This window comes from Saimiri boliviensis, chromosome 5 (assembly GCF_048565385.1).
Source record: "Saimiri boliviensis isolate mSaiBol1 chromosome 5, mSaiBol1.pri, whole genome shotgun sequence".
NCBI lineage: Eukaryota > Metazoa > Chordata > Mammalia > Primates > Cebidae > Saimiri > Saimiri boliviensis.
In genome coordinates this window covers 114,326,017-114,828,952 of record NC_133453.1, presented here as the reverse complement: position 1 = coordinate 114,828,952, position 502,936 = coordinate 114,326,017, and the positions used below count along the sequence as shown (strand labels likewise).

Here is a 502,936-nt window from a genome sequence, read left to right as displayed (position 1 = left end):
TATGGGACAGAGAGCTGACTCAGTTGACTAGCGTCCTTTTGCCCTTGCCTTTTCTGCTTCCCCACTGCTTTGAAGGTAGATGTGAAGGCTGGAGCTCAGGCAGCCATCTTGGGAAAGCTAGATGTCCATTCTAACACTGAGCAGAAATGCAAAAGGAGCCTGAATCCCTGGAGACATCATGAAGCCATCACTTCAGCCTTGGATTACCCAGCAGATCCTAGTGGATACTAATTGATCCTAATTTGGTATTTCAAAGCGAGGGCTGCAAAGTACAGAAGCTGCAGTTTGGGAATTGGCTGAATGGAGAGGGTTGAGTTTGGCGCTGTAAAGGTTAAGTTGTGGCAAGCTGGAAAGGAAAGGGAGGTTGCGGTGAGCCGAGATCGCGCCATTGCACTCCAGCCTGGGTAACAAGAGCGAAAACTCCATCTCAATTAAAAAAAAAGAAAAAAGAAAAGTAAAGGAATGGTTAATACAAGATCAGGATTTAAGTCTCCGTGGCGAGAGAGGATGTGACTGGAGAGGGGACCCCAGCTTCTAAATTATATGTTCTGTTTCTTAACCTAAGTGTGGGAGTGGAGGGCGAACATCGGTGTTTGTTTTCATTTTGAAATGCCCATATATGTGATATGCACTCTTTTATGTATGATGCATTTCACAATCAAAACAAAAAACCTGGGAGAAGCAAACTATGAGGCTGAGGTTACTCGCACATAGATTTGACCAGAGTAATTGTCCCTGCAAGCAAAGTTACTATATTACAAAAAAGTAGAAAATAAAAGGCTGGCTACAAGGCTCTGACCCTGAACTCATGCCAACAGGAAGCCTATTGCTAAAGCCCTAATTACGGTTTCTGGGAGGGGTACCTCCTCAATGCACACACCAGCCATGGCCCGAAGGATAATGGGTCAGGAAGATGCCCATGGACGGCACACTCAGGAGTGTCTCACTGAGGGAATGTGTTCTCTTTCCGGGCCCACAAGGGGGTATAGTTTTAAGGGCAAGAACTTCCCAACACCATGCTCCCCTCCCATGCCTCTCCATTTCTGTTTAAGTTTCACCAGCCCGGGAAAGAATCAAAAGTCAGTCACTCCTACGGAAGTTTACAGGAACGCTTTTCATTGGCCAGGGGTCTTAGAGAAGGTGGGAATTCCTCCCAGGTTAAAAGTCCCCTTCTTCCACACCCCTTTGGATGCCATACTTGGGTCCCCTTCCACACTCCCTTCGTGAAAGCTTGGTCTCTTCTTCTCCTTTTTCCCTTTCTCTACCTAAATAAATCTCTACCTAAATAAAACCTTTTTGGGTCCGCTATTTACCTTAGGAGTGCACTCACTGCATCCAGCATGGTCCCCTCTCCCATTCTTGGGTGAGTAAGAGACCAAGAACCTGAAAAAACATTCTCTCAGGGGAGCTGTGCCTCCCCTACACCCCAAAACCCGGTCACATCATGAGCTGGCCAAAGGACTCACTCCACTGCCCAGGCTGCAAGTCTTCAGGATGTGATCACATTCTGGGGCAGTGATTGTGATGTGTTTCCTAGTGTCTCTTTTTTGAATGAATCTTTGTTGTGGATATCCCATTCTTTCTCTACCACTGTATATTGTGTTTGGGACAGATGATTGACCTTTCAGATTATGAGTTGCAAGTCCCTAACGAGATACATCTTCTCCTGATGGAGAGAACAGCACACCACCCAGGGACCCTGGACTTTGAGCCAGTTATAATCACTGGATGAGAGGTGGGCAGGGCACACGTGTTCTGTGGATGGGAAGGGCACGTGATGGGTGGTAGATGGCCCAGGGAGAGGACAGAGTGGAGACTGCTCCTGGTCACCAGTATAAGCATCCCCCTTCTTCCTTATTAATCAACCCCTGATTTTGTTGGGGAATAATGCGCTTAGCTAAAACAACCACAAAAACTGTATTTAGCAGTCTACCTAGCAGTTGGGCAACCATGTGATGAGGTACTGGCTGATGAAATCAGGTGAGATTTGAGTGACGGTTCAGGGAAAGCTTCTTAAAAATAGATCTATAACTCAGCTAACAAGTGTCCTTCTGCCCCAGCCTTCTGTCTGTTGTCAGGAACATAGACGTGAATGTTGAAACGGCAGCAGAAATCTTGCGATCGTAAGGCATTCTTAATGATGGAAGTGTGGACAGAATGTCTGTGTTCTCCTCAAATTCATATGTTGAAACCCTAAAGCCCAGTGAGACTCTATTTAGAGTAGGGAAGTGATGAAGACTGAATGAGGCCATACGGGTAGAACCTGATCTATGGAATAGGTGTCCTTAGAAGAAGAGAAACCAGAGCTCCCTTGCTCACTCTCACTGGCTCTGGGTCCCCTGTTGCATGCTCAGAGGAAAGGCTATGTGAAGACAAAGGGGCTGTCTTCAAGCCAGGAAGAGGGTCCCTACCAGAAACCAAATCCTGCCAAGAACCTTGATGTTGAACTTTCAGCATCCAGAACTGTGAGAAAATTCATTTCTGCTGTTTAAGCCAACTAGGCTGTGGTATTTTGTTCTGGCAGCCTGAGCTGACTAGGAGAGAAATTGCATATTATCATTAGATGGTAGCATAGAAAGATGGAAGAATTCTGCGATGAATCAAGGAGCCAAGAAATAGATAATTCAGTACTAATGGTTGGAGACTTCAACCTCACTTTCAGTACTGGATAGAACTGAGCAGATAGAAGACTTTAACAACACTATAAACCAACTAGTCATAAAAAAAAAAAAAAAAAAAACACTCCAACCAACAACAGTGGAATGCACATTCTTCTCAAGCACACGTGGAACTGTTTCCAGGATAGACCCCATACTAGGTCATAAAATGAGCCTCAATCAATTTAAAAAGATTGAAATCATACAAAGTATGTTCTCTTACCACAATGGAATTAAATTACAAATCAGGCTGGGTGTGGTGGCTCACGCCTGGAATCCCAGTACTTTGAGAGGCCAAGGTGGGTGGATTGCTTGAGATCAGGAGTTTGAGACCAGCCTGGGCAACATGGCAAAACCCTGTCTCTACCAAAATTACAAAAATTAGCCAGTCTCATAACTTGGTGTCAAAATGAATAAATAAATAATAAAATAAATTACAAATCAATAAAAAATGAAAATTTGGGAAATTCACCAATATGTAGAAATTAAGCAACACATACCTAAGTAGTCAAATGAAGAATGGGTCGAAGAAGTCACAAGGAGAATTATAAAATAGTTAGAGACAAATAAAAATGAAAATATAACTTTCTTTTTTAATTTTTTTTTAAATTTTTTATATAAAGACAGGTTTTCACCATGTTGGTCAGGCTGGTCTTGAACTCCCGATTTCAGGTGATCTGCCCGCCTTGGCCTCCAAAGTGCTTGGATTACAGGCATGAGCCACCGTGCCCGGCCTGAAAACATAACTTATCACAACTCATGGATAGGCTGGGCACAGTGGCTTGTACCTGTAATACAAGCACTTGGAGAGGTTGAAGTGGGAAGACTGCTTGAGTCCAGGAGTTCAAGACCAGCCTGGGCAACATACTGAGAGCCCATCTTTACAAAAAAAATTTTAAGAATTAGCCAGGTATAGTGGTATTCACCAGTGGTCCCAGCTTCTCAGGAGGCTGAGGTGGGAGGACCCCTTGAGCCCAGGAGGTTGACAGCAGCAGTAGACCATATTCATATCACTGAACTCCGGCCCCGGCAACAGAGTGAGAACCCATTTCAAAAACAAACAAACAAAAATGGATGCAGGACAGTCATCAATAAGACGGTAGACCAGGAATATTCCAGGCTATTCTTCCGCATGGAAACATTAAATAAACAGCTGGTTAAAATACCTTTATAGAAGCTCTGGAAATCAGTCAAGATTTATAGCAAACAAGAAAATTTCATGATGCTTTTACTGGTCTATGCCCCGTCCCCTCCCCAGATGGTGCATTTTGGGGGAGGCAGTGTCCTGGTTCCCAGTTTCTTTCCACAAGTCAGAGAGAATGGAACCAATCAAGTATATCACATTCTAGCCTGTCCAGGGGCTGCTTGAAGGATTGAGCTCTGTAATTGTCTAACTTGGAGCTGAGACAGCCAAAAGTGATGATGCTCAGATCTCAAGCTGGAGGGACCTGTGGGAAGCAATGGTCATAGCTTCTGATAACTGAAAAGACTATGGACCTGCAGACCCCTGAGCTAAGAAATTACTGATTAAGGAATACAATAGAATACCTAAGACCTTGAGAGGAAGCAGGGGGAGAATCTAAGGGAAATTAAGACGTTTAGGCTGGGCTTGGTGGCTCACGCCTGTAATCCCAGCACTTTGGGAGGCTGAGGTGGGCAGAGCACCTGAGGTCAGGAGTTCGAGACCAGCCTGAGCAATATGGTGAAACCGCATCTCTACTAAAAATACAAAAATTAGCCAGGCATGGTGATGGGCACCTGTAGTCCCAGCTACTTGGGAGGCTGAGACAGGAGAATTGCCTGAACTCAGGAGGTGGAGGTTGCAGTGAGCCAAGATTGTGCCACTGCACTCCAGCCTGGGCAACAGAGCAAGACTCCAGGTCAAAAAAAAAAAAAAAAAAAAAAAAGACGATTAAAGGTAGGTGGTACATGCCTGTAATCACAGCTACTCAGAAAGCTGAGGCAGGAGTTTGAGACAGTAGTGTGCTATGACGGCACCTGTGAAAAGACCTGGGAACATCTTATGCCTTCATGCCTGGCTGATTAGTGGTCTGCATAAGACCAGTCTGCAAAGACTGGGAGATGTGGCTGTTTTGTCAAATGCCCAATTTTTAACAAATGATTGCAAGGGATACAAAAAAATAGCAAAACATGGATCAAAGGACCAAAATAAATCTTTGAAAACGGACATTGGGCTGGGCGCGGTGGCTCATGCCTGTAATCCCAGCATTTTGGGAGGCTGAGGCGGGTGGCGAGGTCAAGAGATCGAGACTATTCTGGTCAACATGGTGAAACCCCGTCTCTACTAAAAATACAAGAAATTGGCTGGGCATGGTGGCGCATGCCTGTGGTCCCAGCTACTTGGGAGGCTGAGGCAGGAGAATTGCCTGAGAGAGAGGAAGGAGGGAGGGAGCGAGGGAAGGAGGGAGGGAGGGAGGGGGAAGGAGAGGAGAAGAGAGAAAGGAAGGAAGAAGGGAGAGAGGGAAGGAGGAAAGGAAGATCTGTTCTCTGGAAGAGATCACATGTTAGGGCACAAAATAAGTCTTAATACATTTTAAAAGATTAAAATTATGCACAGTGTCATTTCTGATCACAATGGAATGAAGCTAGAAATGAATAGCAGGAGGAAATTTGAAAATCCACAACACACTCTTTTTTTTTCCTTTTTCTTTTCTTTCTTTCCTTTTTTTTTAAAAAAAAAAAAAAGACGGGGTTAGACCGGGCATGGTGGCTAACGCCTGTAATCCCAGCACTTTGGGAGGCCGAGGGGGGTGGATCACGAGGTCAAGAGATCGAGACCATCCTGGTCAACATGGTGAAACCCCGTTTCTACTAAAAATACAAAAAATTAGCTGGGCATGGTGGTGTGTGCCTGTAATCCCAGCTACTCAGGAGGCTGAGGCAGGAGAATTGCCTGAACCCAGGAGGCCAAGGTTGCGGTGAGCCGAGATCGCGCCATTGCACTCCAGCCTGGGTAACAAGAGTGAAACTCCGTCTAAAAAACAAACAAACAAACAAACACCAATGGGTCAAAGAAAAATCACAAGGGAAAATAGAAAATGTTAAAATGAAAATAGAAAATATTTATTAAAATGAAAATGGGTTTCCGCTTTTTTTGGAGGGCAGTGATCTAATCTGCAGACACCGTATCCCTTCTTCCACTTCCTGCTGCAGCCAATAAAGCCTGTTCCTACTGTTAAAAAAACAAAACAAAACAAAACAAAACAACAACAGATTTCCTCTGTTACCAGGGACCCACCAAGATGAGTCACATTCACACCAAAGCTTGAATAAGGTGGCCTGGATCATCATAGGAAAGCATTACATGAGCCTGGGCAACAACTTCCGCATGAACAAGTGTGTGTGTGAGGACTTTGCAAGGATCTCCAGTAGGAAGCCCTGAAACAAGATAGCAGGCTATTATGTCACACCCCCGATGCAGCGGACTCAGGGGGCCCCAGTGAGAGATAGCTCCATCAGGTTTCAGGAGGAGGAGAGACAAGGGAGAGATAATTACGTTCCTGAGGTCTCAGTCCTGGATTAGGAGATGATTGAAGTAAATCCTGACACTAAGGAAACGCTAAAGTTTTTAGACATTGGCAGTCTGTCGAACCTGCAGTTCACTCAGCCTGCAGTTGGGATGAATTTTAAAATGCCACGTGGAGCTGTTTGAATCTTTCTGCAATGTTGTAATATTTTCAATAAGACTGGGACAACAGCAAAAAATAAATAAAAACACCAAATAATACCTGTGGAATGCAGTACAAACAGCGCTAAGATAATTCATAGCTGTAAACATTTACGTTAAAAAAGAAGAAAGATATGAAGTCAACAACGGAATTTTACGTCTTAAGGAACCAGAAAAATATCCTAAACCTTGCAGAAGAAGATAAACAAAATAGAGAATAGAAAAACAATACAGAAAACCAATGAAACCAAGTCTATTTAAAGGTTTGTTTTCAATTTTGTTGGCTCTTTAAAAAGATCAACAAAATTGAAAACAAATCTTTAACTAAACAGACTTAAGAAAAAAAGAGAAATGTAAAATAATATCAGAATGAAAGAAGGGCCATTCAACTTAACAGAAAAAAAATTATAAGAGAATACTAGAGGGCCGTGCATGGCTCATACCTGTAATCCCAGCACTTTGGAAGGCTGAGGTGAGTGGATCATTTGAGGTCAGGAGATCAAGACTAGCCTGGTCAACATAGTGAAACCCTGTCTTTACTAAAAATACAAAAATTAGCCAGGTATAGTGGCACACACTTGTAATCCCAGCTATTCAGGAGGCTGAGACAGGAGAATTGCTTGAGTCTGGGAGGCAGAGATTGCAGTGAGCCAAAATTGCACCATTGCACTCCAGTCTGGTCAACAGAGTGAGACCCTGTCTCAGAGAGAGAGAGAGAGAGAAAGATAGAGAGAGAGAGAGAGAGAGAGAGAGAGAGAGAAACTAGAATAACTGCATGACAAAAATATTAAATAACCTAGACGAAGTGGACAAACTAATGGAAACACACAACATACCAAGACTTGATGATGAAGAAACAGAAAATCTGAAAAGACCCTATCTGTGGGAGGGAGATTCAGAAACAAAAACCCCTCAACAAAGAAAAGCCTAGGATCAGATAGCTTCACTGGTGAGTTCTACCAGACATTTAAAGAAGAACCAACAGCACTTCTTCTGAAACTCTTCCAAAAAATTGAAGAGAAGGGAACATTTTCAAACTCATTCTATAAGGCCAACATTACCATGACACCAAAGACACTAGGAGAAAATAAAACTTGAGACCAACATTGCTTATGAATACTGATCCAAACTTTGTCAACAAAATTCTGGTATACCAAATTCAACAGCATATTCAAGGGACACCATGACCAAATGGGATTTATTTCTGAAATAATGAACCTCAAGGATGGTTCCCTATATGAAAATGGATTAATTAATATACCATATTAATAGAATGAAAAAAAAAAACCATGACCATCTCAATTGATGCAGAAAAATCACCTGACAAAATTAAATAGCCTTTCATGACAAAAACACTCAACAAATTAGGAATAGAATGTACCTCAACGTATTAAAAGCCATGTGTGAAAAATCCAAAGCTAACTTTATCCTGAATGGCAAAAGACTGAAAGCTTTTCCTCTAAGATCAGAAAGACGACAAAGATGCCTGGTTTCACCACTTCTCTTGGACAAAGTACTAGAAGAGTCCTAAATGGAGGAACTGGATGAGAAAACGAAGTAAAAGGCATAAAAATTGGAAAGGAAGAAGTAAAATTATCTCTGTTTGAGAACAACATAATCTTACATGTATAAACCCCTAGAGATTACACACACACACAAACTACTTAAATGCATTCAACAAAGAAGCAGGATACAGAATCAATATGCAAAAATCAGTTAACGTCTATACACTAACAACGAACAATCCAAAAATAAAATTAAGAGAACAATTCCATTTATAACAGCATTACAAAGAATAAAATCCTTACAAATAAACTTAACCAAGGAGGCAAAAAACTTACACTGAAAACTACGACATATTGCTGAAGGAAATTAAAGAAGACACAAGTAAGGGCGACGACATCCCAGGCTGGGGCAGGAGAATCACTTGAACCTGAGTGGCGGAGGTTGCAGTGAGCCGAGATCGCGCCACTGCACTGCAGCCTGAGTGACAGAGCTGTCTCTGAGGAGAAGAGGAGGAGGAGGAAGGGGAGGGGGAGGGGGAGAACCGTGGAGCTCCAGCCCTACTCAGCTCTGAGGACAGTGGAGATGGGAAATCCTCCCCAAAGCGCAGAACCTCAAGGATTTCATCATGCCCGATCCTCTTGTCTAGGAAATGATATGAGGCGCGAGCCTCTGTAATTTGTGTGTGGTGGCTAAGTGTCAGTGGTCAGAAAGTTGGAAAAAGCAAGAGGGAAAGACTGGTAACAAGAAGGTTAGAGAAAGAGGTAGAATGAACCCGGAATGTGAGGATATTTGTGTCTTGTATGAATGTTCTCCAAAGGGTGCGCCTTGCAGAGGCGGTTTTAAATCTCTTTCCCTCACCAGTACTTATTCTTCGACAGTGGCAGGGATGGAGGTTCTATATTGGTTCGACAGCATGGAATTAACCGCCCCAGAGCCAATTTAGCTATGGCCACTACTGAGTGCCCAGGCAGCCTACCGCAAGCCTTCAAAATGGCGTCATACCCTGGGGATCAGTCTGCCATCTGCTGGGGGTTGATTGTACTGGACCCCCTCTGTTATTGAGGTGGCAGTGATTTTTTTGCTTACTGAAGTAGGGATTAATTCTGCAAGTAAGGCTGGGCATGGTGGCTCACGCCTGTAATCCCAGCACTGTGGGAGGCTGAGGCAGGCAGATCACCTGAGGTCAGGAGTTCAGGACCAGCCTGGGTAACATGGAGAAACCCTGTGTATACTAAAAATACAAAAAATAGGTGAGTGCGGTGGTGTCCACCCATAACCCCAGCTACTTGGGAGGCTGAGGAGGAGAATCATTTGAACCTGGGAGGCGGAGTTTGCAGTGAGCCAAGATTGTACCGCTGCACTCCAGCCTGGCCGACAAGTGCGAAACTCCGTCTCAAAAAAAAAATTCTGCAAGTGAGTTTTCCTTCCCTGTTTGCCATGTTTCTCCTGCTAGCACCATCTGTGGGCTTGCTGGAAGCCTTATTCAGCATTGCTACTGATCAAGAAATGTCTTTCCCAGCAGGAAGAAAAGTAAGACAATGGGGCTAAGAATGCCAGTGGGATTCACGGGCTTAACCATGTGCCTGATCCTTCTGAAGCAGCTGGTCCTATAGAACAGTGGACTGGCCTGTTGAAGACTCAGTTGCAGCACCAGCTAAGAGATGACACCTGTCAAAGTTACGTTCTTCTTCTAGACCACATGTCATATGCCCTGAATCCCTTAATATCTGGCCATTTTTTTTTCTCTCAGCCAGAATAGGTCCAGGTATCCCTCACTCTACAACTAATAACCAATTCACAAGACACCTTTTTTTTTTTTTTAATTTTACTTGAAGTTCTGGGATACATGTGCAGAACGTGCAGGTGTGTTCCATAGGTACAAATGTGCCATGGTGCCTTGCCGCACCTATCAACCTGTCATCTAGGTTTTAAGCCCCGAATGCATTAGGTATTTCTTCTAATTATCTCTCTCCCCTTGTCCCCCACACCCCGTAACAGGCCCCGGTGTGTGATGTTCCCCTCCCTGTGTCCATGTGTTCTCATTGTTCAACTCTCACTTGTGAGTGAGAACATGGCGGTGTTTGGTTTTCTGTTCCTGTGTTTGCTGAGAACGATAGCTTCCAGATTCATCTATGTCCCTGCAAAGGACATGAACTCATTCTTTTTTATGGCTGCATAGTATTCCATGGCGTATATGTGCCACTTTTTTAAAAAAATCTAGTCTATCATTGATGGACGTTCGGATTGGTTCCATGTCTTTGCTATTGCAAATAGTGCTGCAGTAAACATACGTGTGCATGTGTCTTTATAGTAGAATGATTTATAATCCTTTGGGTATATACACAGTAATGGGATTGCTGGGTCAAATGGTATTTCTGGTTCTAGATCCTTGAGGAATCACCACACTGTCTTCCACAATGGTTGAACTAATTTACACTCCCACCAAGAGTGTAAAAGTGTTCCTATTTCTCCACAGCCTCACCAGCATCTGCTGTTTCCTGACTTTTTAATAATCACCATTCTAACTGGCGAAGATGGTATCTCATTGTGGTTTTGATTGACACCTGTTTTTATATCCTTACAACATTGCGTTCTGTTATTTAAGTGATCTTGGTCACTCAAGGGATGACTGTAACCACTAGAAGAAATAAATTAAGTTGGAAATGGAGACTCTCACCTTCGGAGCTCCCCATGACGTTGGAAGGTAGCCCGGAGAGAGGAAGGCTGCCAGGACTGTGGTAGCACAGACTGCTAATTGCCCTAATATCTGCTCTTCCCTTCTACCATGAACTCCAACCTTCCGCCGGACACATGGATGGATGTTCAGAAGGGAGACCAGCTTCCTTTGTGCTGGGTGAATCCACATGACTGAGTTCTGGCCAATGGGACATGAAGAGAAGTGACCTGTCTCAGTACCGGGACATGGCTTGAAATCCCGGGGTACTTGCTGCCTGCCTCCATAGTCTTCTTGGAGCCTGGATGGTGAGCTGGCACTCCCTCTGGGCTCAGGAGTCCAGCACCTAGGGGTGTTGCAGAAGAAGGCAGGGAGGAGAGCAGCCTCACTTTGGATTACTGTGCCTCCAGCACTCCAGCCCTGAGCGGGGCGGGACTTGCACCCAAGAAGACATCGGCTCTACCTCGGATAAGCTGTCCCTGCTACTCCTGTCTCGTGCAGCAAACACACACATAAACCTGCTTCTGGGGCTAACACCCTTCCCAGGGTACTCAGCATTCTGGCTGTCCCCCTACTGCTTCATGTTGGCCTGGCCATGCATTTACCATGCGCAAAAAAAAAAAGCCTTCTCAAAATGAGTTGCAGGCTGGGTGCAGTGGCTCACGCCTGTCATCCCAGCACTTTGGGAGGCTGAGGCAGGAGGATCACAAGGTCAGGAGTTCGAGACCCGCCTGGCCAGTTTGGTGAAACCCTGTCTCTACTAAAAATACAAAAGTTAGCTGGGCGTGGTGGTGGCATGTGCCTGTAGTCCCAGCTACTCAGGAGGCCAGGCAGGAGAATCGCTTGATCCCGGGAGGCAGAGGCTTCAGTGAACCTAGATGGCACCACTGCACCTCAGCCCGACCAACAGAGCAAAACTCTGTCTCAAAAAAACAAAAGGAAAAAGTGTGTTGCAGACCCTCAGGCCTGCTTGGCAGAGGCCCAGGATCCGCCCACGTCTCCCGTGATCCACTCCACATGCCCGCCTCTCATCTGGCCTCCCCTGGCTTCTGTTCATGGGCTCCACCCCACTTGGCAGCTCATCTCCCATTTCTCGGGCTTGTGCCCATATTGGTCTTCCTGAGCCATTGTTTCCATTTCTTTTCCCCGCGGCTTATCTCTCTCTTGACTGCCTCGTGAATCTAAACATACTCACTGCCAGACACTCAGTTCCAGCACGAGCAGGGCTGCGACCGACAGGGTGGGAATCAGACGGTGTCCTCATTGGACAGTCGAGGGCCTATCACAAGGCCGGCTACACGGATACATCAGCAAGGTTGAATGAATGAACAACAAATGTTTGAATGAACCAGCAAATGACTACATAAGACACAAACCATGTGCCTACCATGTTTGAAACCATTACCACACACTGGATCTCAGTAAGAAATCACAACACTGCAGTGTTTGTGACCCAAACATTCATTAATGGAGTGCGAGCTACACGATTGACCCTAGACCCAATGTGGGGAGGTTATGCCAGGATGTTACCCAGAGCCCTTGTCATTCAGAATGTCACTGGACAATTGGACCACAGTCATTGGTAGGATAGCTCCCCTCTGTCCTCACTGTATTAAGGAGCAAGTCACAAATTTTTTAAATGACAATTTGATGAAAAGTGATGTTTCTTGTAAAACGTTTAGTACTGCAAGTTAATAAGTGTCAAAAGATCAAAATGCAAACTTTTAAATATAAAAGAAATTCGTATTATTGTTATTATTTGTGAGATGGGGTCTCACTGTCACCCACGTTGGAGTGCAGTGGCATGATCTTGGCTCACTGCCACCTCTGCCTCCTGGGCTCAAGTGATCCTCCCACCTCAGCCTCTTGGATAGCTGGAACCACAGGTGTGTGCCACCTGTAAAATTTTTGTATTTCTGGTAGAGATGAGGTTTTGCCATATCTCCTAGGCTGGTCTAGAACTCATGGACTCAAGCTACCTGCCTTGGCCTCCCAAAGTGCTGGGATTATTATAGTCATGAGCCACTGTGCCTGGCCTAATTTTATTTTTAAATATAAATATAAACTAAGTTAATATTTTATAAACTGCAACTAAGTTTCAAAAATGTAAAATAAGTTAATAAAGATCACTCCCTAGGCTGGGCATGGTGGCTTACGCCTGTAATCCAAGCACTTTGGAGGCCAAGGCGGGCAGGTCACCTGAGGTCGGGAGTTCAAGACCAGCCTGACCAACATGGTGAAACCTGGTCTTTTAAAAAAAAAAAAAAAAGATCACTCCCTAATTCTACTACTCAGGTTAAGTGGGGTAAGCAGAATTCAATGTGGGTCTCATGATTCCTGCCCCATTGGTCAGATGCCCGGTAAAATCTCCTCCCCTTACCTGCGGGCAGGCCTGACCTAATCACATGAGCCCTTTACCTCTGGGTCTAGAGGTCAGAGAGAGTTGAAGCTGCAGCAGATGCTCTTCTGTTGGCCTTAAAGAGTGCTGGGGTCTGAGTGTGTCTCCCCATATTCCTATGTTGAAATCCTTACCCCCGAGGTAATGGTATCTGGAGGTGGGGCTTTGTGGAGGTGATTAAGTCATGAGAGTGGAGCCCCCATGAATGGGACTAGTGTCCTTATAAGAAGAAGCCCAAGAGAGGGCCCTCACACCCCAAGGAGGACACAGAGAGAAAGCACCATCCGGAAGGAACAGGCCCTCATCAGATACTGAATCTGCTGGTGCTGTGATCTTATACTTCCAGAGACTCCAGAATGGTGAGAAGTCAATTTCTGTTGTTGACAAGCCCCCAGGTTATGGGACTCCATGATATTATAGCAGCCTGAATAGATCAAGAGGAGGAGGCAAACCATCACGTGCGGAGAGGGCCACAGGGCAGAAGACAGTGGCAGGAAAGGGCAGCCCCTAGGAGGTAACAGCATCTCCGGGCTGATGGTCGGCAAGAATGCAGAAACATTAGTTCTACAACCACAAGGAACTGAATTCTGCAAACAGCCACATGAGCTTGCCAGAGGAACTAAGCTCCAGAAAGGAACTCACCTCAGCCAACATCTTTTTCTTCCTTTTTTTTTTTTTTGAGATGGAGTTTCACTCTTTCACCCAGACTGGAGTGAAGTGGTGTAATGTCAGCTCACTGCGACCTCTGCCCCTGAGTTCAAGCGATTCTCCTGCCTCAGCCTTCCAAGTAGCTGGGACTGTAGACACCTGCCACCACACTCGGCTAATTTTTGTATTTTTCTTAGAGATGGGATTTCACCATGTTGGCCAGGCTGGTCTCGAACTCCTGACTTCAATCCTCACACCTCAGCTTCCCAAAGTGCTGGGATTACAGGCATGAGCCACTGTACCCAGCCTCAGCCAGCATCTTGATTTCAGTCTTAGATTACCTTGAGCAGAGGAGTCAGTCAGTCAGAGAACCCAAGGCTGGACTCCTGACTATGGAAACTATGAAATCACACATTTTTTTGTGTTTTGAGCTGCCAACTTCATGGTAAATTTTTATGCAGTGATAGAAAACAATTACAGATGCACAGAAATGTGTTTATATATATTTTTCATATACATACATATATAAAATAAAATTGGGGGAGCCGGGCATAGTGGCTCATATCTGTAATCCTAGGATTTTGGGAGGCTGAGGTGAGCAGATTGCTTGAGCCCAGGAGTTCAAGACCAGCCTGGATAACATAGTAAAACCCCATCTCCACTAAAAATACAAAAATTAGTTGGGTGTCGTGGCACATACCTATAGCCTCAGTTACTTGGGAGGCTGAGGTGGGAGGATTACTTGAGTCTGGGAGGCGGAGGCTGCAGTGAGCCAAGATTGCACCACTGCACTCCAGCCTGGGCAACCGAGCAAGACCCTGTTTCAAAAAAATAAAAATAAAAAATAAAATTGGGTTTGTATTTTATATATACTCTTTTGCAAATAACTTTTGTCTGTTAATACTTCATAAGCATTGGTTACCATTTTGATGGGTTAGTTTTAAAAAATGAAACTTTCGTGTGTTTGTGTGCACAATGGGGCATATCTGGGCTCTATAGTGAGGTCAAACCCTTCAAAACAGGAGAATTCCCCTTTAGGAATTGGACTTTCATTTCCTTTTGGTGGGAACACAGCAACTATTTCAGTAAATGCCATCTCTTTCCTCAATAGCACTGTAAACTCTTTGATAACAAGATTTATGCCTTCTATTCCTTTTTATTCTTGGGAATTAATTCAGTGCTGAGCTCTCTTGATAAAGCTGTGGTATGTTGATGGTGAGAAAAATGTCCCGTGGCCACCCCAGGTGCTAACCCTCTTGTTTCTGGCCCAGAATGGCCTGACCCTAACAACCCTGTTGTATTATTCTGTTCTCACACTGCTATAAAGACACTCCTCAGGCTGGGTAATTTCAAAAGGAAAGAGGTTTCATTGACTCACAGTTCTACATCACTGGGGAGGCCTCAGGAAACTTACAATCATGGAGGAAGGGGTAGGGGAAGCAAGGAGCTTCTTCATGTGGTGGTAGGAGAGAAAAGTACAAATAGGGGAAGTGCCAGATCCTTATAAAACCATCAGATCTCGTGAGACTCAATCAGTATTACGAGGACAGCATGGGGAAAACCACCCGCGTGATTCAATCACCTCCCTCCCTTGACGCATGGGGATTACAATTTGAGATGAGATTTGGGTGGGGACACAGAGCCAAACCGTCTCATCTGTTGAGGTGTGTTAGTTTACCAGGATTGACATAACAAACGCCACAGAGTGACATTTGTTTATTTTTAAGTTTATATTTAAACTTAAAAAATATAAATTTACTTTCTCACAGTTCTAGAGGCTAAAAGTATAAGATCAAGGTGCCAGCAAAGTTGGTTTCCTCTGAGGCTCTCTCCTAGTCTTGCGGATGATCCTCTTCTTCTGTGCCCTCACACGACCTTTCCTCTATGCGTGTATGTCTTAGTCCATTTTATGTTACTATGACAAAATTGCATAGACTGGGCAATTTACATTAAACAGAAATTCATTTGGCAAACAGTTTTGGAGCCCAGGCAGTTCGAGAGCATGGTGTCAGCATCTGGTGAGGGCTCCCATGCTGCATCATCCCATAGTCCAAGCCAGAAGGACAAGAGCAAAAATCCACGCCTGGAGGCCTTCTTGTTTTCCAGACAGGGTCTCACTTTGTCGCCCAAGCTGGAGTGCAGTGGCGCAATCATGGCTCACTGTAGTCTCCACCTCCTGGACTCAAGCAGTTCTCTCGCCTCAGCCTCCCGACAGTAGCTGGGATTACAGGCACACGCCAGCTAAGCCCCGCTGATTTTTCATTTTTCGTAGAGATGAGGTCTCTGTATGTTGCCTAGGCTGGTCTTGAACTCCTCAGCTTAAGTGATCCTCCTGCCTCCACCTTCCAAAGTGCTAGGATTTTTTTAGGCATGAATTACCATGCTCACCTTGGAAGCCATTTTTAAAAGGTATTAAGCCCACCCATGAGAGTGGAGCCTAATTACCTCTTAAAGGTCCCATCTGGCCAGGTACAATGGCTCATACCTGTAATCCCAACACTTTGGGAGGCTGAGGTTGTCATTGCTTGAGGTTAGGAGTTCAAGACCAGCCTGACCAATATGGTTAAAACCCTGTCTCTACTAAAACATAGAAAAAATTAGCCAGGCATGGTGGCCTGTGCCTATAGTCCCAGCTACTTGGGAGGCTGAGGTGGGAGAATCACCTGAGCCCAGGAAGTCAAGGCTGCAGTGAGCCAAGACAGTGCCACTGCACTCCAGCTTGGGTAACAGAGACTCCACCTCAAAAAAAAAACAAAAAACAAAAAACAAAAAAGGCTGGCCGTGGTGGCTCACATCTGTAATCCCGGCACCTGGGGAGGTTCAGCTGAGCAGATCAAGAGGTTAGGAGATCAAGACCATCCTGGCCAACATGATGAAACCCCATCTCTACTAAAATACAAAAAATTATGAGGCATGGTGGTGTGTGCCTGTAGTTCTAGCTACTCAGAAGGCTGAGACAGGGAATCATGTGAACCCGGGAGCCAGAGGTTGCAGTGAGCAGAGAGCACGCCACTGCACTCCAGCCTGGTGACAGAGCAAGATTCCATCTCAAAAAAAAAAGGGGGGGGGGTGGCCTATCTTTTAATACATTTTAGTGACAATTAAATTTCAACATGAGTTTTAGAAGGGACAAGCAAGCATTCAAACCATAGCAACGTGCATCCGTGGCATCTGTGTATCCATATTTCTTTTTCTTATCAGGACACCAGTCATATTGGATCAGGGCCCACTTGAAAAATGCCATTCTAACTTTTCTTTTATTTATTTATTTATTTACTATTGGTAGCACTGGCTTATCTTGTTTTGAATGACTGAGGGATTTTTTTTTCTTTTTTTCTTTCTTTTTTTTTTTGAAAGAAAGAAAAAAAGAATCAAAAAAAAAAAAAGGATAAAGAAGAGAAAGAAAGAGAAAGAGAAAGAGGGAGAGAGAATGGGGGTGTTGCTTTATTGCCCGGGCTAGAATGCAGTCTAAATATGGGTATACCTATAATTGTGCTTAATAATGGAGACATGAAAAAAATGAGGGAAGAAAATAACAAACAAGGAGCCAACCAATATTTCATTTAAACCTGTAAGTAGGTATGATGTGGTACTGATAAGAGTGTATACTTTGTGTATTTAAAGTGGAGAGTTCTATAAATGTTAATTAAGTTTACTTGTTCCAGATCTGAGTTCAAATCCTGGATATCATTGTTAATTTTCTGTCTAATATTAATGTTGAAGTTTCCCACTATTATTGTGTGGGAGTCTAAGTCTCTTTATAAGACATATATCTGGGTATTCATGTATTGGGTGTATATATTTAGGATCTTTAGCTCTTCTTGTTGCATTGATCCTTTTATCATTATATAATGTCCTTCTTTGCTTCTTTGGATCTTTGTTGCTTTAAAGACTATTTTATCAGAGGCAAAAATTGCAACTCCTGCTTTTTGTTTATTTAGTTATTTTTGCTCTCCATTTGGTTGGTAAATCTTTCTCCATCCCTTTGTTTTGAGTCTTTGTGTATCTTTGCATGTGAGATGGGTCTGGATGCAGCATACAGATGGGTTTTGGTTTTTTATCCAATTTGCCTGTCTGTGTCTTTGGATTGGAAGATTTAGTCGATTTAAATTTAGAATTAATAATAATATATGTGAGTTTAATGCTGCCATTTAATGTTAGCTGGCTGTTTCGCCCATTAGTTAATGTAAATTCTTCATTATGCTGATGTTCTTTGCTTTTTGTTATTTTTTAGAAAGGCTGATACTGTTTGTTCCTTTATATGTGTAGTGGTTCTTTCAGAGGCTCTTGTAAAGCAGGCCTGGTGGTGATGAAATCTCTGAGTGCTTGCTTGTTCGCAAAATATTTTATTTTTCCTTCACTTTTGAAGCTTAGTTTGGCTGGATGTGAAATTCTGGGTTGAAAGTTCTTTTCTTTAAGGATATTGAATATTGGCCCCCACTCTCTTCTGGCTTATAGGGTTTCTGCTGAGAGATCTGCTGTGAGTCTGATAGGCTTCCCTTTGTGGGTAACCTGACCTTTCTCTCTGGCTGCCTTTAATATTTTCTCCTTCATTTCAACCCTGGTGAATCTGACGATTACGTGCCTTGGGGTTGGTCTTCTTGAGGAATATCTTTGTGGTGTTCTCTGTATTACCTGGAGTTTAATATTGTCCTGCCTTCCTAGGTTGGGAAAATTTTCCTGAATAATATCCTGAAGCGTATTTTCCAGCTTGGATTCATTCTCTTCATCACATTCAGGTACACCTATCAAACATAGATTAGGTCTTATCACATAGTCCCATATTTCTTGGAGACTTTGCTCGTTCCTTTTTATCCTTTTTTCTCTAATCTTGTCTTCTTGTTTTATTTCATTGAGTTGGTCTTCGACCTCTGATATCCTTTCTTCTGCTTGATCAATTCGGCTGTTAAAACTTGTGCATACTTCGCAAAGTTCTCATGTTGTGTTTTTCAGCTCCATCAATTCACTTATATTCCTCTCTAAATTGTGTATTCTTGTTAACATTTCATCAAACCTTTTTTCAAAGTTCTTAGTTTCTTTGCATTGGGTTAGATCAAGTTCTTTTAATTCACAGAAGTTTCTTATCATCCACCTTTTGAAGCCTGCTTCTGTTAATGGAACACACTCGTTCTCCATCAGGCCTTGATCCGTCGCTGATGAGGAACTGTGATCCCCTGCAGAGGGAGAGGCATTCTGATTTTGGGTCTTCTCAGCCTTTTTAGGCTGGTTTCTTCCCTTTGTTTTAGATTTCTCCATCTGTGGTGTTTATAATTACCGTCTTTGTAATTGGATTTCTGAGTGGACGTCCAACTTACTGATTCACAGCATCGGAATCTGAGCAACCCACTGCACCAGCTAAAACAGTGGCGTTAAGATTAATGGTGCTTTTCTGACTCTGCACCAAGAACCGCTGCTCCGAAGTAACGGCAAAACCGCCTCACCGGCCACAAGAGTTGCGCTGGCGACCTGTGGGGCTCCTCCGCTGGGAATCTCCTGGTACGTAAGCAACAAGAATTCATCTGAAAGTGTGGCGTCCTCTCATTCTCTGCGCTTTCACTGGGAGCTACAGTCCTGAGCTGCTACTGATCAGCCTTCTTGGATCTCTTCCCATTCTAACGTAACTCTTCTTTTTTGAGACAGAGTATCGCTCTGTTGCCCCTAGGCTGGAGTGCAGTGGCACGATCTCAGCTCACTGCAACCTCTGCCTCCCAGGCTCAAGCAATTCTTCCACCTCAGCCTCCCGAGTAGCTGGGATTACAGGCGCCTGCCACCATCCCCAGCTAATTTTTGTATTTTTAGTAGAGACGAGTTTTCGCCATGTTGAACAGGCTAGTCTTGAACTCCTGACCTCAGGTGATCTGCCCTCGGCCTCTCAAACTGCTGGGATTACAGGTGTGAGCCACTGTGTCCGGCCAAATGAACTCTTTAAGGGCCTTATCTCCAAATAAAGTCACATTCTGAGGCACTAGGGGTTAGGACTTTAACATATTAATTTGGAAGGGGAGACAGTTCAGCCATAGCACTAGGTCAAGGTGGACTCAGGGTCTTGTCGCTGACATTAGCAAATAATTTGGAAGGGTGAGGTCAGCCCTGCAGTCACCTGGGAAGGGGGCTGAGCTTTGCAGGGAAATGCTGCCTTCTCTAGGAGAACTTGAGCTTCACAAAATCTGACATGAAACTCCAACTGAGAACTAAATATACAAAGAAAAGGGATCTAAACAATCTGCTTCCAAATAACATCTTCTTGTTGGGGACCTCTAGGACCCGCACCTTTCCCTTAGGATTTGAGGAAGATGGAAGGTCCCCTGGGGGATCCGCCCATGTGAGGGACGACAGTGCCTCCCCCGCCCACTGCAGCCATCCTCCCGCACAGGCTTTTACACAGCTTTTAATTTTTAACTTTTTATTATAATACATTTTTAAGATACAGAAATATTTAATCACAAATATAGAATACCCTTACAAACACTTCCTGAGCTTAAATGGTTAGCAGTTTGCCATAGTTGCCTTACTTACCTTTCTGTTTAACTTTTTCTGTTCTTTTTGGCTGAATCTGGGTAGCCTTTTTTTTTTTTTTTTTTTTGAGATGGAGTCTCACTTTGCTGCACAGGCTCGAGTGCATTGGTGCGATCTCAGCTCACTGCAACCTGCACCTCCTGGGTTCAAGCAACTCTCCCGCCTCAGCCTCTCGAGTCAGCTACTTCAGGTGCGTGCCACCATGCCCGGCTAATTTTTCGTATTTTTAGTAGCGACGGGTTTCCACGGTGTTAGCCAGAATGGTCTCAATCTCTGGATCCCGTGATCTGCCAGCCTTGGCCTCCCAAAGTGCTGGGATTACAGGCACGAGCCACCACGCAAGCCTACACCACAATTTATTTATCCGTTCTGCTGCTGGTAGACATGTGAATTGTTTACAGGATTTGGGCTGTTTGTTTGTTGTTGTTTTGGAGGTTTTGTTTGTCTGCAGTGCCGCCTTTGTTTTAAACCCAAACAGGCATGCGTCTATTTCTGGGCTCTTTATTTTTCTCTTCATATATTTGTCTATTACTGCAGAATGCCACACGACCATAATTATTGTGAGCTTTGTAAAGATTTTTGATGTTGATAGAAATCGATAATTATAGATAAAGCTGTTCTTTACATTCTTTTGCCTCCTCCTGCCCCAGCACCTTTCTGTTGGGTGTATACACAGGTGTGAAATTATTACTTTCATAGGACATGCCTTGCTCCATTTCAGAAGTGTTAGCTGGGTTTCCACACTGTTTCTATGAGAATTCACATTGCTTCTTTCTTGGTATTGCTAGTCTTTTTAATTTTAGCCATTCTTTCTAGTGGGTATGTGTTGAAGTCTCTCACTGTGGTTTTGTTTTATTTTAGTTTATTTTATTTTAAGATGGAGTCTCATTCTGTCACCCAGGCTGGAGCACAGTAGAATGATCTCACTCACTTCAACCTCTGCCTTCTGGGTTCAAGAGATTTTCCTGCCTCAGCCTCCCAAGTAGCTGGGATTACAGGCACCCACCACCAAGCCTGGCTAATTTTTGTATTTTTAGTAGAGATGGGGTTTCACCATGTTGGCCAGGCTGGTCTTGAACTCCTGACCTTGGGTAATGTACCCACCTCGGCCTCCCAAAGTTCTGGGATCACTGTGGTTCTAATCTGCATTTCTGTGATTACTAACGAGGCCAGGCACCTTTTCTCATAGTCTCATTTGAATTCTAGTTTTGTGAACACCACTACTCGATAGCCCCCTTTTCTTCTAGATTGTTTTTTTCTCATTGATTTAAAAGAATTTTTCTTTTATGTATTTTGATATTGAGTTGGTTAAATATATTGCAAATGTATTTTTCCATTCTCTAGGTTACTTTTTTACTCTTTTAATAACTCCTTTGATGACTAGAAGCTATATAATTTCTCTATTTTATTTTTGAAACATGGTCTCACCCTATTGCCCAGGCTGGAGGGCAGTGGTGTGATCATGACTCACTGCAGCCTTGGCCTCCTGGGCTCAAGCAGTCCTCCAGCCTGAGCCTCCCCAGTTGCTGGGGCTATAGGTTCATGCCACCATGCCTGGCTAATTTTTGAATTTTTCATAGAGATGAAGTTTTGCCCAGGCTGGTCTTGAACTCCCTCGCTCAAGTGATCCTCCCACCTCAACCTTCCAAAGTGCTGGGATTACAGATGTGAGCCACCATGCCTGGCCTGAAGTTACTCATTTTAATCAGGCATCCCCAAACTACAGCCCGCGGGCCACATGCGGCCCCCTGAGCCCATTTATCCGGCCCCCCGCTGCACCTCAGGAAGGGGTACCTCTTTCATTGGTGGTCAGTGAGAGGAGCACAGTATGTGGCGGCCCTCCAATGGTCTGAGGGACAATGAACTGGCCCCCTGTGTAAAAAGTTTGGGGACACCTGATTTTAATGAATCGATTGATTCCTTCCTTAATGAATATTGCTCTTTGTGTTCTATTTAAGAAATCTTTTCTACCCTGGGAGCATGAGGATATCTGCCTTAATTATCTTCTAAATAATTTGTTTTGCCTTTCATGTTGAGGCCTATAATCCTCCTGGAATTAATTTTGTGCATGGTGTGAGATAGGGGTCACATTTTTCTTCTTTTTCTCCATGTGTTTCTAGTTGGCCCAGATCATTTATTGAAAATACTTTCCTCCTCCCACTTGTTTGCAGTGCTACCTTTGTTTTAAACCATAGCATGCGTGGGTCTATTTTCTCTTTGTCTATTACTGACGAATGCCACACTACCATAATTATTGTGACGTTTATAAAAATTATTGCTTTTGCTTTTGTTTATTTGCTTTTGAGATGGAGTCTTGCTCTGTCGCCCAGGCTGGAGTGCAGCAGCACAATCTCGGCTCATTGCAACCTCCACCTCTTGGGTTCAGGGGATTCTTATACCTCAGCCTCCTGAGTAGCTGGGATTACAGGAGCCTGCCACCGCGACAGCTAACTTTTGTAATTTTAGTAGAGACGGGGTTTCACCATGTTGGACAGGCTGGTCTGGAACTCGTGACCTCAGGTGATCTGCCCACCTTGGCCTCTAAAATTATTGATTTTGATGGAATAAATCCCCCCATCTTTGCTTTCCTCTTCCTTAAGGGTGTCCTGGCTATTGTTATTCCTTTGCACTTCCATATAAAGTTTCAAATCAGCTTACAAGATGTATAATAATTCCTATTGGGATTTTTATTAGAATTGCACATATAATTAAATATACAGATCACCTGGGGAGAACTGGTGACTACGATACTGTGTCTTCTGATCCATGAACATCTATCTCCATTTACTTAAATCTTAATTTTCTTGCAAAAATTTTTGTAATAGTTTTCTTCAAAGTCTTGCCCATTTTAAAAATATTTCTTTCTAGATATCCCAAATTTTTATTGTTGTAAACGTTACTTGCTTAAAAATTTCACTTTCTTCTGGTGTTTATAGATAGAAAGATGGTTTATTTATTTATTTATTTATTTATTGCATTTTAGGTTTTGGAGTACATGTGAAGAACATGCAAGATTGTTGCATAGGTACACACGTGGCAATGTGGTTTGCTGCCTTCCTCCCCCTCACCTATATCTGTCATTTCTCCCCGTGCTATCTCTTCCCACCTCCCCACCCCCCTGTCCCTCCCCCATTTCCCCCCATCGGATCCCAGTATGTAGTGCTCCCCTCCCTGTGTCCATGTGTTCTCATTGTTCAACACCCGCCAATGAGTGAGAACATGCGGTGTTTGATTTTCTGCTCATGTCAGTTTGCTGAGAATGATGGTTTCCAGGTTCATCCATGTCCCTACAAAGGACGTGAACACATCGTTTTTGATGGCTGCGTGATATTCCATGGTGTATATGTACCACATTTTCCCTGTCCAGTCTATCATCGTTGGGCATTTGGGTTGGTTCCAGGTCTTTGCTATTGTAAACAGTGCTGCAATGAACATTCGTGTGCACGTGTCCTTATAGTAGAACGATTTATAATCCTTTTGATATATACCCAGTAAAGAAAGACAGTTTTAACTAAATTTTATTCAGCAACTTTGCTGAACTTATTATGAATTCTCATAATTATCTTTAGATATTTTTGGATTCCCTATTTGCATGGTCATTTCAGTCACAAATTATGACGACGGTTTTACTTCTTCCTTTCTGATCCTTTTTTCCTTTAATCTTTCTTCTTGCCCTTCACACCACACGGCAGCATTCCATGAAAGTAGCAATAACATGCATCTCAGAGGGAAAGCTTTCATCATCTTGTCATTAAGAATGATATTTGCTCTAGGGTTTTTTTTAAATAAGTTCCTTTTATCAGATTAACATAATTTTCTACTATTCTGAGTTTGCTAAAAGTATTTTTAAAAATCATAAATGGCTGTTGAAGTTTATAAAATGCTGCTTCTATATGTCTGACGGTTATGATTTTTCTCTTATACTCTGTTCATGTGATAAATTCCACTTATTGATTTTCTAATTTAAACCAACCTTGGAGTAAACACCGTTTGACCATTATATGTTAAAAGATTCCATTCGCTAATGTTTTGTGCAGGATTTTTGTATCTATGTTAGTGAGTAGATTGGCCTGTAATTTTCCTTTCTCATACTGTCTTATCAGGTTTGGTATCAAGGTTATGCTGACCTGATAAGGTAGTGTTTCCTCTCATTCTATTCTCTGGAGGAGTTTGCATGGGATTGGAATTATTTTCTCCTTGAATGTTTGGTCAATGGGCAGGTGCAGGCATCTGGGGTTGGAGTTTTCTTCATGTGGAAGTTTGAAATTATCTATTAAATTCCTCTAATAGTAATAAGACTGGCTAGGCACAGTGGCTCACACCTGTAATCCCAGCACTTTTGGAGGCCGCAGGTGGATCACTTGAGCCTGGAGTTCGAGACCAGCCTGGCCAACAAGGTGAAATCCTGTCTCTACTAAATATACAAAAATTAGCCTGGTGTGGTTGGTCATGCCTGTAGTCCCAGCTACTTGGGACTTGCTTCACTGTCTGCCACAGTGGTTGAGCTAATTTACACTCCCACCAACAGTATAAAAGTGTTCCTTTTTCTCCACAACCTCACCAGCATCTGTTGTTTTTTAATTTTTTATTAATAATATTCATTGTTCTGACTGGTGTGAGATGGCACCTCACTGGTTTTGATTTGCATTTCTCTAATAAGCAGGGATGTTGAGCTTTTTTTCATGTTTGTTGGCCATACATTTTTTTTTTTTTTTTTTTTTTTTTTTGAGACAGAGTCTCACTCTGTCGCCTAGGCTGGCATGCAGTGGCATGATCTCAGCTCACTGCAACCTCTGCCTCCCAGGTTTCAAGTGATTCTCCGGCCTCAGCCTCCCGAGTAGCTGGGACTACAGGCGCACACCACCATGCCTGGCTAGCTTTTTGTATTTTAGTAGAGACGGGGTTTCACCATGTTGGCCAGGATGGTCTCGATCTCTTAATCTCATGATCCACCTGCCTCAGCCTCCCAAAGTGCTGGGATTATAGGAATAAGCCACTGCGCCTGGCCACCTTTGCCCACTTTTTAATAAGGTGTGTTTTTTTCTTGCAAATTGGTTAAAGTTCTTTGTAGACTCTGGATATTAGGCCTTGGTCAGATGGATAAATTGTAAAAATTTTCCCTAATTCTGGTAGGTTGTTTGTTCACTGTGATGAAACTTTCTTATGCTGTGCAGAAAAGCTCCTTAGTTTAATTAGCTCCCATTTTTCAACGTTTGCTTTTGCTGCAATTGCTTTTGATGTTTTCTTCATGAAATCTTTGCCCATGCCTAGGACATACACTTTTAACTGGCTGGATGCTATTCCACCAAAAGGCTAAGCCATCATTTACTGAGATGTTTTCTCCTCAGTTGGAGACAAGTAGTATTGTCCCTCCATGGCTCAGAGTTCTCTATTACAGATGATGGTGTCCCCTCCCACTAGTATATATGTATTTAGAGACAGGGTCTCACGCCGTCGCCCAGGCTGGAGTGCAGTGGTGCAATCTCAGCTCACTGCAACCTCTGCCTGATGGGCTCAGGTGATACTTACACCTCAGCCTCCCGGAGTATCTGGGACTACAGGCCTACAGGCATGTGCCACTATGCCTGGTTAAAATTTTTTTTGGTAGAGATGAGGTTTCTCCATGTTGCCCTGGCTGCTCTTGAACCCCTGGGCTCAAGTGATCTGCAGGCCTCGGCCTCCCAAAGTGCTGGGATTACAGGTGTGAGCCACCACGTCCAGGCCCCCTCCAGCTAGTTTAAGTAGAAAGGGACTTCTTAGTAGTGGGCATCATCATTGAGAGGGCCAGCATGCCAGACTTGGGTGCCACCCAACCAGGAACAAGAGACAGGGACAATTCCTTTCCAAATCTTGGTGGCTGCCACTTGCAGCTTGGTAGCTATGAGACTGAAAGAAGCTAGAGCCTGCACCTGAGATCCCCACAAGAACCAAATGTCACCACCACTGTGTCCAGCCTCAACAAAGCTGCTTCTCATCTTGTGGGGTGCGTCTTTCTCCTTGGCAGAACCTAGCTATACACGAAGCCCTAGCATTGAGGGAGCTGGGACCCCCCCCATACAGGAACGCATGCTGGGGGGTTACCCCCCGACTCGACCTCTTTGCCCCTGCAACCTGACACTTGGAGAGTAGCCACCGCCCCATGCACCTGCCTCTCTGAGTGTGTCTCTCTTGGGTCCTCTTTCCTATACTTCTGGAAAATGTCACGCAGAGAATAAGGGCCCTCAGACTTGGCTGGGAAAGCAGGACCCTGTGTGATTAGTGCTAATTTGGACAGCATCATTTCAAATCCCTTTGGCTTTTGTTAGGAGGCAAAACCAGGCCGACAGGAGCCAAGGAGGAGTTGGTGGCAAAGGAGACAGAGGGGTAATGCCCAGCCCTTCCCCACCTCCACGTGCAGAAAGTGTCCCATAAAGGCTGGCAGTGTCCTGCACGTGGAGTTGTCCCCTCAGACACAGGCCTGTTAGGACACACCAGGCAGTCTCACAGGGGGTGGCTTTCCTTGGATGGGAGTCCACAGATGTACTCTCAAGGCTCTGTAAATTCTCTACAGGAATTTTACATTTGCGGGTTTTCATGTCTGTAATTGTCTAAAGAATCAATAGGCGAGTCACCTAAATGACCGCCTTCTAACTTGGGATTCTCACACATTTTTTAGTCTTTAAATTAGGAAACATTTGAAAATGAAAAAGAAAGCACAGAACATAAATGATAGTTACGGGCTGTAGCAATAAAACAAACACCTGTGAACCCACCCCCCAAATCATGAAGCAGAACATCATCTGGTCGTTGAAACTGACGACATGCTCCCTGCCCCGATCCCAGTCCCATCCCCCCGAACAGGCGGTGTTACTCTCCCAAATTTGTTTCTTTACCACTCGTTTTGTAGAGTTTTACCACACATATGTGTCTCTAAAAAAATACGTGGTTTTGTTTTGGTTATTTTGACCTTTAAACAAAGGCAAGATGAATCTGGGCGCAGTGGCCCGTGCCTGTAATCCCAACACTTTGGAAGGCCAAGGTTGGAGGATCACCGGAGGTCAGCATTTCAAGACCAGCCTAAGCAACATGGTGAAACTCCGTCTCTACTAAATACAAAAAGTTAGCCAGGTGTGGTGGCGGGCACCTGTAATCCCAGCTACTTGGGAAGGTGAGGCAGGAGAATTGCTTGAACCCGGGAGTCAGAGGTTGCAGTGAGCCAAGATTGTGTCATTGCATTCCAGCCTGGGCAACAAGACCAAAAACTCCAACTCAAAAAAAAAAGAGATGACTACGATGACAAATAATTGCACAAATAGATACAAAATGCCTGGCAAGTGTCAGGAAGTAAAAGGATCTAATTTAGAACATTCTCCAAAGAAGGAAGTGGCCTGGCATTTAAGCTGGACCTGAGGGATCTGTGACGTTAGGCAGAGGGGTGCTTGTGCAGGTGAGTGCGTGTGTGCACATGTGTGGGTGTGTGTGTGTAGCCAGGGTCCAGGCACAGCCTGCAATGCAAAGGCCCAGAACCGGGAGGCAGTGCCTGGGGCAGAGTGGCACGAGCTGAGGTGGCAGAGAAGGCAGGAGCCAGGTGGTGAGCCTTGTAGGTCATGCTCAAGATTTTCGAATTTTATCCCCGACAGTATGTATGGTAGTGAGGGTTGGGTGGGAGGCATTGCACGGTTTGACATGAAAGGATGACACATCAGGGGAGCGTTTTTTTAAAAAACAGCAGGGTGGGCTGGTGGCATGGTCTGTAATCCCAGCACTCTGGGAGACAGAAGCAGGAGCATCGCTTGAGGCCAGGAGTTCAAGAGGCTGAGGCAAGAGCATTGCCTGAGCCCAAGAGGTCGAGGTTTCAGTGAGCCGTGATGGCCCCACTGCACTCCAGCCTGGACAACAGAGTGAGACCCTGACTCTAAAACATAAAAAACAAAATAATACAAACGAAAACCCAGCAGCCACGCAGCTTTGGGGAAGAGGATAGAAGCGGCGGAGGATGTAGGGGGTCGGGAACGGAGGGGCAGGTAGGAGAGGGTTCCAGCAGCATCTGCTCAATGGGAGGCGGGTTGCCGGGGCCGCGAGGATGCTGAAGGGGGAGTGGAAGGTGGGGAGAGCCTGGCATCAGTATCCGCAGACTTGAGGGCAGTAAGCAGTGGGAAACCGGCAGGAAAGCCGGGCCTGGCAGCACTTGGTTTGAGGAGGACCCTGGCAGGCATGGGGGATGGGGGGTGAACGAGAGGGGATGCTGGCCCCATCCTGTTCCCAGCCCTGTCATCTCCCCCAGTGGACAGAGGTGCCTAGAAGCCCACGGTTGTCATATGAATCTTTTCCGTGGACTGGGGGGTGATGGGGCAGAGACATTACATCCGTTGTTTATTTGTCCAGAACTTTGTGGAGCACTGTGTGTCAGAAACCAGGGCAGGGGCCTCCGTGATAGTAACACTGTAGGCATGAAGAGGGCTGACATCTGCTGAGGCTCCCGGAGGGGTGTCAGGGACTTTAACACAGTGTGCTAATCCTCACACCCTCACACACACACCCACACACACACACCCCAGCCCTACATCTCCAATTCTCATCTCCTAGGGTTTCACAGAGGAAGAAACCAAAATCGTCCTAAACTGGAGTCATTTGGCTAGTCACAGGCTTCAAAACAAGGTTGAATTCAAGCCCTAGATTCCGGCACCCAGGTGGGCTTTTCCCCAACGAGGCCCGGTCAGCAGCTCCTGGGAGTGCCGTGGAAATGTTTACCACGGGCTTGGTGTCCAGCAGCTGGGCCTGCCTGTGACCACAGCCCACCTGACCTTGCTAACAAGTCAGGTGGATGGGAAATGGAAGGGAAGGGACGAAGTTACAAAGCGAGACTCTGGTTCAGTCTAGAGCTAGACTTCCTGGGTTTGAATCCCAGCTCTCTTATGAGAGACCTGTGACCCCAGGCAAGTTACTCAGAGTCTCTGGGCCGCTGTTTCACATGCGCAAAATGGGAATTATCATAGGAACTGCCTCACAGGATTGTTGTAAGGATTAAAGCAGAAAGCTCAGCGACGTATCCGAACAGAGTTTGGCGGGTGGTTTCTGTTTTGTTATTTTGAAACAGGGTCTCCGGCTGCCACCCAGGCTGGAGTGTGGTGGTGCATTCAAGGTTCACTGCAGCCTCGATCTCCTGGGCTCCAGCGATCCTCCCGCCTCCACCTCCTGAGCAGCTGGGACTTATTTGCCACTCCACTCAGCTAATTTTAAAAACTTTTTGTTGAGATGGGATCTCCCTCTGTTACCCACACTGGACTTGAATTCCTGAGTTCCATAGATCTTCCTGCCTCAGCCTCCCAAAGTGCTGCGATTATAGGCATGAGCCACTGCACCTGGCCAGCTTGTAGTAGTAAGCACTCTTGACCCCACTGAACAATGAGCAAGTGTCCAGGGGAATGGCAGAATGCAGACAGGAAAGTAGGAGACCAGAGGAGAAGATGGCCCGGGTGCTGGCCCTGGACATACCTCTGGAGACTTCCAGGTCCTCACAGTGGGGGAGCAGAGGCCACGTGGGTGCAGAGCCTGAAGCACCCCTGTAGCAGCCCCGCATTGCCCGGCCCACCCAGACTGCTCCCAGGCACTTGGCAGGGCACACGGGAGGAAGGGCATCCCAGAGCCGCTGGGAAGTGACCCAGGAACACTGTGTCTCCAGGAGCTCCGGGCCGGGCAAGTCCGCCTGGAGGCCAGCCCCTGAAGCTGAGGAGGGCATGGCAAGAAGCATTTTAATGTCTTTTAAACACAGAGCTGGGAGGAGAATACATGACCTTTGTCCGTTCCTGCCTGGAACCGATGAAGTGTGAGTTAATAAGTACGGGAGGAGGTGGGCTGAGCCTGTGGGGAAGAGCTGTGCCCTGAGAAGGGAGGTCCGGCCCAGGCGGCCTAGGCCCCCAGTCTCCTCCGCTAACAGCATCCCATTTCACTTTCAAGTCATCCTCGGCCGGGCGCGGTGGCTCAGCCTGTAATCCCAGCACTTTGGGAGGCCGAGGCGGGTGGATCACAAGGTCGAGAGATCGAGACCATCCTGGTCAACATAGTGAAACCCCGTCTCTACTAAAAAAAAAAAATACAAAAAACTAGCTGGGCGTGGTGGCGCGTGCCTGTAATCCCAGCTACTTAGGAGGCTGAGGCAGGAGAATTGCCTGAGCCCAAGAGGCGGAGGTTGCGGTGAGCCGAGATCGCGCCATTGCACTCCAGCCTGGGTAAGGAGAGCGAAACTCCGTCTCAAAAAAAAAAAAAAAAAAAAAAAAAAAAAAAAAAAAAAAAAGTCATCCTCCCGGTGCTGCTAGCCGGTCACCATAGTTACCTGTAATGACAGGGATGGCCTGACATTCCTGATGCCACGCCCTGTTTTCAGCCACACCCTGTGGGATCATCCCCAACCTTGGGATCAAACCACCTGTTAACATTTTAAGCAAAATGCTCTCCAGTGGCTCCCCAACTGGGGTCCCCAGCCTTGCATCGGGAGCATTGCCTGGGCACTCCATAGAGATGCCACATTATCAGGCTGCCCTGACTCTACTGGGTCAGCAACGTAGGCCAGCTGAGATCTGCTTCACAAGCCCCCAGGGGTTCTGATGTGCACTCTGAGGAGAGTCCTACTAACTCCAGGGGAGATGGAAAGGTGCGAGGCCTGATGCGGGGACGGGAGCGCAGCTGGGCTGAGCAGAGCGGGGCCTGGGCCCAGCTCTGTCGGTCACTGTTTAGCTGGGACTCCTCCTGTGCCTGTTCCATTTGGAAACTGAACACAGGGCATCTGTCAGTCATTATTCTCAGGACTGGTGTGACAATCAGCAAGACGCCTCAGACCAGAATTCTTGCAAAGTGTTAAGTTCATCAGCCAGGAATGCTGAGAGCCTCTACCCTTCACCAGTGGCCTGTGACCTTCTAAAAAACGGCAAGGTCTTGGCAGCTCAAGATAAGGTAGGGTAATGGCACCAGTGGTTGGAGAACCACATATAGAAAGTGGAACAGGCTGCTGCGCCTGAACCTGGTCCCATGCCCCAGGGGTTTTCCGCTTTCGCTAATGAATAATGGGCTCTGACTGAAGGCGCAGGTGTGCATGTGGGGAGGAAAGGGGGATGACGTCACCCTCCTGTGCAGTTCCCGTCCACAGTAGGAGGCAGGGCAGGTGACCATCGGAGCAGGTATTTCAGCCCAGCTGCTTCGCTTACATCATCTCCATTAACTCTCATGGCACCTCTGCCAGGCAGTTATTTTTTATTTTTTTCTACAGTTTTGAATACAGCCCGGCAGTTCTTAATTCATAGACGAAAAGACTGAGGCAGGAAGTGACCTGCCCAAGGGGGCCGGGGGCAGAGCTGGGATTCCAATTCAAGTATCTGAGATCCAGAGCACCCTGTGGCATCTCAGGCAGAGGTCCAAGGGGGTGAGCCACAGAATCACTGGATAGTGGCACTCGGGAGGTATCGTGGAACACGATGGTAAACAACTTTTTAGTAAAAAGTAAAGCTTCAAAATGTGGCCTATCCATACAACAGAATATTATTTAGCCTTAGGAAGGAAATTAAAAATTTTAAAAATGCAGGTGAACATGTGTTTAAAAAAATTTTTTTTCGAAAGAAATTGTGATATATACCATGACATGGATGAACCTCAAGGACATTTAAGCAAAAGAAGCCAGTTACAGAAAGCCACATACTGTTATGATCCACATATTCGAGGTGCCTAAACAGTCAAATTCAGAGAGACAGGAAGTAGAATGGTGGCTGCCAGTGGCCCGGCGGCGGGAGGAAGGGAGTTACGCCTGATGGGGACAGAGTTTGTTTCACTAGTGAAGAGCCCTAGAGAGCACCTCGATGGTGATGGTCACACAATGACCTGAGTATATTTACCACCATGGAACAGCATACTTAGAGATGGTTAAGATGGTAAATCTTGTGTTACGTGTACTTTACCTCAATTTTAAAAACTGAAGGAAAAAAGGGCTTCAAAGCAGTGGCTGTGGAGCCCGCCTGCTCTCAGCAGCTCTCCGGCTCATCTCAGGATTGGAGGCCGAGCTTTCTCCTGCTTCTACCTTTTCTGGGAGCTACCGTCCTCGCTGCTCAGTTGAGGAAATGGAGCCCAGATGAGGGAAGCCCCTCCTCCCACAGCCCCAGAAGTATGGCTGGGATTCCAGCCCAGGCGTCTCATCCCCACCTTGTCACTGCACACATGGCACAGCAACCCACTCCCAGGGGACTCCATCAGGTACATTTCCCCAGGTTGACCTCTTTTTAAAAATTTATATTAATACATATTTCTTGAGATGGGGTATCACTCTGTCACCCAGGCTGGAGTGCAGTGGTGAATTCTCAGCTCATTGTAACCTCTGCCTGCCGGGCTCAAGTGACTCTCCCACCTCAGCCTCCTGGGTAGCTGGAAGTACAGGCCCACCACCACCACACTGGGCTAATTTTTGTATTTTTAGTAGAGACGGGGTTTTGCCATGTTGCCCAGGCTGGTCTTAAACTCCTGAGCTCAAGTGATCCGCCCACCTTGGCCTCCCAGAATGCAGGGATTACAAAGGTTGACCTCTTGATGTCATGGGGGTGGGGTGGGAGAGCTCTCCTGATGTACTCCTCCTGGATCCTTTATCGAAACAGCTGTGTTCTGACGGCAGGGAGAGCAGATCAGCTGTCTGCAGGGCACGGTGGTGATACAGACATCATCAAGCACAACCTGAATTAAGTCTCATTTATTCTAGGGCAAACTCAAAAGGGTTTTTTTTTTTGTTTTCTTTTTTAGCAAATCCTAGCACATTATTAACAAAAAAATCTGTACATTGCCATGATACACTTGAAAGTGAAACAAATAAGATATAAATACAGATATGGATGTAACATGAAAAAGCCCAAAAAAAACCCCAAAAAACAAAAAAACCCTCCCAATCTGGGGGTGTGGGGGACCATGCGTGTGAACACAGTGCCGACAAAATGATTTTGGTGGCTGATATTTTTCAGAGCATTTTTTAAATTTCCAAACATCATTGTTAGCAAAGTCCTGGTGGGATTCTACAAAGTTCTTATTTGCTGATCTTTAAAGTGTAACATTATGCTTGATAAATAAAGGGTGGCAGGGAAAGAAAAAGACTGATGAGACAATGAAGTCAGTCGCATTACCTGCACAGGGTGGGAAGCTAGTGAGGCGCATAGAAAAGGCAGGCCCGTGGCATCCGCCGCAGGTCCGGGAAGCACACACAGTGCACTTGAAGGAAGCTGCGTGCCCCGAGGACCGGCCGCACCCTGCCCAGACCCTGGCTGCAGGGGAGGCAGCAGCTTGAAGGAAGCAAGAAGTCAGACTGCCCGGCCCACAGTGGAGCAGCAGGGGTCCCAGGGCCCTGGCCAGTCAGGTAGACAGGGAGGCGGAGACAGGCTTAGGTGCTCTGCTCTTCTGTGTTCTGTTTTTCATTGGAACAGGGGCCCTGCAGGGAGGCGGCGGCAAGGCAAGGCAGCTGCAGCTGTCAGGGTCTGGGGGGCGAAGGTGGGCTCGGCACCCTCCCAGTGAGGTGGTGGCGGCATGCGAGTCTCCTCGGCGAGGCGGCAGCAGTTTTCAGATTGAGGCCAAGAGACCTGTGATGTGATTGTATCTCTCTCTTAAGTCGGGAGACTGAAGATTGGGCAAGTGACATTCGAGGCTAGCCCTTGGTGAGTACTATGAGGACGCCCAGCAATGTTCGAGACCCTTTCTAAGTACACTGGGGCCTGGGGGGCCTTCTGGGAGTCAAAGAGCTCAAGGAGAAGGGTCCTTCTAACTGCATTAGGCATGAAGGAGCTCATGGATGACCTAGCCTGACACACATTCCTACAACAGAGGGATCAACAAAGGACTCCCTAACTCACTTGTAGAGTGTAAAAAAGAAATACCATTCATGACACACTAACAAACAAACAGTGTTTAGCAACGAAAGACCTGGTCCTGCTATATTTTGAGCCAAAGCCAGTCAGTGATACCCAACCCCTTGAAATGTACCCCTCAAGTTCCCTAAACAGCAGCAGTGAGGTACCACACGTGTAAGGTGCGTGCACACACACACACACACACGGGTCAGCACCCTGGCTTTATTGTTCCTGGGCATTATGGGGCCTTCATTTTCAGTGCATGTTTCCAAATACAACGTCAGTCTTTCCCAGCTTCCTACAGCCAATCCAGAGGCCAGGGCAGAGGGTCTGTGGAAATGATGGTGAGAATCACATGCTCTGGCACTCAGCCTCTACTTTCAGTGCTAGTAGTTGCAGTGGGCTCTGCACCGGAATAGCAAATACCTTATTGGAATTGATCTCAAAAGAAGCATTTTCTTTATGGAAAAATCCGTTCACTTTATAGGATCTAATACAACAGTAAGACACAATAGAAGTCCTCATGATTAAGAATTTCCATTTGGCTTAAGAATTTTAATCACAATTTATTTAACCATACTCCAAACCTCTAGTTACTTTTATTGGAGTGATTAGGTTCTAAAGATGTTTTTAAAGGGGGCCTAGTGGTTCCTTGAGGAAGGAAGAGAGACTCTAAATGTGTCTGTGTTTTTAAAGTGTATTTCTAATCCTGTTTTTCTGCAATCTGCAGAAATTCCTTAAACAGTTACTATTTCATCAGCAGACATTCAAGGAACTACTTCAGTTTATAAAATTTAAAAAATTAATTGTGATATCCAGTCTCTCTAGGCTCTTCTTTGCTCTTAATCGCACATTAAACGGAGAAGAACTAAGATGGTCCAGATGCCATTTCCCAGATTAACTGAGACGATGTTCGAACTGAACAGCTTGCGGACAGCGTCAGGGAGAGGAAAGAAGTTGGTGCTAAATGTGAATCACCAAGTAGCCCAGGGATGAGGGTCCCGGCAGAACCCTCGTGATACCAGTGTTCCCAAGGACCTCAGCAGTAAAGATGAAAGACTACTCTTTGATCTTCTGTGCTTCGTGAACCGCCATCTCAGGCATCCCTAAATGATGCCATACATTTATCTTATTTTAGTGTCCAGATTTAAACTTGAAGAATTCCTTTGCATGGAAGCTCTGGGGTAGGGACCTCGTCTGTGGAGTTGATCAGGGAGGGCTGGAAAGACTGAGGGGATGCGCTTCTGATTCTACGCTAAAAGCCAGGGTGGTTGGCCTCCAGTCTGGATAAGACAAGTGAAATTCCCAGTGTTTGTTAAAAGGCCATCTTCAGACTGTTCTTGCCAAGACTTGATTCCCGTTTTTAGTAGGTCTCGGAACATAATTTAAAGACTTACCACCTTTCATGGTGTAGGCTGTGAAAGGGGCCCCACACAGACCATACTCACAAGAAAACAGGCTAAGGAGGAGGAACACAAAGTAACACCCCACCCCACCCCCAAATCGGTTATTAACTGAAAAAAAAAAAAGCTACTTTCTACCAAGTAGTGGCCAGAGCACTCTGATTTTTAGAAACTGCACCCCACACGCACGGTTTCACCATCTCAGCAGGCTGTACAAGACATGTTTCAGTATGGCTCTTTTCTGTTCTTTTTCCTTTTGTTTTGTATGAAGACTGCAATACAGGCCTTGCTTCCTTTACATTCAATACCAGTAAGATTCTACAGAAAAGCTGGAAGGGACCGAAATACTGATTGTAATAAATATTTGTGGGCCTCATTGTACTGACTGGGCAGCCGATGGAGGGGTAGGGAGAGGTCTCTGAGAGGCACCACCGATTGCTTCTAGGTCTACACAAGAGACAGGCGCTGCTATTAGCTGTGCGTGGAGACATCGGAGGAGGAGCTGCTGTTGCTGTTGGTGGTCTGGGCCCTCTTTATATATAAGTTTAGTAGCTTCATCTGAAAAAAGAAGATGAAAATGAATTAGCAGAAGGAAAAACTATCAGAAAAGAGAAAACAGGAAAAAGAATCACAGGTGACAGTAAGAACACAGCAGGTCCCTTAGTCCCCCTGGTTGCGGAATTCATTATAAAAACATGTTCTGAGTGCCTGCGGCTCATCCAATGCATCTGCCAGGTGCTAGGGCCACAGAGGAAGAAAGGAGGAGAGGGCAAAGCAGTCGGCAATGACAGCACCAGGTGTCACAACCCGGTGGGCCGCCGCAGCTCCTGAGAAAGGGATACGAGGGGCAGGGCCACACATCTCAAGGGCGGCTGCAGCCAAAGGCTCCATCAGAGTCAGGGAAGAGCAGGGTGAGAGCCCCACTCCACAAGGGTAAAGTGGCTGGGCCAAGCTCAGAGGGCAAATCCTCTAACCTTCACGCCTCTTGCGTAGCTGGGACTACAGGTGTGTGCCACATGCCTGGTAGTACTTTAAATGTAAATGGATTAAACTCTTCCATCAAAAGACAGAAATGGGCAGAATGGATAAACATGTGATCCAATTATGCTGTCTATAAGAAGTTCACTTTAGACCCAAAGACACAAATGGACTGAAAATGAAAGGATATAAAAAGAGACTCCATGAAATAGTAACCATAAGAGAGCAAGACTGGGTATACTAACATCAGACAAAACAGACTACATCAAAAAAGCTTCTGGAGATAAGACTTTAATACCAAACCCTCAATAATGGATAGATGAACCAGACAGATGATAAGCAAGGAAACAGAGTGACTTAACGCGATAAACCAACTTGTTCTAACAGATACATATGAAAGTCAACAACAGAACATACATTCTTCTCAAGGGACACATTAAGCTTCAATAGATTTTAAAAGATAGCATACAAAGTATCTTTCCCAACCACAACAAAATGAAATAAGAACTCAATAACAGAAGGAAAACTAAAAAATTCATAAATTTGTAAAAACTGAGTAACATATTCTTAAACAACCAATGGGTAAAGGAGAGATCCTAAGGTAAACTAGAAAACATATCTAAAAAAGAAAAATTTTTTTTTGAGACAGGGTCTCACTCTGGCCCAGGCTGGAGTGCAGTGGTACAATCTTGGCTCACTGCAGCCTGGACCTCCCAGGCTCAGATGATCCTCCCACCTCAGCTTCCTGACTAGTTGGGACCATAGGTGCACACCACCATGCCCAGCTAATTTTTGTATTTTTGTATGATGGGGTTTTGCCATGTTGCCTAGGCTGCTCTTGAACTCCTGGGCTCAAGTGATCCTCCGGCCTCGGCTTCCCAAGGTGCTGGGATTACTACCGTGAGCCAGCACACCTGGCCTTAGAAAACATTTTGAGATAAATGAAAATGAAAAGATAACTTTCGGGAGGCAGCAAAAGCAGTGGTGAAGAGGAAAATGTATAGTTATAAATGCTTAAATTAAACAAGAACCAAATCCAAAGCTAGCAGGAGAAAACAATAAAGATTGGAGCAGAGATAAACAAAAGAGAACAGAAAGACAGAGAAAACTGGCTGGGCCTGGTCATACCTACGATCTCAGCACTGGAGGGGCGGAGGTGGGAGAACCGTCTGAAACCAGTTCAAGACCAGACTGGCAACATAGTGAGACCCTATCTCTACAAAAAAATAAAAAATTAGCTGTGATTATGTGTGCCTGTAATCCCAGCCACTCAGGGAGGATGGCTTGAGTCCAGGAGGCCAAGGGTGCCAGTGAGTCACATTGTGCCACTGCACTCCAGCCTGGGTGACAACACACACACACACACACACACACACACACACACACACACACTCTTTTAATTTATTTTTGTACAGATGTGTACAAAAATGAATATATATACATATTTATTGCTGTTGCCCAAGCTGTTGGTCTTGCTGTCCCGGCTTCAAGTGACCCTCCCAAAGTGCTGGAATTACAGGCATGAGCCACCACTCCTGGCCCAGTCAAATAATTTTCAGCAATCGTGCTAAGACCATTCAATGGGAAAGGATAATCTTTTTAACAGATGAGAAATCGCCATCAGGTATTTATTTTCAACAAATGAGATACCCATTATGATGATTCTTAGAAATAATTAGAAATATCAGTTGTCAGTGTGATAGGAAAAAACTAATTTAAAAAAAGAAATAATTAGAAATTAGAAAAGTGAAAAAAAAATAAAACCATAAAATAACAAGTGTTGGTGAGGATGTGGAGAAATCAGAACCCTTGTGCACTACTGGTCAGAACATAAAATGTGCAATCTCTGTGGAAAACAGTAGCAAAGTTTCTCTAAACATTAAAGGCTTGAACAGGTACACCAGTGTTCACAGAAGCATTATTCACGGGAGTCAGGAGGTGGAAGCCACCCAGGGTCTCTCAACAGATGAGCGGATAAACAAAACATGCTATCTACACACAATGGACTATCATTCAGTCTTGAAAAGTAAGGACATTCTGACAAATGCTGCAACATGGATAAGCCCTGAGGACATCATAAGTGAAGTAAGTCAGCCACAAAGGACGCATATGACGTAATTCCACTTACATGAGATACCTAGGGGAGTCAAATTCATGGAGACGGAAAGTAGAATGGTGGATGCCAGGGGTTGGGAAATATTAAATTATTAAATAGCAAATTATTGTTTAATGGGTGCAAAAGTTCAGTTTTGTAAAATGAAAAAAGTTTTGAAGATAGATGGTGATGATAGTTAATAATAATATGAACCATACGCTTAAAAACAGTTACAATGGGCTGGATGTCGTGGCTCGTGCCTGTAATCCTAGCATTTTGGAAGGCTGAGGTGGGTGGATCACTTGAGGTCAAGAGTTTGAGACCAGCCTGGCCAACGTGGTGAAACCTCGTCTCTACTAAAAATAGAAAAATCAACTGAGCGTGATGGCAGACACCTGTAGTCCCAGCTACTCTGGAGGCTGAAGCAGGACAATCATTTGAACCCGTGAGGTGGAGGTTGCAGTAAGCCAAGATCGCCCCACTGCACTCCAGCCTGGGTGACAGAATGAGACTTTGTCTCAAAAAAAAAAAGTTAGGATGGTAAATTTCTTTATATTATACCACAGTAAAAAGACTGTACTGGAGAGGAGAAAAAGAAAAGAATGCTTGTTCAAGGTCGTAAAACTAGTAAGTGGGGAGCAGAGAGCAGAAGACAAGCTGAGCCCAAAGCTAGTGTTGCTGCCATAGCAATGGGGCATCTCTCCAAATGTACTATCCAGGTTCCTTCCTCTCATCAGACCTCTTTCTACAGATTCTGGTATCATTTATTAACCTCATTTAAGCAAAGGGAGAGGGTGTTCTGACAGGCCTGTAACACTGGAAAACAGGGAGCCACGGCTTGATTCTTTTTGTTTCTAGTCAAAGAAATTGAGACCCAGGCTCTGCCAGCTACCCATCTGGGTGAGAAAGGGAGGGACTTTGTATTAGAAGATGTGTACCTGGGTCTATGAAGTTTATATGAACACACCAGAGCTATTACATTAAAAAAATTTAGGCTGGGTATGGTGGCTCACACCTGCAATCCCAGCTCTCTGGGAGGTTGAAGTGGGAGGATCACCTGAGGTCAGGAGTTCGAGACCAGAGTAGCCAACAGGGCAAAACCCTGTTTCCACTAAAAATACAAAAACTTAACCAGGCGTGGTGGTGCACATCTATAATCCCAGCTACTTGGGAGGCTGAGGCAGAAGAATCGCTTGAATCTGGGAGACAGGGGTCGCAGTAAGCTGAGATTGTGCCGCTGCACTCCAGCCTGGGTGACAAAGTGAGGCTCCATCTCAAAAATAAATAAATAATTAATTTAAAAAATTTAATAGATGGATGAACTAGGCTACCAAAGCGGAAAGATGTGAGGGCCAGTCTCTCCAAACCCCTGAGCCAACGGAGGGTGTAACCGGGGGAGGGAAGGGCTGGCTCCTGGTCAGAAACATGGGCTCTGGACCCAAAGCATCACCAAGACTGGCAGCAGCAGGGATTTTCTGTCCCTTACCCAAAGGGTCAAATGAGATGATGGGACAACTCTCTTACTTAGAAGAGTAAGAAGTGCCAGACAAAACCAAGGTGTGATTCATGTTATTTTTGGATGAATTCTGCATTTTATAAATCTAATTCCCTTTGTGAACTGTATCTCCGAGGTCCTCCCGGTCAGCATGAATCACCTATAAATCCCTGATGGAGGTAGGGGGAGGGAGAAGGGCTGGGGGACTTTTCCTCAGTGTTTTTCCGATAATTAGGGAGGGGATCTGATGAGGAGCCTATGCAGGAGTGGGGAGAGGAAGAGGAACTGGAGAACAGAATCAGGTCGCTCCCAAACCACTCACTGTACACCTGCCTCATACACCTCTTCCAGCCTATCTGCTTATTCCTGTTCACAAAAAGAGGAAAGTGTCTCCTCTGGACTCGTGGTTCTCAACCACAGGTGATTATTTTGCCCCGCAGAGGGTATCTGGCCATGTGTGAGACAGCAGTGATGGTCACATTGGCAGGGGGCGCTATTGGCACATGTCCGTATAGACAGTGGTGGTCAGAGATGCTGCTTAAGCTTCCTACCACACACAGGACAGCCCAGCTCAACAAGGTGGCCCGGAGTGTCAACAGAACCAAGGTGGAGAAACGCTGCTCTCAACACCCCAGCCACAGCTCTGCTTCCCCAGAACTCTGCAGAAGCAAGGCTCCGGCTATGACGCTCACCAGCTGTGTCAAAGCAGCAGCTCAATCTGAAATTAAACGGGCCCCTCCTCTCATAAGAGCAGAAGCTTCTGGTTTCGTGCTTTCCATTGGCTTCATCTGACACAGTGGTTTATACAAAAAGAGGGGTGGGGATTTCAAACTCCACAGGGATGTGCTTTCCCCACAGGCAGCCCTGAGGTTCCAGGCCCAGCTGGCCTCCTCTCCAGGAGTTAAGGCTTCACCTCTTCACTGTGCCTCTCCTGCTGCAGCACGAGGGAGGGTTTTTAATCTGCTCTCACCAGCCTAGCATGTCAGATTTGAGTTTTTTTTTTTTTTTTTTTTTTTTTTTAATTAAAACCAATACATAGTCTAGCCGCTCTCATTTCCAATGACATCCGTTTTGGTCCATCTTTTCCCCCTAATTCCAGACACCCTTAAAGGACCATGAGAGGCAGCAGTGTAAGAAGTCTGCCTCCTGGAGTCAGGTCTGCGTGCCCTGGGGCAGGTTAAGGGGGATGACCATGCTTATCCCACAGGGATGTTGCCGTAAACATGGGTCAACGCATGCAAAGTACGTGGGGCTGCCCTGCTGGCCGTGGCAGGCTTGTAGTGAGAGCCAGCTGTTGCCACTAAGGATGCCCATGAAGGACTCAGCTCTGATTCAGCAACTGCTAAGCAAGCAGGTCAATTTCTTTATTGTTTCCATGAAAAATCACCCAGTTTCTAAATAAGTTGGAAATAAACTAGCAGCTCAAAATCAGCATTTCGTAAAACAGGAGTAAAGGCAGACTACGTTGTATAATGTCAGTGTTACCTTAAACTGATTTCACTGTACGGTTCATTTTTATACTTAGAAAAACGCTTTTGGAGAAATAAGGCCCAGCTAAAACACAATGGGCAAAACCTGTCTGGAATCCAGAGCTGCAGTCAAATGGATTTATGACAAGCTGGCAGAGCCCAGGTGTGCGTATCGGCCCAGGTAACACTATCCATACCTTGCTCCCCGTGAGCTGTGCAAGGTGAGGTTTCAGGTCTTCTCCGATTACGGAATAAATTGCCACTAAGCAAAACACGCTGGCCTTACGCACACTACTTTCGGTGTTGTCATAACCCTAGAGAGCCAGGAGAGAACACAAAAAGGAAAGCAGATCAGAGATTGATTCCACAGTCAACATCTCATCAACGTTTCCACAAACGCCCTTAGAGTTCAACCTTGGACTTGTCAGTGACAGCCAGGATAGACCTCAGCCCTGCAATGGAATCCAGAGAGCTTTCACCCCAAAGAGGTCACAACTTTGCATCAAGAGAAACTTGGTTTCTGGGGTGCAGAAGCAGGAGGCTGGCGAGTCCCGGGCTGGTCTCTGCATCTGCCCAGGTGCCACCTGTAACAAGCTGCCACCCAAGAAACATTATAGGGGAGAGAGAAATGAGAAAAGGGAATGAAGGGGAAAGTTAATGCTTTGTTACCATTTCTCCCAAAGGTAAAGCAAATTTCCTTGTGAAAGTGCCTTTAAAGAAATGAGAACAACATCCCTCACTCTTCTGAGCAAAATCCCTCTACCCTCCACTGATTGCTGGGGAACATCTGGTGCCAGCCCCTGATGTCCATGTCCCATTTTTTTGAAGACAGAGTTTCACTCTTGCTGCCCAGGCTGGAGTGCAATGGTATGATCTCGGCTCACCGCAACTTCTGCCTCCTGGATTCAAGTGATTCTCCTGCCTCAACCTCCTGAGTAGCTGGGATTACAGGCGTGTGCCAACATGCCCGGCTACTTTTTATATTTTTAGTAGAGACGGGGTTTCTCCATATTGGCCAGGCTGGTCTCGAACTCCTGACCTTGATTTGCCCGCCTCAGCCTCCCAAAGTGCTGGGATTACAGATGTGAGCCAACGCACCCAGCTGTCCATGTCCCTTTGCAACTGGACCTCCATCTACCTGTCTGCCTCATCCTGACCCATACCAGGCTGGGGCTACCTGCTGCTGTTCTCCAAACAGCCCGGGCTCTTCAGCCTCTGTGCCTTTCTCTTTGTTTGGAATAATCTAGTCCCCAACGGTTATGTGTTTAATCCCCAACCCAAGCACCCAGCAAATAGCAGCATTTATTAAATATGATGCTGACTCCTCTCTACCTTTCCCCAGTGAAACTCCCTCCCTTGCCAAGGGCCAACTAGAAACCACCTCTTCTACGGACCCTCTCTCTCCCCTACCCCAACCTGGAAACCACTTCGCTACTGTCATGTAGCCCATGGCGACATCTGTAATTGTCTGCGTGGCCGCACAGTAGGCTGAAAATCCTGAGGCAGTCCACACAGTGGAACGCAGCTGCTTTCTGCCAGTCTGTCTTACTCACTGCCTCATGCTTAGAAGAGTTTCAGTAAGTATTTGTGGGCTGCATGAGACCAAGGACCATTGTTTGATTTACACCCCATGGTCCACCTCGCCCAAGGCTGGGATACAGCAGGTGTGCAATAAGGGTTTGTTGAAGGAGTGGACAAAAAATGATCAAAATATGTTTATAGTAAACAGAAAGTTCATTCTGTGAGCTGCCAGGTAAGTCTTCTTAATGCATTCAGGAGAGAGGGTGAGCTGGGAGGCTGTGAAGTGGGCCTGCCACAAGACCTCAGCATTCAGGAGAGGGGTGAGCGGGAAGGCTGTGAAGTGGCCCTGCCACACGGCCTCACAGGTCCCGCCTGCTTTTTCCTACCCGTCCCTGCCAGTGAAGGGGGAGCACAGAGTCCTTACATTCCTTCAAGTGAGGTGGCCCACACAGCCTGGGGACAGGCAAACCAACATGAGGACCTACCTGCAGCAAGCCTGGGATGATGTCGGCGAGGAGCTGCAGCAATGACTCCTTGGCGATCCTCTCGACGACTTTGGTCTGCATCTTGATGGCAGCAAGGTTGATGGGATAGTCGGCCGTCTGGATGATGGGGCAGAGCACCTTGATGCACTGCTCCGGGTGGATGGAACTGGCCAGTGTGGACGCAGCCTCCTCAGCCGCTCTCACCACCTGAAACACCCGGTTTCCCCAAAGAGTGAACTCCACATGCCACATGAGGCAAAAGACCAAACATCACTTCTGATTTCAGAGGCCAAAAAATAATGACCTCACTCAATGTCAGATGGCAGCCATTGCTCACCTGCCTCAATTATTAAACACAGAGGGGTTTGCAGGGTGATTTTAAAGGGGAGTATGGGCCTCGGAAAGGCAGGTCTGAGGGATTCTGGCAAAAACCTTAGAGAAGTGGTACTCCATGTACGGCCCCCACCCAGCCGCTCATTTGGAAACGGAACTTCTGAGGCCCACCCAGACCTGCTCACTCAGAGGTGGGCCCCAACTGGAGGAGGGGGTGCAGTGAGCTGTGTTGGTAAGTACCAGGTGATTCCTATAGACACTAAAATTGAGAACCTCTGCCCTAGAAGGCTAGGACCTGAATACAGAAAGGCTTCCCAATGGCTTGTGGGACACCCATAAATGGAGCATCTGGAAAGAGGCCTGGAGGAAATCAGAGTGACTTCAATGCTGGCACTGCCTGGAAGAGGCCCACCTGCCAGGCAGCTGGGAAGGTGCAGAGGGAAGACCCTGGAAGGGTTTTCCTGGAAGTCTCTTCTGGAAAGTTGCTTTTCTAGGACTCTGTGCTCACGACGCCCCCTTTACCTTCCATTTTTAGGGAAGTACATGAAATGACAGTCTCATGGTCAAAGGAGCAGCCTCTGACCTCTGGAGGGCCACAAGACCCTCTTATACTAAAGATGGAAGCTAAACGCAAAACCCAATGAGGGAGGAGGACAGCAGAAGGCCTGATGAAAAAGCCTGGGCCTCAGGCTCAGGGAGCAAGTCCCAGTCACACTAGTCCCCATGCTAACACTCCATGTCATCATCTGCAAAACAGGGATGTTTGGTGATGTCACAGAGAATGAAAGGTGAGGAGTACTCAAGATACTGTAGACAGTCAGTGAAGGATGCTTACTACTATCAATGGCACAGAGTACATAAATTATACAAATGATATATATAGACAGACACCAGGTTATACGCACACGCATTACAGAACTCGAATACTTTTCTCCTATTGCCAGCCCTGGGTGGGCTGGTCATTCCACCCAGATTCCTCTCTGCATTATGTTCTGCTACTCAAAATAACTCAGCTCTAACTTCATACAACAAAAAGGTGAAGACTACCAGCCCACGGCTTCAGTCATCCCAGCCCTTATGATGAAGCAAGACAGGCCCATGGCAACAGCGTACGGACCATCTGGAAATCTGCTTCTACTTATGGGCATGAAGCGGGTGAGGAGTCTGTAGAAGCTAGGGAGCGTGGGGAAACAGACAGGAAACCTACGGAGAGGCCACCTGAGCTGTGTAGCAGACAGGCCCGCGCCTGGGCTCAGAGACCACACACGCTGCTTTGGGTCACTTTGGGGCCCTCACTGAGGCTCCTCCTGGGGCTCTGGGAAGAGGCTTTGGCTTCAGATGAGGCTCAGCTTCACCTTCAGCCCAGGGCTGCTCTGCCCATGAACAGGACTCACTTCAGGGAGTGTGCGTTGAGTCCGTGTCGGCTCTGCTCTGTGGAATGGTAAAGGGAAATTTTTTCCAACACTAGACAGCCGAGTTCATCTCATTAACAACGGACACGTGTGGGGCCAGCCATGCTGCTGATGGTGGGTTTTTCACTACGAAGCTCCATGAGCTTTGGCTACTCATACCCACTACCTGGCATTTATCACCACAAAACACCTGGAAGAAAGTGCACCAAGGGTTAATGCTCTTTCTCTCAGGGCGGTGAGATTGTGGGTAACTTTATTTTCCTCTTCATACTTTTTAGATAGAAAAATAGCAATGAAATTAGGTTGGTGCAAAAGTAGTTGCGGTTTAAACCATTACAATATAACCTTTGTAGCAAGGAAAATGTATTCCAGAAAATCGACCTGAACTGTTTGAGGCCAGGGAAAACTGGCAGCCCAGCCCTGGCTCAGGGTGGAAGGTGGCTGGGCGGTGCACCTGAGCAGGCCGCACCTTGTTCGTCTTCCTGAAGGGAACCCCACCCCCGCATACGGGAGGTGCCCTGTGGCGAAGCCAGCACAATCATCATGACTATTCCTCCTGAGCTCCCACCATCTCCATAAAACCCTTCTGCTGATCTACAAAACTCACTGTCCTTCAGATGTGGCTGACACACGTGCCCCAGCCCCTCCCCGGGCCTCCCAATCAGACTGGTGACACTTCCCCCAACTTCTGCTCTTCTGTCTGTGACACTCATATGGCACCATATGTAGATGGCTTTGTACTTTTGGTGGTATTTCCATGCATGTTTCTACTTATCAAACAGCCAGGAGCTGAAATGTTTCTGTTATACCTAAGCACCCAGGAAGCTGGGCATTTACCAGGAGTCTAGTACTTACTGATGGACTGAGAATTCATTCTCCTGTCTGAGAGTATGTCCCACTTAAAAAGGCCCTACCTCCCTCAATTCTTTCTTGTTGGAGGCCTTTTGTACGTTCCCTGGGAGGACCTGCTAAGTCCTTGCAGCACTGAGGAAAGACTAGGATTCTCATGAAATAAGATCACCACATCCATCACCATGTAGCCAGCACCTTAGAGTGGCCACAATGCAGCCACCTGGCTGGGATTATGTATGAATCCGTGATGCAGGCCCGGATCAGGATGGCTTAAGGGTAACTACTGTGTACAGGTCAGAGCGCCTAAGATTCACCTGTACTCACTATGTTTGTGAAGGTCAGGCTTAAGGACAAAGCACTTTAGAAAGGAAATTTTATTTTAAAAGTCATGTCCACCTCTCAAGCACCTCGTAAGAATCTTTCCTCTCATTTGTGCTCTGTGTGCATGTTTGTTCACCCCGCACTGACCAGGTACCTCCTGTGGGTCAGGGACTGAGCTCCAGCTCAGGCCACAGAGCTGAGAGGACTGGGCCATGCTCTCGTGGTTCAGGGCAGGGTGAGGGTAGTCTATGCAGAGGGACAGCACGAGGGTGCAGAGGCCCAGGAAGGGGCCAGGTGGCAGAGACCTGCTGCCTGATGCACTTCCTGTGGGTGGCCAGGGTTAGATAGGAGGAGACCCGTGAAGGACAGAAAACCAATGGATGTGTACAGAAGGCTTCTCTGGTGTTCTGCAGGCCTTCCTCCACTCAAGGGCCCTCGGCCATGCACAGCCAGCCTCCCTTGCTTGCCTCATCCAGGCACCTCAGTAGCAGACCTTCCCTTGCCAGCAAAAGTGTTAACTTAGACCCCACATTTACGTCATCTCACTCCATGTCACAAACATACAGGAAGGAGACTATTTGAAGGAAGCCCACTGGGATTTCTTTTTCTTGCCAATTCAAACTCCTGCCAAAGGTAGCTTTTTCCACACAGGTCACCTGAAAGCACCCTAATGTATACACATGACTTTAAAGTTTTTCACCCCGACAAGGGCAGCCTCCAGAGTTAGAGGAACACGTTCTCAGCATCTGGGAGAAGCACAGGATTGATCTTCGTTCAATCCTCTGGCAAAAAACTTCCTTGATCTGAGCTTCCACTTTTAAATAAAAACTCCTAAAATGAGGATTTTAACGCATCTACTTTCACAGTTACCTGAATTAAGAGAGACAAGACGTAAACCAGCTTGGTATATTTTAGCTCTAAAACACACGAATGCTAAGCCAGAGATGGAGGCTCACACCTGTAACCCCAGCTACTTGGAAGGCTGTGCTAGGTGGATCACTTGAGCCCAGGAATTTGAGACCAGCCTGGGCAACATGGAGAAACCCCATCTCAAACAAAAACAAAAGCAACAAACAAAACAAAACACAAACTAGGTGTTGGTGGAGGAATGACACCAGAGTGGGGCTCAGCAGCAGAGGTGCCACCAGAAGGCACAGCGGCTGAGCCGGGAGCTCCCGGGTTGCTGGAGGTGGCGGGGAGGGGGGCAGAGCTCTGTGACCCCGAGACTCCAGAGGACCAGTCATCACACTGAATGTTCTAAAAATGGGTAATACTGGTAAGCCAGCTCCTTCCCTGGGGTCCAGTGCCAACATCACAATGAGTCTTCCCTCTCCAATGACCTCTAAGATGCCCAACGTTCCTCAGGAAGGCCTGGCTCCTTCTTGCCTGCCTGGTCCTTCCTCTCCCTGCCAACACCCTGCCTAGCCATGTCTCTATGCCCCTGGCCAAGTTATCCTGAGGACTCACTCACCTCAACACAACTCCCAGGAAGCCTCATCATGTGTATGCTTTATTTTATCACTGCGGGTAAATATTTTGCTGAAATTGTCCCTCCCACTAGACTAAAAGTTCCTTGAAAGCAAGATCCCATCTCAGCCATCTTTCTATCCCCATGCCCGGCACAGCATCCAATGCTCAATAAATAGCTATTGAATTAATTTCTCCATAGCATGTACATGCATGCAGGCTTGCACACATACACACACACACACACACACACACACACACACACACACAGTCTTGCTCTGTTGCCCAGGCTGGAGTGCAATGATGTGATGGTGTGATCATGGCTCACAGCCTACACACACACACACACACACACACACACACACACACACACACACACGGTCTTGCTCTGTTGCCCAGGCTGGAGTGCAGTGATGTGATGGTGTGATCATGGCTCACTACAGCCTCGACCTCCCAGGCTCAAGAGATCCTCCTACCTTAGCTTCCCAAGTAGGTGGGATGACAGGCACATGTAGTACTGCAAGATTTTTGTAGGGGTCTTGCTATGTGAGGTGGGGTCTTGCTATGTGAGGTGGGGTCTTGCTATATTACCCAAGCTGGTCTCAAATGATCTGCCCACCTCAGCCCCCCAAAATGCTGGGATTACAGACATGAGCCACCACACCCAGCCCAATGTACATATTTTTAACGCTTATGACTCACAAAGTCACATCTGGAGCATGCCACATTGACCTGGATTTACACTTTTCCTAAGAAGCTAGCATAGAAAACCAGGAGCAAGGCATGGTATCTACAAATGATCAACTTGGGCTGTGGAAAAATCAACTATACAAGACCCAGAGAATCCCATTCCAGGCAACACCCTGGAAAAGCAACAGACGTTCTTTGGAAAAGAGACTTCAGCTCAGGTTTTTCCTGTTGCCAGTTGTCTGAGGAGGACTGGCATTGTTTCTTGGAAGAGCTCCGTCAGGTAATGGGTTACTTCAGATGGGGTGCTCTTCTTCCTCCTCCGTTTGCGTGCGTCCCGAGGGCTTCTCTGAGTCCGCGTGTGTTTGGGAAAGCTAAGCACGTGACGCACACCTATGTGGCTGAGTTACACACAGCTGAGTGGATGGCGCTAAGTGGAAGCAGACAGTTCCTCTCTTTTCTAATCCGTCCCAGCAATGAAACCATGCTCAGAAACTGCTGGCTTTCTACTGTAAGAAATCACTGCCCAAGTATCTTTTTTTTAAAACTTTCCTTTTTTTTTTTTTCTCCCTGTGGTATTTCAGGAAAAAAATAAAGCTCATTTAATATTCTGTATTATTGCCTTAGGATAAAGTCTCATAAGTGGAATGACTGGGTCAGAGTTTAAACTTTTTTTTTTTTTTTTTGAGACGGAGTTTTGCTCTTGTTACCCAGGCTGAAGTGCAGTGGCGCGACCTTGGCTCACTGCAACCTCTGCCTCTTGAGTTCAGGCGATTCTCCTGCCTCAGCCTCCCGAGTAGCTGGGACTACAGGCACGCACCACCACGCCCAGCTAATTTTTCTATTTTTAGTAGAGACAGAACTTCACCATGTTGACCAGGATGGTCTTGATCTCTTGACCTTGTGATCTACCCGCCTCGACCTCCCAAAGTGCTGGGATTATAGGCTTGAGCCACCGCACCCAGCCACTGCCCAAGTATCACAACACCTTGCCTGAGAGCTGAGGAACTTTTAAGACTCTGTTCTTAAACCTGGGGGAAGAAATAAAAGGTCAGAAAACACTGGATGATTCTGTAGTGTATCAAAGTTAGAAAACACTGATGCACAGGAGTCGATGTCTGAGATCCCCCAGAAGGTGGGAGGCAGCTCAGTGGGTGGAAAGAACACGGCTTTGGAGACAGAATTCAAGGGTCGATTCAAGGGTCGATAGCGTCACTTTCCAGGTTCAACGGGAGCAAGCTAAGGCCTCCTGGCACTCTTCAGGGTTGCAACAAGGATTAGTGAAACAAGGCAATCAATTGCCGGGTTTGTGGTCAGAATTCTCGGTTTTCCTTCTCTGCTCCCCATCTCCTGCACTCTACTGCCACTCAGGTTAAAGTTAATTATCCTATGGTGATCTTCTGGGAAAAAAGGCTGTTTCAGATCTGCTGAGCTAAAACCCAAATCCAAGGATGCCTTCATCTTATAAAAATCCAGGAATTCTAGATGTGGCCCGCATGAAGCATTTGGTCAAATGTATCTATTATTTATTTTGAGAGAGTCTTGCTCTGTCGCCCAGGCTGGAATGCAGTGGCATGATCTTGGTGGAAGCTTCCTGGGTTCAAGCAATTCTCATGCCTCAGTCTCTTGAGTAGCTGGGACTATAGGTGCTTACCAACACGCCTGGCTAATTTTTTTGTATTTTTAGTAGAGACGGAGTTTCACCATGTTGGCCAGGCTGGTCTCAAACTCCTGACCTCAAGTGATCTGCCTGCCTCAGCCTCCCAAAGTGCTGGGATTACAGGTGTGGGCCATCGCGCCTGGATGATCAAATGTATTTAACATGGATGAAGGCTTTGGTTCTAAAATGTCTGAAAATAAAATGTCAGAAGCTGCACATTAAGACAGGTAGTTTGAGGTCCTCTTTTTCACTGGGGTTAGAGAAAGTTTCCCAAGACAGACACTGGTTTTGGCAAGGCAGGTAGGTGTTCTCAACTTCCTTCTATATGCCAAACGCCTGGCTTTGGCGAGCTGCCTGAATCAGGGTGAACTTTAGGTTTCGCCCCTGTGTTCTATGTAACACAAGAAGCAAAGATTATAAATGTAAGCAAACAGACAGCAAAAGTCAACACAGGCAGCAGAAACAAAGGAAGACAATACTACTTAGTACACAAGGTGGCCAGAAGTGGCAAAGATTTAGAAAGGGGTGAGGGAATATTCAAAGAGGACAGGATCAAGGAGACTTCTGGGTTATAATCTGCCTTGAAGTCATCAAAAACAGTTCCAATCTTGCTACAGTCTCATTAGAATCAGAGGACTCCCTCCCCTTTCAGAGTGAGTGAAATAATAGTGTCTAGCTAAGAAAAGCATAATTTTCACATCTAGGTTTTTAAAAATGGGATCATTACTCTGAAAGGTTTCTTTTAGCATACAAAGTTTTTAAACTTTCGACTGTGTGTTTTAGGTTCACAAGGTTTGATCTGGCTCTGTCACAAAACACCAGAATAACTGGTTGAGTTAAAAATAAATAAATAAAAAAGCAAAGGTCCAGGAACAACGATGGCTGGACACAGTGGAGTGTCCCGAGCCTAGCGCCTCAATCATGTGGAGGCTAAGGAAGATGTCAGCGCCACCTTCTGGGACAGGCCAGAAAGACCTTATAAAAATTGGATTGACCCTAAATACACCAAGCATACTATGGAAAAACAACCAATGCCCCAGGTTGGCACTGACATGGTCCTGGGATTTACGGTGAAGTGCCAGCCTGGTCTTGAACCTGGGACGAGAGTCCTCATTTAGCAAGGCTCAGTACCAGAGGGAGGAGAGAAGGAAAGTTTCAGGCTGGAAGTTTGGAGACTTGAGTTTTTGCTCTGGTTCTGGCATCAACTGGCCAAGTGAGCTTGAGGTAAATTTCTTCACTTTCTATGCCTCAGTTTTCCTCATTAGTAAAATGAAAGAGAGAACCTGAATCGATGATATTAAAAGTATTTCAAATTAAAAAATCTTACCATCCAGCTCTACCTGATGGGTATTTTCCCCTGAAAAATGTGCATGCACAGAATTCCAGGGAGCTCTGAAGATCCTGAGGAGTAGTGTCTCTGTGAAATGACCTCTAACAAGACAGTCATCACATTCCTGCCTGGAAAAGCAGATTCAGGGCAACACGATGTATATCTTCAAATGTGGTCAGACTCTTAGGTGGGAGATTTATTCTGTTCTACTCTAAGGGGTAGAATTAGGGCCAGCAGGGGCAAATACTGATGAGAAGGAGTCGGCAGAGGGGCTGGGAGCCCAGGAGGTGGTGTGTCCTGCTGTCCTGGAGGTGCTGCAGAGGCTGGGCTGGCCTCTCAGGAGGCGCTCAGCATCTGATGGGAAGTTGGACAGCATGTATAAGGCTCCTCTTCCGCATTCTAATGCCGGTATCCATCTCTAAAAACCCATGGCATTTCCTAGCCTAACGCTGACAATGTACCGGCTACCCCAGCACAAATACGAACAAATTCCAAACAAAGCAGTAGCCAAACAATACAAGTCGTGTTTCGGACTGGTGTTTCAGAGTTTACTCTACTGCATATAATAGCCTCTTAGATGTATTTAGAGAAATGCAGTTATATCTGCTTTATGTAGAATTTTTAAAACTTGACAATTCTATTCAAAATCAGTCTACTCTCTTCAATGGAAGAGTATAAAAAGGATACTATCTTCAATTTTCAACAATGTCAACCACCTTACGTCACTTGACTTTAATGCTGGCCTCTCAGGGAAGGGTATAAAGCACCTGCCCTCCACCTCCTACCCCGCATACCAGTGTTTTAAACATCCAGAGAGTGTCTGTGACTTGTCCACAATCACAGCCCGTGAGTTGGCAAAAGAAGCATGTGAACCCAGGCCTTCAACCCCCAAATTTGAAGGTTTTAAGATTAAGCAATGGCTCTTTCTGAAGTTTTAAGAGCTAAAGGGCAGGAATCACATCTGGCTCCTATGAGGGTCAGTTTATCAGCGAGGCGGAACTACTCCCCTACCCGCTGAACAACAGCAGGAGCAGCCACCGCCACGGCTGCCACTCGGAACTAGACACCGTGCCTGGTACTTTACAGGCCCGTGAGGTGGGCTATCATTCTTCACTCAACACAGCAGACCACGAGGGTTCAGAAAATGGTAAGCCTCCTGCCATCTTGGCTCAGCAGGGTTCAACCCAGGAGTGTCTTCCAAGCCCATACTTTCTCCACTGGCCACGTGGCCTTGGCTCCTCTCTCCTAGGGAGAGCAGTTCTCTCCCTATCTGCTTCTTCTCAGCCCCTCTTAGGTTCTAACTCCCTGAGAAACTCTTCCTTAACTATTCTAGCCCACTCCTAAACTCCTGGTGCACTTCACTTTGAACCACACAGGACTCTTTGCTTTAACCTTAACTAAACTATAAGGCTTTTGAAGACTACAGTACACCACGACCCATCAATAATAAAACATCTATTAGAGTTCGTTAATATTTGTGTGACTGCTGGCTCAGTAACTCGAAACCTCTTGACGAAGCTATATAGGTTTTGGTTTTGTCTTTTTATTAAAAAGCAAAAGCCTACAATGGAAATGAGGCTTCTGGTCATATCCTAAGGTTGGGCTCAGGGAAAAGTGAAAATTTAGAATTCGAGGATTCAGGTTACTCAACAGCAACTTGTATTATCTTGAGGCTGGATGAAACACAGATAATCATCTAGTTCACTTGCTAGAATAAGAGATAAGGAAAAACCAAGGTACAGAGGGGTAAAGGCATTTCTCCAGAGTTCATGCAGTATATTATTTCCCAGTGCCCACTGATACAAATGACTGCTGCCCTGAGGGGCATCTAAGGGCCATTCCTGAGCACAGCAGGTCTGGCTAAGATGAAGTCAGCTAGTGATTCTAATTGGTATTTGATAATATTCCTTCTCTGGCACACCGATGCTTCTCTCTGGCTACAGCGTTTATCTAAAGGATTGCATCAGACACCATGCTGGCTGGGTGAATCAGAAACCAGACAAGTTCCAGGAAGTTCTCTTTTCTTTTAAGTAACTTTGGCCTGATTTTACCATTTTAATTCTTTAAAGTCACAAAATAAAAAGTTAACTAGAAATGATTTAGAACTAAAACCCCTGTAGATATAATAACTGGTGGTTTTATATTTACCTAAGAATCAAACTTCCTAAAACAAGCCAAACTACCTGAAGCTGGATTCTGGTGCCTTAAACACCATGACCTTTGGTGATCCAGCATAGTGACATGAATGATGCTAATATTTTCCTCTTTTAAAAGACAAATGTAACTGCACATTCCCTAATATGGCAAAGTTCAGAATACGCTATGTCTAATTTTGGGATCAAACTCACCGTATAGTGAGACTCACGCCTTTTAGGGGTCTCACACAGGAGTGTTCCCCACAATGGATCGGAAAGCCTCAATTACAGAATATCTTCAAAAACAGAGTGGTACTTCTTTCAAGTTTAAATTTAAAAAAAATTTAAAAAATAAAGATAACAAAAATTTAAAAAAATAAAAAGATAAAAAAATAAAGAAAAAAAATAAAGTTTAAATAAAACATTTACTGTGAACTTCAACATTATGAGTACTATAAGCATATCATGATAACTGGCAGCAGCAAATATTCTTGCATTGAATGTGCATAAAATGATTTATAATTACTACATCAACTGTTTCCTGAGAAATGGGCACTTCTGAAATGAATAAGGACATCTAAGAACAGTTTTACGTAGCAATATTTGTATAGCATATGACAATTTAAAAAGCGTATTTCTTTATCATCATATCTTTCATTCTCACAACAGAACTGCTTATCCAGAGTTATACTGAGATAATGAAAGTGAGAACAGCTGGAGAACAGCAGACGCAGGATTAAAAACCAGGTTTTCTGCTTCAAGATTCGTACCTCACACTGACCCCAGAATCTCTTTGTACTATCAATTCCCTTATTTAATCCTCTCTTCCCAATCACCAAAGGAGAGGTTCTCCACCAGCTCTAACAAACAATTACAAATTCTAAAATAAAAAGAGTTCAAATTAATGGAGTTCTCTTGGAAACAGAAAACGGGCTCAACATTTTAAAAGGTCCCTCTCAAGGCTTAGCCCTCTAAAGTATTTGCTAAATGCTAACACGACTGCAAACCACAGAAACTTCATTAACGAGGCACTGAAACTCAATAGCAAAATTTGTTTACTAAAAAGATAAAAATGAAGTCAGATAATGAAAGAGACTTATTCAAATAAGGACTATGAAAACATCATGTCTAAGCTCAGAAACATCAACTTTTAAAATAAAAACTCTAAATTGGTGTCCAAAACCCCCATCCATCTTGCTTACCACAGAGCATGTGTATTAGCTTTGGATGAATGGAGTCTGAGACAGATTTGGCACTTGGTACATTTTCAGGGTGTAAGAAACACATTCTGCACATATAGCTCCTTTTAAAAGAAACTGAGAAGGCAGACACTTGCTTATATGATGAGAAAAGGAGCCATCAGCCCTACCTCATCCAGCTTCCCTAATAGCTTTCGTGACAAATTTCAGTTTACAGAAATTGTATTTCAAGAAGCTGTCCTTCCTTGCTGCAGTCACGTTGTCAGAGCCATAGTGCACATGCTGCTGTGGGAACATCAGGCTGGCAGAGGGAGGGCAGCTGGTGCCAATGTCTATAAAAGCAGCCCCATGTTAACCTGCCAGGTCTCATGTTCTTCATCTCCTGCAGAAGCCCAGGTTTTGCCTGGAACAGAAAACCAACTAGCTTCTTATTGAGAAGGAAGTTCCAAGAAAGCTCACTCTGGGATGAACATACTTTGGAAGTATTAATAAGACAGGAAAATAGATTATGTCTTTGTATGAGTAAAAAGTAAGTCTAGATAGATATGTTTCAGATCCTTTTCAATAAATGTTTGGAGTCGTAAGAACGGAATGAAATAATGAGAAAATGGAGGGACTAGAGAACTGTTATGTGCGATATTAATATGCCAACAAGATGCCTACAACACAAACTTTACGTGCATCTAAGCCCTAAAACATAGCAAGAAGGAATGGAAAAAGATTGGTTAAAATAAGAGGAAGGTAAGAAAAACTTCAAGGGAAAAGGAAAGAAAAGGAAGGAAAAAGAAAAACCCAACCCCAAACCTAAACATGCAGGTGCCTGAGTTATTATAGTCGCTCCTGGCAAAGTGACAGAGTGAAGTTTTATAAGGAAACTCCAAGGGCAATGAGTCAAGGTGAGTCAAAGCATGCAAAGCAGGAAGGCCTGCCAATGCAGGCGCTGTTCCCAAACACATTTCCTCTACCGGCCTGACCTCGAGTCAGCAAACAGCAGCATGGGGACCCTTGGCCCTGAGCGCTGCTAAGTTTATTTTCAGCAGGATATATTTTCTGCTCTTTTCCCTTGGGCAATTTAAAGGGCCTCATACCTGAGAATTGTCTCTCCTAAATTTCCAATTTTGCAGGAAAAAAAAGATCTCCCAAGAAAACAGTAAAGAGCAAATCAATTACTTAATTTTGTTCACTTATACTTCTTAGGACTCACTTTAAAGACAGCTATCTTCCAACTGCAGAGTCTAAGTGCACGCCAAGACACCATGGACAGCTTGGCATTTCATTTAAATGCCAAGTCCAGGTATGTACTGCCTCATGAAAACAACTGATATCATCTCTATGTAAAAGAACATCAGGCCAGGTGCGGTGGCTCAGGCCTGCAGTCCCAGCTACTCAGGAGGATTGCTTGAGCCTGGGAGGTGGAGGTTACAGTGAGCACACGTTGTGCCACTGCACTCCAGCCTGGGTGACAGAACGAGACCCTATCTCAAAAACAGAGCAAAATGAAACAAAATAAAAAGAACATAATTTTAATTTCACTTTTTGATCATGTATTCTCATTAAGGAGAAGGAATTATGGTTTAAAAAAGTTAGCACAAGCCAGGGGCCCCTTAAAGGAGACAGAAAACCTAGCTAGTATCTCAGTTCTGTCATGAGTAACTGCTGTGCATACAGTTACTCCAGGACAAGCTTGTCCAACCCGTGGCCCAGGATGGTTTTGAATGCAGCCCAACACAAATTCATAAACTTTCTTAAAACACTATGAAAAGTTTTTGTAATTTTTTTAGGCTCATCAGCTATCATTAGTGCATTTTATGTGTTGCCTAAGACAATTCTTCCAGTACGGCCCAGGGAAGCCAAAAGATTGGACACCCCTGCTCTAGGACCTTCCTTCGCCACCTGGGAATCACTATGTTGATCGTATTAGCTCAGCTGGTCTTCACGTTTTTTAAATGAGTGATTATAAATGAAAAGTGCTTTGTTCAAATATGAGTGATTATCACCATCATGCAACCAAGCTAGGTTTCGGAAACCCAGTTATCATAGTCTGAAAACACATCCATCCCCTGTGTACTGTGTGCTGTTTTCTTGGAGTAGCAGGTGGAGAGACCCAGTCTGAGGACAAGACCCTTGCCCTTGCTGAGCTACAACTGTGGTGGAGATTTGAAGAGGTCAAATCAGTCCCTGCTCAAGCAGCCACAAAATGCCAAATAGAACTATGATCTAGGGCAGGCGTCCCCAAACTTTTTACACAGGGGGCCAGTTCACTGTCCCTCAGACCGTTGGAGGGCCACCACATACTGCGCTCCTCTCACGGACCACCAACGAAAGAGGTGCCCCTTCCTGAAGTGCGGCGGGGGGCCAGATAAATGGCCTCAGGGGGCCGCATGCGGCCCGCGGGCCGTAGTTTGGGGACGCCTGATCTAGGGTCTGACTCCTAATGTAGATGGAAGAACTGCATTAATTATAACTCCCTTAATCCATGAGTGTGCTCATATGAGAGTCACGCATGAGCCAAGAGATCAAACTGAGCAAGTAGTTATGTCTCACTGGGGTCAAACCCATTACCTGGCACGCTAAGTTTTCCGAAGTTCTAATACATGATTTTGTTTCCCACAGTTCCTTTTACTGAAGGATGTCACTGAAATCATTTGTGTCACGACAGCTCCAGCCGCCTCCCCACTCTCTGCAGGCTTCTAGCTACTTGAAAGCCTGGTGAGGCACAGGGGCTGGACAGTCCAACAAGTAACAGGCTGAGCTTTTGCTGAGTGCGCAGCCTCTGTGGCATGTCTGCAGGACACAGACATGTCCTGCTGCTCTCCACCAGGCAGCTGAGGTGCCAATGCCAGGAACTGCAGGGATGGCCTGCTAGCACTTTAAATATTCCAAAGTGAGGGGAAGAGGCATGGCAGGGCTGCCTGTACTCAGTCTCATCTTGCAGAGAGAAGCACACGGAAAAGCCAGGAGGGGGAAAGGTCAGTACAGCAGCGTGCTACCCACTGTGGGCAGGCGCGGGGCTGGAACCATCCCTGGCCATCTCATTTAATTCTCACGAGAACCTTTGTGGAAACATTCATTCCTATTTTACACGCAAGGACATGGGAGGCTCAGAAGGTGAAATGACTGGGTCACAGACCTGGAGCAAGGAGGTGCTGGTTCTGAGACTTGCATGTCAAAGCTGATCTCCACCTCCCACAGCAGACTACCAGAGGCCAAATGCCAGAAAGCAGCAGCAGATCCTCCCCTTTCACAAAGGCAGCAGGAAGCCCGGACATGGAAGACATCTCAGGACAGGGCAAGCCTGTCAGACACAGTGAGGAGCTGGGAACTGAACAAATGGCACTGGCCCGGGAAAAGCACCGCTGCTCAGCAAGGACAACAGCAATCGGGATTCCACTCTGTATTATGACATGGCCGAGTTCCAAGGAAGGGGCCCTTAAGCTGTGCACTGATTCTGACTCGTCTATCTCCACATCCCAACTGCTCCCCACGACCCATCTGTTTAGCACCCTTGGCCGCATGACTGACTCACCTCCTTATGGGAGTCTTTGTGGGCTTCCAGAGTCTTCATAATCGTCAGCTCAGCGTAGTTTTTAAATCTTGCTGGTTGATTTCTGAGAATTTCCCTCAAAACTCTCAACGCCAGGGCTCGAATTGAATGCTGGAGTACAAGGGGAAAGGAAGACATCACCAAACACCACACAGCACTTTCAGACACAGCAGTCAAGGGCCGGCAAGGCCAAGCACCCAGTTCTGGGTTCCCTGGAACCCTGCAGAACCCTCTACACAGATCACACAGTGATCAGCTCCATGAAGGCAGGCACTGTGCCTTAGGGTGACATTCCCAGGATTTAGCACCTGACAGGCACTGAAAAAAGCTTGAACAAGCCATACACTCGAGATCAAATGAGGATGAGACACCTAAGTTCATTATCAGTTTTCTGGGGATTTCCAGATTTCCTGAGGCTTCAGCCTACAAATTATCCTTCTGTAAAATGTATGAAAGAATGTGTACAAAGCACTTGGATGTTTCATCAACACAGCCTGTAAGACTGTGAACTCCCTAAGGACAGCAGAAGGCCTGTCGTTATTCTGACCTTCCATGTGATGAGATCACTGGCTGTGTGTACATGTCTCGAGTTGGTTAAGGCCAGAGTCATGCATCTGGAGGAAAGCCATTCCAAACAGACTCCTAATCTCAATAAAAAAGAATGGCGTTTACATCAAAGGGAGCCAGAAAGTACATCCTGATTCTTTGTCACTCATCTGTACAATTCACACACTAATACACCATCTACCTGTCCTATATATGACATCACTTTATCTCCCAACAGAGCCGACAAGGCATAACTGCCTTACAAGCCAACACTTTGTCTTTTTTTTTTTTTTTTTTAAAGTAAAACAGAGTACTTACTACCATTTTTCTATCTTTACTTATCCCTAAACCAAACCATTAATCCAAAGCATCAGAAAGCTATCTAAGTCACCATGGCATGGCATGCAGCAGCCTTCCTGTCACTTGGCTGCCATGCAAGTCCCCTCTAGCTTGCCCTGGGCATGGCCTGTCACCTCCTGGCAATCCTCCCCATCTCTCTCTTCCAGCTCCTCACCACAGCACTCTCTTCTCATTTCTGCTGGCCTACACAAAGCCAATTTGGACAGATAAGGTTTTTCTTGCAGAAGTTTAATTCTGGCAATTCCCAGCATCTATTCCTATCTCCATATAAGGCATCAGCTCCAAAGGTGAGAGAACGCAGGACATTGACTAGATTATTCCCCCTTTTAAGAGTTCTAAATGTGCCATATGCAAATCACAGATCAGACCAGGCATGTCACAAATACCTAGTTTGTCACATTCAAATGTTCCAGCATGACGAAGCTTTTTTAAAATTAATAATACAAAAGTCAGAATCATACTTCTGGAAACTGTCACTTGATTGATTAAAATTATTGGAACTGCGAACATAAGTAAGGGGGAACTAAGATGGAATTTCATGGAATGTAGCATTTAATTGGGTCTTTAAAAAAATGAAACTTTTTCTCAATTACACAGGAAACAAAAATGAAACTCACACAAAAAAGTGCATCCTAAAAGACCACATTCTATGCTAATGAAGTTTTAAGAAATTCTGTGTTAAAGCAACTAGATGCAGGAATGACGTTCCCTCAACTACCATAAACCCAGCTGCAGACTACGCACATACGCCAAGAAGTTTGTTGCTGATAAAACACTACCTTACTAAACGTGCTCAGAAAATATGTGAAAAATGAACAAATACATGTTTTGATGTAAACAGTAAGCACAACCCGGAAAGTAAAGCTGGAGCCAACCCCAGTGAGAAAAGGACACCGTGACCCCATTACATGGAAAGGGACAAGCTAAGGCCAAACCAGCATCTCACGTCTTTGTCTCCAAGGGTCTCCAGCAGCAGGAGCAGAATGGTCTTGAAGTGCTCCTCCCAGACGCCAAGGCTGTCTTCCCGTGTGATTTTGAGCAGCTCCAGCAGGGCTCCTTTCCGTTCCTCCACCCGCTCGTTGTGGTTGGACAGCTCTTTCAGAAGGTCAGCCACCAGGTCAGAATGGTCGATGGGCACTGGTGAGACACACCAGACATACATTACCTCGTGAGGAAATACCCGGCACAGGGGCTCCCTCAGTGGTGCCCAGCGATCCTTCTCTTCCCGCCTCATCTCCCAGAGGCAATGCCTCCTTCACCGTTCCCCTCCCGCCCTCCACCCTGCTTTGCTGTCCGGCCTCAGCCTACACACCCTCAGCCAACCTTTTCACCAAGTTCACTGTGAAAGCAGAGGTGCGAGACCAGCTGTCCAGCACCAACAGTCAATGTCTTCACCCTTCCTTACTATCTTTTTCCTTCTACTTCAGACAAGAGCAATGCCTGTATCTGCCAAAGGAGGGCCTCAACCCTCTTATTTTCCAAAACTCTCTCCCACTGCCATGGTCCTGAGTCAGCCCCACCACTGGACAGCCTCTTACCAGGGTCCAATCCACTCCTGTACACGTACACACATTCTCCTCAAGGCCTCCTCACCATCACATCTGATTATCATCCATTCCCTTCTCAAATGTCTACAGCTTAGGAACCAGCATGGTGAACAAATACCAATCAAGGTGTCTGGACTACTGGTGGACTATCTACGTGGAGAGTAAAAACTGGCCCAAGATGACTCAACATAGTTACCTGTAGGGCTGTGAACACGGTTTCTATGGCAGAAAGGCACATCCTTTCTCCTCCATGTTCTTTTAAGAAACCTCAACTCTGAATATTCAACTTTAAATAGAGAGGATGGAAAAACAAACAAATCAGACAAGTTATTAGGAACTACTTAAATGTGTATTTGCATATTTCTTTAATTTATAAGATTGGGTCGCAAACACACAAGAAAGTCTGAAATGATAAAGAACTCGGTCATTTCCTCCTGCCTTTTTCTTTAAGTGTTTTAGCACACAGTTGGTGAATAAACAACACTGTCATTTCTACCTTAATTGAGATCTATAAAGGAGAAGGTAAATAATTCTATAAGCAATGAAAACAAATAGTCCACTTCTCCCAGGAAGTGCCAGTCACTACAAACACTATACCCTATTAGCTTACTGCCCAGTAAACAGATGTGTGGGCAGAGTTTGAGATACTGCCCACCAGCATATAAGCAATTAATAGCCAAGTGATTAGGCTTTTAATCCCTACAGCCATTTCCGCTTTCGGACAGTTAGAGAACTTCTCTCCTGGCTTAGCATTCTCCTACTGTCTGATCCTTGCAAGCGATCAGCTTTCTTTTCTTTGTGCCCCCACTGGATCTGGCATCTGCCTCCAGCACAGGCATTCTCTGGTACTAGTGTGACCACTATCAGTCTGCTCCCCTGACAGACCCTGAGCTCTCTGAGGCCAGGGACCGTGTCTCATTTACCTCGGTCCTTGGCAACCCATACACTTCATGACATACAGTAGGCCCTCAGTGAACGTTAACTATTTAGAATTCTAATATAGGTTCTAATTTAATGATTCATTCAAACTTGAGAAATAAAATAGGCTTCAAAATAATTTTTTAAAAGCGCTATCAAATTGAAATAAACCAAATCATGTAACATGAGAGGTGAAAAAGTAGATAAAAATACCATTGTACCATGTACAAAAATACATATTCATCATTCACTGATTTATTCAATAATAGACACTGGTCTTAACACAGGAGCCAGAAAGCAAGCAGACTAGCTCTGCTTCTGCTCCATAATTCCTGTGTTACATGCTTATGCTACATTTTGGGAAAATCCTTTTGACCCAACACATAGCTTGGCACCACACATGATAATGCATGTGCTCAGTGTATGTCAGACCCCTGCCTCCCAAATGCAGCATGGAGTTCAGCACAGCTCCAGGGAGAGCTGCTTACAAAGCCGGTGTGAGAGGAGAGGGAAGCCTTGGAGCAGTGCTTCAGGATCTCACTCCACAGCTCGGGAGATGGGACGCGCAGGCCCAAGGCCTTCATGAAGGCTGAGCCCATGTTCGCCATCCTGTTTGCTCCTCCAGCCCTTGACTGCCTGGGTCCTGAGTCCTGCAGCGAAGCTTCCCTGAGGGTAGAGGTAGCCTTTCCTCATGCACAGCTGCTCGTATCACGGGTGACTGCTTGTTTCCTCACTGCCCCGCGACCTGAGCTCTTGCTCACTGTCGTGTCCCCCGTGCCCAGCACCAGGTAGAGATGCAGTAAGGAGTGCCTGAACAAATGACTAAGCAGGAAGAACAGACCCAGCGTCTCCATTTACATCTGACCAGTGGGCCTGCTGCTGGCCAGACAGGAGGGAGCACATGGGAAGCATTTCTGGATGGGGACAGTTAAGCAAAGAGGCACCAACCGTCTCGAAGCTGCTCCATGTCATCATCAAACACAGCCTCCTTCAGGGCGGTCTTGTCGTAGGTGTTGATGGCATCTGAGTAGGGGTACGGGTTGTACTCTCGCGCCCGCGGCCCCGGGAAGGCACGCGGAGGCTGGGTGTTGAGTAGCGAGGTCTTGTTATCCAGAGCTGTTCGGCCTCCTTCTACCTCGCTGCCCCCCCGGCCCTCAGTGGCAGGAGAGGCAGCGCCCCCATCGCGGGACACCTGGAGCACAGCACACTGTCAGTTCCCTTCTAGGACTTGTAATGGACATTTCCTTTGAATGCTCAGAAATATTAGGAGGACCAGAGATTTTCACTTGAAATATGTACAGCCAGTGGCAAAAAGACAGCTATTAGTATTCCAATGTAAAAACACCAAATCCATAAACTACCGTAAAAGGAACAACAGGCCTGCATTTCCATCTAGTCTTTTTTATTTATTTATTTATTTATTTGGTATTTTTTTTTTCTTTTTGTTAAATTGCATTTTAGGTTTTGGGGTACATGTGAAGAACTTGCAAGATAGATGCATAGGTACACACATGGCAGTGTGATGTGCTGCCTTCCTCCCCTTCACCTGTACCTGGCATTTCTCCCCATGCTCTCTCTCCCCAACTCCCCACCCCCACTGTCCCTCCCCCACTTCCTCCCAACGGACCCCAGTGTGTAGTGCTCCCCTCCCTGTGTCCATGTGTTCTCATTGTTCAACACTCGCCTATGAGTGAGAACATGCGGTGTTTGATTTTCTGCTCATGTCAGTTTGCTGAGAATGATGGTTTCCAGGTTCATCCATGTCCCTACAAAGGACACGAACTCATCGTTTTTGATGGCTGTGTAATATTCCATGGTGTATATGTGCCACATTTTCCCTGTCCAGTCTATCATCGATGGGCATTTGGGTTGGTTCCAGTTCAAATCTGCTTTACTTTATAAACGGGTGATTCACTTTACCAAGATGTCTTCTGAGGGATACCATGCAACTCAGAAGGACCCTGAGAAGGAAAGCCTGTCCACTCACACCACTGCTCTCAAGGACCACACTAACAATCGGGGCTTCTCACTGCAGCCCTCCCCCAAATTAATTCCTTGTATTATGTGTATTCGCGCCCAGTGCTGGGCCCCAATGCTTCACAATCTCCTGTGACAGGGAACCCTGCACTTCGTAGGCAGATCATTCTTCTCTCAGATATTTCTAATTCAGAGTTGTTATGCTGGATCAAAGAACAGGTCTTAAGTATTTTCCGAATTTTGTTTTTTTTCCCTAGTATATTCTGAATGTTGTCTTCAACAAGTTCAACCGCTGGCCCTCTAACTGGCCCCTTGCATTGGTATTGACCCCTTCACTCTTAGGGTCCTCTCCTACGGGGCAAACCACTGGTCTAACCCCTTTGCAAGTGGCACTGTAGCCCAGCAGGTGTGGGCTGGCTGCTGGCAACAGGCCCAGATTGCTTTCCTCATCCCAGACATCTGACTACCCGACAATGGTGGAAACATTCCAGGCAGCCAGAACATGTTGGTGATTCCTATGGCAACATTTTTACTTGTGCTGATGACAAGATACATTTCTCTCATTTTGTGCTAATGCATTTACACTTTTTTCCAGTTGTGGAAAAGTAGATGTAACATATCATTTTAATAATTTATAATTCAGTGACATTCAATACATTAATGATGTTGTGTAACCATCACCACCATGTATACCCCAAAACTTCCTCATCATCCTCAACAAAAACCCTGCACCCTCATCCCTCTCCCTTTTTCTGCAACCCCTGATAACCTTTCTCATACTTGTCTCTCACAATCTGCCTATGGTAGGCACCTCAGGTAAGTGGAATTGCTGAGCACATTCCACTGTGTGTATATACACCACATTTTGTTGACCTGTTCACCTGCTGATGGGCACTTGGGTTGCTTTCATTTTTTGGGTCTTGTGAATAATGCTGCTATGAAACACTGGTGCACAAATATCTGTTTAAGTCCCTGCTTTCAATTCTTTTGGATTTGTATCTAACGGAGGTGCTGGGATGTGTTTGGTTTTTAACACCCACAAACACAATTTTATATTAATTTAATTAAGATGTAAAAAGTAGTTCTTTAGAGAAGTATGAGAACTGACTAATACAACATCCTCCCTAGGCACCACAACTAGCCACAGGTCTCCTGGATGCTGAACCTGTGCTTATCTGTCTGCCTCTCCCATGACACTGGAGCTCCCAGAAAGCCATGGTGGTGTTTGGTTCGACTCACCATTTTTATCACATCATGAAACAAAACTAGGTCCAGAACGAGCAAAAGCAAACTGAGAAAAAAGGCACTTAACATTCCTTGACAAGATAGCTGAGGGCTACTCTTTTGAAATTTTATAAAATTAATTACCTTGGGCCTTTCAATACTATTTTATGGTAATTAGCAAAAAGACAAAAAACAACAAAGATGAGGGTGTAGAGAAAAGGAAATTCTTATATACCGTTGGTGAGAAAGTACATTAGTATAGCCATTATGGAAAACAGTATAGTGGTTTCTCGAAAACCTAAAAATGGAACTACCAAACAACCAACAATTCCACTACTGGGAATTTATCCAAAGAAAAGGAAATCAGTGTATCAAAGAGATGCCTACACGTGTACCTCATGTTTATTATGGCACGGTTCACAATAGCCAAGATAAGGAATCAATCTAAGTGTACATCAACAAGTGAAGGCAGAAAGAGAATGTGGCATATATACACAATGGAATACTATTCAGCCATAAAAAGAAATGAAAGGCTATCATTCACAGCGACACGGATGAACCAGAGGACATTATGTTAAGTGAAATAAGTCAGGCACATTAAGATCAATATCTTATGTTCTCACTCATTTATGGTAACTAATAAGTGTTGAGCTCATAGAACTAGTGAGTAGAAGTATGGTTACTAGAGGCTGGGAAAGGTGGGCTTGGGGAGGAAAAGAGGCTGGTTAATAGCTACAAAATTACAGCTAGGTAAGAGAAATAAGTCCTAATGCTCTATAGCAGGAGTCCCTAACCCCCAGGCCATAGACTGGTGTTGGTCTGTGGCCTGTTAGGAACTGGGCTGCATAGCAGGAAGTGAGCAGCAGGCAAGTGAGTGAAGCTTCATCTTCCTGAGAGCCACTCCCCATGCTTCACATCACTGCCTGAGCTCCACCTCCTGTCAGATTAGTGGCAGCATTAAGTTCTCACAGGAGCGTCAACTCTATTGTGAACTGTGCATGCCAAGGATCTAGGTTGTGTGTTCCTTATGAGAGTCTAATGCCTGATGATCTGTCACTGTCTCCCATCACCCCCAGACAGGACCGTCTTTGTTGCAGGAAAACAAGCCCAGCACTCTCACTGATTGTACATCACAGTGAGTTGTATAATTATTTCATTATATATTACAATGTAGTAATAATAGAAATAGAGTATACAATAAATGTAATGTGCTTAAATCATCTGCAAACCATATTCTGGCCCCCAGCCCGGTCTGTGGAAAAATTACCTTCCACAAAACTAGTCCCTGGTGCCAAAAAGGTCGGGGACTGCTGCTCTATAGTGCTGTGGGGTAAATACAGTTAACAACAGTTTATTGTATAATTCTAAAACACTAGAAGAGAGAATTTTTCAATGTTCCCAACATAAAGAAATGATAAATGAGCTGATGGATGTGCTAATTACCTTGATTTGATTATTATACATTCTATACATTATCAAAATATCACTTTGTGTCCCATAAATGTGTACAATTATTACATGTCAACTAAAACTAAAAGGAAAACATTATTCTAACTACAGGATAAAAATAATGATGAAGTTGAGTAATCGTGATGGTCAGTGTTCAGAAGTCTCAGTATCTATCATCTAACTAATACAGAGTTATCTCTTAGTCTAGGGATACTTACAATATCACATTCCTTTTTGCCATCTCGTTTAATTGGCTCATTCAGATCTTCTTGGCTTCGAAAACTAAACTTTTCAATGGCTTCTGTAACTCCACGTAGAGAACTATAGATTTCTTCAGAGTTCAGGTTCTCTGTATCATAGTCCAGCATGCTAAAGATCAAAAATATTTATTTCTTAAAATGAGGCATATACATAGAACTGAGATACGGGCGTAAGTTACTTCCAGTAATTTACAGAGTAAAACATATTTATAGTTTTGTTCATTGGGTGATTTGGAATGAAAGGAAGACATCTTTATTAGAGTACCACCACTGGACAATTACACATCCTCCTTGTCAAATCTGCCAAACACATTACATCAGCACTCAATAAAAACCAGTGGAAAACAACAGTAACCACGAGAATGCAGGAACTCAAAGAGTGACACTGGTGACTGAAGGCACGAGGTAATGAAAAGTGGAAAAATAACTTTCTTATTTTGAAGATGAAAAAAAGGAGTTTGGTTGTTACTGGTCTCAAATGTACAAACTTAGGAGGAATGGGCAGTTGGAAATAAAGTTAGTAGTACAAACAAATTTCAAAGGAGCAAAGTAAATGACCTCACAAGACTAGGCTATACTCCCAGGTATTCAATCCAGAAAACAAATAAAACCCTAGTAAAAACAAAAACAAAAACAAAAACAAAACAAGCTTAGACTCAAAGTCAGATCCACCCTACGAACAGGCCCAGAAAGTCTAACTCTCACATCATCTCACTCAGGAGCTTGCTGTGAATATCAGACTCTTCTACATGCTTCTATTTGGAGTTTTGTATTAAAGCAGATTTTATAAAAAGTCACATTCCTGGATGGATATCTAAAAATCCTCATAAAAGCAAGAAATATTTGTTATTCATGGGAAAGTGTTATCAACTGCTGTCTTTATAGACACTGGGCAGAGCAAAACATGAAGTGCAAAAACCAAACAATCCTTTTTGGTGCACTGTAGTTTGCAACAAGTGCCTTTTAGATGTCTAGAAAGTGCACTGACAGGGAGAATCCTGAGAACAAAAACCATTTTAAGAATATAAAAGAAAAGCATGGGATGGACATATCAGCATAAAGCAAGCAAAACATGAAACAACAGTCAACCAAGGGCAAGTTTAAAAAAAGAAATCTTAGTTTTAATGTCACTTATTTCAAGAAAGTTTCAAGAGAAAATAAGATGAGTTCATCTAATTTAACTTTCAAAAAGTGCTGAACTATACTGAGGATTGCTAGAGACACACAAAGAATCTTTGGCTATACATAAGTAAGCATGCAACATTGTTTAAGGACTAAAGAAAAGCAATCTTCCTGTTCTTCAAAAGAGTAACAACCGTAGAAACTAAGTACCCTTCCTACAAGCAACACAACCAATCCCTTACATTCCTAAAGTGAGTTTCCTGTCATGTAAAAATGAGGAACATTTACTAAGTACTCTTCCTTGAGTACTCTGCCTTTAAACAAAAAAAGTGTGGGCAGATGAGCAAGGTAAGATTTGGAGAGCTCTCACTTGGAAGTGGCCAGATCTCTACTGGCTTGATGTTGCAATGATCCAAGTGTTTTCTAGGGCTGGTGCTGGTAGGTTCTAGAGCCCAAGAGCTGACCACACTCTCCAAGATGGGAGCTATTTGTCTAAAATTGTAAATATGGCCCAGATAAAATCCACCTTTCCTGATGAATGAAAGAAAATACACAACCCAACTGTATTTGGAGAGTTCACAAAAAAACATTTCAACTCAAAGATTGACTTGAGCATCAAACAAAAAGAAATAGAACAGGTTTGCTGTTGAAATTCCAGGTCTATAACTGACAGGAGGTATAATAAAAAACCTGAACAGAATTTAAGATCTTAACCTCTTCTACCTTCACAAGGCTGTCTGTCAAAAAGGCAACACTCCTTAGATGAGAGGAAGGCATGACCGAGGGGCCAGAGGCTCCCCTCCTCCTTCTGAGAATATCACAATACAAGGCATTTATACATCTGGCCAGTACACTTATTTTTTATATATAAAGACTGAGTATTATGACTCAAACAAAAAATATATATACAACATGTTAAAAAAAAAAAAAAAGCCTTAAAATACTTTTAATCACAACAACCAAAAATAACAGCATAGCCCATGCAAAAGAAAAAAAATCCAAAAAACTGAATGATGGGATGAACAAGAGGAAGTCTGGCGGAACGTTCAAGTTTTTTAAGGGATGTCACAATATTATTTTCCATTATGTCGCTTCAGATAATGTCAGCTTTCAGATAATTCATCTCATTATTCTTAATCTGAACTTTCTTAAAAATTATTTCATTTCAGTTCACATCACTTCACTCTTACAATAGCCTCTTTTATTTTTAAAATAGGAAAATAAAGGATTCTGCCAGGTAATTTCCTTTTTCTCACTTTCAATTAATTAACCAACTCCCACTCCCAATTCAGGAGCACCATTTGCGGAACCAAGAACAATCGAAGGTGTCTTCTTTTATCTTTTAGACTTACTAGCTTGACGTTTGAAGTATCTCCTTGGTACGAAGCTAAAACTGTGAGCTCCAGGTGAGAGACATTAACTGTTTACCTCTAACAGGAAATGGACCATGCTACTTTCTTTGCTATCTTTATGTTGTAGCTTGATTTGTATTTTTCCAAATCAGTAACTGTTAAGTTCTCACTTACAGGAAAAAGAACTTCCCATGAAAGCCATCATCAGGGAGGGTAGATAATGTGTCCTCACAAGCAGTATATAAGGGAGCAGCACAGCATGACAGCCTTAGAAGCTGACTGAGAAGAGACCTGGGGAAACCTCAATCTGCATCTGCCGCCATAGCCTGTCTTGTTTTAGCCCTGAGACAACTCCAGGACATACTCATAGGGTTAAAGGTCAGGCTCTGGTCACCAGTAAACACTCTGGTTAGACTCCAGAAGGGCTCCTGTAGGGTATTTAAGATTAGGGAGAATTGCTTAATCAGTCAATAGTCACTGCCTTAAGGTTAGGCCATGCCACCCAACATGGAAGCTCAATGTAGCCCTGGGCTTGCCCACTGAAGGATCCATGGTGTGGGTAGGGAGGAGAGCATGGGGTCAGAAGAGAGAAACTGGAGAGAGAAGTCTGCCTTCTTTGTCATTTTGTAGGGAAAGGATACAATGCATAGAATAAGGACAGTCATTCCTTGTTATGGAATCAACAGGATTTCGGCACAGAAGAAAGAGACAGACATATAGATTCCCTCTTAGTTTTATGTAACCAATAGGTTTTCTAAATGTAAAAGTCTCTAGTCAACTATCTCTGCCTCCAATGGGCAAAAGAAGTTGTAAGTATGTGCTAAGCATTCTCTTTTAATGAGTTAGGTTGACATGTATCGTGTATATACGTGAAAGGCGATCTTAGAAATGGGATGTGGTCTGGAGGGCAAACTTGATGGCTGGCTGGTGGAGAAGCTGAGTGTCCATGAGAGGACGCAGATCAACATACTGGGAGATAGTCAACCAATTGATCTTACACTTGGAGGAACAGCTAACCTTAAAGAAAAAGAAAGACAAAGGAGTGGCCTGCTTTGTTAAAATTAAAGACAGTAGCCATCTCCTCATCTGCTTGCCCTTGTGTATCTAGAAACATTCATCGCAGGGTTCTCTGTACATTTTAGAAGTGGCTTTCAGAGGTGTAACAGCTTCACAAGGAAGGTGTTGCTAACATATTTCATTTACTGGTTTTGGCTTCACTAAGTAGATTATTTGTATTCCACAAAAGGCAATGCAAATCTGCACAAAAGCTATATACGAAGCATTTCAAAAGTAACAGGCCATTTTTTTTTTAAACCCTTTTTCTATCACACCCTCTATCATAGAGGGTAGAAACTCATCTCACAAAGCACAATGACAGCTGTACTGCCTGGTGCTCTAACAGGTTTCTAGGGAAGAGATTATCTGATCTCTGGACCTTATAAAAAGCACCTCCAAGAGACCCTGAAACAGACATGTGCAGTACTATGTGGACTGTTCTTTGTACCACAGATTTACCATCTGTCAGCATCTGAGGGAAGCCCACCCCTTCTCCAGACTCATAACACTGTTGCATAACACCAGTGTCCACGATGCCACACTCAGCATCAACTGTGGGGGTGTGTGAGGTGACTGACAGTTCTTCTTAGAGGCAGAACATCCTCAGTGAGCTGTTAACAGTTACCCTGCCTCTTGGGGATTCCTCTCTGGATCTGTATGCTCAGACTACTCCCATATGACAGTATGTTAGGAAAGAAATCAACTATATATAGTCAATAGCATGGCTGAGAGTGACAAGTGTGGTTTGGGAAAGAGTAGGTCTCTTTGGCTTCTCAGGTGAATGCCGTCTGCACTTGAGATGCATGCTAAGTAAACTACTCCCACTGATGCCCACGCTGACCTCACAGCAATTCCTGAACCCCTTCTGGGTCCTGAGCACTGCACTGTGCAGAAAGGCCCACAACAATAGGTGGTGATGAATCTGGTCATGTTATCAAGGGTCATGTGTCTCTGTGACACAGCAGGAACCATACTTGTGAGATTTGGCAAAGACCACGCACCTGCTCACACTTCTCACCAAGGCTCTACTCCTGCTAGGTGACACCAAGGAAGGGACCACACTGGAGGCAGCTTAGAGGCTTTCCCAAAGACCTGAGACGACCTTGGAAATGCAATAATATTGTGACACCTCGGACAAGTTTGACAGGTAGCTTGTTACCTGGGAGAGTAAGAGCGCCTGAGAGCCTTGTGGGAGGGAGCGGTGGGGATGGAGTTAGGCTGAGAAAAGGGAGGTGGGTGCTTCGCTAAGCCGTCGGCACTCCAACCCCATAACCGACTGCAGTGATCAGAAGAGGAAAATCAGAGAGAGAAATACAAAAAGCAAAGGGGAGGGGAGGAGGAAAGCACTACACTGTAAGTGTCTTAGTCTCCTCTTTCCTTGACAAAGTTCTATTAAAATTAATCAGAGCAAAATTAGCACTTCATCATACAGAGAAAAGAACAAATTTTGTTTTACAATTTGGTCCTCTATGAGACCACTTTATTCTTTCCCCTCCCAACCATGGAATGTGTTTACTACTTAAAATCACATGTGTGTCTATGTGTAAGGGTCTATGTCTATTGTGTGTATGTGTGAGTATGAGAGGGTGTGTGTATCTGCATGCACTGGGATGGACGTAACAAGCATGATAGACAAGAAAATATGGATGCTCATCTTCAGATAACTAACTCATCAGTTATTTTAGAAAGAACCAAAGAAGAATCATGGGGCCTCGATTCAAAGGGGACCAGAGGGACTCCAGCAGGAAGACTCAGAAACTGAGCTACTCTGCTCAGAGCACTCCAGCGTGGAGCAGTGCATTCTCTGAGGCTGTGATCCAGTTGGATGGCATTCAGAGACAGCACAGCTGTTTCGTTCTGAAACAACAGCAGCACTACTAGAGGGCCAGCGTGTTAAGTCTCAGCTGGCCAGCTCAGAGTACAGGGTCATAAAAACTAAATCCTTCTGCTCATATCACCTAGTATGAGAACTGAAACTTTTAGGGGAACGCAAGTATTCATCCTCCCTTCACAAATGTCACTGGGTGCCTGGGCTTGCAGAGGCCCTGAAGGAAGGTTCTAACAACTGCTGCAATTCAAACAGATGGAGAAAGAGACTGGGAAAGTGGGGAGCTGGGCTGGCTGGTGATGGGGGTAAGGCCGCGGGTAGAGACCATGGCATCAGCACCAGGCACCTACAGAGCAGCCCTGCCTGCCACTGGCATGCACTGGTGTCCCTACAGCAGAAGCTCTGCATGCTAGTCTCCCCTGAGCACAGGTATGGCCGTGCTTTATAAGGAAAGTAAGGTACTGAGACGTGAAGTCACTGCGGTACAGAGGCCTAAAGACACACTGGCCTCTGTGGAGCACACACTGGGTTGCACATGGGGGCACAGGAGGAATGCAGGTGACACCTCAGGCTGGGCTTCTGCTTGGGGAAGGCGCAGCAGACCCACCCACCTCTCAGTGTGCGGTGGGGTCACCCTGTTACGCGCCACTTTGATTCTATCCATACTCTGGATCCCCTGACAAGAGGATCACTAACAATTACTTCCTATTGCTAGGGACACATATGCTATTTACACAGGATCATCTGCTCTATGACATGTCTGCTGAGAACATATAACAGACTAGATTATTTCTGAAGCCCCTTGCAACTCTGTTTTTCATTTACCATAAAATCACGAGGTAAAATATAAATACGTCTTTCACAGTGAAAGAACCTAGCACATAGATCTCTTCTCCAAATACCAAGTAGTATTTGTGTATTTGTGGGTAATAGGTAGTTTATTCTTTCACACAGAAATGTAATGGAATGTTTTACAAAAGTTTCACCTATTATCTACAGCATTTCTACTACTACTGGGTTGATAAAAAAACGACTGCCTCACTGGTGAGATATATATATATATATATATATATATATATTAAAGACAGGGTCTCATTCTGTTGTCTAGACTGGCGTGCAGTGGCATGATGATGGCCCAATGCAGCCTCCCTGTCCTGGCTTAAGCAATCCTCCCACCTCAGCCTTCCAAGTAGCTGAGACCACAGGTATATGCCACCATGTCTGGCTAATTTTTATTCTTTGTAGAAACAGGGTGTCACTATGTTGCCCAGACTAGTCTCAAACTGCTGGGCTGAAGCAATCCCCCCATCTCGGCCTCCCAAAGTGCTGGGAGTACAGGCATCAGTCACCATGTCCAGCCACTAGTGACATTTTTTTAAAACTATCAGATTTATCATGTTAGAATGGTTTCTGATTCTCATCATGATCCAAGTATAGAATTTTTGGATTAAAAATGTTCATTTTGACAGTTAAAATAGACTGAAAACAGGCCAGGTGCAGTGGTTCACTGTATTAGTAATTCCAGCACTTTTGGAAGGCAGAGGCAGGCAGATCACCTCAGGTCAGGAGTTCGAGACTCCATCTCAACTAAAAATACAAAAAGTAGCCGGCCATGGTGGTGTGTGCCTGTAGTCCTGGCTACCTGGGAGGCTGAGGCATGAGAATTGCTTGAATCCAGGAGGCAGAGGTTGCAGTGAGCCGAGATCATGCCACTGCACTCCAGCCTGAGCAACAGAATAAGAATTGGTCTCAAAAAAAAAAAGAAAAAAAAGAAAAAAAATTGACTGAAAACAAATAACTGGTAATAGCTTTTCCCCTACAGAATAAAAAGCTAGCACTGTCTGATCAAGATAACTCAAAGGAATGGCAGGTCAAAGAAAATCAACACTTCAAGAGCAATGTTCAGAAAAATAGCTGAGATTATATACAACAGATCTGTCTACCTGTCTACAGTCTCCTTAGAATGAGGTAACTTAGTCAGTTCTATTTAGTGCAAGAATCCACATCTTCTATCATTTTCCTGTTAGAAAATACATAGCCTATTTGAATAGTTCTACTGACATGATAACATGAGGCAGTTTTTACCACTGCTAGACAGTTTCAGTTTCGAGAAAAATCATTTCTCCTGTGAGCTTCAATTGGCTAAGGCCATCATGCACTGAATGATGGCAAGTTTCAAAGAATTTTTTTCTACCAAAAAGAAACTACATAAGTAATTCCCTAAAGAAGAATTTGATAACAAGAAAATATTTAGACCACACATGAACTATTTAATATTGAAAAGAAATCTCTTCATTTCTTCTACTGATCTGTAACTATAACTAAAAATTAAATTGAGGCCAATTAAGAAGGAATAATGGCCTTGAAAAGCAAAATTTTTAACGATTTGAGGACCCATGAAGATTGACTTAGCCAGTTCTTAGCTCTGATAAATGATACTAATAGCCCTAGCAAGTTTTTACTTAGCTTAGTAGCACAAATAATAATAAAATGCTTAATTTGAGTTATACCTTTCCACTCATTACCTAAAGAATGTGGTACCCTAAGAATGCAGTAACTAAAAGATAAAATGTATGAACTATATACTATGGGAGAAAAGACTTCCCAATCAATGTTACATAAGTATCTCTTCTAGACAGAGACAACAATTTACAGAGAATTCAAGTTTTCCACAAAACTCTCTCCACTAGGAAAGATAATTTTATGATTTTACTGTCATCACTGGACCACCATATTCTTTAGATACAGATGGCAGCATAAGGAAAAAAAATGGCTGAACCTCAGTCACATCTGGGAAAGCCAAGCATATTTTCATTAGTCTCTGGTCTCAATTGCTTAACTGGGACAGCCTGCTGAAGTCAAGACAACACAGACCAAATCTGGAGACATAATATCATATTGTAGTCTACCTAAATATAGTGCAGAGGGACATTTGGGGGAGTAAACATAAGGGCAATTTAAACAGCAAGGTAAGATAGGTATAGAAAACAAACTGCAAACTTCTTATGTTCCAAAGTATTTTAAGAAAATGAGGAACTAGAAAACTTCAGTGATAAGGAAGAAGTGTGGGAGATTCTTGATCATTTAAAAAACTAAATATAAAAGCAATTATGTTTTTAGGTCTTCCTAGGAACGAAGTAACCATTAAGGGAAAAAAGTATGCTGTGGTATTTTCATTTCATTTTAAGATCTTGGTATCAGCACTCCTCAGGACAAAAGCTTCCTGGTTTGTATTGTTAGTGATCCCGAAGAGTTAGGCGTCTTGTAGTCAAACCGAGCATGTGTGCCCCTTTCTGGTTGAAACACTGGCTCTTTCCTAAAAATTCTGGCAACTGCTTTGAGTAGGGCCATGGGTAACTTCCAGCCCATGTGAGGGGTTCACTAAAGCGACCATGCAGACTTCTAAAAGCTCTGGTCAGATAGTGAAGTATTATCTAAAGATCCCAAGACAAAGCAGCTTCTCTCTCTCTCTTTTTTTTTTGAGACAGAGTCCCGCTCTGTCACTCAAGCTGGAGTGCAATGGCATGCTCTTGGCTCACCGCAACTTCCACCTCCTGGGTTCAAGCAATTCTGCCTCAGCCTCCCAAGTAGCTGGGATTACACGTGTGCACCACTACACCCGGCTAAATTTTGTATTTTTAAGTACAGACTGGGTTTCACCATGTTGGTCAGGCTGTTCTTGAACCCCTGACTTTGTGATCTGCCCGCCTCAGCCTCCCAAAGTGCTGGGATTACAGGTGTGAGCCACTGTGCCTGGCTAGTAGTTTCTCTTTTTAAGTCACTGCCTCAGCATCTGTAAGGTCATGGTGCCAACAAGAGTATGAAATGTTGATTCAATTTTAGTTCCCAGATTCTAAATCACAGTCTTTCAGAGCAGCATTTGGCTTCAAACATGATAGCAACTATGTTTAGAATGACCACTTGCTTGAAAAACTACCTGAGACTTGGTTTAACGGACTGTAACAAGTTTGCTTACATGACTAAATACCTTCAGGTTCTATCATTTGCAGAACAGGTAATGAGCTGGATTTTATGTAACATAGATTCTATGTAAAACAGTACTAAATGCAAACTTTTAGTTGAGGGTACTATTAGGGAATAGTGAGTGTTTAGAAGTACAAGAACCACAGAGAACACTCAACACACACCACTCATCTTACCACCACAGAAGATGGTAAGTTAAGATTTGCATAATCTTTGCATAAGATTATACAGTTACAATTTGAGTGAGGACTAAAACCCATGGTTCTTGATACTCAATATTCTTTTTTGTTACTTAGCTTAGTCTAAAAATTTAGAAATAGGCTGCACTGCAACTAAGTGCTTTAGTTTCTTTACTTCTGTGGAAAGTAAAGGAGTGTCCTTACCTTGGAGACAGACCCCCATGGGAACAGTTGGTGGGTGAGGTCAGGGGGCTGGTCCTGCTGCTGGTGTGTCGGGAGGGTGTCCGGCCAATCGTATTGCTTGGAGAGCCCTGAGGTGAAGCAGAATAGGCATCGTTGTTCAAGGGCTGTATATAGAATATTGCTCTATTCTTCCCTTGGTCTTTTAACCCACATGTAAATAAATGGGTAGAATCTGCCCAGAATGGTATTTTTTTTTTTTTTTTTTCCGGAATTGTAAGGCCAACTTTAAGTGCATATGAACCAAAAATGAATAATCATCATACAGGCACTCCTGGAGTCGAATGATCGATGTTGGTTGTGCTAGAGTGAAACACACAACTGAGAATTTGCATCTTTACAGTGTTGAAAAATAAGACCAACTCAGTGAATGAACGACTAATTGGATAACCTAGTGAAAATGCAGCTGAACAACCTAAGAAAAAAGGTTATACTTAAATATCAGATTCATTCATTCACTGGGCTTATGATGGCCCCATCCTCAGGATGCTTGACATTTACTAAAAGAGAACAAGGAACTGGGCTATTCCATTACAGTAGGTTCTAGGTAAGGGCTACACAGAGGTCACAGACATCATACAGGCACCAACCGTGACCAAAGTACTCACCACACTGGTGTTACTGGAATTCTTGAGGTGGTTATGCAGGAGTTTGGTGGCACCATCCTGGAATGTTTTTGGCAAGGCACCAAGTAACATGGTAAATTCAGGAGTATTCAATTCAAACAGAGAGATTAGCACAATTTGTGCTGCCTAGAAAAAGGAACCATGATTAATTTATATAATGTACAACAGTGGTCCTTCATCACAATGTTGAGTTAAAATTGTTTTTTAAAATATATTTTTATAAGTAAAATCACTAATAAGAGGGCATTCTAGGCATCAAAAACAAAAGGCATCTGAAGAAAGTATTGTCGATTTTAAGTAGTCTGACTTCAACCTGGAAAATAAACCCTGGCTTCATTTTAATGCCCTGGCCTTGGAATTCCACAGCATATTAATAATAAATTCCTAGAACTTTTCTTTTGTTGGATGGTACTAGGAAGGAAGCTGGTAAATGGGTAAATAAAACAAAAAAAAAATTTTTAAAGTTTAAGATTGATCTTACTTCAATAATTCAGAACTGAACAGGGACTTCAGTGTACCCTAAAAGCACAAATTTTCGAACATGCTGCATTAAGTTATCTTGAGAACTGCACTCCTCTTTACTAAGAAACACTAGAAAAAGAGTATAAATACCTCTGAAAAACTTCTACTTTTATACCTATAAGCCAAGGAGAGAGGGTTCTGAGAAGCAAACTGGACTTCAAAGGAGTCGACATTAAAAACGTGCTCTTCTGCCTTTTGGAAAATGTTCTATTTTCGTTTATTAATTGAGTCAACACACTGCAAGCCTGCTTGTAATGACTGTGGTAGTGAGGTAGGCAAAGCAATGAGCTGAAACAACAGTGGTCAATGAGACTCTGGCTTCTGGTAAGTGATGTGCTTTCTATAGATTTAGCAGCGGGCAATCTGAGCCTAAAGCACAATGCCTGAGAAATTAATTACAATAGTTTTGATTTACAAAAGCTAAGCCAAAAAAATTTTTAGCAAATACTAACTGGCATTTCTTATTAATTTCTAAGAGTCAAGAAAAAGACACAAAAAACCATTTCAGTTAATACAATCACCTCTTTATCATTTTTAACCACAAAGACTTTATGAACATAGTCTTTCCAAGGACTGTAATTTTTAAAATTGTGATAATTATTCAGAATTTTTTTCCATGACATAGAATATTACACAAAAATGTGCTTGCAGAGAGTTTTGGAATTAAACAACACAAAATATTTCAATGCTTTTGCAATGTTAAAATTAGTGATAGGTCCAGTTAGGACAAAAGTACTATTCTGTCCATGGAGAAGGAAAAGAAATCCAAAAACCCAAAGGTATTTAACCAAAAATAAGAATTACAAATTTGAAAATATAATCAAAAATTACTTAACATTTTGAAATCATTCATTAAGCACATTGGGCAAAAAAAGCACAATACCTTTTTCCCCTTTAATTTCAAATACAGTCATTAAAACAGCTTTTCCACCCAAATTAAATCGTAAGTGGTCAAAATATTTTTATGACATGGGCAAAAAGCATTATTGACTGTACTAAAATACATTTTTCTATATTTCATTTTCGAAACATTTTAAATAAATAATCTGAAGGAATCTTATTTCACCATCAATTTAATATACTATTAATTTGATATGTATATTTGTATAATAGAACAATTTCCAAAACTCATGCAAAGTAACCTGTGTATTTTTAAAAAAACATTGTATTAGGTGTTAGAAAAAAACAACGCATGCAGAAAAATAATGTACTACAAGGAGAAAGAAAGCAGCAGCCTAGAATTGTAGCAGGAAAAGCACATCAATGCCACCAAGTTAATTTAAAAGTACAGCCACTTAAATTTTGTTGATTGAAAATGGCATTTGAAAGTTATAAAATATATGATTGCATTCTTGAACAGTATTTTTTTTATGTGAAATGTGCCCCTGCCTTTATTTAAGAGACAATATTTCTTCCCAGAATGATGTTATCTAATGTCACAAGCTAACTTGAGGCTTTTCATGAAGCAAATTATAAACTTAGTAGCTTAAAGTGTTTCCAAAGTATAATCTTTTATTTTTAAATTTTTTTTTTCTTTATTTTTACTTTTTTTTTTTTTTTTTTTTTTTTTTTTTAAGACAGCGTTTCACCATGTTGGTCAGGCTGGTCTTGAATTCCCGACCTCAGGTGATCCGCCCGCCTTGGCCTCCAAAGTGCTTGGATTACAGGCGTGAGCCACCATGCCCGGCCAAGTATATCTTTTAAAATTAAGATCCAAGTTCTAGAAACTGGTAGAAAGTTTCATTTAAATATACATTAAAAAAAGAGAGCGAGATGGACGTCTCACTATGTTGCCCATGCTGGAGTGCAGCGGCTATTTACAGGTCCAATCACAGTGCACTGCAGCCTCGAATTCCTGTGCTCCAACTGATCCTACCGCCTCAGACTCTGGAGTAGTTGGGACTACAGGCATGCATCACAGTGCCCAGCCTAAGTATCTAATGTTTAAAAGATTTTATATCACAGTTTTACAAGAATTTAGACTGTTACGGTTTTCAAATATTTTGTTTCCAACGTTCTGAATTAGTGATAGTTTAAAATATGGAATCCAAGCAAGAGGAAAACTGGGTTATCTTTATCACTACCATCAATGATATGATCTCATTAAACAAGCAATTCCAGATATGGAACTAGGTTGGAGAGATGCATTTAGAAAAAGCCTGGGGCATCACTCACGTTCATTAGTGACTCAAAAAGTGGAGTATGCCATTGTTCTTGTCTGCCTATCTGCACTGTTGCCTTTGTAAGAGGCAAGACCATTAGGCAGCCAGATGAAATACTGAGTACTGCTGACATTTTCTAATGGGCAACCCTAGTGCAATTTATTTTAAGGTTCAAAGGCAACTTAAAATGAAATGATTCTCACACACATCCTCATTGAAGAATTTTTTTTTTTTTTTAAAGATAGGGTTTCACCATGATGGCCAGGCTGGTTTGGAACTTCTGACCTCAGGTGATCCACCCACCTCGGCCTCCCAAAGAGCTAGGATTACAGGCGTGAGCTACCACGCCTGGCCTCTCATTGAAGAATTTGAGGGGTGGAGTTTGTAAAAGGTTCTTCACATCTCACTGTTACTGTCTGAAGAGAACTCCCAGGGACATCAACTGTCTTGAATGTTGCACACCTTATAGCAGAAAGGAATTCTTCCTAGGAGATCAGGGCAAAATAACGCTTTGCCAAATACTTCAGTGTTCCTAATAATTTGGGAAAACGAAATTTGAGAGGAAAAGCAGTTTTCCGATTTATTAAACAACTCACTGTTCCCTTCATACTGTCACTAAAAATTGCTTCATAAAGACACCAAAGAGAATCTATTGCAAAACTGTCAGACATTTCTCATTTGGTATCTTTTTTTTTTTTTTTAAGTGATGGGGTCTCACTATGTTGCCTAGGCTCGAGTACAGTGGCTACTCACAGGCATGATCACTGTGCACTGCAGCCTTGAAAATCCTGCAATTCTCCTGCCTCAGACTACCAAGTAGCTGGGACTACAGGCATGTGCCACTGTGCCAGCCTACTATCTCTCCTTTTTATTCTTCTGTTAATACATGGTAGTTGTCGACACAAACATGGCTATTCCACCGAGAAGGTAGTTAATCATGAAGCACACCACCACTCAAACACTGACACACATATACACACATTCACACAGTATTAATTTTAGGTTTCTCAAAAGCTTCCCAGTGCCTTCTCAAGAGCAGCTGGTATTAATAATCTGAAAAGCAAACAGTGAAGTGTGCTGTTTGAAATTAGTACATAGTTTTCAATCTACCTGTTTACAACTTTCTTCCAAGTTTCCTTCTCCAGGCCCAGAGCAGGTTGAAGCTGACCTAGTGGGGAAATCCTCACCTACTCGACTACGCTGAAGCGAGGACTGGCAAACAGGAAAGGTGGGAGGATTGAATCAGAGAGAAGCAGAAAGTGCCTAACCATGGCAATCTGTTAGCTGTAAAAGCATTTGGCTTCTTAGATAAAATCAGTGAGACACACATGACTGAAAGTTAGGAAGAATCAGAATAATAACAGTAGCCACCAGTTTTAACCCTCAGTAATATCATTAGGTCTTTTACTTAATAATCCTGAAAGTAGTATTCTTGCTTCAGGTGATGAAATGGAAGACGTCAAAACAAGACTTGAAAGAGGCCAGGTGCCGCGGCTCATGCCTGTAATCCCAGCACTTTTGGAGGCCAAGGTGGGCAGATCACCCAAGGTAGGAGTTCGAGACCAGCCTGGCCAACATGGCGAAACCCCCATCTCTATTAAAATACAAAAATTAGCTGAGCGTGGTGGCACGTGTCTCTGATCCCAGCTACCCACGAGGCTGAGGGAGGAGAATCACCGGAACCCCAGAGGCGGAGGTTACAGTGAGCTGAGATCGTGTCACTGCACTCCAACCTGGGTGACAGAGCGAGATTCCATCTTAACAATAACAACAAAAAAGACTTGAAAGAGACTCACAGTCACAGTTAAGCTGAGAATCAGTTATTTGATAGTAAAATCCTTAGCTTTCAGAATAGAGGCATGCTGCCTTTATAATCATGTATTTTTTTAAAGTCAATTAGAAATCTTAACTTTTCAAGGCTATTTATATATTAATACTTCTCCCTGCTCTAGCCAACAGCATCTTTATAATTCTAGGTTTCTTTGCCATGCCTTCACTGCCCACACTTCTCAAAACAAGGTTTGGGGGCTCAATCTTTTGCTTCATTTGACAAAGAGAATCACATATAATAAGCAAACATACAGGCATTCTAAATTCCAAAATGTAAACATACAATTAAGCAGCAGAGGCAGAAATCAAATGGAGGTCAAACTCCAGAATCCACCTTCTTTCTCTCAGTAATATATTTTATTACCTTACGTCAACAAGGTACATTAAGAAAGGCTAGTGTACGTCTGCACAGTTACATCATACAACTAAACCACTCAGGTATCCCACAATGAGGAAATGGAAGAGTTGACTTTTAGAATAAAGCAGGGCAGTTACAGACTGGGCTGGGCTTTTTCATCTTGTCCAAACCAGTCTCAGTGAGGTAAGCACATCTCACTGGTGATTGTGTTTTGGTTTTAAAAACATCTTAACAATTTAAGCACCCCTCCCACCACAATGTAAAACACTACAACATACTGAGCTAAGAAGAAAAACAAAATATTTTAAAAAGCTAAAATCAATGAATTTGGGCTATATCAACTTGTATTCATCTAAAATGCTTCAAAAGTGCTTTCACAAATACAGTTGTATGGACTTAGAGAGTGAATTATGTTGTCTGAAAAAGTTCTCAGGTACTGTTTACATAAAATATTCTCTAGAGATGAGTCTGAGAATTTACTGTATACATTTCAGACTGGAGGGCTCTTCTGCATTTAGAATATAACCCTACCCTAAAACAATTAAAGCAGGACATTAACAGAACTTCATTTAAGAACACAACATGCTTTAAAAATGACCAAGATTTCCATAATCCCTGATAGAATGTTAAAAAACTCTGGAAATGAAGGATTAGGCAGAACAAAGTTTATTTATACAGACATGTATTTTACATTTAGTGTGTAAAATTATCTAGATAGGAATGGTCCTAGTTTTATTTTTATACAGCTTTAAAACGATAATGATAATTTTAGATCTTAGAACAGTGATATATACTATATCAAGATTTCTAAGTATTTTAATTTGTTTAGGCACTACATTCATTTTGACAATGCCTCAAGAACATCTCATATTCTTGGGTAAGGCAGCTACATCACTTAGAAAAGCAACTATATTTATAAATGTCCAATGGATGGTACATCAAAACAGGGAATTTAAATAAAAGTGAATATACCTCCAAAAAAGATTAATCTGCAGTGTCCTAATGTAGAGTTTGAGGACATCTATTTTAATACTATGCTATGATATGCCTATTTGAATCAAATAGTAATGCTTTACTAGTTAGTGTTGAATGCCTACTGAAAGCCAAATAGTTTAGAGACACAAACATCTTGGATGATTTAAAAAAAAAAAAAAAATCTAGAGGGTGCCAGAATATAGACATGCATCTGATAAGTAAGTTGAACCATATCACAATTTGCAGAGATAGGTAAAAAAGCTCCCTCCTAAAATAAGAGCGAGGGAATTATCAAGTAACTAGGAAGCCTTCTGCCAACCCACTAAAAGAGACACCAAAGCTCTGGTAGTCAAGACACTATGATGGTCCCCAAGATTCCCCAAAATGTATTATGCCCTATATAATCCCTCCCACCCTCAGAGTGAGTGGGACTCGTGAATATAATGGATATCACTTCCATGATTGTGTTACATGGCAGAAGGGATTTTCAAAAATGTAATTTGGGCCCCTAATCAGTTGACTTTGAGTTAATCCAAAGGGAGATTATCCTGGGTGGGCCTGACCTAATCAGGCAAGTCCTTAAAAGGCATCAGAGGGATTCAAAATGAGAGAGATTCTACGGCTGGCTTTGTTTTAATTTCTCCTTTGTTTTTGAAGAAGAGTCTTGCCAAATCGTGAATTCTTGGCTGACAGCTTTTTGTCTTTCCGCCCTTTCAATGTCATCCACTCCCTTCTGTCCTCTGTGGTTTCTGATGAGAAATGAGCTTTTAATCTTATCGAGGATCTCGTGCACAGGATGAGTTGCTCCCCTCTTGCTGCTTTCAGGACTCTCTCTTCGGCTTTCAATGGTTAGATATGATGTGTCTGTGTAGTGGATCCTTTTATTAAAAAAATCTTAGGCCGGGCGCGGTGGCTCAAGCCTGTAATCCCAGCACTTTGGGAGGCCGAGGCGGGTGGATCACGAGGTCAAGAGATCGAGACCATCCTGGTCAACATGGTGAAACCCCATCTCTACTAAAAATACAAAAAATAAGCTGGGCATGGTGGCGCGTGCCTGTAATCCCAGCTACTCAGGAGGCTGAGGCAGGAGAATTGCCTGAGCCCAGGAGGCGGAGGTTGAGGTGAGCCGAGATCGCGCCATTGCACTCCAGCCTGGGTAACAAGGGCGAAACTCCGTCTCAAAAAAAAAAAAAAAAAAATCTTAATTTGTTGGGCTACTTCGATGGGTAATGTTTTTCATCAAATTTGGGGATTTTCTTAGATATTATTTCTTCATATATTTTCCTGATGGCTTTAAACAAGCAAACTTCCTGGCAGCCTCTACTAGCTGAGAATGGCTCCCCCCATTGATATTCAACCAGAAAGCAGGCAGCTCAGTACACCTGTAAGAGGTTAGAATCTGCCGAGAGCTAATGAGCTGGAGGAAGACCTCAGCTTCATATGAGACTGCAGAGCCAAATGACATCTTGATATCAGCCTTTGAGACACTAACCAGAAGGCCCAGAGAACACACGCCAGGTTCCTGATTTATTACTGTGAGATAACAGATCTGTCTTGTTTCAAGCTAAGGAAGTAGAAGTTTGTTATACAATAGGTAACAAATAAAGAAGTCAAAAGAAGGGAACTTCCAAATCTATAGTTTAAAAAATGATGGCTTCAAGTATCATTTGAAGTGAAATAATTTCCATATGGGTGTTTATCATTCATTAATTCATTCAAAATATCTATTAATGCCTACTATGTTACTCCAGGTATATGCCAGGCACTGAGCATGCAGGGTGAGTAAAACATTCTCCTTACTGCTCAACTTCCCAAACCCTCTGCTTCAGTCTATTTCACTGTTTCAGACAAACCTCATTTCCTACACATGACTACTGTCCCTCCCCTGACCTCATCACTTATGCAAACTGCATCTATATTCCACATCTGAGGATGAATCTTGTCTTCTCTAGGAAGCTTTCTATGATCAATACAGAGTGCACTGAGCTAACAATATACAGAAAACCAGGCAGGTATTCCATCAGTTTGAAAAAGGTGCCCAGGATAACAGGGCCCTAACCACTAGAATGGGTTTAGAGCAGGCGTCCCCAAACTTTTTACACAGGGGGCCAGTTCACTGTCCCTCAGACCGTTGGAGGGCCGCCACATAATACTGTGCTCCTCTCACGGACCACCAATGAAAGAGGTGCCCCTTCCTGAAGTGCGGCGGAGGGTGGGGGGCGGATAAATGGCCTCAGGGGCCCACGGGCCGCAGTTTGGGGACGCCTGGAGAGGAAGTACAAGAACTCTAGGTACAAGGTAGGAGGGAGGTGGGGAAGATGCCAGGGAACAGAGAGGTCAACTAGTCCTGAAGATACTGTGAAGCAACACTGCGTAGCAAGGGAACTTGCGGCAACCAGACCAACACTGTATCAGCAGTGTATATGTCTTGAGGTTCATTCCAGGGCCATGGCATGAAATACTGGGCCTTGTCTGTGCATGAAAAATCAGTCACAAGTGAAAGGAACCCCAACCAAAAAAAACAACAGTGTGTCTAGGCTCTACCCTATACCAACTAAATCAAATTACTTGGGAACAGAGCTCAGAAATCAACATCGATTTTAATTGCAGCCAGGACTGTGAACTTAATCTAAATCTTCTCAAACTCCTCTGAAGATCAGGATCATTGTCCTTGAACCTGAGTGTAAGTTAGGTGTGAAGGTGAGGAGTTAAGGAGACCTCACAATGGGCAAGGAGAAGGGGCAGGCATGGAAAGTAGCATGCCAGCGGAGACAAAGCTTTGTGAAGTAACACTGTATAATCCAAAATAACTGAAAGCAAGTGTTGACGCTCATTCAAACAGTAAATGAACGAAGTGATTTCTGGCAATAAATCTAATTTCCTATTTATATTTGGCTTGAGCTAGGATTAAAATAAATTGAGGTTTTTGGAGCCTCAGGCTGATAATTTGAAATTGAATGTAATGTTCCGATTAGAACAGTAAGGACAGTAAGTCCTAGTTCAAATATTCTAATGTGCAGGTCCACTGAGAGTGGGCACTATGATCAAAGCTAGTTTGTCCCACACGGGCCCTAATTGAGGTAATATGTGAATCTAAAACATGTTTCAACCCATAGCAGGCAATACTTAAGTAACATTCCATTGCAAAAGCACATACTCACATATCACACGCATACTTATGTGCCACATATTGGAAGATGTTTGCTCTTTTTTAAGAATCTATTACACCTTATTAAGCTTTTCAACCACATTTTACGATCAGGGACCCTGCAGCCAGCTAGCCCTAGATCTGCAGTTTCATCTTTAAAGTACATATTACAAACTGATATAAGGAAAACAAACATCTGTGTAAAAGACACTAATTCACTCGCGATTTCTTATTACAAAATACATAAAATAGATGCGTGGGAAAACCATAGGCCAATAGTGCAACATTTCAGACTTTCATTTTTATATTCAAAACTAGGCAGAGCCGGAGAGAGAAGAGAGCAACAGCGGAGGCTGAGTGGCAGAAGTCTGTGGGTGGGTGGTGTGGTTTGCAAGTTTCTAAACGCATGTCTCTAACACAAGCCCAGGAACAGTCTGTAATTATGCATCAGCTCTCTTGGACATACCTTTCTCACGTCTGAACTCTTTGGTTCTGTTGTCCAGGTTATGATTCTAGAAACAGCAAGCCTTGTCTCACTAGAGTTTACAAAATCTGTTGGATCCATCTGTCTGGCCAGAGACTCAATATATTTCAGGATTGCAACTTTGACCTGAAAGAGCCAATAATTATAAACATTAAGTACACTTGATGAATCTTTGAAAAGAATTCTTATCAGGTACCAGAGAAAAGTAAACGCTGTTGAGGGGAACCTCTTTCCGTTCTCCTGGATTTGTTTCCACGTGGAGCAACATCCAACAGGGGGAAAGCATGAAATGACTGATGGGTAAGTTAAGGAACAGGAAGGGGCACATGGCTCAGTCTTCTTCATCGTTAGGTGCCTGTAGAGAGGCATGCTCTGCTCCTCATCTATGCTGCAAGACACTTCCAGGGCAGGAGCCCATGGGATTTCCAGCTCTGCCACTGACCACAGGGCAAGTTCAACTCTAGTTCTGCCACACATTCTAAGCCATGTTCCATAAGGCAGCACTTTCAGTAATCCAGCTCATGTTCTGCCCTAACTTTACCAATCAACTTCTCAACTAGTTCTGACCTCAGGAGAAAAAGGTAATTATTTATTGGGCTCATCCTAAAACCTCCAAAAAGTTAATGATCAAAGAATAGACGATGAACGTGACCTAATTCAAATTAACACACATCCTCCCTCAAATTTGGTCTTGTTACTAGGGGTAGGATTTTCCACAACATCTAACAATTAACTTTCACATCTTAGAATGTTAGTATTAAATATTCCAATAAGATACCTATCTCTACATACTAGAATGTCTTAATTTTCTAGTTTAAATATTACTTGTGAAAAAGACTATAGTACTGCCCAAATGCTGGTAAGGATGTAGGAAAACTAGAGCTCTCATACACTGCTGGTAGGAATACAATATGGTACAACCATCTTAGAAATTTCTTTTTTTTTGGAGACGGAGTTTCGCTCGTTACCCACACTGGAGTGGAATGGCACGATCTCGGCTCACCGCAACCTCCATCCCCTGGGTTCAAGCAATTCTCCTGCCTCAGCCTCCTGAGCAGCTGGGATTACAGGCGTGCGTCACCATGCCCCGCTAGTTTTTGTATTTTTTAGTGGAGACGGGGTTTCACCATGTTGACCAGCATGGTCTCGATCTCTTGACCTCGTGATCCACCTGTCTCGGCCTCCCAAAGTGCTGGGATTATAGGCATGAGAGAAATTTCTTATAAAGATAAACATATACCTACCCAATGCACCAGCAAATACACTGCTAGGTACTTAACCAAGAAAAACAAGAACATATCCACAAAGAATCAAACAGGAATGTCACAGCAGATTTATTCACAATAGCTAAACATGAGTCACTTATAAACAAAAGTAAATTTAAGCAAATTCAAGTTCCAGGGTTGAATTGTAATGACAAGTAATTACTGACCTTGAGGTTTGGAGTTTGAGTTTGATCCACAATAAATCTCATCAAAATGTTAAATTGTTGATCAAATGGAAAGGAGTCCCTAGGTTGGGGCAGGGGGAAAAGTGCTCATTTTAAAAGAAATTTATTACAAAACAATGTCTAACTATTTAACAAAAGCATACCATTATGGATTAATATATGTAAAACCCTGTTCACATTTTTAATAAATAGTGCTTTTCATTTTATGTAAAGTAATACACGTTATACAGGAAAATCTGGAAAAAGGAAAATCTTGTTTCAAATCCCCAAACATAAACTGAACTTATTCTGAGCAGCTATTTAAAAAATTAAGACTAAGCAATAAACTAAGGAAGAAATTTCTACCTGCCTTTCTAGGGATTTGCTCATTTTCCCTCCAGCTACCTTTCTGGATATTGATTAAACATAAAAATCACCTCTGATACCCAAATCTCATTTTTACATACTGACTGGGCTGCTTACGGCTGACTCTGCTTAAACTAACCGTACTGTCACCCTTGGTCCTGGTCACCGCTCAGGGTCCCTGGATACCACAGAAGAATGCCTGTGACACAAAACATTTCTCGTCCAGCTACAAATCACACACAGGAGCCTGGAGTCCCAGGAGCCCCTTCTCTTGATCCATTTCTTGCCTGTTACTGATCTTATTTCTTGTGTTCATCATGCATCTCTGATCCAATCAAGTAACCCTCAGGCGCTCTCAGCCAGAGAGTCAGTGCTCTTTCTGTTAAAATGCTGTAATTACCAGTATTAGTTTAAAATTGCACAACGGAGCCCCTGTGGATAATGGTGATATAATTTCCATATTAAGAAGAGAGAGAAATGCAAGGCAAATATCTACATTGCTTTCTTTGGACTCTCTTAGAGATTTTTCCCAATCTACATAAGTATAGTAAAATAAGTAAAGAAACAGGTTTGACTCTCTAAAATGAAGCAAATAGAATTGATTTGAAAAGTAAATAAAATCATACAACAAAAATAAAAAGCACATGGCACATATTAGGTACCAGTATCATCATCCTTATAATTACTAATAAAAAGTAAACTTGATCCAACAGTACCCCTTCCTCTCACCATCTAGTTGTAACTTCGAATCTTTGAAGATCACTTCAGGAAGGAAACTATACTTGAGCATAGATGATTTAAGTGACTATGTCAACAAAACACATACAAAATGTCTCTACCTTCTTCTGGCAGTATGGGGTAGATAGAGAATACATTTCAATAATGGGTGTGTATCATCAGAAAATATGCCATTGTTAGGTACAACCAAAGGAAAGGAAACTGAGGCAGATTAGCACTCAAGTCTATAAACTGAGAAGCAATTCTCAGCCATCACTAAAACCTCCTATTAATAGTCACTGACTGATTCGAGATCAGCTTAAAGAGCTGTGCATCTCAACTGCTGAGAAAAAGAAGGGAATGCTAAAAATGCTTCAGGCACTCAGACCAAATCTACTGAGACTACGACTCTTAAAGGAAAACTAACAGGAGGTCACCACTGTATTCCTTAATCATCAAAGTTTAGGAATATAAACTTAATACTCCTACCATTCTCAAAAATGTAAGTGGATCTGGTCATTGGTACATTCAGCTTAATTAAGTGATCTACAGGCCAAGCCTGGCTTACATGTGTTTTATTTGGCCTTCATAGTATCTTAGAAAATTCTCGAATATGTTGCCCAAATCCACATTTCTGATCTTTCTTGAAAAGTCTGGTACTACTGAGCCCATGTCCCAACATGGCCACAACTGGCCCCAGCCTATCAACAACCCTCCTATCTACTCCACTTAGTGATACCAGCTTATCAGCCTAGCCCCTCAGTCAATCTGGGCTACACCTTTATAATCCATTGGTATAATGGTGTACTGTAATGCTCCCTAACTAACTCCACTAAAATTAACCATGCAAAGGAATGATGAAGTTTCCAAGCTTTATTGCAAATGTAGTATGTTACTTTAATTTTATTTATTTATTTTATTATTACTCCTTTTTTATGGCCTCACCAACAGATACAAGTACATTACTTTGAGTTCACTGAAAACCAGAAGGGAAATCTCTCTGGGTAATAGAATTCTACAGCAATGCAATTACACAGATTGACAGGGTCAAGGGCCATAAGAAAACAGCTGGCATCACAGTGCAGAGGAATAGATGCATACTTTGAAGTCAGGGTCAAGTAACAGCTGCATGCATAGGGGATGGCCAGCAGGGCAGGATGTGCTATTGTGCTAGTCAAGGGAGCCAGAAAGAGAAGGTTCTACGTTCTAGTGCTATGTGTACCACCCACTATCTCCACAGGAGGTGAGGACACACACCCACAAGACAGCCTGCAACAACAGGAACAGACAACAGAGCAATCATCAAAAATCCTGGATTTTAGTTTCTAAACTGCCACTAACACAAAGTTAAGGCAAAGTGTCTGTTTCTCACTGATAAAATGAACATCACCTTTAAGGTCCTTCCATCTTGAAATTCTATAACTAGAATTATTTCAGTTTGTAGCAAATTATAAAAGTAATTGCCCTGATAATTTTTGAGTGATTTGGAAGTTATTTCTTTGTTCTTTAAAAAAGTTCACCAATCTGACATTCCCCCCTCCATCTTCCATCAAATCACAACCAAGATATTGCAAAGTGTCTTCTGAGATCTTTTAATTCTCATACTTGCATGCTGAGGACCCACAACTGCATAAACAAGAGAGAAGAGTTTTCTGAACAGCAGCAGCATGTAGTTTTCTCTAACTTTCCCGGGCTTCGGCAGCTTTTCTTTTCTCATAAAAGCTAGAAGTGTCACAACTACTGCAAATGTGCAAATCTCTGAGCCAGTGTACTATCAATTTAGACTTTTCCACATGATACACTGATTTAAAAAAAAAAAAAAATCTCTAACATGACTTCTAAGTTGAAGTAATAAAAATACTAAGGTCCAGAAAAATGTAAACAAATATTCTAAATGTTCTCTTTAAATGTTTTTTAATGAGAAGAGAAGTTCTAAAGTTTTACATTTGTTTATTACATAGGTCTTAAATACTCATAAAAGTAATATCAACACTAAGATGATATGGTATTTCATCTCATGGATTGGTGGGATGTCAACAAATACGTCAACAAAAGAACATGAGAACTGAGTAACAGACATTCAAGTGGGTGACAAAGGCCATGGCAAAAAGTTACCTGCAAGTTCTGCAATATCCAAATGGACCTAACCTTTAAACACTTACCTGGTGACATCTAGAGCCTTTTGGACTTTTGCTTGCACAGATCCAAGTAAATCTGCTCCCATTTTCTTAAGTAATTGTGTGAGAAGAACAAAAAGCCAGTCTTGCAAGTCATCCTTATGAATTATTATAAAATCCACAAGAGTCTCCAAAAACATACTGAAAACCTAGACACAGATGAAAACCAAGTACTTCATATGTTGAATTCACAATTTCCTCCAAAGCCTACAAAACATTCAAAATGCCCATGCGTGCTTTGCCCAGCCTCTTGTAACTTAGGTTAACCCTGTTAACGACTGTTTGTAGCACAGAAGGAAAATGTAGTGCAGAAAACAGATAAAGGAAAAAGGAATGGAACTTACTCTCTGTTGTGAATTCCACCGCAAACCAGGCCATGCAACAAAACAAATTCCATGTTAGTTGGCAGTGAATTAATACAATTTTCATGCGTTGTTGTTTTTTTTTTTTTTTAAAGAAAACCTGAAAAGGCTACAAATAGATGAAATATTCTCTCCTCCCTCAATATAAGCCTTTAAAAGGCAGTACAGAGAGAAATTAACTATCTTAATCCTGAATGTTTTCTTTCTTAAACAACAAATCCTCGTCCTAATGCTATTCTTACTCACTATTTAACAGTTAACAAACGCTATTATAAAATGAGCTAATAAAAACACCTACTCACTATTGTGTAGCTACTGCTTTTCAAATCAGACATTTTGATGTATGCCTATTTCAGATATTATAAAGTAATAGATTATTACAGCTTAGAATAAAATATATTAACATAATTCTCATGCTGTTGTGTAATGATTTTTGCTTAGGTGAAACAGAATCCATAGTGGAATATCTCTGAACCAATTTCAGAGAGAAAGGTAGCACTGACTTTCCCTACATGTTTTTTTTTTTTTTTTTTTTTAAATATGGAACGCTTCACGAATTTGCGTGTCATCCTTGCGCAGGGGCCATGCTAATCTTCTCTATATCGTTCCAATTTTAGTATATGTGTTGCCGAAACGAGCACGTTTTCCTACCTCGTTAATGAAACTTGTTCTACTTTGGACAACCCAGGAATCCTATAGCACCTCATTTCTAGCACAGCAACTATTCACCACCAGGGGTCGCCTGTGAGACAGCTCAGGAAAAAGGTCATTCAGCCTTAGCTATGGAATTCCTGGCTTGGCTTACAGGCAGCTAAAAATATTAACTAAACTGAGACCTCCAAACTCACTGTACAAGAGACTTCTGATGGAAACAAATTTCCTTCTTTATCCTCACATTCTGCTTCTGAATCGGCAATCTAGGGGTGACAGGTAACAGAAATTTATCAATGTCCTAAACCATCTAATAGCTCTTACCTTATAAATCTTAAGACTAATTATGCTTATGCATTAAATCGTACTGCTTTTAACACTACCGTAGAGAAAAATCTTGATAAATTTTATCTTTGGATATCTATGTGGTCTTTAGGCTCAGTCTTTCTTGGATTTTTATTGAGACTCACTCTGCTATCCAGGCTGGAGTACACTGGCACATTCTCAGCTCACTGTAACCTCCACCTCCCAGGTTCAAGTGATTCTCCTGCCTCAGCCTCCTGGGTAGCTGGGATTACAGGCACATGCCATCACGCCCAGCTTTTTTTTTTATATTTGTAGTAGAGACAGGGTTTCACCATGTTGGCCAGGCTGGTCTTGAACTCTTGATCTCAAGTGATCTGCCTGCCTTGGCCTCCCAAAGTGCTGGGATTACAGGCATGAGCGCCTGGGGAATTTTTATTAATATTGTTAATGTTGACTTTGCTGTGAGGGTCATAGCAGAAAATTTAAGACATGCTTCAAGACTGATAGTGAGGAGAGCTGTTGTAGGAGAAGGGGAGGAGAACCCTTGCATTCACTCCCCTTTACTCTCATGAGCACCCTCGAAAGGCTGGAGCCGTATCTTGCTTTCTGTATCCCTGCCCCAGAGCAGGTACTCAGTAAATGTTAAATGACTGGGTGAATGAATGGGTGGATCAATGTTTCATATTTCAAGGACAGTAACTGGCTGGGCTTTCTGGCCATCACGGGTTTCTTTCTTCTGGCAAGACTTGAAGGAGACCATCTTTACTAGGAAAACTGTAGTTAATCCTGCATGTCAGCATTAAAGATCTCCTTCTGCTTATTTAAGGTTCTATCGATATCTACACTTCACTCCTGGCCTTTACCCCTTTCCCTATATTTTCACCCTGCTCTCCACTTTTTTCCTTTAAAAGTATCTGATAGTCTCTAAGGGTCTTCTCCCAAATAATGGTATTTATTTAAAATCTAGACTCCAAGTAAACTTTTGTAAAGTGTCCCTCTCTCACCCCTGGAAAGTGTTCTGTCCCATACTCATGGGTGTTTCCCCCTCAGCTGGGACTCCCTTGTCAAAAAAAAAGCATTCCTTGGGCTTAGTGTTCCCTTTGGCCCTCAGGAGGTGTGGGCACCAGTTAAGTGATCACCACTCAGCAAGTTCTTGGGAACAGCAAAATCCTATTTTAAGAAATAACCTGGTTTTCCAATAAATCCATTAAATTACTTTCATTTTTCTATCTTGTCCTATGAGGATATATCGATACAAAAATAATTATATACTTATTTTTCTTCATTACTCTAACATCAAAACATGCATGACATTATAACATAATCTTATATAACCCTAGCACCTACCTCACTGTTTGGCTAACAGGAGACATACAAAAATATAAGAAAGACCATCTGATTCTCTCCACGGTAACTCTTACTTGAAGTACACTTATTTAACTTTAAATTTTATGTACATTTAAGTTTCCAAGAATTCTGTTTTTAAAAGGTGTAACATAAACTAGTGCTGAAATTGGTGTTACTCTGTAAGGTCGGAACTGCACTACAGGGAATTCTCTCTCATTCTTGGGTAGTGTATCACACAGAGCTCACAGACATGCAGGGGGGAAGATAAGGCAGGCATGACTTCCAGACTTACCTTGCTATGAGGATCAGCAAACATCCGGGTGAAAATCTCACACAATCTTTTCAGTTCAACTCGACTAGAAGAAATAAAACGGAAATCAATGAATTTATTACTTTTATTATTTTTGAGACAGGGTCTCACTCTATCACCCCAGCTGGAGTGCAGTGGTGTAATCATAGCTCACTACAGCCCTGATTTCCCAAGCTCAAGTCATCCTCCCACCTAAGCCTCCCGAGTAACTGGGACTACAGGTCCGCACCACCACGCCTGGCTAATTTTTTTGATCAGTCAACTATGTAAGCTTTACATAATTTATATCTACATAACAATGTCTTTTCACAAACTCTTATTTATGGCTAAATCAAACAGGAAGATAAAACAAGAGATTTGCTCTCATCTTAAGATGAGGAAACTGAGACTGAGTGGGTACAAGCTCACATATCTGGAAGTGACAAAGCTATGCACCAAATCCTTTTCATTTTATCCCAGCTGTATTTTCCACATGCCACAACTGAAAAGCAATGAAATAAACTTTTAAAAAGCATGTCTATCCTGCATTGTGACGAGAGGTAAAAACAAAAAAAGGGGAAAAACAGAACAGCATGTGTTTCAGGGTCAGACAGACCTGGATTTTAATCTCAGTTCTGCTGTAAATAAGGCACTTTGGGCCGGGTGCTGTGGCTCATACCTATAATCCCAGTACTTTGGGAGGCCAAGGCAGGTGTATCACCTGAGGTCAGGAGTCTGAGACCAGCCTGGCCACTGTGATGAAACCCTGTCTCTACTGAAAATACAAAAATCAGTGGGGCATGGTGGCAGGTGCCTGGAATCCCAGTGACTCAGGAGGCTGAGGCAGGAGAATCTCTTGAACCTGGGAGGTGAAGGCTGCAAGTGAGCCGAGATCGTGCCATTGCACTTCAGCCTGGGAGACAAGCGAATCTCCATCTCAAAAATACATAAATAAGTAAGAAAGTACTCTGCTATCTTTAAGCCTGTGTTTTTCCTCATTGGTCAAACAGGATAAGAACTATGTCACGTGGTTGCTGAGAGAATTAAAAAAGATGACACATTGTACCTTCTACTGTTCCTAGGACAAAGCAAACACTCATTTCACATTGGTGCCCACTGCCTTTTCTGGTCCTTGACTACCACTGAGTCCCATGTTTAAAGTTTGAGAGAAAGGTCTTCTTTTTAGTCAATCATCCCTGAGTAATCACCCCCTTTTATGTGGATAAACAGTTGGTTCAAGGACCCGTCAATACTGTTAACGATGCAACCTAGATTAGACTAATGCCGATCAACAGATGTCTAGAGATTACTCAGTGGGTACTTGGTGAACACTAAGAATCTACAAAGTGGGACCACCAGGATTAAACGCATTCTTGAGGAACAATAGCCATAAATCATGTTTTGTTTCTGACAGGTCACCAGAGTGTCACAGGATGCCTGCATTTCAGAAGGCACATGACAAAACTTCCTGTATTATCTTCACGAACAGACGAATAATGTGGGGCAGATTAGAGTACAGGAGGGTGGAGTCAGACTGAGGAGCCACAGTGAGGCTGGGCAACTCATTAGCCAGTGCCCACTTTGCTTTCCAGAACCCAAGAGGAATTCCCATCTATGACAGCTAATTTATCTTACAAAAATTATCCAAAGGATAAAGTAGATTGCATTTCATGTATTCTAAGTTGCCCATTCCTTTTTTTTTTTCCTAATTTTTGTTGTGTGTGTGTGTGTGTGTGTGTGTGTTTTAGTAGAGACGGGGTTTCACCATGCTGGCCAGGCTGGTCTCGAACTCCTGACCTTGTGATCCACCTGCCTCGACCCCCACCAAAGTGCTGGGATTACAGGCGTGAGCCATCACGCCTGGCTAGTTGCCCATTTCTTACTTTCCATTCACGTCTCCTTCCTCTTGTTTTAACTTTCTCTGTAATTGAGAGTCATCTTATAATCAAAGACATATTTGTACTGTCATGACTTAATATACAGCATTTATTAGAGGGCTATAAAAATAAGGGTGTCTATGATGCCTTAGATTTGACAAAATATGGTATAACCATATACTTTTTTGGTATGTGCAATACATGCCTATTTTTAGAAAATTTATAAAACAGAAACAAAGAAAAAAGCAAAAACAATCCATCTAAGAGACAATGCTGTTACTATTTTGAAGGGCTCCATTTTGTTACCTCCTTAGTATGTACATTTATAAGCTACATATATGCACACGTATATCAAAATTTTCCAGACTGAGACTGAAACATTTTATCCAGGACCCTGAAGCATAATTGAACCATACTAACCTGCAGAGTTGTTTTTTTGTTTTCTGTTCTACTTGAATTGCATACTGTATACCAAAATTTCTCAAATAGTATCTACTGGACAAATATGAAACATAAGAGAACCAAATATGTGGTCTGGTGTTTTTTGTTTTTTTGAGACAGGGTTTTGCTCTGCCACCCAGGCTGGAGCACAGTGGTATAAACATAATTCACTGCCAATTTCCAACTCCAGGACTCATGTAATCCTCCTGCCTCAGCCTCCGAAGCAGCTGAGATTACAGATGCATGTCACCAGATCCGGCAAATTTTTACATTTTTTTGTAGGGATGGGGTCTCCCTTTGTTGCCCAGGCTGGTCTCAAATTCCTGGGCTCAAGTGCTCCTCCTGCCCTGGCCTCTCAAAGTGCTGGGATTACAGGTATGAACCACTATATCCACCCTAAATGTTTTATCAACCTAATAAGTTGTAGAATATATGCCACATGGGCTGGGCACAGTGGCTCACGCCTATAATCCCAGCATTTTGGGAGGCTGAAGTGGGCAGATCACGAGGTCAGGAGTTTGAGACTAGCCTGGCTAATAATATGGTGAAACCCCATCTCTACTAAAAAATGCAAAAATTAGCCAGGTGTGGTGGCACATGCCAGTAGTCCCAGCTATTTGGGAGGCTGAGGCAGAACAATCGCTTGAACCTGGGAGGCGGAGGCTGCCGTGAGCCACAATCGTACCACTGTACTCCAGCCTGGGCAACAGAGTGAGATTCCATCTGGAGAAAAAGAAAAAAAAAAAAAAATTTGCCAGATATTTCAAAGCCTCTGGATGGCAAGGACTGTATCTTAGTCATCTTGTATCACGATGACTAAATGCCGGTTCCTGCAAGTAGACCTCTTGAAGACTCCGTTAATCATAGGGAATCCCTTTAAGCCCCTGAAGAGTCTAACAGGGGATTCAAACTTAGCTCATATTCTTGCTGTGGTCCTCACCTCAGTGTTCTTTGGCTCTTCAGTAGGTTCTGCAGGCCCAGAAGCCCTTCTTTCCTTTCTGACCAGTTTGAACTAGCACAGTGGTTGAGAACTTCTGCTACATCCTCGGTCTGCCGCAGATAATGGGGAATGCCACCATTCCTGGAGCCATACGAGCGCTCAGAGCAAACACTTGAGGCGTCACTGTTGGCATCATCGTCAGAATACATGCCATACGGCTCATACCTCCTCCTCACAGGCTTCTTCTGACAGGTTCAATGAGGGATGGGAGTGATTGAGGACGAAATAGAAAGGTGAAATGACCGTGAGTCGTACCAAACAAAATCTACAACGAAGAGTTAACTGTAAAAAGACACATGCACAGACACACTTTTCCTGTGCTTGTAGATTAGGGAAATGAAAACAGAAAAGCAGTTTTCCATTAGGTAACATAACTAAGAAGCAAAGCGCTCTGTAGGAGAGGGGAAAGAGTGTGGCCTCTAGTAAAGTGTGTGGACTTTACGGGAAGACAGATCACAATCCTGGTGCCAACACTGACTGGGCTGTGTGACTTCTGAAAGCCTCCAAAGCACTTTGCTGCAGTTTCCCCATCTTTAAGACAACAATAGTTATACCTATCATACAGGCTTGTTGTGAGGATTAAATAAAATTACATGTTAAATATTCCAGCTGGGCACCTGGAACACTGCAAATCTGCGCAGCCTACAGTCCCTCCCCAGTCAAAAGCAATATATCCTGGGCACAGTCTATGGGCAAACTTTTCTGAATATTTATGTTTCCTATAAAAGCCAGAATTTGAAATGTCAGTGGCAGAAGCAGTTCATCTCCCTCTGTTGTGCAGGCTGGTTTCAAACTCCTGGCCACTTGCATTAAAGATTTAGGGTTTTGAAACACGAATAGGCTTCTTTCAAAGTAGACTATAATACCCACTTTATTCATTTCACTGACCCTGAATACAAAACTGTTATACCCATAAACATGACATAACAGCAACTATATAGAATTTTAAAAAGCAAAACAAATAGCTATTGGCTTAAACCATACAAATACACTTCTCTAATAATACGGCACATTATTATTAATTCAACTTTCTCAGGACTGTTCTGCCTTAAGTGTACCGTCATAACATAATTATTAATAGCATCCCCCTTTTACTCCCAAAAGCATTTTTGTTTGGATAACAAATTACATGGTCACACATAAACCAGACTCCTAAAATAAGAAAAATGTTAATAAATCCATTCATGAAATCATGACGACATAAGAATAGGCATAAATTGCGTTAATAAAATGAAACACTACTAGAAGCAGCAGCAGCAGAGCTTGACATTTAAAATAAATACTGAAACAGATATACATGAAAGGTGACTGACTCCACCATGAGGCAACAATGATGGTGAATCACTGTTAGGATTCAACAAAATCATATAAACCAGGATTTCTATACTATACCATATGTTTTTTGTTTTCACTAGCTTCTAAAAGAAGCATACTTGCAACAGAAGCAATAAAGTTGTAAAACAAAAGTTAAAGCACTGGTACCTTGCTCCTGGAGTCTCCTAACAGCTGTAGGCAGGAAAATATTGAAGGATGGGGAAAAAGCATAGAGAATTATGTCAGAAGCATATGTAGGGATTGTTCTTGCAACAAAAGTATACAGCAAAACATATCTTAGCAAACCAAAAATACAGGTTAGCAAGCGTTTCATATCAAGCGAATAATAATAAAGAATGCTGTCAAATGGCATTTTCTAACCCTCCTTCACGTCTCAGAAGACCTTCTGGTAACGTGCTATAATTCTTTGCTAAAACTTTTCCCATACCAGTGAGGCAAATCTCTAAGGTCACCATTAATTCTACTATCTACTTCTCTGAGACATTCTGTCTAGCCCCGTGGCGTCTATTCAGTGAGGCAAGGATTCTGTACCATTTCTGTGTTTTCTCTTCAGAAGCAGGTCACCAGACTAAATAGTTTGGACCAAAAGTAACAAGGGCAGCATGAATCTAATGGGAGTTAGAGCTCAGAGAAAAGCTCAAGTAAGGTTAAGTCAAAGCCCAAACTCTCAAGTCCCATTCTGCCTCCTAGAACTTTACACACAGTCCCTTATACAGTTCTTTAAAGAACTAAGAAATTCCCTTGACTTAAGTGGAAGTCTCAACTGAGGGTTTCACAACCATCATTTCCCACTCCTTTGACCTCTACTTCCCAGGGTCTCTGAACAAATAAGAGACAGATTCTAAATTCTGCAACTTGGAAGGACAAACAGCTTCAGAGAATTCTGTTCCAGCTCTTGACTCTTAAAGCCATGGTTAGAGCAGTTACCCTGAACTCTAGCACCTGCTAGAAAAAAGTCCTTCTATACATAAGGTTGAGGAATACAGCTGGCCATGCAGTTTACCTACAGAAAGAGCATTATGAGAGCAGCAAACTGCTTGCTCACAGACACCTGTCAAAGAACCTGACTGAGGAAGAATAAATGAAGGCAAGAAAAGAAGGAATGAAAACTGGAATCACCATAGCCATAAACTATAGAATGGTGATCTGATAAAACATGGCTGGATTAAAAACTTTAGAGTCTAAAAGCAGAATATTACATACTTTTTTTCCTTACAAGAGAATAAGTCTTAAAATAGCAAAAGCAAGGCCAGTGATCAGAGAGTTCTAAAGAACACCCATTTCAAATGCTGAGCACATAAACCGGAATATGCAAGAGACTGTGTGACTAGCTGAAATGCATCTTTAAAAAGCAATTGGACCACAAGCTGATTCTACCAAGGAACTTTCTGGTATAACCAAAACATTAAAGGATCCATGATCATTTATGTTTTTCAGATATTACACTATAATGATGCAAAACATATTCTACCATTGCTTCCCATCCTCAAAGAGTTAGGAAAACAACATAAAATCATACAGACAAGGTAATGGAATAAATGCGAGATTTTCAAACCTCAAACTCTATTCCCTACTATTATGAAAAATGTCTAGGTTATGCCATCAAAATCTGTAAAGCAATAGAAGCAACAGAATGGAAAAAAAGAAGTGCCAGGAAAAAAACAAAACAAACCATGGTTAAAAGAAAAAAAAGGCCAGTGACAGCCGAGAAGCCCAATGTCATCAAAAGCTTCTTGATACTGAAGAGCACAGATAAGAAATACCTGACTCTAATATTTTCTGTAAAGTCCATTTTCATTTACATGAGCAGAGGTAAAAGTTTAAGAAGCAAATAACAATACACATTTACCCAACAGTTACACAATTTTAAAGAGTGTCAAAGATGATTTAGCAACCTGATTTGGGGGCAATTTCCTGTTAAAACAGAGAGAAATGCAGATGAGTATTTCAAAGCGACTGTTTACATACACACTGTGCCTCTTACCAAAGCATCAGCAACAGCAGCTTCAAGATCTGTGCTTGTGCTCAAAACTCTCATGGCATTCACAGAACCAGGTATTCTTCCTGGCTGGCCAAGCCCAAACCGATCTATTTAAAAAACAAAAGCAAAAGATGTGTCACTTTAATTCAGATTATCTCAATTCCTTGCAAGGACTCCTGCCTCTTCCCACCAAGTAGACAGAAGCACTGAAAAGTGTCCATCCAATTTTAACTACACTTGACTTCTTTACCAGTGGTAGAGGTTACGCTGCTCACATTTAATGCTATGTGCCACAAAGCACTGTCACTCAAAATCGTTCAAACATGACATTTTATTATCGAAAAGTTTCTGAGATATCAGAGAGAAGGGGTAACTTATTATAAAAGGAATCTAGGCTATAAGTGGAGTCTTTTAATCTATTTAGCTTTCCCTTTAGAGGCAAAAGTGGCCTTGATGTTTGAAGAAACTAATTAGAAAGCTTCAGGGTTTCAAAAGAGTTCTAATGCAATGTGTGGTAAAAAATTAAAATTTGAAACAGATGAGTTAAATTGATTTCTGTGCAAATTTTTGTTAGTGTCACTATGTTTTACTATTACTAAACTCACTTAGTTTTAGATGCTTGTTCGTCACGATGCCTTGGTCAACAAAAATTACTTAAAAATCAATTTATTCAAATGATCACCAAAAAAATCGAGCACTTTCACTGCAGAACATTAAAAATTTAGGTAATATAAGTTTTACCTGGGCTCCTCAAATAATTTAGAATGGTAATCTTTATACAGATAAAATAGAAAGAATCCAAAGAATTTAAAACAAATTTTAGTAGTTCAAGCATCTATTTTAAACTTGTTAGTGATCATGGAAATGCAAACTCACTTTTTAAAGTCCCATTAAATCAGCTAACCAACCTTCCTTAGGATGTGCTGGAGATTAAAACTATACTAGAAGAAAGGAAGTGCAAGTCATATCTTCATTAAGTGTGTTATACATTATCTACCAGTAAAAAAAATTTTATTTAAAATTCTAATGTATAAAAACCTTTGGAAGAAAAACGTTAAGATAAAATATTTTCTCTGTGTTAACAAATAAGACATCGTTTGGACAAGGAAAATCTCTATGTTAGCCATATTCTAGAAGCATCTAGAATAAAAGGGAAGCTATTATCTATTTTACATGAATTGATCTTTCCTATAAAACAATTGTTATTTAAAATTTTAGATACGTAACAAGACAGTGCCTACAAAACTGATGAACTTTAAAAGTTAATTGTTATTTAGCTTTTTAAAAATGTTAATTTCAAACATTACACCTTCCACTACCACAGAGAGAAAAATTTAAACACTGCTAATCAGTAGAGTTATACAGTCATGAATTTTTATTAAAAAAAAATTGTATGTTATACTATCCCCTTTTTTAATGCATTTGCTGGCCATTCCAACTGTCATCTTAGCCATTATGTTTAAAAGGTAATGTGCCATATAAATTAAAAAGGACCATTAAAAATTACATTTATCTATATTTATCACTTGAAATACAAAACAAGTATAAATGTGAGATTTACTATGCACATAGTTTTATAGATGATCTTTGTTCGTTTTTTTTTTTTCATTAAAAAAGGGTAGATAGTAGATTTATGAGTAACAGAATGAAAGTAATTCAGTTATAAGCCATTTAAAAAGTACCCAGCATAAACTTAAATAAAACAAAGTCTAATAAAATTAAAAAAAAAAAAAAAAAGATTTCATGCCAGCAATTTTTGCTCCGGGGAGAATACAGATTTTTCAGACACAAAATTAAAACTCTAAGAACAATGCAATTATTCTGTGCTTCCAAGATGCATACAGCTTTGCCACATACAGTGACTACAGATCATTTGATACATATCATAGACAATTTGAATTTCAAATCTTAAGGGGAAATGTTTATCTGGATCTAAGCAAAATTATAAGCTTTATGTTTTCACCAGAGTAAAATCTGTTCCATATTCTCCAGGCTCTGATAGTATTATGAACATCAATTTTCCAAGAGATGAATACATATGACTATGCTCTCAGTCTGGCCCCTAATCTTCAGAGAAGTGTATATATTTAGAATATATAGGAGGCTGGGCACGGTGGCTTTGCCTGTAATCCCAGCACTTTGGGAGGCCAAGGTGGGTAAATTGCTTGAGCCCAGGAGTTTGAGAACAGCCTGGGCAACATGATGAAACCCAGTTTCTACAAAAAAAAAAAAAAAAAAAAAAAAAAACTAGCTAGGTATGGTGGTGAACACCTGCAGTCGCAGCTATCTGGGGGGCTGAGGTGGGAGGATCGCTTGAGCCCAGGTGGCAGAGGTTGCAGTGATCCGAGATCATGCTACTACACTCCAAGCCTGGGCGACAGAGTAAGACCCTGTTTCAAAAAAAAAAAAAAAAAAAAAATCATTGCTGACTTCATTTAGAGGACGAAAAGAGAAAACACCTGATTCAGTGAATCGGTAACAATTGTCACCATGAACGGTCTGCAAATTCATGGATTATGTCTTACTCAATTGAGAAAACTGTAGTCACTAGGGACTGTTAGCATACAAAAATAATGTCATTAAATCTAACAAATTGATGTATTACTATTTGCTTACATTTTGCCACTGTGGGGCTAACCAGTGGACATCGAGTATTGCTAAACAGAGCAGAGAGAGAAGGTTTGGAGTCTGCAGGCTGCAAAGAATACCTTTGGCCTGACTTGATTACCTGAATCCTGATCTTGTTTTTCCATAAAACTTTGAGAATAATACACTTATTTTCATACATATAAAATTATGTATGCTACAATCTGCAACACTGGGAACTAAGTGCTACCTTGAAAAATATGAACTTGACATTAATAACTAGTATTAATACGTGCCAGTTTTGAGACTTTTGAGAGAATCTATTGGATGATATCCATACCCCCTTGCCCCACAGGAACCCTAAATAATACCTGATTTTGGTTATTTTCCAGGGGTCAGGGTGGCAGGAAGGGAAGTACTTCCCTGCTTTTTGTTTTCTTTTAACGTAAATATGAATACTGGAGAAACGATGTTGTCGAACAGGCTATAAAGCATCTACAGCCTATTAACAGAACTATAAACATTCAATAACTTAAAAAAATTAAAGCACATTGGGGGAAAAAATATGAGGTGCATACATGCCAAGTGCTAGCCGACACAGATGAAAACAAATGTTAACATGGGTGTGAAACTAGAACATATGAAGAAGCCGAGTCATGCAGTTAGCACTTGTTCACCTGACTGCCCAACAGATTCAGCAGTGGAGAGAGCACTAGTGGACCTGGAATGACGTCGAGAGGCTGCAGGTAAAAGGAATGGCAACACCCACAGGATTAACACAGAAGTACCAGAGACAGAAAATGCCACAGTCCAAAGGAAATGCAGGGACCACTATCAACAAGGCCATGTTTTCTCATGAGAAGAAATGGTGCTGGATATGAATGGACAGCAAGTGCCAATCCCCAAACTCCACGGTGGCCAGCTGGCTTTCACACAGCTATTAAACACACAGGCACAACAAAGGCACTCTTAAAGGTGCTCCAGACTAAGTATGCATCAACCAACTTGGACTCCAAGGTTATAGTCACACCATGAAGCCTCCATCAGCCAGTATGGAAATATGCAACATGAAGAACAGCAGGAGTCACAGAGCACCGTCTACATCCCAGAGTGGGATGACAGTAAGACGGACTGTTAACTCAGCTCACGAGATGTTTTTTCAGTATGTGATGCATATGCAACCATGCACCAAAAACAAGCATAGAAGTTCATAATGTTACTTCAACAGAAATCAAATGAAATCACAGGAAGGGAGTTCAACAATTGGAATTCTATTTTCCCTAGTCAAAATGTTTGTTGTTCTGTTGCATGAATAGCCTAATTATTATTATTATTACTTTGAGACAGTCTCACTCTGTTGCCCAGGCTGAAGTGCAATGGCGCCATCAAGGCTCACTGCAGCCTTGATCTCCCAGCTCAGGCAGATCTGCCCTCCTCAGCCTCCCAAGTAGCAGGGACTACAGAGATGTGCTACCACACCCGGCTTTTTTTTTTTGCTTTTTTTTTTTTTTTTTTTGTAAAGATGAGGTCTCCCTATGTTGCACCAGCTGGTCTCGAACTCCTGGGCTCAAGCAATGTGCTCAAGCCTCCCAAAGTGCTGGGATTACAGGTGTGAGCCACCACGCCTGGCCATATCCTAATTATTAGTACTTGTGTAATTGTTGGAAATTTAGTTGTATTAAGTTTAATATTTTCCTTGGAGAGGCAGTTACAGTACACTGGTTATGAGCACCAGCTCAGTAATGCAAATGTAAACCCTAGTTGGATCACAACTAGTCATAGGACCGACATTGGGCAAAGTACTAAATCTATCTGTGTCTCAATATCTTATCTATAAAATGGTGCTAATAATGGTTAATGGTACCTACCTCTTGGGAGTTACTGAGAGGTATAAAGCTCTTAAACAATGGTTAGTAGTGGTGGTGGTGCTGGTAACAGTTAAGAGCAGCCTACAATTTACAATTTGACATTAGAGTACCATTTTATTAACAAGTATTTGTAATGAGCATATTAATTCATCAACCTGAGGAAATAAATGCTAAATTTTGTTTTCATGTGGAAAGAAAACAACTTTTAGAAATAATTAAGAAATAAAGACTTGGTTCAAAACATTAACTTATTGACCACAGTTCCATGTAACATACGGCTTTTCAACAAAAGACAATATGCTTCCAGTCATTACTCTGAAAAATTCACAGTATTATACCACAGAAAATTCATAGGTTTAACAAAGTAATGCTGAGCAGTGCTACATTTCATCCATACTACTAGACTATCCTGTACATGTTAACATTCTCACATTCAGTCATAAAATATCAATACCTCAAATTCTTCAATATGATTTGTAAGGTCCAAGTTACTTTATAAAATGTACATCTCTATGGTACATGCGGTATTAAATAGCAAAGATTACCAGGTTAATAAGGACACATTTTTACCAGCTTGCAAAAAAAAGGAAAATATCTCCTTCTCAAGATTCACAAAAATTAAAAATAAATTGGCAATGAATATTACAAAATTATCACTTTCCCTAAATAAGTTGGTGAAATATCTAGTGTTGAGACTGAAGCAAAAAAAAAAAAAAAAAAAGACTGAAGCAAACTATACATTTTTATATAAGCACATCACTGTCTTGATAGTTTAGTCTGAAATAGTTTTTAAGCAGTACCTGATATATAGGTTCCTTATAAAGTGGTCCTTTGGTTCATTTTCAACAGAATATGCTAAAAGAAATCTGCCCTGCAATGAGTCCTTTGTCACATTCCCAAGTTATCACCCAACACTGGAATCCCAGATAGACCCTCTTATGTGAAAGCTTAATTTATAGCAGTCCTAGAGCCCTTGATTTCCCTTAATCAACAATTATCACCATAACCATATAGATTCATATCATCAAAATGGCCCAAAACAAAAATGCAAACTCAAAAATATATATTCATTAGAATATTTAAGTACTTTCATTCTTCTTTTGTTGTTGTTAAAGAAAGCTGGCTATATAAGTGGATTCAAAGAAGCCCTAACATACAATCTCACTAATATCCAAAAGGGGTGGGAAGAGATTATTAAAATGGATGAGCTAAAGAAGGAACCTTCAGAGAATGTGTAGTAAGCTCCCCTGAGGGCAACAATCTTTTGGGTTCTTTTGAGTTCCCAGGTCCTAACCCCAAGCCTGGAAATAAATGACTCAGAAACCTCTTCTAACCACCACCCAGAAGCCTCAGTACAAGCATCTAACACATTTTCAAGGAACAAATGAAAGACACTGAATTATCAGAACTACTTCCAAATGAGGCAGGTTTGAGGTCAAACCTGAATCCAAACCCTGGCTCCACCATTTAGCTGTGTGATCTTGAGAAAGTAGCTCATTCTCCCTAAGTCTCTGATGCTAATACCTGTCCCAGAGGATGAACAGGGACCACAGGCATTATGCCTGCTGACTGTTCCACATGGTGTGGGTACACACGAGCAATGTGGTTGTTCTTGCTGAACCTAAGTTTTAGGGTCAGGTTTAACCCAAGGTAAGCGAAAGGCATGATACAAAAATTTAGCTCAAAGCCCTTAACTATTGCCCTGACCACAACAGAAGACATGAGCTGATGCTAGTTTTTGAGGACCCACACCTTCTGCCTTGGTAGTGGCAATTACGCATTTCAACATTCTGGGTTGTCACCAAGACAGCTGGGCAGATCTGTTTAACCAAACAATGTACAAAACAGACAAGATTCACTCAACCGCTCAAAGTTCAATTAGGATCTCAAGAATTCAGCACACCTTGCCTGGTCTACATGCCAGATTCCAAAGGATGCTTCTACATACAGTATCAAAAATAACAGTAAATATTTGAAAGGAAAACACTGAATTGCTTCTAAGAGACAAAATAAGCAATAAAAAATTGAACTATTTACTCATACAATAGGTTGTTCAGAAGGTCAAATAGTGAGCAAGGATGCAAAGATATACAGCCTTAATTTAAAAGGAAAAATCACCAGTTCATTCAGAAAAAAAAAAAAAAATCATCATTGCCACCTCTGCTTACAGAATTCTGCTGTAATGCTTCAGACTGCTGTGGAATAGGTGACAGGCAATAGGTACGCTGCCCCACTCGAGGGCTCATGCTAACAAGGTGGAACACTCACAACAGGCATTGCCTCACTCAGTTACGGGGATGGCCTAGTACTAACTGGTTTGGCATCTGGTTGCCTGTTCTTTTTTCAGAACCTCATAAAGGACAATGGGTCATAAAGAAATATGTCTAGATTTTGATTACCGATACTGATTAGGGAAAAAAGATCAGAAGAAGTGAATGACATTAGAAGGAGATAGGTAGAGGCAAATACTAAGACCTTATGATTTTGATTTAACATCCCTCTTTTGTAGTGACATGTATCGTTTTCAAAAGACCAGTTATATAATTAGGTAGTTAAAATTAGCAGACTGCTGGAGTCCACAGATCCACATAATTTCAGGTCTAGGTCTAATTACAATAAAATGGTTTCTATGTGTATGCTTATTAAGAGAAAAATGGACAGCTGTACAGCACTTAATGCAGGGGCAAAAAATAATTATTGAAGAATATAAAATATTCCTTTGCACAAAAGTATGTGTTGACAGATGTCTTTGGTGCATTAACAGTTTATACTAACTAAAAAGCGTTTATTATGTGTCCATTTTAGAGAAGGCAGGACTATTAACACTAAAAAGAAAACTCATTTACTTTTCTAAACATTACCACAACTGCCCTTTGATTCCTTCTTTGAATTCAATTACATATAGACTGATCTGTAGTAAAATTAAAGATAAATTGTAACAATTCAATGACTAAGGATAAACTTTGGATTAACTTTCCTTTTAAGCAGCAACTAACTTAGGCTGAGTTTTGCCATAGGTGAGAAATTGCCACACAGATGGGCTTGTCATCAATGACAACAGCACAGAGTGAAGTGGTGTTTTTTTCCTCTAATTTATAAAAATTTGAAGTTGCCAAAATTCAAGCATGCAGAGGGGGACAACAGAGGGTAACTAAGGAAGAGGGAAGAAAGAAGGAAGGATCACAAGGACAGTGGAGGAGGAAAAGCAGTTCATTCCACCTAGCAGTGTCTCGGACAAGCATTTGGAGCAGGGCAAGGAACTCTGCTCCTCAGCCAGCGCCTCCATGTACTCACCAAGCGGAGGGAAGCCCCGAGCAGGGCTTGTATCTCGGCTGCTCTCACGGCTGGTATCGCGGCTGCACCCCTGACTCATGCTGGGTCGAGGGATACGGCTGCTCCGTGCTAGTGTGCAGCATGAAGGGTTTCAGAGAAGGTGAACAAGTTTAATGAAGACAGAAAAACTCACAAAATGTCAGTCACATTGGTTAATGTAATTATGACATTGTTCACGCTGGGGAGTTCTGATGACTGAGCCACCTATCCACGCTGAGGTCTCGCTGACTGACGTGCCAACAGGGGAGGGTTTAGGTAAAACGTGATTATGCTCAATGCCTCAGAAAGCTGTGAATTTTAGTATGAAGGTGAAATTACACCTAAATGTAAGAAGTGAAAAGAAATCTTTCTAAAGAACAAACTGGCATCAGAAATACAAGATCAAAAGCCTTTTAGAAACGATCAGTTTTTATGAGTTTAGCAAACTTCGCAACAAGATGACAAAAAAACAAAGCTGTATTCACTTGTTCTTTAGAAAGGTAATTTAATTTGGATTAACGAACAGAACAACTATACTGGTCACTGAAGTCCATGAACTTACCTAATGAAAAGGAAGAGGGCTCACTGCTCCCAGGCTGGCCTTCTTCACCAAGAGAAGCCATAAAGGTTGGCATAACCAGAGAGTCTACCCACTCCAAGTAAGCGTGTAGATGCTTCAAACATACCCAATTCTCCAAACCAGCAGATATAAAAAGTGGGGACAGTTATCCTTTCCTTTACTGATCCCAACGTTTTATCCCCGCTTTTTCAATGAGAATCCAGGAAGATTTGCCTCTGGTCTCTACCAAGCACCGCCACTGATCCGGTCTACACTGGGGCTACAGCAAATAGATCAATACTCTCAGTATTTGGGTGAAACATCCCTCTACTGACCTGGGAACAGCAAATAACTTTCTGATCATCTGGATAAAGTTAACCATTCTCATGTTAGAAAACACTGAGACTATAAGACAGAATTGCATGAATATCCCAGGGTCTCATAACTTGGCTGTGAAGCTCAGAAAAGACCAGGATATCCTGTTTCTCCATTTAATTTGAGAAAATGGAAATACCTTACTGGCAAAATACTCCAAAACAACCTTGTATATTGAATATATGCAGGTGGAATACCTAATATAATAGCTGATAGGGACAACATACGTTTCCATCTTGAGAGGATCTACAACTTCTGGACTGGAAAAAAACGTCGAGATTTTGGAAACAATCAACTTGATTCACTGATATAAAAACAAGTATGTTTCTATACTGCAACGTGCATAGTCTATTATTTCAGAGCAAAGAGTATATAGCCAAACTATAAGAATGTCTTATAAATCAGAATCATAACACTTCCTGAAGAAAAAAGTATACGAAAGGGAAAACTAAAGCCAACTTTCCACTGGGCTCAACTGCTCTGTGCTGGAGTGGAAGTAGACTCTGAAGGCATTCAAGTGATATGTAAATGCTTAGTACTGCTCGGGCCAGAAAAAAAAAAAAAAAGGTCAGGCACAGGAATGTAATCTCAACAATCTAGATATAAAGGGCTTTCCTGGGGCTTCACCAGAAAGTCTTAAACTCTCCTTAATTTTGCCAGAGTGACATGAAAGCACTGAATTTTCATTCAAAGTAGTAGTGACTTCTGAATAAGCGATTCTTTTTGACCTTCTAAACAGCTCCTACAATGATGACAAGAGGGGGAGATGCCAAATTAAATCCTTAAAAAACCAGGGAGTATATACTGGCCCTACCAATATGACAAAGTTTCCTAGAATGTACACAGCAATACCACGCATCCTACTCATCTTTAGAGAACCAATGCCAAATCTGAGTCAAAAAATAACCTTTCCAGTTCCATGCTCTCACTGGTCCAGCCACTAGGCTTCTCTGGGTCTCAAGCATCCCATTAGGAAAATGAGGAAAAAGAACGTGTCCCCTCATTTTAAATGAGAAGGGTACTATGAGATAATGCACATACATAAGTACTTCCAAGTCTCCTGATGAAGAGTACACGTGAAAATTTTGTCTTATTCCACTGTCAGCTCCAAAACAAACAATAAAAAAGCAATAAAAAGTCTTGACAGTTGTTTAAACAAGTGCATGCTTAGCTGAGCATTTTCTAAATAGTTCTTGCCTGATTACTTCTGAAATTTTCCCAGCCTAACCCCTTCCTTAAATTCATATACATGCTAGAATAATGGGAAAGAAATGCTCTCTTTTTGGTCTGAGTCTGCTTTGTGAAGACAATAAAAAGCATTAACAGCAGTAAACAGATACGATCTGAAATAACAGCATACATATATTTCTTAATAAGGTTTACCCCCCTGGTATTTCACCCAGAGAGAGTTCATTCACCCATTTGAGCTGATTTTCTCCTTTAACATATGGTTAGTAGTAGTATAAAGAATAATAATTCTTTCTGTTTATGATTTTGTGAAAATATGAGCATAATTACCCTAAACCTCAAGAGCCTTGGCATCATTTACTCATTAAAATAAATCTAGTGGTGACATCAACAGTTTAAATAATTTAAAACACAAGAGAAATACAAACTCACTTATAATACTACTTCGAAAGACTAATCTAAAAGAAGGATTTAAAATAAGTATATTTTTATATTTATTTCTTTATTTATTGAGAGGGAGTCTTGTTCTGTCCCCTGGCTAGAGTGCAGTGGCATGATCTTGGCTCACTGCAACCTCTGCCTCCAGGGTTCAAGCAATTCTCCTATCTCAGCCTCCCCAGTAGCTGGGATTACAGGCACACACAGCCACACCTAGCTAACTTTTGTAGTTTAGTAGAGACAAGGTTTCACTGTTTCTAGGTTGCCCAGGTTGGTCTCAAACTTCTGAGCTCAGGCAATCCACCTGCCTTGGCCTCCCAAAGTGCTAGCACTACAGGCATGAGCCACTGCACCTGACCTATTTTTTATTTTTGAGAGGAAGTCTCCTGCTGACCAGGCTGGAATTTGGTGGTGCAATCTCAGCTCACTGCAACCTCCGCCTTCTGGGTTCAAGTGATTCTCCTGCCTCAGCCTCCTGAGTAACTGGGATTACAGGCACGCAACACCACACCCAGCTAATTTTTGTATTTTCAGTAGAGACGGGGTTTCACCGTGTTGGTTGGGCTGGTCTCGAACTCCTGACCTCAACAGATCCACCTGCTGTGGCCTCCCAAAGTGCTGGCATTACAGGCATGAGCCACCATGCCCGGCCTAAAATCAGTATATAAATGATTTTTATAAATGAATTAATTAGGTGATCAAATCTAAAAAAACCTACCAAAATAACTTGTAAGTGCCAAACTAAATGTTGTATGTGAAAATATGTTACAGAGGGAAGGCATAAGAGAGACAGACAAGGAGAACATACTTGTACTATGAACTTCCTAAAAAAGCAGTAGTCCTAGGTAGCTCTGGGGTCTTCTGCTTACATGAAATGCTGGGAAGCCATAAAAAAACCCATTTGATTGGTTTTCATTTCTTGATAGCCACTCTACCCTACTTCCTTGTTTTAATGGTAATCTTGACTTTTACCTTTTAAGGAAGGGTCTAACCAGGACTCATAAAAGCAGAACATAAGAGAATTAATAAAAACAACCGGAACTTAAAGACATGAGATGTCTCTCTGTCTAGACATTCTCATGTCTTGGTCTTAGACAGTAGTCTAATTTCACAGTTGAAATGAACTATTATTAATGTTTAATTATTTCAAAGTATTTTAACCAGAAAACCTTAAGAACATTTTAAATATACATCCATAGAATGAAAGTTACAAAAATGTCAAATGTCTTTTCACAGCCTTTCCAAAGATGAGTGGCAGAAGGAAACAAGGGCAAACTTCCAAAATAGAATCACTATAGATACTGGTGATTTATATGACTTTACTGTATCTATAAAGTATTATCTTTAAGACACACAAAAATAAAACCATTTACAAATATATTTTCCTATTCAGATAGCTTATGGGGGAACAAATCGCCAAGAAAAAAGAGAATAGCAAGGATATATTTTGCTTCTTGAATATTCAACCAGGAATTACAGGCTGTTTTGTGTAAGAAAACTTAAAATGCCAAAGAACCCTGGCATCAGTTTTAAAACAAATGAAAAAAGAAATTAATTCTCAGTGCAAATTCCAAACCTAGTTCAGCCATCACTAAAACTGTTGAATTAGTTGGTTTGGGAATTATAGAAAATATTACTACAAGACATTCCCTTTTTTTTTCAACAATGAGTTGAAAAAATGAATTTTTTTTTCAACAGTGAGTCAAATGTTAAGACATATAGGCATATATCCAGTATATACTAAATGATAATAGTAATACACAATCTATTACTGAATAATGCTATTATGTCTGCCACCCTATTAAATGGAATGTCCAAGGAGTACTATAGGGAAAAAAATGAAAATATATTTTATTCATATATATATATATATATTTTTTTTTTAATTGTACTTTAGGTTCTGGGGTATATGTGCCAATCATGCAGGGTTGTTGCATAGGTACATACATGGCGAAGTGGTTTGCTGCCTCCATCACCCCATCATCTATATCTGGCATTTCTTTTTCTTTTCTTTCCCTTTTTTTTTTTTTTTTTTTTTTTTTGAGATGGAGTCTTGCCCTGTTGCCCAGTCTGGAGTGCAATTGCATGATCTTGGCTCACTGCAACCTCCACCTCCAGAGTTCAAGTGATTCTCCTGCCTCAGCTTCCTGAGTAGCTGGGATTACAGGCGCGCAACACCATGCCTGGCTATATTAATATTTATTTCTTTTTGTGAATATATTCTCACAATGTGTAGAAATTTAAATAAAATATCTTCTTTAATCTGAACCATATGTATGACCTCAAAGCTCTACACATAACTGATCTCTTTAATTAGCATCAGGGAAATAAATTTCTTTAAATAATGTTCAAATAAGGGAATCGGCTTTTCTTTAGTTCCTACTGATGTTCCATAATACCCGTTTTAAAAATGTATAAAGTGTTGTCTTTTCAACTACACACAACACAAACTTCTTAGTTAAAACCATGGAGCACATTAGAATTATGTTAGATAAATGAAGTTGGGTTATTTCCCGATTTCAAGAAGAAGATTAAAATGGCATCTTTAATAACATAAAAAGAAAATCTTAAAACAGAAAATAATCTTTAAATGTATAAAACTAACATGAATTGAAGACAGACATCCTATAAAACAATTAATTATGAAAAAAGACAGCTGAAACCTAATACCTACATTTGAAATCAAATGCATTTTCCAAACACAAATCAGCCATAATATTCAGAGATTCCAGCTGTAATCTTTTCTATAGTTATATCCACATCAACACCCGAATGACTTGTCAGCTCAGAGACCACACTATGCGATGCCAATAAAAAGTTCGCATCATAGAGAATTAATAAAACCACCAAATACTTTCTGCTTGCTTTGGAAATAGGAGTTCAAATCAAATCTTACCCATTCTTAAATATCTGCTCCTGCCTTTTGGTAGCTAAGGTGGCCTTCAGAGACTCTCATGAACTGGACTCTACCAGTCTCTCTGCCCTCAATTCCCACTCAAATGACTCTGACTTCCTGTACAGTAGCTAAATAAATTACTTGTGGCTGCCTTTTGCCTGACTGCTTCTGCAGATGCTTCTCTCCCCTCTCCCCACCAGGACCAATTCCACCTTGTACTTCATGAAAACAGAACCTATTCTGGGCAGCATCCCCTAGCAGGAAATCTGGGGTGGCCAAGGGTCTAAGACACTCCTTTCTTTATGGTGCCAAAGCACCCTGTCATAGTATTTGTCATACTGTCTTACATTTCCACCTCTCCTCAATAGAGTCAAGCTCTTTGAAGTCAGAATCTAAATCTATCTCATGTATCTTCTAATTCTCATGTCTAACAAAGTGCCTCGTATATCACTGTAAACACTGTTGATGAGATAAATGAATAAATGAGAAAGATAAGCCAACACAATTTAAGAATATAGTAATCTGATTTTACATTAATACATTTTACCCTTAGAAAGTACATAAGTCATAAAGAATATGAATTTAGATTTTTTGCATTATATCACAAAGATTTCTAAATTTTATATTAAACAGGCAGTATATGAATTAGATGTTAATGGATTAAAAGACAATTAAGCTGCTGAGAGTTAAGTCACATGATCCTACACACTATAACAAAAAAAACTAAATAATGCAAAAATAAATATATATTGATTTTAATCAATTCCTAGCTTTCATGCTTAAACAAATCTATGTCAAAAGTAACTATACATGTTTTTGAACCATAAGTTTCACCAGTTGGATTAGAGAAGATCAGAATTAAAACAAATTTAGACCCTAAATGTTGTTTTTGAAAATTCATATAGATTAATGTCTACTTAGTGCTAATCAGTAAAAGGAAAATGAAAAGCAACACTGCTTCTAAATGTGAGGGAAACACCCTCTATTTCCCCAATTCCAATGCTTTATACAATGACTGCAAAACACAAAAGCCTACAATGACATAATTCCTTCCCATAAATTTGAATGGTTAAGTTCCACACATTTTTCTAACTGAACACTCAATATGCCATAATCTGTATACCCAGGCAAAGTGACATCCTCAGTTCAAAAAAACAGATCTCTATTTCCTACATTAGACACAGTCATTAGGTTATAATAAAAACTATGACCAAGCTGAGAATGGTATTCCAAGACCTTTGAGAATCCTTACCTAATCCTATTCGGTTTGGACTTGTTTCCCGGCTACATCCCTGGCTCCTGGGAATCTTGCTTCGCTTTTCTGAAGATGGTGTCACAGGTGGGCCTCGGGAGGAGCCCCCAGCAAGTCCACCATAACTACTTCCCAACAATTTTCCCGGAGAACTTGACCGGCTGCCGGCTAAAAGTGAAGCAAAATAACAATGAATAAAAGATGTAAATGTAGGAATGAATTATAAAACCTTTAAAAGCCAGTTTTTACACATAAATTTGGATAAAATACATAATTTTCTATAAAAATAAATCTTTATTTGGTGGTGGTAGCAATTTTTTTTAAATGTAGGAACATAAAGACCATTGATAAAAGAATATACTTGGAAGAAATACTGGTAGAATTCTACAAAAAATAACTACAAGATTTCTGATTCAAAACAGCAGGCTAAGTACCAACAACAGCCTCCTTGTTCCACATTAAATATCTACAAATACCACAAGGTGTTTATTCTTGTTGTGTTTTTTTTTTTTAATTCTATAAGAGCTGATTATGTTAAAAATTTTAAATGTCATTGCTAGAAGAGCAGAAGTAGAACTATAACAATTTTCTTAAGCATTAGAGAAAATGGATCCAAGAAAAATCTATTAATCTGACAAATGATAGAAAAGGGGGTAGGAGGATACAATAACTAGAAATCTGGTAAATAAAATCACAAAATAAGATAGTAGGACGTTCAAGTATATTAATCATAATAAATGTGGCTGGATTAAATTCATTGATTTAAAAGAGATTAAAACAAGCCTGGACTGCTGGCTCATGTCTATAGTCCGAGCACTTTGGGAGGCCAAGGTGGAAGGATCACTTGAGCCCAGGTGGTTGAGACCAGTGTGGGCAACAAGAGGGAGACTCCATTTCTCCAAAAATTTTAAAAATTTGGCAGGCATGTTGGCATATGCCTGTAGTCCCAGCTACTACAGATGTGGGAGGATCACTTGAGCCCAGGAGGTCAAGGCTGAAGCAAGCCGTGATCACACCACTACACTCTAGACTGGGCAATATAGAGCAAGACCCTATCTCTTAAAAAAAAAAAAAAAAGAAAGAAAGAACGAAAGAAAGAAAGAAAAAGAAAATGTAAAGTAAAAGAAAATGAAATTCAGCTGTCTGATATTTGTTAGAGTCAAACAATACACCACAAACAAAAACAAATCAAATAAAACACAGCATTTAAAAAGGACAAAGAAGGATATTTAATATTTATGAAAGAATAATTGTCCATGAAGATATAATAATCACAAACTTTTATGCTCCAAACAACATAGTTTTGAAATATAAAACTTCCTCCATTAAAGCCTTAAAAAATTAAAAAATAAAAAGAAATATAAAACTAAAAAATGATAAAAGTCTAGGGAAAAATGGAAAAAGACATACTTACCAAAAGACCTCATGGAAAGACTAATAATTACTGAAAAAGTATATACCTCATAGAAATTGACAGAGCAATGGAAATTGTGCCTATGTGTGTATATGTATGTATAAAAACACACACTTCCCACATGCACATATATATCCCAACAAATAGAATACACATTCTTTTTACCTTTCCATATGCGAATATTAAAAAAAAAATGTGTATTAAGCCTCAAAGCAAATCTCAAAAAAAAATCTACAAAAGTAGAAATAACATGGACCACATTCTTTGAAAAGTATGCAATAAAACCGGAAATTAAAAACTAATAATATGACTGATAATTTTTATTAATAGTTAAGTAGCCAGATACATATATTACCATTGCTTGTGGGATGCAATTCTCACTCAGAGAAAACAACAAAATTTTAAGCATCATACCAATACATTCAAATGGCAGTCATTTGCATTGATAATCTTCCTAAGTAGAGAAGGCAATAAAATTCTAAAATGTAAAGTATACATTATTATGTAGTAGACTAGAATGACCCAAGGGAAGAAAGTATTTGAAGCAACAGTTATCTATAAATTTATATGTGTGTTTATTTTAAATATATATTATTTAAAAATACATATTATATAAATCAAAACAACCATCATTCAAATGAACCACTTAGGTAAATACAAAAATTAATGGTTTATAATGATTTAACTACAAATTGAAGTGAAAAACCATTATAAAAACCAATAATATATACTACCATGAATAATTTATCTCAGGACCAATTAATGTTACCCATAAAATTTGAGCTACTAGTAAACTATTAAACTATGTATAAAGGGAAAAGAAATCCATTTCAAACTCTAGAATTTGAACACAAAGAAAAATGCAGAAAGATTAACTAAGCTTACAATAAAGACAGAAATTAATATTGTGCAAGGAACATGGGGTGAGGGAGAATGCCAAAAACAAAACAAAACAAAAAGGCAAGAAGAGAAATGGCTTACCACCAGCAGGATTAGCAGATCTGGATCCTTGATTATGAGAGCAGACCAAAGGACAGGCAAAAAGTGGATTAAAAGACAATAACACAATACAGAAGGTCAGCATGCAACACAACACAAAGGTCTTTGTTCACAAATACATTAGCAAAATAGCTACATTTCCTAGGAGTTCTTCCTATTTTTGTACTTATGTTTATTTTATCTTTGTCATTCTACATTAGCATTTATTTCAGGTCTGTTCATAAAACACTTTCAAACCTACAATGTGCCAGACTCACATCTGTTCTCTTGCTTTAAGCAATCTGAGGGAAGTGACTGTGACTTACTCATCAGTGTATCACTACCATCTTCAAAACTGCTTACCACATAGTAAATGCTCAATAAACATCAATTAACTGAAAGAAACTAGTGTTAGCTACTTCCACCTGACTGTCCTGACTTCCTACAAACCTCAAATATTTAAAATATGCCAATTATTAAGGACCTTAACTCTAATATTAATGAAGCCCACTTAGTATGAAATCAGAACTATGAATACTAGTATATCTACATTTGTGATACATATGCTTATATTTACCACTTATTAAAATAATTTTTAAAATATTGAACCTATATGCATAAGCTTAACATGTAGGCTTCTTAACTGCCTAGTGGGTCACTCTTCCTGAGTATGATTTGGTAATTAAAGTAAAACTGGGGAGTTTTAAAAGTGGAGCCCCAAGGCTAGGTAAAGTATAAGACTGAAAAACCAAAGCTCTATAATCACCCTAACCACTATTAGAGAAGGAAATGTAATCTTCACCACCTGCCAAGCCAAGGTAACGTATGCCATTCCTAAAACCTGCAACATAGAGAGACAACTACAGCATTGACCCAGCTAGGGCAGGGAACCCTAAAGAGCCCAATGCTGATAAACAGCACTAGAAAGAAACATGTAAAATACTGTTCAACCCTAAACCTCCACGGAGGGGAAGCAATACTGCACAATTAAAAGCCTAGATATTTTTTATTTGGCTTAATTTCATTATATTGACCTATATTCTGAGATTTGAACACTTTTGTCAAGAATTCCTTTGCAGTGAAATTTGACCCATATGTATCCTTTTGTGTTTCCAGGCATCACTAGGGTTCAACAGAATAACCAGAGCTAGGAAGCTCTTCCCAAGATAGACACTTCTGGGCTACACCTGCACCCTGGATCTGAATGAAAATCCGGGTTAAGCTGTACAGTAAGGAGGGCATTCTTGGTCTTAATGGACTCTCAATGTATCCTCAACTTCATCCCTCATCATGGAAATCCATTCCTAGCCTTCTTGTCTAAACCTACTGAAGTAGACAGGTATCAAGGAGCCTCAACCTCAGCTAGGACAGGAGTCTGCTGACCTAAAGTTATGACTATAAAGCTTGCTTCCATTTACTGTGTATCACATGCTAGGCTCCTAATTCTCACTAAATCCTCATGAAAGCCCCATGAGGGTAGGAATTGTCATCACGCAATTCACAGACAATGAAACGACAGCTCACAAAGGTTAAATGACTCGCCCGACATCACACTGTAGCCACGATGCAAACCCAGTTTTGTCTGATACTGAAGCCCACGCTTGTAGTGTATCATACTACACAACACAACCTAGGCCGCAGGGAGGTTCTGCAGCCTCACCAAAGGCAGCAATGTAACTGACCTTCTGCTTTCCTTACAGAAATGATGTAACATGAGGACTATGGTTATCAAAGGGAAAAAAAATTAAATTCAGAAGTTGTTGAGCAAGGCATTCTCTATACTAAGAGAACTCCTAAGTTTGGTGCAGATGGAGCACTCTCCACCAAAGACAGACAGTTCCTTGGGCCACAAAGGAGGCAGACAAATGTCAGCTAGTGAGTGCTGTGCTGTGGGGTCACATGCAGCTCCTGACAGGAAGACTCTTCCTTCCCATGCTCACCTTGCCCAGGAGCACTCAGCTACCCAGCTCTGCTCAACATGCATAGAGAGGAAGCAGGGCCCCTCAAAGTTTATGTGCGGCTGGAAAGTGAGACACCAAGGGCAGATCTGAAGAGTGACCAGAATAAACTCATTCCAGCTGTGGCTGTTTTCATGGCTGAGGCTAACAAACTAACTTCACATATACAGAGACGCAATCATGGACGCAGGGCAGCTAGGCAAAGCAAGGGCCCACATGGCAGGAAGAGAGGTGCGGGCTGCAATGTTAGAGCACGGAGTTAAAGGGGGAGAGCTTTGAATGGATTTACTTATGTACCACTGGAAAGAACATAGCATTAATAGTTTTCTGCCCAGGTACTATTCTAAAATTACATCAGAAAGATTCCTTATCAATGCAAAAATGAGTCAGAGAACAGGTAAGTTACAATTTGACAGGCTTCAAAGGAGAGAGAAAAACTACATTTTAATATTTAATGCTTAACAGTATAAAACGTAAATCACCTGGAAAGGAGACAAATGTATGCCTGGAATGTTCCATTTTTTAAGCTTACCCAAAAAACAGTAAGATTACTCACAGTATCTTAGAGCCATAAAAAAATGTGTTTTTCCCTCTAAAGTCAATACAAAGATTGTAAAATGTTCAACTGCAAAATGGGCTGTTGAATAAATCTGAGGTAAGCAACAGCATAAATTATGTTTCTTACGCTGAGACTGTGAAACCACTTTAGCGCGACTGCGGCCCCGGTTATCAGAAGGTGTAGAGGCGACGTTGGTGGCACTCCCAGAGCTTTGCCGTCTTGTGCGGATCCGACCTGGGGAACACAGCAAAAACAGTGTTTTCACAACATTTCCAGTAAGTGCCACCTACTCAAGAAAAAAACCCAAGCCCTGAAAGAGGGGCACTGACTGGCCAACGACAAGGGGAGCAAGAGCTTCTGTAAGCAGATCCTCCACACGAGGTCTGCCACGTCTCCCTATGTGTGCACGAACACATGTGCATATGAGCTGCACACAACTGTTCTATGAACACAGGAGGAACTCCTGAGATGGCGCCATGGACTTGCAGCTGTTTAGGTTTCAACTATTTTAGTATGTTATCTCTTTAGGCAAGGAAGTGATATCCATTTGTGGATATTTCCCATAATTTTTTCCAGATTAAATTTTCTTTTTTGTCTATGAAGCTGACAAATTTCCAAAAACAGAAAATATTAGCTGTCACTGTAAAAAACAAAATATAGAAAATAAGAGTAATACAAAAAAAAAAAACCCAAAAAAACCCAAACCAAAAAAGTCTACCTTCTGAACTCAGCCATCAAGAAGCTATAGCTCCCCAGTGAATAAATGTGCTTTTGACATGTAGCATTAAACTTCTATTTTTAAAGCATGTATGTAAGTTTCTAAGATAAAGAAAAGATAAAGTAATATAGCTAAAAAGAATCAATATTAGGAGTAGCTAGAGAAATGATGGCCTAAAGACAATTCGATGCTGTAGGCAGTTACAAAAAAATTTTGCCAATTATTGAACCATGAAGCCATTAAAACAAAAATGAATTCAGAAACATAAAATCACTGGTGATCAGACTAGTATGAATAGTGATTAAACTTTTTTTTTAAAAGGACCGTTTTGGTTTTAAGAGAGCACAAAATGCCCCTCTAGCCACAATTCAATGAGGATAGCACAAACCAATTTGAACTCCCACTGGCTTGTTATATATTGTTCAAAATCACTTGCAGCCCCACAAGCGACAAAGCTTACAGAGAAGTAATGCAGAAAACAAATCCTAAAGCTTGAAAAACGTTCAAGAAAGGAAGGTAAAGAGCAATCAAAGAAAGCCGGCATTAAAAAAAATACTAAAATTAGTTAAGAATCAATGACTTCTAATAACAGTTTAAGAAAAAACTTGTTTACAAACTCTAAGAAAATATACAGAAGTGAAAAGCCCATTTACTAACAACTACGTAGGAGTCAACTCAGAATCCTCACAGCATATAAAGTAATTACTCCCATTTTACAGGTGAGGTTAAACAAGAAACAGGGAAATGAATGAATCTGTCCAATGTGTCACTACTGTGCCTGGCTGGCTGGCAAGCCTATGAGTGATGACCTTTGATCTTCCTAAGGAAGTCACCAAGCTAAATTAAGGCAGTCACAAAGGCAAAGTGAACATGAAAAAACAACTGAATTTAAATTCTTAATTTCATTATAAAATATTTAGGTCACAGAAATATTTTTAAATGAACATTTATATTCATTCAACTTAAAAAACAAAAACTCTCTTTGCTAACCCTCTACTTTTCCCCAACGTTGGGTTACGTGATACTAAACCCAGTGTTCAGCATTCCCTTGTGGGTTTTTTTTTAGTAAATACGTGTTTTCACAACCAATATGTGGTTTTGTTTTACATATTTTAAAAGTTTTAAAATTATAACACAGGGTATATATTTCCTAAAGCTTACTGTTTGACTAACATTTTGTTTGTAAAGTTACTCATGTACGGATAAAGAACGGATACACATTATTTTCTCCATATGACTAACCAATGTTCAAATAAATTTACTTAACACTTTCCTTACTGATTAAAATGCCATCTTCACTCATTGTTTATCGAGAAGCACTTATGTGTGTCTTGGTTTCTCAGCCTTCTAGTCTGTCCCACTAGTCAATGTGCCCATACCTATGCAACATCATAATACTGTGATTAGCTTTTTATTAATTAATTAATTAATTTATGAGGTAGAGTCTCTTTTTGTCATCCAGGCTGGAGGGCAGTGGTGTGTGATTTCAGCTCACTGAAACCTCCGCCTCCCAGGTTCAAGCAATTCTACTGCCTCGGCCTCCCAAGTAGCTGGGATTACAGGCACAGGCCACCACACCTGGCTCATTTTTGTATTTTTAGTAGAGGTGAGATTTGGCCATGTTGGCCAGGCTGGTCTCCAACTCCTGACTTCAAGCGATCTGCCCACCCTGGCCTCCTGAAGTGCTGGGATTATAGGCGGAAACAACTGCACTCGGCCTGTGATTAGCTTTTTTTTAAAAAGACAACTCGCTAATTGGAAGGACAAATAAATTCACCTTTACCTAAGCCCTTTGCTTTCTTCTATATGCATGTACATACACAATAACAACACCTGTTGAAATGTTGACTGGCATTATGTGAAATTCTGGGTTAAGGGGAAAAGCTTTGAAATACTGGTCTTCTCATTCATTATAATCTTATGTTTATTTAACTTTTTAAATGTCTTTTGATAAAGTTTGATCATTTTTTTCAAAGGTCTTACTCTTTATAGACATTCAGAGTTGCTTTACTTTTATTATATATATTTTATTAAATTTTATTTTCTGTTTTTGGCAGGTAAGAATGGGATCATGATACTTTGATCTTAACACACTAGGAATCTGCTAGACTTTTATTAATTCTATTAATTTGTACACAGATTTGGGGTTATCTAAATGGAATAAGATTCACAAATAATTCATTAACTTACTTCCCTCAATTCACTTTTACTTCTTTGCCTTTATTGTGCTGTCTTGGTCATGTAATACAACGCTAAATAGAAGCGGTGAGGGTGAGTACTGTTGACTCAAACAAGATTTTTAAAAAGAATTTCTGAAACTTCATAAAGAGTACAATTTGCCAACAGGGTAAGAAAATTCAGCCAGGCGTGGTGGCTCTTGCCTGCAATCCCAGCACTTTGGGAGGTCAAGGTGAGCAGATCACCTGAGGTCCAGAGGTCAAGACCAGCCTGGACAACATGGCAAAACCCCATCTCTACTAAAAATATAAAAATAAGCAGGGCATGGTGGCGCACACCTGTAATCTCAGCTACTCAGGAGGCTGAGACAGGACAATCTCTTGAACCTGGGAGGTGGAGGTTGCAGTGAGCTGAGATCACAGCACTGTACTCCAGCCTGGGGAAGAGAGTGAAACTCCATCTCAAACAAAAAAAAAGAAAAAAAGAAAGAAAAAAGAAAATTCATTTCTGTGCCTAGTTGTTAAGAAGCTTTATTGTAAAGTTTTTGATGTTTTGTCTACATCTTTTGAGACAAGATGGGTTTTCTGCTGAACATAAACATTAATAAAATTTAAAATATTAGGCCAGGTACAGTGGCGCATGGCTATAATCCCATCACTTTGTGAGGCTGAGGTGGACAGATCCCTTGAGGACAGGAGTTCAAGACCAGCCTGGCTAATATGATGAAACCCTGCCTCTACAAAAAATTCAAAAAATTAGTCAGGCGTGGTGGCATAGACCTGTAATCCCAGCTACTTGTAACGCTGAGGCACAAGAATTACTTGAACCCAGGAGGCAAAGGTTGCAGTGAGCCGAGATTGTGCCATTGTACTCTGGCCTAGGTGACGGCGTGAGGCTCTGTTTCAAAAAAGGAAAAATTAAACCTGGGCTAAACCTACACGGTCACGACATACACACTCACACACACAGTGTTTGTATTGCACTTTGGTCATACCAGCGCATAAAACCAGCGAGGAAGGTATTACCTCTTTTCCTATTCTCTGAGTTTTCGTAAGATTGGAATGATCTCATGTTTTCAGTATTTTTTTGCAACTCTACTGATAAACTGACAATGCAATTATCCAGTGTTTGATGCAACTTGTGTGTGGAACCATCTGAGCACGGCAGGAATTTGGGGGTATATCTTTTCCATTTTAATTAGGTTTATTTTGGCAGGGTGGAAATAGGGCAACAAATTTTTAGCTAGATTCAAATTGTTTAACGAGCAGTGTTAAAACTATTCACATTGCTTGTTTCTTTGAAGAAACGGTTTTGGGTTTTCTTGAAACTTGTACAATCTGTTCTTGAATTGTTAACAAAGCTTTCATAGATTTATTCTATTACCTCAATTTTTAAAAAGTATTATTATTATTTTTGAGTTTTGCAGAGAGTAATTTATTTAGGCAGAGAGAAAGAAAAAGGTGAAAAAAATAGAAAAGAGAAACAGCAGCTTCCACGAGGTCGTGGAAGGGGAAAATCATTATTATTTTCTGAGACAGAGTCTAGCTCTGCAGCTTAGGCTGGAGTGGAATGGTGCGATCATAGCTCACTGGTGCCTTACCTCCCAGGTTCAAGCTGTCCACTTTAGCCTTCCAGTAGCTAGGGGCAGCTGGGACTACAAGTGCACATCACCACACCAAACTAATTTTTAAATTTTCTGTAGAGATGAGGTCTCACCACATTGCCCAGGCTGCACCTGGCCTTACTATGATATGTTTAACTATGGATTTTTTTTTTTTTTTTTTTGGGGTCTTACTTGGAATTAACTGGGTTTCTTCCATCTGTGCTTCAGTGCCTTTTTTTTGAGACTGAGTCTCACTCTGTCGCCCAGGCTGGAGTGCAGTGGTGGTGTGATCTCAGTTCATTGCAACCTCCACCTCCTGGGTTCAAGCAATTATTGTGCCTCAGCCTTCCAAGTAGCTGGGACTACAGGCGTGAGCCACCATGCCCAGATAATTTTGGTATTATAAGTAGAAATGGGGTTTCACCATGTTGGCCAGGCTGGTCTCAAACTCCTGGCCTTAAGTGATCCACCCACCCTGGCCTCCCAAAGTGGTGGGATTACTGGCATGAGCCACCATGCCCGGCTTTAGTGTCTTTCAACAATTATGAAAAATTCTCAACCATCACCTCTTCAAATATTGTCTCTGCCTCATTCTCCCTCTTCTTAAATTCCCATTAGATGTATTAAATTTCTTTATCTTCCATGTAACTTAATAATTCTCTCATATTTTCTAACTCTGTACTATAGTCTGGATAATTTCTTCCTTTCTTAATTCATGAATTCTCTCTTCAGTTACACTGTTTCTACTGCTCAATTTACCCATGCAGTTTTTACTTTTTTCAGACAGGGTCTTGCTCTGTTGTCCAGACTGGAATACAGTGGTCTGATCACGGCTCACTGCAGCCTCAACCTTCTGTGCTCAAGTGATCATCCCGACCCAGTCCCACAAGTATCTGGGGTTACAGGAGTGAACCACCATGCCTGGCTAACTTTAAAATATATATATATATATATATTTTTTTTTTTTGGTAGAGACAGGGGTCTCACTATATTGCCTAGGTTCAACTACTAGGCTCAAGTGATCCTCCTGCCTCGGCCTCCAAAATTCCTAAGATTACAGGTGTGAACCAGCTTTTGATTTTAATCATTTATTTTCATTTTCATTTCTAGAAGTTCCAGTTGTTCTTTTTCAAAACCTGCTTGGTCATTCTTGATAGCCTCTTATACCCTTTCTAAAATTTCACTTTATTTCTTTAACTGTTAAGACAATGAAATGATCACTTTTCTTGAAAATGTATGGGAATTCATTAAGATCTAGATTAAAGCTGAATTACTCCAAAGAGGATCCCTGATTTTGTTTGTGTCCTGTGGACACAAGGAATCCACAACCAATTTAAAATGATTTACTTATTTGGGTTTTTCAGACCACAAAGGTAACATAAATTCTGACCAGAACCCTGGATCAAGATTTTGGTTGCACATTCTCAAGGGAGATTACTTTTCCCCTCTAACCAGTTACCAGAGTTAAGGTGGGCACATTTCTCTGTTGTTTCTTTTCAGTTTAATAAAGTCAACGTTTTTTATCCACCAGTGACAATGCAAGTCTTAGACGGGTCTGGGTTTCTGTCCTTTATGTCCTGCACAATCATCATATCAAATATGCCCAAGGACCCCAGGGTTTAGCCAAAAGCCTCAGGGTGACGGCCAGCATTGGCCTCACATACTAGGGCTCCTGCCATGCTTAGATTTGAAGCTGTGTGGATTCACTGCTTCTACTCTAGAAAAGTAATGTATTCTCAATTGGGAGGCTTATTCTGGCTACTCGATTGTATATATCCCTTAAAAAATGTGAGTTTCTTATTTCTTTTAGACACTTTAGTTATTTTACATTTTGTAACAGACCCTTAAGTCCTTAAGGGTACATTCTGTTTTTACTTTTTTGCTCTGCTGCCTCTCACTCATAATAGATGTAACTCAGAGTATGAACTCTCATTTCACTAATTTCCATCTGCAAGAACCCTAAGGAATTAGAGAGTAGCTTCCTCTGTAGAAGTTTAATGTTTGTTCCTGGCAGGCACCCTTGGGGGCTATAAACACAAAGTACTTTAGTTCATTAGCATATAGCTTTCCAAACACCACAGGTGATATAAATTTAAGACCACAACTTGTGTGAGTGTAGAGTTTAGTTACAAATCACGAGAAAAGATTAGGGTTTTTTTTTCCTCTGTCTAAGGCAGTCCAGACAGACATCGTGCCAACTTGAAGATAAAGAGGTTTTTTTGTGGTGTTTTGTTTTTCTTACATATCTACTTTGTCATGGATTTACAGCCTTTGTCAATGCTGGCTTAATGCCAACTGTCAACCTTCACTTTGAGAGAGCTCAAGGTCTTGTGATCCATGGGTCTAGTTACTCACATCCATCACTAAGCCCTCGGAGACAGCCTTAAAAATCAGTTCAAGCTTGTCACTCCAGTCTGTGATCCTCTCGTTGGTTTCGGACATTTCCTTACTTTTTTGGGAACACAGCTATGTAGCTTAAAGGGACTCTGTTGTATTAAACTCAGGTATGTATCTTATAGGAAGAGATGTCTTTTGTTTCATTTTGTTTTGTTTTCAGTCTATTTATTTGGCAATATTATTATCAGTACCTATGTATGCTTTTAAAAGATGATTTTAAATGCTCTGGGGTAATTTGGGGGAAAAGTCTCAATAAATGCAACAAGCAGGCTGGGTGCGGTGGCTCACGCCTGTAATCCCAGCACTTTGGGAGGCCAAGGCAGGAGGATCACTTGAGTCCAGGAGTTCAAGACCACTCTGGGCAACATGGCAAAACCCCATCTCTACAAAAAAAAAATACAAAAAATTAGCAGGGCATGGTGTTGCACACCTGTAGTCCCAGCTACTCGGAAGGCAGAGGTAGGAATATCATTTGAGCCTAGGAAGTCAAGACTGCAGTGAGCCATGATTGTGCCACTGTACTCTATCTTGGATGATGAGACCTTATCTCAAAATACAAATAAATAAATAAAAATAAAGCAACAAACAGTAAAAATATACTTTAGTTCTGGATTATAATCTATTAAGTGACAGACAAGTAGATCAATGTGAAAGAAGAAAAAATAGCACAAGTAACAGGAAAAAAAAAAAAGAGATAAAGAACAGTACAACAAAAAGAATTTTGGAGGGAGGATGAACAAGAGATGCATCAACAAACCAACCTAACCAGAGCAAAGGCAGACCCAGAGGCAAACAAAGACTTTGCGGAGCGCAGTCTTTGGCTTTCATCTCATGACTTTTTAATCCTGCTCCTAAGGATTCTTTTTCACTCACATTGCCATTCCTTCTAAAAAAGACTCTAAAACGAGAAACTCAGCCTGTGTACCAAGTGTAGTTTGTAGGCATGGTTTCCATATCTCCTTGTTAGGCAGCTGAGAAACCACTACTTCATGTCACTAGGGTTTTTCTGTTTCCTACATGTTTCAAATTTTTCAGCCAATTCCCAAATTAAAGATTGTAAAATTAAAAGGTCTTCAAAGCAAATCTCCATTCTCATCACACTATGACATTTTGGCATACATACCTGTTGTACATTTTATTGCTTGGGGGCATAATTAAACCAGTCTTTACTCATACACTGGCATCTTTCAGGGAACCAAATTGAAGAACTTGATCATTTCTAAATTTCGCTACCTAGAACTATTCTCCCTAAAAGAATAACTTCCTGCTGGGCATGGTGGCTTATACCTGTAATCCCAGCCGTTTGGGAGGCTGAGGCAGGAGGATAACTTGAGCCCAGGAGATCACACTAGGCAACATAGAGAGACTCCATCTCTACAAAAAATGAAAAACTTAGCCAGACAGGTGTGGTGGTGCATGCCTACAGTCCCAGTTATTACTCTGACAGGCAGGGTGTAGAGCTGAGGCAGGTCAAAGGTACAGTAAGCTGTGATAGAGCCACTGCACTCCAGAGCCTGGGTGACAGGTGAGTCCCTGTCTTTAAAAAAAGACTAATTTAAAAGAAGCTTAACACTCTTTTACTTCTATACATAGACAAATAGACTTTTCCCATCGTGTAAAAAGGCCAAGTACCTAAAATTCACAGGTCTTGGATAATTTTTTACGTTTTATTCCCCAGTAAAACTGTACTAAAATCTAAGTTCTTTTTCCTGAAGAGAAGACAAGGCTATATAGTTTTTATTTATTATGTAATCTTAATTAAAATCGCCAAAAGTTGATATGGTCTTTGACTACATCTTAATAAAAATGATTATTCCTCAAAACAAACAATGGTTGTCAGTCCCACAGGCCATTCAAGCACTGCAACTTTTCATTTATTTATTTTGGGAAAAAATATGAATGCTTTTCCTAAGCATACTAGCTTTTTTAAAAAGTATGAGAATGCATTCATTTACCATATGACATCTAATCATAAACTTTCTCATGTGCAACATAAAAGACATTATGTTTCCCTCATGAAAATCTCCAAAATTACTGAGACATACTAAAGATAACCTAGAAATAAACTTTCATCCGGAAGTTTAGTTTTTAGTTCTTTACAAAAAGTATTTTTCTAATTAGTCATAAATGTTAGGATTCCTTGAGTGTACAATAAATAACTCCTAAGGAATATACATTTTTTCATTTACTATAGTAATAAAATTGCCAGTAAACTCAAACGTACTGCCTAAATTTTTTTTTTTTTTTTTTTTTTTTTTTTTGAGATGGAGTCTTGATCTGTTGCCTAGCTGGAGTGCAGTGGCGCGATCTCGACTCACTGCAACCTCTGCCTCCTGGGTTCAAGCAATTTCCTTTCTCGCCCTTTTGAGTAGTCCCAATATCCAGCTAATTTTTATATTCTTAGTAGAAATGGGGTTTCACCATGTTGATCAGGCTGGTCTCGAACTCCTGACCTCAAGTGATCCACCTGCCTCATCTTCCCAAAGCGCTAGGATTACAGGCGTGAGCCACTGAACCACCCTCTAAATTTTTAATTTAGAGCATATATCTGTTTTAAAATCATCTTGTCTCAGAAGCTAGATTGTAAAATATTTAAGAGACTTATTAAAAAAAATTTTAAAGGCTCATAATAGTTCCCAAAATGCAGGTGGAAAACTCATATTGAAAAGGTACCAGGTGACATCTTCTGCAGACTTTACCTAACAAACAACTGCGGCTTTTCTAAACAGCACCGGCTCTCGGAGTCTCACTGCTGAAACCAACACAACAGTGACAGCCTAGATGTGTTCAAACGCACAGGTTTCCCCAGGCTTTGACTAGCCAGTGTTGCCACAGCCTGGGCAGCACCAGTACACAAACACAGACACTCCCTATGCTCCTTCTGCAAGGGTCTCTATTGTCAGAGCCTGAGTTGTCTAATAAAACAACTTCTCCCAGCAGGAGGAAAACCAGAGTTAATCGCCTGAAAAATAACTTAGAGGGCAATTCTGACCTTACTCAGGACTGTGAAACTGATGGGGAACAAAAAAGTTTAAAAGTCGTAGGGCTGGGTGGAATAACAGGCTGATTTCAATTCTGTTATATAGGCATAGAAATCAGGGTATTTTGGAAAAACATATATATAATTTCCCATGTAATGTCTTTGCTTCCCATTGATCTACATCATTCTCTTCTACTCCCCTCCCCCCCTCCCAGCAAGGCTGAGAAAGCACTTAGGATTGTTTCTCTGGGGAGGAGAAATATAAAATTACTCCTGTCAGCTTAAGAAATGAAAAAAATATCAACCAGCTTCTCAGTCACACCAGCCTCTGCCTTCTGCTATCAGCCATGACCTCCTCATCAGGACAGAGATTTCTTGTCCATACTTTCATTATGGAAACTTTTTGTTTTACAAACTTGTCCGACCCTAAGAACTACCAATGAGGCTTATTAGAAATTCAGATTCTCTGGTTCCTTCCAAACTTAATCAGCATCTTCAGGCAAAAGGACCCAAGACTATTTTTTCAGTATCTAGATAATTCTCACAATGTAATAAATCTAAGAAACACTGATCTTGGGACCATGTTCATCTTTAAAAAATAAATCCATTCCCATCTTTCCTTTATGAGACCCTTAGAAAGCAGCATATGGATTAGAAGAACTGAGCTGCACATATCAAGCTAAACCCCCCTAACTTTGCATGCTAGTCCTTTAGGGCAACAAAATAATACATGAAAATGAACTCGTTGTTCTTAATTGTTAAGTAATTATCCTGAGGGTTGGTGGGTCTGAGTCTCTATGTAGGCAGAGAAGTTTCGTCTAAATTTCAATTACTTAAAGCATTATCATGTGTTCTACCTAGCAAAGGAATGATATCGTCTTATACGCACTTATCAAAGACCTGAACAGACTAAAATAACTATGTCTAAAATTCAAAAGGTAATACAAAAACCTAAAGAGCTTCTTTTTAATTTTTATTTATTTTTTTCCTCTTTTCCTCCTCCTCCTCCTCCTCAAAGAGCTTCCTGCGAATGGCATAAAAAAGAAAATAAAGTCGATTTCAATATGCCTATTTCTTTCACCACTGCTACGTCCTCGGTGGTTAGTACAGAACATGGCACATGGAAGGCATTTAATACATGGTTGACAGGGGGATGAATGAGAGTAAATGAATGAATGAGGCATGTGTCAGTGAGACAAACAAAAAACAGCATGGTATAAGTCAGTAGTACCTTCAGAGGGGAGAAAAATATTGTTTTTATTTCTTTAATTTACCTGTTCGAAAACGTTTACCAGCCTTTAGTCTGAATAATTGACATTGAAATTTACTTTCAAAACAGGAAAGGCAAATCCTGAGAGGCCCACAAAAACACAAAAGGAAAGAAACAAAAGCTAAGGCAGTGCTTCAGGACTAATAAAACCCAAGACAGGCAGTCCATGAGGACAGCAGCACACAGTGTGACAGGGATGCTCCTCTCCAGAGTGTGGACTCAGCATTAAAAACCAAGCACAGCATACTTCAGCGCCAAAATACACAAGAACAAAGACTGAACAAGAAGGGGAAGGAGAACTCAGGTAGAGGTAGGGCAAAAACCCAATGGAGACAGAATGAAGAGAGAGGAGGAGAAACAGCGTGCAACATCTCATGCAGGGACCTTGGTGAGGACAGGCGGGTACTGGGCAACACTCGGTGAGAACAGAGGACCAGAGAAAGTGAGACACACCTCAATCACAGAAACAAACCGCTTACCCTCCGCTTTAGTGGTAGTACCATCTTTAAGCAAATTAAAAAACAAGGGAAGGGATAACAGGGAACAGTTAGTAACATTCAAAAAATTAAAAAGCCGAATGTTATTAGCTACTAAAAAAGCAAAAGTACAATTTAAAACAAAATTAAAAGAGAAACAAGTTCAACAGCAAAGCAGAGTCTGAAGCAAGTAAGTGTGCCGTGTATTGAAATTAGCTTAACATAGCATAATGGTTTTTTGCCTTTGGAAAACAAAACACAGAAGGGCAACCCAGGGTAGTGCCACGGTTGAAAGAAAGATTTTTGTTTTAGCCAACTCTCATCTTCTTAAGAGTTCCTTTTGCTTGGAAGAAAAATCCCAGCAGAAGAGTGCAGAGAGGAGGGATTAGAAACTAAAATACGAAAGAGTCACCCAAAGGGCAGAGCCAAGTAAGAAGCTCAGAGAAGCTTGCTCTAGCAATGCCTATCCCAACTACGCGTCCCGCAGCAAAAGCTGTCGAGCATGGTACCTGAGTCCAGGCCTATGTACTGCATGTCTTCCCTCATGTGTCTGGACTCTGGAAGTTTGGAAAAGGATCATCAGCTTTCATGCTACACTTTTGCAAAGATGTCATGTGTCAACCTAAGCAGCAATTTTAACAAATTCTCACTAGGATTGTGTTTTACTTCAATTTTTTTGTGTTTTTGTTTTGGGACACAATAAGGAAAGTTGAGGTAGAATTCTCAGGAAACAGAATTTGAATACTCCAGTCTTGTTCTTTGACGAGGTTAATACTGGATTAAAAACTTATCATCAGTGCTTCTGAAGGGTCAGCTCTGTATTATGACACCAAAAGATATGAGGGCTTTTATTAGCACTGGGGAAAGTCTATACCATCCACTTTTAAACACTCCAAATACAGACAGAAAAACACAAATACTAAGTACTCTAAAGGCTGATTTTTACTCACCTTTTCCAGCAATGAAACAAATACTAATTACAAATACTAAAGGTGGATCTTATATGCTAAAGAAAAGGTAAGTACTGAAAAACTAAATTAAAAGAACTAATTCAGCATAGGGGGGAAGAGCTGTTACTTCTCCTTTGCTCAATGGTTACTACGCTCCTATATAATGTTGCAATAGTTAAAACAATTTGAAAAGAGAGTTCTTAATGAGTTTCTTCTCAATTATTACGTGTGTATGAGGTATTTCCACAGAAAAAACAAGACTGAGCAAATGTTCCAGAACACTTATCTTTCAAATTAATAATGTTCCTGTCACAATCACACCTTCTTCTACTTTACAGGACAATCATTTTTAAAGAAACTTTATATAATTTCATTTAGTTTCATACATGAGTTAGGTGGCTATTATTACAAGTAATTTATAGTTATGGGAAATAGACTTACAGATTCCATGTCCTGCTCCAGGTCACACAGCTAATAAATGGCAGACCCTAAAATCTTCCCTGGGTACTATATGCTCACTATGCTTCAAATGTTCAAAACATTTTCAGAATATTAGTTTTAGAACTGACTGGAATTTGAAAGTTACATGAGTAACTCCATCTCAATATTTCAGAAACTTTAAATTTTTTTCATTTCCTTAAAACCTGAAGTAGAACCAATCCAGCTAAGTCCCTAGATTTTGGCTTTGAATGACTTGGCTCTTACAAAAATAAAACAAAATAAACAATCAGCCTGACACATAGTATGTGTTAAGCATCTGCTGAAAAATAGGAGTAACTGATCTATCACTATGTCATATATCAAAAGTTTTGAAAGTAATTTTTAAAAACTTCTTTTGGGCAATCATCAGAGTAAGGGCATGCTCCTCCCAACATGACAAATGTAAGGACGACACTCTTTTGTACAGACACGGTTATGCTGATTCATTAGCTCATCACATTCCTTCAGATTCCTCCTGGCATTCCCACGACCCAGTCCTACCCCTGCCAACTCTGATTATAGTCTCAAATTGAGAAACACCTAATTACAATGACTACCTTTGGTGAATCCCTCACTGAACCTGCTGGCTCTGCTCCCACCAGTGTCAGAGCGGTAAAAACTTAGCTTTGGCAATATGGGAGGTGGCTTACTTACTCATCACTAGAACGAATGACACTCCAGAGAAAGGGACACTGAACAAAGGTGGCTGGCTAATCAGCAGCAAGGGCACAAAGCTATTCAGATTTAAATAGAAGCCCTGCAACAGTGAGACTTGCCTCGGTCATGGGTTTTTGTACTTTGCTAGGAGGTAAGAGTCATCTCTCACCTAGCAGAGCAGGAGGGAAAGGGTGACGCGTATGGTTACCTAAGGATGCGTATGACCCTGGAGGCAAAGCCGCTGCAGAGCTGAAAGGCGTCGTGCCTGAAGATGAGGAGACTTTGGATTTGGCACTGGCTGCTGCGTTCACATCAATGTCACTTCGAGATCGCTGAAGGGACCCAGTCGTTGACACAGATTTGGTACTAACTGTAGAACCTTTAGTGATAAAGGAGGAAATACGAATAAGGACTACATAGAATTTTAAAAACAAATTGCTGAAATTTGATGTTGTTTTGCATTCCTGAAAACAAATACCAAGTTTTAATAAATGCTGGAGCATAAAAAAAACTGAACAACAATTTCTCCTGATCCCTGAAGAGAGTTCAGGCAATGCCGAAGGAAACCAAATGTGACCTCAGCTGAAACATATCAATTACATTTGTTTTCTTGTAACTGAAGACTATAAACCCCAAAGAAGAAATGGACCATGTTTCTGGTTACTATGAAGAAGTGAAATAAGAAAAACAATGCTCACATCTGGCGAATTTCCTTACAAAACGACATAACTGGGCCACGCCCTCTGGGCCCTCCTCTTTGTGGAACATACCACCCTCCCCCCACTAACCATCATCATGCTGCTGCTGCTGCTCAAAACGCCACAAGATGTCTTCACTGTCTCATCAAGGGATCAGAGACAGGAGGTGCAGAGGAGTTAGTGACAGTGTCAACAAGCAGGGGAGGTGGGGAGAAAAGGTCACAGAGCTTCACTCCTAAGTCACCCTGTCAAATGTGGTCCTCAGCAGCGAGTGGTGCTGACAAAGCAGGGTCTGCCCTGCTGGATAGGGCAGGGTAGAGCAGGCTACTTTCAAGCCCGGGAAGGAACTGAGGCAGGCCGCCAGCCTCCCGCGCCCGGGCAGACTCTTGCAGCTGCACACAGTCCACCAGGGCCAGTAACAGGCCTTCTCCGTGGCTGTCAGTCTCACCTCTAGACGTGGTACTCCCAGTAGGACTTCTTTTGGCAGACAGCGGCCGACTAAAAATAAAGATGTATACTATTTATTACGTGCACTTTATCTGAACTAATACAAACTACAACAGGAAATTATTACAATGAAGAATTCAGAGTTTTTGGAACTTTTTGGGCAATGTGAACCACAATATTATAAACTCCCTGATTCCTAACAAAGCTTTAAGCAATATATTTTGGACTGCCTTTCAGACAGAGTGAAACAGTAACTCCAGACAGAAATTAGAAATACAGAGTGAAGACGGTAACATATTAAATCCCAGAGTCTGAATGCCCTCCGTTTCCAAACTTGTCTCACACTTACATCCTCTGAGAAGACTCTCTGAAGCAATGGTGTGTCTAGTTCACACTATTCTATAATTCACTTATGTTACTCTAAAACTCTATTCTAGGACAGCCATATGAATTTAACTGAAAAACAGTATGGTAGAGAACAAAGCCACCTATTTTTTAACCACTCCACCACTCCCTGGTGCTATCTTACTTTGAACCAGGATCTACCTGAAGTAAGGGGGCATTATAACAGGCACACATGTAAAAACATAGCTAGAATTTGTATTTTCATGCAACCAATTTTTTTTTTTTTTTTTTTTGAGACGGAGTTTCGCTCTTGTTACCCAGGCTGGAGTGCAATGGCGCGATCTCGGCTCACCGCAACCTCCGTCTCCTGGGTTCAGGCAATTCTCCTGCCTCAGCCTCCTGAGTAGCTGGGATTACAGGCACACGCCACCATGCCCAGCTAATTTTTTTGGTATTTTTAGTAGAGACGGGGTTTCACCATGTTGACCAGGATGGTCTCGATCTCTTGACCTCGTGATCCACCCGCCTCAGCCTCCCAAAGTGCTGGGATTACAGGCTTGAGCCACCAAGCCCGGCCGCAACCAATTTTTAAATACAAATCCTCACACGAATGATAAGCAAAGCTGAGTCCCTTACTTTAGACTCTCTTGAGAGCTGGAAGATGAGCGGTCAGACTGAGGCAGAGACACGATGCTGTCTGAGTTCTTCAGGTGGGACTGCAGGGCTTTCTGGTAGGAGGACTCCAAGGTGTGGTATAAGTGCTCTGCTTCTCTGCTGAAGTGACTGTGGAAACCCCAGTAACATCTAGAGGAAACACACAAAATCCTGTCTAATCCAAGGATCCTAACAGGTCTTTCGCTGAACTCTGGAGTCCACCACATAAGATTTTCAAGGACTGGAAGCCTCCGTTTAGCTGCTGATAGTCACACCATGGCATAAGGAAAAGAGGGTGAACAAAGGAGGCCTGGTACGAATCCTGGCCTCACGACTTTACCGGCTTATAGACAGTGGGCAAGTCACTTATCCCCTCTCAACCTCAGCCTCATTTATAACATGGGAATTACAGAGCCTAACTTGCAAAACTGGGGAATCGTAGGGAAGGTGGAGCTAAACATCTGGGACTATACCGAGAACACAGGACAGACTCATTACAATGGCAGCTATTATAAACACAATTTCAAATCTCTTAATATAACGTATTTAAAACTGCCTTAGGTAACATGTACAAAAGAAAAATTCAAAAATGTTCAGAGCTACTTGAAATCGGTATCACATTATGATTAAAGACCAAGAAAAAATGGGCCAGGGGGTGGGGAGGGACCAATACGAAGATAAAAACAGCATAAATAGATCATTAACAAATCCATTCATAATAGTTTTTAGCAACAATTATGTCACTTATTTTGTTAGAAACTAGCCAAGAAAACATTGTCACAAACACTTCAGAGTTACAATAAACTCAGAAACAAGTGAAAAATAATTTAACTGTGAAGGCAGCCAAAGAGCAGCAAGTACTAGATAAGGATGTGTTAATGCAGCTAAGTAAACCATAACATTATAGGCTAGTACAATTAAGTTTTAGCATGTATCAGTTAGGAGAGTTGGTCAACTATGAGAAAATTTAAAACAAATCACAGATGCAAAATTGGCAAGAGTTATCTATGTACTGCACAAGAATGTCTTAATATCAAATGTCTGGTATTTACAGTCACAGTGGCAAAATTATTCCTAAGGAGGTAACAAATACAGAGGCCATGGCCACATGATTGGAGAAAACTCAGTCCTAATGGCACAAATACCTCACTTGTGAGACAGAAATAGCAAGTGATCACTGTGATAATCCCAAGCATTAGGCCAATCCAACTCCCCTTAATATGATTCACACCGAGGCACCATCAGATGCTTGCAAAGTGAGTGCAGAGAGAAAATTCCCTGACCACGGTTTTTCATGGTAATGCATTAAAGCAGCTTTGGATCACAACATGGCTTCATGAGTAAAAGAATACATTGAGCATGCATACAAGTGCCTTCCAAATCTGTGTGATAATTTGTGATGAATGTAAAAATAAACATTCTTTTGTCTCCCTCAGTCCTGTTTACTTACAAGGTTGAGTGATGTTATTAAAAAAAAAAAAAAAAAAAAAAAAAGAGGGAAATATTCCAAAATGGCCTTTTGGGAATCATGTTTAAAAGTCATGGTTAACAAGCATGTTCAAGTAACTTAACAAGATTTGAATAAGACAATCCACTCAATTCATGTGAAATTCAGAAGAAGTTAATTTAAAAAGTGGTGTGCAATAAAAACTTACTTTCTGGCTTCTATTCTTGCTTCGGAATCAGCATCGTGTATTCCTTTCTTTATTGTTTCCGCTAATACTGATATGTGTCTAGATATTTAGAAAAGAAAGCAGTAACAATCATAAACGTATGGTTTACTGCAGATGAAACCAGGTGGGAGAAATAATTTCAAAACGGCAACATGGAACTTGGAGCCTCTGTGCCAAGGCTGTCAATTCACACGTGGCTGGGCAAAGCAGAGCACTCCCACAGCCCTTTAATTTCCAACCCTGACCCAACACCCTCGCTCCACTCCAACCTACCCACACCTAAGGACTTTGATAACCCTATTCTCTTGTGGGATTTCTTTTTTTATAAAAGCTGATTTTTTAAAGTTCACACTTATTAATCCAAACAACAAAATCTTGTGTTTTTCACATCAGAGCTAGTTTCTATGGAAATTGTGAGATAATCATTTTAATATTAAATAGGCTGTCTGCATCAAATACAGAGGGAGAAAAAGAAAACTTTCAAGTAAGTGAAATTCCTTTAAGGACCTAAGAGTTACAACTTGCCTACTAAGAGCAACTTTAAACAGTTACCTCATGGGAGCTGAAAGTAATGATAAACAGCAGGGCCAGAGACAGTAAGAGTTTACACTGGCTTTGTAGCTGTCAGAATGCACATGGACACACTAGTATTTCAATCATGAAATGCACTAAAAGCATCTGCGAATATTACGTGGCTAACATCAGTAAAACAACAGATGCAGTCATGAAAACAAATGTATATATTCCTTCATTCTTATAGAAAGCCAGCTGGACCACTCACCAAAGCATTCACTCTCAAGACTCAATTCAGAGGGAAAAAATGATTTCAAATCAGATGCTCACCGTTCTAGTGAATGTGTCTGCCATTCTTGTAAAAGCAAATCTAAAAATTCAAAACAGCGCCTAAAAAGTATTAAGAAATACATAATTTATTAATATATACGTTAGTAAAATGAAACATTTTTCTTAAGTGACCCAATACGACTTTTAATAATAAGTAAATTTCTTTTGATTTTTATGATTAGAAAAACAGAACATAAAGAATGAATCAGAACTGACTGAAAACCAAAGCAAATGAAAGTCATTAAGCACCACCTACCACTGCCACAGGGGCACAGAGACAAGATCCAAGAGCTTCTCGCCAATCAGAAGCTTGCGCTTCACGGCAACATCACTAAAAGGGCTTATCACTATCATTTGTTTTTAAACTATCCTAAGTAATATGTTAATACAGAATGTACACACACAGAGAAGATCAACAAACATGACAGAATCGGGTCTTAGCATTAATTTCAGAGAATGCTTTGCCCAAAGAAAGTAAAAAGTACCTTGAAAAACTAAGTGCTCTGCATATTTTCATGCTAAAAAGACACTAGGTAGTGCTTAAAATGGATTTTGTCCAACTACTTTGCCTTCCACCAACCAACCTTTCAGCATCCTTCTTTAAGCCTTTTCACTTTTACGATTTTTCTTGGTCTGATTTGTGCACAAAAACAATTTAGATTACATCACCACTTCAGGTTCTACCTCTACAAAATTTTCTTTTTCTGGCTGGGCACAGTGGCTCATGCCTGTAAAATCCCAGCACCTTAGGAGGCCAAGATGAGTGGATCACCTGACGTCAGGAGTTCAAGACCAGCCTGGGCAACATAGCAAAAAGTCATCTCTACCAAAAATACAAAAATTAGCTGGGGATGGTGGCGAGCACCTGTAATTCCAGCTACTCAGGAGGCTAAGGCAGGACAATCACTTGAACTCAGGAGGCAGAGGTTATAGTGAGCCAAGACCATGCCACTGCACTCCAGCCTGGGCGACAGAGACTCTGTCTCAAAAATTAATAAATAAAATCTTATTTTTCCTAAGTCTAGCATTTCTATTTTTGTATGAGTAAATCCCAATAGTCCTAGGAACTCATTCAAGCACACACAAATCAGAAGTAAAATCTTTATCTAAAGGAATGACCAGACTTTCTTTCCTATAATCCTCCCAATTCACAATTTATAATCTATACACAATCCCTCAATAAATCAAGGCTAGGAGCAGTGGCTCACGCCTGTAATCCCAGCACTCTGGGAGGACAAGGCAGGAGGATCGTTTGAAGCCAAGCATTCAACACCAGCCTAGGCAACAAAGCGAGAGATTGTACAAAAAAAAAAAAAAAAAAAAAAAAAAGTTTTTTAATTAGCTGGGTGCAGTGGCAAGCACTAATAAAGTCCTAGCTATTCAGGAAGCTGAGGTGGGTAGACTGCCTGAACCCAGGAGTTAGAGACTGCAGTGAGCTATGACTGCACCACTGCATTCCAGTTTAGGCAATCAAGTCAGACCCTGTCTCAAAAATAAATAAATAAAAATAATTACTTACTAACCATTTACCCTATGCTAGATGCTAGAGATCCAATGATAGCCAAGACACAGCCCAGAGAAGGAGAGAGACAAGAAACAAGCTACACTGCCAGGAATGCAAGAGCTCCAGCAGCTCACAGGAGAGCCACGCAGCTTGGCCCCAGGGCTGGCAGTGGTGGGGCTGGAGTGGTGGGGCAAGTCTTTTCAAAGGAAAAGCCATCGACTACACACACCCCCATTTCTCACTACCACCTTCCCCACTGCTGCCCCAACCTAGACCATGTTGATTCTCCTTTCACCCTTCTGCCTGTGGCATTTCCAAGTCTGGGTTTTTCTTGTCTCTTTACTGCACTTATTCCTGCTCATCTTTCAAAAGGTGGCTCATTTTTCACTCATCTATAAAGCTTCTTTGGAAGACATCAGCAAGCTTTAATGACTGCTGTATCCGAACTCCTAATTCCACAATACATATGGTAACGTCAGAATGTGTGTAATCCATTTGTTACCAATTTTACGAAGCTGTGCTAAGTACAGGCTGAATATGTAACAGAAGGTGCACTGCCTTGGTTACACTGCACTCTTAAGCTCCCGCTCTCCTTTTCTGAGGGCAGAGGGAGTGTGCTATTGTAATAATAGGAACTGGTCCCTATTATTTCTTTCAGCATGAAGACATACAGTTCAGACTGATACCCACTGACCAAATACAGAAACAACAATCTGAATGTATGGTTCAGAAACTGGCGAGGGTGGCAGCATTTCTATTGTCACAGTGACTATAGCTAGTGACTCATATTTAGTGTCAAAGGCCAGAATTGCTGAATGTTATGAAGTGAATTTTGTCTCCCTGCCCCACCAAATTAATATGTTGAAGTCCTTACCCTCAAAGTGATGGTTATTTGGAGACAGGGCCTTTGGGAGGTGATAAGGTTCAGATTAAGCATCACAACGGGGCCTTTATCATGGGATTAGTGCCCTTGTAAGAAGAGGTAAGAGGTAGCTTGTTCTGTCCTCTCTCCCACTCTTCCCTCCCTCTCTCCTATGTTAGGATACAGGAGAAGGTGATGGTCTACAGGCCAGGAAAAGAATCCTCACCAGAATCTCGGCCTGGAAGCATGCTGATTTTGAACTTCCAGCCTCCAGGCTAGGGATGTTCAATCTTTTGTCTTCTCTGGGCCACAGTGAAAGAAGAATAATTGTCTTGGACCGCAAATAAAATACACTAACACTAATGATAGCAGATGAGCTTTAAAAAAAAAAAAATCTCGTAATGTCTTAAGAAAGTTTATGAATTTGTATTGGGCTGCATTCAAAGCTGTCCTGGGCTGTATGCAGCCTACAGGCCACAGGTTGGACAGGCATGTTCTAGACTGTGAGAAATAAATATGTTATTCGTGCCAGCCAGTTGACAGAATTTTATAATGGCAGCCCAAGATGATGAATCCCCTAAACATCCTACAATGTTCCACAACAAAGATCTGTGTCATCTTACTGGAGAAATTCTGCCTTACACAAGGAAAAACAGTCTAAATTTCTCTTGGAAACCTAACAATAGTGAGATAAAAATAACAACTGCCACAGCAGCAACAAATTAAGCTGTCACTAAATGTTTTACCTAATGATTGAAAATCCTCGGAACCCTACAGAGAGGTAGGTTTACATCTAACAAGTCAAACAGTAAGTGGAAGAGGAATGTTTCAACTGATGCTGGTCAGGTTCTGAAGTTCATTATCATCCCTCTAACTTGCTGACTACATTCTCATCTCTCGGGGAAGCTGAAGCTGCTCCACTCTAACCCCAGGAGAAGCTAAACCCTAGGTCAAGGATAGATTGCATTCTCCCGGGTACCCACTTGAGCCATACAGTTAGGAATTACCCTTTTTCAGTAGATAGTATAAATTTCTTTTTTCGTGACTTCAGATAGCTGGATTATTCTTCCTTGCTCTCTTTGCCTTTCATGTAGTTATTAATGAGATGGATATAAAACCCACTACTAGGTATATATCCCAAAAAATGAAGTCAGTATGTTGAAGAGATATCTTCACTCTCATGATTATTGTAAGTCTATTCACAACAGCCAAGAGAGGGAATCAACCTAAGTATCTATCAGCCAGATGAGTAGATAAAGATAATGTAGCATATATGCACAACAGAATTCTATTCAGCCTTAACAACGAAGTATATCTTGTCATTTAAGACAAGATAAACTTCGAAAATATTATGTTAAGCGAAACAAGCCAGGCATACAAAGACAAATACTGCACAATCTCACTTACGTGTGGAAACCAAAAAAGTCAACTCAGGCTTGGTGCAGTGGCTCACGCCTGCAATCCCAACACTTTGGGAAATCGAGGTCAGCCTGGGCAACGTGGTGAGATCTCATCTCTACAAAAAGTTTAAAAATTAGCTGGGTGTGGTGACACACGCCTGTGGTCTCAACTACCTGGGAGACTGAGGTGGGAGGATCACTTCAGCCCAGAAGTTAGAGACTGCAATGAGCCATGATGTGTCACTGCACTCCAGCCTGGGTGACAAGAGTGAGGCACCACCTCTAAAGCAAACAAAATTGGACTTGCAGAAGCAGAAAGTAGAACGGTGGTTCCCAAAGGCTAGGGATTGGGAGACTGGGAGATGTAACGTATGTAAAATGTCAGAGAGGAGGAGTAAGTTCAAGAGATTAGTAACTAATATGTAATTAATACGAGTTAGTAACAACATGTTATATACTCAGAAATTGCTGAGAGTAGATTCCAAGCGTCCTCACCACAAAAAAATAAGTATGTGAGGTGATGCACGTGTTAAAGAGCTTGATTTAACCATTCCAAAATGTATACACATATCAACACAGCATGTCGTACACCGTTAAGTCTTCACAATTTTTACTTGCCAATTAAAAAAATAAAGCTTGGGCATGGTGGCTCACATCTGTAATCCCAGCACTTTGGGAGGTCAAGGTGGGAGGACTGCTTGAGCCCAGGAGTTCGAGATCATCCTTGGGCGACATAATGAGACCCCGTCTCTAAAAAAAAGTTAAAAAAAATTAGCAGGCCACGGTGGTATGTGCTTGTAGTCCCAGCTAACTGGAAGCCCAGCAGCTTGAGGTTACAGTGTGCTGCACTCCAGCCTGGGTGAAACAAAGAAAAGAAGGGGACGGCTGAAAGCGGCTCATTCCTGTAATCCCAGAACTTTGGGAGGCCGAGGTGGATGGATCGCCTGAGGTCAGGCGTTCAGGACCAGAGCCTGGCCAACATGGTGAAACCTCATCTCTACTAAAAACATAAAAATTAGCCGGGTGTGGTGGCAGGCGTCTGTAATCTCAGCTACTCAGGAGGCTGAGGCAGGAGAATCACTCGAACCTGGGAGGCAGAGGTTGCAGTGAGCCGAGATCGCATCATTGCACTCCAGCCTAGGCAACAATATCAAGACTTGCCGCAAAAAAAAAAAAAAAAGGAAAAGAAAAGAAGGAAAAAAGGAAGGAAGGAAGAAAAGGAAAGAGAAAAAGAGAAAGGAAGAAAGGGAAAGAAAAAAGAAAAAGAAAGAACATTCTTAAAAAGATGGTCTGTGGCTAATTTGCTAAAAGTAATAAAAATAAAATATATTTTAAAATGACAAATACAGGACTGCTTCTTGCTTAAGAGGGTCTTGTACTCACAGAAACCTAGCAGGATCAACATGACACCCCAGGAAAAAAGACAAACAGCTGGCAAAGGTCATCTGGCCTCTAAACCTTAGAGTGAAGCACTCTTTCACAGGGCTAGGATCAAGCAGCACAGCTAAGGGAATGGGGCCAAGAGGTTGCCCAAGCCTGCCAGTCATCATCCTTTAAGACTCCCAATACAGGCTACTGGAAAAGCTTTAGTGGTATTCATGAATTCTCTGAAAACCTACACAATACTATTCTGTACATTTACCACTTGCTGGAAGAGGGTCCATAGATTCTAATAGACTCTTAAAACTCTCAAATCACAGGTCTGAGCTAAAAGAACAGAGTCCTCATTCCTCACATGTAGTTTAGGGCAGCTCACCAGGACATGTATGACAGGGACTTGGGAACAAACCCCTAGTTACCCATATTGTATCTGCCTGTGTCTTCTGTGTATATCTCCCACAACCGCGTGGAACCAAGTGACAGTGAAGATTCAGAATCGCAGAAATCACTAACAGAAGATGCAAACAACACATACCTTCCCCTTACCTATGTTAATATGAAACTACTGCCACTGATATTTATGGTAATTATTTCTTGCATGCAGTTACTGCTTTTACTCAGGGAATAGGGCAGACCGATGGCAAGGGTAGAATCTCAGGAAAAAATGCACAGGGAGTCCTCTCCCCGTCTCCTTCTGCCACTAGCCCCCAAACTGACTGTCTCTCACACAGACACAGAAATACAGAAACACAATAGAAGTTGTCCAAATTCATTTCCCAAAACAGTTAGATCTTGATTGTTCAACTCAAAGTCATTTATTGCAATGATTTTAAGTAATACTAAACATTTTAAACATGAAAGTTTATCCATGGAAGATTTGGAATTGGTTTTGTTCTTAAACAATTTAAAAACAATGAGAAAATCCTTTAAAATTTACCTTCTAACTGCGACAGACTTAGAGGTACAGTTGCTTGTTATGACAGGTATTAACCTGGGGATGTGTGTGTGCTGTGAAGAACAACAAAAAACAGGTGAAGACTTGCAAATATAAAAACAAAACTGAGAGAATCACTTCCTTACTAACCCACTTAGAGCACATATACATCAGATTAGAATGTCAATGATTTTAAAAGGAAAAATGAATTTACCGAATATTGTCAAAAGCCATTAGAAAATTTACAGAGCTAAGAACAGGCAACATAATGACATGAAGATAAGCCTAAAACAATCATTAGTATGAGGTCTAAATTATCTCAGCTGTAGAGATCTGAGTGGGTTTAAAAGGAATCATCAGACCAATATATTTTGATACTGTTTCAATGGAAATGTCCAATAATGACCTTGGGGTTAACAGCTTAAGTAGGCAGTGCAAGTAAGAACAGTAAGAACTAAAAATAATACAAAATAAATAAGCAAAATAATCAAGAATATTCTGGATAGATTTAAGACATCATCATCAAGCCTCAAAGTTTCAAGAGCTGTCTCCAGGCAAAAATAGCTTGAAAATGGTAGGGAGGTAATGTGAAAAGCCATTTTAAGCCTTTGTGAAATAGATTTTGTTAAAAACTTATGTATAAATTACTTGGATAATTAAATAAATTTAAATAAGTGCCTAGAAAACCTAACCAAAGAAAACGTTTTGTTTCTTTGCTTACGTACAATTATTTAAACTTTTGGGTGAACAGCAAAACCACAAGCACAAATACCTAAAACGGAAGGACTAGGATTAAAGAGGTAAGACTAAGAGTAATATCTGAGCAACAAGGATACAATATAAACTCAGAAGCAGACACTGGATGTTCAAATACTTTAAACCAATAGTGAGTTAGCAATACCTGATTAACTTTGTAACACATCCATAATTCACATTACAAATTATAAAAAGCTCATATGCTACAATTAAGTAGAGAGAAAAGATATATATACAAAATTCCAATATAATTATGCTAATACATTTAATTACTCAATATAATTATGCTAACTAAAATGCCTCTAATATTTATCAACCATCAGTATTTACCACTGGGCTTATTTCATGTATGGCCTATAACATACTTACCCGAATAATTAACCTAACAGCTACAACACCAGATGTGGCCATAATTTTGGCACTATTTGGAATTAAATTAAATATAGTTGGCATAATGGCTTCAGCTCCATGGTCAAACTTATTCCCCAGAACTGATGACAGATGCCTAAAACACAGAAGGGAGAGTGGACTGTAGTTATTCTTCTTAGAAATGGTGAAGCATATAAACCACTTAACATCTAGAGCCTTCATTTAAAGTCACCTAGGAATAAAGGACAAGGGTCTAAGACTTCCGGTGTGCATGCTGAGAACTTGACAAATAGTTCTTAGCCTCAATGTTTCATTTTTATTTAAAAAAAAAAAAAAAAAATTCCAACTAGTCTTTGTGAAGGTTTTTGTTTTCTAGAGGCAGGATCTCACTATGCTGCCCATGTTGAACTTCTTCCTGGGCTCCAGCAATCCTCCCACTTCAGCTTTCCAAGTAGCTAGGACTCCAGGCACATACCAACTCACCTGCTCCAACTAATCTTAGCATAGCAAACAAACAAACAAACTGATCACATATGAATAAAACACAAATATGAAAAGGTGCCCCTGGCTGCTTTGTTTCTTTTGTCTTTTATCTTAACATAAAATATTCAGGCTTCAAAATCTGAACTGCAGCCAAAACTTTAAACAGCTGCAATGCCTCCCCTTACTGCTGCGGCTTTGATGTTTTGACATACATCCCAACACAAAGTTTTATTAACTTTGATCACTAGTACATGTATAGCTAGGAAAAATTTTATTGCAGTACACGCTTTTAACTTTATAACTACAGTACTCTGCTAGAAACAAACATTCTGATAACCATGCTATTGCCTGTCAGCAAAACTAAATGAAAAATTAGAGAAACAGAATTTTACAGAAATTCATTTTTCCATATTAACAACTGCTTCAAAGTTTGAAATAAAGGCTTCAGAGCTACGTCACTGAATAAAATAAAATTTAAAATCTGTCACATTTCACATAATTGAGCAAAAAATATTGTAAAAGTACTGAAAGAAGTGTTAACTGGAAATGGGTCTTCGAGACTAGTCAGAAGTTAATGAAAGAGACCCAGCTCACATGTTTAAGGAGACATCTCTGAAGCTCTATGGTGATAATACTTTATGGTGAGAATATGGAGCATTGCAGTCCTTACCCCAACGTGATACAAGCCTCCCGCACTACCTGAGACCGCAGATCCTTAGCAGAGAGTTTAAAGGCTCCGTCCAAAAGACGCAAATGTTGAAAGAAGTTATCATACTCAGCAGCACCAGCCAAAAGTAAAGATCTAATCTTTTTTAGCTAATGGGATAGAGAAAATTCAGAGAAACTGAAAACAATTCCAACACAGAATATACAAAACAACAGGAAAAAAATCACAGAATATACAAAACAACAGAACCCATCAAACATAAAAGAGATAAACTTTTATAAACTCTAAACAGTTAAAGTTCAACTGATTAGAAAGTCTTCCCAAGAGAATTCAGCAGTTAAATATTAGTTAATACAACGAACAAATCTACATATCACAAAGAAGATAAAGTAATTTTTAACTGGAGTATCTGTGATACACATACTTAATTTCTGCAAAAAAAATGGATTTTTTACATTTGAAATACCTTAAAAGTATTTATAGATCCTACGACACTCATGATAAATAACTAAAAACTTTTGGCTTGTGAAAAGCCCCTCCCAAGCTTGCCTTCCTCCACACCCCACTTCTAGTGCCATTTATTTAATGATCAAAAAAAGAAGCATTCCTACAGGATAATTTCTTTTTTTTTTTCTTTTTTTTTTTTGAGACAGAGTTTCGCTCTTGTTACCCACGCTGGAGTGCAATGGTGCGACCTCGGCTCACCGCAACCTCCACCTCCTGGGCTCAGGCAATTCTCCTGCCTCAGCCTCCTGAGTAGCTGGGATTACAGGCACGCGCCACCATGCCCAGCTAGTTTTTTGTATTTTTAGTAGAGACGGGGTTTCACCATGTTGATCAGGATGGTCTCGATCTCTATTATCCTGCACTGCACCATTAACTGTCTGGTCTAAATTTTAAATACAATACAATATCAATTGTATCACCTCTCTTCTTGCCAGCCAACCAATAGAAAATAGCCTTCTCAGATAAGACACATCCTCACTTTAATCCCCAGCCCACTTTTTTTTTTTTTTTTGAGACAGAGTTTCGCTGTTGTTACCCAGACTGGAGTGCAATGGCACGATCTCAGCTCACTGCAACCTCCGCCTCCTGGGTTCATGCAATTCTCCTGCCTCAGCCTCCCGAGTAGCTGGGACTACAGGTGTGCACCACCACGCCCAGCTAATTTTTGTATTTTTAGTAGAGATGGGGTTTCACCTTGTTGACCAAGATGGTCTTAATCTCTTGACCTCGTGATCCACCCGCTTCAGCCTCCCAAAGTGCTGAGATTATAAGCGTGAGCCCGCGCTTGGCCATCCTCAGCCCACTTTCTATTAATCTATTTTTTTTTTTTTTTTTTTTTTTTAAAGACAGGGTTTCACCATGTTGGCCAGGCTGGTCTTGAACTCCTGACCTCAGGTGATCCACCTGCCTCAGCCTCCCAAAGTGCTAAGATTACAGGCATGGGCCACCACGCCCGGCCTAATCTACTTTTAAATATAAAGGAGACATAACTTTCTAGCAAGTGATATGAAGAAAGAAAAGAATACTGCGGGACATACACTAAAAATGCCATGAAAACGCCACTTTAAAGGCAAACAATCACAGAATAAAATCTCTACTAAGGTGAGACTGGAGGCTGTCACCATACATTTCACAGTTAGGTCTTTGTTAAAAGACTAGAGGACTCATAAAAGTGTAAGTTGGTGTGTTTTCAAAATAAAAAACAGAAGGAGATATTCTACTAAAAAGCTGAAGTATAAATATGATAATTTGTATTTAAAATGTATACTATTTAAAATTCATTAGAGCTGCCCCTGATTTTATAACAAAGTATTTGCTATATTTAAATAAATCTTATGAAAATTTAATCATATGAAGTCAACGGCTTACAGCATTTACTCTCTGCTCCCAATCATGCTTGTCATCAGATAATATTTCCCTAATTTTGTTTATGGATTCCTCAAGGTCTCGGCTGGAGTAAATCTGTAAGCAAAATTAATTTACAATCAATATAAAAACACGTAAAATAAAAGGACTTTTTTTTTTTTTTTTTTTTTGAGACGAAGTTTCGCTCTTGTTACCCAGGCTGGAGTGCAATGGCACGATCTCGGCTCACCGCAACCTCTGCCTCTTGGGTTCAGGCAATTCTCCTGCCTCAGCCTCCTGAGTAGCTGGGATTACAGGCACGTGCCACCATGCCCAGCTAAATTTTTTGTATTTTTAGTAGAGACGGGGTTTCACCATGTTGACCAGGATGGTCTCGATCTCTTGACCTCGTGATCCACCTGCCTCGGCCTCCCAAAGTGCTGGGATTACAGGCTTGAGCCACCGTGCCCGGTCAAAAGGATTATTTCTTAATTACATGAAGTCAAGAACATTACATATAGTAAAAGATATTTCATTTTTAAGAAATACCTATGAGAAAATATCTGAAAAGTCTTGCCTTGTAACGAGGATCTTTCTCACTATAAATGCGTACCCACAAGATTTGTTTCCATATGTGAATAACCCTGCCTCAAACACAGCTTTACTATAAACTTCACAGATGATTTCATGTACAAAGGAGAAAGAAGCCTATTGACAGTCAGTGATGCGTGAGTCATTGATTACTTAGTATTATTTTTAACATGACACTATACCTGTAACTTTAGGCACTTTCAAATCTTATTCCTCATTTATCCCACATCTTACTTAGAAAACAGGTAGGGTATAGGGTATAATCAATCTTGATGTATGCTAGGAAGGTCAGGTCAAGTACTTAAGGATAAACCTGAACCCAAGATTCTTTTTTTTTTTTTTTTTTTTTTTTAAGAAGGCTGGGTCTCTCACCAAGGATGGAGCGCAGTGGTGCAATCTCAGCTTACAACAAACGCCACCTCCCAAGTTCAGGATTGCCTCCCACCTGACTCTCCCCAGTAGCTAGACCTCTAATAGGTGCATGCCACCATGGATAATTTTTGTACTTTTTGTAGAGATGAGGTTTCGCCATGTTGCCTAGGCCACTGAGATTCTTGTTACCTGCTTTTTTACACACATGGCAGCCAAGGTGGTAAAGAGAGTTGTACATAACAGACAGTAAGTGCCACAGGGATCCAGAGCACCGTCAGTGTCGGCTGAGGAAAAGTACTAGTCTCAAACAGCAACAGACAATACTAAGGCAAAAAGTAGTCAAAAACTTGTGGCTGTATTCCAATTTTTATAAATAATCTTTGTTTCACCTGTTAGGTACTTAAAGTGAAGCATCAAAGAAGGTATAAACTTAGCTCTTATAAAACCATTCTCTACAACCTTTCAGACACTCAAACCTTTCAATTTTATGAATTTTTCTAAGAAAAATCCCTAAATAAATATACATTTTCATTCTCTAATTTAGCATCATCTATTTCTTTCTCTTCTATGTGACCTGATCCATAAACTTAATGGAGTAACCAATGTCTTTCCTGTTCTTACTGAAAGATCATCTTGTGCCTGACTTTTGCTCCAACATTTTCTAGTCTGCACCTCAGATCTCCTGTGGTGTTAATAGATAAAATTACCTGACCTAGTAAAGAACATTACATGGGCATACTTGAAAAATAAAATTTGAAGAATAAATCTACCCTTGTTTGTAATCACACTCAAATATCCTCACTGACCTGTACTACAGGTACATCATCAAATGCTTTAATAAAATCCTCTTCATCAACAGCACCAGCTCCTTCTTTTGCAGCTATAAAGAAAGAATTTAAAAAATGTAAACAATATGAAACAATGTATATAACACATACACTGAAGAAGTCTAAACATACACCATCAGAATTAGATTTTGGAAGATTCAGAACTTTTAAAAAAAGGTTTCATATAACTTTGGAGGGTCATGAAATTGACAAACACTACTTAATTCTACAATGCTATATACATTAGCTTAAGGTCACCTGGACTACCTGTTTAGGCAGATAGAGTATGAGTGTTAAAGGATTTAGATATTGCAGTAATACACAAGTCTTTTGAAAAATTCCTAATAAATGGATCAAGCAGAAGACTACTTGTTTAAGCAGGGAGAGTATAGGTTTTAAAGGATTTAGATATTGTAGTAATAAACAAGTCTTTTGAAAAATTCCTAATAAATGGATCAAGCAGAAAATTTAATTCTTCAGGGGAAAAAAATGTTATTACAGCATAATAACAATATTAGCAATAATCCAGCATAACACATTTGTGAATATTCAAACAAGTCCTAAATAATTTAAGTTTTATTTAACTTTATATTAGTTTAAAAACATTTCTATTTCCTTGAAATCCTAACTGTCATTTTTTTCATTTAAGAATCAGTTATAAGTTTCTCCTACAAAGTTACCCTAAGATACTTTTGTAAACTTAAAAGTATTTAAACAAAGTTTCTTTTTGCTAATATGAGCTCCCCTTTATGCAAGAATATCAAGTGATGTATCAGATTATTTTTTCACATTTTAAAAACTGGTGTCTACAGTCATCTTCATAATCCCCATTAATGATTTAACATGACTGCTTTTCTAAGACCTTCTTATCAGCCATGTACATGGTGTTCCAGGTCCTGAAGGACTATCCAGAGAGAAAGGGGCTTTAAAGGCAATCCCAGGTAGCAGTAAATGTGTGTCATCACTCTTGCTGAAGATCACTCACACTGTAGAGAAAAGCTAACCACTATAAAGGACAATAGTCACTCACCGTTATGTGGTGCTCTGTGTCTGTTTTAGCATAAAAACTGGACCCCACTGAGCAGATAGGCCCTGGACGGCTCCTTTGCATAAGGCCCTACACCATGTACCCACACATACCAGAGTACTCAAAGGCCAACAGCAGTCCCTAAGCCTAGGGTATCTGATGAGGAGGAGCTAACCAGGAAATTCACAACTACAGCATTAAACAACATGGGAAGACAGGGCTGATATGGGCATAATCAACACAGCAGGGACTTCTGGAAGGGATATGGATCCGGGATCAGAGGGAAAGCACCAGTCTGATCATACAGCAATTTTCTAAGCCTTGTTGGTGCAACTGATAACTACCTAGCAATAGATCAAGAAAAAAGATTAGAAAGAGTGTTCAGGCATTAAAAGGAACAAAGTATTGCTATATGCTACAAGGTAGATGAAAACACTGAAAACATTCCTTTTAAAATGGCTAATTTTATGTTATATGAATTTAAACTCAGTAACAAAAAAATATTTTAAAATACACCAAAAAAATTATTAGAAAACTAGAAATAATCACAACTAACATCCCTGCAGCTCCTCTATCACAAACAGATGCTGGGGTCAGGAGGCAGAGTGGTGCCACACTGGTCTGGTCAGGATACCAGTATTCTAGGGCCAGTTCAGAATTCAGGAGAGGCCATCAGGAGACAGGATTTTTATTTTTAACTTTATTTCCCAACTTCTCAAGGAGGTAGGAGACAGCATTTTCAAGCTAATCATGAGTACAGCTTTTACTTGGCCCATTCAGCTTCATCTTTTTTGGCTTGTGGGATTCCCCATCCACCACTCCCCCACCACCAACAGCAGCTCAAAAGCTCACAGCTATCAGTGAAAATGGTTCTAAAAGCAGCAGCTACACAATTTTTCTGAGGTAAATTTCAGAGGAAATTTGCATGTAAATGTAAAATTTGAGAGAAAATGAGAGTTGTATATAACAACTAGTTAAACTGCCTACATTAGGAGTGGGAAGAATTTATGAGAGAAATCTCCTAAAATTTATTTAATGCAACATCCATACTGGTCTCACAAGGAACCATGTTACTTGTAAGAACAAAATCTATTTTATTTTATCTTATTTCTTTTCATTTCCAACTTTTATTTTAAGTTCAGGGTCCATGTGCAGGATGTGCAGGTTGGTTACACAGGTAAACGTGTGTCACGTTGGTTTGCAGATCATCCCATCACTTAGGTATTAAGCCCAGCATCCATTTGCTATTGTTCCTGATGTTCTCCATCCTCCCACCCCACACCCTGCAACAGGTCCCAGTGTGTGTTTTTCCTGCCCATGTAACCATGTGTTCTCACCATTCAGCTCCCACTTACAAGTGAGAACATGCAGTATGTGGTTTTCTGTTCCTGTGCTAGCTGAGGATAATGGCTTCCACCTCCATCCATGTCCCTGGCAAAGGACATGATTTTGTTCCTTTTTATGAATGCATAGTATTCCACGGTATATATGTACCACGATTTTTTTTAATACAGTCTATCATTGATGGGTATTTAGGTTGATTCCATGTCTTTGCTATTGTGAATAGTGTTGTGACGAACATATACATGCATGTATCTTTGTAACAGAGTGATTTATATTCCTTTGGGTTTATACCCAGTAATGGGATTGCTGGGTCAAATGGTATTTCTGCCTCTAGGTCTCTGAGGAATTGCCACACTGTCTTCCACAATGGTTGAACTAATTTGGACCCCCACCAAAAGCATTCCTTTTTCTCCACAAACTCACCAGCATGTTGTTTTTCTGACTTTTTAGTAATAGCCATTCTGACTGGTGTGAGACAGTATCTCATTGTGGTTTTGATTTGCATTTCTCTAATAATCAATGGTGTTGAGCTTTCTTTCATATGTTTGTTGGTCACATGTACGCCTTCTTTTTGTAGGTGTCTGCTCATGTTCTTTGCCCACTTTTTAATGTTTTTTTTTTTCTTGTAATTTAAAGTTTCTTGTAGATTCTGGATGCTAGGCCTTTGTCAGATGGACGGATTGCAAAAATTTTCTCCCATTCTGTAGGTTGTGTGTCCGCTCTGATGACAGTTTCTTTGGCTGTGCAGAGCTCTTTAGTTTAACTGATCCATTTCTCAATTTTTGCTTTTGTTGCAATTGCTTTTGGTATCTTCGTCATGAAATCTTTGCCCATGCCTATGTCCTGAATGGTACTGCCTAGATTTTCTTCTAGGGTTTTATAGTTTTGAGTTTTACATTTAAGTCTTTTAAGCATCTTGTGTTGGTTTTTGTATAGTGTGTAAGGAAGTGGTCCGGTTTCAATTTTCTGCATTTGGCTACTCAGTTCTCCCAGCACCATTTATTAAATAGGGAATTCTTTCCCCATTGTTTGTTTTTACCAGGTTTGTCAAAGATCAGATGGTTGTGGGTGTGGGGTCTTTATTTCTGGCTTCTCTATTCTATTGCATTGGACTATGTGTCTGTTCTTGTACCAGTATCACCCTTATTTGGTTAAGGTAGGCTTGTAATATAAGTTGAATAGCGAGATGCCTCCAGCTTTGTTCCTTGTGCTTAGGATTGTCTTGGCTATACAAGCTTTTATCTGGTTCCATATTAATTTTAAGATAGTTTCTCTTCTAATTCTGTGAAGAATGTCAATGTCAGTTTAATGGAAATAGCATTGAATCTATAAATTTCTTTGGGCAGCACGGTCATTTTCATATTAATTCTTCCTATCCACGGACATGGACTGTTTTTCCATTTGTTTGTATCGTCTCTGATTTCTTTGAGCAGTGGTTTGTAGTGCTCCTTGAGGAAGTCCCTCACTTCCCTTTAGCTTATTCCAAATCATGAATGAACTCCCAATCACAATGGCCATTGTGATTGGGAGTTCATTCATGATTTGGCTCTCTGCTTGCCTGATGTTGATGTATAGGAATGCTAGTAATATCTGCACACTGATTTTGTATCATGAGGCTTCGCCGAAGTTGTTTATTGGCTTAAGAAGCTTTTGTGCTGAGACAGCAGGGTGTTCTACATATAGGATCACGTCATCTGCAAATAAAGATAGTTTGACTTCCTCTCTTCCTATGAGAATACCCTAATCCTAACCCCAACCCTATGTTCCTTTAGCTCAGTGAAGTTCATTATTATCCACATTCTGAGATCTACTTCTGTCATTTCAGCCATCTCAGTCTCAGCCTTGTTCCGAGCCCTTGATGGAGAGGGGTTGTGGTCATCTGAAGGAAAAGGGGCACTCTGGTTTTGAGTTTTCAGCACTTTTGTGCTGATTCTTTCTCATCTTTGCGGGCCTACCTTTGATCTTTGAGGCTGTGGTCCTTTGTATGAGTTTTTTTGTTGTTGCTGTTTTCTATCTGGTTTTCTTTTAAAAGTCTGGTCACTCTTCTGTGGGACTGCTACTAACCAGCTTTCTACAGATTGCCTTTGAGGTTTTGAGCTCTACCCTCCCTGCATGAGGAGCCTGCGGTCCAGGTAGAGAAATATAGGCCTTCCACTCCCACAGAGCTACCTCCCGCTGGCCTAGCTCCACCTCAGGCCGACATCCAACATACACACCAACAGCTGCCACCTCGCCATGGCTCACCAGGAACTGCAACAGAGGTGGCTGGTCTCCACCACCCACAGCCCGACCCTGCACGCAGAGCATGCACACACACCCCAATACCCAGGGGTCAGTCCACAGACATATTTTAAAGACAGGAGATACAGTGTGACTTCCGGATTAGTCTCTGTCTTGTTAAATAGAAATTATAGTTTCAGGCAGTATTGGATCCAGATAACTAAATAATGCCATGAGGGTGCCCGCTCTTGCTCTTATCTCTGAGCTATGCTTTCCTCTGTGCTGGCTTCCTTCTCTGACAGGCTCCACCTTACCAGAATGTGGCAAAAGTCAACAAAGTAGCTCACACTTACAACTCACCAGCTTATCAGCATCAGTATCACAATGCTAATTCGATTAAAGAATAGCAAGCAGAAACCTGCTGCACATGGGGACTGTATTACTTCTGAGGGCCACCACAGGCAAGTACTTGCACCTCTGGTTTTAAAAGCAGGGATAGGTGACCCCAGACAGGGCTTAGACTAACCTGAAGACTTGGATCCAAGGGTGGATGAACCAAGCCGGCGGGTGGTTCCCATTCCGACGTTTCTCCGAGAACTTGGTGGAGCCTTGGATGACGTAGAACTAGCAGAGGAAGGTCTGTTACCATCCACAGAATCTTCATCATCAAAATTTTTATCTAAACAGTAAGCAGAGAAACAAATTTTAAAATAATACTTTTTCACCCAATTATGAAACAACTAGTCTTTGAGACAGAATGATTTTGCATACTCTTTGGGAATCTAAGGTGCCCCTCTAGGGTCTGGAAATCCTTAGGTTAAGCCCAGAATGAAGCTACAAAGATCACACTTGCTTTCACACACCCAGAAAGCTTTCCCACTCAAATTTTGAAAAATAGAACAAATATAAAGAAGACAACAGTCTCTCATAAAACCACCACTAAGAAATAGTTATTTTCACATTCCGAAACATTTCTGACCCTGTATATATATATATATTTTTTTGAGATACAGTCTTGCTGTCACTCAATCCTCCCACCTTGGCCTCCCAAAGTGCTGGGATTACATGCGTGACCCACTAAACTTGGTCACTTGGGTGTATTTTAAAATAACAGTGAGATGAGAGGAGTATGTATTATATTGGAATAGTGCTCACTTCAAACATGTAAATTTTTCCTCTGTAGTGGTATCTTTTTCATAACCACCATTTTAATAATTGTATGTATTTTGTAATTGGAAAATGGTAGAGGTGAAACACTCTTATTGTTAGAATGTTTTTAATTTCTCAGCATTATAAATGTGGGATTGCAAACACCTTCCTACATTGTTTTTTGTTTGAATTTCCAATAGTTTTTAGGAATGAAAACCCTAGAAACAACAATAGTGGGTCAAACAGTATAAAAGTGCTTGATGTATAGAGACAAAATTATCATCAGAGAGGTCATATAAATGTACATTTCTCTTAGAAGTTCAAAGAAGTACTCATCCTTCCACATCCTTGTCAACATTTATTCAATATTACCATTTTTAAACTTTAATCAATCTGACAGGTGAGAAAAAGACTTCATCTTCTATGTTGTATTTCTTTTTCAGTGAAGATGAACATTTTGTCATAAGCTCATTAACTTTAAAATTTTCTTTTTTTATTTTTTTGAGACGGAGTTTCGCTCGTTACTCAGGCTGGAGTGCAATGGCGCTATCTCGGCTCACTGCAACCTCCGCCTCCTGGGTTCAGGCAAGTCTCCTGCCTCAGCCTCCTGAGTAACTGGGATTACAAGCACGCGCCACCATGCCCAGCTAATTTTTTGTATTTTTAGTAGAGACGGGGTTTCACCATGTTGACCAGGATGGTCTCGACCTCTTGACTTAGTGATCCACCCGCCTCGGCCTCCCAAAGTGCTGGAATTACAGGCGTGAGCCACCATGCCCGGCCTAACTTTAAACTTTTCTAAACAGCAGTGGATCTAATCAGTACCCTTCAAGTTGCATTGAAATTTTTAAAAAGGCACATCTCTAATCCTGCCACTTTGGGAGGCCAAAATGGGAGGACTGCTTGAGGCCAGGAGTTCAAGATCAGCCTGGGCAATATAGCAAGGTTCTGTCTCTTAAAATTTAAAAAAAAAAAAAAAATGTCAGACATGGTGGTGTGTGCCTGTAGTCGCAGATACTCAGAAGACTGAGGCAGAGCCTCACTTGAGCCCAGGAGCTTGAAGCTGCAATAAGCCAGGGTCACGTTGCTACATTCCAGCCTCGGTGACAGAGCAAGACCCTGTCTCAGGAAAAAAGAAACATCTTTGGATTCTTAAAAATCAACATATTTATAACAACACTTTAGTGATGCAAAATTAAAGTTTATGTATCAAGTACAAGAGTGAGTCATTCAGGAGGCTAAATAAAAAACTTAAGAGTAATTTAAATAAAGCAAACAAAAAAATCTATAGCTGGCAATTTTCATGATTTCTGAGAGAGAGGGATTAGTTCTTTACCAGTAATTTTGAAATAAATCATTGCTATCCCAAAAACAGATACAAAGAGAACCCTGTTTTCCTTGGTCTAGTTGCTTTTTAAGCTAAATTGTCAACAGCCAAGTGTGTCTACACAGGACCTCAGTGCTCCCTAAAACTCACCAACAATGCACATTCCAAATTACATGGCTCAGTTTATTCAACAGAGGGTAAGGGGAGGAGGAGAGAAAGACATCTTCACAAATCCATATCCTTATGCAAATTAGCTGCTTTCACTATGTCTTTAAATCCCCCAGATTATCTTGTTATGCCATGCTGTTTCAAGACGGTTCTTACATTCCACACATCCATTTTTCAGATTCAGATGCACAGTGTTCTTAATTAGCATAGACTTCCCATGGATTCAGAAGGTGGTTCATAAGGCTTTCCCAAAAGTAAAATTTAAGTCTAATGTAAAGGATAAGAACAACCCAAAGGAGAAGTCACCCACTAAGTACAGCCAGCATTAGTAGTGACAAGGACAGATCTGACTCAGCCTATCTGTCCTCGGGGGAGCTCCAAAAGCATCTGAACTGCCGTCATTATTCTACTACCTTAAGCCATAATCATTACTCTGCTGAGTGGGAACAGTTCCAGTCTGTGAGAAAGGTAAAAAATAAATGGGAAACATGAAGACACCATGCTTCACTCAAAAATTCATGTAAAGTATGTTTAGTTCAGTCTTCTAACATATGAAGGCATGTCATTTAGAACAGTATTCAATTGCCAAGAATTATTTTCAACGAATCAATTTCAATGGAATTCCTGAAATTTTTGCTTGCATCAGTGATAGACTAGGCATGGACCAGACTTAACCTCTTGCAATAACTAGCTAAAAAACCTGACAGAATATATAAAAGAACTATTTGCAGACACCAGAAAATAGGCAATGCAGAACCTGGCTGTTTAGCTAATTTACATAAGAATATGGGTTTGTTTCTCCCTGAAAGGAAAAAAAAGAAACAAGATAAGCTGATGACAATCACCCCAACTTTCTGCCTGGAGGTGTTAATAATTTCCAGGTCACCAAGTACAAGAAAGGGGAACTCATAACTTAGTAGCCCTGCAGATTAAACACTGCAGGCAATAAAGCACAGAGTTCAGAGAGGTTGAGGGTGCTAGAAATTACAGGACGGAGCTTAGCAAAAAGGAAGCTACACAGAAAGAGGGCTACAGAAACGTGCTAAGTTCTAGGACTCACATGTGTGAGTGAACTTCCACGAAGCAAGGCAAAAAACAACCAAGAAGGTGTGAAATGAACAGTTCTTAGAGTTTACACAAGTCGGAAAGCTCCAACCAGCCAAAGTGGAATGTTCTTGGTGACCCACCCAAGGCATTCAATGGAGACCCCAGGGAGGTCAGATCTTAGTGAGATTAAAATATGTCTGGAGTGAAAATAAAACTAAATTTGCCCTATCAGAGCTTAAAAGCAGGCCTCCAGGGCATCAGACAGACCTTCAAGTAACTTAACTGTTTTGCCAGAACAAAGCATGATATTCTTAAAATATAACAAGATACAGACGCTTAACAACGTATCATTCAAAATACATATCTAATAAAAAATTCCTTCACTATGTACAGAGAAGCCTTTTTTTAAAATTTCTAGACATAACAAAAGGGAGGAAAATGTGGCCCATTATCAGAAGGGGCAAAAAAAAAATCAGAAAACAGCAAACTTCTGAGAAATGGCAGAAGAATATTACGACTTCTATTATAATTCTGTTCAATATTAAAATACATAGACAATCATAAGAAAAAAAAAGGAAGATTTTTTTTAAAGAACCCAATGGAACTTACAGATTTTAAGAAAAACATAATACCTTAAATGAAAATTTCATTGAGATTAAATTCAGACTAGACATTGCAGAAGTAAAGATAAAAATCAGGGAACTTAAAAACATAGCAATAGAACTTATCCAAAATAAGCACAGAAACAAAATAGGCTGAATAAATGAATAAAAGGAATAGAGTCTCAGAGACATGAAGGATAATATCAAGCAGTTTAACACACAAAACACTGCAGGCCCACAGGACAAGGGGAAGAAGAGGAAGGACAGAAAAAGATTAAGAAATGACGGCCAAAACATTTCCGAATTTGATAGAGACTATAAACCTACAGATCCAAGAAGCTGCACGCCCCAAACAAAACCCACACATAGAAAAGCACACCATAATCAAACTGCGTAAAGCCGGACAAGGGCAGCCAGAGGAAGAGACACAGTCCACACAGGAACAAACACAAAAGTAGCAGCAGCCTTCATCAGAAACCCTGCAAGTCACAACACAACGGAAATGACAGCTCGAAAATGGTATTAACCTAGAAGTAACCTAGAACTCTATATCCAGTGAAAACATCTTTTAAGAATAAAGGCACAAGAAAAACGTATTCAAACAAAAATTGTCATCAGCAGAGCTGCACTTCAAGACATGTAACAGGAAGATCTTCAGGCAAAAGGCAAATGATAACCGTTGGAAACCTGGATTTACATAAAGAAATAAACAGCAGTAGATATAGTAAATATTGCATAAATATAAGACTTTCTCCTCGTATTTTATTATTTATTCTCCTGTTTTATTTCTTTCACATTATCATTTCTATAAAAGAAGTCTGACTGTTTAAAGCAAAATATATTTAGCTTTCATTCTTTTTACATTCTCATGTAATGGGCCAATAGCCTGGAGGCCAGAGGAACCATAATTAGGATATATGTTGCTGTACTAGATGACACACACAAAACTATATGGGAAATAAGGCACAGGGAGGCCATGAAGACAGTGGAAGTGGTTCCATTTCCGCCCTCAAAGAACATATATTTTTCAAAGTTAATTATAACTTGTCCAAATTGCCTGAAGATGGCACACAATAATGTATCAGGTATCAAACCACACTGAGAAGGCACGCCCTTCATCACCAACACCTGTATGAAATGCCGCCCAAAGAAGGAAAGGAGTAAAGGGTATACTGAGGCAGCCAGTATAAGGCTTTTTAAACTGAACTTTAGGAGTCCTACTTGTCTTCTTACTTACTCTTTGGAAGCAAATCTAACAGGCTTACTTATCTGATTTCCTAGGCAGATTAGAAGCAATTGATTATAGGGATAGTAAGAAGGAGGACACAAGAATTCAGCAAAGTGATGTTAGTAAGTGAGCTGAAGGCCTGATAGCCGAATAGAAACTACAACAAGCAGACACACACACAGAAAAACCCCTAAACCCAAAATGCTTAGAATACGGTGACAGTACAGGGGTCAGATCACATCTATACAATAATAGCACAATGACCCCACACAACTTAAGATTCAATTTTTCAATGATCTGTGCACTGTTAAGAAAGTAATTCACATTTCCCATCTTGACTGGAAATTCAGGAAAACACAGGACAAAAAGTATTTATTTTCTAGATTAACAACTGGACACAATGCTTTGAACTGAAACACCTGCAAAGGTTTTTGGAGGATAAAAACCAACTGAACCAATTATTTGAAAACTTAATAGACTGTTTAAAAATAAGTTTAGTGGCTGGGCGCAGCAGCTCACACCTGTAATCCCAGCACTTTGGGAGGCCGAGGTGGGTGGATCATGAGGTTAGGAATTCAAGACCAGACTGACCAACATGGTGAAACCCTGTCTCTACTAAAAATACAAAAATTGGCTGGGCATAGTGGCATGTGCCTGTAATGCCAGCTACTTAGGAGGCTGAGGCAGGAGAATCACTTGTACCCACAGGCAGGGATTGTGGTGAGCTGAGATCACGTCACTGCACTCCAGCCTGGGAGACAGAGTGAGACTCCATCTCAAAATAAAATAAAGTAAGTTTAGTCTATGTTTCCTAGCTTTTTGGACATCAGAAATTAAGATTAAATTTAAAAGGAAGCTAGGTCATCAGAAAGGTACCTAGTTTCAGTTAACTGTGAAATTCTATTATGTAGAATGAGCCATTCTTTAACTGGGCAAATAAGCTGTACCTGTAACTGGACCATGGTTACAGTCCAGGACGAAGAGTCTCACATCCCAGGTTCTAGCCTTACAGTGTTTCTCAGCGAAATGAATCCATACTGAACTCTACTAGCCATTTAGATTCCCATTTTCTTTAAGCTTTTCTGCTAAGAAGACATCTGGTATTATCTAACCTCTTTTTCTAGAGCTTTGACTAAGGCAGAAACGTGTGAAAATCAGTATTTTTAACTATGCAGGCTTGTGCCATTACATCACTTTTAACATTTTCACACAATACAACAGCATATGCTACACATAAAATCATCTTAAGGGGAAGTTCTCCCTAAGCTCAAAGAAATAATTAATTGCATCTTCAGCCACCACTGCAAAGACTGCCATAGGAGGGCCACTTCTCTCATCTGCCAATCTCAGGTAGAAATCTGAAGTAAGCAGATGGGAGCCTTCAGTTCCCAGCAAGCATCACCTCCTTTGATCCTTTAAAAATCACCTGAGCTCCATTCCACCTTTTACAGCATTGAGATAAACCACTTAAAAATGACTCATGAAATTTCTACAGAGTGATACTATAATTTTCATCCAACCCTGAACCACCCCACCCTTGGCAATCCAAGTAAGTAGACATAGTAAAGGGAAAAACAGCAGCAAAACAGCATGTCACAAAGAGCTATTAAAACAAAAGAGACATTTTTTAACACAGCACAGAGAAAATCCTTGGAAAAATAAAAATTAAAAAGCCAGATTACAAACACATTCATCCATGGCCTTAAAAGCAAACCAGGAAAAAAAAAAAAGAGAGAGAGAGAAAGAAGGGAGGGGAAAAAAAAAGCAAACCAGCAGACTTCTAGAAGCTGAACAGGTCTACCACTGAGGTTCAGATGCTGGAGAGAGGCTGGCGGATAGCCAGGACCAGCACTAGGAGGTCAGAACCAGTCCCTTTAGCAGCCTCCACTGAATACCCTAAGAAAGCCCCAGCAGAGCCCAGCTGCCCCAAAACTGAACTTTAACCAGGCTGCATAGGGGAGACAGATCAGAAGGAATATACCACTGTGGCTACAGGTTTGGCTATGGGGGTGGCAGAGATATCAGTCTAAAGACAAACATGAATTCAAGTCTGGTGTCTAGAACTTGGAATTAGAAGCTTTGGGCCATACTGTTCGCTTGGAAAGTTTCAACACTCACCTATGAGGACCAACAAAACATAACAGAACCCAAGAAATACCTGCTCACTGCCCATTTGCCGGGAAAGCCAGAACCTAAACAACAAAGCTTTTCCTTCTCTTCTCCTGAGGCAGGCTTTGACAGAGAGAACCCCAACGGAGAGAAAATGCCTTATTTTCTAAAGAAAAGACAACTAGCTCTCTGCTTCACTGCAGTAGGGTCACTTTGAAGAAGCTGATATCCTGACAGGCTTTCAGAGTCACCCACTCCCTGCTAATTGAGATTCTCCTTCAAGGGAGTAAGAAATGTGGCAGCCTACTAACTAGACTATAATTAGCACTCTCAAGAGGAAGCTGCACAGAGACAGGATAATGAGCCCAAAAGCTGGCTGCTTTTCATAAATATCCCAAACTGTCTTTCTTCTTTAACTTGCACAGCTCCAAGCCTTTTGCAAAGGGCGTTTCTGCTATCTGCAATTCTTGTCCTGTCTGCCAGACACATCCCTATACATTCTTGAAAATACTAGTCTACTGCTAGCCTGAGATCCTGACTGGCTCTGAACATGCGTGTACCACTTACTCCATCGCCCCCTGAAATTAGCTGGCTGCAGAGCTGTTCCATCTCTCTGTCTCTGAAGTAGGGACCACTTTGTATCTAGAACAGAGTCTGGGCCAACACCCAGTAGGCATTCAAAAAAATTTAATTCTGGTAGTCCTTATAAAGAAAGGCAAAATTTGTGAATGGATAGAAATCTTTTCTCATATATCTTTTTAGAAGCTTTTGTTACTTCTTTTAACATGCATATGGTTTAATTAGATAATAAATTCAAATGAGGCTATGAAAATATGAGGACAAAGCAACAAAGGCAATTAAAACCTCAAATATCTTTAAGCTTCCTAATTTTTCTGCTAGAAATGTACAGCCTTCTTTCCCAATAAAACATATGCCTATTTTAAAATTAAAAGCCATAGTTCCACTATAAGCAATCAGCTCCCCAAATTGAACTAATATTTGATATATGCATTTGATATATGCATTTCTAGACTTTAATGCATTCATAAACATGAATTCTATACAGATATGTATAAAAACTTTTTTGCACACCACCAATACTTACTGTTTTTCTTCATCAATATTAATCTGGTCAAATTTAAAGACTACTTATTGTTACACTGTGGGCATATACTGTATTTAATCAACCATCTATTTATTGATAGTTGAATTGTTTTCAATTTTCCACCTTCATAATACCTCTGCAGTCAATATGTTTAAAAGTAGCAAGAAAAGTAACAACTAATAGATTCACAGCATATAATTGTATACCAGGTCCTGGGTTTGGTTTTGCATAGTCACATTAAATCCTCCTGATAACCCTGAGGGAAGGACTATTATCACTTTGGTTTTAAAAATGAAAAAACTTAAGGCATCCAGATATAATATGCCCAAGGTTACACAGCTAATAAGAAGGTGGAGGAAGCCAGGACTCAAACCCAGGCCTGTTTAACTCAACATCCTATGCTCTAAAGTCATGACAGTAAACGACCATCTGCCAAAAAAAGGCAATTTCCATGAGCTGATGCTCACGATACGAAAGTGAAAATGTACATGCTGCACATTGTGTTGTTTAATTCTTACTGCATATGTTTGCTTACTTAAAATTATTTACTTAATTTCTTAAGCACGGTATCTTCAATATCTCTTATGAATATAGACATTAAAAATCCTCAAAAAAGTACTAGCAAACCAAATTCAGCAACATATAAAAAGACTTAACATCATGGCCATGTGCGACTTATCATCCCAGGAATGTAATGTTTGTTTAATATACATGATAGTTGGTTCTGTATATCATGGAGGGAAAAAAAAAAAGAAAAAAATATATATATGATAGTTATCATATTAATATAAGACAAAAAACAACACATTCTCTAAACAGTAAAATGTTTTCATGCTAAAAACACAACAAGCAGGAATTAGAAGGAAACTCCCTCAACCTGATAAAGACCATCTACAGGCTGGGGGCGCTGGCTCACACCTGTAATCCCAGCACTTTGGGAGGTTGAGGTGGACGGACTGCCTAAGGTCAAGAGTTTGAGACCAGCCTGACCAATGTGGTAAGACCCTGTTTCTACTAAAAAGACAAAAATTAGCCCAGCATAGTGGTGCACATCTGTAATCCTAGCTACTCGGGAGGTTGAGGCAGGAGGATCGCTTGAATCCGGGAGCCAGAGGTTGCCCTGAGCCAGTACTCTGCCACTGCACTCCAGGCTGGGCAATGGAGCCAGACTGTGACTCAGAAAAAAAAAAAAAGGACCTTCTACAAAAACAGACAAACACACACACCAACAACAACATGGTGAAAGACTGAATGCCTTCCCCCTAAGACCAAAACAAGGGAAAATATTCACTCTTGCTACTTCTGTTCAACATTGTGGTAGAAGTTCTAGCCAGGGCAATCTGACCAGAAAAAGAAATTTAAAACATACAGACTGGATTGGAAGAACTAAAACTATCTCAATTTAAAGATAACTTGATTTGGTCTGCAGAAAACACTAAAGAATGCACGTGAAAAAATTAGAACCAATAAACAAGTTCAGTGAGGTTGTAGGATATGAAACCAATATTTAAAAATCCATCATATATTCTATACATCAAATTACAAAAACAATTTCAGTAACAATAGCATCAAGAAAAATACTTACCAACTTTAACAAAAGGAAACTACATAACACTGTTAAGATAAATTAAAGACAAATCTAATAAAAAAGATATTCTATGTTCATATATCAGAAAAATTTTTGCTCATTATCCAAACTATATTCCTTGCCCATCTGTTTCCTCTTAATTTTAACCAAAGTTGGATACATAGAAAGGTATAAAAGTGCAAAACACACTGTCTGAATTGAATGGGTGGGTAAAGACTTTTTCTTCCAAAGTTTCTACCTTCCTTTCTTCATTGAAGTATGGGGACTGGGTACATGTATCACCCCCAATCCAGTCGGACCAGTACTATATAGGACAGGTTCTACCACTCTGTGAAAAACAATCCTTCAATATCCATATTCTGAAACAAAAATTACTCTCTCTGTTTACAAAATTAAGGAAGACTTTTTTTTGTTAGAACACAAGGCATATAAAAATTTCCAACTTGGCTGGAAATGCTGGCATTTTTCACAATACAAAAGTGGAAATGGCATAATAGAAGCTTTGAGAGTGATAGCAGAGTGCTACTTCTGCCCTTTGGCACCAGTAACCCATCCTCTACCACAGAAGTGAGCCTGGAACGCAATCAAGCTGCCAGTTAGGGATCACGTTCCATCCCTTCCACCCAAAAGCTTGCTGCCAAAAAGCTGGGCTGGCATTTTAAGACGATCTCCACAGTGACACCACTGGTACAGATAACAGGAGAAGAGAGAACTGGAGCACAGGCAGGTGACAACTCAAAAATTCATTTCAGCTTCACTAGTCCTTCACAAAGGGAGCTAAAACGGGACAAAACCGGGGGAAGACGGGCAAGGAAAACACCATCAGAAACTGGAGAGGGAAATGAACTGTGAAACTTCCACAGACACCTGCTCCTTAAGGCACTGTAAGAGCTCAAAGTTCACACTGGGTAAGAGCTGCTGAGTGCCTCCTGCAGGCGCAGATCAAGGCACAATTCCTGTTTGGGTCTCAGGTGGAAAATGCCCTGGCTGCTACTGTATGATTTATAACCAGGCTCCAGAGACATGCAAGGATATTCACAACAGAGGAGCCCAGGGATGATTCTGTGCAGTAAGCCTGTCCTAGGGCTGAGCTGTAATGTCACAGGCCTGCACTTTGCAGCAAGACCAACCTCACATGAGGTATAAAAAGAAAATTAAAAAGGTAGGCTTATGTTTCCCTGTCTGAAAAAAGGATGATCCTGTCTACCTACGAAATGTGCTGCTTCTACTGACAGCCCAGAGCCCTTCTTGGGTAACCACCCTCCCCCACTCTCAGAGTGATTACACCTTTGCCTCAGTGGATCCTGGCCACAGCATCAGGGCTCTCCCAACCCATCACAATTATTAAGTCTAGAATCTCTCTTCTTGTGGACTTAGAGCTGTGCAGGTACAAGCCTAGAGCTGTCAGAGTCAACAAATGGCAGTGCCCACCTGAGAGAGAGGGAAAGCAGAAGAAAGCAAAGCAAGAGGCAGTCACAGCCGGGGTCTAATGGCTGGCATGCATACCCACGAGGACAACAAGACCCACACACCCAGACTTCTCAGTTCCACAAGCCAATTCACTCTCCTTCTTCCTTACACAACTTGAAATGCAGCCTGTTGTTGCTGGCAACCCAAAGCATCTCTGTGCTATACGATGCACATTAGAGACAATGCATTAAAGACAGAAAAACTGTAAGTACTGGACAAATGACAGCTATTTTATACCCTAATTATTTGTGCTATGCTTTGTGTGTAAAAAAAAAAAAAAAAACCAGCTCTTCGAAAATATTTCAGTGGAAGTGAGCCATTAGGAACAGAATTTCCTTTAAAAATGCACCTAAAAGACCATTCAACATATTCAAGTTAGGCAGCCAAAAGAAATTTATGGACATTACTGAGAAATGGAAAAAGGCATGGTTAAAACCACTTCTCTAGAACTGATTCCAAAGAGAAAGTATCCATTTCCCCCTTGTTAAGCGTCCTTATGAGGTCTCAATGACAATTTTCTCAGGGTCACAAGAAAGAAAAAAAATAATTTGTCATTGTAGGCAAAGGAGAAAAGCTCGATGAGGAACATGCTTCCATCAAGTGGCATCAATGTTTTAAACTCTCTCCAAACCCTTCATGACCTCCCTGTAAATCGGAAGTTCAAGTCCAGAGCACAGGTTCACCTTACAAGTGATTTGGTCTCAAACGAATCATTTTGTTACTTCTGTAATAAAACTGGACTCCCAGAGCACCCACTTTGCCCTAGCCTCTACTACTGGGAGGCTACTAGAGAGGACACCGCTTCTGAATACCAATAGGTCACCATGTACATCTTCCTTCATCTCTCCAGCATTTCTCTGGTAAGCACACTTCTGTCCCAAGTACTTTGCTAGGAGCTGGGGTGCAGAAAGGGAAGTCATGGTTCTCACTCTGGAGTGTACAGTCCAACATGGGAACACATACAATCAACAGCATGTATGATTCAGTGTGAGGTGTTCTTAACGGCACACACACAATATGATATATGAATCCAAAATAGGGCCAAATTTAGAAAGGATCCACTGTGTCCCTAACTGACCCTCAGATGTAACTCGTACTACTTGGGTTCACTCAACATTAACTGAGGGTGTGAGAGGCTTTAAATGTGTGCACATCCTACTTAACACAGGAACACCCTGGGCTACCACATTCAGTGAATATACAGCAAGGGAGAACAAAGTCCAAAGACTCTTCCTAAACAGATGTAGCAGGGGCAAGAAATTCCTGATGGGATAATGAACAAAGCAGTCAGCTTCCCTCTGCACCTGGACAAGCCCAGAAACCCCACTGCTGTGGGACTGTTCCTATCCTGGACACTAAGGAACAGAGGATCAAAGTCAAAGTCCCCAAGTCAAATCCAGGAGTTAGGGTTCTTGAAGTTAGAATCTCTTGGCCAATCTGGAGGCCCAGTTTAAATTATTCCTGTTAATACTTTGCCTTCCTCCGAGAAAAGAACTTATAGCAACATACCACAAGTCATGTATTTAAGATCAGTCTTGAAGAGTGTCTCCAAACATACCTTAGAAAGACTATAAAATTACCCTTAGAGCCAAAAAGCAAAGGAGCGGAACACAAAGAGACTGGTACTTTAATATCCAAAGAGCTCCCTATGGGGTGAATTAAAGACGAGGGGAATAAACTATCCTTCCTGCTGGAATAGTCAGTCCCTGACACAAAACCCTCTGCGCACCTGAACTGAGCCCACAATATCATCTCCTGGAGTAACAGTCACACTGAAATATCCACAGGAACTCAATTCTCCATTCCTCAACATTCACAAGAACTCTTAGAATGAAAGCCTGGCTTCATGTGTTGTTAAGGACTATCATTCCCAGACATATGTGTGTTAGTGCCTCAAACTCTGCCAAGGACCGAACAGACCCAGGGTAAGATGAAAACAGACAGAGCCTTACCCAAGAGAGTTTCTTCTGCTTCTCCCACCTGCTAGGTTTGCAGAGCTGGGACCATCCTCTAGTCCCCTCCATTAGCCACCTAACTCAGAGTTCATTCAGCCAGAGCAAGAGAGAGAGGCGAGAGGGGCTGAAATAAGTTGTCAGCTGTAGGAATCTTTCTCTTTTAGATACCAAACCTCTCCTGGGCAGAAGGGTGACCTCATCCATCTGGGCATCCTGCTTTAGCTGCCCCTTTTACCCCTTCCCGCTTTGCACAGGGCCTGGTAGAAAGCTAGTTTATGAATCACCTCACTATTTTTTTTTTTTTTTTTTTTGAGATGGAGTTTCGCTCTTGTTACCCAGGCTGGAGTGCAATGGCACGATCTCGGCTCACCGCAACCTCCGCCTCCTGGGTTCAGGCAATTCTCCTGCCTCAGCCTCCTGAGTAGCTGGGATTACAGGCACGTGCCACCATGCCCAGCTAATTTTTTGTGTTTATAGTAGAGACGGGGTTTCACCATGTTGACCAGGATGGTCTCGATCTCTCGACCTCGTGATCCACCCGCCTCGGCCTCCCAAAGTGCTGGGATTACAAGGTTGAGCCACCGCACCTGGCCGATCACCTCACTATTGACTTTTGTACTCTCTGGCCATGAATTTGTAGCTGCTTTCAAGCTTCTCTCTATGGCAAAATGATGAATTTGTAGCTGCTTTCAAGCTTCTCTCTATGGAAAAATGATGACTACAAAAATCTACAATAGCTCAATAAAGCTCAGGATAGCACAAAAGGAATTAACCATTGTAGTGAAGGAAAAAATTAGTTCTTATTTTAGGAATCTGAAGCAAACATTTCAGAAAGAGTGAGTGTGTGCGTATGTATATGTGTGTGTGTGTGTGTGTTTTTATGTGTATATATATGTTTATACATACACAAGAATTTGGGTTTATTTTCTCCAATCAATATTAATATGTCTGTTTCTTTGGTTCATGTTCATTCAACTCTGAAGTTCCAGTCCTACAATTTGAAAAGTTAAAGTCATATTATAGTTGATGGTTTTCAATTATTTTAATAAGACCTTTGGATAACCACAGCACACGTATGCTTAAAACAATAGCTATCTAGAGTTCCCATTGCTGTATTTACACAATCATAAACAGTTAATATCAACCAAAAATAACTTGTTTAAAAATTTCAAAATGGTTAGCTTTCTAAAATTCTTTTAATTACATTTGGGTACTATTACAAACCTAAATGCAAATGGCACTCAGCTTCCCTGCTATTATTTGTCTAGAGAATTACCCAGACATTCTGATGAATGGCCAGGGACACAGGCCACACAACTGCAGGCTAAAAAAAGGAAGAAAACAAAGCTTAGGAGGAATCAGCATCGTGGGAGGTTTCAAGCAAGTGTATTTCAGGAGGAGGAAGTGCCGTTAAGTACAGTTATTCTACATAAGGTACAGGATATCCTTAAAGACATTTTTGTAAATTATAGATATATTACTAAAAGGACTTATTTGACAACTGTCGTCACACTTTGGATATATGCTCATTTTCTGGCCCAAATAGGTCAAGTGAGCGTGCCACATACCACATCTCCACCATCTCGGCCCACTACTGAGGCCTGCTCACCATTACCTTCAGCTTCCCTCTGTATTCCCCAGCTCCCAAGCCAACTGCCCACATAATCATCACATTGCCCAATTTATGCCAAAGACAACCACCGTGTGAGAAATTTCACTCCCAATTTATAAGCACCAACATCCACACTCCCCTTTCTCCTGCATATCAAAAAGTCAGCCTTGCTGGGCACAAACACCACCACGCAGGGAACTTTTGCGCACAAACAGAGGGAGCCAGGGCTTTGGGCCCCATCACAGGCCTTCCATCCAGCTCACAAATATGGTGTGACCACAGAGGCCAGGATTCTCTTCCGGTTGACTATGGACCCCTTCATGGCAGTGGGAGGAAACAAGGGAAAGATACAAGAGAACATGGTGGGGAAGAGGCAGGAGAAAACGGGAAAGGAAAGGAACAAACGGAGAATGAAGAAGAGAACAGATTCTCCTTCTTAAGCTCTAAGTTCATGCGTAAAGTATTAATTTACTTAAAGAAATAACAGCCAAGATAATTTATAGAAGGAGGAGCAGGCTAGTTGCCACCTGAGTTGGATAACTATCTCCTTCTTTTGTTTATTCATTGAGGATGAGGATCTATGGCATTTCAAGCACTTTACTAGTCCCTGGGAATACAGTATGAACAAAGCATTCATGCTAACTGCCCAAAGGGACTTTCCAGCACAAAGGGGTACAACATTTGTAAAGACAAATCTGTGATAAAGACCATGAAGGAAAAGAACAGTGTTCTGTAACAAAGTGAGGGGAAAAGTAGACGGTGGTGAGAGACATTTTAGACATGGTGGCTCAGAGAAGGCCAAACCACACTGTGCCGTAGGGCTTTCGCTAAAGGCATAACCTCATCTACGTGGGAGAGGATTACTCAGGCATCTCTGTCATGAACATGGAATTCAAGAGTAGGAGGCAGGGACAGGCAGAAGGAAGCTTCAATTTGCCTTGAACAATGAAGCAAAAGAATGCTTTTGACTAAGCAGCAGGGCACGGTTCACTCACTGTTTTGGCAGAAAAAGAGGCACTACCCTTCCAAAAGGCTACTCTCTCTCTCTTTGGAAAAGGGTTTACCCTGTGGGTCTAGCCTCATGGCCACCAGCATATGCACACAGGGTATCACAGCCTGACCTAATTGCAGATATCTGAATACAGTAAGCCAAGCTCAAACACCCTTTTCATTTTTGTACAAAGAAACCCAAGACTCCAAAAATTGTTTTAAGACAGAAAGGAGGGCCTTCCAATTGTGTGTGTTTTTCCTTCAAATTTTGAATTTAAAAAATCAAATGGAGCCGGGCGCGGTGGCTCAAGCCTGTAATCCCAGCACTTTGGGAGGCCGAGGCGGGTGGATCACGAGGTCAAGAGGTCGAGATCATCCTGGTCAACAAAGTGAAACCCCGTCTCTACTAAAAATACAAAAAATTAGCTGGGCATGGTGGTGCGTGCCTATAATCCCAGCTACTCAGGAGGTTGAGGCAGGAGAATTGCCTGAACCCAGGAGGCGGAGGTTGCGGTGAGCCGAGATCGAACCATTGCACTCCAGCCTGGGTAACAAGAGCGAAACTCCGTCTCCGAAAAAAAAAAAATCAAATGTAGCCAGCTACAGTGGCTTACGCCTGTAATCTCAGCACTCTGGGAGGCCAAACCAAGGGGATCACTTGAGGTCAGGAGTTTGAGACCAGCCTGGCCAACATGGTAAAACCCCATCTCTGCTAAAAAGAATAAATAAATAAATTTTAAAAATACAAAAATTAGGGCATGGTGGCAGATACCTGTAATCCCAGCTACTCAGGAGGATAAGACAGGAGAATTGCCTGAATCCAGGAGACAGAAGTTGCAATGAGGCAGAGGTTGCAGTAAGCTGAAATCACACCACTATATTCCAGCCTGGGTGACAGAGCAAGATGCCATCACAAAAAAAAAAAAAAAAAAAAATCAAATGTATACACCTATTCAGCCTTGACCTTGGTATAAGAATCCATGAAGTCCATCCTAACTATGTCCTAAGAACATTTGATCTGGCCTGCTCGATCAGTTATCTGAATTCTAAAGGTCAGTGAGTCTGTTTTCACTGACTGGGCATCCGTGGCAAAGGAGACATAAGGTTGTTGTACAGTCACATGGAGTACAGTCAGGTTATAAGGCTAGCTTAGCTCCTGTCTCAGAAGAGCCTCTGTGTGCATGTCCATCATGAGGCGTGGGCCTGTGAAAGCCTCCTTCATGCTGAATAAATGTTTCAGCATATCCAGCATACAAGATAAAATCAATTAGATAATGTGTAATTTCACTGTGATTCATCAAAGAGAAAATGACACAGTAAGTAGAGTTCAATTTTCTCCATATGACCCTAATCTTGTGAGAGCACACATGTAATGGTGAAAAGTACACAGTTTTCAAAAAGCTCTCCAGACTTCAAAAATTCTGGCAATATTTCTCATTTAGACAAGTTACTGAACTTCTGTGAGCCTGCTTCACCTACAGAATAAGGACCATTTCACTTTTTTTTTTTTTTTTTTTGAGACAGGGTCTCACTCTATTGCTCAGGCTGGAGCATGGTAGCACAATTATGGCTCACTGCAGCCTAGACCTCCACAGGCTCAGGTGATCCTCCCACTTCAACCTCCCGAGCGGCAGGGACTGCAGTCATGCACCACCACACCCGACTAATTTTTTGTATTTTTAGCAGCGATGGGGTTTTGCATGTTGCCCATGCTATATTCTTTTTTTCTTTAAAGAGACAAGAGTCTTGCCCTGTTGCAGCCACCGGAATGCAGTGGTTACTCAGGGGAGTCATCATGGTGCACTACAGTCTTCAGTCCTAAGCTCAAGCAATCCCACTGCCTCAGCCCTCTAAAATAGAGAGCAGCTGGGACTATAGGCATGTGCCACCATATCCAGCTCACATACCCTTTGTGTATGCCAAGGACGTTTGTAAATGCCCACCCTGTGCCTGGCACTGGGACAGCTGCTGGCAATTCAGAGGTGAACACAGCAGCTCCCATCCGTTTTCTCACAAAGCTGATCATAAGCCAGCATAAGGAGCCTTAAGAAAGCGAATTCCTAGAGGCCACAAAAGTCCAGGCAAGGCATCTCTGAGGAAGCCTTTGCACCGTGACCTGAAAACTAGGCAGGCGTGAGGCTGAGGAAAGTGAAGTGAAGTGCATTCTCAGTGACAATGATGTGTGCAAACCTGGGGCAAGAAAGGGACAAGGAAGGAATGGCAAAGGCACAAAGGCAGTGAACAAGAATGGGTGACTATAATTACAGTCATGATAACCACAAACTTCTTCCTGGTTAGAGAAGAGGAGGGCACTGAAATCATCATTTATCCCTCAAAAAAGGTACTGAAAAGGTACAGGCCTTTAGGTGAGCATATTCTGACTTATATTTTTACTATTTCATGGGAAAGTGGAAAGTCTGAAGCAACACTGAGGCATGTGAATTAAGTTTGCATACTGATGACCGAAAACTGAGACTTCCAGAAGTCAACAACTAACATTTCATCACCTTAGATAATCTCTGAGTGTCACATTACATAAGGGTCGCCATATATCCTTTCATTGATTAAATGTTCATTTCTCCTTTTGATCACAGTACTTACTTTACCTTTCAACTTGCCCTGAAAGCTATAAATGTCAGAATCCAAATCCCACAGATATCAGATCTACACCCTGCACTCTTTTGGAAATGTCATTTTAATTATCACTGTAGCAATCTTGACCCAATTCTTTTTGACAACCACTACATAGACACAAAAGTAAGACAGGTGGAAAAACTCAGATCCAAATTTGGAAAAGGTTTCCAACCAGAATGTTCTCTCGTGCTTTAAAGCAATTACACTAAGAGCTATTTGCCATTTGTGCAAAAAATCCTGCAAGTCATCCATCTCTGCTTTAACGATCTCATTCTCAAGAACCCTCTTTAGCTAGAGAGGCAAATAACCATACAGCTACACTACAAAAAAAGACAAAGAGAAATAAGATGGCAATTTAAAATAAATATCCATGTTCCAATCATGCTTAATCCTCTAACAGCAAAATCATCTCTACTCCAAGATACAAACCCACTTGAATCTAACTCATGTACAAAGAAAATTCTATGTCCAAGTGTCCAGACCCATAATCACCTATAACCATCCTACCCTCAAAACCTGCTCTCCCTCCAGGTTTCCCACTCCGGTTGGTGCTACCACCATTCGTCCAGGCCAAAATATGGAATTGCTCTTAACTCTGCTCCTCCCCTACCATCTCCCACCAGGTCTTCCCCTACCCACTGACCTAAATAAGATTGTGTGTGGTCAGTGCTGCTTAGAACAACCCGCCACTTCCATTCCCTCTCCAGCCCCACTGAGGCCAACCTAATTCAGGTCTTCCTCATCCCTCAGATAGATCAGTATTACCAAATAGTATCCTTACTGGTTTCCATGTCTTTAATCTTTGCAGGTTTTTTTTTTTTTTTTTAATGACATGTTTTAAATACACAAAACATTGAAAAAGATTTTCTTAAAGCACATAACCCAACACGCAGATCAACTGTTATTTTTAACTACTGTCCCTAGTGTCTTCAACATTCCTTAGTTTTTCCCTCATGTCCTTCATCTATCTGCTCCAGGATTCCATTCAGGATACCACATTACATTTAGTCATCCTGACTCCCTAGGCTCTTCTAGGTTGTGACAGTTTCTCAGACTTTCTTTGTTTTCAATGACCTTGACATGGTTAGGGAGTTTATAGAATATCCTTCATTCTGGATTTGCCTGAGGCTTCTGCCATGTTTCCACAGCGCTTATAGCGCTTTGGAAGGAAGACCACAGAGGTAGAATGCCATTCTCATCACATCCTATCAAGAACAATCACCACACTGACAGACTAGGAAGTCATACTCCCCTCCTTAGCGTGCGATATTTACATAAATGTTTTGGAATAATCCTGCACAAGAGATTCGTCTCTTCATCTCCATTTACATACTTTCCAATCATTTTATTTCTATCAATATGGATCATTAACATTTATTTTATACTTGGGGTTCAAATCCAACACACTTTCCTGTTGCTTAAAGTGTTCTAGCTTTGGCTATTGGGAGGACTTTCAGTTGACTCCTGGGTCTCTCAGAGATACCCCCACTGTTGTTCTGCTTTGTTTTTCGATTTTTTTTTTTTCAAGTACTTCCTTACTTTCCGGCTCCACAAGATACACTGGCTTGCCTTGCTCCAGCCCTCAACTCGGCCATTTCCCCAAGGAGCCCTGGTGGGATTAGAGACCAAGATCTGGGTACTGGATGGCAGTTTCTTTTTACAAAATCTTAGGATGCATTCGATTCTGCATTTTCTTAGACTACCTTTCCATATCTACACAAAAAGATCAACTGTATTATTTTAAACCTCAGTTCAACCTTCACACCTCCCATTAGGATATCGTCTAGAGCTGCCATAGTGGATGTCTCTCTATATCAATAGGATGAGACTGATGTACCAGGCCCAAGGCCCCTCACTGGCTCCTCAGCAGAGACTTCCACCCCCAGTTTGCACATGAGAAAATGGTGGTAGACTGCCATGCTGCCAGTTCCAGGTCACACACTGCTCATGCAGAGGCAGTACTCACATCCAGTCTGAGGGATTCCAGAGTACCTGGCCTGACAAGATGGCTTTCTGGAAAGAAGACTTGTCTAAGACAACAAAAACTAGAGCTCTCCCCTGTCTTGAACCTAACCCGATTAGCGAAAACCCCAAACCTTCAGTATCTGTGTTTAAAAGCTGCCCTGCCTACTCCTCATGGGGCTGCTGTGAGGATCATAAACCAAACAAAAAACATGCAGGAAAGTCCTCTGAAAACACTAAAGTACTCTACATACCTTGGGAGACTCTCTGGTTATATTTTGCAGATTTTTAATGGTCATGAATTAATATATGATTCAAATATGCCACTTGCATAAGAAACAGTATTTTAATCCTTGTTTCCTATCACATTTGCAGTTACTGAGGGTAACAGTTACCAAAGCATCTAAGCCTGAATTCCAGGTGACAGTGACTAAGGAGGTAGGCAATTTAAAAAATATATATCAGGTGAAAGAACAGTCTTTATTTTAAACTCAGACTCAGGAGGCTATCTCCATGGCTTTTAACATTAAAAAAAGCTGACTCCCATATTATTTTAACCTGTTGCTAAAAACAAATGAAAATATGACAACTTAAGACAAACGCTACTTATAAATGACACACTTTCAAATCTTCAAAGGAAAGACTCTAAGAGAGGTCACTTCAGAACATGAATTATTTAACTCTCCTGCCAAGGTATTGATTTCCTGCATCAGTTTAATCTGAAAATAGAACACAATACTTAGGTATGAAATAAAAATATCATCATTGTATACTTACTTTAAATTCCCAATTTAAAAATACAAATATACTTTAAATTCTCTATTTAAAAACATGAGCAGAAATGTGGCATCTACATTATTTTCAGCCAACTTAACCAAATTTAAGAAAATAGCTATAGAAACCTTTAACAATCCACTACAAAATAAACACTGAGCAAAAGTCCTGGATGTGTGCCCAATTTTCCACAGCAGGAGACAATTTTACTCTGTGCAATACCTGTTTCAGTAAAAGAGTCTGGAAAAACCCTTCAGAGACAAAAATTAAGAGCCTGCCAGCAAAACCATCCCCTAGGAAAGCAAGACAGTGATACAGGTTGTTCCCATCACATCATCTTAACCCTGCCTTTAAATGCAAACCTGGTTTACACAGAGTCTTTTAAAATCACTTCAATATTGGCCAAACCCAGGAAAAACCTCCGTGGAAAGACTGAAAGCTAATCAGTAAGATTATTTGTGAACAATACTTCTTTTGCAGTTTTCCTGTCCATTTTTGCATTTTAAAAATGTAAATCTTTTAAAAGAGGAAAAAAATAAACAATGACTTAAGACAGAAGCAGCATCCTTGTACTGCTATCATTTATTTATGCTTTTCCTATAGATGCTGTTGGAAAACTCAGAAGTTTCTAGCCAGTAGACTCTTTTCAAAACCACTTAGCATTATTAACAAATACCTTGCAATTGCAAATAGATTTATGTTCATAATCCTCATACTGTGAACATAAGAAAGCAGAGAAAAAAGCCCATGAAATAAAAGAAGATAAAAACACAGCTAGCCCCAGCTTACTGTGCCTACTTCCTCTCTCCTAGTCTTAGAAGGTTAATACGGATGTTTATTTCCCTGTAGGTTTCACAATTTTCCCCTGCTTAAATGACAACATTCATAACAATCCTTCCCATGTTTCATCCATGATTTTTAGTTATCAAAGGAATTTTAAAATATTTAGGCATTTCCTAGCCAAGCAGCAACAATTACAAACACTTTTCAGAATATATTAGAATAGCCTACCTTTCCCAGTAGTCATGATTGTCAGTAATCCTGGTACCAAATAAAAACACTGCTCTGAAAGCTATACCTACTCACAGCAACTTAAGCATCAGCAAACTCTCCACCCACACTTATTCAGTGTGATCCGGCGGCACCAATGACAACTGCCACCCTATTCCAAAATAAAAGCCTAGACTAACACTGAGTTTTTAAAAAAAATGGTTGGGGGGGTCTGGGGGGGAGGTGTGAGCGATCTCCATCCAACTCTACTCACATGAGAGTCTTCTTTAAAAGTGGCGTTAAAAATGTTTAAACCACCTATCTGATTCTTCCTCCTCAAGAAACAGAATATTCCTAACACAAATCTTAAATTAGAAAAATATCAAAAAGCAATATTATTTCCACATAGAAAATAAAATAAGCTGTCTGCTGCAGCTTACACTACTTATGCTGCCATCAGAAGCAGTCTCTTCCAGGCTATTTTAGGTGGGCTTCTTAGCACAGCTCAACACATATGCCAGCCTTGTAACAAACACATTATCTCTGTATTCGTGACTATGGAAACACTTTCCTAAGACACTGAACCACAGTCCAAAACCTTGTAATATGCACAGTCTATATAAACAAGCACAGGGAGACAGTGTGACCCTAATATCGGCATCTGATCCACTGATTGACAATCATTGCTTTTAAAAAATAAGCATGGATAATAATGGCTTGTCTTCTTAATAAAGAAAAGACAACTGATTTGCCTATAAATGAATGCTTTGTCCTAGCTACACTAGGCAATAATTCAGATCTTATCTAACACAATCTGTCAATGGTCTGTTTTCAGACTTGCACAGGTATTGCTCATTTCCAACAACACAGAACTGATACTGTAATATTTTTCAAATTATAGTTTTTTTGTGTGTAAAAACATAAGGCAGAATGCATTTAGCAACAAAATGATACCCTGAACGTTTATGTATAAGGGCCAATAATTTTATGATTACTTGTTACCTACTTTACACAGTTTTATTAGCAAATAAATATTGTCTTTTATTTTAGCTACAAATTTATTATAGAATTGTCACGGATTTAACCAAGATGATAGTTTGTATCTTTCCAGATAAACATGTTAGCTTTGCCTAAGAAACTCAAAAGCATGTGTATTTTTTAACCAAATTAATGTTCATGAGCCTCACTTCAATCGAATCCAATTAAAGATCATTAAGTGGCTGCAGATAAAGGACACTGAATAGTCCATAATCACTAGCTCTTTCATTGTGAAAATCCAATTCTCCCATGAGCATAAGCACATCTGCATGATTTAAAAACTTACAAATAATTTGCTCTTTGAAACCCATGGAAGGAAAAACTGTAATTTTTGCTTTAAGGAGCTTGCTAATTATATGGCGATGAAAAAAAGAAGAAACAGCTATATAGCAACATATTTTTAACTCTCATATTCCTGCCATTCAAAGCCGAAAGGCCTTCGGGTAACCTAGCAACAAGAAGGAATCATACAAAGATTAAGTCTTCTATTATAGACAGGAAGCCCATTTCAAATTGCTACTTGGCTGCTTTTTCATTGCTGTTTTAGTCATAATTCCATTATGCCTTTAAAAAGTAAGTCCATGGGTTTCCTACAAAAATTAAGCATCAGAGAACAACATAATTTTGAACATGTCAAGACATACAAACTCTGGATAAAACCCTATTATTTCTTAGGAGTACCACCATTAAATATGTTTCTTCCAACTTAGCTAAAATCAAGAACTTTTCTTTCTCAAAAGAGCAATGCTGTTCACAAGTAACAAGAGAAAAAATTAACTGGACTTCATCAAAATTTAAAACTTTTATATACCAAAAGATACTCAAAAGTAAAAAAATAAGTCACAGAATGAAAAAAAAAATTTACAAATCATATCTGCAAATCATATATAGTTCAAAAACAAAAGGACAATTTGATTTTTAAATGGGCAAAGAACTTGAATAGATTTGTTTTTCCAAGGAAGATCTACAAATATCCAGTTAACACAGGAAATAAGTTCAAACATATTAGTTATTAGGGAAATGCCAATGAAAACCACAATGAGATACCTACCACTTCATATTTATTAGGATCGCTACAATAAAAAAAATTTTTTTTTAAAAACACACATTGACAAAAGGTGGAGAATTTGCAAATTGCTAGAGAGAATAGAAAATGCTGCAGCCTGCAGCCACTGTGAAAAAGTTTAGTGTTCCTCAGTAAGTTAAACATAGAATTACTATATAATACAGCAATTCCACTCCTGGATATATATTCAAAAGAACTGAAAATAGGTGTTTAAAACCTTGCATACAAATGTTCAAAGCAGCGCTATTCACAATAGACAAAGGTAAAAACAATCCCAATGTCCATCAATAGATGCACAGTTGCAGCTATCTGTGAATATACTAAAAATAACTGAATTATACACTTGAAATGAATGCTCTCATGGTATGTAAATTATATTTCAATAAAGTAGTTTTAAAAGAGCATTACTGTCCATACTACTCAAAGCAATCTACAGATCCAACATAATCCCTATCAAAATGCCAATGACATTCTTTACAGAAATAGAAAAAGTAATCCCAAAATTTATATGGAACCACGCAAGACTCAGAATAGCTCAAGCCATCCTAAGCAAAAAGAACAAAACTGGAGAACCACATTATCTGACTTCAAATTATACTACTACCATTGCTGTTTTTATGGCAGCATGGTACTGGAATAAAAACAGACACACAGACGAATGGAACAGAATAGAGATCCCAGAAATAAATGCACATATCTACAATGGACTCATTTTTGACAACAGTGCCAAGAACATACACTGGGGAAAGGACAGTCTCTTCAATAAATGGTTCTGGAAAAACTGAATAACCATATGCAGAAGAATGAAACTAGACTCCCATCTTTCACCACACACAAAAATCAAATTGAAATAAATTAAAGACTTAAACGTAAGACCTCAAACTATAAAACTACTAAAAGAAAATAAGGGGGAAACTCTCCAGGATACTGGTCTAGGCAAAGATTTTTTCAGTAACACCCCACAAGTATAGGCAACCAAAGCAAACAATCAACAAAGAGTGAGACAACCCGCAGAATGCAAGAAAATATTCCCAAACTACCCATCTGACAAGGGATTAATAGCCAGAATGTATGAGGAGCTAAAACAACTTAATAGAAAAAAAAAAATCTAATAATTCAATTGAAAAGTAAGCAAAAGATCTGAATAGACATTTTTCAAAAGAAGACACACAAATGGTAAACAGGCATATCAAAAAAGTGCTCAACATCACTGATCATCAGAGAAATGCAAACCAAAACTACAATGAGATATCATCTCACCCCAGTTAAAATGGCTTTAATCCAAAAGACAGGCAGTAACAAATTCTGGCAAGTACGTGGAGAAAAGGGAACTCTTGTACACTGTTGGCAGAAATGTTAAATTAGTACAGCCTCTACAGAAAACAGTATGGAGGCTCCTCAAAAAACTAAAAATGGAAATACCGTATGATCCAGCTATCCCACCACTAGGTATATACCTAAAAGAAAGGAAATCAGTATACTGAAGATATCCGTACTTCCATGTTTATTGCAGCACTGTTCACAATAGCCAAGATTTGAAAGCAACCTACGGGTCCATCAAACAGGTGAAAGAATAAAGAAAATGTGATGCCATTATTATCTATGCTTATCCGATGCCAAGATGGGTATTGTTCAAATAATCACCAAATGTAAACCTGCAAACATGATGCATACCAAGCAGTGGGGTAGGGGGTGCCTGCCCACGCTTAACAGGGGGATCTGACACCATTTAGAAGGCCAACAGATACACGAAATAAGAAAAATGTGCATATATACACAATGGTATATAATTCAGCCATAAAAAAGAATGAAATCCTGTTATTTGTAGCAACAAGGATGGAACTAGAGGCGATTATATTACACAGAAAGACAAACATCACCTGTTCTCATTCACATGTGGGAGCTAAAACAGTAGATCTCACGAAGGTAGAGACTGGACTGGTGGTTACTAAAGGCTGGGAAGGGGAGGAGGAAAATAAAGAGGAAAAAAAATAGAAATGTATTTATGACCACTGGACTGTACACTAAAAATGGTAAAGATTAATTATATATGAGGATTTTACCTCAATAAAAAAAGCAATATTTGAGTTAAACTCCATAGCAATCAGTGATAATATTTATGAAATGTGAGGGAGAGGGAGGTATCAAAAATGACACCCAAGCTCCAATTTACATACCTGGATGAATAATGGAGCAATCACACTTAAAAGAAGAAGAACAGAAAATACGTAGGGTGGAACAATATTTATTGTTTTGTGTTTTGTCTTTCAGCCAAAAGTGGAATATAAATTTGGTTTTAGATACATGTTTCAAATACAAGTGGAAATGTCAGACAGGGAGCTGTTTCACATACAGTTCCAATCCTGCACCAAGATCTGTACAGGAGACAAACATTTACGGAAAAAAATGTGATACAGCTAGTAAATAAAATTATAGCCATGGATATGTGTAACCAGGGAAAAAGCATTGCCTGAGAAAGGAAAAGGCCTCGAATCAAGCTTTAAGAATTTAATGACAAAGTAGTAGACATTAAATAAAGGAAGCCAAGAATGTGCAGCACAAAAAGAATGAAGAAACAGGGAGGAGGTCAGGCCCAGTTTCTTTTCTTTCTTTTTGAGGGGAGATGGAGTCTCACTCCGTCACCCAGGCTGGAGTGCGGTGGCATGATCTGCACTCACTGCAACCTCTGCTCCCCCAGGTTCCAGCAATTCTCCAGCCTCACCCTCCTGAGTAGCTGGGACTACAGGTGCACGCCACCATGCCCAGCTAATTTTTTGTATTCTAGCAGAGATGGAGTTTTACCATGTTGCCCAGGCTGGTCTCAAATTCCTGAGTTCAGGCAATCCGCCTGCCTTGGCCTCCCAAAGTGCTAGGATTATAGGCATGAGCCACTGTGCCTGACCTCTTTTCTTTCTTTTTACTGTGTTACAAATAGACAATAGTTTCTTCTTTTAGTTTTTTCTAAGGCAGAATCTCGCTCTGTCACCAAGGCTGGAGTGCAGTAGCACGATCTCGGCTCACTGAAACCTTCACCTCCCAAGTTCAAGCAATTCTCCCACCTCAGGGCCACTGCCCCTCCCCTCAACCCCACCACCCTCCTACCTCAGGGCCACCCCCCACCCCCATCACCCAGCAGCTGGGACTACAGGCGTGCACCACCATACCCAGCTAATTTTTGTACTTTTGTAGCGATGGAGTTTCACTGTGTTGGCCAGGCTGGTCTCAAACTCCTGATCTCAGATCATCTGCTCACCTCAGCCTCCCAAAGTGCTGAGATTACAGTTGTGAGCCACTGCACCTGGCCAAAAATATGCAATAGTTTCCTAGGTATGACAAAAGAAAACAGATAAACTGGTCTTCATCGAAATTTAACACTTTCTCTCTCAAGTGACACTATCAAGAAAGTGAAAAGAAAACCCACAGAATGGGAGAAAATATTTGCAAATAAATCACATCTGTTAAGAGTCAGGTATGTAGCACATCTAAAAACCTCTTATAACTCAACAATAAATAGGCAATTAACCCCTTTAGAAAATCGGCAAAATATTTATTTGAATAGACACTTCTCCAAAGAAGGTATATAAATGGGTAATAAGCACATGAAAAAGATATTCAATATCATTACTTATCAGGGTAAAGCAAATCAATACCACAATGAGATACCACTTTACACCCACTATGGTGACTACAATGAAAAAGAGAGACAATAACAACCGTTGGCGAGCATGTGGAGAAACTGCAAACTATCACAGACTGCTTGTTAGTGCTGCAAAATTGGAAAACTGTGTGTTTACTGTGTTTGAGCAGTTACTCAAAAAGTTAAACGTACACCCAGCAACTCTACTGCAAGGTGTACAGCCAAGAGAAATGAAAATACATATCCACATGAAATCTTTTACATCAATGTTCATAGAATCATTCTCCGCAATAGCCACAAAGTAGAACAATCCCAAATGTCCATCAACAGACAGATGGATAAAGAAAATGCAATCTACTCCCACAATGGAATCTTGTTCAGCCATAAAAAGAAATGAACTTCTGACACATGGTACAGTATGAAAGAATCTTGAAAACATTATGCTAAATGAAAGCCATCAGACACAAAGGCCAAATATTATATGATTCCAGTCATACAAAATGTCCTGAATAGGCACATCCATACAGACAGAAAACAGGATGCCAGAAACTGGAGGGACAGGGGAATAGGGAGTAAGTGCTAATGGGAATGGGAGGTGAGGGTGATGAAATATTTTAGATTTAAATAGTCGTAATAGTTGCACACTTTGTGAACATTAAAAAAAAATACTAAAGCATACACTTTAAAAAGTGAAATATCAACAGTGAATTATATACATATATAAATTTTTAATTTTTAAATGAAATGCAGCTAGAAGGAGAATGTATCTCAATTTTTTAAATACACTGATAACTTCACAAAAGGCCTAACACCTACTTGTGATAAAACTCAGATAAGGACACTTGACTTTCTTTTTTGAACCTTCAACTGTGCCCTTCCGGGTCTCTCCCAAGCACATCTTCCTTTCTTTCTACAGCCTTTTTAAGTAAACTTCCATTCCTGCTCTGGGGAAAAAAAAAAAAAAAAAAAAAAACCACACACACACAGACAAGATAAATAGAAACAGAAAACTGCCTCATTTTGATAAAGAACATCTGCAAAAATCCTACAGCTAACATCATACTTAGCACCTAAGATGAGAACCAAACAAAGATGTTTTGTCTCACCACTCTTATTTCACACAGTACTAGAAGTTCTAGCCAGTGCAATAAGGCAAGAAATAGAAATTAAAAGCATACCTATCTGAAAGAGATAAAACTGTTCCTATTTGCAGATGACAAAACTGTTTATGTCGAAAACCCCCAGAGGCTACAAAAAACTCCCACAACTATTAAGTTCAGAAAGGCTGTAACCTAAGCTGTGTAAGGTATGAAACGGAGAAAGGAGAGGATGGATGGATTTAGAGAAAGTGGAACAGTCAAAGGTTTGAAGTTCAGAAGAGATCAAAGAATTACACTGAGAGTTGTGTTAAAAAAAAAAAAATGAAGAGAAGAAGAAGAAAGAAAAGACAAGAAAGGAAAAGGAAAGAGAGGAACAGAGAGAGAAAGAGAAAGAAAGAAAAAGAAAAGAAGGGGAAGAGAAGAGAAGAGAGAAGGAAAAAAGGGAGGGTGGGAGGAAGGAGAGAATGGAGGGAGGGAGGGAGGGACAAGACAGAGAAAATTAGATAAAGAGGGAGACAGGTTTTATTCTATCACTACTGCAGTTTCTCTATGCCATCTCAATGTTCAATGACAGAAACGTTCAATGAAGGAAATTAGGTGGTTTGTCTTTTGAAAGCAATTGAACATTTTACTGGTCTCTCAAAAGTTGTGTAAAGAGATGAAAATCACTCAGGTTAGAAATTCTAAAATTTTACACATATGGCTTTATATTAGTTTCCTTAAATATTTTGGATCTAACAATTAAAACAGTAATACTACATATATAAAGCAAAAAGCTGAAATTACAGGCCTCCAAGAAAATTCTGTTAAGGCTTCCTTACCATTTGCTATTTTTAACACAGATGTCTAGAAGAACTGTTTCCAGCCTCAACCCTGCCCCTGTGTGCATGCACACGAACACACACATAAAGGGAATCTGGGGGCAATATTTGCACCTAGCCACTTATAATAAAAGGCTACTTGTGATACACCCAATGCCACACAGTTTCGGCATTCCTGAGGATAAAATCATATGTGTCACATCACTGGAACCCATAGAGTGTATGTACAATCTTTTAGGCAAGATACCCAGCGTGGATGCAGTCTTTCTCCCCAGTGCCAGCACTATAATGAGATTCTGTTTCATAGCTGTAATACTGGCTTACAAAGCACAAACGCACTTTCCTGCCACTGCTTTTACTTACTTGCCCAGCATGTTGTGTCCTAGTGCCAACAATTTTTAAACTGAGAAGCCACATCAACTACACAAATATACCCACACAAAAGTATTATCATATGTCCAGCAATTAACTGCCTGTGAAGAACCTGCCTGTGGACACCCAGCAACCCCACTCATCACAAGTGCACTGCTCGGATACCAGAATTCTGGCCCAGCTCTGCCAATGGTATGTTTTTAGAAGTACATATAAAAGTATGTACTAATGTACTGGGTAGAGAAAATTACACCATGGTTAAAATTATATACAAATGATACAGTTAGAAGATGATGAAATATAAGAAAATGTAGTGAAAATACATTTTGTATTTGATGGTAATAGCTAAATTATGATATTGTCTATTATTTTTTACAATCTATGAAAAAGAAAGAGATTAATGAATGCATTTTTTAGATCACTTTAAGTGTTTTATACAGAAAACATGCTGTTCAAAGAAAAATTTATTTGGAATAATAATAGGTACACAGCAGAGTATGAGTCAAAAGGCTTGCATTCTGTTACCTGCTCTGCCCTTATATTCCAAGTTACTCTGAGGAAAAGCCCTCAGACTTCACAGTCTCAAGATATTCAACATGTGAAGGCTTGTACTAGGGAAGACAGTAGCAGTGATGAGGAGAATTACTGGGACTCGGGATGTAGTTTTAAAAGTAAATCCAACAGGATTAGTTAATGAATTCAGTACCGGTTGTAACTAAGATACTTAAAAATTCTAAAATAGCTTAGCTATAATACAATGAGGTACCCAAGGTTAGAAAAAGTTATTCTCAGCAATTAACTTTTTGGTGTTTTTTTCCTTCATATAGGAGTAATTCACTCATCACAAGAATTACCCACTAGTCCTCAAGTATCATCACAATGTAGTGAAAGGAATACAGGAACTGGACACGATCATTACTTTATTCAACAATACTTACTGCACACCTATCACAAGGGACTCTTCAAGGCACTGAACTTACGCTCATTGAGAAAAAACAAAAAGAACAATAAAGGGAATAAAGTAAACTTCCTGCTCTCATGAGTAAACACATATTTTTCTGGTGATACATGGCTAGGAAGAAAACTCAAGCAGGGTGAGGGCACAGAGCTTTCCCTTAGAACCTTGGATGTGCTATTCCAGTGGCCTCAGTAATTCAGTGATACTGTATGAAGTGAGAGCTTCATGGAATGAGGGAGGAGGCCATAATGATACCCAGAGGGTGAATGCTTCAAGCAGAAGGAATCATAAGCACAGAGGTCCTGAAGCAGAATGTTCAAACTTAGGAAGGAGGTCAATGTGGCTAGAGCAAAGAGAACTTTCACAAAGAATAATTCAAATGACATCACAATGGTGGTGGGTGCCAGATCATGCAAGGCCCAGTAGGCCATGGTGAGTCACTGAATTGTAGCCTGGGTGTGATGGGAAGCCTTTGGAGGATTTGAAAGAAGACTAACATCACCTGACTTATGTTCTAAAAAGATTACTCTAGTTGCTATATGACAAACAGACTTTAGGCATGGGGAAACAGTAGAAGAAAAGATACTGTTCAGGAGGGAACCACAAGAGCCCAGGTAAAATCCCATGACAGCTTGCGTTAGGAAGAGAGTAGCAGTGATGACAATTACTCGGATTCAAGATGCAGTTTTAAAAGTAAAGCCAACAGGATTAGTTAATAAACTCAGTACAGGTTATGGAAGAAAGTCGTTGATTCACTCCATTGTTTCTGGCCTGGAAAAGTAGATGAATGAAAGTTAAATTTTAAGACCTAGAAACTCTTACTCAATTACCTAATTCAACTGTTCACATATAGCATAAATGTTATGGATGTAACATACATGCTATATATGTATGCTATACATATATATATATATATATATATATATATATATATATATATAACATTCACATATATGTTCACATATAGCATAAATGTTATGGATGTAAAACTAAAAGGCAAAAATAGCAATTACTTTTTCTACTCACCATTTGCAGATTGTATCATGTTTCCAGATTTCTGGACTTCATCAAATTTCGTAAAAATTACATTCAACCTGTAAGAAAGCAAAAACATAAACAAACTATTGACCATCACTGCTCCATAGCCATTAATATTAAAATCCTAATGTGAAGTTGATCTCCACCACTCCCCCTAAAAAAAAAAAAAAAATCAATGACACAGACCCATAACAAAACACAGTGACTAAATCAATAACATGAACAATAGCCAACAATAACTGGGCACTTACCAAGGGTAAAGAAAGGGCCTAGAAGTCTATCTGAAAGATCTCGTTTAATCTCCTTGAGGTGACACAGGTGTGGGGTGGAGATTCTAGCCCTTAGAGTAGCAATCCAGAGCCCCTGCTCCCAGACATTATATTAAACTGACTACTCTACACAAATGTATATATTATGAAAAGGTGTGTTTCTCCTATTTCTTTCTTACCACAGACTATCAGTTACTTAGGATAAAGCTTTTCAAAATGCACTAATAGTACACTACAAAGGCTTGTGCTAACTGCTGTGACTCATGCTTAATCCAAAAATGCTATAAATAATTTCTCCAGAAAAAAATGCTGTGACTGAATAATCTTCAGCTTAAAAAAGTCTACATTACATTTACTTTCTATTAATGGATCATTTCACCTGGGCATTTAAATTAATGCAAAATTCCTCATCCAGTCTAAATATTCCATCCTAGTGACATTAAAAATGAAACGAAAAGGTGGGAGAACGCGATCTTACCTAGCAGAGAAAGTTAAGAAAAAAGAGACTTTCTCAAGCAAAACACAGGTATCTTAGAGTAAGTATAAAGATTGAGATTCCCAAGCAATGTATCCGTGCATTCAATTTTAGGGGCATTTTAGTGCTTTTTATCACACCATCCTATCCTGCCGGCTCCAATCATTTCAAATATGTTTGTCTTTTCTTCTCATGCAGAATGGAAGCTCCTTAGGGGCAGAGATGGGAGCTGTATTATTTCTGTATTTGTACCAAGCACTATGTATGCTATGCAGATGCTCACTCAGGAGAGTTACAACACTATGTTAGACACCTGGAACATAACTCCTTACTCTGGAAAACTGCAGTACTCACACAAACTCTGGTGTTCGTTCACTTGTTCACTCAAAAATACTTGAGTGCCCATTATGTACCCAGCACCGAGCTAATGAGTTCTTACTCTCTGGAGCTTATGCTCTAAGTAACAGAGAGGCCAAAATTACATATTAGCAAATGAAGGGGATGAACCAGCCTGATGCACTGCCCCTCCCCATTGCGTAGGAGACACCAACAATCTTTTCAAGCCTTCTTTCCACCAAGTCCAGATGTTCCCTCAGAATCCTTCTCAAAACTATTCCAGGCAGCCACTACCCATTAGTTATAACTGACATTGAATAAATGCCAATTGCCATCTCAGGACCAGATATAAGTAAAATATAACTCACTTTCAAATCCAGCAGTTATTAAAGAACTGGAAAGATGCCTTCCATGATTGTGTGTCTTAGGATGTTTCCATTACCTTCCCTTTTTAAAAGTAACAAAGATCTCCAATGGTTTGAGAAACTCAGAAATAATATCATGACACAGGTTGCCAGGCATGCCCTCACTAAGGCACTACTTTATTGTGTCACAACCGCACCCTCTGATGTGAGCACGCTTGCAAGTTTGCAAGTTGGACCCAAGATATAACTCTAGTCTGGTTGTTCCTGAAATTACTGGAAGAGGGCGAGTATTTCTTCCATTCCTGGGAGAGTATTCACCATTATAAATGGCAACTGTGTACAAGTCTATGGATTCTTTCTCAGTGGTAACACATTTTCACTGTGGCCATATTACCCACAACCTGGCAGGCATGAACAACTAGGTATGAGAACACTATAAACATAACTATTATTGGTATGTGCATCTTCACTCAGAACTCCCTCTGCTTTCACCCTCCTGTCTCACTAGCTCCCTTGTTCTCTGCTCATTAATGCTGCTATAACAGCTCCTATGAAGGTTACCACCTAAAGAGACAGTCTTAACACCAACGAAGCATTCCTTAGGAATGAAAGGACTGGTTTTTGTTTGCTAGCTCTGAGCACAAAAATATAAAACATCTCTCTTGGGAACTATTGATTCACACAAATCTTTATAAAAGGATGAGTTTTATATATTCAAGGACACTGAATATATAACTAATGATTACCCTCTGAAGCCACCAAATTGTTTTATTTTAAATCTCTGGATTTCCATTTAAAATAAATTTCTTTACTGGTTTGACAAATAACTGCCATCTTCCTCTACTTTTTCTGAATTTAAATTTCCATATGAAAGTCTTCAATCCATGCCGGGCGCGGTGGCTCAAGCCTGTAATCCCAGCACTTTGGGAGGCTGAGGCGGGTGGATCACGAGGTCAAGAGATCGAGACCAACCTGGTCATCATGGTGAAACCCCGTCTCTACTAAAAATACAAAAAATTAGCTGGGCATGGTGGCACGTGCCTGTAATCCCAGCTACTCAGGAGGCTGAGGCAGGGGAATTGCCTGAACCCAGGAGGCGGAGGTTGCGGTGAGCCAAGATTGCGCCATTGCACTCCAGCCTGGGTAACAAGAGCGAAACTCCGTCTCAAAAAAAAAAAAAAGAAAGTCTTCAACCCAATTAGAATTTATTTTATAATAAAATTTAGTTCAAATTAGTTCCTTCCTGGAAAATTTTATATAGAAATTTTAAATAATTTCCTAGAAGCAAATACTTAATGACAGCAATCTCAGTCAATAAACTGCATCCATATACTCAGAGCTTCTAGCATGAAAAAGAAATCAACATAAACATATGCTTTAAAATCCCAACTTGGAAGACAAAAGAGATTTTGAAGAGAAAGGAAAAGTTTCAAAAATATGTCATTAGTGTTTTGAAAGACATAAAATATTGTGATCATAAAACAAGAGAGGAGCTCTTTAAAACGGCAGAGTAAGGACCCTTGAACATCTGCTTCACGGAAGCAAAGAGAACACTGGCAAAAACTGTCCAATCAACTTTTTCAAACCTTTGTAAATTCTCATGAGAACTCACTATCATAACCAAAAAAAACCTTGTAAATTGAACAAAGGAGGCTTATAACAATCTGAGTATTTCTTCAAGAAAAATGGCTGAATCTTGGTAAGAACAGCAAGATTTTTCACTGTTCTGTTGTGCCTATATCTCTAATCCGATAGCTGAAAACCAACAGTCTCATCATCATGGTTAAGTGTGAAAACCAGCAGCCTGGCAGCCACTACAAAGAGCTGAACAAGTCTGAAGCTCCCTAAAAGTCCTCATTCCCAAAGAACTTATCATTCCACCTATCTGGCACATCCCTGTAAGCCCATTTGCAGGACTTGTCTTTATTTGACCTGACTTAGAGCTTGTTCAACATTAGAGGCCTTTTCCCTGAGGCAATGATCAAAACTAACCAGTGGCAACTGTTTAATACAGCAGATACCTGAGACAGCAGTAACAACTGGGGCAAAGAAGCTGACCAAAAATGGGGGGGGGGGGGAAGGTAGAAATTAGGATGTCCATAGCAAACTTTGACAACACTGGCATACTCTTGGGAACCTGGGAGGTCATGCATATGTGCAAGGCTTTGCACATGCACAAGCCCAAGAAAGACCCCAGAAGGCTCTATGTCCCTCTGGCTGACTCTGACACTCTGAACAAGCCAGAAGGAAAAAGGAAGACAGAGGTGTCAAATACCTTTTAGAGCACTGGGAAGCATGCCCTAAAAACACAGGGCCACTCAGTAGAGGCTGGGAGACCTACTGGTTCCACACATTTAAGGAAATCTCTGTTCAATAATTAGCTGACCGCTAAGCTAATCACCCAGAGAATTCAGTGGCCACATACAACAGAGAACAAAGACTTTAAAGAATTTGTTCAGGAAAGTCACTAGGCAAAAATAACCAACAAAAACAATAAACAGCAACAACAAAAATTCTGGGGAGGGCAAAGAAGATGATTTCCAGAGTTGCCACAGATTATTTAAAATATCCAGTTTCAACAAGAAATTATGAGACAAAGAAACAAGAAAATATGGCCCATACAAAGGAAATAAAAATGAGTTAACAGAAACTATTTTTAAGGAAACCTATACACTGGCCTAACTCAATGAAGACTTCAAGTCAACTAATATAAATATGTTGAAAGATCTAAAGAAAACTATTTCTGAAGAATTAAAGTGATAAGAACAGTGCCTCATCAAACAAGAGAATAACGATGACAAGAAAGAATTAAAAAGAACCATATAGAAATTCCAGAGATGAAAGTACAATAACTGAAATTAAAAATTCATTAGGAGGAGTTCAATAACAGATCTGAGCTGGGACAAGAAGGAATCAACAAATTTGTAGAGGAATCAATTGATATTATATCCTATCTAAGTAACAAAAACATGAACAGAGCCTAAGAGATCATCATACAAAACCAATGTACCAAGATACTCACATAATAGAAGTACCAGGCAAAGAGAAAAAAGAAAAGGACATATGGTACTTTTTAAAGGACTTTTCAGATCGGATTATTTGTCCTAGTTGTTATTGTTGCCTCAGGCATCTACCACATTGAAAAATTATCAAAAAAGATATATGAAGAAGAATGGCTAAAAACTTCACAAATCTGACATAAAACAATCTATTTAACAAGCAACTCCAACCAGGAAAAACTTAAAGAGATCCAAATCTAACACACATAACCAACTGCCACAAGAGAAGACAAAGGGAAAGTCTTTAAAGCAACAAAGGAGAAGCTACTCATTGTGCACAAGGGATCCTCAAAAAGGTAAATATCTGATTTCTCATGAGAAACCATGAAAGCCGGAGTGAGGCAGGGTGGGAAAAGGAAAACACATTCAAAGTTCTGAAATTAAAAAGACAATCAACCAAGAATTCACATATTACAAAACTATCCATCAAAAAAAGAAAACTTAAGATATCAGATACATGAAAAATAAGTTATTTGGGTTGAAATGAAAGGACACTGTACAACAGCTCAAATCCACATGAAGAAATTTTAAAAATAAGTAAAAGCAACTACATAGATATATATATAAAATTTAGTATAAAGGCGCTTTTTGTTCTTAACTTTTTTCTTGTCCTGTATAACTTAAAAAGAAACTGCATAAAGCAATAATTATAAAACTATATGCACTTACAATGTATAAAGATATAATTTGCATGACAGTAACAGTAAAAAAGAGGAAGAAAACAGAGCTAAGTATGACTAAAGTTTTTAATATTGAAATTAAATAGTATCAATTTAAACTAGACTCACCCAGCAGGGCAACAGAGCAACTCTCGGTCTCAAAAAGAAAAGAAGATTCAGCAATCTAAAATTTCAGACAAACAATGGGGACAAAGAGATGATACTACAACTTTCCTCAATGAATCAAATTTATTTACATAGGATGAAGCATCAGAATGACTTTGAACTTCTCAATAGAAACACGGATAGCTGGAACACAATGAGGTATTAGCTTTAACATTCCAGATGAAAATAATTTCCAACCTAGATTCTAAACTATCAAAGTCAGAGTAAGAAAAAGATATTCTGAGGCCAGTCATGGTGGCTCACGCCTATAATCATAGCACTTTGAGAGGCTGAGGTGGGTGGATCGCTCGAGCTCAGGAGTTCAAGACCAGCCTGGGCAACACAGTAAAATTTCATTTCTACAAAAGAATTTAAAAAAAAAAAAAAATTTTGCCAGGCATGATGGCACACACCTGTAGTTCCAGCTATTAAAAGGAGGCTGAGGTGGGAGGATTGCTTGAGCTCAGAGGTAGAGGTTGCATTGAGCCAAGGTCATGCCACTGTACTTTAGCCTGAGCAACAGAGCCAGACTCTATCTAAAAAAAGGAGGCTGAGGTGGGAGGATTTTAATATAAGCTAGCAGAAACCCTCATTTCTATTCAGAGACCCAAGCTCTTTTATAGCACCTTTTACAATATTTCTTTTTTTTAAAAAAAAAAAGCAAGAGAAGGAGGGAGTCATGTGAAGAACCTGAGAAACATGTAACTGAGAAGCTGAAACAGGTGGCTTTAACTCCAGCTCTGGCGTCAGGGGGTCAGGGCCTCCGGGGCTCCACTGTGTTGGGGTTTTCCAGGACCACCCCCAGGTTTACTGGTTCACTAGGAAGACTCACCGGACTCAGCAAAGTCATATTCGCAGCTGCAATTTTTTTATAGCAGAAAGACACAAAGCACAATCAGCAAAGGAAAAAGGTACATGGGGTGAGATCCAGAGGATACCAGGCAAGTGTCCTAGAGTCTCTCTTGGTGGAGTCACACAGGACACATGTAATCCCTCAACACTAAGCTGTAACAATACAAGTGGGATGCTTTCTATCAGGAACGCTCCTTAGAGACTCAGGGGCCAGGGTTTTTACTGGGGGCTGGTCATGTAAACACCCTCTGCCTGGCACTTAACAAAATGTCAGACTCCCAGAAGGGAAAAGAAAGCAGGTATAAACACATTGTCCTGCGCAGTTTGACACAGTGAGCCACTCTTATCCCACTTCTTGGGAATGGTGGGAACGCTCCCCAAATCCACATTTCTAGGGGCCAGGCCTGTAAGCGGGCCTTTCTAAACAGCAGTCTCAGGCCTGCTGCGTTAACTCTTTCCTGCATTCACATCTCTAGGTCTCAGTTTCACCATGTCATTTCTCCCTGATTTGCTAGTTTGCTGTGGTTACCTTTCAAAAATACAGAAGAAGCCTCCTGTTAAGATGGAAACTATGTCAATGGGTGGATTCATGGTCTGGGGCCACATCAAGTTACACAGCATGGCACGAGGTCATTCCTGGAGCCGGTTAGGGTTTCACTCTCAAGACCCGTTTTCCCAACAATCATGGTGACTGCATCATTAAATAGTCCCTTCCCTTGATATCACGTCTTCCCTGCTCATCTGTGCCCTCCAATTTTCCCTAAGACATTGTTTAGTATTGCTGTTGAGTTCTTCTTCCTCCTGTGTTCTCACCACATATTCAAAGATCAGAAGGTTGAGGTTCACAAAACACTGGAATTTTAAAAAACTATTCTCACAGATTATCCTTCGTAAAGTACAAGAAAAGTAGTTTTATTCCCATCTAATCATATGCACAGATGGTGACAGCAATTCTGGATCAGGCAAGACTCTCAATCTCAAGGAAGCACGGTCCACTTGTCTGCCTGTGGAGCTACCACTCAAGGGCCTGGGGCCCACTCCTGTCATATCTGCCTTCGAGACATCAAGACAGCTGACTCCTGTATATTTCAATATTCCATCCCATTTCCAGATGCCCAGTACTCCATGACTCTTTTGTGAAATAGGGTGGAGAAAATTAAAAAGGCGAGTCAGAAGAACAGGGTTTTGACCTTAGCTCTGACTCTTATTAGCTGCATAATCTCTCAAAAGTTATTTCATGTCTCTAGGCCTCTGGAGTTTTCATGGACAAAATGACAGGCTCAGACAAGCTGCCTTGTGAGTCCATTCCAGTTCTCTCTGGAATTTTTACATTACTTTCCCCCTTAAAGGAATAACCCAGGATAAAGGTTTCAAATTAATTTGGTGTTAAGTTTCTCCATCACAGTTAAAATTATACATATCTGATCCTTATATTATTTTAAATTTTTTGACTATAACAAAGTCACATTTGTGGACTCCAGTTGTCTTGGGTCTGATGAGACACTGATCATCTTGCATGGGCTTATACACACTGAGAATGACGTGCAAACAGAAAAGCTACATTTAAAACATGATTTCCAAAATTATAACTTATGAATTTTTATTCTGGGATGGCTTCATTCATTCAAATATATTCTAAGCACCTTCTATACTAAGTGCTATCTATATAAATATAGACACAGAATCATAGATCTAGAACCATATAAACTGTAACAGTGCTGAAGTTTTCAATACTAATTGCTTTTAAAATCAGTATGTGGCATGGAACCTGGCCAGTTGCCTGGGTGAGAGTCTTACTTCTGAGGAAGTAGAATGGGAGGAGACCCCTGATATATGATCTGGACAAAATCTCCAACTACCAACACTCTACCCATATATTCTTTGAATAAAATTACAACAGAAAAAGTATTGTAAATCAAGATATTAACTGGAAAAGAATGGGGGAGAAGAGCAGAAGAAATGAAAAAATCTGCACTCACCGGGACTGTGGCAATCCTTTTTTACTGAGATCTGCCCTCACACGTTCTCCTACATGTCTGTAAATTTCCACTAAGCTGTTTATTGCTGCATCCCGAACCTAGATGTAAAAGAAGAGATCTTACAGCTGCTCTGTGTCATCCCCCAGCATGCCCTGCTGGGACACAACAGGCCATATACCATCCCAATTTATCACCATTTTACCAGTGCAATTGTAAATACAATCCTTATATACATTTGTCCAGATAAAGCCATGTTTGACAGTTTTCACTTTGCTGATAAAATGTGAAAGGGTAGTAAAACTGTGGGACTCCCACCCCTATATACATGGTCAAGTCCATATCCTTAGTTCTTTCCATTCTTTGAGATAACTGCAGAAAACTAGAATTTTCAGACCATCTTTCCAAATTAAGAAACAACACTACAAATAAATAAATGATACTAAAAATAAAATACCATGTAAAACACTCTGGATTTAAGTTAACTACTTAATGAGCAACAAAAATGGGTAGTACAGGGTATACGACGTCCCATATTCAAGAAGCTCCTAGCCCTAAAAAGGAGATTTTTTAAAAGTCCTAAAATTCTACATTCATTACAGGGCATGATACAAAAACGTTATTCAGGAGCATAAAGAGCTTGCGGTTTAATGAAGGGAGCAGTCACATTCGGTGATGTCAAGGGATGCCATATGAAGAAGGAACCACTGCAATGTGCTTGGAAGAGCAGGATTTCATCAGGTTCAGAAGGAATGAGACGGATTCCGAATAAGACACAGCCCGTGCAAAGGCATGAAAGCAGGCATGCACGGCACATGCTTCAGGAAGAGCAAATACATCAGTCTGGCCAGACACAAACACAAACTAAGAAAGCAGCATCAAATACAAAATAAGGTATGAGAGACAACGTGGATTTTTTTTAACCTGGGGAAATTCAAACATGGATTGTGTATTATACATCATTGTATCAATGTTAAATTTCTTGAGTGAGAAAAACGACATGAGTTTAAATAAGAAAATATCCTTGTTGTTACACGATACACACTGATAGGTCTAAGGTTAAAAATATCATTATAGGCCAGGTAGGGCGGCTCACGCCTATAATCCCAGCACTTTGGGAGGCCGAAGCGGGTAGATCACAAGATCAGGAGACAGAGACCATCCTGGCCAACATGGTGAAACCCCGCTTCTACTAAAAATACAAAAACTAGCCAGTGTGGTAGTGAGCACCTGTAATCCCAGCTACTCAGGAGGCTGAGGCAGGAGAATCGCTTGAACCCAGGAGGCAGAGGCTGCAGTGAGCCAAGATTACGCCTCTGCACTTCAGCCTGGGCAACAGAGCAAGACTCTGTCTCAAAATAAAATATGTATATAGATACAGATATAAATATAGATATAGATATAGATATATGTATGTATGTATAAAATTATATCTGCATGTTACTTTCAAATGGTTCAAGAAACAAGTATGTGTCTTTATACATACATACGTGTGTACACAGAGATACAAAACAAATGTGACAAATGTTAATGTAAATACAATCTTTCAATTCCCCTGTAGGTAAAAAAATTTGCATATAAAAAGGTAGGAAGAAAAATATTTTTTAACTATAAAATGGAACAAGGCCAGGTGGTACTGGGGAGGCTGTGCTTAATTCAGTAAGCAAAGATGGGAGTTTAACAGCAAGGTAGTAGAGAATGAAAGAAGGAGGAATACAAACAAAACTTTACAATTTGAAATACTGAAGGTAACCCTCAGATTTACTGAGGGTAACTTACCATTTTTACCTCTCCCAGCAAATAAAGGTAAATCTTAGGCTATATTATCTTATCACCCAAAACCTCATGCTATGGACTGAACTGTGTTCCCCCCAAAATTCAAATGATGAAGCCCTAACTCTCCAACATATTTCAAGATGGGCCTATATGATGCAATTAAGGGCCAAGCACGGTGGTTCACACCTGTAACCCTGACACTCTGGGAGCCCAAGGTAGGAGGATTGCTTGAGCCCAGGGAAACAAAGTGAGCTCCAGCCTGGGCAACAAAGTGAGCTCCTGTCTCTACAAAAAAAAATTTTTTCAATTAGCTGGGCCAGGTGGTATATGCCTACAGTCCCAGCTACTTGGGAGGCCTGAGGTAGGAGGATCACTCAAGCCCAGGAGTTGGAGGCTGCAGTGAGCTATGATCCTACCACTGTACTCTAGCCTTGGAGACAAAGCAAGACTTTGGCGTTTTGATTTTTTTTTTAAAAGGAGGTGGCCGCATATGGTATGGTGGCTCACGCCTATAATACCAGCAATCTGGGACACCCAGACAGGTGAATCACCTGAGGTCAAGAGTTCGAGACCAGCCTAGCCAACATGGTGAAACCCGCTCTCTGCTAAAAATAAAAAAATTAGCTGGGCATGGTGGCACACACCTGTAATCCCAGCTACTAGCGAGGCTGAGGCAGGAGAATTACTTGAACCTGGGAGGCAAAGGCTGCAGTGAGCTGCATTCCACTGCATTCCAGCCTGGGCGATAGAGCAAGACTGTCTCAAGGAAAAAAAGGGGGAGGCAATCAATGAGGCAAATGAGGTCCTGATGGTGGGATCCTAGAAGGAGAGGATTAGTGTCCTCCTAAGAGAAACCACAGAGCTATGTACACACACAGAAGAGGTCATATGAGCACACAGTGAGATGGCAGCCATCTACAAGCCAGCAAGAGAGCCCTGACCAGAACCCGGCCTCCAGAACTGTGAGAAAATTAATTTCTGTTGTTTAACTCACTCAGTCTACAGCATTTTGTTATGGCAGCCACAGCTGACAAACATAGATTATCAGTTTATTTCGGTAAAAAAAAAAAAATAATTTCTAACGTGAGAAAACATTTTTACATTGAAAAATGCACATATGATGGAAGTAGTCAATGCACTATGCCTTGCCTATTATTATTAAAGTATATCACTTTTGCTTACTTTCTAGTGATAACATCTGCTCAGAGCAAATCTCAACGGGGGACCTCTTTAAAGAAAAATCCATACCCAGTCAGCTACTACGAAAGTCTGGGCCATAAATGTTTAAGAGATTTAGTGGAAAAACTACTAGCTTTAGAGTCAAATATTAGTAAGTAGACTTAAGGACCTATGTGGACATTTAGGGAGCTGTGTAACCTTAGACAAAACCCTAGAACTCCTTTGGTCTCAATTTCCTCCTCTGTAAATTAAGGGTTGCTCTGAGGACTGAAAGAAATAACAGTTTCATTCAACAAATATTAGAATGCCTACTAGCTAAAAATGAAGTTGAAATGCCTACACCAGGCGTCCCCAAACTTTTTACACAGGGGGCCAGTTCACTGTCCCTCAGACCGTTGGAGGGCCGCCACATACTGTGCTCCTCTCACTGACCACCAATGAAACAGGTGCCCCTTCCTGAAGTGCGGCTCCGGGGGCCGGATAAATGGCCTCAGGGGGCCGCATGCAGCCGCGGGCAGTAGTTTGGGGACGCCTGGCCTACGCAGTGACATAAGAAGTGAGTGAGTGCAGCAGGCTGAGTGCAGGGTGACAAATGGCACTGGCAAGGAACCCTGGAGGCAGGGACAGAAAAGGGCTACAGAGGCTCAGGCAGGTGGGCCAGCACCTCCCTGCCACAAAGGAATGGAAGCACAGCTTTACCAGACTTGTCAAAAAAAGTCAAAAAAATAGATCTCCCAAATATACAATCATTTAAACTCAAAATGTAAAATTTAAACATTCTGCCCACACAAGCATACATACACCCACAAATCCATAGGCTGAAACCAGCCTTACACCAGCAGTTTGTGACCTATAGTTTGTATCTATAAAGCAATCAACACAATGGCTAGTGTTATCCGTATCTTTTAAACCAACATCCTTATTCTTTAAAATAATTGTTCCTTAGACCTAGAAAGTTACAGGATCAGATAGCATTTAGGGGGCTAAACTATTCTTCACTGAAGAGAAGAAATACAGATGAACAGGTATTCTTTGGTACTGCAAAGTAGGACACTCTAACACAGAAGAGGTTTAAATAAAAGCCACTCAGCCGAGACTGAAGGACAATGTAGCTGTTGGCTTCTACACAGGCTCTCACTGCTCTCACACTGCCTCTCCGTGCTGACCCTTCAGGCTCACCACAGAAAGGCACCCCAACGTGTCAGGCCATGAAGACTGCAAAAAGACAAGAGCCCCGTACATGCAGCACGCTCTGCCAGGTCGTACATGCATGCTTTACAGAATCTGAGGTCTCCAATGTCTGCCCATGTTGGTCCTTCCTTCCTCATAGGGTCACTGCACAGAGGAGGGTGTAGAAGCTGCAAGGTTAGTCACCTGCCCAAGGCCCACAGATCTGGAATGGCAGGCTGGGGCTCCAAAATACCACCTCTCTGGGGGCAAGCCAACATTCTTCTCACTTCAGCACAAGGCACCTTAATGAGCGGGTGCCAAAATAAGGGCTTCCTACAAAGCAAAAAGCTCAAAGGAAGGCTTCCACCCTAGAATGGGAGACTGGGAAGCAGTCTATAAACTGATGAGACCCTAAACCTACCCCGTCCTCCTAGAACCCAACACAGCCCCACAGCCAGTGTCTTAGAGAGTGGGTGCCCCAGCACCCCAAAACAGCTGGGCCCAACAGCCCACTCCCGGCGTGCAGGCTGCAGCTGAGGCAGGACTGTGCAGGAGTTCTGTCAGGCTGGCAGCAGAGGCGCTCCTCTTCCCTCCTCCTGAGCTCTGTCGGCACAGCCGTCCAGTTGGAGACAGCAAGGAATCAGCAATGGTCATCACATGTTCCAAGATGCTTTAGGCTTTGAAAACGTGACCAAACTCAGCAAGAGAGCCAGCAGTCAGCCTGGAGAGGCTCACTGGATGCAACCCTCTGCCAGCCTGTCTGCCAAGGGGTAGCTGAGGTGCTGGGAAGATGAAATTGCAAGTTTTCAAGCAGAACTCAGGCTTTTCTTATCTAGTCAAGGGACTTCCTATTGTCAGGATGTCTCAGACTGCTGGCTGCATCTGCTACAATCACTGCCCTGTCCCCGTGAACAAGCACAGACTTTGTACTGAAATCCATACCTCCAGGAACAAAAGCTTCTCTCAGCTCAGGAGGTACATCCTTAGTGTATCCATCACATAATCCTACTCCCTTCCCAGCAGCTGTGTCACAGACACCGGGAATCTTGCTATGTCAGGACCTGTCATCATACAAGATGATACATTTCCCCACTGCTCTAATGACTCTGAGTTGGGCTTTCAATTACTTGTAACCAAAAGCATCCTCGCCCACACACACGGTGCACCTGTGGGCCACTCTGAAAGGCTTCCCTGCTCTGAGTCACTGCATTCACAGCACTAAGGAAATGAACACTTGCCAAGGTGATTTTAAACACCAAATCCAGTCTGTTAGCCACTGCCTGAAGAGCTGAGAGAGGATTCTCCACACACCGGCTGTAGGGAAACGAAGAGCTAGAGGCTGACCACCAGCTCAGGTGCCTGAGTGCAGAGACAACCCTGATACAACAGTGTCCTCCCTGGTCTGAGATGTGGCAAATAATGGAAAGTCATTCAAATAGTCATGGGGCATCAGGAACTGCAAAGACGAAAAAGTTATAATCCTAATTCTAGAGGTTCAGAGACTAGTAGGAAAGATTAATGAAAAGATTAAAATAAAGGCAACAGCAAAAGCAAATGCAAGCTACACATGTACCCCAGAAGGAGGAATCATTAACTTGATTAGTATCAGGGAGTGGGTGGCAGAACTTCCTGGCGGAAGGGAGATATGGATTGATTATGTGCCTGTGTATGTGTGTGTGTCTGTGTGTGCAAATATACGTGCAAACAAAACATGACTAAGGCACATTGAATATATGGATTATGTTCAGAGTGCTCGGTTCGGAATGCTCTAGCTGTAAATGCTGTCTACTACAGACTACTGAAAGCTGCCTGTAGAATACCAATCTCGTCTTACAGATGAGGCAGGGGAAATGAAAAAAAGCAAAACAAATAATAAGAACTTTCTCAAAAGCAGACACATAGGCCTAGAACTCAACCCATGAAACCATTGTAGGCTCCAAACTTCTGGCCAAGACTTAGGGTTTCCTGGCACAAAAAGTATAACTGCCATTAAAGACACCAGGCAGGAAGTGCTAACTTGAATTTTTGGCTTAATGAAACATTTTAAACAAATCTTACATTTTATATCTTATTTTTAAAAACTCTTTGCTTCCTCATAAATTATTTTTATAAATTATACAATCTATGATGATTACATACAGCAGTAAGATGCAATCCATTTAATGTACTATTTCTGTTTTTTCACTTGTATTATTATTACTACCCATAAGCAGTCCAGGAGCACCTGATTTTTGTTAGTGAAACTCATGTCTGGGGGCAGCATGAGTACAGTCTACTCCAGGGCTGTCAATGTGTGGTAGAAGTATGGCTACGTCAAAATCACAAGACACTAAGGCTATCTCACAATTAAGGCTTTTCACGTATTTAAAGCACTATACACCTGAGTTTCTCAGAAACCCACTGGCACATGGCAGGGGCATGATTTCTGCAAATGAAAACGGCCATCTCAGATGATAAGAAGACTACTGAATAACTTGGCCTCCTGAGAGTCTTCTACTTGGACCAACTGGTCACAACGCACACTTAAGAACATTCACTTGCAAGGACTCTCATGAGGATTGAGGGGTGAGGCACTTACCACTGCCCCTACTTTAAAGGGGAAACTGAGGCTCAAGATCCAAGTAACTCCACGGTTAGCTGGCTGTTACATGCAAAGCAGGGATCTATGCCTTTAACCTAGGTGTCTTACATTGCATCAGGTAGCTCAAGTATTAATATTAAACATATCCTGCCTTTTGGCAACTTTAGAACAGTATGTCAAACTGTTAAAGACTCAATATTACCTTTTTTAAACAACTGAATCAACATTTTGAGAATGTGGGATTGTGCTGATCATCTGAAATTTAATCTGTGTACTTCTAAAATAAAGAATATTTAGTTAAAATCCTTAGGGACAAGTTAACTCCTTCTCTAGACCTAAAGGAGAAAAATAGTATCAGAGAGCAGCCCAGCACAAAAACAAAGTAGGCCCTTCCTGTCTCTTTTCTGCAGAAGCTTTAAGGAACTTTTAAGTGAGGCCTCCTCTGGTAGAAAACTTGAGAGGAAAGGAAAACCTGTGAAAAGTAAGACATTCTTCAAGGCCTATCTGAATAGCTTCAAGAATGAGAATGTACCCATTCAAAATTTTAAATGTGCTTAACATTCCACTCCCAATGTCTCTCAAAATCTACACCGAATCCATGTATCTTTAGGGCAGGGAAATACTGAGGTCATTCATTCATCAGTGAAGAGTCCCAGGACAATGAGATGTCTCCTTCACTTTCCTCGAGGATGTTGTCCACCTTAGTTGCAGAAGCAATATTTGAGGCTCAGAAACAATATCAAGCTAGTAATCTCCATCCCCTCCCCCCCCAAAAGCCCAAGGATTCACATAGACAAGGCAGGCCCACAGCACGAGCTCTCAGTAAATATATGTGGAACAAAGAGAGAAAAAGGGGAAAAACGGACGAGTGAGGGGATCCCGTGGGATGAACTACATCGTGGCACATACCCATGTAGTGCTCCCTTCCATCCTAGACAATGTCCCTTGTTGTCGTTCTGGACAGTGTAGGTCTGGTCTGTGTTTTGTTTGTTTGTTTGTTTGTTTGTTTGAGGCAGAATTTCGCTCTGTTATCCAGGCTGGAGTGCAGTGGTGCCATCTCAGCTCACTGCAACCGCCGCCTCCCGGGTTCAAGTGACTCTCCTGCCTCAGCCTCCTGAGTGGCTGGGATCACAGGTGTGTACCACTATACCTGGCTAATTCTTGTATTTTTAGTAGAGATAGGGTTTCACTAGTTGGTCAGGCTGGTCTCGAACTCCTGACCTCAAGTGATCCACTTGCCTCGGCCTCCCAAAGTGCTGGGATTACAGGCATGAGCCACCGTGCCTGGCCTGGTCTGTGTTTTATATTGACTTCACCATGGAAGTGCATTCAGAGAACCCAGCCTTCACCGACCACCTCAGGTTCTAAGATTCCCACAAGTAGTGTCAACATTCACATCACCTGTCTGACCAAAGTCAGCAACTGAATGAGGAACGAATCACCTCAGCAAGTTGGCTTTTCTGCTCTGCTAGAGCACTCCATGTGGCAGCAGCGACCCCCCAGAGTGTGGCCTCTAAAAGGATTTTTCCCACAGAAAACAAAAACAGAAACAAAACCAAAAGGGGGAAGGGTACAACAAAATAATCTATTTGGTAATTTAGAATCTTTTTAAAAACTAGGTTCAACTTATCTTTAAATTAACATTGACTATAAAGTATGATTAAGTAAATAAAAATGTCTAAACATTTCTTTCCAGTGCCATATATTTTCCTTTTTTAAAAAAAGATGAAGTCTTGCTGGGTTGCTTAGGTTGGAATGCAGTGGCACAATCTTGGCTCGCTGTATCCTCTACCTCCCAGGTTCAGGCAATTCTTGTGCCTCAGTCTCCTGATAGCTGGGATCACAGACATGCGCCACCATACCTGGTTAATTTTTTTTGTATTTTTAGTAGAGACGGAGTTTCAACATGTTGGCCAGGCTTGTCTTGAACTCCTAGCCTCAAGTGATCTGCCCACCTCGGCCTTCTAAAGTGTTGGGATTACAGGCATGAGCCACCACGGCCAGCCTAATGCCATTTATTTTCAACGAAGGCTGAAAAAGGGCATGAGTGGAAGAAGAAAGCAGCGAGACAGCAAACGACAGGCAGTGAGGAGGGCAGAGGCTGGGGTGGAAGGAGCAGCACAACAGCCAGAGACAGGAGAGACACCTGCTGCTGGAAACAAGAGCAAGGAAAGGGCCTGGAGAGCAGATGGGGTGCTGCAGACTCAGGGGACCTAGAGGCCAGGGGAGGCTGGGTGGAAGGTGAGCCTGATACAACCTCTTGGGAAGGTAACTTAGCAGTTACCAACCAAGATTTCAAGGAGAGGCCACTGACCATGTATAGTTCTCTTGTAAATTACTGTTCCATTTTCTGAACCTTCTGCTAATGATGTATGTTTCTTATCAGTTTGAATGAGATGACATAGTAAAAATGATTCTGGTTGAGAAAGAGCATTGAACTGGGAGGCGAGTTCAGTGTTATTTCTCCAGCCCAGACTTGTATAACTTCGTGAATTACCTGGTAACTACTCACAGGTGAGACAGCCAGCTTCTCTCCTACCCTCACACTAAGGAAGTAGTGCTTTTCATTAATTTAGGTAAAATCTGCAGCTCTTAAACATTCAGTTTGAAAGCGTTTCCTCAACGATATACACAGTTGGAGCCGCCCCCCAAAGCAAAATGAAGAACATTTCCATCACCTCAGAACAGTCCCCTCAGACCCTCTTTCAATCATTCTCCCCGACCTCAGCACAGATTCTGCACCACTACCCCTGGCACCACCCCTTTTGGCTGCAGAAAAAGTGGCCAGACATCTTATCTCGGAGGCTGGTCTGGATAACATCAATTTCTAGGTTAGTGATTTCTCAGCCCTGGGTACAGAAGAGGGCAGAGTGGCCACCACATTTAACAATTTAATACTTAAACGTATACACATTTTATACATTTTAATGGATAAATATTTTATAAATGCTAATGGGTACTGGATCTCTTAAAAAATCATCATTGCGCTATGAAGATTAGGACTACAGTGCCACCCACCTACTGGGAATAGACAGAACACCACAATGCATCTGAACAGTCTAAGCAACGACCTCCTCCCAGGGGTTTTCCTTCTCACTCACCTGGCTGTTTGGATCTCCAAGTAAGTTGCATATATGTGGCACAATCTTGCTTAGTGTTAAAGTCTGTGCTCCAGAGCTGAAAACAAAAGGAGTGCCTTCTTGTTAGTGAGAACCGAGAAAAGCAAAATGCCTGTCTGCCCACATCTGCCCTCCCTGTGTCTCCCCAACCCCCATCACCACCTCACACCAAGTCTCTCTCCATCCCATCCACGCTGGCTCCAAGTAAATGTATCTGAGGCCCCCTTTGCAGACAGTTCAAAACCTAGGACGGCTTCTCCCAGATGAGACTTTCTCCAGTCCCCCAGGGCTGTGGCCAAACAGGCCCTACCCCTTTAAAGCTGGGCCAGAGCTCTGGCCTGGCCCCAGTCCGCTTGCCTCACAGGTGCTGCCTCTGCATTACTGTCCGTCACTGTAAGGCAACTACAAGTCGCTTGAGGGACCTTGCTTAATTCTCTCGTGTGCTGTGGCAGAGCTCTCTGCTACAGTAGACATTAAGGCAACACTGCTGGATATAAAGACAGCAATCAAACCAGAGCATCTGCCCTACTGGGACACTTCTGAGCCAAGCACTGCCCTACTGGGGCACATTTGAGTTAGAATTTTCACCATCACTATCGCTGCCATGACAAACAGCCTTTGTGACTACAAATCTCTTAGTTAATCTGCCTACTACCTTAGCATAAATTCCTAGAACGGGAGCTACTATGATCAAAGGCTAGAACTTTTTTTTTAAAGCTTCAGCTACATGTGGCCAAATTTAATGGCACTGAAAAGGCTAACATATTAAGATGGAAAAAATTTACAAAGTAATATAAACATTAATCTCAATTTTGTTTTTAAAAATAACATATTATTTTCATAATCAGAAAAAAAGGCTTGAAATTTGTAATTTTTAAAAAGCCTCTCCTACAAATAAGCACATAAAAAAATGTCAACAGTTATTAGATTAAAAACAACTTAAAACCACAATGAGGTATTCCCACACACATAAAAAAAAATGGCTAAAATTAAAAAGTGACAACATCCAATGGCCAGCAAGGGTATGAAGAAACCAGATCATTCAGACATTGCTGGTTGGGAAAGTAAAACGGTACAGACAGCTCCAGGAGAAAAACTGGCAGTCTCTTGTAAACTAAAAATGAACTTAGCAAATGACCCAGCAAGTGTACTCTTGGGCACTCATCCAAGAGACATGGAAACTTATGTTCATGTAGAAACTTGTACATGCATGTTCACAGCAGCTTTATTCATAAAAGCCAAAAACTGCAAATTACCCAAATGTTCTTCAACAGGTGAATAGTTTAGCCATCTATACCAAGGAATTCTATTTGGCAATAAAATGAACTATCAGTCAATGACAAGGGCAACCTCAAGGGTATTATGCTGAGTGAAAAAAAGATAAACTCAAAAGGTTACATACTGTATAATTCCATTTACATAACATTCTTGAAATGACAGAATCATAGGGAGGAAGAACAGATGCATGGCTGCCAGGGGTCAGGGTGTGGCTACACACGGCAGCATGAGGAAGGGGTGCAGTTGTAAATACACACAAATACGCATGTTTTTACCAGAGAAATCTGCACAGGCTCTGGGGATTGTATCAATCTCAACTTCCTGGTACTGATGCTGTACTACAGTTATTCAAGATGCTAATGTTGGACAAGGAAGGGTAAGGGGGCATGAGACCTCACACTACATTTCTTTGTAACTTCCTGCAAATCTATATTTCAAAATAAAAAGTTTTTAAAAATTCAGCCAGGTAAAAATGTCAGGATCATCCCAGACTTACGCATTGAGTGTTGCTATAAGGCAGAGACAGATGCCTTCTCGAGTACGGAAATTCTTGTGTTTGAAGCCTCCAAGCATTCTGTCCCATACGTACTGCAGGTGACAAAGAACAGGTGAGGAAAACAGAAGATTGCTGTAGCTGTCACTTAGTAAGGGAGCAATGGAAGGGGAGCCTCTTAATGAGTACCAAGTTAGTCCCATCCTCTACCAACACATTTAATACTTTCAAGAGCATACTGGAAAATGATGGCATCTGTCATGTTACCAAGTATTACAATTTTTAAAACACATTCATTTACATAATTGCATTGAATTCTCCCAAGAACTCTGAAAGGGAGGTATAACTGTCCTCGTTTTACAGGTGAGGAAAGCAAGGCCCAAAGAGCCAGTGAGTTGCTGCAGATCACACACTCACACTGCCCTCTGCTTTTTCTGATCACTCCCCTAATAATGGACAGTGGAACCTGGGAAGGCAGGGCTGTTTCAGTCCATCCCAGCAGCCCCAACTCACTAGAAGACAGGGGCTAGGGCTCCAGTCAGGCCTGCTGACTCCCCAGACACTACAGCTTCCTCTTTTCAGAGAAATGGAGAATCAGTTACATAAATGAGCCGAAGAGTCTAATAGGTTAAAACCAAGTATATTAAATTCACTAATTTATTCAATACCCCCATGTTAAATCCACTAATTTTTTCATCTTATACTTTTGTGACTTATTTAAGTATCTTGCATGGGGAACAGATTGAATGCTGTGAAAATTTTTATCTGTAATACATCAGCTTAAGTCTATGGAGTCACACCATTTGTGCAAGTACACACACACCATTGTGCGTGCATGTGCACACACAGGCCCGCTGACCTCAAAACACGTCTCTTGCCCTACCTGGGGATTAGCAGCCTGATCCATGATCTTTAGCAGCAGAGTTTGGTCCTGCTCCCTCACAGAGTCTTTAGCATCTCCTAGTCTGTCTATTAGACTTGGCAGCACTGAAAATCAAAATGGAAACTGGTCAGATGAAACCCTATTTGGGGGTCTGTGGTCACCAAGTATTGCTATTTCAATTATGTGGGAAGACAAACCCCTGAACTAAATGATGTGTCTCATTCTAAAACCACTCATCTTTGCTCACAGCTCTATTCTTGCTGAAATCCATGAAAGTCAGCAAAAGCGTCTGCAAAATCTTTTGTATGGACAGATATACTATTTGTCGTCATCCTTACCCCACGCTCCTCCAGCCAGTTCCCAATGTATTTGTAAGCTGATAAAAACGGAAGACCTTGGCAGGAAGAGTCAACAGAAAAGAAAATTTAAGTAAAAGTCAAGGAGAGGGACTCCAGCATATCTGTTTGGGGGTGGAAGGGGTAGGGACTTATGGATAAATCTTAAATTTCATTGACATTGTGTGATTTTAGTTTTACATCACACCCAAACACACAGGAGACAGAGCCCAGCTTTCCATCTTCCCCCACATACCCAAATGTGGACCCTCCCACTAGTGCTCCAAGGACACCTGTAGACCAGAGGTCAGCTTATTTTAACAGTCTGTAAACCTCTATTACAAGAGATATCTCTGAATAGTTCAGCTAATTTAGGAGGAAAATGGAACACTACTAAAATATCAAATTTCTAAAAGTAATGGCTTATTTGTAAAAAGACACTAGGTGCTAGAATGGGAAAACAGTTCACCACCTTTTCAGAAGGAGCATATTGACAAGAAAGTTAACAGAAAAGAACAAATACATGTGTGCCAATGAAAATAGAAGATTCCATAAGGAAATGGTTGCGTAGAGCTGCTTAGTGTTTATACTGCCCCGGTGAAACAACAGAGGTCAAGAATTTCGAGGTATTTAAATCTATGAAATCTGTGGGTTTTGTTCCATTTGGCAGACATATTGTTTTCCCTCTAAATAAGAGCGAACATTTACTATACACTTGTAATGACATTTACAATCAGGGTGAAAATGGTAATTCCAACCACAATCATCCGGGGAAAAATACAGCTGGCTCAGTTTTATAGAACTTCTCAAAGAAAACTGCCTCTCATTAAAGGGGACCAGGGGCCAGGGACAAATATGACTTGGTTGTCGCCAAAAGGTGATGGCTAGTTTAGCATAAGAAATAAACACGGCACTAATATGAGTTCCATATAAGAACACAAAGAAGCCAGCACAAAGATACGGGGGAGGGTAAGGGCACCTGCAGGCCCAGAGGCCGAGGAGCCCAGCAGGGAGGGAAGGCAGCGGTGCAGCCGGCGGGGGCTACGGGAGGGAAGGCAGGGTGCAGCGGGCGAGGGCGGCGGGGGCTGCGGGGCGAGGACTGGCTGTTTGGAAGGAGCGGAAGGGAGACCAAGGGGGCTGGATGGGGAGGCAGGGTGGCTGCCGGAAGGGTTGGAAGCAGCTAAGTGGAGGAGCCGGAGAGGCTGAGGGAAGGCTGGGGTCTGAAGGGGCCTGGGCCGCTCCACTAGTGCCGCAGCTCACCTGTGCCGATCTGCGCCTTGAACCGATCCTGCAGCCGGGTCACGAGGGCGGACAGGATGTCCATGCCCAGCAGAACCACCTGCAATGGGAAACACCCGGAGCCAGTTAGCGGCCGGCCTGCGGGGCAGCGCTCCCGCCCACCCGCTCCGGGGACACCCCGACATTTCTAGCCCGAACGCAGTCAGAGAGTCCAGAGCGTGCATGCCGACTGGGGGAACCAAACTGATCAGCAAGAGGTAGAACGATCTTCCACAAAAAGAGCTGTGTACAGCTATAATGGAAAATACTCCATGAGGGGAAAAACGAAATAAAAGGCTATACAGCGTAGCCAAAGCCGGGTGAGCCGCCTTGCAGAGTTTAAGAGCGCGCCGCGGTCCCGCCCCCTCCAGTTCCGCCCCGACGAGGAGCGTATGCAAATTTTCGAGCGGCCGACGCTCGGTCTTCTGGGTAAAACCCGGCCGCCTTTTCTGCAACCCTTCAAGCCTCAGAAACAAAGAATTGGTGGTGTCGTCAAAAGCTGTGCAGGCTGCAGGTAAGGTAGCTACCAGGCCAACTAGGGCGGGACTCACGAATTAAATACCACAACCCTACCAGGTATTGGCGCTTCCTGCTTGCAGCGCACGAACTACCTACCGCAACCATCCTTTTCTTGGGGTTGCGCTACTGTCCAATGAGCGCATAGTGAGGGCAGTACTGCTAACACCTAAACAACACACTCGCATCAACTGAAGCTCTGCTTTACGTTGGTGCAATTTTTGGAAAAAGAAACGAAAAACCCTTTAACAACGGTTAAATTACGAATAAATGTAAGCTTTGTTTTTCATTTTATCAGTAGAGGGCGCACAGTGATTACGATTTCACGTGAAACCGCCGGGTTTTCCCTGGTAAAACGTTTCCCATTTAATGTCAACTTTCCCCGGACCGTCCAATTCAGCTGTCGTGTGATTTCTCTTCCTGCTTAACCAGCCCTGTAACCTAAGTGGAGTTGCAGTCATCGGCATTTTGGGAGGCTGAGGTGGGCAGATTAAACATGCTTCTAAACACAATTTCAGGCACTGCCCAGTGTTCATATACAGCCTGCCCCTGCCCCTGGCAGCTGATAAGAGCAAAAACTGCTGGCTTTTCTACTCAGCTCTGAATCTACTGCTTCAAAATTGAAGGAATCCAAATGGCCCAATAATCCCCACAATATATAAAATGTTCTTGGAAGAAACAGGCTGACAATATTAAAGAAAATAATTTTTAAAACCTTTATAAAGAGAACTTGTAAACAGATTTTTCCTTTAATAATATAATAATGGGGCCGGGCGCGGTGGCTCAAGCCTGTAATCCCAGCACTTTGGGAGGCCGAGGCGGGTGGATCACGAGGTCGAAAGATCGAGACCATCCTGGTCAACATGGTGAAACCCCGTCTCTACTAAAAATACAAAAAAACTAGCTGGGCGTGGTGGTGCATGCCTGTAATCCCAGCTACTTAGGAGGCTGAGGCAGGAGAATTGCCTGAGCCCAGGAGGCGGAGGTTGCGGTGAGCCGAGATCGCGCCATTGCACTCCAGCCTGGGTAACAGGGGCGAAACTCCGTCTCAAAAAAAAAAAATAATAATAATAATAATAATAATAATATAATAATGGTATAAAAACTTTAATGCCTCTATTTTCAAGCTAAAAAGGATTAAGTTTCACAGTATGACTTTCTTCCAAACAGTACAGTATGAAGTGGGGGGAGTAACTACATCCAGCAGACAGCGAAGGTCACCATCAAGTACACTTGATATGGTGTTATGAAAACGGCATTTTGCCTCTGTGATAGTCCTTACCAAAACCCCTAAGCCCAGTCTAAGCATGAGGAAAACAGACAAATTCCAAGAGAGGGCCATCCTACAGAACACCTGATCAGTACTCCTCAAAACTATCAAGATCTTCAAAAGCAAGAACTCTGAGAAACTCACAACAGGAGCCAAGGGAAACATAACAACTCAATGTAATGAGGTGTACTGGAAGAGAGTCTAAACCAGAAAAATGATATTTTTCCTTAAGTAGAAACTAAGGAAATACTAATAAAGTATGAACTTTAGTAATAATATATCAATACTGGATCATTAATTGTAATAAACTACACTAATGTTAGATATAATAATGAGACTGTATTATCTTTATAATTTTTCTGTAAAAAAAAAAAAAATAGTTGATTTTTTAAAAAGAACACCCCTGCTGGGCACGGTACGTTGGGAGGCCAAGGCAGGCAGATCACGAGGTCAGGAGATCGAGACCCTCCTGACCAACCTGGTGAAACCCTGTCTCTACTACAAATACAAAAATTAGCTGGGCATGGTGACGAGTGCCTATAATCCCAGAGAATCATTTGAACCAGGGAGTCGAAGGTTGCAGTGAGCCAAGATCGTGCCACAGCACTCCAGCCTGTTGACAGAGCATGACTCCATCTCAAAAAAAAAAAAAAAAAAAAAAAAAAGCCAGCCCCTCACTTAAGTGAGTCATTTAGGTTTTGTCTGGTAAAATCTTAAGCATCTGTACAGTTGCATTACTGGTTACAGGTAGGGGTGTTATTCATTACAGAAACATCCCTTCATACATGTTCAAGGCTGAGGTAAAGAGGACTATAGTTTATTAGCATGAAAACTGACTTCAGCTTTTCCAGGATGGCAGTTTACTTGGTAGGTCTGAGCAGAGAGGGCCTCATTAAGTCCCGGACAGTCAGGTTTCAATGCCTTGCCTAGATGAACTAGGGAGTGTGGACACTCCCAAAGGAGACTGAGTGGGCAGATGCACCTGAGCCCCAAAGAAATAGGACAGGAAAGGTCAAGGGCGCCAGCCGGGATGACAGAAGGCAGTTCCAGCACTGACAGCTCAGGCCCTTCTCCTGGGCTTCCATTTCCCTACTAAAGAAAGGATACATGAAAAAGTCCTTGCCCAGAAGGTCACTCTAATAATGAGCTGTAAAGACCTCTTTGTGCCTAAATCTCCTCATCAGTAAAACAGGGACAATAATAACAGCTACCTCTTGGTTGTTATGAGGATTAAATAAAGTGTGAATGTAAAATGCTTGAAACTGCCTGGCACATGATAAGGGCACTTTTTTCCCCCCGTTTCTGCTTTCTTCAAGCCTTAGGTCTACAAAACCAACTTCTTCTGCATGGCTCACTGGAACACGCAATTCTGTTTTATGGAATGAAGTGTTGCCTAATTCTAAAATCACAAATAAAAGCCAATCAAAATCTTTAAATTTGTCATAATCTTTTTCTTCTAACACCATTAACTGTGTGACCCTTGAACACTGCCTCTGACCTTTTACTAATTATCTACATTTGTGCTTGTTTCCCCAGCTAAACTCCTTGAATGTAAGGAATACTACCATCTTGCATTTCCTCAGAATTCCCATAATAATAGCACGACACTGAGTACAAAGTAGGTGACTGATAAACCCTACTTTATTGACGTGAATGAGGCTGGAACAGATGAGTTTTCAAGATCCAACACAGTTCCATTATCCTAAAAACCTCTAAAAGACCCTTTTGTAAAAGAGAGAAGAGGGATGACCAGGTCACTGGGACCAACACTCCTGCTGAGCACAACAAACAATGCTGGATATAAAAGAACATCTGCTTGAAAGCATCAGAGAACTAAGGCGGCACAGAACTTCCAGGTCAAGAAACACAGACAACTAAAATTCACAGAGATGGGCCTACAGCAATTGGTCCACTTTGCCCTGGGGCCATTTAAACACTGGTAAAGGGCACAGAGAATCACTTTTAATAACCTCTTGGGTCATCTAGGAGGGCAAAGGTTAGATTCCAAAGCCCTCCAAAGTTGGTGGCCTAGTTAACTCCCTACCACTTGGGCTGGAAACCCAAATGGCCAGACTTTAGGAAGAGAGTGAGTTGGAAACAAAACAGCCTTCACCCGACTGCAGCCCAGTTTCCAAGCATCTGGGTAGTTCAGAAAAATCCTAATCCCTGACATCAGATTAAAGTGAGTTTAATCTGATGCCCAAAAGCCCTCAGCAGATAAAAGCACAAGTCATTTCTGGATTTAGAAACATCATCCTAGTTTAGTCTTCAATTTATTCCTTTAATAATTTTTCTTTTGTTATTGTTGTTTGTTTTTTTGAGATGGAGTCTCGCTCTGTCACCCAGGTTGGGAGTGCAATGGTGCGATCTCTGCTCACTGCAACCTTCGCCTCCCAGGTTCAAGAAATTCTTTTGCCTCAGCCTCCTGAGTAGCTGGGATGTGTGATTAGACCAGCTAAGTTTTGTATTTTTAGTAGATACAGGGTTTACCACATTGGCCAGATTGGTCTCAAACTCCTTACCTCAAGCTATCTGCCCACCTCGGCTCCCAGTGCTGGGATTACAAGCATGAGCCACTGCACCCTGCCTATTCCTGTAACAATTTTTCAGAGAGAACATCTGAAACACAACCAAAGATAACTAGGCACACAAGGCAAAATAAATGAAAAGTAGCAGAAACAAAGACCAACCTGAACTCTGGATCCCTGGATAGGTGAATAATTAAAAACACTTCAAAATAACAAGTCAGACCAGGCGTGCTATCTCAGCTCAGCACTTTGGGAGGCCAAGATGGGCAGATCACCTGAGTTCAGGAGTCCGAGACTAGCCTGGGCAACATGACGAACTTCCATCTCTACAAAAAAATTAAAAATTAGCTGGGTGTGGTGGCATGTACCTGTGGCCCCAGCTGCTCTGCACAGGAGACTGAGGTGGGAGGATCACTTCAGCCTGGGAGGCAGAGGTTGCAGGGAGTAGAGATCTCATCCCTGCATTCCAGCCTGGGCAACAGAGAGACACCCCATCTCAATAAATTAATTAAATAAAATAAGTCATATTATGTCTATGAAGAAAAAACACATAATTAAAGTTTTGGGTAGAGAAATGAATTTTTTTTTTTTTTTTTTTGAGATGGAGTCTTGCTCTTTCACCAGGTTGGATGGAGTGCAGTGGCATGATCTCGGTTCACTGTAACCACTGTCTCCCAGATTATTTTTTTCTTTTTTTTTTTTTAAGACGGGGTTTCACCATGTTGGTCAGGCTAGTCTTGAACTCCCGACCTCAGGTGATCTGCCCACCCTGGCCTCCAGAGTGCTTGGATTACAGGCGTGAGCCACCACGCCCGGCCCCGTCTCCCAGATTCGAGCAATTCCCCTGCCTCAGCCTCCTGAGTAGCTGGGACTACAGGCACGCGCCACCACGCGCAGCTAATTTTTTGTATTTTAGTAGAGACGGGGTTTCACCATGGCCAGGATGTCTCGATATCCTGACCTCATGATCCACCCACCTCGGCCTCCCAAAATGCTGGGATTACAGGCGTGAGCCACCGTGCCCAGCTGAGAAATGACAACTTTTAAAGTTAGAGATTAGCCAGGCGCGGTGGCTCAAGCCTGTAATCCCAGCACTTTGGGAGGCCGAGGCGGGTGGATCACGAGGTCAAGAGATCGAGACCATCCTGGTCAACATGGTGAAACCCCGTCTCTACTAAAAATACAAAAAATTAGCTGGGCATGGTGGCACGTGCCTGTAATCCCAGCTACTCAGGAGGCTGAGGCAGGAGAATTGCCTGAGCCCAGGAGGCGGAGGTTGCGGTGAGCCGAGATCGCGCCATTGCACTCCAGCCTGGGTAACAAGAGCGAAACTCCGTCTCAAAAAAAATAAATAAATAAATAAAGTTAGAGATTAAACAAATAATACAAGAGAAAAAATTAAATACTCAATGAATGGGCTTTTTTTTTTTCCTAAGTGCACTGTGAATACATGAAGAGAACTAAACAGGAAACTAAGTCTGAAGGAAAAATCCAGAAGAGAGGCAAAAAGATGGAAAATTCAAAAGAGTAGGTAAGAGGATAGAGAGAAAACATTAAATTTAAATGGAATTCAAAACGAAATAAGAGACAATAGGTAAAAAGCAACAGATGACATTTATTAGAATTTTTTTTTTTTTTTTTTTTTTTTTTGAGACAGGCTCATGCTCTGTCACCCAGGTTGGAGTGCAGTGCTGACCCAGTAGCTGGGACTGCAGGCATGTGCCACCACACCCAGCTAAATTTTTGTATTTTTGTAGAGGCCAGATTTTACCATGTTGCCCAGGCTGGTCCAGAACTTCTGGACTCAAGCGATTTGCCTCTGTTGGCCTCCCAGAGCGCTGGGATTACAAGTGTGAGCCATGGCACCCAGCCCAGGATGGTATTTTAAAAAAATAAAAAACAGTGTTGGTGAAGATGTAGAGAAACTGGAACTGCTGTATACTGCTGGTGAAGTGTAAAATGGTAGAGATGTTATGGAAAATAGTTATAGCAATTCCTCAAAAAATTTAAACATAATATTACCATATGATTCCAGGAATTCCACTTCTGGGCATATACCCAAAAGACGTAAAAACAGAGTTTCCAAAGACAGTTGTAAACCCATGTTCACAGCATCATTATCTACAGAGTCAAAAGGTGGAAACAACTCAAGCCTTGCTTGACAGATGATGGATATGCAAAATGTAGTCTGCCAGTCTATCCATACAATGGAAATTTAGCTCTTTTCTGAACCACTACAACGTGGATAAACTTTGAAAGCTTTATGTGGAGTCAAGTAAGCCAGTCACAAAGACAAATACTGTCTGGTTCCACTTACATGAATTACCTAGACTGGTCAAATTCACTGATACAGAAAGTGCACTGGTGACTGCCAGGGGCTGTAAAAGGGAGAAATGAAAGTTATTGTTTAATGGCTACAGGGTTTCAGTTTTATAAGAGAAAAACACTCTGGATATAGACGTTGGTGATGGTTGCACAATACAAATGTGCTTACTGCCACTGAACTGTACACAAAACTAGTTACATGGTAAATTTTATGTTCTGTATAACTTACAACAATTAGAAATAACTTTTAAACAATAGCTGATGGTTATGATGTTTGTGTTATGGGGCAATAAAAATGTTCTGAAATTAGATAGTGGTAATGGTTGTACAACTCTATGAATGTATTCTAAACCACTGAATTTTACACCTTTAAAAAGGATAAAAGGCCAGGCACAGTGGCTCACCCCTGTAATCCCAGCACTTTGGGAGGCCAAGGCAGGCAGATTGCTTGAGCCCAGGTGTTTGAGACCAGCCTGGGCAACACGGCAAAACCGTCTCTACAAAAAAATACAAAAATTAGCCGGGCATGGTGTCACAAGCCTGTAGTGCCAGCTACTCAGGAGGCTGAGATGAGAGGATCGCTTGAGTCTAGGAGGTTGAGGCTGCAGTGAGCCATGATCCTGTCACTGCACTCCAGCCTGGGCAACAGAGCAAGATCCTGTATCCAAAAGAGTAAAGCATTTTCAGCCATTACCTCTTACCTGAAGAGGTAATGGCTGAAAATGTTCCAAAAACTGTAGAAAAATCAAGCCACCGGTTCAAGAAGTCCAAAGAATCACAGCACGCTATCCATACCTAGATATGTTAGGTACGTCGTCTAAAAGATGAAGATTAAGAGCAACATTGCCAACAATAAAGAAATATATCAGCAAAGTGAAGAAAGACAATGACTAATTACCAACCTATAATTCTATGACCAGTAAAATACACCTTTCTAGAAAGTGAAATAATGCTCATAAAGAAACTGAAAGAACTTTTCATCACTTAGTTTAGAAGCTATCCATTCTTTTAAATTCAATTTTAGTGACTGTCCTGGTGCTACTGGCTCAACAACAAATCATTCCATGTAACTTGCCATATTAATAACATATTTCCCCTTTATTATGTTAATGATCTCAAAAGATGCAAACCATCTGAGAAATTGAACATCCACTGCATTCACGATTAAAAATTCTTAGCAGATTAAGAAGAGAAAGATTCTCCCTTAACTTCATAAAGGATGTATTTTTTCAGACCTACAAAAAGCATCACACATAATGATGAAACGCCAAAAGCTTTCTCTCTGTGACTGGAACATGACAAAAATATCCAGTCTGCAATTTCTGTTCAACATTGTATCTGCAGTCCTAGCTAAGTAACTGTGGCAAGAAAAAAATAAAAGTATGAAAATCAGCAGGAAAAAAATTATCATTTTGAATGGAAAAATAACTGAGTAAAAAAATGTAGAAGAGGCCAGGTGTGGTGGCTCACGCCTATAATCCCAGCACTTTGGGAGGCTGAGGTGGGTGGATCACGAGGTTAGGGGTTCAAGACCAGCCTGGCTAGCATGGTAAAACCCCGTCTCTACTAAAGATACAGATATTAGCCAGGCATGGCAGCAGGTGCCTCTAATCCCAGCTACCTGGGAGGCTGAGGCAGATAATTGCTTGAACCCAGGAGGCAGAGGTTGCAGTAAGCAGAGATCATGCCATTGCATTCCAGCTGTCTCAAAAAAAAGGAAAAAGAAAAAATCTAGAAGATCTGAAGATGCATTATAAAATTAATACGTTTTGCAGGACTAATACAAATTCAATATATATTTTAAAAAATTACATTTCTCACAACAAGCCAAAGAGGAAATTTAAAAATGTTCCTTTTTTTTTTTTTTTTTTTTTTTGAGATGGAGTTTTGCTCTTGTTACTCAGGCTGGAGTGCAATGGCGTGATCTCGGCTCACCGCAACCTCCGCCTCCTGGGTTCAGGCAATTCTCCTGCCTCAGGCTCACGAGTAGCTGGGACTACAGGCACGCGCCACCATGCCCAGCTAATTTTTTGTATTTTTAGTAGAGACGGGGTTTCACCATGTTGACCAGGATGGTCTTGATCTCTTGACCTCGTGATCCACCCGCCTCGGCCTCCCAAAGTGCTAGGATTACAGGCTTGAGCCACCGCGCCCGGCAATGTTGCTATTTTTAATTGCATAAAAATGGTAAACACCTAGGGATAAATCTAGCCAAAATATCTGCCCAAAAAGCTATGTAACAAATTTTAAAAATTTTTGATAGCTAAAATAAATGGAGAAAAAAACCTCAGTATTGTGAAATTTTCCGTTCTCCCAAATTGATCTAAATATTCAATAAAATTTCATTCAAAACCCCAATAAACACAAAAACATTTATTTTTTTAAGTACTAAACAAGTTGATTCTAAAATACATGTGATAATACGGCAAGGCACTCTTTTAGTAAAATAAGGTGATAAAACTTGCTCCCCGTGGATATTAAGATTGATTACAATACCACAGGAATTAAGGCAATGTGTTATCAGTTGATGGACAGACACATATACCAACAGACAGGATAAAGAAATAGACTCAGGCCTATTGGGGTATTTATGACAAAACAGGCATTACAGAGCAGTGACAAGAGGGCTACTTTTTAAACTGATGTCTCTGGATCAACTGAATATCTACATGGATATAAAAGAAGCTGACTCCTAGCTCACAACCTGCATAAAAAAGAATTCCTGATAATAGATAAATGTGCAGAAAGTAAAGCAATAAACCTTTTAGAAAATCACATAAGAAAATAACTTCATGATCCCAGGATAGAGGAAAATATCAGGACACAACAAAACTGTAAAGGACAAGACTGTTATAACTGGACCAAATTAGAATTAAGAAGTTTGGCATATCAAACCCACTTAAGAAAGTGAAAGTCAAGTCACACTAGAAGAAGGTATTACAAAACAAAGAAGCAATAACAGGCTTGTTTTTAGAATATATAAAGGCATTATGTGGAATCCAAGTAAGCCAGTCACAAATACAAATACTATCTGGTTCCACTTACATGATATCACCTAGACTGGTCAAATTCAGTCTAGAAGGTGTTCAACAAAGCAACTAATAGGAAAGCCAGTAGAAAACTGGGCAAACTATGTGAATTGACACTTCACAAAAGAAATCAATGGTCATCGTTAAGAAAAGTTTTTCAACTTCCATTAGTTATCAGGAAATGCAAATTAAATGAGACAGGCCGGGCACAGTGGCTCACACCTGTAATCCCAGCACTCTGGGAGGCTGAGGCAGGCGGATCACCTGAGGTCAGGAGTTCGAGACCAGCCTGGCCAACATGGTGAAACCCCATCTCTAAATTAATAATAGTAATAAATTAAAAAAAAAAAATTAAATGAAACACTACCGCACACTCCAAAGGCTAAAATGAAAAAGACCCACAAGACTGAGTGTTAACAAGAATGTGGTGCCACAGAAACTCTCCTACATGCTGGCAGGAATGTAAATTGGCATATATCAACACCTTAGAAAACATCTTGGCATTATCTAACAAATCTGAAGATATGCAGCAATACCACTGCAGAATATACCCACGAGAAACACAGGCATACGTACAACGGGTGAAATGCTTAGGAATGCTCACAGCAGCACTACTACAGTAGCCAAAAACTAGAAATCCCTAAGTTTATCTTCTCTGGAATGTTGAAGTTGTGGGTTTCATACCAAGAGATGCATTGAAAATAGATGAATCACAGCTATACTCAGCAATAGAAATAAATCTCATACGAATGAGTCAAAGGGCCAGAAACAAACATACATACATCTATATGAAGTTCAAAAACAATCAAACAAAGTGGGCACGGTGGTGTCTGTCTACAGTCCCAGCTATTTGGGAGGCTGAGGCTGGATGATCACTTGAGCCCAGGAGTTCAAGTCCAACCTTCGCAAGACAGTGAGACCCCCATCTCTAAACATAATTAATTTTTAAAAAACAAGCAAACAAACTGTAATCTTAAGGTGCATATTTAGATAATAAAACTAAAAAGAAAAGCAAGAAAGCAGTTACCATAAAAGTCAGAAGAGTGGTTACTTAAGGGAGTCCTGGTGGCAATGTCCTAAGCAATGTTCTATTTCTTGTCCTGAAGATTAATTAAATAGCTATTAGCTTTAAAACATATCACTAAACTGTGTCTTTTTGTTTTGTACACATTCTTCATGGAGTTCACAGTTTTGTTTAAGTTTTAAAAATTAGAACAATAGGAGTGAAGCTGACCACCAGACCTGCAAGTTTATAACAAGTGACTAGATCTTGTCTCTGCCTTTCCAAAACACTCATAAAGGCACCAAAATGGAACAGTTCTCTTTCCAGAATATGAGGTCTGTTCATTGAGGAAAGAAAGGAATACTAAATCCTTTTCTCCAAAAACTATCCATAAGGGACAAAATAGGTGGTAAAAACAGGCCATTTCTTAAGCTTCAGAAGACTGGATTGTCTAAGGTAGAAATATTGTACTTTATTGTTTTAAGGTACTTTTGCATGAATTTGAGTAATCTTAAAATAATTTTGAGGTGTAGAATATATTATCCTTATTTTGCAAATAAGGAAAATGAAGACCAAAAGATTTATCCAGGGTTGTAAAGTTTGTTAATTACCAAACTGCAACAAGCCTGAGCCTCCTGACTACACCAAAGCCATTTTTACTATAACATAATAATGGTATACACAAAACCCCACATTTTTAGTCTTTCCCCCATCTCTCTCTCTCTCTCTCTCTCTCTCTCTCTCTCTCCTCTCTCTCTGTCTCTCTCTGTCTCTGTCTCTCAAGCTTGAGACCTTCTCTGCCAATATCAGATAACCTCAAATGTCAGCCTTGGCTCTCGACCTCTCTGAGGCTCTGAGAATGCCTCTACTAGGAAAAAACACACTGGCTTTGTCAGCACAGCTTTGGGGCTGACATCCAGCTCTCCCACCTATGGCAGCTGCTCCATCTCCGAGCTTCAAACGCTCATCAGTAAAACCAGAATAATAATATATTTACCTTAAGGAGTACATATGAGGCTAAACAAAGTTTTAACAAAATGCTCAGAATATCACAGGCACTGAGTAAGTTTCCCTTCTTTATGAGAGCAGCACTTTAATGATAATAATAATAAAGTGCAGCTTACTGAGGTAAGGGGCAAACAAAGTAGGCACAAAATCTAGAAAAGAAGTTCAAGTTGAAGTTGTGGGTTTCATACCAAGAGATGAAATTCTCATCTAAAATTCTCAGCCTAAAATTCCATCACTCAACAACACCCCTGTTACTATTTTGGTGACTATCCTGCAAGACATCCAGGCACCCTCATATGCACATTTTTCCATTCAATGTGCAACGGACATCTTCCCAAGTCAATAAATACAGGTCTACATCCCTATTCTCAATGGCTTCATGATAATATTGTACCTAGGTATCATAATTACTCAACCAATCCTACTGACAAGCAGGGTTTTCATTATTTTACACACTATGATGATGGATATTCCACACATGTGCTATTATTCCCTTAGTACAGATGCTGAGAACATTTGCTGGGACAAAAAGAAAACACACTATATAATATACCATTAATTCTCCTTTTAACGTACTGCACTAGGTGCTGCTTTAAAAACAGAACTATGCCAAGGTGGGCGGATCACGAGGTCAAGAGATCAAAACCATCCTGGCCAACACGGTGAAACCCCGTCTCTACTAAAAATACAAAAATTAGCTGGGCATGGTGGCATGGGCCTGTGGTCCCAGCTACTTGGGAGGTTGAGGCAAAAGAATTGCTTGAACCCAGGAGGCGGAAGTTGCAGTGAGCCAAGATTGCTCCACTGCACGCCAGCCTGGTAACAGCAAGACTCCATCTCAAAAAAAAACAACTATGCTCTACTGATTTCTACACATTTTTTAGTTTTTTAAAAGACTTTAGATTGCAACCTCACTAAGGGGAAATTAATTAGCACTCTACACTGTACTTACTCTCAAACTCAAGAATAAAAGCACAACACAAATAACCCCCTCAAGAAAAGTGTGGTAGTCAATGACTTTGCGTATGTATACATACAATGGGAGTAGTCATCACCCAAACTCGTTATCCTTCAAAGCAGTCACCTAGGAAGTGCCTGAGTACTCAACCCAATAACAATGCCACCGGGCAGTCTATTTTTAAAATTCCTCTTCTGGAATGCCCTCCAGAGATAGTTTATGAACCATAAAAGTAAATGTCTGTTAAAATATGTTAAGTAATATTAGATTAATGGGACTTGGAAAGTTACAAGCTATTACCAGTAATTGTACATATAAAAAATTTTACCCCTCAAAAGGTATTTAGGATCATATCACCAAACCACTTTCTTTTACACATGAGGCAGCAACATGTCAAGTCACACTAGGAGACAAGGTTTAAAATACAATGAGAGGCAAAGTTAGCAACCTTTGTTTGAAGACCTAGACCAATCCAATCCAACTAATCCAACAGAACTTTAGCAATGACAGAAATGGTCTACATCACTGATGTCCAATACAGTAGCCACTAGTCACATATGGTGATGGTGACTGCGCAAATGAAATATAGCTAGTGCAAATGCGACACAGGACTTTTCATGTAATTTAACTTAACTTAATCTAACTTTAAACCACCACAGGAGGTTCACGGCTACTGTGTTTGACAGACCACTGGCTGCAAACTTGGACAGGTAGACAGAAATGAGGCCAGCCACATGAGGGGGGAAGGGGACCATGGAAACTTGGGGCACCTCTTATAGCTCCAGTCACTTGATACCATGTGAGACTAAAGGACAGTAAGGCTACAGCTCCAGATTTTAAACCCTGGCAACTTATTCAAAGAATTTCAAAGCACTCAGGAGACCAAACAAAACGTATTTTTGGGTGATATCCAGCCACAGACTTCTAAATTTGAAATCTCTCTCATCCAGATACATCCCAAAAACATGACATCAGGCACCAAGATATTTATGACAAAGGAAATAAACAAAGATCCAAGTTTCCCACATGGACTTTCACATTTTTCCCAACTATGCTTCCAAGCTGACCTACCTGTTCCTCTCTCCCAGCAGCCCCCAGCCCACCAGCAGGACCCACAGCTCTTCCCCCTGCCCAAGTTTCCTAGATTCTCCCTAGACTCTTCCAAAGCCCAGGTTCCAATCCTTCTATGAGATAGTTCTAGCTAGCCCCATCCAAGAGGTCTCCAGCCTCCAAATTTCTCCAAACCCCAATCTGAATAGTACTTTCTTCTATCTCCTTTATATGCATATGAAGCAACTCTCAAATTACTCAAACTACTCAAAGCAGAGCAGATTCTTACACAACCTTTCTCACCCACTCACTTGCCCAAAGACAGTAACAAAAATAGGGGGCGGGAGGGAAATCATGGGGCAGTTACCATGTATCTTGCAGATATTCTCTATTTAATCCTCACAACAACATTTTGACGCAAATACCATGCCTATAAATATGACTATTTTGCAGATAAGGAAACTGAGCCCCAAAAAGATGAACAAACCATTAGGCAAAGGTCACTCCACAATTATGTGGCTTAAGTAATGTTCACTAATCCATTAGTCTTTCAAAAGGGCAAACCAAGAACACTAAGTTTGTAATGACACCCAAGTCAAATCACTCTGTGTCTACTTTTTCCAGAGAACCATCTGCCCACTGGTTGTGCTTCTGACAAAAAGTGTATAACAGAAGCCGTTCCAAGGGTGTACTGTAGCTAATTTTAGAAACCAAAATATCTGTGAATTGGCTCATTGGTTACAGCTCCCAGCATTTCAGTCTCCACAGAGGCACCGTGGGAGAGGAGTCAACTCCTTCCTAAAGGAGTAATCTCCTTCCACTGACTTTTCCGAGTTCATGCCAGGGTGAAATCCTTACAAAAACCTTAGCTCCAGGAAGACATTTTACTACTTTTAAAAAAATACTAAAAAAAAAAAAAGATATTACTACTCTTTCTTGAAATGTTGGAATCTGGAATAATACAACAATAGTCTGTGCTTAACATACTCTCTAACTCATGTGATACATATTTTTTAAAGGGGGGAAGGTGTATTCATTTATGTACTTATAATGTATTGAGCACTTATTAGAATTCTATATACTTGCCTAAGTATCAATCAAGTATACGGGTAGGATGAACAAGCTGTTAAGACATATAAGGAGTTTCATTGGGTTAACAGTTACATAAAGATCTGTGTCAGTAAACAAGAAAATTTAAAAGAAAGAAAGAAAGAAAGAAAGAATGAAAAAAGATGGGATCCTAGAAACAGAGGGGTCCATTCAAAAGAGAGGTGAAGGCAATTACCAAGATGATGGCAAAAGGGATTCTCAGAACAATGGCAGGGTACCTAATATTTTGCTTGTTTTTGAGACAAAGCTTTGCTCTGTCGCCCAGGCTGGAGTGTAGTGATGCAATCTCAGCTCACTGCAACCTCCACCTCCCAGGTTCAAATGATTCTCCTGCCTCAGCCACCCAAGTAGCTGGGATTACAGGCATGTGCCACCACACCCAGCTAATTTTTGTATTTTTAGTAGAGACAGAGTTTCACCATGTTGGCCAGGATGTTCTTGAACTCCTGACCTCAAGTGATCCACCTGCCTCAGCCTCCCAAAGTGCTGTGACTGCAGACATGACTCACCACACCCAGCCAGGGCACCTAATTAAAATCAGCACAGTGAGGGTAGAGAATAAAAGCAATTTAGAAATCTACAGGGGAAGACAAAGTTCAAAATCAAATCTCCAAGTTTGTCTCCAAAACGTTTTTGTTTTTATTTGTTTGGTTTCTGTTGTTGTTTTTTCCCCACAGGGGGCAGGGAGCAGACATTGGCTTCAATCATGATCCAAAAAAAATTCACACATGACATCTAGCAGGTATGGCACATGACAACTCGAGGTTATTCTAAAGGCTCCTTGACTCTAGAGCGGGACCCCTCCTACCCCATTTCTTTTCCTGTTACTTTCATGCTGCAGATATCTGGTCAGTTCTGTTCTGAAGAGAACCATAGTTGCCTTTGTCTGTTTCCCTGGCTATCACTGAACTTGACACTCTATCTGTGCATTTCCTGCAGATGGAAGTTGGCTCTAGAGATCTGGCTAGATTCAGTCAACATTTCTTGCCAGAGTATTTTATAGGTAGTACTATAATCTTTAGCCCAACATCTTCCATATTTCAACAAATCTAAGAAGACATCATCAACTTCATGAAGAACAAGGAAAAAAATGGTGACAAACTGTTACACAATTGATCAAAAGACTCATCTCGATATCAGAGATGGTAAAATTGTAGAGGTAGAAAATAAAGTGTCTCAGAATTGAAATTCTATTATAAACAGTTTGCTCATTACTTAAAAAATAAAAAATAAAAAACTTTCTTTAATTTGATTTACAGGAGTTCTATAGAATAACAGCTTCAAAAACACCTTTAAAAACAGAAAGAGTCAGCCGGGCCCAGTGGCTCATGCCTGTAATCCCAGCACTTTGGGAGGCCAAGGCAGGTGGGTCATGAGGCCAGGAAATCGAGACCATCCTGGCAAACATGGTGAAATCCTGTCTTTATTAAAAATACAAAAATTAGACGGGTGTGGTGGCATCTGCCTATAATCCCAGCTACTTGGGAGGCTGAGGCACGAAAATTGCTTGAACCCAGGCGGCGGAGGCTGCATGTGAGCCAAGGTCGTGCTACTGCTCGCCAGCCTGGCAACAGAGTGAGACTCCATCCCCTACCCCAAAACAAAACAAAACAAAAAAACAGAAACAGTCTTAGAAGTATGGCACACTTTACATGCAAAGCCTCTTGGAAACAGAAATGATCTTTCAAGGTACTTTCCAACCATGAATTTCAAGACCCTTTCCTTTCATATCCTACCCCACCACATTTCCTGTTATTTATCACATCTCTATACTTTAGCCATAAGACTACCTCTCAGGGGATACCCAGAAAAACAAGGAACAGCTAAAAAATTCAATTATGTTGGAAACAACTTGGCAGTTTCTTTAAAAACTACACACACACGTACCACATGACTGAGCAATTCCATTCCTAGGTATTCTGCCTAGAAAAGAAATATAGAAATTAAAGTGGGTGGGGGATGGTTGAGACGGGTGACTGGAAGCAGCTAGTGTGCACAGCTCTCATGGAGAGGAACAAAGGGGCGAGTAAACACAGCACCTCAGCTAAGCACACCCAGCGGGCACATGCACTGGGACCAATCAAGGAAACAATGCCACCTATGGAAAACGGAAAAAGCAAGGAAGGACAACGGCCCACTCAGGAGTGACACCGAGCCAGGGGAACCTCCCTGACCCAGGGAAGCAGTGAGTGAATATGGGACCCTGAAAACTCACGCTTCTTCCACAGACCTCTGCAACCCTCAGGTCAGAAGACCACCTCATGAACCCACTCCACCAGGGTCTTCAGTCTGACACAGAGCTATGTGTCAGAGTACTATGTGTCAGAGCTATGTGTCAACTACTCTTGGCAGAGTAGCTGCTCAGGCACACACAGAGACCTGAGAGCCTTTGTACCCAGGCTTTCTGGGCTTCCAAGCAAAAGGAGCTGCAACTCAATCTTTGAAGCTTAAGCAGACCCTGAGCATAGCACAGCTGCTCTATGAAAATGAGGTGAGACTGCTTTTTTAAGCAGGTCGCCAATCCCATTCTTCTTCCGTGGGTGGGCCCTCTCAACTGAGGTTTCCAGCCACCTCCTACAGATGCCTTAGGGCTGGCAACAGATCCATCCCTTCCTGGGACAGAGCTCCCAGAGGGAGGGACAGGCCACTATCTTTGCTGTTTTGCAGACTTCGCTGTTGATACCTCCAGGTACTGGAAAATCCAAGGCAACTGGGGACTGGAGTGGACCCCCAACATATTGCAGCAGCCCTACAGAAAAGTGGCCAGACCATTATGTGGGTATCTATTCCCATATCTTCTCATTGGCACGTCCTCCAGACCTGTCCTCCAGCCACCCTCTCACCAGAGCTATCAAGCCAATAGCAAATCAGCAACTCCCTGAACAGAGACCACATGGCAACTGAAAGTCTCTCTGCCACTGCCTCTGCAGTGTAATTCTCTACAATGAGAATTACAAAACACTGCTCAGAGAAATCAGAGAAGACACAAACAAATGGAAAAATATCCCATGTCCATGGATAGGAAGAATCAATATCATTTAAATGGCCATACTACCCAAACTACCAATGACATTCTTCACAGAACTAGAAAAAACTATTTTAAAATTCATACGAGAAGAAGAAAAAAAAAATTCACATGGAACCAGAAAAGAAAGATCCTCAGCAAAGCCAAAAAAAAAAAAAAAAAAAAAAAGAACAAGCCTGGAGGCAGCACATTACCTGACTTCAAACTACAATCAGCAAAACAGCATGCTACTCATACAAAAACAGGCACATAGACCAATGGAAAACAAAAGAGGGCCCAGAAATCAGGCTGCACACCTATGACCATCTGATCTTCAACAAACTGACAGAAACAAGCAATGGGGAAAAGATTTCCCATTCCATTAATGATGCTGAGATAACTGGCTAGCCATCTGCAGATTAAAGCTGCACCCCTGCCTTACACCATAGATAAAAATCAAGTCATGATGGATTAAAGACTAAAATACTAAACATAAAACTATAAAAAATCCTTGAAGACAACCTAGGCAATACCATCCTGGACGCAGGAATGGGCAAAGCTTTCATGACAAAGACACCAGAAGCAATCACAATAAAAGCAAAAATTGACGAATGGAATCTAATTGAACTTAAGGGCTTCTACACAGCAAAATAAACTATCAACAGAGTAAACAGACAACCTACAGAATGGGAGACAATATTTGGAAACCATGCATCTGACAAAGGTCTAATATCCAGCATCTATAAGGAACGTAAACAAATTTACAAGAGAAAAAACAACCCCATTAAAACACAGGCAAAGGATATGAACGGACACTTTTCAAAAGAAGACATACATGAGGCCAACAAGCACATGAAAAAAGCTCAGTATCGCTGATCATTAGAGAAATACAAATCAAAACCACAATGAGATACCATCTCACAAAGTCAAAATAGCTATTATTAAAAAGTCAAAAAATAACACATGTTGGTGAGGTTTCAGAGAAAAGGGACATTTACACACTGTTGATGGGAGTATAAATCAGACCAAACACTGTGGAAAGCAGTCTGGTGATTCCTCAAAGAGCTAGAAGCAGAACTACCATTCGACCCAGCAATCCCATTACTGGGTAAATACCCAAAGGAATATAAATCATCCTACCATAAAGACACACACATGTGAATGTTCACTACAGCACTACTCACAACAGCAAAGACATGGAGTCAACCTACATGCCCATCAACAACAGACTGGATAAAGAAAAAGTGGTATATACATACCATGGAATACTATGCAGCCATAAAAAGGAGATCATGTCTTTTGTGGGAACATGGATGGAGCTGGAGGCTAATTATCCTTAGCAAACTAGTGTAGAAACAGAAAACCAAACACTGCATGTACTCACTTATAAGTGGGAGCTAAATGATGAGAACTCACGAACACAAAGAAGGGAGCAACAGACACTGAGGCCTACTTGAGGGTAGAGGGTGGGAGGAGAGAGAAGAGCGGAAAAGATAACTTGTGAGTACTGGGATGAATACCTGGGTGATGAAATAATCTGTACAATAAACCCATGTGACATGAGTTCACCTCTGTAACAAACCTTCACATGTACCCCTGAACCTAAAACTTTAAAAGTGAATAAATAAAACTTGTAAAATAAAATAAAATAGCAAAGTATTGCATTTTTTTAAAATAAAAATGTATGGCTACATAAAGATTTATATCTTTATTCATTATGAATTAATGCATAATTATGAAACACTGCCGTAATTCATACAGCAGTATTATTCGTAACGGCAAAAAAGTGGAAATAATCCAAATGTCCATCAAATGATGAAAGGATAAACAAAATGTAGTATATACATACAATTAAATAACACTCAACAGGCTGGGCACAGTGGCTCACACCTGGAATCTCAGCACTTTAGGAGGCTGAGATAGGAGAACAGCTTAAGCCCAGTAGTTCAAGATTAGCCTGGGCAACACAGTGAGATGACATCACTTTAAAAAAAAAAAAAAAATCAGATGTGTGTGGTGGTGTGTGCCTGTAGTGCCAGCTGTACTGCAGGCTGAGGTGGGAGGATCAGTTGACCCTGGGAGGTCAAGACTGCAGTGAGCCATGATCGCATCAAGGTCTCACTCAAGGTCAATGCTCAACAAACAAGCACAATGTTCTCCCCCTCCCCGCTTTTCTTTTTGAGACAGGCTGGAGTGCAATGGCACAATCTCAGCTCACTGCCCTCTCTGCCTCCCAAGTTCAAGCAAAATCTCTCTGGCCTGGGCGACAAAGCAAGACCCTGTCTCAAAAAATTAATTTAAAAATAAATAAATAACACAAAAATAAAGAGGAACAAACTACTGATAAACATGCTACAACATAGATGAAGCACGAAAACATGATGCAAAGTAAAATAAGATAGGCTGGGTGCAGGGGCTCACACCTATAATCCCAACACTTTGGAAGGCCAAGGCAGGAGGATCACTTGAACCCAGGAGTTTGAGACCAGCCTGAGCAACACAGGAAGACCTTGTCTCTACAAAAAAGTAAAAAACATTAAAAAATTTAAAAAAATTAGCCAGAGTGGTGGTGGTTGCCTATGGTCCCAGCTACTCAGGAGGTCGCGGTGGGAGGATGGCATGGATCCAGGAGTTCAAGGCTGCAGTGAGCTGAGACAGCACCACTGCACTCCTGCCTGACCCTGTCTTTAAAAAAAAAAAGAAAGAAAGAAATTAGACTAAAAGACTACATATTGCATGTTTCGATTTATAGGAAATGTCCAGAAAAGGCAAATCAGTAGAAACAGAAAATGATACATCATTGCCTAGAGCTGGGGGTAGGAATGGGGACTGCAAATGTTATGAGGGATCTTTGTGGGCTGATAGAGAAATGTGAAGATGGTTGCACAACTCTGTAATTTTACTAAAAATAATTAAACTGTACATTTAACAGGTAAATTTTATGGTATATAAATTATACCTCAGTAAAGCCATTTTTTGAAAAAGCAAAATCTGTTACTAAGCTTAAAACAATTCTCCTATGATGTCTCTGGTGATTGAATCATGCAAAGAACTCATTACACCTGCCCAAAACAAGTATTTCTTATTTCTCTCTCCAGAAATATCAGCTGTTATGGAAGAAAGCTAGGCCCTGGGTCAGGAGCTAAGAGTTGTGGGTAGAAAGCAACACGGCCTGTGCAGACCAAGAGTCCTAATGGAGTTGAGAACTGCCTGGAGAGCTCACACGGCACACAAACCTCAGCAAGTCTCTCTGTGGCCCATTAACCACCAGCAGTCTTCCTGGATGTGCTGTGCTCTCTCATGCTCGTCTGCACACTGTGTGTTCTCTCTGTGGTCTGTTCTTGTGCCTCTTTCAGGACTCGTTTCAAGCCTCATCAACTCCGGTGGCCTCCGACCAATATCCACTAGCCTGAGACAGAAGCTGTGTTTCCAGCCACCTATTATACTGTTCTTCTAGCAGTCAGACTCATTTGTGACCTCTGATTTTTAAAGCCATCTATTTCTATAATGCCAAGAGTCGAGACTGCAACCTTCCAGAAGACAGACTTCATTTTATTCATCTGTCATCAGTATCAATTATAATGAGAGCAAATTTTGGAAAGGAGGATGGAGGGAAGCTGAATAGGACAAACAGAAAAGAATGTAAATATCATGAGCTATGTATTCCAATTAACAAACTCAAATACGATGACTGCCATCAAGGCATTATCACTCTATCCTACTTGTATCCTTGCTTCCATGCCAGCCCTCTCAAGGTCTATTCTCCACAAACAGGCAGAATGTCCCCCCGCTTTTTTTTGAGACAGGCTGGAGTGCAGTGGCACCATCTCAGCTCACTGCCACCTCTGCTTCCCAAGTTCAAGCAAATTCTCGTGCCTCAGCCTCTCGAGTAGCTGGGATTACAGGCACGTGCCACCATGCCCATCTAATTTTTGTATTTTTTGTATAAAGACAGGGTTTCGCCATGTTGGCCAGGCTGGTCTCACACTGCTGCCTTCAAGTGATCCACCCACCTTGGCCTCCCAAAATGCTGGGATTACAGAGCCATAGCACACAGACGCAGAATGGCCCCCATATCATTTCACTCCTCTCTTCAACACTATGCAATGGCTCCCCACACCTTGGCTAACAGCCAGTCTTACCATGGGCTACAAGCCCTCATGATCTGACCTCTCATTACCTCTCTGAGCTTATCTAGTGGCACTACCCCCTCCCTTCACTGGCCTAGCTGTTCCTCAAATGTGCCAGACCCTTTCCGCTCTCTGCACTGGGTACTTTCTATGCCCGGAATGCTATTCCCCAAGACACCCACCTAGCTTGTTCCAGCATCTCCTTCAAGTCTTTGTTCAAAGGTCATAAAGTTCACTGTTAACTTGCTTATTGGCTCTTTCCCCCAAGTAAAACCTAAGCTCCATGAAGACAGAAATAGTCATCTGAATATAACTGCTATTGTCTAGAACCCTATTTGTTGAATAAATGAACAAATCCCGTTGACAGGCCTTATTGCTCACCTGGAAAAAATGTCTTTCTGCTGGATTCTAAATTAAGTTGAACATGAATGAATAACTTCTGACATGCACCTCCACTCCCATACTTCTTGCCGCTAAAGTGTTACCAAATAAAGAGAAACTAACACAACGAAAGCATCATGAAAAACAAGCTGTGTTTCCAGCCACCCATTATATTGCCATGTAAGTTGTCTTGTAGTAGGTGACAAGACCTGTATCCTAGTTCTGCTACCAAATGACTTTAGGTGTGTTATTAATACTTGCACTATCGGGGCAACTGTCTACAAACCTAAAACTAGTGGTCTCTGAGGCTCTGCGAGCTCTGTGGTTTGAATTCTGTACTTCATTCTCCCCATTTTGCAGTGCTGCTCACTGTGAATTATGTCACTCTGTTGCTGTGCCTTGCCCTAGGTTTCTACTGCTGCCTTTCTCAAGAGCACGTGATAGAACTTACTCTCTCCTGGTCATCAGTTCAGATGATAAGTTTTGCTTGTGCCTTTCTTCCCTCAGTAGATAGTTTAAAGCAGTGGCCTCTAAACTTTTGATTACATAGAATACCTATTATGAGGCCGGGTACACTGCGGTGGCTCACACCTGTAATCTCAGCACTTTGGGAGGCTGAGGCGGGAGGATCATAGAATCATGAGGTCAGGAGTTCAAGACCAGCCTGGTCAACATGGTGAAACCCCATCTCTACTAAAAATTTAAAAAATTAGCTGGCTGTGGTGGCAGGCACCTGTAATCCCAGCTACTCAGGAGGCTGAGGCAGGAGAATCACTTGAACCTAGGAGGCGGAGGTTGCAGTGAGCCAGTATTGCACCACTGCACTCCAGCCTGGGTGACAGAGTAAGACTCTGCCTCCAACAATCAATCAATCAATCAATCAACTATTAACAATGGAGGATGGAAAGAAGAACAAAATCAACCATAAGTTCTACCAACTTTTTAGTCTACTGCAGAACCCAGGAGACGAAGGTTGCAGTGAGCTGAGATCATGCCACTGCACTCCAGCCTGGGCAACAAAGCAAGACTTTGTCTCAGAGAGGAAAAAAGAATACCTATTACATGTATTTACTTATATATCATATAACCTATTGTTATGCAAATTTATAGTTATAAAGCATAAGTAAAACAGAATCACTTCAAAAAATAAGATGAAAAATAAGTATTAACAAAGAGCTGTAATGTTCTTCCTATAGCCCAATGGACTGGCCTGTCTCCCTTATAGAACCCACTAATTAAAAATGAAAGCAGCATCACCCAGATTGGAAACAGGAAAGCAACAGAAAGAAAGAAATTCTCCAGGCATCCTAGGAAGCATCTCTGCTACGGTCTGAATGTATCCCCCAAGTTTCACATGTTGTACTTTTAATCTAAATGCTGCAGTATTGAAAGGCGAGGCTTTTTTTTTTTGAGATGGGAGTTTCACTCTCATTGCCCAGGCTGGAGTGCAATGACACAATCTTGGCTCACCGCAACCTCCGCCTCCTAGGTTCAAGCAATTCTCCTGCCTCAGCCTCCCGAGTAGCTGGGATTGCAGTCATGTGCCACCACACCAGGCTAATTTTTTGTATTTTTAGTAGAGATGGAGTTTCTGCATGTTGGTCAGGCTGGTCTCGAACTCCCAACTTCAGGTGATCTGCCCACCTCGGCCTCCCAAAATGCTGAGATTACAGGCGTGAGCCACCGTGTCTGGCAAAAGGTGAGGTTTTTAAAGAAGTGACTGGGTCAGCTGGGAGTGGTGGCTCACGTCTGTAATCCCAGCACTCTGGAAGGCCAAGGTGGAGGGATCATGAGGTCAGGAGATCGAGACCATCCTGGCTAACATGGTGAAACCCCGTCTCTACTAAAAATACAAAACATTAGCTGGGCATGGTGGTACACACCTGTAATACCAGCTACTCGGGAGGCTGAGGCAGGAGAATTGATTGAACCCAGGAAGTGGAGGTTGCAGTGAGCCGAGACTGCACCATTCCACTCTAGCCTGGACAATAAAGTGAGGCTTTTTTTTCCACCTGGGGGGAAAAAAAAGTGACTGGGTCATGAGGGCTCTGTCTTCATGAATGGATTAATGGATTAATGGGTTATCATGGGAGTGGAACTCATGGCTTTATAAGAAGGGACACCAGGCCGGGCACGGTGGCTCAAGCCTGTAATCCCAGCACTTTGGGAGGCCGAGGCGGGTGGATCACGAGGTCGAGAGATCGAGACCATCCAGGTCAACATGGTGAAACCCCGTCTCTACTAAAAATACAAAAAATTAGCTGGGCATGGTGGCACGTGCCTGTAATCCCAGCTACTCGGGAGGCTGAGGCAGGAGAATTGCCTGAACCCAGGAGGCGGAGGTTGCGGTGAGCCGAGATCGCGCCATTGCACTCCAGCCTGGGTAACAAGAGCGAAACTCCGTCTCAAAAAAAAAAAAAAAAAAAAAAAAAAAAAAAGAAGGGACACCAGAGCTAGCACACACAGCCCCTCACCATGTGATACCCTCCACCACCTCAGGACTCTGAAGAGAATGCCCACCAGCAAGAAGGCTCTCACCAGAGGTGGCCTCAGCCCTCATGACTATAAGAAAAAAATTCCTTTTAAAAATAACTTCTCCAGTTTCAGGTATTCTGTTATAAGTGACAGGAAATGGACTAATATACTCATGCTGTGCATCAGGGGGAAAGTGGCAGGTAAGGTGATATATTCCCAAGTGCCTCAGACTCCAAATCACAAAGAATTTTCCAGAGCTAGCCAGATCCTCTCATAGTTCTGCTCAGAATATTTCATAAGAATGACCTTGCAAACTGAAGCAGTGTGTTTGTCATCAGGGGAACAGGATTTTCACCCTGTCCTTCACACATGTGTGTACTATGCAATTTTCACAACAGACACACATAAATTTGTAATTTAAGAAAGCCACAATAAAAACCATTTTTAACATTTTGAGTTTTAAACACACACACACATTTAAATCCCCTCAGAAGCTGCCTGCCAGGAAGGAATGGAAGATAGACTTCTGTCTAGGTTTTGCCTGGAAAGTGGAAAAGGAATCCACATCCAAGAACATCCCTTTGCTCTATGGTTATTTCCACCTCTAGGAATAAGGAGTATCATGTCAGTACCATGCATTCTAAGAACAGCAAGTTACTGATAATCCTTGAAGTTAAATGCTGGGTGCACATGGATTTATTATAACATTCTCTTTACTTTTGTGTATGTTTCACAATGTTCTTTGTCTTTCTGCCCAGGCTAGAGTGCAGTAGTGCGATCTCAGCTCATTGCAACCTCCGCCTCCTGAGTTCAAGCAATTCTCCTGCCTCAGCCTCCCAAGTAGCCAGATTACAGGTTTACAGGTGCCCACCACCACATCCAGCTAATTTTAATTTTTTTTTTTTTTTTTTTTTTGAGATGGAGTCTGACTCTGTAGCCCAGGCTAAAGTGCAATGGCATGATCTCGGCTCACTGCAACCTCTGCCTCCTGGATTCAAGTGATTTTCTTGTCTCAGCCTCCCAAGTAGCTGAGATTACCGGCATGTGCCACCACGCCCAGCTAATTTTTGTATTTTTAGTAGAGACAGGGTTTTGTCATGTTGGCCTTGAACTCTTGACCTCAGGTGACCAACCTGCCTCGGCCTCCCAAACAAAGTGCTAGGATTACAGGCGTGAGCCACTATGTCCAGCCTAATTTTTGTATCTTTAGTAGAGACCAGGTTTCACCATGGTGGCCACGCTGGTCTCAAACTCCTGGCCTCAGGTGATCCACCCGCCTTGGCCTCCCAAAGTACTGGGATTACAGGCATGAGCCACTGCACCCAGCCCAATGTTTCACAGTTTTCATAATATAAAGTTAAAAAAGTACTAATAAAGGTGTCCTATAGGTTTGATCTTTACGAACTCTCTCTCCTTAATTACCAGGATTAAGACTCATGATTATCATTCTAGGCAAAGACTCACTACTGTAGAATCTATCCTAAAACCTTCTTTTACCCTACATACTGCAGCGACTAAAAAGAGTAGCTTGCAGCGCACTAATCGCAAAAAATCACTATCAGAGAAAAACCAGAGACAAAGCAGAACAATAAGACAAATGTTTAGATCAAAAGTGTCCAATCTTTTGGTTTCCCTGGGCCACACTGGAAGAAGAAAAATTGTCTTGAGCCACAGATAAAATATACTAACACTAATGACAGCTGATGAGCTTTAAAAAAAAAATTTCATAATGTTTTAAGAAAGTCTGTGAATTTGTGTTGGGTCACATTCAAAGCTGTCCTGGGCCTCTGAGCCAGAGGTTGCACGAGCTTGACTTAGATGGAGATAAGGGCAAGTGGATCAGGCCTCCTGAAATACTGGGCTCCCTAAATAAAGGGGAAAGGAAATGCCAGTGTTACAACTGATACACTCACTATCCTTCCTTGCAGAAAATCATCAGTTTCCTACCTTTGAGTGGCTTATCTACAAGGGTTATTACATGTCTGCAGGCATCAGAACAGCAAAAATCAGAGGTAAAGTTGATTTCATTAGGGAATCTGGCAACTTACAAGAAAGGGGCTCAAGACCACATTACGTCAGGGCTTAATGTTAGACAAGTATTCTTGTCTTCTGTGGTTTATCTCTAGATGAAATGCTTTACCTCTTACTGTGGGACTAATGTGTCCCTCCAGTTTGCAACATAAAATGGACTTCTCACTAAGAACCTTACAGAAAGAGCTTGACAAACTCTGTCCTAGAAAGCAAGCCTTCTGAGAGCTGGGCCCAAGTGACTTCTCTCTGTCTCCTCTGAGCACAGCCCAGCACCAGCCACAGCACAGGAACCTGGGTAGGCACCCTCAGGGGCTGCCTGTGACCTCTGCTAAGCAGTGTGGAACAAAGGTGCTGAAGATGTGAGTTCTTCGGAGCCCTGGGGGAACTGATATAGAAAATGCTTAACACACGGCCTAGCATGAGGCGTTCTTTAAATCTGAGTCTCCTCCCCACTCCATCTCTCATCCCTTTTCCTGAATTCTGTCTTTACTGCTTTATCTAGTCATCCAGCAAAGAAAAAATCACTGCAAAGCCATGGAAGGCTAGAACACAACTAGTTACTCCAACACTGATGGAGTCCTGTGACTCTCTCCATAAAATCAACTGAGTAGAATACTGAAAAGCTCTTCTGAACATTTTCAGGCAAATATAATTTAGAAACCCTTCCATTTGGGAATTATCTCAGACTTTTCAATTATTTACTAGGGGATCAAATACAAGCACAGAAACACAATAGGCAAATTTCACTTAAGCTTGGCTTTTGTCCTTTGGGGTTTTATTATTGTTCAGGTTTTGTTTTTAAGTTTTGTCTTTCAATGATGTGGCTTGGTACAGAGAACCCTCTCCTGCTTTTGATTTTACTCTTTCAGAATCTGGAAAGGAAGTCAGCTGTCCTTTCTCAGCTTCAGTTCCTTCATCTGTATAATGAAGTTGTTCTAAATTATTTTTCGTGTCTCTTCTAACTTTAAAATGTTAAAACATATGCGCACACCTTTGTGAGTCCCGATGATGGTCCCAGCGCAGGCCAAGCTAAACACGCGACTGACATTTCCCCAGAGACGCCTGGTTGAGCCTCCCGGGGTTGGCGGCAGGCAGTGTACCTGCCTCATCTGGCATCCCGCTCCTGAGGTATGCCCTACCTCCCAAATGACCCCTTTCAGATCAAGTACAGGGCATCTCTTCTCAACTGGAGGCTTCCCCCAACACCAGGTAGCCTTTACTTCTCTCTCCCTTCTCTGACCTCTAACCACAACACTTGAGGACAACATCAACAGGCACTTGATTTTTCTCCCATTTTGTCATAGGATATTTTATATCATGCTGAACAGTCTGTCAAGAAACGACTGCCTGATGATTTGCTGAAAGAGTCTACATCACACTGAAAAAGGAGATCGGTAAAGCAACAAGCCTTGGTCAAAGGCCAGTAGCAGTTTTAAAGAGGAGAAAGAATCAACAGATACCTCATGTCTGGATTGAGCCCTACTCTTCCATTCCAGAATTTCATTCATACTTTCAAATATACCATGCTTTTAGCCAAAAATTAAAAATTAACATGCTGACACACTTAATGAGTAATTTTATTTAAAAATATGCTAACTTGTTCTAGCATAGAACGCTTAGAGGCAGGATATGGAAATCAAAAATAAATCTGCTGCTCTAATTTCTTATAACTTCCAACTTTTTTTTGTTTTTTTGTTTTTTAATTTTTTATTTTTTCTTTGAGTTCTAATTTCCTTCCCTTGAACATCAACTTCCAACTTTTTGTAAAACAAAAAGGCCCTGAGAACTCAGAATGAATTCTTAGCTCTGGGGAAATTATCTTCTTTTATATTACCTTCTACTCTTATCAAATCCTGATTTCAAATTTCAAAAGTAAGCAAGACCAAATTTGGGAGCAATAAACAAAAGAAGAATCAGCAATGGGTGAAAATAAGAGTTCACTGTATTCATTTGTTTTCGTGCTGTTGATAAAAACATACCCCAAAATGAGCAATTTACAAAAGAAAGAGGTTTATCGGACTTACGGTTCCACATGGCTAAAGGCAAGGAAGAGCAAGTCACATCTTACATGGATGGCAGCAGGCAAAGAAAGAGCTTGTCAAGAGAAACTCCCATTTTTAAAACCATCGTGAGACCCATTCACTATCACAAGAACAGCATGGGAAAGACCACGGGGTCTCACCCACAACATGTGGGAATTATGGGAGTTACAAGATGAGATTTGGGTGGGAATACAGAGTCAAACCATATCACTCATGATGTAATTATTCCAAATAAGGAATCCACTGCTTAACTAAAGGCAATGAGGAAAAATTTTAAAAGGCGGTGGGGGGGGGGGGGTGGTGAGGGGGGTGGGAGGGAACCAAAGAAGGCAGGTGGGGGGCAAGGGGAGAAACTTAACATTTATCCATTCATGTTCCATTGCACGAACCATGTTTTAGGAATTTATTCTTTCTGAGACCCTCTCTGGCCCAGCACTGAACAATCTCATATCATGATTTAAATGGCTGACTTCTATAATTAAGGACTTCACCCTAACTTAGAACCACTGAAGAACTACCAAAGATTTTGGTCAGAAAGGGCCTTTGGTCATCACCCTGTATTTGATTTACCTTGTTTTAGTGGCAGATGTATCACCTGTACTCACATCCAAGTCAAAGGGGCTCCAAAGCCCAGCTCTTTCTATGGCATGATATTTTATTCCCAGGGGTAGAGAGAATCAGGAATCCACGTCCAACTATGCCACTTAAACATGGGAACCCAGCATACATTTTTATCAAACTTTGCTCTTGAAAGATCATCAGAATGACAGAAGTACAGATTATCACCAAAACGACCCAGAGAACTGGAGCATAGAGAGAAGAGAAGCAGCCATCAGCAAATAAAAGTTTTTTCCCAAACACAGTTTGAGAAGAAAAGAGAGGAAAAGCCACAACCAGAATACGCTCAAGGGGGCTGCAGCTGGCATGTAAGCTTATCTTCCTGGTCCCTAAATAAGTTCTGGGTTCCTGCAACAGCTATGGGGTAAGAAAGGCTGGGACACTGGGATAAGCAGGAGAACGCAGGCGAACAAGGGGACTACCGCTGCCAGAGAAGAGAAGTTGTATAGCAGGTGAGGAAAGGACAAGGGGGAGGCCTATGAGCAGGCCAGGCTGGGCCCTCTGCACAGAGGCTCGATTCCGTGATGAGATGAGAGTTCACGTATTTGCCTCCCATCGCTATTCTATGAATAAGGTAACTGTGTAATTTATCATCTGAAGTGCGGAACTTTGAGGTTCAAACAGAGTGCTCTTATACCAGAACAAAAGGCATAAATAGGGAATGTCCCAGGTCACACCACATGGACATAGGGTCTCTCTAGGCACGAGTTCCTCAGGACTGGAACCATGTCTCATTCTGCTCTGTATTTTCAAGACCAAGGAGGCTCTCAGTAAACACTGGCTAAACAACTGATGTGACTACTTTCTCCAGTAAATCAAATTTACCAAAAGCAATCTGTGTAGTATTCCTACCAGGACTGCCTTGTTGCACAAGTCCAGGAGGCACCGTCACAGTCCCATGCAGCAGCTGTGTTCACATAAAAGGAGAAGCACTTTTTTAAAGAAATATTTTTTTAAAACCCTCTCTAAATGAGCTTTGAAATTAACTTCCTCCACAACCACAGACAACCAAAACTCTGCCCTGAAGCCACTTTCCCACTGAACTTGCTGTGACCTTCCATGTTCATCCCTCCCTTGGCAGGGGAAGACTGTCAGAGGCCTGAGAGCTGCAGAGACAGCTGATGCCCCATGCTGTGAGCCCAGAGCCTTTTTTAACTAGGCTGCTCCAATTTTGGCATTATCTGACTTTGCAACTCAAATCAAAGATCATCAGGCATGACCAGCATATCTGCATGCTCAAGTCTAGATGCTGACAGCAATACTGAGAGTCAGCACACACATTAAGAGCAGAAAGGTCCTAAAGCTTGTTCTAAGTCCTTTCCCTGTTTGCATCAGTTTGCTATAATTATCCACAGGTAAGGTACTAAACAAGAGCCCTGGGATTTGTCTCTTTTCCGAGGAGAAAACACCCAAAAAGCACAAGTGAACTTTTTTGCAAGGGTGTTTCAGGGAAGTCCAGAAACAAGCACACAGCAGGAGCTAGCACTGGGCTCTCAGACTGACAGCTGTGAGTCCTATTAATGGACCTCCAGTACCCTTCTTACATTTCACTGTTTTAATCCAAGCTACCAAACAATTCTAATGAGACCAGCCCATAAACTATTCAGGTGCCTCCGAAGCAATCATCTGAAAGTCCTCCCACAAGAGGGCGTAGAATGTGGGCAAAAAAGAGAAATGGGGAGGAAAGCAGTGGGACCACCAGCCAGACCTCAAAGTGCCTTGCATTTTTGGATCCCATTATCAGATCACACAGTAGGTGTGTAACGTGAATTCCCATGTTTATAAATCCTGGAATTACTTTACAAACTATATTGCTCTGTAATGTGTTCTGTGTTCACTATACCTTGTGTTAAAAATAATAGCTTGCAAAACGTAAGCGGTTAGTGGAAACAACCTGGTCCTCTCTGTTTTTCTTGAAAGGCTGGGTTTTCAAGTAGAACTACGGCGGAGAACTAAAGAAATATCGTATAAGGCATAATGCACACGAGGTCTGCAAATAGGCCTTCCTTAGGTGAGGGAGATTCAAAGTTCCAAAACAGTTAAGCATTGTAGAGAAATTAAAAGCATTTTATTGAGGATTTACTGTGCGCAAAGCACAAGCTCATGACTACCCACCAATGCCAAATGCTCAAACTAGTACCCAACTAGTTCCCCTAACATTCCAGTAATCCACCCTCAATCTCATTACCTCTTACCCACTGAACTATTTTCTAGGAACCTTTTATTTATCCTCAAGTTGGCTGAGACACCACCATAATTTTTTTACTTTCCAAGATGTAACTCGGAACACCCTAGGAGCCTGCTCAAAAACCTTCAATGAACACTCAGAGGATGCTTAAAAAACAGCTTAACCGCCTTGGTGTGGCTTCATGCCCTCTGAGGTTGGGCACCAATCTCTTTCTAGGAAGCAGAGTTCAGGGGAAGAGTTTGGGTTCTGAACCCAGATAGCCCCATTTCAGATGCCAGCTCTACCACCTATTAAAGGATAATTATGACAGCAACTAACAAGATGGTCATGAGGATGAAGGAAAATAATTTGCCTTAAAAGAGCTCAGCACAGGCCTGGTATGCAGAATTGTTCCCTAAACGTTAGCTATTTCCATTATCCTCAGCTTCTTCCACTCACTGAACAAATATCTGAGCACTGCTGTACACCAGGCACTGTCCTGTCCTTACGCTCAGCTTACAGAATGAACAGAACAAAGCCCTGGCCCTCTGGAAGCCACCCAAGAATGGCGGGAGGGAGAGAACTCAGGCCTTCCTTAGTTCTATGGAACATGATCCATAGGCCAAAGTAGAACATCCCTAGCCTGCTCCAGCATTGCTCAGCACTATTTCCACCTGGAATGTTTACTTTCACATGTCCAAATCCTGCCTATCTTGTAAGATCCAGCTCCAGGTGCTGGATTTCCAGAAGCATTTGCTTGTTACCTCCATAGAAGGGCAGGCTGGACTCAGCACTCTGCATCCCTTGTAACTGGTTGGCTGTAACATACAACACAAGGTCCTCCCACACAAACCACATCTCCTCTGCTACAATCACTAGTTTAAAGGCAGGGAATATAATTTTTCTCTCTTTAACTCCCTGGCACATCTTATCTTCACACACACACACACACACACACACACAAACACACACACACACACATAGAGAGAGAGAGAGAGAGAGAGAGAGAGGGAGAGAGAGAGAGAGAGACAGAGAGAAACAGTCTGAAATGGGCAAATAAATCCTAGTTAGCCTCTCATCATGCTGTGATTAAACCACAAAACCTAAAGAGAAATCTGGACTACAAAGAGGTGTTAGGAAAGAAAAGAAATACCTTTGAAGAACCACATAATACAAATACACACTATCAGAGTTCAGTGACTTATCTTGGCTAAGAAGTTGTGAAGCCTCTTTCTTTATGCGACTACTTCTGTCTTCCTAGATGGGGTTGGGAAGCTGGTAAAATTTTGGTGGACTGGTGAACTTCTAAGATTTGCATCCTTTTACACCCATGAATCAAAAACAGAGAAAGATCAAGGCTTTATACACTTTCAGGATATCATCAGAGTATCCAGTTTCTAATATGCATTGAACAGCGCCAGTACAGAACAGAGGGAGGATTCATCCATTTGTCTAGAGCGCTTCAGACAGATGTGTACTGTGCTCTCAGATTCAGGGCTGAATCAGTAATGAACAGAAATGGCTAATGATGTCCAGCCAGAACTGGTTCAGTATGATTCAGAGATAGCACATCACTGTTAAGCAGGGTCAAAGAGGCCTAGCTTCCATCGCTCCTGGAACCCTGGAGGGGGGCAACTGTAACCAATGGACCAGAGAGGAATGGTCAGAGCCCCCTGGTCCTCACACTGGGGTAGTATAATCAAATAACAACCTTCAGAAAACTAAATCTTTGATTTCAAATAAGAAACATGTTGTATTCTAGAAAAGCAAAAGAACAAATGAAACAGACATTTCTTTAATAACCATAACCCAACTTTAGTGAAGACTGTCCAGCACTAAGCAAGTAACAGGCTCATAACTGAAAAATGGGATGCATCTATCTGGAAAAGGTTTTTCCATATAACTGACAACTGATTTGGAATGTCTGAAGTTTCTATTTAGTTAATGGAAATCTCCTAAAATGTACTAGGCATGTCTATTAGAGAGAATATTCTAGAGTTTGGCTTTTCTTGAAGACACCACCATAAACATAGCCATTGTGCTAAGCTCAAGTCCAAGAGTTGCTTTCCAGGGTCCTATAAAATACAGCAAATCAGAGGAGACCTCTGTCATATTCAGGTTCGTGGTCTCCCCCGACCTTCACTTACTGCTGAGACACTGGAGGAGACAAACTTCTCCACAAGTTTTCGTTTGGGAGGTGGCAGGAATAGTTTGAAGGAATAGAATTGGTAGGGGAGCCTCTGGCTGTCCTGAGCTGGTGTCATATATCCTTTAAGCCACGGGAATCTATAAGGTTGCTCTCAGGAAAGCCACGTGCCTTCCGGAGATAGAACTGCTCAATCCCTCATTATGTTCATTTCTCAATAAAGATTTACTGAGTGGCCACCATGTCCCAAGTATTGTTTTAGGCAACAGAGACTCTAATGACTTTGCCTGTCTTGCTTAACTGCCATCAGACCTCTGGCATCAGAAGTCTCTGCCTCAAGACTCTTACATTCAAGTAGAAGGAATTTCAGATAATGGCAAAGTAACTGACTGAGGGTAGAGACCATTTTAGGCAGGGAGGTCAGAGAAGGTTTCTAAATAGTGAGTTTAAGCTAAGACCCAAACGACAGGACGTAGCTCATAACACAGAGATTGGGGGAAAGCCAACTAGCCATTAGAAAACCCTCTAAAGCACATTGTAGAGACAGAAAGACAAGGGTAGCTAGAGAACAGTAAAAGACCAGCGGGAATGAGAACAAGGCCAAGAGACAGCTGGGGCTAGGCCTTGGGCATAGGTGTTTACCCTTGTAAGGTAAATGTTTTCATTTTATTTTAAGTATAATGGGAAGACACTGGAGAGAGTTAGGTTAACCAGTGATAGAACCCAATTTATGATGTTAAAAGATTTCTTGGGACTGACATGGTAGCTCACACCTGTAATCCCAGAACTTTGGAAGGCCAAAGAGGGCAGATCACCTGAGGTCGGGAATCTGAGACCAGCCTTACCAACATGATGAAACCTTTTCTCTACTAAAAATACAAAAAATTAGCCAGGTATGGTGGCACATGCCTGTAGTCCCAGCTACTCAGGAGGCTGAGGCAGGAGAATTGCTTGAACTTGGGAGGCGGAGGTTGCAGTGAGCCAAGATCGCTCCACTGCACTCCAGCTGGGGTAACAGAGTGAGATTCTGTCTCAAAAAAAAAAAAAGATTACTTGATATGCTGTGTGCACTGGAGGCTTCGCCATGGCCAACCCTGTTTGTAAACTGTGCTAATGTGACAATAGCATATGGTGGTTAAGAGTGCAGACTCTGGACCTAGATTCTGCCACTTACTACCTGTGTAACTTTGAGTCAATTAATTCCCCTATGTGCCTCAGTTTCTGCATCTGTGAAAGGAAGATTATTTGCTGTTTTAGTTTCCATTTTAAGAGCAAAAGTAAAAGCGGGGGGCATGTAAGGGTCTAAATATCACTAATATGACACACTTCTTTCCAAGAGGCCTCTAGCATATTAGTCTGTTCTCTCTTCTCTCCCTCCTTCTCTCCTTCCCCACCCAACCTCCAAAGGAAACGGGTGGCACAATCTTGTTAACAAAGTAAAAAGTGCCCCCTCCTTTTTATTGCTGGAGACTATCACTACGGTGAGAGGAAGAAGTATACCCAATATGTGAACTAGGATTTAGTGCACCACTCAGTAGGACACTGTTTCTTAAAGATAAAGCCAATCTTCTCTTGTATAAAAAGCTTTTCCTTCTCAAAGTGAAAAATATCTCTGTGGCTAAAGTCATTCACGCTGAGCATTTGAACAACATGGTAGACTCCCACATGCATGATTGCTCATTTTCTAACAGCTGCAGACAGAACCTAGTGAACTCCTAATGATCCACGGGGCTTTCAGCCTGCCACGCACCCTCTATTACAGCAAGCATACAGTTTTCAACATCAGGAAGCCCGGCTTCTCCCTTCAAAAGGCAAGAGGGGCTGAGTGTATCAATATTCCTTATACAATGTGAAAACTAGACTTCCTTTTTTTTTTTTTTTTTTAATTGAGACAGGGTTTCACCATGTTGGTCAGACTGGTCTTGAACTCCTGACTCAGGTGATCCACCCATCTCGGCCTCCCAAAGTGCTGGGATTACAAGCATGAGCCACCATGCCCAGCCGAAGAAAACGAGACTTTCTATGTCTATATTTCCTTCACTGGGACCCTGTATGTTATAATATCATGATTTTTCTACTTTGAATTTTCTGAAAACAAATCACAATTTAAATTCAAGTTCTTCAGTTACTAACAAAGGTTAGGATGGATGCCAAGGCTTTCATCCAACTAAAACTCATTTTCTGAATTTATTGGATAGGAAGGAAACACAGAATATTCCTGGCTGATTCCCAGGTGTCCCCTCTCACTGGCTTACCCCTCCCTACTTCATTCTCATGAGAAATGAAAGTCACCCATGGGATCTGGATGCCCATTAGAATCGTCCTGCCTTACAGAAACCATGGCTACAAATTCATCCCTCTCATAAAACTATACTAAATTAGGATACAACTATAAGAAATGGTCACAGGGATTTTTGGGTTTTTTTTAATGACAAGGCACATTAAGTAAAAAACGCAAAGAAAAGGCTACCTCAAATACAAGCAAGCAGGAGACATTACACAGCTTAATATAATCAAATTTATTTATTTAGTTTTTGCTGTTTTTTTTTCTTTTCTTTTTTTTTTTTTGAGACAAAGTCTAGCTCTGTTGTCCACGCTGGAGTACAGTGGCGCAATCTCAGCTCACCACAACCTCCGTCTCCTAGATTCAACTGATTTTCCTGCCTCAGCCTCCCAAGTAGCTGGGACTACAGGTGCACATCACCATGCCAGGTTAATTTTTTTTTTTCCTTTCTTTGTATCTTTAGTAGAGATGGGGCTTCACTACATTGGCCAGGCTGGTCTCAAACTCCTGACCTCGTGATCTGCCTGCCTCGGCCTCCCAATGTTTTTTTTCTTTTGAGAAGGGGTCTCACTCTGTCACCCAGGCTGGAATACAGTAGCATGATCCTGGCTCACTACAATCTCCGCCTCCTGGGCTCAAGTAATCCTCCCACCTGAGCCTCCCAAGTAGGTGGGATTACAGGCATACGCCACCATGCCTGGCTAATTTTTTTGTTTTTTTCCTAAAGATGGGCTTTCACCATGTTGCCCAAGCTAATATAATTAAATTTAATAAGCATTTACTATATGCTGGGTACTGCTGTAAAAGCAACGGGTTCAAACACACACAAAAAAATCAAACTATGGCCCTCTTCTGCAAAAATATCAGTATTATAGTCAATATCAATATTATATTGAAACAAGTATGCAAATAGCAAGAAGGTAAAGCAAAACAAAGTCTGGCAAAGTGTAGCATGGGCTCAGTGGTTGGGAACAAGCCATCTGAACTGGGAAAAACTAGCACAGGCTTCACAGGAGCCATAGCATTTAACCTGAGTCTTCAATCATGAAAAGAAGTTTGACAAGGACAACAAAAGGCAATCCATACCGAGGAAAGAGAATGAGGTGGTGGGAGGATGCACCAAATCGGTGTGATTACAGTATGGAGGGAACGTGGTGGAAGAAAAGCAAAGAATGGCATATTTGGGACAAAAATATCAGAAGGTGTTGAGTATCATGCTCAGGGGTTCGGGCTTTCTTCTTTAGGCAGCAGAGAACTCAAGGCCTCAGAGCAGAGATGGATGAACAAATCTGTGTTTTAGAAAGCTCACCTGTAATAGATGTAGTTCTGAATAGAGAGAGAGAGAGAGAGAGAGAGCCACTTGGCCTAGGGAGAGGAGAAAATAGTTGGAAAGCAGCTTCAATAGGTTATGGAAGAGAGAAATGGCATCTGATTCCTATCACAGAGGCAGGCTTAGAAGAAAAAAAGGCAGAGGTCTGATTGGTAAATGCTTCAGATAAAATAGATGACATTTTCTTCATGCTTTTCTGCCATTTTCAAATAGGTACACATTCTTAAACGTGAGGGGGAACAAACATAATTATTTCAGAGAAAAAAACTACTAAAATGTATTGACAATTGGATTGTGTGTGCTGGAAAGGAGGAACATTTGAGACATAAAGAGTTAAAAGTGGCCAGGCGTGGTGGCTCGCACCTGGAATCCCAACACTTTGGGAGGCCAGAGGCAGGCAGATCACAAGGTCAGGAGTTCCAGACCAGCCTGGCTAATATGGTGAAACCCTGTCTAAGAATACAAAACTTAGCTGGGCATGGTGGCATGCCTCTGTAATCCCAGCCTGTAATTCCAGCTACGCAGGAGGCTGAGGCAGAAGAATCATTTGAACCTGGGAGGCAGAAGTTGCAGTGAGCCGAGATCGTGCCACTACACTCTAGCCTCGGCGACAACGAGATTCCGTCTCAAACAAAACAAAACAAAAATTAGCCAGGCGTGGTGGTACACGCCTATAGTCCCGGCTACTCAGGAGGGTGAGAGGCAGGAGAATCACTTGAACCCGGGAGGCGGAGGTTGCAGTGAGCCGAGATCGCAGCCACTGCACTCCAGCCTGGGCCACAGAGTGAGACTCTGTCTCAAAAAAAAAAAAAAAAAAAGTTAGGGCCAGCACAGTGGCTCACACTGTAATCCCAGCACTTTGGGAGGCTGAGGTGGGTAGATCACTTGAGCTCAGAAGTTTGAAATTAGCCTTCACAACATGGTAAAACCCCATTTCTACCAAAAATATATATATATAATAAATTACTATTATTTTAAGTTAAAAATTAACTTAAAAAAACTTCCACTGATGGTGACTGGTCATGCCTCACACCTAAACAAGAACAAAGGAGGAAAGAAAGCATATTTCATCCATCATCATCTTCTGACCAATGAGAAAAGGGAAAGAGTAATTACATCTAGTTCAGGTCCCACTTACCCAGAGCCAGACTAAAATTACTCTGCAGTGTTCATGTAAACACAGTTTTCTTTTCTTTTCTTTTCTTTTTTTTTTTTTGAGATGAATTCTTGCTCTGTTATCCAGGCTGGAATGCAGTGGTGTGATCTCAGCTCACTGCAACCTCCACCTCCCTGATTCAAGCACTTCTCCTGCCTCGGCCTCCCCAGTAGCTAGGATTACAGGTGTGCACCACCACGCCCCACTAAGTTTTATATTTTTAGTAGAGACGGGGTTTTGCCATGTTGCCCAGACTGATCTCGAACTTCTGACTCAGGTGATTTACCCGCCTTGGCCTCACAAAATGCTGGGATTACAGGCTTTGGGCCACCACGTCCAGCCTAAGCAAAATAAATATAAGCAAAGGAATGTGTAAACAATGTGACAACAGGATATAGTTAAGAAACCATTTTCAAGTTTAAAGTCCTTTTTAAAGTGTCCTTAGCATGCCAAGAATGTATATGCTAATAAGGTAGTTCTTTAAGTTTTTAAGACATCTGTTAGATAACGTTATTGCACTATTTGGCCCAAAAGTATCATGGTCTATATTACCACATTCACTACAGTTAAATCATATGTCTCCATAGTCTAAGTTAATTCTCTCATATTAAGTGATATTTGTTCCTATTACCCCGTCACTTCAAATATGAAATGCTGAATTAGGAGACTTTTCAGTTCAAAAGCCAATGGGAAATTGGCTTTTGTCCAATTTAAGTACAAATAAAACTAAATAAATACATGTGAGTAAAATTATTAGGTTTGTACCAGTGTCAATATCCTTGTTGTGATTTGATAACATAGTTTGGCCAAATGTTGCCATTTTGGGAAACTGGGCATTTATAAAAAGAATCTCTCTATATTTTTCCTTGTAACTGCATGTGAATCTATAATTACCTCAATTTTAAAAGGCAGAGGGTAGCCAAAAAAAAAAAGCCAATGGGCAACTCTGTCCTGTGAAACCCTATTTGCTTTGACCACATCGAGACCAGCAACAAAAAGGGAAGCTTTGCAGAGACTAGAGTGGTTGTTATCAGGGTGTCTGGGGCATTTAGCTAGGGTAATACAAATTTTCAATTAGACAAGAAGAATAACTTTAAGGGATCTATTGTACAACATGGTGACTATAGCTATTAATAATGTACTATATTCTTTAAAATTGCTGATGGCCGGGAGTGGTGGCTCACGTCTGTCATCCTAGCACTTTGGGGTGGCCAAGGTGGGTGGATCACCTGAGGTCAGGAGTTTGAGACAAGCCTGTCCAACATGGTGAAACCCTGTAACCACTAAATACACAAAAATTAGCCAGGCATGGTGGCACATGCCTGTGATCTCAGCTACTTGGGAGGCTGAGGTGGGAGAATCACTTGAACCAGAGAGGTGGAGGTTGCACTGAGCCAAGATTGTGCCACTGCACTCCAGCCTGGGTGACAGAGCAAGATTCCACCTCAGAAAAAAAAAAAAAATCAATCACTGAGAGATTTTAAATGTTCTCACCACAAAAATATATGTGAGGTAATGCATATACTAATCAGCTCGATTTAGTCATTCTACAAAGTATACATATTTAAAAACATCATGTTGTACATAATATATACAATTTTTGTCAATTAAAAATACTTTTTTTTTTGGAAACAAGTCTCCCTCTGTCATACAGGCTGGCGTACAGTGGCACAATCTTGGCTCACTGCAACTTCCACCTCCCTGTTTCAAGTGATTCTCCCACCTCAGCCTCCCAAGTAGCTAGGATTACAGACGTGTGCCACCACACCCAGCTAATTTTTGTATTTTTAGCAGAGATAGCGTTTCACTATGTTGGCAAGGCCGGTCTCACACTCCCAATCCCAGGTGATCTGCCCACCTTGAACTCCCAGAGTGCTGGGATTACAGGGATGAGCCACCCCACCCAGCTACATTAATTTTTTAATTAAAAAACCTTTTTTTTTTTTAATGGAGGCTTTAGAGCTCATTGTTTACAGGCAAAAGCATAAAAAAGTATCAGATTCTGAATTTCACAGACCACAAGGTAAAAGGGAGAAAGTAAGAGAAGATTCGTGAATAATAAGCTTTACACAGTCCTATAATAAAGAGGTAAGGCAGGTAGTATTATTGCTCTGCATTGTACCAACCAGGAAGCAAAGATTCAGTGAGGTAAAGTGGTCTCTCCAAGTCCATGCACCAGAGTAAAGCCAAGTGTGTTCACAACTCAATATAAAAACACAAAAAGGAAATGCAACTCCTTTGTGAACCTAAGCTAACATTACTTAAGTAGCATAATCTCCATAGCATCAGTGTAAATATCCAGGCTCATGACCTACTACAAGGCTTTATATTAAGTGCTATAGAGAAGGAGGTACAGTTAAATGTGCCCCTACCCAACACCAGAGGGTACAGATTCTCGCCCTCAACTAAAAATGACTGATGCTGCTAAGAGCATGACACAGGCCAAAGCAAACCTTTGAATCCCTGATGGATAGGCCTCTATAATGGCAAGGTATTACACAACCTGGCCTGCAATTACTGTTCTTATTTGACCATCAAAAAATTGTATGGAATACCATGAACAGGAAAGGTTAGGGGACTTTGCATTTATTAGACAAATTTTACTGAGTAACCACTATGTGCCCAGGCACTAAGCAAGGTGTTACAGGTAAAATTACTTTTTTTTTTTTTTAAAGGTGTGGAGGGGGGATTAGATATGGGGTGAGAGGTACAGTCATTAATCAAATTATCACAACATAAATTAAGCCATGGTAAATGTTACAAGGCAAAGCTCTGAAGGCATACAAAAGGGATGCAGGAATGCCCAGCAGGAACAGATCTAGGTTACGGGACTTCAAAAACAAAACACAGTCCCTGCCCTCTGGAAGCTCATAATCTAATGAGGAGGACTTGTACAATCAGATAGCTTCAATATAGTCCAACACCAGGTAAAGGTGCTTCCTTGTGTTCAAGTATGATATGATGTTCCAGGCTTATCTACCTTGGACACTTCCTGCTTAGATTTGAAACCAGCCATTTCTCCAAAGTGTCCCAATTCCTTTCACTGGGAACTGGCCCTTTCAAATTAGTTCTGTGTCCTCTGACATGGCTTGAAAGGGTTCCTACTGGCTAACATGAGACCTCAGGAAGATGCTCAAATGGAATGGAACACCGTTTAAAGTATGTTTAAATTTATGAGTTATATTAATACTAAAAAAGACCCTCTGTGGTCATCTTTTGGAGACTGGTAGACACTAGCTCATGTTCTGAAACTCTAAGGGAAGAATAAAGCAGTCAAACTGTCTTTCCTATAGAGAATGTATTTCAGAATAATCAACTAGTTGAAGAAGCAAAGTTCTTTACAGAAGAATCACGGCTAATAAATAATAGAACTAAAGGAAATGACAGAATTAGAAAATGTCCTATTTTTGTGGCAATTGAGGATAACTGAACACAGACTAATTAGTAGGTGAAATTAAGAAACTGGCAGTAATTTTGCTAGGCATGATAATGGTACTATAGTTATTTTTTAAGACCTTATTACAGATACATATTAAAATATTTATAGGTAAAATAATAGGACACATGGAATGTGCTTTAAAATTCTCCAGGAGACTGGGGGGCAGTGGAGGGAAGACAGAGGAAACAAAAACAGCAGAACACTTAGAGTTGTTGAAGCTGGATGACAAATATGGAGATTCATTGTTTCATTGTCTTTAATGTATGTTTAGAAGAAAAAAAATCCATGACAAAAGGTTAGGAAAAAAGATCCACCTTTATGCATGAGATAATCATCACAGTGCATACTTCAAATGGCAAAATGACCTAAATCTCTATCAACAGGAGACAAATTAAGTAGATCATAACACATAAAAAGGAATCCTATGAGGCCTTAAAAATGACCATATTTCAAGGTCATTTAGGCTGTAGTGAGGCAATGATTGCACTCCAGCCTGGACAACACAGTGAAAACCTATCTTTAAAAAAAAAAAAAAAAAAAAAAGGCGCTCTTCTTTTTGCTTTTTTACATTCCAAAAGCAAAATAAAGCAATTGCTTCTTAAAAACACAAACATCTGGGAATGACAGTACGAGGAATTAAACACACACACACACACACACACACACACACACACACACACACATCACTCCGTAAGTCTAAAACTCATATACTTCCCCCCTTCCTCCATAAATATCATAAAATTCATCCTGTTAAAGTGTACAATTCGGTAATTTAATTATTGTTGACACCTAATATATGTTTGTTTCATTTTAAAGTCTAAGATACAATTCAGTCTTCCTTAATATAGCGCCATAATGTATCTTCTGAACAGACCCTTGAAAACACAGTATTATCCATGTCCTTAGACCGTCACTTGATAACAACATTTTAGAGGCAAGCCTAGTCATTTAATCATACGATTTTTTATTCTCATGTCAAATGCCTGTGAAAAACCAGCATTCTCTCAGAACCAGGCTTCTCTGTAATTTACTATGAAGAAGACAGAGGGGCTTGGGGGGACTTGAAGAAGATTTCTCACATGTATTGGATTCCTTCACATATGGAATCCCTTCTCTTCTAGCTCATTTTTTAAAGATTGGTGTCTCATACCATAAAATTTATCCTTTCAAAGTGTACAACTCAGTGATTTATAGTATATGCAGAGGGTGTGCAGCCATCACCACTATCGAATTTTAAAATATCTTCATCACCTCAAAAGAAACTGTTATCCTTGAGCAGCTGCTCCCGATCCCTCCTCCCCTCAGTCCCTGGCAACCACTAATGCAATTATCATCCTCACTAAGGCTATTTTGTTGGTGAGGGGGAGAAGATGCAAGACATTCATTCTTGAATCAAAGGATCTCCATTCTATGAGGTTTGTAATATACAAAGAACGTACTTCAACTCCACATGTACCATTATACATTGAGGACGATAAATAAGCATCATCCTCTTGAATTAATCCTTCTACTATAGAGCAGAAATCAAACCACACTGCCAGATTTGGCTTACTCTGACTGCATTGCTAATAAACTCTGAACATTTGGCATGGCATATTTCATAATCTTCTATCTCAACAGTCTGAGGCAAAAATAACAAAAAAAAAAAGAAAATCTACAGCAATTACCATGAAAAAATAAACGAACTTTAAAAAGTAGTAAATGAAGTCATTAAAACAAGCTAAATTCATACAAATGTTTGCTCATTTCACTGGCAAAACTCATCAAAACAGTTCAAGTATTAAATGTAGTAAGAGATTTTCTACAGATTTTTTGTTTTTATCTTTTTAGAGCAATCAGAGTAAAATTTAAGGGAAAAAAGTGGGACTGATGCAGTGGAATATGCTTTAGTGGATGCCTGATCCTAACTGTAATCTTGCTTGGGTATTGCCCATATATTACAGATGAGAAGTTACTTTGTTGTGAGCAGAATTCCAAGAGAATAATTAAGAAATCACTGTGAGGCGTGGATTCAGGGAGAGGAGCATCACACTGCGGGCAGTGGGGGGTGGGACTAGGGGAGGGACAGTGTGGGGTGGAGAGGGTTGGGAGGGATAACATGGGGAGAAATGCCAGATATAGATGAAGGGGGAATAGGGGCAGCAAACCACCTGGTTATGTATGCACCTATGCAAAACCCTGCATGAGCTGCACATGTACCCCAGAACCTAAAGTAAAATAATAAATAAATAAATAAAGCAAAAAAAAAAAAAAAAAAAAAGAGAAATCACTGTGAGGTGCCAGTGATCTTCCTTTATTTTAGAAATGCAACTGTATACCTAACAAAGGCATTGCTTTTTGCAACAAATCTTTTATTTCTTCATGTAGCAGACAATGTAATGTATCATCCATGATCATATCCTGATAAATATCTTCTCAAAAGCAGTTGTGGAAGAAAATTTTTTAATTTCTCTTTATAAAATAATATCTGCCTATTGCAAGTCATTTTAAAAATGCAAGACAGAAATTTAACCTATCTATAATTTCATCAATTAAACACCATTATCATTTTCACATATTTCTTTCTAGATCATTTTTCTACACATTTGTACAAAGTGGAGACCTTGCTGTATTTAAATTTTGCACTTATCTTTTTCATTTTACATTATTCCATTCGCATGTCCCCCATATCACTGAAAACTCTTTATAAACCACACTTGCTACAGAGTGTACCATCACCACCTGGATAAACATGTAAATACTTAACACACATTTATCTTATATTCTCCTAATGCTGGGAATTTAAGATTTCCCAATTTGAAAGCCACCGGTTCTTATTTCAAGTCATTTTTTAAATCATCATGCATGTATTTTTTTTCTTGGACACACAACACATGCACAAAGGCAGTTATCATTTGGTTCCAAAGGACTTGGATATTTGCAAGCCACTGTGATACAGGGTAACTGCCAAAAGCTACATTCCTGTCTGAGAAAAAATATCGTCCATATCATTAGGACTTTGGAATGAACAAACAATGACCCATACATTCTTTAAACCACTAAGAAATTAAAGGCCATGCCCTCAATCAGTCAAAAAGCATTCTCTCCTATCTTAAACATGCAATCAGACCCCTCTCCTGACCTGTAATATCAAAAACGTGAGGAAGAAAGATTCATTTTGTTTACCTGTGTGTCATTTTGGTAATGGCTATCTATATAGCTGACCTTGAATTTCTAATTTAGATGCTATTCACAGGCAGACCAGTATTTCGCAAAGGTCACTCTGCAAAGGATCCCAGGACTATTATACGGTACCCTAGAATCCTTTCTCTGCCTCCCAAAAGGCCTTTTGTTCTTAAGTAAGAAATAAACAGGGCCAGGAATGGTGGCTCAAGCCTATAATCCCAACACTTTGGATGGTCAAGACAGGAGGATGGCTTGAGCCCAGGAGTTTGAGACCAGCCTGGGCAACATGGTGAGATCCGACCTTTACAAAAAATTGAAAACTTAGCTGATGAGGGAGGTGCATGCCTATAGTCCCAGCTACTTAAAAGGTTGAGTTAGGAAGATTGCTTGAGCCTGGGAGGCAGAGGTTGCAGTGAGCCAAGATCATACCACTGCACTCCAGCCTGGACAAGAAAGTGAGATACTGTCTCAAAAAAGAAAAGGCTGGGCACAGTGGCTCACACCTGTAATCCCAGCACTTTGGGAGGCCCAGGCGTGTGGATCACTTGACGCCGGGAGTTCTAGACCAGCCTGGCCAACATGGTAAACCCTATCCCTACTAAAAACACAAAAATTAGCCAGGTGTGGTGGCAGGCATCTATAAACCCAGCTACTTGGGAGGCTGTGGCAGGAGAATCATTTGAACCCAGGAGATGGAGGTGGTAGTGAGCCAAGATCATGCCACTGCACTCCAGCCTCGGTGACAGAGTGAGAATCTGAAGAAAGAAAGAAAAGGAAGAAAGAAAGAAAAGGAAGGAAGGGAAGGAAGGGAAGGAAGGGAAAGAAGGGAAGGGAAGGAAGGGAAGGAAGGGAAGGAAGGGAAGGAAGGGAAGGAAGGCAAGGAAGGGAAGGAAGGGAAGGAAGGGAGGGAAGGGAGGGAAGGGAGGGAGGAAGGGAAGGAAGGCGAGGAAGGCGAGGGAGGGGAGGGAGGGGAGGAAGGGAAGGAAGGGGGGAAGGGGGGAAGGGGGGAAGGGGGGAAGGGGAGGAAGGGGAGGAAGGGGAGGAAGGGGAGGAAGGGAAGGAAGGAAGGGGAGGAAGGGAAGGAAGAGAAGGAAGGGAGGAAGGGAAGGCAGGGAAGGAAAGGAAGGGAAGGGAGGGAAGGAAGGGAAGGAAGGGAAGGAAGGGAAGGAAGGGAAGGAAGGGAGGGAAGGGAGGGAGGAAGGGAAGGAAGGCGAGGAAGGCGAGGGAGGGGAGGGAGGGGAGGGAGGGGAGGGAGGGAAGGAAGGGAAGGAAGGGGGGAAGGGAGGAAGGGAGGAAGGGAGGAAGGGAGGAAGGGAGGAAGGGAGGAAGGGGAGGAAGGGAAGGAAGGGAAGGAAGGAAGGAAGGGGAAGGGAGGGAAAAAATTAAGAAAGAAGAGGGAAGGAGGGAATGAAGGAAGGTAAAAGAGGGAGGGAGGGAGGGGCGAGGGAGGGAGGAAGGGAGGACAGGACAGAAAAGGAAAAAGAAAGAGAAAGAAAGAGAGAGACAGAAAGTCAAGGACAGACGAAGAAAGAAATACAGAAAGAAAGAAGAGAGGGAGGATGGAAGGAGGGAGGAAAGAAAGAAAGATACATGTTTTTTGAAGGAAGGAAAGAAGGAGGGAGGGAGGTAGGGAGGGGAGGGTGGAAGGGAAAGAGAAGGAAGGAGAAAGAAAGAAAAAGAAAGAGAAAGGCAGGAAGACAGGAAGGCTGGAAAGACAGAAAGAAAGATTAAAAGAAAGCAAGAGAGAGAGAGAAAGAGAAGGAGGGAGGGAGGGAGAGAGGGAGGAAAAAAGGAAGGAAAAAAGGAAGGAAAGAAGGAAGGAGAAGGTTGGTTAGTTCTCTTCCTAAACTTGGTTCTAAGGTAGTCAAAATTATTCTTCTGGCTGTTAAAGTGCTAGTCCACCTAAAATCCTTACACCTTCAAAAGGTGTTTTTCTTTTCTTTTTTTTGAGACGGAGTCCCGCTCTGTCGCCCAGGTTGGAGTGCAATGGCGCAATCTCGGCTTGCTACAACCTCCACCTCCCAGGTTCAAGCAATTCTCCTGCCTCAGCTTCTCAAGTAGCTGGGATTATAGGAACCTGCCACCAGCACTGGCTAATTTTTTTATTTTTTTTAGTAGAGACAGGGTTTCACAATGCTGGCCAGACTGGTCTCGAACTCCTGACCTCAGGTGATACAACCGCCTCGGCCTCCCAAAGTGCTGGGATTACAGGCATGAGCCACCACACCTGGCCTTTCTTTTCTTTCTTTCTTTTTTTTTTTTAAATTGAGATAGAGTCTCTCACTGTCACCCAGGCTGGACAGCAGTGGCACAATCTCAGCTCACTGCAACCTCTGCCTCCCAGGTTCAAGCAATGCTCTTGCCTCAGCTTCCCAGAAAGCTGGGACTATACATGCCTGCCACCATGCCTAGATAATTTTTGCATTTTTAGTGGAGACGGGGTTTCACCACATTGGCCAGGCTGCTGTCAAACTCCTGATCTCAAGTGATCTATCCGCCTCAGCCTCCCAAAGTGTTGGGATTACAGGCATGAGCCACCATGCTCAGCCAAGGGTGTTTTTCTTATGCATCTGTGCACACCAAGCCAGTGCCCAGTCACTGTGATAAGGGACTGTTGTTGCTCTTCCAAGCATCTGCTGAACTTTTTCTTTTATTCTCTCCATTGCAAATGTAAATGTACTACCCACTACTATTAGCCCAGTGGGAAATACAAGACTTGTTTTATTTTTCTTACCATACTCCCTAAACAATGTGATTACAAAGCAAGGTTATACCTATCAGCCAGAGGCTGGATGGAGGACCTAATGGTTTTGACAGTAACTTCCATTCAAATTCCAGTTAAATGTTGACTATGTGGTTTAGAAACCGTTACTTAACTGGGAGGAGTCCCAGAACTAAGGAACCTCTGGGAATTGTGATAAGATTGAAGAATAATGCATATATAAAAACCTGACACATAGCAGGAGGTCAAATACATGGTGATTATCTTCATGATGTTCAGACTATTTCTTTTCTATAATCTCCATCACAATTTATCCATTTTGGCAAAATATGCAAATATTTCTAATTTACTTTTCACTTCACTCAAGCAAAATTCTCTCTCTTTTTTCATAGCATGCCCATCAAGTACCCATCTAGTGCTTATCAAGCCAGTATCTCCCCCTTTCAAGTCTGCTCCTGTTCTTGCTCATCTGTATTCTCTCTCATTCTTCACTGCTATGGTGTGAATGTTCTTGTCCCCTCCAAAATGTATGTTGAAACCCAAACCTCAATGTGATAGCATCAAGAGTTGAGGGTTTGGGGAGGTGCTTAAGTCATGAGAGCAGAGCTCTCATGAATGTGACTAACACTTTATAAAGTGTTAGGGTCTTTTCTGAAATATCTTTATGTAAAAAATGGTGGGAGGGCAGGTGGAGGAACTAGCTCGGCCCTTTTTGGCCTTTCCATTTTTCTGCCATATGGGATGCAGTGTTTGCCCCTCCAGAGGATGCAGCAACAAGGTATCATCCTGGAAGGATGTCCCCCAAGGCCAGTCCCTCACCAAACACTCAACCTACCAGCACCTTGAACTTAGACTTCCAGCCTCCAGAACTGTGAGAAATACATTGAATTTTTTGGGTTTTTTTTTTTTTTTTGAGAAGGAGTTTCACTCTTGTTACCCAGGCTGGAGTGCAATGGGGCGATCTCGGCTCACTGCAACCTCCGCCTCCTGGGTTCAGGCAATTCTCCTGCCTCAACCTCCTGAGTAGCTGGGATTACAGGCATGCGCCACCATGCCCAGCTAATGTTTTGTATTTTTAGTAGAGACAGGGTTTCACCATGTTGACCAGGATGGTCTCGATCTCTTGACCTTGTGATCCACCCGCCTCAGCCTCCCAAAGTGCTGGGATTACAGGCTTGAGCCACCACACCCAGCAAGAAATACATTGATTTTTTATTTTTGTGGAGATGGGCATCTCATTTTGCTTGTTGCCCAGGCTGGTTTCAAATCCCTGGGCTCAACTGATCCTCCCACCTCGGCCTCCCAAAATGTTGGGATTACAGCCATGAGCCACTGCTCCTGGCCAAATTTTTATTATTTATAAATCACCCAGTCTGTGGGTATTTGTTTACTGCAGCAGAAACAGATTAAGACATTCTCCATAATCTTTTTTTTTTTTTTTTTTTTTTTTTTTTTGAGACGGAGTTTTGCTCTTGTTACCCAGGCTGGAGTGCAATGGTACGATCTCGGCTCACCGCAACCTCCGCCTCCTGGGTTCAGGCAATTCTCCTGCCTCAGCCTCCTGAGTAGCTGGGATTACAGGCGTGTGCCACCATGCCCAGCTAATGTTTTGTATTTTTAGTAGAGACGGGGTTTCACCATGTGAACCAGGATGGTCTCGATCTCTTGACCTCATGATCCACCCGCCTCGGCCTCCGAAAGTGCTGGGATTACAGGCTTGAGCCACCGCGCCCAGCCTCCATGATCACTTTTACACTCATTTAGATGCAATTTCTTCCAATACTGAAAAACTTGTAGGGCATTCCTCTACTGAAACAGTCAAATCGCTGCTTACATGGTGACTCAAAGTCTCTCCCTTACTCCAGCCTCATTGAGAATTAACTACCTGAAGCTTAATCTAAGCCTGGTTTTTAAGGAAAGGTGGACAGGGAGGCTACCCCTAGGTGACTCTGATATGCCCCACAAAGAGATGATTGCTTATTTCCAAAATAGATTTTAAAAATTAAAAGGTGTGGTATGTACCCCACAATCCTTTTTTTTTTTTTTTTTCTGGAAACAGGATCTCACTCTGTCATCCAGGTGGGAGTCCACAATCCACTTTACTACACATTTTGACGTACTGAGAAACCTGGCCCAGTAGCCTTCACCCACTGCACTTCAAAGACACTCTAGCCAACGCATTGTCAACTACGGTCTCTTAAAATGAGACTGCTCTGCAAACAAACTGTTTATCTGTGGCCTCTCTACCACTGTTTGGCTGTTTAGGTACAATTTAAATCCATAATAGGTCATCAAAAGCAAGCAGTGATGGTGCTGGAATGCTGGATCAACCGCAAAGAAATGAAAGAAGGCTATCACACGGGATGCTACAAAATGATCATAAAGCTAACAAGTACTTACTATATGTCAGCAATTACCATATGGCAACGACTTTCCACATATGAACTCATTTACCCTCACAACAACCCTAAAGATCAACACTGTCCCCATTTTGCAGATGAAAAACTATGGAGGGGTTAAGGAACTTACCCAGTACCATACAGCTAGTGAGAAAAGATTCAAAGTGGGGAGTGTGAATTCTAACCCCAAACAGTCTGGCCCCAGGTTAACTTTTCAATTACAAATTGCCTATTTTACATAGCTGGAGTCACCTTCCAAGAAAAGAAGAGAGGCCGGGCAGGCGTGATGGCTCATGCCTGTAATCCCAGCACTTTGGGAGGCTGAGGCGGGTGGATCACGAATGAAGTCAGGAGTTTAAGACCAGCCTGGCCAACGTGGTGAAATCCCATGGCAGGCACCTGTAATCCCAGCTATTCGGGAGGCTGAAGCAGAGAATGGCTTGAACCCAGGAGGCAGAGATTGCAGTGAGCCAAGACTGCTCCACTGCACTTCAGCCTGGGCCACGAGTGAGACTTCATCTCAAAAAAAGAAAGAAAGAAAGAAAGAAAAAAGAAAAAGAAAAGAAGAGAAAGAAGAACACCAACTAAGAGCTGACAAATGGAAGCACCAACATTACAAAATGCTTTTGAGACATCTCTGTAACTTGAGAGCATTTGTCAGCAGGTTACAAAAAAACAATAGATGTAATAGCCAGAGGTAGGTCACAATTTCAGAGGATATGAAGGTACAGAAAGCAACTGCAAAGTGAGATTTAGAACACAACTCCACAGAGACTAAGTACATCTGCTCTCCTTTGCCTGTGTTCCCATTTTCAGGAGTGCATCCCCTGCCCCAAACAGGGTGTATCTAGTTTTAGAGATAAGAAAAAAAAAAAAAAAAAAATCAATTTTTCCTTCCAGAAAGTGATCAAGATCTCAGTCTATAAAAATAAGTCTTTGGGCCAGGGCTGGTGGCTCATGCCTGTAATCCCAGCACTTTGGGAGACCGAGGTGGGTGGATCATGAGGTCAAGAGATCAAGACCATCCTAGCCAACATGGTGAAACCCCATCTCTAATAAAAATACAAAACTTCGCTGAGTATGGTGGTGCGCACCTGTAGTCCCAGCTACTCAGGAGGCGGAGGCAGGAGAATCATTTGAACACAGAAGGTGGGTTGCAGTGTGCCAATATCGCACCAATGCACTCCAGCCTGGCAACAGAGAGAGACTCAGAAAAAAACAAAAACAAAGTCTTTCTACGAAGACACTTAAGGTTTCTTAAAAGCATAGCAAGCCAGGCGCGGTGGCTCAAGCCTGTAATCCCAGCACTTTGGGAAGCCGAGGCGGGTGGATCACGAGGTCGAGAGATCGAGACCATCCTGGTCAACATGGTGAAACCCCGTCTCTACTCAAAATACAAAAAATTAGCTGGGCATGGTGGCACGTGCCTGTAATCCCAGCTACTCAGGAGGCTGAGGCAGGAGAATTGCTTGAACCCAGGAGGCGGAGGTTGCGGTGAGCCGAGATCGCGCCATTGCACTCCAGTCTGGGTAACAAGAGTGAAACTCCGTCTCAAAAAAAAAAAATGCATAGCTACTAGGCTGGGCGAGGTGGTTCATGCCTATAATCCCAGCACGTTGGGAGGCCGAGGTGGACGGATCACGAGGTCAGGAGTTTGAGACCAGCCTGACCAATATAGTGAAACACCATGTCTATTAAAAATACAAAATTAGGTGGGCATGGTGGCACATGCCTGTAATCCCAGCTACTCGGGAGGCTGAGGCAGGAGAACCGCTTGAACCCAGGAGGCTGAGGTTGCAGTGAGCCAAGATCGCCCCATTGCACTCCAGCCTGGGTAATAAAAGCAAAACTCTGTCTCAAAAAAAAAAAAAAAAAAAGCATAGCTATTTAGGGGAAAAAACAATGACTTTAGATGGCTTATCATTCTGCAACCTGACCACTCCACTTGCTCCTTTAGTTAAAGATAACAGACATGGGCAGAAAAAAACAAACACATATCTAACACAAATATGGCTGACACTCATTTTAACATTTTTGAGGACTCTTTTTTTTTTTTTTTTTTTTTTTTTGAGACAGAGTCTTGCTCTGTCACCCAGGTCAGAGTGCAATGTCACGATCTTGGCTCACAGCAACCTCTGCCTCCCGGGTTCAAGCGATTCTCCTGCCTCAGCCACCCAAGCAGCTGGAACTACAGGCACATGCTACCATACATGGCTAATTTTTGTATTTTAGTAGAGACTGGGGCTTCACCATGTTGATCAGGGCAGTCTCACGTGCCTGACCTCAAGTGATCCACCCATCTCAGCCTCCCAAAGTGCTGGGATTACAGGTGTGAGACACCATATCCAGCCCTTATTCTTTAAAAAGGAAGAAAAATTTTAAATCCTAGTTGTATTATTCAAAACTTTTCCAACAATAAAAAACCTACAAAGTAATAATCTCAATAATTCTCTCCATCCCCCTTAAAAAATACTCTATTAATAGTTTGCCATATGCCTTACCAGATTTTTCTTTATGCATAGGCACAAGGTTTTCTTAAACTAAACTATGCCCAATATGAATTTTTTTTAAAAAAGCCACCTATTGGCAGCTGTCCTGAGTGTGCACGAATGTGTTTCCATTGTTCCCACATCCACCTGTACTTTGGGGCCCTGTGAGTCTAAATCCTCCTTGTTCATTTTATATGACGAGCCGCAAGTTGAAGCCCCTGAGGCCTAGGTTGGTAGCATACACTCAGCCCCCATGCAATATGTACTGTGAAGCGCACAGCTTTCTCCCAGCTGCTCTGAACATACATTTCTCAAAGTAGCATGACCAAGCAAATTGATCCTGGCTAAAATAAAGTATCCCAGGGAAAGAAAGATCTGGCCTTAAGAGAATAGATCTGAACCTTAAGAGGTAAGGTGTGCAGGGAATCCCGCCCTCCCCGCATCCCCAGAACATCCTCCTGTCTGGATCCAGGGCAGGGCTGGAAATTGGGCCTGGAGCTTTCCCTTTCCTAACCCCCCTACCACATCCTCTTCTTAATTTCCTTAACATCTCCCCTTCCTTTCTCATTTTAAAACCCCTCCATTTGGGACTTCTAATAGAAGAGCCCAAACAGACTCTTAGAAAAATATGTGATGAATAAACATAAGAAACTCAACATTGGCTAGGGTGGTGGCTCACACTTGTAATCTCAGCACTTTGGGAGGCTGAATCAGATGGATGGCCTGAGGTCAGGAGGTCTGAGATTAGCCTTGTCAGCATAGTGAAACCTGTCTCTACTAAAAATACAAAAATTAGCCAGGTGTATTGGCATGTGCCTACATTCCTAGCTACTCTGGAGGCTGAGGCAGGAGAACTGCTTGAGCCCAGCAGGTAGAGGTTGTACCACTGCACTCTAGCCTGGTAGACAGAGCAAGACACCATCTCAAAAAAAAAAAAAAAGCTCAACTTTACTAGTTTAACTCCCATTCCCCACACTATACTCAGTGACGGTTTTAAACAAGACAGGTTGTATGATAAGTGTTTATCTGAAGTCCTAAAGCAGAATATAAATCCCTTGCACATTTCAATACCTAAAGAATTCAAACTTCATATTTTTAATATACAGAAAAAAATGGCATCATGCCCATAAAAATACTGGTCCTTTGGTAGTAGTATAATATAGTATAATCAAAATATAGTATAATCACTAAGGATAAATCCTTGATTTAAAGAGGTCGGGAAAGCTGAAAAAGGTCTTGCTTGGTGACACAGCTAAAAGCCCAAATAACGAAGGATCATCAGAGAGAAAATAAATGAAGTAAAGTACAAACACAAAGACATATCACGCCAAGCACTGTGCAGTGCCTGGGCATGCCTCGGGTCCCCATGAAGTATGCGGTAGTCTCCTCTTATGGACGGGAAATGAAAGCTCAATGGCATGTCTAAATCCACACAAATCAGAAGTAGAGAGCTGTGATGCAAACCCTGACCTCTGATCCCAATGCCTGAGGCTTCCCACTAGTCCCCTGAGGCCTCCCCCAAGCAATCTAAAGTTCATGATTCCCCCCGTGGTCACATGTGGGACATCTGCCCCTAGCCAAGCCCCACTTCTTTAAAAGACCTGGTACTCCTTGTCCTGTCCCTTGACATGAGTGGGAGTGAACATTTTCGTGCACAGCCATGTCTCCCCAGCCACAGTGCATGGGCCAGGGATTGCCTGGGGATTTGTGGTTGTTTTACTCGCAGCTGGGAAAAGAAGAACTCAGTCTTCTGGTAGTGGAGCTGCAAGACATGAGTTGGGATCATAAAGAACATGGATACAACACTGAAAAGAGGCCTGCACCCAAGAATGCAGCCACAAGGCAGACAGAAACCCGATCCTCGCCACCAAGTCCCCAGTGCTGTCACCAGAGTGATCTCAACCACCACACTGGCCAGTGACATGCCCATCCATCTGACTGCACTCCAATGATCAGAAAGATTACTGACCATCATTTTCTTTACAAAGATGTTTTTTGAAAAACATTTTTTAGGGCAGAATCATATGGAGAATCAAATAAGATCACATACTTGCCCAACAAAAACATACCACTATAGGCCAGAAGTGGTGGCTCATGCCTGTAACCCCAGCACTTTGGGAGGCTGAGGCAGACGGATCACCTGAGGCCAGGAGTTCAAGACCAGCCTGGCCAACATGGTGAAAACCCATCTCTACTAAAAATACAAAAATTAGCCAGGTGTGGTGGTGCACACTTGTAGTCCGAGCTACCCAGAAGACTGAGGCAGAAGAATCCCTTGAATCCAGGAGGCAGAGGTTGCAATGAGCCGAGGCCGCATTCCAGCCTAGGCTACTGAGCGAGACTCCTCCTCCTGGGGTGGGGGGATACTATGATGTGTTTAACATTATTATATCCCACCTCCCAATTTGGCCCAGTTAAGATGAACTGATATTAATTAGGTTATAATAGGTGTGAAAGCACTTGGGAAAAAGAGTGGACTATTAAAAAAATGGATTTTGGTGTTTTTTTCTTACAACTCTCTTGGGAAATAAATCAATACTATTTTGTGGAGGAAAAAAAGATAATTGGATCAAGCACAACAAACAGACCCAAATAGATCTATTTCACTGTGAATGTCGTTGAGGTACGAGGCCTTCCTCCTTCTGCATATGGGCATCTCCTGCTCTGCTAATGTTAATACACCTCAGACAGACAACTGTCATCGATCAGTTAAGGGGGAAATGAGGTCAACAAAAATAAAACTGTTATATTTACCTTATTTCCTCTTAAAATGTGCTTTTATCTGAAAGATTAGAAGCAGAAGAAATAGTCTCCAACACACAGTGGGAGAGCTGCATGTTGCTAGGACTACTGGACCTAGTTATCAAGAAATGGTAACACCCAGGAGGCACTCCTGCAACACTGACCGGTGGGCAATCTGGCAAACTCTGAACCAGCAATTCTACTTTCCAAACTTCCAGCACAGAGGCACACAAGAGGGTAGAAACATGTGTGTCCAGGGATGTTCAGTGCAGTGGTGCTCCGGGCAAAAGATGAGAAACCTTTGGATGTTAGCAACTAAGTACAGAAAAAGAAATAATAGCTACACATGTACAGAAGAGAGTATCACATTAAAAATGGTTGAAATCATCTGATAAGTGATATAACTTACTCACTGCTAAGATGATCATGACATGTTTAACTTAAACAGCTAACAAAATAGCACGACTGGTCTTACATAAATATTCTTTCCATCTTTTTTCTATGGATATAAACAATAAGATAATTCTCTCAGGGCAAAAGACTGAGTGATTTTAATTTTTTTTACTACAACTTTGTAAAGATATGTTTCTGTTTACACACTAAGTACATATATCACTTTTACTGCAATAAAAACAAAAAAAAATTATCATTTGCAAAAATCCTCTAACTAAGCAGCCTACAGGAATGTATTTGAAAAAGGTTGTTCCCTTGGCCAGGCGCGGTGGCTCACGCCTGTAATCCCAGCACTTTGGGAGGCTGAGGCAGGTGGATCACGAGGTCAAAAGATCGAGACCGTTCTGGTCAACACGGTGAAATCCCATCTCTACTAAAAACACAAAAAATTAGCTGGGCATGGTGGCGCATGCCTGTAATCCCAGCTACTTAGGAGGCTGAAGTAGGAGAATTGCCTAGACCCAGGAGGCGGAGGTTGCGATGAGCCAAGATCGCGCCATTGCACTCCAGCCTGAGTAACAAGAGCGAAACTCCATCTCAAAAAAAAAAAAGAAAGAAAGAAAAAGGTTGTTCCCAAGATATATGTATAAATCACAAAGAACATAAGCTTAAGATTCTCAGCCAAAGAAGTAAAGACAAAAATATCTCCATAGCTATTTTTCTAAATGTTCTTCAAAAATTATTTGATTTTTTAAAATTACTTTTCTAAATCAAAATCAAATGCACCATGCAGAAAAAGAACTTGAACACCGTTTTTAACAAGGCTATCCACAGCCAATAAATTGTATCATGAAACCTGAAATCTCAAACAATTATCAAATTCATCCCAGTCCTTCATATATGCACACTAATACCAAAAACCACCAGGTCATCCTTCTCCCTAATGCTGTAACTCAAATTTGCTTCTCCATCACTTCTTCTTAGTCCTAGTCCACAATGCCTTTATCAAACAATCTTCAGCACCCACTAGTTCGGTGTCTGGGTCTCAGCTCTCCCTGAGGTCTTTCAATGGCTTCCATTGCCCTGCAAATCAGTACTAAGGTACTACTACAGTGCTGCAGGGAAGTCTCTCCTGACTGCCCTCAGGGCGCCTCCACCTACGAAATGTGCACAACCAGGCCACTTGTATCTCTCAGATAATTCTGAGATTATCGCTATTAAGGACACCTGAACATCCTCCTTCAGGGAGCCTGCTCAGCTATCTCTCTCATCCCTCATCCAAAAGAATCCTAAAGGCCATCTCATCCACAAAGCTTTTTTTTTTTTTTTTTTTTTTTTTTTTTGAGACAGAGTTTCGCTCTTGTTACCCAGGCTGGAGTGCAGTGGCGCGATCTCGGCTCACCGCAACCTCCGCCTCCTGGCTTCAGGCAATTCTCCTGCCTCAGCCTCCCGAGTAGCTAGGACTACAGGCACTCACCACCATGCCCAGCTAATTTTTGTATTTTTAGTAGTGACGGGGTTTCACCATGTCGACCAGGATGGTCTTTATCTCTTGACCTCGTGATCCACCCGCCTCAGCCTCCCAAAGTGCTGGGATTATAGGCATGAGCCACCGCGCCCTGCCACAAAGCTTTTAAGAATGGTTAAACACAGAGAGATTCCTAGGAGTCATCAAAGAACTTCCTCCCCATTTATAACCCCATCTATTTGGTCCACAACGGACCGGACCGCCATCTTTAACAGCTCCCTCTTTGCCCCTCCCCCAAATCCCACGTAAAATGCAGCTGTAGCTCAAATAATTCTTGCAGGTTGATCTCCCATTCTCTACTTCAAGCCATTTTCATCTGATTTATCTGCATTCCTTACCATGGCCCTTGTCACAGACTCTCCCTCTACCTAACCTGTTAAACAGACAACTTGGTAGAGCCTGCCAGCTTGGTTTTCTTTTTACTCCAATGCTGTCTGACAATTCCCCCTAAGCCCACAGTTCAAGCTGGTGAGTTCCGTCTATAGCTGAATAACCTGGATCTCACTTATATTCAGATTGTGTCATCCATATGCATGTTTTGCTTTTCTTCCTCTCCTGCAAAGTGTCCTTTAATACCCTGCTAACTCCAGGAAGTCATTTTGCTATTACATGTCTTTTTATATTCCCTTCATATTTATGAAAACTTTTTAGCTAGCCATCACTCCATTTTTACTTCAGGCTCAACCCAAACTTCATCACATTATTACATGCTCACTAAACTATTAGGTTGCCTTAACCAATGTATGAATATAAATGTACCTAAGTAACATTAATTTTAAACATTTTTTTTCTCCTTCACAGTAGTTCCTTTTTGGGATAACTATCAAAATACACACTTCACTCTTACTATACATTTCATAAAAATATGAAGCCAATATCGGATATACATCTCAAAAACAAATGAAGTTGCAAGGCGCGGTGGCTCACACCCATAATTCCACACTTGGGGAGGCCGAGGTGGGCAGATCACCTGAAGTCGGGAGTTCGAGACCAGGCTGACCAACATGGAGAAACCCCGTCTCTACTAAAAATACAAAATTGCCTCCCTCCCCTCCCCACCCCCTTCTCCTCCTCTAAGGAGAAAAAGGAAAAAAAATACATAACTAGCCGGCCATGGTAATACATGCCTGCAATACCCCAACTACTTAGGAGACTGAGGCAGGAGAATCACTTGAATCTGGGAGGGAGAGATTGCGGTGAGTCAAGATCATGCCACTGCACTCTAGCGTGGGCAACAAAAGTGAATCTCTGTCTCAAAAAAAAAAAAAAAAAAAGAAGCCAACTAATAAATGAAGAAGGAATGGTGAACTAGAAAATCATCCTTTGGCAGCCAGCACAGTAATTAGTAACTGTTTTAGGCAAGAATCATCAATAGATTCTGAGGCTATAGGTTAACGTTTGATGAGTAATAGGATATTTATACAGTCTCAGAGTATCTCCCCACAAGAAATCTATTAATTATAAAGAGGGGAAAAAAGTAACTTTTTGAAGAAACTTGGCAAACACCTCTTCAACCATGTAGGAGGAAAAGATATCGTGTGCCTCCTGATGTGATGCACGGAGAAGGATATGTCACAGCTATGGTATTCCTGCCAAAAATGTACAAACTTCATCCAGAAGGAAGCATCAAACAATGTCAAACTGAAGGACTACACACAGTAAGTTGACCTAATTCTTCAAAAGTATTAAGTCAAGAAAAATAAGGAAAGACTGACAATGAACTGTTCCAGTGTAAAGGAAACTACAAAGACATGAGACCTAAATGTAGTGTGTTCTCCAGGACTGGATCATGAACCAAATTTTTTTTTAATTAAATTTTTTTTCTTGTGGTGTAAAGGACATTAGCATGAAAATTTTTTAAACACTTGTTTTAATTTTTTAAAAATTTTAGACTTTTTTTCTTGTGCTATAAAGGACATTAATCTAAAAAAAATTTTGCTTGTGCTATAAAGGACATTAGCATGAAAACAGGTGAAATTTGAATATGTCTCATCAATTAGGCATTAGTAGTTTATCAATCTTAATCTTGATTTAGACAGCTGTACTAAGATTACATAAATGAACGACCTTGTTTCTAAAAACTACTATACACACAGGTATTGAATGGAGCACTGTGTCTACAGTCTCAAATGATTACAATAAGCATAGTAATAGAGAAAATGATAAGACAAATGTGATAAAGATTTAACACTGGGGTCCAGGTGAAACATACATAAAAATTACTTGAACTGTTTTTTGAAATTTTCCTACATGTCTGGATATTTTCCAAAATAAAAAGTTTAAAAAGTATATATGGTCATGATTCTACTAGGACCAAAGAACTATTTTAAATATATTCATCTGGCTGGGTGCAGTGGCTCACACTTGTAATCCAGCTCTTTGGGAGCCCCAGATGAGGGGATCATGAGGTCAGGAGTTCAAGATCAGCCTGTCCAGTATGGTAAAACCCCGTTTCTACTAAAAAATACAAAAAAAATTAGTCAGTGTGGTGCTGCACGCCTATAGTCTCAGCTACTCGGGAAGCTGAGGCAGGAGAATCGCTTGAACCCGGGAGGCGGAGATTGCAGTAAGCCGAGATCGTGCCGCTGCACTCCAGCCTGGGCAACAGAGTAAGACTCCATCTCAAAAAAAGTGTGTGTGTGTGTGTGTGTGTGTGTGTGTTCTCAAATATTTTTCGTTTATTAAAGTACAAAGTAAGTTGCTTCTCTCTCATTCAGAACTTGGTCTCTTTAAAGAGATCAACTTTGGGGTACATCATTACACCCTTTTCTTTATGCTCCAATAAATGCAACTATTACCTCTGCTACAATCAGTAGGGTTCTAAAGTCAGACTATTCAGACTAAAATCCTGCCTCTGACACTTTCTACTCATGTAATCTCAGGCAAGTTTCTTCAGTGTCCCCAGTTAAAGAATGAGAATAATCACAGGGCTTATCATACGGCATCTATGTCATAATTACATGAGGCAATGCATGCAAAATACTTAACAGTGTCTAGCACATAATGGTGCTTCATAAATGTTAGCTACTAGTAAACATTAGCTGTTACTCATTAGCCTCATTGTTGCCTCCATGTTCTCACTCCAGCTGTTTTTCTTTTCTGCTTTGACATTCAATTTATTACTTCTTCTGTTGCATGTATCCTTATTTAAATTTTAATTTTCCAAAACAAGGGAAAGTGTAAGTGTTAAAAATTTTACAAACAAGTGAAATCTCCTAAAACAGGGGGCCTCAATCAATGGACTGGTTTATAGCAGTAGGTTTTTAACTCACCCTTTACAGACTTCCCAGCCAGCTGCTGCTCTACTCAGGAACTTTATTATCAACACTGCACAGCTGATGGATTCAAATCTTATTACAAGAGATCCAAGACCTCTGTTCCAGGGCATCAGCTAACTGACAAGGCCACCAGAAGACATGTAACCTCAGTCCTATATAAAAGTTAACTTTCCTCAGCTTTTATGATAATTTGGCTCAATAATATACATTTTCATCAATTTCCTTTTACTGACCACATGCTCCATATTAAAAGCACTACACTGGCACCTTATATACATGGGTTCTCTGAATTCTCTACATAGTGAATATCATCAGACCCATTTTACAGACGAGGAAATATGTTCTAGAGAGAAATCTACCTGCTCAAAGATACGAGCGGCAGAGCCAGAACAGAAATCCAGACAATTCACACTCAAATCTAAATTATTTCCAGTACACTTTGTTGCCCTTGCATATAGGTAAACACATTTAGGAAGAAATGCCACTAATCACAAAAATCAAGGACACCATTTTTTACTCAACAATCCACAGAAATTTTCTTGAAATAATCTTTCCTAAGGTTTTCTGCTTTTGCTTAGTGCTGGTAACTGCAGCTTTTCTACTTATGACAGAGGCACCTGTCTTTCTAGATTACACCACGGAAATTTACCTCCTACAGCCAATAGGACAAACACTGAAAGAAACACCTGGGAAGAATGGACAGTCTCTGAGAGGATGTGTCACTTGGTGGCAGCAGCGAGGAGACTGCCAGAAAAAGAAACAGAAGTCACTTAATCTGAATCCAATAATCTTTTCTGGCTCTCCTCTCAAGGACACAAGGCGGGGGGAATAAAAACCTCAATGAAAGCCAAGGTTTTGGAGATAGGCAAAGGAAATGAGAGGAACCTCCCTTATCTGTCAACACAGTCTCCTCCTGCCCATGAACACACTTGATCCAGGGGTAACATGCTCTGTAAAGAAGCTTAAGAGAGACTAAACCTTCTACAGTCTACCAAGATAGTACTATCCATAAAGGGAGAAACAGGAAACGAAGAGAAACTTTCTCAGAACTGTTTGCAGCTTACACCTTTTGGTTCTTCATAATGCTATTTAATCCCACTTCTCTGTCAAGGCCTTTCCAACTAAGCATACCCTGAGTTTTTCACCACACTTAGAGAACTTACAAACCATAAGACATGGTCCTTGAGTGCAAAAAAACATCTCTATTATGTCATACAAAATATTGGAGCTTGAGGGCTCCCAAGTGATGATCTAGTCTAATATCGGCATTGCACAAACAGGTTAACTGAGTTGTCCATGGTTACAAGCAAGTTAGTGGTAAACCCCATCTTCCTCACTTTCCTTCATACTAATCTGTCTTTGCCTAGGAATTACTTCACCAAGAATCAAGTCTTTTTTTTTTTTTTTTTTTTTTGAGACGGAGTTTCGCTCTTGTTACCCAGGCTGGAGTGCAGTGGTGTGATCTCGGCTCACCGCAACCTCCGCCTCCTGGGCTCAGGCAATTCTCCTGCCTCAGCCTCCTGAGTAGCTGGGATTACAGGCACGCGCCACCATGCCCAGCTAATTTTTTTTTTGTATTTTTAGTAGAGACGGGGTTTCACCATGTTGACCAGGATGGTCTCGATCTCTTGACCTTGTGATCCACTCACTTCGGCCTCCCAAAGTGCTGGGATTACAGGCTTGAGCCACCGCGCCCGGCCCCAAGAGTCAAGTCTTAATCTTTCACTCCTTTGTAACCCTGCAAGTGCTATTCCAGAAAAACTAACCAATCTTCAAAATTTTCAATTCCTTTAGGCAATGTTACTACTTTCTTCTGTCTTCCCACAGAATTCCGTGTATTTGCATTACTGCACACACTACACTACTCTGTACTGTAACTTGTTTATCAGTTTCCTCTCCAAAGTCTATGAGCTCCTTGAAGACAATTACTTTTTCACCAACCTAGTAATTTAACATCCATGCTACCCTAGTCCCATCCCCAACCTCCTTCCTCCTATTAGGAGCCTGATATTATTCACGTATCCGCCCTCCTTCACATGGCCACATGCTTCACTCAAGTGAGGCCCCGACGTAAGACCAATAGGTTAAGTATGACAGTCAAAGGCAATCACAGACACTCATTTTCCAGTGGTACTAGGGTGGGCATGCAAAGCCCTCTGGCAAATGTGATGAAAGAAAAGTCTGCTGAGGAGCTTCTGAGAAAGGTTTCCTTCCCTAAGTGAAAGGCACAAGAAGACACTCTCCTTCCCTAGACATTGCCTTAACTACTACTGGATTTATTTGAGACACTAGATTTCCTTGGAGAACTTTAGGCCATTTGAATCACTTTTCAATTACTCTTAGCCAGAAGCATCCTAATATGCACACAGTAACAGTGGTGGAGCTATGACTCAAAAACATACACAAGGTGATTTCACAGCCCTTAAAAATGTAACAACCAGGCCGGGCGCGGTGGCTCAAGCCTGTAATCCCAGCACTTTGGGAGGCCGAGGTGGGTGGATCACGAGGTCGAGAGATCGAGACCATCCTGGTCAACATGGTGAAACCCCGTCTCTACTAAAAATACAAAAAATTAGCTGGGCATGGTGGCGCGTGCCTGTAATCCCAGCTACTCAGGAGGCTGAGGCAGGAGAATTGCCTGAACCCAGGAGGCGGAGGTTGCGGTGAGCCGAGATCGCGCCATTGCACTCCAGCCTGGGTAACGAGAGCGAAACTCCGTCTCGAGAAAAAAAAAAAAAAAAAAAAATGTAACAACCATAGCTAACATCTGACTGAATGAGGAAAAGCTTTCAGGTGTGTTTGTTTGTGGTTTTGTTTTTTTTTTTTGAGATGGAGTCTTGCTCTGTCGCCCAGGCTGGAGTGCAGTGGCACAACCTCAGTTCACTGCAACCTCTACTTCCCAGGTTCAAGTAATTCTCCTGACTTAGCCTCCCAAGTAGCTGGGATTACAGGCACCCACCACCACACCCCACTAATTTTTGTATCTTTTTTTTTTTTTTTTTTTTTTTTTTTGAGACGGAGTTTTGCTCTTGTTACCCAGGCTGGAGTGCAATGGCGCGATCTCGGCTCACTGCAACCTCCGCCTCCTGGGTTCAGGCAATTCTCCTGCCTCAGCCTCCTGAGTAGCTGGGATTACAGGCACGCACCACCATGCCCAGCTAATTTTTAGTATTTTTAGTAGAGACGGGGTTTCACCATGTTGACCAGGATGGTCTCGATCTCTCGACCTCGTGATCCACCCGCCTCGGCCTCCCAAAGTGCTGGGATTACAGGCTTGAGCCACCGCGCCCGGCCTAATTTTTGTATCTTTAGTAGAGATGGGGTTTCACCACGTTGGCCAGGCTGATCTCAAAATCCTGACCTCGGGATCTACCGGCTTTGGCCTCCCAAAGTGCTGGGATTATGCGTGAGCCACCATGACCGGCCAGCTTTCAGCTTTTAAGAACTAAAACACAAGTATGCCTACTCTCACCCTCTATTCAACACAGTACTGGAAGTCCTTCCCAGAGCAATTAGTCAAGAGAAAGAAATAAAAGACATTCAAATTGGAAAGAGGAGGAAAAATTGTTCCTGTTTGCAGATAACATAATCTTATATACAGAAAAACCTGAAGATTCTACCAAAAAACTCTTACCACTGATGACTGAATTCAGTAAGGTTACAGGACACAAAATATGCAAAAATCAGTAGCATTTCTATACACCAACGACAAACTAGCTAAAAAAGAAATCAAGAAGGTAATTCCGGCCGGACACAGTGGCTCACACCTGTAATCCCAGCACACTGGGAGGCCGAGGCAGGTAGATCACCTGAGGTCAGGAGTTCAAAGCCAGTCTGGCCAACATGGTGAAACCCCGTCTCTAATAAAGACACAAAAATTAGCCAGCTGTGGTGGCGCGCACCTGCAATCCCAGCTACTCAGGAGGCTGAGGCAGGAGAATCACTTGAACCCAGGAGGCAGAGGTTGCAGTGAGCTGAGATCTCGCCACTGCACTCCAGCCTGGGTGACAGAGCAAGATTCCACCTCAAAAAAAAAAGGGGGAGGAGGGGGCAATTCCATTTATGACAGCTACCAAAAATAAAATAAAATACTAGGAATAAATTTAACCAAAGAGGTGAAAGACACTACAAGGAAAACTACAAAACACTCATGAAAGAAAATGAAGAGGATACAAACACATAGAAAGACGTCACATGCTCATGGACTGGAGGAATTAATATAGTTAAAATGACAATAGCAATCTACAGATTGAATGCCATCTCTATCAAAACACCAATGACATTCTTCACAGAAATAGAAAAAAAAAAATTTCCTAAAATTTGTAGGGGGCCACAAAAGACCCAGAATAGCCAAAGCCACCCTGAGCAAAAAGAAAAAAGCTAGAGGCATCACACTAACAGACCTCAAAGTAAACTACAAAGCTGTAGTAACCAAAACAGCCTGGTACTGGCATAAAAATAGGCCAATGGAACAAAATAGGAACACAAAAATTAATCCGCATATCTATGGCCAACTGACTTTTGACCAACATGCCAGAACACTTGCTGGGGAAAGCCCAGTCTCTTCAATAAATGATAGTGGGAAAACTGGATATCCATATGCAATGGAATGAAACTGGATCCCCATCTCTCGCTCTATATAAAAATCAACTGTAAGTGGATAGGGACCTAAACGTAAGATCCAAACAGTAAAACGACCAGATGAAAACATTTAAGAAATTTTTCAGGACATTATTTAGTCTGGGAAAAGACAGACCTCAAAAGCACAAAAAGCAAAAGCAAAAATGAACAAGTGGGATTATGTTAAACTAAAAAGCTTCAGTGCAACAAAGAAACAACAGAGTAAAAAGACAAATTACAGAATAGGAGAATTATGGCCGGGCGCGGTGGCTCAAGCCTGTAATCCCAGCACTTTGGGAGGCTGAGGTGGGTGGATCACGAGGTCGAGAGATCGAGACCAACCTGGTCAACATGGTGAAACCCCGTCTCTACTGAAAATACAAAAAACTAGCTGGGCGTGGTGGCGCGTGCCTGTAATCCCAGCTACTTAGGAGGCTGAGGCAGGAGAATTGCCTGAGCCCAGGAGGCGGAGGTTGCGGTGAGCCGAGATCGCGCCATCGCACTCCAGCCTGGGTAACAAGAGTGAAACTCCGTCTAAAAAAAGAATAGGAGAATTATTATACAGAATAATTATTATACAGAATAGTGTATTATTATACAGAATAGTAAATTATTCCTCCAACAGGGTATTTTTCTGTTTAAGCCAGTCAAATTTAACAGTGGGGAGTCGTATACCAACTTTAGTGACACTAATGTTAAATTCTGATAACCCATTACCATTGGACCTGCCAGACAGGGGATTAATTCCAGAATAAACAAGGAACTCAAATATCTCAACAGAAAAAAAAAAAAAAATTCCAATTTTAAAAATGAAAAAATAATCTAAACAGACATTTCTCAAAGGAACACATACCAATAACCAACAAATAAATGAGAAAATATTCGACATCACTAATCATGAGGGAAATGCAAATCAAAACCACAATGAGGTATCATCTCACCCCTGTTAGGATGGCTATTATCAAAAAGACAAAAAAATAGTAAATCTGATGAGAATGCAGCAGAGAAAAGGGAACTCATATACAAGTACTAGTACAGCAACGATGGAAAACAGTATGGAGGTTCCTCAAAAAACTATAACTAGAACTACAATATGATCCAGCAATCCTACTAGTGGGAATTTACCCAAATGAGAGAAAATCAAAATATGGAAGAGATATCTGCACCCCCATCTTATTGCAGCACTAGTCACAACAGCAAAGAATCAACCTATACATCCAACAACACAAAATGGATAAAGCAAATGTGGTATGTATATTCAATGGAATATTATTCAGCCATAAAAAAGAATAAAATCCTGTCCTTCACAGCAACATGGATGGAACTAAAGTGCATTATGCTAAGTGAAATAAGCCAGGAACAGAAAGTTAAACACTGCACGTTCTCACTCATATGTGAAGCATAAAAAAAGCTGATCTCATAAGCAAAAAGTAGAAGACAGAATAGCAGAAGCTGGGAAGGATAGGAGGAAAAGAGGTGTATAGGAAGAGAGTTGTTAAAGAATACAAAATTATAACTAGATAGGAGGAATAAGTTCTGGTGTTCTATACCACTGCAGGATGACTAGAGTTAACAGTACTATAGTTCCAAATAGCTAGAAGGAGGATATTAAACATTCCCAACACAAAGAAATGATAAACATTTGAGATGACAGATATGCTAATTACCCTGACCTGATCACTACAAATTATATTCATCAAAACATCATTAGGTACCCCACAAGTATGTAAAATTATTTGTCAATTTTTAAAAGTTATTTTTAAAAAAGAACAAAACTGTAATGACTAGACTCTAACACCTCTCATCTTTTAACACTCCCACCATCCAGTACCAATGCCAGACACATAAGAAGCAATTGATAACTTCAGCTAAGTGAATAAACAGATGAATGAAATAGAATTTTAGTTCAGAGTTTAAAGACAGGTTAAGATAGGCTGTGTGTGGTGGCATATGCCTGTAATCCTGGCACTTTGGAAGGCTGGGGTGGGTGTACTGCTTGAGCCCAGGAGTTCAAGATCACCCTGGGCAACCTGGCAAAACAAAAATACAAAAATTAGTGGAGCATGGTCGCACATGTCTGTATTTCCAGCTACTTGGGAGGCTGAGGTGGGAGGACTGCTTGAGCCCAGGAGGTGGAGGTTGCAGTGAGCTGAGATAGTGCTACCGCACTCCAGCCTGGGCAACAGAGCAACACTCGGTCTCAAAAATAAATAAATGAGCCGGGTACGGTGGTTCACGCCTGTAATCCCAGCACTTTGGGAGGTCAAGGCGGGTGGATCATCTGAGGTCAGGAGTTCAAAAGCAGCCTGATCAACATGGTGAAACCGTATCTCTACTAAAAATACAAAAATTAGCTGGGTGTGGTAGCAAGCACCTGTATTCCCAGGTACCTAGGAGGCTGAGGCTTGAGAATCACTTGAACCCAGGAGGCAGAGGTTGCAGTAAGCCAAGATCAAGCCATCGCACTCCAGCCTGAGCAACAGAGTAAGACTCTGCCTCAAAACAAAAAATTCATAAAAATAAAATAAACAAAGATAGGACAGATCAATTTTATACCCATTGGTAAGTAAAATATTAGGGCCACAGTTAACATATTTAGAAAATAGAGTACATACCAGAGCAAAGGAGTCCTGTGACTTTTGTCCAAACCAATCTCAAAAGATTGAGTCAATAAAAAAGCACAGAAGACTCTACTTCTGTAAGCCCCTTTTACAACGTCTATAGCACCTATTAGCAAACTTTCCACTCTTCCTTCCATCTCAACCTTGATCCACAGTGGCCACCCTCCAGGAAAATGAGAAGAGAGAACAGGGGATGGGGATAGGGGAAGGAGCAGAGAGAGGCACAGCACCTTTTCAGCACTTTAAGTCCAATCTAGCTTTTATTCATGAAAACTGTTTTTGAAAGGTAAAATGGTAAACATTCACAACTCATCTGACCCATGGGACCTAGCCCCACGCCCACCCCCCACCCCCTGCCACAGTCACATGAACAGCCTTGACCTCTAGATCCTGAAGGATATCTCCAGGCCATTACACACAGGTCACAGAAAAGTCCTTGACAACCTATTCTATTTCTGTCCTGGTACCTGGGCCAGCTTCACAACAGTGACCTGAAAGTCACACCCTAATACCAATTCTGCACCCCAGAAAAAATCAGTGGAGACATTTGTTATTCTTAAAGGGCAACTCACCAAGGTCTCAGGACCTATTTGCTGCAAGACACAATATACACATTAACTTCAAGGCTACAAATGCTTGTAAATTTTCCAACAAAAATCCTCCCCTTATGTGTTCACTTGACCTTCTCTGAAAGTGCTAAGGATAAGAATGTTTGATCTTCAATGAGTATCAAAGAAAACTTTACTTTCTCCAGAATGAAATAACCCAAGGCCACAACCTGATTGAGTGACTTATTGGAAGTCAAGGAAGCATGCTGACTGCTCACGAGGGATTTTTATAAGGGTCAATTTTGATCTACCAATGCAGCCCAGCCACCTACAAAAGTGTCTTCTAAAGCACAGCTTACCTTGTAATTGCTAGAGTTCACCCAAGAGGTAGCAAGTCCATCCACAAGTTTATCTAACATGGTCTGGTCATGCTCAAGGTCAGCAGACTTCTGTTTATCTGAGAAATAGTCTATCAGCTCTTGGCCAACCTGCAATCGTTTCCCAACATCCTTCTGCAACACCTGCGCCAGGCAGGACTCCATGCGAGGCTCCATGATGGAATTCAAATCCAGATCCAGCAAAAGCTAGAGGGCAGTCAGGATGACTCCCTCCCAGCAGACGTATCTGGGAGGTTGCCTCTTTGTTCGCTGAAGGTTACTAAGAGCCTGTGTTTCAAAGATGCAATCTGGGGAATGGCAACAATGCACCATGTGTGTCTGAAGAGCAGCTGGTAGGATATTAAAAGTCCAATTTAAATAACTAGTAGGAGATAAAGGAGTGAGTAGCAGAGTGATGTTCTACTATTGGGTCTGAAATACTTCATAATTCAGCAGTCCATTCTGAAAAGTAAGAGAAGAGAACAACAAATTAGCACAGATAACATAACACTCAAATGTTATGAAACATTAAATCAAAGACAAAGCAACTCATGCTGCAGAATCATTTACAATCACAAGCAGAGTGAGAAGCATGAACGGCTTGGCAACCATATCAGAATAACATAATTATTATTTTTATCAGGAAGAACATCGAAGCCCAAAGAAGAGCCAATGAGCCACACAGTTGGCGGGTTGATATTTTTCACAATTTCCCAGCTTGTAAATGCACCATTCAGGAAAGCAATCTTCTGCTTTAGCTAGTATATTTATTTGTAACTTCAATTGTTACCCACCGGAAACCTAACACCACTCTGTGTCTAATCACTGTAGGTACTGCAGCTTACCGCCTTACTCTCAGTCTTCTAAAAAACCAAGTATGGGAAATGAGGGAGGTAATATAGAAAACACTGCTGGCCAAAGTGGCTGGCTTGGTGACATTAAACAAAGTCAAGGGCAGCACCTACATCACACTACTTTACAGTGGGGTAAATGGTAGCCTCCACCTCCTTCTCCCTACAACAAAAAAAAGAAAGACACAAAAAGAAAAAGGAGCTGGGTGCAGCGGCTCACACCGGTAATCCCAACACTTTGGGAGGCCAAGGCAGGCAGATCATTTGAGGTCAGGAGTTTGAAACCAGCCTGGCCAACAGGGTGAAACCCCATCTCTACTAAAAATACAAAAATTAGTTGGACATGGTGGCGAGCGCCTGTAATACCAGCTACTAGGGAGGCTGAGGCAGGAGAATCGCTTGAACCCAGGAGGCAGAGGTTGCGGTGAGCCGAGATCACACCACTGCACTCCAGTCTGGGCAACAGAGCGAAACTTCATCTCAAAAAAAAGAGAAAGGAAACAGGCTTACATTCTGATCAGTTATTGCCACAGTGTTCTCAGCTGACAATCACACCATTTGGGCCTAGTGTTTTGTTATAACATTAGATCTCAAAATCATGTTTGAGAAGGGCAAAATACATGATATGGGCAAAGTACCAAAACTGTTTTAACTGTACAAACTGCATAATCTGTCTAATTAACCTATAGCTACTAGAGCATTGTACACATTTATTTCTAACTTATCCTAAAACCATTAATTAAGTCCTTTCATTTTAAACCAAGAAGATCCACAGGAAACCTATCTTCAAGATTCAGTACCTCCCTGACACTGTACCAAATTGAAGTTTTGTTCACGCCAATAGTAAATTCCAACTTTCAAAGTTTCCAGAAAATAAATCTTTCTTTTATAAAGTAAAATTAAAATTCTCAGTAGAGTAACTCACAGTCTAAATACAGCAATTCTCTCCCTTTCTAATACCACCCCATCCTCACCCCTAATCTCAACAGAAAAGTATAAGATTCTTTCTGAGGTATGGAATCACAAACATCAAGTCATTTAGTGAAGAAAATCCTCCTTTCAAAGCCCCAGCACATAATTACCCGTCTTCCACTTTACCGCTTCCAACAACACAGAAGGGTGAGGGAGGGATGGCATTCAACAAGGCTCAGTATCTCACAGAGCAATCCTTCCTAATATTGAGGAGAAATCTGCTTTCTAGTCATTTCAAAATGCTCGAGCTAGTCCCTCCTTCACAAGAAAGATCTTCAAATACATAAAAGCAGCTACTATTCTTCATTCCAATTTTTACTACAAATATGATACTTCCGGCCGGGCGCGGTGGCTCAAGCCTGTAATCCCAGCACTATAGGAGGCCGAGGCGGGTGGATCACGAGGTTGAGAGATCGAGACCATCCTGGTCAACATGGTGAAACCCTGTCTCTACTAAAAATACAAAAAATTAGCTGGGCATGGTCGCTCATGCCTGTAATCCCAGCTACTCAGGAGGCTGAGGCAGGAGAACTGCCTGAACCCAGGAGGCGGAGGTTGCGGTGAGCCGAGATCGCGCCATTGCACTCCAGCCTGGGTAACAAGAGCGAAACTCTCCGTCTCAAAAAAAAAAAAAAAAAATGATACTTCCACTTCTTTTTATTTTTTTTTTCTTTTCTCGCCCACCCCTGATACTTCCAGTTCTTTTATCATCTCTTATGTTGGACTAAAGAAGGAATAGGCGGGCGGATCACAAGGTCAAGAGATCGAGACCATCCTGGTCAACATAGTGAAACCCCGTCTCTACTAAAAATACAAAAAAATTAGCTGGGCATGGTGGCGCATGCCTGTAATCCCAGCTACTCAGGAGGCTGAGGCAGGAGAATTGCCTGAACCCAGGGGGCGGAGGTTGCGGTGAGCCGAGATCGCGCCATTGCACTCCAGCCTGGGTAACAAGAGCGAAACTCCGTCTCACAAAAAAAAAAAAAAAAAAAAAAAGAAGGAATCAATGATACAGAAAATGTAAAAAACAAAAGAATCTCTTTCTGAGCCTAATATTAATCCACAATGCAGATCAAATAACCACCAGGCTGGTGGTATATTAAGAATGGCCACAAATTATTTGCTATTCCTCCCTTACCAAGGTGGAGTCTAAGTCCCCTCTTGCAGTGAGTGACTCTGGGCTTGACCCTGTGAAATCAGCAACTACAAAAGCAAGCAGAGACCTGCTATGCAAGCAATGGAACTTGCCCTCTTAAAATGCTGCCCTGGGATGGCCATGCTGTAAGGAAGTTGGTCTAGCCTATTGGACATGAGAGGTCACGTGGGGAACCAACATGCTCTAACAGCCAACGGCAACTGCCAGACATGTGAGCGAAGCCATGTGGGACCATCTAACCCTTCCAGTTGTCATCTGACTGCATCTATGCCAGTTTAAGTGTAAGGAAACAAGCAGAAAAGCCACCAAGCCAAACCACAGAATTATGAGAAATAATATTTCTTCATTTTGAGACAGAGTCTTGCTCCATCACCCAGGCTGGAGTGCAGTGGCACAATCTTGGCTCACTGCAACCTCTGCCTCTCGGGTTCAAGCAGTTATCCTGCCTAAGCCTCTTGAGCAGCTGGGACTACAGGCGCATGCCACCATGCCCAGCTAACTTTTTGTATTTTTAGTAGAGACGAGATTTCACTGTATTGGCCAGGCTGACCTTGAACTCCTGACCTAGTGATCCACCTGCCTCAGACTTCCAAAATGTTAGGAGTATAGGCGTAAGCCACCATACCCAGCCGAGAAATAACATTTCATTGTTATTTAAGCCACTAAATTCAGAGCAGATGGTTACACAGCAATAAATAACTGATATACTCCTTCTTCTCCTAAACAACTGTCATTCATTTTCATTCACCCTCAATGAAAAAAAATTTCATAGTGTTTACTCCTTCAAGGGGTCTAAAATGATACTAACCAAAACTAACAATAATAATAATAATACAATTTTAAGGATCTACATGAGGTGTCAGGTTCTGTGCTTATGTAATACTGATTTATATAATACTATCTCTAATTCTTTAACTCTGTAAGTAGTTGTTAACATCCTTACTTATAGATGAAATTGAGGTAAAAGGTAAGTAATTTTCCAAGGTTACATGGACAATGAGTTTCCTTTCCCCACTTTGAAAATCTTACTATTAGAAATCTTAGACTAACTCTGTTTTAGCTCAAGAGGAGGTCAGACTTCCTGCTTAGCTAGGAAGCAACAGGAAAGACAGCAAGGTCTCCATTCCTTAAGTAAACACTAAGATCCAATTTGTTCAAGCCTCCCTACCGTGATTTTTTAAATACATAAAAGAAAACCTCCCCTTCAACTAGAATTGCACAAGATTTCTAATTAATAAGCATATGCTTCTTGAACGTAATTATGCAACAAAGGCTTAGTACATTCAAAAATAGGTCACAAATTCCTAAGAACAAAACGCAAAGAATGAAAGAGACTGGAAGCCCCTAGGCTTAAGCAGATCGAATTCTCTTTTCTTTTTCTTAATTTAAAAAAAAAAAAAAAAAAAAAAAAGGTAACTTTCTCTTTTACTCTTACTCTTACCTAACTGATGTTTTTGTACATTTTTTCATGCTTTTATGTGTTTTCGATATCTTTACTTTCAGGGACTATTAATCATAGTTCCAAATTCGCAAGGTACAGATGTGCAAAACCTACCTTCCACCCCGACCGTCCCAGTCACCCAGTTATTCTCCTCAAAAGCAAGCAATGTCACCAGTTTCCTATGTATCCTTTCGGAAATATTTTTAGCTATCCAAACAAATAAATATATGTGTTCTCCTCCCTGTATCCTCCAGGATGAGTTTTCTAAACATTTACACTAAATCACAAAAAAGAAAAATCAAAAAATAAGTATGCAGAAAACTTAGAAAATAAGAGGGAAAAAAGGATGACTTGGAGGAGTTAGAAAAGGAAGAAGAGTTGAAGGAAAAGGAAGAGAAACTGGAGGAGGAGGAGGGAGAGTTATAGGAGGAAGAGGAATTGGAGGAGGAGATGGAGTTACAAGAGAAAGAGGAACTAGAGGAAGAGGAGGAAGAGGAACCGGAAGAGGAGTTAGAGGAGGAAGAGAAACTGGAAGAGGAGGAGGAGTTACAGGAGAGAGTGAAAGTGGAGGAGGAGAAGGAAGAGTTACTGGAGGAGGAGGAAGAAGATTTGGAAGAACTGAAAGAGGAGGAAAAGGAGTTAAAGGAAGAAAAGCGGAAGGAAGAGGAAGAGGAGGAATTAGAAAAGCTGGAGAAGGAAAAGAGGAGGAGTCGTTGAGGGAGTTGGAGAAGGAGAAAAAGGAGGGAGGTGGAGAAGAAGGAGGAGAAAGAGGTGAAGTTAGAGAAGTTGGAGAAGGTGGAAGAAGAGGGGCAAAGGAGCTGGAGGAAGAAGTGAAACTCTCTTCCGTCCACCCATATCCTGCCCAGGCTCTCCACAAGGGAAGAGTAGAACAAGGGAGCCTAGGTCTAAAGTTAACCTTAACCAGTGGTCACCTATGGCTGAGCTAAATAAAAACCAGGGCTATTATATTTAAGGCATCATGGGAGGCACTGGGACACAAAAATAAACAGGACTCAGCCCCTGCCCGCCCTTAGTGAGATTATGAGCTACTGTTTACAATCCCAGCAGTCAGTTCTATAATCATCATTCAAAAGAGTGGTGTTACAGAGAAGAAATATCTTATAGTAGTGTTGACATCAGGTATTATTCAGAATGTAACACTATTTTTGAGGCCAAAAAAAGTTCAATTTTCATACATTTTCCAAAAGAATATGAGAGGCATTAAAATGATACAGAAGAAACAGAGGAGGTTACAATAGCAAAGCACCTTTATTCTTCCTTATTAGGAAAAGTTTTCCCCTTTCACAAGATCTACTGTGAAGGCTACTGAACACACTAAATGTCACTGTTATCAGTCACCCATGAAAAGGGACACATTTCAGATATTTCTGGAAAAAATGCTCCAGCTCTTCCCAAACACAAACCCCTTTCATTCCCAACACCAGTGTTCTCTGCCCCCACTACAGTAGTTAGGTTCCAAGCATCTCAACCTTTTCCTGTCATATCATCTTGGTCCACAGGGCCGAAACAATAAAAGGTCAAGACAACTGTCCTAGTCATGTTCCTTTAGAGTACCCTGGAAAGTAGAAATTATGGGAGGAACCAGAACAATAGGCCAACTCTGCTGCAGGCCAACAGGAGGAAGTTTAAAAATACCAACTTCAACAAGAAGGAAGGAGCACACAATAAAAAAAGACAGCTTGATGTAATGAAAAGAGGCATCAAGTACGGAATTCTGGCCTCTGGTCTTGACTCCTGAGTGGCCCTATGGAGAATACCTGCTCTAGCATGCATTAAGTAAGATTAGGGATGGAAAAGGACATGCACAGAGCCTTTAAAAATATGTATATATACCACCTCTCTCCAGTCCCTTAATTACCATATCTACCTGTGGCATTTACACACACTATCGATAAAGAACTATTAACAAATTAGCTGGGCATGGTGGCGCGTGCCTGTAATCCCAGCTACTCAGGAGGCTGAGGCGGGAGCATTGCCTGAACCCAGGAGGCGGAGGTTGCGGCGAGCCGAGATCGCACCATTGCACTCCAGCCTGGGTAACAAGAGCGAAACTCTGTCTCAAAAAAAAAAAAAAAAACTATTAACAATGGGGGATGGAAAGAAGAACAGAATAAACCATAAGCTCTGCCAACTTTTTAGTTTACTGTAGACTTCTTTCTAAGAAGTTAAAGTAGGACCATTTTTACTTAGTAGCTTAAAACAATAATGAATTAGTAGTTCTCATAAATCTATGAGATGGCTGGGCTCAGCTGGGAAGATCTTGTGAATCTTCCCTGGGATCATTCATGTGGCTCAGTCATCTGGCATTTTTACTGCAGCTGAAGACTCTACAATGGTGTCACTCACACATCTGGGACTCTGGTGCTGGCTGTTGGCTGGGTCTCTCTCCACATGTGATCTCTAACCATTCAGTGGCATAGCCTAGAGTTCACCATGTAGTGGCTGAAGCATTCCAAGATGGCAAAGGGGGAAGCCACCAGGCCTCTTGAAGCCTGGGATCCAGAACTTGGATATTACTTCTGCCACATTCTATTGGTGACAGCAAGTCACAAGGCAAGTCCACATTAAAAGTGTGAGGAGGCAGGGCACAGTAGCCCACACCTGTAATCCCAGCACTTTGGGAGGCCAAGGTGGGTGGATCACCTGAGGTCAAGACTTCAAGAGCAGCCTGGTCTACATGGTGAAATCCCGTCTCTACTAAAAATACAAAAATTAGTCAGGCATGGTGGTGCGTGCCTGTAATCCCAGCTACTCAAGAGGCTGAGGCAGGAGAATCTCTTGAGCTTGGAAGGCAGAGGTTGCAGTGAGCTGAATCAAACTACTGCACTTCAGTCTGGGCCACAGAGTGAGATTCTGTCTCAAAAAACAAAGAAACATTAAAATAAAATAAAATAAAATAAAATAAAAAGTGTGAGGAAATGGATTCTACCAATCAATAGGAGGAGCCACAAAATACTGCAACATGTTTTTCAGTCTAACAAATATGCACTCAATGGATATTTGTAGAATGAAAAAATGGAGTAAAAATATTCATATACCCTGTTTATTCATTAGCAGTCCATCTCAGTCACTTTTATTTGCTCATTAAATTATCAAATATAAAATCTCACTATAGAAGATACAAAAGAAATACAGTCTATGACTTGACTTGAAAGAGCTTCCAGACTCGCATCAAGATGGCCAAATAGGAACAGCTCCGGAACTCTCTCATAGTTCCCAGTGAGAGAGATGCAGAAGGTGAGTGATCTCCACATTTCCAACTGAGGTACCAGGTTCATTTCAATGAGACTGGTTGGACAGTGGGTGTAGCCCAAGGAGGGCGAACCAAGGCAGGGCGGGGCGCTGCCCAACCCTGGAAGTGCAACCAGCCAGAGGACAGAGGGCTTCACTCCTTGGCACCTCAATTTAGATACTGTGCTTCTCCCAGGGCTGTTGCAACCCACAGTCCAGGAGAACACCACCAGGCTTTTCTCACGACTTACCACACAGATATGAGTGACAGCTCTGGCAGGCCGGGACTGAGGTGTCCGCACTGATCTGGGTGAAGTTCTGACTAGCATCAAGAGCCCCTGTGGGACGGATCTACCAGGCCCCTCATAAAGAGGGAAATCTGAAAGCAGGGAGACAGGTGATATGGCTTGGCAGGTCCTACCCCCACAAAAACCAGCAAACTGAAGCCCAGTTGCTTGAGAGTTTTGCAGCCAGCACATCAGTTAGAACTGGACCCAAGACGATCTACCTGGGGCAGGGAACACATCACCTTTGCGAAGGCGAGTCTAATCTCACCTGTGTAAACAAAACCCAGAGAAAGCCTACACAGTAGCTGGGCTGAGTCTGAGGCAGCCCAGCAGTGCCTCTGCAGGCAGACAAGGGACAGACTGCCTCCACAAGCAGCTTCCTGACCCCTGAATAACAAAAAAAATGCCTCATATAGGAGAGCTCTGGCTGACATCTGGCGGGTACCCTTCTGGGACGAAGCTACCAGAGGGGAGATCAGGCAGCAATCCTCGCTGCAGCGCACACCCCTACGGGTGATTCCCAGGCAAGCAAGGTCTCGAGTGAACCTCCAGCAGTCCTATAGCAGAGGGGCCTGACTGTTAGAAGGAACACTAAAAAACAAAAATAAATAGATTCAACATCAACAGAAAGGATGTCCACTCAGAGACTCCACCCAAAATCACCAACCTCAAAGATGGAAGGTAGATAAATCCACAAAGATGGGAAGCAACCAGCCCAAAAAGGATGAAATCATCAAAGACAGAATGCCTCTCCTCCTCCAGGGGATCATAACTCCTCACCAGAAAGTGAGCAAAACAGGATGGAGAATGAGTTTGATGAACTGACAGAAGCTTCAGAAGGTGGGTAATAACAAACTTCTCCAAGCTAAAGAAACATGTTCTAACCCAATGCAAAGAAACTGAAAACATTGAAAAAAGGTTAGACAAAATGCTAACTAGAATAATCAGCTTAGAGAAGAACATAAAAGACTTGATGGAACTCAAAAACACAGCACGAGAACTTCATGAAGCATACACAAGTTTCAACAGCTGAATCAATCCAGCAGATGAAAGGATAACAGAGATTGAAGATCAACTTAATGAAACAAAACAAGAAGGCAAGATTAGAGAAAAAAAGAGTGAAAAGAAATGAACAAAGCCTCCAAGAAATATGGGATTATGTGAAAAGGCCTAATCTATGCTTGATAGGTGTACCTGAATGTGATGGGAAGAATCAATCCAACTGGAAAACACTCATCAGGATATTATACAGGAGAACTTCCCCAACCTAGCAAGCCAGGCCAAAATTCAAACCCAGAAAATACGCAGAACATCATGAAAACACTCCTCAAGAAGAGCAACTCCAAGGCACATAATCATCAGGTTCACCAGGGTTGAAATGAAGGAAAAAATGCTAAGGGCAGCCAGAGAAAAAGGTCGGGTCACCCACAAAGGGAAGCCCCCCACAGACTCACAGCAGATCTCTCAGCAGAAACCCTATAAGCCAGAAGAGAGTGGGGGTCAATATTCAACATCCTTAAAGAGAAGAACTTTCAACCCAGAATTTCACATCCAGCTAAACTAAGCTTCATAAGTGAAGGAGAAATAAAATCCTTTACAGACAAGCAAATGCTGAGAGATTCTGTCGCCACCAGACATGCCTTACAAGAGCTTCTGAAGGAAGCACTAAACATAGAAAGAAACAAACAGTACCAGCCACTGCAAAAATGTACCAAAAGGTAAAGACCAATGACACAATGAAGAAACTGCATCAAATAATGGGCAAAACAACTAGCCAGTAACAAAATGGCAGAATCAAATTCACACATAACAATATCAACGTTAAATGTAAACGGCCTAAATGCCCCAATCAAAAAACACAGACTGGCAAACTGGGTAAAAAGTCAAGATCCATCAGTGTGCTGTATTCAGGAGACCCATCTCACATGCAAAGACAAACATGGACTCAAAACAAGGGGATGGAACATTTACCAAGCAAATGAAGAGCAAAAAAAAGCAGGGGTTATGATCCTAGTCTGTGATAAAATGGACTTTAACCAACAAAGATCAAAAGAGACAAAGAAGAATATTATATAATGGTAAAAGGATTGTTGCATCAAGAAGAGCTAACGATCCTAAATATATATATACACCCAATACAGGAGCACCCAGGTACATAAAGCAAGTTGTTAACAACCTACAAAGAGACTTAGACTCCCACACAGTAATAGTGGGAAATTTTAACACTCCACTGTCAATATTAGACAGATCAATGAGACAGAAAATCAGCAAGGATATCTAGAACTTGAACACAGATCTGGACCAAATGGACCTAACAGACATGTACAGAACTCTCCACTCTAAATCCATAGAATACACATTCTTCTCAGCACCACATTGCACTTACTCTAAAACTGACCACATAGTTGGAAGTAAATCACTCCTCAGCAAATGCGAAAGAACAGAAATCATAACAGTCTCTCAGACCACAATGCAATCAAATTACAACTCAGGATTAAGAAACTCACTCAAAACTGCACAAGTGGCTAGGCGTGGTGGCTCACGCCTGTAATCACAGCACTTTGGGAGGTCAAGGCAGGCAGATCACCTGAGGTCAGGAGTTCAAGACCAGCCTGGCCAACATGGTGAAACCCTGTCTTTAAAAAAAGAAAAAACTGCACAAGTACATGGAAACTGAACAACTTGCTCCTGAATGACGACTGGATAAACAATGAAATGAAGGCAGAAATAAAGATGTTCTTTGACACCAATGAGAATGAAGACACAACGTACCAGAATCTCTGGGACACATTTAAAGCAGTGTCTAGAGAGAAATTTATAGCAATAAATGCCCACATGACAAGGGAGGAAAAAAATCGATACCCTATCTTCAGAATTGAAAGCTAGACGAGAAAGATCAAAAAAACTCAAAAGCTAGCAGAAGACAAGAAATAACTAAGATCAGAGCAGAACTGAAGGAGATAGAGACAAAAAAAAAAAACCTTCAAAAAAAAAATCAATAAATCTAGGAGCCAGTTTGAAAAGATCAACAAAATAGACAGACCACTAGCAAGATTAACAAAAAAAGAAAAGAGAGAAGAATTGAATAGATGCAATAAAAAACAATAAAGAAGATATTACCACCGATTCCACAGAAATACAAACTGCCATCAGAGATAACTATAAACAATTCTATGCACATAAACCAGTAAATCTGGAAGAAATGGATAAATTCCTGGACACTTGCACCCTCCCAAGACTAAACCAGGAAGAAGCTGAAACTCTGAATAGACCAATAACAACATCTGAAGTTGAGGCAGCAACTAATAGCCTACCAACCAAAAAAAGTCCAGGTCCAAATGGGTTCACAGCTGAATTCTACCAGACATACAAAGAAGAGCTGGTACAATTCTTTCTGAAACTATTCCGAACAATACAAAAAGAGGGAATCTTCCCTAACTCATTTTATGAGACCAACATCATCCTGATACCAAAACTTGGCAGAGACACAACTAAAAAAGAAAACTTCAGGCCAATATCCATGATGAACATCAATTTCAAAACCTTGAATAAAATACCAGCAAACCAAATGCAACAGCACATGAAACAGCTTAACCTTCACTATCAAGTAGGCTTCATCCCAGGGATGCAAGCCTGGTTCAACATATCCAAATCTATAAATGTAATCCATCACATAAACAGAACCAAAGAAAAAAACTACATGATTATCTCAATAGATGCAGAGAAGGCCTTTAACAAAATTCAACAGCCCTTTATGCTAAAACCCTCAATAAACTAGGTATTGACAGAACGTATCTCAAAATAATAAAACCTATTTACGACAAATCCACACCCAATAACATACTAAACGAGCAAAAATGGAAGCATTCCCTTTGAAAACTGGCACTAGACAAGGATGCCCCCTCTCACCACTTCTATTCAACATAGTACTGGAAGTTCTAGACAGAACAATCAAGCAAGAAAAAGAAATAATGAGTACTCAATTAGGAAAAGAGGAAGTCAAATTGTCTCTTATTTGCAGATGGCATGATTGTGTATTTAGAAGACCCCATTGCCTCAGCCCAAAATCTCCTTAAGTTGATAAGCAACTTCAGCAAAGACTCAGGATACAAAATCAATGTGCAGAAATCACAAGCATTCCTATACAACAATAACAGATAAACAGAGAGCCAAATCACGAGCAAACTCCTGTTCACAATTGCTACAAAGAGAATAAAATATCCAGGAATACAACTAGCAAAAGATGTAAAGGACCTCTTCAAGGAGAACTACAAACCACTGATCAAGAAAATAAGAGAGGACAAAAACAGATGGAAAAACATTCCATGCTCATGTTTAGGAAGAATTAATATTGTGAAAATGGCCATACTGCCCAAAGTAATTTATAGATTCAACGCTATCCCCATCAAGCTACCATTGACCTTCTTCACAGAACTGGAAAAACCCACTTTAAACTTCATATGGAATCAAAAGAGAGCCCACATAGTCAAGACAATCCTAAGCAAAAAGAACAAAGCTGGAAGCATCACACTACCTGACTTCAAACTATACTACAAGGCTACAGTAATCAAAACAGCATGCTACTGTACCGAAACAGAGATACAGACCAGTGGAACAGAACAGAGGCCTCGGAGGCAACACCACATATCTACAACCATCTGATCTTTGAACCTGACAAAAACAAGCAATGGGGAAAGGATTGCCTGTTAAATAAATGGTGTTGGGAAAACTGGCTAGCCATGTGCAGAAAGCAGAAACTGGACCTCTTCCTTACACCTTATACTAAAATTAACTCCAGATGGATTAAAGATTTAAACATAAGACCTATCATAAAAACTCTAGAAGAAAACTCAGGCAAAACCATTCAGGACATAGGCACAGGCAAGGACTTCATGACTAAAACACCAAAAGCAATGGCAACAAAAGCCAAAATAGACAAATGGGATCTAATTAAACTTAAGAGTTTCTGCACGGCAAAAGAAACAATCATTAGAGTGAACTGGCAACCAACAGAATGGGAAAAAATTTTTGCAATCTACCCATCTGACAAAGGGCTAATATTGAGAATCTACAAAGAACTAAAGCAGATTTACAAGAAAAAAAACAAACAAATCCATTCAAAAGTGGGTGAAGAATATGAACAGACACTTTTCAAAAGAAGACATTTATGAGGCCAACAAACATATGAAAAAATGCTCATCATCACTGCTCATTAGAGAAATGCAAATCGCCGGGTATGGTGGCTCATGCCTGTAATCCTAGCACTTTGGGAGGCTGAGGAGGGTGGATCACCTGAGGTCAGGAGTTCAAGACCAGCCTGGCCATCATGGTGAAACCCCATCTTAAAAAAAAACAAAAACAAAACAAAACAAAACAAACAAAAAAAAGAGAAATGCAAATCAAAACCACATTGAGATACCATCTCACACCAGTTAGAATGGTGATCATTAAAAAATCTGGAGACAACAGATGCTGGAGAGGATGTGGTGAAATAGAAACACTTTTACACTGTTGGTGGGAGTGTAAATTAGTTCAACCATTGTGGAAGACAGTGTGATAATTCCTCAAGGACCTAGAAACAGAAATTCCATTTGACCCAGCAATCCCATTACCGGGTATATACCCAAAGGATTATAAATAATTTTATTATGAAGACACATGCACACATATGTTCACTGCGGCACTGTTTACAACAGCAAAGACCTGGAGCCAACCCAAATGCCCATCAATGATAGACTGGACAAAGAAAATGTGGCACATATACACCGTGGAATACTATGCAGCCATAAAAAACGATGAGTTCGTGTCCTTTTTAGGGACATGGGTGAATCTGGAAACCATCATTCTCAACAAACTGACACAAGAACGGAAAACCAAACACCGCATGTTCTCACTCATAGGCAGGTGTTGAACAATAAGAACACATGGGCACAGGGAGGGGAACATCACACACTGGGGTCTACTGGGGTATTGGGGGCTAGGGGAGGGACAGCAGAAGGAGGGGAGGTTGGGGAAGGATAACACTGAGAGAAATGCCTGATTTAGGTGACAGGAGATGGAGACAGCAAACCACCATCCCATGTATGTAGCTATGAAACAATCCTGCAAGATCTGCACACGTACCCCAGAACTTAAAGTACAATTAAATTTTTTTAAAAAGGGCAAAGCAATAAAATAACACCATTATTTCTCTCAAGAAACAAAAAAAGAAAGCTTCCAACATATTTGGAGAGAACAAGACATACATACACATAAAAGGCTTGTCAAGGTTAAGAGTTCAACATAAACATAAGATGTACAATTAGTAGATTTAACAAGTAAAATACTGTACCTGCCAAATAAGGAATGTGAATAAGTACTATAAAAATTCAGAGACGAGAATGGATCAAGAAAGCCTGGAATGCGGAGTCAAAACCATATAAACAAGACTCAGCTTGAGCTTTGTGTTAAAATGTGACTAAGATGTGCATTCAATAGTTACGGTGGCCGAGCACGGTGGCTCACGTCTGTAACCCTAGCACTTTGGGAGACCAAGGAGAATGGGTTGCCTGAGGTCAGGAGTTAGAGACCAGCCTGGCCACCAATATGGTGAAACTCCATCTCTGCCAAAAATACAAAAATTAGCTGGGCACAGTGGCACACGCCTTTAATCCCTGCTACTTGGGAAGCTAAGGAAGGAAAATCGCTTGAACCCAGGAGGTAGAGGTTGCAATGAGCTGAGATAGCGCCATTGCATGCTACCCTGAAAACGGGAATGAGACTTCATCTCAAAAAAAAAAGAAAAAAGTTATGCCACTTAAGGAAAAACAGCATAAGCGAAATGAAGGAGGTGAAGTCTGGTAAGGCAGACACAGTGAGATACCTGTGAGATAAGCAGACATTACTACTCTTATTTTGAAGATATGGAAATGCAGCTCAGAACGGTTAGTTTAAAAAAACAAAAACAGGTCAGGACCTGTTATCCCAGCACTTTGCGAGGCCTAGGCATGTGGAAGTTCAAAACCAGCCTGGCAACATGGCAAAATCCCATCTCTACTAAAAATACAAAAATCAGCCAGGTGTGATGGCACACACCTGTAATCCCAGCTACTCGGGAGGCTGAGGCAGGAGAATCACTTGAACCCGGGAGGTGGAGGTTGCAGTGAGCTGAGATCACGCCACTGCACTCCAGCCTGGGCAACAAAGCAAGATTCCATCTCAAAAAATAAATAAGTCAAACCAAAAACAAACAAATAAAACCTGCCTAAGGTTTTAAAACTAACAACTGTCAAGCAATAATTCAAAACCAGATCTGCTTGGCCCCAAAGTTTGTGTTCTTTTCACTATACTATAACTTAATTCAAAGTTCAAAGTATGGGCACTTACTAACTGAAACAAGAAAATGTTTCAGCTACAGCATGTGGGGCATAAGAAAGAGAAAATTAGGAAACATGAAGTCAAATCATAAATAAGGAACTCAAGAAGCTTTAATAATATTCTATACCAAAGTATCAAGAAGCAATTAAATTACCAGCACGAGTTAATCAATAACCACATTAAAAAAGATCTCCGTGGAAATTATGTTCAAAGACGGTATGATACTTTAAAGCCAGTTCTGGAGGAAGGTATGATAGTTTCGAGCCAGAAGTTAGCAGGATTTACTTACACTGAGTCAGCATGTTTCTATCAATAGGACAATCTTTTTTGCATGAGGAAGATTTCTGAAACAATTACAGTAAGATCAGAAAGGAAGAAAGACAGAGGTGCTGCCATGCCCTGCCAGCAGGTCTGTGCTCAGTCTCCCTGTCCTTCTGTCCTTTCCTTCTTTGCCTCCCTCCCACTGTCCCACTCCTTTTGAGGCCCACACATTCACTCGGTGAACAATCATTTACTCTGACAGGTATTGAACGATGCTGACTACTAAAAATCACAGAAAGTAAAGACTTCATCAAGGCCTTCAAGAAGGTCACTGCCTGAAAGAGGAAAGAAACAAACGCAGTCACAATAGTATGGAGACAAGTCTTAAACCAGAAGTTTGTAGAAAGTGCTGTGGGTAGAAGAGGAAGGAAGATAAAACTCTGCCTGAGGGAACTCAGTCATGCTTCAACTGGGAATTGCAAGAACACTGAATCTACCACCAAGCACAGGGCAGCTCAGCACCAAGCAGAGCTCAGCAGCACCAAGCAGAGCTCAGCACTGGGGTAGGCCCAGCTTTCATTTGTCAGTCACAGACCCCTCCCCGTGTTCCACTGAAGGCTCCCACTCCAGCCTCCCTGGCTCCCTCCCTATCTCCTCTCAGCTTCCTTAGTGGTTTCAGCACCCAGACAGATGACAATTCCTCCTCCTTCCTGCCTCCTCAGACCTTTAACCTTCCAGTTGTCTGCTCCCAGGAATCAGCAATCTCTCCTCTGCTAGCTCATTCCCAGCAGCTTGTAAATGTCCTCTAAATCACTCATCTTACAAAGGCCCTCTCTTGAGCTCACATGCCTTTCATCCACGACACCATCAACAGTGAAGCTTCTTTAAGCCGTTGTCTACGCCAGGCAGCTCCACTGATACACTTCCTGCTCCCTCCACAGACCCTCTGAGCTGGCTTCACCCACTCACTTCACAAGAGCAGCTCTTGCCAGGAGCACCAGTGACAGCCATGCTGGCAATCCAAGGAAGACTTTTCTGTACTTAAACTGTACCACTCAGCAGCAATCCCAAGTTGATCACCCCTTCCTTCTTGAAAAATTCCCTACTTGTGTGAAAACAAATGCTCGTGCCTCCTTACTACTTCTCTGGTTGCATCTACGCAACTATCTCTACCCACCTTCCAGATCTCTGTTGGTGGGCTCAGTCCAGTGCCCCTTGTCCTCTCATGCTGCTCACTCCAAAATAACCAGCAACCATTTCCATGCCTATAAACTGATGTCTCCCAAATTTGTGTCTCCAAGCCAAATACCTCTGAGCTCTAGTCATATACACTGGCCTCCTTTTGGTTCCAAACTCTTTACTACTTCAGAGCTTTCGCTTACGTTGTTCCTTCTGCAAAAATAAATAAATAAATAAAATAAAAATATTGGCCCAGCTACCTCGTTCGTCTTTCAGGCTTCAGCTTAAATGCTCCCTCCTCAGAGACTCACTGGAAGTCCATTCTAGGGGGGCTCCCTTGTCACTGCATGCTGTTCTTTACTTTCAAGTACTTAAGGTACAATTCTACCATGTATTTACTGTCTGATTTTCCAACAGGACTGTCAGCCTTAAGAAGGTGGGGACCAGGCCGGGTGCGGTGGCTCAAGCCTGTAATCCCAGCACTTTGGGAGGCCGAGGCGGGTGGATCATGAGGTCAAGTGATCGAGACCATCCTGGTCAACATGGTGAAACCCCGTCTCTACTAAAAATACAAAAAATTAGCTGGGCATGGTGGCGCATGCCTGTAATCCCGGCTACTCAGGAGGCTGAGGCAGGAGAATTGCCTGAACCCAGGAGGCGGAGGTTGCAGTGAGCCGAGATCGCGCCATTGCACTCCAGCCTGGGTAAGAAGAGCGAAACTCCGTCTCAAAAAAAAAAAAAAAAAAAAAAGCAGGTCACAACAAAATAAAATCATTAACATTGGGTAACTTCTAGCTGATAAAATTACAAGTCCCTTAACATTATCTTTGTGTTTTCTTGTGTTTTCTCAATTTTTTCTATGATCAATATATATTACTTTTATTATTACAATTAGAAAAATGGTAGGCTGGACGCGGTGGCTCAAGCCTGTAATCCCAGCACTTTGGAAGGCCGAGGCGGGTGGATCACGAAGTGAAGAGATCGAGACCATCCTGGTCAACATGGTGAAACCCCGTCTCTACTAAAAATACAAAAAATTAGCTGGGCATGATGGCGCGTGCCTGTAATCCCAGCTACTCAGGAGGCTGAGGCAGGAGAATTGCCTGAACCCAGGAGGCGGAGGTTGCGGTGAGCCGAGATCGCGCCATTGCACTCCAGCCTGGGTAACAAGAGTGAAACTCCGTCTCAAAAAAATAAATAAAAAAAATAAAATATATTTTGGATAAAAGTCCTTTATCAGATATATGACAAGCAAATATTTTTTCTCATTCTGGGTTGTCTTGATGGTGTCACTGGAAAAAAAAAAGTTTTCCATTTTAATGAAGATCAAGATCAATTTATCTCTTTTTCTTTTGGTGCCTATGTTTTAGGTGCCATACTGAAAACGCCAGGCACGGTCGCTCACACCTATCCCAACAGGTTTGGGGGGCTGAGGCTGGCAGACTGCTTGAGCTCACGAGTTTGAGACCAGTCTGGGCAATGCTGGTCAAACCAGAGACAGAGATAGCAAAACCCTACCTTTTGTAGAGATAACAAAACCCTATCTCTACAAAAAATTCAAAAATCAGCTGAGTGTGGTGGTACATGCTTGTGGTCCCAGCCACTTGAGAGGCTGAAGTAAGAGGATCCCTGAGCCCAGCAACAAGTCGAAGTCGAAGTGGAGGCTGCAGTGAGACCTTGTATCAAACAAAAATAAAGAAACATTGTCTAATATAAGGGCATGAAGATTTACAACAACGTTTTCTTCTAAGAGGTGTTTTTTTCCTTTTTTAACAGAGATGGTGTCTCACTATGTTGCCCAGGCTGGTCTCAAATTCCCGGGCTCAAGTGATCTTCCTACCTTGGCCTCCCAAAGTGCTGGGATTCCAGGTGTGAGCCAGTAGGCTCAGCCTGAGTTTTATTGTTTCAGATCTTACATTTAGGTCTATGATGAATTCTGAATTTATATATATAAGTGAGGTAAGGGTCCAAATTCCTTCTTTTGTTATGTGGGTATCAACTTGTACCACCCATAATTTGTTGAAAAGACTATTCTTTATCCACTTAACTGCCCTTGCACTTTGTTGAAAACCAAATGACCATAAATGGAAGGGTTTAGTTCTAGATTCTCATTCTAGTCCATGGATCTGTATGTCTATCTTTAAGTCAGTATCAGATTGTCTCAATTACTGTAACTTTGTAGTAAGTTATCAAAGTCCTCCAATTTTGTTCTTTTTCAAGACTGTTTTGGCAATTCTGGGTTCCCTGCATTTCTACAAGAATTTTAAGATCAGCTTGTCAGTTTCTGCAAAAGGATAAACTGGAAAGTCATCCCTTTTCTTTATTTTGAAAGTGTGAAGAATTGTGCCAATCTTTCTTTAAATATTTGGTAGAATCACAAAACACAAAGTCATTTGGGCCTGAGCTTTTTTGTGGGGGCTTTTTGATTGTTAATTCAAGCTCTTTGTTATCAGTCTATTCAGATTTTCTATTTCTTCGGGAGGTTAAGGCAAGAGAATGGCTTGAACCCAGGAGGAGGAGGTTGCAGTGAGCCAAGATCACGCCACTGCACTCCACCCTAAGCGACAGAGCAAGACTCCATCTCAAACAAACAAACAAAAAAAAAGATTCTCTATTTCTTTTGGAGTCAATCTCAGTTGTGTCTTGCAAAAAATGCTTACATTTCACATGTTATCCAACTTGTTGGCCTAAAATAGATCCTAATATTTCTCTTTATTTTTTTTTTTTCTGAGACAGAGTTTCGTTCTTGTTGCCCAGGAGTGCAATGGCACAATCTCCTTCCGCCTCCTGGGTTCAAGCAATTCTCCTGTCACAGCCTCCTGAGTAGCTGGGACCACAGACGCACGCCGCCATGCCCGGCTAATTTTTTTAATTTTACTAGAGATGGGGTTTCGCCATATTGGCCAGGATGGTCTCAATCTCTTGACTTTGTGATCTACCGACCTCGGCCTTCCAAAGTGCTGGGATTACAGGCGGGCACCCTCATACCTGGCCATATTTCCTTATAATCGTTGTTATTTTCCATGTAAGGTCAACAGTGACGTCCTTTCTTTCATTCCTCATTTTATTAATTTATTCATCTAGCTCAAGGTTTGTCAATTTTGTTGATGCTTACAAAGAACCTATTTTTTTATTGTTTTTCCCTACATTTTTTTCCCTCTATTTCATTTATTTCCAATCTAGTTTTTTATTATTTTATTCCTTCTGCTCACTTTGGATTTAGTATGTTCTCCTCTTACTAGTTTCTTTAAGGTGGAAGATTAGGTTATGGATTTGATCTCTTTCTTCTTTTTTTAATACAACCATTTATAGCTGTAAATTTCCCTCTGGAAACTGCTTTTGCTCTATTTCTTAACTTATGATAGATTGCTTTGTTTTTTGCATGAAGCATAGTAGGCCCTCAATAAACATTTATTTTTGAAAAGTGAATGTCAGGGGATTTTTTCCTTCTTGTTTTGTCAGATGGATTCTCACTCTGCCACCCAGGCTGGAATGCAGTGGGCAGTGGCGTGATCTGGGCTCACTGCAACCTCCACCTCCTGGGTCCAAGCTATTAGCTCCTGTCTCAGCCTCCCAAGTAGCTAGACACCCACCACCACACCCAGCTAATTTTTTTTATTTTTAGTAGAGATAGGGTTTCACCATGTTGGCCAGGCTGGTCTTGAACTCCTGACCTCAGGCGATCCGCCCACCTTGGCCTCCCAAAATGCTGGGATTACAGGTATGAGCCACTGCACCTGGCCCAGGGTTTTTTGTTTTCAACTGTGGTAAAACATACATAAGATTTGCCATTTTAACTATTTTAAAACATATAATTAATTCAGTGGTATAAAGTACATTCACATTGTCGTGCAACCATCATCATCAGGATAGGAAAATATTTTGTCTTCATTTATCTCGGAGTATTTTCCAATTTTCCTGTGGCTTTCTTTTGGAATCATTGGTGATTTCAGTGTGTGTAGCTGAATTTCCACATATCTTTGAATTTCCCAAATTTCCTTCTGTTATTGATATCTAATTTCATTCCATTATGGTCAGAGAACATACCATGATTTCTATTCTTTAAATTAATTGAGGTTTTTCTTATGGCATAACATATGGTCTATCCTGAAGTGTTCCATGTATACTTCAGAACGATGTGCATCCTGCTATATTGGAAGGGATGTTCTATAAATGTCTGCCCCTTAATGATTTAAAAATTTGCCTGCATCTAGACCAGGTTTAAAAAAAAAAAAAATCTGTCAATTATTTAAATCTTAAATATTGATTTTATCCCCCACTTTCTATACTAAGTATTCCACGTGCACGTACAAATGAAAAGCAAGTCTCCCTTCAAAAACAAAAATGTTTCTAGTAACAAACGAAGAGTTGGTTTCCTGCAGTGAAATCCACTAAAAAGCTAAGCACAAAGGAGCTTATATGCTAGCTTTAGAGATTTTCTTTCTTTTTTTTTTTTTTCTGAGAAGAGAATCTCTCTCTGCAGTAAAGTGGAACAATCTTGGCTCACTTCAACCTCCGCCTCCCAGGTTCAAGTGATCCTCCTGCCTCCCAAGTATCTGGGATTACAGGCGTCTGCCACCATGCCCTGCTAATTTTTGTATTTTTAGTATAGACAGGGTTTCACCATGTTGGCCAAGCTGGTCTAGAACTACTGACCTCAGGTGATCTGCCCACTTTGGCCTCCCAAAGTACAGGGATCACAGACGTGAGCCACTGCACCCAGCCTGCTGAGAGATTTTCTAAGAAATTCCAGAAACAGAAAAATCCCCAGACTCAGGTGAATAAGAAGAAAAGAGAATGGGCCAGGCATGGTGGCTCATGCCTATAATCTCAGAACTTTGGGAGGCCGAGGTGGGTGGATCACAAGGTCAGGAAATCGAGACCATCCTGGCCAACATGGTGAAACCCTGTGTCTGTCTCTACTAAAAATACAAAAAAAAAATAGCCGGGTATGGTGGCGGATGCCTGTAGTCCAAGCTACTCAGGAAGCTGAGGCAGGGGAATCCCTTGAACCCAGGCGGTGGACGTTGCAGTGAGCCGAGATAGTGCCACTGCACTCCAGCTGGGCAACAGAGCAAGACTCCATCTCAAAAAAAAAAAAAAAAGAAGAAGAAGAAAAGAAATTGAGACTATCCTGGTCAACATGGTGAAACCCTGTCTCTATCAAAAATACAAAAATTAGCTGTACATGGTGGTGCATGCCTGTAGTCCCAACTACTTGGGAGGCTGAGGGAGGAGAATCATTTGAACCCCTGAGGCAGAGGTTGCAGTGAGCCGAGATCATGCCACTGCACTCCAGCCTGGCGACAGAGCGAGACTCCATCTCAAAAAAAAAAAAAAGGAGAGAGGAGAACATCTGATATGTCATTTGATATAGTACGACAGCTGACATGGCCATCCCAAATTTCCCAAAGGAGTTAGGTTATACTCAGGTGAAAAAAAAACTCTATTAACTCCTGGATATTTAATGTGAAGACAGAAGGTATAAGGAGGCTGAGGATTTAAAAACAAGACAAGTCTTTCTCTGTTATTAAATAAAGAAGTCAAGCTATAAAGAATCAATACACCAATAGTTTATAATTTGGCTCTCATTTCATCAATAAAATAAGCATAGTTACTTCATATTTGAAACAGTACCTTCCAATGTATTAAGTGATCATACAAATGCTACTTTCTTTTGATTCCTGTTTTGTTTTGTGTTTTGTTTTGTTTTGTTTTGTTTTGTAGAGATGAGGTCTTGCTATGTTGCCCATGCTCGTCTTGAACTCCTGGCCTCAAGTGATCCTCCCACTTGGGTCTCCCAAAACACTGGGATTACAGATGTGAGCCACTGCACCTAGCCAGAACCAAGATTTGAACTTTGCTTTCTAAATCAAAATCCAGGGCTATTTTCACCAAAATCACCTCCTTCTCACCAACAACAGACACGTATCTCTGAGTACTTTAGACATACACGTAACTTAGGGAAAATACCTACAAAGCAAAGATACATGTTCTCAAAGTAAGAGCCGGAAAGCTTGAATACAGAGGAACAACTAGTACCTGGCACAGCACTGCATACTAAGCAAGTGATCCACAAAGAATAAATGAAGAGAAAGAACCATCACATGCATTCCCATAAAACATACAATTTTATACATGTATATAATTTTACATTCTGTGAAATACTATGAAATTTCATACCCTGTCCACCACTATTGAATCATATTTCAAGCTCATATACTTTGTCTGTACCTTACTAAGCTTATACCTAACAAAAACTTGCTATATTTCTCAGATAAGCTATAGTATGACACTGCTATTCCTATAATGAAATTTTTGTATTTATTTTTACGGATTTACAAAAAAAAATTCCAAAAGAAAAGCGCAAAAAGAGATCTGTGCGTTAACAATGTTAGTATATACTGAGCTGTACCACATACAGCAGCTCAATTTCCAAAATGAATTGCAATTGCCTCAATATTTTTCCAATATGAACTTATTCCTATTCAACATTAACACGGTTTTCCCTAACATACCAAAAGACCTAACCATCACTCTAGTCCTGCATTTTCGAAAAAGGTCACTTAAGAATGTGTCTGAAGCTGAGTGTGATGGCTCACACCTATAATCCCAGCACTCTGGGAGCCCAACACGGGTGGATCACTTGAGGCTAGGAATTCGAGACCAGCCTGGCTAATATGGTGTAACCCTGTCTCTACTAGAAATACAAAAAATTAGCCAGGCATGGTGGCACACTCCTGTAACCCCAGCTACTCCTGATGCTGAGGCATGAGAATCACTTGAACCCGGGAGGCAGAGGTCACTGTGAGTCAAGATCACACCTCTGCACTCCAGCCTGGGTGACCAAACAACACACCATCTCAAAAAAAGAAAGAAAGAAAGAATGTAATTGTATGTAATCAAATAAACACTATAATACACTGCTGATGAGAATAAAACGTAATAATATATAAGACAATTTGGCAACATCTTTCATCCAACCAGTTGAAATCTAAGAATGCATCTAAGGAAATAATTTGTCAAGAATGCTAAAATGGGCTGAGTGCATTAGCTCCTGACACAGCAAGACTACATCTCGAAAAAAAAAAAGTATACTAAAATATACATACAAAGTTGTTCATTGCAGCTGGTCATCCTTTTCTTAATTCTTTTTTTTTCTTTGTTTTGGTCATCCTTTTTTAATAACATAAACATTAAAGAACAGGGAATTGGAAATAAATTACATACATCTAAACAACAGCATACCATTCAGTTACCAAGAATGACGATAAAAGATTTGTTCTTACTTGCCTGTAAAATCCACAATCATTTCAGTGAAAAAAAGCAAGCTAGAAAACAACTAGAAAAGCAAACTAGGCCAGACGTGATGGCTCACATCTGTAATCCCAGCACTTTGGGAGGTCCAGGCGGGTCAGGAGTTCAAAACCAGCCTGGCGAACATGGTGAAACCCGGTCTGTACTAAAAATACAAAAATTAGCAGGAGGTGGCGATAGGTATCTGTAATGCCAGCTACTAATGAGACTGAGGCAGGAGAATCTCTTGAACCTGGGAGGCAGAGGTTGCAGTGAACTAAGATCGCACCATTGTACTCCAGCCTGGGTACCAAGAGCAAAACTCCACCTAAAACAGAAAACAAACAAAAGCAAACTAGAAAACAACAATGATACCATTTTTGTTTATAAAATTAAAAGTATTTATTTATATGCTTCATACATAGAAAATGTATGGATGAGAACACACCAAAATGTTATTACTGTGTCTTCCTTTTTTTTTTTTTTTGAGATGGAGTCTCACTCTGTCACCCAGGCTGGAGTGCAGTGGCACAATTTCAGCTCATGCAACCTTCACCTCCCAGGTTCAAGCAATGCTCCTGCCTCAGCCTCCTGAGTAGCTGGTATTATAGGTGCACGCTATCATGCCCACCTAACTTTGCATTTTTAGTAGAGACAGGGTTTCACCATGTTGGCCAGGCTGGTCTCGAACTCCGGACCTCAGGTGATCGACCCACCTCAGCCACCCAAAGTCCTGGGATTATTACACTACATGAATTGAAAAACATAGAAAGTTTTGTAGATCACTATACCGGAAAGACACACACACACACACACACACACACACACACACACAGAGAGAGAGAGAGAGAGAGAAACAATTATTCAGTAAACCTTCTGTAGCTAGTACTCATCTCTAGAAGGCGGTATTAATAACGCCTACAAGGAGACAAAGCTTATTCCTGCTCATCCTATCACAAAATTCTTGCCAAGTCAAAATAAAAAAGCAAACAAGAAATGAGAAGAGGCCAAGCATGGTGGCTCATGCCTATAATCCCAGCACTTTGGGTGGCCAAGGTGGGTAGATCATCTGAGATCAGGAGTTTGAGACCAGCCTGGCCAACATGGCAAAACCCCTTCTAAAAATACAAAATTAGCCACGCACAGTGGCTCATGCCTGTAATCCCAGCACTTTGGGAGGCCAAGGTGGGTGGAACACCTGAGGTCAGGAGTTCAAGACCAGTCTGGCCAACATGATGAAACCCTATCTCTACTAAAAATATAAAAATTAGCTAAGCATGGTGGTACACACCTGTAATCCTAGCTACTCGAGAGGCTGAGGCAGGAGGATCACTGGAACCCAGGAGCCGGAGGTTGCAGTGAGCCAAGAACATGCCATTGTACTCCAGCCTGGACGACAGGAGCAAAATTATGTCTAAAAAAAAAACCAGAAATGAGAAGAAAAGTGCTCAGTTAGCTTTGATCACTGAACTATAGTCATGTTTTAATTCAGAAAACGACAATGACATGTTTCTATGCCATTTTGAAATTACTTTTTTTGTTGCTGTTTTAAGACAGAGTCTCACTCTGTCGCCAGGCTGGAGTACACTGGCGCAATCTCAGCTCACTGCCACCTCCGTCTCCTGGGTTCACGTGATTTTCCTGCCTCAACCTCCCAAGTAGTTGGGACTACAGAGACGCGCGCCACCACGCCCCGCTATTTTTTGTATTTTTAGTAGAGATGGGGTTTCACCATTGGCCAGGATGGTCTTGATCTCTTGACCTCGTGTTCTGCCTGTCTAAGCCTCCCACTGTACTGGCATTACAAGCGTGAGCCATCACACCTGCCCCGAAATTACTTAAATGTATTTTTAAAATACATATCTCAGGCCAGGCACAGTGGCTCACACCTGTAATCCCAGCACTTTTGGAGGCCAAGGTAGGAAGATCACTTGAGCTCATGAGTTCAAGAACAGCCTGGGCAACATAGTGAGATCACATCTCTACAAAAAAACACACAAAAATCAGGCCAGGTGCAGTGTCTCATGCCTGTAATCCCAGCACTTTGGGAGACCAAGACGGGTGGATCACCCGAGGTCAAAAGTTTGAGACTGCCTGGCCAACATGGTGAAACCCTGTCACTAGTAAAAATGCAAAAATTAGCCAGGTGTGGTGGCATGCCCCTGTAATCCCAGCCACTCAGGAGGCTGAGGTGGGAGAACTGCTTGAACCTGGGAGGCCGAGGCTGCAGTGAGCCCAGATCACGCTACTGCACTCCAGCCCAGGCGACAAAACAAGACCTCATCTCAAAAAAATAAAATAAAATAAAATAAATACAAAATCAGCCAGGCATGGTAGTATGTACCTGCACCTGCAGTCCTAGCTACCCAGCCTGGGCAATAGTGCTTTGTCTCAAAAAACAAACGAAAACATATCTTGTATTGCAGGTTGAATTTCTGTAAAATCTCCAAGGTGAACACTCTGGCAAAATATATTAATATCAATGTTAAGACACATAACCTTAAACCCAAAACATCAATTTCTGGGAATTAATTTATTCATATATGTGCAAAATAATATATTATAGATTATTATTTGCAGCATTGTTTATAAATGCAAAAGATTACATAAAACTAAATGTTCGCCGGGCGCGGTGGCTCAAGCCTGTAATCCCAGCACTTTGGGAGGCCGAGGCGGGTGGATCACAAGGTCAAGAGATCGAGACCAACCTGGTCAACATGGTGAAACCCCGTCTCTACCAAAAATACAAAAAATTAGCTGGGCATGGTGGCGCGTGCCTATAATCCCAGCTACTCAGGAGGCTGACGCAGGAGAATTGCCTGAACCCAGGAGGCGGAGGTTGCGGTGAGCCGAGATCGTGCCATTGCACTCCAGCCTGGGTAACAAGAGCGAAACTCCGTCTCAAAAAAAAAAACTAAATGTTCATCATTAGAGGACTCAGGAAGTCATGGTATGCCATACAACAGCATACTATTCAGTCACACTATTCAATTAAAAAAAGGAAAAAGTCTTTAATGTACTGACATAGAATGATTTCCAAGATACATTAAGTTTAAAAAAGGCAAAATGCAAGAGTAGTCTATAATCAGCCACCATCTGTATAAAAACGGAGGTATGTGTGTATACATATGTATATATGTGTGTATATACATAAGTATATGTGTGTGTCTGTGTATGTGTGCTTTTTTTTTCACAAACATATTTAATAATATTGGTGCCTCCAGGGCAAGAAACTGGATGGATGGCAGACAAGATAGGAGAGAAACTTAAACTTTTAATTCATGTGTATATATTACCTGTTCAAAAAATAGTTTATAATAGAAAAATTTCATGCATTTCACCAATAGTCCTATTTCTCACTTCTAGATAATTTAAGCAAGATGAAGAGAATTCTCATGTAACTATAATACACTTACATTTACTCGTAATAAAAAAAGATGCATTATTATTATGTGTATTATTGAACATACGAGTTTTAAGAAGACACCTAGGGGATCTAGATGTCTTCTTAAAACTTCTATGTTCAATAATACACATAATAAACTTGTAACTACAATGTAAAATATTAATAATGCCATCAATATTCAGAAGCAAATGCAATAGCAACAAATTTCCTAACCCCTGTCCAACAAATTCCAAAACTGAATCACTGACCAGTTTTTAATTCAAGTAAAAATTTGAAAATACAAGAGTCCTGATTTCATCAACATCTAGGACTCTCCACAACATGTTAGTTTCAACAGCCTTTTCTCAGCAAGAGTGCTTTTTTGCCCCTTATCTGTGGCCACTTCACCAAATGAGAACATGACATTACTATAGCCAAAGTCAATCTAATTGTCTTACACTCACAAGCTAGGTCCCCAGCCAAGACTGCTCTCTCAAAAATAGAAGACCACAAAACAGACCCCGAAGTACCCCACCAGGAAAGTGTGCACCTGGTTCACAGCCTCACATCCTTCAGGTCAAAACAGGAAGGGACCACATCTCTTCCCCCAGTCCCAGAATAAAATCCCCTTCGTCTTCAGTTTTCCCATAGCAGCAGGCTTAATACACAGAATAATAACCACCACTTGTCTACCTTCCCTCTTAGGCATGGAGCAGTTTGGGAACAAGGCTTGAGAGCCTTTCTCTCTGCCTGTAAGCCTAACAGCAAAGCTTGTTGAATGAAGATTTTGATCAAGGTCTCCAGTTTGTTCAATCTCTAGTAATTACCTAGGATATACCCTAGAATAACACTCTTATTTTAATGTCAGCCATTTTATTAAAGACTTTGTTTTTAGACCCATTTCTCATTAATGCCTTGTGTACACCCTTTCTGCATCCCTTCCAGTCTCCCTACCCCACCCCAAAAGAGGTCTACACAGATGATTACAATGAGATACTTCTAATCTCCCAGTGCTTAGTCCTTCTTTCATGACTCCATAAAATCAGTAAGTCTACAATTAAACTAAATACTGTCCCTTTGTCCAATAAAATCCTCCTTTGGCCACTTCAGAAATCTACTGCATGTTCTGAAAAGAAAGAGAAAATGGCAAGCTTTTCCCACTATGTTTACTTTAGAAACGCAGTCACAGACCACAGGAAATCTGCCTGGTATGCCAATCACTCCCAACAGGTACACCCCATCAGCAGTAAGCCCAGACAGCTCACATCAGAGTATCTTTTAGAGGACCAACTTCCTCAGAATAGGATCCCATGCCTGGAGGGTAATTTATTAAATGGAAAGAATGCTTCTCGTCTCAAACTTTTTAGACAAAAGATGTGCCCAAAAGTATAGCGATAGCTACAGATTGAGATACATACCAGCCCAACTTCTCCATAAAGAAGGACGGAGGTAGTAAAAAATAGTTGGCATCTTTCCTTTCTACTCTCCCTGGCATAAATCATGCTTCCTACTGAGGAAGTTTAAACTCTTGTCAAATCACTCTCTTGGAGAGCTAGGCACTGTGGCTCACTCCTATAATCCAATCCCAGCACTTTAGGAGGCCAAGGCAGGAGGATCACTTGAAGCCAGGAGTTCTAGGCAGCAGTGAGCTATGATCACACCACTGCACTGCAACCTGGGCAACAAAGTAAGATTACATTTCAGAAAAGAAAAGAGGGAAGGGAGGGAGGGAGGGAGGAGAAGAAAGAAAAGAAAGAGAGAGAGAAAGAAAGAAAAGAAAGAAAGAAAGAAAGAAAAAGAAAGAGCACCGGGCGCGGTGGCTCACGCCTGTAATCCCAGCACTTTGGGAGGCCGAGGCGGGTGGATCACAAGGTCAAGAGATCGAGACCATCCTGGTCAACATGGTGAAACCCCATCACTACTAAAAATACAAAAAATTAGCTGGGCATGGTGGCGTGTGCCTGTAATCCCAGCTACTCAGGAGGCTGAGGCAGGAGAATTGCTTGAACCCAGGAGGCGGAGGTTGCGGTGAGCCGAGATCGCGCCATTGCACTCCAGCCTGGGTAACAAGAGCGAAACTCCGTCTCAAAAACAAAAACAAAAAAAAAGAAAAAAAAAAAAGAAAAAGAAAGAGAAAGAAAAACATCACTCTATTGAGTGACAATTATCTGAAAAACATATGAAATACCGTATTTGCTCTGACCTCTCTGATGTTGTTATATTGCCTGGAACTAAAAACAATAAAATAATTCCTTCCTTTGTTTCTACTATCAATAATAAATATCTTCTAAAAAAGACAACAGATGAATAACCAACATCTCAGATAATAAAAGTCTTTACATAACAAGATACTAAAAAATACTTAAGGATCAAAATTTGCTGGAAAACAAAAAGCAAAGGCCAACCTTCAAGCTTAATCTTTCCCTTCACTGACATCTGGACTGGAGATTACAAAATGGACTCCCCAGGGAGGTCTGATCTCTTAGGGCAAGTAACATTAGCCACTACTCAACATTAAGGAGTGTGATGGAGGGAAATATAATAATACAGATTCAGAGAGAAAGATCAGAGACTTCACTAGTTAAATTCTGGAATTTCTAGACAAGAATTTTCTAACGCTGTTTAATTTTGTGTTCAAAAAGTAATATATACTCATTGCTCGAACTCAAAGTAATTTTTGAAACTAAGCATTTGTCAAAAAAGAAAAGGCAATATCTAGACATACAAAAAACCTCTAAAATGAGTATATTTCCCAATTCAAAATTCAGTTACCAGAATCTATATAGCTAGTTAACAAATTTTCAGGTCAAGGGCAGTGGCTTATATCTGTAATCCCAACACTTTGGGAGACACAGGTGGACAGACTGTTTGAGCCCAGGAGTTTGAGATCTGCCTGGGCAATACAGTGAGATCTTGTCTCTAAAAACATAATCAAATTTTAAGGCCAGGCACAGTGGCTCATGCCTGTAATCCCAGCACTTTGGGAGGCTGAGGCAGGTGGATCACAAGGTCAGGAGTTCAAGACCAGCCTGGCCAAGATGGTGAAACGCTGTCTCTACTAAAAATACAAAAATTAGCAGGCACAGTGGCAGGCACCTATAATCCCAGCTAGTTTGGGGGCTGAGGCGGGAGAATCGCTTGAACCCAGGGTTGGGGGGGTGTGGAGGTTGCAGTGAGCTGAGATCGCTCCACTGCACTCCAGCCTGGGTGACAGAGTTAGATTCCATCTCAAAATAATAATAATAATAATAATAATAATAAATTTTAGGCCAGGCACAATGGCTCACACCTGTAATCCCAACACTTTGGGAGCCGATGCAGGTGGATCACCTGAGGTCAGGAGTTTGAGACCAGTCTGATCAACACAGTGAAACCCAGTCTCTACTAAAAAAAAAAAAAAAAAATACAAAATTAGCCAAGCGTGGCTCATGCCTGTAATCTCAGCTACTCAGGACGCTCTGGCATGAGAATAACTTGAACCCAGGAGGCAGAGACTGTAGCAAGCTTAGATCACACTCCAGCCTGGGCAACAAGAGCAAAACTCCATCTCCAAAAAGAAAATAAAGGTTTAAATGGACAATTTTAAGTTATGCATATTTTAAAACACTAAAACACTTAAAAGAAAAAAACTTGTAGCTGGGTGTGTGGCGGGCGCCTGTAATCCCAGCTACTCAGGAGGCTAAGGCAGGAGAATCACTGAACCCCGGAGGCTGAGGTTGCAATAAGCCGAGACTGTACCACGGCACTCCAGGCTGGGCAACAAGAACAAAACTCCGTGTCAAAATAAAAAATAAATTAAATAAATAAAAAATTTTTTAAAAAAGAAAAAAACTTTATCAGGTCTTCAGTTAACTGGACTGTCTAAGGTTAGATTTCATATCAGGAACTCAAATCTAAAGGGACGGTACAGTCATCTGATACAATCCTCATGGAAACCCTGATGGGAAGTCTGCATCTCTACATCCCTCCTGACTAGTGAGTGGTTTCCAGATGCCGCCAGATAGTGGGAGCAGACCTTTTCCCAAGGCAGCCCACTGACCTTCATGAAGAAAGAACAACCTGAGCTGGGGAAAAAAAAAAATGAGAGAAATGAAAAGCATGCTGAAGATTTTGAAAGCCAAATTCTGCTTCTCTGCAGCTGTGGGACAATAAACAAAGTATTCAACTTCTCCAAGTCTCTGATTTCTCTCATTATAAAATGACAATGGCACCTGCCTTTAAATGTTACTGTAAGAATCGGCAGAACTACACCTCTAGCATCCAGCCAACTGCCTGACAAATGGTGTGTGTTCGGTCACACGGTGATGGCTACTGTGGCAATAGATCTATGTTTCTTTCAGTCAACCAAAGGCTGAGCAGAATACGGCTTGGGTTGGGAGAACACTGTGACTTACCAGAACTTAATAAAACAGCCACCAGCACCACAGAAAAACATCAGAGAACGAGCTGTTTTTATGTAGTTCAACTCTCTCAGGAAAGACTGGCTTATTGTTCCAAGAACGAACCCAGCTACTCTCATTTAGGAAGGGCACTGCTACACAAGTCATTCTCTCTATACAACGGGCCTCTGTTAGCATGTCTGAGCTACTGTTCCTAACAGAGGCTGCCTCTACCCACAGGAAAGACACAGTCTGTGAAGAAAATTAGCTAAAAGGTAGTAGCCCCAGAAGCACTTGGGGAACCTGCTAAAAAAAAAAAAAAACAGATAGCTCACCCACACCCACAGACATTCTGATTACTAAATATTTTACACAGGAGCCCAGCACACAACTGTTTAGAGAAACACTAGAAGGTATGCCACAAAAATGTAGTAAGATTACATTCTGATGCGGACAACCACAACAATCTACCCCAAGAAGCAAAGGCTGCATTTTCCGCAGTGCCCATCGAGAAACGCAATAGTTTTGGTTATACACAACAGGATTGGAAACCAAGGAAGCAACAGAGACCACCTGTATGTAATACCCAATGTGAGTTTCACACAGTTTCTTCATACTGAAGGCCATCGTGATTGCTTATTTTTTTTTTTAATAAACACAAAAAGTAGTGAAAAAAATAATGCACCAGCTACATATAATAGCAAAATATATAATATAATATATAATATATATCAATAATATATTAATATATAATGTAAAGATATAATAGCAAAATATATACTTAAATTATATTCACCAGAAGCTGGTAACATTTTTGTGAAATTAACATATCCTTAGATTGCTGGGAAAGTTACTAAATGGTACAAAGTTTTGGTTACCTAGCAGCAATACCTATCAATAGTCATAAATATGAGACTGGATGTACTGGTGTGTGCCTACAGTCCCAGCTACTCAGGAGGCTGAGGGAGGAGGATCACTAGACCCAGGAGTTGGAGCAGCCTAGGCAACAGAGCAAGACTATGTCTCTTAAAAAAAAAAAAAAAAAGAAAAAAAAGGTCGTAAGTACCCTTCAATTCAATAATCCCACTTCTTTATATGATAACTACTCAGGCACAGTGACTCACGTCTATAATCTCAGCACTTTGGGATGGTAAGGCAAGAGGACTGCTTGAGTCCAGGAGTTTGAGACCAGCCTGGGCAATATAGTGGGACCCTATCTCTACAAAAAAAAACATAAAAATTAGCACAGGTGGTGGCATGCACATGGCTAATCCCAGCTACTAAGGAGGCTGAGGTGGGAAGTCAAGACTGCAGTAAGCTGTGATCACACCACAACACTCCACCCTGGGTGACAAAGTATCTTTTGGCTTAAAAAAATAAAAATAAAAAAACTTCATGTCAAAGATCTCAGGCCGGGCACAGTGGCTCACACCTGTCATCCCAGCATTTGGGAGGCTGAGGCAGGTGAATCACTTGAGGTCAGGAGTTTGAGACCAGCCTAGCCAACCTGGTGAAAAACCCGTATCTGCTAAAAATACAATAATTAGCAGGGCATGGTGGCGCACGCCTGTAATCTCAGCTACTTGAGAGGCTGAGGGAGGAGAATCGCTTTAATCCAGGATGCGGAGGTTATAGTGGGCTGAGATTGCGCCACTGCACTCCAGCCTGGACATCAGAGTGAAACCCCGTCTCAAAAAAAAAAAAAAAAAAAAAAAAATCTCAAAACGGTTTACCAAAAATTACCATATTAACTCAAAATGGCAAAGCAATTAAAAATTAAAATTACATATACTATGTAATTATAAGAAAACCATTCACAAAACATGCAAAACCTAAAATTACTTACCAAAAAAAATAGACATGCCAGGCTCACACCTGTAATCCCAACACTTTGAGAAGCCGAGGTGGGTGGATCACGAGGTCAAAAGATCAAGACCATCCTGGCTGACATGGTGAAACCCCATCTCTACTAAAGACACAAAATTAGCTGACTGTGGTGGTGCGCGCCGGTAGTTCCAGCTGGTTGGGAGGCTGAGGCAGAAGAATCACTTGAACCTGGGAGGCAGAGGTTGCAGTGAGCTAAGATTGCGCCATTGTGCTTCCACCTGGGACAGAGTGAGATTACATCTCAAAAAAAAAAAGGAATGGACACATGGCAGTCTCAAAGAGTGACATATCGGGAAGTAATAGCTCATGTTGGGATGGTCTAATGTGGGTTTTCCTCCACTGGTCTCTCAACTTTCTGTATTATTGCTACATTTTTGTAGTAAGACTATAAATAAATTTAACTGATTCTACCTGAAGAGTTAATTGAACAGCAGTGAAGGAAAGTACTACATTGACCTCAGCTATCCTGAACAAAGACGGGCCCACCCAAACGCACCATGCTATCAGATGGCCACCAGGCCAGTTCTAGATTTCTTTCCCCAACAGATCAATCTTAACAGATACACAAAAATATAAAACCTTGAATTTACTTTTTATTTTTTCTTTTTTTTCCTTAAATAATCTCCTATCCAAGAAATTACATTTTTCTAAAAGAAGTATGCATGTACTAAAGAAAAGGAGGAAATCTGACTTCACAGCTACTGGCATGGCAAAAAGACTAGATGACTTCATGAGCCACAACTTCAATATAAGCCAAGATTATGTAGCTAAGAGACAGTGTGGCTCACATGAACAGGACATTAGGCTGAGGGACAGAAGGCCCAATTCTCATTCTAGATCGATCAGGGCAAATTTCCCTTGCAGGCCTTGATTTCTCATCTGCAAATTGACAGGACTGTGATGCTACCTCCCCTACCCATATCATAGGACTTAGAAAGGAACAGAGATTGATTATGACTGTAAAAGTGCTTTGAAAATCATTTTCATCTTTTAAATTTGCCTATTACTACTATGAAGACATTTACTTATAAATCTACAAAAAGGGTAACAGTGTGTAGAAGGAAATGTGGGTCTTTCCTAACTAGTAAGTGGGTGCTTCTCCTTTCTCCAGAGGAGTCTGAAATTGGGAGCCATGCCTTTACTTATATCTGCATTGTTCGAATCTTTTAGGAAGATCTATTCATCTATTACTTGGGGAATTTAAAAGTTTTAATTTGTAAAAGCTAATGCAGTATCTTATATCATGAATGTAGAATGCAGAGTTCTCCACCTCTGGGTCATCTGAAAATCATCTGGGGACTGTTAAAACTGTGGCTACCCACGTCCCATACAAATTCTCTGAGTGGAAGAGAATAAAGTAAGGCCAGGCTGCTTGTATTTTCACAAGGTCCCAAAGTGATTCCAGTGACTTGATTACCGCAACTACTACATAGTTATTAACTCCCACCACGTATTACCCTTAACACATACCAGTCACTACCCTCAACACTTTACATTATCTCATTTAATCTTGACAACAACCCATAGGTAGGTGCTACAATTAACACTGCCCTCCTCTCACCCTTGTTTTACAGACAAAGATGCTAAAATACTGAGATTATTTAACTGGCCTAAAATCACAGCACTGCTAAGTGGCAGAGCCAGAATGCACAATGAAGTCTGAAAATCACTGACTCAGTTCCCTAAGAAAACAGCTGTATATTTTGGTCAGGTCGTATCTTCTATTTTGTTTCAGACATTGCATTTAAAGGACACTGAAAAAAAAAGAAAGAAAAAAAACAGTGGCTGAGAGCGGTGGCTCACCCCTGTAATCCCAGCACTTTGAGAGGCCGAGGCAGGCAGATCACGAGGTCAGGAGTTCGGGATCAGCCTGGCCAATGAGGAGAAACTCCCATCTCTAAATTTAAAAAAAAAAAAAATAGAATTGAATAGATGGGTCTCTATTATAAAGTCTTAGGCCCAAGAAACCATCTCACTCAACTTAGAAATCATGACACTAAGCTACTTAAGAAAATAGAATAGCCGGGCGTGGTGGCTCAAGCCTGTAATCCCAGCACTTTGGGAGGCCGAGGCGGGTGGATCACGAGGTCGAGAGATCGAGACCATCCTGGTCAACATGGTGAAACCCCGTCTCTATTAAAAATACAAAAAATTAGCTGGGCATGGTGGCACGTGCCTGTAATCCCAGCTACTGAGGAGGGTGAGGCAGGAGAATTGCCTGAACCCAGGAGGCGGAGGTGGCGGTGAGCCGAGATCGCGCCATTGCACTCCAGCCTGGGTAATAAGAGTGAAACTCCGTCTAAAAAAAAAAAGAAAATAGAATAATGCCGGGTGCAGTGGCTCAAGCCTGTAATCTTAGCACTTTGGGAGGCCAAGGCAGGCGGATCATGAGGTCAAGAGATCGAGACCATCCTGGACAACATGGTGAAACCTGTCTCTACTAAAAATACAAAAATTAGCTGGGCATGGTGGCGTGCCTGTAGTCCCAGCTACTCAGGAGGCTGAGGCAGGAGAACTGCTTAAACCTGGGAGGCGGAGGTTGCAGTGAGCCGAGATCGTGCCACTGTACTCCAGCCTGGTGCCTGGCTACAGAGTAAGACTCTGTCTCAAAAAAAACTAAATACCGGCCGGGCGCGGTGGCTCAAGCCTGTAATCCCAGCACTTTGGGAGGCTGAGGCGGGTGGATCACGAGGTCAAGAGATCGAGACCATCCCGGTCAACATAGTGAAACCCCGTCTCTACTAAAAATACAAAAAATTAGCTGGGCATGGTGGCTCATGCCTGTAATCCCAGCTACTCAGGAGGCTGAGGCAGGAGAATTGCCTGAACCCAGGAGGCGGAGGTTGCGGTGAGCCGAGATCGCGCCATTGCACTCCAGCCTGGGTAACAAGAGCGAAACTCCCTCTCAAAAAAAAAAAAAAAAAAAAAAAAAAAACTAAATACCTAAAAACAAAATAAACAAGACTGAAGCTAAAAATCTAAATCTAAAACCAATAAACACAGGCCGGGCGCGATGGCTCACGCCTGTAATCCCAGCACTTTGGGAGGCCAAGGCAGGCAGATCACCAGAAGTCAGGAGTTGGAGACCAGCCCGGCCAACACGGTGAAACCCTGTCTCTTCTAAAAATTAGCTGGGTGTGGCTGTGGGTACCTGTAAGCTACTCATGAGGCTTAGGCAAAAGAATCACTTGAATCTGGGAGGCGGAGGCTGCAGTGAGGTGCCATGCACTTCAGCCTGGATGACAAGAGCGAAACTCTGTCTTAAAAACTAAAACTAAAAACAATAAACAAAACCAGTAAACAAAATATAACACACTTGAATGACAAACTTAATGTTCTTCTGGCCAATCATTTCTCAACATCCCTGTCAAACTATTTTAAGGCTCTGAAATCTTGCTCTATAAAAAGCAAGTTCCTATCATCTGAACTACACTTAGGAGATTCTATCCCATTAGTTATGGAAGCATAATACACCAGGCTTCAGATTTTTACTTGCTATCAATTTAAAAAAAATGCTTACCTCTTTATATAAATAAAGTTGAATCTGTGGGTTAATTCAAAAGTCTGACATACTAGGAGATCTGGGTTTTCCATTCTAACACAAATTTATGGTGCAAACTTAGCAAAAGCCTTTTCTGTATTTGCCAATTCAGTAGTAACACAGAGATATAATATTTGACACCTCCACCACCAACGGAGTCTCTTCAAAGGAGTCCTGACTTTGGTTAACCTTACTTGGGAGAATTAAAACCTATAGCTGAAAACTCCTTCATAAAAATTAAAACTTTAAAGTCTAAAATGGTGGTACAAGTTAGCCCATAATAAACAATTAATTATAGAAACTGAGATTTGAGTAACCACCGCTAAAAAGGTGCAATTACACAATTTTACAAGATAACCACCAGATCACTGAAATTTATATCTTTAACAAATGTAAAAAGTAAATAATATTCAGTACTCTGAGGCGCTGTATTACTTATCTATATTATCTCTACATCAGTGTTGCTATTCTCCCACTCCCTTGATAGGCAAACACAGCCAATGTCCAGGATCCCTCATATCGGAGGTCAGTTAACGTCATAAATAATAATAGTAATAAAAATTTCTAATGGCAGAATTGAAAACAGACTGTGGAATCCAAATAGGATGGAAGGTACATGGCAGCATGAAGCTGTTTCTCGCTTCTGAGTCTTCTGCATCACCGCCTCCCAAAGGACTAGAGAATCTGAAGCTCTCACTGCCACATCTACAAATTAAAGTATCATGTTTAAAGAGCTCACAGGTTCTACGAATGGTCAGTATTTAACGAACGCACCCCACTACAGAGAAACTCAACTCAGCGGCTGCAACACAGCATGCTGTAAGACTCCACCTAAGTTTTTTCTTAATTTTAGAAACAAACAACTATTTTAAAAATATTATGTAATAAGTTAAACTCTGGAAAGCCCCTTGCTCATCCAAGCAGCTCAGAAAATGGAAAGCAAAATTTGATTAGCTCCATTGTATCTAGCCAGGCTAACGTGCAAGATCACACACTCATCTTCGTCAGAGCGTCTCTGCCAACACCAAAGAACAACAAAGGCAAGTTGAGAAGGCTGCACAGGCTTAACTCAGCACTTGTTCGCTTTCCCAGCTTCAGAAGGAAGCTCTTCGAAGGCCCCGGGGACCAAGGGGACCTTGCGCATCCCATCAGGCCAGCCGCACCGTCGGCGCCGCTCGCGAAGCTTTTGTCTGGCCGCGCTGGGAGCCCGGGCCAGGAACCCTGGCCGCCCGCCTCCCGGCACCCCTTCCCTCTGGATCTTTCTCCACACCCATCACTCGCCGACGACTAGTTGTTGCGGGTTTCTCTCCCTCGCCCCCTCCCCTCCTTTCAAACGCGCCCCGGGTTCGCTGGCTTCTCCCACCCGGAAGGGGAGACTCAGGATAAAAAGGGGGCCCGGGTGGGGTCTGGGAAAGGGAAACAGGGGCACACAAAGCCCGACTGACACCACGGCCGACCCCCTCCCCCTGCAAAGCAGCCTGGGCTCAGAGACCTACTAGCCGTATAAACAACCCTCGCATCCCGCTCCTCGCCAGGCTCCCACCTCAGAGCCACCCCATCCCCCAAAGTGCACCCAAGAGCCGATGACAGCGCTGGACATCACCCCCACCCAGACCCGGCGCCCGCCAATGTGCGGGAGGGGCCGGGGCCGCGGGAGGGCTCGGGTCTGACCCTCCACCCCCTGATCGGGTACTTACAGCCCTGTTTTTCGTGACTGTTGCCGCTGCGGACCAGAGAGCCGCCGCCTTCTCCTCCACCCCAATGAGGTTAAGCGCTTGGTGCGGGGATTAAAAAAAAAAAAAAAAAAAAAAAAAAAAAAAAAAAAAAAAGAGAAAGAAAGAAAAAAAAAAAAAAAGACCGAGAGTGCGAGAGAGACGCCGAAGGCGCCTGCGCAGTGCGGTCCCCCTTTTTCTCCTTACCGCCACCGACCCGGCTGCACCATAGAGAACGTAAACCGAGAGCAGAGAGGCGGCTGCCTCTCTATGGTAACGCCCCGCGCAGGCGCCGGCCTGGCCGTGTTAGGCGGAAAGTCCCCGGGAGCGTTGCCCCTCACGGAGAGCGCTGGTTGACCCTGATGGGGACCCGTAGGGTCAAGGTTTGCTTTTTGTGTTTTTCAGGAAAGAGTGGCCGAGTGTAGGTAGGACCCTTGGAAAGTTGCAAAGAAGGTTGCAACTAAGTGGCCACAGCGACTGTGTACCAGCAAGCAGGGAACGTGATGGGAAGAGCTAAAGAGGATTCGGGAAACCCTGAGTAAAAGTCGTCCAACTGGAACTTCCTTTGGTCAGGGATCTGATGCCCGAAGGAAACGGCCTTTCACTTCTGGGTTACGGGCCACTGCCATGAAGGAAATTGTGCCCTGCGACTTCCCTTAGCAGAGCTGTGCGTCCACGCTCCCCTTTTCCGAGCAGGCGCGGAAGCTTGTGCCGGAAGCACAACTTTTTAACGGTTCTTTGCCTTTTTGGGAGGGGAGAAAGCCCCGTGGAGGCTTCGGAGACCCTAGAGTCGGCCAGCGAGACTCAAGGTTTTCTGACTTGAGCGCCTCCACAAATAAATACGGCTTCGCCCCTCCGTCGCGTGCTTTACCCTGGGATGATACGTGGGGAAGTGGTAGGTTTTATTTTTTTTGAGACAGGATCTCACAGCCGTCGCCCAGGCTGGGGTGCAATGGCGCGATCAAGGCTGACTGCAGCCTCAACCTCCCAGGTTCAGGTGATCCTCCTGCCTTAGCCTCCCGAGTGGCTGGAATTACAGGGGCGCACCACCACCCCCAGCTAATGTTTGTATGTTTGTTTGTAGAGAAGGGTTTCACGGAGTTTCCCAGCCTGGTCTCAAACTCCTGACCTCAAGTGATCCGCCGGCTTGGGTTTTCGAAAGTGCTGGGATTACGGGCGTGCGCCACCGCGTCCGGCCCACAAAGTGTTTTGAAGGGGAGAAAACTGGCCGGGCGCGGTAGCTGAAGCCCGTAATCCCAGCACTTTGGGAGGCCGAGGCGGGGGGATCACAGGGTCAAGAGATCAAGACCATCCTGGTCAACATGGTGAAACCCCGACAAAAAAAAATTAGCTGGGCATGGTGGCGCGTGCCTGTAATCCCAGCTACTCAGGAGGTTGAGGCAGGAACCCAGGAGACGGAGGTTGCGGTGAGCCGAGATCGCGCCATTGCACTCCAGCCTGGGTAACAAGAGCGAAACTCCGTCTCAAAAATAAAAAAAAAAATAAAAAGAAGGGGAGAAAACTGCAAATTATAGGGCTGCCTTCAAGGATCCTGAAGGACCCACATTTGCTACATCAGGCTCCTGTGCGCGCGGGTAATTTGATGTGTTGAGATGCCCTGCCCAGTGTGTTGCGTCTTCACCGGAGGAGCTTGTGTGCGGAGCTCCATGCTAGTTAGTAGCGTGTGTATTTGTTGGGATGGGAGAGAGGTGCAGAACTGTTAGATAATGCGCCCTGATCCTCAGGGTCTTAGGAGGTGTGGTCGGAGAGGCTAAGCTAAAGCATTAAAGCCATGTGTAGGCCCTGCTGTGTAGTGCAGAAAAGAGAGAGGACTATGGTTTGAAAGAGTAGGGATGACATGGAAGATGTGACATCCTAGTTGGATGTATAAGGTGATGTCTTGGGAACGAAAGCACAAGCAACCTTTTGAAAATGGATAGGTGATCATGAAAGACCATTCCAGACAGAGAAGAAACAACAAGGTACAAAGGCTGAGAGGCATACTGGAAGTACAATGAAGAGAGCAGTCTAACTGAAATGAGGGGGGGAAAACGAGAGTTAAAAAGTAAGATTTGGGCCGGGCGCGGTGGCTCATGCCTATAATCCAGTACTTTGGGAGGCCGAGACAGGTGGATCACGAGGTCAAGAGATCGAGACCATCCTGGTCAACATGGTGAAACACCGTCTCTACTAAAAATTAAAAAATTAGCTGGGCATGGTGGCGCACGCCTGTAGTCCCAGCTACTCAGGAGGCTGAGGCAGGAGAATTGCTTGAACCCAGGAGGCGAAGGTTGCAGTGAGCCGAGATCGCACCATTGCACTCCAGCCTGGGCAACAAGAGCGAAACTCCGACTCAAAAAAAAAAAAAAAAAAACAGGAAGATTAGATAAGAAAGATGGAATCGATTTTTAAAGTTTTGTATCTACACAACAAAATTTATCATCTTAACCATTTTTGAGTGTATAATTCGTTAGCATTAAGTACATTTACCTTGTGCAGCCAATCTCCAGAATTCTTTTCATCTTGCAGAACAAACTCTGTACCCACTGAACAATTTCTCCTTCCCCGTTTTCCCCCCAGCCTTGGTCACCACCATTCTAGTTCTGTCTCTATGAATTTGACTAGACACCTCCTGGAAGTGGTCTACAAATCATACAGTATTTGTCTTTTTATGTCTGGCTTATTTCACGTAGCGTAATGTCCTTCTGGTTTATCCATGTTGCATGTAGCATATGTCAGAATTTCCTTCCCTTTTAAGACAAAATAATAATCTATTATATGTTTATGCCACCTGTGTTACTTCCACCTTTTGGCTATTGTGAATAATGCTGCTTTGAACATGAGTATACAAATATTCCTTCAAGATCTTGCTTTTAGGCTGACACAGGGTAATAAGTTACTTTGATTGTTCAGTTACAGACCAAACTCTCCTTTACTACTGGTGCTCCACTTCTCACCACTGCATTTGTCTAGTCTTAAACAAAAAAAAAAAAAAAAAAGAAAGAAAGAAAGAAAGAAAAGAAAAAACCGGCCAGGCGAGGTGGCTCACGCCTATAATCCCAGCACTTTGGGAGGCCGAGACGAGTGGATCATGAGGTCAAGAGATCGAGACCATCCTGGTCAACATGGGGAAACCCCGTCTCTACTAAAAATACAAAAATTAGCTTGGCATGGTGGCGCACGCCAGTAGTCCCAGCTACTCGGGAGGCTGAGGCAGGAGAATTGCTTGAACCCAGGAGACAGAGGTTGCGGTGAGCCAAGATCGCGCCATTGCACTCCAGCCTGGGTAACAAGAGCGAAACTCCGTCTCAAAAAACACAAGAAAACAAAAACCTCCTTTTAATAGAATGTGGATCGGGGTGCAATTCATGCCTGTAATCCCAGCAGTTTGGGAGGCCGAGGCGGGCTGATTGTCTGAGCTCAGGAGTTCGCGACCAGCCTTGGCAACATGGTAAAACTCCGTATCTACTAAAAAAAAAAAAATACAAAAATTAGCCTGGCATGGCGGCGTGCACCTGTAGTCCCAGCTACTCGGGAGGCTGAGGCAAAATAATTGTTTGTACCTGGGAGGCGGAGGTTGCAGTGAGCCGAGATCGTGCCACTGCGCTCCAGCCTGGGCGACAGAGCAAAACTCGGTCTTAAAAAAAAAATTACAATTTTTTTAGTATTTCTGAAAGATATCTTTTTTAATAAATGCAACTTTAGACCACTGTCGTTGCTTTATGTCATCTACCGTGTTCATCTTCAAATTAACCCAACTGTCTCCTAAAATGTTTTGCTACCAGCTTTCTTTTTTCTTTTCTTTTTTGAGATGGGAGTTTCGCTCTTGTTACCCAGGCTGGAGTGCAATGGTGCGATCTCAGCTCACCGCAACCTCTGCCTCCTGGGTTCAGGCAATTTTCCTGCCTCAGCCTCCTGAGTAGCTGGGATTACAGGCACGTGCCACCATGCCCAGCTAATTTTTTGTATTTTCAGTAGAGACAGGTTTCACCATATTGACCAGGATGGTCTCAATCTCTTGACCTCATGATCCACCCGCCTCGGCCTCCCAAAGTGCTGGGATTACAGGCGTGAGCCACTGCGCCTCACCGCTACCGGCTTTCTTGAGATATAATTCATATGCCATACAGTTCACTCATTTAAAGTATACAATTTGGCCGGGCGCAGTGGCTCAAGTTTGTAATCCCAGCACTTTGGGAGGCCGAGGCGAGTGGGTCACGAGGTCAAGAGATGGAGACCATCCTGGTCAACATGGTGAAACCCTGTCTCTACTAAAAAAAAAATACAAAAAATTAGCTGGGCATGGTGGCGCGTGCCTGTAATCCCAGCTACTCAGGAGGCTGAGGCAGGAAAATTGCCTGAACCCAGGAGGCGGAGGTTGCGGTGAGCCGAGATCGCACCATTGCACTCCAGCCTGGGTGACAAGAGCGAAACTCTGTCTCAAAAAAAAAATAAATAAATAAATTATACAATTCAACAGCTTTAGTACATTCAAAGAGTTGTGCAGGCTGGGCACAGTGGCACATGCCTGTAATCCCAGCACATTGGGAAGCCAAGACAAGAGGATCACTTGAGCCAAGAAGTTTGAGATTAGCCTGGGCAACATGCAAAACCCCTTCTCTACAAAACTTAGCTGGATGTGGTGGCGTGCACCTGTAGTCCCAGCTACTTGGGAGGCTGAGTTGGGAGGATCACTTGAGCCCAGGAGGCAGAGGTTGCAGTGAGTCCCACTGCACTCTAGCCTGGGCAACAAAGTGAGACCCTGTCTCAAAAAAATTTTTAAAAATTGAAAATGGTGGCCGGGTGCGGTGGCTCAAGCCTGTAATCCCAGCACTTTGGGAGGCTGAGGCGGGTGGATCACGAGGTCAACAGATCGAGACCCTCCCGGTCAACATGGTGAAACCCCGTCTCTACTAAAAATACGAAAAAATCAGCTGGGCATGGTGGTGCGTGCCTGTAATCCCAGCTACTCAGGAGGCTGAGGTAGGAGAATTGCCTGAACCCAGGAGGCGGAGGTTGCGGTGAGCCGAGATCGCGCCATTGCACTCCAGCCTGGGTAACAAAAGTGAAACTCCGTCTCAAAAAAAAAATAATAATAAGTAAAAAATAAAAAAAATAAAAAATAATTGAAAATGGAGTTGTGCAGCCACCACCACAGTTTGTTTTAGAACATTTTCATCACCCCAAAAAGAAACATTGCTGTGGATTTAGGATGATAATGATGTGTCATTGTAGGTTCATTAATTGTAACCACTCTGGCAAGGGATGTTAATTGGGGTGACTATGCATGTATGGAAGCAGCGGGGTATATAAAAAAAAAAAACTCTGCATCTTCTCAATATTACTGTAAAACTAAAACTGCTCTGAAATTTAAAGTTTTTTCTTTCTTTAAAGAATGATACTAAAAGAAAAAAAAGAATAGTACTAAAATCTTCATAACTCTACTGCTATGAGTAGGCACTCTCTATTTCCTCCTAACTCACCAGTCCTAGGCAATGTAATCTACATTTTTGTCTCTAGAAATTTGCCTTTTCCGGATATTTCATATAAATGGAATCATACATTTGCACTGGCTTCTTGGCATTTTTTCAAGGTTCATCCATGTTGTACTTCATTGATTTTTATTATGAAATAAAATTTCATTCTAAGTATATATACCATATTTTGTTTGTTTCTTAGTTGATGAACATTGAATTTTCATTTTTGGACTATTTTGAATGATACTGGGAGCATTCTATTATAAGATTTGTGTGGAGATGTGTTTTCAGTTTTCTTGGACATAAATGTAGAATTGCTAGATCACATGGTAACCATATGTTTAACCTTTTCAGAAATGGCTGGACTGTTTTCCAAAGTGAAGGCTCCATTTTACATTCCCATCAGCAGCATATTAAGGTTTTAGTTTCTCCACATCCTCATCCTCACCAAGACTTGTTATTATCTGTCTTTCTTATTATACCTGTCTTACTGGGTGTGAAGCAGTATTTGTGATTTTGGTTTACTTTGTGTGTGCGTGTGTGAGAGACAGGGTCTCTCTCTGTCAACCAGGCTGGCATGCAGTAGCACAATTATAGCTCGCCACAGCTTCAACCTCCCACCACAGCCTCCCAAGTAGCTGGGACAACAGGAGCACCACCACACCTGGCTAATTTTTGTATTTTCTGTAGAGACAGGTTTTCACCATGTTGCCCAGGCTGGTCAGCTCAAGCAATCCCCCTGCCTTGGCCTCCCAAAGTGCTGAGATCACAGGCCCGAGTCACCATGTCTGGCCAATTTGCATTTCTTTATTTTTTTATTTTTATTCTTTGGCTGGAGTGCACCCAGGCTTGCGCAATATTGGCTCACTGCAGCCTCCACCTCCGGGGCACAAGCGATCCTCCCACCTCAGCCTTCCAAGCGCTCAGACTACAGGCATGTGCCACCATGCTTAATTTTTTAAATTTTATTGTGGAGACGAGATTTAACCATATTGCTCAGACTGGTCTTAAACTACTGGTCTCAAGTGTTCCTCTCACCTTAGCCTCCCAAAGTGTTGAGATTACAGGTGTGAGCCAGTGCACCCAGTGGATCATGTGGTTTTTGTTTTTTATTAATATGGGGCATTATGTTCCTTGATTTTCAGATATTAAACCAACTTTGAATTCCCAGGGCAAATCCCACTTGATTATGATGTATAGTCCTTTTTATATGTCACTGACATTGATTTACTAGTATTTTGCTGAAGACTTCTGCATCTTTGTTAATAAGAGCTGTTGAGCCGGGCGCGGTGGCTCAAGCCTGTAATCCCAGCACTTTGGGTGGCTGAGGTGGGTGGATCACGAGGTCGAGAGATCGAGACCATCCTGGTCAACGTGGTGAAACCCCGTCTCTACTAAAAATACAAAATATTAGCTGGGCATGGTGGCGCGTGCCTGTAGTCCCAGCTACTCAGGAGGCTGAGGCAGGAGAATTGCCTGAACCCAGGAGGCGGAAGTTGTGGTGAGCCGAGATCGTGCCATTGCACTCCAGCCTGGGTAACAAGAGCAAAACTCCATCTCAAAAAAAAATAAAATAAAATAAGAGCTGTTGAGGCTGGGCATGGTGATAAACACCTGTAATCCCACCACTTTAGGAGGCTAAGCTGGGAGGATTGCTTGAGCTCACAAGTTTAAAGACAAGCCTGGTGCCCGGTCAACACGTTGAAACCCCCTCTCTACAAAAAAATACAAACATTAGCTAAGCATGGTGGTATGTTCCAGCTACTTCGGAGGCTGAGGTGGAAGGATCACTTGAGCTATGGAGGTCGAAGCTACAGTGTGCCAAAATTACAGCACTGCACTCCAGCCTGGGCAACAGAGTGAAACCCTGTCTCAAAAACTAAGTAAGTAAACAAGAGATATTTGTCTTAGTTTTCTTGTGATGTCTGATTTTGTTATCAAGATAATAGTGGCCACATAAAATGAGTTGGAAAGTGTTTCCTCCTCACCTATATTTTCAATAATTTGTGAAGTTTTACATTCATTATTATTACTTTTCTTTTTTTGAGACAGTCTCTGTCACCCAGGCTAGAGTGCAGTGGCACCATCTCAGCTCACTGCAACCACCTCCTGAGTTCAAGCGATCCTCGTGCCTCAGCCTCTCGAGTACCTGGAGCTACAGGTGTGTGCCACCATGCCCAGCTAATTTTTGTATCTTATTTTTATTTTTAGAGATGGAGTCTTGCTGTATCGCTCAGGCTCCCAGGCTGGGTGCTATGGCATGATCTTGGCTCACTGCAACCTTCGCCTCCTGGGTTCAGGCAATTCTTCTAACTCAACCTCCTGAGTAGTATATTTTATTCTACAAACATATATTTTTTTGGCTGGGCGCAGTGGTTCACACCTGTTATCCCAGCACTTTGGAAGGCCAAGGCGGGCGGATTAGTTCAGTCACAGTGGTGGACACCTGTAATCCCAGCTACTTGGGCGGCTGAGGCAGGAGAATCACTTGAACCAGGAGGCAGAGGTTGCACTGAACCGAGATTGCACCACTGCACGCCAGCCTGGACAACAGAGTGGGACCCTGTCTCACACACACAGACATAAAAAAATACTACACACACACACATATATATGTGTATGTATATTTTTAAATTTTTTTTTCTATTTTGTCTCTACTAAAAGTAGAGACAAGGTCTCTCTATGTTGCCTAAGCTGGTCTTGAACTCCTGGGATCAAGGGATCCTCTCACCTCAGCCTCCCAGTGCTGGGATTACAGACGTGAGCCACCACGCCTGGCTTTATTTATTTATTTATTTATTGAGATGGAGTCTCGCTCTTGTCACCCAGGTTGGAGTGCTCTTGGCTCACTACAACCTCTGCCTCCCAGGTTCAAGCAATTCTCCTGTCTCAGCTTCCTGAATAGTTGGGATTACAGGCATGCACCACCATGCCCAACTAAGGCATATTTTTATAATATTTAAAAAGTTATTCTTAAAGGATTTGATACCATATTTTTGATCGCATGCCCCAATAAAGAGGAATCACTAAATTTTAGGTAGGCAGATTTCTTTCTCTTCCTATAATTCCTATAAAGTAAGTATTTAGGTTAACCCAGCATCTTCCATTCTGGGTTAACCTAAATACTTTAGTAATAAAGACTTACTTGTAACTAATTAGATAGTCAGCTTTACTTAATCTTCTTAATCATCTAGATTAGATGTTAAGATAAAAAATATTTTATGCCTACAGAAATTAAAATTCACAAAGGACAGTAGCACACACATGCTCTCAATGTCTGTGTCATAACTCATGTGGAATCTGGATTTGCACTGCTTGGGGAACAGGTAGTGTCTGCTAGAGAAGTGGTGTGACAGAAATGTGGGCAACGGTAGGGTGTGTCTTTTGTAAATGATGAAAACAGGAGATTAAAAACTCGTTTGCTAAATCATGTTCATAACCACTCCCTGGAGAGCAATTACTCTGATTACTTGACTTACCTGGAAAGTACCACCCACTGGAGGAGAAAATAGAGGTGTTTGTTTCACTCTTGTGGGTTTCCCCACGTGCAAAGGTGTTATGCTGCTGCTATGCCCCTCTTTGGACACTGTAGTAGCAGTTACTAGAGAATGGTAGAGTAAGGGGTGCCCTCACAGCTGTCAACTCACTGTGTGATCCAGACAAGTAACTTAGCCTGGTTGCAAGCCCCAAGGTTACTTATCTTTAATGGAAAGGATAGTTCTAGTTTCCAGTGTTATCACACCTAATGAAATTGATATTACAAAACCCACTTCTCAGTAAGGAAGGCAGTTTGAAAGGGTTCTTGCTGTGAGAAGCATGACAAATACAGACAGTTCTAAGGACACTGTTTATGTGAAACAAATGATTGGCCATTTGAACATTAACTGTTACCCAATGTGTTATAATATGTACCTGCTCAGGCATTTTGAAGACTCTTCTTACACCTAATAAGGACCAAGGGCAAATAGCAAAAAGTCAATAACCTGACACAGAGTTTTTGTTTGGAGATTTCCCTTTGAATTGCCCTTAGTGAGATTTCTCAAGCAACAGTGGTCCATGCCAATTTGCAAATGGACTCTTGTGCCAGTGGCTCAATCAACTCATCCAAATGCAGAGAACCATTTGGAGGCATTCAAAACCAAGTGAGGGACAATTTGCTTTCATTTATATAATGTCTATTGGCCTCTCCTTCACCAAAAAATTAAAAAACAAGGGCCGGGCGCGGTGGCTCAAGCCTGTAATCCCAGCACTTTGGGAGGCCAAGGCAGGTGGATCACGAGGTCAAGAGATCGAGACCATCCCGGTCAACATGGTGAAACCCCGTCTCTACTAAAAATACGAAAAATTAGATGGGCATGGTGGTGCATGCCTGTAATCCCAGCTACTCAGGAGGCTGAGGCAGGAGAATTGCCTGAACCCAGGAGGCAGAGGTTGCAGTGAGCCGAGATCGCGCCATTGCACTCCAGCCTGGGTAACAAGAGCGAAACTCCGTCTCAAAAAAAAAAAAAAAATTAAAAAACAAAAGAATATGTAAATGAAACCTGCCCCTGGGTATGCATACCTGAAGAAACACACTTTTTTTTTTTTTTTTTTTTTGAGACACAGTCTCACTTTGTTGCCAGACGCCAGGCTGGAGCGCAGTGGTGTGATCTCGGCTCACTGCAACCTCTGCCTCCCGGGTTCAAGCAATTCTCCTGCCTCAGCTTCCCGAGTAGCTGGGACTACAGGCAGGTGCACCACCAGGCCCAGCTAATTTTTGTATTGGATGGTCTCAATCTCTTGACCTCGTGATCCACCCGCCTCGGCCTCCCAAAGTGCTGGGATTACAGGTGTGAGCCACCGCAACTGGCAGAAACATAATTTTTATACTCAAGGAAGTTTCCTAGGAAAAGTCAACTATTACTATACTGTGCAGTTACTACAATAATGGAAATGTGTTCGGGGACACATCTAATTAGGAACACAAAAGGGAGCGCTTAACAGGTGTCAGTGAGTCAAAGAGAGCTGAGGAAGAACGGAGGCAATGTTCCCGAGCTAACGCAGATAAACAAAACGTTGCAACTCACAATTATGACCTATTTCAGACTCTTAGAACTACAATAATGATTTAGACTGGTTCTCATGTGGGCAGGGTTTATTTACTCACAGTTTCGAGCACCCCTTAATCTTTCCATTTTAACAAGGGCATGTGGAGCTTCACAAAGAATATCACCAAAAATGGCATATTTTGACTTACGGACCATCACCGACACACACACACTTCAAGGTCACTTTCATACAACAAAGTGAGGAAAGAGTTCCTTAGCTAGATCAGAATGTGTAAATGAGGCCAGCGCAGTGGCTCACACCTGTAATCCCGGCACTTTGGGAGGCCGAGGCAGGCTGATCTCCTGAGATCAGGAGTTCGAGACCAGCTGGCCAACATGATGAAACCCGGCCTCTACTAAAAGTACAATAGCCAGGATGGTGGTGCACGCCTGGAGTCCCAGCTACTCGGGAGGCTGAGGCAGGACAATTCCTTGAACCCAGGAGGCGGAATTGAAGTTAGCCAAGATCACATGACTTCACTTCACACCGGAAGACAGAGCAAAACTCTGTCTCAAAAACACAAAAACAAACGACTATGTAAATGACACTGCCCTATTATTTCTGCTTCAGTAAAAACAACAGATTCTGGTCAGTATTTGTTCATTTATATTAGGCATAAGATAATTCCGGCTATTTGTTGTAAATCTTGGCATACCACCTGATTGTCATGCATGGGAATCTTTGACTGCAACTACAGCAATTGCACAACTGTGTTTCTTCTATTTCTGTTTTTGCCACATTAGTAATACCAAGCAATACTTGAAATGAAGGTGGAGTCTGTGACTGTCAGCCCGCAGTTTAAAAATTTGGATGATGCATTAAGAAATCAACACGTTTTGCCAGGAAGGTGATGTGTGCCTGTAGTCCTAACTGCTTAGAAGACTGAGTCGGGAGGATTGCTTTAGCCTAACAGTTTGAATCCAGGCTGGGCAGCACAGTGAGACCCTTCGTCTTTAAAAAAAAAAAAAACCAACACATTTTAAAATTATTTCAAGATTTGTTATTTCCTAGCTAGTATTATTTATTTAGAATTTCCTGTTGCAAGTGAAATTCTCTTGTCTTCTGCTGTTTGTCTTTTTTCATCTTTTCAGATAACCTCCTTATATTCATGCCAGGTTTTCTAGTTTTCCTATTGCTTCCTCTAATTTTTAAATCTAACATATACATATTGAGCATAGTTTCTCATTAGTCTGTTCAGTCACTAAACGAATCCTCAAATGTATATGATTGTATCACTTTCCAAAATTTGCCTTTGCTAGTGCATAATGTAGCTATATAACTTCCCCAGCTCTGCCCTTGCTCATGAACTGCATTTCTCTACATTATCACCACACCGCACTGGCATTCTGAGTTATCTGGGATTAGGTATCTTTCCTGCTATTAACTGTGTAATATTTAAACCTCGCCACTTACCCATCTCCTTTCTTTTGTATTCAAACACCACATGAATTAAACTAAACTTGGTTGCTTTTAACCTGTAATTCCTAACTGCAAGAGGTAGTTAGTTGACAACTCTTGAAATTGACTAGGAGCTGACACTTCTTACTCCCACTGAACTTAGTATTTTACATTGATAGAAATTCAAAAAGCAAAATCACACCTTTCTTTCTTTTTTTTTTTGAGACGGAGTTTCGCTCTTGTTACCCAGGCTGGAGTGCAATGGCGCGATCTCGGCTCACCGCAACCTCCGCCTCCTGGGTTCAGGCAATTCTCCTGCCTCAGCCTCCAGAGTAGCTGGGATTACAGGCACGTGCCACCATGCTCAGCTAATTTTTTGTATTTTTAGTAGAGACGGAGTTTCACCATGTTGACCAGGTTGGTCTCGATCTCTCGACCTTGTGATCCACCCGCCTCAGCCTCCCAAAGTGCTGGGATTACAGGCTTGAGCCACCGCGCCCAGCAAAATCACACCTTTCTTATCAATGGGCCCTCTTTGTTCATTGATAACACAATAATGCAATATAAACAAAAAATATTTGTACCATACCTCAGAAAACAAATTAACTACTATTAGTGCAAAATAGTGGAAAAGTAGAAAAATGTTATTGCAAAGAGACTATCAACCACTTAAGGGATTTATCAGGTAACTGCCTATGTAAGTTACAAAGACAATGCTAACCTCTAACTAGTGGATACCTAGATAAGTAGCCAGGACATTTGCCTCATGGTAGATGGGGTAATTGGACTCCATACCTTCAACTTAGGCACTTAGAAAACATTATCCCTAAAAGTTGCCTGTGTATAACCAGTATTGAACCAACCAGCTTAGTTGAACTGATAAGAGAGAAGCTTCAGAGCCGAAGAATTTCTTGGCAGAGCCTCAAATTCTGCCTTAGATTCATGAAAAGTTAGATCTACAATGTAACTTAGAGATCATTTAATCCACCACCCTTATTTTATGGTGAGAAAACTGAAGGCTAGAGCAGCTAAGGAATTTGCCTAAGGCCTCATGCTCGTAGTTAGTGACAGATTGAGAGCTAGAACTAGACCATCCTGACTGCATTTCAGTACTCTTAGAGCTGACTGACAAGTAAATTTGACAACCCACTTTGAACTCATGTTCCTAAAAGTATCTTATATTGAGCTTATGAATACCCCTTTCTTTTTTTATTATTTTATTAATTTTTAATTATATTTTAAGTTCTGGAATACATGTGCAGAATGTCCAGGTTTGTTGCATAGGTATACATGTGTCATGGTGGTTTGCTGCACCCATCAACCCATCATCTAGGTTTTAAGCCATTCATTCATTAGGTATTTGTCCTAATGCGCTCCCTTACCTTGCCTCCCATCCCCCGACAGGCCTCAGTGTGTGATGTTCCCCTCCCTGTGTCCATGGTTCTCATTGTTCAACTCCCACTTATGAGTAAAAACATACAGTGTTTGGTTTTCTGTATGAACACCACTTTCACAGAAAATTAGGAAAACAGGTTGGAATATTTGGAATAGAAAATATTTATTATAAAGTCAGAAGAAATACCTGTGTAGACTTGCTGACTGAAGTATTTGGCTTCCCCAAGACAAACACGAGTCTTAGTCATCTGGTTAAAAACGATTGTGTCACCAGGCTGAGAGCAGACAGCATTCTTTGGAAGCAGTAGGCTGAAATTAGGACTGAATAAAAGAGTTGGCCAGGTGCAGTGGTTCAGGGTTGCAATCCCACCACGTTGGAAGGCCAAGGTGGGTGAATCACCTGAGGTCAGGAGTTCGAGACCAGCCTGGCCAAAGTGGCAAAACTGTCTCTACTAAAAATACAAAAATTAGCTGGGCGTGGTGGCAGGCACCTGTAATCCCAGCAACTCGGGAGGCTGAGGCAGGAGAATCGCTTGAACCCAGGAAGCAGAGGTTGCAGTGAGCCCACATGGCACCATTGCACTCCAGCCTGGACAGAGTGAGACTCTGTCTCCAGAAAAAAGAAAAGAAGAGTTTAGAGAAAATTAAATTTGGAGCTATCTCACAACACTGGGAGTTATTCTGTTTTTGTTTGCTTTTAATAAAATATTTCAGGCATGCAAAAAGGAATAGTGACTACGATGAACTCCTTGTGTAGCCCCCCGAAACCCCATTTTCTCCCCAGCCCCCACTGAATTAGGTGCTTATAAGTAAATGTATCCCTAAGTGACGTTTAGCAGTGTTTTCATATTTTAAGCTACATAAATGCTATCATATTGTATACATCTTTCTACAACTTGCTTTTTTTTTTTTTTTTTTTTTTTTTTGAGACAGAGTCTTGCTCTGTCACCAGGCTGGAGTGCAGTGGCGTAATCTCAGCTCACTGCAACCCCCGCCTCCTGGGTTCAAGCGATTATTCTACCTCAGCCTCCCAAGTAGCTGGGACCACAGGCGCGTGCTACCATGCCTGGCTAATTTTTTTGTAATTTTATTGGAGACGGAGTTTCACTGTGTTGGCCAGGATGGTCTCGATCTCTTGACCTCGTGATCAGTCCGCCTTGGCCTCCCAAAGTGCTGGGATTACAGGCGTGAGCTACTGTGCCTGGCCAACTTGCTATTTTTTTCTTTTTTGCTTAATACTACATTTTTTAGATATATCCTATTGATAAATAGGATTGCTCTGGCTAATTTATGTTTTTTTTCGTGTTTTTTTTTTTTTTTTTTTTGAGATGGAGTTTCGCTCTTGTTACCCAGGCTGGAGTGCAATGGCACGATCTCGGCTCACCGCAACCTCCGTCTCCTGGGTTCAAGCAATACTCCTGCCTCAGCCTCCTGAGTAGCTGGGATTACAGGCACGCGCCACCATGCCCAGCTAGTTTTTTGTATTTTTAATAGAGATGGGGTTTCACCATGTTGACCAGGATGGTCTCGATCTCTTGACCTTGTGATCCGCCAGCCTCAGCCTCCCAAAGTGCTGGGATTACAAGCTTGAGCCACCACGCCCGGCTAATTTATGTTATTTTTTTAGAGATGAGGCCTCACTATGTTGTCCAGGCTGGAATGCAGTGGCAATTCGCAGGCACGATCATAGCATACCATGGCCTTGAACTCCTGGACACAAGTGAACTCTTGCCTCAGGCTCCTGAGTAGCTGGGGACTACAGGCCCATGCCACAGCACCAGTCCAGCTAGTTCTTTTTTTTTTTGAGACAGCGTCTTGCTCTGTCGCCAGCCTGGAGTGCAGTGGCACTATCTCGGCTCACTGCAACCTTCATGTCCCGGGTTCAAGCGATTCTCCTGCTTCAGCCTCCCGAGTAGATGGGACTATAGGCACATGCCACCACACTCAGCTAATTTTTGTATTTTTACTAGAGACGGGGCTTCACCATTGTTGACTAGAATGGTCTGGATCTCTTGACCTTGTGATCTGCTCTCCTCGGCCTCTCAAAGTGCTGCGATTACAGGTATCAGCCACATTGCCAGGCCAGCTAATTCATTTTAACGTTTCGAGATTTAGTTAATCTTCTGTTGACATCCAGTGAGTTTCCAGTCTTTTGCTTTGCTTTGTTTCATTTGCTATTTTAATGTTGCTACTGTAAATATTTTTATAAAACTGGTGCATGTGTGCAAGAGTTTGCCCAGTGACATTTACAAGGTCTCAGTGTGTGTGTGCAAATCTCAAATTTAGCAAAGAGATCTCAAAATAGCAGATTATAAGACTATCTAACACAAGGACTATGTATTTTTAGAGTTTTAATTTTTTGTGAATCTGAAGAGTGTAAAATACTATTTCTTTCTGGTTTTAATTTCTCTGATTCCTTGTGGCTCTGAGTACATTTCCATGTGTTCACAGACAGTTTGAATCTACTCTTCTGCCTAGGTCACTTTTTGGATGAGCTGCTTATCTTTTTATTGTTGATTCTTAAAAATTTTATATAGTCATGATGTAAATCCTTATTAATTATATGCATTGCCAATATCTTTTCCTACACTGGAGCTTGACTTTTGACTTTTATAATGATACATTGTCATGAACATATTTATCAGTCTTTTATTTTTTATTTATGTTTATTATTTCTTCTTCTTCTTCTTGTTTTCTTTTTTTTTTTGAGACAGAGTCTCGCTCTGTTGCCTAGGCTGGATCTAGGCTCACTGCAACCTCTGCCTCCCGAGATCAAGTGATTCTCCTGCCTCAGCCTCCTGAGCAGTTGGCATTACAGGCACATGTCACTACGCCCAGCTAATTTTTGTATTTTTAGTAGAGATGAGGTTTCACCATCTCTCATGGTCAGGCTGGTCTCGAACTCCTGACCTTGTGATTTGCTGGCTTTGGCCTCCCAAAGTGCTGGGATTACAGGTGTGAGCCACCACACCCAGATATTTCTTCTTTTTAAAACATCATTTTTCACTCTAAGGTTATAAGATATTCTCCTATATTTTTCTTTAATTTTTAAAGTTTTACTTCTTTACAACCTTTAAGACTTTTCTATGCCTGGAACTAACTTGTGTGTGGTGTGAGGTCAGGAACAAGTTTTATTTTTTTTCCACATTAACAAGCAATTTTTCAGACACCTTTTTATTCTTTTTAATTTAATTTTTTTTTTTTTTTTTTTTTTGAGACGGAGTTTCGCTCTTGTTACCCAGGCTGGAGTGCAATGGCACGATCTCGGCTCACCGCAACCTCCGCCTCCTGGGTTCAGGCAATTCTTCTGCCTCAGCCTCCTGAGTAGCTGGGATTACAGGCACACGCCACCATGCCCAGCTAATTTTTTGTATTTTTAGTAGAGACAGGGTTTCACCATGTTGACCAGGATGGTCTCGATCTCTCGACCTCGTGATCCACCCGCCTCGGCCTCCCAAAGTGCTGGGATTACAGGCTTGAGCCACCGCGCCTGGCCATTTAATTTAATTTTTTTTAAGAGATGAGGTTTCACCATGTTGGTCAGGCTGGTCTCAAACTCCTGACCTCATGATCCACAGGCCTCAGCCTTCCAAAGTGCTGGGATTACAGGCGTGAGCCACTGCGCCCAGCCCAGACACCTTTAATTGAATATTACATTTATTCCCTAAAGGTGGGTAATGGCACTTTCTCATATACCCTGGACTCTCTATCAATCAGGTTATTATTCCTGTGCCTTATTATACTGTATTAATTACTATACCTTTATGGTAAGTCTCAATATCTGAAAAGCCCCTGCTTATCAACTGGATGCAATGGGAGTCAAATGGATTTGCACTATGGCTCTTGAATACCACCCAAGAGGGATGAATACTGTGGAAAAGGAACCCCAGAGGATGTTGTCTTAGCCCTTTAGTGTTGCTATAAAGGAATACCCAAGGCTGGGTAATTGATAAAGAAAAGAGGATTCTTTTACAGTTCTGCAAGCTGTATAAGAAACACGGTGCTGGCTGGGCGTGGTGGCTCACACCTATAATCTCAGCACTTTGGAAGGCCAAGGCAGGCGGATCACCTGAGGTCAGGAGTTCAAGACCAGCCTGGCCAACATGGTGAAACCCCGTCTTAAAAAAAAAAAAGCAGCATCTGCTTCTGGCAAGGGCTTCTGGCTGTTTCCACCAGTGACAGAAGGTTAAGAGGAACTGGCAGGTCCAGAGATCACGTGTTTCCTTCCAGGTCTTGTGCTATTAAGTGTTTTTAAAAAAAAAAAAAAAAAAAAAGCCGGGCGCGGTGGCTCAAGCCTGTAATCCCAGCACTTTGGGAGGCTGAGGCGGGTGGATCACGAGGTCAAGAGATCGAGACCATCCTGGTCAACATGGTGAAACCCTGTCTCTACTAAAAATACAAAAAATTAGCTGGGCATGGTGGTGCGTGCCTGTAATCCCAGCTACTCAGGAGGCTGAGGCAGGAGAATTGCCTGAACCCAGGAGGCGGATGTTGCGGTGAGCCGAGATCGCGCCATTGCACTCCAGCCAGGGTAACAAGAGCGAAACTCCGTCTCAAAAAAAAAAAAAAAAAAAAAAAAACAGAGATCATGTGGTGAGAAAGGAGGCAAGAAGTGGGAGGAGGTGCCAGTCTGTTTTCAGTGACCAGCTCCCCTAGGAACTAATTGCGTGAGAACCCACTCAGTACTGCAGGGACAGCCCCAAGCCATTCATGAGGCACCTGCCCCATGACTGAGCTAAACACCCTCCATTAGGCCCCACCTCTAACATGGGGACCAAATTTTAACATGAGGTCCAGAGGGACATGAAAACTGTATCAGTGACTTAGGGAGCCAGCCATTGTCCCAGCAGCTGAGTGGGGAAGTGGGAATCCTGGAACTGGAGATCAGTGTCCCACACCAAGGAACTGTGCTCTGTGGAGACCTTTGGGTCCCTCAAAGAACTCACATATGTGTCTCATGAGAGACATCCAGGCCTCGGATACCTGCCCACAAAGGGCCTCTGTAGTTCTTCAGTGTTATTAAGTAGAACAACAGCAACCACCAGAGGACTCCAGTTGCTTCCAGTGAAGTACACATTCTCTCTGAAAGTGGAGTTAAGAACCCAATTCTACTTAACAATGGCTGGGTGTGGAGGCTCACGCTTGTAATCCTAGCACTTTGGGAAACCAAGACCAGTGGATCACGTGAGGCCAGGAGTTCGAGACCATCCTGGCCAACATGGTGAAACCCTGCTTCTACTAAAATACAAAAATTAGCAGGGTGTGGTGGCACATACCTGTAGTTCCAGCTACTTGGTAGACTGAGGCATAAGAATCCCTTGAACCTGGGAGGCCGAGGCTGCAGTGAGCTGAGATTACATCCCATATGTCAGCCTGGGCATCAGAGCCAGACTCCGTCTCAAACAAACAAACAAAAGGCCAGGCGCGGTGGCTCACACCTGTAATCCCAGCATTTTGGGAGGCCAACGCGGGCAGATCACCTGAGATCAGGAGTTCAAGACCAGCCTGACCAACATGGAGAAACCCCATCTCTACTAAAAAATACAAAATTAGCCAGATGTGGTGGCATGTGCCTGTAATCCCAGCTACTGGGGAGGCTGAGGCAGGAAAATCGCTTGAACCCGGGAGGTGAAGGTTGCGGTGAGCCAAGATCACGCCATTGCACTCCAGTCTGGGCAACAAGAGCATAACACTGTCTCAAAAAAAAAGAAAAGAAAATTCTGCCAGGCACGGTGGCTCAAGCCTGTAATCCCAGCACTTTGGGAGGCCGAGGCGGGTGGATCACGAGGTCGAGAGAGCGAGACCATCCTGGTCAACGTGGTGAAACCCTGTCTCTACTAAAAATACAAAAAATTAGCTGGGCATGGTGGCACGTGCCTGTAATCCCAGCTCCTCAGGAGGCTGAGGCAGGAGAATTGCCTGAACCCAGGAGGTGGAGGTTGCGGTGAGGCGGAGGTTGCGGTGAGCCGAGATCGCGCCATTGCACTCCAGCCTGGGTAACAAGAGCGAAACTCCGTCTCAAAAAAAAAAAAAAAATTCTACTTACAATAACATCAAAAAGAATAAAACACTTAAGAATCGATTTAACAAAAGAAGCACAAGACTTGTACACTGAACATTGTTAAAAGAAATTAAAGAAGACCTAAATAAATGAAAAGACATCATGTGTTCTTCATGGGCCAGAAGAATTAATACTGTTAAGATGGCAATACTGATCTATAGATTCAATGTAATCACTATCAAAATCTCAGCCTGGCCAAGAGTAGTGTCTCATGCCTGTAATCCCATCGCTTTGGGAGGACAAAGTGGGTGGATCACCTAAGATGAGGAATTCCAGACCAGCCTGGCCAAATGATGAAACCCTGTCTCTATTAAAAATACAAAGATTAGCCAGGTGTGATGGTGCATGCCTGTAATCCCAGCTACTTGGAAGGCTGAGGAAGGAGAATCACTTGAAATGGAAGGCAGAGCTTGTAGTGAGCTAAGATTGTGCCACTGCATCCCAGTCTGGGCGATAGAACGAGACTTGGTCTCAAAAACAAACAAACGAACAAAAATGGCCAGGTGCGGTGGCTCATGCCTGTTATCTGAGCACTTTGGGAAGCCAAGGCAGGCGGATTGCCTGAGCTCAGGAGTTCGAAACCAGCCTGGGCAACAGGGTGAAACCTTGTTTCTTCTAAAAATGCAAAAAATTAGCTGGGTGTGGTGGTGTGTGCCTGTAGTCCCAGCTATTGGGGAGGCTGAGGCAGGAGAATCGCTTGAACCCAGGAGGTGGAGGTTGCAGTGAGTGAGATCATGCCACTGTGCTCCAGCCTGGGTGACAGAGTAAGACTCGGTCTAAAAAAAAAAAATTATTTCATCCACAAATTGTTTAGTATTCCTAAAATCTTTTAGAATTCCAGCCTTGGTGACAAGAGTGAAACTCCATCTCAAAAAAAAAAAAAGAAAGAAAGAAAAAAAAAAGTGCTGGGTGCTGTGGCTCATGCCTGCAATCCCAGCACTTTGGGAGGCCAAGGTAGGTGGATCACCTGAGGTCAGGAGTTAGAGACCAGCCTGGCCAACATGGTGAAACCCTATCTCAACTTAAAAAATTACAAAAATTACGGCCGGGCGCGGTGGCTCAAGCTTGTAATCCCAGCACTTTGGGAGGCCAAGGCGGGTGGATCACGAGGTCGAGAGATCGAGACCATCCTGGTCAACATGGTGAAACCCCGTCTCTAAAAATACAAAAAAAAAAAAAAAACTAGCTGGGCGTGGTGGCGCATGCCTGTAATCCCAGCTACTCAGGAGGCTGAGGCAGGAGAATTGCCTGAGCCCAGGAGGCGGAGGTTGCGGTGAGCCGAGATCGCGCCATTGCACTCCAGCCTGGGTAGCAAGAGCGAAACTCCGTCTCAAAAAAATAAAAATAAATAAAAATAAATAAATAAAATAAATAAATAAATAAATTACAAAAATTAGCTAGGCGTGGTGGCATGCCCCTGTAATCCCAGCTATTTGGGAGGCTGAGGAAAATTGCTTGAACCCAGGAGGTGGAGGTTGCAGTGAGCCAAGATCATGCCACTGTACCCCAGCCTCGGCAACAGAGTGAGACTGTGTCTCACAAAACAAAACAAAACAAAACAATCAAAACGGTATAGTATTGCCTACATATAGACATATTGACCAATGTAATAGAATTAAAATTTTATTAATACACTCATACATCTGTGTTGAATTGATTTTTCAACCAGGGTGCCAATTCAATGAGAAGCAAACATCCTTTCAACAAATCGTTCTAGGGCAACTGGATAGCTACATGCAAAAGAATGAAGTTAGACCCCTTACCTCACATCATATGTAAAAATCTATGTGAGCTGGGCATGGTGGCTCACGCTTGCAATCCCAGCACTTTGGGAGGCCAAGGCGGGCAGATCACAAGGTCAAGGGATTGAGATAATCCTGGCCAATGTGGTGAAACCCCATCTCTACTAAAACTACAAAAATTAGCTGAGTGTAATGTCATGTGCTTGTAGTTCCAGCTAATCGGGTGGCTGAGGCAGTAGAATCACTTGAACCTGGGAGGCAGAGGTTGCAGTGAGCCAGGATCACATCACTGCACTCTAGCCTGGCAACAGAGTGAGACTCCATCTCAAAAACAACAACAACAAAAACCTACATGAAACTAAAACTGCTTTAAAAAGTAGTCTATTTATTTAAAAGCAGGGTCTTGCTCTGTCATCCAGGCTGGAGTTCTATAACACAACAATAGCTCACTGCAGCTTCAAATCTCTGGGCTCGGCCGGGCGCTGTGGCTCAAGCCTGTAATCCCAGCACTTTGGGAGGCCAAGGCGGGTGGATCACGAGGTCAAGAGATCGAGACCATCCTGGTCAACATGGTGAAACCCTGTCTCTACTAAAAATACAAAAAATTAGCTAGGCATAGTGGCATGTGCCTGTAATCCCAGCTCCTCAGGAGGCTGAGGCAGGAGAATTGCCTGAACCCAGGAGGCGGAGGTTGTGGTGAGCCGAGATCGCGCCATTGCACTCCAGCCTGGGTAACAAGAGCGAAACTCCGTCTCAAAAAAAAAAAAAAAAAAAAATCTCTGGGCTCAAGTGATGCTTCTGCCTCGGCCTCCTGATAGCTAGGATTACAGACACATGCCACCTTGCCTAGCTATTTTTTAGCCTTTTGTACAGACTGAGACTGGGTCTTGCCATGTTGCCCAGACTGGTCGCAAACTCCTGGGCTCAAGCAATCCTCCCACCTCAGCCTCTCAATACACCACTGCAAATTCCATGAGATGAGTGAAAAACTATGAATTCCCAAAGTGTGAGAAGGGGGAAACATGCCTCTGAACACACATTTCCACTGGGGAACCTGAAAACTCAGATTATGGAAGAAGGATTGAACCTTGCCTAGAGCCGAAATGGTTTTAGTGCAAAATAGAAAAGCAGCAGCAGTATCAGGAAGACCTTTGTAGGCACTCCCATTCTCCAGCTTAGACCAGGGAAGCCATCCCTGACTGTATCTCACAGATGCCGGTGAGGAAGACAGTCAGCAGAATTTGGGCAGGGTAACAGACTGAAATAAGCTTCCAACTGAACTTTGTAATAATTCTTGTTGGGTAGAAATAGCCCATTCCCCATATCCGGGGCCCACATCCAGCGGGCTGCCTCTGGAGGTTGGTCTGCCCAGCAACAGGACTAGCCAATTGCTCTCCTGTGTCAGCCCGCCAAAACCCGGACACGCCCCGACAGCAGCCCGCCAAAACCTAGTCACGGGGCTCTTCCCTCTTCTTTGTTTAACCTCCACCAATCATCTCCTCACTTTAGCCCGCCAAAGCTAAACCAACCCTTGCACCCCACGATATTCCCACTCCACCCATGTCCAATCTCCACCAATCACTCCACGACACCCCACCTACGCGGGCCCCCTCCCTATAAAAACCCTCTCCGGCAGCTGCTGGGTGCAGCTCTTCCCTCTCCCGCTCGAGTTGCCCGTAAACCCCAATAAACCTGGACTCGGCCCAGCGGTTCCTTGGACTGAATTATTTCGGGAAGGGTCTCTACGGGTCGCACATTTGGTGCCGAAACCCGGGAGGTGTGGGCGGCTGGTCCACCAGCGGCCCCCTCCCTCCGGCGACCCCCCTTCCTCTGAATTGGCCTCCACGCTCCGGATAAGGTAAGTCCATTTACTTGCCTATCTTCCCCGCGGTGCGTGTGGTGGCCTCTTTTCCTTTTGCGTCTCCCCTTCCACGGATCCCTCGCCAAGCGCCGGCCGGCCCGAGAGTCAGATCCTCCAACCAGGCTCCAGGAGCCTTGGAAGTGATCAGACGAGGGACGCCTCCTCTGGTCCTTCCCCCACTTCCACTTCCACAATAGGAACGGTCAGACAAGGGGACGCCCTTCCTGACTCTTCCTACCGTCCTCTAGAGGGGCCGTGGGACAGACGGGACGCCTCTTCCCACACCACTCTAGCCCAATCTCGCTAAAGGGAAGGTCCTGCCACACGCGCCATGGGGAACACGGAGTCTAAAATCCCTAGTAACACCCCCCTCGGGTGCTTACTCCTCAATTTTTCTAAACTGGGATATAAACAAACCTTGCGCAAGAAAAAGCTCATTTTCTTATCCCAGGTTGCTTGGCCCCAATATAAACTTGATAACCAGTCTCATTGGCCTCCGACTGGCACTTTCGATTCCAATGTGCTCCGAGATCTGGACAATTTTTGTCGCCGTTCTGGCAAGGATCGTGAGGTGCCTTACGTCCAGGCTTTTTGGGATTTGCGTTCCCACCCCGACCTCTGCTCCTCCTGTTCCACTCATCAAGTTCTCTTAGCTCGCTCCCCTCCCAAGGTCAGCTCTCCTCCTCCTTACGAACAGCAGGAGGAGCTGCCTGACCACCTATCCCATCCCCCTCCTGCTCACTTCAACTCCCTTCCTCCGCGGGTTGCAAACCCTGCCCCCACTCCCGCAGCTCCTCCTCCTCCTTCTCCGTCCCCCTCCCCTCCGACCGTAGCGGCGCCGCCCCCTTTAAGCTCTCCAGTTGCGGCCCGTACTAGATCCCACCCACCAGCTATCTTGGCTCCGCTCCGCGAGGTGGCCGGGACGGAGGGACTCGTCAGAGTTCACGTTCCTTTCTCTCTCCAAGACCTGGCTCAAATTGAACGCCGACTTGGATCTTTCTCAGCCGACCCCTCCACCTATATTAAGGAGTTTCAGTACCTTACTCGGGCCTATAGTCTCACTTGGCATGATATCCATGTCATCTGCACCTCCACTCTTTCCGCGGAAGAGCATGAGCGCATCCTAGCAGCAGCTAGGCATGCAGCTGACAGGGACCATGCTATAAACCCCAACCAGGTCCCCGTTGGAGCTGAAGCTCTCCCTAGCACAGACCCCCAGTGGAATTATCAGGAGGGGCCAGGATCCCACATCCCAGCTCGCGATCGCATGCTCCAATATCTCCTACGGGGCATGGATACTGTCTCCAATAAGGTAGTAAACTATGACAAACTCAGAGAAATAACTCAGAAGCCAGATGAAAATCCCGCTCTCTTTCTCAGCCGCTTGCAAGATGCCCTTGTCCGTTTCACCCGGCTAGACCCTGCGTCCCAAAACGGGGCAACTGTTCTCGCCTCTCATTTCATCTCACAGTCTGCCCCTGATATCCGAAAAAAACTAAAAAAGGTTGAGGATGGGCCGGAAACCCCCATACAGGACCTGGTAAAAATGGCCTTTAAAGTTTTTAACGCCCGGGAAGATGCAGCAGAGGCAGCCCGCCAAGCCCGGGAAAATGCGGCAGAGGCAGCTCGCCAAGCTCGAATGAAACAGAAGGTCGCTTTACAAACCCAAGCCTTGGTAGCAGCTCTGCGGCCGGCAGGAGGCGGAAAAACGGGTGGCCGTCAGCGGCCCCCCCCGGGAGCCTGCTTCAAATGCGGGAATGAGGGTCACTGGGCCTCCAACTGCCCACAACCCCGTCCGCCTACTAAGCCTTGCCCCCTTTGTCAACTCACGGGACACTGGAAGTCAGACTGCCCTAGTGCGTCCGAGACCTCAGCCGCCCCTGGCAGAGGGATTGGATCGCGCAGGGCAACCCCGGATGATCCAGCCTCCGGCCAAAGTGCACGGAAGTCGGATTCTTCCGGAGGTTTCGGCCCCGAGTTGCTGGGACTCTTAGACGACTAGGGAGGCCCTGGCTCTTCAACCCCGGTTACCCTTGCCGAGCCCAGGGTGTCGCTTCAGGTAGCGGGTAAAAGTGTTTCCTTCTTACTCGATACGGGGGCTACCTTCTCTGCACTCCCTTTTTACCATGGCGAAACTCGTCCTTCCCAGGTTTCTGTTGTGGGAATTGATGGCGCCCCTCACGTCCCACGGCAAACCCCTCCGTTAATTTGCTCATACGGTCCCACTTTGTTTAGTCATTCCTTCCTAGTCATCCCCTCCTGTCCTGTACCCCTGTTAGGCCGAGATATTCTTGCCAAACTCCACGCCAACATCACCTTCCCTCCTATCACCAACTGCAGCTTCCTAGCGCTACTCCACAGCTCAGACCCTACGCCAACTCCCACTAACTCTCCTTCCCTCCTCCCGGACGTCAACCCTCAGGTCTGGAACACTGAAACACCCACAATTGCAAAACACCACCAGCCTGTCAAAATTTCCCTTAAGGAACATTCTCCCAGATTCCTCTGTCGTCCCCAGTTCCCCATCTCCAGGAAGCATCGCCTTGGACTTTCTCCCATCGTTAACAGACTCAAAGGTCGTGGCCTCCTCATCCCCATCAACTCCCCATGTAATACTCCCATCCTCCCTGTTCGCAAACCGTCTGGAGAGTATCGACTGGTCCAGGATCTCCGCCTGGTCAACGATGCCGTCATCCCCATACACCCGGTTGTCCCCAACCCCTACACCTTGCTCTCAAAGATCCCCTCCAACGCTGCTTTCTTTTCAGTCCTGGATCTCAAGGATGCCTTCTTCACCATTCCCCTTCACCCTGATTCGTACTTCATTTTCGCCTTCACCTGGGAGGACCCGCACACGGACCTTTCTCAACAACTCACTTGGACGGTCCTCCCCCAGGGCTTCAGGGACAGCCCTCACTTATTTGGGCAAGCTCTGGCCGCTGACCTCCTTGACTGCAACCTCGCTCCTTCTGTTGTCCTTCAATATGTTGATGACCTGCTGGTCTGCTCCCCCAGCCACCCTGAATGTATTCGGGCCACCACCCTCTTGCTGAACTTTCTAGGCGCGAGGGGGTACCGCGTATCCCTCAAAAAGGCCCAAATAGCCACCCCCTCTGTAACCTACCTGGGCCTGCAAATAACTCCTGGGAAAAAATCTATCACAGCTGACCGCTTGCAGGCCCTCAGGTCCCTCCAACCGCCCCAGACGGCAGCAGAAATACTCTCCTTCCTGGGAATGGTTGGGTTCTTCCGCCACTGGGTCCCAAATTTTGCCCTCCTGGCAAAACCATTATACCAAGCCGCCGCGGACACTCCTGAGGGACCGTTGTCCTCTCCAGGCGTGGTCGCACGAGCCTTCCACACCTTACTCCAAACTCTATGCGCCTCCACAGGCCTGGCCTTACCAAACCCTAGCCTCCCCTTCCACCTGTACACTGACGAAAGGGCTCATGTGGCCCTAGGAGTCTTAGTGCAGCCCGTTGGCCCCACCCTTCTTCCCTTAGCCTATCTCTCTAAGCAGCTGGGACCCACCGAAAGAGGGTGGCAACCTTGTCTCCGGGCACTGGCGGCAGCCGCTATTCTCACTCCAGAAGCCCTCAAGATAAATTTGCAGCAGCCACTTCAGGTCTTCTCCCCCCATAAGCTCCGAGAACTCCTTTCCCATCAGTCCTTGCCACATCTGGGACCTTCTAAAATCCAGCTAATGCATCTACTTTTTATAGAAAATCCCAACATTACTCTTTCCCACTGTCCTGCCCTAAACCCGGCCACCCTCCTTCCTAATCCCGCTGCTCCCTCCCTGGAGCATAGCTGCCCCGAGGTTCTATCTGAGGCCCAGTCCCCCCGATCAGATCTACAGTCTACCCCCATAGAGGCAGCCGTAACCCTCTTCGTAGACGGCAGCTCTTTCTCACGTCCCTCCAAACCTCGCGCAGCTGGGTATGCCGTCGTCACCCACTCTGAAGTCATTGAAACCCGCCCCTTACCTTTAGGTACCACCTCCCAACAGGCAGAGCTTGTCGCGCTCACCCAAGCTCTTAAATGGGCAAAAGACAAAATTGTCAACATCTACACAGACTCCAAGTATGCCTTTCTTATTGCACATTCTCACTGTATGATCTGGAAAGAAAGAGGGTTCCTCACCACCAAGGGTACCCCGGTAATCAATGGCAAGCTTGTCGCTGGCCTCATCGAGGCCATCCAACTGCCCAAACAAGTAGCCATCATTCATTGTCGGGGACATCAGTCCTCGGGGTCTCCTGAGGCACTCGGTAATGCATTTGCCGACAGGACAGCAAGGAACACTGCGCAAAACTGTCCACCCCCAGCCAAAATATGTTTTCTATCTCATTGTTACAACCCCCAGTATTCTGACACCGAACTCCAAACCCTGCAACAAACCCCTGGTGTTGCCTTCAGGGATGGATGGGCCTTTAAGCATAACCTACTTATCCTTCCCCAGTCCCAGAAAACCACTATCATACAGGACATCCATAACTCGCTCCATATTGGACCAAAAGCCTTACTTCACTTCCTTACACCTCTGCTACACCCCAGTGGACTTGCTCAAACTATCCACCAAGTCCACGCAAGCTGCTCCACGTGTGCAAAGACCAATTCTCAAGGGGCGTGTCACCTCCGCCAGCAACTTCACCAACTTCGCGGGTTTCTACCGGGTCAGGACTGGCAGATAGACTTCACCCATATGCCTAAACACAAACGCTTTAAGTATTTGTTAACCCTGGTTGACACTTTTTCAGGATGGATAGAGGCTTTCCCTACCACCTCTGAGTCGGCTGACCAAGTAGCCCACCATCTGATCCAGGACATCATTCCTCGTTTTGGACTCCCGGCTACCATCCAGTCCGACAACGGTCCTGCCTTTATCTCCAAAGTCACTAATGCGGTCTCTACCTCCCTAGGAATCCAGTGGAAATTCCACGCGGCCTACCATCCTCAATCTTCTGGTAAGGTGGAACGGGCCAACGGGCTCATCAAGGAGCAGCTCACCAAACTCTCCTTAGAACTCCGACAGTCGTGGATCACCCTGCTTCCCTTAGCCCTTGCCAGGTTGCGGGCACGTCCACGGGGCTCATCACAGCTCAGCCCGTTTGAACTCCTTTACGGGCGCCCCTTTTTGCTGTCCACCCCTCCACCTCCAAACACAACCCCTTTAGAAAACTATCTCCCCTACTTCACCCTCCTCAGAAACCTCCTCAGGGAACACGCCAACTCCTCCATACCCCATCCCTCTAATTCTCCTACCAGTTCCAAGGGTATCTCCCCTGGTGACTCAGTCCTCATAAAAACCCTTACCCCAAAGCCCCTAGTTCCTCGGTGGGAGGGTCCTTACACAGTTATCCTCGCCACCCCTTCAGCCATTAAGGTCGCACAAATCCCGTCGTGGGTCCACCTGTCCCGAGTGAAGAGGTGCCCTGATGGCTCTCTCTCTCCCCGCTGGGAGTGTACTCCTACTGGCCCTCTATCTCTCAAGCTTACCAAAACTTAGCTCCTCTCAGTATGTCTGGAGATTCTTCCTTACTGAAAACTATACCAAAACACAACATATCTGTGACCCTCCCCCTTACTCTCACAATTATCTTCTAGCCACCACTGACTGCCCCACAACGGGGTGCTCACGCCCCATACAGCTCAACTTTTCTAGGTTTTACAATTCCAGGGTCCCCTTCCCTGTTCTCTGCTACCATTACAGACAACCTAAACCCTGTAAGACTTCTACCTGGCATTCTTGTCTGGGTTGTGTCTGGATGAACTCCTGTGCCCTGGAAAAAACTCTGAAAAAAGGCAGAAACAGTCTCTCACGTCTAACCAAAACTGACGCACTCAATTCCCAGGGCGCCCCTACGGGAGACGACCAATTCACTCTGCCCATTCCCGACCCTTGGGACCCAAGATGGACCAGCCCCCAAAAGGCAGCACTCTATGACTTCCCAGGGCAATCGTACCCCTCCTCACACCTTTACATATGGCGCGCTTATGTGCTCACTTCTGTAAGCGCCTCTATACAAAAGCAGGAACAAGTGCTAACCACCCAACTCCAATCCCACAATACTCCCTTTTCCTGGATAGCCCTCCTCAGGGAGGGGTTAGCACTTGCTAACCAGTCCGGACTTACTAATTTAACCTCCTGCCTTCTGTGTGCCACTCTAGGACAGACTCCTCTCGTTGCGGTACCAGTTCCCTTTCCGCGTAATGCTCCGGGATCATCTATCCCCTTTACTCCCATTCCTAACGTACAACTCTATGCCTTACCTGAGTCTCAGCTCCCGGCCTGCTACTCCCTAGGCCACAACTATTCCTATTGTAACCACACCAAGCGGGTTTCAACCAGCCTAACCGCTCCAAGGGGCATCTTCTTTTGGTGTAATGGCACCCTAACAAAAACCCTGTCTTCCAGCCAGCCTCCAACCCTCTTATGCCTTCCAGTCACCCTAGTACCTCGACTCACTATCTACTCCCCGGCTGAGTTCCTCTTATTACAAGTCCCGCAGGCTCCATCTCATCGCACCCGAAGGGCAGCATTCCTCCCGGTGGCGGTAGGTCTGTCCCTCGCAGGTTCGGCGCTGGCCACAGGGCTGGGAGGTGGGGCTCTGCTCCACTCTCACCAAGCCCTCGCCCGACTCTCCTCACAACTTCAGGCAGCCATCGAAGACTCAGCAGCATCTCTCGCATCTCTCCAACGACAAATCACCTCGGTTGCCCAAGTAGCCCTACAGAATCGTAGAGCACTGGACCTACTAACAGCAGAGCGTGGAGGAACCTGCATCTTCCTACAAGAGGAATGCTGCTACTATGTCAACGAATCTGGACTGGTAGAAATGCGAATCGAAAATCTCCAAAAAATCAAAACCAGCCTCCAGAATTACAAGTTTTCAACAGAGGCCTCCGCATGGTGGTCATCTTCCATGTATACCCTCCTATCCCCACTACTTGGACCCTTACTAATTATCTGTCTTCTTCTGCTCATTGCTCCTTGTTTTTTCCAGTTCCTCCAACGCCGATTTCAAGAACTGACCCGAGTCACCATCAATCAAATGATGTTACAGCCAGTCCTCCCCCCACCGGAGCCTAACTACAGTAGCACCGCACCAGCACCTGTTCCCCAGAACAACTACACCACTTCCCCACCAACCTCCCCGGAAAGCTGCGCCCTTCTGCCCACTTCTCAGGCTCCCTAAAGATCAGATCCCTCCGCCGCCCACTTTCAGCAGGAAGTAGCCAGAACGACCTCGTCATCCTTTTTCCTTTTTTAGGGAGTCGGGAATGTTGGGTAGAAATAGCCCATTCCCCATATCCGGGGCCCACATCCAGCGGGCTGCCTCTGGAGGTTGGTCTGCCCAGCAACAGGACTAGCCAATTGCTCTCCTGTGTCAGCCCGCCAAAACCCGGACACGCCCCGACAGCAGCCCGCCAAAACCTAGTCACGGGGCTCTTCCCTCTTCTTTGTTTAACCTCCACCAATCATCTCCTCACTTTAGCCCGCCAAAGCTAAACCAACCCTTGCACCCCACGATATTCCCACTCCACCCATGTCCAATCTCCACCAATCACTCCACGACACCCCACCTACGCGGGCCCCCTCCCTATAAAAACCCTCTCCGGCAGCTGCTGGGTGCAGCTCTTCCCTCTCCCGCTCGAGTTGCCCGTAAACCCCAATAAACCTGGACTCGGCCCAGCGGTTCCTTGGACTGAATTATTTCGGGAAGGGTCTCTACGGGTCGCACAATTCTGACTGGGTGAAAATTCTGTCAAGCAGAAATCAGGGGGTGAAAGTGAACTGCAGAAAGGAGCGTAGGAGCTGTGCTGACGATGTGGCAGACAGGGAGGGGCAAGGCCTGAAAGCCATGCTTGCTCTTTCAGTGAGGAAGCTTATACCCTAGGGCTAGGTCTGAGTCCTGCCCACCAGCTGCCTGGAGATAAAGTGTGCTGTTGGCAGGGCCCAGTGGGAGTGAAAACAGCCTTGCCAACTGTGTGGGACCTGGGTGAGCCCTGTGGCTCCTGACTTGCCCCCACTTCCCTGGTGACTGAGGCAGCCATAAGCCACACCAGAACACAACCCTACACTTGCCTGAGAATCAGCTCCCCTTCCCCCACAGTGCCTGTGGCAAGAGAGTCTGAGCTCAGACCTGCCTAATTCTCCGCAACCTGATATTTCCCTACTGACCCCGGTGGCCAATCACAAAAGACAAATTCTTGGGAGCTTTATGACCCTACTCATCGCCTGAGAAACCTGAACACTTACCCTGACCAACCAAGGGCAAGCTTATATCCTCCTTCTATTGTCACAGCTGGTGCTCTCCTGAAAGTACCACCTCCTAGCTGGAGGCCAACCAACTCAGGATATTACAGCAACTCATGACAAGGAAGGAAAAAACAGCTAATTCCACTACCTGCAACATCCTGGCTAAACAGAGGTCCTGCCCATGTGGCAACATCATTGCTATCATAACCAGCATTTGAGAAAGCCAGCACACTAAACATCTATAACTAAGTCTTCTCAGAGTCTATGCCACTCCCCTGCCATCTCCCCCAGCGGTGGTGCTGGTATCCATAGCCGGGAGACCCAAAGATGGATCATATCACGGGACTCTTTGCAGACACTCCTCAGCACGATCCTGGAGCTTGGAAGCCCCAGTGGATGCCTAGATCCAGAAGAGCAACAATCACCACAGTCCAGCTCTCAGAAAGCCCCCATCCCTAAGGAAAGGGGGAATGCACCACATCAAGGGATCATCCTGTGGGACAGAAGAATCTGAACAGCAGCCCTTGAGTTCCAGATTTTTCCACTGAAATAGTCTACCCAATGAGAAGAAATCAGAATAGTAATTCCGGTAATATGACAAACAAGGTTCCATAACACCCACAGAAGACCTCATTAGCTTCTTAGCAATGCATCCAAACCCAGAAGAAATCTCTGAATTGCCAGATAAAGAATTCAGAAGGTTGATTATTAAGCTACTCAAGGAGACACTAGAGAAAGGTGAAAAACAACTTAAAGAAATGTAAAAATCGGGCCAGGTGCAGTGGCTCACACCTGTAATCCCGGCACTTGGGAGGCCAAAGCAGATCACTTGAGGCCAAGAGTTCAACCTGGCCAATATGGGAAAAAACCTGTCTAGGCCGGGCGCAGTGGCTCACGCCTATAATCCCAGCACTTTGGGAGGCCGAGGCGGGTGGATCATGAGGTCAAGAAATCAAGACCATTCTGGTTAACATGGTGAAACCTCGTCTCTACTAAAAATACTAAAAATTAGCTGAGCATGGTGGCACGCACCTGTAGTCCCAGCTACTCAGGAGGCTGAGGCAGGAGAATTGCTTGAACCCAGGAGGCAGAGGTTGTGGTGAGCCGAGATCGCCCCATTGCACTCCAGCCTGGGTAACAAGAGCAAAACTCTGTCTCAAAAAAAACAAAAAAAACAACAAAAAAAAAAACTGTCTCTCCTTAAAAAAAAAAATCCTGGCTTGGTGGCCCATGCTAAGATGGAAGAATCACTTCAACTTAGGAGGTAGTCGTTGCAGTGAGCTAAAATCATGCAATTGCACACCAGCCTGAGTGACAAGTGAGACCCTGTCTCAAAAAAAAAAAAAAAAAAATTAAAAACAATACAGGACATGTAGGAAAAATTCTCCAGAGATGTAGATATAATAAAGAAAAAACAATTGGCCAGATGCAGTGGCTCACACCTCTAAGCCCAGTTTGGGAGGTCAAGGCAGCAGATCACCTGAGGTCGGGAGTTTGAGACCGGCCTGACCAAAATGGAGAAACATCATCTCCGCTAAAAATACAAAAATTAGCCAAGCGTGGTGGTACATGCCTGTAATCCCAGCTGCTCAGAAGGCTGAGGCAGGAGAATCACTTGAACCCATGAGGCAGACGTTGCAGTTAGCCAAGATAGTGCCATTGCACTCCAGCTGGGGCAACAAGAGAAACTCAATTTTGAAAAAAAAAAAAAAGAAAAGAAAAGAAAGAAAAAAAAGAAAAAAGAAAAAACAATCACAACTTCTGGAAATGAGAGACACAGAGAAATACAAAATGCACTCAAAGGTGTCAAAATAGACTAGAACAAGTAGAAGAAAAGCTTTCAGAGCTTGACAAGGCTTTTGAATTAACCCAATCAGAAAAAGACAAAGAAAAAGGAATTTTACAAAATGAACAGAGCCTCCAAGAAATTGGGGATTATGTTAAATGACCAAACCTAAGAATCATTGGTATTCCTGAGGAAGAAGAGAAATCTAAAAGTTTGGAAAAAGTATTTGAGGGAGTAATCAAGGAAAACTTGCCTGGTCTTGCTAGAGATTTAAACATCCAAATCGAAGAAGCTCAAAGAACACCTGGGAAATTCATTGCAAAAAGATCATCACCTAGGCACATAGTCATCAGGTTATCTATAGCCAAAACAAAAGCCTCAGACATCCTATAAAGGAAAACCTGGCCAGAAGCAGTGGCTGATGCCTGCAATCCCAGTGCTTTGGGAGGCCAAGGTGGGCAGATGACCTGAGGTCAGGAGTTCAAGACCAGCCTGATCAAAATGGAAAACCCATCTCTTCTAAAAATATAAAAGTAGCTAGGCATTGTGGCACATGCCTGTAATTCCAGCTGCTCGGGAGGCTGAGGCAGAAGAATTGCTTGAACATGGGAGGCAAAGGTTGCAGTGAGCTAAGATTGTGCCATTGCACTCCAGCCTGGGCAACAAGAGCAAAACTCTGTCTCAAATAAATAAAATAAAATAAAATAAAAATAAAGGAAAACCTATCAGATTAACAGCAGATTTCTCATCAGAAACTCTGCAAGTCAGAAGTGACTGAGGTCCTATCTTTAGCCTCCTTAAACAAAATAATTGCCAGCCAAGAATTCTGTATCCAGCAAAATTAAACTTCATATATGAAAAGGAGAGACAGTCTTTTTCAGACAAACAAATGCTGAGATAATTTTCCACTACTAAGCCAGCACGACAAGAAATTCTAAAAGGAGTTCTAAATCTTGAAACAAAACTTTAAAATATATGAAAATAGAACCTCCTTAAAGCATAGATTTCACAGGGCCGCTGGGCACAGTGGTGCGTGCCTGTAGTCCCAGCTACTAGGGAGGCTGAGGTGGGAGGATTGCTTGAGTCCAGGAGTTCTGGGCTGTAGTGCACAATACTGATTGGGTGTCTGCACTAAGTATGGTGACCTCCCAGGATTGGGGGACCACCAGGTTGCCTAAGCAGGGGTGAAATGGCCCAGGTCGGAAATGGAGCAGGTCAAAACTCCCATGCTGATCAGTAGTGGGATCATGCCTGTGAATAGCCACTGCACTCCATCCTGGGCAACATAACAACATCCTGTCTTTAAAAAAAACTAAAAAGAAAAAGAAAAAGAAAAAAATTCACAGGGCCTATAAAACAATAAAACAATGAAAAACAAATGAGGTATTCAGGCAACAACTAGCATGATAAATAAAGCAGTACCTCATATCTCAATACTAAAGATGAATGTAAATGGCCTAAATGCTCCTCTGAAAAGATACAGAATGGCAGAATGGATAAAAATCCACCAACCAAGCTGGGCATGGTGGCTCACACCTGTAATCCCAGCACTTTGGGAGGTCAAGGTGGGTGGATCACGGGATCAGGAGTTCAAGACCAGCCTGGCCAACATGGCAAAACCCCGTCTCTACTAAAAATACAAAAATTAGCCAGGTGTGGTGGTGTGCACCTATAATCCCAGCTACTCAGGAGGCTGAGGCAGAAGAATCTCTTGAACCTGGGAGGTGGAGGTTGCAGTGAGCTGAGATCGCACCACTGCATTCTAGCCTGGGCAACAGAGGGAGACTCTGCCAAAAAAAAAAAAAAAAAAAAAAAAAAGGAAAGAAGGGACATGCCTCGAGGTAATAACCATCTATGACAAACCCAAAGCCAACATTATACTGAACAGGGAAAAGTTGAAAGCATTCCCCCTGAAAACTGGAACAAGACAAGGATGTCCACTTTTACCATTGCTATTCAACATGGTACTGGAAGATCTAGCCAGAGCAATCAGACAAAAGAAAGAAATAGGCCGGGCGCGGTGGCTCAAGCCTGTAATCCCAGCACTTTGGGAGGCCGAGGCGGGTGGATCACGAGGTCAAGAGATCGAGACCAACCTGGTCAACATGGTGAAACCCCGTCTCTACTAAAAATACAAAAAATTAGCTGGGCGTGGTGGCGCATGCCTGTAATCCCAGCTACTCGGGAGGCTGAGGCAGGAGAATTGCCTGAACCCAGGAGGCGGAGGTTGCGGTGAGCCGAGATCGTGCCATTGCACTCCAGCCTGGGTAACGAGAGCAAAACTCCGTCTCAAAAAAAAAAAAAAAAAAAAAAAAAAAAGAAATAAAGGGCATCCAAATTGTCAAGAGGAAGTCAAACTGTTGCTGTTTGCTGATAATAGGATTGTATGTTTAGAAAGCCCTAAAGACTTTTGTAGCAGGAGCGGCTGCAGGAAACGGATCTCTCTCAAACACTGAATACAGGAGGAAGGAGGGTTTATTCCACCCAAGGTGGTAATCTGTCGAAAATTCAGCTCCCCTAACAAAGGAAGGTTCTGCCTTTATATAGGCTTATCCTTTAGATGTTACACGTGAAAGAATCTTAGGTTTATAGCTTTACATATGAAAAGGGTCTCGGTTTACAGTCTCAGGAATTACATATGAAAAGGTTTCAGTTTACAGTTTTAGGAATCACACATGAAAAGGGGAAGTTGATCTGAGATGCCTGGGTCTCCCTCTTCATCTTGACAACAAACCAGTAAAACTTCGGGCTGAAAGAAAAAAAAAAAGAAAAGAAAACAAAAGAAACCCTAAAGACTCACCCAAAAATCTCCTAAACCTGATAAATGAATTCACTAAAGTTTCAAGATATAAAATCAATGTACAAAGATCAGTAGCACTGCTATATACCAGCAATGACCAACCTAAGAATCAGATCAAGAACTCAACCTCTTTTATAACAGCTGTAAAAAAAATAAATAAATAAAATACTTAGGAACATACCTAACTAAGGACGTGAAAGATCTCTGCAAGGAAAACTTCAAAACACTGCTGAAATAAATCACAGATGACACAAACAAATGGAAATGCATCTGATGTTCATGGATGGGTCGAATCAATATTGTGAAAATGACCATACAGTTAAAAGCAATCTACAAATTCAATGCAATTCTTGTCAAAATACCATCATTATTCTTCACAGAACTGTAAAAATAAAATTCTAAAATTAATATGGAACCAAAAAAGAGCCCACATAGCCAAAGCAAGACTAAGTAAGAAGAACAAATCTGGAGGCATCACATTGCTTGACTTCAAACTACAAGGCTATAGTTATCATGGTACTGGTATAAAAATGGACATGTACACCAATGTAGCAGAATAGAGTACCCAGAAATAAAGCCAAATATTTAAAGCCAACTGATCTTTGACAAAGCAAACAAAAACAAAGTGGAGAAGTATGCCGTATTCAGCAACAAACGGTGCTGTGATTGTTGGCAAGTCACATGTAAAAGAATGAAACTTGCCGGGCACGGTGGCTCAAGCCTGTAATCCTAGCACTTTGGGAGGCTGAGGCGGGTGGATCACGAGGTCAAGAGATCGAGACCATCCTGGTCAACATGGTGAAACCCCGTCTCTACTAAAAAATACAAAAAATTAGCTGGGCACGGTGGCGTGTGCCTGTAATCCCAGCTACTCAGGAGGCTGAGGCAGGAGAATTGCCTGAACCCAGGAGGCGGAGGATGCGGTGAGCTGAGATCGTGCCATTGCACTCCAGCCTGGGTAACAAGAGTGAAACTCCGTCTCAAAAAAAAAAAAAAAAAAAAAAAAGAATGAAACTTAATCCTCACGTCTCACCCTATACAAAAATCAACTCAGGCCAGGCACGGTGACTCACGCCTGTAATCCCAGTACTCTGGGAGGCCGAACTGGGCAGATCACGAGGTCACAGATGGAGAACATCCTGGCTAATACGGTGAAACGCTGTCTCTACTAAAAATAAAAAAAATTAGCCGGGCATGGTGGCACGTGCCTGTAATCTCAGCTACATGGGAGGCTGAGGCAGGAGAATCACTTGAACCCAGGAGGAAGAAGATGTAGTGAGCCAAGATCGATCACACCACTGCACTGCAGCCTGGGGGAAAGAGAGACTCCGTCTCAAAAAAAAAAAAAAAAGAAAGAAACCGTTAAAAGACGAGGTGCGGTGGGCTCATGCCTGTAATCCCAGCAGTTTTCGAGGCTGAGGAGGGTGGATCATGAGGTCAGGAGTTAAGACCAGCCTGACCAACATAGTGAAACCCCATCTCTACTAAAAATACAAAAATTAGCTGGGCATGGTGGCACATGCCTGTAGTTTCAGCTACTCAGGAGGCTGAAGCAAGAGAATCGCTTGAACCCAGGAGGCGGAGGTTGCAGAGAGCCGAGATCATGCCACTGCACTCCAGCCTGGGTGACAAAGCCATACTCCATTAAAAAAAAAAAAAAATTAATTCAAGATGGATCAAAGATTGGAATCTAAGACCCGAAACCATAAAAATTCTAGAATGTAACATTGGAAAAACTCTTCTAGACGTTGGCTAAGGTAAAGAGCTAATGACTAAGAACCCAAAAGCAAATGCAACAAAAACAAAATTAAATAGATGAGACCTAGTTAAACTAAAAAAACTTCTGCAGAGCAAAAAAATAATAATCAGCAGAGTAAACAGAGAACCCTGAGAGTGGAAGAAAATTTTCACAGACTATTCATCCCACAAAGGACTAATATCCAGAATCTACCAGTAACTCAAACAAATCAGCAAGATAAAACAAACAATCCCATTGAAGAGTGGACTAAGGACATGAATAGACAATTCTCAAAAGAAAATATATGAATGGCCAACAAACACGAAAAAAACGCTCAACATTGGCAGGGTGCGGGGTCTCATGCCTATAATCCCAGCACTTTGAGAGGCTGAGGCAGGCGGATCACCAGGTCAGGAGTTCAAGACCAGCCTGGCCGATATTGTGAAACCCCAACTCTACGAAAATTACTAAAAATTAGCTGGGTGTGGTGGCGTGTGCCTGTAGTCCCAGCTACTCTGGTGAGGCTGAGGCAGGAGAATCACTTGAACCCAGGAGGTGGAGCTTACAGTGAGCTGAGATCGTGCCACTGCACTCCAGCCTGGGCGACAGAGCAAGACTTCGTCTCAAAAAAAGAAAAAAAAAAAATGCTTAATATCACAAATTATCAGGGAAATGAAAATCAAAACCACAATGCAATACCACCTTACTCCTGCAAGAATGGCCATAATTTAAAAATAAAGAAAATAATAGATGTTGGTGTGGATGTAGTGAAAAGGAACATTCTTACATTGCTGGTAGGAATGTAAAGTAGTACGACCACTATGGAAACAGTATGGAGAATCCTTTAAGAACTAAAGATAGGGCTGGGCAGAGTGGCTCATGCCTGTAATCTCAGCACTTCGGGAGGCCGGGGCGGGCGGATCACCTGAGGTTAGGAGTTCAAGACCAACCTGGCCAACATGGTGAAACCCCATCTTTTTTTTTTTTTTTTTTTTTGAGACAGAGTTTCGCTCTTGTTACCCAGGCTGGAGTGCAATGGCCCGATCTCGGCTCACCGCAACCTCCGCCTCCTGGGTTCAGGCAATTCTCCTGCCTCAGCCTCCTGAGTAGCTGGGATTACAGGCACATGCCACCATGCCCAGCTAATTTTTTTGTATTTTTTAGAGACGGGGTTTCACCATGTTGACCAGGATGATCTCGATCTCTTGACCTTGTGATCCACCCGCCTCGGCCTCCCAAAGTGCTGGGATTACAGGCTTGAGCCACCGCGCCCGGCCTTTTTTTTTTTTTTTTTTTTGAGACAGAGTTTTGCTCTTGTTACCCAGGCTGGAGTGCAATGGCGCGATCTCGGCTCACCACAACCTCCGCCTCCCAGGTTCAGGCAATTCTCCTGCCTCAGCCTCCTGAGTAGCTGTAATTACAGGCACGCGCCACCATGCCCAGCTAATTTTTTGTATTTTTAGTAGAGACGGGGTTTCACCATGTTGACCAGGATGGTCTCGATCTCTTGACCTTGTGATCCACCCGCCTCTGCCTCCCAAAGTGCTGGGATTACAGGCGTGAGCCACCGCGCCCGGCAACCCCATCTTTTTTTTTTTTTTTTTTTTTTTTTTTTGAGACGGAGTTTCGCTCTTGTTACCCAGGCTGGAGTGCAATGGCGCGATCTCGGCTCACCGCAACCTCCGCCTCCTGGGTTCAGGCACTTCTCCTGCCTCAGCCTCCTGAGTAGCTGGATTACAGGCACGCGCCACCATGCCCGGCTAATTTTTTGTATTTTCAGTAGAGACGAGGTTTCACCATGTTGACCAGGATGGTCTCGATCTCTTGACCTCGTGATCCACCCGCCTCAGCCTCCCAAAGTGCTGGGATTACAGGCTTGAGCCACCGCTCCCGGCTCCCCATCTTTTAAAAATAAAAAAATTAAAAAAAAAAAAAAAAAAAAAAGAACTAAAGGCAAAACTACCATTTGATAAAGCAATCTCACTGCTGGATATCTACCCAAAGGAAAATAAGTCATTATATGAAACAGGCTTACCCACACATGTGCACAGTAAAACAATTTAAAACTGCAAAAATATGGAAGCAGCCTAAATGCCCATCAGTCAATGAGTGGAAAAAGAAAATGTGGTGTATATGATCCCATGGAACACTACTCAGCCATAAAAAGGAATTAAATAATGGCATTTGCAGCAACCTGGATGGAGTTGATGACCGTTATTCTAAGTGAAGTAACTCCGAATGGAAAACCAAACATTGTATGTTGTCCCTTATAAGCGGGAGCTAGGCTATAAGAACACAAAGGCGGCCGGGCGCGGTGGCTCAAGCCTGTAATCCCAGCACTTTGGGAGGCCGAGGCGGGTGGATCACGAGGTCGAAAGATCGAGACCATCCTGGTCAACATGGTGAAACCCCGTCTCTACTAAAAATACAAAAAACTAGCTGGGCGTGGTGGTGCATGCCTGTAATCCCAGCTACTTAGGAGGCTGAGGCAGGAGAATTGCCTGAGCCCAGGAGGCGGAGGTTGCGGTGAGCTGAGAACGCGCCATTGCACTCTAGCCTGGGTAACAAGAGCGAAACTCCGTCTCAAAAAAAAAAAAAAAAAAAAAAAAAGAACACAAAGGCATAAGAATGATATAATGGGCCGGGCGCAGTGGCTCAAGCCTGTAATCCCAGCACTTTGGGAGGCCGAGGCGGGTGGATCACGAGGTCGAGAGATCGAGACCATCCCGGTCAACATGGTGAAACCCCGTCTCTACTAAAATACAAAAAATTAGCTGGGCATGGTGGCGCGTGCCTGTAATCCCAGCTACTCAGGAGGCTGAGGCAGGAGAATCCCTTGAACCTGGGAGGCAGAGGTTGTAGTGAGCCGAGATTGTGCCATTGCACTCCAGCCTGGATGACCAAAGCAAGACTCCATCTCAAAAAAAATTAAGTTCTTGAAAAAGATGTTTTTATTTTATTTTATTTTATTATTATTATTTTTTAAGATGGGGTTTCACCATATTGGTCAGGCTGGTCTCGAACTCCTGACCTCAGGTGATCCACCCACCTCAGCCTCCCAAAGTGCTGAGATTACAGGCGTGAGCCACCACTCCCAGCCAAGTTTTATTTATTGTTAGGAATTATGCTTGAGTAGTTTATTAAACAAAGTTAGCTACTGAAACTGCCTTTGCAGGGCCGGGTACAGTGGCTCACGCCTGTAATCTCAGCACTGGGAGGCCCAGGTGGGTGGACTACCTGAGGTCAGGAGTTAGAGATCAGTCCGGCCAACATGGTGAAACCTTGTCTCTACTAAAAATACAAAAAATTGGCCAGGCGTGGTGGTGGGTACCTGTAATCCCAGCCTCTGGGGAGGCTGAGGCAGGGGAATTACTTGAACCCAGGAGGTGCAGGTTGCAGTGAGCTGAGATCGCGCCATTGCACTCCAGCCTGGGCAACAAGAGCAAGACTGTCTCAAAAATTTAAAAATAAAATAAAATAAAATAAACTGCCTTTGCAAAATTATGACTGAGACAGTGAAAGAGATCTAACTTAATAGACTCCATCTTGCTTCTAGGCTCCAAGCTGTCTTTGTTTAATCCATCTTGCCTGGTGACTAGATGCCTCTGTAAGAGTAACATTAGCCACGGCCGGGCGCGGTGGCTCACACCTATAATCCCAGCACTTTGGGAGGCCGAGGCAGGTGGGTCAATAGATCGAGACCATCCTGGTCAATAAGGTGAAACCCCATCTCTACTGAAAATACAAAAATTGGCTGGGCATGGTGGTGCATGCCTGTAGTCCCAGCTACTTGGGAGGCTGAGGCGGGAGAATTGCCTGAACCCAGGAGGCAGAGGTTGCAGTGAGCCGAGGTCACGCCACTGCACTCCAGCCTGGCGCCGGGTGATGGAGTGAGACTCTGTCTCAAAAAAATAAAAAATAAAAAATAAATTTAAAAAAAAAAGAGTCGAAAAAGAAGACACTCAAAAATGACTGTGAAGAGAATGCCCTTGCAAAAGAATCTGTAGATGATCCCAAGAAGGAGTCTGAAGAGGAGGCTGGACCCAGAAAAGAGTCTGAAGAAGGTGACTCAGAGAGAGTCTGACGAAGACTGCTCTGAAAAGCAGTCTGAAGATGGCCCCAAAAAAGAATTTGAAGAAAATGGTCTCGAGAAGGATTTGGACAAGAATGGCTCTGAAAAGGAGCTTCCTGAAAATGTTCTTGACAAAGAGTTAGAAGAAAATGACTCTGAAAACTCCGAATTTGAAGACGACAGCTCTGAACAAGTGTTAGATGAGGAAGGCTCTGAGAGAGAGTTAGAGGAAGATTCAGATGAAGAGGAAGAAGAGGAGGAGACATATGAAAAAGAATTTGGTGATGAGTCCAATGAGAAAGGATGAAATCGCAGATGAAAAGGGGCTTGAAGCTGCTGATAAAACAAAGGAAGAAGGTGATGCGGATGAAAAGCTGTTTGAAGAGTCCGACGACAAGGAAGATGAAGATGCAGATGGAAAGGAAGATGAAGATGCTGATGAAAAGTTCTTCGAAGATGATGATTCCAGCAAGAAGTTGTTTGATGAGGAGGAAGATTCTGATGAGAAGTTGTTTGACTCTTCTGATGAGAGGGAGACTTCGGATGGTTTTGGGAGTGTTGAAGAAGGGCCCCTATCCACTGGCAGCAGCTTTATTCTCAGTAGTGATGATGATGATGATATTTAATCCCTTAAACTTGCTTCTTAGGGAGAGTCCTCCATCTATATTTGCCTGTGCTTCAGGGTAATTACCAGTAGTGTTACATGAACATGTGCATAGTGGTTGGATGCCAACAGGTTAATACACTGAAGTTTTTCATTGTTACTTGTACCTAATCATCTTAAATATATGTTAATTGACTGTTCAGTTATAATATCATGGTTACATTGCAAGTAAACTGGATACCGTTCTTTTTTTTTTTTTTTTTTGAGACGGAGTTTCGCTCTTGTTACCCAGCCTGGAGTGCAATGGCGCGATCTCAGCTCACCGCAACCTCCGCCTCCTGGGTTCAGGCAATTCTCCTGCCTCAGCCTCCTGAGTAGCTGGGATTACAGGCACGCACCACCATGCCCAGCTAATTTTTTTGTATTTTTAGTAGAGACGGCATTTCACCATGTTGACCAAGATAATCTTGATCTCTTGACCTCGTGATCCACCCTCCTCGGCCTCCCAAAGTGCTGGGATTACAGGCGTGAGCCACCGTGCCCGGACCCTGGATACTGTTCTTTTGTCAGATTTGTTAAATGCATGCAGAATAATATTTTTTAAAGTATTGATTGAAGTTTGTGACATTCATCAACAAAAATAAGTTGGTAATATGCAGAAACTGAAAAAAAAAAAAAAATTCTGCTCCCTGGCTGGGCTCGGTGGCTCACACCTGTAATCCCAGCACTGTCAGAGGCCATGGCAGGTGGATCATGAGGTCAGGAGTTCAAGACCAACCCGGCCAAGATGGTGAAACCCCATCTCTACTAAAAATATAAAAATTAGCTGGGTGGATTGGGCACAGTGGCTCACCCCTGTAATCCCAGCATTTTGGGAGGCTGAGGCGGGTAGATCACAAGGTCAAGAGATTGAGACCATCCTGGCCAACAAGGTGAAACCCTGTCTCTACTAAAACTACAAAAATTAGCTGGGCATGGTGGTGCACCTGTAGTCCCAGCTACTCGGGAGGCTGAGGCAGGAGAATCGCCTGAAACTGGGAGGCAAAGATTGCAGGGAGCTGAGATCATGCCATTGCACTCCAGTCTGTCAACAGAGCAAAACTCTATCTCAAAAATAAAAATGTGCATATATATATATATATATATATACACACACACATATATATATAGGACAGGCATCGTGGCAGGTGCCTGTAATCGCATCTACTCAGGAGGCTGAGGCAGAGAATTGCTAAAACCTGGGAGACGGAGGTTGCAGTGAGCTAAGATCATCCCACTATACTCCAGCCTGGGCAACAGAGTGAGACTCTGTCTAAAAAAATAAAAAAATTCTGTTCCCTAAATGCTTGGGGAGACTGATTGAGTAATACAACTTGAGTATCCTGCACAGCTGGCTGTGTGTGAATCACTCTTTCTCTTTTGCAATTCCTGTGTCTTGAAAAATCTGCTCTAAACAGTGGGCCAGGTGAACCCATTGGGCAGTTACACCATCATCTTCAGGGTTTTTTTTTTTTTGTAATTATTTTTACAGCCCACAAATGTTAGGAACTTAGCACTTTAGCCAGAAGTCCAAAGCTAAATACATGAGTATCTTGTTGATCAGAGGACATGGTTGTTTTATTAAATTAACAGTCTTTTTTTTTTTTTTTTTTGAGACGGAGTTTCGCTCTCGTTACCCAGGCTGGAGTGCAATGGCGCGATCTCGGCTCACCGCAACCTCCGCCTCCTGGGCTCAGGCAATTCTCCTGCCTCAGCCTCCTAAGTAGCTGGGATTACAGGCACGCACCACCATGCCCAGCTAACTTTTTTTTTTGTATTTTTAGTAGAGACGGGGTTTCACCTTGTTGACCAGGATGGTCTCGATCTCTTGACCTCGTGATCCACCCGCCTCGGCCTCCCAAAGTGCTGGGATTACAGGCTTGAGCCACCGCGCCCGGCCAAATTAACAGTCTTAAACTAGTCTTATTTACCAACAATTTACACAAATCATTTGAACTAAAAGGCATTTGAGTTAGTTTCTATTTTTCTGATAAAATACGTAATTTAAGTTCTTATTTTTTCTTTTCTTTTTTTTTTTTTCAAGATAGAGTCTTGCTGTTGCCCAGGCTGGAGTGCAGTGGCTCAATCTCAGCTTACTGCAACCTCTGCCTCCTAGGTTCAAGTGATTCTCCTGCCTCAGCCTCCTGAGTAGGTGATACTACAGGCGCCCCCCCCACCATGCCTGGATAATTTTGTATCCTTAGTAGAGATAGGGTTTTACTATATTGTCCAGGCTGGTCTCGAACTCCTGACCCTGTGATCCACCCACCTCAGCCTCTCAAACTGCTAGGATTACAGGCTTGAGCCACTGGGCCTGGGCTATTTTTTCTTTAACCCAATTAATTGGAGCTTTCATGTATTTTGGTAATGAAATATATCCACATGACGTACATAAACAATACACATACAGACGCAAGCAGACTCTGTAGCTTAATAAATTTCTTCATTTGCCAGTTTTTTGTTTCTCTCTCTCTCTCTCTCTCTCTCTCTCTCTCTCTGTGTGTGTGTGTGTGTGTGTGTGTGTGTGTGTGTGTGTGTGTTTTGAGGCAGTCTCGCTCTGTTGCCCAGGCTAGAGTGCAGTGGTGCCTCGGCTCACTCCAGCCTGGCCTCGAACTCCTGACCTCGTAATCTGCCTACCTCTGCCTCCCAAAAGTGCTGGGATTACAGGCGTGAACCACCACACCTGGCCACCATTTGCTAGTTTTTAAATACTTTCTCTCCTCTCTAAACTATCAAGCCCTAAACAATTGTTAGCAACATAATCCTTAATTTACACTTTCAAAGACGTGACTGTGAAGTCAAAAATTTACAACCCAAAGGCATAGCACTTAGATCTAAACACCATTATCTGCCGAGACAAAGAAGGACCTGAGTAAAGCATTCATTCGGTCAAAGCGAGCTTGCCAGGAAGCTATCTTCAACAAAGGCAAGGTTTGTTATATAAACTGTATATCAATTTTTTCCCCATTTTAAGAGGTTTTCTTTCTTTCTTTCTTTTCTTTTTTTTTTTTTTTTTGAGACAAAGTCTCTTTCTGTTACCTGGGCTGGAGCGCAGTGATGCAATTTTGGCTCCCTGCAGCCTCGAATTTCTGGGCTCAGGTGATCTTCCCACCTCAGTCTCTTGAGTATCTGGGACTATAGGTGCATGCCACCATGCCAGGCTCATTTTATTATTTATTTATTTATTTTTTGAAATGGTCTCCCTCTGTCACCTGGGCTGGAGTAGAGTGGTGTAATCTCAGCTCACTGCAACGGCTGCCTCCTAAATTCAAGCGATTTTCCTGCCTCAGCCTCCCATGTAGCTGGGATTATAGGCACTCACCACCACACCTGGCTAATTTTTGTATCTTTAGTTGAGAAGGGTTTCACCATATTGGCCAGGCTGGTCTCAAACTCGTGACCTCAAGTGATCCACCCACCTTGGCCTCCCAAAGTGCTGGGATTACAGGTGTGACACACCACACCCAGCCAAGAGTTTCTAGTGGTTTATGTGCAATGAAGGAGATGCCATTACAAGGTATATTTCCTTTATAGATGTATATTCTTCAGCAAAGAGTTTCAATTCACTAAGTAAATGCTAGAAAGTTGTATCTGGAGACCAATCTCTTTAGATAGACCCCTAAATGCCAGTCTATTTAGATAGGTATTCATTTCAATATAGCTAGTTTTGGCCCGGCATGGTGGCTCACACCTGTAATTCCAGCACTTTGGGAGGCTGAGGTGGGTGGATCACCTGAGGTCAGGAGTTTGAGACCAGCTTGGTCTCTACAAAAAATACAAAAATAAGCCATATGTGGGGATGAGTCCCTGTAATCCCAGCTACATGGGAGGCTGAGGCAGGAGAATCACTTAAACCTGGGAGGTGAAGGTTGCAGTGAGCTGAGATCATGCCACTGTGCTCTAGCCTGGGCAAAAGGGCAAGACTCCATCTCAAAAACACAAAAAACATAGTTTGTTTCTTAATTAGATGAATAACATAGTGGGGCTCTCTAATGAATAGAGCATATAACATATTTGCAGTTTCCATGACCAAATATTTAAATATGTGGAAAGGGCCAGGTGGGGTGGCTCATGCCTATAATCCCAGCCCTTTGGGAGGCCGAGGCAGGAGGATTACATGAGCCTGAGAGTTTGAGACCAGCCTGAGCAAAATAGTCAGACCTTATCTTATTTATTTATTTTTATTTTTATTTATTTATTTTTTTTTTTTTTGAGACGGAATTTCGCTCTTGTTACCCAGGCTGGAGTGCAATGGCACGATCTCGGCTCACCGCAACCTCTGTTTCCTGGGTTCGAGCAATTCTCCTGCCTCAGCCTCCCGAGTAGCTGGGACTACAGGCATGTGCCATCATGCCCAGCTAATTTTTTGTGTTTTTAGTAGAGACGGGGTTTCACCATGTTGACCAGGATGGTCTTGATCTCTTCACCTCGTGATCCACCTGTCTCAGCCTCCCAAAGTGCTGGGATTACAGGCTTGAGCCACCGCGCCCAGCTGACCTTATCTTATTTTGAAATGGGGGTCTCCCTGTGTTGCCTGGGCTGGACTGCATGGCGCTATCTTCACTCACTGTAACCTCTCAACTGATCCTTCCGCCTCAGCCTCCGGAGTAGCTGGGACTAAGGGTGCGCACCACCCCACCCAACTAATTTTCGTATTTTTTTTTTTTTTTTTTTTTTTGGAGACAGAGTTTCGCTCTTGTTACCCAGGCTGGAGTGCAATGGCGCGATCTCGGCTCACTGCAACCTCCGCCTCCTGGGTTCAGGCAATTCTCCTGCCTCAGCCTCCTAAGTAGCTGGGATTACAGGCACGCGCCACCATGCCCAGCTAATTTTTTGTATTTTTAGTAGAGATGGGGTTTCACTAATTTGGCCAGGCTGGTCTCGAACTCCTGACCTCAAATGTCTGCCTGCCTCAGCCTCCCAAAATGCTGAGATTACAGGCGTGAGCCACTGTGTCTGGCCCCATCCTTACCTTTCAATGTTTCTGTGTGCCCAATTTTTCTGGATTTAGCTGAACCAAGGAACAAAAAATTCTTCATCACTAGGTGTGCTGGCTTCCACTGGTGCCTGCCAGTATTCCACGTTTACATTTAATCTTGAGTTCCCAAAGACAGGAACACCATGAGACCAGGCCACAAGTGCTTCCACAGCGCACCTCACTATAAAGACATCCCCCTGAGGCTAGTGGGCAACCCAGTGCAAATCAGCCCACTCTGTGATCAGCCTATCTTCCTTCAGAGTCTTATCCATTGGTAGGGAATGTTCCCACAACCTCCAGGTGTTCAAACCTGCCTTTTAATCTAAGTGCATAAAAACAAATAGCGGCCAGGCGCGGTGGTTCATGCCTGTAATCTCAGCACTTTCAGAGGCCGAGGTGGGCGCATCACCTGAGGTTGGAAGTTCGAGACCAGCCTGGCCAACATGGAGAAACTCCATCTCTACTAAAAATACAAATTAGTCGGGTGTGGTGGCACATTCCTGTAATCCCAGTTTACTCAGGAGGCTAAAGCAGGAGAATCACTTGAACCTGGGAGGCGGAGGTTGTGGTGAGCCAAGACTGCTCCATTGCACTCCAGCCTGGGCAACAAGAGTGAAACTCTGTCTCAAAGAAAGAAAGAAAGATTGATTTAACCACTTTGAAAAATGCACTGAAAAAAAGAAAGAAAAGAAAAAAGAACAAATAGCCCATTGCAATAAGAACCATTCACTACAACCACTGTCAGACACTTTCCAGGTTTTGCCGCTGACTGATCAGCCACTGCACACACAAAAGTCGAGTTCTCCCTCACAGTACAAAGTAATTCCTGGTATCCCAAAAGCCAAAGATCATGTTCTACTTTTAACAGCTCTGGCCTGGCACGGTGGCCCATGGCTGTAATTCCAGCACATTGGTAGGCCAATGTGGGTGGATCACCTGAGGTCAGGAGCTCAAGACCAGGCTGGCCAACATGGTGAAATCCCATCTCTACAAAAATACAAAAATTAGCCGGGCATGACAGCAGGTGCCTGTAATCCCCGCTACTCGGAAGGCTGCAACAGGAGAATCACTTGAACCCGGGAGTCAGAGGTTGCAGGTAGCTGAGATTATGCCATTGCACTCTAGCCTGGGTGACTGAGCAAGAGTCCATCTCAAACACAAAAACAAACAAACAAACAAACCCAACAATAAACAGCTCTTATAATTCATTCGTAACAATTTTGTTTCCTCCATGGCAATATGGATTGCAATTCGTGAATTAAATGGATTAGAATTTGAAAAATTTGGCAGGGCGCAGTGGCTCACGCCTGTAATCCCAGCACTTTGGGAGGCTGAGGTGGGTGGATCATGAGGTTAAGAGATCGAGACCATCCTGGTCAACATGGTGAAACCCCGTCTCTACTAAAAATACAAAAAATTAGTCAGGCATGGTGGCGCGTGCCTGTAATCCCAGCTCGGGAGGCTGAGGCAGGAGAATTGCTTGAACCCAGGAGGCGGAGGTTGCAGTGAGCCGAGATCGCGCCATTGCACTCCAGCCTGGGTAACAAGAGCGAAACTCCGTCTCAAAAAAAAAAAAGACTGGCCGGGCGCGGTGGCTCAAGCCTGTAATCCCAGCACTTTGGGAGGCCGAGGCGGGTGGATCACAAGGTTGAGAGATCGAGACCGACCTGGTCAACATGGTGAAACCCCGTCTCTTCTAAAAATACAAAAAATTAGCTGGGCATGGTGGCGCGTGCCTATAATCCCAGCTACTCAAGAGGCTGAGGCAGGAGAATTGCCTGAACCCAGGAGGCGGAGGTTGCGGTGAGCCGAGATCGCGCCATTGCACTCCAGCCTGGGTAACAAGAGCGAAACTCCGTCTCAAAAAAAAAAAAAAAAGAGAGAATTTGAAAAACTTTTGGATGTGAGCATAATCCAGCACTTTGAGAGGCCAAGGTCGGCGGATCACCTGAGGTGTGGAGTTCAAGACCAGCCTGGCCAACATGGTGAAACCCCATTTCTACCAAAAAAGTACAAAAATTAGCTGTGTGTGTGGTGCATGCCTGTAGTACCAGATACTCGGGAGGCTGAGGCAGGAGAATCACTTGAACCCAGGAGGCAGAGGTTGCAGTGAGCTGAGATTGTACCACTGTACTCCAGCCTGGGTGACAGAACAAGACTGAGTCTCAAAAAATAAACAAGTAAATAATGAAAAATAAAATAAAATAAAATTCAAAATTATCTGGGCATCCTGAATTTTATCTGACGTGCTCTTTCCTCAAATTGCTATATCTTTTTTTTTTTTTTTTTTTTTTGAGATGGAGTTTCGCTCTTGTTAATCCAGGCTGGAGTGCAATGGCACGATCTCGGCTCACCGCAACCTCCGCCTCCTGGGTTCAGGCAATTCTCCTGCCTCAGCCTCCTGAGTAGCTGGGATTACAGGCACACGCCACCATGCCCAGCTAATTTTTTGTATTTTTAGTAGAGACGGGGTTTCACCATGTTGACCAGGATGGTCTCGATCTCTTGACCTCGTGATCCACCCGCCTCGGCCTCCCAAAGTGCTGGGATTACAGGCGTGAGCCACCGCGCCCGGCAAATTGCTATATCTTATGTCTTTCCTCAATTCTACCTTATCATGAAGGCCTTTCCCAGCCATTTCATTTAGTATAGCTCCCCTACCTGCACTCCTCTCATAAATTGTTCTGGCCCTAGCACCAGCCTACAGCAGTTTCCTGTTTATTTGCTTAGTGTCTGTCTCCTTCAGTATAGACTGCAATCTTGTGAGGGCAGGATTTTGATGCTATGTTCATCACTGACTCCAGAATGGCACATAGCAGGCTCTCAGTAGATAGCTGTTGAACAAATGGAAGCATAAATAAACAAGTGATGCTACATTTGCTTTCTCCAGTGCTGTGGGAGCAGATCCAGAGAGCAGACAGGAGAGAAGGTTACAGCCCCTGCCCCCTGGTGGAGCCGGAAGAATCAATAATTTTCATTTATTTATTCATCTAATGTGCTTTGCACACTCTCTCTCTGCCAGGATCAGCTTGTTGCCAGGGATGCTGGGTAAACAATCCCACAAGTTTCCTGTGGTCTGGAGGAGGAAACAGACATTAACCCATAATAGGGAGATGATAACTTAATTATAGTGGTGAACTGTCAATGGAGGAAAAGCAAAGAAAAAGAAAAAACGTCTGCCTGGCGTGGCGGCTCACACTTGTAATACCAGCACTTTGGGAGGCCAAGGTAGGCGGATCACGAGGTCAAGAGATCGAGACCATCCTGGCCAACATGGTGAAACCTCATCTCTACTAAAATACAAAAATTAACTGGGAATGGTGGCGCACATCTGTAGTCCCAGGTACTCGGGAGGCTGAGGTAGGAGAATTGCTTGAACTTGGGAGGCGGAGGTTGCAGTGAGTCAAGATTATGCCACTGCACTCCAGCCTGGTGCCTGGTGACAGAGCAAGACTCTGTCTCCAAAAAACCCCCCCCAAAAAAAGCCAAAAAAATCTTCTAACCTGGTCTAGGAGTCCGGGAAGACGTCCCCAAGGAGGGATCGTGGAGTTGAGACCTGAAGCTGAGCCTGAATAACTGGAGGCAGAGCTCTGTGCATAGAGATGTCACTCCAAGCAGGAAGCCCAGTGAATGCAGGTACCTTGAAGGGGGAAAGAGGAGTGGAAGGAAGGCCAGGGTGAGGAAAAAGGCCTGGGCACAAGCAGTTACTGGGAACCTTGCAGCCTGACTTGTCTCTGGGGAGGAAGGAAGAGCCAGCTCACAGGGCTTTGTGGTTCAGGTGATGTCCCATTTCTGTGTTAGTCTGTTTTTGCATTGCTATAAAGAAATACCTGAGGCTGGGTAATTTATAAAGAAAAGAGGTTTAATTTGGCTCACAATTTAGTAGGTGCCAGGAAGCATGGTGCTGGCATCTGCTCCTGGGAGCTTTTTGTTTGTTTGTTTGTTTGTTTTTTAATTTTTCTTTAAGTTCTGGGATACACGTGCAGAACGTGCAGGTTTATAGGTATACATGTGCCATGGTGGTTTGCTGCACCCATCAATCTATCATCTAGATTTTTTTTTTTTTTTGAGACGGAGTTTCACTTGTTACCCAGGCTGGAGTGCAATGGCGCAATCTCAGCTCACCGCAACCTCCGCCTCCTGGGTTCAGGCAATTCTCCTGCCTCAGCCTCCTGAGTAGCTGGGATTACAGGCACGCGCCACCATGCCCAGCTGATTTTTTTGTATTTTTAGTAGAGACGGGGTTTCACCATGTTGACCAGGATGGTCTCGATCTCTCGACCTCGTGATCCACCCGCCTCGGCCACCCAAAGTGCTGGGATTACAGGCTTGAGCCACCGCGCCCGGCCTCTTTTTTGTTTTTGAGATGGAGTCTCACTCTGTCGCCAAGCTGGAGTGTAGTGGCACAATCTTGGCTCACTGCAATCACTGCCTCCTGCATTCAAGTGATCTCCTACCTCAGCCTCCCAGGTAGCTGGGATTACAGGCAGGTGCCACCACTCCAGGCTAATTTTTTTTTTTTCTTTTTTTTTTTGAGACGGAGTGTCGCTCTTATTACCCAGGCTGGAGTGCAATGGCGCGATCTCGGCTCACCGCAACCTCTGCCTCCTGGATTCAGGCAATTCTCCTGCCTCAGCCTCCTGAGTAGCTGGGATTACAGGCATGTGCCACCATGCCCAGCTAATTTTTTGTATTTTTAGTAGAGACGGGGTTTCACCATGTTGACCAGGATGGTCTCTATCTCTCGACCTCGTGATCCACCCACCTCGGCCTCCCAAAGTGCTGGGATTACAGGCTTGAGCCACCGCGCCCGGCTCTAATTTTTATTTTTTTTATTTTTTTTATTTTTTATTTATTTTTTTTTTGAGACGGAGTTTCGCTCTTGTTACCCAGGCTGGAGTGCAATGGCACGATCTCGGCTCACTGCAACCTCCGCCTCCTGGGTTCAGGCAATTCTCCTGCCTCAGCCTCCTGAGTAGCTGGGATTACAGGCACGCGCCACCACGCCCAGCTAATTTTTGTATTTTTAGTAGAGACGGGGTTTCACCATGTTGACCAGGATGGTCTCGATCTCTTGACCTCGTGATCCACCCGCCTCGGCCTCCCAAAGTGCTGGGATTACAGGCTTGAGCCACCGCGCCCGGCCCCGGCTCTAATTTTTATACTTTTAGTGGAGATGGGGTTTCACTGTGTTGGTCAGCCTGGTTGCAAACTCTGGACCCAGGTGATCTGCCTGCCTCAACCTCCCAAAGTGCTGGGATTATAGGCATGAGCCATAGCGCCCAGCCTACTGTTCCCTTTTTAAAACAGGAACCGCCCCTGAATTTAATTTTATGAAGTTTTACTTATGAATAAAGTTTGCAGTATTAAAAAAAAAAAGTATCCAGCCATGGCGGCTCACGCCTGTAATCCCAGCACTTTGGGAGGCTGAGGCGTGTGAATCACCTGAGGTCAGGAGTTAGAGACTAGCTTGGCCAACATAGTGAAACACCGTCTCTACTAAAAATACAAAATATTAGCCAGGCATGGTGACAGCGCCTGTAATGACAGCTACCAGGGAGGCTGAGGCAGGAGAATCACTCGAACCTCGGAGGCAGAGGTTGCAGTGAGCCAAGATTGCACCATTGCACTCTGCCTGGCAACAAGAGTGAAACTTCATCTCAAAAAACAAACAAACGAACACCCCAAACACACACAAAAGTAGAAAAAAAATAAAATTTTCTCTGTCTCATTATCTAAAGATAACTAGTATTAAAATGTCATCGGCCGGGCGCGGTGGCTCAAGCCTGTAATCCCAGCACTTTGGGAGGCCGAGGCGAGCGGATCACAAGATCAAGAGATCGAGACCATCCTGGTCAACATGGTGAAACCCCGTCTCTACTAAAAATACAAAAAAATTAGCTGGGCATGGTGGCACGTGCCTGTAATCCCAGCTACTCAGGAGGCTGAGGCAGGAGAATCGCCTGAACCCAGGGGGCGGAGGTTGTGGTGAGCCGAGATCGCGCCATTGCACTCCAGCCTGGGTAACAAGAGCGAAACTCCGTCTCAAAAAAAAAAAAAAAAAAAAAAAAGTCATCATATTTTCTTCCTTAAAACAAGAGTAATGGATACATTACCCTTATTTTAACACAGCCATCGTCAAATTCTGTTCTTTTTTGTTTGTTTGTGTGTTTGTTTTTCATCCAGCTCAAAATGTCACGAACTCTATATTAAATACTGGGTTTAGTCGTTTTCATTTATTTTAACAATAATCATTTGGCTTTATTATAATGAGCTTTTAATGAATTCAGTTCACAGTACTATTCTCCTATAGTTGAGTGTTTTAGTATCAGTTTTTACATTATTAATAATGTTGTAATTGAATTGGTATTTTGGTACAGAAAGCTTTTATTATATTTAGAATTATTTCTTTAGGCTAGAGTCCCAGAACAAAGATCACAAAGTACAAACATTTTAAAGGTTCTTGACACTTTAAAAATGACTTTCCAACAGGGCATGGTGACGCATGACTATAACGTCAGCACTTTGAAGGCCCCGGAGTTCGAGATCAGCCTGGGCACCATAGCAAGAACCTGCCTCTATTATTATTATTTTAAAAAGTTAAATTTTTTTTTTTTTTTTTTTTTTGAGACGGAGTTTCGCTCTTGTTACCCAGGCTGGAGTGCAATGGCGCGATCTCGGCTCACCGCAACCTCCGCCTCCTGGGTTCAGGCAATTCTCCTGCCTCAGCCTCCTGAGTAGCTGGGATTACAGGCACGAGCCACCATGCCCAGCTAATTTTTTTGTATTTTTAGTAGAGACGGGGTTTCACCATGTTGACCAGGATGGTCTCGATCTCTCGACCTCGTGATCCACCCGCCTCGGCCTCCCAAAGTGCTGGGATTACAGGCTGAGCCACCGCGCCCGGCCTAAATTTTTTAAAAATTAAAAAATTACTTCCTGAAGCATTTGCTAGTATACACGTCCACCAGCAATATGAGTCTCTGTGTCTCATTATTTTTTGAAAATATGAGCAATTTATTGGGGTGGAAGATACTTTGAGGCAGTGTCATATTTTGGGATGATGTGTCCTGAGCCCCAACAAAACATATTGTGAATCCCAAACCTCGAAATTGGCTAAGACCCAAAAAGTCGGTCATTTGCGTTTGGCGGATTAAATGAAACAAATCACCTTTCCCCCAACTGACAATTCCCCATCAGGGATCACCAAGGACCAGAAAGACCAGGGACTCTGGTAGAAGTCCGGGATACCATGAGGTCATTGCAAATGGCTTTGTTCCCTGGCTCTGTCACAGCCTGGGAGAACATTCCTAGGGATGACAGAGCTGGGGAGGACAGGACACACCCAGATTCTGTTCCTTACCCTCCTTCAGGCATTGCAGGCAGAACTGTGGTTTTGACTCATAAATGACTTGATGATGAGCATCTCCAGTGGAAGAGGGCAGTCTAGGCTGAGGCTCACTAGGGGAGAGAGGCAGGCCATCAGCATTGGTGACAAGGGTTACGCCTGTGTCGTAGCAAGGTTTGACAAGCACCTCCCACAGCAAAAGCCTTCTAGAAAGCTGGCAGCATCCAAATATTAGCATCGAACTTAAGTAAACGGAAAGAGGTTATTTAATTCCCTTTAACTTATGTGTTTCTACATGTATATATATATATCAAAATGTTAAGAGGCGTTCTTTTTTTTTTTTTTCCCAAATTTCTGTTGATTTGCAAAGAGGGGTTATTTCTGTATTTCTGAGATGATGAGTGATTTTTATATTCTTCTTTATACTTGTATATTATTTGTAAATTTCTAAAATAAATAACTACCATTTTAAAATGGAAAACATCCAGACTCCATAAATCATTGCAAAAATAAGTGAAAACTCAATCGGAAGAAAATTCTAGTTAAATATGGTAGCTGGAACATCAAAATTTATGTCTTCTTCCTACTTGAAACATCACTAAACATTAGCAAAAGTATTAAAGCAGGCATAAATCCAAAAGACAAAAAACTGGGAGAAAGAAGATGACAATCGCTCAGAAATGTCCACAAAGTAGAGGAAGCCAAAAAGCAAGAGCAGAGAACTGGCACTGCATACAGAAAGCTGCCGCTGGCTGGGCGGAGTGGCTCATGCCTGTAATCCCAGTATGCTGGGAAGCCAGAGTGGGCAGATCATGAGGTCAGGAGTTCAAGACTAGGCTGGCCAACATGGTGAAACCCCACATCTACTGAAAATACAAAAATTAGCTGGTGTGGTGGCGCGCACGTGTAATCACAGCTACTTGGGAGGCTGAGGCAGGAGAATTGCTTGAAGTCGGGATGTGGAGTTTGCAGTGAGCTGAGATTACACCACTGCACCACAGAGCCAGACTCCAACTGTGGTGGGGGACTGGAGGGGAAGAGAAAGCTGTTGCTTACAGCTGCTGCAGGGCCTGGAGGTTGAGGAGTCCAGTGGGAGGGAACAGCACAGGGTGGGGCAGGATGGGGCTAACAGCAGGACTGCTTGTTTATCTGTTTAAAAGCAGGCTGTGCCCCATAGAACAGGGCCTGCCCCATCTAGATGCTTAATAAACATTTGTTAATGAATGAGTGAAAGGGTAGAGGAATGGCCTTCCAGTTGGGACTGAGGCCTCTCTGGTTACCCTGTAAGAAAGCGAATTGGTTTTTGGGACGTGCCTGCTCTTCGCCTTTTGCTGCTGTCCATTGATTTCTTTTTCCAGGAAGAAAAATGGCATCCAGACTGGGTGCGGTGGCTCACGCCTGTAATCCTAGCACTTTGTGAGGCCGAGGTGTGTGGATCACCTGAGGTCAGGAGTTCAAGACCAGCCTGGCCATCATGGTGAAACCCCATTTTTTTTTTTTTTTTTTTTTTTTGAGACGGAGTTTCGCTCTTGTTACCCAGGCTGGAGTGCAATGGCGTGATCTCGGCTCACCGCAACCTCTGCCTCCTGGGTTCAGGCAATTCTCCTGCCTCAGCCTCCTGAGTAGCTTGGATTACAGGCATGCACCACCATGCCCAGCTAATTTTTAGTAGAGACGGGGTTTCACCATGTTGACCAGGATGGTCTCGATCTCTTGACCTCGTGATCCAACCGCCTCGGCCTCCCAAAGTGCTGGGATTACAGGCTTGAGCCACCGCGCCCGGCGAAACCCCATTTTTAAAAAGTAAAAAAAAAATAAAAATAAAATGGCATCTGTTGCAGGTGATTCACAACCAAGCGTGGTGGCTCAGGTGGTCAACCTGCCCTTGGTGAGCTCCACGTATGACCTCATGTCCTCAGCCTACATCAGCACAAAGGACCAGTATCCTTACTTGAAGTCTGTGTGTGAGATGGCAGAGAAGGGTGTGAAGACCAACACCTTGGTGGCCATGATGCTCAGTGCATCTTCCAGAAGCTAGAGCCGCAAATTCCAGTTGCTGATACCTATTCCCATAGCGGGCTAGACAGGACTGAGGTTGTTGCCAATGCCCAGGGTGCTCTGACTCAGGCCAAAGATGCTGTGACGACTACTGCGACTGGGCCCAAGGATTCCGTGGCCAGCACGGTCACAGGGGTGACAGACAAGAGCAAAGGGAGGGTGATTGGTAGTGTGGAGAAGACCAAGTCTGTGGTCAGCGGCAGCATTAACGCAGTCCTGGGGAGTCGGCTGATGCAGCTTGTAAGCAGTGGTGTGGAAAATGCTCTCACCAAATCAGAGCTGTTGGTAGAGCAGTACCTCCCTCTCACTGAGGAAGAGCTAGAAAAAGCAGCAAGAAAAGTTGAAGGATGGCTGGGCGTGGTGGCTCACGCCTATAATCCAAGCACTTTGGAGGCCAAGGCGGGCGTATCACCTGAGGTTGGGAGTTCAAGACCAGCCTAACCAACATGGTGAAACCCCGTCTTTAAAAAAAAAAAAAAAAAGAAATCAAAGAAAAGAAAAAAAGAAAAAAGAGGAGTTGAAGGATTCGGTATGGTTCAGAAGCTAAGCTGTTATGTTAGACTGGGATCCCTGTCTACCAAGCTTCATTCCCGCTCCTGCCAGCAGGCTCTCAACAGGGTTAAAGAAGCTAAGCAAAAAAGCCAAGAGACCATTTCTCATCGCCATTCTACTGTTCACCTGATTGAATTTGCCAGGAAGAACGTGCATCGTGCCAATCAGAACATTCAAGACGCTCAGGATAAGCTCTGCTTCACCTGGGGGGAGTGGAGAAGGAGCACTGGATACGATGATACAGATGAGTCCACTGTGCTGAGCACATCGAGTCACAAACTCTTGCTATTGCCCGGAACCTGACTCAACAGCTCCAGGCCACGTGCCACACCCTCCTGTCCAACATCCAAGGCTTACCGAAGAACATCCAAGATCAGGCCCTGCAATGGGGGTGATGGCAGGTGACATCTACTCTGTGTTCCGCAATGCTACCTCCTTTAAGGAGTGTTTGACAGCCTCCTCACTTCCAGCAAGGGGCAGCTGCAGAAAATGAAGAAATCTTTAGATGACGTGTGGATTATCTTGTTAACAACACACCCCTCAACTGGCTGGTACGTCCCTTTTATCCTCAGCTGACTGAGTCTCAGAATGCTCAGGACCAAGGTGCAGAGATGGACAAGAGCAGCCAGGAGGCCCAGCCATCTGAGTACAAAACTCATTAAACCTGCCCCTGTTGGCCAGACATGGTGGCTTACGCCTGTCATCCCAGTACTTTGGGAGGCCAAGTGGGCAGATCACAAGGTCAGGAGTTCAAGGCCAGCCTGACCAACATGGTGAAACCCTGTCTCTACTAAAAAAAAAAAAAAATACAAAAACCTGCCCCTGTCACCAGTGCGTGATGTAGCCAGCTAGATGACACCTTGTGTTATGTTGAAATTTACCTGCTAGGCAACCCTAAATTGAGAAACAAGTAGCTAATAAGAAGGCCCTCAATTATAGTTATTTCCAGCTGAATTAAGGGTTTTAATGTTTCTGGCATTAGCAGATGATTTCTGTTCACCTGGTAAGAAAAGAGTGCTAGGCTTGTCAGAGCCTAGCCAGAACTCACAAAAAATTCAAGTGCACTTACGTTCTCATTCTGTGTCCATTGTGTTGCCTCTGCCACTGTTTGTAATGAATAAAAACATCTTCATGTGGGCTGGGGTAGAAACTAGTGTCTCCTCTGGTGTGATCTGAGCAGGCGTCTTTACTGGTTTATCTCATGATGATTGCTTCTACAACTTGATTTTATTTTTTTTATCTCTCAAATAGGAATACTACCTTTTTATTTGAGAAGGAGTCTCCCTCTGTTGCCCAGGCTGGAGTACAATGGCATGATCTCAGCTCACCATGACCTCCGCCTCCTGGGTTTAAGTGATTCTCCTGCCTCGGCCTCCCAAGTACCTGTGATTACAGGTGCCCGCCACCACACCCAGCTAATTTTTGTATTTTTAGTAGAGACGGGGTTTCACCAGGTTGGCCAGGCTAGTCTCGAACTCCTGACCTCATGATCCACCTGCCTTGGCCTCCCAAAATGATAGGATTACAGGCGTGAGCCACTGCGCCTGGCCAGAATACTACCTTTGATTTCAATAAAATTCACTTCAGGATAGACCAGTTTTTAAAAAAAAACCACCTTTTCCTCCCTGATGCCACTGAAGTCACACGCGTGAGGTCTCTCTGCCGCTGCCACTTCAGATGCCACCAAGATGTACTACATGGCCTCCTACCTGCTGGTTGCCCTGGGGGTAACCCCTCCCCCAGTGCCAAGGACATCAAGAAGATCCTGGACAGTGTGGACAGAGAGGCAGACGACGATCGACTCAACAAGGTTATCAGTGAGCTGAACGGAAAGAACATTGAGGATATGATTGCCCAGAGTATTGGGAAGCTTGCCAGCATTCCTGCCGGCTGTGGCCATCTCTGCTGCCGGGGCTCCCCCCTCCCCTGCTGCAGCAGAGGAGAAGAAAGATGAGAAGGAGGAGGAGTCTGAAGAGTCAAGACGATGACATGAGATTTGGCCTCTTTGATTAAACTCCTCCTCCCCTGTAAATAAAGCCTTTCTATGCATCTTAAAAAAAAAAAAATAATAATAAAAGCACACATCAGAAGAAACTTTCCACATTGAGACACTGAATCTGTGCTCCCAAGGCTGAGGCCTCATTGTGGCACTGGCACACAAGGGCTAAAGGCATGTGCACCCGTGCTCAGTGCCAGGCCTCCCTTGGTGTGGCTGCTGCCACCCTGTCACCTTGGCCCATTAGGAAGAGCCCAAGTAAATGGCTAGAACGGAGGGAAGAGGGAGGAACAGCTGGGGCTGGGAAGAAAGGATGAAGCTTGGCTGTTCCTAAGCCCAACTGCACGGGGCCTTGAGCATCTGTGGACAGGACACCATGAAAGCACTCACGGCCCTCTCCCCTGCTGGAAGATGGACATCCCTCGTCCCAAGCCAGGCAGCCTGCCTTCCGTGATTCTGGACCAGCACTGTCCCTGCCACTTGCCCTAAGGAGAGGATTGTTTCACACACCCTTAACACCTAACAGCCAGTCCTGCTCTCACCTAGGGGGACCCTCATTTATCAAATACCGCCTTTAATTTACACAGCTTGCATTCTCTCTGCCAGCCTGTGAGGAAAAACCATTTTTCCAGTCCTCTGAGGAAATGGAGGCTCTGAGAAGCTAAATAACAACCCACAGTCCGGTCTCTGCACCTGAGCCTGGCAAAGATTCCTCCGAGAGCTTTCCAGATCCACACTTGCTGACTGTGGCTTCTTCTCTGCAGGGCACTGGCTAGCCCTGGGGACACTCGAAGGTAAATGGGCCCTGTTTTTTTCCTTCCAGGAGTTTACTTATCTTAGAAGAGATTGGAAGGTAGCCACGTGGCTACAGAGCACGAGTCAGAACAGGGTCACTGTTGTAGGAGCACAAAGGAGAGAGAGAAATTCAGGTAGGGCTGGCAGGAAGAGTTCAGGGCCCTTTCTAAGGAAGGAGGACTCGTGTTGACTCTTGGGAGAAAGAAGGGTTCTCTAGGCAGTTTGGAAAGGAAGTCTGTCCTGTGCGGGGGACGCACGTGAGCCACGGTCAGCTGGGACAAGCTGGTGGGCAGCCTCAGAGGCCAAGGGCCGGGAGGGCGGGGGCTGAACCTCAGTGGCTTCCCTGGCACCACTTGAAGGTCAGCTTCTAGGAGGCAGAGTCCAGGCAGGAATGCCTGAGGATGAGAAGGTATTGGGGAAGAAACCAGAGCTGGGCAGTGGGAACAGAGAGGAAGAGACCAACTGGAAGGACACTGCTGAGGGAAGGACAGAGGGCTGGGGACAGGGAGGGGGCAGGGGAGGAAGGCCCAAAGGAAGCCTTCCCCTTGGGCCACCAGGAGCCAAGAGGCACCCTATCTTCTTCTGCAGCGGGTGGGTTTTAAAGCTCTGTGTGTTAATTTCCTATCCAAAATTCCTTTGAAAAAATGGTCCATAATCCCAGCACTTTGGGAGGCCGAGGTGGGAAGATCACCTGAGGTTGGGAGTTTGAGACCAGCCTAACCAACACGGAGAAACCCCGTCTCTACTAAAAATACAAAATTAGCAGGGTGTGGTGGTGTATGCCTGTAATCCCAGCTACTCAGGAGGCTGAGGCAGAAGAGTTGCTTCAACTGGAAGGCAGGGATTTCAGTGAGCTGAGATCATGCTATTGCACTCTAGCCTGGGCAACAAGAGTGAAACTCCATCTCAGAAAAAAAAAAAAAAATAGACCTATGAGGCTGGGCGTGATGGCTCACGCCTGTAATCCCAGCACTTTGTGAGGCCAAGGCAGGTGGATCACCTCAGGTTGGCAGTTTGAGACCAGCCTGACCAACATGGAAAAACCCTGTCTCTGCTAAATATACAAAATGAGCTTGATGTAGTGGTGAATTCCTGTAATCCCAGCTACTTGGGAGGCTGAGGCAGGAGAATTGCTTGAACCCAGGATGCAGAGGTTGCAGTGAGCCAAGATCATGCCATTGCACTCTAGCCTGGGCAACAAGAGCAAACTCCATCTCAAAAAAAAAAAAAAAAAAAAAAAATTAGCCAGGCATGGTGGTGCACACCTGTAATCCTGGCTACTCAGGAGGCTGAGGCAGGAAAATCCTTGAATCTGGGAGGCAGAGGTTGCAGGTAAGCTGATCGTGCCACTGCACTATAGCCTGGGCAACAGAGCAAGACTCCGTCTAAAAGAAAAAAATAGACCAATGAGTGGATAAACAAACTGTGATATGGACACACAATGGAATATTACTCAGCTTGAAAAAGCAAGGAGATTCTGACGTGTGCTACTACGTGGATAACGTTGTTATGAACATTGTGATGAGTGAGATAAGCCAGACACAAAAGGACACATCCTGTATGGTTCCACTTACATGAGGTCACTAGAATAGTCAAACTTGTAGTGACAGAAAGTAAAATGGTGGTTGCCGGGGCCTGAGGGGAGAGCAACGGGAAGTGAGTGTTTAATGGGTGTGCAGTTTCAGTTGGAGAATGTGAAAAAGTTCTGTGGATGGGTAGTGGTGATGGTTGCACAACAAAGCGAATGTACTTAATGCCACTGAACTGCACATTTAAAAACGGTTAAGATGCTACGTTTCAGACGGGTGTGGTGGCTCACGCCTGTAATCCCTGCACTTTGGAAGGCTGACGTGGGAGGATAGCTTCAGTTTAGGAGTTCATACAAACCACAGTGCTTCCATTATTCATGTTAAAAAGTAAAAAAAAAAAAAGGCGTTTAAAACCATCCTGGGGCCAGTCACAGCAGCTCATGCCTGTAATTCCAGCAGTTTGGGAGACCGAGGTGGGTGGATCACTAGACCATCCTGGTCTACATGGTGAAACCTTGTCCCTGCTAAAAATACAAAAATTAGCTGGGTGTGGTGGTGGGCACCCAGTTACTCAGGAGGCTGAGGCAGGAGAATTGTGGTGGGCGCCCAGCTATTCAGTAGGCTGAGGCAGAGGTTGTAGTGAGCGAAGATCGCACCATTTCACTCTAGCCTGGGCAAAAGAGCCTTAGGAAAAAAAAAAAAAAGAACCAAAAAACGAAAGAAACAGCCTGGATAACACAATGAAACCTGTCTCTGCAAGAAAATACAAAATGCAAAAATCAGCTGGGCGTGGTGGCATGCACCTGTAGTCCCAGCTCCTTCAGAAGCTGAGGTGGGAGGATGATTTGAGTCCAGGAGGTACAGGCTACAGTAAGCCGAGATGGTTCCACTGTACTCCAGCCTTGGCGACAGAGTGAGACCCTATCTCAGAAAAATGATACAATACATTTTAGGTATATTTACCACACACACACACAAACAGGCCAGTGCAGGATGAACCAGAAGAGAGCTGCTTTGTTCAGTATGAATGACTAAAGTGATGATGCCATCCACCAAGACAGGAAGCAGACCGAGTGAGCAGGTTTGTGGGGTGAGATGAGGTCAGCTCTTGGAGGTGACAATGCTCTTGATGATCAAGCCTTCAGCAGAGGCCCCCTGTGCCCACATGGGAGGTGCTTTGCCCCCTCCTCCATCAGCCTCGCAAGGCAAAGGCTCTTGCTTTCATTTCACAGGGGAGCTGATGGCATTTAGCCAGTATGACCCAGTTTTGTCCAGCCCACTGTGTCAGGCTGGGTTTGGGTGCTGAGGGCCATCCCCTGTGATGTGGCCAGTGGGGAGGGTGTGACCTGGAGCTGAGAGAGCAGATGAGAGTGAGAGGAGCTGCAGCGTTTCCTGCACTGAGATCCTGGTAAAGCCACGGGCATGGCTTAGCCCCTGCAGGAAGGAAGGAAGAGGAGGAGAAGTGAGGGCCAGCCCTGGGGGAAGCCCTACATGTAAGACTCTCTACTGAGTCCTGCCGACCGCAGCAGCTCCTCCTGGAGAAACGTCCACCCCCATGTCCCCAGGTGAAGACCTCGGCCTTGCTCAGCTCCTGCCCAGCAGCTGATGCTGCAGCCTCTGCCAAGCATGAGGAGAGGAGCCAGCTCACAGTGACTCATTCTAAATCAGGCTGGCTCCATGGGTGTGGACCAACGCCCCAGACCGCACCTGGCAGTGAGGAACCACGGGAGGAGAGGTCCGTGCTGCACTCCACTGGACGGCACTTGGAGTCTTGGCGGAAGCAAAGACACCAGCCTGACACCCAGCCAGCCCAGCCAGTGATGGGTGGAGAGGAGGCAAGGCTGGGGGCTGGTGGGTGACTGTGTAATTCCCAAGCCGGGTGAAAATCTGTACCGGTTTTGAGGAGGAGGTCACTTCCCAGCTCCAAATAATAGAAGCATCCAGAAGGAAATAACCGGAGGCTTCTGCCAATTGATCGGGAGACTGGGAAAAGGTCCCACAGTTATTAATAACCTCTGTGTTCTGGGAACTGATTTCATGCACCAGACAAAAGGATTAAAAAGTTGCTGTTGAAGGCAAAGTGGTTTCAGCCAACCCTCTCCTTTCTGTCTTCCAATAAATAAGCATTTTTCTTCACGGGAACCCTTTGAGATGATTGGCCCCTTGACAGATCTGGTGAGCTGGGAGCTGTGTGGCTGACTGGTTTATTTTGGTAACCACTCTGTCCTCGTGAAGTACTTTCTGCGGGCAACCCTCATTTCACTCGCTCTGAGTGTGGGGTGAGAACAGTTGCTCCTGTGGCTTCTGGAAAACAGCTGAAGGTAGAGCCCACTCCTGGCCTGAGCCCTTAGCAGCATGTCCTGTAGGAATCCTGGAAGAGAGACACTATGTGTATGTGTGTGTGTGTGTGTGTGTGTGTGTGTGTGTGTGTGTGTATATATACTTTTTTTTTTTTTTTTTGAGACAGAGTCTTGTTCTGTCACCAGGCGCCAGGCTGGAGTGCAATGGCGCGATCTCGGCTCACTGCAATCTCCGTCTCCTGGGTTCAAGCAGTTCTCCTGCCTCAGCCTCCCGAATAGCTGGGACTACAGGTGCACGCCACTATGCCCAGCTAATTTTCGTATTTCTTAGTGGAGACAGGGTTTCACCATGTTGGCCAGGATGGTCTTGATCTCTTGACCTCGTGATCTGCCCGCCTCGGCCTCCCAAAGTGCTGGGATTAACAGGTGTGAGCCACTGCGCCCGGCTGAGAGACACTGTATTAATTCATCCTTGCAAAGTTAATGCAATGAACTTCAACTTGTACAACAGAGTTGTGGTGACGCTGTTGTACAAATTGGAGTTCATTGCATTAACTTTGCAAGGATGATAGCTGGCCTTTCGCACGTATTGAGCCCGCTCAGTAAGAGGATACAAATGAACAGATTAAGAGCTGAGAGACTGTTAGAGAGACAGCTTCCTGTAGAGACAGTGTTAGAAACCACAGTCAGTTCGCTCACTTTCTAAACTATGAGCAACTTGAAGGTAGGGTCAGTGTCTCACCGATATCCATACTCACATCTGACAGTGCCCATGAAGATTAGCTGCTCTGTAAATTAATATAATTGAATGCTATTGTGACATGGAATTATTACAAAAGACAACCACCCACTACTTACAACTCCATTCCTATGATAATTTATTTCCTTGTCTCAGCCAAGGAGATAAGAACTGAAACCACCTTTGCAAAATCATGACTGAGACAGTGAAAGAGATCTAACTTAACTGACTCCATCTTGCTTCTAACCTCCAAGCTGGCCTTGTTCATTCCTGGGCGTAGGCTAAACCAATTTTGGGAGAAACTTAGTTTACAGTTTAATCAAAGATGGGTAACAGCCCTTTCCCAAGTAGACCTTCTTGCCTGGGGACTAGATTGCCTTTGTAGAACTAACATTAGCCACAAGATTAGAAATTATGGTTTAGGAGTCTTGCAGCTGGAGGCTGCAAGATTCTGACCCTCTCTACATTGCTCCTAATATCAGTACCTGAGATATTCTTCAGACCCTGCGATTGATGGATCCACTGGCACCACCCAGGTCAATAAACTGGCTCTTCTCATCTTGTGGCCCCCACCCATGAACTGACTCAGTGCAAGAGGACAGCTTCGACTCCCTATGATTTCATCCCTGATCAATCTGCACTCCTGGCTCACTGGCTTCCCCTCACCCACCAAATTATCTTTAAAAGCTCTGCTCCCTGAATGTTCGGAGAGACTGATTTGAGTAATAATAAAACTCCAGTCTCCGGCACAGCTGACTCTGCGTGAATTACTCTTTTTCTATTGCAATTCCCCTGTCTTGATGAATTGGCTCTGCCTAGGCAGTGGGCAAGGTGAACCCCTTGGGTGGTTACACACAGTCTCTTGTCCTTGCTCCCTGCTGTCCCCACTGGTGGAATCCCCAGTCCCCAAGCATGGTTAGGAGCAGCTCTTTGCCAGGCTCTGTGACTCAGTCACAGATCAACCTTGGTCAAGTTCACAGTTCCTCTGTGCACTCAGCACATGCAAAGATAAATTCTTCTTTCCTGTCCCTCTTCCTTCTACTGATGTAAATGTTGACCAGAGGTTTTCTAACTCCCTCCCAAAGCCTTCCACCTAAATGACTACACAAGCTGCTTAACTGACCTCTTGTCCCTTTCTTTTTTTTTTTTTTTTCTTTTGAGATGGAATTTTGCTCCTGTTGCCCAGGCTAGGGTGCAATGGCGTGTTCTTGGCCCACTGCAACCTCCAACTCCCAGGTTCTAGTGATTCTCCTGCCTCAGCTTCTAGAGTAGCTAGGATTACAGGTATGTGCCACCATGCTCGGCTAATTTTGTATTCGTAGAGATGGGGTTTTGCCATGTTGGCCAGGCTGGTCTCAAACTCCTGACATCAAGTGATCCTCCTGCCTCAGACTCCCAAAGTGCTGGGATTATATATCCTTACCTGTCCCTTTCTTTTTTTTTTTTTTTTTGAGACGGAGTTTCGCTCTTGTTACCCAGGCTGGAGTGCAATGGCGTGATCTCGGCTCACCGCAACCTCCGCCTCCTGAGTTCAGGCAATTCTCCTGCCTCAGCCTCCTGAGTAGCTGGGATTACAGGCACGCACCACCATGCCCAGCTAATGTTTTGTATTTTTTTTTTTTTAGTAGAGACGGGGTTTCACCATGTTGACCAGGATGGTCTCGATCTCTCGACCTTGTGATCCACCCGCCTTGGCCTCCCAAAGTGCTGGGATTACAGGCTTGAGCCACCGCGCCCGGCCTACCTGTCCCTTTCAATCCAGTTTCCTTTCTGCAGTGAGGGTGCTTTTTTCTTTTTCTTTTTCTTTTCTTTTTTTTTTTTTTTTTTGAGACGGAGTTTCACTCTTGTTGCCCAGGCTGGAGTGCAATGGCGCGATCTCGGCTCACCGCAACCTCCGCCTCCTGGGTTCAGGCAATTCTCCTGCCTCAGCCTCCTGAGTAGCTGGGATTACAGGCACGTGCCACCATGCCCAGCTAATTTTTGTATTTTTAGTAGAGACGGGGTTTCACTATGTTGACCAGGACGGTCTCGATCTCTTAACCTCGTGATCCACCCACCTCGGCCTCCCAAAATGCTGGGATTACAGGCTTGAGCCACCGCGCCCGGCTTCTTTTTCTTTTTCTTTTTTTGTTGAGACAGTCTTGACTGTTGCCCTGGCTGGAGTGCAATGGTGTGATCTTGGCTCACTGCAATCTCTGCTTCCCGGGTTCAAGAGATTCTCCTGCCTCAGCCTCCAGAGTAGCTAGGACTACAGGCACGTGCCACCACGCTCTGCTCATTTTTGTATTTTTAGTAGAGAGGGGTTTCATCATGTTGGCCAGTGTAATCTCAAATTCCTGACCTCAAGTGATCCGCCTGCCTCGGCCTCCCAGAGTGTTAAGATTGCAGGCATGAGCCACCGTGCCTGGTCTGAGAGTGCTTTTACTCAAACACAATCAATCGGGTTTTAATTCAGCCTCCTGAATAGCTAGGGCTACAGGTACATGCCACCATGCCTGGCTCCTGGCAGATTCTTACAAACGTAAACAAACCTATGACCCAGCATTTCACTCCTGAGTATCTACTTACAAGAAATGAAAATGTTCACAAAAAGACTTGTACTTGTTTTTCAAAAAAGTTTTATCTATAATAGCCAACCACTGGAAACAATCCAAATGTCCATCAATTGGTGAACAAATTGTAGTAATCGATGTAATAGAATACTGCTTAGCAATTTAAAAAAATGAATTACTGATACACATGACATAGACGAATCTCTGAAGCATTTTGCTAAATGAAAGAAACTAGACACAGAGGACCACATACTGTATTTACAAGGAAGAACAGAAAAGGCAGAACCATTGTTTCAGAAAGCTGATCACTAGTTAGCCAGAGCTGGGAATGGGGGAAGGGACTTGACTGCAAAGGGGCAAGACCCATGGTTGGGGTAATGTTGGTTTTACAACTGTATGAGTTTGTTGAAACCCACTGAATACTTTAAGATTGGTAAACTTTGCTGTTTGTAAATTATACCTACATAAAGCTGATTTAAAATAAATATGCTGGGTGTGGTGGCTCACTCCTGTAAACCCAGCACTTTGGGAGGCCGAGGCCACCAGATCTTGAGGTCAGGAGTTCGAGACCAGCCTGGCCAACATGGAGAAACCCCATCTCTACTAAAAGTACAAAAATTAGCTGGGCGTGTTGACGGGCGCCTGTAATCTCAGCTACTCGGGAAGCTGAGGCAGGAGAATTGCTTGAACCTGGGAGCGAGACTCCACCTCAAAAAAAAAAAAAAAGTAAATAAAGGCATATAACAGTGAAAAAACCCACCATCTGGAAAAAAAAATTAAAGAAATGATAGAGAATTGCATGGTGAGGAGGCTTAAGACAGGATGCTCTGGAGGAATCAAGTTCCATCCAACCCGGGGCTGTTTGGTGCGGGAGAGGTATCCTGGCAGATTGTTCTGAGGTTGTGGTTCTCAAACTTTGCTTGACATCAGGACAGCTTGGGAACTTGGAAGAAAACAAAGGCCCAGCCCCTATCCTGCTGCAATGAGCCTGGCCTCTTTGTTCTTTTCAGGCACTTTCTTAGGTGGTGGCCGTGTTGGACTTCCCTGGTTTGCTCTAACTCACACTGCTAGTTCCTCCCCAGAGCTTTGTGTGCATTCTTTCCCTTCCTGGAGGGCTCAGGCACCTTCCGGCCGCTGGGGTTGGGTTAGGCCCCCTTATCATGCGCCCCTGGCTTACTGGGCCTGCTTTCCATAGCACACAACTTATCATTGCTTGTTTGCCATCTGCCTTCCTCATGAGAGAGTAAGCTCTATGAGGACGGGGCCCAGGTTACCAGTGTGTGGGACGGTGCCTGACACACTGTTAATTTACCTGTTCTTTGACCGTGGTCCTGAAGTGATGCCCAGAAGGATTGAGGAAGTTGAGGTCAAGATCATGGCCCAGTGTGTAAAGCTCCAAGCCAGCTCTTCCTTTTTCAAAACCAGAAAAGCTGCATGTTTAGATTGCTTTAGGAGATTCAGCTCCATTACAATTGAGGTGGGTAATGAGTTTCCCTCATAAACTAAGTTTTTTTTTTTCCTTGTCTTTTTTGTTTTTCACATCAGATAGGTAAGGTGTCAAGGTAGTCACAAGATTTGAGGGAGGCATATCTCACATGAGTGTGAAAACTCAAAAGATCTAAACTAGGCCGGGCGCGGTGGCTCAAGCCTGTAATCCCAGCACTTTGGGAGGCCGAGGCGGGTGGATCACGAGGTCGAGAGATCGAGACCATCCTGGTCAACGTGGTGAAACCCCGTCTCCACTAAAAATACAAAAAATTAGCTGGGCATAGTGGTGCGTGCCTGTAATCCCAGCTACTCAGGAGGCTGAGGCAGGAGAATTGCTTGAACCCAGGAGGCGGAGGTTGCGGTGAGCCGAGATCATGCCATTGCACTCCAGCCTGGGTAACAAGAGCGAAACTCCGTCTCAAAAAAAAAAAAAAAAAAAAAAAAAAAAGATCTAAACTAAATTTTTTTTTTTTTTTTTTTTTTTTTTTGAGTTGGAGTTTTTGCTCTTGTTACCCAGGCTGGAGTGCAATGGCACGATCTCGGCTCACCGCAACCTCCGCCTCCTGGGTTCAGGCAATTCTCCTGCCTCAGCCTCCTGAGTAGCTGGGATTACAGGCACGCGCCACCACGCCCAGCTAGTTTTTTGTATTTTTAGTAGAGATGGGGTTTCACCACGTTGACCAGGATGGTCTCGATCTCTCGACCTCGTGATCCACCCGCCTCGGCCTCCCAAAGTGCTGGGATTACAGGCTTGAGCCACCGCGCCCGGCGTTTTTTTTTTTTGAAGATGGGGTTTCACCATGATGGTCAGGCTGGTCTTGAACTCCTGACCTCAGATGATCCACCACCTGCCCCCAGACTCCCGAAGTGCTAGGATTACAGGCATGAGCCACCGTGCCCGGCCTGGTTTTTTTTTTGAGATGGTGTTTCACTCTTGTCTCCCAGGCTGGAGTGCAATGTCTTGGCTCACCGCAACCTCTGCCTCCCAGGTTCAAGTGATTCTCCTGCCTCACCCTCTTGAGTAGCTGAGATTACAGCATGTGCCACCATGCCCAGATAATTTTTTGTATTTTTAGTAGAGAGGGGGTTTCTCCATGTTAGTCAGGCTGGTCTCAAACTCCCGACCTCAGGTGATCCATCTGCCTCAGCCTCCCAAAGTGCTGGGATTACAGGTGTGAGCCACTGTGCCCAGCTGACTAAATTTTGAAACAAATCCGCAAGTGCGTTTTTCCTCCACAGGATAAGAGTTTCTCCACACGTTTTGACTTGGGTCCATGGGCGTTGCTTCCCCCACCTACAGCCTTCAAAAGACCATGGGTGCAAAGTCCAAACTCTGACCCTTCTGCCTATGATTCTCCATCAAATGAGGGGCCGAAATTAAAACTACAATGAGCTTTCACTAAACACCCACTAGAGTGGCTAAAATGTAAAATTCTGATTATACAAAATATTGGCAAGAATATAGAGTAACTGGGACTCCCATACATTGCTGCTGGAAATAGTTTGGCAGTTTCCTATAAAGTTAGAATAAATTTATCATATAACCCAGAGATCCAACTTGTACGTATTTATCCAAGAGAAATGAAAACATATGTTCCTTCAAAGCCTTGTATATGAATATTTTAAAGTGCTTTATTAATGATAGCATAAAACTGGAAGCAATTAAAATGTCTATCAGCTGGAGAATGGACAAGCTGTGTTTCATTCACCCAGCAAGAAAAAGAACTACAGATACGTGGATGATCTCAAAACACTTATGGTCTGTGAAACAGAAAAAAATGAGCCCATGCTGTACGATTCCATTCATATGAAATACAGAAAAGTTTAGCTGGGCGTGATGGCAGGCGCCTGTAGTCCCAGCTGCTCAGGAGGCTGAGGCAGGAGAATCAACTGAACCCAGGAGGCGGAGGTTGCAGCGAGCCAAGATTGTGCCACTGCACTCCAGCCTGGGCGACAGAGTGAGACTCCACCTCAAAAAAAGGAAAGAAAAGAAATTATGGAAAAGGCAAACGATAAGGTCAGAAATGAGATCAGTGGTAGCCTGGAACCAGGGGTTGAGGGAGAAGATTGGTCACAAAGGAGCATGAGGGAATTGTAGGGTGATGGAAATATTCTGCAGTTTTGCACAAGTGAATGTATTTGTCAAAACTCATTCAACAGTTGGACATGGTGGCTCCCACCTGCAGTCCAAGGACTTTGAGATGCTGAGAGGAATAAACTGACATTAAAGTCTGTTTTGGGCCAGGTGCCGTGGCTCACGCCTGTAATCCCAGCACTTTGGGAGACCGAGGTGGGCGAATCACCTGAGGTCAGGAGTTCGAGACCAGCCTGGCCAACATGGTGAAACCCCATCTCTACTAAGAGTACAAAAATTAGCCAGGCAAGGTGGCTCACGCCTGTAATCCCAGCACTTTGGGAGGCTGAGGCGATCAGATCACCTAAGGTCAAGACCAGCCTGACCAACATGATGAAACGCCGTCTCTACTAAAAATACAAAAATTAGCTTGGCATAGTGGCAGGCACCTGTAATCCCAGTTGCTTGGCAGGCTGAGGCAGGAGACTCACTTGAACCTGGGAGGCGGTAGTTGCAGTGAGCCAAGATCGCGCCATTGCACTCCAGCCTGGGTGACAGAGTGAGACTACGTCTCAAAAAAAAAAAAAAAAAAAAAAAAAAGTACAGCCAGGTGTGGTGGTGTGTGCCTGTAGTCCCAGCTACTTGGGAGGCTGAGGCAGGAGAATTGCTTGAATCCAGGAGGTGGAGGTTGCGGTGAGCCCAGATTTCGCCATTGCACTCCAGCCTGGGCGACAGAGAGACTTCATCTCAAAAACAAAACAAAACAGAACAAACGTCTGTTTTGTTTTTAAGACCTACTTCAATGCAAGCAGAACAAATGTTCAATCACTGAAAACATGGCTTTTGAAAGGAAAAAATAAAGAAAAGCTCTGCCACTGGGCTTGTGTTACCTGCTTAAAGGATCTGGTGGCTGAATGAAGGTCATTACATCGTCAGAGAAATCCCTTACTTCCTGACACATGTAGCATCTATGTGGAACAATTAATTGCAACCCTACACCTGCCACACAAGGGATTTTTATGGTCTCCCAACCCCGTGTTGTTAAAATGAAGGGTCAACCTCCCTGCTGGTGAGTGGGAAATTCTTCACATACCTGCTTGGTGTGATTTGTTGGCCATTTTTCCATCTAGCAGGCAGCTGTGGGTAACGTTTAACCAGAAAAAGAGAGGCTAAATTATGCAAGACATTTATAACATAAAGAGAGGAGAAGCTTCCCTCTGGTCACACTGGGGTAGGCAAGAGTACACGTGGGCTTCCTCTCATTTTACCAGCAAAACAGGTGCCAAATATCCCCCCGGGCTTCCGAGAGCCCCTGCTCTCAGCTTGCTGAGGCTCTTGGAAACTGTTTGAAGGCTTCCAAACACCTGCTAACAGGAAGACAGAAGAGTGAGGTTTCTATTTTCTGGCTTCATCAGGATGATAGGAATGTTCCCGAGTCTACTGCAGCCCCTCACTGTGACCACATCAGCAGGGCGGGGCGGGGGTGGTGCTGGCAGGGGCCTCTTCCCACCAGGGCGCTTGAGCCCACCTCTGACGGCCTCATTCCTAGCTATTTGGTTTTTTTAAATGTTTTTTTTTTGTTGTTGTTGTTGTTTGATTGTTTTTCCTAGCCATTTGTTGTAAGTCTTTCCTCTTCAACCTACAATCGTTTCAAATCTGCCAATTTCTCTCTCCTTCCTTCCTTCCTTTCTCTTTTTCTTTCTACTTTCTTTCTTTCTCTCTCTTCCTCCCTCCTTTTCTCTCTCCTTCCTTTCTTTCTTTCCTTCCTTCCTCCCTCCCTCCCTCTTTCTCTTTCATTCATTTGTTCCTTCCTTCCTCCCTCTCTCTCTCTTTTCCTTCCTTCCTTTTTTCCTTTTCTTTTTTCTTTCTTTCTTCTTTCTTTCTCTCTTTCTCTCTCTCTCTTTCTCTCTCTCTCTCTCTCTTTCTTTCTTTCTTTCTTTCGACAGAGTCTCACCATGTTGCCCACACCAGCTCCTGGATTCAAGCAATACTCCCACATACCAAATAGTTGGGACTACATGTATGTGCCACTATGCCCAGCAAATCAGCCAATTAATAAAAAAAAAAAAACTGTTGCCTGTATTAGGATGGTTTTGCTTGACAGAAATGTAACTCAAACTAGTTTCAGGGAGAAAAGGAAATTATTAGCACACCTTACTGAGACGTCTGGGAGATGACAATCATGGCTGGATGAAGGGCTCACATAACGGCATCCGGAAACCATCTCCTTCCATCGCTTGGTTTGGCTTTCTTTGGGGTTGTCTTTATTCTTGGGCTAGAGCTCCCTGTGGTGATGAAAGGGCCACCAGCTGCTGCTATGAGTTCAGAGACACTTGGGAAGAGTGCCTATCCCTATAGTTCTAGCAAGAGTCCTAGGGAGGACTCTCATTCGCTCAGACTTTATAACATGTCTGTCCCTGTGGCCTGGGCCTTGTCGCCACTGGCAGGACCCCTTGCTGGGGTTACTCACGTGGTTGATTTGAAAGGGAGACTCGAGCCGGGTGCAGTGAGTGGCTCACACCTGTAATCCCAGCACTTTGGGAGGCCGAAGAGGACGGATCACGAGGTCAGGAGATCAAGACCATCCTGGTTAATATGATGAAACCCCGTCTCCACTAAAAATACAAAAAGTTAGCTGGGTGTGGGGCGTGGTGGTGGGTGCCTATAGTTCCAGTTACTCGGGAGGCTGAGGCAAGAGCATCCCTTGAACCTGGGAGGTGGAGGTTGCAGTGAGCCGAGATCACGCCACTGCACTCCAGCCTGGATGAAGGAGAAAGACTCCGTCTTAAAAAAAGAAAAGAAAAAAAAAAAAGAAAAAAAGAAACGGAGACTGGAACGGGTTGAGTGGAGAGAGGTGGTGAATTCAAAGAAAATTGAGAGGCGAACAAGCAAGGCCAAGGAGACTTGGCAACCAGAAACAGCAGATGTCTGCCACGGTCCTCCTCTGTTTCTTAGGCGTTTCCTAGTACGGGGCTCTGAATCTCGGGTCTTCCCTAACCCCCACAGTGGTGTCAGATAATTTCCTCCTTTCTACTGAATGAGCTCATTGGGCACTTCTCTCACATAGATCCGTCCCCTTGGCACTTCCTGGGTGCCTGTTCTGTGCAGGTGATTGCCAAGTGTGGGGGAGCAGGAGGGGGTGAGCCCAAGATTGAACCGGGCACAGTCCGAGGGAGACAGATGGTAAACAATTACAGTGGGGTCTGTCCCCTGGCTCTTTGAGTTTGTGCTCATCTTCCTGTGTTCCTAGTATTTGTACCTCAGAAACGCTCTCTGATGTTAGGCACTGATCTGTGACAGGCAGGACAGATCAGTCAAGGTGGTGGAGGAGCGTGGCTGCGGATGTGCGTTGACTGTGGCTATTTACCCTGCCAGGCAGGAGGCCGTGATTGCTCTGGTCAGCACAATCTGGAGCTGTCCCTCACCAGGGAAAGCTGGGGATCGCATCAGAACTTCTTAGGCAGTGAGGATTTGTGGGGCTCAAATGAACTCTAGAAGTTAGGGCAGGAGGGACCTTAACTGGCTAATTCAGTGCCTTCTCTCCCTGATACAAGTGCGTAGGCTCAGAGAGGGATCAGGGCTCCACCACGCACCCCAGCAAGTTTCCACATGGCCAGAAGAAAATCTCCATCCCCTTCCACCTGTGTCTCCTGCCTTCACCACCACTGCGGCCAGAGCTTTATGGAAAGTAGTTAGTTTCAATCCCTGGGAGGCAAAAAAATAATCCAGTAAGAGAAGAAATAAAAGGCAATGCCTCTGGTTTACAGAGTGCCGTTTCCAAAAAAGGAAAATGAGTTACAGAGAAAGATTTCCATTGAATGGATGGGGGAAGTAGGAAAATAAGTAGCTAATAGTGATAGAAAAACATGATGTACTGGGAGCTAGGAGATACAGGTGAGGCCAGGTGCAATGGCTCATGCCTGTAATCCCAGCACCTTGGGAGGCCGAGGCAGGTGGATCACCTGAGGTCAGGAGTTCAAGACCAGCCTGGTCAACATGGTGAAATCCTGTCTCTACTAAAAATACAAAAATTAGCTGGGTGTGGTGCCACCCGCCGGTGATCCCAGCTACTTGGGAGGCTTAGGCAGGAGAATTACTTGAACCTGGGAGGCAGAGGTTGCAGTGAACTGAGATTGTGCCACTGCACTCCAGCCTGGGCGATAGCTCAAGACTCCATCTCAAAAAAAAAAAAAAAAAAAAAAAAAAAAAAAAGAGAGATACAGGTGAGCATGGCAACTGTGGGGCATCTACAGCCGCCTGGATAGAGCCATGGATAGCTTGCATGTGGCCAGCATCATAATTATTCATCAAATCCAAGACACTTGTGGATATAAGACCCTTTACAATTTTATGTATCATTAAAAAAGAAAACACTGCCAATTATGCTATGATATGCCACAGGTGAGTTTCTGTGGCCAAATCCATGGCCTGTAGGGGTAGATGTAAAATCTGCACCCTGGCTGGGCACAGTGGCTCACCCCTGTAATCCCAGCACTTTAGGAGGCTGAGGCAGGTGGATCACCTGAGGTCAGGAGTTCAAGACCAGCCTGGCCAACATGGTGAAACCTTATTTCTACTAAAATACAAAAATTAGCTGAGTGTAGTGGTGCATGCCTGTAATCCCAGCTACTCAGGAGGCTGAGGCAGGAGAATTGCTTGAACCTGGGAGGCAGAGGTTGCAGTGAGCCAAGATCGTGCCACTGCACTCCAGCCTAAGCAACAGAGTGAAACTCCATCTAAAAAAGAAAAGAAAAGAAAAGAAATCTGTACCCCTTGCTCCCAATCCCATTAAATGAGAGCAAGAAGAATAAGAACCATGAACAGGACAGATCTGGGACGCAGGGTTAAGGACAGGCCCAGGACTCAACTAGGAGGGATCATCTGTGTTACACCAGTTTGGATGCTAAGCACCACAGAAGTTTGAGACAAGCTCCCTAACACAAGTGTGATCTATGAACTCGGGTCTTTGTTGCCTTGCTCCTTCCAAAGGGATCCTCTCATTCTTAACCTGTCCATGAATGTCTCAAGTATATAATTATTGATTAGAAGAATATTTTTCAGACCAATCAGCAGCACAAAAATGTCTGGAAAAAGAAAACTGCCCTACAGTACACTTTTACATTTTTCTAAAGCAGAGCAAAAGATGAAGCAAACGGATTTGTAACTTCCGGAAGCTGGTGAAAACAGTTTGCTCTAAAAAGAAATAAAAATGTCGGTCGGGGGCTGGGCGCGGTGGTTCAAGCCTGTAATCCCAGCACTTTGGGAGGCTGAGGCAGGTGGATTACGAGATCAAGAGATCGAGACCATCCTGGTCAACATGGTGAAACCCGGTCTCTACTAAAAATACGAAACATTAGCTGGGCATGGTGGCACATGCCTGTAATCCCAGCTACTCAGGGGGCTGAAGCAGGAGAATTGCCTGAACCCAGGAGGCAGAGGTTGCGGTGAGCTCTAGCCTGGGTAACAAGAGCGAAACTCCGTCTCAAAAAAAAAAAAAAAAAAAAAAAAAGAGAAATAGAAGGCTGAGTGCAGTGGCTCGCATCTGCTATCTCAGCACTTCCGGAGGTCAAGGTGGGCAGATCACCTGAGGCCGGGAATTTGAGACCAGCCTGACCAACATGGAGAAACCCTGTCTCTACTAAAAATACAAAATTAACGGGGCATGTTGGCGCATTCCTATAATCCCAGCTACTCGGGAGGTTGAGGCAGGAGAATCGCTTGAACCTGGGAAGAGGAGATTGTGGTGAGCTGAAATCGCACCATTGCACTCCAGCGTAGGCAACATGAGTGAAATTCTGTCTCAAAAAAAAAAAAAAAAAAAAAAAAAAAAAAGGGAGAAATAGAAGAAAAATTGACCACACTCTTTCAGAAGAAAAAACTGCCAGTGACTATCCTGTATCATTGCCAAAAACATCTCAACAGTTCTCTTTCGTGTCAGATAATTAGGGTGCTTTCCAGCCGGGTGCGGTGGCTCACGCCTGTAATCCCAGCACTTTGGGAGGCCAAGGCGGGTGGATCACGAGGTCAAGAGATCAAGACCATCCTGGTCAACATGGTGAAACCCCGTCTCTACTAAAAATACAAAAAAATTAGCTGGGCATGGTGGCTCGTGCCTGTAATCCCAGCTACTCAGGAGGCTGAGGCAGGAGAATTGCCTGAACCCAGGAGGCGGAGGTTGCGGTGAGCCGAGATCGCGCCATTGCACTCCAGCCTGGGTAACAAGAGCGAAACTCCGTCTCAAAAAAAAAAAACGAAAACAAAAACAAAAAAACAAGAGTGAAACTCTGTCTCAAAAAAAAAAAAAATTAGGGTGTTTTCCTTGGTTCCTCTTGCAGGATTCCTACTTTCCCCCAAACCAGCCCACCCCTGTTTTGAATAACCAAATCACACAACCTGTGAATGAAGGTGCAGAGAACAGCAGCATTACTCATGGCACATTTACTGCGGAAACCATGTTTGGCAACTATCAGATGTCTGGATTTCCTTTCCTGGGCTTTGTAAGGTTGACAGCATTTATTTATAACAGGAGAGATTCCAAAATTGGTCACTATCAGCAAAGAAAGGTAATGTCTGCGAGACTGGTACAAGTTTGTTTTATTTTGTTAATACACACTTAAGCAGAGCAGGCCACTGCAATAACTGGTAAGCTACTTAATTATAAAACAGATCAGTTACTGGAACAGGAGAAATTTGTAGACAGGTATGTGAAACATTCCCTAACTGGATCAATGGGACGGGACATTAACTGTTGCCTAAGGTAAACTAGTCCAATAGTTTAATTATTTTGTTTTTATTTGTTTTGGAGAGAAAAAAGCACAGAAATAGATCATCTATATGTAACTTGAAAAATATTTCCAAAACTTTGAGGTTTACTAGCTGAAGTAGAAAAATGCTCCAAATTCTAAGGCCAGTGTTTACTTCATGTTTATAATTCAGGCCTCATGAATAACAAATAAAACCAAAATGGCCCAGAGACTGGAAAACAGGTAATCCTCTGAACACCATGGGCTACGGATGGTGTTTACAGTGATTGTGGTACTAAAGCAAAGTTCTCCTGTGTGAAATTTTCTTTTTAAAACAGAGCCATCATTTTAATATACACCTAAGGACATTTATATACATTGTATATAATTATATACAATTATTTGCTGTTCAGGGGCAGTGGCTCATGCCTGTAACCCTAGAGGTTTGGGACATCAAGAGAGGAGAATCACCTGAGGCCAGGAATTCCCAAATAGCCCGGGCAGCATACCGAGGACCCATTTCTATTAAAAAAAAAAAAAAGAAAGAAAGAAAGAAAGAAAAAAAGGCTGGGCACAGTGGCTCATGACTGTAATCCCAGTACTTTAGGAGGCTAAGGTGGGCAGATCACCTGAGGCCATGAGTTTGAGACCAGCCTGGCCAACATGGTAAAACTCCATCTCTACTAAAAATCAGCCAAGCATGGTGGCACATACCTGTAATTCCACCTCTGTGGGAGGCTGAGGCAGGAGGATCCCTTGTACCTGGGAGGTGGAGGTTCCAGTGAGCCGAGACCATGCCATTGCACTCCAGCCTGAGGGATAAGAGCAAAACTCCGGCTCAAGAAAAAAAATTAGCTGGGCCTTGTGCAAGTTCCTGTAGTTTCAGCTACTCAGGAGGGCCAGGGTGGGAGGATCACCTCAGGCCAGGAGTTTAAGGCTGCAGTGAGCTATGACTGTGCTACTGTGCTCTAGCCTGGGTGACACAGTGAGATCTTGTCTCTAAAAACCAGTATAAATCAAACCAAAACGTTTTGAGAGGTCAAGGCGGGAGGACTGCTTGAGGCCAGGAGTTGGAGACCAGCCTGGGCAATATAGTGAGACTTCATCTCTAATTAAAAAAAAAAAAAAAAACTTGTCTGTAGATATTGTAGAATCAATGAAAGTTCTATTTCTTCATCTTTATACACAAATTCATAAGGTAAACATTTTCATGGTTCATGTCATTGGAATGTCATATTGCTGGTGATCCAAACCCATTAGGCAAATATATTTTCACCAATGGCTAACTATTGGAAATATGTTTCCTCAGCACCAAGCTGCTTAAGAGGCATTTGATAGTGGTAGTTTCTGTCCTGTAGTAGCGTAGAAATTGGTGTGCTGTATATATGTGTGTTCATATGTCTATAAAATTATATTTCTAAGGGAGTTCTTTTTGAAAAGATATGTTGGCTGGGCATGGTGGTTCTTGTCTATAATCCCAGAACTTTGGGAGGCCAAGGTGGGGAGGGCGGGATCACTTGAGGTCAGGAGTTCAAGACCAGCCTGGCCAACATGGTGAAGTCTCCATTAAAAATACAAAAATTAGCCAGGCATTGTAATCCCAGCTATTTAGGAGACTGAGGTAGGAGAATCATTTGAACCCAGGAGGCAGAAGCTGCAGTTAGCTGAGATCGTGCCATTGCTCTCCAGCCCGGACAACAGAGTGAGATTCCATCTTAAAAAAAAAAAAAAAAAAAAACAACACTAGGGTACAAATCTCCTTAATAATTTTGTGGTTTTGCCAGTCTCTTGAAGTGCAATGAGTTAACTGTAGATTCTTTCTGCATGCCTCAGCCTCTTCAGAAGCTGGGACTTCAGGCTCATGCCACCGTGCCAGGCTGACCGTAAATTTCAACTGCCTGGGATCTACTGCCACCTAGTGTTATATTGCTCTCAGCTATTTCAAGGCTGACCATTTAAGACTAGAAATCTTGTTGGCCTTCCTTCCACGTGTGCCCCAGTGCCCCGTTTCTGCCTCTGATTCATAAAGTCACTAGGTCCCTCTACCAATAACTTGGGGAAGGAAAACAAAACAGTGAAAAAGGAAGTCGGACGGGCACGGTGGCTCACACCTATAATCCCAGCACTTTGGGAGGCCCAGGCTGGCAGATCACCTGAGATCAGGAGTTCGAGACCAGCGCGACCAACATGGAGAAACCCCATCTCTACTAAAAATACAAAATTAGCTGGGTGCGGTGGCGTGCACCTGTAATCCCACCTACTCGGGAGGCTGAGGCAGGACAATTGCTTGAACCTGGGAGGCACAGGTTGCAGTGAGCCGAGATCACGTCTTGCACTCCAGTCTGGGTAACAAGAGTGAAACTCCCTCACAAAAACACAAAAACAAAAACAAAAAAGTTATCTGGGTGTGGTGGCAGGTGCCTGTAATCCCAGCTACTCCAGAGGCTGAGGCAAGATAATTGCTTGAGGCCAGGCGCGGTGGCTCAAACCTGTAATCCCAGCATTTTGGGAGGCCGAGGCGGGTGGATCACGAGGTCGAGAGTTCGAGACCATCCTGGTCGACATGGTGAAACCCCGTCTCTACTAAAAATACAAAAAATTAGCTGGGCATGGTGGCTCGTGCCTGTAATCCCGGCTATTCAGGAGGCTGAGGCAGGAGAAATGCCTCAACCCAGGAGGCAGAGGTTGCGGTGAGCCGAGATCGCACCATTGCACTCCAGCCTGGGTAACAAGAGCGAAACTCCGTCTCAAAAAAAAAAAAAAAAAAAAAAAAGATAATTGCTTGAACCTGAGAGGTGGGGGTTGCAGTGAGCTGAGCTATTGCACTCCAGCCTGGGTATCACAGTGACACTCTGTCTCAAAAAAAAAAAAAAAAAAAAAAGCAAGTAAAAACAAAAAACAACAGAAAAGGAAAGTGACCAGGTCTTGCCAATGCAAGCCTTTTGCTTCTCGCTGTTGTTTTTAGAGAAGGGGTCTTGCTCTCTTACCCAGAGCGGAGTGCAGTGGTATCCTCCAGCACTCACTGGTGTCTCAACTCCTGAGCTCACACAATCCTTCCATCTCATCTCAGCCTCTCAAAGTGCTGGGATTACAGGCGTGAGCCACTGTACCCAGCCCTTTTCCATTCCGTGGCCACGAATAATCTAGCATTTATGCTAATCCTGCTGAAAGTAAACTTTAAAGGCTTGAGTCACTTCAACTGGCTGACCTTATGCAATCTGCGGGCAAGCTACCTAAGATTCCTGGGCTTCAGTTTACTCATCTTTCAGATGGGAAGAGTAATATGTATTACATAGAGTTGTTCTGATGAAATGTGTTAATACATTTTAAATGTTTACAATAATATCTTACATATGCAGACATGTAATAAGTATTAATTACTGCATATATATATTTTAATCGCATATTTCATGATGTACCTGAGTCCTTCTTTTTTTGTTTTTTTTGAGATGGAGTCTTGCCCTGTCACCCAGGCTGGAGTGCAATGGCACAATCTCGGTTCACTGCAACCTCCACCTCCTGGGTTCGAGCGATCCTCCTGCCTCAGCCTCCTGAGTAGCTGGGATCACAAGCACACCACCACACCCAGCTATTTTTTTGTATTGTATTTGAGATGGGGTTTCACCATGTTTGCCAGGCTGGTCTCGAACTCTTGACCTCGTCATCCGTCTGCCTCGGCCTCCCAAAGTGCTGGGATTATAGGCGTGAGCCACCCCCAGGCCACCTGAGTCCTTAAATGGAATACAAGTGTTAAAAAGTCATTTTTACTTCCTATTTTATGGTCAAAAGGCAGATATTAGGTTCCCTGTGACAATTCAAACTGATTGTTTTGCGAGATCTTTTTTTGGGGGGGAAGAGGTTGGGATAAGAGTCTTGCTCTGTCGCCCAGGCTGGAGTACAGTGGCATGATCTCAGCTCACTGCAACTTCAGCCTCCCAGGTTCAGGTAATTCTCCTGCCTCAGCCTCCTGAGTAGCTGGGATTACAGGCATGTGCCACCACGCCTGTCTGGTTTTTGGATTTTTAGAGATGGGTTTTCATCAAGTTGGCCAGGATGGACTTGAACTCCTGCCCTCAAGTGACCTGCCTGCCTCAGGCTCCCAAAGTGCTGAGATTACAGATGTGAACTTCTGTGTCCAGCTGAGAGGTCTATTTTGCACATATTTTCACCTAGTCCGGTTTGTCTTTTCATTCTCTTAAGTGTCTTTCATGGTTTTTTTTTCTCCCCAGGAGACGGAGTCTTGCTTTGTCACTCAGGCTGGAGCCCAATGGCATGATCTCAGCTCACTGCAACCTCCGCCTCCCGGGTCCAAGCAAATCTCCTGCCTCAGCCTCCTGAGTAGCTTGGGATTAAAGGCACGCATCATCATGTCCAGCCAATTTTTGTATTTTTAATAGAGATGGGATTTCACCAGTTGGCCAGGCTGGTCTTGAACTCCTGACCTTGTGATCTGCCTGCCTCAGCCGCCCAAAGTGCTGGGAGTACAGACGTGAGCCACTGCACCCAGCTGCCTTTTTTTTTTTTTTTCTAATTGACCAGCCCTGAACCAGAATGGGTTCAGAAAGACTCCTTACCAAGGAAGTTTTAAATTTTGGGCCAGGCGCGCGCGGTGGCTCACGCCTGTAATCCCAGCACTTTGGGAGGCCGAGGCAGGTGGATCACGAGGTCAAGAGATCGAGATCATCCTGGTCAACATGGTGAAACCCTGTCTCTACTAAAAATACAAAAAATTAGCTGGGCATGGTGGCGTGTGCCTGTAATCCCAGCTATTCAGGAGGCTGAGGCAGGAGAATTGCCTGAACCCAGGAGGCGGAGGTTGCAGTGAGCCGAGATCACGCCATTGCACTCCAGCCTGGGTAACAAGAGCAAAACTCCGTTTCAAAAAAAAAAAAAATAAATAAATAAAGTAAGTTGTTCTAAAAAGTTGTTTTAAATTCTGATTAATTCCAATTTATCAACTTTTCCTTTTTATAGATTTATAGATCATGCTTTTGGTTTCATGTGTTTAACAGGTCATGAAGATTTTTCTGTTTTCTTATAAAAGTTTTTTTTTTTTTTTTGAGACAGAGTTTCCCTCTGTTGCCCAGGCTGGAGTGCAATGGTGAGATCTTGGCTCCCCACAACCTCCACCATGCCCTGGTACTTTTGTATTTTTAGTAGAGGTGGGGTTTCTCCATGTTGGTCAGGCTGGTCTCAAACTTCCAACCTCAGCCCCTGCCACTGCCTCAGCCTCCCAAAGTGCAGGGATTACAAGTGTGAGCAACCGTGCTGGTTTAAGTGTTTTAGTTTTATGTTTTACATTTAGGTCTGTGATACATTTTGAATTCATTTTTGTAGAAGATGTGAAGCTAGTGTTTCCTATCAACGTTGCTTGGAGATGCCCACCTGCTGATGTTGATCTGCAGTAACATTATATATATATATATATTTAGAGACAGAGTTTCACTAGTCACCCAGGCTAGTGTGCAGTGGTGTGATCTCGGCTCACTACAACCTCTGCCTCCGAGGTTCAGGTGATTCTCTGGCCTCAGCCTCCTGGGTAGCTGGGATTACAGGCGCCTACCACCACGCCAGGCTAATTTTTGTTTTTAGTAGAGACGAGGTGGACAGGCTGGTCTTGAACTCCTGACCTCAGGTGATCCACCTGCCTTGGCCTCCCAAAGTGCTAGGATTATAGGCATAAGCCACCATCCCTGGCCGAGTATGATTTCTTACTTTTTTTTTTTGAGACAGTCTTACTCTGTCACCCAGGCTAGAGTGCAATGGCACCATCTTGGTTCACTGCAACCACCTCCTGAGTTCAAGCGATTCTTGTGCCTCAGCCTCCCAAGTAGCTGGGACTATAGGTGTGTGCCACCATATCCAGCTAATTTTTGTATTTTATTTAATTAATTTTTTTTTTTACATAGAGACAGGGTTTCACCATATTGGTCAGGCTGGTCTTGACTCTTGACCTCATGATCCACCCGCCTGGGCCTCCCAAAGTGCTGGAATTACAGGTGCCCCACAAAAGTATGTTTTTTCTTTTTTTTTTTTTTTTCTGAGATGGAGTCTCACTCTGTCACCCAGGCTGGAGTGCAGTGGCACAATCTCCACTCACTGCAACCTCCACCTCCCGCATTCAAGCGATTCTCCTGGCTCAGCCTCTGGAGTAAGCTGGGATTACAGGGGCCAGCCACCATGCCTGGCTAATACTTGTATTTTTAGTAAAGATAGGGTTTTGCCATGTTGGCCAAGCTGGTCTCGAACTCCTGACCTCAGGTGATCCACCCACCTCAGCCTCCCAAAGTGCTGGGATCACAGGCGTGACCCACTGCGCCTGGCCTCCAAGTATGATTTCAATTGAGTATATTCCTCACTTGAAAATCTTTTGCAGAATTCTATTACCTTTCTGTCATGGCATGTACTAGCATGTTACTACTCTGCTGTTAGTCACCTTCTGTTGAAAGATAGGTGGAAGGTTTGCAGTCCCTCAGTTACACAGATTTTGAGATACGGACATTTCCTTTGCACTTTTACTGAGGTCTGAAAACACTGTTGGAACCACAGTTTTAGGTTGGAAAATATAACTGCTGTAAATATGTGAATGGGAATGTAGATCTCACAGCTTTTAACTTTCACAGCACAGGAAGTATATAAAGTAGCTGGTATTACTTACAAGTCAAATGTCATCAAAGTGACTTTTCAGCCTTGTAAGTTTTGAATGTAAGTGGTTTTAGCTTTTAATTCTAAATTGAATTCATTGACTTAAATCCATGAAGAAACAGCAAGTTTGCAGCAAAATCTACTTTCTGAAGCTGTTCAGTATTTGATGAAAATAGCTGAGTGTTCTTACTCAGAAATTTTAAGTCTTGGCCCTGAACTCATAAGTCTAGGTAAATCTTTATCACTGCTGAGCCATCAAACTGCTGTGTGGTAGGTAGGGTGAGTCAGGGTATTCTGTTTCTATTTCTGTCAAAAATCCACGGAACTGCTGCTGATGGCCAAGTCGGTGGGAGCAAATGAAGTGCACTGGTGACTACTGCTTCAATGATGCGGTAAGTTCATGTATTTTCTGAAAAGCTCCTGCTGGTAATTAATACAACGAATAGCCTTCAAATGCTGTATATTTTCACAAATGGGATATTTTTTCAATTAAGCCCTTTTCTTTTATTTTTTTTTTTTGAGATAAGAGGCTCACTTTGTCACCCAGGATGGAATGCAGTGGCGAGATCTTGGCTCACTGCAATCTCCGCCTCACGGAGTCAAGCAATTCTCCTGCTCAGCCTCCTGAGTAGCTGGGATTGCGGGTATTCGCTACCACGCCCATCTCTTATTTTTAGTAGAGACGAGGTTTCACCATGTTGGCCAGCATGGTCTCAATCTCTTGACCTGTGATCTTCCTGCCCCGGCCTCCCAGAGTGCTGGAATTACAGGCGTGAGTCACTGTCCCTGGCTTAATTTTTAAAATTCTTTGTAGAGTGGGGATCTCATCATGTTGCCCAGCTGGTCTCCAAACCCTGGCATTAAGTAATCCTCCTGCTTCAGCCTCCCAAAGTGCTGGGATTACAGGCATGAGCTACTACACCTGATGGCAATGTTTATAATGAATCTGAATTTGCTAATGAAGAGAAAAATTTACCATTGTTTTTCCCCAATGACTCCCAAGTCCTATTCGCAAACAAATGAATTGTAGAAAAAAAGTTTATTTGCTGGTTATTGTTTGAATCTTGAAATACAATTACTCACTGACGATACTAGTATAAAATCCATGCTAGCCCAACAAAAACTAATTTAAAATGATTTGTAAAAATGAGTCATTTTTTAATGTCTATTAAAATCTGAATACATAAATCTGTGCTAAGGCTGGAACTGTGTTCTCACTCTACATATAATTTAACTTCCAGCTTCAACCATGTGATGTTGAAATCTAAAGCACCCTCACGAGTTAATGTCCCTGACAAATCATGCAGATGGACAAACAAGACTGGTGCTGACAGAAAAGGCTGCAGGTTAGTACTGAACCTGCACTTAGTGGTCACCTTTCTATCCAGGCAGAGTAACTAAGGAGAGCTATGACATGTCAAAAGAAAAACAGAGACAGGACAAAGAGGCAACGTCAGCCCAGCCACTGCACACCAGTCTGCACGCTTGTATTTCAGCTAAGGGCAGGCAATCCCAAATTACAGACTGCTTTCCTTAACCTGACCACACAGTGGATTTTTCCTCTGACGGTCTTGTCAAGGGTTGCATTTCATTCTTAGTAAAATACAAAGTCCACTCTCATAAAAATATTATATTTTTCAGAAAATATAATACATTAAAAATCACTGATTGCTTTTTCTTCGTCTTTTCTTCCGTGAACGTGTAGGTGTTTGAGTCTTCTGTATTTCTTCTTTTACACAGGATATGGGCTGTTTGAAAACTATTTCATTATCTTCATCATCATCATTCATTTCAGCCACTTCAGATTTTCGTCTCTCCAAAAATGCTGGTGTACAAACTGGTGTGGGGCCCTGGATTCGACAAGTCAAGATTATAATATTTAAATGCAGAACAAGATTATGACTGTACCCAAAGTATCACCTCTCTTCTATTTTCACAAGTTTTACCACATTATTTTAGGCCTGTTTCAATCTTTTGGTGACACTATTGTAAAGAATAAAGAACTGAGATGCTTATCAAATTTAGTACAGAAATTCACAATTAATTGGAACATAGCATGTTCCATTATAAGGCGCTATGCAGGGCCGGGCGCGTGGCTCACGCCTGTAATCCCAGCACTTTGGGAGGCCGAGGCGGGTGGATCATGAGGTCAAGAGATCGAGACCATTCTGGTCAACATGGTGAAACCCTGTCTCTACTAAAAATACAAAAAATTAGCTGGGCATGGTGGCGCGTGCCTGTAATCCCAGCTACTCAGGAGGCGGAGGCAGGAGAATTGCCTGAACCCAGGAGGCGGAGGTTGCCGTGAGCCGAGATCGCACCATTGCACTCCAGCCTGGGTAACAAGAGCGAAACTCCGTCTCAAAAAACAAACAAACAAAAAAGGTGCTATGCAGAAAATTGCTAAATCAACAATAAAGATCTATGAAATGTGACAATATTCAATTTGAAATCTTAAAATGAGAGTGGCAGAAACTGCCTTTCTTTCTTCAGATTACTTGTATAATACCTGGTGTCCGGAATACTGGAGACAATTTTACCTGGCTATCCACAGTCTTCTCAGGAGTGTCAAGAGTGCCTACAACCTTTTCCTTCTTCTTATGTAAAACCTTAAAATAAATTTTAAAAGACACATCAGTTTGAATATTGATCAGTTATAGTAGTCTTAAATGTTTTCCTGCTTATCTTTCTCTAATATTGGGCATGTAAAACGATTAAAAAAAATTTTACCTGGCCCTTTGTAGACTTCTGACGATTAGTTTTTGAAATACTTTCCGTTTTCTGTAAAATCTTTAATAAAGAAGTTATAAATTAACAGTCTCATATCTTTTCTTTTTAAACTTAGCATTAGATCCTCATATATATTATCAGTAAATCCTCCCTAATGACAGAGCATTTCAATTTAAAAAGCAAAACTCATCAATACAGTGAATAATCTCAAGCAAAGGGCAGAACTAGGAGAAGCCCGCTGAGGAGCGGACAGAGCGGCAGAGGTTGCAAGGAAGGCCAAAATCTGGAGCTCACGGACTCACAGAATCCTGAATTCAGGAGGGTGGAAGCAGGAAGAATGTGCAAAGGCAGGCCGCCCTCACCTCCCCTAAGTCACAAGTGAAGTTCAGGGAAAGCAGTGCTCGCATACTTCTTTTCAAGCTTCACTGTCTCAGTTCCCAGATGGGTTCACAAGAGTACCAGGGCCTAAGGTTCAATCAGATTGTCTCCTTAAAGGACACTTCCTCTTCTGTATAATGGAAATAACAGAATCTGATCTCATGTTTTAGGAAGAATGTACAATGTTTCAAAAGTGTAGCCAGGCCAGGCACAGTGACTCTCTGTAATCCCAGCACTTTCGGAGGCTGAGGTGGATGATCACCTGAGATCAGGAGTTTGAGACCAGACTGGCCAACATGGCGAAACCGCATTTCTACTAAAAATAAAAAAAATTAGCCTGGTGTGGTGGTGCACACCTGGAATCTCAGCGACTCAGGAGGGTAAGGCAGGAGAATTGCTTGAACCTGCGTGGTGGAAGTTGCAGTGAGCCAAGATTGTGCCACCGCATTCTAGAATGGACAACAGAGCAAGACTCTACTTAAAAAAAAAAAAAAAAAAAAAAAAAAAAAAAAAATTAGTTAAAAAACTGGCTGGGCATGGTGGCTTACACCTGTAATCCCAGCACTTTGGGAGGCTGAGGTGGGCAGATCACCTGAGGTCAGGAGTTCAAGACCAGCCTGGCCAACATGGAGAAACCCATCTCTAAAAATACAAAAATTAGCTGGGCATCGCAGTATGCACCTGTAATCCCAGCTACTTGGGAGGCTAGAGGCAGGAGAATCACTTGAACCCAGGATGCGAAGGCTACAGTGAGCCAAGGTTGTGGTAAGCACTAGGCTAGGTACTTTACGAGATTCAAAGCCGCTCCCTCCCCTCCCCACAACAAATCACAAAAAAAGATTTGACGAAGAAATATTTACCAAAGAAGGAAAATCATAATCAATTCCCTTTCTAGCTAATTTCTTCCTGAGTAACCTTTCTTTCTTTTTAAATCGCTCCTCCATCCGTAGCTTTTGTGTTAGTGTCCGATTCTGATTATACCGTTTCACTGATGGATATGATGGCTGTTTAAATGGAACATTCCAGTCTTTAAAGAGTTCTTTATGTACTTTTTTAGGTGGCATAAGACGACCTATTTTTAAAAAGAAAAAAAATATAAAAAGTATCAACCAAATGGTAGGAAAGGGATTTTAATGTTAACTTTACATCTCCCCAGTGCCATTCCTCACATAAGCATCATGACGTGGCTGGGTACAGTGGCTCACACCTGTAATCCCGGCTCCTCTCACAGCAATGGGAAGTGAATAGAGATGCTACCTGGGCAGCCTTGTCCGCTGTGAACGTGGGTACCTAAGATGGCCACAGGCCACCATGGGCACAGGGAAGCTAGAAACTTCACTCTGCCTCCCAAGGGCAGCAGGAGCTGGAGACGGATGCTCTCTGCACTCTGTGGACGGCAGGGTCGGGGCTGCCCTGGCTCCTTTCTGCAGGATGAATTTCTAGTCTGGTGCTGTCACTCCTCGACGCCTTCCAGCTTCTCTAGTGTGAAAGAGCTACAGCCACTGCCATTTAGATGGATTCTGCCATGCAATTCCTGACCTTTGCTGCTATCCCACTGCCCTCAGGATAAATTCTGAACTCGCTGACTTAGAAAGCCTTCAGTAGCCTGACCTGAAGCCTCTCCCTGCTCCCTCATCTGTTGCTACTTTTCCTCACATTCCCTCACAGCCAAATGGTCAGGCAGCTCTGGTTTGGCATTCACTGTCCCTCAGCTGGGAATGGTCTGTCTTCACTTCTGTCCTTTCCCCTGGCTGGCTCCTGTTTAGTCTTCATGTTTCAATGTCAATGCTACTTGCCCAGATTAGTCTTTCATAGCCCATAAGCATGGGTTAGCTGCTTCTCCCGTGTGTCCCCAAGGTAACTTATCCAGTTCCATTTAGAATAAAAACAGCTCTCATGCTGGGAGATTTAAAAATTCCAATTAGAGTCTGCCTGCGACACACACTGAAATCCTTGCATCATTCTGTAAGAGTCATCCCACAGATGAAGTGGCATGTCCAAGCAGTTAAGCAAGCCGCCCTTCCCACCAGTCACCCACCAGCAGCAGGCACCCAGGCAACCCTGCTACCACAGAGACAGGAGCACTTACACTCCAAGAGTCTTTCACCAAACAGGTAGTTGTTCATTGTTTCAGCAACTATCTTGGCAACATCCTTACACTCAAACTCCACAAATGCATAGCCTTTGCTGTTTCCAGTCTGCAACAGAGAATCCGCCACAAAGAGCAGAACAATTAGATTTGAATGCATCATTAAATTCCTAAAACGTCATTATTTGAAATAATGTATATAGCCACTTACAACATTATGACGCATTTAATTCTAACTTTAATTCACATATTCTGGAGACTGTTATGGGAAAAAGAAAAGATGCAAGAGTCTCAACACAGCTGATTTTCTGGGATTTTCATTACATATGATAAATATATAATTCCTATGGCTGGAATTTATTCAACACCACCACTCCACTGTATAAAAGTCTTTAGTCGGGTGTGGTGGCTCACGCCTGTAATCCTAGCACTTTGGGAGGCTGCGGTGGACAAATCATGAGGTCAGGAGTTCGAGACCAGCCTGACCACCATGGTGAAACCCCATCTCTACTAAAAATACAGAAATTAGCCAGGTGTGGTGGTGTGCGCCTGTAATTCCAGCTACTCAGGAGGCTGAGGCAGAAGAATTGCTTGAACACAAGAGGTGGAGGTTGCAGTGAGCCAAGACTGAGCCACTGCACTCCAGCCTGGGCAACAAGAGCAAAACTTTGTCTCAGCCGCACGAGGAGGGGAAAGACAGATGGTGAAGTGGAAGACATGAAATTCAACCAAGTGTATCATCAGTGTAAACTGATATAAATCTTTTGAGAAGTGATTTGAAAATATAAGTTATGTAATTAAAAAAAAACTTTACCCAGTAATTCCAGAATGTTAGAAATACCAAGCAAACAGTCAAAATTAGAGTAAGCTTGGCTTTACTACTCAACAATGCTGGAAATGGTTCATTTTCGTGCATCTCCTCAGTGAGCAGGATTTTTGTAAGACAAACGGCCAGAACTCTTCAAGAAAAACCAAACGAGCAATAAAGGGCAAGGAGACGGTTCTAGATAGGCTTAGAAGCTTTAACCAGTAAATGTAATGCACAGATCTTGAGAGGGACTCAGAACAGGTAACAAAAAACAATAGCTAAAGACATTTTAGGGGCCAGGCACAGTGGCTCACACCTGTAATCCCACTACTTTGGGAGGCGGAAGCGGGAAGATTGCTAGAGGCTGAGTTCAACACCAGCCTGGGCAACATAGAGAGACCCTGTCTCTACAAAAGAAAAATAAAAAACATTATCCTGGTGTTGTGGCACGCACTGGTAGTCCCAGCTACTTCAGAGGCTGAAGTGGGAGAACTGCTTGAGCCCGGGAGTTTAAGGCTGCAGCAGTTAGCCATGATCCTGTCACTGTACTTCCGCCTGGGCAACAGAATGAGAGCCTGTCTCAAAAACAAAACAAGGCTGGGTGTGGTGGCTCATGCCTGTAATCCCACCACTTTGGGAGGTGGAGGTGGGTGGATCACCTGAGGTCAGGAGTTCCAGACCAGCCTGGCCAACATGCTGAAACCGTGTCTCTATTAAAAAATACAACAATTAGCCGGGTGTGGTGGTGCATGCCTGTAGTCCCAGCTATTTGGGAGGCTGAGGCAGGAGAATGGCATGAACCTGGGAGGTGGAAATTGCTGAGATTGTGCCACTCAACTCCAGCCTGGGCAACAGAGCGAGACTCCTTCTCAAAAAACAAAAGAAAACAAAACAAACATACAAACAAAAAACCATAACACAAAGATAGTGCATTATATACCATTATACTGTGGTTATATTGAACGATATGTCCTCACTGTCAGATTTATGATGAAGTATTTAAAGTATTGTAACTGTCGCTTTTTTCTTTTCTTTTTTTTTTTTTTTTTTGAGACGGAGTTTTGCGCTTGTCACCCAGGCTGGAGTGCAATGGTGCGATCTCGGCTCACCGCAACCTCCGCCTCCTGGGTTCAGGCAATTCTCCTGCCTCAGCCTCCTGAGTAGCTGGGATTACAGGCACGCGCCACCATGCCCAGCTAATTTTTTGCATTTTTAGTAGAGACGGGGTTTCACCATGTTGACCAGGTTGGTCTTGATCTCTCGACCTCGTGATCCACCCGCCTCAGCCTCCCAAAGTGCTGGGATTACAGGCTTGAGCCACCACGCCCGGCTAACTGTCGCTTTTTTCTAATGGTTCAGGAAAAAAAAGTGTGTGTGTATGTGTTTATATAGAAACAAAAAAATGAAGCTAATGTGTTAGAATGTTAATAATGGGTAACTCCAGGTAAGGACTGTAGAGAGGATCACCCCACTATTTCTTCTACTTCTCTATAGCCTAGAAATAAAAACACACAGCTGGAGGAACAATTACTATACTGCAACAGGGAAAAACACTTGCACTTTTCAAACTCAGAGCTTGACCTTCTTAGGGGGTAAAAGGATAAGTTTAGGTCACAAGGATACTAAAACAAAACAAAACAAAACTAGGCCAGTCGCAGTGGCTAACACCTGTAATCTAAGTCCTTTGGGAGGCTGAGGTGAGTGGATCACCTGTCAGGAGTTTGAGACCAGCCTGGCCAAAATGGTGAAACCCTGTCTCTACTAAAAATACAAAAATTAGTTGGGTGTGGTGGCACACACCTGTAATCTCAGCTACTTGGGAGGCTGAGGCAGGAGAATCACTTGAACCCGGGAGGTGGAGATTGCAGTGAGCTGAGATTGTACCACTGTACTCCAACCTAGGTGACAGAGTGAGACTCTGTCTCAAACCAAACCAAACCAAACCAAACCAAACCAAAACCAAAACAAAACAAAACCAAAAATAAAACGTGAGTAGAATGAAATAGAAAATCACCAAACAAAACAAGTTTAAACATTGTCTCATTTGATTTTTATTTCACTTATGCTTACATGCATGTGTGTATGTGCTGGTTTGTGCTGTAAAACTTTTTTTTTTTTTAAAACGCTTATCTTCTTTATGATGGTAAAAACTTACTTCTTACTGTAAGATACTCTTCTAAAAAAATCTGCCTATACCTGCATAAAGACTTCATAGCAGCTTCATCTAAAAAGTTAAGAGTAGTAAAAAACCTAACGTTTGGGGTGGGTACAGTGACTCTCTCATGCTGTAATCCCAGCATTTTGGGAGGCCAAGATGGGCGGATCACCTGAGGTCAGGAGTTCGAGACCAGCTTGGCCAACATGGTCAAACTGTTTTTAATAAACATACAAAAATTAGCCAGGTACCTGTAATCCCAGCTACTCAGAAGGCTGAGGCAGGAGAATCACTTGAACCTGGGAGGTGCAGATATAGTGAGCAGAGATTGCCCCACAACACTATGGCTGCCTAGTGACACAGTGAGATTGTCTCAAAACAAAACAAATCAAAACAAAAAAAACAAAACCTAATGTTCAGTAGGAGGGTGGATAAACTTCAGTTACCCAAGTAACAAGCAACGATGATAACAAAGGCACCAGAGTTACAGGAACAATGCTCAGATTACTGAACAAAAAAATTCAGCTGAAGGATAGAATAGAATTTTAAAATAATACTATATGTACATTTATAAATGTAGTAAAAACATATATGGCCCTGAAAACTGAATTTGTGAATTTAATTCCCTACTTAAAGGAGAAGGTGAAGAGCATTGGGAAGGGTAAAAAAGGAACCTCAATTCTTTTTTTTTTTTTTTGAGACGGAGTTTTGCTCTTGTTACCCAGGCTGGAGTGCAATGGCGCGATCTCGGCTCACCGCAACCTCCGCCTCCCGGGCTCAGGCAATTCTCCTGCCTCAGCCTCCTAAGTAGCTGGGATTACAGGCACGCGCCACCACGCCCAGCTAGTTTTTTGTATTTTTTTAGTAGAGACGGGGTTTCGCCATGTTGACCAGGATGGTCTCGATCTCTCGACCTCGTGATCCACCCGCCTCGGCCTCCCAAAGTGCTGGGATTACAGGCTTGAGCCACCGCGCCCGGCCTAGGAACCTCAATTCTACCTATGATCTGCATCTTTAGGACAACTAACAGATGATGGATGCACACCCTATGCCCTAGATGCTAAATCACATAGGTGTCTATGGCTACAATCCATTAAAGTTCATGTGTGGGGAAAAAATAAAGTGGGTAGGCTACGTGTGGCAGTTCACTCCCGTAATCCCAGTACTTTGGGAGGCCAAGGTGGGTGGATCACGAGGTCAGGAGTTCAAGACCAGCCTGGCCAAGATGGTGAAACCCAATCTCTACTAAAAATACAAACAATTAGTCAGGTGTGGTGGTGGGCACCTGTAATCGCAGCTACTCAGGAGGCTGAGGCAGAGAACTAGTTGAACCCAGGAGGCAGAGGTTGCTGTGAGCCGAGATTGCACCATTGCACTCCAGCAGCCTGGGCCACAGCCAGGCTCCACCTCAAAAAAAAAAAAAAAAAAAAAGAAAAAAGAAAAAAGAAAAGAAAATAAAGTGGAATAAAGCGGGTCACTTCTTTATGCTTGAAACAAGCTACATACACCTTTTTCTCATTAGAAGGCAGGTATAACACAATAGTAATTACACTTATATAGTGTTTGCTGTGTGCCAAGCAATAATTCTAAGGATTTTATATTCAATATTTCATTTAACCTTTGACTAAATACTTCTGCAAAGTTTGACTCATACTTAACAGATCACAGCACTGAGCATGGTATGGTCATTATCACTCTAATTAGTAAGGGCTAGAGCGTGCCCCTAAAGCTTGGCAGTCCAACTCCAGAGCCCTTATCTTTATTCACTATATAAACCTTTGCTATTACAGGGATGCTTGTACCAAAGGCTAATACAAGAAGACGGATAAACCTGGTCCTCATACTGAAGTTCATTTACCAGGACTGTCAACTTAATGTAAGGATTTGGAGCAATGTAAAAAACAAACTTTTACAATAATACTGATTTTGCTCCTGTGGCTGTTTCAGCTTCTAAACCTCAGCCACTCTCTTTTTGGAATGAAATCTGATAAGCAATAACACATAAGTGAACGTGCTCTTTCGTGTCAAAGATAATACACATTTGAAAAACAAAACATCAAACCCAACTATAGAAATCTTACCCTTTTACTTCTGGACAGTCTGAACCGTGTCACAGTGCCAAACTGGGAGAAATAGGAAAAGATCTGGGTTTCGTCAAGTAGGTTAGGCAGGTGGCCCACATAGACGACTCCAGGAGTAAGTTGTTCTTGCTTTTTTCGCTGAAGACATAAAGACCAGGTAAATTAAGTATTTTTTTTCTTTTCTTTCTTTCTTTCTTTTTTTTTTTTTGAGACGGAGTTTCCCTCTTGTTGTCCAGGCTGGAGTGTAGTGGCCCAATCTCGGCTCACTGCAACCTCCGCTGCTCAGGTTCAAGCAATTCTCCTGCGTCAGCCTCCCGAGTAGCTGGGGATTAAAGGCACCTGCCACCACGCCCCGCTACTTTTTTTGTATTTTTAGTACAGACAGGATTTCACCATGTTGGCCAGGCTGGTCTCGAACTCCTGACCTCAGTGAGCCCCCCCCCTCCTTGGCCTCCCGAACTGCTGGGATTACAGGCGTGAGCCACAGCGCCGGGCTAAAGATTTTTAAAATAAGAAAATCACATTGCAACAAAGCTTGCAAAACTCCTAGTCCTAGCCCTCGGCCCAAAAACCTACTCTGCATTTCCACTTACCACAGCAGTAATTAAAGAACTGGCTGTTTAACGTCTCTACCCACAAGGGCGTGGCTGAGCAGTAGTCGACTGTCTCTCCAGCCTGGCACCCCACCACTCAGTAAAATGTCAGTGCTCAGTAACTATGTCAATCAGCGGATAAGCAAGGATATCTCTGAACAAGCCATTTTAGATCTTCTGCCCGGAGGACTCTACATAACTGTGCCCTTCACTTTGTATGCACACTGTTTACTCGCACTTCATCGAAAACTTTTCCAGAGGACTGTTAACTCTCACAGTACAGATTAGCCTTTCAGCGTCTCAGTCGTCATACCCTTACCTCTGTAACAAGAAAGTCTAAGTTCCCCGGTGCATTTTAAACTAAAAAGCATAGAAAGTATAAGGGATGTCAGGGGCCCTAGTCAGCAAGTACAACTTGGCAAATAAAGTATTTTAATAACTCTCAGATCTCCAACCCGGCATACACACCTCCCGAAAGTGGTAAGTCTGGGGCCCCCGTTTTCGGAGGCAACGCGGCAGTGACAGCTCTAACCCGGAGATAACCTGCGGTACGGGAGCCCATTGCCTCCAGCGGGTTCCTTCCTCCGCTTCCGTTACCCCAACACCTCCCTCTTACTCTCCACAGGAAGGCTCCGACTCCTCAGCGGCCAAACCCTCCATAATGGACTGACCAGCGTAAACCCTTCAGTCCGGGAAACCGTGGCCTGCAAGCTCGAGGTCGGTCCCTGATTCAGGCGAATCCGGTTGGGAGACCCTGGAGGTGACCAAGGTGGGCGCGAAGGCAAGAGGAGCCGGGCCGGGAACTGCGCAACCGCAGAAACCCCCTAGACCCGGCGCGTCTCCCCTACTCGCAGCCTGGGCTAGGCCGCCTGCTCACCTGGGTTATGCGCTTGCGAACCTGCGCCACCTCCTTTTGAAACTCGACATCTTCTTGCGGGTTAAGCGACAAGACTGACGCAGCAGGACCAGAAAACGCCGCCATGCCAAAAGCGGCCATCACTAACTCCACGCGGCGCTCCCGGAAACGTCGGGCTCCCAAGTCCTCCGGAAGTAGAATCAGGACCCGGGAGAAGCGCGGGGGGGTAGGGGGGTGGGGAAGGCGTGGCGAGGGGCGGGGCATGAACACATGGCGGCACTGGGGCGTGGCACCGGCCGTGACGAGAAGCGGAGGGCGGGGTAGGGGGCGTGGCGCGGCGCGGGGGTGTGTCTGGGGCTGGGCCGCGGCGGGCTCCCGCGCCCTCGGTTAGCACTGGCTTCGCTTAAGAGTGCCTGAAACTAGCCGGGGCGGGGGCGCGGGCCTGTCGTCTCAGCTACTCCGGAGGCAGAGGCGGGAGCTCGCGGTGAGGCAGGATCGCGCCATTGCGCTCCAGCCTGCGTGACACCGAGACTCGGTCACACACAAAAAAGTCCCTGAAACAATTACATTCACGCCCACTTTCAACGGAGGTCTAAAATAAATTTCAAAACAATCCCTGTGCCGTTGAGACGCTGCTGTCATTCCTTAATTTGCTTATTTATGTATTCTTTATATTGAGAGGGAGTTTCGCTTTTGTTGCTCAGGCTGAAGGGCAATGGCGCGATCTCGGCTCACCGCAATCTCCGCCTTCCGGGTTCAAGCGATTCTCCTGCCTCAGCCTCCCGAGCAGCTGGGGTCGCAGGAGCCCGCCACCACCCCCGGCTAATTGTACATTTTTAGTAGAGACGGGGTTTCCCCACGTTGGTTAGCCTGGTCTCGAACCCCTGACTTCAGGTGATCCACCCGCCTCAGCCTCTCCAGTAGTTGGGGTTACATGCGTGAGCCTCCGGGCCGGCCCTAACTTGCTTATTCTTTGCCGCACTGGTGTGTGAGCCCCTCCTGGGTTCCTCGGTCCGCGGCCCTTAGGGAACCGACAGCCTGGGGGCGGCATGGCTGCTTTGAGAGACCGAAGAGCCTCTTGGGGGGATGACGGTGGAGCTGGGCCGCAGGGGGCGGGGGCGAGGGAGGCCAAGGTTGGAGCTGGGAGGTATCTATCGGAAGAAGTGAGCTGCCTCGCTTGGCATTACCTCCCAGGGCCTCCACCAGGCCCACGGGCCATTCTTCGGGCACACACACCCTGGGCCGCCCTCAGGGCACGAACCGCGGCTGTCCCCTGACACCAGCTGTGCGTGATCTGTCGCTGTCGCCTCACCTCCTGCTTCCTCGGCACTCCACTTCCCACCCTTCCTTTCCACTCAGTTACTTACCAGTAGAATGGTATTTGAAAGGTACAAACAGGCCGGGCACGCCTGTACTCCCAGCACTTTGGGAGGCCGAGGTCAGTAGATAAGATCAGGGGTTCGCGACCAGCCTGGCCAACATGGCGAAACCCCGTCTCTACCAAAATACAAAAATTAGCCGGGGGTAGTGGTGGGCGCCTGCAGTCCCGACTAGGGAGGCTGAGGTAGGAGAATCGCTTGAACCCAGGAGGGAGAGGTTGCAGTGAGTGAGCCGAGATGGCGCCACTGCACTCCCGCCTGGGCGATGGAACAAGACTGTCTCCAAAAAAAAAAAAAAAAAAAAAAAGGAAAAGGAAAGTGGAAACAGCCACAGCCTCGCTTAAAACCCGCACATCCCCTGGCATTTACAACAAAACCTCAGTGTCACACCTTGACACACAGAGCCCTGGGGTTCCAGCCTGTCCCCTCGCAGCTCTTCCCTCCTGCGCTGGGCTCCAACCCCACTGCCCAGTCCTTCCTTCCCGCCCTAGGAACACGGTGCAGGCCTGTCTTGTCCGCCAGGACGGCGGGGGCTCAGCTCTCCACATCCCGCTCCTTAGCCTTCAGGCCTCGGTGCCAAGGCCATCTCCTAAAGGGGACCGTCCTGCGCCACCAAGTATGCCTCTCCCCCAAGAGGCTCTTCGGTCTCTCAAAGCAGCCATGCCGCCCCCAGGCTGTAAGTTCCCTAAGGGATTCGGACAGAGGAACCCAGGAGGGGCTCACACTAGTGAGGGAAAGAATAAGCAAATTAGGGCCGGGCGCAGTGGCTCACGCATGTAACCCAAACACTTGGAGAGGCTGAGGTGGGTGGATCACCTGAAGTCAGGAGTTCCAGACCAGGCTAACCAAAATGGTGAAAGCCCGTCTGTACTAAAAATGTAAAATTAGCCGGGGGTGGTGGTCGGCTCCTGGGATCCCAGCTGCTCGGGAGGCTGAGGCAGGAGTATCGCTTGAACCCGGCAGGCGGAGGTTGTGGTGAGCCGAGATCGCGCAATTGCAGTCCAGCCTGAGCAACAAGAGCGAAACTCCCTCTCAATTAAAAATAAATACATAAATAAGCAAATTAAGGAATAAGAGCAGCATCTCAAGAACACAGGTACTGTTTTGAAATTTATTTTAGACCTCCTTTGAAAGAAGGCGTGAATGTAATTGTTTCAGGCACTTTTTTTTTTTGAGGCTGAGGCAGGTGGATCACAAGGTCAGCAGTTCAAGAGCAGCCTGGCCAACTGGTGAAACCCCGTCTCTATTAAAAATACAAAAATTAGCTGGACATGATGATGTGTGCCTGTAATCCTAGCTACTCAGGAGGCTAAGGCAGGAGAATTCCGTTGACCTGGGAGGTGGAGTTTGCAGTGAGCTGAGATCAGGCTCCAGCCTGAGTGACAAAGCAAGACTGTTTCAGGGGGAGAAAAAAAGCTTCATGAAAGACACTTTAAGAGAATGAAAAGACAAACCGGATTAGGTGAAAATATGTGCAAAATAGACCTCTCAGCTGGACACAGAAGTTCACATCTGTAATCTCAGCACTTTGGGAGTCTGAGGCGGGCAGGTCACTTGAGGGCAGGAGTTCAAGTCCATCCTGGCCAACTTGATGAAAACCCGTCTCTAAAAACACAAAAACCAGACAGGCGTGGTGGCACATGCCTGTAATCCCAGCTACTCAGGAGGCTGAGGCAGGAGAAATACCTGAACCTGGGAGGCTGAAGTTGCAGTGAGCTGAGATCATGCCACTGTACTCCAGCCTGGGCAACAGAGCAAGACTCTTATCCCAACCCCCCCCAAAAAAAGATCTTGCAAAACAATCAGTCTGAAATGTCATAGGGAACCTAATTTCTGCCTTTTCACCATAAAACAGGAAGTAAAAATGACTTTTTAACAATTTGTATTCTGTTTAAGGACTCAAGTGGCCTGGGGGATGGCTCACACCTGTAATCCCAGCACTTTGGGAGGCCGAGGCCTCCCACTTTGGGGTTACGAGGTCAAGAGTTCGAGATCAGCCTGGCAAACATGGTGAAACCCCATCTCAAATACAATGCAAAAAAATAGCTGCGTGTGGTGGTGTGGTTGTAATCCCAGCTACTCAGGACGCTGAGGCAGGAGGATCGCTCGAACCCAGGAGATGGAGGTTGCAGTGAGCCAAGCTTGTGCCATTGTACTCCGGCCTGGGTGACAAGGCGAGACTCCATCTCAAAAAAAAAAAAAAAAAAAGGACTTAGGTATAACATGAAATATGTGATTTAAAAAATATATGCGGTAATAAATAATACTTGTTACATGTTTGCATATGTAAGATATTATTGTAAACATTTAAAATGTATTAACACATTTCACCAGAACAACTCTATGTAATATGTATTACTTTTCCCATCTGAAAGATGAGTAAACTGAAGCCCAGGAGGCTTAGGTAGCTTGCCCGCAGATTGTATAAGGTCAGCCAGTTAAACTGACTCAAGCCCTTAAAGTTTACTTTCAGCAGGATTAGCATAAATGCTAGATTATTCGTGGCCATGACGGCTGGGGCAGCGCGCGAAGGTGCTGGACTGGGAGCTGCAGGAGCAACTGTGGCCGCACATGGAAGCCCTGTGGCCTCTGCCCTCCATCTACATCCCCGAGTTCATCGCGGCCAACCAGACCAGGCGCGCGGACAACCTCATCCCGGGCTCAGGCTCGCAGCAGCTCGAGCAGATCCGCAAGGACATCCCAGACTTCCAGTCTAGCGCGGGGCTGGACGAAGTCCTCGTGCTGTGGAGGACAACACGGAGCGCTTCTGTGAGGTGGTCCAGGCCTCAAGGACACCGAGAACCTGCCGCGCACCACTGAGCTCGGCCTGCAGGCGTCTCCCTCTATGCTCTTCGCCGTCGCCAGGATCCTGGAGGGCTGTGCCTTCCTCAGTGGGTCCCCGAGAACACCCTGGAGGCCGCAGCTCTTTTTTTTTTTTTTTTTTCTTTTTTTCTTTTTAGACGGAGTTTCGCTCTTGTTACCCAGGCTGGAGTGCAATGGCGCGATCTCGGCTCACCGCAACCTCCGCCTCCTGGGTTCAAGCAATTCTCCTGCCTCAGCCTCCTGAGTAGCTGGGATTATAGGCACGCGCCACCATGCCCAGCTAATTTTTTGTATTTTTAGTAGAGATGGGGTTTCACCATGTTGACCAGGATGGTCTCGATCTCTTGACCTCGTGATCCACCCGCCTTGGCCTCCCAAAGTGCTGGGATTACAGGCGTGAGCCACCGCGCCCGGCCGGTGCCCGGAGCTCTTGAGTTCGCGTGTCAGCGCCGGGTTTTCATGGGCAGAGGTGATGTCAAGTCTGGCCAGACCAAAGTCAAGCCCGTGCTCGTGGACTTCCTCATCAGCTCTGGCCTCCAGACCGTGTCCTTCGTGAGTTACAACCACCTGGGAAACAACGACGGGCAGAACCTGTCGGAGCCTTGCAGTTCTGCTCTAAGGAGGTGTCCAAGAGCAACATGGTGGACGACATGGCGCAGAGCAACCCAGTGCTCTATATACCGGGTGAGGAGCCCGACCACTGCGTGGTCATCAAGTACCAGCCGTAAGTGGGCGACAGCAAGCGCGCTGGGTGAGTAAACCTCGGAGCTAATGCTGAGCGGGACCAACACACTGGTGCTGCACGACACGTGTGAGGACTCGCTGCTGGCCACACCCATCACGCTAGACCTGGCGCTGCTGACCGAGCTGTGCCTGCGGGTGAGCTTCTGCGCTGACACTGACCCCGAGCCGGACCTTCCACCCCGGGCTGTCCCTGCTCGGCTTCCTATTTAAGGCGCCGCTGGTGCCGCCGGGCAGCCCGGTGATCAGTGCGCTTTTCCACCAACGCAGCTGCATCTAGAACATCCTCAGGGCCTGCGTGGGGCTCCCGCCACAGAACCACGTGCTCCTGGAGCATAAGATGGAGCACCGAGGGCCCGGCCTCAAGCAAGTCGGACCCGTGGCTGCTGCCTGCCCTGTACCAAACAAGAAAGGACCAAAACCCGCTTCCACCACCGGCTGGACCAGTGATGCCAATGGGTACCCACAAGTGGAGGAACCCCAGATGCCCACCACCTGAGGCTCCTGTCACACAGCTTCCCAGCCCTTCCTCCTCGCTGCCCCCCAGGACCCCACCTTTCCAGGCCGCCCCAAAGACAATAAAGCCGCTCCCAGTCTCAAAAAAAAAAAAAAAAAAAAAAAAAAATTGCAAAGGTTTGAATGACAGAGGAGTAACAGTACAAAGAAACTTACTTTTCGTTAGTAACCATGATGATAATATATACATTAAAAATTGTGGTATCAGATATTCTGTCATGTTTGATAGCTACACATTAATGTGAATAAAATCAATATTTACTTTGAAAATGTTTTCAATTATCTGCAAGAGAGAAATTTAACAGAAGAAAATGGAGAGAAGTGGCCAATTTAAGAGCCCAGGCAACAAAGGGAAGAATCTTTGCATCCATTTGACAACATTTATCACACTCTGTGGCATATTACAGCAATCACACACCTGTTCCCTCTGTGCTATGTTATTCAGAATAATAAGTACCCATAGAAAATCGGCTTGCCTCCTGACTGACCTCTCCCGTATGCTGTACAATACTAATGAGGCCAGATAGGATCACAAGGAAGGCAAAACAAAAAATAGGAGCATCCTGTTTGTGTTCCTTCAGTACAACCTGCAGTAAGACCTTTCCTCCACTCTCTCCATGTATCACATTTTTGCCCACAAAATTATACAGATTTCTCCAGAATCCTCTAACAAATGCAAATGTTTTTAACATCAAAAAGTTTGCTTACAGAACTCAAATATTCTTCAAAGACTAAAGTTTGAAATCCATCTAATGTCAAACTCCTTTATCTAGAATCCACTTGTTTAAGTAAATAGCACTAATCTACTTCCAAAGTAAATAGAGACATTTTGATTAGACAAAACATTACACTTTACTCTATAAGTTCCCACCTTCTGTTGGCCTGTTGCCGTCCCCTATTATGTTTTTCGCTTCCATTTACTTACACAGTGAGTCAGGCCTACCAGAGAAATGTACATGAGGTCAGGAACTTAGAGTACTCTGAGGTTTGCTCTAAGATTCATTATAGTGCTCAGTTCACTAGGTTCAGCTACTGGGCCACTAAAAAGCATGATTTAAAGCAGCAAGTTCTCATTCTATGTAGAAGAGGCCAACGGTACTCATCATCTCTCCATGCTAGTTGGCAATGGGGAGAAACTCACCCCCCAACCTTCCTTCTCTAGCCCCTCTCTGTTTTGCTCGATTATCCTGAGTGCAAATTCCACTGGCATTCTATCACCTGACCATTCCGGTATGGAGACTCCCAACCCCTCCTAGAATATATCATGATAGAGTGATCCCAAGTGAGACCAGAGGCTTATCCCTTCAGAATGCCCACCACTGCTCTGATCCCCAACTCCAACTCTGTTAAACTATTTCTTTTGTTTGTCCTCGTACCTTCATCAGCTTTTTTTTTTTCTTTTGTGCTGGAGTCTCACTCTGTTGCCCAGGTTGGAGCGCGGTGGCACAATCTGGGCTCACTGCAACCTCTGCTTCCCAGGTTCAAGCTACTCTCCTGCCTCAGCCTCCTCAGTAGCTGGGACTATAGGCGTCTGCCACCAAGCCTAGCTAATTTTGTGTATTTTTAGTAGAGATGGGGTTTCACCATACTGGCCAAGCTGGTCTCAAACTCCTGGCCTTGTGATCCATCCACCTTGGCCTCCCAAAGTGCTGAGATTACAGGTGTGAGCCAGCAAACCCAGCCCCTAATCCGGCTTTTAGTCCCCTATTATATGATGCTTTTGTATCCTCCCAAAATCTTAAAGAATAAATTGTATGATCTGTAATTGTTATATCATCCAGTCCTCAGAAAATTGTATTTTTTTAAACAGTAAAATCAGCTCCGCCAGCATTTATAGAGTAGTTACTAATGCAGCAATACTATTCTGAGAAGGAGGAACACATAGGTAGACATGAGAAGCCTTAGAGCTTACAGTGAGAAATCACGTGGTACAGTGGTGAGAATATACACACAAATATAGTCTCTCTAAATACAGGGATATAAAACTGCATTTTTTAAAAACTGCCATTTACACATCACATTGTATTCTAATTGCTTCATAGGTAAAAATTCTTAAATGTTTTTCCTAATATCCCAAACTGGAAAGTGATGAACATATTTAATTCTCTCTCTTTTCATTTTACTTGATTTCTTAGACAGTTCAGATACCATGGAGGAACTTAGGGGAACACGCTTGGAAACCAAAGTACTTAAGTAAAAATTTGTTGAGTGCTCACTGTGTGCTAATTACTAGCATGGCAGATTCTGGGGATAAAACAGTGAGCAAAAACCAGCAGGGATCTTGCACAGATGGAGGTCACAGTGCAATGGAACGAACCGGTAATAATCAGGCCAGTCAATGATGAATTATCACAGGAATAAGTGCTGCACAGAAGAGCCAGGGTGCTGAGTGCACAGCACAGAGGGCACAACATGGACCTGGCCTGTGACCAGGGAATGGACCGGGCATCCAGGAGGGCTCCCATGATCAAGGACACACAGCTAGAGGAAAAACCTGAGGAGCACAGAGAGTACGTCAGGCAGAGAGAGGTAGGGGCAAATTCCTTGTGACCAGAGGGTGCAGGACAGTTCCAAGGAACTGAGAGGAAGTGGGAACCAAAGGGCAAGGGACAGCTTGATGGGAAATGAGTCAAAAGAAGCAGGGAGGGACCAGACCTTGCAGGACCTTGTGTGTTGTGTTAAGGATCGATCTTCATCCTCAAGACAATAAGCAGCCACAAAGGAGTTCTGCCTCTGTTGCTAATGACATTCTAAGACCACTTATAAAGAGCATCTGGCATAGTCCCAGATCCATAGCAGTAGGCAGCGAATGCTGATTCCCTCCCAAAGGCATTCTACAGCATTTACTGCTTTATCCAAATAGTCTACCAATTAACAATCAAAATGAATATCTCTTGTATTTTCACATCAGTATCGTTGTGAAATGAATTAGTATGTTAGAGTCTTAATGGAATGTCCATTATCTCTCAATATACAAATACAATCAGCCTTTGATATCCAAAAGGTCTACCTCTGAAACCAAATGCAGATCAAAATGCAGAATTCAATGGATGCAAAACCTGTGGATGGAGGGCTGATGTTTTGTATATATGTGTTCCAAAGAGCCAACTGCAGGACTTGAGTCTGTGCAACTTTTGATATCTGTGGGGGTCTGAGAACCAATTCCCCATAGATACCAACGCACAACTAGATATACAAAAAGTAATTGTAGTTTTATTCCCTAGAAATGAACATTCTGGAAATGAGATTATAATTTCCTTTATAACAGCATCAACAAAACAAAATAATGGTAGTAACTCCAAGAAATGAAGCACAAGGCATATTCTCAAAACAATAAGGGTATTGGAAGAAATTTCGGAGAACCTGAACAAATGGACATACACCACGTGCTCTTCAACATGGGAAGAACATAGCACTATCAAGATGGCAATACTTAAAATTCACTGAAAACCTTAATATACTCACAGTGGTACTATTCCCTAAGTTGATCTACAGATTCAATTCAATTTCTATCACAATTCCAGTTGCTTTTGTTCCCAGACACCAACAAGCTGGCTCTAAAATTCATATGGAAATAGAAAGGATTCAGACTAACCAAAGCCATTTTGTAAAAAATAGAGCAAAGTAGTACTCCCACTTCTAGATTTCAAATTTTACTACAAATCAACAGTAATGAAGACTCTATATACTGGCATGGAATAGACATATAGGTCAATGGACCAGAAGTGAGAATCCAGATGTCAATTGATTTTTGACAATGGTGTCAAGATAATTTAATGGGAGAAAGAGTCTCTTTTATTGTCTTAACCAACAGAATTTTATTTCGTTAAGCATGAAGTTACATTCACATTTGTCTACAAACACAGTCAGTAAGGAAACAAAAACTATCAGCTTTCTTGCTGTAGTACTAAATGTTCAGTGGCAGGCTCACTTAAAGGCAGAGTCAACCCTGACGGGGTCTTGAGATCTGTCACAACTACTTGGGAGGAGAACACAAAGAGCGCCAGCTTTCTTGCTGTGGTGCCAAATGTTCAGTGCCAGGGTCACTTAAAGGCAGAGTCAACCCTGACAGGGACTAGAGATCAGCCAGCTTTCTTTCTGTGGTGCCGGGTGTTCAGTGGCAGGCTCACTTAAAGGTACAGTCAACCCTGATGTGGACTCGAGATCAGTCACAACTACTTGGGAGGAGAACACAAAGACCGCCAGCTTTCTTGCTGGGGTGCAGGATGTTCAGTTGCAGGCTCAACTGAAGGCGAAGTCATCCCTCACGGAGACTCAAGATCAGTCACAAATAGTTAGGGAGAGAACACAAAGACCACCAGTTTCTTGTTGTGGTGTTTGATATTCGGTGGCAGGCTCACATGAAGACAGAATCAACCCTGATGGGGACTCAAGATCAGTCACAACTACCTGGGAGGAGAACACAAGGCCACCAGATTTACTGCTGTGGTGCCAGGTGTTCAGTGGCAGGCTCACTTGATGGCAGAGTCATCCCTGATGGGGACTTGAGGTCAGTCACAAATACTTGGGAGGAGAATATAAAGACAACCTGGTTTCTTGCTGTGCTGTTGGCCATTCATTGGGTGTGAGGCTCACTTGAAGGCAAAGTGAACCATGACGGGTACTCGAGATCTGTGCAAAGTACTTGGGAGGAGAACACAAAGACCACGAGCTTTCTTGTTGTGCTGTCAGATGTTCAGTGGCAGGCTCACGTGAAGGCGGAATCAACTGTGACAGGGACTCAAGATCAGTCACAACTACTTGGGAGGAGAACAGAGGGATCGCCAGCTTTCTTGCTGGGGTGCCGGATGATCAGTGGCAGGCTCACTTGAAGGCAGAGTCAACCCTGATGGGGACTCAAGATCAGTCACAACTACTTGGGAGGAGAACACAAAGGCCACCAGCTTTCTTGCTGGGGTGCCGGATGTTAAGTGGCAGAATCACTTGAAGGCGGAGTCATCTCTGATGGGACTTGAGATCAGTCACAAATATTTGGAAGGAGAATATACAGACTGCTAGCTTACTTGTTGTGGTGGCGGACGTTAATTGAGTGGCATGCACACTTGAAGGCAAAGTGAACCATGACGGCGACTCGAGATCTGTGCAAAGTCCTTGGAAGGACAACACAAAGACCATGAGCTTTCTTCCTGTGGTGCCAGATGCTCAGGAGCAGGCTCGCTTGAAGGTGAAATCAACCCTGACATGGACTTGAGATCAGTCACAACTGCTTGGAAGGAGAACACAAAGACTGCCAGCTTTCCTGCTGTGGTCCCGGATGTTCAGTGGCAGGCTCACTTGAAGGTGGAATCAACCCTGATGGGGACTCCAGATCAGTCACAACTACTTGGGAGGAGAACAGAAAGACTGCAAACTTTCTTGCAGCGGTGCCGGATGTTCAGTGGCAGGCTCACTTTAAGGCGGAGTGTACCCTGAATGGGACTCGAAATCAGTCACAACTACTTGGGTGGAGAACACAAAGGACACCAGCTTTATTGCTGTGGTGCCGGATGTTCAGTGGCAGATTCACTTGCAGGCAGAGTCAACCCTGATGGGGACTTGAGATCAGTCACAAATAGTTGGGAGGAAAATAAGACTGCCAGCTTTCTTGTTGTGCTGTTGGATGTTCATTCAGGTGCAGACTCACTTGAAGGCAAAGGTTAATCATGACGGGGACTCGACATCCTGCCAAAGTACTTGGGAGGAGAACACAGGGATCGCCAACTTTCCTGCTGTGCTGCCGGATGATCAGTGGCAGGCTCACTTGAAGGCAGAGTCAACCCTGACGGGGACTCGCGATCAGTCACATCTACCTGGGAGGAGAACACAAAGACCACCAGCTTTGTTGTTGTGATGTCAGATGTTCAGTGGCAGGCTCACTCTAAGCTGGAATCAATCTTGATGGAGACGCAAGGTCAGTCACAACTGCTTTGGAGGAGAACACAAGGACTGCCAGCTGTCTTGCTGTTTGGGATGTTCAATAGCAGGCTTATCGGAAGGCAGAAGTATCTTGAAGGGAACTCGAGATCAATCAGAATGATTTTTGTTCAGTAGCAGGGTCATTCGAAGATGGAACCAGCCCTGCAAGGAACTCGCTTTTACCTTCAATATTTGGGGATTGGGGGAAAAAAGCCAGGTCTTGGTGGAAGATTCGGAGGAAAACCCCTGGGTGGATAGGCATTCCTCACTGCAAATGGAGCATATGGTGGACCTGGGAAATCACTTGGTGGAAAATCATGTGGAGAAACTCCAAACAGGGTTCCCGGAGGAGGTGGGGGGAAAGGCGTTCCTCTTCTCGTATCGGTAACATTTGTGTAACGCTCTCTGCCAAGTCCTGTGTTTGGAACACCAACTGCAGAAGGAGCTTTGTGTAAAAATTTGAATTTCCTCTCTGTGTCAGCTAATTTTTGTCTGTACTTGGCATTTTCTTTCCTTAATCCTTTGAGGTTAATTTCAGCACTCCGAGCTGCCAACCACTTGTCATGTGCTTTTTTCTTAAGGAGTAAAATCTGCTCTTGGTAAGAAAGAATCATTCTTTCCAACTCTTGTTCAAGATGTTGGGCTTGCTTTCTATACTTGTCCAGCTGGTCAGTGGTAGAGTTGATATTTTCGTCTTGTTTAGAAAGTTTCTCTTGTGTCTCTAACTGGTAATTTTCCTCCACAGTGAATGTTTTGTAAAGTCTCCACTGATGTTGTGTAGAATGTTTGTATTTCTCTTCTTGTAACTCTTTTTTCAGATACGATATTTCGTCCTCCATTTCAGAAATGGACCTGTTCAGCTTTTCACAGGTTGCCTCCAAACTCTGCGCTTCTGCTGCCTGCTTCTCAGAGCTGACAGCCTATAAAGACGACTCTCTTTCATAGCCTTCATAGCTTTTTTGTAGAAAACTAAGTTTTTCAAGTAGTTTACATTTTTCTATAATTTGCTCAGAAAGCACTACAGCAAGCTTCTTCTCTCTTCCCACATATCGCCGACTCCGGACTGATCTACAACTTCTCCACAAAAAAAGGGGAATAGCAACAAATCCAATCACACCTGCCCACATCACTAATTCCCATGGAAAACCATTAGAACTTGATACCATGCTTTCCAGCAGTGCCGCCACAATCCTGTGTAGCTTCTCCATGACCAGCCCCAGGTAGGGCTGAGGAGTAGCTCCAGGCTCCTACACAGCGCCAAGGCTGTTATGGTGGTCGCCTAGTAACCCCGGCACTTGGAATCTGTAGCCTTCAGTCTGGAACTGGAGCGGACCACTGCGGAACCGGCTGCGGGGGGAGCTGTGGACAGTGGCAGGGGCGGTGGAGGGCACTGGAGAACAGGTAGCCTTCAGTCTGGAACCCGAATCCACAGGCCGCAACTGGAGCGGACCACTGTGGAACCGGCTGCGGGGGAAGCTGGGGGGGATGAGGACACCCACAGCCTCACATGCCCACGCTGCCCACCCCGACCCGCGTGTTACACTTTACATCTTGAGGTGGCGCGGTCCGGGCCTGACCCCCATTTAACTTTTTTTTTATTGGTAATATCATATTGTATTAATTACCTTTTTAATAATAAAAAGATTTGTCAAGAAGAGACTGCAAATTTATGATTTTTCAAAATTGCCTTGGCCGTGATTGACATTTTGCTCTTCTGTGTGAATTTTACTATCAACATGTGAAGTTTCATTTAAAAAATTATATTGGCTATTTTTTGTTTGCTTTTAGAAACAGGGTCTCACTCTTTCACCCAGGCTAGAGTGCAGTGGTGCAGAGCTCACTACAGCCTCAAAACCCTGGACTCAAGAGCTCCTCCCACCTCAGCCTTCCAAGCAGCTAGGACTACAGGTGTGTGCCACCACACTGAGACATTTTGGTATTTTGAATTGCGTTATATTTGCAGGTGATTTGGGACGAATTTCCTTTTTGTATCATTAAGGAAACATTTTCCTTCTTTAAGGTGATCTTTTGTGTCCTTCAGAAACATTTTGAAATTTTCTATGTTGATGTTTTGTGCATATTTTGTTTTTATTACTAGTTTAAGAGTAGCTTTTAAAAAATCACTTTTTTTTTTTGACAGAGTCTCCTTTGTCACCCAGGCTGGAGTGTGGTGGGTGCAACCTTGGCTCACTGCAACCTATGGCTCCCAGGTTTATCCGATTCTCATGTCTCAGCCTCTGAGTAGCTGGGATTACAGGCATGCACCAACATGCCTGGTTAATTTGTGTATTTTTAGTAAAGACAGCGTTTTGCCATTTTGGCCAGGCTGCTCTCGAACTCGTGGCCTCAAGTGATCCGCCCACCTCGGCTCCCCAGAGTTCCGGGATTATAGGCATGAGTCTCTGCTCTCAGCCTAATCACATTTCTTAATTGGTCACTGAATACAGGAACACCATTTGAATTTATATTAAGCAATGTTTGTTTTTTAAAAAAATCTCTGTGATATGTTTAGTTAAAACAAAACATCAGAATGCATCCTACAAAATAAGCATGTTGTTTGATAAAACTCAAAGAAGAGTTACAACATAAAATGGAAAATTCATTAATTTGAATTTCAGGCATTTGAAGTCACTATTCTAAGTCTGAAACTGTTCCATTACTATACATTCTTTTTATTAGTGAGAATAGACAGATATACCATTACTGTCTTTAGATTTCTAAAACAATCATCATTTCCCTCCATTTTAAATAATTCAGTTATAGAATTACATATTACCATAGTAGTCTGAAGATTTTCCTCTTGTTGCTGATGAGAAGTTTGATTAGACACCACTGACTTCCCTCTGTAGACACTGTCGATTACTTCAGGCAGCATCTTAAAGTTTTCCCTTTTTCATGATCCTCTGCAGTTTTACTTTGGTAGCTGACTTAATTTTATTATTATCAACACTTACAGCTAGTTTCCCATCTAGAGACATTTCTTTCTTCATTTCTAGGAAACTCTGTGTCATTAGCACTTTGAGTGTTACTTTTCTCTTCTTGACCATTTGTCAATATTTATCAGCTAAAATCCTGTTAAGTCTATTCGTTTATCCTCCAAGTTTCACAAGTGTTCTCATGTTTTCTATATCTTACTGTCTCTAACTTATTAATTTCTTATGAACGAATTAGCATCATATTCATGCATTCTCACTTTCATTAGTCTAATGATTTCTTTGTAATTTTAATGATATTGACCATATTTGTCCTTTCCAAGATAGTTAATTGTTTCCATTTTAATATTTTTTCTCTTACAGGTGTAATTTTGGCTCCTTGGATGTCCCTATTTCTTCTTGTTTTCATTTTTCCCCCCTTTGGCTCTTTGATAAACCCCAAGTAAATATTGTTCAGATTCTTCTTTCATTTTCATTTTCATTCATCTGTTTGGTGAGAATTTTTAAGTTGCCTTTTAAAAAAAATCCACGTGTTGTGGAAATTGAATTTTCACATGTTAAGGGGTTATTTTTTAACCTCTGTTTTAGTACTCACTTCTCTCTGCTGGAGAAAACTGTCTCATTAAATTATCTTGGCACCCTTCTTTAACAAATCTTTTTAAACAAGTTGTGGTAGCAAAACTGGATATCTATCTTTAAATATTAATTTGGACCCCTCCTCTGTACTATATACAAACAACTCCAAATGGATCAAAGACCTAAACACAAGACATTAAACTATAAAACTCCTAGAAGAAAACACAGGCATAAACCTTAATAACCTTTCCTGACATTTGCTAAGAGACTGTAAGTGCTCTTACCACAAAAAATGGTAATTGTGTGAGGACAGGAATACATTAAGTAGCGTCCCTGTAGTATTCGGTTTACTGTGTATATGTATATCAAAACATCACATCACGGCTGGGCGCGGTGGCTGACGCCTGTAATCCCAGCACTTTGGGAGGCTGAGGCGGGTGGATCACGAGGTCAGGAGATTGAGACCATCCTGGTCAACATGGTGAAACCCCGTCTCTACTAAAAATACAAAAAATTAGCTGGGCATGGTGTGGTGGTGTGTGCCTGTAATCCCAGCTACTCAGGAGGCTGAGGCAGGAGAATTGCCTGAACCCAGAGGGCGGAGGTTGCAGTGAGCCGAGATCAGACCACTATACTCCAGCCTGGGTAACAAGAGGGAAACACCGTCTCAAAAAAACCAAAAAAACAAAAAAACAAAAACAACAAAAATCACCTCACACACCTTAAATACATGCAATTTTAATATAAAACAAAAACTTTAAAGAAAAATACAAAATGAAGAGTTCTGATGGTAAATGTAGTGCCTGCTGTCTGTAAAAATAGACATTTTTCCAGAGAAGACATACAAACAGCCAATGGGTATATGAAAGCATGCTCAATATCACTAATCATCAGGAAAATGCAGATCAAAATCACAATGAGATATCACTTCTTAGGAAGGTTATTGCTAAGAAGCCAAATGGTAACAAGTTGTGTTAGTCCATTTTCACGCTGCTGATAAAGACATACCTGAGAATGGGCAATTTACAAAACAAAGAGGTTTAATGGACTCACAGTTTTCTGCATTGCTGGGGAGGCCTCACGATCATGGCAGGAGGTGAAAGACACATCTCACATGGCAGCAGATAAGACAAGAGAGAGCTTGTGCAGGGAAACTTGCTTTTTAAAAACCATCAGATTTCATGACACTTATTTAAGGTCATGAGAACAGTGTGGGAAAAACCCACCCCCATGATTCAATTATCTTCCACTGGGCCCCTCCCACCATACATGGAAATTATGGGAGCTACAAGATGAGATTTGGATGAGGACACAGAGCCAAACCGTATCATGGGTGCTGGCGAGAACATTGAGAAATTGAAACCATTTTTACTGTGTTGTGGGAATGTAGAGAATGATGCAGCCACGATGGAAAACAGTATAGCGGCTCCTCCAAAAATTAAAAAGACAACTACCTCATGCTCTAGCAATCCTACTTCTGGGTGTATACATCCAAGAGAATTGAAATCTATCTGCATTCCCATGTTCACCGTAGCATTATTCACAATAGCCAAGATACGGAAACAAACTAAATGTCTGTCAACAGATGAATGGATGAGGAAAGTGGGGCATATACATACCATGGAATATTATTCCACCCTAAAAAAAGAAGGAAATTTTTCCATTTGTAGTAACATGAATGAACGTAGAGGACATTAAGCTAAGTGAAATAAGACAGTCACAGAAGGACAAACACTAGGTGATTCCACTTATATGAAACATTGAAAATAGTCAAACACCCAGAAGAGGAAAATAGAATTGTGATTACCAGGGGCTTGAATGAGTTGAAAATGGGCAATTGTTGTTCAGTGGGTATAAAGCTTCAGTCATGCAAGATGAAAAAGTTCTGAAGTCTGTGATACAACATAGTACCTACAGTCAAAATATGGCATTGTGTACTTAAAAACATGTTAAGAAGATAGTTCTCATGTTGTGTTCTTACCATACACAAAAATAATGAACAAAGACCACACACATGAAAGAATACAAGCAAAGTTTTGAAAGTTATGAATATGTTTATTACCTTGATTGTACTAAATGGTATCACTTGTGTATCCATGTTCAAACTCAACAAAATATATACATAAGTATGTGCAGTTTTGTGTTTATAAATGATACCTCAACAAAGCTAAAAAATATCCTATGACCTTGGATTAGACAATGGTTTCTTAGGTATGACAGCTAAAACACAAGCAGTCAAAGGAAAAAATACATAATAAAACTTCATCAAAATTATAAAACTTATATGCTTCAAAGAACATTATTGAGAAAGTGAAAATGAAAACCATACAATGGAATAAGATATTTGCTAATTATATATCTGACAAAGGTCTAGTATCTAGGATATATGAAGAATCCTTACAACTCAACAATAAAAAGTAGCCCAATTAAAACCTGGACAAAGGATTTAAATAGACATTTCTCCAAAAAAGATAAATTGTTAACAAGCATGAGAAAAGATGCTCAATATCCTTAGCAATGAAATAAATTCAAATTAAAACAATGAGATACCATTTTACACCCACTAGGATCACTGTAATTGAAAATACAGGTAATAACTAATATTGATGAGAATGTGGAGAAACTGCAATGCTCATACATTGCTAGCGCAAATGTAACTGAGTTGGAAAATAACTTGACAGTTCCTCAGAACGTCCAACACAGAGTTACCATATGACTCAGCAATTTCACTTCTAGGTATATACCCAAGAGAAATAAAAACATATGTCCATAGAAAACTTACACACAAATGTTTGTAGCAGTATAATGGTCCCAGAGTGGCGACAACCCAAATGTCCATCAACTGATGAACAAATAAACATGTTAGTATATCCACTCAATGGTATTATCAAGTCACACACACACAAAAAAAATGAAGTACTGATACATGGATGAACCTTGAAGACATTATACTAGGTGAAAGAAGCTGGCACCAAAGGCCACCTACTGTAGGATTCCATTTATATGAAATGTCCAGAATAGGCAAATTCATGCAGCAAAAAGTAGATTAATAGTTGCCAGGTGCCAGGAAAGTGGAGAATGGGGAATGGCTACTAATGTGCATGGTTTTTCATTTAGGGGTGATGAAAGTGTTCTGCAATTAGATAGGGATAATGGTTGCATGACATCGTGAATATACTCAAAAACCAGTGAATTGTACAATTTAAGGAATGGATTTTATGGTTTGTTAGTTAAATCTCAACTTAAAACAGATTAAATATTAATTAGCAGATATAAAAGGCATTTAATATATAAAATAGTTCTTCCTTTTCCTCTTCCCCTATTCCCAGATCCTAAGGAAACACTGATGTCCTACATCACCATGTTTATCCTGCAGCTTCTTGTATTGCCTGGCTCATCTCCAGGCACTCGAAGTTGAGAAACATGGGCCTAGGAAGCCTAAAAGGGAATCAAAGAGCCGGAAGTTCTCAGGTCCTTAGGTGATGGCGGTGGGAAACACTTTCTACTCCGTTTTTCTCATGGGAAAGGAAATGTATTTCAGATTAGACTGTACAGTTGGTTGGAAAAGCCTTTAAAATTCTTCGTCTTTTTTTTGCTCCCATTTCGTATTCATGAAACCACTTTCCCAAGGATTACAACAGCAAGAAGGGAGCATTTCCCCCCATTATCAAAGTTATTGCCATTGAAAAATCATATGCATTTCCTATCAATCAATCGATCAATCAATCATGGATTCATCCATCACTGTATTTATTTATTTGGTCCCCAGTAACTTGACAAACTTGAATCACTCTCCCTGAGTCTGAGTCTGGGAGACTGAAAAAACCAATGACCAAGACTCTGAATTAAGGTAAATTAACCTCCATCAGGGATGCCAAGTAGATTTTAATCTGTATGCTAACTTCAATACATTAACAGTTGAGAAAGGTTCTGTGCTGTGCAAGATCCTAGGGACATGTCTGTGACTAGTTTGACAGAATGATGTGATGATTAGTAATGTCTGCTTGAAATCATGCAGGAAATTCAGTCTGTGTACTGCAGAGATACCACCCTGGCTTAGCGAATGCTCCCTCAGGGGACTCTAGCCAGAAAACCTCCCAGTAGTATCACTCAAACCTTGAAATACTGCATTCGGTGCAATATGAGGTTGTATTGTATGTGTACATTTCACCTTCAGCAGCCTGCAGCTTAATTTAAAGAAAATCAAACGAAATGCCCACTCTGTTGTAATGATTATAACCTGTCCCATCCATTATTCTATCAACGACAAAGGAAATGATTTATTGAAGAATGCTTATTTAGGTTCCTGTCTTGTAGGATAAGTCAGCCACCCTATACATTAGATCGGGTATGTTCAGGGTGCTATGGCTATAGACACGCCCCATTCATTAGAAAACTTAGAAATAATTTCCTCTCTTAATTATTGCCATCAAATTTCCTCTTATTTCACTTCCCAAAGTGGTGATGAATAATCTCTCATACTTGTAATTATTTCCATTCTTTCTCAGTCAGCACAGAGGATTTGTGTGTGTATGTGAAGGAAGGGGGATGGGGACGGATAGAATGGGATGATTCCGTTTACTTTGCATTTTCAAGTCAGGGATGGAAGGTACGAAATGGGGACTCATTATTAAGCTAAGGCTCCCACTGGCCAAAATGTGTGGATTTCATGCCTTCTTCACTCTGATCATGAGTATGCACACCTTAGTAGGGTGGTTCTGGGCTTTCTTCAGGTTTCTGAATTCAGTTAACAAGTCAGTGGCCTAGCACAGACTACTGTTTCTGGGTAGGTTCTTTCCAGTGAAACACAGGAGGAGGAGGAGAGAGGGAAGGATCCCTACCTGTTTAGTCAGGACACACAGCCAATAACGCTTTGCAAAGCACTTGGGCTCCATCGTTTTCATAAAGGCTTCCAAACGGCAAATCAAATAAACAATCAAAGATACTGAAGAGATTTCTGATTGCCATACCCTCTCACCCATTATTCCCACAGGTGAGTAAAACCAAATGCTGTTATGCAAATTTTATCCAAATGAAAGCAGCCAGACATGTCAAATACTTTAACTCTTCCGTTATTTAACATTCTATTCAAATCTTTACTCTTGCATTTTACTTTTAGTTCTGTGCTCAGTTGAAGATAGTGCACATTTAATAAAACACTGATGTTTTCCTGACGCTAGAGACAAGTTAAAAAGAAAAAGGGCCAGGCGTGGTGGCTCACCCCTGTAATCCCAACATGTTGGGAGGCTGAGGCTGGCAGATCACCTGAGGTCAGGAGTTCAAGACCAGCCTGACCAAAACGGTGAAACCCCGTCTCTATTAAAAAAAAAAAAAAGAAAAATACATACACAAAAAACATTAGTGGGGATTTGTTTCACACTTTCTTGCATGTTGGGGTAATGCTTGCAATAAGAATATACTGCCTATCTAATTAGAACAATCAATATAGCTATGTCTTACAAATCAATAGGCAAGCTGTCAATGAAAGACACAATTAGTTTTTTTCTTTCCAGCTTAGTTTTATTGGTTGGATTATATCTTCAGTTTCTACAGAATACTGAGTGTGGACACTGAAAAAGACTACTTCTAAACTTATGAGTCAGGCTGAACAGGGGATAGAATTGCTCTTGTAATAACAGAGACCCTTACTTTTTGTAAGACAGATCTTCGGTCTGTCACCCAGGCGATCTCAATCCACTGCAACCTCCACCTCCTGGGTTCAAATGATTCCTGTTGCAGCCTTCTGAGTAGCTGGGATCACAGGTGCATACAACCATGCCAGGCTAATTTTTGTATTTTTAGTAGAGACAGGGCTTCACCACGCTGGCCAGGCTGGTCTCAAACTCCTGATCCCAGGTGATCCACCTGCCTACAATTCGCTTTGACACAAGAAAAGGTAATGATTTCTTTGGCCAATGGCTTACCAGAAAGAAATAACAGAGCAGAAAAAACAATTGACAGGGGAAAATGTCTGCCTACCCATGACAGGGATGTAAACTTTTTTAACCTTTATTAATGACACAGCAAGGGCCTCAAAATCAGAACATGGACCTCAGAGTCTTTTTGAGATACACATCCCATTTCATATATGGGGCCTCTAGAATTTTCCCTGTAAGCAAGGTCACCTTATTATGTGATCTTCTCCTGGTTTCTGTAACCTACTCCAACCGCAGAATATTGGAAACAGTTTTGGATCTTAATTCTGAAAGACCCAATCCCTAAAGTCCACATCCTTAAAGTCTAAAATCTCTCACATCTCAAAATCCTGAAATCACAATAACGGGATAGTTGCATCATATTAGGCGGAATTATTACCTTGTTAGTGTCTCTATTTGGAAATTCAGTGTGGTTTAAAGAGAAGCAATTGGTGAAAATTTCAGATGAGTGGATTGGCCATGCGATATGGCAGTGATGAAAACTGCAGTTTAAAAAGGCACTGGTTGCCTACATTAGCATTCCTTCCAAGTGATTACATTTCAGGAGCTTTTCATGAATTAAAGCCGCATTTGCCTGAAGAAGCCAGTGAAGTTCCTGCCTGGTTAGAAATAATTATGTGCATGGTAGGATGAGAAGACATGCAACAATTTCACACCAGTGTTGTTTCTGACAATGGACTGCTATGCACCCAAAACAGCATGGAAGCATGGTGTCCAAGATGGGAAAACTTAGTAGGGAAGGCTTATGTTGTTTATAAGGAATCATGAAAGAAATTTTAAAAGAGCAGTGCCACATGGAAAATGCAGGTGAACATATTCTCTGAGGAAAGCCATGTCCTAAAAGAAAAAAAGTAGTTACGTTATTCATTGAAATACAGGATTCCAAAATATAGTAAACGCAAGTGAAAGTCAGACATTCTTACGAATTACATTTGCGCAATACCTACAATCTATTCCTGTAATATACTTTTTCTTATGATGTCAAACTTTCTTTTGTTTTTTTTTCAAGTTTTCTTTCGTTAAAATTTTCAGCATTATTTGTTTACAATTCCCTATGCTATGTATTTCATCTTTGCATCATTTGCAATACTGGAGGTATAAGTTATGTAGAGATTTTCAGAAAGTTCTTATTCATTGGATAGCTTTTTGCAAATCTGACTTCACAAAAGTATATTATCACAACAATGACTTTGTGTGTAAACATTGTGCCTGTTTAAAAGAGCAGTGCCACATAGAAAAATGTTGCAACATCTTCAGCAAATGGAGAGATGTTCCTTTTGCACATCCGCATTTGTGAAAGACAAAATTTCTCAAGATCTCGGATCCTTCAATATTTATGTTATGATTGTGATTCATTGTGATTTTTGACGGATCCCATCAAAAGACTCGGGTTGTGCAGCCCAGTATTTCAAATAACTGCAATTTTAAATCCGGGCGCACACAATTTCCAACAATAGCAGTATGCACTTATATATTTTCCTTTTTATCCTATTTCTTGATGAATATGATTTATTTGCTCATCATTGTTATAGTCGTATGACTGTTGTTAGTATACCCAAGTGCTTATGCTTGCAAAAATATGTATTTTTGCCTGTTTTATTGGATAAACTAGCCTATAGTGTTCTGTCATGTTTTTATGTGTCTCAAGTAAATCCCCTTTTGAAAATGTAAATTCACAGCTTTAACATTTTTAAAATGTTTTTTCCCAGAATTAGTTTCGTGATTTTGATCTTTTGGGATTTCAACATTCAAAATTATGGCATTTGGGGTTGTATCTTGGGGGTTATAATTGGCTTCCATAGGAAATGAAGTTTACATTGAATTTCATTTTAGAGTAGATGGGAAAGCAGGAGAGGGTGAACTTTATTGTTTTATCTATTTACTTATTTTTGATTATTATTATTATTATTATTTTTTGAGACGGAGTTTCGCTCTTGTTACCCAGGCTGGAGTGCAATGGCGCGATCTCGGCTCACCGCAACCTCCGCCTCCTGGGTTCAGGCAATTCTCCTGCCTCAGCCTCCTGAGTAGCTGGGATTACAGGCACGAGCCACCATGCCCAGCTAATTTTTTGTATTTTTAGTAGAGACGGGGTTTCACCATGTTGACCAGGATGGTCTCGATCTCTCGACCTCGTGATCCACCCGCCTCGGCCTCCCAAAGTGCTGGGATTACAGGCTTGAGCCACCGCGCCCGGCCCGATTATTATTATTTAAGACAGAGTCTCACTTTGTCACCAGGCTGGAGTGTGGGTGGGATCTCAGCTCATTGCAAAGTCCGCTGCCCAGGTTCAAGCGATTCTCCTGCCTCAGCCTCCTGAGTAGCTGAGACTGACTACAGGCCCTCACCTCCATGCTCAACTAATTTTTGTATTTTTAGTAGAGATGGGGTTTCACCATGTTGGCTAGGATGGTCTCTATTTCTTGACCTCGTGATTCACCTGTCTAGGTCTCCCAAAGCGCTGGGATTACAGGTGTGAGCCACTGCGCCCGGCCTTAGTGTTTCATATGTCCTTGCCCTCGTTTAATTATCTTAGAAATACTACTTCATTTAATTCTTATGAGAATCCCATGAAGGCTGATATCATCTTTATTTTAGAGGATAATAAAATGAAGCTGATATATTGATTGTGGAGCTTCAAATTCTGAAATATGAGAGGCTGTGTATGAATGAGTCATTCACTGTAACAAAATATGTAAGAATATGAATTCTAGAGTCCAGTAGATTTGAGTTTGGACCTTCGCTTTGGCACATCCAGCCGTGGGACACTGAATATGTCACTTCCGTTCTCTGAGCCTCAAGCTTCTTCAGCTTTATTGCTTAGTTTTTTGCCAGCATTAAATTATAGAGGAATGCACTTGTTACGCTACATGCTGTACAGTAAGCTTGCTTCCATTCACTCACGCAAAAAATGTTTCAACAATTTTTATTGCATCGTATTTTTTTGTTATTTAAAAAATGATCTGCATATATTGAGCCAGCCTGGTTGGTCTTAACGGTTTTCTTCATGGCCATGACATTCTCATATAATGAGAAGTAAATATGATCCTTCATGTAAAGAGTTTAGAATAACGTCGGGCACAAAGCACGCAATAAATTATCATTTAGTTGATAATAATCATTCCAATTGCATGGATTCGAATGATTCTTACCAACTAAATGATAAGATCTCACACACACACACACACACACACACACACACACACACACCCATTGTATTTGTGTATGGAATAACTGTTCAAGAACATACACACACACAGTATTTGTGTATGGAACTCTTCGAGAACAAGGAGGAAACCGTTAGAGTGCATGGAAGGGGAATTAGGGCAAGATGTGAGTGGAAAGAGAAACATCCCATCACACACGCTTGAAAAATCCGTTTAATTAAAAAATAGGTAATGCAACCATACAAAGAAGACATTAAAAGATTTTCACAGAAATTTTCGTTCCCAATCTATTCCCTACTCGAGTCCTATATATGTTTCTTTCATTTTCCTTTGTTTGGAAATATAAATGCATGTCCCTCTACTTTCTCGCGAAGACTGCAATCTCTCTACATTCTTCTGCACTTTTTTTTTTTGTGCATACGCTTTCATTGCGAAATATCTTCCCCTATATGCTGTTGTACAGGAAATAAATACATACATACAAGCTAAGCAGCTCCGCTTGATCGCACCACCTCCAAGCCCGTCCTCGCCCTCCCTCAGGCTCACGTGCTCCGAGGCCCCCTTCGCAGGTTGTTTCTGGCGGTGCCTGTCCGAAGGGCTCAGACGAAAGCCCCGCCCACTCTCCCCCTCCTCTGCCCTCTGGACGCCCGCCTCCATTCCGAACGCGGCGGGCGGCGCCTCAGGCAGTGCGGCGGGCAGCCAGTTCTCCAGCGCGCCGCGGGCCTCGGAGGACCCCAGCGACGGCCGTGGCGTAAGACCGGGGGTACGCGGCTACAGAGGCGGCTGCGGAGGGTGTTGCGATTGATTACGCTGGTTGTCTCCGGAGTCCACTTCCCTGGCCGCCCTTACCATACTGGCTGATTGTTGTGCAGCCAGCGCCATGTCTGTGAGCGAGATCTTCGTGGAGCTGCAGGGCTTTTTGGCTGCCGAGCAGGACATCCGAGAGGCGAGCCCCCTCCCTTCCCCATTCCCTTTCCCTCTCCATGCCTAGCTGGGCCACATCGCCCGGCCCTCCTCTGTCGCTGAGTCTGGGGCGGTGGGGACGCCTCCGAGGGTGGGTTGCTTCCCCTCCCGCTTTAGGTTAGGGCACTCCCCGCCCCTGATTCTACCGCTCTGTCCTGATTCTCCGTGTTCGGGTCTCAGATTCTCAGCATCACCTGCCTCGTTTGTGTCAGTTTTCCTTCTTTTCAGTACTTGCTTATACCGAAGGCTCGAATTGCACCTGGTCTTCGGCGAATACGCGTTTAGTGTGTTTGTTGTTGGTGTCTTAAAAGCACCTGTGATCTCCTGTTTAAAACTCTTCTGTGGTTCCCTATCCCACATAGGATAAAATATCGGACTCTACTGTGGCCCACATGGTCTCTCTTCAATCTCATTTTACGCCCTCTCTCTTTATGTATGATGTTCACTTTAGCTCTTTACTTCTAGTGCCCCAGTTAGCTTCCTGCCTGTTTGCCTTTACCGGAATTTGCGTCTTTCCCGTTCTTTTCCTGCTTATCTCATATTTATCTTCTTGACCTCACAACCTAAAGGATCTTTTTCTTATGTTTTCTAGTAGCACATTAACTTTTTTTAAAATGTGTGCAATGTTGATTATTTAAAAAAAATCTTCTCCCCCCATTATTTGTTAAACCACCAGAAGGAAGGGATTGTATGCTTCGTTCTCTAAGTATTTACACAGTGCCTTGCACGTAAGTGTGCTTAGTGAATATTTTAAAAATGAATTAAAGGCCGGGTGCGGTGCTTCATGGCTGTAATCCCAGGACTTTGGGAGGCCGAGGCAGGCAGATCACCTGAGGTCAGGAGTTCGAGACCAGCCTGGGCAACATGGTGAAACCCTGTGTCTTCTAAATATACAAAAGAAAATTAACTGGGCGTGGTAGCGCACACCTGCAATCCCAGCTACTGCGGAAGCTGAGGCAGGAGAATCGCTTGAACCCAGGAGGCGGAGGTTTCGGTGATGTTAGATGGTGCCGCTGCACTCCAGCCTGGGCAACAGAGCAAGACTCCGTCTCAAAAAAAAAAAAAAAAAAAAAAAAAAAAAAAAAAAAAAAAAAAAAAAAAGAAATACCCAACTTTTCTATTGCATTTAATTCTTCCTTTTACAAATTATGTTCACACACATCATCCATTTGATAATGTCCCAATTGGATACTTGGAGTGAATGGATGGCTGTTATCCTTTAAATGCTACCTGAGGAATCTAAGGCATTTTAGTGACTTTTTGAAGTGTTACAGAGATAATTGGAAAAGTCAGGATTCCAACTTGCTTATGATAAATCACATATACTATCTAATGTGTTTGATGTGAGTGTATGACAATAATTCTGTTGAGTATCTGATTTTTATTTTTACTTCTCTCTAGGAAATCCGAAAAGTTGTACAGAGTTTAGAACAAACAGCTCGAGAGATTTTGACTCTACTGCAAGGGGTCCATCAGGGTGCTGGGTTTCAGGACAGTAAGTTTTTTTTTTTGTATCCAAGTATCTCTTATTTAGAGAGTTAGTTTCTATCTACAAGACATTTTATAATGAAAAATGCCCATCATGCTTTATACAAATTGAAGAAGTAGGTGATTTTGTAATTTTGATTTTTCCGCTTCCACATAGTATGGTTTAAATAGAGATGTTTTCTCTATTGTGATAGCATTCTACTGATGATAATTAGAATCGCTTAACCCATTTCCTGTTTAGAAAAAAAAGTGCAGCTTTCTGCCAGCACAGTCTTCTCAGGGTAAGCAGGAAAAGGGTTTATAACTCGTTTGTGTTATCTAGCAACTTTTACTTGGCCCTTTTGTGTGTGTGTGTGTGTGTGTGTGTGTGTGCGCGTGTGTGTGTGTGTCTAGCCTTTCAGTGATTGAATACCTTTTTTTTTCCAACTTCCTGTTGATTTGCATTGAATGCCTTTTAAAATGAGATTTATGGTATAAAGTGTTCTCAAATCAATGTGTTTACAGTCAGCCTTGTGAATGAAAGTCAAATATGTCAAGTTTAGAGATGGAACCTTCATTTTAAGTCATAGCACAGCTAAAAGAGCTGAAGTTTATTTTCAGATACAAGAATGATATAACAGTGCATTGACACATGCCTGAGGCAAGTCATTTTTCTTAATGATATACACTTGGTCATCTTGATTATAAATAGTTGGTAAAGGCTTTTTTCTGCCACATACGGTAAGAAGGAGCAATCTGAGGTTAAGCATTCTCTCAGGAGTGAACAGGAACAGCGGCTGGTGCGCAGCCCCTGAAGGATGACGTTATTTATGACAGCTTAGCCAATTACCAGTGTGTCTCCTAATACATTCATTCCCTTTTAGCAAGTTGTTTGTTTATTTTTCAGTATAGCTTATTAGTAGGGAAACTAGTGATGATATTTTGAGAGCCAGGTTGAAAAGCAGAGATGTGTACATTAGTTGTGAGGTTCAAAAAAAAGTTGATTCCTTTCCAGATAGACCACTTAGATTATTAAAGGAAAATTGTATTTGAAATTTGGTAAGGTTTTCATGATTACATTTGGTTATCTTTTGTGATTAGTTCCAAAGAGGTGTTTGAAAGCTCGAGAACATTTTGGTACAGTAAAAACACATCTAACATCTTTGAAGACCAAGTTTCCTGCTGAACAGTATTACAGGTTTGTAAGAAAAATAGCATTTTATAATGTTAAGTAAAAAAAAAAAAAGAAAAATTATATGTACCAAATGATTGCTTACAACTAGGTAAATATCCTAATGTGTAGAAGTAACAAAAAGAGAAGAACCAAACTAATAATGGTCATGCCAAAAATTCATGATTTTTTTTTCTTTCTTTTTACTTTCTAAATCTTCTTAAGGAACATGTATTACTTTTGCAGTGAAAAAGCAATGAAAAAGAAAATGTGGTATGAAGGTCAAAAGAATATCTGTTTGCTGTGTTTTAGTTTCATGTGAAATTGGATGAACTGTTGTTATTGAGGTAATGAGATTAGGTGACACTATATATAAATAGAGTCAAGTTTTCCTTTGAAGCCTGAATTTCACTGCCAAGTGACATATATAGCTAATATTTTATGCCACATCTTCTTGTTGAATCTACAACACTGTTAATTTTAAGATACACCATTTTTTTTTGTGGGGAAGGAAAATTTTGCCAGTCATAGTCGTGAAACAAGAGTTAGGCGAGGTGGCTAACACCTGTAATCCCAGCACTTTGGGAGGCCAAGCGGGGGGCAGAACCTGAAGTCACGAATTGGAGACCAGCCTGGCCAGCATGGGAAATCCTGTGTCTACTAAAAATATAAAACTTAGCTGGGTGTGGTGGCTCATGCCTGTAATCCCAGCCACTTGGGAGGCTAAGGTAGACAAATCGTTCAAACCAGGGAGGCAGAGGTTGCAGTGAGCTGAGGTCGCGTCATTGCACTCCAGCCTGGGCAACAGGGTGAGACTCCATATTAAAAAAAAAAATTGTGAATCATGGATTGTGAAATGTATCCTGGTTTCATAAGTGTTAAACTGGGAAAAACTGCATCTGACTCAAGAATTTCTCCTTATTTTAATTTTCTTACAAAAAAGATGTTATTTTAAGACATATGTATCAACAGTAAATAGGATGAGTATTTTCAGGGGTGGATAGTCTAACCTCACAAGAATACTCTTTAAGGCAGAGGTTGACAAACCACTAGTGGCTGCCTCCTCTGGGAGCTAAGAATTTCGTTTATTTTTTTGAAGAGTTAAAAAAAAGAAAACTCCCAGATAAGAAGATGTAACAGTGAAAGTGGCCCACAAAGCCTAAACTATTTACTGCTTGGCCCTTTACAGAAAAAATTTGTTGATCCTTGCCGTATGGCAGGGGTTCCTAATCCTCAGGCTGTGGACTGGTACTGGTCTGTGGCCTGTTAGGAACTGGGGTGCACAGAAGGAGGTGAATGGTGGGTGAGCGAGTGAAGCTTCATCTGTATTTACAGCTGCTCCTCATCGCTCCCCATTACTGCCTGTGCTCCACCTCCTGTCAGATTGGTGGCAGCATTTCATTCTCATAGTAGTTAGAACCTTAATGCTGACTGCATGGGAGAGATCTAGGTTGCATGCTCCTTATGAAAATCTAATGCCTGATGATCTGAAGTGGAACAATTTCATCCTGAAACCGTCTGCCCCGCTTTTGTGGAAAAATTGTCTTCCATGAAACCAGTCCCTGGTGCTGAAAGGGTCATGGACAGCTGTTGTCATAACTGAAGCACAGAGAGAGGTAGGACAGTAGAACTAGCGGGATCCTTAGAGACCATCTCTGGAGGTCACACACAGGCTGCCTACTGGCTAGATGTGGCCTTGAGAAGGGTTTATATGACCTGCATTGTGGTGAGACCTTTTTTTGAATTTATTCCCACATTTGAAAATCAGGAGGCACAGTGTAACTATCTACAGGTTGTAAAATGTCCTTTTCTTTTTTCAGGCTTCTAGCTCAGTATTCTATCACTTTAAGTCCATTTATTTAGTGATTGCAAATGGTAATTTTGTGAATCGGAATTTTGTTGGTATCCTGCACTCAAATCAAAATTAAGGAGTAAGTTGAGGCTGCAGTTGTCTTCAGTCGTCAGTTGCAAATTTTTATTTTTCTCAGAGCAGTATCACTGTTGTTACATTGCTCTTGTCATCTGTAATCTTCAGTTGTAAATTTTCTTTTCTTTTTTTTCAGGCGGAGTTTCACTCTGTCACCCGGGCTGGAGTGCAGTGGTGTGATCTCCGGTCACGGCAGCCTCCACCTGCCAGGTTCAAGCGATTCCCCCACCTCAGCCTCCTGAGTAGCTGGGACTATGGGTGTGCGCCACCACACCTGGCTAATTTTTGTATTTTTTTTAGAGATGGGGTTTTGCCGTGTTGGCCAGGCTGGTCTTGGACTCCAGACCTCGGGTGATCCACCTGCCTCGGCCTCCCAAAGTGCTGGGGTTACAGGCATGAGCCACCGCACCTGGTGTAAATTTTCATATTCATCAAAATTAGACCGTCTTGCTCACTGATTAAACTTAAATAATTGTTATGAATTTGAACTTGTAAAATTTATAGTAAATGTCATGTTGCTCTTTATATATTGGGGCTTTGCATAAGATTTTATTGAAAAATGATCTTACAGGCCGGGTGCAGTGGCTCAAGCCTGTAATCCCAGCACTTTGGGAGGCCGAGGTGGGTGGATCATGAGGTCAAGAGATCGAGACCATCCTAGTCAACATGGTGAAACTCCGTCTCTACTAAAAATAGAAAAAATTAGCTGGGCATGGTGGTGCGTGCCTGTAATCCCAGCTACTCAGGAGGCTGAGGCAGGAGAATTGCTTGAACCCAGGAGGCGGAGGTTGCGGTGAGCCGAGATCATGCCATTGCACTCCAGCCTGGGTAACAAGAGCGAAACTCCGTCTAAAAAAAAAAATTAGTTGGGCATGGTGGCGCGGGTCTGTCGTCTCAGCTACTCGGGAGGCTGAGGTGGGAGGATAACTTGAGCCAGGGGAGGTCAAGAGATTGCGGTAAGCAGTAATTGCGCACTGGCACTCCAGCCTGAGTGACACAGTGAGAAACCCATCTCAACTGAAAAAAAAAAAAAGAAAAACAATCTTATTTCTGCACTGTTTGAACATGACTGTGTTAAGCCCGTCTCTGAAGGTCTGGAGCCTTGGAGGTGAAGTGTGCTTGTTTTCCTGCAGATTTCATGAGCACTGGAGGTTTGTGCTGCAGCGCTTGGTCTTCTTGGCAGCATTTGTTGTGTATTTGGAAACAGAAACGCTAGTGACTCGAGAAGCGGTGACAGAAATCCTTGGCAGTAAGTGTCTTCATGAGTGGGATCTGCAGAATCAGGCATGGTTGCTTAGATTTTGGTGGAAAGGGTGGTTGTACTTTGTTGATTAAAACAAATAAGAACTAGGTAAAAACCACTTACATTCATAGCTTGTTATCTGAGGATGACTGGATCCAGAACTCTCCCAATACCAAAATCTGAGGTTGTTCAAGTCCCTTACGTAAAATGGTGTAGTATTTGCATATAAACTTTACACATTCTCCCACATATTTTAAATCATCTCTAATTACTTAAAATGTCTAGTACAGTATGAGTGCTGTGTACATAGTTGTTACACTGTATTAATTTTAAAAATTTGTATTTTGAATTGTTGTATTGTTATTTTTATTTATTTTTCCCAAATATTTGCAATCCGCAGTTGGTCAGCACAGAGGGCCAACTGTACTTGGAAACGCAAAAGCTAAAAATAGTAGTGGCTATCTCATTTGCACTTGCTTCTTTCAGTTTTTAAAATTGGATTTTAAAAAATTCAAGCCTACAGGAAAATGGACAGAATAGCACGATGAATACCTGTTTACACGCCACTTAGATTTGCCACTTGTTAACATTTTGCTGCATCTGCTTCATCTTCTCATTTTGTGTCTTTGTCAACCATTTGGAAGGTAGTTGCAAATATCTTAACCATTTGGAAGGTAGTTGCAAATATCTTAACTCCTTTCTTAAATGCTTTTTCATGCATTCTAACAAGAAGTATATTCTCTGACAACTAGGCAGCATTTTGATAATACTACTTTTTAAGGGAAGACTGGATTGAATTTTACTTAAGAGCTCAGTAAGTCCACAGTGCAGTCTAGTTGCCGAGGGTGTGAATATATTAAAAAACCAGTTTTTAAAAGATTCATCCTTTCTTCACTTAATTTGGGAGAAATTATGTGTGTATTTTTATATTCTGAGGCTTAAATTGCATTCACAGCGTGAGTTTATTTTCATGTGTTTTTTAGTTGAGCCAGATCGGGAGAAAGGATTTCATCTGGATGTAGAAGATTATCTCTCAGGAGTTCTAATTCTTGCCAGTGAACTGGTAAGCTCGGTAATTTGCTGGTTGCTTTTTGATCTTTCTGCTTCACTGTCAGTTTTTATAATGGGTACCAAAATTCAGGAAGTCTTAAATCTTTTCTAAGCCACCTCTCAGTCACCGTTTAGTCATTGAATGGCACTGTGTGTGTTACGGTTTGCTAGGCATCAGAGCAAAGCCAGATCAAATGATGAGTGCATACTTACTCAGTTATGATTTTTTTTTTTAGTTTTTGAGGCAGAGTTTTGCTCTTGTTGCTCAGGCTGGAGTACAGTGGTGTGATCTTGGCTCACCACAAGCTCTGCTGTCCAGGTTCAAGCGATTCTCCTGCCTCAGCCTCCTGAGTGGCTGGTATTACAGACATGTGCCACCAAGCCCGGCTAATTTTTTGTTTTTAGTAGAGACGGGGTTTCTGCAGATTGGTCAGGCTGGTCTGGAACTCCCAACCTCAGGTGATCTGCCCGTCTTGGCCTCCCAAAGTGTTGGGATTACAGGCGTGAGCCATTGCGCTTGGCCTGAGTTAGGAATTTTTTTTTGTATTTGTAGTAGAGCTGGGGTTTCATTGTGTTGACCAGGTTGGTCTCTAACTCTTGACATTGGGTAATCCACCCACCTCGGCCTCCCAAATTGCTGGGATTACAGGCTTGAGCCACTCACTGTGCCTGGCCAGTGAATTTTTAAAAGATGGTAAGACCTTTTCTTTTTAGGGTAGTGGCAAAACATCTATTCTTGGTGAGTGTGTTAATTCATGTAATTGTTTTGGAGACTTACTTATCTATATAACTATATAAGTTATTCTCATCCTTTATTCCGTTAATCACTATCTAGGGAAATTGCCCTGTAAAAGTCTAAAGAGGAAAAAAGCTGTCAGTAAAAATTGAGTAGTTGTGATAGAGACTGTATCAGTCTGCAGAGGTGAAAATATTTACGATCAGACTTGTTTAAGAAAAAGTTTGCTTGTCCTTGCTTCACAGGAAAGCAGCCCAGGGCTGGTCTGATGATTCCTTGATCTTTGGCCCGAGGTTCTTCCAGCCTCAGCTTCTTTCTTATGTTCCAGAACTGTTGCTTTATGCACATCTTCACTGTAGCCGGCAACAGGAGGAAATGGGGAAAGAGTATGCCCTCCCACTTTGAGGCAATTCCTTTGAGGCTGTACACACAAGTTCTATTTAATATTCTGGTGCCTTGCCTGCAGGGGAGGCAGAAATGGAGGCATTGGAGTGGGTGTGTGTGCATTGAAAACCTGGGGACGATGGGGAGTGTGGATAATGGGGTTCGTTTGCCGGCTGTCCCACTGGTCTGACTTGTTGGAGACACCAGACCAGGAAACTTGAAGCACCTTGTTGGTATTGGTTGTTAAGTGTGAGGTGTCTTTAGGACCATACCTGTGGGGCCAGTCGCTGTGGCTTACACCTGTAATCCTGGCAATTTGGGAGGCCAGGGTGGGAGGATCACTTGAGGCCAAGAGTTCTATTCCAGCCTGAGCAACAAAGCAAGACCCCTTTCTATTTATATTAAAAAGCAAAACAAGAAAACCTGTATGTGTTGGGAATGCACTAAAGAGGTAGTGTAGGTAAGCCTGGAAAAGCGGAGAGGATTTTACAGAAAGGGGTATCTTTTTTTACTATTTTATTAAGTCAGTCAAATGTAGCAGTGGAGGTGTTGTATACTGAGAAGGGGAATCTTGAGTTGGGTCTTGAAATAAATCTTAGCGCTCCTTCAAGACAGTGTTAAACTGATGTGATTTTAGCTTCTTATCTCAAGTTTGCCTTATTTTATTTTATTTTTTTGAGATGGCGTCTTGCACTGTTGCCTAGGCTGGAGTGTAGTGGTGCGATCTCGGCTCACTGCAACCTCTGCCTCCTGTGTTGAAGCCATTCTTCTGCCTTAGCCTCCCAGTAGCTGGGATTACAGGCGTGTGCCACCTTGCCCAGCTAATTTTTGTATTTTTGATAGAGACAAGGTTTCACCCTGTTGGTCAGGCTGGCCTCGAACTCCTGATCTTGTGATCCACCCGCTTTGGCCTCCCAAAGTGCTGGAATTACAGGTGTGAGCCACCATGCCCAACCTGCCTTTTTGATTCTAGATGACTGGAGTTGCAGCTTAGTAGGTGGGCTCTAGAAATGTGATCATTTGGCAGAGGTTGGAAGAGAAAGCAGAGCTGCTGTGATGACTTTGTCATTTATTTCTTCCATATGATAGCAGATATGCTGTAAAGATGCTTGTGTAATGTAACACTTTATTATGCAGCAGCCAGTTTAAGAAATTAGAGAAATTTTAGATGTTATGTTAAATTTTACTTGGCAGAAATGGTCTGATTTTCAGGGGATTCTTTTGAGAGAAGCTCCTATCTTGTCTGTGCTTGCATGTACCCTGAGATAGAACATCAGTGTAGCTGTTTTTTTTTTTTTTTTTTGAGACGGAGTTTTGCTCTTTTTGCTCTTGTTATCCAGGCTGGAGTGCAATGGCGCGATCTCAGCTCACTGCAACCTCCGCCTCCTAGGTTCAGGCGATTCTCCTGTCTCAGCCTCCTGAGTAGCTGGGATTACAGGCACGTGCCACCATGCCCAGCTAATTGTTTGTATTTTTAGTAGAGACGGGGTTTCACCATGTTGACCAAGATGGTCTCGATCTCTTGACCTTGTGATCCACCCGCCTCGGCCTCCCAAAGTGCTGGGATTACAGGCTTGAGCCACCGCGCCCGGCTCCAGTGTAGCTGTTTATGGCAGCCTGTGGTTCTTCTAGTTGTGATTCGCTGGAAGGTGCGCTGGGGAGGAGCCATGTTGTAACAAGCCCCCATTTCTCTTTCCTGGTATAGTCGAGGCTGTCTGTCAACAGCGTGACTGCTGGAGACTACTCCCGACCCCTCCACATCTCCACCTTCATCAATGAGCTGGATTCCGGGTTCCGTCTTCTCAACCTGAAAAATGACTCCCTGAGGAAGCGCTACGACGGATTGAAATACGACGTGAAGAAAGTAGAGGAGGTGGTCTATGATCTCTCCATCCGGGGCTTCAATAAGGAGACGGCAGCGGCTTGTGGTGAAAAATAGGAGGCTCTCCTTGCTCCTGGCCTTGCTGACCTCAGCGGTTGCCAGGAAGGGGTGAGCCCAGAGTGCCTCTTACGGTAGTTAGGATGCCCAGTTGCTAAACACTGCGCTTTATTTTCTTAACCAGTTGTGTGGTGTGAGTATCAGAATTGAAACACTTTTTTGGGGGTAAAAAATAGAGCCTTTACATGGACAGAATTTTCTTTGTTATGTTAGTGAATTTGCTCTGTAATTCAGTGTATTTCAGTTCTGTCAAAAAGTGTAAATGTGAGTTTCTTGGTAAAGTCCTTTTCTTGCCTACCATGACCGTTGTTGTACTGATTGAGAAGTTCTTTGTCTCATTTGTGATTCTTCCAGATGTGATGCTTGATATTTTCTATATCCAAGCTAGCCGTCCACACCCAGGCAGCGCCTGGATACAGGATTATAACATAGATAATTAAAAAGGTGGTTGCCAAGCAAGGAAAACTTATTTTATATTTTCCCTTCCTTATTTTAAGCATTGTGAGTAAATGAGATGGTGAATTTTTTTTTGCCAAAGGAATTACAGCCCCGGGTTCTCCCTCACTGCCATCAAAATATAAAAGATTAAACTGCAAAGTCAAGTTCAACAGATGATTTTGGAAGGTTTTTGTATTAAGGGATTTAGTAACATCTTATCATTTGGTTCTCCACCAGGCAGGGAGTAGGGCTTAGTGTTTTAAAACACCTCTGCTTTCTGTTGTTGCCTTAATGTTCTGCTATTGCAGCAATTAAAAATTGTCTTCATGCACATTTGGAACTAACACGTTATGTGATATATTCCTAAACTATAAAACCTTTTTCCCAGCAGTCAGCAAGATCATTTCATCTGAGAGTATAAAGCCACTCATGTAAGTTAATAAGCAAAATTCTGACCATTATATTGTTAGAGGAAAATGCTTTCTTTGGAAGAAAGGTAAAATAGTGAATTATAAATAAATCAGGTTGGGTGTGGTGGCTCACACCTGTAATCCCAGCACACTGGGAGGCCGAGGCAGGGGGATTGCTTGAGTTCAGGAGTTTGAGACCAGCCTGGGCAACAGAGTGAGACCCCATCTCTATATGAAAATATAAAACAGAAAAGCACACACAAAATTAATCAGTGGGATTTGGTAATGTGTTTTAGAGTAAGAAATTTCAGCTTGTTGGTGACTTATCCCAACAGTCAGGTTTTAAATGTACAGTTTGAGGCAAGTCATGTAAATACTGTTAGTAGTCTTTCCCCCATGCCCCAATTTTCAGGTGGTACTAAAAGTATGTGCCAGGAAACTCTTGTTAACTGAATTGAGATGATTAAAATGGTGACTTAATCCATATTTTGCACCCACAGAAAGGAAAGTGCTTTCCAGAATAATATGAAGTATCTAACAGTGTCACCTTTTCTTACTGGATCAACAATTTGCACTTCCTGTTTGTATGAGGGGCTATTTGGCATACACTTCACAGCTTTTATCAGGCCCCAAGTTAAAGGCTGACTACGTTTTTCCATCGCAAGGAAAGAAGTTGAAGTGAGACATGAGTTACTGTGCATTGGGATTTCAGAACAATTTTCTTGACAGCTCTTTCTGTGAAGTTTGTAGGAAGACAAAGGTGTTAGGTTCTTAAAAGTGCCCATGATGGTCACTTAAAGTGTGCGGTAATAGCACTGCCAGGATCAAGCATGAAAAGCTAATTATATCATCACACATAAGGCAATAAGTTGGTTAATAGGGTTCCCCCCCCTCTTTAAGTATTGATTCTGCTTGAGAATATTGAAGTACTCGCCAGAGGTTGTGGATTTTAGTTTTAACAAATCCAATTTACATGGAGAAGCACACTCTGGTCTTGGAATTCCATTTGAGGATTTAGAAGTGTCATGTTTATAATTACTCAGTTGTGTTTGTTGCTGGCTTGTTGTAAAGCAATAAAAATTTTTTTGGTCTTTTTGTAACTGAGTGTGCTGCTGTAAGAACTCTTTCATGTGGATAACAAATTCTGAGTATTTTTTGAGGCTAAAGAAGACTGGGGTGACAAGCACATACTGCTGTGTAATGGTTACACCATCCAAAAGACACCAGCTGCTCAAGAGTTTTGTGCTGTAAAGCGCAGATAACATTTGTGTGTTATAACTTGATTGGGGAATTAAAGGTCATTTAACTGAAGATGTTGAAAAACCTCGGCCCTGGTTTTAGTACACCAGAATTATTTTTTCCACTTTTAGAAAATCAAGCAGGTTAGAGAAAATAGGAGTTAGAGGACACTTTCTAATGGATTCATTTATAAGAAGAGAACCAGCCATATACACTGGGGTCGTTTTGCTGTGTCTTAAACTTGAATAATAATATAAGTAATGCTTAAGGGAGTTTAATAGAGTAAAGGAGAGCTTTGACAGTGTCTTGAGACCTCTAAGAGGCTAAAGAGATAAGACAAAGATGCAGGTTGCTACTGGCGTAGTTTCATAATTGGGTACTCAGAAATTAAAGCTTGCTTGTTTCTTGGTCTGGACTAAATTTGTCCTCCTTTTCAGATAGAGCATCACTGTCAGGGCTGACACTGAAATAAGACTTTCCCTGAGCTTGAAGTAATTTGTTGTTTTAGTATCTAATAAGCATCAAACAAGCAAAAATAAACGATGACCGTTCCACTGGACAACAACAACGGCAATAACAAACATTTAAAGGTGGTAAAATTGCCGGGACTGGTTGGTTGAATGAGAGCTGGGTGCAGGCAGGGGGGCGAGACAGGATGGGAGAGGGAGAAATCTAGCATCTCTGGCAGGTTTCTGGCCCGTTTGGTGCCATTCACTGAAGTGAGGAGTGTAGCAAGATCTAGTGTTTGGAGGGGGCTGGGCAGCTGATGCATTTGCTTTTGAATGTGCTGGATTTATGACACTGTGGAGCAGCCAGATGGATAAATCAAAAGTGGGTAAGAGCTCCCTGGAGAGCTGTAGAATAAGAGTCACAAGCTGTGGACAAATGCTCAGTTAACAACATGGCTTAACAAGGTAAGCAGAGGAAATGGAGTCCGTGAGGAAGTGGAGTCATGGTCAGAGAGGTTAACAGAATGAGAAGCGTGGCTTGTTTCTGAAGCCAGGCAACAAAGGGTTTTAAGTTTTTGGGTGAGAGATTGAAAATAATCTACAGCCTGGGAGCTCCGTGACTGATCTGTCAGGTTATCCTGTGGTAATGCTGCTGGAGCCCACAGCCAAAGAACAAGGTTCGTTTCTCACTCGTGTTCCCTCTCCAGTGCAGCTTCGTTGGGGATCTGCTCCATGTCCTTATGTAGGGTGACGGAGCAGCTACTAAGTATACCATTGCTAGTTGTAGTGAGAGAGGGAGGGAGCTGTGGAGTGGCTTGCACAAATGCGTGATCTGGTCACTCTAACAATTTTTTTTTTTTTTTTTTTTTTAAGAGAGTCTGGCTCTCTCACTGGGCTGGAGTGCATTAGTGCAGTCTGTGCTTGCTGTAACCATCACCTGGGTTCACTGTAACCGTCACCTCCTGGGCTCAAGTGATGTGCCCACTTCAGCCTCCCTAGTATTAATAGCTGGGACTACAGGTGCATGCTACCATGCCTGGCTAATTTAAAACTTTTTTTTAACAGAGACAGGGTTTTGCTATGTTGCCCAGGCTGGTCTCAAACTCCTGGGCTCAAGTGATCCTCCCACCTTGGCCTCCCAATGTGTTGGGAGCACAGGTGTGAGCCACCACACCCAGCCTTAATTCATTGTTTAGAGCTAGATGTGTGGCCCTGCTAAACCACAAGGGGGTCAGGAAGTGAAATCCTATCTTGCAGGATGAGAGTCAGGATGGATGGACAAATACTGAAGTTTGGGGGGATGTTTAGTTTGTAAAATTTGTAGTAGTAATATTTCCATAAACACCAATTGGCTTGGGAGGGAGAATTCCCCAGGACCACTCCCGTTTCAGAGTTCTCCGGAGTGTGTGCATTTGTGTTGGGTTTGTATTATGAGTATTTTAAGCCAACATTCAATGAGGTCTCCATGTTCCAAGCGCGGGGCCCAACATTTTATCTAGTTACCTCCTTTTGTCCTTATAACCACTCTATGAGGTAGCTACTACCATTTTCCCTATTTTAGACTTGGCTTAGAGAGGGCAATTAACTTGCGGTGAGTTCATAGCTGTGAAATGAAAGCTGCGATTCAGAACCCAGTTGTTCTGGCTGGACATTCAAACAGACCGTTTCTTCCTGGATGCTCTTGCATGGAATCACTTCATAGCCTGACAAGGCAAATGTCAAATCCACAAATAGTTGAGAGCACCCAGTGTATGTTTAACTTTGGGCTAAGTGTGGTTCGTCATAAAAATGGGCATGAAAATAAATAGACTTGGTCCTCACCCTTGAGATGTTTAGATCTAGTTTCAGAGGGAGTGGTGAGAAAAGATATGAAACAGGTAAGAGGTTAAATATTCAACTAATATTTGAGTGCCTACTATGATTTATTTATTTATTTATTTATTTATTTATTTATTTATTTATTTTTGAGGCGGAGTTTCGCTCTTGTTACCCAGGCTGGAGTGCAATGGCGCGATCTCGGCTCACCGCAACCTCCGCCTCCTGGGTTCAGGCAATTCTCCTGCCTCAGCCTCCTGAGTAGCTGGGATTACAGGCACGAGCCACCATGCCCAGCTAATTTTTTTTGTATTTTTAGTAGAGACGGGGTTTCACCATGTTGACCAGGATGGTCTCGATCTCTCGACCTCGTGATCCACCCGCCTCGGCCTCCCAAAGTGCTGGGATTACAGGCTTGAGCCACCGCGCCCGGCTACTATGATTTATTTTTAACAGCTTTATTGAAATACATTCACATGTAAAATTGACCCATATCAAGTGTACGATTCAGTGATTTAATTTACCATGTGGTGGAAGCATCACCATAAGTCAGTTTTAGAACTTTTTTTTTTTTAATCTCCCCAATTCATCATTCTGGAAACTGATAATTAAAAGGAAAGAATCAAGTAATGATCTGCCTTTCCTGTACAGACTCCATTTCAGGGTGCAGCCTCTACTGTGGTTCTTTTCAGTGGCTACTAAACATTCTAGCATTTTCAGATGCTCCTACTGCCAGCCCAAGACGACACTAATCTAATTTTCATCTTTATAAATTTGCCTTTTCTGGACATTTCATAGAAATGGACTGCTACAGGGGATGATCTCTTGTGTCTTTTCACTTAGCATAATGTTTTTAAGGTTCATAACATACATTAGTTTGTCCCCCGCCCCCCACCTTTTTTTTTTTTTGAGATGGAGTCTCACCCTGTTGCTAGGCTGGAGTGCAGTGGTGTGATCTCGGCTTATTGCAACCTCTGCCTCCCAGGTTCAGGTGATTCTCCTCCCTCAGCTTCCTGAGTAGCTGGGACTACAGGTGCGTGCCACCACACCCAGCTAATTTTTGTATTTTTAGTAGAGACGGGTTTCACCATGTTGGCCAGGATGGTCTTGATCTCTCGACCTTGTGGTCTGCCCACCTCAGCCTCCCAAAGTGCTGGGATTTACAGGTGTGAGCCACTGCACCTGGCCTGTTCCTTTTTATTGCAAAGTAGTATTTCATCGTTTGGATATTCCACTTTTTTTTTTTTTTTTTTTGAGATGGAGTCTTGGTGTGTCACTCAGGCTGGAGTGCAGTGGCACGATCTTGGCTCACTGCAATTTCTGCCTGCTGGGTTCAAGCAGTTCTCCTACCTTAGCCTCCTGAATAGCTGGGATTATAGGCATGCACAACCATGCCCCGCTAATTTTTGTATTTTTACTAGAGATGGGGTTTCACCATGTTGGCCAGGCTGGTCTTGAACTCGACCTCAGGTTATCTGCCCATCTCAGCCTCCCAAAGTGCTGGGATTACCGATGTGAGCCACTGTGCCTGGTCAGATATTTCACATTTTACCTATACATTCATCACACGATGACATATTTTAAGTTTTCATTTTTTTGGCTATTATGAATAATGCTGCTCTGAACATTAGCATGCAAGTCTGTGTGTGAATGTCAGTTTCTATTTCTTTTGGGTAGGTACCTAGGAATCTGTGGTAAAAAAGGTAATTTTATGTTTAGTTTTTTAAGAAACTGCCAATCTGTTTCCAAAGTGGCTGCACCATTTAAATTCCCACCAGCAATGTATGAGGGTTCCCTACTATGAATTTAAATTCAAGATGATAGCAGATAGGATGCCACAGTCACAGTACTTAATTTCTAAATAACTTGTAAATAATTGCTATAGGAGTTTAGGAGGTATAGTTTGAACCAGGTCATGAAAGAGGTGAGGTTTTTATTTATTTATTTATTTATTTATTTTTGAGACAGAATCTTGCTCTGTTGCCCAGGCTGGAGTGCAGTGGCACAGTCTTGGCTCACGGCAACTTTCACCTCTTGAGTTCAAGCTATTTTCTTGCCCCAGCCTCCTGAGTAGTTGGGACTACAGACGTGCGTCACCCCACCTGGTTCATTTTTGTACTTTTAGTAAAGACAGAGTTTCACCATGTTGCCCAGGCTGGTCTCGAACTCCTGACCTCAGGTGATCCACCTGCTTCGGCCTCCCAAAGTGCTAGGATTACAGGTGTGAGCCATCACTGCCAGCCAAATGAAGTGAGATTTATTTAGACAAGCATGGAACTAGGAGAAGGCTATTTTGGTTGAGAAGAATAATTGACACCAATGTGGAAATGTGTCACATTTGATGGGGTTAGGGATGTCACCCATGTGAGTGGAGGAGGAACTCTGGCAAGTTTGGATTGTTAGGTTTAGGAAAACTTGAATTGAGGGGTTAGGGAGTTTGGACTTCGAATGATAGGCATTGGAGGACTGGAGGGTTTTTTTTTTTTTTTTTTTTTTTGAGGAGAGGAGGGAGCAGCTTTAGAGTCAGTCTTAGTTTTGAATCTTGCATCTATCATGTTATGAATGGAGAGAGACCAAAGGCAGGGACATCTGTGAGCAAGCTCTTGCTGTCTTTGAGGTTGTAAGGGTCAGACTGGGTAGCTGGTGATAGGCGTGACTGGGTAAGGGGCAGATGGAATGCACTGCAGAGAAAGAATTGACCAAACCTGCTGACTGATGGAGCTGGGGTAGACAGAATAGAGGTTGAGAGAAGTGAAAAGGTGCCTGAGCTTCTGAAAGAACATACATGGGAAAAGAGGTGCTAGTTTGGGGGGGAAGAGGGCAAGAGGTGAAGTTCAATTTTGCAAGTGTTGAGTTTACTGTGCTAGACATTGCATGACTGCTGTACCTTTTGGATTACACTTTTGGGGGCCTGAGGCTGGAGGTGAGGGAGTCCTTTAGATAGAGTGGATCTTGGAACTGTGACTATGAAGAAGAGGGAGCCCAGGGTCATGATTGAAGACATCAAAGATGGGAGAAGCCGGAGGCCTGTGTCCAGGTCTGCCCAAGCAGGAGCTGGGGCGAATATATGATGAATGCACTGTATTTTCTCTCCTACTGCAGTAGAAATCCTTACTAAGAAGACTTTCCAGTTTTTGGCTGAGGAAAATAAACCTATGAAAATACGTAGAATCCCCAAACAAGAAAGTTGGGCTTGTTAGAAAGAAAAAAGTGACAAAGGAAGTAAACTATTTAGCCTGACCCTTACATCAGTTACTCATGATCATCTGGTGTCATTTAATATTAATTAGCATTTAGCCATAGCCATCTGCTCTGGCTAGAATTCTGTGTTCGTCTGTTACAGCTGTGTTTTTTCATGATAGAATGCTGGCCTCGCTGTCTGGACCCACCAGCTGGACCTGACAGCAAGACCAGTTCAGAAGTCAGAAAGATTCCCCTTCAGCCTCCTCTGCCATGTCCCTGCTGTCAGAGCTTCCTCTGATGAACCCTTTGTTCACCCTGACAGTGGAAGTGAAGCAAGATAATTTTTTATAGTTGGGAAGTACAAAGGGCAGGATGTTTGCTTTTATTCTGGGGGAAGACTGCAAGATTGTTGTAATCATTTAAGGGGTTGTTTTGAAAGCACAGCTGATGGACTGGACCCTTCTATTTTAATACACTATTAGACTCAGCAACAATACAACAAAGATTCTTTTTTTTTGAGACAAAGTCTTGCTCTGTCGCCCAGGCTGGAGTGGAGTGGTGTGATCTTGGCTCACTGAAACCTCAGCCTCCCAGGTTCAAGCGATCCTCCTGCCTCAGCCTCCTGAGTAGCTGGGATTACAGGCGCCTGCCACCAAGTCTGGTTAATTTTTGTATTTTTAGTAGAGATGGTATTTTACCATGTTGGCTAGGCTGGTCTTGAACTCCTGACCTCAGGTGATCCACCCGCCTCAGCCTCTCAAAGTGCTGGGATTATAGGCGTGAGCCATCACACCTGGCCACAACAAAGACTCATAATCAGTCAGTGTTAGTGTTTGGACTTTATTTCTTTGCATCTACATGTTTACTCTCAAATCTCTAAGACAGGTGTCCCCAAACTTTTTACACAGGGGGCCAGTTCACTGTCCCTCAGACCGTTGGAGGGCCGCCACATACTGTGCTCCTCTCACTGACCACCAATGAAAGAGGTGCCCCTTCCTGAAGTGCGGCGGGGGCCGGATAAATGGCCTCAGGGGGCCGCACGCGGCCCGCGGGCCGTAGTTTGGGGATGCCTGCTCTAAGACAAAGAACAAAGGATCAGCAGGGATGGACCCAGGTTCTCGTTCTTCAGCTGTTCCCAGGAGAGTTTGGCCATCAGTCTTCCTGGGATCAGTCCCGGAGGTGGGCATGAGTGGGTTAACAACAGGAGTGCTGCCCAGGGGACTTGGGAAGCCTGTCTTGTGTACTGTCCCACCCCCTCAAAGAACAAGGACATGACTTTTTATTGTCTTATGAAACTGATCAAATGGTGCCCGGGTTCTTGGGCTGTGGCCTGCCTGTATCACCAAGCAGCTGTGACCTTTCCTTAAACTGAAAACAGTCAGAAAGAGGAATCTTTCCCCAGTTATGTTCACTGAGGAACAAGGAAATGGGGTTGGCACAAGCATTTGTGAGCTGATTGCAGAAGGAGAAGGAAACCCTTGGCTTTAATCTTCATTTAAAAAATACACATTGGAAGGAGAGGAGTGAATATAGCTGCCTGGTGTTCTGTCGCAGGTATGGTGGGAGTTGTGGGGAATATTGAAATGTCTGTATCATTGCTTCATCATACATTCTGTATGTTTTCCTCCTTTTTGACTCGTGTTACTTTTATTAGAAATAAGGAATTATCATAGAAAACTGGGAAATTGGCTGGGCATGGTGGCTTATGCCTGTAATCCCAGCACTTTGGGAGGCTGAGGCAGGATTGCTTGAGCTCAGGACTTTGAGACCAGCTTGGCCAACGTGGTGAAACCTCATCTCTACTAACAATACAAAAATTAGCTGGATGTGGTGGTGGGTGCCTATGATCCTAGCTATTCGGGAGGCTGAGGCAGGAGAACTGCTTGAACCCGGGAGGTGTATGTTGCAGGGATGTGGAGGTTGCAGTGAGCTGAGATCATGTCTTTGCCCTCCAGCCTAGGCAATAAAAGTGAAACTCTGTCTCAAAAAAAAAAAAAAAAAAAAAAAAAAAAAAGAAAAGAAAAAGAAAAAGGAAAGTGCCAAACAGAAAACAAAAGTGAAGTATAGAAACAGCCTGGTTGGTTACAGCTGGGTGTTTGCCTTATTTGAACCACAGTTTGAATGGTCGGCAACATTTGATTGGCCAAAACTCCTGATTGGCACAAGCGTAGGCTACGGTCTGTTTATACCTCCACTTGTTATAGTTCACGAGGTACAGAGAAACCTTTAGGCTGAACTTAAAATATGTAAGAAGGCAGATTTAGGCGAAACTTGATTTAACAGCTGGCATTATTGAAAAAAACATGTCACCATTGGATATCCTATAAAATCAGACAATGTTGTATGCTATTTCTGCTTTGTGAAAGCATTTTTACATCCATCATATCATCTGACTTTTGAGGCTGTCCTGTGACTCATTCTGTGTGACTCCTTAGGTTGAGGGCTTGAGGTTCAGACAGTCCAAGGAGGAAGAGGTGTTCCCAGGGGTGGCACTGCTTTTCTCCCTCAGCCAGCCCATCCTCTCTCTCTGCTGTCACCTACTTACATGCTTTTCAGCTTGTTCTGCAGCCTTGAATTCTGATCACCACCTGGCTCAGTGTCAAGGGTTCAAAACTGATGTTGTGTTGCTGTGGAAAACACTTTTAAAAAGTTAATTTTGGCCAGGTGCGGCGGCTCACGCCCGTAATCCCAACACTTTGGAAGGCCAAGGTGGGCAGATAACGAGGTCAAAAGATTGAGACCATCCTGGCCAACACGGTGAAACCTCGTCTGTACTAAAAATACAAAACTTAGCTGGGTGTAGTTGTGCGTGCCTGTAATCCCAGCTACTTGAGAGGCTGAGGCAGGAGAATCGCTTGAGCCTGGGAGAGGGAAGTTGCAGTGAGGCAAGATTGCACCACTGTACTCCAGCCTGGGCAACAGAGTGAGACTCCGTCTCAAAAAAAAAAAAAAAGTTAATTTTTAATTTTTTAAAATTCGAGATGAGTTCTTACTATGTTGCCTAGGCTGGTCTGAAACTCCTGGCCTCAAGTGATCCCCCAGTCTTGGCCTCCAAAAGTGCTGGGATTACAGGTGTGAGCCACCGCACCGGGCTTCTCAAAGTGTTAAACAGAGTTACCACATGTCACCGCCATCCACTCAGGATATACTTGAGAGGACTGAAGAACCTATATCCACAGAAGAACAAGAATGTTAGTAGCAGCATCATTCACAATAGCTGGAGAGTGAAAACCACCTAAATGTCCATCAGCTGAATGGATAAATCAAATGTAGTGTTTCCCTACGATGGAATATTATTTGGCAATAAAAAAGAAATGAAATATGCATGTGACAACAAAGATGACCCTTGAAAACATTATGCTAAGTGAAAAAAGCCAATCGCAAAAGACCATTCCCTCTTCTATAACCCTGCAATGACAGTGGGCTGCTGGCTCAGCAAGAAGAATGGGAAGGGACTGTCGCAGAGACTAGGTAGGACCTGAGGTACTCTGTGCCTTTATAAAAGATGGGCACATTTCCGAGTCTAGATTGGTAGTTGACCGTGGTGCATTGGGAAGGGGGTCACTTTCATGTGTCAGGGAGAGACTTGGACAGAGAGAAATCAGGGTGGGGCTCAACATTCAGCTTTCTGCTTCTGTTGGGCCACATAAGTCGGAGCTGTCTTTACTCCCATCAGTTGGGGAACTGATGGAGAATGTCCACTAATTCTACAGTTGGAAGATTTTCCATGTCTTTGACACACTGCTATGGGCTTCCTGAAAATATCCTTCGGGTTGGGCCTCTGGTAACTCTACAGGATTAGTTACTGCCTTTAGTTGCAAGAATTTTCAACCATAAAAAAGAAATTTATTGGAAAGATAAGCAGCTTGCAGAAGCTATACAAAAGCTATGGAGTGCATCTTAAGAAAAATTGTGGTTAAATATACATAAGATTTACTATGTCAACCATTTTTAAGTGAGCAGTTGTGTGGCATTGAATACGTTCACACTGTGCAACCTTCACCATTATCCATCTTCAGAACTTTTTCATCTTTTCCAACTGAATTTTTATTTTGAGACGGAGTCTTGCTCTGTTGCCCAGGCTAGAGTGCAGTGGTGTAGTCTTGGCTCACTGCAACCTATGCCTCCTGGGTTCAAGCGATTTTCCTGCCTCAGCCCCCCCAAGTGGCTGGGATTACAGGCATGCATCACCATACCTGGTTAATTTTTTGTATTTTTAGTAGAGATGGGTTTCACCATACTGGCCAGGCTGGCCTTGGACTCCTGACCTCAGGTGATCCACCTGTCTCGGCCTCCCAAAGTGCTGGGATTACAGGCACGGGCCACCGCGCCTGGCATTCCAACTGAACTTCTGTACCCGTTAAAAACTCCCTTTTACCTCTCTTCCTTGCCCTAGCAACCTTCACTATACTTTCCATCTCTATGAATTACACAATTCCGGCTACTGCATGTCAGTAGAACCACACAGTATTTATGCTTTTGTGACGGGACTGGCTTATTTCGTTAGCATAACGGCTTCCAGGCTTATCTGCATTGTAACATGTGTCAGAATGTTCTTCCTCTTCAGAGCTGAGTAACATTTCATTGTGTGCATAGACCGTTACTCAGAGCTGAGTAACATTTCATTGTGTCTACGTTTTGGCTATGGCGAATCAGACTGCACTTTTAAGACAACGTGTAGTAGGTATGATTTTCATGGGCCATGAACTTAGGTATGCAAAAAAGTAAATTTTTCTATAACTAATTTTTCTATAACAGAACGTAATTTCTGTCTTGAACATGTCTTCTCTCTTACGTTATAAGCAATTCCAGTGTATTTTTCCTCAGTGACGGTAAGGGTGTCCTCAGTGATTTGGATGAGAATTCAGTTCCAGATTTTTTTTTCCTTCTGACCACATCCCTTTGATGGATCTCAGTTCTGTGCCATGGCAGCGTGTGTGTGTGTGTATATATATATGTGTGTGTGTGTGTGTGTGTGAGAGAGAGAGAGTGTGTGTGTGTGTGTTTGGCTGGTCTGCAGTCACGTTCTGCCTGAAGCTGACAGCTTCAGAGGTGCAAATGTGTGTTTCCCTCATCCACCTTGGCATCCCTGAAGCCTGCCTTTCCCTGGCCTCATACCACATGGCCCCTGCTTGTCTTTGTTGAGGCTTTCCTTAGACTGTAGGACCAGCTCTTCTCCACTGGCTGACTTTTACACCCTGCTGGGAGACGTGGGGAAATCTGGCTTACACATTACATGGAGCCGAGGGAGCCTCGTGCGATTGCCCCAGCATATCAGTTGCCATTCTATAGAACTGTCCCATGTCATAACAGTACAAGGAAGTATGGCAAGGCTGTCACCTCCTGGAAGCCTTGACAGGGAGAGGGTGGAAGTCCCCTCTCCTCTGTCAGATCGGAATGTGTTGAGGGTTGTGTCATCCCCCCATCTTGGAGCTCACCGTTAGGGACTGGTTAGGAGCTGAGATTCTCACCAGCTTCTCATTCTGAATCATCTTCCAACTCTTTCTAACCTTAGAATGTTTTAATCTCCTTTCTCTAGTAGGGGAAAAACTGGCTAGGGAAGCATTTCTCTAAGCCCCGTGTTTATATAGGCATACCTCTGAGATAAATTTGGGCTCAGTTCTAGACAACTACAATAAAACAAATATCAGAATAAGTGAGTTACATGGATTTCTTGGTTTCCCAGTGCATATAAAAGTTATGTTTAGGGCTGGGCGCAGTGGCTCACACCTGGAATCCCAGCACTTGGGAGGCTGAGGTGGGAGGATTGCTGGAGACCAGGAGTTTGAGACCAGCCTGGGCAACATAGCAAGACCCTGTCTTTACAAAAAAAGTGAAAAAAAAATTAGCTGGGCTAGGTGGCACGGACTTGTACAAATGGTACAAATTGCACCATTTTGTAAGCTCTCTGCTATTTTGCAGACTTTAGTCAAAGCAAAACACTTCATAGGGGTTTGGGCCATGAGAAACACCCTGCCCAACCACCTGACCACAAGGTGGACAAAGGCTGTATTAAAGAAACATGCCTATCATATCCTGCTGGGCAAAGGTCCAAGGACACCATGATGACATCCCGCTGGAACAACCACCTCATCACAGGAACATCTTGTCAATATCATGCCGGGCAGCAAGACATACTGCTCAGACCCCTCCCACCCATACCTATAAGTACCCCTAGTCTATAAACAGTGGTGGGCACTGTCATTATGATGGTTCCCTACTTCTGTAGGTTTTATGCTGGACATAAAGCCTGCATTTGCTGTAGAGCTGCCCTTTCTGATGTTCTACTGCACGTCAGTAGAACCACATAGTATTTATCCTTTTGTGACTGGACTGGCTTATTTCATTAGCATAATAGCTTCTGTCTGGCTTATTTCATTAGCATAATGTCTGTCTGGAACTCCCACCTTCCCTTCAAAACCTAACACCAGCTGCTTGGGAGGCTGAGGCTGGAGGATCGTTTGAGCCCAGGAGCCCAGGCTGTAGTGAGCTATGACTGCACCACTGCACTCCAGCTTGGGATGAAGAGTGAGATCCTGTCTCTAAAGAACAAAACCAAGCAAAATGCAGTATCTGCAAAGTGCCACAAAATGAAGTATGCCTGTACTAAGAACTTGGAAGCTGAACTCCAGGAAGAGACTTTGAATTCTCAGCTTTGCTGTGAGCTGTTGTTCCTGAGCCCCAGGGGCTGTGCTAGACACAGCCTTCAGGTGTACGCACCACTTCTCTCCATTCTGCTCCGTCTCCTTTGGAGGATGACATCAAAAGGCTCCACTGGTTTCCAGCTTCTGGATGTATCTGGCCAATAAGAAGCACTAGTAAGAGACTAAGGAGGGAGGAAAGTAAGATGGGGATGACTTTGTCAGCCCAGGATTATAGCTCCTGCCTGGGAACCTTGTCCATACAGTTCTCTTCCTTTGTGCAGCTTCTGAGAACCCTGCCCGTCTCTCAGCCAGGGTGACAACGGCACTGCCCTATTATTAGCTAAAGGGCATGACATTAGCCCTCATGTTTTCTTCAAACACTATTCATCTCTTTATAGATGGATAGAGTTTTATTAAACTCTCTTCAAATTACCCAATTTAAGTGTGCCACTGATTTTCTGTTGACGTCTCGACTGATAATAATGCCCCTTGATTGACAACCACACCACCACCCATTGACTATGCAATGTGAGAGAAGGCCCAGAAGCAACACCAGTAAGAGGAATGCATCCTGTTAAGCCAGCAGGTGTTTTCTACGTCAACAAGGTGCAGCTGTGCTCTTCCATCGCTATTGGCACGCTCTGCTGTGAGCCCATAGGTCAGGTGCTGGGGAATGGACGGTATGTGTTCCCTGGGAATGGGGTGGGAGGAGGCGGTTGGCTTATAGCTATTGTTTTTACAAAAAGCCTTTCTCCCTACAAATTTTAAAGGCAATAGAAGTTCATTAGTAAATTGAAAAAAATAGGAACCCAGGAGAAATAAAAAAAAACTACTTATTTGTACCACCCAGAGGAAACTACTAAAATGTTGGTTTATAGTCTTCCAATTTTTCCTGTTTTACTATAAAGAGTAATATTGATATTTGATACAAAATTTCTAGTTTTTCATTATGACAAACAATAGTGTGATAAACATCTTGGTATGCAGTCATTGATTGCATCTCTGAGGTTATTTCCTCTTAAAGTTTTCTAGAACTCATGTATTTGCTTTTGTTTTGTTTTGTTTTTTGAGATGGAGTCTCACTCTGTCACCCAACTGGAGTGCAGTGGCGTGATACTGGCTCACTGCAACTTCCGCCTCCTGGGTCTAAGCGATTCTCCTGCCTCAGCCTCCCAACTAGCTGGGATTACAGGGAGGTGCCACCAAGTCCAGTTAGTTTTTGTATTTTTAGTGGAGATGGGGTTTTTCCATGTTGGCCATGCTGGTCTTGAACTCCTGACCTCAGGTGATCCACCCACCTCAGCTTCCCAAAGTGCTGGGATTACAGGTGTGAGCTACTGTGCCTGGTTGAACTCATATATTTGAATTAAGGGTGTCTTAGTCAGTTTGGGCTTCAATAACAAAATACCATGGACTGGATAACTTAAGAGAAATTTAGGCCAGGTGCAGTGGCTCACGTCTGTAATCCCAGCACTTTGGGAAGCTGAGGCACACAGATCACAAGGTCAGGAGTTCGAGACCAGCCTGGCCAACATAGTGAATCCCCGTCTCTACTAAAAACCCAATTATCCAGATGTGGTGGTGCATGCTATAATCCTAGCTAGTGGAGAGGCTGAGACAGGAGAATCTCTTGAACCTGAGAGGCGGAGGTTGTAGTGAGCCGAGATCACACCATCGCACTCCAGCCTAGGCAATAGAGTGAGACTCCATCATATTAAAACAACAGCAGCAGCAGCAGCAGCAACAACAACAACAACAACAACAAACCAATAGAAATTTATTCTTCATCAATTTTGGAGGCTGGTAAGTCCAAGATCAAGGTTCTGGCTGATTTGGTTTCTGGTAAGGGCTCACTTCCTGGTTTGCAGACAGCTGTCCTCTCACTGTGTCCTCACATGACACAGAGGGGGCTCTGATATCTCTTCCTCCTCTATAAAGTTACCATCTCTATCTGATTGAGACCCTGCCCTTATGACTTCATTGAACCTTCATAACCTCCTCACAGGCCCAGTCTCCAAATAGTCACAATGGTGGTTAGGGCTTCAACATGTAACTTTTAGTGGGTCATGATTCAGTCCATAACAAAGAATATATATATATATATGTGTGTGTGTGTGTGTGTGTGTGTGTGTGTGTGTGTGTGTGTGTATATGTATATATATAGACTGAGTCTTGCCCTGTCACCCAGGCTGGAGTGCAATGGCATAATCTCAGCTGACTGCAACCTCCACCTCCCAGGTTCAAGCCATTCTCCTGCCTCAGCCTCCCGAGCAGCTGGGACTACAGGCTCATGCTACCATGTCCAGCTATTTTTTGTGTCTTTAGTAGAGATGGGGGTTTCACCATGTGGGCCAGGCTGGTCTCGAACCCCTGACCTCGTGATTCACCCACCTCGGCCTCCCAAAGTGCTGGGATAACAGGTGTGAGCCACCGCGCCAGCCTGGACATAAATATTTTAAAGACTGGATACACAATTTGAAATTGCTTTCCAGAAAAGTCATCCCAACTGATGCTACCACCAGCTATATGTGAAAGTAGCTGTCTCACGATGCTGTCACTATCATAGCTTATTATGAGTTTGAAAATATGCTTACTTTTACCAATGTATGTTTTTATCATTTTATTGTTTATTCTTTCCTTAATACCAACATCTAAAAATATCCACTATAACCTGGGTGTGGTGGCTCATGCCTGTAATCCCAGCACTTTGCTAGGCTGATGTGGGAGGATTACTTGAGCCCAGGAGTTGGGACTAGCCTGGACAACATAGCAAGATGCTGTCACTACAAAAAGTTAAAAAATTAGCTGAGCATGGTGGCATGTTCCTGTATACCCAGCTACTCAAGAGTCCGAGGTGGAGGGATTGCTTGAGCTTGGGAGGTGGAGGCTGCAGTGAGCTGTGATGGTACACTGCAGCCTGGGTGACAGTGAGATCATCTCTTGCTCTCAAAAAAAAAAAAAAAAAAAAAAAGTACTGTTAATATTTTTGTGGTTTTCAATTTTCCAAAAAATAGGATTATAATCTACATTCTGCTTGTAATTCACATCTTTTAAAATTAGAAATATAATGTGAACCTCAGTTTTATTATATTTTCTTTTTTTTTTTTTGAGACAGAGTCCCGCTCTACTGCCCAGGCTGGAGTGTAGTGGCACAATCTCGGCTCACTGCAACCTCCACCTCCCAGGTTCAAGCGATTAAATCTTGGCTCACTGCAATCTCCACTTCCCAGGTTCAAGCGATTCCTGCCTCAGCCCCCTAGTAGCTGGGATTACAGGCACACACCACCATGCCCTGCTAATTTTTGTATTTTTAGTAGAGACTGGGTTTCTTCATGCTGGCCAGGCTGGTCTCGAACTCCTGACCTCAGGTGATCCACCCGCCTTGGCCTCCCAAAGTGTTGGGATTACAGGCATGAGCCACTGTGCCCGGCTTATATTTTCTTTGTATCTACTTCATTATTATTTGAAATTTATTATTGGTTAAACTAATTACATCAGTACTAAGTTTCTTATAAAAATTTGATTCACCTCTTTATGTGGCAAGTTTCTAAAACAACATGTGGGTCAAGAATATTGTTGTGTCCTTCTTTGGAAAATGCCATCTGCCGCAGCTTCCTTGTGTGCAGGGATCCTCCTGGGGCCCTGGAAACTCTGATCTGTGGACTCGTTGCAAGAGGCATTGGTTCCTGTGGGCACCAGGCTTCTGCACTAGCCTGGTTACTGTTCCTGTGCCATGCTGGGTCTCCCTGGGGAGAGGACAGCTCCTGGGGTGGCCCTAGGGCTGCTGCATGGTCCACTGTATCATTCTTATGCTTTTGCGTCCTCACAGCCCAGGCAGGGGAGTGCTTGGTGCTGCCAGTGGACCAGCTGTGCTTCCTGCCCAGAGGCTCTGATTCCCAGTGTGGCTCATGGTCAGCTTATGAGTCGATGTTTAGTAGCATCTGAAAAGAACCACAGTAGAAGCTGCACCCTGAAATGGAGTCTGTACAGGAAAGGCAGATAATTACTTGATTCTTTCCTTTTAATTATCAGTTTCCAGAATGATGAATTGGTGCAATAGAACCCCCAAAAGTGACCAATGAGGGTTTCCTTTTGCTTCTTACACTTAAAAAAGCAGCCTTGGCAGGATGTGGTGGTTCATGCCTGTAATCCCAGCACTTTGGGAGGCCGAGGCAGGTGGATCACCTGAGGTCAGGAGTTCGAGACCAGCCTGTGCAACATGGCGAAACCCATCTCTACTAAAAATACAAAAATTAGCTGGGCTTGGTGGTGCACACCTGTAGTCCCAGCTACTCAGGAGGCTGAGGCAGGAGGATCACTTGAAACTGGGAGGCTGAGGTTGCAGTGCTGCCTCACCTGATTAATTTTTTAAAACATTTTTTGTGTAACAAATCTTGCTATGTTGCCCATTCTGGTCTCAAACTCAAGTGATCCTCCCACCTTGACCTCCCAAAATGTTGAGATTGCAGGCATGAATTACTGCACCCAGGCTATACTTTTTATTTTTTCATTTTCATTTTATTTATTTTTTAATTTTTTGAGATGGAGTCTTGCTCTTGTTGCCCAGGCTGGATGGAGTGCAGTGCCGTGATCTCGGTTCACTGAAACCTCCACCTCTTGGGTTCGAGTGATTCTCCTGTTTCAGCATTCTGAGTAGCTGGGGTTACAGGTGTCAGCCACTACACCTGGCTAATTTTTGTATTTGTAGTAGAGGTGGGTTTTCACCATGTTGGCTAGGCTGGTCTTGAACTTTTGATCTCAAGTGATCTGCACACCTCAGTCTCCCAAAATGCAAGGATTACAGGCCTGAGCCACAGTGTATGCCCCATACTTTTTAAAACAGAAAAATAATTAATAAATTTATTCTGATATTTCCGATCCAATTTCCAGATGATAGCATTTTAACTTTTTTGAATTTTATGTTTGACTCTCTTTTTTCTACCTTAAATATTTTTGTGCTTGATGATATTACCATAATTTCTTACATGTCTTCTATATTTATATCCATATCTTTTGTTCTCCAATAATTTCAAAATACTCATTCCATGCTGGGCTCGGTGGCTCACGCCAGTATCTTGACATTTTGGGAGGTTGAGGCAGGAGAATTGCTTGAGTCCAGGACTTTGAGACCAGCCTAGGCACGACGGGGGTATCCCATCTCTACAAAAGTAAAATAAAAATGTAAAAATCTAAAATACTGATTTCAATGATGTTAACATTAAGTCTACTGAATGTGGTTTAAAATTTCTTCGTGGTTCTTTTTTGTTCTTAGGATGTATTTGTATTTGTCCTTAAGGATGTACTATTAAAATGAAACTATGTATTTCATAGTCACTTGAAATAATTTTTATGCCATAAACTTGATATATGATGAAGCTCATTAGATCAGCTGGAGTTTGATTTTTAGGAGTGGCTTTGTTTTTGCTTTTAATCTAACTTTATACAAGGTATATTCAAGGATGCTTATATTTTATCCTTGCCCCTTCCACTCTGGTTTTTTTTTTTTTTTTTAAATTTCCCTAGAGTCATGGTTTTCAAACTGTGTGCCAAGGTACCCCAGGGCACCATTTTGAACTCAAAGGGGCACCTTTGCTGGAAACTGGTTTAGAGCCAAGAAAGGTAGGCAGAGAAAGCTGTAGCCAAGCTCATGCTGCACCAACAATCTGGGTGGAAAGCAAATTTGGATGCTGCACAGCCAGAAGAGTACCAGCAAGCCCTACAGACACAAGCAGTCTCTTTATAACTCTAGCGCCTCCCTCCAACCCATTCCTACCTTGTTCTTTTCCTCCTTCTTTAGGATTGGGTGCTACACATTTCTGAAGTCTTGCTTGGGCCAAAATTCCCATCACTCTTGGGATCAGACTGGGATAAAGTTCCCAGGCTGAAGCATTCTGTAGCTGAGGCTTGAATTGTACAGCGTCTTAGGGATAGGAAAACAGCTTTGAGCTGTGCCCTGCACTGGGACTTGAGCCCACAGCAAATGGAAGGTCCAATGCTGACGCTCCTTCCATTTGTCATGCTGCTGCCACAGTCTCTGCTCTCAGGGAATTCGCTGTCTGATCAGGGAAGTAAGGTGCAGAGTAGGACACCAGCAATACAGGGGTGTGTAAGGAAAATAGGGTGGGCTAAGAACCTGTGAGTGCAGTAGGTCTGAGCAGCCTTGGGAGACCCAAACTGCCGGTGGGTCACCCCATTCTAGCTTCCACCCCTCACAGTCAGCCTTGCCTCTGAGTCCTTATCAAGTAAGCTTGGAGAAACATCAACACATCAACTAACCTCTTTGGCTGAAAAAAGAATACAAGAAAAGATGAAATAGTAAGAGTAAAGAATAATCTCATTTTTTCTCTAGAATTGTATCAGGTAGAAAGAGAAAGTCTCAGTCCAGGAGTGGTGACTCACACCTGTAATCCCAGCACTTTGAGAGGCCAAGGCAGGAGATTGCTTGTACCCAGGGGTGTGAGACCAGCCTGGGCAATATAGTCTGGACAATATAGTTTGGACCTTGTCTCCAAACAAACAAAGAAACAAACAAACAAAAAAAGAAAAGAAAAGAAAGCAAGTCTTTTATAAGTGTACCCTCCAGAAACAGGTGCTTGTATCAGTTTGGCTATATTCTTTTCTGTAGATATGACTTTCTACATTTTTTTCTATGGAAGTGACTAAAGAAAACATTTAATTATGAAAAATTTAAAACTCTGGAACGTTGACTTTAAAAAAAAATTTTTTTATTGCATTTTAGGTTTTGGGGTACATGTGAAGAACATGCAAGATTGTTGCATAGGTACAGAGAACACCTATAAACCCACCACCTAGATTTTACCATTAGCATTTAATTCTACTTGTATTATCATTTATTTGTCTTGTTGTACTTTTTTTTTTTTTTTTTTGAGGCAGGGTCTCCATCTGTTGTCCGGGCTGGAGTGCAGTGGTGCGATCTTGGCTCACTGCAGACTTCTCCTGGGTTTTAGCAATTCTTCTGTCTTAACCACCTAAGTAGCTGAGATTACAGGTATATGCCATCACGCCTGGCTAATTTTTTTATTTTTAATAGAGATGAGGTTTTGCCATGTTGTCCAGGCTGGTCTTGAACTCCTGAGCTCAAGTGATCTGCCCACCTTGGCCTCCCAAAGTGCTGGAATCACAAGCGTGAGCCACCGTGCCCAGTGATTTACTTTTTCAAAAGAAAAACTTCACATGCTCTCCTGGAGCCTAAGACAAGACTGATCCATCTATCTGTCTGTCTCTATCTACAGATATATATGAACACACACACACACACACACACACACACACACACACACACACGCACTCTTACATACTCACATATAAACACAGTCAAGCCTCATTATTCACAGATTCTGTATTGTGAATTCACCTACTTGCTAAAATTCATTAGTAACTCCAAAAGTAATCTTCATGGTCATTCCCAGACATGCTCAGAGTGGTAAAAATTGAGTTCTCCAATGTGCACGTTCCCAGATGAGGTGAAAAAGGGGACATTCTGCCTTCTTGGTTCAGTTCCCATACTGTAAACATGTGTCCATTTCGTGGTCTAGTTAGTGCTACCTTTTTAACATTTAAAAAATTTTAAATGTAACTTTTTTTTTTTCTCTTTTGAGATGGAGTTTTTGCTCTGCTGACCAGGATGGAGTGCAGTGGCATGATCTTTGCTCACTGCAACCTCCTCATCCTGAGTTCAAGTGATTCTCCTGCCTCAGCCTCCCCAGTAGGGAGTTATAGGTACCCGCCACCAAGCTGGGCTAATTTTTATATTTTTAGTAGAGACAAGGTTTCACCATGTTGGCTAGTCTGGTCTTGAACTCTTGACCTCAGGTAATCCACCTACCTCAACTTCCCACAATACTAGGATTACAGGTGTCAGCCACTGCTCCCAGCCTTAACTTGTTTTTGGAGATGGCATCTCACTCAGTCGCCCAGGCTGGAGTGTTGTGATATGATTATAGTTCATTGCAGACTTGAACTCCTGGCCTGAAGTGATCCTCCCTCCTCAGTCTCCCGAGTAGCTGGGACTATAGGTGTGTCACCACACATAGCTAACGCTTTTTACATTTGTATGCTTTTTTGGGGGAATTTCACTGTTTAAAATAGCCCCCAAGAATAGCGCTCAAGTGCTGTCTAGGGTTTCCAAGTGCCCGAAGGCTGTTATGTGCCTTGCAGAGAAGATGCATGTGTTAGACAAGCTTCACTTAGTCACGCGCTACAGTGCTATTGGCTGTAATTTTAATGTTAGTGAATGAATGACATGTAGTAAATGAGGTGTCTTTAAAGAGAACACTCATAGAACAAGGTCATGTATTTGACTGGTTGATGAAAATGTTGTGAGCAGAGGCTTGCAGGAAACTAACTCCGTATTTCCCGTAGGAGTTGTAGTTCAGTATTTGTGATTCAGTGCTTGCGGTGACTTTATTGAACATAACTACCAGGAATAGTGAGAATTGAGTGTGTATGTTTATGTATGTATATGTGTGTTTTCCCATGTGCAACGCTCTGATCTAATCTGGTTGGATTGTAAATTTGTGTAATTTGGAAAGCAGTGTATTGAGTATCCAAAAAATGTATAATATTTGAATCGATTAATCTAATCAATATTAATTATAAAGGAATAATCCTAAATAATGAAAAATGGGAACTACAAAGATGTTCACTGTAGTGCCAAATAGATTATAGTGTATCTACACAATGGAAAATAATAAAGCATTTGTCAATATTTTATTATAAGATGGAAAATCACTTACGATATAGTGTTGTGTGGAAAACCAGGATACGCAGTTCTGTGTACTATGTGATAACCCCTTACGTTTCAGGTGTTTCCCGAATGCCACCAGCCTGCGGGGTGAGTGGGGGGCAATGAACACCTGCTGTGCCTTCATCTCGTCTCTCCACCCCCCACCAGCACCCACTGGAAGTCTCTTCCTCTGGTCATGGAGGGAGGCTAGTCTTAGCCACTGCTATCTTTCCCATTAGCCTACGAGGGTTATGGTTTAAAGAAATGACCCACAATTCATGTCTACGCAGCTCCTTGAGGATCTCATCCCCAAAGCTGCTGAAGATTTCTTGTCCCTGTTTACTTCTACCCCCTGAGATCCTGGTTGCAACAGGAACTGTGATAGGAGCAGGGCACTGCTGGGACGGAGGGGGTCCCTGTCACCTGCTGGGCTGGTTGCCTCTCTGGATTCTTTTCCCCAGCCCCACCCCTAGGTAGAGAGCATGCAATGCCTGTAAGAACCACGGTGGCTGGGCACTGCCCACCTTCTTGTGCCATCCTGTAGTCAGCTGCTATTTCTCTACTCCTTCATCTGGCTCTCTAGGCCACCAGTAGCAGAGGCTCCCAAGATTACCAATACTCTTTCTTGCTGGGGAGAAGGTGGTCTTTCCTTGGATATGTGAAAAAGTGTAGGCATGGAAGGAAGCCAGAAGGAAAACCGAAAAGTGGTAACAGTGATGACACTCAGATAGTAAGGCTGCGACATACCTTACAGAGAAAATATGTGTGTTTAATAAGGCAGGTGACCTTTTCTTCCTTCTGTTTTTCTGCACTTTTCAATTTTTCTATAATGAGCATTTATGGCTTCTATAATTGGAGGAAAGAAAGAACGGGGCTCAGAGAGGTTAGTTAATTAGGCCAAGGGAGCACTTGCTGTGTATTCACAGATAGGTAGTTGGGACTCAGATAGGGACAAGGGTCTTTTTCTGGAACCCAAAGCCCAGGGAGGGAGGATGCTTAGTGATAGTTTTTATTGATCTTCTCACTCACCCTGCTGACCCTCCCTGGAAGAGGAATGTGGGTGAGGTTGCTGTAACATCGTAATCCCTCTGTGTTCCACCCACACTCAGGGTGGGAGGGAGATTCTGAAGTGTTGTGTTTCTTCAGAACTAGTCAAAGGCGATTAATTCATGTGGTATATACTGTGGATGGGACTGGCTATGTAGTTTGCAGTGCTCAGTGCAAAATGAAAATGTGGCGGTCTCCAGTATGTTAAAAAACTGCTAAGAATTTCAAGACAGTGGCAGCAGAAATTGAAGTCAAGCACAGAGTCTTTCTAAATGTGGGGTCTTCTGGGACTGTCCAGGTTTTTTTCCTGTGAAACTGGCCCTGCCTGTGGACACTTCCACTGGACCCCTGTAAGCCATGCCCAGGGACGGGATGGAAAGGGAAGCTTAGAAGGCCATGATAGATGGAAGGCTTGGGCCTGCAGGGGAGCAGCAGAGGAGAGAGATTGCCACTGGTGGCTCCATCTCTGTGGCAAGTCTGAAATCCAAAAGGGGTCCTATTTGAGACCTCCCTCCCTCCCCTCCTCTCTCCTCCCTCCCTTCCTCTACTGTCTCAGTTTCTTTATTTCTACAATGAGGGGGATGGCGTTGATCTGTAGAGTCTATGTTAACTCTAAAAAAATTCTGTGATTTGGACTTTCTGTGCTCATGCAGCCTGTGTGACAGCAGCTACAAATGTGTTTCATGAGGTCTTGTGTTGAGCAGCTTCTTTCAAGCTGTAGGTCAGGGCTGTTACACAGAAGTATCATGGTGACGTTGGGGATGATGACAGTGGCTAAAAGATGTCGAGAGAGACAGTGCAAGAGAGGAAAGCATCTTCACCCTGGACCCTAATATGGAGTCACCTTTGACTAGCCAGCAAGAAAGACAAAACTTAAACTCTCCCTCTCTTATGTCGAATGTGGGTGGAACACAGTGATTCTGAAGCTGCAGAGAGTAGGAAACCATTCCCAGGGAAACGTAAACACCGAGAGCAGGTTGTGTTGGAGGAAGCGACCCTTCGCATTACAGTTGCATAAAGTATTTGGTAGGTCGGGTGAATTTTTGTATTACAGTGTTGGCAGAGATTGCCTGTGAAATTCTGGCAGGTCAAAATATGGACGCTGATCTTAAAGGAAGCTGCAGCCCTGTAGAGCAGAGGCGGAAAAAGAACAGAATGGGATGGTCAGTTTAGAGTTTTTACTGGTTCCTTCAGTGGAAGAACTGAAAATGAACATCAGGACTCTGCTATGTGTTTTGCGTGTACATATCAATACTCGGTTTCCCGCACTTCTCATTTCTAGTCTTGTTTTGTTGTCTTCAGGATGTCCGGTGGTGATGAGCTCTTCCAGGCATTGTTCTAGAGGTGGGTTCAGAACAGCTGGTCGAGATTCTGTTTTGCAGAGGGACAAGGTTATGGGTGTGAGACACATTGAATTTGCAAATGAAATTTATGAGGTGCTTTGATGACATTTTATGTGAAGATAAACCAAAAGAAAATCCTCAAGTTGTGGTGCAGAGAAACATGAGAAGAGTGATTTATGTGAGGAAATAGGAATTTGCAGGGCGGTTTTGCTTGGCTATGTGAATACATTTTTTTCATCAATATTTGGAATTTCGTGTAAATGAATTTGTGTTTATGGCCAGGTGCGGTGGCTCATGCCCGGAACCTCTTTGGAAGCTCTTTGGAACACCGAGGTGGGAGGATGGCTTGAGGTCAGGAATTTCAGACCAGTTTGGGCAACATAGCAAGACCCTGTCTCTACAAAAAAATAACAACACAAAAAAACTAACCATGTGTGGTGGTGTGTATCTATAGTTCCAGCTACTGGGGAGGCTGAGGTGGGACGATGACTCGAGCGCAGGAGCTAGAGGCTGCAGTGAGCTATGATCCCACCACTGCAGTCTAGCCTGGGTGACAGGGCAAGACACTGTCAAAAAAAAATGTGTCGGTAGTACTTTAACATTTTCTGTTTTTGAAAAGTAATATATATATTTTTTGAGACAGAGTCTCACTCCGTCAACAGGCGCCAGAGTGCAATGGTGCGACCTCGGCTCACTGCGACCTCTGCCTCTTGGGTTCAAGCAATTCTCCTGCCTCAGCCTCCTGAGTAGCTGGGACTACAGGTGTGTGCCACCACACCCAGCTAATTTTTTTGTATTTTAAGTAGAGATGGGGGGGTTTCACCATGTTGGCCAGGATGGTCTCGATCTCTTGACCTCATGATCTGCCCGCCTCGGCCTCCCAAAGTGCTGGGATTACAGGCATGAGCCACCAAGCCTGGCCAAGATTTTTGTTGTTGTTGTTCGCTTGGCCAGTCCAAAGGTCCTTTTCATTGTCATTGTGTGGGCCAGTGTTTCTCATTCCATTTCCTGTGATGCATGTATGTTTTGGGTCAACAATCCTGCGGTTATCTCTTTTCTTTAGGTTTAATGTAATTTTTCTTTTTGCATGCCAGTTTCACATTTTCTCACAGAAGTACTTGGAAAGGACTGTCATATTTAACTGTATGTATGTATGTATGTTTGAGACAGAGTCTTGCTCTGTTGCCTAGGCTGGAGTGCAGTGGCATGATCTTGGCTCACTGTAATCTCTGCCTCCCGGATTCAAGTGATTCTTGTGTCTCAGCAACCTGAGTAGCTGAGACTACAGGTGTGTGCCAGCATACCTGCCTAAGTTTTGTATTTTTTTCATAGAGACAAGGTTTCACCATGTTGGCCAGGTTGTTCTTGAACTCTTGGCCTCAAGTGATCAGCCTCCTTTGACCTACCAAAATTCTGGGATGATAGGCATGAGCCACTGAGCCTGGTCTTTATATTTAACTTAAAAACGTTTTTAAATTTATTTGCTTGTGAGACGGTGATCTCACTAGGTTGCCTAGGCTGGTCTCAAACTCCTGGGCTCAAGCGACTCTCCTGCCTTGGCCTCCAAAGTGCAAAGATTAAAGGTGTGAGCCACCACGCCCAGCCCATATTTAATGCTTGATCCAAATTTTTCTCTTTCCTTTAGGATGGAAAAATAATACACGCCAAAAGAAATTTGAGGAACAAATTCAGGTAAATTTGGTGGTTCTGACATTACTGTGGAATTAAAAGATCACTAAACACAGTCTAAGATTTAAGACTTGCCGGTGGAGAGAAAACAGATATTTTCATCTTTTTTAGGTCCTGAAGTTCAAAGGATATATGAAAATCATTTGTAATTGAAAGCATCTGTGAGACGGTAGAAGCCACAGCCTCACAGCTGGAAGGGAATTTTAACAGGTTATCCTGTTCAGTTCCTATCTTTGGTTGGACAAGACACCATCTCCATTTACCTGGTCAGAAAGCCAAGGCCCACATAAGCTAGGTGGTATACACACAGGCGCCTGTGAAGAGAGTGGGTCTGCTTTGTTGACGGTTATTTAGGTGACGCTGATAGACTGCAAAGACTGCACCAGTGATCTATCCCTGGGTGCACATTCGGTTTCTCCCATCAGTGGCTGGGGGTTTGGGGAGCTGTTTCCTGTCCCCTTGGCTGGGCAGGCTCTGTGACGTCTTTTGACTGACAGAATGTGCTTAGAGTGACACAGTGTGACTTCTCAGCCCAGACCTTCAGAGGCCTTGCAGCTTCTCTTTGGGCCATCTTTTTATTTACCTTTTCATTTATTTATTTGTTTTGAGACGTGGTCTCACTCTACCACCCAGGCTGCAATGCAGTGGCACAAATCAGAGCTCACTGCAGGCTTGATCTCCTGGGATCAAATCATTCTCCCACCTCAGCTAACTGAGTAGCTGGGACTATAGGCGCGTGCCACCATGCCCAGCAAATTTTTGTATCTTTTGTAGAGTTGGTACTTCATTGTGTTGCCTAGGCTGGTCTCTAACTGCTGGGATCAAGCGATCTGCCCACCTTGGCCTTCTGAAGTGCTGGGATTGCGGGCACGAGCCACTGCTCCTGGCCTGGGCCGCCTTGAGATCCAGCTGCTGTGTCAGGAAGCTAAGCGCAGTCAACCCACAGAATCATAAGAAATAATAAATCATTGTTTTAAGCCACCAAATTCTGGCGTAGTTTGTTATGCAGACATAGATAACCAAATGTTACGGTCAAGTGTCATTTGGAAACTTATGAATTTTGGGGTTCCTTCTCTGTGTAATCCTGCTGAAGTTTCTGTCAATTAGAGGAATTCCCTCTAATAATAAATAGTATTGATAGTAGCAGTGATAATAACAATGAACATCGTGACACAGAGTTAGGACTTGACAGGTATGGAGCTTGTAGCAAGATGAAGATGAGGAAAATAAATGCCATCGCATTTTGTGTGAACGATGAGCCGCATACCTACGCTATTTATTTCCTCAAGGCTGAGATAGATCAATGAAACAGTCCCCCAGTCTTCCTTAAGAAATGTAGACTGAATCAGCATTTACCCTCCCCTGGAAGAACGCAGGAGCCGCGCCCTTCTGGGATCCCGGCAGGGCTTGTGGGAAAGTGGAACTGGGCTGGAGTCCGGGTTTCCAGGCTGACTCTATATTCCCCCCCCTCGTCACCTGTGATGGCTGGAGAGTATCTGAAGATGACAGGTGACTCCAGGACCTACGGCTCCCTCCTTAGGAGCAGAATGGGGGAGCGGTTTGCACATGGGTGATGGTGGGAGGGTGGGCTGTCTAGCACATGGCTTGGTGAGCAGGATTTGAGACAGTAACTCCACTTTCTGGTGGTACAGACCCCTATTCCCAGCGACATGAGATGGTTGGACCCACAGCTGATTTACTGCCTTATTCCCATTCTTTATGGGTCCAGTTTTAATGAGCACCCAAGCAGAAATGCCTTGGACTCCTGGACTGTGAATAACCATTATTAATACAGGGGCAAGCTGCTTGCCGTGGAACCTTGCATATTTCCATATTAATAACGCCATAAACTCCCCCAAAATGACGTCTCAGCCACTCGAAATGCAGAGGCTCGCTTCTGTGCACACAGGGGCTGAGGATGGGGTCAGTGAGCTCTGGAAGGAGCAGCACAGCGGGCCCTGCCCAGGAGCCCAGAGCCTGGGTCCACACTCCCCTTGCCCAGCTCCCTTTTCTCCCACGTGAGTTCCCGTGGGATCTACCTCTGGGGAGCATGTAGCAGATTCCATGGTGCGACCGGAGGAGGGTTAGGAAGTTCTGTCTGCTTTCAGATATCTTCCACATGAGCCTATCAATTTGTCTGAGATTCCATCATTTAAAAACCCAATTAACCTGAACCTTCAAGTTACTCCAAACTCCTGGATTCCTATGTGAAAAGGCAAATACCTTAGGGACAGAGTGTACAGATTTCATCAGTTTTCAGCAATAGGCTGTTGGCAAGTAACGTCATTGATTCACGTGACATATTTGCTGAGCATCTACTGTGTTCTAGGAGCTGGGAATCTGGTGGTGAACAAAACACACAAAATCCATGCCCTTCAGAAGTTTCAAGTGGAGGGAGATAAACGGCAAACAAACAAATATGTCAAACTTGTAGCATGCCAGACGGTGAGAAGCGTGGCATGAAATAAATCCGGGAGGAGAGTGGGGAGTGCAGCTGAGGGGAACTTGTGGAGTCGTTTCCCACAGGGCAGTTGGCCAAGAGCAGATCCTTGGAAGATTCTCTTCAGGGACAGAGGTGCCTGGGAGAGGGCACATTTGGGGCCACTCCTCCACATAGAATGGCTTCCTCTCCCCTAGGTCAGGTTTCAGGGGAAGAGAGATCTCAGAAAGAAATCATGTCTCTCTTCTCTTTCCAGCCAGTGTCCTTAGCTTGCGAAGCTTGGATAATGGCCGGAGCCCTGAGACCCCTTGGCCCCTCCTCAACCCCAGGTCTTCAAAAGCCCAACACATTTTTGTCATTTCTGTGGTTTCCCAGGGAGTCTCACTCTTCTGCTTCAAGCTGCTGGGTTTGACTCTGAGGAGTTTCTGTGCAGCTACAAAGATCCTGATGTGAGACACACTGTCTCTTCAGAGCGCCCCACCCCATCTCACCAGAATAAACGCTAACCAGGGCTGCCACAGCAAAGTGCCTTGACTGGGTGACTTCAACAACAGATTTACTTTCTCACAGTTCCGGAGGCAGGTGTCCAGCATCAAGGTGATGGCAGGGTATTCCTTCTTCGGCCTCTCTCCTTGCCTCGCAGAGGGCGGTCTTCTCCGCGTCTTTCCAAGATCTCTGCTCCGCCTGTCAGTGTTCTACTTCCTCTTCTCATGGAGGCACCGGTCATGTTGGGTGAGTGCCCACCCCTGTGACCTCATTTTAACTCAGTTATCTTTATAAAGACTGTTTTTAGACATAGTCCCATTCTGAGGTACTGGGCGTTAGCATTTCAACACGTGGATTTTGGGGGGACGCAGCTCAGCCCATAGGATGAGCAACTTGCCCTTTGCAGAAGGTCCATGTGGGAGAGGAGGAGGCGCTTGCTCCACACTCTCCATGGCAACTGCTCAGTCTCTGGGTATTTGGTTCTTTGACAGTCCCATCCTGGCCCTTCCACCAGCAGGCTTTTCCCTTTTCAGTTTTGGATTGCTGATTTTTGCCCACGTCCAGCCTCACTCACTGTTCTTTTTCCTTGCTCCCCAAAGGCTATTGCTGGCCTCCTCTTCTCCCGTCTTTGCCTCTGGAAGCTCCTGATTATGAGAGGGAGCTTCCCCCTTCTTCTAATGGAGAGGTGTCGGCTGACACCCAGAACACAAAATTGGCTTCCTCCCCAAATAGTGACCCGAGCGCTTTTCCAGCACCTCAGCACTCTTCCTGGGGACTTCTCATGCCTGCCACTGGAGTAGCAGCATCATCACCAACTTAGTTGTGGAAGTCACTGCTGGTGGACACCGGATTTCATTGGGGAAGCAATGACCCTGTTAAAAATGCTCATTTTAAGGCCGGGTACGGTGGCTCACGCCTATAATCCCAGCACTTCGGGAGGCTGAGGTGGGCAGATCACCTGAGGTCAGGAGTTTGAGACTAGTCTGGCCAACATGGTGAAACCCTGTCTCTACTAAAAATACAAAAATTAGGGAGCATGATGGTGGGTGCCTGTAATCCCAGCTACGGAGGAGGCTGAGGTGGGAGAATCACTTGAACTCGGGACACGGAGGTTGCAGTGAGCCGAGTTTGCACCATTGCACTCTGCCTGGGTGACAGAGTGAGACTCTGTCTAAAAAAAAATGCACATCTTCCAGGACTCCCTTGCAGGTTGGGGGGGCATGTGATACCATTCTGGCTAATAAGGTGGGAGTGGAAGTCACCAGGTAGTGCTCTGGGAGAACTGGAAAACGGACATGTGTTCACTAGCAAAATCTTTGGTCCTTTGCAATCTGCGTCTTCCAGCCTGGGATGAGAATGCAGCAGCCACTGTCCATGACCTGCATGTTGACAACCAAATGTTAGGGCTGACAGGGAAGGAAAGAAGAAGGAAGGGGGTCTTTGGTAATATCTCTGAGCACTAGCCCTAGGCAACTACTTCTAGATGTCTTGCTGCATGAGACAAATGATTCCCTATTTGTTAAGGCAGATTTTTGGTTTTGAGGCATTCAACCAAACGCAGTCCTGACTAATACACTATTGGGATTGGGTATTTGTGGTTCAGTAGAGCAACAATCAGCTACAGAGGCAGGAAGAAAACCATGTTGGTCAGACTGGTCTCGAACTCTGACCTAAGGTGATCCACCCTTATCGACTTCCCGAAGTGTTCGGATTACAGGTGTGAGCCACCGTGCCCGGCCTAGGAATAACTTTATGACCTTGGGTTAGGCAACTATTTCTTAGCTACAACAAAAATGCAATCCACAAAGAAAAAGTAGATAAACTAGACTTCATTAAAATTAATTTTTTTTGTACTTCAAAGTAGACTATAAAGGAAGTGAAAATACATGAGACAAAATATTTGCAAATTACGTATCTGATGAGATCAGGTGCATTCAGGTGGTATGGCCGTAGAATGAAAATTGCATATCTGATAATAATCTAGTCTCCAGAATATATAAAAAATTCTTACAAGGCAATAACAAAAACACAATTAACCAATTAAAAAGTGGACAAGAACTCTACATAGGTATTCCTCCAAAGAAGGACCAAATAAAGACATGAAAAGAAGTTCCTATTATTAGCTACCAGGGAAATGCAGATCAAAACTTCAATGAGATACCACTTCACACCTGCTAGGATGGCTACAGTAATAAAGACTGATAATAAATGTGGGCAAGAATGTGGAGAAATTGGAACCCTCATACACTGCTAATGGGAATGTAAAATGGCATAGCCACTTTGCAAAAACAGGATGGCAGTTCTTCAGATGGTAAACATGGAATTAGATATCTATCTATAATTGATGAATGGATAAACAATATGGGATATCAATTGTTATTCACCTATAAAAAGGAGTAAAAAATTGATAAATGCTACAACATGGATGAGCCTTGAAAAGATGATGTTAAATGAAAGAAGCCAGCTATAAAAGGCCACGAACTCTCTGATTTCATTGCTATGAGATGTCCAGAATGGGTGCCTCCTTAGAGACAGAAAGTAGATTAGTGGTTGCCTGTGGTTGAGGGCCCTGGAGAGGTGCTGGCAAAAGGGTGCTGGGTTTCTTTTTGGGTTAATAAATGTATTCTATAACTGACTGTGGTGATGGGTACTCAACTCTGTGAATATGCTAAAAGCCATTGAATTGTACACTTTAAATGGAAAACTTCTATGTGATGTGAATTATATCAACAAAACTGTTAAAAAAAAATGAAATGTCAGTGAAGCGTCTGTATGCATGCTCCAGGAAAGACTGGCCGACCTGCACTTTGTGAATCCACAGCCCCTGTTAGGAGGATGTTTGAGGCTATTTGGAACATATCAGTGTCGAATTTGTTCCTGTGTTTCGAGAGGCCCCTACCTCTCCTGTCGAGGGATGGCTTCCCTCTCTCAGGGCGTTCAGGCTGCTCTGCTGTCTGCATGTGTCTTCCTCCATAGACTGGTCCAGAAGACTGGCTAGGATACTTGAAACTTGAAGAATGACACAGTGGTGAATTCTCTGGGTTTTCTTTCTTTCTTTCTCTTTCTTTCTTTCTTTCTTTCTTTCTTTCTTTCTTTCTTTCTTTCTTTTTCTTTCTTTCTGTCTTTCTTTCTGTCTTTCTTTCTTTCTTTCTTTCTTTCTTTCTTTCTTTCTTTCTTATTATCGTACTTTTAAGTTCTGGGATACACGCGCAGATAGTACAGGTTTGTTACATAGGTATCAACATGCCATGGTGGTTTGCTGCACACATTAACCCATCATCTACATTAGGTATTTGTCCTAATGTTATAATGTTATCCCTCCCCGAGATCCTCACCCACTGACAGGCCCTGGTGTGTGATGCTCCCCTCCCTGTGTCCATGTGTTCTCATCGTTCAGTTCCCACTTATGAATGAGAACATGTGGTGTTTGGTTTTCTGTTCCTGTGTGACTCTGGATTTTCTTTTTGCCTCCCTTATATTCTAGATGAGAAGCTGGGGGAAGTGTCAACCTGAAACCATTAACAGGCACAGAAAAAAAATAAAAAGCCCCAAGAAAAGCCTGTTTACTCTAGCCAAAGGACCAAGAAATGGGCATCCAAGAAGATGAAACCTGCCTGATTCCAGCCAAACACAGAAAGAAAAACTGCTCCCTATGCCCACCCCGGCCCCATGGTGTTTGTGGGGCTGAGTGGGGAACTGCATTTCTGGCCCCACCTGGAGGGCGTGAACTTACACCTGAACCTGGTGACAATGAGGTGATGAGTGTGTGGGCTCAGTTTCTGCTGCTGTCAGCGGGCCCCAGCTGGGAGATGAACTTTCACTCCTACTTTGGCCTTCATGCTCTCTCTAAATAGGGTGACTGCGTACAGAAAAGAAAGAAAAAAGGTTAAGTAGGATCTAGAGTCTTAACACACAGTGTCCTTCTGAGGAACGTGGTTTTGCCAAAAACCAGGAAAATCTGTTTGAATGAGAAAAGGTAATCAGCAGATGTCAACACAGTGATGATACAGAAATTAGATGGTAAAGCAGCCATCATTAAAATACTACAATAAGCAATGACAAACATGTTTGAAACAAATGAAAGAAAGGCTTAGGAAGGAAACTGAAGATATAAGGAAAAACAAATGAAAAGTTTAGAACTAAAAAATATAATAACTGAAATAAAAAACTCAGTGTGTGCATTCAATAGCAGAATGAATATAAAAGATGAAAGAATCAGTGAACTCAAAGACAGAACAATAGAAATTATCTGATTTGAACAACAGTGGGGAAACAGATGGAAATGACAAGAGCCTCAGGGATCTGTGGGACAGAGCAAAAGATCTAATATTTGTATTACTGGAATTCCAGAAGGAGATAAGGAAGTATGGGCTGAAAAATGATTTGGAGAAATGATGATTGAAAACTTTCCAAATTTGGCAAAAGACACAAACCAAATATGGAAAAAGACACAAACCAAGAAGCTGAGTGAAGCCCAGACAAGATAAGCCCAAACAAATCCATACCAGAATCATCAATCAAAAACTAAAGACTAAGGACAAAGAAAAATCTTGAAAGCATCTAGAGAGATAAGGCATTAACTGTAAAGAGCTGATGGAGGATTTTTTTTTTTTTGTAAGCGAACATTGAGGTCAGAAGGAAGAGGAACATTTTTCAGGTAAAATGCTGATTTGCTCCAAAATATATTTTTCTGCTGCCTTAAACTCACACTTTTTTTTTAAAATTCTTGTTGCCTAGACTGGAGTGCAATGGCACCATCTTGACTCACTGCAACCTCCGTCTCCTGGGTTCAAGTGATTCTCTTGCCTCAGCCTCTCAAGTAGCTGGGATTATAGGCGCACATCACCACACCCAGCTATTTTTTTGTATTTAGTAGAGATAGGGTTTCACCATGCTGGTCAGGCTGGTCTCGAACTCCTGACCTCAAGTGACCCACACGCCTCGGCCTCCCAAAGTGCTGGGATTACAGGCAGCTCACACCATCCTTAATTCCTTTATTTAAGCATTATCTTCTCCATGAGCATTACTCATAAATTGCAGTCTCATCTTTTTAGTGGAAGTGTTAACTTTTAAAATTAAAACTATGTTTTAATTCTTAAAAATAATTACTGTGATTAAATGTCTTAACTTTTCTAAGTGTTTATTGCTAAGCTATGGAGAATCTATTATTTTGAAAATTTAGCTTGTATTGTAGCTACATTGCTGAATTCCTATGAATTCTAATAGTTTTAGAGCTTATTATTTGTAACTTGTAGATAAACAAAATATCAGCCAACAATGCATTTTTCTCTGTGCCATTCTAAAATGTCCAATTCTTATTTCCATTTCATGTATTTATAGTATTGGTTAAAAAAATCTAGAAAAGGGTAATAATAATTGTTGTAGGAAGTAGTCTTGTTCTGTTTTTAATTTTAACTAGTAGTGTTTTCTAAAGTGTGTTTCATGGGGTTCTAAGGTTTCTGAATGTTTTAGGTAATGCTTGTTAAACAGATATATACATATATTTTAAAACACTGCACAATTTCTGAGTCTTAGGTAGGCTGGTACTCACTGTGGGTTTTCAGGAGGTGAGGTTGGCAGGCAAGGTTCCCTCCCCCTTTTCGCTGTATTTGTAGTCTTTCAGGCATCAGACGTTGGATAGTTGGCCCTCCAAATCTCATGCTGAAATTTGATCTCCAACATTAAAGGTGGGGCCTGTTGCCGGGTGTTTGGTGCCCGGAGGTGGACCCCTCGTGAAGAGCTTGGTGCTGTCCTTGTGGTAACGAGTGAGTTCCAGCTCTATTGGTTCTCGTGAGCACTGGTTGTGAAAAGAACCTGGCGTTTCCTCCCCATCTCTCTCTTCCTTCTTCTCTTGCTATGTGATGCCTGCTCGCTTTTCCCTTCTGCCATGAGTGGAAGCAGCCTGAGGTGTTCACTAGAAGCAGATACTGGCATTATGCTTCTGATACAGTCTTCAGAATTGTGAGGCAGTTACACCTCTTTTTATTTTTTGAGATGGAGTCTCACTCTGTCTCCCAGGCTGGAGTGCATTGGCACAATCTTGGCTCACTGCTACCTTCGCCTCCCAGGTTCAAGCGATTCTCCTGCCTCAGCTTCCTGAGCGGCTGGGATTACCAGCACGTGCCACCACGCCCAGCTAATTTTTGTATTTTTAATAGCAATGGGGTTTCATTATGTTGGTCAGGCTGGTCTCGAACTCCTGACCTCATGATCTGCTCACCTTGGCCTCCCAAAGTGCCGGATTACAGGCGTGAGCCACCGTGCCCAGCCACCTCTTTTCTTTACAAATTACCCAGCCGCAGGTAACCTTTTCTAGCAACGCAAATGGACTAAGACGGTTGTCTAGGGATACACTTGGGGAAATGTTAGAATTTCCCTGGGATGTATGCTGCAACCAGTTGGGTTGAAACGATCTTCTCTGTATTAAAAGAAGTATCTTCCTAGTTCTGAAATATTCACTTCAGTTCTCTTTGGCTCGTGGAATTGGACTGGGAGAGTCCAGTGATTAAAATGAAGTGATTCTTTTTATCCTCATCTTATCAAACTGTTTTTAAATAAACTGGTATTAGCTTTAAAACTAAACAAGAACCAGCCGGGTGTGGTGGCTCAAGCCTGTAATCCCAGCACTTTGGGAGGCCGAGGTGGGTGGATCACGAGGTCAAGAGATCAAGACCATCCTGGTCAACATGGTGAAACCCCGTCTCTACTAAAAATACAAAAAATTAGCTGGGCATGGTGGTGCGTGCCTGTAATCCCAGCTACTCAAGAGGCTGAGGCAGGAGAATTGCCTGAACCCAGGAGGCGGAGGTTGCGGTGAGCTGAGATCGCGCCATTGCACTCCAGCCTGGGTAGCAAGAGCGAAACTCCGTCTCAAAAAAAAAAAAAAAAAAAAAAAAAATTAAACAAGAACCCATGAAATACAAATACTTCTGGAGAGAGAACATCTTCAGTATGGATTTGATCAGAATTGTTCTCTATGAGGAAGGGAGGTGCCATCTGAGAGTTCCCGTGTGTGCCGGGAGCTGAAAGAGGAAGCCAGGATCAAGGTAGGGTTTGAGGCACGTCACTGAGTGGCTGACATCATTTTGCTGCTTGATCGGCTGCCAGCCAGAGGCCGTTAGGGATCTGGGCTTCTTTCTGCCCATTTCAATTATAGCCAGATTCACCGTCAGCAAGTTGAGTGAAAATCTTTCAGGCCAGTTGTTCAGACATTTGCTGGATGATATCAAATATTCCAATCACATTTTTGGCATTCAACAAATTCAATTTTTATGTAAAATTATCTCCTAACTCTTCAGAAAGCTGTTTTTTTTTTTCCGTCTAAGAAGGTACAAGTTCAACATTCCTTTTCAAATGAATATAATTTCTTGAAAGCCAAAAATTACAGCTTTTGATGACGTTTTTCTTTCCTTATGATGAAATACCTCTGATCTTGGGTGATTTAGTGGCAGTATTTGAATCCTTTCTGTTTTCTTCCCCCCTCCCATTCCTTCTTCCCTCTTTCTCTCTTTATTTATTCATTATTTATTTATTTATTTATTTATTTATTTATTGTTGTACTTTAGGTTCTGGGATATATGTGCAGATCATGCAGGACTGTTGCATAGGTACATACATGGCAAGGTGGTTTGCTGCCTCCATCCCCCCATCACCTATACCTGGCATTTCTCCCCACATTACCCCTCCCCAATCTCCCCATCCCCTGCTGTCCCTCACTAACAAACCCCAGTGTGTGATGCTGCCCTCCCTGGGTCCATGTGTTCTCATTGTTCAACACCCACCTATGAGTGAGAACATGCGGTGTTTGATTTTCTCTTCTTCCCTCTTCCTCTTTCTTCTTTACTTCCTTTCTTCCTGGGACAGGGGCATTAGGAGGGGAAATCGTCTTTTCTGAAATCATCTTTTCAAAATGGCTTAATTAAAATCACCAATAGGTAGGATCTAGGAGATCCACCAAACAAAAGAAGTAACAACAGCAGCAGCCACTCCCCCTCCTAATATGCCTGTTTACTAAGCACTTTCAGGTAAGAGTGCTTTGCATGCATCATCATATGTGAGCCTCACAACGTTTCTGTGAGCAGGACTTATCCATAGATCTGAGGAAACAGAGGTTAAGCAATTCACTCAAGATCACACAGTTAGTAAATAACAGAGCCAGAACTTGAATCCTTGCGTCTTCCACTATCTACTCCAACCAGCTAAATTTATTGTACAAGTTAGAAATAATGAGCAACTTCAAATTAAGGGATTTCCTTTGAGTGAAGAAAAAAAAAAAATGAGTCTGTTGATACTTTGGTGGAAAGAGAGAGAGAGAGAGAGCAGGGGAAAGGGGAAGAAATTTCAGAAGAAATGAACCAACAGATGATCTGATGTCAGAACTTGGGGGGATTTCACTCCCTTCATTTTACTAGCAAGGAAACTGAGGCCCAGAGAGGGGAGGGGCCCACTCTTGGTTGCAGCAGATGTGGGGTCAGAGTCTGGTGTGGAGTCCAGGGCTGGTGGTTGCCAACCCAGTCCTCCTCTCCTTCCATCTCACCAGGCTGCCTTCCCAGTAATATATGGTTTAAGGCTCCAATTTAGTTGTTTTTAGAATTTCAAAGCCATTAGAAATTCCAAGTGATGGAATGAAATTAATGAGAGTCTATTTTCACTTTCATTAAAATTTTTTTTTTTTAATTTTCCTTTAATTTCTGGGGTACATGTGCAGCTCATGCAGGGTTTTGCATAGGTGCATACATAACCAGGTGGTTCGCTGCCTCTGTTTCCCCTTCATCTATATCCGGCATTTCTCCGCATGCTATCCCTCGCCACCCTCCCCGCCCCACACTGTCCCTCCCCTAGCTCCACCCCCCACTGACCCCAGTGTAATACTCCTCTCCCTGAGTCCACATGTTCTCGTTGTTCAACACCTGCCTATGTGTGAGAATATGTGTTGTTTGGCTTTCTGTTCTTGTGTCAGTTTGCTGAGAATGATGGTTTCCAGATTCATCCATGTCCCTACAAAGGACACGAGCTCATTGTTTTTTATGGTTGCGTAGTATTCCATGGTGTATGTGTGCCACATTTTCCTTGTCCAGTCTATCATTGATGGGCATTTGGGTTGGTTCCAGATTTTTGCTATTGCACACAGGGCTGCAATGAACATAGGTGTGCATGTGTCTTTATAATAGAACAATTTATAGTCCTTTCGGTATATACCCAGTAATGGGATTGCTGGGTCAAGTGGAATTTCTATTTGTAGATCCTTGAGAAATTGCCACACTGTCTTCCACAATGGTTGAGCTAATTTAGTGAATGAGAGGTTCTTATGTTGCCCAGGTTGGCCTCAAATGCATAGCCTCGCCTCCTCAAGCACCAGGACAACTGGCAGGAGCCACCTCGGCCCCCTATTTTCACTTTCAAAAAGTGGGAGAAACTCCCAGACTTTCTACTGCAGCTTGAGGACATGACTTGTAGTTCTATTTACATTTACAGCTCAGCTTCTGTTTCACATCTCAGAAACTTGGCCCCGATCAAAGCTGAGCAGTTCCGTTTCTTCTGTCATTCAAAGATCATTGTGGTATTTTGTTTTATCTTCTCGGTTGAGGTCAAAGCCAACTGACTTGGTACATACTGGGAACTTCCTCACTAAGGAATCTAGATGGATGCTGCTAGGTCTGTTGTAGAACCAGACACAATTTCTCCTTTCTGGGATTACCCCCACCCCCAATTTTGGGATTTTATGGATTCTATGACATTCTGGGCTTCTGCCTGGCATGGGGTTCAGTTTCAGCCACACCACTTAGTGTGTGTGTATGTGTGACTTTTATTAATCACAACAGCAAACACTGTTAATAGCATTTATTTTGTATCAGATAATATTCTCTAGCACTCCCTGTATATTAACTCATTTATACTTTTTTTTTTTTTTTTGAGACGGAGTTTTCGCTCTTGTTACCCAGGCTGGAGTGCAATGGCGCGATCTTGGCTCACCGCAACCTCCGCCTCCTGGGTTCAGGCAATTCTCCTGCCTCAGCCTCCTGAGTAGCTGGGATTACAGGCACACGCCACCATGCCCAGCTAATTTTTTGTATTTTTAGTAGAGACGGGGTTTCACCATGTTGACCAGGATGGTCTCGATCTCTTGACCTCATGATCCACCCGCCTCGGCCTCCCAAAGTGCTGGGATTACAGGCTTGAGCCACCGCGCCCGGCAACTCATTTATACTTTTAACAACCTTCTCAGGCTGATTAATAGCTCCCCAACGAGGTTCACATTCTAATCCCTGGAACCTGTGAGTATGTTGGCTTAGATGGCAGAAGGGACTTTGCAGGTATAATAGAATAAAAGGTTTTTTTTTTTTTTTTTTTTTTTTTTTTTTTTTTTTTTTTTTTTTTAAGAGATAAGGGTCTTGCTATATTGTCCAGGCTGGTCTTGAACTCCTGGGCTCAAGTGATCCTCCCTCCTCGGCCTCCCAATGTGCTGGTATTACCGGCATTAGCCACAACACCTGGCTGAATTAAGAATCTTGAGATGGGAAGATTGCTCTAGATTTGGGTGGGCTAAATGTAAACATGAGGGTCCTTTATGAGAAGGAGGGAGGATGTCAGGGAGAAGAGAAGATGCTGCCATTGAAGATGGAGGAAGGGGCTGGGAGCAGCTTCAGAAAGCAGAAGCAAGGATCACATCTACCCCTGCAGCCTCTGGAAGAAACCAGCCCTGTGGATTTTAGTTCCATAACATTCTATTTGGGCCTCTGACTTTCAGAACTATAAAAGACAAAATTTGTGTTGCTTTAAGCCAGTACATTTGTTGTAATTTGTTACAGCAGCTACGGGAAAAGAATCCAGGTAAGTTCTATTACCATCTTCATTTTACCTATGAGGAGACTGAAGCTCAAGCCCAAGGCCACAGAGTCAGAAAATGGCACAACTTGGAACAACACTTTTCTCTCTGGCTCCAGAATTGGTCCATTTGACTAATACGATGTCTGAACAAAGGCGAGTTACTTAACTTTCATCATCCTCAGCTTTCTCATCTCTGTTAATCATCATATTACTGGATAAGAGGACTAAGTGAGATATAATGCATAATATCCTAGGTTGGGTCGTGGTAATGATGATGGTGACAACAGTAAAAGCTGCCACTTGTGAGGCGCAGGAGGTTGGCAGGAGAGTGTGGAATAGGGAAAGATCTGGAATGTTTCCCAAAGGGGCTTTTTTTTTTTGAGACAGAGTCTTGCTCTGTCACTCAGGCTGGAGTACAGTGGTGTGATCTTGGCTCACTGCAACCCCCGCCTCCTTGGTTCAAGCAATTCTCCTGCCTCAGCCTCCAGAGTAGCTGTGGGCGCCCGCCACCATGCCTAGCTAATTTTTTTTATTTTTAGTAGAGACAGGGTTTCACCATATTGGCCAGGCTGGTCTCGAACTTCTGACCTCATGATCTACCCACCTTGGCCTCCCAAAGTGCTGGGATCACAGGCATGAGCTGCTGCACCCGGCCCTCAAAGGTGGCTTCTGCTGGTGTCTTCTGCTCTTCCTTTGGCTTTGTTCTCAGCAGTCAAATGCCTCTTTTCGAATTTCCACCTTAGCAGCTCTCCTCACACGCCAGCTCCTTGTCCCAGCTCTGCACACATATTCACGACTAGTTCAATTTTTATTTTTGAGACAGAGTCTAACTCTCTCACCCAAGCTAGGGTGCAGTGGCATGATCTAGTCTCACTGCAACCTCCATCTCTTGGGTTCAAGCAATTTTCCTGCCTCAGCTTCCCAAGTAACTGGGACTACAGGCATGCACCACAATGTCCGGCTAATTTTTGTAATTTTAGTAGAGATGGGGTTTCACCATGCTGGCCTGGCTGGTCTTGAACTCACGGCCTCAAGCAATCAGCCCACCTTGGCCTCCCAAAGTGCTGGGATTATAGGCATGAGCCACCACTCTCGGCCCCTAACTCAAATTTTTAACCAGCTCTTTTATGCCAAAATCCAGGGGCAGGGCAGAATCCACATAGGGGACTGTCATTGTGCCAAGGCTGACGGAGGCCTTTGGGACACTCTGCTTGCTGTCCCAACAGCCCCTGGGCAAGCTGAAAGTTCAGACCCAAGTTCAGAGAGAGGTGCTAACGTCAGAATGGGGAAAGGACATTTTGAGAAAAAAGACCAAAAGTGGATACATATGCATATATGGAACTTATTTTCCATCATAAAAGGACTCTACATTCATTGTACAAAATATAGATGTGTATTAAGAGTAAATGTCTCCCATAATCTTACTAGAGAGAATCACTGTTAATATTTTCTATGTGTTTTCTTTCTTTCTTTCTTTCTTTTTTTTTTTTTGAGACGGAGTTTGCCCAAGCTGGAGTGCAGTGGTGCTATCTCGGCTCACTGCAACCTCCGCCTTCCAGATTCAAGTGATTCTCCTGCCTCAGCCTCCTGAGTAGCTGGGATTACAGGCACCTGCCACCATGCTCAGCTAATTTTGTAATTTTAGTAGAGATGGGTTTCACCATGTTAGTCAGGCTCATCTCAAACTCCTGACTTTAGGTGATCCACTGGCCTCAGCCTCCCAAAGTGCTGGGATTACGGGAGTGAGCCATTGCACCTGGCCAGAGAGAATCACTGTTAGTATTTTCTGTGTATTTTCTACTAATCTTTTTTTTCTGCATGTATAAATACTGTGAACAGTTTCGTGTCTTTTCTTTTTGCAGTTAACAGTATATTGTGATCACTGCTTTATAACATTAAATTGTATTCCAAAGATGTTATTTTTATTAGTTCTTATAAGATATTCTATTTATATTCCATTCTCTTTATATATAGATGGAAACCAAGAATGAGTCTCACTAGTATTTTAAAGATTTCTTATAACTTTCTTGTTGATTATTTGGGCCAATTTTTTTTTTTTTGGTAGAGCAAGAACCCAGCAGAACGGAGTTTCGAGAGCAGGATGGAGAAGAGGTTGAGAAAGTGAGTCTCGTTGGACAGGGGCTGTGCGTGTGTGTGCCTTTGTGGAGTGAAGAGGTGTGACCTCGATATCCAGAAGTCCCCCCATATGCCATCCATGGGGCTTCCCGAATTCCACCATTGCATTTCAGAAGCTATTCAGTTGAAGAAGCTGCATAAAGCTTGTTCTGAGACGTGGCTTTTTGTGGGCTGAAGCCAAATACAGCAAAACAAAGAAACAAGGTTTACAATCTTTCTGATTGGTTTCCTCTTTTTTTTTTTTTTTTTTTTTTGAGACAGAGTTTGGCTCTTGCTGCCCAGGCTGGAGTTTAATGGCATGGTCTTGGCTCACTGCAACCTCCACCTCTTGGGTTCAAGCAATTCTCCTGCCTCAGCCTCTAGAGTAGCTAGGATTATAGGCATCCACCACCGTGCCTGGCTAATTTTTTGTATTTTAATAGAGATGGGGTTTCACCATGTTGGCCAGGCTGATCTTAAATTCCTGACCTCGGGTGATCCACTTGCCTTGGCCTCCCAAAGTGCTGGGATTATAGGCGTGAGCTCCCGTGCCCGGCTGGGTTTCCTCATTTTCCTTAGGCATGAAATTTGAAGTCATTAATAATAACTTCCCAAGATGCATTTTTTTTCCCCCAAAAGTATGAGAAGGCTCCAGTTTGGAACAAGTGCTGAGATGGACGTTGAGATAGGGTCAAGTTCCGGGCTGCCTTTGCACCTGGGCTTATCTTTAACCTAGCTTGTGGTAGCCAAAAGGCGACCCCTTAATCAACCATGCCTCCCAGTATTTCTTCCCTGGTATAGTCCTGTTCCCTTGAATCCAGGCTAGACCTGTGACTTGATTTTGACCCACAGAATGCAACAGAAGAGACTGCGTGGCTTCTGAGGTTGCAGTTTTTGGGAGAAGTCATCTACCATTGATGACAGACAGCAGTGCAGAAGCCAAACCAGCCATGTGGAGAGGCTACCTGGACAGAGGCACAGGGCCAGCACCAGCTGCGGAGCCAGACACGTGAGTGAAGAAGTCATCTTTGATGTACAGCCAAGTCGGGCCTTCAGATGACTCAACTTCAGACTGCAACCACATGAAAGATCCTAAGTAAAAGCCTCCCAGGTGATCCCAGTTAACCCACAGTGCTGAAGGGGATAAGAATAAATATTGTTTTAAGACACTAAGTTAACCCACAGTGCTGAAGGGAATAAGAATAAATTACTGTTTTAAGCCACTAAGTTTTGTGGGGCCTTGTGGCGTAGCAATAGATTAGCCAAACTAATTTATTGCAAGGTATTCTAGGCGTCTGTTGAGCTCAGGAAACTGGGAATTCCTTCAAGGCAGGGCCTGCGTTTTAGTATTTTTGTTCTTGTGAGAGCTAAATCCTTCGGCATGGAGAGGCAAACCTGGAATGTTCAATCAGTACTTTGTTAAAAGTCCTGGGATAAAAGAAGCAAATGTAGAGAAGTGTATGAAATGTGAATCTATCCACAAAATGTATCTTATTCATTTTCTGCTGTGGTCCACCACGGATGCTTCTATTCCAGGCACTTGACCAGCTTCTACGTGACAGTGGCCATTTTTTTTTTCTTTATATACGTTTGAAAAAGTAAATAAGCTGATTTAAAATAATTGGTTTAAAATGGAAAGAGACAAAAGTCTTCCTCTCATCTCCATCCACAGCCCTCTGATTCCCTCCTAAAAGCTCTAATAATACCAGTTTCTTGTGTACCCTCCTGAAAACATTTGATCACCTATACAACCGTTTTATATATGCATATGCTATACAACTATCTGCACATATATGTAATAAATATGCTGATGTACGCTAGCATACCATGTGTACTTTTCCCATGTAATGATATATTTTGGAGATCTGCCCATATCATTCTTTTTTTGTGGCTACCTAGTATTTTGTTGTATCATTGTATTACAATTTATTTAATATCCTCTTGTTGAGAGACATTTAGAATATTGCCAATATTTTGTTATTAAAAACAACACAGCTATAAATACCACATGTTATAATATTACAACTTACATCAGTACTGTTTCACATGTGTGTATTCCTCTGGCGGATGTATTCCTAGGAGTGACATTATTGGGTCTGGCTGTCTGAATTCATGGTCCTCATGGGAGATGGGGCTTTTTCCGGAGAAACTCCATCTGGGCACTAAATGCCCAGACACAGCACACACACTTAGGGATGCCTGCAGCCACAGCAGGATCTGTTAGGCTTTGAGATTCTGATTTCCTCCCCAACAGACCGAGGCAGGGAGCGCTGGTTGGTGAGTTTGTGCGAAGGGCCAGAGAGTGAGGGGCCTGGGAGGGCGCTGGCCTAGAAAGATGGACCACTGCCCTCTTCTTTAGGGTGGAAACCAGGGAGTTATTTTCTGGTGTACAGCTGAGTTCACCTGGTTACTGGGGTGGCACAGGACTGAGCTCCTTGCTGAATCTTACCCATCAATAAACTTTCTAAAGTTTTCAAGAATAGGCCAGGTTCTGGCCCTGCCTTCTGGCTATTAAAAGTTTAAAAGTATTTGCTTATACCCATTACTGGAAAAAAAAGAGAAAGTTTAAAAGTAGGCTGGGTGTGGTGGCTCACGCCTATAATCCCAGCACTGTGGGAGGCCAAGGTGGGCAGATCACCTGAGTTCGGGAGTTTGAGACCAACAGCTTGACCAACATGGAGAAACCCTGTCTCTATTAAAAATACAAAATTAGCTGGGCATGGTGGCGCATGCCTGTAATCTCAGCTACTTGGGAGACTGAGGCAGGAGAATCCCTTGAACCCAGGAGACAGAGGTTGTGGTGAGCCGAGATTATGCCATTGCACTCCAGCCTGGACAAGAACGAAACAAACTCTGTCTCACACACACACACACACAGACAAAAAGAAATTTTAAAAGTATCTTTTCACTCATTAGTAATCTCCAGCTTAGATTTTTGGCCAAGTTAGGCTGACCTTTTGCCTAGACAAGAAGCAAAGAAGGAGGCTTTGTAGCCCTGAAGGCCACTAGGCATCATTACTTTAGCTCTGTTAGTTGAAGTTCTTGAAAACAGCCAAAAGATGGCACTAGACACAAATGATTCCACCTGGCTCTAAGGCCACCACTGCTTTCTGGGACACTGCCAAAGCCAGATCCTGCTTGAGCTTCCGCCTTTTCCTAAGCTTCTGAAGCACGTAATCCTTACTAGAACATGATGTTAATGAGGAAGCCAAAAACAGGAAAGGAAGCAGAATGAAAGCAAGCCAACAAACAGAACGACGCTGAGCGAAGAAATAAAATGGCTCTGCTCGTGTGTCAGAGGGCTGGTGGGCTCCCACAGCAATGAGCGACCTTTAGGCCAGCTTGCTTGCCCTGCCCCTGTCCAGAGGGTCTTATTCAGGCACCGTGGATGTCGGGTAAATGGTGGTGACTTAAGTTTTCATTCTGCATCTCCTAAGCAAGACCTTGCAAAATCTCCAACCCTGGAGGCATTTTTATTAGGATTACCCTTATACCCTTTGTGGGTCTGGCCTTGGGACCATGGAAATATATGATCACCGATACAAGTGTTTTATATATGCATATGCTATACATCTATCTGCACATATATGTAATAAATATGCTGATGTACACTAGCATACCGCATGTCCTGTCTGCTGCATTCCACATCCCATCTGTCCAGGCATGTGCAGCTTGCACACAGCCCAGGGCTCTTCTCCCATCTTCTTTGGGGACCTTCTGCCATCAGGCAGAGTCTGGTCATTCTATGGTAATTCCCAGCAAGAGTCAGAGCTGGGGACCCTCCGGTGTCCTGGACTCCCCAGCCTCTGGCCATGAAGGTGACAGTGGTGGGGACAGCACTGATGTAACTGTCACAGCATTGGCACTTCATAAGTAGCCAATGAAGAAACCAAACAGCAAGCAAAACTCCTTTGTCTGGATGGGACAAAGGAGTTTCAGAAGGTTACAGGGAGGGCTGGTGATGTGAGGAGAATCCTGGGGTATTGCTTTTATTCCCTCCTGACCACCAGGGCTGATATGGTTTGGCTGTGTCCCTGCCCAAATCTCAACTTGAATTGTATCTCCCGGAATTCCCATGTGTTGTGGGGGGCCAGTAATTGAATAATGGGGGCCAGTCTTTCCTGTGCTATTCTTACGATAGTGAATAAGTCTCACGAGATCTGATGGCTCTATCAGGGGGTTCTGCTTTTGATTCTTCCTCATTTTTCTCTTGCTGCTGCCATGTAGAAGTGACTTTTACCTGCCATGTAAGAAGTGCCTGCCATATAAGAAGTGCCTTTTTACCAGTAGAGTGAGGTGTTGCTAAAAAGATACCAAAAAATGTGGAAGTGACTTTGGAACTGGGTAACAGGCAGAGGTTGGAAGAGTTTAGAGGGTTCAGAAGAAGACAGGAAAATGTGGGAAAGTTGAAGCTTCCTAGAGACTTGTTGAATGGCTTTGACAAAAATACTGATAACAATACGGACAATAAAATCCAGGCTGAGGTGGTCTCAGATGCAGAAGAGGAACTTCTTGGGAACTCGAGCAAAGGTAACTCTTGTTATGTTTTAGCAAAGAGACTGGAAGCATTTTGCTCCTGTCCTAGAGATTTGTTCAAAGAACTTGAGAGAGATGATTTAGGGTATCTGACAGAAGAAATTTCTAAGCAGCAAAGCATTCAAGAGGTGAATTGGGTGCTGTTAAAAGGATTCTGTTTTAAAAGGGAAACAGAGCACGAAAGTTCAGAAAATTTGCAGCCTGATGACACAGTAGAAAAGAAAAACTCATTTTTTGAAGGGAAATTCAAGCTGGCTACAGAAATTTGCATAAGTAACAAGGAGTCATATGTTAATCCCCAAGACAATGGGGAAAATGTCTCCAGGGCATGTCACAGGTCTTCATGGCAGCCCCTGCCATCACAGGCCCAGAAGCCTAGGAGGAAAAAATGGTTTTGTAAGCCTGGCTCAGGGTCCCCATGCTGTGTGCAGCCTAGGCATTTGGTGTCCTGCATCTCAGCTGCTCCAGCTATTGATACAAGGAACAAGTTACAGCTTGGCCCATGGTTTCAGAGGGTGCAAACCCCAAACCTTGGCAGCTTCCATGTGGCGTTGAACCTGCAGGTGCACAGAAGTCAAGAATTGAGGTTTGGGATCCTCTACCTAGATTTCAGAAAATGTATGTAAATGCCTGGATGGCCAGATAAAAGTTTGCTGCAGGGGTGGGACCCTTATGGAGAAGCTCTGTTAGGGCAGTGGGGAAGGGAAATGTGGGGTCAGAGGCCCCACACAGAGTCCTTACTGGGGCGCTGCCTAGTGGAGCTGTGAGAGGAGGGCCACCATTATCCAGACCCCAGAATGGTAGATCCACTGACAGCTTGCACCATGTGCCTGGAAAAGCTGCAGACACTCAATACCAGCCTGTGAAAGCAGCTGGGAGGGGCGCTATACCCTGCAAAGCCACAGGGGTGGTGCTGCCCAAGACCGTGGGAGACCACCTTTTGCATCAGCGTGACCTGGATGTGAGACGTGGAGTCAAAGGAGATCATCTTGGAGCTTTAAAATTGGACTGCATCTGCTGAATTTTGGACTTGCATGGGTCTTACTGGGCCTTTGTTTTGGCCATTCTCTCCCATTTGGAATGGCTGTATTTACCCTGTATCCCCATTGTATCTAAGAAGTCACTAGCTTGTTTTTGATTTTTACGGGCTTATAGGTGAAAGAGACTTGCCTTGTCTCAGATGAGAATTTGAACTGTGTTAATGGGTTAATGCTGAAATGAGTTAAGACTTTAGGGGGCTGTTGGGAATTCATGATTGATTTGGAAATGTGAGGACGTAAGATTTGGAGGAGCCAGGGGCGGAATGATATGGCTTGGCTATCTCCCCATCTCAACTTGAATTGTATCTTCCAGAATTCCCATGTGTTATGGGAGGAACTCAGGGGGAGGTAATTGAATAACGGTGGTTGGTCTTTTCCGTGCTATTCTCATGATAGTGAATAAGTCTCACAAGATCTGACAGGTTTATCAGGGGTTTCTGCTTTTGCTTCCTCCTCATTTTTCTCTGGCCGCCACCATGTAAGAAGTGCCTTTTGCCTCTTGCTAAGATTCTGAGGCCTCCTCAGTAAAGTGGAATTGTAAATCCAATTAAACTTCTTTTTGTTCCCAGTTTTGAGTATGTCTTTATCAGCAGCATGAAAACAAACTAATACAAGGGCTTATGGAAAATTGCATATGGTGAGCCTCGTGGAGACTTTTGATAGTAGCTTCCGAGGCCTCTCTCCAGTTCTCTTTCTTTTCCTTCTTTCCTTCCTGTCTTCTGAGCAAGGCCTTGTAGAGGGTGGAAAGGCCACTGCTGCCGGCATGATGCAGAGCTTTTTTTTTTTTTTTTTTTTTTTTTTTTTTTTTTTCCCCCGAGATGGAGTCTTGCACAGGCTAGAGTGCAATGGCATGATCTTGGCTCACTGCAACTCCACCTCCCGGATTGATGCAATTCGCCTGCCTCAGCCTCCTGAGTAGCTGGGATTACAGGTGCATACTACCACACCCAGCTATTTTTTTTTTTTTTTTGTATTTTTAGTAGAGAAGGGGTTTTCACTATGTTGGCCAGACTGGTCTTGAACACCTGACCTCGTCATCCACCCAACTTGGCCTCCCAAAGTGTTGGGGTTATAGGCATAAGCCACTGTGCCCGGGTAGAGCTTTGTTCTTTTAAAGGTATAGGTCCGGTGGAGTGAGACCTGTTAGCTGAAGGGCTTCCTTTCCAGAAACCGATGTGGCTCTGGGCTGGTGGAGAGTGCTCTCTGGCTAAAGAGACCTGGCCAAGGGCATGGGCAATGGTCTGAAAAAGCTGTCTATGGTGCACTGCTATCCTCTTGTCCCACTGGAGGAAGGAGGGAACACTTCCTTCCCCCAAGCAAGGGGATGCTAAAGGAGAGATTTTAGGTTTAGAGAAAGGTCAGGGGATGGTGGAACTTGTTGGAGCCCACAGTGGGTTGTGGCCGCCTCCTCTTCCCTAAGACTGGTCCTTATCACTTTGCACCACCTGTTGCACATTTACTGTCACTGATTATATCTCAAGTCTGGGCTGCTTCTGATTCCTCTCAGCGCTCGGTGCAAGTGACGTCTGATGCAGGTATGAGTGACACTCGGGTTATGATATTCCAATACCCAGGGGCTCTGTGGAGAAGGTGAAGGGCCAGCCACATTAATAAGATTCAAGTCTTCAGCTAGACACAAAAAGAGGAGAGGAATATGAAATACAGAGAATAAAGAGGCAAAGCAATAGAGAAAAATGAAAGTCGTTAGATATTTGGTGAGCGTATTTTCCAGAACTGGGTGAAGCAGGAAATGAATCGGAGAATTGCGCAAAAGCCTGGCTTTCAAAGACCAGACATTTCCTGGGGGCAAAAGAAGGGGCGAAAAGAGGGCAGATCCGTCCTGTACAGCAATCCTTTTCTTACTTTTTGCAGATGCCTGAGATATTAACTAAAAGGATGAGAAAACAGTCCAGCTTCACATACAGCTTCTCAAGCCGGGCAGCCCTGTTCCTGTAATGCCGCTGAGCCATATAGATTCTGGGCAGACTCCTCGAGAGACAGGGAAGGTAATGGACTTTTTGCCTCTCTCTGCCAAAGTGAATAAGGAGCATCACTTACTGGCCAGTTAGTAAATGCCAGTTTCTGTGCTAGTCGTGTACATAGATCTCTTTACTGAGAGCTCACATTGCCTCTATGAGTTAGGTTCTACTATTATCCCCATTTTACAGAGGAGGACAGTGAGGCTGTGTGAGGTTGTGGAACCTGCTGCAGGAGTCCACACTGGTACTGGGCCTGACTGGAAGTCAAGATTCAGCTCCAGAAGCTTTACCCAATATTGCGTTCATTAGTTGTGAAATGCATCTTGCTGCTCATGCTCAGATCCGTATGTCTAAGCATCCAGAGAAAACCAGGCTCTTAAGTCTTGGAAAAAGAAGACAGAAAAATTGTCTTGCCACCACTCCTACCCTCTCTGCGTTCTTGTTGTCTCTGTTCTTCCTGCCTTTTGTCATTCAATGGTTATCCCTTGACCATTGTCAAAGCCTGGCCACCACTGGGGAGAAGGGACAACTGGGGACTGCTCAAAAGCATTCTGAGAGAGAGGTTTGGCCAGAACAGAAAACGGAATGATTAGGCCACTCTTGGCCCTCTGTGGCAAGTGGGGCAGGAAGCACAAAGCCTGTGGTGTTGGTGGTGCATTCTCTTGCTGCTCTCTTTTTCTTCTCTAGAAGCTCCCTCCATCCATCCCTTCCGGGTGGGTGAGAGGAGGCAGCTACCACTTGGCTGGCTTTGCCACTGCCTCTGCCCCTGCCCTGGTTCCACACCCTTGAGTAGCATGCTCTGAGGAGGCCTTGGTTGGGAAGGCAGGCAGTGGTGGTACCTTAGGGATGCCATCCAGGCAGGGCAGAAACCACCAGTAAGATTGTCCCTCCTTGAAAGGAGTGGAGGGGATGCGGATGGGGAGCCGGCAGGAATTTGGCACCTGCCATGTTCCAGGCACGCAGTCACACATTCCTCTTCTCACTTAAACCTAAGCACACTTCCACCTGTATGGGGGAAGGCCCATCATCGCCCAGCCAGCACTCCTGCCCCTGGTGCCGGGAGCCACCAGCCCAGATAGCTGGGGAGTGAGTGAAACGTTTTGCTATGTGACCCTTCTGGTACAACTGATTGGTCCAGGGGTGGTCCTGCATTGTTGCCTGGCAAAACCTGCTGAGCTAGACCAACTGGATTCTTTCTCTCATTTTGAACTTGAACTAAGAAATGAGGAAAGGTTACCAGACGTCTGTGGCAGAGGTTATGATGTTCAAGTGAGGAGGGAATAGAAACCCAGCTTGAAGCCTGCTGGTAGAGAGAAGGGACTAAAAGCCTGAAAAGCAATCTACAGATTCAACAGTGTTTTCTCTATTGCTTTGCCTCTTCCTTCAAGGCTATTCTTATCAAACTACCAATGCCATTTTTCACAGAATTAGAAAAAAAGTAGGAACTCAGAAAGAGTCCAAATAGCCAAAGCAATCCTAAGCAGAAAGAACAAAGCCAGGGGTATCACATTATATGACTTCAAACTACACAACAAGGCTACAGTGATCAAAACAACATGGTACTGGTACAAATACAGACACAGACCAATGGAATGGAATAGAGAACCCAGAAATAAAACTGTATACCTACAACCATCTGATCTTTGACAATGTCAATGACAGTAAGCAATGGGGAAAGCATATTCTCTTCAATAAGTGATGCTGTGATAACTGGCAAGCCACATGCAGAAGAACGAGACTGGATCCCCATCTTTCACCATACGCAAAAGTTAACTCAAGATTGATAAGGATTTAAAGGTAAGATCTCAAGCTATAAGGATCCTGGGGGAAAAAAAGCTAGGAATAACATTCTGGACAGTGAATTTGGCAAATCATTTATGACTAAATCATCAAAAGCAATTGCAACAAAAACAAAAATTGACAAGTAGAACCTAATTAAACTAAAGAGCTTCTGTATAGCAAAAGAAACTATCAACCGAGTAACCAGACAGCCTGCAGAATGGGAGAAGATATTCACAAACTATGTATCTGACGAAAGTCTAATATCTAGAATCTGTAAGAAACTTAATTCAACAAGCAAAAACCAAATGACCCCATTAAAAACTGGGCAAAGGACATAAAGAGACACTTCTCAAAAGAAGACATGCAAGCAGCTAACATATGAAAAAATGCTCAATCATTAGATAATTGCAAATCAAAACCACAGTGAGACACGATTTTACACCAGTCAACATGGCTACTATTAAATGGTAAAATAAGAAGCTGGTGAGGCTGCAGAGAAAAGGAAATATTATACACTGTTGGTGGGAATGTAAATTATTTCAGCCACTGTGGAAAGCAGTTTGGCAATTTCTGAAAGAACTTAAAACAAATACCATTCAACCCAGCAATCCCATTACTGGGTATATAACCAAAGGAAAATAAATTCTACCAAAACGACACATGCATGCATATATTCTTTGCAGCACTATTCACAATAGCAAAGACATGGAATCAACTTAGGTGTCTATCAACAGTGGATTGGATAAAGAATATGTGGTGCATACACACCATGGAATAGTATACAGCCAAAAAAAGGACAAAACCATGTCCTTTGCAGCAATATGGATGTAGCTAGGGGACATTATCCTAAGCAAATTAATGCAGGAACAGAAAACAAAATATTGAATGTTCTTACTTATGAGTGAAAGCTAAGCATTGGGTACTCATGGACATAAAGATGGCAACAGTAGACACTGGGGACTATTAGAAAGGGGAGGGAGATGTGGGATGAAAAACTATTAGGAACTATGCTCAGTACCTGGGTGATGGGATCATTTGTACCTCCAACCTCAGCATCATGCAATAAACACAGGTAACAAACCTGCATCTGTGTCCCCTGAATCCAAAATAAAAGTTGAAATTATTGTTCAAAAAAAAAAAAAAAAGCCTGAAAGGCATGTGGAGATTGAAGATACATACCGTGTGTGCAGGTTGCTTCCTACAGGAAAGCACTCAGCTATGGCCACGGGGGCTGAATCTGTGAGCTCCTCCCAGACCACGCCTCCGCCTAGGCCCCACCCATCAGTGGGAGGGGCGCCTTTCTAACTGGGAGGCCAGGTCACGTGGCTGTTTGGACAAGGATGGAGGTGCAGTGGGTCTTTAGACCTGCTCAGTCCTGAAGCTGCTAGAGCCCCACACCTAGACCCACTTGCCTTGCCACAAGAGTCCTGTTTTCTGGGTGGCTCATTTGCTGCCCTCTCTAGTCACAGAGGGATGGTCTCTGTGCTTGCAACCATCTGATCCTACTGTCTCCTGTCTTAAAGCTGTTGAAACAGAGGCTCAGAGACTGGTCCACTGTCACCTGGCCCTCAGCTGGCTCCTTTCCTGCAGTTCCATAGTAGTTGAGAAGTTCCTTGAGGTTTTTTTTTTTTTTTTTTTTTTTTTTTTTGACAGAGTCAAAAAAAAAGCTCTTGTCACCCAGGCTGGAGTGTAATGGTGAGATCTCAGCTCACTGCAACCTCCGCCTCCCAGATTCAAACAGGTCTCCTGCCTTAGTCTCCCAAGTAGCTGGGATTACAGGTGTGTGCCACCATGCCCAACTAATTTTTCTTTGTAGTATTAGTAGAGGTGGGGTTTCACTATGTTGTCCAGGCTGGTATTGAACTCCTGACCTCAGGTGATCCACCCACCTCCGACTCCCTAAGTTGGGATTATAACCGAACCTGGCCAATCCTTGAGGTTTTGTAAATGGGCTTGCCTGTCGGTGAGTCTAGGAGGACAGGGGAGGGATGTGAAGGGCCATGGATGAGGGTGGCCAAGTTAGGCTCAGTGAGCTGCATATGGACTCAGGTCCCACTTCCCCACTCCCAGGCCCCTCTGTGCAAGGCTCCATACCTACTCGTAGTCAACCTGCCTCTCCCCTTCTCATCTGAACGGGCTCCTGC

General features: G+C 42.9%; 3 protein-coding genes, 1 long non-coding RNA gene, 2 other non-coding genes and 4 pseudogenes across 23 annotated transcripts; 6 read left to right on the top strand and 4 right to left on the bottom strand.

Annotated features, from left to right (window-relative positions):
• Nucleotides 1–32,774: 32,774 nt before the first annotated feature.
• Nucleotides 32,775–318,019, bottom strand: CLASP1 (cytoplasmic linker associated protein 1). 16 transcript variants are annotated; one of them, XM_074399831.1, is made up of 45 exons: nucleotides 317,892–318,019; nucleotides 304,294–304,416; nucleotides 302,996–303,330; nucleotides 278,934–279,413; nucleotides 210,052–210,130; nucleotides 208,457–208,560; nucleotides 207,577–207,668; nucleotides 205,785–205,860; nucleotides 195,981–196,078; nucleotides 187,810–187,877; nucleotides 155,608–155,760; nucleotides 150,470–150,543; nucleotides 148,725–148,817; nucleotides 146,853–146,998; nucleotides 145,700–145,835; nucleotides 144,578–144,648; nucleotides 138,495–138,554; nucleotides 137,634–137,711; nucleotides 135,961–136,128; nucleotides 134,981–135,030; nucleotides 134,043–134,213; nucleotides 132,257–132,304; nucleotides 120,252–120,359; nucleotides 117,612–117,638; nucleotides 115,217–115,384; nucleotides 108,491–108,598; nucleotides 100,746–100,849; nucleotides 98,909–98,932; nucleotides 97,367–97,611; nucleotides 94,112–94,175; nucleotides 91,139–91,302; nucleotides 87,897–87,975; nucleotides 86,447–86,590; nucleotides 80,780–80,881; nucleotides 76,968–77,111; nucleotides 76,324–76,430; nucleotides 71,288–71,404; nucleotides 66,557–66,707; nucleotides 62,637–62,880; nucleotides 60,967–61,056; nucleotides 60,170–60,360; nucleotides 58,300–58,428; nucleotides 43,378–43,584; nucleotides 41,569–41,685; nucleotides 32,775–35,892 (listed from the first exon to the last, which is right to left on the bottom strand). In XM_074399831.1, exons 4-45 carry the CDS (start codon nucleotides 279,126–279,128, stop codon nucleotides 35,806–35,808), a joined length of 4,881 nt encoding a protein of 1,626 aa, XP_074255932.1. In that variant the 5' UTR covers nucleotides 279,129–279,413; nucleotides 302,996–303,330; nucleotides 304,294–304,416; nucleotides 317,892–318,019; the 3' UTR covers nucleotides 32,775–35,805. The 16 variants fall into 16 exon arrangements, with proteins under 16 accessions (XP_074255932.1, XP_074255933.1, XP_074255934.1 ...); XM_074399832.1 differs by lacking the exons at nucleotides 80,780–80,881; nucleotides 302,996–303,330; nucleotides 304,294–304,416; XM_074399833.1 differs by lacking the exons at nucleotides 60,967–61,056; nucleotides 80,780–80,881; nucleotides 302,996–303,330; nucleotides 304,294–304,416.
• LOC120368269 (U6 spliceosomal RNA) lies at nucleotides 92,050–92,156 on the bottom strand. Its single transcript, XR_005582455.1, has one exon. It is a non-coding gene; the product is annotated as a U6 spliceosomal RNA (small nuclear RNA).
• Nucleotides 210,689–210,814, top strand: LOC120368250 (U4atac minor spliceosomal RNA). The gene has a single exon (XR_005582440.1). It is a non-coding gene; the product is annotated as a U4atac minor spliceosomal RNA (small nuclear RNA).
• Nucleotides 318,020–374,381: 56,362 nt separating the features above from the next.
• On the top strand, nucleotides 374,382–375,828 carry LOC101028195 (perilipin-2-like; annotated as a pseudogene).
• Nucleotides 375,829–376,854: 1,026 nt separating this feature from the next.
• LOC101028720 (large ribosomal subunit protein P2 pseudogene) lies at nucleotides 376,855–377,237 on the top strand (annotated as a pseudogene).
• A 9,379-nt stretch (nucleotides 377,238–386,616) lies between these two features.
• Nucleotides 386,617–386,707, bottom strand: LOC120368261 (small nucleolar RNA U13; annotated as a pseudogene).
• Nucleotides 386,708–403,051: 16,344 nt separating this feature from the next.
• NIFK (nucleolar protein interacting with the FHA domain of MKI67) lies at nucleotides 403,052–413,904 on the bottom strand. Its single transcript, XM_003931573.3, has 7 exons — nucleotides 413,739–413,904; nucleotides 412,269–412,406; nucleotides 407,225–407,333; nucleotides 405,996–406,207; nucleotides 404,758–404,817; nucleotides 404,568–404,636; nucleotides 403,052–403,877 (listed from the first exon to the last, which is right to left on the bottom strand). The coding sequence occupies exons 1-7, from the start codon at nucleotides 413,856–413,858 to the stop codon at nucleotides 403,689–403,691; spliced, it is 897 nt and encodes a 298-aa protein (XP_003931622.1). The 5' UTR covers nucleotides 413,859–413,904; the 3' UTR covers nucleotides 403,052–403,688.
• Nucleotides 413,905–417,661: 3,757 nt separating this feature from the next.
• LOC101047488 (inositol-3-phosphate synthase 1-like) lies at nucleotides 417,662–419,285 on the top strand (annotated as a pseudogene).
• A 19,124-nt stretch (nucleotides 419,286–438,409) lies between these two features.
• Nucleotides 438,410–450,532, top strand: TSN (translin). Of its 2 annotated transcripts, XM_003931572.4 has the most exons (6): nucleotides 438,419–438,650; nucleotides 440,069–440,162; nucleotides 441,236–441,332; nucleotides 444,366–444,481; nucleotides 445,459–445,538; nucleotides 448,351–450,532. In XM_003931572.4, the coding sequence occupies exons 1-6, from the start codon at nucleotides 438,585–438,587 to the stop codon at nucleotides 448,582–448,584; spliced, it is 687 nt and encodes a 228-aa protein (XP_003931621.1). In that variant the 5' UTR covers nucleotides 438,419–438,584; the 3' UTR covers nucleotides 448,585–450,532. The 2 variants fall into 2 exon arrangements, with proteins under 2 accessions (XP_010340491.1, XP_003931621.1); XM_010342189.3 differs by lacking the exon at nucleotides 445,459–445,538 and having other exon boundaries at nucleotides 438,410–438,650; nucleotides 448,351–448,507.
• A 22,033-nt stretch (nucleotides 450,533–472,565) lies between these two features.
• LOC141584474 (uncharacterized) lies at nucleotides 472,566–492,624 on the top strand. Of its 2 annotated transcripts, none has more exons than XR_012517541.1 (5): nucleotides 472,566–472,666; nucleotides 475,544–475,590; nucleotides 476,877–477,096; nucleotides 478,284–478,759; nucleotides 492,308–492,624. It is a non-coding gene; the product is annotated as an uncharacterized LOC141584474 (long non-coding RNA). The 2 variants fall into 2 exon arrangements; XR_012517540.1 differs by having other exon boundaries at nucleotides 472,566–472,682.
• Nucleotides 492,625–502,936: the final 10,312 nt, after the last annotated feature.

Excerpts from the sequence above, each read along its gene's own strand:
- CLASP1 (XM_074399831.1), bottom strand. The coding sequence starts at position 279,128 with ATGGAGCCTCGCATGGAGTCCTGCCTGGCGCAGGTGTTGCAGAAGGAT. Across the intron at positions 117,639-120,251 it reads AGTGGTTTCACAGTCTCAGC|GATCCAGATCTGCTAATCCT; the intron begins GTAAGAAACATA and ends CTCATAATCAAG. Across the intron at positions 80,882-86,446 it reads AGAGTTCAGACGTGAGAAAG|TCCTCGCTTCAGCGTAGTCG; the intron begins GTATGTCCAAGA and ends CCTGTTTGCCAG.
- NIFK (XM_003931573.3), bottom strand. The coding sequence starts at position 413,858 with ATGGCCGCTTTTGGCATGGCGGCGTTTTCTGGTCCTGCTGCGTCAGTC. Across the intron at positions 406,208-407,224 it reads TGGTGAAAGACTCTTGGAGT|GTCGTCTTATGCCACCTAAA; the intron begins GTAAGTGCTCCT and ends TTTTAAAAATAG. Across the intron at positions 403,878-404,567 it reads AGAAGACTGTGGATAGCCAG|GGCCCCACACCAGTTTGTAC; the intron begins GTAAAATTGTCT and ends TGTCGAATCCAG.
- TSN (XM_003931572.4), top strand. The coding sequence starts at position 438,585 with ATGTCTGTGAGCGAGATCTTCGTGGAGCTGCAGGGCTTTTTGGCTGCC. Across the intron at positions 440,163-441,235 it reads GGGTGCTGGGTTTCAGGACA|TTCCAAAGAGGTGTTTGAAA; the intron begins GTAAGTTTTTTT and ends TTTTGTGATTAG. Across the intron at positions 441,333-444,365 it reads CCTGCTGAACAGTATTACAG|ATTTCATGAGCACTGGAGGT; the intron begins GTTTGTAAGAAA and ends GTTTTCCTGCAG.